The sequence below is a fragment of the Mastigoproctus giganteus genome, chromosome 8, assembly GCF_048544385.1.
Source record: "Mastigoproctus giganteus isolate SK-2022 chromosome 8, ASM4854438v1, whole genome shotgun sequence".
NCBI lineage: Eukaryota > Metazoa > Arthropoda > Arachnida > Uropygi > Thelyphonidae > Mastigoproctus > Mastigoproctus giganteus.
The window spans coordinates 130,988,444-131,565,159 of NC_143582.1; the positions used below are offsets into that span (position 1 = coordinate 130,988,444).

At 38.6% G+C, this 576,716-nt stretch overlaps 3 protein-coding genes across 6 annotated transcripts in view; 2 read left to right on the forward strand and 1 right to left on the reverse strand.

The window, feature by feature from the left end:
* The first annotated feature begins 8,975 nt into the window (after nucleotides 1–8,975).
* LOC150081822 (MORN repeat-containing protein 3-like) lies at nucleotides 8,976–184,463 on the forward strand. Of its 3 annotated transcripts, none has more exons than XM_090378913.1 (5): nucleotides 8,976–9,221; nucleotides 64,214–64,368; nucleotides 97,798–98,026; nucleotides 133,850–134,034; nucleotides 184,369–184,463. In XM_090378913.1, the coding sequence occupies exons 1-5, from the start codon at nucleotides 9,080–9,082 to the stop codon at nucleotides 184,447–184,449; spliced, it is 792 nt and encodes a 263-aa protein (XP_090235039.1). In that variant the 5' UTR covers nucleotides 8,976–9,079; the 3' UTR covers nucleotides 184,450–184,463. The 3 variants fall into 3 exon arrangements, with proteins under 3 accessions (XP_090235039.1, XP_090235040.1, XP_090235041.1); XM_090378914.1 differs by having other exon boundaries at nucleotides 97,822–98,026; XM_090378915.1 differs by lacking the exon at nucleotides 8,976–9,221 and adding an exon at nucleotides 9,385–9,462.
* A 146-nt stretch (nucleotides 184,464–184,609) lies between these two features.
* Orai (calcium release-activated calcium channel protein orai) lies at nucleotides 184,610–272,084 on the reverse strand. Its single transcript, XM_090378916.1, has 2 exons — nucleotides 271,948–272,084; nucleotides 184,610–185,599 (listed from the first exon to the last, which is right to left on the reverse strand). The coding sequence occupies exons 1-2, from the start codon at nucleotides 272,059–272,061 to the stop codon at nucleotides 185,093–185,095; spliced, it is 621 nt and encodes a 206-aa protein (XP_090235042.1). The 5' UTR covers nucleotides 272,062–272,084; the 3' UTR covers nucleotides 184,610–185,092.
* Nucleotides 272,085–325,450: 53,366 nt separating this feature from the next.
* Nucleotides 325,451–576,716, forward strand: part of LOC150081824 (ATP-binding cassette sub-family C member 8-like) — a 1,084,700-nt gene continuing 833,434 nt past the window's right edge. For both annotated transcript variants that reach the window (XM_090378918.1, XM_090378919.1), the window contains exons 1-9: nucleotides 325,451–326,083; nucleotides 360,259–360,441; nucleotides 386,106–386,162; nucleotides 414,662–414,859; nucleotides 415,120–415,269; nucleotides 445,043–445,186; nucleotides 451,952–452,086; nucleotides 508,579–508,741; nucleotides 538,519–538,559. In XM_090378918.1, the coding sequence (XP_090235044.1) occupies nucleotides 325,520–326,083; nucleotides 360,259–360,441; nucleotides 386,106–386,162; nucleotides 414,662–414,859; nucleotides 415,120–415,269; nucleotides 445,043–445,186; nucleotides 451,952–452,086; nucleotides 508,579–508,741; nucleotides 538,519–538,559 (1,635 nt within the window). In that variant the 5' untranslated portion in view covers nucleotides 325,451–325,519. The remainder of the gene's footprint in view (nucleotides 326,084–360,258; nucleotides 360,442–386,105; nucleotides 386,163–414,661; nucleotides 414,860–415,119; nucleotides 415,270–445,042; nucleotides 445,187–451,951; nucleotides 452,087–508,578; nucleotides 508,742–538,518; nucleotides 538,560–576,716) is intronic.

The window sequence follows — 576,716 nt, forward strand, 5'->3', positions numbered from 1 at the left end:
ATTGGGCAGTGCTGTTATCGTGGTTTCCATTCGTCTGATTTTGAATTATGTCGATTGAGCTCGCTTGGGCGTTGACGTGGCTTGATGAGATTGTCAGTATATTTTCTTGAGTGCGTTGGGAAGTCAGCGATGGGTTTAGGTCACTGTCAGGGAATGAAGTTTGGAGGGAACTGTGCGATTTTATCGCGGTGCATGTTAGAGCTTGACCTTTGATGGTTTTGCCACTATTGCTCACCTCGGTGGCCAGGATTTCTGCGTATGACTTATCCCGGGGGGACTCTGAAGGTTGCGAATCATGGATGTTTCTTAGGGCTGTGCAGCCATGTTTGGGTGATGCTGATGTATCAGCACATTTGCACGTCATGCTTTCCAGTGTGTAAGAGTTGGCTTGCGGACTGGCATTGATTTCTTGACTTGTTAGGTAACTAGTTATTTTCTCTATGAGGACTTCCACTATTTCGTTGATTTTGCTGTCAAAGATTTGCTTTAGGGATGACTTTAAATATTGGATGTTAATTTCTGGTTCGGTTTGGCACCCTTCGGACCTCCGCGCAGGTGCGCTTTGGCTATTTTCAGATATTGGCATAATATAAGCTGTCAGAGGAGTTGTTGAAGGTGCATCGATGCTTACATGCGATGTGGCCAGGTTCAGGTGGTCTGTAGGAGGCGTCAGTATGAGGCGTTATATCTGTAACGATGGTGTCAGTCTCCTAGGTATTATCGCTCATATTTTCTTGCAGCTTGGCATAGTGCTGAGTATTATCTAGGGGTGACGCGACTTCCGTGAAATCTACCTCACTGGGCTGTTTTTGCTTTGCGCTTTGGGCGGTGCGTGGCGAGTTCTGTGAGTTATTGTTGGAAATTTTCGGGTTGTCCTTGTGGCCTAATGAGCGTAGCTTCTTGCAGCATGATCCCTTGAATTTCAGCCTGGCTGCCATGGAAAGTTTCTTCCAGCTGGATGGGGACAGGCCCGAACATCCGGGACAGATGGGGTTATCACAGCTGGTACAGAGGATGACGTCAACAGCCAAATGATAGCAAAGGGCACATTTCTGTGTAGATTTAGAGGTTTTCCGTTTCTGCTCATATTTGGGAGGAAAGCAGTGGGGATATTCAATGGACGGGCGTTTGGGTAGTTTACGTGGATGTCTTGCAGTGAGTTAGCTTCGGGCTAGGGGTTGCCAAATTTCCGAACAGTCGAATAGTACGGCAAGCAGAGTAAGCGGGAAGTTGTGTGAAAACAAAGGGCGCACTTCAGCCTAATGCTGTGATCAGAAAGTAAGCTTTTCAGCACCCGGGGGCTATGGCTGGTGAACAAAGGCTGGCAGAATACAACGTGCTATAGCATTCTTATTCGTTTGCAGTGATACGAATATGGAAAAACAGTAAATTCTATTTACCTGATTCAGGCGGCAGGAAAACTCCAAGGACACAAAAACGGTTAATAGTTATTGTCCAAACTAAGAAGCAAATTTTAGTGGGAACGAGCCAATATCATTCAAACCCCAGATTCTTATTTTTAAATTGAAATAGTGAAACCGCTAATCCTAATTATCAACGATGCGTATGTGATTACAGCAAAACGCGTTAGCATGCGGTCAGCAGAATACTAAGCCTAATGAGATTAAGTAGATAACGAGAGGGTTCTCACAACATAACTCTGGTAATGACAAAATTTTCTCACCCACATAATCCGGTTACTTAGTTCTTTCAGCTGGCACACTTGTCCAGTGGAAGAAAACACTTTAAACACATTAAATAATTCAAAATTCAGGAGCTCGAGAAATCGTGGCTGCACTGAATGACGGCCATATAAACTATGAAAAAGAAGTTTTGAAACAGTAATCCGACAAAGGAAAAGAAGAAAAGAAGTCTCGCAGGTCATCCCATTTTGCATTATTGTAATGCCAAATAACACAAGGTTGGGAATAGCCATGAGTAAATGTTCCATTGGATAAGAGACAATCACCAAGTTGTGATCTGAAATGCCTAAAAGGACCTCTCACTTCGTCTGTGTACTTAGAAGAGTTGTTTGTGAGAAAAAGATTAAACGTGTTGGCTGTATGATTAGGACTGTCCGGTATTCTTGTAGGTAAATGAACAATCTGTGCAAGGTCATTGGTAATTGCAAAAGCCTCAGCATCTCGACCACCCGGGCCGGTGTGACTAGAAAACGGAAGCCAGCAGGAGTTGTGAACATTAAAATTACCAAGGAAAATCACCTCACTGTTAGGAAAGCCATTACTCTCATTAACAACCCTGCCAACCTTTGTATCATCTGCAAACTTCGATACTAAGCCGGATAAACCTTCATCAATATCATTGATAAATATACAAAACAACAGTGGACCCAACACCGAATGCTGCGGGATTCCACTAATAACATTATTCCACGAAGTGCAGCACCAATTGATTACCACCCTCTGTCTTCTCCCACTCAACCATCCTTTTATCCATTGTAGCAACTTACCGTTAATACCATTATGCTCCAATTTGTACAGTAATCTTCCATGCACAAGTGTGCCAAAAGCTTTTCTGAAATCCAAGTATATGATATCAAAATTATTTTTTGTATCTAGTTCCTTTGTAACCACACCATAATAACCAATCAAATTTTTCAGACAAGACTTTCCTTTAATTTTTCCCATGCTGTGTCTGAATTATTGCTGAAGTCTTGTCTAGATGACCCTCAGTTCATCTTTAACAAGTGACTCCATTATTCTACCCGGAACAGAAGTTAAACTAACTAGTCTGTAATTACCCTTGTCACCCTTTAGAATTAGCATTAGCATTAGTAGAGGAATTTGATGCAAGAAAGCAAGCTTATGCAGCATCAGCCAAAAAAAATAAAATAAAATAAAGTAAAATAAATAAATAAAAAATAACCACTTCCACTTCACTCCTCTGTTCGTTCGAAATACCTGTCCAGCTGACCCTTAAACTTATTTAGGCTATCAACTTCCACGACAAGGGATGGAAGTCTGTTGCACCTACCAACCACCAGCTGGCTAAAATTTTCGCACATCTATCCTATATCTGTCTTTCCTCAATTTGAACTTATGCCTTCTGAGGTGATTGTTCTGAGCAAGAGGAAGAATCCCATCGGCATTGAGCGTGCTCAAACCATTCAAGGCTTTGTACACCTCTATCAGATCACCTCGCTGGCGCCTAGTCTCCAGACACTGTAATTCGCAAATTTTAAGCCTAGTGGCCCCTTTGTTCCATTCACTAATCTTGTTGCCCTTCTCTGTACTCGTTCCAGCAGCTCTACATCCTTCTTGAAATGAGGCCTCCAGGCCTGTACACAGTAGTCTAGGTGTGGCCTGAACATTGCCTTATACAAGGGAATAATCACCTCCTTATCCCTGCTAGCAAACATTCCGTATATCATTTACAAGACACCATGAGCTACTCTTGCAGCCCGTCTGCACTGCTCAGAGAACTTCATATCTGCCTGCTCAACCACCCCCAGGTCGCTTTCATTCTCTACCACTGTCAGTGTAGTATCACAGAGTTGATACGTTGCTCTGGGGTTGCTCTTTCCCATATGTAGTACTTTACATTTGTCCATGTTAAACTTCATTTGCCACCTCTCAGCCCATCTGCTCAACCTTTCCAGATCCTGTTGCAGCAGCATAGTGTCAGTAGTGTCCTTGACAACCCTGCCAACCTTCGTATCGTCTGCAAACTTGGACATTTAGCTTGATATACCATTATCAATATCATTTTTAAATACAGAGAACAATAAAGGACCCAATACAGAACCCTGAGGGACTCCGCTAATAATATTAGTCCACGATGAGCAGTGTCCATTGATTACCACTCTCTGTCTTCTCCCCCTCAACCACCCCTTTATCCATAGCAGCAATTTGCCTCCAATGCCACACTGCTCCAATTTGTGCAGCAGTCTTCCATGTACAACAGTATCAAAAGCCTTTCTAAGATCCAAGTATATAATATCGAAGTTATTCCCTGCATCCAGTTCTTTTGTGACTGCATCATAGTATCCAATCAAATTGATCAGGCAAGACTACCCCTTTAACAAAACCATGCTGTGTCCGAGCTATAACTGAAGTCTTCTCTAGATCATCCTGCAGTGCTTCTTTAACCAGTGCCTCCATTAATTTTCCGGGAACAGAAGTTAAACTCACAGGTCTATAATTACTTGTGTCAGCCTTTGATCCTCCTTTGTGAATTGGGGTCACATTTGCACATCTCCAGTCCATGGGTACCTCCCCTGAGTCCAAGGAAGCTCTCATAATTATGGCTAAGGGTTTGCTTACTTCCTTTGCTGCCTCCTTTAATATAACTGGATAGATCACATCCACCCCCAGGTGCCTTTCTTGTGTTTATCTTCAACAATTTCTCCTCCACTTTACCCTCAGTTATTACAAATTCTCTAGCTTACTGCCAGAGTTGAATACACCTCTGGCATTCCCCTCGCTGAATAACTCCTTATGTGTGAATTTCGATGCAAAATATTCATTCACTTTGTTAGCTACCTGAGCAGGGTCATCAACAGTTGACCCATCGATATCAAGTGGACCAATCTGATTCATCCCCTTCCTTCTAGAGTTTACATAAGTAAAGAATTCTTTGCTGTTTTTCTTCGCATCCCTTGCCAAGGATCTCTCGTAATCTGCCTTCGCCTGCCTAACCTCCTTTGTAACGTGGTTACAGATCAACTTGTATCTATCATAGGCTTCTGTGTCACGTGTTAATTTGTATGTATCCCATGCATTTTTTTTTCTCTACCATATGTCTCATTAGTTCATCTGACATCCATTTAGGCCTAAACCTTGAACAATATTTCTTAGTTGGTATGTGAAGCCTAGTAGCTTCTAAGATATGTTCTTTGAATGCTTCCCATTTTGAATTTGCTGTTGGTAACATCATCAGTTGATCCCACTGTATAGAATTTAAATACTGTCTGAGACCATCATAGTCGCCTTTACGAAAGCAATAACCGTTCCCTTTACTCCTAATGGTAGTTACCTCTCTGTGAGTAACTCCCACTTCAGAACACTGTGATCACTGCCACCTAGTGGTTCATTTATCTGCAGATTCTTAATGCATGAAGAATCACTACTGATAATCAAATCAAGAGTATTACTCCCTCTAGTTGCCTCCTGAACATGCTGATGTAGAAACAATCATCCAATAAATCCACAAAACTTGCTAGTGTGTGAGTGACCAGCCCCCAAATTCCAGTCAATATCTGGAAAAATAAAATCCCCCATTATAAGACACTCTGATTTACTGGCCCACTCTATTTCTCTATACAGTTTCTTATTACACTCATCAGAGTCATTAGGCCTATAGCACACTCCTACTCTCAATTTTGATCTCCCAATGCTTATGTCACACCAAACTGACTCGACACTGCACTGTCCAGCGATGTCGACTGGCTCCACTTCCTTGGATTTTATGTGTTTATTAATTAATAGCATAACCCCTCCTCCCTTCCAATCCTGTCTATCCTTTCTGTAGACATTGTACTCCCCAAATTCCAGTTCTACATTCCTTATATCTGTGTGACACCACGTCTCTGAAATCCCAAAAATATCTGCCTTTGATGTTTTGAGCAATAACTCAAATTCATCAAATTTATTTACTAAACTCCTAGCATTGGTGTACACGCAAGTATACATGCACCTGCTCTTCCTCTTAGCCACCCTAACACAACCCATGTGTTTACTTGTACCCCCATGATTCCCAGCAGTCTCTGTAATATCCTGCATCTTATTTTCCAGGCTGCTGCTCATTCCAATAGAAGCAGTGCAAGAATCACTTTCTCCTCTGCCAGTGGCTACTGTTAATCTATTAGTCCTTGTATCCCCCCAATCTAGCAGTTTTCCGCCCACCTAACACTGCCTCGATAGCATCAGCAAACATTCTTGCACCCTTTCTATTTAAGTGTATCCTATCCCTGTAGAAGCAGTCTGTCCTGTTAACAAATACAGACCAGGCTGAAAAAAATTCTACCTCTTGAGCCCTGTACAATCTTTCCAGGGCCGAATTGATCGACAGGGCTCTCATCATACACTCCCTACTATCGTGTCTGGGCAGAATTGCAGACACTTTCAAATTCAACCCTGATTCACCGTTTTTTTTTCATTAGTGACCTGTACTTGTTAAGTAATTCCGCTGGTCTCCTACTCTTAATATCATTAGTGCCAACGTGTGCAACTATATCACCTTTTGTGCCCTTAAAAGATGATATTCGCTCTACAACTTCATCAACCTTTGCCCCTGACAGACATACACTGGTCCTGTTCCACCTATCCTTTTTACAAAGCATGTTTCCCGTTTCCCTGACAAAAGAGTCACCAACAACTACTAGTTCCTTTGGGACCAGCGCATTCTGCCTTGGGGGTTTCCGCTGTGTTGCGCGATGGCCAAGTGCAAGCTCTGGCATTGGTGTGGGCAGCTGAGAGCTTGATGGGCTGCTCATTTGTAATCCTTCGAGGGCATCCACCCTGTCCTTCAAGCTCTCATATAGGCCCATAACAACGCTGAGTTGTCGCCTGATTTCTTTACACTCCTTGCATCGCGCACATACAAAGACATCCCCCATGGCAGTATCATGTCCCATACCTGACTGTCCGCAAACATCAAGCAAATAGTGCATCTTAAAAGGCTGTGATTTAGAGGGCAACTGTCCCCCTTAGTTCTCCCCTGAGCCACAGCATTTCCATTAGCTTAAACCTTTTGCTTTGCTGCTCTGGTTTGAGTCATGATTTCGAGTTACTTTCAATAAAATTTCAATTTCAGTATAAAATTAAATCCTAAACTTGTATCCCAACACAGTTATAACGCTATATTTATGTTTCAGTTACGAGTGTTATCTGCGAAATCTACGAATATTTATGTTTCAGTAACGAGTGTTATCTACGAATATTTATGTTTCAGTAACGAGTGTTATCTACGAAATATTTATGTTTCACTAACGAGTGTTATCTACGAAATCCCTTTATATAACTTCCGTATCAAGTTATGTATTAATTATTTATTTTTACTAATTATTTATATTACGTAACCTAAGTGGTTATATGTATAGTTAAAAGTACAATTTAATTGCCAATGAAGTTCGACAAGATTAATAGATTTTACTGATTAATTTTCCCGTAACAATGGCGGCTCTTTACGAACGGTAAACACGTGGATTTGATACCCTTTCCGAAACTAAGTAATACCTACAAAATCTCTATCTAAGTTACTTTAAACTTAAGTACCGTAAATAGGAATATAAAGCTACTCTAGAAAATAAGTTAATATGTCAATTTAAACTAATAAAGCAGAAAATAAATCAGAAAAAACTTCTCTGTTCCAAGAGCGGCAGAAAGGCACGTCCTTGTTTCCCCTTTCTGAATTGGGGATACATTTCCACATCTCCAGTCCGTAGGGACCTTCCCTGAGTCCAAGGATGCGCTCATAATTATGACTAAGGGTTTGCTTACTTCCTTTACCGCCTCCTTTAGTATAACTGAATAGATCCCATCCACCCCAGGTGCCTTTCTTAAGTTTAACTTCAACAATTTCTCCTCCACTTTGTTCTCAGTTATTACAAAATCATTAAGTACCCTGTTACAATTTAATAACCTTGTGGCATTTTGAAACCTTAATATCTCCTTATGTGTAAATGTAGATGCAAAATACTCATTCAGTTTTTTTTCTCTCTGATCATGAACAGTGGAACCATCGATATCAAGTGGACCAATCAGATTCATCCCCTTCCTTTTAGGGGTTATATAAGTAAAGAAATAATTGCTGTTTTTTTTTAGCATCCTTTTCCAAAGATTTCTCGTAATCTGCATTCGCCTGCCTAACCTCCTTTGTGACTTGATTACAGACCTCCCCTGTGACCAAGGATGCGCTCATAATTATGACTAAGGGTTTGCTTACTTCCTTTACCGCCTCCTTTAGTATAACTGAATAGATCCCATCCACTCCAGGTGCCTTTCTTAAGTTTAACTTCAACAATTTCTCCTCCACTTTGTTCTCAGTTATTACAAAATCATTAAGTATCCTGCTGTAATTTGATAACCTTCTACCATTTTCAAACCTTAATAATTCCTCATGTGTGAATGTAGATGCAAAATACTCATTCAGTTTGTTTGCTATCTGAGCAGGATCATCAACAGTCGAACCATCGATGTCAAATGGACCAATCAGATTCATCTCCTTCCTTTTAGGGGTTATATAAGTAAAGAAATCCTTGCTGTTTTTTTTTTAGCATCCTTTTTCAAAGATTTCTCGTAATCTGCCTTCGTCTGCCTAACCTCCTTTGTGACTTGATTACAGACTAGCTTATATATATATATCATAGGCTTCTGTGTCGCCTGATAATTTATATGCATCCCATGCATTTTACTTCTCTGCCACGAGTCTCATTAGTTCATTTGACAACCATTTAGGTCTAAACCTTGAACAATATTTCTTAATAGATATGAAACGTTTAGTAGCTTCCACTATTAATTCATTAAATGCTTCCCACTTAGAATTTGCTGTTGGTAACATCATCAGTTTATCCCACTGTACAGAAATTTGTGGAAAAGATATGAGTCGGAATCCCGCTAGAGAAATTTATGGGTCTTTTGCATAGCGTGGCTGAGTTAGACACATAAAAATTCCTCTTTGTCATTAACGGGTTTTATCACAGCTCTTTTGTGCGGAGAACGGCGATTCTACGAGGAGGGTTTGCCATTGCTAATACTAATAGTAATACTAAAAATTTAAACTAGCATATGGTATCAGGTTTTGTATTTCCCACATAAGAAAAACAACCAATAAATAAATGCGTAAGATGAATGAATGCCAGACTTGTGTGTTGGTCACGCCAAATTTATTTTGTTGAGCATTTTTTTTTTTTTTTTTTTTAAATCTGCTTCAAGTTGTGGTTTCTATGACAACTGTTGTTTTTAATAACATATCCTTTTTTTTCTTTCTTTATTTTATTATTTTTACGTGTTGGACCGGTGGAAGCGAAAGTGATTATGCTTTTTGCTGCTTTGGGTGTAATGTCATAGATATTTCTTTTTAATAATAAGGATTAACGTAATACATTTGCATTCTAAGTATGCCATTTTTGAAGTCGAGGCCGAAACCAGCACCATGGAAAGAATGGCAGAAATTAGCACTTAGGAATGGCTTCAGACACAGAATATTTGATGTTAACGGTGATAGCTATATGGGAGAATGGAGTAATGATAAAAAGCACGGTAAAGAGCCCATTATGCAGATATAAGAATTTTATTTCATGGACTTCTTTAGGTTATGGCCATCTATAGATATATATAAATATATATATTATATATATATTTTTGTATATATATACACACACACCTACGTCCGTACATACTACTCTGCGCGTACACATATAGTGTTCAGCGCAATGTGCTTGAGACCGTACAAACAGATCGCTAGGTGAATCTATGTTAAGCGGGGAAAATATATTCATAGGTATTAACTGTTTCTAGGTGATTTTAGGGCACAATTTCTCTATGAAAATATTAAATGTAACGGAAACATTTAAACCTTTAAGAATAAATTATGCATTAAAACATAAATATAGTATGTGCTGAAGAGAATGCAAGAAAACTTAACTTTGAATTGTTGTATTTACATTATTTGCTACAATTGCTTGCGATACTATTGCGATTAAGTTCACGTTGCTGAAAACCACTAAATATAGTGTAATCTTAGCGCCTTCATGAATCCAGTCATTTAAAATGTTCAGTTTAGTTCCCAATGAAAAGTGTTCCTGATTAGCTCAACTAGGGCTAGTAACCAAAAGAAAACTTGGTTACTAGCCCAAGTTTTCTTTTGTACTTTTGCCCACAAATATACACTGTTTTCATTTCGATATGCTATGAATAATGAGATATACTAAATAGACAGCTTTCGAAATTAAACTCTGTCATAAATTGGAAATGATTTGCAGCATTTTCAATTAGGTCGGCAATTCAGCCATTTTTTAATTATAATATTGGTTATAAAATTCAGTGTAGAGTGAAATCAGTGAACACACTGTTGAAGGCATGTACTCTGATTACAATTGTGATTGGAAAATTAGATTTTACAGCAACTTCTTGGTAACCTCTGCTGGAGGGTATCAAAATATATAGAGCACTATATGTGTATATTTTGGTATCTGAACAAGTGCTGAAGGAACGGTGCAATAGTGGGGAGCAACTGTTTATATATAAGCTGCGAGAATCAGAGTAGTCAAATTCAGGTAACCCTTTTGACCCTCTTTATAGTATTTCAGTGTTTTTGGCCCCTCATTGCAGCAAAACAAAGAAGCACGATGAGGTCTTTTAGTTACTGCCATTGGTATAGTAAAAATTGAAATATGATAGAAGATCATTAAAATTAAAAGAAATGTGTTTTCTGAATGACAAAAATGTATCATATTTAATAAATGAATGAAGAAAACTTAACACTGTAATATTAGTAATGGCAGATGATGCGAGAAAGCAAGCTTATACAGTATCAGCCAAACAAAGAAAAAAAATCTCCTTTTTGCCTATTCATCCCCTCAAACAGTTTGTCTAGTTCTTCCTTGAATTTATTCAAACTATCTACTTCCACAACAACAGATGGAAGCTTGTTCCAGCAATCAACCACCTGTCGGCTGAAGGGAAATTTTTGCAAATCTCAATCTTTATTCCATTTTTCACATGAAATAAGAGAATTAGAAAATATTGAAACATTAATAGCAAAAAATATTTTTGAAAATAGAAAAGTAAACACAACATAACTAAAACTCTCTCTGATGACTTAAATCTGTGCTTTCTGTTTGTCTAAAATTTCCTCATCTTCTGTTTCCTCAGTTGCTGGGGCACACAGGAAGAATAAATGGCAAGAGTCCCATATTATTTTTGTTTGACTTCGTGCCATTGTTTCATTTGGTATAATTTCTCATTTGCAATAATTTGATAACAGTTTTAATTATATTTTAAATTCAAAAGCTGAGATTTTACTTTTAAACACAGAAGTGGAATTTTACAAAATCTTCAAGCGTCTCTTTGTACAGAATTTCAAAAGATGGCATTTTTTTTCCAAATGGATCCATTGTATCTTTAACAGTGGTGAAGCTAACTTGCAGCTAGGGTTGTCATGTTGGGTTGGAGAGACATCTGGTATGATTGTAAAGCTAACATGGCGATGGTAAACCATTCGGCAATCTGATGGGGGAGCATTTAGAATTTATAGTTTTTTTCACTGATTTTTAATTAGATTAGCAAATTTTTCAGGTTTTTTTTTTTGCTTAGTGATGCTCTTTTCTAAGGGTGTTGTAGAAATACTCTTCAGGCTGCATTCTATGCACAGTAAATGTTTTCTTATTAGCAAGAGGCATATGATGCAAGAAAACAAGCTTATACAGCATTAACCACAAAAAAAAAAAAAAAAAAAACCTTCCCATTTCACCAATCCATTCACTCCAAAAGTTATTTTATTATTATTATTATTAGCTATATGGTGCAAGTAAGCCTGAGGTTTATGCTGCACCAGCCAGAAAAATTCTCGAGTTACCTTAAGAGAGAGAGAAAGAGAGAGAGAGAGAGAGAGAGAGAGAGAGTCAAAAGTAGAAGGGAATCACCAAGAAGGAGAAGAATGATTATATCCAGCTCAGGACCCTGGGTGTGCCAAGCCCATTCTCAGCAGATGTAATCCCCTGGGGTAATTTTTTGTCTATTTCTTCCTTGAATTTATTTGAGCTATCAACTTCCACAATGACAGATGGAAGTTGGTTCCAGCAATCAACCACATGCTGACTAAAGGCATATTTCCGCACAGCTGTCTTTCCACAATTTCAGTTTATCAAGTTTGTAATCTGAGCAAGAGGAAGGATCCCATCAGCATTCAGCCTGTTCAATCCATTCAAGGACTTATACACCTCATTCAGATCACCTCACAGGTGCCTAGTCTCCAGATACTCCACTTTACAGAACTTAAGATTTTCTTCATAAGGGCACTCCTTTGTTCTTCCCTCACCAGTCTTGTTGCCCTTCTCTGTACTCATTCTAGCAACTCTACATCCTTCCTAAAATGAGGCTTCCAGACCTGTACGCAGTACTCAAGGTGTGGCCTAACCATTGCCTTATACAAGGGGATAATCACATCCTTATCCCTGCTCACAAAATTCCTTTAACACATTGACAAGACCCCCTGAGCTACTCTGGCAGTGTTTCTGATCTATCTGCACTGCTCAGAAAACTTCATATCTGACTGCAGAATTACCCCCATGTCTTTTTCATTCTCCACTATCCTGAGTGTAACACCACCCAGTTGGTACATTTCTCTGGGATTACTTCTACCCATATGCAGTACTTTGCATTTGTCAATGTTAAACTTCAATTGCCACTTCTCGGTCTATCTGCCCAAATTTTCCAGATCCTATTGCAGCAGCATACAGTCACTGTTATTAACAACCCTGCCAACCTTTGTGTCATCTGCAAACATATATTAAGCTTGATATACCTTCATTAATATCATTGATAAATACAGGAACTCCCTGACTTACGGAAATTCGAATTTATGTAAGTTTTGCTGGCTGGTTCAAACTTAAAAAAATTGTGGAAACGTATTTTGTATCCCGTAGGAATAAATGGTGGTATCACAAAAATGGCGCCTCCGTAGCCAGGTGGGAAGGAGCAGCAGTGCGTAGCACACGCTTCTTGATTAGACCGGGGTTCGAGCCCGTCACCACCAAATACGGAGGATGCGGATAGGTCAGGGAATGACCACCGCATATCCCGGAGCAATATGGCCTTAGTTGCTAATGCTCCTAAAAACCAAATGACAAATGACAACATATCACAAAAATATCATAATGTGAACCCAATAACACTTTTTTTTTTTTTTTTTTTCTCTTGTAATTTATTCATTCCAAGTCCTTGGAATTTGAAAATTTCACTATATTACTAAGCTATTTATCTCTTTAAAAGGTCATTGTTATAGTGGAAATTGCAGTACCCTTTCATCGTTATCATATGTTCCATTATAAGAATCTATTTTTAACGCCTTTGTGATATTTTTCTAAAGCACATTTCTGGAGGTCACGAACATAAAACAATTAAAACAGTTTGCACTTTCCAGTTTATTGGGCTTTTTTGTTAGTTCATCTAATTATAAACAGGAAATAAACTCGATCTTATTGTAACATTTGCAATATTACTGATAACTGCAATTGTGTGGGTTTTTACGCTATTATGGGGAAATGTGTTCCACTTCATTGAAATCTTGACTCATAGAAAAAACAAATTTTAGAAACTTCTCTTCATTCCTATTTACATATATTACAATGATGAAGGGAAAGCAACTAATGAAAAGTGCAAGTGGTGGTAGTGTCAGGAAACGAAACAAAATTGATTAAAAAATGAAGATGAAAATGATTAAGAATTATGAAGCAGGACAAAGTTTGTCATCTATTGCAAAGGAATTAGGTCTTGCTGCTTCAACAGTGAATACTATTTTAAACGACAGTGCGCTTATATAAGAACATGTGAAAGGATCAACGCACTTAAGATTAACAGTTATCACAAAACAGCATTCAGGTGCTATATCGAAGATGGAACAGCATGGATGGAAAATCAGATTCAGAAGCAAGTGCTCCTGGGTCTAATGACCATTCAAGCAAAAGCAACAAGTATTTATAAAGATATTAAGGATAAGTATGACGAGCCCCAACCCAAGTTCGTGGCAAGCAACGGTGGTTCTGGTTTCCACAACATTAAAAGTATGCGATGAAGTCGCCAGTGCCAATTCTGCAGCAGCAGAGAAATTTTGTGATGTGTTGGAAAAAAATATTGATGAAGGCAGCTATTCAACGCAGAAAATTTTTAACATTTACAAGACTGCTCTGTATTGGAAAAAAACACTGGATCGAACATACGTTGCCAAAGAGGAAAATATAGTTCCAGGTATCAAGGCATCAAAAGATAGGGCTACGCTCTTGCTTGGGTCTAATGCAGCAGGAGATTACAGATTAAAACCACTGTTTGTGTACCATTCTGGAAATCCTCGTGCATTTCAGGGCATCAATAAAGCCACCCTTATCCATGCAGTTCCAATAAAACAATGACAGTTTCTCTCTTTTAGGATTGGTTTAAATGATACTTCATTCCCGAGGTTGAAAAATATTGTAAAGACAATGACATTCCTTTCAAGATTTTGCTTCTATTACATAATGCTCCTGGACATCCTACGCATCTAGATGATTTCAATTAAAACACGAGAGTCATATTCAAACACAACTTTACTCATCCAACTTATGGATCAGGGTGTTATTTTGAATTTAAAAGCATACTGTTTATGCACATTTGCTCAGGCATTGTCTGCAGTAGACGATGAGAAAACGTTTACGTTACGAGACTTTTGGAAACCGTACAATCTTCCCCACACCATCTTAAACATTAATAAGGCCTGGGAAGAAATTACTAAAAGTTGTTTAAATGGCGAATGGAAGAAACTATGCCAACAGCATGTAAAAGGCTTTGAAGGATTTGAAAAAGAGGAATCATATGAATTGGTTACAGATAAGATTGTAAAGGTTGCAGAGCTACTTCAGTTGGAGGTAGATGCCAAAGACGGGGAGTTAATAGAGGAAGAAGAGAAGGAATTATCGAACAAAGAACTTATTGACTTGCAGGCAGCGATAGTGAAAGAAGAAAATGCTGATGAAGCTCAAGATGAACATTAGTTGCTCTTGACATCTCAAAGGCTTTTGATCGTGTTTGGCATAAAGGTCTTCTAAACAAGCTTCCATCTTATGGTTTGCCAACTGTTTTTAGTAATTGGTTATCCAGTTTTCTGTCTGATCGCTCACTGAGGGTGATGGTAGATGGCTCTCTGTCTTCTAACTTCTCCACTAATGCCGGTGTCCCCCAAGGTTCAGTTCTTTCCCCCACTCTTTTCCTCTTGTATATCAATGACCTTCTTCCATTGACTGGAAATCCTATCCATAGTTTTGCCGATGATAGCACATTGCATTCAACTTTCCATTTCGAGAAACCTTGTCCAGCTCAATCAGCTTCAAGTTCTCGAAAATCTGCTGGCAATTCCTTAAATGCCGATCTTCAGGTAATTCTCCAGTGGGACAAAGAAAACTTAGTTGATTTCAACCCTTCTAAAACTCAATCTTGTCTTATATCTCGCAAAAAGGATTCTTCTGCTCCTATGCTTATCTTTAGTGACACTCCGATTTCTAGGCAAAATGATATATCTCTTTTGGGGATTACCCTGACTTCTAATCTCTCTTGGCAAAAGCACATTACAAATATTGCTTCCTCTGCATCTAAAAAACTTGGTTTTCTCTTTCGCTCTCGGCGTTACTTTTCTTCCAAACAGCTGCTCACTCTGTATAAATCGCAAATCCGCCCTGCCATGGAATATTGTTCCTACATCTGGGGTGGTGCCCCCAAAACCTCTCTCAGGCTTCTTGATTCCATTCAGAAGAGGGCAGTTAGGTTAATTAATGATTCATCTCTAACAGAGTCTCTCCACTTGCTGTCTCATAGACGCACTGTTTCTGCTGCATGCCTCTTCTACAGATACTTCCATGGGCACTGTTCTTCTGAATTGGCTTCTATAATTCCCGCTCTCTCTTTCAAAACAGTCCGAACACGTGCCGCCACCAGCCAACATCCATTTACTATCCAACTTCAAACCCACAGAACCAACTTTTCATCTTCCTCATTTATTCATTCAACTGCCGTTTTCTGGAACAACCTTCCTTCATACATATTTCCTGAAAATTACAATCTACAGAAGTTCAAGTCCAATGTCAACAAATATCTTCTTTCGTCTTCTCAATCTCCAACCCAAGCATGGTACTAAGTACTATAGGTTATAATACCTCTCGTGTTTGGGGTTCTCATATATAAAAAAAAAAAAAAAAAAAAAAAAGAACCAGATGAAGAGCCGAGACTCTTCATCACCAGAGAGATGGAATGGCATTTCATGAAATTGCATCGGCAATGGCGAGGTTTGAGAAGACGGATGCTGACAGTGAATGATTTTTAAAAGTTAACCGAGGGGTGAACGATATGCTTGTTTGCTACAAAGAAATCTAAGATGAAAAGAAAAAAGCCACCGTCCAGTCATCCATTAACACAAAGGGTACTAGGAAAGTTTTGCAATACAGCTTTGTTTATTTAATTTTTTCAAAGCAATTTCCTCTACATTCAATACAGCTCTCCATCCTCCGAAACCAATCTTTAAACCAGTTCTGCCAAGTTTCACTAGGGAGTAAAGCACACTCGTTGTCCCAAGCCCGTAGAAGGTCCTCATCACTGGAAAACCGCCTCCCTTTTAGCTTCATTTTCACATGCGGGAACAGTGCAAAGTCGCAGGGAGCAAGGTCTGGACTGTAGGGAGGGTGCTTGAGAAGTTTCAGTCCTGTCGTGGTCAAATATTCGGTGCAGGCTTTGGCGCGATGAGCTGCAGCATTATCGTGATGGAGGTATCAGGTGTCCATTCTTGACTTTTGCCGCAGGTTCTTCATAGATCCAATGACTTTAGGCAGGCATTGTTCAGTATACCACTTAGCTGTGACTGTCTTCTGCGTGTCCAAAACGACACCTTCCACAATTCCACTCGATTTGAAAAATACAGCTATCATTTTCTTCTTTACAGATCGGGATTTTCTGACAATTACGGGTGTGTCGTCATCAAAGACCCAAACTTTGTTTTGAGCCTTGGTCGGCAGATCGTAATAGTACAGCCAAGTCTCGTCACCTGTCTCGTTATGTTGTTCACATAACGAGATTGTCCCTTATCAAACTTTTTTAACATCTCCCGGCACCAAGTCACACGTCGTGTCATCTGCTCTTCAGTCAGTTGATGCGGCACCCAGAGAGAACAAAGTTTCTTCACGTGCAAATGATCTTGCAGAATCGAACGAATTGCTGGTGCATTTAGGCACAAAGTATCCTCTATCTGTTGGTAGGTCACTCGCCTGTTTTCGTCAAGCATTTTCCTCACAGCAGTAATGTTTTCCTCCGTAACTGACGTTCGTGGCCTTCCCGGCCTCTCAGAATCCTCCAGAGTGAAATTTCCCCTTTGGAATTCTCTATACCACCTGAATATTGTTGTACGACGTGGACAATCATCATCTAGTGCAAGGGTCATTTCTTCTAAGCACTGGTCTATTGTTAAACCACGCACGAAATTATACCACAAAACTGTCCTTATCTCATTTCGTGACCACGATGCCATCGCAAGCACTTTACACTCTCACTGCTAATGAATAACTGAGCCTATCGACTTGGCACGGCGGCTACTATGCACGTATGAACATGTCTCAACATGCAGCAACAAGCAGTTTCCTGTGATTCATTGTTGCGTCATATTGCAAAACTTTCCTAGTACCCTTTGTATGTTCCTTCGTAAGGTTCAGCGCCTGACTCCTTCTAAACCTCTGCAGCAGCATACTTATCAGCTGAAGACGTCGATTCTGGCAGTGATGCTCGAGACGTAAAACTTACTGATGTTATGCCTGTCTGCCCCTTTTTTTTTAAATTTTATAATTTTGAAATTTTTTTAAATTGTACCCTTTGGTAATTTTTTCTGCACATGAGACAAAAAATCGAATAAAGACAATAAATAATTCAATTTTACATGTTTGTCGAACGTTTCTTTTTTATTCAATCAATTCAGTGAGAACAGTTATGAGTTCTGCACAAGCATGGGGGGAAATTCCCCAAGTTATGTAGCATTCTGCAGAATGCAACCCTTATGTAAGTCGGTGAGTTCTTGTATACAAAACAACAATGGGCCCAACACCGAACTCTGGGGGTCACCACTAATAACATTAGTCCATGAACAGCAGTATCCATTGATTACTACCCTCTGTCTTCACCCATTCAACCATCCTTTTATCCATTGTAGCAACTTGCCCTTAATGGCATACTACATCAGTTTGTCTTTCATGTGTGCAAGAGTATCAAAAGTTTTCCAGAAATCCAAATATATGATATCAAAATTATTTTTTGCTTCCAGTTTCTTTGTGACCACGTCATAGTATCCAATCAGATTGGTCAGACAAGACCTCCCCTTAACAAACTTATGCTGTGTCTTAATTATTACTGCAGCCTTGTCTAGATAATCATGCAATGATTCTTTATTTAAAAAAATTTTTTTTTTTTTATGTGAACCCCAAACACGAGTGGTATTAGAACCTATAGTACTTAGTACCGTGCTTAGGTTGGAGGTTGAGAAGACGAAAGAAGATATTTGCTGACATTGGACTTGAACTTCTGTAGATTGTAATTTTCAGGAAATACGTATGAAAGAAGATTGTTCCAGAAAACGGCAGTTGAATGAATAAATGAAGAAGATGAAAAGTTGGTTCTGTCAGTTTGAAGTTGGACAGTAAATGGATGTTGGCTGGTGGCGGCACGTGTTCGGACTGTTTCGAAAGAGAGAGCGGGAATTATAGAAGCCAATTCAGAAGAACAGTGCCCATGGAAGTATCTGTAGAAGAGGCATGCAGCAGAAACAGTACGTCTATGAGAAAGCGAGTGGAGAGACTCTGTTAGAGATGAATCATTAATTAACCTAACTGCCCTCTTCTGAATGGAATCAAGAAGCCTGAGAGAGGTTTTGGGGGCACTACCCCAAATGTGGGAACAATATTCCATGGCAGGGCGGATTTGCGATTTATACAGAGTCAGCAGCTGTTTGGAAGAAAAGTAAAGCTGAGAACGACAGAGAAAACTAAGTTTTTTAAATGCAGAGGAAGCAATATTTGTAATGTGCTTGTGCCAAGAGAGATTAGAAGTCAGGGTAATCCCCAAAAGAGATATATCATTTTGCCTAGAAATAGGAGTGTCACTAAAGATAAGCATAGGAGCAGAAGAATCCTTTTTGCGAGATATAAGACAAGACTGAGTTTTAGAAGGGTTGAAATCAACTAAGTTGTCTCTGCCCCACTGGAGAATTACCTGAAGATTGGCATTTAAGGAATTGGTAGCAGATTTTTGAGAAGTTGAAGCTAATTGAGCAGGACAAGTTTTCTCAAAATGGAAAGTGGAATGCAATGTGCTATCATTGGCAAAACTATGGATAGGATTTCCAGTCAATGGAAGAAGGTCATTAATATACAAGAGGAAAAGAGTGGGAGAAAGAACTGAACCTTGGGGGACACCAGCATTAGTGGAGAAGTTAGAAGACAGAGAGCCATCTACTATATCACCCTCAGTGAGCGATCAGAGAGAAAACTGAAGGTGATATAGTAGATGGCTCTCTGTCTTCTAACATAAAGGTCTTCTGTTTAGAAGACCTTTATGCCAAACACGATCGAAAGCCTTTGAGATGTCAAGAGCAACTGCTTGTGTTTATTGTGTTTCACCGAACGTTTCCATTGAATTTGTGCATAAATGGGTAATATAAGTCAGAGTGGATCGACACTGACGGAATCCATACTAGCGATCGTTGATCAGACGGAAGGTTTCTAGGTAATTTAAGAGTTGGCAGTTAATTGATTTCTCCATTGCTTTAGAAAGAGTAGAAGTAATTGCAATGGGACAATAATTGGATGGGAGGGACTTGTCACCCTTTTTAGGTGACAAGTCCCTCCTTGTCTGAAATTTCTGAAATTTGCAAATTTCAGAAATTTCAGACAAGAAATTTCTTGATATGAGCAAATTTCCAAGCAGAAGGAAAAACAACTCTGGAATAAGAAAGTGAAAAAAGGCGCCAAAGAATAGGAGTAAGTTCAGGAGCATAGGTTTTGAGAACAAGCAGAGAAATACTATCAGGACCTCGAGCTTTCTTAGCATCGAGATTCGTCAAAATCCTTCTGACATCCTTTGATGGAAGACCACAGGAGGCATTGAATGGAGTGTGTTGGGAATGGTGGGAGGTGTTTTACCAAGATCATTAATACATGAGTTGGAAGAAAAATGGGATGCTAGCAGGTCAGCTTTATCCATGGCTGAAGTGACAACAGAACCATCTGGTTTGGACATAGGTGGGAGCAGAGATGGGCAAAAGTTGCGGCCAATATCTTTGGCAAGAGACCAGAATGCTCGGCTACCATTAGGGCAAGAAGCAAGTTTTCTACCCTTAGCCTGTTCAAACTCTAGTTTGGACTGATTAATAACTGCTTTACAATTGTTGCAAGCTTTGGTGTAGGCAGAAAATGAAACTGAAGAATTAGAAACAAGCGAATTACGATATGCAACATTCTTCTGTTGAACAGCCTTAGCACATTTATTGGAAAACCAAGTTTTAGATAAAGGACAAGAATTTAAAGTGGAGTGTGGGATAAAGGATTCCATTACTGCAAGAATAATTACACTGACACGATCTGAGCAAACGTTGACATCAGAAGTTTTGAAACAGTAATCTGACCAAGGAAAAGAAGAAAAGAAGTCTCGCAGGTCATCCCATTTTGCATTCTTGTAATGCCAAACAACACGAAGTTGAGAGTAGCCATGAGGTAAAGGTTTCATTCGAGAAGAGACAATCACCAAGTTGTGATCTGAAGTGCCTAAAGGACCTCTCACTTCGACCGTGTACTTAGAAGGGTTGTTTGTGAGAAAAAGATCAAGCGTATTGGCTGTATGATTAGGATTGTCTGGTATTCTTGTTGGTAAATGAACAATCTGTGCTAGATCATTAGTAATTGCAAAAGCCTCAGCATCTCGACCTGCTGGGTCGGTGTGACTAGAAAACGGAAGCCAGCTGGAGTTGTGAACATTAAAATCACCTAGGAAAATTACCTCACTGTTAAAAAAGTTGGATTGAATAAAGTCAAGTTGCAAAGACAGAAAGTCAAAGAGCTCTAAGTGATTAGTGGAGTTGGGAGAACGGTAGAAACAACGGATTGAATTTGACACAATGAGGTAGAGAGATTTTAAGCCAGAGAAGATCAAAGAGAGGAGATTCCAATTTGCCACGTCTTTGACAGGGAATATCAAAATGGACATATGCAAAAGTACCACATTTGAGGCAAAAGGAATCATACAGCGAATAATTTGGGCATCTGAGATGAGCAGTAGTTGAATCAACTTATAACTGAGATTCTGTCAGAAAACGTACATGGGGGTTTGGCAGGCTGCAAGTTGAAATGAATCCCTCTTTGTGAATTGGAGATACATATGCACATCTCCAGTTCATGGGTACCTCCCCTGAGTCTAAGGAAGCTCTCATAATTATGACTAAGGGTTTGCTCACTGCCTTTGCCTCCTTTAATATAAATGGATAGATCCTATCCACTGCAGGTTCCTTTCTTAAGTTTAACTCCAACAATTTATCCTCCACTTTGCTCTCAGTTATTATTTATATTATTATTATTAGCTCTATGGTGCAATGAAGACTGAACCTTATGCTGCACCAGCCAAAAGAAAAAATTCCCAAGTTACCCTGAGAGAGAGAGATATAGAGAGAGAGAGTAGAAGGGAATCACCAAGAAAGAGAAGAATGATGATATCCAGCTCAGTTATTACAAAATCATTTAATTCTCTATTAGAGTTTGATAAATATCTGACCTTCTCCTCCTCCTCGAATAACTCCTCATGTGTGAATGTAGATGCAAAACACTCATTTAATTTGGAAGCTATCTGAGAAAGATCATCTAAAGTAAAACTATTGATATCAAATTGACCAATATGATTCATCCCCTTTCTTTTAGAGTTTATATAAGCAAAGAAGTCTCTGCCTCCTCCTTTGCCAAAGATTTCTCATAATCTGCCTTCGCTTGCCCAACCTCCTTTCTTTGTGACTTGATTACAGACTAGCTTATATTTACTGTAAACTTCTGTGTAGCCTGATAATTTATATGCATCCCTTGTATTTTTCTTCCCTGCCACGGGTCTCATTCATCTCACATCCATTTAGGCCTAAACCTAGAACAGTATTTCTTAGTTTGAACAAAAAGCCTAGTATCTTCCAAGATTACATCCTTCAGTGCTTCCCATTTAGAATTATCTGTTAGTAACATCATCAATTGCCCCCCCCCCGTGAAGAATTTAAAAAATCTCTTAGACCACTAGTCACATTTACGAAAGCAAAATCCCTTCCCTTTATCCCTGATGGTAGTTACATATTTGAGTAAATCTCACATCAATACGCCGTGATCACTGCCACCTAGTGGTTTCTTTATCTGTAAATTCTTAATGCATAAATAATGACTGCTGATTAGCATTAGTAGAGGCATATGATGCAAGAAAGCAAGCTTACACAGCATCAGCCAAAAAAAAAAAAAAAAACCACTCACATTTTCCCCCTCCGTTTGTTCAAAATACCTGTCCAGCCGAGCCTTAAATTTATTTAAGCTATCAACTTCCACAACAAGGGATGGAAGTCTGTTCCACCAACCAACTACCCTCTGGCTAAAGGCAAATTTCCGCACATCTATCCTATATCTGTCTTTCCTCAATTTGAATTTATGCCCTATCAGGTGATTATTCTGAGCAAGAGGAAGAATCCAATCATCATTGAGCATGCTCAATGCCGATGGGATTCTAGACCGGTGCCTAGTCTCAAGACACTGTAATTTGCAAAACTTAAACCTTTCTTTGTAAAGCACCCTTTGTTCCATTCACTAATCTTGTTGCCCTTCTCTGTACTCGTTCCAGCAGCTCTACATCCTTCTTGAAATGAGGCCTACAGACCCGTATACAGTACTCAAGGTGTGGCCTGACCATTGCCTTATACAAGGGAATAATCACCTCCTTATCCCTGCTAGAAAAATTCCTGTATATCATTGACAAGACACCATGAGCTACTTTTGCAGCTTGTCTGCACTGCTCAGAAAACTTCATATCTGCCTGCACAATTACCCCCAGTCATTCTCTACCACTGTCAGTGTAGTACCACAGAGTTGATTGCTCTGTGGTTACTGTTTCCCATATGTAGTACTTTACATTTGTCAATGTTAAACTTCATTTGCCACCTCTCAGCCCATCTGCTCAACCTTTCCAAATCCTGTTGCAGCAGCATACTGTCAGTAGTGGCCTTAACCCTGCCAACCTTTGTATTGTCTGCAAACTTGGACATTAAGCTTGATATACCATCATCAATATCATTTATAAATACAGAAAACAATAATGGACTCAACACTGAACCCTGAGGGACTCCACTAATAACATTAGTCCACGATGAGCAGTGTCCATTGATTACCACTCTCTGTCTTCTTCCACTCAACCATCCCTTTATCCATAGCAGCAATTTGCCTCCAGTGCCACACTGCTCCAATTTGTTTAGCAGTCTTCAATGTGCAACAGTATCAAAAGCCTTTCTAAGATCCAAATATATAATATCAAAGTTATTCCCTGTATCATAGTATCCAATCAAATTGGTCAGGCAAGACTTTCCCTTAACAAAACCATTCTGTGTCCAAGCTATAACTGAAGTCTTGTCTAGATGATCCTGCAGTGCTTCTTAACCAGTGCCTACATTAACTTTCCTGGAACAGAAGTTAAACTCACAGGTCTATAATTACTTGTGTCAGTCTGATTCTCCTTTGTGAATTGGGGTCACATTTGCACATCTCCAGTCTATGGATACCTCCCCTGAGTCCAAAGAAGCTCTCATAATTATGGCTAAGGGTTTGCTTACTTCCTATGTTGCCTCCTTTAATATAACTGGATAGATGCCATCCACCCTGGGCACCATTTTTATGTTTATCCTCAACAATTTCTCCTCCACTTTCCTCTCAGTTATTAAAAAATCATCTAGCTTACTGCCAGAGTTTACTTTACCTCTGGCATTCCCCTTCCTGAATAACTCCTCATGTGTGAATCTAGATGCAAAATACACATTTAGTTTGTTAGCCACCTGAGCAGGATCCTCAACTGTTGCACCATCAATATCCAGTGGACCAATCTGATTCATCCCTTTCCTTCTAGAATTTACATAGGTAAACAACTCTTTTCTGTTTTTCTTTGCATCCTTTGCGAAGGATTTCTCATAATCTGCCTTTGCCTGCCTAATCTTTTTTGTGACTTGGTTAAAGACCAGCTTATAACTATCATAGGCTTCTCTGTCACATGTTAATTTATATGTATCCCATGCATTTTTCTTTACTGCCATATGTCTCATTAGTTCATCTGACATCCATTTAGGCTTAAACCTTGAACAATATTTCTTACTTGGTGTGTAAAGCCTAGTAGCTTCGAAGATAAATTCTTTGAATGCTTCCCATTTTGAATTTGCTGTTGGTAACATCATCAGTAGGTCTCACTGTATAGAATTTAAATACTGTCTCAGACCATCATAGCTGCCTTTACAAAAGCAAAAACTCTTCCCTTTACCCCTGATGGTAGTTACCTCTTTGACTAAATCCCACTTCAGCAAACTGTGATCACTGCCACCTAGTGGTTCCTTTATCTGCAGATTCTTAATGCATGAAGAATCACTTGTGATAATCAGATCAAGAGTATTTCTCCCTCTAGTTGCCTCTCGAACATGCTGATGAAGAAAACACTCATCCAATAAATCCACAAAAGCCTTGCTAGTGTGTGAGTGCCCAACCCACAAATTCCAGTCAATATCTGGGAAATTAAAATCCTCATTATAAGCATCTCTGATTTACTGGCCCACTCTATTTCCCTGTACAGTTTCTTATTATATTCATCAGTGTCATTAGGCCCATAGCACACTGCTACTGTCAATTTTGATCTCCCAATGCTTATGTCACATCAAACTGACTCAACACTGCACTGTCCAGCGATGTCGACTGGCTTCACTTCCGTGGATTTTATGTGTTTCTTAACTAATAGCATAACCCCTTCTGCCTTCCTATCCTTCCTGTACACATTGGATTCCCCAAATTCCAGTTCTGTATTCCTTATATCTATGTCACACCACGTCTCTGATATCCCAGCAATATCTCCCTTTGATGTTTTGAGCAATACCTCAAATTCATCAAATTTATTTACCAAACTCCTAGCATTGGTGTACACGCAAGTATACATATACCTGTTCATATTCTTAGCTGACCTAACACAACCCATTTGTTTACTTGTACCGCAGTGACTCTCAGCAGTCTCTGAAATACCCTGCATCTTGTTTTCCAGGTTGCTGCTCTTTCCAATCGAAGCAGTGCAAGAATCACTTTCACCTCTGCCATTGGCTACTGTTAATCTATTATTTCTTGTATCCCCCGAAGCTAGCAGTTTTCTGACCCACCTAACACTGCCTCTGTAGCATCAGCAAATATTCTTGCACCCTTTGTATTTAAGTGTATCCCATCCCTGTAGAAGCAGTCTCTTATTTTAAGAAGTACAGACCAGGCTGAAAAAAATTCTACCCCTTGAGCCTTGCACAATCTTTCCAGGGCCGAATTGATCGACAAGGCTCTCATCATATACTCCCTACTATCGTGTCTGGGCAGAATTGCAGACACTTTAAAATTCAACCCTAATTGACGTCTTTTTTTCAACAGTGACCTGTACTTGTTAAATAATTCCGCTGGTCTCCTACTCTTAATATCATTAGTGTCAAAGTGTACAACAATATCACCTTTTGTGCCCTTAAAAGATGATATCATCTCTACAACGTGATCAACTTTGCCCCTGGCAGACATACACTGGTCCTGTTACACCCATCCTTTTTATATACCATGTTCCCCGATAATTAGATCAAGAGTATTACTCCCTCTGTTTGCCTCTCTAATGTGCTGCTGTAGAAAACATTCATCCAATTAACCAAAGAAGCCTTGCTAGCGTGCGACGAACCCACAAGTTCCAGTCAATATCTGGGTAGTTAAAATCCCCCATATTAAGACACTCTGATTCACCATTCCACTTTATTTCTCTGTAATTGTTTATTGTATTCATTAGAGTCATTAGGCCTATAACAAACTCATACCCTCATTTTTGCTTTCCCGGCACTTATGTCTCACTAAACTGACTCAACATTGCACTGTCCATATATGAGAGGGTATCAAAATGTTTGTACCATTACCTAGAAATAATAGCGGTAGAAAGGGGAAACTTCACAAGAACTTTAATCCTTTTCCATGTAGTCCATGTTTAGCAACATTTCTCCCATGTATTGATTAGTTGTTTAATGCCTTGATCATAGAAGTCTGCACTTTTTGTCTGAAACCATGATTCCACTTCATTGATGAATTTCTGAGATGAATCATAGCCACTACTTTGACCTGTCTTTAGTCTCCAGATCATACTGATACATCCAGCATTTGTCACCAACCAATCAGGCGCCTCCATAGCCAGGTGGGAAGGAGCAGCAGTGCGTATCACACGCATCTTGATAAGACTGGGGTTCGAGTCCATCACCACCAAATACGGAGGATGCGGAAAGGTCAGGGAATGACCACCGCATTTCCCGGAGCAATATGGCCTTAGTTGCTAATGCTCCTAAAAATGAAATAACAAACAAACAAACAAACCAACCAATTAAAAAAAGTTCTCAACATCCGCATTACACAATTCCAACAGTTGGTGAGAACACTGCATTCGACATTCTTTCTGCAAAGGCACCAGCAATTTTTGAACCCATCCTGCGGAGACCTTAGACATTGTTTGATGGCAAAGTAAAATGCTGTGGGCAGACTTATAACTAATTCCCGCTGCATTTGCAATGAAATGAATTGTCACATGTATGCTACTCAGCACCAGCTGCTCAACCTTTGCAAACGTCTCACTGTCTGTGGATGTTGATAGCATTCCTTCTCTTGGGTCATCAAAGACACTTGTATGACCGCACTGGAACTCCCGTCTCCACTTTTATACAGTGTGAAAGTATGGACAATTCTGTCCCTACATAGCTTTCATTTCTTTGTAAATTTCCTGAGCTTTCTTGCCCTGCAAATGCAGGAATAGATCACTGCTTGATACTCCACTTTGTCAACCATAGCGTCCTTCCTCAGATTCCGGGCTCCAACTCTGGTGTATGATCACCTACTGGAATGAAATTTCACAAGTTAGTTATTGAATATGTAGACAACTTATATTAAAAATGGCATCTTCCTACTGATGTTTTATCTAGGTCAGGGTGCAAACATTTCGATACCCCCTCGTATGTTAACTGGATGCATTTCCTTAGATTCTGTTCCTTAACTAACAGCATAACCCCATCTCCCTTCCTATCCTGTCTATCCTTTCTGTACACAATGTGCTCCCAAATTCCAATTCTGCATTCCTTTTATCTGTGTGACACCACGTCTCTGATAACCCAACAGTATTTGCCTTTGTTGTCTTGACCAGCACTTCAAATTCATCAAATTTATTTACTATACTAGCCTATTTATTTACTATACCTGCAAGTATACATGCACCTTATTCTTAGTTACTGTAACACAGCCCATGTATGTACTTGTTTCATGACTCCCAGCAGTTCCTGAAATTCCCAGCATCTTGCTTTCTGGGCTGCTGCTCATTCTAATAGAAGCAGTGCAAGAATCATTTCCACCTCTGCCTTCAGCTACTGTTAATCTATTAGTCCGTGAATCCCTCCAAGCTAGCAGTTTCAGTTTTCCGATCTACCTAGCATTGTCACAATAGCATTAGCAAATATTCTTGCACCCTTTCTATTTAAGTGTATCCCATCCCTGTAGAAGCAATCTTTCCTGTTAAAAAGCACAGACTACACTGAGAAAAATTCTACCCTATAAGCCTTGCACAATCTCTCCATGGCAAATTGATTGACAATTCATTCAAGGGCTGAATTGATTGACATTATGATGAGCTTATGCCATGTTCTCCCTATTAATACTTTTTTCTTATAGATGCATTCAATAAAACTTGAAAAAAAATTTGCATTTTAAATGTGTTGTGATGTGATGTTTACTAAACCTTAAAAGTTTTAAAACTCCCTCTAGAAAAATAATTACGATAATGCCTATACGTAATTTCCTCGAACAATCAGAAGGATTACCATTTTTATAATGTAAACATGGGGTTTTGCTGACTTATATCAGTTTCTAAACTGTTCTTTCTGAACAGTTTCTAAATTTCATTCATTATGATAATGATGTGGTGCTTCTGTTATCACTTGATTAATGACTTAATTTTTTCGAAAAATAAAAGGGAAGCAAGGTTAAGGAAGATTTAAGTGGGTGTAAGTCATTTTTTTAAAAATTGATGACTTACACCACTCTGTTTCTCACTGGTACACACACACACACACACGTTCAGTTTTATTGTAATGATTAATGCTAATCAATCAAAATATAAACATCGGGGTATAAATAAATTCCATAGTTAAATTTTACATTTTATTTAGATTGTAGCTTTGTTAGTAATAGATGCAACTGAATTTTACTGAAGAGTGTGAGCCAAATTGTTCATAAGGTCACTTGACAATAATTTCAACAAAGGGCTATCCTTCAGTTAAAATAGTGTGTAAATTTTATTAAAATATTTTTTTTTAACAAGGGGCTTTAATCTCTAAAAATTTAACAAGGAGCCTGTGTGTATCCTCACCCACCACATTTTTTGTATGGTATTTACAAACTAAAAAAAAATATTCCATTAATGAAAATATGAACCAAATGGAACAGTTTGAGGTATGGAAGTTTTTTGTTGGTAGTTTCCTTTACTCAATATATGATGTTCTTGTTTATAGTCTGGTACCAACACTAGGTACAGTGGAGTGTACAATAAATCATTAACTGCATTTAGGAGGTATTTAGGAGTTACTTGGACTGATGATGTTACCAACAGCAAACTCAAAATGGGAAGCATTCAAGGAACTAATCTTGGAGGCTACCAGGCTTTACATACCAACTAAGAAATATTGTTCAAGGTTTAGGCCTAAATGGTTGTCAGATGAACTAATGAGACATGTGGCAGAGAAGAAAAATGCATGGGATACATACAAATTAATGGGTGACATGGAAGCCTATGATAGATATAACTTGGTCTGTAACCAAGTCACAAAGGAGATTAGGCAGGCAAAGGCAGACTACGAAAAATCCTTGGCAAAGGATGCAAAGAAAAACAGAAAAGAGTTCTTTACCTATTTAAACTCAAGAAGGAAAGGGATGAATCAGATTGGTCCACTGGATATTGATGGTTCAACAGTTGAGGATCCTGCTCAGGTGGCTAACAATCTAAACGAGTATTTTGCATCTACATTCACGCATGAGGAGTTATTCAGGAAGGAGAATGATGTAGGTAAAGTAAACATTGGCAGTGAGCTGGATGATTTTGTAATAACTGAGAGGAAAGTTGAGGAGAGATTGTTGAGGATAAACATAAAAAAGGCACCTGGGGTGGATGGGATCTATCCAGTTATATTAAAGGAGGCAGCAAAGGAAGTAAGCAAACCCCTAGCCATAATTATGAGAGCTTCTTTGGACTCAGGGGAGGTACCCATAGACTGGAGATGTGCAAATGTAACCCCAATTCACAAAGGAGGATCAAAGGCTGACACAAGTAATTATAGACCTGTTAGTTTAACTTCTGTTCCAGGTAAATTAATGGAGGCACTGGTTAAAGAAGCACTGCAGGATCATCTAGACAAGAATTCAGTTATAGCTCAGACGCAGCATGGTTTTGTTAAGGGCAGGTCTTGTCTGACCAATTTGATTGGATACTATGATGTAGTCACAAAAGAACTGGATGAAGGGAATAACTTTGATATTATATATTTGGATCTTAGAAAGGCTTTTGATACTGTTGCACATGGAAGACTGCTGCACAAATTGGAGCAGTGTGGCATTGGAGGCAAATTGCTGCTATGGATAAGGGGATGGTTGAGTGGCAGAAGACAGAGAGTGGTAATCAATGGACACTGCTCAACGTAGACTAATGTTATTAGTGGAGTTCCTCAGGGTTCAGTGTTGGGTCCGTTGTTGTTTTCGGTGTTTATGAATGATATCGATGATGGGATATCAAGTTTAATGTCCAAGTTTGCAGATGATACAAAGGTTGGCAGGGTTGTTAAGGACACCACTGATGCTATGCTGCTGCAACAGGATCTGGAAAGGTTGAATAGACAACAGGATCTGGAAAGGTTGAACAGATGGGCTGAGAGGTGGCAAATGAAGTTTAACATTGACAAATGTAAAGTACTACATATGGGAAACAGTAACCCCAGAGCAACGTATCAACTCTGCGGTACTACACTGACAGTGGTGGAGAATGAAAAGGACCTGGGGGTAATTGTGCAGGCAGATATGAAGTTCTCTGAGCAGTGCAGACGAGCTGCAAGAGTAGCTCATGGTGTCTTGTCAATGATATACAGGAATTTTTCTAGCAGGGATAAGGAGGTGATTATTCCCTTGTATAAGGCAATGGTTAGGCCACATCTTGAGTACTGTATACAGGTCTGGAGGCCTCATTTCAAGAAGGATGTAGAGCTACTGGAACGGGTACAGAGAAGGGCAACAAGATTAGTGAATGGAACAAAGGGTTGCTCTTACGAAGAAAGGCTTAAGTTTTGCAAATTACAGAGTCTGGAGACTAGGCACCGGCGAGGTGATCTGATAGAGGTGTGTAAGGCTTTGAATGGTTTGAGCATGCTCAATGCCAATGGGATTCTTCATCTTGCTCAGAATAATCAGCTCAGAGGGCATAAATTCAAATTGAGGAAGGACGGATGTCGGATAGATGTGTGGAAATTTGCCTTTGGCCAGCGGGTGGTTGGTTGATGGAACTGACTTCCATCACTTGTTGTTGAAGTTGATAGCCTAAACAAATTTAAGGCTCAACTGGACAGGTATTTCGAGCGAACTGGGAGTGGTGTGTTTTTTTTTTTTTTTTTGGCTGTTTTCCACTGTTTAACTGATAATGGTTTGTTATTTATGGTATAATGTAATATATAGTGGGCACATTTTTTTATTTATTGATTGTACTATGCGGTTCCGGCCAGCTTTCCTTGCACTTCCTCCATTATTTTCATACTGTACAGATAATTACAATTGCTCCATTATGACATATTGAAGTTCTGCACTTCATGTGCCAGCTCCATTATAGGGTATCGAAAGCCACAAGTTTATGTCATGTGAGTTTAAAAATAGCTAGTGAGAAAGTCCTTGTACTAGCCCTCTTGAATCATTTCACTTGTCTTCCATCATGTTTGCAGCAGCCGAAGAGACATTCCACATGCATCCGTTTCACTCATGAAAAATTGAAATGTGCCATGGAAGTATCTAGTGCAGCACACGGAAGGTATCATCTTATTCCACGTTGCTCTCACACAAGAACACCAATTCATGTGAGCACATTCGACAAACACAGGCTATCAGTTTCAACAAACATTTGAAAGAGAATGAAACATGTTATGAAATATTAACCATCATAATAGTGCAGCACCAATAAGTAAAAAAAAAACTATATAAACTCGAAAACTGAAACATTTTTGTTTCTAAGAACATTGACTTAGTATCTGTTGTATGATGTACATCTCTAAGCAGAATGAACTTGGAGAACCAGCTGCATATTTATATTTATTAAGCAACATAATACATAGCCATTTTTATTAATCAACTGTGTACATAGTTATTCTATTAAGCAGTTTATTGATTAACTGCATTGACAAGTGACATGAGGTTCTTTCAGGCTTGGTACAAGAAATTTATTGATAAAAATTTTCCATCCCATGAGAGATGACGTAGTAATTACAATATGATGATGTCTATATTAAAACTTAATCAATTGTGTATAAATGTTCTGTTCATATTGTAAAATATGCAGTTGTGTAAATTCACATAACAAAGAAGACAGATCATAATATCCATTGTATTTGTTATGTGAATTTATTTTCTTATTTTTTTGTCAATCTAGGATACTGTATCATCCTGTGAGGTCTTTTCAGGATGCTGGGGATAGTCCAAAAAACCATATTTTTGATAACTTTATCAGTACTAAAACTGATACTGTGTGCATGCAAAACAAGACCTGTTTTGCATGCACACAGCTGCTTTTATATTGGCTATTATTTTCTCTTTGTAAAGTGATTTGCTTAAACCTTTGTTGTTGTGTGCCGAAATGCACTGCCTTTGATGCTTATATGGTCTGTTGGTCTTTTATTGTCTATATTTTAAGTTAAATTCCTTTTTTGTTTAAGTTTCTATTAGATATGATACTTTTTCTTATTTATAGTAATCAGGGCAGGAGTGTCCAAATTTTTTCATGGGACACAAGATCAGAAATCTGTGTGTGGGATTCTGATGAATTTTTTTATTGATAACAGTGGTGAAACATGGTTTGTTGTTGTTGTTAGTGATTTAAAATATAGATTTCTTTTAGCAGTAATACAAAAGAAATCCAAAAAACAGTTTAATCAGCTTTGTATTTTCAAAAATGAACATTTGTATTTCCTTGTGATAGTTTTTTTTTTTTTTTATGAGAACCCCAAACACGAGAGGTATTAGAACCTGTAATACTTAGTACAGTGCTTGGGTTGCAGGTTGAGAAGACGAAAGAAGATATTTGTTGACATTGGACTTGAACTTCTTTAGACTATAATTTTCAGGAAATACGTATGAAGGAAGGTGTTCCAGAAAACAGAAGTTGAATTAATAAACGAGGAAGATTAAAAGTTGGTTCTGTGAGTTTGAAACTGAACAGTAAATGGATGTTGGCTGGTAGCAGCACATGTTCAGACTATTTTGAAAGAGAGGGTGGGAATAATAGAAGCCAATTCAGAAGAACAGTGCCCATGGAAGTATCTGTAGAAGAGGCATGCAGCAGAAACAGTACGTCTACGAGAAAGCAAGTGGAGAGACTCTGTTAGAGATGAGTCATTAATTAACCTAACTGCCCTCTTCTGAATGGAATCAACAAGCCTGAGAGAGGTTTTGGGGGCAACACCTCAAATGTGAGAACAATATTCCATGGCAGGGTGGATTTGCGATTTATACAGAGTGAGCAGCTGTTTGGAAGAAAAGTAATGCCGAGAGCGAAAGAGAAAACCAAGTTTTTTATATGCAGAATAAGCAATATTTGTAATGTGCTTTTGCCAAGAGAGATTAGAAGTCAGGGTAATCCCCAAAAGAGATATATCATTTTGCCTAGAAATCGGAGTGTCACTAAAGATAAGCATAGGAGCAGAAGAATCCTTTTTGCGAGATATAAGACAAGATTGAGTTTTAGAAGGGTTGAAATCAACTAAGTTGTCTTTGTCCCACTGGAGAATTACCTGAAGATCGGCATTTAAGGAATTGCCAGCAGATTTTCGAGAACTTGAAGCTGATTGAGCTGGACAAGGTTTCTCGAAATGGAAAGTTGAATGCAATGTGCTATCATCGGCAAAACTATGGATAGGATTTCCAGTCAATGGAAGAAGGTCATTGATATACAAGAGGAAAAGAGTGGGGGAAAGAACTGAACCTTGGGGGACACCGGCATTAGTGGAGAAGTTAGAAGACAGAGAGCCATCTACCATCACCCTCAGTGAGCGATCAGAGAGAAAACTGGATAACCAATTACTAAAAACAGTTGGCAAACCATAAGATGGAAGCTTGTTTAGAAGACCTTTATGCCAAACACGATCGAAAGCCTTTGAGATGTCAAGAGCAACTGCTTGTGTTTCACCGAATTTTTCCATGGTATTTGTGCATAAATGGGTAACATAAGCCAGAATATCACCAGTGGATTGACACTGACAGAATCCATACTATCAATCGTTGATCAGATGGAAGGTTTCCAGGTAGTTAAGAGTTGGCGGTTAATTGATTTCTCCATTACTTTAGAAAGTAATTGCAATGGGACGATAATTGGATGGGAGGGATTTGTCACTCTTTTTGGAACTGGCTGGACATGAGCAAATTTCCAAGCAGAAGGAAAACCACCTTTGGAATAAGAAAGTGAAAAAAGGCGACAAAGAACAGGAGTTGGTTCAGGGGCACAGGTTCTGCGAACAAGTGGAGAAATACTATCAGTTTCTCAACCTCAAGATTCATCAAAATCCTTCTGATATCCTTTTGACGGAGGACCACAGGTGGCATTGAATGAAATGTGTTGGAAACGGTGGGAGGTGTTTTTCCATGATCATTAATACATGAGTTGGAAGAAAAATGGGATGCCAGCAGGTCAGCTTTATCCTTGGCTGAAGTGACAGCCATCTGGTCTTGACAGAGGTGGGAGAAGAGATGGGCAAAAGTTGCGGCCAATAGCTTTGGCAAGAGACTAGAATACTCGGCTACCATTAGGGCAAGAAGAAAGTTTTCTACTCTTAGCCTGTTCAAAATCTAGTTTGGACTGATTAATAACTGCTTTATAGTTGTGGGCTTTGGTGTAGGCAGGAAATGAAACTGGAGAATTGGAAACAAGACAATTAGGATATGCAACGTTCTTCACTTGAACAGCCTTAGCACATTTATTAGAAAACTAAGGTTTAGAGAAAGGACGAAATTTTAAAGTGGAGTGTGGAATAAAGGATTCCAAGAATAATTTCACTGACACGATCTGAGCAAACGTTAACATCAGGAGTTTTGAAACAGTAATCCAACCAAGGAAAAGAAGAAAAGAAATCTTGCAGGTCATCCCATTTTGCATTCTTATAATACCCAACAACTCGAAGGGTTGTTTGTAAGAAAAATATCAAGCGTGTTGGCTGTATGGTTAGGATTGTCCAGTATTCTTGTAGGTAAATGAACCATCTGTGCAAGGTCATTAGTAATTGCAAAAGCCTCAGCATCTTGACCAGCTAGGTCAGTGTGACTAGAAAATGGAAGCCAGCTGGAGTTGTGAACATTAAAATCACCAAAGAAAATTACCTCATTGTTAGGAAAGTTGGACTGGAGAAAGTCAAAGATCTCCAAGTGATTAGTGGATTTGGGAGAACGGTAGAGACAAGAGATGAATTTGACAGAATGAGGTAGAGAGATTTTAAGCCATAGAAGATCGAAAAGAGGAGATTCCAAATTGCCAAGTCTCTGACAGTGAATATCGGAATGGACATATGCACAAGTACCACCTTTGAGACAAAAGGAATCATACAGTGAATAATTTGGGAAACTGAGATGAGCAGTAGTTGAATTAACCGATAACTGAGATTCTCTCAGAAAAAAGTATAAGGAGTTTGGCAGACTGCAAGTGGAAATGGACATCTTTGAGATTAGAATTGAGACCACGTATATTTGTGAAATAAACTAGGAAGTGTTTGGGAGGTTTAGATCTTTTCGCAGATAAGGTTACTCTATTAGTTTGTCAATTTATGGTGTATTCAATGGGGGGACATGAAAAAGTATGGGGGGGGCATGCTGTATGAAGTTATGAAATTTTTGGATATGGCATACACATGGTAAGAATATACCCGATCCTTGACAAAACGTGGCCTCGACAATGTCCCCCGCATACACACTGCTCAGACTCCCTCCAGTCACTATATTCCAGAGTACAGGTAGCAAGATTATACAGTAGCTGATCCAGAAGCCTCCTAAAGAGTTACCAATAGGTTCGGTCTGGTGTACTAGCTAGCGGAGGGCACGAACACCGTTTTAGAGCTGTACCCTCGAAATGTAAGGAAGATTGGATCTCGCCATGATGTTCATCATAACCTCAAAATTCATCAGTCATACTGCATGATGGAAGAGATGGGGAAGGGTTGACTGGAACTTAGCTCTGGAGACTAAACATGGGTTCCACCAATTCAAGCCTCCAATAAGCAAAGTTGTTGCACCACTTTGCTTATTCAATACCGGTTGATGAGAGTCATCTATCACCTAGTATTGCCTAGTAACATAGAGGGGTGGCATTCCTCCATGTGGTGTGGCCGCCACACCTCTACCCCTGCTTACGTTGGTTCACATCTGGGTGGTCACCAACAGTGCTTGTGCATGGAGGTTATACCCAGGATTACTAACAGTCATACCATCGTGAAGTGCAAGTAGAGGATTTGGCTGTCACAGACCATCCGGACTTCACCGAAATTGTGTCCACTTGACTTGAATGTCACCTGAATATCAGTTCCATCAGCGTTTTAGACTCCCAGGTAGCAAGTACAGCTTGTGTGGCATATCTGAGAGAATGTCTGTGACAACCTCAAGTTGTTGATCAGTTTTGATTAAGTCAGTCAGAATACTGATATTTAATATGTTGAACTATTCAAGAGAACTGTTGTGGGTTGCACCCCAATGTTAGATGTCCTCAGGGCATGGCACTGCCTGAGAACTGTGTCCTCGAGGGCCTTCTTTCACCTAGGGATTGCATGTTGGATGCTCCAAAATTATAGTATAGTTATTTGCATTAGTATTTAATTTTTCTTTGGTAGTTTTACATGGGTGGCTATATCACTTTTTAAATTGTTCTTTAGTGGAATGGTGTTGAGGTAAATCAAAATGGGGAATAGTGAAAAAATAAGCACTTTAACCTGCTTAGTGTGTAATCTCTCTAATTTCCTAAAGCGCTATAGATTATTCCCAGATGTTTCATGGTACTTTCTGTACCACTCCTTCAATGACTGAATCGATGTCCTTATTTATACGTCAGTTTCATACACTAAGGCACTTAAGTATTAGTGTGTGAATAACTATTCAGATCAGCTTTTAGGATTTACTGAAAGGGTAGGTTCATTTGCAAAGTGAATGGCTAAATAAAAGAAACAATCCTTTGGTCCTGGATACTGAAGCAAAGTGATATTGAACTGTTTTGTGTGACATGCTTGAAAATGTTTATACTTATTACCGACAGTGTAATAAGTAATATTAAACTAGAGTAAAGCAACGTTATGATACAAAAAATAGGAAAAACAATAACAGCATACCATATCATCCTGCAAAGAGCAAGACATTCTGAGAACTTCAATTGCTTGCAGTAGATGGATTTTACCTGGCAGAACTTATTTGATGAAAGCCATGGCTTCAAACAAAGCATAAACTATTGTTCAGAAAAAAGAAATTAAATTAACACTTGAAATATATTTAGCAGTGTCAAGAAATTTGTGCTAAATATATTCAATTTCTTCTTCACATTTGCCAGTAATGCATCAGCGTATGAAGTTGCGAAGTACATGCTCCAGCATTTCTTCTCTGACATACTTAATGACTGTCAGCCTACATGACCTGTATTTTAATCTAGAACATTCCCTGTTCTCTTGAATTGATCCAATATCCTCAACAGTCGGTCCTTAATGCATACTGAAATGTTTTCAGTACCTTTTGAGCAGAAACAATTCCCACGTCTGTAGTGTTCTTTAACAATAAACTTTTGCTCAATGCTGTATTCTGCCATTTTCTTGGTATCAGCTGGAGAGCACATAGTATTACCAACCAAGTATATTATGAGAGCCTTGTCAGTCAGTTATGCCCCGGAGAGATTGTGTAAAGCTAATAGTGTAAACTTTTTCCCAGCATGGTCTGTTCTTGTTAACAAGAGAGACTGCTTCTATAGGGGATACACTTAAATAGAATTAGTGCAAGAATATATGCTGATGCTACAAGACAGTATTACATGTGTCGGAAAACTGATAGCTTATGGGGGGGTGGAATACACAGACTAATAGATGAACTGGAATTTGGGGAGTACAATGTGTACAGAAAGGATAGACAGGATAGAAAGGGAGGAGGTGTTATGCTGTTAATTAAGAAAAACATAAAATCAAAAGAAGTGCATCCAGTTGATATAGATGAACAGTGCACTGTTGAGTCAGTTTGGTGTGACATAAGCACTGCGAAAGCAAAAATAAGAGTAGGAGTGTGTTATAGGCCTAATGACTCGAATGAGTACAATGAACAATTGTACAAAGAAATAGAGTTGGCTAGTAAATCGGAATGTCTTATAATGGGGAATTTTAACTTCCCAGATATTGACTGGAACTTGTGGGTTGGTCACTCACACACTAGTCAGACTTTTGTGAATTTATCGGATTGTTTTCTGCAGCAGCAGAAAACAGAGAGGCAACCAGAGAAAGTAATACTCTTGATGTGGTTATGAGCAGTGATCATTCGTGTATTAAGAATTTGCAGATAAAGGAACCACTAGGTGGCAGTGATCACAGTGTACTGATGTGGGATTTACTTAAAGATTTAATTACCATCAGGGGTAAAGGAAAGGGTTTTTGCTTCCGTAAAGATGAGTACAGTGATCTCCGACAGTTTTTAAATTTTAATCGTGGATGCTACTAAAAGTTTCATACCGATTAAGAAATATTGTTCAAGGTTTAGGCCTAAATGGTTATTAAATGAACTAATGAGACTCTTAACAGAGAAGAAAAATGCATGGGATGCATATAAATTATCAAGCGACTCAGAAGCCTATGGCAGATATAAGCTAGTCTGTAATCAGGTCACAAAGGAGGTTAGGCAGGCGAAGGCAGATTACGAGAAATCCTTGGCAAAAGATGCTAAGAAAAACAGCAAGGATTTCTTTACTTATATAAACTCTAAAAGGAAGGGGATGAATCTGATTGGTCCACTTGACATCGATGGTTCGACTGTTGATGATCCTGCTCAGATAGCAAACAAACTGAATGAGTATTTTGCATCTACATTCACACATGAGGAATTATTAAGGTTTGAAAATGGTAGAAGGTTATCAAATTGTAGCAGGATACTTAATGATTTTGTAATAACTGAAAGCAAAGTGGAGGAGAAATTGTTCAAGTTAAACGTAAGAAAAGCACCTGGGGTGGATGGGATCTATCCAGTTATATTAAAGGAGGCAGCAAAGCAACTAAGCAAAACCTTAGCCATAATTATGAGAGCATCCTTGAATTCAGGGGGAGGTCCCCACGGACTGGAGATGTGCAAATGTATCCCCAATTCACAAAGGGGGATCGAAGGGTGACACAAGTAATTACAGACCAGTTAGTTTAACTTCTGTTCCGGGTAAAATAATGGAGTCACTGGTTAAAGATGCATTGCAGGATCATCTAGACAAGACTGCAGCAATAATTCAGACACAGCATGGGTTTGTTAAGGGAAAGTCTTGTCTGACAAATTTGATAGGATATTATGATGTGGTTACAAAGGAACTGGATGCAAAAAATAATTTTGATATCATATATTTGGATTTCAGGAAAGCTTTTGACACTGTTGCGCATGGAAGACTATTGTACAAATTGGAGCAGAATGGTATTAAGGGTAAGTTGCTACAATGGATAAAAGGACGATTAAGTGGGAGAAGACAGAGGGTGGTAATCAATGGGTGCTGCTGTTCGTGGACTAATGTTATTAGTAGAGTCCCACAGGGTTCGGTGTTAGATCCACTGTTGTTTTGTATATTTATCAATGATATTGATGAAGGTATATCAGGCTTAATGTCAAAGTTTGCAGATAATACAAAGGTTGGCAGGGTTGTTAATGACAGTAATGGCAGTGTGCTACTGCAACAGGATCTATAAAATTTGGGCAGATGGGCTAAGAAATGGCAACTGAAGTTTAACCTTGACAAATGCAAAGTACTGCATATGGGTAGAAGTAACCCCCAGAGAAACGTACCAACTGTGTGGTACTACACTTAAGGTGGTGGAAAATGAAAAAGACCTGGGAGTAATTGTGCAGTCAGATATGAAGTTTTCTGAGCAATGCAGACAGGCTGCCAGGGAAGGTCATGGGGTTTTGTCAATGATATATAGGAATTTTGCTAGCAGGGAGAAGGAGGTGATTGTCCCTCTGTATAAGTGCCTTGAGTACTGCATACAGGTCTGGAGGCCTCATTTTAGGAAAGATGTAGATTTACTTCAGCGTGTACAGAGAAGGACAACAAGATTGGTGAGGGGAATGAAGGGATTCTCTTACCAAGAGAGGCTTAAGTTCTGCAAATTGCAGGGGCTGGAGACTAGGCACCTGCGCGGTGATCTGATTGAGGTGTATAAGGCCTTGAATGGGTTGAGCATGCTGAATTCTGATGGGATCCTTCCACTTGTTCAGATTACGAACCTAAGGGGGCATAAATTCAAATTAAGAAAAGACAGACATAGAATAGATATGCGGAAATTTGCCTTTAGCCAGCGGGTGGTTAATTGCTGGAACAAACTTCCATCTGTCATTGTGGAAGTGGACAGGTTAAATAAATTTAAGGAGGAACTGGACAGGCATTTGGAGGGAATGGTGTGATTTTTTATTTTTTTATTTATTTTTTTATTATTTTTATACTTAATTTTTATTTTTATTTTTTATTTATTTTTTTATTTTTGGCTGATGCTGCATAAGCTCATACAGTTGCTTTCTTGCATCACATGCCACTACTACTACTACTACTACACTATCTGCAAGCTGAGGTGAAATTGATTTTTGTGCAGTTTCTATTGGAATGCGCAGCAGCCTGGAAAGCAAGGTGCTGGGGATTTCAAGACCTGCTGTGAGTCATCACAGAACAGGTAAATATATAAACATAAGTAAATATATAAAAATAAACAGGTGAAATGGGAAGTTTTTTTTTTTTTTTTGGCTGATGCTGAATAAGCTTGCTTTCTTGCATCATATGCCTCTACTAATGTTAGTATGGGCTGTGTCATGGTAATTAAGAATAAGAAGAGCATACACCAATGCTAGGAGAATAGTAAATACATTTATTGAATCTGAAGTGCTCGTCAAGTTATCAAATGATGACATTGCGAGGATATCAGCGATATGGTGTCACTCAGATATAAATGATGCAGAATTTGAATATGGGCCTACAATGTGTACAGAAAGGAGAGATAGGAGGATGGGTTATGCTCTTAGTGAAGAAGCATATAAAATCTAAGGCAGCATCCAGTCGGCTAGTGCAGTGTTGAGTCAGTTTGGTGTGACATAAGCACTGGGAAAGCAAAAATGAGAGTAGGAGTGTGTTATAGGCCTAATGACTGATGAATACAATGAACAACTGAGGTTAGGCAGGCAAAGGCAGATTACAAGAAATCTTTGGCAAGGGATGCAAAGAAAAACAGCAAAGAGTTCTTTACTTATGTAAACTCTAGAAGGAAGGGTGATGAATCAGATTGGTCCACTTGATATCGATGGGTCAACTGTTGATGATCCTGCTGAGGTAGCTAACCTCAGCAGGATCATCAATTAGAATGGGCCAGTAAATCAGAATGTCTTCTAATGGGGGATTTACCTTAGCGTTAGGAATGGCATACAATGCAAAAAAGCAAGTTTATACAGACTCAGCCATAAGAAAAAAAAAAAAATCAATTTCACCTATCCATTCGCTTCAGTAGTTTGTCTAGTTCTTCCTTGAATTTATTTAAGCTGTCAATTTGCACAACAACAACAGATGGAGGTTTGTTCCAGCAATCAACCACTTGCTAGCTAAAGGCAAACTTCCACTCATCTATTCTGCAACCAGCCTTTCTCAACTTAATTTATGCCACTGCATGTGTAATCCGAGCAAGAGGAAGAATCTGATTCTTCAGAGGAAGAAATTGATGAATTTGAGGTATTGCTCAAAGCATCAAAGGCGGATATTTTTGGGATATCAGAGATGTGGTGTCACACAGATATAAGGAATGCAGAACTGGAATTTGGGGAGTACAACGTCTACAGAAAGGATAGACTGGATAGGAAGGGAGGAGGGGTTATGCTATTAGTTAAGAAACACATAAAATCCAAGGAAGTGAAGCCAGTCGACATCGCTGGACAGTGCAGTGTCGAGTCAGTTTGGTATGACATAAGCACTGGGAGATCAAAATTGAGAGTAGGAGTGTGCTATAGGCCTAATGACTACAGGGAAATAGAGTGGGCCAGTAAATCAGAGAGTCTTATAATGGGGTATTTTAATTTCCCAGATATTGACTGGAATTTGTGGGTTAGTCATCACACATTAGCAAGGCTTTTGTGGATTTATTGGATGATTGTTTTCTACATCAGCATGTTCGGGAGGCAACTAGAGGGAGTAATACTCTTGATTTGATTATCAGTAGTGATTCTTCTTGCATTCAGAATCTGCAGATAAAGGAATCACTAGGTGGCAGTGGTAACAGCTTGCTGAAGTGGGATTTACTCAAAGAGTAAATCCCACTTCAGGGGTAAAGGGAAGGGTTATTGCTTTCGTAAAGGCGACTACAATGGTCTGAGACAGTATTTAAATTCTATACAGTGGGACCAACTGAAGATGTGACCAACAGCAAATTTAAAATGGGAAGCATTCACAGACCTTATCTTGGAAGCTACTAGGCTTTACATACCAACTAAGAAATATTTTTCAAGGTTTAGGCCTAAATGGATGTCAGATGAACTAATGAGACATATGACAGAAAAGAAAAATGCATGGGATACATACAAATTAACACATGACACAGAAGCCTATAAAAGATACAAGTTGCTCTGTAACCAAGTTACAAAGGAGGTTAGGCAGGCAAAGGCAGATTACAAGAAATCTTTGGCAAGGGATGCAAAGAAAAACAGCAAAGAGTTCTTTACTTATGTAAACTCTAGAAGGAAGGGTGATGAATCAGATTGGTCCACTTGATATCGATGGGTCAACTGTTGATGATCCTGCTGAGGTAGCTAACAAATTAAATGAATATTTTGCATCGACATTCACACATGAGGAGTTATTCAGAGAGGGGAATGCCAGAGGTGTATTCAATTCTGGCAGTAAGCTAGAGAATCTTGTAATAACTGAGAGTAAAGTGTAGGAGAAATTGTTGAAGATAAACACAAGAAAGGCACCTGGAGTGGATCGGATCTATCCAGTTATATTAAAGGAGGCAGCAAAGGAAGTAAGCAAACCCTTAGCCATAATTATGAGAGCTTCCTTGGACTCAGGGGAGGTACCCACAGACTGGAGATGTGAAGTGTGACCCCAATTCACAAAGGAGGATCAAAGGCCGACACAAGTAATTATAGACTTGTGAGTTTAACTTCTGTTCCAGGAAAATTAATGGAGGCACTGCAGGATCATCTAGACAAGACTTCAGTTATAGCTCGGACACAGCATGGTTTTGTTAAGGGGAAGTCTTGCCTGACTAATTTCATTGGATACTATGATGCAGTCACAAAAGAACTGGATGCAGGGAATAACTTTGATATTATATACTTGGATCTTAGAAAGGCATTTGATACTGTTGCACATGGAAGACTGCTGCACAAATTAGAGCAGTGTGTCATTGGAGGCAAATTGCTGCTATGGATAAAGGGATGGTTGAGGGGGGAGAAGACAGAGAGTGGTAATCAATGGACAGTGCTCATCGTGGACTAATGTTATTAGTGGAGTCCCTCAGGATTCAATGTTGGGTCCATTATTGTTTTCTGTATTTATAAATGATATTGATGATGGTATATCAAGCTTAATGTCCAAGTTTGCAGACAATACAAAGGTAGGCAGGGTTGTCAAGGACACTACTGACACTATGCTGCTGCAACAGGATCTGGAAAGGTTGAGCAGATGGGCTGAGAGGTGGCAAATGAAGTTTAACATTGACAAATGTAAAGTACTACATATGGGAAACAGCAACCCCAGAGCAACGTATCAACTCTGTGGTACTACACTGACAGTGGTAGAGAATGAAAAGGACCTGGGGGTAATTGTGCAGGCAGATATGAAGTTCTCTGAGCAGTGCAGATGGGCTGCAAGAGTAGCTCATGGTGTCTTGTCAATGATATACAGGAATTTTGCTAGCAGGGATAAGGAGGTGATTATTCCCTTGTATAAGGCAATGGTCAGGCCACACGTAGAGTACTGTATACAGGTCTGGAGGCCTCATTTCAAGAAGGATGTAGGGTTGCTGGAACGAGCACCGAGAAGAGCAACAAGATTAGTGAATGGAACAAAGGGGTACTCTTACAAAGAAAGGCTTAAGTTTTGCAAATTACAGTCGGGAGACTAGACACCAGCGAGGCGATGTATAAAGCCTTGAATGGTTTGAGCATGCTCAATGCTGATGGGATTCTTCCTCTTGCTCAGAATAATCACCTGAGAGGGCATAAATTCAAATTGAGCAAAGACAGATGTAGGATAGACGTGCGGAAATTTGCCTTTAGCCAGCGGGTGGTTGGTTGGTGGAACAGACTTCCATCCCCTGTCGTGGAAGTTGATAGCCTAAATAAATTTAAGGCGAAGTGGAAGTGGTTTTTTTTTTTTTTTTTTGCTGATGCTGCATAAGCTTGCTTTCTTGCATCATATGCCTCTACTAATACTAATCTCATCAGCATTAAGCTTGCTCAAACCATTCAAAGCCTTAATGCCTCAGTTCGATCACCTCAAAGTTGCCTAGTCTCCAGATACTGCAGTTTGCAGAATGGAAGCCTTTCTAGGTAAGAACACCCCCTTTGTTCCCATCACCAATCATGTTGACCTTCTCTGTACTTGTTCCAGCAGCTCTGCATCCTTCCTAAAATGAGGCCACCAGGCCTGTATGCAGTACTCAAGATATGTCTGTACCATTGCTTTATAAAATGGTATAATCACCTTCTTATCCCTGCTAGCAAAATTCCTGTATATTATTGACAAAATTCCATGAGCTGGCCTGGCAGCCTGTCTATACTGCTCAGTGAACTTCATATCTAACTGCACAATTACCCCCAGGTCTTTTTCATTTTCCACTATCCTCAGTGTAGTACCACATAGTTTGTATGTTACTCCGAGATTACTGGTCATATGCATTTGTCAATGTTAAACTTTATTTTACATTTCTCAGCCTATCTGCCTATGTTTTCTAGATCCTGTTGCAGTAGTATATTGTCATTACTAACCCTGCCAACCTTTGTAACATGTGCAAACTTGGAAATTGAGCTTTCTCTTCATCAATATTATTGATGAGTATAGAAAATAATGCATCCAACACCGAACCCTGGGGAACTCCACTTATCACATTAGTCCACAAAGAGCAGTGTCCATTGATTATCTGTCTCTACCTTCTCCCACTCAACCATCCCTATATCCATAGCAGCAATTTGTTCTTCATGCCACACTGCTCCAATTTGTATAGTAGGCTTTTATGTGCAACAGTATCAAAATCTTTTCTGAAATCCAAGTATATGATATCAAAATTACATTTTGCATCCAGTGCCTTTGTGACCGCATGGTAGTATCTGATGAAATTTGTCTCAAAAGATTTCCCTTTAACAAACTCATGTTGTGTCTGAATTATTATGGCAGTCTTGTCTAGATGATTCTGCAATGTTTCTTTAACCAGTGACTCTGATTTCCTTGGAACAGAAGTGAAACTAACAGGTCTGTAATTACTCATGTCACCCTTTGATTCTCCTTTGTGAATTGGGGATGCATTCGCATGTATCCAGTCTGTGGGGAACTCCTCTGAATCCTGTCATAATTATGGTTAAGGAGTTCTTACTTCCTTAGCTGCCCCCCTTAATTTAATTGGATCGATACCATCCATCCCAGGTGCCTTTCTTATGCTTAAATTCAACAATTTCTCTTCCACTTTCCTCTCACTTATTACAAAAACATTTAGCTCCTTGTTAGAATTTGATAAACTTCTTGCCTCCACTTCTCTAAAGAATTCCTCATGTGTGAAAAGTAGATAGATGCAAAATACTCATTCAGTTTGCCAGCAACTTGAGTAGAATCGTCAACAGTTGAACCTTCAATATAGTTGACCAATTTTATTCACACCCTTCTGTCTAGAGTTTACATAAAGAAAGAAGTCTTTGCTGTTTTCCTTTAAATCCTTTGCCAAAGATTTCTCATAATCTGCCTTTGCTTGCTTAACTTCCTTTGTGACTAGCCTACATCTACCATAGGCTTCTGTGTCGCCTGATAATTGACATGCATCCTATGCATTTTTCTTCTCTGCCACAAGCCTCATTAGTTCATCTGATCTCCATTTAGGTCTAAACGGTATTTCTTAGATGGTATGAAAAGCTTAGCTAACATGATTAATTCTGTTAATCTTTCCATTTAGAATTGGTTGTTGGGCATCATCATCAGTTGGTCTCACTGAATAGAATTTAAAAACTGTTTGGGACTACTGTAGCCATCTTTACAAAAGCAAAAACACTTACCTTTACTGTTGGTGATAGTTACATCAAGTAAATTCCACATCAATACACTGGGATCACTGCCACCTGGTGGTTTGTTTATCTGCAGTTTCTTAATGCATGAATTTCTTGAAGTTATATGGATATTTTTCAGATGTATCGTGGTTCTTCCTGTGCCACTTATTCCTTGAATGAATTGTTTTCCTTATTACACTTAAACTTCATAGTAAGGACAATAGTTCATTCACTTAAAAAGTCTTACATGAAGTGCTACTATGAAATGTGTAAGAATTATTTGTATTCCTCCTAGAAAATGAAATATGGCCTTCGCTCTATACTGGTTAAAGTATTTAGATTTTCACTATTCTCCAAACTAATAACTGCATTCCATTTTATTACATAAAAATATAGTACTTAAGTCAAACAGGAAATATAGGTAGATGAAAATTATTGTTCAAGTGCTACACTGTAAAATAATATTATTATTTCAGACCATGTTCAGGACATTAAAGATTTAAAAACATTTAACCACTGAATGATGCATAGGAGCTCTCAATTGAATTTTAATTTATCACTGAGGGTATAATGATTTTTATTTAGTTAATTATTCAAACAAGGTACATATACATCAATAGCATGTTTAGGAAAATGGAATATGGAAAATTCATAGTAATACTTGTTTTCCAGCATCATGGTCACTACAATAAACACTGTCACTCTGTACATTGTTGTCTCCATGTCAGTTTACTTAGTTCCAAGGGTTGTCAAAAGCCAGCATAGGTCCTAGGACAAACAGCTTCATTGACTTCCTCCTCCATTTCTGTAACTCATGACAGTAGCTTGCATCCTTTGATCAGTGTACAGGACCAGGTGTCTGACTCACCTGCCCCTCTCCCCTTAAGTGCCAGTATTTAGTTTATAATCTGTACATTTAGTAGTAAACTGCATCAGTTGTATTTTGTGACATGCTGATTTGTAAAAGAATTACTTCAAGTGATTACACCTAAATAAAATAACTGCATGATTAACATAAATAAATTGTGTGATTAACTTGAATAAAAGAACTGCATGATTACACAATGAACAGGAACATTAAGACTTTAGAATAAAAACTGAAATTAAAATAAAAATGAGATTGGTACTTGCACCCTGCAGGTGCAAGTACCAATCAAGCAAATTTAAGCAGTAGTTGGAGGACCTATTGACCTCCACCGAGACAAGTATTAACCACTGACTCCATTATTTTACCTAGAACAGGAATTAAACTTAGAGGACTGTAATTAGGGAGGAGATCAAAGTTTGACATGAGTAATTAGAGATCTGTTAGCATACCTTCTGTTCAAGGGAAAATAATGGAGTCACTGGTTAAGGAAGTAATGCAGGACCATCTAGACAGGAGTGCAGTTATGCTTCTTTAACGGCTTGGTGTTGTTAAGTTGTGATTTTGTTTGACCAGTTTCTTGAATACTATGATGCAGTAACAGAGGAACAGAATGTGAAATATAATTTTGATATATACTTGAATTTCAGGAAAGCTTTTGATACTATTGCCCATAAAAGACTGCTGTGCATATTGGAGTAGTACGGCATTAAGAGCAAGTTACTGCTACGGATAAAGGGATGGTTGTGGTTACCAGTGGAAACTGCTCTTCAAGGACTAATGTTATTAGTGGAGTTCACCAGCATTCAGTGCTAGGCCTGTTGCTGTTTTCTGTATTTATGAATGATATCGATGAAAGTATATTGGGTTTAATGTGTTGGTTATTGGTTATTTGGTTTTTAGGATCATAGCAACTAAGGCCATATTGCTCCGGGATATGCGGTGGTCATTCTCTGACCTTTCCACATCCTCCGTATTTGGTGGTGATGGGCTCGAACCCCGGTTTAATCAAGAAGCGCATGCTACACACTGCTGCTCCTTCCCACTTGGCTACGAAGTGCCAGTTTAATGTGTGCATTTGCAGATGATACAAATGTTGGTGGCTAAAGAGAGTAATCAAGTTATGCTACTGCAACAAGATCAAAAAAAATTAGGCAGATGGATTCATAAACAGCAGTTGAAGTTTGACATTGACAAATATAAGGTATAGCTGCATATCGTTAGCAGTAGTCCCAGATTAACGTACGAACTGTGTGGTACCACACACACACACATTGTAGTAGAAAATGAAAAAGACCTGGGAATAATTGTGCAATAGGTATGAAGTTCTCTGAGCAATGCAGACAGGCTTCCATGGTAGGTCATGGAAGTCTGCGCATAGCAAGGATAAGGAGGTAATTATCCCATTGTATAAGGTAATGGTCAGGTCACATCTTGGATACTATATACAGGTCTGAAGGATTCATTTTAGGAAGGATGTAGAGCTGGTGGTGCAGAGAAGGGAAATGAGATTGGTGAGGGGAACAAAGGGGGTTCAATTCTGTAAATTATGCTGGGCACTAGGCCTCTGTGAAGTGATCTGATTGAGGTGTTTAGTGCTTTGAATGGATTAAGCAAGCTTAGTGCTTATGAGATTCTTCCTCTTGGTCAGACTACACACACGAGGGAGCATAAATTCCTATCTAGGAAGGATGGTTGTGAATAGATGTGCAGAGGTTTGCTTCAGCCAATACATGGTTGATCGTTGGAATAAATTTTTATCTGGTTTTGTGGTAGTTTGAGTAGATTCAAGGAAGATCTGGACAAACTGTTAGAGGAAATGAACAGTTGATATTGGAAGTGTTTTGGGTTTTTTTTTTTTTGTGGATGTTGTATAAGTCTCTTTTCTTGTATCATTTGCCACTGCTAATATTAATGTTATTAATGGAATCCTCCAGTGTTCAGTGCTGAGTGCATTTTAATTTTCTGTATTTATTAATGATATTGATGAAGGCATATCGTTTATGTCTTAAGTTTGCAGATGATGCAAAGGTTGGTAGTTCTAGCCAAATTAGGCAGATCAGCTGAGAAATAGCAATTGAAGTTTAATATTGACAAATGAAAGGTACTTCATATGGGAGCATTAAGATTAATGCTCCATTTTGGTACCACAGTCAGGTGCAGTGGAAAATGAAAAAGACCTGGGGCTAATTGTGCAATTAGATATGAAGAGCAGTGCAGACATGCTCCACAACAATTCATGGGGTTTTGCCAATGAAGGAATTTCGGGAAGGAATTTTGCAGGAATTTTGCCAGTAGAGATAGGGAGGCATTATCTTTCTTTATAATGCAATGGTTAGGTCACAAGTTGAATACTGTATGCAGGTCTGGAAGCCTCATTTTAGGAAGGACATGGATCTATTGAAATGAGTGCAGAGAAGAGCAACATGATTGGTGAGGGAAGAAATAGGGTGCTGTTATCAGGAAAAGCTTTAGTTTTTCAAATTGCAGCATTTGGAGACTAGCAACCTGTGTGGAGATCTGATTGAGGTTTTTAAGGCCATGTATGATTGCATAAGCTCAATGCTAATAGATGCTTCCTCTTGTTCAGACAACACTTGTGAGGGGGCATAAATTTAAATTGAGGAATGATGGTCACAGGTTAGATTCATGAAAATTTGCTTGTAGCCAGCAAATAGTTGATTGTTGGAACAAACTCCCCTCTGGTGGTGTAGAGGTGGGCAATGTGAATAAATTTAAGGAAAAGCTATAGAGTGGCCACAAATTATGCATGAGACTGTGTCCTCTTTAACTCTTTGTTGTATATTTTTTCTAGGTGGGGCTTCAGTATGATAGACGCCAGTGAGTATATGATAAAAGACAGGCTGATTACTTGTGTTTGGGTTCATGAACGTGCATGGAAAGGAGCAGACATGACAAGATTTTCATAGAAGATCAATAAGTCTGCATATGCTTTCCATAATGGTGAAAAAAAGATCAGGTTGAATCCCATGGGAGATTGAACCCCCTCCTGAATTGGAGGGGGTAACCTAACCTTCTTTCTTTAGAATCTCACAGTCATATTTAGAAATATATTCATAAAAAAATAAATATTTTTATTTTCTTGTTCAATAGTATGCCCTAATGGTGAAAAAAGTCAGGTTACGAAATATAACGAAAAATAAAGAAACCTTTTCCTTTTTTTCGTAACCAAACCTAAATCAACAGTATAGTAAAAACACTCATGAACTCCAAAATCTGCTTTTAATAATGAGAAAAAAACAATGAAGAACATAAAAATGAACGGAACGAAACTTTTATTCAGTTTTCATCAAAAAATGAACCAACATTTTTATTTTCCTTACAAATTTCTTCCATCTTTAAAAGATTCATCGCTCATTACAAACTATTATGCACCGTTCTTTACTCATAAATACACAATAATGCCACCCAATGACTACAACAGTAGCTTGTCATCTGTCGCGCCCACCACCAATCATTTCCTTGTTTGCCACGCCTACCTGTCAATCATTATATCTTTCTCGATTTCGGCTCCACGATAACACCTACTGTCTGTTTACCGAGCGAGCAGCGCTAGAGTCCGGTGTCTGGAAACTAATTTTCCGTGTAAGTTATCCGACATTTCTCGTCGTTCTCGTGTTGGCTTTCTTTACCTTAGCCGAAGGCTGATATCCCTCTTTGGGTGCAAACTCCATATTTGGACATATTTCAAATTCAGTCTCACCATTGCCTTATTACAATATGATTATGACCTTATCTTCTTATCTCTATAAGCAGATATTGAGTAAATTGTTGATAGGATACCTTGGGTTCTGCTTTTAGCCCACCTACATTGTACAGAGAACTTTGTCTGCTTGTAATGTCTGAATCTCTCCCCCTCCTCGCTGTCTCCCCCATCCTTCTCTTATTTTTAATTAGTTTCTCTTAGTGTATAAAGTTATTTAGAGGTTTATTTCCCAAGTGTAAAACTTCCATTTTGCAGCATTAGAATGTAGTTATCACTTCTTGACCATCCCTGAAGCTTATCCAATCATAAAGATGCACAACTTGGGACCGATCATTAACCACTCCTCTGATCTTAATATCTGCAGTTTTTGGCATTATGCCCTTCATCCTCCTTGTCAGTATCATATAAGAAAACCAGAAATGGTGGAAGTGGTAGCAGCAACAGTCCTCGAGATACCTCCACATCTAACAATAAAGTAGTCTGAACAGTAACCATTAATTACACCCAATATCTTGGTCATCCTGCCAAGATATGGGGTGCAACTAAGGCTCTTACCAGTTATCCCAACATGTTCTTTTTTATACAGTAATCTCTTGCCTGAAATGAGTCAAATGGTTTACAAAAATCCAAATAAATGAAGTCAAAATTATTTCCTATATCCACCTTGTGAGTAGTTCTTTCAAAATATCGAACCAGATTAGTTAAACATATTTTTTCCCTTTACAAAACTCTGTTCGTGTTTTCTTCATGGTACCGTTCTTAATCATTACCTCCACTCTGAAGTCACATTGGCCAGCCTATAGTTATTCACATCATTCTTAGAACTGCCTTTATGGAATAGCAATATGTTGGCATGTCACCAAGTCAAAAGAATATCCCAAGTCTAATAATGCCCTTATAATTAATCTTAGTAATTCAGTGCAGTCTCTCACTGCCTCCTTCAAAATTACTGGGGTTATGCTATCAACTCTATATGTTTTTGATATGCTCACTGTATAAGGCTATTGTAAGACCACATTTGGATTACAGTGTTCAAGTGTGGAGACCTCATTTTGAAAAAAAAGCATTGAGCTTCTTGAAAGGGTCTAAAGATGGGCAATTCAAATGGTGAGATCGGCAGGGGGGGGACGACTGTATAAGGAAAGATTCCGTTTATGTGGGCTACAGAGCTTGGCAACCAGACACCTCAGAGGTGACCTGATTGAGGTTTACAAAGCTCTGAGAGGGATTAGTAAAATGAATAAAGTTGGAATTCTCAATGTTATAAAGAATTCCAGACTAGGGTTTATAAATTCAAATTACAGGGCTAGAGGTTTACATTAGATCATAGGATGTTTTCTTTTAGCCAGCAAGTCACTGATTTCTGGAACAAGTTGCCCTTGGAGGTAGTTGAGGTTTGAATAAATTCAAAGGTCAACCTGTGGGAGGAGAAAAGCATGTACAGTTGAGGCTCTTTATAGCGTCCCAACACATTATAATGTCCAATGCATTAATCTAATGAATTGGACATTATAAAATAGCATTAATCTAATGCTATTTTGCATTCAGTATAGTGACATTGAAAATAAAAGGATGTCTCTCTAACGACCATAAATCTACCTCTTAATATGAATTTTTACTTTTTTTTTACAGTTGTCACATTTAAAAATGACAGAACACTTCAAATATATTGAAGTAATTGACGAGCTTGCAGCCTAGCCATGAGAAATCATTTGTAAAGATTTCCCATGCTATTTTCTTGCAGTGCAGTAATGAAATGAACATCAGCTAGAAGTTAATTTCATTAGTTAAAGTGTATGTTTATTGGTTTGACTCCAAGAAAGTGGATGGATAGCTTTGCCAATTGCAGATAAAATTAGGATTTTGCAATCTGTAGATGTTGGTGTGCATTCGAAAACTGCCATTTCCAAACAGTTTGACATTCCTTAGAGTACTCTGTTCACTATTCTGAAAGATTGGAAAAAGATTGAAAATTTAGCGAAATCTGCTGCACTGAGGGGGATTTGAACACAAAAGGCAAAGTATCCAGTCTTGAAAAGATACTTTTGGATTTTTTTTTTTTTTTTTTTATTTGGTAGTTGTTGGCGCATCGGCTTCTGTGGCCATATTGCACCTCCCAAGGTTTCTGCAGTGCTTTGATCCAAGCCCGAGGCGGGAATCGAACCCGCGACCTTTGGGTTGCCGGGCAGGTACTTTACCCACTCGGCTAGCCCGGTCGGCTGATACTTTTGGAATGACTAATAATGATGAATGCAAATAACGTTTCCGTAGGAAAGTAATCATTTAAAAGCTAAGACTGATTCATTTGCACATCACTGGCATTAGCATCAGTTGAGGCATATGATGCAAAAAAGCAAGCTTATACAGCATCAGCCAAAAAAAAAAAACCCATTTCGTCCATCTGATCACTCCAAATGTTTGTCTAGTTTAGCCTTAAATTTATTTAAGCTATCAATTTCCACAACAACAGATGGAAGTCTGTTCCAGCAATCAACTACCTGCTGGCTAAAGGCAAACCTCTGCACATCTATTCTACAATTGTCTTTCCTCAATTTGAATCTATGCCCACTCAGGATCTTAATCTGAGCAAGTGGATGTATCCCATCAACATTGAGCCTGCTCAAACCATTCAAGGCTTTATACACCTCAATCAGATCACCTCGCAGGTGCCTAGTCTCCAGATGCTGCAACTTGCAGAACTTAAGCCTTTCTTTGTAAGCACACCCTTTGTTTCTGTCACCAATCTTGTTGCCCTTTTCTGTACTTGTTCTAGCAACTTTACATCCTTCCTAAAATGAGGCTTCCAGACAGACTTGTACACAGTACTCAAGGTGTGGCCTGACCATTGCCTTGTACAAAGGGAAAATCACCTCCTTGTCTCTGCTAGCAAAATTCCTATATATCATTGACAAAACTCCATGACCCAACACATTATAACGTCCTGTGTGGTTGGTCCCGGCCTGCAATTCTGCCCAGACACGATAGGAGGGAGTATATGATGAGCCTTGTCGATCAATTCGGCCCTGGAAAGATTGTGCAAGGCTCAAGGGGTAGAATTTTTTTCAGCCTGGACTGTACTTGTTAACAGGAGAGATTGCTTCTACAGGGATGGGATACACTTAAACAGTAAGGGTGCAAGAATATTTGCTGATGCTATCGAGGCAGTGTTAGGTGGGTCGGAAAACTGCTAGCTTGGGGGGAGACAAAGACGAATAGATTAACAGTAGCCACTGGCAGTGGTGAAAGAGATTCTTGCACTGCTTCTATTGGAATGAGCAGAAGCCTGAAAAACAAAATGCAGGATATTTCAGAGACTACCGGGAGTCATTGCGGTACAAGTAAACACATGGGTTGTGTTAGGGTAGCTAAGAATAGAAATAGGTGCATGTATACTTGCGTGTACACCAATGCTAGGAGTTTAGTAAATAAATTTGATGAATTTGAGGTATTGCTCAAAACATGAAAGGCAGATATTGTTGGGATATCGACAAGGCTCATCATATACTCCCTCCTATCGTGTCTGGGCAGAATTGCAGGCCGGGACCAACCACACAGGACGTTATAATGTGTTGGGTGTGGTTGGTCCCGGCCTGCAATTCTGCCCAGACACGATAGGAGGGAGTATATGATGAGCCTTGTCGATCAATTCGGCCCTGGAAAGATTGTGCAAGGCTCAAGGGGTAGAATTTTTTTCAGCCTGGACTGTACTTTTTAACAGGAGAGATTGCTTCTACAGGGATGGGATACACTTAAACAGTAAGGGTGCAAGAATATTTGCTGATGCTATCGAGGCAGTGTTAGGTGGGTCGGAAAACTGCTAGCTTGGGGGGAGACAAAGACGAATAGATTAACAGTAGCCACTGGCAGTGGTGAAAGAGATTCTTGCACTGCTTCTATTGGAATGAGCAGAAGCCTGAAAAACAAAATGCAGGATATTTCAGAGACTACCGGGAGTCATTGCGGTACAAGTAAACACATGGGTTGTGTTAGGGTAGCTAAGAATAGAAATAGGTGCATGTATACTTGCGTGTACACCAATGCTAGGAGTTTAGTAAATAAATTTGATGAATTTGAGGTATTGCTCAAAACATGAAAGGCAGATATTGTTGGGATATCAGAGACGTGGTGTCACACAGATATAAGGAATGCAGAACTGCAATTTGGGGAGTACAACGTCTAGAGAAAGGACAGACTGGATAGGAAGGGAGAAGGGGTTATGCTATTAGTTAAGAAATACATAAAATCCAAGGAAGTGAAGCCAGTGGACATCGCTGGACAGTGCAGCGTCGAGTCAGTTTGGTGTGACATAAGCATTGGGAGATCAAAATTGAGAGTAGGAGTGTGCTATAGGCCTAATGACTCTGATGAGTATAATAAGATACTGTACAGGGAAATAGAGTGGGCCAGTAAATCAGAGAGTCTTATAATGGGGGATTTTAATTTTCCAGATATTGACTGGAATTTGTGGGTTAGTCATCACACATTAGCAAGGCTTTTGTGGATTTATTGGATGATTGTTTCTACATCAGCATGTTCAAGATGCAACTAAAGGGAGCAATACTCTTGATTTGATTATCAGTAGTGATTCTTCATGCATTAAGAATCTGCAGATAAATGAACCACTAGGTGGCAGTGATCACAGTATGATGAAGTGGGATTTATTCAAAGAGGTAACTACCATTAGGGGTAAAGGGAAGGGTTATTGCTTTCGTAAAGGCGACTACGATGGACTGAGACAGTATTTAAATTCTATACAGTGGGACCAACTGATGATGTTACCAACAGCAAATGCAAAATGGGAAGCATTCAAAGAACTTATCTTGGAAGCTACTAGGCTTTACATACCAACTAAGAAATACTGTTCAAGGTTTAGGCCTAAATGGATGTCAGATGAACTGATGAGGCATATGGCAGAGAAGAAACATGCATGGGATACATACAAATTAACACGACACAGAAGCCTATGATAGATACAAGTTGATCTGTAACCAAGTTACAAAGGGGGTTAGGCAGGCGAAGGCAGATTACGAGAAATCTTTGGCAAGGGATGCAAAGAAAAACAGCAAAGAGTTCTTTACTTATGTAAACTCTAGAAGGAAGGGGATGAATCAGATTGATCCACTTGATATCGATGGGTCAACTGTTGATGATCCTGCTCAGGTAGCTAACAAACTAAATGAATATTTTGCATCGACATTCACACATGATGAGTCATTTAGCGAGGGGAAAGCCAGAGGTGTATTCAACTCTAGCAGTAAACTAGAGAATCTTGTAATAACTGAGAGTAAAGTGGAGGAGAAATTGTTGAAGATAAACACAAGAAAGGCACCCGGGGTGGATGGGATCTATCCAGTTATATTAAAGGAGGCAGCAAAGGAAGTAAGCAAACCCTTAGCCATAATTATGAGAGCTTCCTTGGACTCAGGGGAGGTACCCACAGACTGGAGATGTGCAAATGTCACCCCAATTCACAAAGGAGGATCAAAGGCTGACACAAGTAATTATAGACCTGTGAGTTTAACTTCTGTTCCAGAAAAATTAATGGAGGCACTAGTTAAAGAAGCACTGCAGGATCATTTAGACAAGACTTCAGCTATGGCTCGGACATGGTTTTGTTAAGGGGAAGTCTTGCCTGACCAATTTGATTGGATACTATGATGCAGTCACAAAGGAACTGGATGTAGGGAATAACTTTGATATTATATACTTGGATCTTAGAAAGGCTTTTGATACTGTTGCACATGGAAGACTGCTGCACAAATTGGAGCGGTGTGGCATTGGAGGCAAATTGCTGCTGTGGATAAAGGGGTGGCTGAGGGGGAGAAGACAGAGAGTGGTAATCAATGGACACTGCTCGTTGTGGACTAATGTTATTAGTGGAGTCCCTCAGGGCTCAGTGTTGGGTCCATTATTGTTTTCTGTATTCATAAATGATATTGATGAGGGTATATCAAGCTTAATGTCGAAGTTTGCAGACGATACAAAGGTAGGCAGGTTTGTCAAGGACACTACTGACACTATGCTGCTGCAACTGGATCTGGAAAGGTTGAGCAGATGGACTTGAGAGGTGGTAAATGAAGTTTAACACTGACAAATGTAAAGTACTACACATGGGAAACAGCAACCCCAGAGCAACGTATCAACTCTGTGGTACTACACTGACAGTGGTAGAGAATGAAAGGGACTTGGGGTGGTTGTGCAGGTAGATATGAAGTTCTCTGAGCAGTGCAGACGGGCTGCAAGAGTAGCTCATGGTGTATTGTCAATGATATATAGGAATTTTTCTAGCAGGGATAAGGAGGTGATTATTCCCTTGTATAAGGCAATGGTCAGGCCACACCTAGAGTACTGTATACAGGCCTGGAGGCCTCATTTCAAGAAGGATGTAGAGATGCTGGAACGAGTACAGAGAAGGGCAACAAGATTAGTGAATGAAAAGAGTTGCGCTTACGAAGAAAGGCTTAAGTTTTGCAAATTACAGTGTCTGGAGACTAGGTGCCTGCGAGGAGATCTGATCGAGGTGTATAAAGCCTTGAATGGTTTGAGCATGCTCAATGCTGATGGGATTCTTCCTCTTTCTCAGAATAATCACTTGAGAGGGCATAAATTCAAATTGAGGAAAGACAGATGTAGGATAGATGTGTGGAAATTTGCCTTTAGCCAGCGGGTATGGTTGGTTGATGGAACAGACTTCCATCCTTTGTTGTGGAAGTTGATAGCCTAAAGAAATTTAAGGCTGGGCTGGACAGGTATTTGGAACGAACGGAGGGTTGAAATGGGAGAGTTTTTTTTTTTTTTTGGGCTGATGCTGCATAAGCTTGCTTTTTTGCATTATGTGCCTCTATTAATGCTAATCTGTACAGTCCCTTCATGCAGTGGGGTTCAAAAGTCTCATGTTGAGTATATTGCACCTATACCTCTCCATCTGCTGGTGCAGTCAGAAATGTGATTCATTGAACCAGGAAACTTCAATGTCTCTGTTATTGTGCCCACTGTAGACATGTGCTTGTGATGGACCGTCCATCATAGTATAAGTATAAGGCAATTGTATGATCACATTTGGAATACTGTGTTGAAGTATGGAGACCTCATCTGAAAAAAGACATTGAGCTTTTGGGAAAGGGTTCAAAGATGGGCAGCTTGAATGACGAGATCTGCAGAAGGATGGCCGTTTGCGGAAAGACTCCGATTATGTGGGCTACATAACTTGGCAACCAGGCACCTCAGAGGTGACCTGATTGAGGTTTATAAAGCTCTGAGTGGGATTAGTAAAATGAATGAAGGTGAATTTCTCACTTTTGTAAAGAATTCCAGAACAAGGAGTTAAATTTAAATTTTAGGGCTTGAGGTTTAGATTAGATTGTAGTGTTTTAGCCAGCAAGTTGTTGATAGCTGGAACAAGTTGCCCTTGCAGGTAGTTGAAGCTGACAGTTTGAATAAATTAAAAGGTCAGCTCAATGCATACCTATGTGAGGAGGGCAACATATAATTTGTATTTTCTTACCTACTTGTTTTTTTTTGCCAGTGCAGCATAAGTCGGGCTTCCTTGTACTATATAGTGATTACTATTAATATTATTATTACATTCATAAGGTGAAGGTAAAGAAAGCCCACACGAGAAGCAAGCAAAAGTTCGATGAAATTGACCGGTAAAAGTACTTTGCAACATTACAAATGGCATTTGTATTGTTGCTCGCTCAGTAAACATGCAGTGAGTTTTATCGGTCAGAAGTAAAAATTGAATCCCATGGGAGATTGGGACCCTCCTGAAGTGGAGGGGGTAACCTGACCCTTTTTTTTTTTTTTTTTTTTAGAATCACTGGTGGAATAGTGGATAAACTGCCCACTAGTGGACTAGCGGGCAAACTTCGAAAAAGTTTACCGGTGAAACCATGTTACGAACATTTTTAACAACACCAGAACTTCCAATATGACTTTGTTCGTGATTCAATCAGTTAATTCAATTAGTAATTCTAAAGAAAAAAGGTCAAGTTACCTCCCCTCCACTTTCAGATGGTTTCAAGCTCCCATGGAATTCAACTTCTATTCCAGACTGATAACACCCACCGTGTGTAATAGCCCAACCATAGGGTCTGATGAATGGCCAATTCGAAATGGGTCACCCTCTGTATTGTATTCTGTGGTCACTTAAGTTGTATTCTACTGTGGCTTATTCAGTTCTCCTCTCACCCATTAATCAATAATTCTTGGTTAGTCTGCTTAAGACCTCTCACTATTGGTGCCCCTACAATCAGTCTGCTCTTGATATATGATACATGGATGTACAATAACATTGGAAGAAGTTAGACAGTACTTGTCCCAGCTGATTTGGCCTGAGTAGCCATCCTCATTAGAACCAAGTTAGGTTACATTTCCGCTTGGTCTACTGAATGTTGTCGTGTCGTTCTTTGACCTTATATAGACTGTGCACTAAACAGTAGTGGTAGTGGCAGATTTCGTGCATGAGGTAACAGTTATGGGAGGGTGTTTCTTAATGTAAAGCTTTATCAGTGTATATTATTATATCAAAGATATTAAAACTGACACATGAAAGGATCCCAGTGTAACAGAATAAAAAATTTCAATGCTTAGAATTCTGAGTTCTAAGCTACACCCAAAAGTTTCAAGTTACAATCTTATTAACAGTCAATATGGTTACCATTACTGTTAGCCCACTGGTGTTATGGTAGCTTATGTTACTCTTTGGACAAATGGAATTTGTCCAAAAAAATGAGTAATGTAACATTTGGAACATTAACATACCATTTAGAAAGCTTCAAGCAGTTGCTGCCATCATTATGTTTCACGTTTCACGAAACGGTCAAGGGTGCCTCCGTGGGCAGGAGCAGCAGTGCATAGCACACGCTTCTTGATTAGACCGAGGTTCGAGCCCGTGACCACCAAATACGGAGGATGTGGAAAGGTCAGGGAATGACCACCGTATATCCCCGGAGAAATATGGCCGAAGTTGCTAATGCACCTAAAAAAACCCAAATAACAAACAAACAAAAATAATAACAAACAAACATGGGAATTTATTATTGTTTGTTATTTGGTTTTTTTTTTATAACAAAACGGTCTTTTACACAAGCTTCCATCTCTCTCTCTCTTCTGTTTTTGCAGTTAAGTAGGCAGCCAGTTTTCTTTCTGACTGCTGATTGATGGCTCTGTTATCTAACTTCTCCACTAATGCTGGCTCCCAAGGCTTTCTTGTCTTTCTCTCCCACTCTTTTCCTCCTGCATATTAATCTTTCATCACTTGCACCCTCAATTTAACAGAGATGTTTGTGTGGCATCTGTGAGACATCCCTTTTTGTTTTAATTATAAAAAAGTAATATTTTAGCTTTTTTGCTGAATTGAAAACAGTGTTCTATTAATCGTGATTTGCTAAACTCAATTAAAAAATACTGAAATATAGAAACTGAACAAGAGAAACCAATAATAATAATAAAGTTTTTATTATTTTTTTAGAATTTTTGCAGTCCCTCATCCCTGACACTCACATTACATCTGGCAGATGTAATGTAAACATTTGTTTTGCCAGTTGTTTGCATTTTGCTGACGAAACCAAAGCTCTACAAAAGGATTAGACCCCCCCCATTGCTGGTGTGCCCATGTAATATCTGTTGTATGCCACATGGGAATTACCTAGAAGGCTGGATGCAGTTGTTTGCCTGGTGTCTGTTAAATGCCAAACAAAAATGTAATGGCTTGTAATTCATAGTATCAAAATGAAAACAGAAAATAGTGTATAACCAGTTAGAGAATATATGTGGGCAAAGGTATACTGCAAGATTTGATTTCATTTACAAATTTTTAAAAAAAGTGGAAAAAATTTTAAAAAGTAGTCTCTCAGATGCCACACCAGTGACTTCTTCCAGTGACTCTAAATCTTGTCCATAGTTTTGCTGTGATAGCACACCACTATGTTCCAGTTTGAGAAACAGTGCTCTAACAAACAGCTGTGACTTCTCGAATGTCCATCAGCACCGAGGAGGGAAAAAAAATTGTCTATGCTCTGGTGCTCATTTTAAAGAACATTTATATTCCCAGACAAAAGCAGATATTTTTACTGATGATAACCCTGACTTCTGTTTATGATAATAACATAAAATATAATGCAGAAACAGCAGGCTTCATTAAAGAATCATTAACTTGCAGTTGGCAAAATTTTGTTTTAGTAAATAACACTGTAATTGCAAAATCATAGGGATTTTTAGGCTTTTCTAAAAAATTGTTTCTATGTCTAGTAATCATTACTGAATCTAAGCACACAGGAAAAAGGGCATTTCTAATATTCACATCCAGATGTGAGGTATTCACATGTGACTTTCCAGGCCAACATGTGATTTAGCAGTCATAAGGTAATTCTAGTAGTTGGTTAATTAGAAGTTACCTACCACTAGTATCAGTGGCAGATTTAGCACTTGAGAGGCCCCAGGTGCAATTCAATTTTGAGGGCCCCCCTCTAAATATTTTCTGTACCACTACAGTGTGCATTCTATGAGCACGTTTTTACTATAGCACGTGCTCTAGATTTGGTGTTGTGATTTTAATCATTTTGGTTGCACAATTCTTTCATACATATTTCAACTAATGTTTAAATGAAAAAAATGACACAACTACCATCCCTCCCAAATCTAACATTAATACATAGAATGTAGCATTAATGATAATATGTATTCTACTTCAGATTCACTTAGTTCACACAGATATTTCATATAATATGTGGGGATATTCACATAAGAGTTTACTAACTTCTCATATTAAATTATAGTTTTATTCAGTAACGGTAATAAAGATGAGTGTAAAAATTCCAAATGAAACAATTTTATTTTTTTTTTTGAGACCTGAGATTTGGGGCCCCCTCGATTTAAGAGGCCCCCAGGCTTGTGTGCCTGCGCAGAAATCCGCCACTGACTAGTATGCAAAAACACACAAACTCACTCCTACAGCAAAAAAAATTCTTGCTTTTATTTCTGTAGAAACAATGTTAATATGATGGGCACGGTATAAATTACAGTATATTCTTGGGGCGCCTCCGTGGGCAGGAGCAGCAGTGCATAGCACACGCTTCTCGATTAGACCAGGGTTCGAGCCCATGACCACCAAATACGGAGGATGCGGAAAGGTCAGGGAATGACCACTGCATATCCCTGGAGAAACATGGCCTTAGTTGCTAATGCGCCTAAAAACTAAATAATAACAATAATAATAATAAGTATATTCTTAATCTCATCAAAAAACAAAAACTTATAAAAAAGTGAGCCAAGTTCTTTTACAAGGTTTGCAAAAATCAACACCAAGAAAAAAGTTTGAGATCAAACAGTGATGCCAAGTTCATCATAACCACAGCCACGAAAAGCATCGATATCACAAAGTTGTGCCAAGTTTGTTATAGGCTCAGCCATGAAAACCATCGAGATGAAAAAAGTTATGCCAAGTTTGCTACTGGCTAACCAGATTAAAAGTTGTCATACACTTGGTGGATTCACCATATTATTTAAATTTCATTTATTCCAGGTTTGGTGAATCTGCCAAGTTCATGACATTAATCTTGTTAGCCAATAGCAAACTTGGCATAACTTTTTCATCTCAATGATTTTCATGGCTGTGGTTATGAAGAACTTGGCATCACTGTTTGATCTCAAACCTTTTTGCAGTGTAGGTGAGCAAAAGAACTTTGCTTACTTTGTTTTACAAGTTTTTGTTTTTTGTTGAGATATCAAATCTTTTTGTAGAGTTATAAAACTTTCAACATATTAACATGCTGTGTTATGATCATGTTTAAGCAGTGGTAGATATCATAGTAATGCAGGGACACATGCAGAAAATAATGGTCTGCAGTGTATCAAGGTGTGCACAAACTAAGTGTAATTAATGAAAATAATCATTTGTATTAATTACAAACTATCACTCATGCTGTTATTTTAATGTATACAGGCCGTAGATAATTTGTCATAGTTTTATTAATTTTCCCATTACCAGGAAAGACTGTCCTAAAACTGTACCAAATTTCAAGTCTCTAACTTAATCAGAAATATGTTAGAATTTTCATGAGTGAGTGAGTCAGTCAGACAGCAAAAACTGCCATTTTTGAGGCTCTACAGTAAGACAGTGGCCCACCCCAAAGAAATTAAATCTGGTATATTCTGTCTTGAGAGTTCAGTCTTTCAGAAATCCAAGATTTTATTCTGACTTTTTCATGTTAAGAAATACAGGGGTGTGAAAACAGGTATTTGTTGGTTTGAGTAAAAGGTGCAGGCACCTTGTTTAAGAACTTGGTGTGCTACCATGCACCTTGATATAATACAATATTCTTAAACTCCATTCATAATGCACAGTTTATAAAATATAACATAGTCAATGGGAAGGGGACAGGTAAGTTGTCCTGGATATCGTGAAGGGACTCCAATTTAGCCCCCCCCCCACACACACACCCTCTCCCACTGGGAGAGATGGGCCAGTGAGGCTGTTTGCTCTTGCTTTGAAATGGAGAATGAGCCTACCACATCCAAATTAATAACTGGGTTGCTGTGGATTATGATATGATAATGTACTCATTTATATTTGTAAAAGAACAATCGTAAATAAAGATAATGGGTTAAATAATAAAAAGTGCATTTTTCTTCTTTTTTTTTTTAAGGCTGAAGTTGTAAAATATATCATCATCAGTAATTCAGTCTTGTGACTGGTCAGTTCCTGTGCTGAGCTGTCACCATTTTTGTCTCTCCTGTGCTGCTTGTTTTAGTTCTTCAAAATTTCAAATTTCTTCTTAATCAAGTAACATTCTGATGGTCTTTTTTGGTCTACCTTTAGGGCATTTTCCCTCCACAGTCCCCTCTATTGCATCCAGAAGCAAAGCACCATGTCAAATCATGTGGCCCACCCATTTGAGTCTAGTTGATCTTATTCTACATAGAATTTTCCTTTGTTCTTGGACACGTCTTAATACTTCCACATTTGACACTTTTGCAGTCCATTTAATTTTTTACATCCTGTGCCAGCACCACATCTCGAAGGCCTCAAGTCACCTTTTGTCTCTCTTTGTTAGAATCCGTCTCTGCTGCATATAGTGCCACTGACCAGATATGTCTATTATCTTCTTCCTAATTTCTTGTGACATCTTCTTCTGTTTAATCAAGGACAGTTTATTCTTGAAAGATTGTTTTGCCATTGCAATTCTGAATTGAATTTCAGTTTGACATGAAATGTCCTGTGCAAATAGCTGTTCCCAGATACCTAAAGTGCTCTACCTGTTCTATTCTTACTCTATCGATCTCAATTTGGAAGGGAATTAACCTTTTACCAATCATCATTTCCTTTGTTTTCGTCATGTTTATCTTCATTCCATACTTCAGCGCTTTGTTATTTAGTCTTTTGATCTTTTTTTGCAACGTAGCAGGGCAACCTGCTAGTATGGCCAGTAAAATATATGTTGGCCATAAATATATTTAACTACAGTAATTAGGTATGAATCGAATATTATAATATAAACTTAAGTTTTAAATTTGCTTATTGTGATTAAAATCATTAGTTAATACCAGCATCTAAAATGATGGCCAATGATTTGGGAGAGGGGGGCCAGGTGAGGTCTGGACATAATACCCAAGGTGCCATGCTTTCACAAAAACAGGTACACATATATCTATGTACATGTGTTTTACATGTACATAGGGAGGAGGGGTTTAAAAATAATCATCAGGTAAACATTTATTGTTGAAAGGCAGGAAACAGAGACTTTTTTAATAAAATTGTTCTGCATATGATTTAAGATTGTTTTAAAAGGTGTGATAAGGATTATATCTCTTCAGTTATTGTAGTTATTTTGTGGTAGAGTTTACAATGTATTATTGCATTACATTTTAGGTAAAGGAACTTATCTTTGGCACACAACAGGAGAAATCTATAGTGGGGAATGGGAAATGGGTCAAAGAAGCGGCCATGGTACTTTAAGTATTCCTGATTCAAAAGGAAATTATACATGCTGTTATGTAGGTGGTTGGAAAAAAGACCAGTGCCATGTAAGATACAGATCTTAAATTCTTCTTCTTTTATAAATAATTATTGAAATGAAGTAGGATAGTACAGGAATACCTCGCATAGTGCGGTTAATTCGTGCCAAAAAAATACCGCGCTATGCAAAATTGCGCTGATCGAGGTATTATTAGTATGTATTTTAATGTAAAGCGTTCCGACAATTTGATTATATGGGTCGAGTTGCAAAAATATATATGTGTTTGTGTATTATAAATTGATGCACATGAAGTTCTTGCAAAAAAAGAAACTAAAATGATAAAAATGAAAAATACTAGTAAGTACAGTACAAATGATTTTTATTCCAGTATGTACATACCAAAAGAATATAAGTGAAGTATGTACTGTTTATTATTTTGAAAAATAACTGATCAGCTTAGTTTGCACAGTTTTTCCTTCTTTTTATCTGCATACATCTCTTTGTAACATCGAATGTCATTTTGCAACACCTGCCTTACTTTCATACCTCATATGATGTTTGAATCTAGAAGAACTCTCAGTGCCATTACATTTCTTCTTTCCACTCATATTTGCATATAAAGGTGTAACGTTTTTAAAAAAATAATCTTTAATAAAAATACACAGCGAAAAATATTTGTACAGCTTACGCACAGTTAATGACCTCACCGCTCGGAATCTAGAGTGTTTACTAATGTATGAATGCTAGCAGAGTCCGTATATAATGGGAGTTGAGACAACAGTCAGTGTGGCCTGGAATCCATAACACATTGGCCTATGTGCTGGCATTATAATACATACATAAATATACAGTGTATCAGATGTATTGGTGTGTAACACAGTTAATTTTTTTTTCAATTTATAAACTGCACTATAGTGAAACTGTACTATGCGAGGTATTCCTGTATACACCAGTGTCTATTCTGAAATGGTGTTTCATTGATGTCCAGTATAAAAATATTAAGCCTCTCTTTACATTAGCATTAATAGAGGCACATGATGCAAGAAAGCAAGCTTATACAGCATCAGCCAAAAAAAAAAAAAAAACAAAACATTCCCATTTCACCGATCCATTCATTCCAAATGTTTGTCTAGTTCTGCCTTCAATTTATTTAAGCTATCAACTTCCACAACAACAGATGGAAGTTTGTTTCAGCAATCAGCTACTGCTGGCTAAAGGCAAACTTCTGCACATCTGTTCTGCAACTGCCTTTCCTCACTTTGAATCTCTGCCCCCTCAAGTTTACAATCTGATCAAGAAGAAGGATCCCATCAATATTGAGCCTGCTCAATCCATTCAAGGCCTTATACACCTCAATCAGATCGCTTCGCAGGTGCCTAGTTCTAGAAGCTGCAATTTGCAGAACTTAAGCCTTTCTTCATAAGAGCACCCCTTTGTTCCCTTCACCAGTCTTGTTGCTCTTCTCTGTACTCATTCTAGCAACTCTATATCCTTCCTTAAATGAGGCTTCCAGACCTGGATGCAGTACTCAAGTTGTGGCCTGATTATTGCCTTATACAAGAGGATAATCACCTCCTTATTCCTATTCGAAAAATTCTTGTATATCATTGATAAGATCCCATGACCTACTCAGACAGCCTGTCTGCACTGCTCAAAAAACTTCATATCTGACTGCACTATTACCCACAGTTCTCTTTCATTCTCCACTACCTTGAGTGTAACACCACATAGTTGGTACATTTCTCTGGTGTTACTGCTACCCATATGCAGTACTTTGCATTTATCAATGTTAAACTTCAGTTGCCACTTCTTGGCCCATCTACCCAACTTTTCCAGATCCTGTTGCAGCAGCATACTGTTATTAACAACCCTGCCAACCTTTGTATCATCTGCAAACTTTGACATTAAGCTTGATATACCTTCATCAATATCATTGATAAATATACAAAACGACAATGGGCCCAACACCGAACCCTGAGGGACACTACTAATAACATTAATCCACGTAGAGCAGTACCCATTGATCACCACTCTGTCTTCTCCCACTCGATCATCCTTTTATCCATTGTAGCAACTTGCCCTTAATGCCATACTGCTCCAATTTGTACAGTAGTCTTCCATGTGCAACAGTATCAAAAGCTTTCCTGAAATCTAAGTTTATGATATCAAAATTATTTTTTGCATCCAGTTCCTTTGTGACCACATCATAGTATCCAATCAAATTGGTTAGACAAGACTTCCCTTTGACAAACCCATGCTGTGCCTGAATTATTACTGCTGTCTTGTCTAGATGATCTTGCAATGCTTCTTTAACCAGTGACTATTATTGAAACTTGTGGTACAGAAGTCAAACTAACAGGTCTGTAATTACACTTGTCACCCTTTGTGAATTGGAGATACATTTTCACAACTCCAGTCCATGGGGACTTTCCCCGCATCCAAGGATGTTCTCATAATTATGGCTAAGGATTTGCTTACTTCCTTTGCTGCATCCTTTAATATAACTGGATAGATCTCATCCACTCTGGGTGCTTTTCTTATGTTTAACTTCAACAATTTCTCCTCCACTTTGCTCTCAGTTATTACAAAATCATGTAACTCCCTGTTAGAGTTTAATAAACATCTGGTCCTCTCCTCCTCCTCCTTGAATAACTCCTCATGTGTGAATGTAGATGCAAAATACTCATTTAGTTTGGCAGCTATCTGAGAATGATCTACAGTCAAACCATTGATATCAAGTGGACCAATCTAATTCACCCCCTTCCTTTTAGAGTTTATATAAGTAAAGAAGTCATCGCTGTTTTTCTTTGTATCCTTTGCCAAAGATAATCTGCCTTTGCTTGCCTAACCTCCTTTGTGACTTGATTACAGACTAGCTTGTATCTAACATAGGCTTCTGTGTCGCCTGACAATTTACATGCATCCCATGCATTTTTCTTCTCTGCCACAAGTGTCATTAGTTCAGCCGACATCCATTTGAGCCTGAACTTAGAGCAGTATTTCTTAGTTGGAACAAAAAGCCTAGTAGCTTCCAAAATTACTTCCTTGAACGCTTCTCATTTAGAATTTGCTGTTGTGGTCCCACTGTACAGAATCTAAAAAATCTCTGAGACCACTGTAGTCGCTTTTACAAAAGCAAAAACCCCGTTCCTTTTCATAAAGACAACTACAGTGGTCTCAGTGATTTTTTTTTAAGTTCTGTACAGTGGAATCAACTGATGTCATGATGTCATTCCAGCAGACTTCACCTATTCTACCTGTTCATGATGTCATTCCAGCAGAATTAATCTATTCTACCTGCTCATGACCATTTTATTATATCATTTAGGTATAGCTATCTTTTTTATAATATAATAAAATAAAGTTTTGAAAGCAGTAAAAAAGACAGCATCTAAACCGAATGCTGTCTTTTTTACTGCTTTAAACTTTGATATTGTTCTGAAAAATTAGTGGCACTAGAAAAATAAAGTTCTGGAATGTTGAGTTAACAGATGTCTTGCAGTATTTCGGTTTTCTTTTCATAACAGTTGTTAATGACACGACAAAATGAAATTTTTTTCCTCCCCTTCAAATGAAAATAGCAATTAAAATTAAAAAAACTTATAATCTAACTTCTTTTATTACCATTGTATTTAATGTATTATTACTGGTTTTGACTTTTTCTGTTTATTTGTTCCTGGTGCTACACAGCAATAGAACTGAAATTAAAATTGTTATGTAGTGCCAGGAATTTTTCAAGTACTTTTATTTTTTTTTTATTATTATTTTTTTGATTCCATCACGCAGTATGTTAGTCCACTTTAGGAAAGTAGACCAAACATCAGTTCAGGTTTTCAACTTGGGTGCAAAAAAAAAAAATTCTGCTTCTAAGTGTCAGATTAATATACAGTATATTTCAGTTATTTGGGTCACCAGTTAATCGCTGCAATCTTTTATTTGGAACAATTCTTTAAGAACAGAACCTAATCAAGAAAATAGCTTCGCTTAATTGGGACATCATGCCGTTTAATCAGGGCAGGAGACTGCAGCACTCGAGATTACCCTATGATTGTCTCTGACAAGTCTACATGGTTCGTTCGGATTTCTGGAGGTCACAACCATAAAACAATAAAAATAATTAGCATTCCCCTCTTTGTTGTGCTTTTCTGTTACTGCAATCTATTATAAATGGATAGTAAACTCGATCTTATTGAATTTGCGATAATCAGGGACTCACATCTGGTGAGCATGGGCATGGGTATGTGCTAAAATAACCAGGGTCCTGAGCTGGATATCATCATTCTTCTCTTTCTTGGTGATTCCCTTCTATTTCTGGCTCTTGTTCTCTCTCTCAGGGGTAACTCAGAATTTTTTTTTTTTTTTTTTGGCTGGTGCTGCAAAAGCCTCAGCTTTCCTTGCACTATATGGCTAATTATAATAATAATAAACACTGACAGCTGGAATTCTGTGGGTTATTATGGTGAAATGTGTTTACACTTCCATGAAATCTTCAATCATATAAAAAAAATAAATTTTCAGAATCTTCTCTTCATTCCTATTTTTTAAGCTTTGTAACTTGTTACTCCATTCTCATTTGCACTTATTGTGTTACTTGCAATTTGTGTGTGCTGTGTTTTGTTATTGATTGCTTATCTTTGTTACTGTTTTAAATTTTAACCCCCACCCACAAATGTTCCAGTGAACAGAAATATCAACCAGTTAGTATGTACATATTACAGTACGTATTAATTAAGCTATGCATGTAAGTGTAAATTTATTTTTATTTTGCTAATCTGTGGAAAATATTTTTCCAATTTTCACATATAATTTAATTTTTTAATTGGTATGGTAATAAAGTGTAAATTTGTGCTGATGGATAATACAACGTGCTAATGAACTTGTTTTCACAAAATCTCTAACAATACTGACAAACTTATTGCGACGTTTGAGAGTTTATTTTTATCGCAATTAGTTTTATTGCAGGGCTCGCCGCGTGTACAATAAACTAATCACAAACGACTTTCATATGTATGCCGTAATAGCGTCACACGTATCTGGCTGACACAGCTTCTCAAGAAATAAAGTAACCTACTGGGCCATGTCGGCCACATATATGCGACTTAAAAAAAAACTTTTTTTTTTTTTCATATTTTAAGCGAAAAAACAACAACACTGACACTACAATATTTATCTTAGAATTACTAATCAAATTATTTGCTAAATATTTTTTGGCTCCTGGGGAATTTTTTTCTTAAACTAGCTTGGCAGTCAACGTGTTAAAGGTAGGATGACGTGGTTAGCTGTTAGGTAAACTGTATGTGATAAAATAACTACAGGTGATCCGGCACCCCTACAGATCCCAACGCTGCCAGATTAGTGATTTTCAACCTGTATAAGTAAGGAAGTCTTTCTTTGCATCCTTTGCCAAAGATTTCTTGTAATCTGCCTTCATTTGCCTTCCTTTGCGACTTTATTACAGACTCGCTTATATCTAGAACAGGCTTCTGTGTTGCCTGATAATTTGTGTGCTTCCCATGCATTTTTCTTCTCTGCCATGAGTCTCATTAGTTCATCTGACATCCATTTAGGCCTAAACCTTGAACTGTATTTTTCTGTTGGTATGAAGTGCCAGTAGCTTCCAAGATTAATTTTTTGAATGCTTCCCATTTAGAATTCTCTGTTGGAAATGTCATCAGTTGGTCCCACTGTATATAAATTTAATAACTGTTTGGAACTACTGTAGTCACCTTTATGAAAACAAAAACCCTTCCCTTTACTCCTGATGATAGTAACATCTTTAAGTAAATCCCACATCAGTACACTGTGATCATTGCCTCCTAGTGGTTTGTTTATCCATAGATTCTTCATGCACAAATAATTACTGCTGATAATCAGATCAAGAGTATTATTCCCTCTGGTTGCCTCTCTAACGTGCTGCTGTAGAAAACAATCATCCAATAAATCCACAAAAAATCTTACTATTGTGTGAGTGACCAATCCACAAGTTCCAGTCAATATCTGTGAAGTTAAAATCCACCATTATAAGACATTCTGATTTACTGACTCACTCTATTTCTCTGTACAATTGTTCACTGTACTCATCAGAGTCATTAGGCCTATAACACACACACACACACACACACCCTCATTTTTGATTTCCCAGTGCTTATTTCACCCCAACCTGACTGAACTTTGCACCTTCCACCAGCATGCACTTAGATTTTATGTGTTTCTTAACTACAGCATAACCCATCCTCCCTTCATATCCTGTCTATTTTTTGTGTACACATTGTACTCCCCAAATTCAACCTTGCACTGCTTATATCTATATAACACCATGTCTCTGATATCCTAAAAGTATCTGCCTTTGATGTCTTGACCAGCACATCAAATTCATAAAATTTATTCACTAAACTCCTAGCACTGGTGTTCATGCACCTGTTCTTACTCCTAGTTATCCTAATACAGCCAATATATTTACTTGTCCCATGGTGACTCCCAGTAGTTCTTGAAATCCCCATCCCCTTGCTTACTAGGCTGCTGCTCCTTCTAATAGAAGCAGTGCAAGTATCACTTTCACCTCTGCCTGCGGCTACTTTTTATCTTTTAGTCTTGAATCCCTTCAAGTTAGCAGTTTCCTGATCCACCTAACACTGCCTCGATAGCATCACGAAATATTATTGAACACTCTGTTTAAGTGTATCCTATCCCTGTAGAAGCATTCTCTCCTGCTAACAAGCACAGACTATCTAAATAAGTGAATAATACCAGATTGTCTCAACAACAACAAAGTAACATTAGATACCATTGGCACAGCCATTTACTGTACTCCTGTAGCAGCCAACCGGATGAAAGGAAGGGAAAATGGAGACCAACATAACACAAAATGCAAAGACAAGGAACGACCAGCCTGGGAAAGAAGACTACAGCAAAAGACAGAAGAGATAAAAGTGAAGATAGGCCAACTGACCCAATACTAAGGGAGTAACGTAAGTAAGAAGCTGATGAGAAAAGTGAAGGTAATCCTCAAGAAAGACAACATCCACACCAAACACGAGACATATAATCAGAGGATCAGAGAATACCCTGACACCCTGAAGCAGAAACTACTGGCACTCAGCAAGATACCATTGTTACAGGGAGAGTGCTCAGATTAAAACAGACAAGTTCAAGTCCCGTGAAATTCATAAAAGACATCCAGTTGGCCAAAAGTACCAGCTACAGCCATGACAGAGGGAGAAACCTAGATAGAACCAGTTAGAACACATGGAGACCAAGGCCTGCCTCTGGTGGTATTAAGAAATACAATCAGAGGCTGGGAAGCATGCTAAAATCAAAGTTGAATGGCAGGAACATGGTCACATCCATAAACACTTATGCAGTCCTAGTACTAATGCACTCCTTCAGAATCATAGATTGGACCAACACCAAGCTGGAGGAGATTATGAGATTGACCAGAATAATGATGACCAAGGGACTCCAACATCACCTGAAGGTGGCCATCGAGAGAGAGAGAGAGACTGACCATTGAGAAAGCAAGTGGGAGGGGATTGACTGACCTCATTGAATGTGGACATGTGTTGTGTATTATGTAAGGTGGCCCGTAAACATTAGTTAATGTCTGCTACGATTCTCTGTAATGATATACAAAACTCTGTACAATGGCCAGAAATGAAGTTAGTACTATGTTTGCATAGTGTGTGGAGGCGCCTCCGTAGCCAGGTGGGAAGGAGCAGCAGTGCATAGCACACGCTTCTTGATTAGACTGGGGTTCGAGCCCGTCACCACTGACACAAGTAATTATAGACCTGTGAGTTTAACTTCTGTTCCAGGAAAATTAATGGAGGCACTAGTTAAAGAAGCACTGCAGGATCATTTAGACAAGACTTCAGTTATAGCTCGGACACAGCATGGTTTTGTTAAGGGAAAGTCTTGCCTGACCAATTTGATTGGATACTATGATGCAGTCACAAAGGAACTGGATGCAGGGAATAACTTTGATATTATATACTTGGATCTTAGAAAGGCTTTTGATACTGTTGCACATGGAAGACTGCTGCACAAATTGGAGCAGTGTGACATTGGAGGCAAATTGCTGCTGTGGATAAAGGGGTGGTTGAGGGGGAGAAGACAGAGAGTGGTAATCAATGGACACTGCTCGTCGTGGACTAATGTTATTAGTGGAGTTCCTCAGGGCTCAGTGTTGGGTCTATTATTGTTTTCTGTATTTATAAATGATATTGATGATGGTATATCAAGCTTAATGTCGAAGTTTGCAGACGATACAAAGGTAGGCAGGGTTGTCAAGGACATTACGGACACTATGCTGCTGCAACAGGATCTGGAAAGGTTGAGCAGATGGGCTGAGAGGTGGCAAATGAAGTTTAACATTGACAAATGTAAAGTACTACACATGGGAAACAGCAACCCCAGAGCAACGTATCAACTCTGTGGTACTACACTGACAGTGGTAGAGAATGAAAGGGACCTGGGGGTGGTTGTGCAGGCAGATATGAAGTTCTCTGAGCAGTGCAGACGGGCTGCAAGAGTAGCTCATGATGTATTGTCAATGATATATAGGAATTTTTCTAGCAGGGATAAGGAGGTGATTATTCCCTTGTATAAGGCAATGGTCAGGCCACACCTAGAGTACTGTATACAGGTCTGGAGGCCTCATTTCAAGAAGGATGTAGAGCTGCTGGAACGAGTACAGAGAAGAGCAACAAGATTAGTGAATGGAACAAAGGGGTGCTCTTACAAAGAAAGGCTTAAGTTTTGCAAATTACAGTGTCTGGAGACTAGGCACCAGCGAGGTGATCTGATAGAGGTGTATAAAGCCTTGAATGGTTTGAGCATGCTCAATGCTGATGGAATTCTTCCTCTCGCTCAGAATAATCACCTGAGAGGGCATAAATTCAAATTGAGGAAAGACAGATGTAGAATAGACGTGCGGAAATTTGCCTTTAGCCAGCGTGTGGTTGGTTGGTGGAACAGACTTCCATCCCTTGTCGTGGAAGTTGATAGCCTAAATAAGTTTAAGGCTCAGCTGGACAGGTATTTTGAACGAACAGAGGGGTGAAGTGGAAGTGGTTTTTTTTTTTTTTTTCTGGCTGATGCTGCATAAGCTTGCTTTCTTGCATCAAATGCCTCTACTAATGCTAATGCTAAAATACGGAGGATTTGGAAAGGTCAGGGTATAACCACCGCATATCCCGGAGCAATGTGGCCTTAGTTGCTAATGCTCCTAAAAACAAAATAACAAAACAAAACAAAGCATAATGTGTGTTGTGTTTTTAGTTGTTTCTGGCCACTTAGCTATCAGGAAGCACCGATCACCAGGAAGACTGCTTCCCACCCGTCCATGCCATGAGGAGGCAGACCCAACTATACACATATTAACTAAATGTAATATTACCAGCACCCATAGGAAGAAGCAGCACAAGTTTCAGTCTCCTATAATCACATACGGTGGTGAAAAGAATCCTACATCCACTGGAGAAAGTGTAATACCAGTAATGCCAGCAGTTCCCGTGCCCAAGAAGCCCAAATCTGGGTACAAGCAGGTGAAAATCCCATCTCTAATAAACTGGAGACCAGCGAAATCCTGCACCTGAAGGGGCTAGCATACAAAAAAAAAAAAAAAAACCTTTACCCAAAGGGACTAGCATAATTAACAACTTTAGAATAAAAATAATTGACCTAATTGAACAACAGAAAAAGGCAATTTAGAACCGGGATTACTTCTAGAGAGAACACTGCACCAATCTACCAAGCCATAAGAAAGCAAGACAAACAGCACATAACACTCAACTTCAACAAGGGGACCACACTTACTCAGACAGAAGAATCAAAGACAGTAAGATGCACAAAGGAGACACTCCATGGCAGAGACTACATAGATAAGATGGCTTCCAATGTTGGCTCACAAATGGAAGACTCTTCCCTGAGACTGAAGGATTAATGCTCGCCATCCAAGATCAGGTAATCAACACGAGAACTACAGGAAATACATTGGCAAGGACCCTGGAGTAACAAAATGACATGTTGTCAATGCAAGCTGGCCCCAGAAACAATCCAGCCCATCACCACAGCAGGATGCAGTGTGATCAGTCTGACAGAATACACTCACAGACATGACCAGGTGACCAGGATAATACATCATAAACTAGCACAAAAATACCAGCTATAAAGAAAGTTTACCCTAGCACAAGCATCAGGCTGTACTGGAGACCTCTATTCACAGACTATACCATGCCATCATAACGGACAAGGTGGTCCCACACAAATAGACCAGAAATAACTGTCATTGACAAGAAGGAAATGGTTACCTACCTGCTCAGTATAGTGGTGCTCAACACCAGCATCCTCCAGAAAACATACAAGGAAAAGATCAGGAGGTACTCAGACCTGAGAGAGAAAGTCAAGGATGTGTGGGATAATGATCATCTCAATCATCATGTCAACGACTGGCATGGTGTCAAAGAGCAGGGCCATGCAAAAGTACTTAGGAGCCAGGATGCAAAAGGGGCTAAGGGGCCTCATTTATTTATGTTGAGACATTTATAGGTGCCTCCGTAGCCAGGTGGGAAGGAGCAGCAGTGCGTAGCACACGCTTCTTGATTAGACCGGGGTTCGAGCGCATCACCACCAAATACAGAGGATGTGGAAAGGTCAGGGAATGACCACTGCATATCCCGGAGCAATATCGTCTTAGTTGTTGCTAATGCTCCTAAAAACCAAATAACAAACAAACGAGACATTGATGGCTCCCTCGATTGGGGTCCCTTAAATTGGGGCCATGGTGCTTCGCATCCCACTGCACCTGCCATTTGCACGGCCCTGTCAGAGAGCCTCCAGAAAGCTATAATCCTGAACACCTGTAGGATAGTAAGAGAGTTCCTCAGCCAACAGAAAGCTACAATCCTGAACACCTTTAGGGTAGTAAGAGAGTTCCTCAGCTGACAGTAACAATAATAATAATAGTAACTAGACACAACCAACCACCCCATGCACTTGGTACTAGTACCATCATGGGGCAGAAAAAATCTCATAAAAAAAAGAAAAAATCTGTTTTTTTATAATAATAATCGAACAAGAGGGGAAAGAAGGCTCACAAGGAATTCTGAGGTAACCTGTGGAACAATAAAGTTAGCCGTAACAGCTGTACCTACCCCCTGGAGAGAAAACCAAGGATGTATGAAAGATGACAAAACTGGAGATTCAGTAGCAGAGGTGTATTGCTAAAAAAAATATTATTATTATTAGCCATATGGTGCAAGGAAGCCTGAGGCTTATGCTGCACCAGACAAAAAAAAACATTCCCGCATTACCCTGAGAGAGAGAGAGAGAGAGAGAGAGAGAGAGAGAGAGAGAGAGAGAGAGTCAGAAGTAGAAGGGAATCACCAAGAAAGCAAGAAAGAGAAGAATCATATCTAGCTCAGGACCCAGGGTTTGCTAAGCCCATACTCACCAGATATTAGCCCCTGAGGTAATAGTACCGGAACGCTCATTCTCCAGAAGACTATATGATAACGCCACATCGACTCTACAGTAACTGATTCAGACTGCAGACTCACAGTTCATAGAACAACCAGTTCTAGCATTCAGCTCATGGCGAATCAAAATGCAGCTTTCACACGCATCACAGTATATCTCATTCGCTGGATCTGTTTATCTAACACATTGTACTTTAGTAAGAAACTTTCAAGTTTCATTGCAAAATTTATATTTTTGATTTTAAATAAATTTTTAAAGAAATCTATTAATTTTAAAGATTACTATTAATATATATTTTTAGTAGCAATGGGCAAAATAGATATTACTCCCTTCCCTTTGATTATGCCGTTGTTTCATAATACAGGTCAATCATCATTAATTTGGCAATGTTGGGACCTGTGGGGTGCCGGATTAGTGAATTTGCCAAATCACCGGTGGTTATTTTAGCACATACAGTTTACCCAACAGCTAACCACCTCATCCTACCTTTAACACATTGACTGCCAAGCTAGTTTAAGAAAAAAAATTTCCCAGGAGCCAAAAAATATTTAGCAAATAATTTGATTAGTAATTCTAAAATAATATTGTAATGTCAGTGTTGTCGTTTTATTCGCTTAAAATATCAAAAAAAAAAAAAAGTTTTTTTTATGTTGCATATATGTGGCCGACATGGCCCAGTAGGTTACTTTATTTCTTTTGAAGCCGTGTCGGTCACATATGTGTGACGATTTACGGCATACATATGAAGGTCATTTGTGATTAGTTTATTGCACAGGCGGCAAGCGCTGCAATACAACTAATTGTGATAAAAATAAACTCTCAAATGTTGCAATAAGTTTTTCCGTATTGTTAGAGATTTTGTGAAAACAAGTTCCTTAGCGCACTGTATTATCCATCATATTGTGTTGTGTTTTTTCACAAGTTTGTAGAAGTTTGTTGTTAAAAAAAAAAAAATCTAAAAGGAATGGCTAAAAGAAAATTACTAAAATAAGAGAAATTACCGGAATTTACAATTAAGCAGAGTTAAACTTCTCACAGGCACACCACTGTCGAGTTTTTTTAGAAGTCAACTTTATCTGTTATGGACTATATATGGTGTTTGCGTTTTACACCACGAGAGTCACTTGCACTTCCTTTATGCATTGGAACCATGGCTGGGGCTAAATGTGAGCAGGTTATAATAATAAAAGCAGAAAAACAAGTGGGAATGGCTTGCCAATGTTTACGAGTTCGCGCCGACAGCTGATGCTGCAACCAACGCCACCAAAACAGTAGTGGCAGGTCGGTGCACCTACCTGGGAAATTTGAAATTATGTTCGTGGAATATGTCCGAATTAGCGGAGGAACCAGATTACCTATGGCCGGATTAGTGGTGGTCGACCTGTATTAGGTGTATAAATTTAATGATTTTCTACATTTTTTCTAAATGTCATAAGTACCGAACGTTGTTCCGGCCTGAATACACCACTGTTAAGTAGGAAGTCCAACAATTGGCAAACCCCAGGAATAGATAACATCCACAACTACTGGTACAAGAAGTTCAGCTGCAGTCCCACACGGGCACAGCAGAGCAGTTTACCCAGATAGTGAAGCACCCTGACACAATCTCAGAGTCTCTGACTAAGGACAATGACACCACAAACCATACAAAATACAGAGCAATCACCTGTCTCCAAACAATGTGCAAGATCCTGAGCAGCTGAATAATTAAGAAAGTATCAGACAGCTTAGGAGCCAGAACATCATGGCTGAGCAGCAGAAGGGATGTAAGCAGGTGAGCAAAGGATGCAAGGATGCAGTTGACCATTAATGCTGCAGTTATGGAGCTAATCTGCAAGAAGCACTGAAACCAGCTTACATTGACTGCCGCAAAGCCTTTAACTCAATGCCCCATAGCTGGCTGATTAAGACACTGAAGATCTATAAAGTGAACCCAACACCTACACACTTTCTATTAGCAACCATGGCAAAATGGAGAACCATGATCAAGGTTGAGAACATCGGGATCAGACTGATCCCCATCAGAAAGGAATCTTCCAGTGAGATGCCCTGAGACCACTATGGTTCTGTCTAGCCCACCATCCACTATTCTCAATAACAGCTGCAGATATACCTTAATAACAGCAAATGCAGATATACCTTAAAAAAAGGGAGGAAGAACCTGTATATCCTGTCTCATTTGATGTACGTGGATGACATCAAACTCAAAAGCCACAACCAAGAATCAACCACAACAGCTACTCTGGATCATCAAAGAGTTCAGCACTGACATCAGCGTGCAATTTGGCCTAGACAAATTCAAGACCTATGATTACATCAAAGACACCCAGTTGGATGAAGAGACTGAAGCCATGACAGAGGGAGAGACCTACAAATATTTGGGGATGATGCAGGCTCACCAGTTAGAATACAAGGAGATCAAGGCCTGCTTGACTGAGAAATATGATCAGAGCTGAGAAGCCTGATAAAACCAAAGCTGAATGTTTTTATCAGGCAGTAAACACACTTCTGCAGTCCAAGTACCATGTACTCCTTCAGGATTGTAGATTGGCCCAAAACAAAGCTGGTGGAGATTATGAGACCAACCAGGATAATGACGATGAAGAGCTGCCAAAGCTGGCCATTGAGAGACTGACCATAGCAGAGAAAGGAGGAGGGAGGGGACTAGGCGCCTCCATAGCCAGGTGGGCAGGAGCAGCAGTGTGTAGCACAGGCTTCTTGATTAGACTGGGGTTCGAGCCCATGACTACCAAATACGAAGGGTGCAGAAAGGTCAGGGAATGACCACCACATATCCCCAGAGCAATATGGCCTTAGTTGCCAATGCTCTTAAAAAAAAAAAAAAAAACCAGGGAGGGGACTGATAGACCTCACTGAACAAGAGAAGAAAGAAATTAAGAACCTGCTCGATTAGTTCCAGAAAAATACAGCACCAATCTACCGAGCCATGAGAAAGATGGGCAAACAGCACACAATACTCAGCCTTAACAAGGAGACACTCATACAGACAGAAGAAACAAAAATAGAAAGATAGATAAAGAATGCACTCCATGGCAGACACTACAATGACTTCCATAAAGATTACATAGATAAGATGGCCTCTAACGCATGGCTCACGAACATGAAGCTGTTCCCCGAGACTGAAGGATTCATGTTTGCCCTCCAAGACCAAGTAATCACACTAGGAACTATGGGAAATACATTGCCAAGGACACTGGAGAGACAGATGACACATGTCTGTGATGCCACCTAGCCCCAAAAGCAATCTAGCGCATCACCACAGGAAGCAGGGTTATCACCCATATTCACAAACATTAGTATTAATAGTGGCAAATGATGCAAGAAAGCAAGCTTATACAGCATCAAAAACAAACAAAAAAAAAAAAAAAAAAAATGACACTTCCCATTTCATCTATTCATTCCTTCCAATAGTTTGTCTAGTTCTTCCTTGAATTTATTTAAGCTGTGAACTTCCACAACAATACATGGATGGTTGTTCCAACAATCACCCACCCGCTGACTAAAGGAAAACTTCTGCAACCATCCTTCCTCAATTTGAATTTGTGTCCCCTCATATGTGTAAGAGGAAGAATTCCATCAGCACTGGGCTTGCTCAATTTGTTCAAAGCCTTAAACACCTCAATCAGATCATCTTGCAGGTGCCTAGTCTCTGGGTGCTGCAATTGGCAGAACTGAAGCCTTTCTTTGTTAAGAGCAAGAAAGGCTTCAGTTTGTTCTCCTCACCAATGTCGTTGCCCTCCTCTGAACTTGTTCCAGAAGCTCTACATTCTTCCTAAAATGACACCTCTGGACATCACCAGGCAGCTGGGATAATACATCAGAAGCTTGTGCAAAAATACCAGTTGATAAAAGAAAGTGTGCCATATTACAAGTATGAACACCAGGCTGTACTACAGACTCCTACTCACAAATTATACTGGGATTGTGCTACAATAATGGACAAGATGATCCCATACAACACAGCAGACATAACCATCATTGCCGACCGGGCTAGCCAGATGGGTAAAGTGCCTGCCTGGCAACCCAAGGGTCACAGGTTCGATTCCCACCTCGGGCTTGGATCAAAGTACTGCAAAAACCTTGGGAGGTGCATTACGGCCACAGAAGCCTATGCGCCAACAACTACCAAAAAAAAAAAAATAAAAAAATAACCATCATTGACAAGAAGAAAAAGGCTACCTGATCGACATATCAGTGTCCAACTCCAGCAACCTCCCCGAATCCTATGAGGAATAGATCTGGAGGTACACAGACCTAAGATACGAAGTCAAAGAAATATGGCATATGGAACAAGTTAATGACACTCAATCCTTAACACCTATAAAAGAGTCAGAGAGTTCCTATACCACATAGTAATAACAATAATAATAATAACCAGACGACATCCCCCTCCTCCATTCACTTGGAGCAGTACCTGCCACAAGTGTACTGCTGTGGCAGGTTATTTGGGCCACTGGTTAATAGGGGCAGCTGTCTATTTTGGACAAATCTTAAAGAACAATCTAATCAAGAAAATAGCCAGGGTTTTCTTTGCTTAATTGGGACAACATGCCATTTAATTGGGGCAGGAGACTGCAGCACCCGTTTGTTAATTAAACTAGCAATGGCTATAAACTTAAAGTGGCACACACTTTAATCCACAATGGCTAGTGACATTTCAGCAATAAGATGGTGACACAGACAATTCAGCTGAGAATTTCTGCTGAATTGTCTGTGTCTGGCTTATTTCTGCACCTTTTGTGCTTCCTTTCCCCTGCCCCCTTCCTTACAGGGCACTATCTCTGCTAGAAAATTATCCGCTTAATTTTGCCTGGGTTGGTTCTCCTTCTTAAGGTAATGACATTCCCATGCTCGATGTCTGTTGAAGATTTCATGTTTCTGGAATTGCAGTGAACCAGATAAAGTCATTACCCTAAGATAAAGCTGCCCATGAAAATTTAAGCAGATGTTTATCGACACAGTACTGTAATGGAATTCTTTATACTTTTTGGGGGGGGACTAATTCTCACAAAGGGAGAAACCACCACATAGCTTCCAAAGAGGGTGTAAGTTGTTAAAAATTTACCAGCGCACCACTGACCACAGCCCTTCTAGTTTTCTTTCATCACTCATCTCACTCTCACTTTGCCTTCTCATAACATACAGTCTCTAATTAGCATGAGTTGTGTGCACTTGTGTTATCATTGATACTGAACCAATGCGTGCTGTGATTTCTGATAATTTTATTATTTTAATTTTATAAAATTTTGGACCCTTAACAAGATGCCATGTAAAGATTTGTCACTAGCCAAAAAAATTGCCTTACTGGACCAAATAAAAGGCCATCCACCCAATATCAGTCATCGTTGTTTGGCGGAGATAACTGGAGTACTGAAATCTACAATTGCACACTTGATACACCAGCAAGATGGACATGCCTTGAAAAAACAGGGAGCATCCCAAAAACTTAAACATCAAGGTAAGGATCCTGACATTGATGATGGCCTAAATCAGTGGTTCCCCATTGTAACTGGACAAGGAGTGTACGTCAGTGATCCAATGTTGAAAAAGAACTCAGAGGAGCTAGCTAAGAAGATCGGTCATGATGATTTTAAAGCAACAGATGGTTGGTTGTCTCGAGGGAAATGTAGGCATGAAATTAAATTCAAGAAAGAACAAAAGGTAAAAAAGGTAGTGCTGATTCTATAAGTGCAGAAGAATGGAAATCCAAGAAACTATCCATCTTACTTCAGAAATTTTGTGCAGATGATATCTACAGTGATTGTGCCATGCCAAATGGTTTTCTGTGCTACAATCACATAACACTGTTGAGTTCAAAGAAAGCAGTGGATCACATAACTGTGTTATGTTGTTCAAACATGTCAGGAACTGATAAACAGAAGCAGCTGGTTATTGGGAAAAGTGCTAAGCCTCAGTGCCTTGAGGAGGCTAAGAATGGACAGTTTACCGGTTGAATACTATGCTAATAAGAATGCTTGGATGACTTCCGAAAATTTTAAGGAATGGTTAACGAGGTAGGATGTGGAATTACAGTGGAAATCAAGAAAAGTTCTTCAGATTCTTGACAATTGTGCAGCACACCCCAAGTGTTCAGAATGTTTGAAAAACATCCAGCTGGAATTTCTGCCTGCCAACACAACATCTTTGGTGCAGGCAGTGGATATGGGAATCATAAAAAATTTGAAGATGTTGTACTGCAGAAAGTTAGTGAACCACATCCTAGAAGTGATTGAAGAAAATCTACTGACATTATCTTCCATAGCCAAGGAAGTGAGTGCAAAGGTTAACCCTCTCCAGGCAGTACAGTTTGTTGCTGATAGTTGCCGAGAAATAAGCAGTAAAACAATTCAGAACTGTTTTTCTCACTGTGGTTTGAACTTTCAGGCTTGGAGATTCCAGAAACAGCTAAAAGTGAATATGAAGCCATTTCAGAACTGTAAAAAGTTAGGAACTATAAAGAATTTGACGGTATTGACAATAATAAAACAGAAATTAAGATTGTGAGGATGCAGTTGTTGAAAGCATTCTTTCAAAAAACCAAGATGAGGAATCAGAAGGCAAGGTGACACTTCTGAACTTGAACAAGTGACTACACAGGATGCCAGGAAATTCATTGAAGGGTTACGGAATACTTCATGCAGAAGGCAATGAAGGCAGTTCATTATCTGCACTAGTTGTCTGTGCTGATTTTGTTCACTCAAGGAAGACTCAATCAAAAGAACACATTAGAGCACACTGGATAAATTCCTCTGTTAATGACGATTAGGAACTAAAAGTTGAAGGGTAAGCATGTGCATATTTGTTATATAAATTAAAATTTTAAATATCAATATTTTTCTCTAATTTGTTGTGTATTTTGCTTTAATAAGATTAGATAGAATGATGTTAAGGACAACATATGTATCCTCGGACAGGTCATTAATGATGTTGATATTGACGATTAGCGAAAATGGAAAGTTCTGCATTAAGAATATTTAAATATTAAATATTTGGTTCTAATTTATTCTGAAATTTATTTGAATAAATAATTGTTGCTCAGTGAAATGGTAGTTTGCCTTTTTGTATACATTTGTAATTCTATTTACGTGAAACTTCACATATTTGAGGCAACCGCTTAATCCTACCAAAGTGCACTAGCCCTGATTTGTCCCAATTCATTGGAATCCACTGTATTATCATCATAAACATTACATAATATGTACTAAATAGGATCAGGATATTCTCCATAATATTGCTTTTTATTTTTCATATTTGTATTACTTTTACTTTGCTTTATACTTTTTCACCTTTTGACCAGCATGCTTTAATCTGTAGGTTCAAAATGCTGTGTAGTCCAGGTTATGCTTTTACAGTTATAGTCTCCTCATGAAGTTAGCTACAGTAGATTATCCCCACTAATGATTTGTTTGATATACTGATACTGTTGCTTAACTCCTTCCCTATGTTCAAAATCTACCTTATTCTTAATCTTCTACATCTTTATATTTAATCCCTCTAGATGTATATTTATTATTATAATAATAATTTATTAATTTTTATTTATGTTTATTCAGTTATAATTAAATCATGCTATTTAGTTAATCATAATTTTTGGTACTTAATTCTATAACATGCAACGCATTTAGGTTTTCAAATTATTTATACTTTTTCTCTCGGTCCTTATTCTTCCTTTTATTTTAGTTCTGGCAGTTTATAACTGATAAAATAACACCACATACCTTACCATATTATATGTACAGTCGATTCCGGTTATTTGGGACACATTGGGACTAGTGCATTTTGGCCCGATTAAGTGGCTGCCCCAATTATCCGAAGTTTCATGTAAATAGTTAAAAATACAATGTAACCCCCCCTTTACAATCAAATCACGTTACGACGAGTAAAGTACCATTCACTATACGATGTGTAGTAAGCGCCGGTCGTTGTGATCACGTTTGTGAATTGAATTTTAATTCTATTAAACAGCGATTCTAATTAGCGAAAATAGAAGGAATATTATCCACAGGCTATAAAAGTAAAGATATATTAAGCACAAATTTACCCTTTATTACCTTACCAATTAAAAATGATACGTGAAATTCGGAAGAATATACTTGAAATTCGGAAGAATATACGTCATAATCAGAATAATTAATACGTACTGTAATATGTACATACTAACTAAACTAGTTGACATTTCTGTTGACTGACATTTGTGGGTGGGGGTTAAAATTTAAAACAGTAAAAAGATAAGCAATCAATAACAAAAAAACGGCACACAAAAATTGCAAGTAACACAATATGCGCTAGTGAGAACGGAGTAACGAGTTACAAAGCTTTAAAAATAGGAGTGAAGAGAAGATTCTGAAAATTATTTTTTTTATATGATTGAAGATTCCATGGAAGTGTAAACACATTTTACCATAATAACCCACAGAATTCCAGCTGTCAGTATTATCGCAAATTAAATAAGATCGAGTTTACTATCCGTGTATGATAGATTATGATAATAAAACACGCCTGCGTGCTCTGGATTCATAATTTATTTTATTTTTGTTACACAGAGCATTAAAACTATGATAAATGAATTAGCTTTCGGCTGGGTGGCAGCCTTCATCAGATTAAAATACTTTGAATGGCAGTTAGAATAGAGATGCACTGCCAGGATGGTGCGTGAGGCACGTGGTTAATTGTTTGTTGATGTTTGTGGCTGTGACGTATGGTGGTGACGTGGCCAGCGTTTGTCTATGGACAGAATTACTGCTTCTGTGATAGGGTTAAGTTGACAACCACTGTTCCTGTTCAACGAGGTATCCGAGCATTTTATACTTAACGATTCCAACCAGGTGCGCCTTAGGTAATGGTGGGACTTGTCTACAACCACGACATAGCGGTGTGGGTCGATGTCGTGGTGGGTTGTCCAGACATGCTCGGCAATAGCTGAGTGTCCTACATCCGCCAAACGGATCGCCCTTTTATGTTCTGAGAGGCGTTTCTCGAGACGATGTCCAGTCTCTCCAAAGTAGCAGCTCGTGCAGTCACAGCAAGAGATGCGATAGACCACACCAATCTGTAGAAGGGTGGGGACAGGTGTTTTTATGTTGGAAAGGAGAGAACGCAGTTTCTTGCCTGGGAGTTGGATGCACTTTACCCCATGCGATCTTAGGATTCTACCGATCTGCTGTGACAGGTTGGGGTAGTATGGGATGAATGCCCTCGCGGAAGACTCGTCACTGTTGGCGTTGCTGTTGGTCGTCACGTTGTCGCGTGCTTGTAGATCACATCTGTTAAGGACATCGATGGGGTAGCCACACCTCGTAAGGTCTACTTTGACTCTGGTGATCTCTTTGCGCCTTTCATCTGCAGAGCTGGAGTGTGTCCAGGCGCGAGTTAGCAAGGTTCGGGCGGTTGAGAGGAGGTGGCCCCGTGTGTGTGCTGACTGGAAGTTGGTAAATTGGCCAGCACACATAGGCTTACGATAAACTGTCGTCTTCAAGCATGTGTCTTCGCGCCGGACAAGTGTATCTAGGTATGGTATAGAGTTGTTCGACTCCAGCTCAATCGTGAATTTTATGAAGGGCGACAGTGAGTTGAGGTGGGTTAGGAGTCGCTGACCTGAGTCTCTAGGGATCACTACGAACACATCGTCTACGTAGCGACACCAAAAGGCGATGTGATCCGGTGCGTGTGTAAACGCACGTCCCTCTAACTCCTCCATCACGATGTTTGCTGTGACCGAGCTGACAGGGGAACCCATGGCTGTGCCATGTATCTGCTGGTAGATTGAACCATTAAACATGATTGCACCCCCTGTTAAGCACAGTCTGAGGGCGGCGGAAATGTCATCAGGCGTCAGCTTAGTTCTGTCGCTGAGGGTTCCATCATTATCCAAGAGTTGTTTTGCGCAAGAGATGGCAAGTTCCACAGGGATGGAGGTAAAGAGTGATACGACATCGAACGATGCCATGACTTGATCTTGCGAGATGGATATAGTGCGGATCCTTTCTATGAACTCAACACTGTTGGAGACGGTGTAGGTGGTCTTGCCAACTAGAGGAGAAAGAAGTCTCGAGACAAATTTAGACAGCTCGTAAGTCGGTGATCCACAGCAGGATACAATAGGTCTTAGTGGCGTGCCTTCTTTGTGCACTTTCGGCAGGCCGTAAAACCGTGGGATCTGACACCCGGAGGCACGGAGGTGATTACGGGTTGACTGTGTGATTTTCCCTTGCTTCAGCCAAGTGTTGGTGAGGATATTCACCTCTGACTCCCATCGTTCCAAAGCCTTGTTGGGGTCGATGGTTAGGGGTTTGTAGACGGTAGTGTCTCGTAAGAGCAGTAAGGCTTTCGCCTTACTGCTCTTACTGCTATGATTCATTTATCATAGTGCCTTACTGCTATGATTCATTTATCATAGTTTTAATGCTCTGTGTAACAAAAATAAAATAGATTATGATAGATTAACAGAAAAGCCCAATAAACAGGTGTATACATTTTATCTGTAGGCTGCTAATTGTTTTTATTATTTTATGGTTGTGACCTCCAGAAATCCGACCGAACTACGTGGTACGGTTGGAGACAATCGTATGGTAATCTCCAGTGCTGTGGTCTCCTGTCCTGATTAAACAGCATTTTGTCTCAATTAAGCGAAGCAAACCCTATTTTCTCGATTAGATTGTTCTTTAAGATTTGTCCCAATTGAACAGCTGCCCCAATTAACCAGTGGCCCAAATAACTGGAATCCACTATATATATAATTCTATAGTAAAAACCTGTGTGTGTATGCGTGCTCTGCTGCATTTATAGAGTGTGGTATTATAATTAGGAATATAAAAAAATTGTAAAGTATGAACAGTTTAGATTGTGGTGGTGTTGTTATTTGGTTTTTAGGACATTAGCAACTAAGGCCATATTGCTCCGAGGATATGGGGTGGTCATTCCCTGACCTTTCCACATCCTCCGTATTTGGTGGTCACTGGCTTGAACCCTGGTCTAATCAAGAAGTGTGTGCTACGCACTGCTGCTCCTGGCTACAGAGGTGCCAGATTGTGGTGTAACACTATCTTTGTACCAATGCTCTAGATCAGTTTCCCCAAACTGTGGTCCTCATAACTTATAAAAAGTGATTCATGAGACTGTGACTATAAAATGGAACATTTTTTTTTTTTTTTGTGATATAGGCAATAATCCCATTAGTATTAGTAATGGCCACATGGTGCAAGAAAGCCTATGGCTTATGCTGCACCAGCCACAAAAAAAAAAAAAAAAAACCCAATAATTAATAAAAGAAAAGGAAATTAAACCTATCATCCTTTGAATTTCCCCCAAAATGTCAGCCTCTACCACCCATGTAGGCAACTTATTCCAGTAATTTATAACTCGCTGGCTAAAATAAAACTTCCTGCGGTCCAATCTAAACATCTCCCCCCCCATAACTTGAATTTATGTCCCCTAGTTCTCGCATCATTTATAATCGTGAAAATTTCGTCCTCATTCATTTTTACTGATACCTCTCAGAGCCTTAAACACCTCAATCAAATCTCCTCTAAGGTGTCTAGTTTCTAAACTCTGCAACCCACATATTCGAAGTCTTTCTTCATAAGGACGCCCTTTTGCCGATATCACCAGGCGAGTTACCGTCTTTGCACCCTTTCAAGAAGCTCGATGTGTTTCTTTAGGTGCGGTTTCCATACTTGAACACAGTATTCCAAGTGTGGTCTAACAAAAGCCTTATATAACGGGATTATCACGTCCCTATCTCTACTTGCAAAGGTTTGATAGATTATTGATAGGACACCATGGGCCTTCCTTGCAACCTGTTTACAATGCTCAAAAATTTCATGTCTGACCGTATCGTAACACCCAAGTCCCTTTCCTCCAGTACTGGGTTTAGTTGAACTCCACCAAGTGAATAAGTTACTTTGGGATTACTGTACCAGGTGTAATACCTTACACTTTGTTGGATTAAAGCATAGCTGCCACTTTTCTGACCATTCCTGAAGTCTATCTAGGTCTCTCTCTGAAGAAGCTCAGCTTGACAGTGAACATTAACTACTCTACCAATTTTAACATCTGCAAATTTAGACATCACGCCCTCTATCCCTTCATCAATGTCGTTTATGAAAATTAAAAACAATACTGATCCTTGGGGAACCCCACTTCTTACATCAACCCAATCTGAGGAATAGCCATTTATCACAACCCTCTGCCTCCTGCCCTGAAGCCATCCTGATATCCATCTAAGGATTTTCCCAGTGATTCCAACCTGTCCCAGCTTATATAGCAACCGCTCATGTGGGACTGAGTCAAAAGCTTTTCTGAAATCTAAATAAACAATGTTGAAATTATTCCCTAAATCCTGCTCATGAGTGACCCTTTCAAAATAGCGAACCAGATTTGTTAAACATGATTTTCCCTTTACAGAACCATGCTGAGTATCCTTGAGAATTTCAATTCTATCCAAATGATCCTGAATTCCACCCTTGATCATTGCCTCCATGATTTTCCCTGCCACTGAAGGCCGCCCTCCATAGCCAGGTGGGCAGGAGCAGCAGTGCATAGCACACGCTTCTTGATTAGACCGGGGTTCGAGCCCGTGACCACCAAATACGGAGGATGCGGAAAGGTCAGGGAATGACCACTGCATATCCCCAGAACAATATGGCCTTAGTTGCTAATGCTCCTAAAAACTAAATAAACAACTAAAACAGCTCCTAAATAAATAAACAACAACTACCACTGAAGTCAGATTGACAGGTCGATAATTTCCCACTTCACTCTTAGAACCACCCTTATGTATGGGAGATACATTGGCACTTTTCCAATCCAATGGAATCTCCCCAGAGTCTTGTGATGCTTGCATGATTAGCCTCAACGGCTCAATGCACTCACTTGCCGCCACCCTTAAGATTATAGGGTATATTCCATCAATTCCAGGAGCCTTACTGCCTGTAGGCTCGAAAGTTTTTTCATTAAATAATCTTGCAAAATTTCGGTATCATTAATTACATATTTTTAAACTTCGCTCCCACAATGTCCCATTGCCACAAAAGGTTTTCCTTCTGTAAATATCGATGCAAAATAACTGTTGAGTTCATCTGGAACGGCAGCTAGTGTATTTAATACTATCCCCTTTCCCTTACGTAAAGATCTGATCTGGTTTGTCCTGCTCTTCTTAGCATTTATATATGTGAAGAATTCCTTATCCCCCCTCTTTGCTCTGTTTGCAAGCGATTTCTCATAAACTTCTTTTGCCTGTCGAACCTTTTCTGTGGCTCTGTTACAGGTCATCTTGTACCTGTTATAGGCTTCAGTACTTTTTATTGCTCTGTAACTTTTCCATGCCACCTTTTTCTGCTCAAGTAATGTGGCAACTTCACTATTCATCCAACTTGGAACACTCCTCTTGGAGTATATTTTTTAATGGTAAATATGCATTCAAGGCATCTGTGATTGTTTTAAAAGCATACCATACCACACCACAGTTATTATTATTATTAGCCATATGGTGCAAGGAAGCCTGAGGCTTATGCTGCACCAGCCAAAACAAATTCCCTAGTTACCCTGAGAGAGAGAGAGAGAGTCACAAGTAGAAAGGAATCACCAAGAAAGAGAAAAATGATGATATCCAGCTGAGGAACCTGGGTGTGCCACGCCCATACTCACTAGATGTGAATCCCTGGGGATTCAGTTGTATTCATTCTCTGTGCGATATCTACCCAGTTAATAGAGGCCATGTAGCACCTTAAGGCATCGTAATTTCCTTTTCTGAAATTATAACCCATTCCTTTGCCTTTTACTACTGCTACCTCTCTCTCTTCATCATCCACCATAGAACTCCGTGATCACTTCCTGCTACCAGTTCCTCTACTTATTATTATTATTATTAATAGCCATATGGTGCAAGGAAGCCTGAGGCTTATGCTGCACCAGGAAAAAAAAAAGTTCCTGAGTTACCCTGAGAGAGAGAGAGAGAGAGAGAGAGAGAGAGAGAGAGAGAGAGAGAGAGTGAGTGAGTGTCAAAAGTAGAAGGGAATCACCAAGGAAGAGAAGAATGATGATATCCAGCTCGGGACCCTGGGTGTGCCAAGCCCATACTCACCAAATGTGAGCCCCCCGGGGTTATTGTCAGCCCTGTTATGTCATCTGATTCATGGTTGATGATGAGGTCTAGGATATTCTTTTCTCTAGTACTTTCCCTGACATGTTAATATAAATAACAGTCATCTAGTTGATTTAAAAATTTTTGTTCCCCATGTGGAGTTTCCTTCCCATTTTCTCCAATCAATTAGAGGCAAATTGAAATCACCCATAATAAGACATTGACACTTACTTCCCCATTTCATTTGCATATAGAGCCTTTTTTGTCATAATCTTCACAATCACCTGGTCTGTAGATTACTCTTACTTGCATTATACCTTTGTTTCCAACTATCTCACACCATACAGATTCTATACTAGCATGTGAAACATCTGAATCTGGGAAATATATCGTTGCACACACACACACACACACACACATTATTAGTGATGGGAAATACAGGGATACCTATAACAACTTAATGTTTACTACATATATTAAGTATGAGTACATATTGTATATAAACCCTCGTCCTCAGAGTCTGAGGACGAGGGTTTCCTGTGCGGACGTGCCTTTCTGCCGCTCTTGGAATAGAGAAGTTTTTTCTGATTTATTTTCTGCTTTATTAGTTTAAATTGACATATTAACTTATTTCTAGAGTAGCTTTATATTCCTACTTACGGTACTTAAAGTTAAAATAACTTAGGTAGAGATTTTGTAGGTATTACTTAGTATCGGAAAGGGTATCAAATCCACGTGTTTACCGTTCGTAAAGAGCCGCCATTGTTACGGGAAAATTAATCAGTAAAATCTATTAATCTTGTCGAACTTCATTGGCAATTAAATTGTACTTTTAACTATACATATAACCACTTAGGTTACGTAATATAAATAATTAGTAAAAATAAATAATTAATACATAACTTGATACGGAAGTTATATAAAGGGATTTCGTAGATAACACTCGTTACTGAAACGCGATACAGCATATCCGGAATTCGATAGCATTAGCTTTGTATAGTATAGTGCATAATATAATATTGTCAATTAATCAGTACATCTATTAATCTTGTTAAACTTCATTGTCAATTAAATTGTACTTTTAACTATATATATATAACGACTTAGAGTACAAACGTAACAAATAATTAATACATACTTGATACGGAAGTTATATAAAGGGAACTCGTAGATAACACTCGATACTGAAAAATAAATATAGCGTTATAACTGTGTTAAGATACAAGTTTAAGGTTTTAATTTTGTTCTGAAATTGTAATTTTATTGACATTTAAATCGAAATCATGACTCTGACCAGAGCAGCAAAGCAAAAGGCTCAAGCTAATGGGAGTGCTGTGACTCAGGGGAGAACTGAGGGGGGCGGTTGCCCTCTGAATCACAGCCTTTTAAGATGCACTGTTTGCTTGATGTTTGCGGAGCAATCGGGTACGGGACATGATACTGCCATGGGGGATGTCTTTGTGTGTGAACGATGCAAGGAGTGCAAGGAAATTAGGCGACAACTCGGCGTCGTTATGGGCCTATATGAGACCTTGAAGGACAGGGTGGATGCCCTCGAAGGAAATAAATTGAGGGGCCCATCAAGCTCTCAGCTGCCCACATCAACGCCAGAGCTTGGACTTGGTCATCTTGCAACACAGAGGCAGCCCCCAAGGCAGAATGCACTGGTCCAACAGGAACTAGTAGTTGTTGGTGACTCAATTGTCAGGGAAATGGGGAACATGCTTTGTAAAAAGGATAGGTGGAACAGGACCAGGGTATGTCTGCCAGAGGCAAAGGTTGATGACGTTTTAGAGCAGATATCATCTTTTAAGGGCACAAAAGGTGATATAGTTGTACACGTTGGCACTAATGATATTAAGAGTAGGAGACCAGCGGAATTACTTAACAAGTACAGGTCACTGTTGAAAAAGAGCCGTGAAGTAGGGTTGAATTTGAAAGTGTCTGCAATTCTGCCCAGACACGATAGGAGGGAGTATATGATGAGAGCCTTGTCGATCAATTCGGCCCTGGAAAGATTGTGCAAGGCTGAAGGGGTAGAATTTTTTTCAGCCTGGACTGTACTTGTTAACAGGAGAGATTGCTTCTACAGGGATGGGATACACTTAAATAGAAAGGGTGCAAGAATATTTGCTGATGCTATCGAGGCAGTGTTAGGTGGGTCGGAAAACTACTAGCTTGGGGGGAGACAAAGACTAATGGATTAACAGTAGCCACTGGCAGAGGTGAAAGAGATTCTTGCACTGCTTCTATTGGAATGAGCAGAAGCCTGAAAAACAAGATGCAGGATATTTCAGAGACTGCTGGAAGTCATTGCGGTACAAGTAAACACATGGGTTGTGTTAGGGTAGCTAAGAATAGAAACAGGTGCATGTATACTTGCGTGTACACTAATGCTAGGAGTTTAGTAAATAAATTTGATGAATTTGAGGTATTACTCAAAACATCAAAGGCAGATATTGTTGGGATATCAGAGACGTGGTGTCACACAGATATAAGGAATGCAGAACTGGAATTTGGGGAGTACAACGTCTACAGAAAGGATAGACAGGATAGGAAGGGAGGAGGGGTTATGCTATTAGTTAAAAAACACATAAAATCCAAGGAAGTGAAGCCAGTTGACATCGCTGGACAGTGCAGTGTTGAGTCAGTTTGGTGTGACATAAGCATAGGTAAATCAAAATTGAGAGTAGGAGTGTGCTATAGGCCTAATGACTCTGATGAGTATAATAAGATACTGTACAGGGAAATAGAATGGGCCAATAAATCAGAGAGTCTTATAATGGGGGATTTTAATTTCCCAGATATTGACTGGAATTTGTGGGTTGGTCACTCACACACTAGCAAGGCTTTTGTGGATTTATTGGATGATTGTTTTCTACACCAGCATGTTCGGGAGGCAACTAGAGGGAGTAATACTCTTGATCTGATTATCAGTAGTGATTCTTCATGCATTAGGAATCTGCAGATAAATGAACCACTGGGTGGCAGTGATCACAGTGTGCTGAAGTGGGATTTACTCAAGGAGGTAACTACCATCAGAGGTAAAGAGAAGGGTTTTTGCTTTCGTAAAGGCGACTATGATGGTCTGAGACAGTATTTAAATTCTATACAGTGGGACCAACTGATGATGTTACCAACAGCAAATTCAAAATGGGAAGCATTCAAGGAACTAATCTTGGAAGCTACCAGGCTTTACATACCAACCAAGAAATATTGTTCAAGGTTCAGGCCTATATGGTTGTCAGATGAACTAATGAGACATATGGCAGAGAAGAAAAATGCATGTGATACATACAAATTAATGGGTGACGTGGAAGCCTATGATAGATATAAGTTGGTCTGTAACCAAGTCACAAAGGAGATTAGGCAGGCAAAGGCAGATTATGAGAAATCCTTGGCAAAGGATGCAAAGAAAAACAGAAAAGAGTTCTTTACCTATTTAAACACAAGAAGGAAAGGGATGAATCAGATTGGTCCACTGGATGTTGATGGTTCAACAGTTGAGGATCCAGCTCAGGTGGCTAACAATCTAAACGAGTATTTTGCATCTACATTCACACATGAGGAGTTATTCAGGAAGGGGAATGTCGTAGGTGAAGTAAACATTGGCAGTGAGCTAGATGATTTTCTAATAACTGAGAGGAAAGTGGAGGAGAAATTGTTGAGGATAAACATAAAAAAGGCACCCGGGGTGGATGGGATCTATCCAGTTATATTAAAGGAGGCAGCAAAGGAAGTAAGCAAACCCCTAGCCATAATTATGAGAGCTTCTTTGGACTCAGGGGAGGTACCCATGGACTGGAGATGTGCAAATGTAACCCCAATTCACAAAGGAGGATCAAAGGCTGACACAAGTAATTATAGACCTGTTAGTTTAACTTCGGTTCCAGGAAAATTAATGGAGGCACTGGTTAAAGAAGCACTGCAGGATCATCTGGACAAGAATTCAGTTATAGCTCAGACACAGCATGGGTTTGTTAAGGGCAGGTCTTGTCTGACCAATTTGATTGGATACTATGATGTAGTCACAAAAGAACTGGATGCAGGGAATAACTTTGATATTATATATTTGGATCTTAGAAAGGCTTTTGATACTGTTGCACATGGAAGACTGCTGCACAAATTGGAGAAGTGTGGCATTCGAGGCAAATTGCTGCTATGGATAAAGGGATGGTTGAGTGGCAGAAGACAGAGAGTGGTAATCAATGGACACTGCTCAACGTGGACTAATGTTATTAGTGGAGTTCCTCAGGGTTCAGTGTTGGGTCCATTGTTGTTTTCTGTATTTATAAATGATATTGATGATGGTGTATCAGGCTTAATGTCCAAGTTTGCAGACGATACAAAGGTTGGCAGGGTTGTTAAGGACACTACTGATACTATGCTGCTGCAACAGGATCTGGAAAGGTTGAGCAGATGGGCTGAGAGGTGGCAAATGAAGTTTAACATTGACAAATGTAAAGTACTACATATGGGAAACAGTAACTCCAGATCAACGTATCAACTCTGTGGTACTACGCTGACAGTGGTAGAGAATGAAAAGGACCTGGGGGTAATTGTGCAGGCAGATATGAAGTTCTCTGAGCAGTGCAGACGAGCTGCAAGAGTAGCTCATGGTGTCTTGTCAATGATATACAGGAATTTTTCTAGCAGGGACAGAGATGTGATTATTCCCTTGTATAAGGCATTGGTCAGGCCACACCTTGAGTACTGTATACAGGTCTGGAGGCCTCATTTCAAGAAGGATGTAGAGCTGCTGGAACGAGTACAGAGAAGGGCAACAAGATTAGTGAATGGAACAAAGGGTTGCTCTTACGAAGAAAGGCTTAAGTTTTGCAAATTACAGAGCCTGGAGACTAGGCATCGCCGAGGTGATCTGATAGAGGTGTACAAGGCTTTGAATGGCTTGAGCATGCTCAATGCCGATGGGATTCTTCCTCTTGCTCAGAATAATTACCTGAGAGGGCATAAATTCAAATTGAGGAAGGACGGATGTCGGATAGATGTGCGGAAATTCGCCTTTAGCCAGCGGGCAGTTGGTTTGTGGAATAGACTTCCATCGCTTGTTGTTTTGAAGTTGATAGCCTAAACAAATTTAAGGCTCAGCTGGACAGGTATTTCGAACGAATTGAGGGGTGAAATGGGAGTAGTGGTTGTTTTTTTTTTTTTTTTTTTGGCTGATGCTGAATAAGCTTGCTTTCTTGCATCATATGCCTCTACTAATGCTAATGCTAAAAAATAATTATTAATATATTGGCACATATAATTTAATATTTTTTGTGGTCCATGGTTCTCAAATATAAAAATGGTCCATATATAAAAATATAAATATAAAATATTTATCAAATATTTTATATTTGATAAATATTTTATATTTATCTCAAATATAAAAATGGTCCATATCAGAAAGGTGGGAAACACTGCTCTAGAGGAAAATAAAAGGATGAAGGAGAGCAAGCGAGAGAATGATAAAAATGAGAATTCCAAAAATAAAGTGTGAAAATACAAAAAAGGGATTAAGCTCAACAAAAAGCAAAGAAAAATTAGGAAAGATAAAAAGAAAAAGACCCTTGAATGCAATCATATTAGAACGGTGTTGTATGTTCAAATATGTTGTATATTTAAATTTAACATAATAAATTTTTATTTCGCTTGCATGTGATTAGTTACATATGCATCCATATTCTAACGCATCAGTCTCAGGTTCTTTTTTCTTTTTATCTTTTCTTTATCTTTTTAATTTTTCCTTGGCTTGCCTATAGCTGATCTCACTTGCTCTCCTCAATCTTCCTATTCTTCTCTAGTGCACTAGTAACTGTTAAAGAGATTCACACTACACTACAATCTAAAATTCATACTGTATAATTTTCTACATATATATGCACATTTTCTACACACATACACACACTCACTCACTCCAGTTAAAGCATTATGACCTTTAACTGGAGGATACACCCACTATTAGGTAGGTTAAAACCTACCTAATATTGGGTGTATCCTCCTCTTTCCACCAGTATTGCCACTGCATAGTGAGACATGGACTCTATGAGGCCTCTGAACATTTCAGGGGGCACATTACATCAGGCACCTCCGTAGCCAGGTGGGAAGGAGCAGCAGTGTGTAGCACACGCTTCTTGATTAGACCGGGGTTCGAGCCCATCACCACCAAATACACAGGATGCGGAAAGGTTGGAATGACCACCGCATATTCCTGGAGCAATATGGCCTTAGTTGTTAATGCTCCTAAAAACCAACCAACCAACCAACTAACTAATTAACATTGCATCAAGTCTCTAAGATTGCATCCTATAGATCTGTAATAGTCCAGGGTGGAGGATCTGATTCATCAATCCACATAATCTTAGGGATGTTCTATGAGATTCATATCTTGTGAATTCGGTAGCCAAGGTAGCACCCAGAAGTCACCTTTTGTGTTTAGCAAATCACTCTTTGGACAACACACATACACACACACTCACATGGTATATAATTCTGGTGGAACATACCTGTGCCATCTGGGAAGATAGTCACCATGAAGGGGTGTACCTGATCGGCCACAATGGATAGGTAGTTTTTAGCATTCAGGGTGGTCTAGGGATATGAGGATTCCAAGAGATTACCAGGAAAACATTCCCTATACCAAAACCCTGCTGCTACATGCCTATTTATGTTGGACCAGGACATCAGAGCGATTCTTCTCTGCAGTTTGTTGCCATATTCTCCATCTACTCTGCATCAGGAAACATGATTCATTGGAAAAGACAGTTTTTTCCAGTCATCAGTGGTCTAACAATCCTAGTCGAATGCAAACTTGCATCATTGGCATTAGTTGGCCTTAAGCATGGGTATCCAGACCACCAGAGTAAGTCTGTACAGAGGGTTCATTGGATTGTGGCTTTGGAAATGCCACTGGTTAAAGATGATGGTCAGCTGTGCCACCATTTTCAGTCTTTCGGCTTGCACAAGGTGGGACAGCCTACGTTCACTGCAACCATCAGTGAAGCTTGGGTGCCTGCCCTTGGCCTGGTGACTGTTGCTCTGTTCACTGTCTGTCCCCTCGTGGAACACCTTAACTATAGCACTCTGTGAACAGCCCACAAGATTTGCAGTTTCTGTAATACTGCTACCCTTCACTGGGTACCTGACAATCATCCCTATTTTTGAAGTCCATCAGATCATACCCCTTGCCTATGTTGATCAAATACTTTGCAGTGTGGTACATATGAAGTATTTGATCAACATAGGCAAGAGGTATGATCTGATGGATAGGATGCCATGAACTTATACTATCACATTTACCAGTTCTCACCATGATATGTATGCTTCCAGTCATGGAGGAATGGTCAGTTACTAAAACATGGGATGGTCATAACATTTTAACTGGACTGTGTGTGTGTGTGTGTGTGTGTGTGTGTGTGTGTGTGTGTGTGTGTGTGTGTGTGTGTGTGTGTGTGTGTGTTTTTACTTATTTTGTTTTAATTCTGGAACTATGATGTGAATTATTGTGCTTCTTAATGCACAGCCTACAAATAGACATGTTTCCCATTCAGAATGAAACAGAAATTCTGGTGTCTTACTCTATGTTCATAGTTTGTTTCTAAATTCATTACACTTTAATTTAATGGTGGTAAATTATTTCACTTTCTGAAAGCTGCTCTCTTGGTTGCTGCTAATCTGTAGTCTCAAGCGCCAAGCATTCTTATCACTTTTTTGAAGAAATTAAGGCACACTCTTTATTCAGGGAACATCTGCAGGCTGTGGTGTGAGATAGAAAGCATGTTTACTGTTATATGCTAAGAAACACAATACTTCACGTTTCATAGTTCTGCAGAAATATCTGCTAAGAAACACAACACTTCACGTTTCATAGTTCTGCAAAAATATCCATCTTTTATATGCAGTGGTATTTTAAATTAGGGCTTTGGTACAAATTATTACCAGCATGGCGGCCAGTATGATGGAGAATGGGAAGCTGGAAAACAGTCAGGATGGGGAAGAATGGTATATTCTGATGGAGGAGTCTATGAAGGGGAATGGTATGAAGGACAGCGTTCTGGAAATGGAATCATGATTTATGTCGATGGAAATGAATATGTTGGTGAGTGGGCTGAAGATATGAAATGTGGACATGGTGTACTTAAAATGGGTAAGTAATAACGTTTGTTTCTTAATGTGGCGTCACAAATTATCAGTGTCAATGAAATTCTTTTCAAAGGCAGTGGTCTCTCAAATTGTAAGGCTACCACCACCACTATTTGCCCACATGCTACATGAAAGTAATACCTCTCTAAAAAAGAGGAGTATTTATAATTTGTTTACCCCCAGTGACATTTTCAATTATAGCAGTGTTATTTATAATATTCTTTTACTCACCTTTCACTCAATCAGTTAGGATACATAATTTTATTGCTTGTTACAATACAGGATACTAGTTGTAACTCTCTTGTAGGTGTATTTTTAAAGTCAGTATCAGATGTATAGAATTCACAAATCAAGTTTCTGGGATAAATGTCAAGAAATAGTTAAAAATATGAAACTTTAAAAACTATTCTTATTTCTCATAATGAATAATACTGTAATATCAAAATTACCTTTAGAAACAAGCCTTGTTACCCAAAAAAATTAATTCCCTAACTTTCCATTTCTCTTCTGACAGTCTATGAAAATTAACGCCGTTATTTATTAAGCCTACAGTTTTACTCAGAATGGAGCCTTAAAAATATTTTTACAGCTATTCTAAATAAAAATTAAAAAAAAAAGTTAATAATGCAAGTTGAACGACTTTTACCAAACTTGAGGACTACTATAATTTTCACATTTTATGTGTTGTTTGTTTCTATATATCCAGTGTGCCTGGTTGAATTTTAATTGTTGCATTCTAACATTCTTCTAACCTGTATATGTTCTTCATATTATTGATGAACTATGGCTGGTGAAGTTGTAATTAGCCAAAACACAGTAAATTTTATACACCTATGGTACTTTTCTTCATTTTACACCCAGAGGCTTGGTTATGTAAGCCACCAGCAGCTGTTTCACAAGTTGTTATTATCAACAAGAGATTGGAAACACAGACTTCACTTCACAGTGAGGAAATTGAAATGTTCACTTTTGTTTGTGGGCACTAGCCCATCATTTAAAAATTTAGATGATTTCCCTAATCTATTCATATTTAACTGGAGTATTGCATTAAGATGTGTTAATGCCCATTAAGGTAGCTTAGAGAACTTTGCATATGCAGGTATTAGAATACACTTGGATTTCATACAAATTAGCAATTTTTTGTTACTGACGTTTAAGACCATGTGCAAATTGTGATCGGTGGCAGTTCTTGATTTTTTTACTCTGCTGAATGAGCACAGTGTTCTCTTTTAATTACAAATTAGAAATAAAAAAAAAAAAAAAAAAAAAACTATTATTTTATCCTTGCTTAAAATACTTCATTCAATTTTAAACTTTGGACCCTGCAACTTATTCCTGAAATCTCCAAAAATTATTGGTTTTGTTCATTTATTTAAAATTAGAAGATAATTATTATTTGTGTTTATTTGATATAGTAGATGTAATTATTTCTCACTTGGCCTTTGAAATTGCTTAAAAAATGAAGGTCAATGTGTGAAAGAATTCTGGCACTGTTGTTCACTGAATCGATATAAGCACAGTATAATAATATTTAGTACTCTACTCTGTAATTCTGCAGGAGCATAATCAATATTAGAAGCATTTATATTAAATCTGCAAACTATAAATTTATAATAATACAAGCATAATTTTATAATATAACCGTATCACATAGTACATACTTCCTGTTGCTTTACCAGCTCCTGATGGTAATCGTATGAATCATGGCATTATACAGTGTGCTACTTGTTTCTGATTTACAAAGTGATCCATAGTGGAATATGACAGAGCCAAAGGGAATGCCCCTGTGTGTTTTCATGTAAACAGTGTGAGAAAATTAAATGCAAATTCAGTGGTCTGATGGGTAAAAATGAAAGCTTGAAGACCAGGGTTGATTCCATTGAAGAAATTAAAATGAGGGATCCATCAAACACACTTTGCTGTGAATCTCAACACTAGAGCTAATACTCATGCAACAGACAACAGCAGCAGCATCTTCCAGAGCAGAGTGCTGGTTGCACAGCATGCAGCTATTCATTGGTGACTATTTTCAAAGAAATGGGAAATATATTGTGGAATAAGAACAGAGTAAATATAAGGTGGAATAAGAACAGAGTAAATGGCAATTACTGTTATACATTGGTACTAATGATATTAAGAATAGGAGATTTGAGAATATACTTAATAGACAGAGAAAAGTGTTGAGAAAAATCTGCAAGTTTAGGATTAAATTTAAAAGTGTTTGTAGTTCTGCCCGGAAACAGTAGGAGGGAGTACACAAAGAGAGCCTTTTCAATCAATTTGGCCTTGGAGAGACTGTGCAAGACTTGGTGGGGGAGAATTTTTCTTAGCATAGTTTGTGCTTCGAGAGACTGCTTCTACAGGGATGGGATACACTTAAATGGAAAGGGTGCAAGAATATTTGCTGATGCTATCAAGGTAATGTTAGTTAGGTGGGAAAACTGCTAGCTTGTATTGGGACATGCAACAGCATGGAGAGTGAGTTGTGGGGGTTTACGAGGTATGCTGAGGGTTCTCATGCAACTACATGAGCTGTGTTGGGGTTACTAAGAGCAAAAACTGCTGCATGTATACTTATTTGTAGACCAGCACTGGTAATCTTTATTAAACAAATTTGATGTAATGATTAAGTCATCAAATGCAGACAGTATAGGTATATCAGAAACATTGTGCTACTCAAATATAAGGATGGAGAATTTGAATATGGTGTATGTATTGTGTTCAGAAAGGACATTGTATATTGGTGAAGGCAGTGCCAGAGGTTTCTTTTAACTCTGCGTGATTTCTCTAGTGATGATACATATACTCTGTTGAGCTGTCAGTGGGTATGTGGTATAGTGTGTAGTTATGTTGTGTTGTATGACTGTCCTCTTAACTACCAGGGAGTAGCAAAAGCATAAGCACACTTGGTACCCATCCTTTGTCACATGGAGGTGGACCATTTGTCATATGTAAACTTGGATGGTCAGTTTCCTACTTGCCAGGCAGAATGGATGGGAATGTGTGTGAGAGAGTGAGAAAAAACACTTCTCACTGAGTGCCCAGTTCAGCAATAATGGTGTGAAGCACACACACACACACACACACACACACACACACACACACACACACACACACACACACACACACACACACACACACGACTTGGAAGGTGATTATCCATTTACTTATGAAGCCCACTGAAGGTATTGCACCTCTTGATGGTTGTAGCCAGTGCAGTGTGAGTCAGTTTGTTGTGACATAAGCACTGAAAAATAAAAATGAGCGCAGGTGTTATAAGCCAAATGACTGTAATGAGTATAACAAACAACAGTACAGACATATAGAGTGGGCCAGTAAATAAGAATGTCTTATAATGGGATATTTTAACTTTACAGATATTGACTGGAACTTGTGGCTTAGTCACTCTCACAGGAGCAAGACTATTTGGGATTTGTTGGATAACTGTTTTTGACACCAGTATGTTATAGAGGCAGCAAGGGAAAGCAGTATTCCTGATCTGATTATCAGCAGTGGCTCTTCAGATAAAAGGAACCACTAAGTGGGAGTGATTACAGTGTATTGATGTAGGATCTACTAAGATATAACTATCTTGTGGGTAAAGGGAAGGGATTATAACTATCTTGTGGGTAAAGGGAAGGGATTTTGCTTTTGTAAAGGTTACTAGATAGTTTTAAATTCTCTTCAGTGGGACTAACTAATGATCTTCTGATGGGAAGTATTTTGGAAAGTAATCATAGAAGCTACTAAGCTTTATATACCAACTAAGGGAGAGTGTTCAAGGTCTAAACCTTAGACCTAAATGAATGTCAGATTCAAAACTGTAAATTATCAAGGAACACAAAAATATTATACTTAGGGTGATAGAGAATGAAAAAGACTTAGGGGTAATTGTGCAGTCAGATATGGAGTTTTCTGAGCAGTGCAGACAGTCTGCAAGAGTAGCTCATGGTGTCTTGTCTGTGATATACAGGAATTTTCTAGCAAGGATAAGGAGGTGATTATCCCCTTGTATAAGGCAATGGTTTGGAGGCTTCATTTTAGGAAGAATGTAGAGCTGCTCGAACAAGTACAGAGAAGGGCAACGAGATTGGTGAATGGAACAAAGGGGTTTCCTCTTACAAAGAAAGACTTAAGTTCTGCAAATTGCAGTGCCTGGAGACCTAGGCACCTGCGAGGTGATCTGATAGAGGTGCATAAGGCCTTCAATGGTTTGAGTAAGCTCAATGCTAATGAAATTCTTCCTCTTGCCCAGATTATTAACCTGAGGGGGCATAAATTCAAATTGAGGAAAGTCAGTTGTAGAATATATGTGTGGAAATTTGCCTTTAGCCAGTGGGTGGTTGATTGCTGGAACAAACTTCTATCTGTCATAGAAGTTGATAGCTTAAATAAATTCAAGGCAATACTAGACAAACATTTGGAGTTAATGGATGGGTGAAATGGGAAAGTTTTTTTTTTTTTTTTTTTTTTTTGGGGCTGATGCTATATAAGCTTGCTTTCTTGCATCATATGCCTCTACTAATGCTAATGCTAAAATCTGCAGGACATAAAAAATGTTATTCAATCAAGACATTAAGGGAGTTAGATAAACTAAGGCAAATTATGAGAAGTTATTTTGCTAAGAATGAAAGAAAGTAGTGAAGAATTCTTTGCTTTTGTTGAGAGTGGAAGGAAATGGATGAATCACATTGGCCAATAGATGTGAATGGCATAACTATTGATGGTTCTATTTATCAACACCTTGATCAGATTGTTGACACAAAGTGAATAAATATTTTTCATTTACATTCATGCATGAAGAAGCTTTTTTAGGATGTGAACTCTGGAAGTGTACCAAGTTATAACTGAGAGCTAAATGATTTTGTGATAAATGGAAAGAAAGTGGAAGTGAAATTATTGAAGCTAAAAGTAAATAAAGCACCTGGAGCTGATGGAATCTATCCAATTATATTAAAATAAGTAACAAATGAGTCGAGTATGCAAACACCCTGGCCATAGTTACAACATCCTTGGATTCATCAGTTGCCACTACTAATATTATATCAGGCATAATTTCCAAGTTTGCAGATGATACAAATGTTGGTAGGGCTGCTAATGACAGTAATGACAGTATGCTACTGCAACATTTTGGACGTTCTATCAGTATATGTTTAATTGTTTGGACAGATTTGCATGCTTGGCATCTTGGGGGGGGGGGTTCTTCTGCACCCAGTAGATAACCATATGTGAAATGTATATGTCCTATCCATAATCTGGTCAGAATAACTTCTTCTATCCTTGATTTTCTTGTGTTTGTTTTCCAATGCTCAACATTTGGTTTTATTTCATATAATTTATTCAATGTTTGTTTTTGCCAGAGTTCTTGCCATTGTGTTAGACATTAGTTTTGAATGATTAGCTTGTAGTCCTTATGTGGAACTGAGGAAAATTTCTGGAGGTTATTGTTGATTTTGCAATTCTGTCAGCTTCTTCATTTCTTTTTATCCCTTTGTGTCCTGGTATCCAGCATAAAAGTATTTCCTGTTTTTCTTTTGTTAAGTCTGTTAGTATCTGTTTAATTTGCCAGAGTACTGGATGGGTTATATTGTTTGTATTTTGTATGGCTTAGATTGCACTTAATGAATCGGAATATATTACTGTTCTCAAGTGGTATGTGGTTCTGAAGTGCTCCAGGGCTATTTGAACTGTTACTAATTCTGCATTCTTTTGGGAGTTGGTGTGACAGTGTAATATCTGGGAAAACTGCTGTTGCTCCTACATGGTTCTCTGATTTTGATCCTCTGTATTTATTGGTATGTGGTTGGGATACTGCATTCTATGTACTGCATGTAGTTGCTGAAAGTTGATGTCTGATAAAGTATTTTTTTACAGTTTTGTGTGAAGAGTTTACAAGCTGTGGGGTGGTTTATCCATGGTGGTATTATATGTCCTAGATTTGCAACATTATCGATTATCTTGTATTATCAGCAGCTCTTGTAGTCTGATGCCTAGACCTCAGCAGGAAGATAAACAGTTAATCCATTGCCATCAAGTGGCCAATGTGATTCAACCCCTTCCTTCTACTCTTAATGTAAGCATAGAAATCTTTGCTACTATTCTTTTCTAGAGACTTCTCATAATCTGTCTTCACTTGCCTCCTTTGTGACCTGATTACATAGTTTCTATCTACCATGCTACCTGATAATTTATATGCATCTCATGCACTTTTCTTTTCTGTCACATGTCTCAATAGCTCATCTGGCATCCTTTTAGGTCTAAGCCTTGAATAGTATTTCTTTATTGGTATGAAAAGCATGGTAGCTTCTATTTTTTTTTACGTAAACCCCAAACACAAGAGGTATTAGAACCTATAGTACTTAGTACCATGCTTGGGTGGAGGTTGAGAAGACGAAAGAAGATATTTGTTGACATTGGACTTGACCTTCTGTAGACTGTAATTTTCAGGAAATACGTATGAAGGAAGGTTGTTCCAGAAAACAGCATTTGAATGAATAAACAAGGAAGATGGAAAGTTGGTTCTGTGAGTTTGAAGTTGAACAGTAAATGGCTGGTGGCAGCACGTGTTCGGACTGTTTTGAAAGAGAGAGAGCGGGAATTATAGAAGCCAATTCAGAAGAACAGTGCCCATGGAAGTATCTGTAGAAGAGGCATGCAGTAGAAACAGTACGTCTATGAGAAAGCGAGTGGAGAGACTGTTAGTTAGAAGAGGGCAGTTAGGTTAATTAATGATTCATCTCTGTTAGAGATGAATCATTAATTAACCTAACTGCCCTCTTCTGAATGGAATCAAGAAGCCTGAGAGGCACCACCCCAGATGTGGGAACAATATTCCATGGCAGGGCGGATTTGCGATTTATACAGAGTGAGCAGCTGTTTGAAAGAAAAGTAATGCCAAGAGCGAAAGAGAAAACCAAGTTTTTTAGATGCAGAAGAAGCAATATTTGTAATGTGCTTGTACCAAGAGAGATTAGAAGTCAGGGTAATCCCCAAAAGAGATTATCATTTTGCCTAGAAATCGGAGTGTCACTAAAGATAGGCATAGGAGGAGCAGAAGAATCCTTTTTGCAAGATAGAAGACAAGATTCAGTTTTAGAAGGGTTCAAATCAACTAAGTTGTCTTTGCCCCACTGGAGAATTACCTGAAGATCGGCATTTAAGGAATTGATAGCAGATTTTCGAGAAGTTGAAGCTGATTGAGTAGGACAAGATTTCTCAAAATGGAAAGTGGAATGCAAGGTGCTATCATCAGCAAAACTATGGATAGAATTTCCAGTCAACGGAAGAAGGTCATTAATATACAAGAGGAAAAGAGTGGGGAAAAGAACTGAACCTTGGGGGACACCGGCATTAGTGGAGAAGTTAGAAGACAGAGAGCCATCAGAGAGAAAACGGGATAACCAATTACTAAAAACAGTTGGCAAACCATAAGACGGAAGCTTAATTAGAAGACCTTTATACCAAACACGATCAAAACCTTTGAGATGTCAAGAGCAACTACTTGTGTTTCACCGAACCTTTCCATTGAATTAGTCCATAAATGGGTAACATAAGCCAGAATATCACCAGTGGATTGACACTGACGGAATCCATACTGGCAATCGTTGATCAGATGGAAGGTTTCTAGGTAGTTTAAGAGTTGGTGGTTAATTGATTTCTCCATTACTTTAGAAAGAGTACAAGTAATTGCAATGGGATGATAATTGGATGGGAGGGATTTGTCACCCTTTTTAGGAATTGGCTGGATATGAGCAAATTTCCAAGCAGAAGGAAAAACACCTTTGGAATAAGAAAGTGAAAAAAGGCGGCAAAGAATAGGAGTAAGTTCAGGAACACAGGTTTTGAGAACAAGTGAAGAAATACCACCAGGACCTGGAGCTTTCTTAGCATCAAGATTCATCAAAACCTTCTGATATCCTTTTGACGGAAGACCACAGGAGGCATTGAATGGAGCATGTTGGGAATGGTGGGAGGTGTTTTACCAAGATCATTAATACATGAGCTGGAAGAAAAATGGGATGCTAGCAGATCAGCTTTATCCTTGGCTGAAGTGACAACAGAACCATCTGGTTTGGACAGAGGTGGGAGCAGAGATGGGCAAAAGTTGAAGCCAATAGCTTTGCAAGAGACCAGAATGCTCAGCTACCATTAGGGCAAGAAACAAGTTTTCTACTCTTAGCCTGTTCAAACTCTAGTTGGACTGATTAATAACTGCTTTAAATTGTTGCAAGTTTTGGCGTAGGCAGAAAATGAAACTGAAGAATTAGAAATAAGCCAATTACGATATGCAACATTCTTCTCTTGAACAGCCTTAGCACATTTATTGGAAAACCAAGGTTTAGATAAAGGACGAGATTTTAAAGTGGAGTGTGGGATAAAGGATTCCATTCCTGCAAGAATAATTTCATTGACACGATCTGAGCAAACGCTGACATCAGAAGTTTTGAAACAGTAATCCAACCAAGTAAAAGACGTCTCACAGGTCATCCCATTTTGCATTCTTGTAATGCCAAACAACGCGAGGTTGGGAACAGCCATGAGATAAAGGTTCTATTGGAGAAGAGAGACAATCATCAAGTTGTGATCTGAAGTGCCTAAAGGACCTCTCACTTCGACTGTGTACTTAGAAGGGTTGTTTGTGAGAAAAAGATCAAGCGTATTGGCTGTATGATTAGGATTGCCCGGTATTCTTGTAGGTAAATGAACAATCTGTGCTAGGTCATTAGTAATTGCAAAAGCCTCAGCATCTCGACCTGCTGGGTCGGTGTGACTAGAAAACGGAAGCCAGCTGAAGTTGTGAACATTAAAATCACCAAGGAAAATTACCTCACTGTTAGGAAAGTTGGACTGGAGAAAGTCAAGTTGCAAAGAGAGGAAGTCAAAGAGCTCCAAGTGATTAGTGGAGTTGGGAGAACAGTAGAGACAACAGATGAATTTTACACAATGAGGTAGAGAGATTTTAAGCCAGAGAATATCAAAGAGAGGAGATTCCAAATTGCCAAGTCTTTGACAGGGAATATCAGAATGGACATATGCACAAGTACCACCTTTGAAGCGAAAGAAATCATACAGCGAATAATTTGGGCATCTGAGATGAGCAGTAGTTGAATCACCGATAACTGAGATTCTGTCAGAAAAAGGACATGGGGTTTGGCATACGTGGTCTCATGAATTGAGACCATGTATATTTGTAAAATGAATTAGGAAGTGCTTGGGAGGTTTAGATCTTTTCGCAGATAAGCTTGCTCTATTAGTTTGACAATTCGTGGTGTATTCAATAGTAAGAAAAAGTGGGTGGGACATGCTGTATGAAGTAATGAAATTTTTGGATATGGCGTACACGGGGTAAGAATATACCCAGATCCTTGGCATAACGTGGCCTCGACAATGCTCCCCGCATACACACTACTCGGACTCCCTCCAGTCACTATCTGGCAGAGTAGAGGTAGCAAGATTATACACTAGCTGATCTGGAAGCGTCCTAGAGAGTTACCAATAGGTTCAGTCCGGTGTACTAACTAGCGGCCGGCCTGCGAACACCGTTTTAGAGCTGTACCCTCGAAATGTAAGGAATATTGGATCTCGCCACGATGTTCATCCTAACCTCAAAGGTCATCAATCATACTGCATGATGGAAGAGATACGGAAGGGTTGACCGGAACTTTGCTCTAGCGACTAAACATGGGTTCCACCACTTCAAGCCTCCAATAAGCAAAGTGGTGGTATTTCACCGGCTGATTAGAGTCATCTACTGCCTGGTAACATAGAGAGGCCACATTCCTCCATGTGGTGTGGTGTGGGCGCCACACCTCGACCCCTGCTTACGTTGGTTCACATCTAGGTGGGCACCCACCGTGTACTTGTGCATGGAGGTTATACCCAGGATTACTACAGTCCCACCATCGTGAAGGTGCAAGCAGAGGATTTGGCTGTCACAGACCGTCCGGACTTCGCCGAAATTGGGTCCACTTGCCTTGAGTGTCACCCGAATATCAGTTCTATCAGCGTTTTAGACTCCCAGGTAGCAAGTACAGCTTGTCTGGCATATCTGAGAGAATGTCTGTGACAACCTCAAGGACCAAATGATTACTTTCCTCAATGATTCCTGTTTAGAATTTGCTATTGTTAATAACATCAGTTGGTTCCACTGCATAGAATTTCAAATCTGTCTGAGACCACTGTAGATGTGTAGACATGTATGGTACGTTACGCTCCAGCTGCTCCTGAACATCAGTTCTGGAGCCACTGAACATAGCATCCGTCTACACCAAGAGAAGGTAGGCAACAACTAAGCATGAAACATGTGTCTGTCTTAATGGGCAAAATCTTGCACCCACTGGGGTAGCGCTATACCAGTGGGTGCCAGAAAAAATTCCACAGCCACCCAGATTAAGGATATCAGAAAAAAAAATGTATAAAATATAAAAAAATCAAACTACTGTAGTCACCCTTACAAAAGCAAAACCCTTCCCTTTACTCTTGACAGTAGTTATATCTTTAATTAAATTCCATTAGTACCCTGTGATCGCTGCTACCTGCAGATTCTAAATGCATGTATAATCACTGCTGATAACCAGATCAAGAGTATTGCTTCCTCTTGTTGTCTCTCTAACATGCTGCTGTAGAAAACAGTCACCCAAGAAATCTAAAAAAAGTCTTGCCAATATGTGAGTGACCATCGAACAAATTCCAGTCAACATCTGGAAAGTTAAAATCTCCCATTATAAGACATCCTGATTTACTGGACCATTCTATTTTTGTTTATAGCTGTTTGGTGTACTCATCACAGTCAATGGAGCTATAATACACTCCTCCTCTCAATTTTGTTTTCCCAATGCTTATGTCACACCGAACTTACTCAACATTGAACTGGTCACCAATGTCAACTGGATGCACTGCCTTAGATTTAATATGCTTCATAACTAAGAGCATAATTCCTACATCCCTCCTGTATACTAAGAATATTAGAAAATTGTACTAACCATATTCGCATTCAGCACCACTTATGTCTGAGTGACATCTTGTCTCCACTATCCCTAGAAATTCATCAAATTTATTTACAATGCTCCTAGCATTAGTATACATGCAAACATTTTCACTCTTAGTTATCCGTACATAGACTATGTATTCACTTGTTCCATTATGAACAAGAACAAGACCTGATATCCTTGACACCTTGCTGTCTAGGCTGCTGCATTTTCCAATAGAAGTAGAGCAAGAATCACCTTCACCACTGCCTGCAGCTCTAGTTGATCTGTTAGTCTGTGTATCCTGCCAAGCTGGCAGTTTTCTGACCCATCTATGACTGTCTCAATATAATCAGCAAATATTCTTTCAACCCTGCTATTTAAATGTATCTCATCCCTGTAAAAACAGTCTCTCATGTTAAGAAGCACAGACCATACCTTAGAAAAATTCTACCCCATGAGCCTTGCACATGTACTTTTCATGTACTCCCTCCTATAGTATCTGGACAGAATTGCAGACACTTTCAAATTGAATCCTAACTGATGACTTTCTCCCAACATTGCCCTGTAATTGTTAAGTAAGTCCTACTCTTAATATCATTAGTGCCAATATGTACATCAATATCACCTTTTTTGCCATTAAAAGTTAATATTGCTCTATAACCTTTTTGCTCCTGGCAGACATATCCTATTCCACCTATCTTTCTTGAATAAAATATTTCTCATTTCCCTGACAATAACCAACTCCTGTTGGACCACTGCATTCTGCCTTGGTGATTGCTACTATGTTGCCCTGGAATTGAGTTGGGCAGCTGAGAGCTTGATGGGCCATCTATTTTAATTCCTTAGAGGGCAACTACCCTACTCTTCAAACTCTTATAATTGCCCATCAGAACTCTGAATTGGCACCTAATTTCTTCACATTCTCTGCATCGAACACACACACACAAAGACTGTGAACCCAATAACACATTGTTTTTTGGTAATTCGTTCCCAGACCTTGGAAGTTGAAATTTTCACTATACAAAGGGTACTAGGAAAGTTTTGCAATATGACGGAACAATGAATCACAGGAAGCTGTTTGTCGCTGCATGTTGAGACATTTTCATACGTGCATAGTAGCCGCCGCGCCAAGTCGATGGGCTCAGTTATTCATTAGTAGTGAGAGTGTAAAGTGCTTGCGATGGCATCGTGGTCACGAAATGAGATAAGGACAGTTTTGCGGTATAATTTCGTGCGTGGTTTAACCATAGACCAATGCTTAGAAGAAATGACTCTTGCACTAGATGACTGTCCACATCGTACAACGATATTCAGGTGGTATAGAGAATTCCAAAGGGGAAATTTCACTCTGGAGGATTCTGAGAGGCCGGGAAGGCCACGAACGTCAGTTACGGAGGAAAACGTTACTGCTGTGAGGAAAATGCTTGACGAAAACAGGCGAGTGACCTACCAACAGATAGAGGATACTTTGGGCCTAAATGTACCAGCAATTCGTTCGATTCTGCAAGATCATTTGCACGTGAAGAAACTTTGTTCTCTCTGGGTGCCGCATCAACTGACTGAAGAGCAGATGACACGACGTGTGACTTGGTGCCGGGAGATGTTAAAAAAGTTTGATAAGGGACAATCTCGGTATGTGAACAACATCGTGACAGGTGACGAGACTTGGCTGTACTATTACCATCTGCCGACCAAGGCTCAAAACAAAGTTTGGGTCTTTGATGATGACGACACACCCGTAATTGTCAGAAAATCCCGATCTGTAAAGAAGAAAATGTTAGCTGTATTTTTCAAATCGAGTGGAATTGTGGAACGTGTCGTTTTGGACATGCAGAAGACAGTCACAGCTAAGTGGTATACTGAACAATGCCTGCCTAAAGTCATTGATCTATGAAGAACCTGCGGCCAAAGTCAAGAATGGACACCTGGTACCTCCATCACGAAAATGCTCCAGCTCACCGCGCCAAAGCCTGCACCGAATATTTGACCACGACAGGACTGAAACTTCTCGAGCACCCTCCCTACAGTCCAGACCTTGCTCTCTGTGACTTTGCACTGTTCCCGCATGTGAAAATGAAGCTAAAAGACAAGCGGTTTTCCAGTGATGAGGACCTTCTACGGGCTTGGGACAACGAGTGTGCTTTACTCCCTAGTGAAACTTGGCAGAATTGGTTTAAAGATTGGTTTCGGAGGATGGAGAGGTGTATTGAATGTAGAGGAAATTACTTTGAAAAAATTAAATAAACAAAGCTGTATTGCAAAACTTTCCTAGTACCCTTTGTATAATGCAATACATACACAACGTTTTTAAGTACACGAATACAATACATAATTTATATCAAATAAACACAACACAAAAAATCACTTCAACTAAAGGACGCAAAGACAAAACACACAGCCAAAATGTTTACAAATTGGCTGAGAGTAAGGACCATGTGGTCTGGTTGGAGATGATTGTAAGTCCCAATGTACAGCACCAACATAGCTGAGTGGTTAGGAGCACAAGTGCAGTAGCACACATTCTTTGAGTGGACTAGGGTTCAAGCCCATGACTGCTAAATATGATTAACGTTTATATTGATGATTTATTGTAAACTTCCTCATCTTCCTTGAGGTTGTCACAGACATTCTCTCAGATATGCCAGACAAGCTGTTCTTGCTACCTGGGAGTCTAAAACGCTGATGGAACTGATATTCGGGTGACACTCAAGTCAAAGTGAACCCAATTTCGGCGAAGTCCGGACGGTCTATGACAGCCAAATCCTCTGCTTGCACCTTCACGATGGTGGGACTGTAGTAATCCTGGGTATAACCTTCATGCACAAGTACATGGTGGGTGACCACCCAGGTGTGAACCAACGTAAGCAGGGGTCGAGGTGTGGTGTCCACACCACATGGAGGAACGCCGCCCCTCTATGTTACCAGGCAGTACTAGGTGGTAGATGACTCTCATCAACCGGTGAAATACCACCACTTTGCTTATTGGAGGCTTGAAGTGGTGGAACCCATGTTTAGTCTCTAGAGCTAAGTTCCGGCCAACCCTACCCTATCTCTTCCATCATGCAGTATGATTGATGATTTTTGAGGTTATGATGAATGTCGTGGCGAGATCCAATATTCCTTACATTTCGAGGGTACAGCTCTAAAACGGTGTTCGCAGGCCGGCCGCTAGTTAGTACACCAGACTGAACCTATTGGTAACTCTCTAGGAAGCTTCCGGATCAGCTAGTGTATAATTTTGCTACCTCTACTCTGCCAGATAGTGAAACGAGGGAGTCCGAGTAGTGTGTATGCGGGGAGCATTGTCGAGGCCACGTTATGTCAAGGATCTGGGTATATTCTTACCACATGTACGCCATATCCAAAAATTTCATTACTTCATACAGCATGTCCCACCCACTTTTTCTTACTATTGAATACACCATGAATTGTCAAAATAATAGAGCAAGCTTATCTGCGAAAAGATCTAAACCTCCCAAGGACTTCCTAATTCATTTCACAAATATACGTGGTCTCAATTCTAATCTCAACGATGTCCATTTCCACTTGCAGTCTTCCAAACCCCATGTACTTTTTCTGACTGAATCTCAGTTATCAGTTGATTCAACTACTGCTCATCTCAGATGTCCAAATTTTTTCCTGTATGATTCCTTTCGCCTCAAAGGTGGTACTTGTGCATATGTCCGTTCTGATATTCCCTGTCAGAGACTTGGCAATTTGGAATCTCCTCTCTTTGATCTTCCTGGCTTAAAATCTCTCTACCTCATTGTGTAAAATTCATCTGTTGTCTCTACCGTTCTCCCAACTCCACTAATCACTTGGAGTTCTTTGACTTCCTCTCTTTGCAACTTGACTTTCTCCAATCCAACTTTCCTAACAATGAGGTAATTTTCCTTGGTGATTTTAACGTTCACAACTCCAGCTGGCCTCCGTTTTCTAGTCACATCGACCCAGCAGGTCGAGATGCTGAGGCTTTTGCAGTTACTAATGACCTAGCACAGATTGTTCATTTACCTACAAGAATACCGGACAATCCTAATCATACAGCCAATACGCTTGATCTTTTTCTCACAAACAACCCTTCTAAGTACAAGGTTGAAGTAAGAGGTCCTTTAGGCACTTCAGATCACAACTTGGTGATTGTCTCTTCTCCAATGGAACCTTTATCTCATGGCTATTCCCAACCTCGTATTGTTTGCCATTACAAGAATGCAAAATGGGATGACCTGCGAGACTTCTTTTCTTCTTTTCCTTGGTCTGATTACTGTTTCAAAACTTCTGATGTCAACGTTTGCTCAGATCGTGTCAGTGAAATTATTCTTGCAGGAATGGAATCCTTTATCCCACACTCCACTTTAAAATCTCGTCCTTTATCTAAACCTTGGTTTTCCAATAAATGTGCTAAGGCTGTCCAAGAGAAGAACGTTGCATATCGTAATTGGCTTGTTTCTAATTCTTCAGTTTCATTTTCTGCCTACACCAAAGCTCGCAACAATTGTAAAGCAGTTATTAATCAATCCAAACTAGAGTTTGAACAGGCTAAGAGTAGAAAACTTGCTTCTTGCCCTAATGGTAGACGAGCATTCTGGTCTCTTGCCAAAGCTATTGGCCGCAACTTTTGTCCATCTCTGCTCCCAGCTCTGTCCAAACCAGATGGTTCTGTTGTCACTTCAGCCAAGGATAAAGCTGACCTGCTAGCATCCCATTTTTCTTCGAGCTCATGTATTAATGATCTTGGTAAAACACCTCCCACCATTCCTAACACGCTCCATTCAACCTCCTGTGGTCTTCCGTCAAAAGGATATCAGAAGGATTTTGATGAATCTTGATGCTAAGAAAGCTCCAGGTCCTGATGGTATTTCTCCACCTGTTCTCAAAACCTGTGCTCCTGAACTTACTCCTATTCTTTGCCGCCTTTTTTCACTTTCTTATTCCAAAGGTGTTTTTCCTTCTGCTTGGAAATTTGCTCATATCCAGCCAGTTCCTAAAAAGGGTGACAAATCCCTCCCATCCAATTATCGTCCCATTGCAATTACTTCTACTCTTTCTAAAGTAATGGAGAAATCAATTAACCGCCAACTCTTAAACTACCTAGAAACCTTCCGTCTGATCAACGATCGCCAGCATGGATTCCGTCAGTGTCGATCCACTGGTGATATTCTGGCTTATGTTACCCATTTATGGACTAATTCAATGGAAAGGTTCGGTGAAACACAAGTAGTTGCTCTTGATATCTCAAAGGCTTTTGATCGTGTTTGGCATAAAGGTCTTCTAAACAAGCTTCCATCTTATGGTTTGCCAACTGTTTTTAGTAATTGGTTATCCAGTTTTCTCTCTGATCGCTCACTGAGGGTGATGGTAGATGGCTCTCTATCTTCTAACTTCTCCACTAATGCCGGTGTCCCCCAAGGTTCAGTTCTTTCCCCCACTCTTTTCCTCTTGTATATCAATGACCTTCTTCCATTGACTGGAAATCCTATCCATAGTTTTGCTGATGATAGCACATTGCATTCAACTTTCCATTTTGAGAAACCTTGTCCAGCTCAATCAGCTTCAAGTTCTCGAAAATCTGCTGCCAATTCCTTAAATGCCGATCTTCAGGTAATTCTCCAGTGGGGCAAAGACAACTTAGTTGATTTCAACCCTTCTAAAACTCAATCTTGTCTTATATCTCGCAAAAAAGGATTCTTCTGCTCCTATGCTTATCTATAGTGACACTCCGATTTCTAGGCAAAATGATATATCCCTTTTGGGGATTACCCTGACTTCTAATCTCTCTTGGCACAAGCACATTACAAATATTGCTTCCTCTGCATCTAAAAAACTTGGTTTTCTCTTTCGCTCTCGGCATTACTTTTCTCCCAAACAGCTGCTCACTCTGTATAAATCGCAAATCCGCCCTGCCATGGAATATTGTTCCCACATCTGGGGTGGTGCCCCCAAAACCTCTCTCAGGCTTCTTGATTCCATTCAGAAGAGGGCAGTTAGGTTAATTAATGATTCATCTCTAACAGAGTCTCTCTCTCTCCACTCGCTTTCTCATAGACGCACTGTTTCTGCTGCATGCCTCTTCTACAGATACTTCCATGGGCACTGTTCTTCTGAATTGGCCTCTATAATTCCCGCTCTCTCTTTCAAAACAGTCCGAACACGTGCCGCCACCAGCCAACATCCATTTACTGTCCAACTTCAAACCCACAGAACCAACTTTTCATCTTCCTCATTTATTCATTCAACTGCCGTTTTCTGGAACTACCTTCCTTCATACGTATTTCCTGAAAATTACAATCTACAGAAGTTCAAGTCCAATATCAACAAAGATCTTCTTTCGTCTTCTCAACCTTCAACCCAAGCACGGTACTAAGTACTATAGGTTATAATACCTCTCGTGTTTGGGGTTCTCATTAAAAAAAAAAAAAAAACTCTACTGATGTAGTGGTCATGCCCGAGTATAAACAAGAACATATAAACTTGAAAATGCTTCCGAGGATCTACAAAATTTCTGGTATTGCATTTGTTACAGTGGATTAGACATGGGTTCATCACTTTGGCCTAGACTCTAACAAAATATAATATGGAAGCATCCATGTTCTCTGTCTCCCAAGAGGTTCTGTGTTGCTCTGTCAGCTGGCAAGATGATGACATCAGTTTTTTGAGATGCAGAAAGCATAGCAACATCACCATTGACTACCCAGAAAAGATCGCCACCCTCGCTGGTTTGTACTATGGCAACCTCATAAGGCAACTTTGTGAAGCCATCAAGGAAAAGCAGTTTGGGAAAACTGCAGAAAAGTGTCTAGCTCCATTACAACAGTGTACCCAGTCACACCTCCCATATTGCGATGCCTGCCATAAAGATTGCAAGATTTCTCATGCCTCAGCACCAGGGTGACCAACCATCTCAAATTTTGTGTTACATCCTGATTTTTGGCTCTCTATAGAGGTGTCCTAAAAGAACCCTAGCGGGAAGCCATTTGTCCCATGTAAAATATCATCATCAGCCATTTTCAATCCACTGCAGGATGAAGGCCTCTCCAGCAACTTTCCAGTTCCTTCTGGTTTGTGCAATGGCCATCCATTTACTACCCACAAACTCATGAATTTCATTTATCCATCTCCACTGTTGTCTTCCAGGTGTTCTTCTAGCTCCTCTTGGGTACCATTCTGTTATTCTCTTAGTCCATCTGTCATCATGTCTTCAAGCTGTGTGTCCTGCCCAAGACCATTTTAGTTCTTTAGTCTTGATAAGAATGTCCATTACTTGAGTTTGCTGCCCAATCCATGTGTTTCTCTTCTTATCTAACAGTCTGATTCCCAATATAATTCGTTCCATTTTTCGTTGTGTAGTTCTTAGCTTCTCTTCTATTCTTTTGGTGAGTGCCCAAGTTTCACTTCCATAAGTCATGGTGGGGAGTATACATTGGTTCATTATTTTACATTTCAGACAAACTGGGTATTGCTCTTCAGTATATGACTATATTTCCTGAATGCTATCCATCCAAAATTTATTCTTCACTTGACTTCCAGCTAATAAACTTGTCCCAGATAAGTATATGACTCTACCTTTTCATTTACTGCTCCTTCAATCATTATGTCCTTTTCTGTGGCATACTTGTTCATCATTACTTTTGTTTTAGTCATATTCATCTTTAGTCCAAAATCTTTACTAACTCTGCATAACTGATTAAGATTTTTCTCTAATTTTTGGGATCGTGGCTTATGACCACAATGTCATCTGCAAATCATAAATGGTTTAGGTACTCTCCATTCACATTGACTCCTTTCTGCGAACAGTCTTATCTTCTGAAAGCTTCTTCAAGGGCAACAGTAAACATATTCGGAGATAGTGTCTCCTTGTCAAACTCCTTTCTCGATTTTAAATTTGCTACTGTCTTTGTCTAATAAAGACAGACTAGTCTAATAAAGGAGGTAGCGTTGTCATATTTTCTTCAAAATCATAATATATGGGGCATCTATGCCTTGTCTTTCCAGTGCCCGAAACATTGCCTTATTCTGTATGGAGTCCAATGCCTTTTCATAATCCACAAATGCCATGCATAATGATGTTTTATATTCATTTGCTTTCTCCATTAGCTGTGATATTATGTGAAGGTGATCCATAGTTGAGAATCCTGTCCTAAAGCCAGCTTGCACTTTCAGTTGATTCTCATCAAGTATTCTTTCTAATCTGTTAGTAATAACCCTTGTGAACAACTTGTAGATGTGGGATATCAAGCTAATTGGTCTATAATTTACAATTTCTGATTTATCTCCTTTCTTATGCAGCAAAACTATGATTGCATTATTCCACTGCTTAGGCAACACACTTTTCTAATGCACTTTGTGAAGAGCATTGCCAGTTTTTGTGTTATATCTCTTCCTCCCAATTTTAACAAATCTACAGTAACTTCATCTTCCCCCGGGGCTTTCTGATTCTTCATTTTTATCAATGCATGTTCTACCTCATTAGGAAGAATATTGGGTATGTCATATGTGTTGCTAATTTGCTATCCATCTTTCCCACTGCTGGCATCATTCCCTCGTTCCTTGTATAGTTTTCTATAGTAGTCTTCTGCTATTTGAATTATGCCTTCTCTGCTATTTATAAGTAAACCATCGCTATTCTTCAGTTTCAGTATCATTTGTCTTTCTATATTATTGCTCATGGCTGCTGATTTAAGTCCTTTGTTTTTCCTTAATGCTTATTCTACTTTTCTGGTGTCAAATCTTCTTATGTCCTCTCTGAGTCTCTTTCTAATGGCTTTGCATAACTCAGTATCTCAATTTAGTGAGGATGAAGTCGATTTCATTAGTTGTTAATCCATTTGGACTCTTGCATGTCCACTTTCTGTTCACCCTTTTCTTGAAAAAAGTGTTCATTACTGACAGTCCTTGAGATTCTGCAAATTCCACAAGTCTTTCACCTCTTTTATTTCTTTCACTGATTCTAAAATTTCCTATAGTTCCTTTCTGCACTGTTTTGCCTTTTTCCAACCTTAGCATTGAAGTCCCCCATAATAATAGTGTAGTGGGTTTTCTGCTCATCTAGAAGACTCAATTTCGGTGAACATTTCTTCAACCTCTTCTTCATCATGGCTCGATGTTGGCGCATAAATCATTATAATCTTTAGCTTGTACCTCTTAGAAATCTTGAGTATTAGTCTTGACACCCTTGGTGATGTACTTTTGATAAAAATAATATTTACCCACTTTTAAAAATGAATCAAAAACGAAAAATTCAACAAGAGCATCATGTCTTCAATGAAGAGTGGAACACAAAATATTTTTTTGCTAACATAAATAACAAGACTATTTGTCTCATCTGCCGGGAGAGTGTCTCAGTGTTGAAAGAGTACAATATTAAAAGACATTTCACTACTAAACATTCTGAATATGGTGCCAATTTAACTCCAGAAGCGAGAAAGAAAACTGCTGATGGATTGATTCAAAATTTATCTAGACAACAAAATGTGTTTACGGGGCTAACTAAGGAACAAGAAGCTACTGTAGAGGCAAGTTTTGTTATTTCTCATATAATTGCAAAAAGCAACAAGCAACGGAGCACCAAGTTTGACAGATAAAAATGTTGGAGCGTTAAAGAAAATTCAGGATAAAATTTGTGAAAATTATCCTGATTATAATTTAATTACAGTTCTTTGTATTATACATCAACAAGTATTATGTAAAAATGTGTTAAAAGTTGAATATGTGACATCTTGTATTATTAAACTAGTAAATTTAATATGATCGAGGGGCCTGAAACACAGACAATTTGTTAATTTTCTCCAAGATATTGAATCCGAGTATACAGATATTAATTATCATAGCCAAATTCGATAGCTTAGCTTAGGAAAAGTTCTTTGGCGAGTATGGGATCTTAAAGATGACATCATTCTGTTTTTAAAACTGAAAAATACTATGGACTTTCCTGAATTAACTGATAATAACTGGATTTGTGATTTTGCGTTTCCCTGGACATCGTGACACACTTAAATACTTTCAAAGCCGTGTTACAAGAGAAAAATTTATACGCCCATGATATGGTAAAAAGTTTGAATGGATTTCAATTAAAACTCCAGTTGTTCCTTTGACATTTATTGATTAACAAGGTAGACCACTTTCCAACCATGGAGTTGCTGAAGATTCCAGAAAATAAATTTGAAAAATATTGTGAAATTATCAACACTTTGAATGACGACTTTTCACAAAGATTTGGGGACTTCTGAAAAATTGAGCCAAGTTTGGCAATAGTGTGCGACCCATTTTCAATAGAAATTGATAGTGCACTGAGTGAACTACAACTTCAGATTATAGAGTTGCAGTGTGATACCGATTTAAAGGAATTGCACCGTCGGTCTGTAAATTTTACAATACTCTTAATTCGGACAAATTCGATGAACTTAAAGATTTTGCCCGAAAAATGTTGGTTATTTTTGGATCAACCTACATATGTAAACAAACATTTTCCATCATGAATCTAAATAAAAATTCTTTACGATCAAGCATCACCGATGAACATTTACAAGCAGTTTTAAGAATCTCAACTAGAAAATTAACACACAAAATTAAAAAAAATGTTAAAAGATGTAAAACAGTTCCATTCATCTCATTAAATTCTTGGTTGTTAGAGAATATTTTTTTTTTATGTTATATTTCTTCTTCATAACAAATAATATATATCTAAAATTAGTATTTTACTTGCGGTCCACCTTCTTTTTGAATTCCTAATGTGGCCCTTCAGACAAAACATTTGTCCAGGCCTCCATTTGTCACAATTTATGAAATAAAAAAGTATTGTTTTTTACGGAAGTATATAAATTTATTGTATTTAGTAATGACAAATTGATAGGATTACATTTTCATATATCAAAAAATACGTAAATACTAACAAGTATTAATCAAAATTCTGAAACTTTCATTAATCAGACCTTCGTCTCTAGTTTGTTTGAAAAGAACTTTTAATCATTTTTCTTTTATGTACAGTGCCAAGTTTCTTTCTTTTTAAACACCAGCAGTAGTCGGCCATCATGCTTGTATTCCATCTTCCCTGGTACCTCTGCTTCATTTCCTTTATGTCCTGATGGAATCTCTCCCCTTATTCTTTGCTCATCTGTGCAAGATTTTCAGGGAAAAAATCAAGATGGGCATGCAAAAAGTGAATTTTGATGCTCATATTGCAACCTAAATTGCGAAGTTTTTTGAGCATATTTTGAACAATTTTCTCATAATCCTGTGATTTATGATTTCTTAGAAAGTTTTCCATTATACTTTTAAAAGCAATCCAGGCTTCCTTTTCAACGTCAGTCATAGTAGTTTCAAACTGACTGTCTAAAACCAATTTTCTAATTTGGGGACCAATGAAGATACCCTCCTTAAATTTTGCATCAGATAAACTGGGAAATTTACTGCAAAGGTACTTAAAGCAGTTGCCATCCTTATTCAATGCTTTAACAAATTGCTTCATTATGCCTAACATGATATGCAGTGGAGGTAAAAGTATTTTATCTGGCTTCACCAAACTTTCGTGAACAATATTTTTTGACCCCAGTGTAAGATTGTGCCTCCGAGGCCATTGCTTCTTTGTCCAATGCAATGCTTTAGCTCTGCTATCCAATTCACAAAAAAAGCATCGCATTTTCGTGTACCCACCCTGTTGCCCCAATAACATACATAACACTTTTAAGTTACCACATAGTTGCCATTCGTGATCTTGGTATTTAATTTTCTCCAGAAGCAACTTTAGATTGTCATAAGTTTTTTTTAAGTAGACTGAATGAGCAACTGGCACAGATGTGTACTTATCTTCATTATACAAGAGAATCCCTTTTAAACTAGTCTTAGAGGAGTCTGTAAATAGTCTTCATTCACTAGGAACATATGATGGAGCTCCTAAGGCACTTATTAAACCAGTGATATCACTGCAATATACGAGAGGACCTTCTTGTGAAAAATACTGTATAAACTCCCTTCACGATTTCTGTACCAGGAAAATGATGTACCTGGAGCAAGTAAGTTCTTTGCTTGAAGTCTGAATCCCAGAATTTCAGCAGCATACTTTGGAAGACCTAAGTCCCTTACTAAATAATTCAGTTCAACTTGTGTGAATTGTTGTGGTGTTAAAATATTTTCTGGTTGATAACATTCCTCTTCACTAACCTCTTTAGCTTCTGCTTCGGTGGAAGAAGATGTGGACTCCAAAGTTTCTGGCAGAGGTTTTACAGGCAGATCAAGTCCATGCAGAACCGGCCTTATGGCTGATGGTAGATCTGAATATTTCATGTCCTTTTTATTTTTTGAATTGTAACCTTTAACGTCACATATACAAAAGTAACATTCGGCTTACTGGCTCACGCCACACCATAGGAATGGCAAGCACACCTTTTTTCCTTGACTCCATTTTCTAAGACGTTCGACACATGTATGGCATACTTTGTGCAGTGCCCACGATTTATCCCGATCGCCTAGTTTTATGTCAAAGTATGCATAATACGATTTTTTTACAGAATTGGTAATATTTCACCTCTGCTTTACAGGAACAGAACAACCACATATGAAACAAAATATGACGGGACTGTTTATACACTTTCTGGTTGCCATACTAAAAGAAAACTAACACACAATGAGAGATCACAACGGTTTTTACAGGAGTACTGTGACCGCATAAGAGATGTGCCACTTACATAGATTCTGTGGTTGAGTGGACTGTACAAACAAGTGAGTGCATGTTCAGACAAGTTTAACCCGTAACTACACACAGGTTAAACACAGTAACTACACACAGGTCTACCAGACTGCACTCGGAAAATAAAATTCTGTGAATCACAGATAGGCTGGAAGAGCAGGGTGGGGACCGTCTGTTGTATTTGAGGCAAATACGCAATCTGTTGTATTTGAGGCAAATATTTGATACTGATTACGAATATAGGAGTATAAAAGCTGTAAACCATTGCAGAAACTATAGTTATGTACACATTTGCGTATAATGTAAGGATTTTGAGTACGAGAGTAGCGTGTGCGGACGTAGCTTATTGCCGCTCCTGGAACAGAGAAGTTTTTTCTGATTTATTTTCTGTTTTATTAGCTTAAATTGGCATATTAACTTATTTTCTAGAGTAGCTTTATATTCCTAGTTAAGATACTTAGTTTAAAGTTTAACTTAGATAGAGATTTTGTAGGTATTACTTATCGGTAAGGGTATCAAATCCACGTGTTACAAGTTGCAGCTCCATTGAACGAGAGGTTTTTTTTTTTAACCATATTTAGCCGATTTATTAACCAATTGTTATATCAAATTATTTTCTGTAAGTAGCTAGTCAGGATCCTTAGTTTATTCTGAATTGAGACATCGAGTTTTGGAAATTAATCGATACTTAAGTGTCTGTAGATTTACCGTTCGTAAAATGCTGCCATTGTTACGCGATACAAAATATCTCGAACTAGATAGCATAAGCTTAGTATAGTATAGTACATAATATAATATTGTCAATTAATCAGTAAATCTATTAATCTTTTTGAACTTCATTGTCAATTAAATTGTACTTTTAACTATATACATATAACAACTTAGATTACGTAACATAAATAATTAGCAAAATTAAATAATTAATACTTAACTTGATACAGAAGTTATATAAAGGGATTTCGTATTTAACACTCAATACTGAAACATAAATATAGCGTTATAACTGTGTTGGGATACAAGTTTAGCGTTTTAATTTTGTACTGAATTTAAATTTTATTGAAATTAAATCGAAATCATGACTCAGACCAGAGCAGCAAAGCAAAAGGCTCAAGCTAATGGGAGTGCTGTAGCTCAGGGGAGAACTGAGGGGGGCAGTTGCCCTCTGAGTCACATCCTTTTAAAATGCACTAATTGCTTGATGTTTGTGGAGGAGTCAAGTACAGGACATGATACTGCCATGGCAGTATCAGGTACGGGACATGATACTGCCATGGGGGATGTCTTTGTATGTGCGTGATGAAGGAGTGTAAGGAAATCAGGCGACAACTCAGGGTTCTTATGGGCCTATATGAAGAACAGGGTGGATGCCCTCGAAGGATTAAAAGTGAGGGCCCATCAAGCTCTCAGCTGCCCACACCAACGCCAGAGCTTGCACTTGGGCATCATGCAACACAGCGGCAACTCCCAAGGTAGAATGCGCTGGTCCCTAAGAAAATAATAGTTGTTGGTGACTCTATTGTCAGGGAAACGGGAAACATGCTTTGTAAAAAGGATAGGTGGAACAGGACCAGGGTATATCTGCCAGGGGCAAAGGTTGATGACATTGTAGAGGTGATATCATCTTTTAGGGGCACAAAAGGTGATATAGTTGTATACGTTGGCACTAATGATATTAAGAGTAGGAGACCAGCGGAATTACTTAACAAATACAGGTCACTGTTGAAAAAAGCCGTGAATTAGGGTTGAATTTGAAAGTGTCTGCAATTCTGCCCAGACACGATAGGAGGGCGTATATGATGAGAGCCCCATCGATCAATTCGGCCCTGGAAAGATTGTGCAAAGCTCAAGGGGTAGAATTTTTTTCAGCCTGGTCTGTACTTGTTAACAGGAGAGATTGCTTCTACAGGGATGGGATACACTTAAATAGAAAGGGTGCAAGAATGTTTCCTGATGCTATCGAGGCAGTGTTAGGTGGGTCGGAAAACTGCTAGATTGGGGGATGCAAGGACTAATAGATTAACAGTAGCCACTGGCAGAGGTGAAAGTGATTCTTGCACTGCTTCTATTGGAATGAGCAGCAGCTTGGAAAATAAGATGCAGGATATTTCAGAGACTGCTGGGAGTCATTGGGGTACAAGTAAACACATGGGTTGTGTTAGGGTAGCTAAGAAAAAGAACAGGTGCATGTATACTTGTGTGTACACCAATGCTAGGAGTTTGGTAAATAAATTTGAGATATTGCTCAAAGCACCAAAGGCGGATATTGTTGGGATATCAGAGACGTGGTGTCACACAGATATAAGTAATGCAGAACTGGAATTTGGGGAGTACAATGTGTATAGAAAGGATAGACAGGACAGGAGGGGAGGGGAGGAGGGGGTTATGCTAATAGTTAAGAAACAGAGTGGTAATCAATGGACACTGCTCAACGTGGACTAATGTTATTAGTGGAGTTCCTCAAGGTTCAGTGTTGGGTCCATTGTTGTTTTCGGTGTTTATGAATGATATTGATGATGGGATATCAAGTTTAATGTCTAAGTTTGCAGATGATACAAAGGTTGGCAGGGTCGTTAAGGACACTACTGACGCTATGCTGCTGCAACAGGATCTGGAAAGGTTGAACAGATGGGCTGAGAGGTGGCAAATGAAGTTTAACATTGACAAATGTAAAGTACTACATATGGGTAACAGTAACCCCAGAGCAATGTATCAACTCTGCGGTACTACACTGACAGTGGTGGAGAATGAAAAGGACCTGGGGGTAATTGTGCAGGCAGATATGAAGTTCTCTGAGCAGTGCAGACGAGCTGCAAGAGTAGCTCATGGTGTCTTGTCAATGATATACAGGAATTTTTCTAGCAGGGATAAGGAGGTGATTATTCCCTTGTATGAGGCAATGGTTAGGCCACATCTTGAGTACTGTATACAGGTCTGGAGGCCTCATTTCAAGAAGGATGTAGAGCTGCTGGAACGGGTACAGAGAAGGGCAACAAGATTAGTAAATGGAACAAAGGGTTGCTCTTACGAAGAAAGGCTTAAGTTTTGCAAATTACAGAGTCTGGAGACTAGGCACCGGCGAGGTGATCTGATAGAGGTGTATAAGGCTTTGAATGGTTTGAGCATGCTCAATGCCAATGGGATTCTTCATCTTTCTCAGAATAATCACCTCAGAGGGCATAAATTCAAATTGAGAAAGGACGGATGTCGGATAGATGTGCGGAAATTTGCCTTTGGCCAGCGGGTGGTTGGTTGGTGGAACCGACTTCCATCACTTGTTGTTGAAGTTGATAGCCTAAACAAATTTAAAGCTCAACTGGACAGGTATTTCGAACGAACGGAGGGGTGAAATGGGAGAGGGTTTTTTTTTTTTTTTTGGCTGATGCTGAATAAGCTTGCTTTCTTCTTGCATCATATGCCTCTACTAATGCTAATGCTAATGCTAACACATAAAATCCAAGGAAGTGAAGCCAGTCGACATCGATGGAGAGTGCAGTGTCGAGTCACTTTGTTGTGACATAAGCATTGGGAGATCAAAATTGAGAGTAGGAGTGTGCTATAGGCCTAATGACTCTGATGAGTATAATAAGAAACTGTACAGGGAAATAGAGTGGGCCAGTAAATCAGAGAGTCTTATAATGGGGGATTTTAATTTCCCAGATATTGACTGGAATTTGTGGGTTGGTCACTCACACACTAGCAAGGCTTTTGTGGATTTATTGAATGATTGTTTTCTAAATCAGCATGTTCGAGATGCAACTAAAGGGAGCAATACTCTTGATTTGATTATCAGTAGTGATTCTTCATGCATTAAGAATCTACAGATACAGGAACCACTAGGTGGCAGTGATCACAGTGTGCTGAAGTGGGATTTACTCAAGGAGGTAACTACCATCAGAGGTAAAGGGAAGGGTTTTTGCTTTCGTAAAGGCGACTACGATGGTCTGAGACAGTATTTAAATTCTATACAGTGGGACCAACTGATGACGTTACCAACAGCAAACTCAAAATGGGATGCATTCAAAGAACTTATCTTAGAAGCTACTAGGCTTTACATACCAATTAAGAAATATTGTTTAAGGTTCAGGCCTAAATGGATGTCAGATGAACTAATGAGACATATGGCAGAGAAGAAAAATGCGTAGGATACATATAAATTAACATGTGACACAGAAGCCTATAATAGATATAAGTTGATCTGTAACCAAGTTACAAAGGAGGTTAGGAAGGCGGATTGCGAGAAATCGTTGGCAAGGGATGCAAAGAAAAACAGCAAGGTCTTTACTTATGTAAACTCTAGAAGGAAGGCGATGAATCAGATTGGTCCACTTGATATCGATGGTTCAACTGTTCATGATCCTTCTCAGGTAGCTAACAAACTAAATGAATATTTTGCATCTACATTCACACATGAGGAGATATTCAGGAAGGGGAATGCCAGAGGTGAAGTAAACTCTGGCAGTGAGCTAGATGATCTTGTAATAATTGAGAGTAAAGTGGAGGAGAAATTGTTGAAAATAAATTAGCATTAGCATTAGTAGAGGCATTTGATGCAAGAAAGCAAGCTTATGCAGCATCAGCCAAAAAAATAAAATAAATAAATAAAAAATAACCACTTCCACTTCACCCCTCTGTTCGTTCGAAATACCTGCCCAGCTGAGCCTTAAACTTATTTAGGCTATCAACTTCCACGACAAGGGATGGAAGTCTGTTCCACCTACCAACCACCCGCTGGCTCAAGGCAAATTTCCGCACATCTATCCTACATCTGTCTTTCCTCAATTTGAACTTATGCCCTCTCAGGTGATTATTCTGAGCAAGAGGAAGAATCCCATCATCATTGAGCATGGTCAAACCATTCAAGGCCTTATACACCTCTATCAGATCACCTCGCTGGTGCCTAGTCTCCAGCCACTGTAATTCGCAAAACTTAAGCCTTTCTTCGTAAGAGCACCCTTTGTTCCATTCACTAATCTTGTTGCTCTTCTCTGTACTCGTTCCAGCAGCTCTACATCCTTCTTGAAATGAGGCCTCCAGGCCTGTATACAGTACTCTAGGTGTGGCCTGACCATTGCCTTATACAAGGGAATAATCACCTCCTTATCCCTGCTAGAAAAATTCCTATACAGTAATACCCCGAAGTTACGCGATAGGTGGGTCCGACGAAAATCGCGTGAGTCGAATTCGCGTAAGTCGGGGTACAACTTTGCATATAAATACGTATAAATTTTGCTTAATTGGGACCAAGGACTAACAAAAACACTAGTTTAGAAGAAAAATATTAATAAAATTGCAGTTCTTTATACATATTAATACAAAATATGTATTAAAAAAACAAATGACTTACGTTAAAAAGTTATTTCGATGTCGATGGCTTCATAAAATCTAACAAATTCGTCTGACGACACAGCGCGTTCTTTTTTTCACGCAGAATTTCTTCGTAGCAAGCTAATAATTTTTTTATTCCTTGCTTTGTAGCTATAACGCGTTCTTCGTTGGAGTCTATGTTTTCTAAAATTTTTAAGCCCTTTACAATTGAGCCCTTTTCAATTTTCAACCTGTCAAGTTTGCAATTGTCATGTGCTTTTCACCGTTGCTTCATTTAGGCCTGTAGCACGTGCAATATCACATGGTCTTTCATTTCGCTCAAAGCGTTTCACAATTTCATATTTTTTTCTCTATCGACAGAGGCGGACTGGCAATAAGCCTTACCGGGGAAACCCCGGTGGGCCAGTGTGATTTTGGCCATAAACCATAGTATGAGGCCACTATAAATTTTCCCGGGTAAGAATTTTTGACCCAGTCCGCCTCTGTTTATCGATAATTGCTTTTCTTTTTCTCTCTGAATCTGCAGTGTCTTCACCAGGACGCTTCCTTTTCATTTTTAGGGAATAAAGCACAATTACAAAACAAGGAGGCACGCTTGATACGCATAAACAAAGCTGCGCGCATGTAGCAACTGAATAAACAACACCATAAAGGCAGAGATACACTATTAACACCTCACATTTCTAGGGGTTACTACCATAAAACAATAAAAATCCAGTTGCGTTTCTGCTAGTGGAATCTGTTATAAACTGGTAGTAAACTCGATCTAATTGCATTTGCGATTATACCGATAGCTGGAATTGTGTTGGTTTTTATGTTATTATGGTGAAAGTGTGTTTCCCCTTCACTGATATAAAAAACATAAAAGCAGCAAAGTTGAATTTTGTTCATCTTTCGCTCTCATTCTCCACCGTCGCACCGTATATCGATAACATATGAAAAACGACCTTGAAGATAGTGGGCGGCAGCGTTGCCAAACGAAAAAATCAGGAACCGCGTAACTCCGAGTTCGCGTAAGTCGGGGTATTACTGTATATCATTGACAATACACCATGAGCTACTCTTGCAGCTCATGGTGTATTGTCCAAATACAAGAAAGGCACCTGGGGTGGATGGGATCTATCCAGTTATATTAAAGGAGGCAGCAAAGGAAGTAAGCAATCCGTTAGCCATAATTATGAGAGCTTCCTTGGACTCTCACACTTGTACCCACAGACTGGAGATGTGCAAATGTAACCCCAATTCACAAAGAAGTATCAAAGGCTGACACAAGTAATTATAGACCTCTGAGTTTAACTTCTGTTCCAGGAAAATTAATGGAAGCACTGGTTAAAGAAGCCCTGCAGGATCATCTTGACAAGAATTCAGTTATAGCTCAGACACAGTATGGTTTTGTTAAGGGAAGGTCTTGCCTGACCAATTTGATTGGATACTATGATGTAGTCACAAAAGAATTGGATGCAGGGAATAACTTTGATATTATATATTTGGATCTTAGAAAGGCTTTTGATACTGTTGCACATGGAAGACTGCTGCACAAATTGGAGCAGTGTGGCATTGGTGGCAAATTGTTGCTATGGGTAAACGGATGGTTGAGTGGCAGAAAACAGAGAGTTGTAATTAATGGACACTGCTCGTCATGGACTAATGTTATTAGTGGAGTCCCTCGAGGTTCAGTGTTGGGTCCATTGTTGTTTTCTGTATTTATAAATAATATTGATGATGGTATATCAAGCTTAATGTCCAAGTTTGCAGACGATGCAAAGTTGGCAGGGTTGTTAAGGACGCTACTGACACTATGCTGCTGCAACAGGATCTGGAAAGGTTTAGAAGATGGGCTGAGTGGCGGCAAATGAAGTTTAATATTGACAAATGTAAAGTACTACATATGGGAAACAGCAACCCCAAATCAACGTATCAACTCTGTGGTACTACACTGACAGTGGTAGAGAATGAAAAGGACCTGGGGGTAATTGTGCAGGCAGATATGAAGTTCTCTGAGCAGTGCAGACGGGCTGCAAGAGTAGCTCATGGTGTCTTATCAATGATATACAGGAATTTTTCTAGCAGGGATAGGGAGGTGATTATTCCCTTGTATAAGGCAATGGTCAGGCCGCACCTTGAGTACTGTATATAGATCTGGAGGCCTCATTTCAAGAAGGATGTAGAGCTGCTGGAACGAGTACAGAGAAGGGCAACAAGGTTAGTGAACAGAACGAAGGGTTGCTCTTACGAAGAAAGGCTTAAGTTTTGCAAATTACAGTGTCTGGAGACTAGGCACCGGCGAGGTGATCTGATAGAGGTCTACAAAGCCTTGAATGGTTTCAGCATGCTCAATACTGTTGGGATACTGCCTCTTGCTCAGGATAATCACCTGAGAGGGCATAAATTAAGGAAAGACACATATAGGATAGATGTGCGGAAATTTGCCTTTAGCCAGCGGGTAATTGGTTGGTGGAATAGACTTCCATTCCATGTTGTGGAAGTTGATAGCCTAAATAAATTTAAGGCTCAGCTGGACAGGTATTTTGAACGAACGGAGGGGTGAAGTGGAAGGGGTTTTTTTTTTTTTTTTTTGGCTGATGCTGCATAAGCTTGCTTTCTTGCATCATATGCCTCTACTAATGCTAATAATACCTAGTAATATTTCTTTAATGAATTGTGAAAAATCTTTACGTGATAGAAACAAATGGACTTCGGTTTAGTAATCGGTAAACATGCATAAATAACTGCCACATACTTTTACTCAAGCCCCAAATACACTGTAAACGAGTGTTATTTATATTAAAAACTAATAGAAGGCTATGTTCTGTTGATTGTTTGATATTGACTTAATAATGAATAAACATTTTACTTACCTACTTACGTGTATCTAAATTATTCAACCTACCTATTTTAAAAATGAATGTCAAAATATACCTATATATGTATAATAACCAAGAAGGTACATATGTTAATATTACACAGTATTTTGTAATCTGATGTACCACTGAAAAAAAATATCCAGATTTTTTTTTTTTTTTTGAGTTGTGTCTTGATTTTTTAAGGTCAATATCCCAAAATTGGCTGAGAATTGGTCACCCTATTCAGCACCCACCCTGTTCTCCAGATCTTGCTTCTCGTGACTTTTATTTATTTGTTCCCCAAGCTGGAGGATAACATCTGTGGGAAGAGAGATATACTTCCGACTCTGAGGGTGCCTCCGTAGCCAGGTGGGCAGGAGCAGCAGTGAGTAGCACACGCTTCTTGATTAGACTGGGGTTCGAGCCCATGACCACCGCATATCCCTGGAGCAATATGGCCTTAATTGCTAATGCTCCTAAAAACCATATAACTACAACTGAATGGAAGGACCAAGTTGGAGGACCAAGATAAAGTTTTTTGATGTGAAAACATCTTTGGAGGTAATGAAGTAAAACCAATTGGTAACAAAGATGCGAGGCGCAGATGACATCACATCCTAAACTCAATCACTAACGTTTATTTGGTAGAGCAGTGGTCTCCAAAGTAGGGTGTGCACGAGATGATCCATGGGGTGATTTGGTAAGCAGAGTGAGTGATGGAATCCTTCCATTTGGATCAACGTACCTATGTAAGGTGACTTTCTCAGCAATGACTATTATTAAAACGACATTTGGAAATAAACTTAACTTGGAACGAGATCTTCGGGTAGCTGTGTCCCAAAATATGGAACCAAGATGCACAGCAGTAATGAAAAATATGAAACCAAGATGCAAACCAGTAATGAAAAATATTCAAGCACATTGTTTCCACTAAAAATTGCTGTTGATTTGATTTATACCACTTTGTATTTTAATTTTAATTTTGTTTTGTTTTGTATTTAATTAAATTGTGATTTTATATATGTGATTCTAGATATAATGCATACCACGTAAATTATTTATAAATAAAACAAATAGGATTACATTACATTTACTACACTTGTTACATTAATGATTTCATATCATTTTGTACTTGAACTTCAATTTAATTTTGTTTTGTATTTTTTTGTTTGTGATATTTTAAAATTATATGTGATTTTAGATATAATTCCTTCCATGTAAATGATTTATAAATAAAAAAATATGTTAATCGTATACATTTAATTTTTTATTCCAGGGTGCACGGTAGTCCTTTTAAGTAAAATAAGGGTGTGCGACCAAAAAAGTTTGGAGACCACCGATCATAAGTAGCAGGCGTGAGCATAAAATGTTAAATTGTTCATACTAAATATTTCAGATTGAAGTAAAACCGATTGGTAATAAAAATGCAAGACAGAAATGATGCAAATGATATCACTTCCCAAATGACGCTAACATTGATTCAGTAGAGTAAGTAGTGGGCATGAGCATAAAACATTACATTGTCGATTTGTTAATGTACATAGCGGGCGTGAGCGTAAAACATTACATCGTTCATTACTTTGGTTCTAGCTGTTCGATTTTAAAAATTTAAACAGTTTTGATTTTTGTCAAAGATATTTTCACATAAAATAAAACTTCTTTCGTGCGTACAGGATACACATGCGGTTTTTCCCAGTGGAATCAGGGCACTAGAGCATCAGTGGAGAAGTGCATTGCAGTAGCCAGGAACTATTTCAAAAAATAAAGGGAATCATAATGGTATGACTTTCCTGTGTTAGAATACAAACTTTTTTGAACCATACTTGCACATTACAAATATGTGTGGTATAATTACTGAAATTTTACTCACTGCTGAATGGGTTAATAATTCAGCACTTTGAGTGTAATTGAAGGCAAATTTGTTAGAAAAACCATAGTAGATAATCCACATTATGGAAGCAGCAGAAGTAAATTGAAACTTTTCAGTTAGCATGATTTGTGGAAAGACATGACACTACTTTTTCACAGCCTGCTTAAACCTGGTGATCTCTGTTCTAATCTAACTAATTGAAAATGGGAGATTAAATGTATCCATAACATCAAATAGCTAAATTCAATAGAAAATCATGAGTTATTCATTTCTTTTAAAAATTACTACGAGTATTTTTTTCTATAATGTGTAGTCTTTCAAAAATGCTGCAGTCTCAATTTGGATGTGTATAAGGCCTACAAACTTTTGGCACATGCAGAAAAATATTAAAAAAGTGCTGTTCATTCAGTACTTCTTTTAAAGTCTTGTGTGTTCAGTCATCAAAATTAGCAAATGACTTTTTAGTTTCTGTGAGCCTTCCCAAATATGTAAAGAAACATTTAAATAACATAATTGCTGGAAATACAGCAGAGGTATATTTGAGAAGAGCAGCCTACATCCCATTCTTAAATATTTTCATACTTGAAATTCAGCATCATTTTTAAGTCTCAGAGAAAACAGCTTTCAATTGTCACAGGAAATAATGCTAATTTATTTACTAGTTTTATAATACACTAGAAACTCAAAGCTACAGTATTCAAAAAATTGGCACTTTCTGAATATTTCTCCTAGGGAAGTAGACTGTACAAGGGCAGAGAGAAAATAGGCCGGCCAGACTTAAAAAATACCGCAAGTGTCATGTATGTGTTAAGTTCCATCAATGACTACTACTACTAAACACCAATTTAAATTCTACATATTTCCTAGACTGTATGTTATTGTTACTATGTATTTGCATCATAAAAAATTATTCATTTTGCAAGACATTCAACACTGGTTCACAGTGTAGTGCACTAATATGCATTTAGTTTTTAAGGGATTTGATTGCTGAAATCTTATAGGATTATTTATATCTCATAAATAGTGCAATCACATAAAGAAAATATATCCAACACCCATACTGGAGGCAGCATTCAATTCAAATCCACCTTTGTTTTTTAGTCAATCATTACCCACTGGACCTATCCAGCAGTACGATTTAACATTTTGGCTTAATGCTGATGACTGTTGTTCTATAGAGATTATAAGGATCAAAGATACTATATTATCTAATAAAAATAAAGCATTACTTATACTATGTGTATAACCATAAAAAAAAAAAAAAAAACACAATTTTCAAAATTTTGGCTTGTTCTTGGTTTTGAGGATGCTGGATTTGTGAGGTTCCACAGTATTTAGTATTGAGTGAAAGAGAACAGCGTTCTTGGACTTTGGGATTGAGAGTGTTTCTTGTCACTTTTAGAATGCAGGCTGTTTCTTCCAAAACTAGGTGCAGAGCTGAAATTCTTCTTTGTCAACAGTTTTTGTCTATGATGTCTTCATCATAAAAATTAAAAAGCCCAAGCACTTTTCTCGACTTCTTTCCAAATAACAAATTGAAGTTTTGAGGCATACTGTGTAAAAGTAGCAATGAATGCGATGGTGCCTTGAATGAGACCATTTGCCCCAGGACCTACGTCGACTCTCAAGCTGTGTTGTCACCTCGATTTGTGCAGGAGCACAAACCGTATCAGGCAAAATTCAGCTTGTCACTGAAATAACTAAAATGTTCCCAAAGATTAAATGAAAATGCAGAGACACTTACAATTTTCAAATTATTTAAATGCCCACATTAAAATATAACCCTGCAACCTTTCCCATTTCTTCCTGTTTACTGGCCATCTCTCTCTCTCTCTCTCTCTCTCTCTCTCTCTCCCTCCCCCCCCATTGAGTGTCAGGGACATACCCTTGACTACAACCTGTAGATGCATCCAATAAGAATAAATTATTTTCACAAAATGTTTCCTGTATATGTTGCTATGAACTTTTTATGCTAATAGTAATTTTAAGTGGTATGAAATATTCCCCTTTAAATTATCACATCTAAGAACACTGTGATATCAATTTAAATTGATATAAATTGACCAAAGATAAAGTATTTTTAAGATTTTAATATGTAGTACCATTATTAACATAATTTATTCTTTATCATATATAGCCAACGGTAATATTTATGAGGGCTACTGGAAAAATGATAAGAAAAATGGACCCGGAACATTTCATTACCACAGAACTGGTCACATTCTTAGTGGCATTTGGATTTCTGATGTACCACGATGTGGAAACATCAGAACAGTTGATCGAGAACGTGCTATTAGTCCCACTCCTTTTGAAATACCTGAGGTAACTAAAACTGTTATTTTTATCCTATTTATAAAGAATTACATTTGATCTCAGTTTATTGAATTCCAAATAAAAATGCTCATTGAATCCATCCATCATGATTATTTAAATACTTTTCTAAAGCAACTTGCTATTACACTCAGTGACAATGAAAAATTTTTTTCAATAAGAATATGGTGGACCTTGGTGTATTTTTTAATGATTGCAAACATGCAGTCTGATTTTCTCCAGCCCTTGGTTTGCAAGATATTTCATATGTTAGTTTTTGTGTACTTGTGTCTGTCTGTCTCTGTTCATATTAGTTGGACTGCTAATTGAAAAGTTCTGGAATCTGAACTTTTCTAAATTTTGCTGCAGTGGTCAGTTTTCAGGTTGTTGTTTTTTTTTGTTGTTTTTTGGTTTTTAGGAGCATTAGCAACTAAGGCCATATTGCTCCGGGATATGCGGTGGTCATTCCCTGACCTTTCCGCATCCTCCGTATTTGGTGGTGACGGGCTCGAACGCCGGTCTAATCAAGAAGCGTATGCTACGCACTGCTGCTCCTTCCCACCTGGCTACGGAGACGCCCCAGTTTTCAGGCTATTCTACCCCACCTCCCTGCATGTCAGAGAGATATGTAAAACATATCTCCCAGATAGATAAGTGATAAGTGTGATAAGTGATAAGAGTGATAAGTGTGTGAATTAAAGTTTTACATATTATTAAACTCAACTCTATTGTAAACCCTTACTCCATTCTCAGGCATATGGGAAATATATTATGCAAAAAAGATAGGTGAAATAGGACCAGGGTATCTTTCGGGGAAAGACACCCTGGTAATGTTGTTATATACATTGGAACTAATGTTATTAAGAATAGGAGATCTGAGGAGTTATTTAACAATATAAAGCATTGAGAAAAAGTTGAGTTAGGATTAAATTGGGAAGTGTCTAGAATTTTACCAGACATGATAGGAGGAAGTAAATGATGAAGCCTTGTCAATCAATTTACAGTGCAAGAGATTATGCAAGGCTCACAGGGTAAAATTTTCCCAGTGTGACTTGTGCTTATTAGCAGGAGAGACTGTTTTTACATGGATGTTGTTCCCAAAAATTACCACACTGCTTGAACTTTTGCTGCAGTTTGTTTTCTTGAAGATTATTAACTTTGATCTAGACTAAGAATTCTGATCTCTCTCTCTCTCTCTCTCTCTCTCTCTCTCTCTCTCTCTCTCTCTCTCTCTCTCTCTCTCTCTCAGGTACAAGAATATTTGCTGATGCTATCAAGGCAGTTCAGAAAACTGCTAATGTCAGGAGATTACACAGACTATAGAATAACTGCAGCTGCAAACAGCTGTTGAATCAATTTCAACAGCAGATGAAATTTATTCTTTCACTTTATTCTATTAAGAATATCAAAGCAACCTAGAAAGCAAGATTTTGGGATTACCAGTCCTGCTCACGTGACAAACATATATAATATGGACTGGTTTAGGATTAGCAGATGAATACTTATTTGAACACTAATGCTAGAAGGGAAAAATTAGATATGTATCAGGTTTATCATTATACATATCTAATTTTTCTCTCAACCATGGACCCCAGTACACCAGGCCCATTCGTTACTCTAATGCTAGAAGTATAGCAAATAAATTTGAAATATTGATTTAGTCATCAAATGTGGAAATTGATTTTAGGAATATTTGGAAATGAGTTGCTACATAGACATAAAGGGAGATGGAATGTGGTGAGTAGCGTGTGTGTGTGTGTGTGTGTGTGTGTGTGTAGAGAGGACATTTTTTTTTTCTTATGCCCAGTACAGGGTTAAGAATTTAGGACTAATCCCACAACACATCTTAGACTTGGTACTAGGTGATTTAATGACTACTTCATGAAAGTCAGATTGCTTGACATTCAACCTAAGCTTAGTGCTGATTCTTTCAACTCCATCTACAAATCTACATACTCTTTGCACACATAGAAGGCATGCCTAGCTTTCATCTGTTCCACACAAACACATGCACTCTCTCTCCTCCCGCCCTGAGATTTCTAGTGTATGGAGTTCAGTGAAAAAGGGCCCACCAATATCACATCAACAGAAACATGCACAGCAAGGTTGGTATAAACTACATGTACCATCTGTCTCTGATCTTCTTCACTTCAGGAAAGTACATTGACTTCTTACTCTATGCATGTTTAAATTACATGAATTTAAAATAATGCACAGCAACCATATTTATGGAATGTGCCATGAGAGGTCAGCGATAGCCTGTCATTTTTTCATTTTATTTTGCTGAAGATCGTTGATTGATCATCTATTGGAAGTGCATAATTTTTTTTATTTTGTACTTATTTTTACTTATTTTGTTTATATTATTACTCTTATGGCTAGTGAGCATCCTCATAGTTCTAGAGGAAGTTCTAGTGTAAGGTTGAAACTTGTGCCCTTAACTACACAAAAGTCGCCGTCGTATACTCGGTCAAGTTTGATGGAACGCATTGAAAAAAATGCTTGCTACATGGATGAGTGACCAACATAAAAAACACATTAACATTAGCCAACTGCAAGAAAAAACTTGTAACCTTTATGAGGATGGGGAAATTAAGCCCTTTTCAGCAAGTATTAGCATTAGTAAAGGCATATGATGCAAGAAAGCAAACATATAGCATCGGCCAAAAAAAAAAAAAAAACACCCTTCTAATTTCAACTATCCACTCGCTCCAAATGTTTGTCTGGTTCTGCATTGAATCTATTTAAGATATCAACTTCTGCAATGACAGATGGAAGTTTGTTCCAGAAATCAACTACCTGCTGGCTAAAGGCAAACTTCCGCTCATCTATCCTACAACTGTCTTTCCCCAATTTGAATTTATGCCCTCTCAGGCAATTATTCTGAGCCTTCTGCACATCTACCCTACAACTGTCTTTTCTCAATTTGAATTTATGCCTTCTCAAGCGATTATTTTGAGCAACAGGCAGAATCCCATCAGCTGAGCATGTTCAAACCATTCAAGGCTTTATACATCTCAATCAGATCACTTCACAGGTGCCTAGTCTCCAGACACTGTAATTTGCAAAATTTAAAACTCTCTTCATAAGAGCAACCCTTTGTTCCATTCACTAATCTTGTTGCCCTTCTCTGTACTCGTTCCAGCAGCTCTACATCCTTCATAAAATGTGGTCTCCAGACCTGAATACAGTACTCAAGGTGTGGCCTGACCATTGCCTTATACAAGGGGATAATCACCTCCTTATCCCTGCTAGAAAAATTCCTGTATATCATTGACAAGACACCCTGAGCCACTCTTACAGACTGTCTGCACTGATCAGAGAACTTCATATCTGCCTGCACAATTACCCCCAGGTCCTTTTCATTCTCTACCACTGTCAGTGTAGTACCACAGAGTTGATATGTTGCTCTGGGGTTGCTGTTTCCCATATGTAGAACTTTACATTTGTCAACGTTAAACTTCATTTTCCACCTCTCAGTCCATTTGCTCAACTTTTCTAGATCCTGTTGCAGCGTACTGCCATTACTGTCATTAACAACCCTGCCAACTTTTGTATCGTCTGCAAACTTAGACTTTAAGCCTGATATACCATCATTAATATCATTAAGAAATACAGAAAACAACAATGGACCAACACTGAACCCTGGGGAACTCCACTAATAACATTAGTCCACGAAGAGCACTGTCCATTGATTACCACTCCCTATCTTCTCCCACTCAACCATCACTTTATCCATAGCAGCAAATTTGCCTTCAGTGCCACACTGCTCCAATTTGTGCAACAGTCTTCCATGTGCAACTGTATCAAAAGCCTTTCTAAGATCCAAATATATGATATCAAAGTTATTCTTTGCATCCAGTTGCTTTGTGATCACATCATAGTATCTAATTAAATTGGTCAGACAAGACTTCCCCTTAACAAACCCATGGTGTGTCCGAGCTGTAACTGAAGTCTTGTCTAGATGATCCTGCAGTGCTTCCTTAACCAGTGCCTCCATTAATTTCCCCAAAACAGAAGCTAAACTACCAGGTCTGTAATTACTTGTTCATGCTTTGATCCTCCTTTGTGAATTGGGGTCACATTTGTCATCTTCCTGAGTCTCTCATAAAGGAAGCTCTCATAATTATGGCTCAGAGTTTTCTTACTTTTTTGCTGCCTCCTTTAAAATACTGGATAGATCCCATCCATCCTAGGTGCTTTTCTTATGTTTATCTTCAACAATTTCTCCCCCACTTTGCTCTCACTTATTACAAAATCATCTAGCTCAATGCCAGAGTTTAATTCACCTCTGACATTCCCCTCCATGAATAACTCCTCATGTGTGAATGTAGATGCAAAATTCTCACAGTTTGTTAGCTAATTGAACAGAATCATCAACAGTTGAAATTGAACCATCGATATCAAGTGGACCAATGTGATTCATCCCCTTCCTTCTAGAGCTTACATAAGTAAAAAACTCTTTACTGCTTTTCTTTGCATCCTTTGTCAAGGATTTCTCGTAATCTGCCCTTGCCTACCTAACCTCCTTTGTGACTTGGTTATAGACCATCTTATATCTATCATAGGCTTCTGCTTGACCTCTTAATTTATATGTATCGCATTCATTTTTCTTCTCTGCCACATCTCACTAGTTCATCTGACATCCATTTAGGCCTAAATCTTGAACAATATTTCTTAGTTGGTATGAAAAGCCTAGTTGCTTCCAAGATTAATTCTTTGAATGCTTCCCATTTTGAATTTGCTGTTGGTAACATCATCAGTTGGTCCCACCATGTATCATTTAAATACTGTCTCAGACCACCATAATCACCTTTACGAAGGTGATTATGGAGGTCTGAGACAGTATTTAAAACCCTTCCCTGTACCTCTGATGGTAGTTGCCTCTTTGAGTAAATCCCACTACAGCACAATGTGATCACTGCCACCTAGTGGTTCTTTTATCTGCAGATTCTTAATGCATGAAGAATCACTACTGATAATCTGATCAAGAGTATTACTCCCTACTTGCCTCCTGAACATTATATCAAAACAGCAATCATGATAACGTGATTGCTGTAGAAAACAATCTTCCAATAAATCCACAAAAGCCTTGCTAGTGTGTGAGTGACGAACCCACAAATTCCAGTCAGTATCTGGGAAATTAAAATTCCTCATTATAAGACACTCTGATTTACTAGTCCACTCTATTTCTCTGTACAGTTGTTCATTATACTCATCAGTGTCATTAGGCCTATAACTTCTACTCTCAATTTTGATTCCCCAGTGCTTATGTCACACCAAACTGACTCAACACTGCACTGTCCAGCGATGTCGACTGTCTGTACTTCCTTGGTTTTATGTGCTTCTTAACTAATAGCATAACCCCTCCTCCCCTCCTATCTTGGCTGTACTTCCTGTACACATTGTACTCCTCAAATTCCATTCCTTATTTCTGCATTCCTTATACCTGTGCAACACGACGTTTCTGATATCCCAAAAATATCTGCTCGATGTTTTGACCAACATCTCAAATTCATCATATTTATTTACCGAACTCCTTGCATTGGTGTACACGCAAGTATTCTTAGTTAGATGTTCGTATTCTTAGCTACTCTAACACAGCCCTTGTTCCGCAATGACTCCCAGCAGTCATTGAAATCCCTCACCTTGTTTTCCAGGCTGCTGCTCATTCCAATAGAAGCAGTGCAAGAATCACTTTTACCTCTGCCAGCAGGTACTGATAATCTATTCGTCTGTGATAATCTATTCGAACATCTAACTAAGAATACGCAAGTATTCTTAGTTAGATGTACGTATTCTTAGCTACTCTAACACAGCCCTTGTTCCGCAATGACTCCCAGCAGTCACTGAAATCCCTCACCTTGTTTTCCAGGCTGCTGCTCATTCCAATAGAAGCAGTGCAAGAATCACTTTTACCTCTGCCAGCAGGTACTGATAATCTATTCGTCTGTGTAACTGCCCCCCCCCAAGTTCAGGATGGTAGCAAGTTTTCATCAAGAGTATAATTTTCATGATGTGAAAATGTGTGGAGAAGCTGGATCAGTCGATAAAAATGCTGCAGAATGATTCCCTGAGAAACTGAAGGCCATTCATGGGAACAAGAGTAGCCTTGTTCAGGCGAAGTTTTTACAACTCCGGAAAATAGAGAAGTTTTTTCTGTTTTATTAACTTAAATTGGCATATAAACTTATATTCTAGAGTAGCTTTATATTCCTAGTTACAATACTTAGTTTAATTTTTAACTTAGAGATTTTGTAGGTTATTACTTAGTATTGGTAAGGGTATACAATCCACGTGTTTTACAGGTTTTGCAGCTCCGGCAAACAGAAGTTTTTAGCTATATTTAACTGCTTTATTGACTAATTGTTATATTAAATTCTTTTCTATAAGTAGCTTATAGACCTAGTCAAGATTCTTCGTTTATTCTGAATTGAGACAGCGAGATTTTGGAAATTAATTAATACTTAGTGTCCATAGATTTACCGTTCATAACATGCCGCCATTGTTATACAATACAATGTTATATCCCGTACTAGATAGTGTTAGCTTAGTATACTTTAGTATATAATATTATCAATTAATCAGTAAAATTTATTAACCTTGTTAAACTTCATTGTCAATTAAATTGTACTTTTTAACAAAATACATATAACGACTTAGATTTTAACAACGTAACATTATTAATACATAACTTGATACGGAAGTTATATAACGAAACTCGGAGATAATACTGAATACTGAAAAAAATTTTTATATAGATATAGGGTTATAACTGCATTGGGATATAAGTTAGGGTTATAATTCTGTACTGAAATTGAAATTTTATTGCAATTGAATTGAAATCATGACTCAGACCAGAGCAGCAAAGCAAAAGGCTCAAGATAATGGGAGTGATGTGGCTCAGTGGAGAACTGAGGAGGGCAGCTGCCTTCTGAATCACAGCCTTTTAAAATGCACTGCTTGCTTGATGTTTGTAGAGCAATCAGGTACAGGACATGATATAGCCAAGGGGAATGTCTTTGTGTGTGTGTGTGTGCGTGATGTAAGTTGTTATGGGCCTATATGAGAGCTTGAAGGACAGGGTGGATGCCCTCGAAGGATCTAAATTGAGGGGCCCATCAAGCTCTCAGCTGCCCACATCAATGCCAGAGCTTGCACTTGATCATCATGCAACAAGCAGGAACCCCCAAGGCAGAATGCACGGGTCCCACAGGAACTAGTAGTTGTTGGTGACTCTATTGTCAGGGGAAACAGAGAATATGGTATGTAAAAAGGATAGGCGGAACAGGACCAGGGTATGTCTGCCAGGGGCAAAGGTTGATGATGTTGTACAGCAGATATCAACTTTTAAGGGCACAAAAGGTGATATTGTTGTACCCGTTGGCACTAATAATATTAAGAGTAGGAGACTCGTGGAATTACTTAACAAGTACAGGTCACTGTTGAAAAAAAGCCTTGAATTAGGATTGAATTTGAAAGAGTTTGCAATTCTGCCAGACACGATAGGAAGGAGTATATGATGAGAGCCGTGTCGATCAATTCGGCCCTGGAAAGATTGTGCAAAGCTCAAAGGGTAAAATTTTTTTCAGCCTGGTCTGTACTTATTAACAGGAGAGACTGCTTCTACAGGGATGGGATACACTTAAATAGAAAGGATGCAAGAATATTTGCTGATACTATCAAGGCAGTGTTAGATGTGTCAGAAAACTGCTAGCTTGGGGGAATACAAGGACTAATAGAGTAACAGTAGCTACTGGCAAAGGTGAAATTGATTCTTGCACTGCTTTTATTGGAATGAGCAGCAGCCTGGAAAACAAGATGCAGAGTATTTCAGAGACTGCTGGGAGTCATTGTGATACAAGTAAACATGTGGGTTGTGTTAGGGTAGCTAAGAATAGGAACAGGTGCATGTATACTTGCATATACACCAATGCTAGGAGTTTGGTAAATAAAATTGATGAATTTGAGGTGTTGGTCAAAACATCAAAGGCAGAGGTTGGGATATCAGAGACATGGTGTCACACAGATATAAGGAATGCAGAAATGGAATTTGGGGAGTACAATGTGTACAGGAAGGACAGATAGGAAGGGAAGAGGGGTTATGCCATTAGTTAAGAAACACAAACTCCAAGGAAGAACAGCCAGTCAACATGGCTGGAGAGTACAATATCGAGTCAGTTTGGTGTAACATAAGCACTGGGAAATCAAAATTGAGAGTAGGAGTGTGTTATAGGCCTAATGACTCTGATAAGTATAATAAGAAACTGTACAGGGAAATAGAGTGGGCCAGAAAATCAGAGAGTCTTATAATGGGGGATTTTAATTTCCTGGATATTGACTGGAATTTATGGGTTGGTCACTCACACACTAGCAAGGCTTTTGTGGATTTATTGGATGATTGTTTTCTACATCAGCATGTTCAGGAGGCAGTTGGAGGGAGTAATACTCTTGATCTGATTATCAGTAGTGATTCTTTGTGCATTAAGAATCTTCAGATAAAAGAACCACTAGGTGGCAGTGATCACAGTGTGCTGAAGTGGGATTTACTCAAAGAGTTAACTACCATCAGGGGTAAAGAGGAGGGGGTTTTTGCTTTCATAAAGGTGGCTATGATGGTCTGAGACAGTATTTAAATTCTATACAGTGAGATCAACTGATGATATTACCAACAGCAAATTCAAAATTGGAGGCATTCAAAGAATTAATCTTGGAAGCTACTAGGCTTTACATACCAACTAAGAAATATTATTCAAGGTTTAGGCCTAAATCAATGTCAGATGAGCTAATGTGGCAGAGAAGAAAAATGCACAGGATACATATAAATTAATGGGTGACATGGAAGCCTATGATAGTTATAAGCTGGTGTGTAACCAAGTCACAAAGGAGATTAGGCAGGCAAAGGCAGATTGAGAAATCTTTGGCAAAGGATGCAAAGAAAAACAGCAAAGAGTTCTTTACCTGTGTAAATTCTAGAAGGAAAGGGATGAATCAGATTGGTCCACTGGATATTGATGGTTCAACTGTTGATGATCCTGCTCAGGTGGTTAACAAACTAAATTAGTATTTTGCATCTACATTCACACATGATTTTGTAATAACTGAGAGGAAAGTGGAGGAGAAATTGTTGAAGATAAACATAACAAAGGCACCCGGGGATCTATCCATTTATATTAAAGGAGGCAGCAAAGGAAGTAAGCAAACCCTTAGCCATAATTATGAGAGCTTCCTTGGCCTCAGGGGAGGTAACCATGGACTGAAGATGTGCAAATGTGACCCCAGTTCACAAAGGAGGGTCAAAGGGCGACACAAGTAATTATAGACCTGTTAGTTTAACTTCTGTTCCAGGAAAATTAATGGAGGCATTGGTTAAAGAAGTACTGAAGGATCATCTAGACAAGACTTCACTTATAGCTCAGACGGCATGGTTTTGTTAAGGGAAAAGTCTTGTAAAACAGTTTGATTGGATACTATGATGTGATCACAAAGGAACTAGAAGGGAATAACTTTGATATCATATACAATCAGTCTTCATATAGCACGATAGTTGCTATATTGGCCCCGGGTGCCAAGTGTTTCCAGGGCCAAGCGATTATTGTGCGTTTCCTTTGTTTTCTCTCGCATTCATTAAAAATTTCTGTTAAGTAGCTCTAATTTCTTAAAAGAAAGAAGAAGAGAGCTCAGAAAAAGGAAAGCACCTTTTTCTTTAATTTAGATACCTTACTAACTGTATTAACCTCAACGCTTGAGCACAAAGTGGCAGTGCTCCTGCCTCCCCGTGGTGGGGCCGGTAATCTGTGTTGTAAAGAGAAACCCCCAGGGTCAAAAGGAGCCATCATGGATAAAAATAATTATTGACCATCACTCCAGTCATGACTTAGGAAATGATCCAAAGAGACAGAAGACTACTTAGATGGAGCAACCTTGCCCATCATTTTTAATTTTCCACTCTCTCTCACTAGTCAAGCTATGAGCAAACTGTCTCCATTCATAATTCAGAAACATCTGGACGGTATTGCAGGATCTCCTAAGACTGTTAAGGGACTGCAATCTGGAGACCTATTAGTGGAAACTACGAACCACAGACATTCGGAGAAACTTTTACAGATCACAAACTTTCCTGTCATTCCAGTAAAAATATCTCCCCATGCAACCCAAAATTCATCTAAGGGTGTGATATCCAGTTGGGACCTTCTAAACGTCACAGAGAAAGAAATTAACCAAGAGTTGCAGGGACAAAATGTAATTCAAGCAAAATGTATAATGACTAAAAAAGATAATCAACTTATACCAACCAGAAATAATATTCTCACCTTCAGTACACCCAACTTATCCGCCTCTGTAAAAGCAGGTTATTTAATTTGCCACATCTGCCTGTACATTCCCAATTCTTTAAGATGCTATAAATGCCGAAAGTATGGCCACTCTCAAACTGTATGCAGAGGAGTTCCTGTCTGCCCCAATTGTGGGTCCCCAGATCACAATCAGAGCAACTGTTCGGCTACAAAAATGATGTGCCTGAACTGCAAAGGTGACCACCCTGCATATTCCAAACCTTGTGAAAATGGAAAACTGAGAAAAAAATTGTAAAATACAAGGTTGAGAATGAAGTCAGTTACCAAGAAGCAAGAAAACTAGTTGCACCTACTCTAAACAAAAATCTTACCTATGCAAATGTAATAAAAAAATACCAAACAGTTTCCACTCAAACAGATGTCACAGTTCACACTAACAAATCAATTTCTTACTGGGCTAGAACTGTCCTCTCTGAGCAACAACCAAGTATGCATAAACAACAACCCAAACTCTCAGACTAGGCAAATAATACTCCCCTGACAATACCAGCGACATTTTCTCCTCCAATATGTGCTACTACATCCGACATTACAAATTTAAATGCAATTAAAAATACCCAGGACACAACCATGGGTACAGATGGCTCATCTATACAGGAAGATCCAATATTAGAAATCCATGCCGAAGAAGAAATGGACACTTGTCGGCCAGTTTTCTTCAAAAAAGATAAATCAAAATTAGAACGTCATAACCAGTCACCTTCAAAAAACAGTCAGATACAGCTCCATCAATTAAACACAAATAATGCCTTGTATTTTGCAATGGAACTGCAGAGGCTTTCGTTGCAACACAGATGATATCCATGATCTAATTAACCGGTATTCTCCAGTGGCCTTTTGTCTTCAGGAAACTTACCTAACTTCACAAATTTCTCCTTTGATAAAGAACTATTGCCTTTATCGAAGAGATTGAAATACAGCTAATGCTGCCCATGGTGGTGGTGTTGCAACACCACCATGGGCAGCATTTCAATAACACTTTTGTCAATCTACTTGCAGCCAGACCATACTTACTGTTTAAAAGAACTTGAAGACCTCTTCATACAGATACCTCCACCTTTCTGTATATTAGGGGACTTTAATGGGCACCACCCCTTATGAGGCTCTACTAAATTAGATAGACAGGGTCGACTCATTGAAAGCTTTTTAGAGGCATTAAATCTCGCCATACTGAATACTAGTGCACCCATGCACGTATAGCTCCGAACTGGACAAACCTCAGCAATAGATCTCTCGATTTGTTCTCCAGTACTGGTCCCGACCATAGAGTGGTATGTTATAAACGACCCTGTAGGCAGTGACCATTTTCCAGTAGTACGAAACTTTTTGATAGCATTGACTCCTTTAACTGAACCCTGCAGGAAATGAAAATTTGCCCAAGCAAACTGAGCAAAATTTCAGTCATCAATCTCTTTCGATGAGGAAAAAATCCAACTCCAACCAATTGATGATGTGACAGATTACATCACGTCGCATCTCTTAAATGTGGCCAAAGATACAATACCATTATCAAATCCCCCGGGCCGAAAGCATTATAATTATTGGTGGAATGAGGAATGTACAAAAGCAAAAAACAAAGCCTGAAATTTGTTTTGGCAATATCCAATCACAGCCAATCTGATAAATTATAAGGGCAAAAGTACGTTTCATACAGAGGCAAGCCAAAAAAGAATCCTGGACCCAATTTGCAATAACAATTAACAGAAACACTGACAGCAAATTAATTTGGAAAAAAATTAGACAGCTTTCTGGTAAGTTTCCAACCATGTCTTCTCCAGTCCTCTCCTGGAATGGGTGATATTTATATAGTCCCTCGGATATAGATATTTCCTCGGATATTTCCTTTTAGAATTTATAAAAGTAAAGAAGTCCTTGTTTTCCTTAGCATCCTTTGCCAAATGTTTTATGTAATCTGCCTTCACTTGCCTAATCTCCTTTGCAACTTGATTACAGACTAGTTTGTATCTGCCATAGGCTTCTGTGTCACCTGATAATTTATATGCATCCTATGCATTTTTCTTCTCTGCCACAAGTCTCATTAGTTCATCTGACATCCATTTAGGCCTAAACCTTGAACAATATTCTTAATCGGTATGAAAAGCCTAGAAGCTTCCACGATTGGTTCCTTGAATGCTTCCCACTTAGAATTTGCAGTTGGTCCCCTTGTACAGAATTTAAAAATTCTCTGAGACCACTATAATAACCTTTATGGAAGCAAAAACCCTTTCCTTTACCCATGTTGGTAATTATATCTTTAAGTAAATCCCACATCAGTACACTGTGATCACTGCCACCTAGTGGTTCCTCTATCTGCAAATTCTTAATGCACGAATAATCACTGCTGATAACCAGATCAAGAGAATTACACTCTCTGGTTGCCTCTCGAACATGCTGCTGCTGCTGCAGAAAACAATCATTCAATAAATTCAAAAATGTCTTGCTAGTGTGCCAGTGACCAACCCACAAGTTCCAGTGAATATCTGGGAAGTTAAAATCCCAGATATTCTATTCCTCTGTACAATTTTTCGTTGTTCTCATTAGAGTCATTAGGCCAATAACACACTCCTACTCTCATTTTTGCTTTCTCAGTGCTTATGTCACCAAACTGACTCAACATTGCACTGTCCATCTATGTCAACTGGATGCACTTCCTTAGATTTTATGTTTTTGCTTCACAGCATAACTCCTCCTCCCTTCCTATCCTGTCTATCCTACTGGAATTTAGGAAGTACACATTGTACTCCCTAAATTCCAATTCTGCATTCCTAATATCTGTGGGACACCACATCACTGATATTGAGACAGTATCTGCCTTTGATGTCTTGGCCAGCACTTCAAATTCATTAAATTATTTACTATACTTCTAGCATTGGTGCACATGCATCTATTGTTATTCTTACTTACCCTAACACAGCCCACGTATTTATTTCTTTCATGATGAGTCCCACCAGTCTCTGAAAGCCCTAGCATCCCGTGCTCCAGCTCATTCTAATAGCAGCAGCGCGAGAATCACTTTCACCTCTGCCTGTGGCTACTTTTAACCTTTTAGTCTGTGAATCCTACCAAGCTAGCACTTTTCCAACCTACCTAATGCTGCCTTGATAACATCAGCAAACACTCTTGCTCCCCTTCTATTTAAGTGTATCCCATCCCTGCAGAAGCAGTCTCTCCTGTTAACAAGCACAGATCATGCTGAGAAAAATTCTACTCCATGAGCCTTGCAAAATCTCTCCAGGGCTGAAATGATTGACAAGGCTCTCATCATGTATTCTCTCCTATCGTGTCTGGGCAAAATTGCAGACACTGTTATATTTAACACTAATTCGTGACTTTTTTTCAACACTGACCTGTACTTGTTAAGTAAGTCTGCAGATCTCTTACTCTTAATGTCATTAGTGCCAACGTGTACAACAGTATCACTGTTTGTGCCCTTAAAAGATATCTGCTCTACAACTTCATCATCTTTTGCCCCTGGCAGATATACCCTGGTCCTATCCTTTTTACGCAGTATATTACCCATCTCCCTGACAATAGAGTCACCGACAATAACTAACTCCTGTGGGATTAGCACATTCTGCCTTGGAGATTGCCACTGTGTTGCGTGATGCACAAGAGTGAGCTCTGGCATTGAGTTAGGCAGATGCGTCCCCATTTTAATACCTTCAAGGGCATCTCCCCGATTCTTCAAACTCTCATAAGTGCCCATCAGAATGCTGAGTTGGCACCTAATTTATCAACACTCTCTGCACCTAGCACGCACAAAGACATCTCCGTTGGCTAGATCATGTCCTATTCCAGATAGTTCCACAAACATTTCACAAGTTGCACATTTTTTTTAGGCTGTGATGCATTGGAGAATCTGCCCCTCAGTTCTCCCCAGAGTCACAGCACTCCTGCTACTTTGTGCCCGTTGCTTTGCCGCTCTACTCTGTGGCATGATATTGAAATTAATAATGAAAATAAGATTAATAAATTTTCAATACTACACTATCTAATAGATTCCTAAATGCAATGATATGTATTACACTATCTAGTTTTACGTTAGAGCTACCTATTTACTCCAATTAAAAATTTGAATTCTCTACCATTCACTCTATACGAAAACAATGGCTGCAAGATTTGAACAAAACAATGGTTTTACGTGTATTAAGTAGTAATCTACGAACACTCTCTAAATTAAAAATAACGAGCGTAACTAGACCTGTAATGCTACTTATAAAGTACAATATAATATGACAATTAAGTAAATAAAATAGCAAAACACTTATGCTTTTTTGGAGCTTGTAATTCACAGCTGGAACTTGTAAAGACAGTCAGTGTCCTCAAATATATATATCCAACATGTGTACATGTAGGCAGATAGAACAGTGGCAACCTCTATCAAGTTATTTAAAGAAGTTAGAAGTGGTGAGTAAAGAGTAAAGCCACATGAGTTACCAAACTGAAAAGTACAATATGCTATCACTAGTGAGTGTCGGTGACACTCACTAGTGACAAAATCCGTTTGTGATCAGAAGTTTTGGAAGATGACAAATTAACAATTTCTCCCCCCCCCCCCCCCAAAGAAAAGGAACCTGTCAGTCACAAACTACTGGTGAAAGGAATCCTAAACAGCCCGAGCAAGCTGATAACTCTAGGATATTGTTCTCACTTTTGCAGAAAGTCTGTTCATGTTCCTGTCTTTTGCCATGGGTAAAGCAGTTGGTTTGTTTCTTTTATATATTATGCCAACATTTGAAAATCAGAATGTAGTTCTGCATCATTCCTCAGATCCATGTACTGATTTCATTACTCCTAGATATGTTGAAGAATGTACTGTGTAAATTTATTATACCCATAGTTTTTATGCTTTCTTCTTCCACTTTGGAAATGGATTACCAAGCTAGCCACAATCAGAAGGATGATTCAGACTTGTGATAAGGATTTCTACTTCTACTGCCAATATCACGGAGAGTCTAAAACAAGAAGAGAATCTGTTCTTTCATTCAGTAAGGATGTGCTTTATTTTTACAAGTGACCTTTTGCACAATTTCTCATTGAAACATTATGTTATTATAAATTCCATGGTAACACAACTTTCGTTAGTTGGCAAATTTGCAAATTTTAAATTTTTTGTTTACAGGTTTCATTATTTTATCAACAAAGATTAAAAAAAAAAAAAAAAAAAGATATGTTTTCAGTTTCAGTTTTAGCGTGAGAACCCACCAAACAATGTGTAGTCTATTATGAAAGAAAAAAAGAAATGATATAGTGGTCCTTGGTCGGGGAACTAACAACAGGTGCACAAGGAAGCTTTAAAAACAACAAATTATCCCAAGTCATGCTTAGCATTTTAACAATTTTTAACAATTCCTCATGGCAGTGCTGAGGATAAAAGAATATTCAGCCAGATGGGGAAAAAAAACTACTCTTTAAAAATTAAAAATACTCTTTACAGCCAAATCTTTACAGGAGGGTCATTTTACAAACAAAACTTTGACACAATTTGCAACAGATCTTTCTTGAAGTAATCATAATCATTTATGTCTAACAGTCAATCCAAACAGAAATCTACTGATTGAAAAATAAGTATGCTGTTTGAAAGCATTCTGTACTGGTATACAAACGTATGTCAGTATTTTGATATAAAATGCACATTGTCAGTAGCATTTAATTTCAGGTCTAGGGTCTGGACTTTAAAAAACCCTGCTTTTACTGATAAAGCTGTTTCATATCCCTTTACCCCCAAAATTTAATGCTTTCAGTTTCCCAATCTCCATTTTGAAAGTCAAAAGTTGGCAGCTGTGCTTTAAAGACAATACTGCAGCAGGCTAATCAGAAATGGGGTTGACAGGATGATCTGCTCTTCTGACAATACAATTGACAAGGACAGATAAAAGGAATTTTTATGTTCATTTACTTTTTTTTTGAAAGTTTAATGTAAAAACTCCAAAATAAAGTGTTTTCAGACATTTCTGTCGTTTTTTTTTTTTTTTTTTTAAATCTTATTTTGAATTTTGGGGTGTGTCTAAAATTTTTTTTGCATATACTTTAAAAAGCCCTTGTGTAAGGCAATTGCAAATCCCATGTCAAAAAAAATAACATTGAACTTCTTGGAAAAGTCCAAAGTTGGGTAATAGTGAGACTGGCTAAAGGCACCCATACAGGAAGTGACTACAAATATGTGGGTTGCAGGTATGGTTCCCTCTAATTTTTTTCTCTTGAGTGAGTGGAATGAGTATTGCTTTGCATGCTTACATCACACAGCTGCCGGGCTAGTTACCTTCTATAAATAATTATTGACTATTATTATGTGATTATGATTTTTTACATGTGAATTAGAAAATAGGCAATTTCATCACAGATATTTGTAACTATTAGATTAAATAAATTTTATATTTATAAAATTAGCACTTTGAAAATCATTCTTGAAAGTTTTAACAAATTTTATAAATTACAGAGTAAACATTCAGAAAATAATCCTTGAATCACGTAATAATATTAGCAGTTATGTAAAGCATTCGAGAGTCTCTAAGTTGAGACCATTCCTCAAAGACTTGAGTCTGGGTGCGAGGTTAGCCTGGGCAGCCATTGCTCCTTAAAGCTCTTCAAACAGAGAAGTTTTCCCTGATTTATTTTCTGCTTTATTAGTTTCAATTGTCATATTAACTTATTTTCTAGAGTAGCTTTATATTCCTAGTTACGATACTTAGTTTAAAGTTTAACTTAGACAGAGATTTCGTAGATATTACTTAGTATCGGTAACGGTATCAAATCCACGTGTCACAAATTGAACGAGAGGTCTTTTAACCAAATTTAGTTGATTTATTAACCAATTGTTATATCAAATTATCTTCTATAAGTAGATTATAGACCTAGTCAGGATCCTTAGTTTATTCTAAATTGAGATAGCGAGATTTCGAAGCTAATCAATACTTACGAGTCCGTAGAAATACCGTTCGTGAATTCCCGCCATTTTTACACGATAGCATAAGCTTAGTGTAGTATACTGCATAATATAATATTGTCAATTAATCAGTAAATCTATTAATCTTGATAAACTTTATTGTCAATTAAATTGTATTTTTAACTCTATAAATATATATAACGACTTAATCGTAACAAATAATTAATACATAACTATAGTGGTACACGTGATACGGAAGTTGTATAAAGGGAACACTAGATACCGAAAAAAAAAAAAAAAAATATATATATATATATATATATATAACATAACTGTTTTGGGATATAACTTAAGGATTTAATTTTTGTTTTAAATTTTATTGAATTAAATTGGAATCATGACTCTGACCAGAGCAGCAAAGCAAAAGGCTCAAGCTAATGGGAGTGCTGTGGTTCAGGGGAGAACTGAGGGGGGCAGTTGCCCTCTGAATCACAGTCTATTAAAATGCACTGTTTGCTTGATGTTTGCGGAGCAGTCGGGTACGGGACATGATACTGCCAAGGGGGAAGTCTTTGTGTGTGCACGATGTAAGGAGTGCAAGGAAATCAGGCGACAACTCAGCGTTGTTATGGGCCTTTATGAGACCTTGAAGGACAGGGTGGATGACCTCGAAGGAAATAAATTGAGGGGCCCATCAAGCTCTCAGCTGCCCACATCAACGCCAGAGCTTGCACTTGGTCATCAGGCAACACAGGGGCAGCCCCCTAGGCAGAATGCGCTGGTCCCACAGGAACTAGTAGTTGTTGGTGACTCTATTGTCAGGGAAACGGGGAACATGCTTTGTAAAAAGGATAGGTGGAATAGGACCAGGGTATGTCTGCCAGGGGCAAAGGTTGATGATGTGGTAGAGCGGATATCATCTTTTAAGGGCACAAAAGGTGATATAGTTGTACACGTTGGCACTAATGATATTAAGAGTAGGAGACCGGCGGAATTACTTAGCAAGTACAGGTCACTGTTGGAAAAAAGCCGTGAATTAGGGTTGAACTTGAAAGTGTCTGCAATTCTGCCCAGACACGATAGGAGGGAGTATATGATGAGAGCCTTGTCGATCAATTCGGCCCTGGAGGGATTGTGCAAGGCTCAAGGGGTAGAATTTTTTTCAGCCTGGACTGTACTTGTTAACAGGAGAGATTGCTTCTACAGGGATGGGATACACTTAAATAGAAAGGGTGCAAGAATTTTTGCTGATGCTATCGAGGCAGTGTTAGGTGGGTCGGAAAACTGCTAGTTGGGGGGGATACAAGGACTAATAGATTAACAGTAGCCACTGGCAGAGGTGGAAGTGATTCTTGCACTGCTTCTATTCAAATGAGCAGAAGTCTGAAAAACAAGATGCAGGATATTTCAGAGACTGCTGGTAGTCATTGCGTTACAAGTAAACACATGGGTTGTGTTAGGGTAGCTAAGAATAGAAACAGGTGCATGTATACCTGCGTGTACACCAATGCTAGGAGTTTGGTAAATAAATTTGATGAATTTGAGGTATTGCTCAAAACATCAAAGGCAGATATTGTTGGGATATCAGAGACGTGGTGTCACACAGATATAAGTAATGCGGAACTGGAATTTGGGGAATACAATGTTTATAGAAAGGATAGACAGGACAGGAGGGGAGGAGGGGTTATGCTATTAATTAAGAAACACATAAAGTCAAAGGAAGTGAAGCCAGTTGACATCGATGGACAGGGCAGTGTCGAGTCAGTTTGGTGTGACATAAGCATAGGGAAATCAAAATTGAGAGTAGGAGTGTGCTATAGGCCTAATGACTCTGATGAGTATAATAATATATTGTACAGGGAAATAGAGTGGGCCAGTAAATCAGAGAGTCTTATAATGGGGGATTTTAATTTCCCGGATATTGACTGGAATTTGTGGGTTGGTCACTCGCACACTAGCAAGGCTTTTGTGGATTTATTGGATGATTGTTTTCTACATCAGCATGTTCGTGAGGCAACAAGAGGGAGCAATACTCTTGATCTGATTATCAGTAGTGATTCTTCATGCATTAAGAACCTGCAGATAAATGAACCACTAGGTGGCAGTGATCACAGTGTGTTGAAGTGGGATTTACTCAAGGAGGTAACTACCATCAGAGGTAAAGGGAAGGGTTTTTGTTTTCGTAAAGGCGACTATGATGGTCTGAGACAGTATTTAAATTCTATACAGTGGGACCAACTGATGATGTTACCAACAGCAAACTCAAAATGGGAAGCATTCAAGGAACTAATCTTGTTGGCTACCAGGCTTTACATACCAACTAAGAAATATTGTTCAAGGTTTAGGCCTAAATGGTTGTCAGATGGACTAATGAGACATGTGGCAAAGAAGAAAAATGCATGGGATACATACAAATTAATGGGTGACATGGAAGCCTATGAAAGATATAAGTTGGTCTGTAACCAAGTCACAAAGGAGATTAGGCAGGCAAAGGCAGACTACGAAAAATCCTTGGCAAAGGATGCAAAGAAAAACAGAAAGGAGTTCTTTACATACTTGAACTCGAGAAGGAAAGGGATGAATCAGATTGGTCCACTGGATATTGATGGTTCAACAGTTGAGGATCCTGCTCAGGTGGCTAACAATCTAAACGAGTATTTTGCATCTACATTCACGCATGAGGAGTTATTCAGGAAGGAGAATGATGTAGGTAAAGTAAACATTGGCAGTGAGCTGGATGATTTTGTAATAACTGAGAGGAAAGTGGAGGAGAGATTGTTGAGGATAAACATAAAAAAGGCACCTGGGGTGGATGGGATCTATCCAGTTATATTAAAGGAGGCAGCAAAGGAAGTATGCAAACCCCTAGCCATAATTATGAGAGCTTCTTTGGGACTCAGGGGAGGTACCCATAGACTGGAGATGTGCAAATGTAACCCCAATTCACAAAGGAGGATCAAAGGCTGACACAAGTAATTATAGACCTGTTAGTTTAACTTCTGTTCCAGGTAAATTAATGGAGGCACTGGTTAAAGAAGCACTGCAGGATCATCTAGGCAAGAATTCAGTTATAGCTCAGACGCAGCATGGTTTTGTTAAGGGCAGGTCTTGCCTGACCAATTTGATTGGATACTATGATGTAGTCACAAAAGAACTGGATGCAGGGAATAACTTTGATATTATATATTTGGATCTTAGAAAGGCTTTTGATACTGTTGCACATGGAAGACTGCTGCACAAATTGGAGCAGTGTGGCATTGGAGGCAAATTGCTGCTATGGATAAGGGGATGGTTGAGTGGCAGAAGACAGAGAGTGGTAATCAATGGACACTGCTCAACGTGGACTAATGTTATTAGTGGAGTTCCTCAAGGTTCAGTGTTGGGTCCATTGTTGTTTTCGGTGTTTATGAATGATATTGATGATGGGATATCAAGTTTAATGTCTAAGTTTGCAGATGATACAAAGGTTGGCAGGGTCGTTAAGGACACTACTGACGCTATGCTGCTGCAACAGGATCTGGAAAGGTTGAACAGATGGGCTGAGAGGTGGCAAATGAAGTTTAACATTGACAAATGTAAAGTACTACATATGGGTAACAGTAACCCCAGAGCAATGTATCAACTCTGCGGTACTACACTGACAGTGGTGGAGAATGAAAAGGACCTGGGGGTAATTGTGCAGGCAGATATGAAGTTCTCTGAGCAGTGCAGACGAGCTGCAAGAGTAGCTCATGGTGTCTTGTCAATGATATACAGGAATTTTTCTAGCAGGGATAAGGAGGTGATTATTCCCTTGTATAAGGCAATGGTTAGGCCACATCTTGAGTACTGTATACAGGTCTGGAGGCCTCATTTCAAGAAGGATGTAGAGCTGCTGGAACGGGTACAGAGAAGGGCAACAAGATTAGTAAATGGAACAAAGGGTTGCTCTTACGAAGAAAGGCTTAAGTTTTGCAAATTACAGAGTCTGGAGACTAGGCACCGGCGAGGTGATCTGATAGAGGTGTATAAGGCTTTGAATGGTTTGAGCATGCTCAATGCCAATGGGATTCTTCATCTTTCTCAGAATAATCACCTCAGAGGGCATAAATTCAAATTGAGGAAGGACGGATGTCGGATAGATGTGCGGAAATTTGCCTTTGGCCAGCGGGTGGTTGGTTGGTGGAACCGACTTCCATCACTTGTTGTTGAAGTTGATAGCCTAAACAAATTAAAGCTCAACTGGACAGGTATTTCGAACGAACGGAGGGGTGAAATGGGAGAGGGTTTTTTTTTTTTTTTTGGCTGATGCTGAATAAGCTTGCTTTCTTGCATCATATGCCTCTACTAATGCTAAAGACCAGAAGACTACTACTTACTTCCAGTAACATAAAAAAAAAATTAAATTTTTTATGTTAATCCAAAATCTGACAGATTATGGTCCATTCCCTCAATGTTGCTTCATAACAAAATAAACTACCCTCATTTCCTGGAGGCCTGCGACCTACGGAACCGGGAAGACCAGCTCAATGGCAGAGGGTGCTAAGAATCACCAGGTTCAATCAGGATGACTTTAGACATCGGAATACTTAAGATTTAGTCCATGAGTACAGACTCATGCCTAGAACTATTACAAGAGCTGAAAAACATCAATTGAGGCATCTTCAGTTTACGTGATTGCAACTATTTCACTTAAATAGCACAGCAAAAATGGACATGACTGAGCCCTCTTGGAAATGCTAGTGAAATTGACTTCATAAGGACAAACAATAAAATGATATTCACTGACTGCTCAGTAGGTGCCTCCATAGCCAGGTGGGAAGGAGCACCAGTGCGTAGCACACGCTTCTTGAATAGACCGGGGTTCGAGCCCGTCACCACCAAATACGGAGGATGCGGAAAGGTCAGGAAATGACCACCGCATATCCCGGAGCAATATGGCCTTTGTTGCTAATGCTCCTAAAAACCAAATAACAACAACAACAACGACTGCTCAGTCCTCAGTCTTGAACAGTTTTAATGTTGGAAGCAACCACTGGTTACTGAGAGCAAAAATCAAAACTGATTACAAGAAAGAACAAAAGAAATTGGTCAAGTCAACTGAAGCAAAGAAGAAGATTGACAATAAACAACTATTAAAAAATCATCAAAGCTTTGAACTAGAAATGTCCAATTCTTTTCGTATGCTACTTCAACCGATAATGACAAAGTTATCGAGACTATTATAGACACTGCCTATGCCTTTACACCTACCGTAAAACAAGAAAAACCAACCAGAATATCAAAAAGAAACAATTGGCATAGTGGAAAAGCAATGAGAAATGAAGCAAAGTGGTAACATAAGAAACAAGGTAGAATGTGTAGAAATGTGCAAGACCATAAGAAAGCACATAAACGAAGAAATGCAAAAGTTCAACACTAATCTTGTCAGAAGAACACTAGAAGAAAATCAATGGCTAAAGAAAAGAAAAATGGTACACACAAGAGCCAAATGTTTCCTTTGAAGCTTGTGCAACAACAAAAAATGCTAAAACGAGTGGAAGAATTTTATTAATAATAAAGACAACAACTGGATCCAACACCAAATGTAGAAGCTGTACCAGAAATTTCATTAGAAGAAGTAGAATATGCTATAAAATCGACAAAAAAAAATGGCAAAGCAGTAGGATCCAATAAAGTCACTGTTGAAATGGCGAAAGCTGGAGGCCAGCCAGTACGTAAACCTCATCTATCCAGACTATTTTTAAAATGCCTTCTATTTAACAAAGTACCTATAGTATGGAAGAATGCACAGCCATCCTACGCACAAAGAAGTTGATGAGGCAGATTTAACACAAGAAAAGTAGAACAAGCATTAAGGGAAAACAAAGGACTTAAATCAGCAGCCATGAGCAGTAATACACAAAGACAAATGATACTGAAACTGAAGAATAGCGATGGTGTACTTATAAATAGCAGAGAAGGCATAATTCAAATAGCAGAAGAAAAATAGAGAATTATACAAGGAGCGAGGGAATGATAGCAACACAAACAACATACCCAATATTTGTCCTGATGAGGTAGAACATGCGTTGATGAAAATGAAGGATCAGAAAGCCCCGGGGCAAGATTTTTTTTTTTTTTTTTTTTTATGAAAACCCCAAACATGAAAGGCATCAAAACCTATAGTACTTAGTACATACCGTGCATGGGTTGAAGATGAAGTTACTACAGAGTTGTTAAAATTGGGAGGAAGACACATAACACAAAAACTGGCAAGGCTCTTAACAAAATGCATTAGAAAAGGTGTGCCTAAGGAGTGGAATAATGCAATCATAGTTTTGCTGTATAAGAAAGGGATTATAGCCCAATTAGCTTGTTATCCGACATCAAGTTGTTCAAAAGGGTCATTACTAATAGATTAGAAAGAATACTTGATGAGAATTAACCGATAGGGCAAGTTGGCTTTAGGACAGGATTCTCAACTATGGATCACCTTCACGTATTATCACAGCTAACGGAGAAATCAAATGAATATAAAACACCATTATGCCTGGCATTTGTAGATTATGAAAAGGCATTTGACTCCATACAGCATAAGGCAATGTTTCGGGCTCTGGAAAGACAAGGCATAGATACCCCATACATTATGATTTTGAAGAAATTATATGAGAACGCTACCTCCTTTATTAGATTAGACAAAGACAGTTGTAAATTTAAAATTGAGAAAGGAGTTTGACAAGGAGACACAATATCTCTGAAGTTGTTTAGCATTAGCATTAGTAGAGGCATTTGATGCAAGAAAGCAAGCTTATGCAGCATCAGCCAAAAAAAAAAAAAAAACCCCACTTCCACTTCACCCCTCTGTTCGTTCAAAATACCTGTCCAGCTGAGCCTTAAACTTATTTAGGCTATCAACCTCCACCACAAGGGATGGAAGTCTGTTCCACCAACCAACCACCCGCTGGCTAAAGGCAAATTTCCGCACGTCTATCCTACATCTGTCTTTCCTCAATTTGAATTTATGCCCTCTCAGGTGATTTTTCTGAGAAAGAGGAAGAATCCCATCAGCATTGAGCATGCTTAAACCATTCAAGGCTTTATACACCTCTATCAGATCACCTCGCTGGTGCCTAGTCTCCAGACACTGTAATTTGCAAAACTTAAGCCTTTCTTCGTAAGAGCACCCCTTTGTTCCATTCACTACTCGTTCCAGCAGCTCTACATCCTTCTTGAAATGAGGCCTCCAGACCTGTATACAGTACTCTAGGTGTGGCCTGACCATTGCCTTATACAATGGAATAATCACCTCCTTATCCCTGCTGGAAAAATTCCTGTATATATCATTGACAATACTCCATCAGCTACCCTTGCAGCCCATCTGCACTGCTCAGAGAACTTCATATCTGCCTGCACAACCACCCCCAAGTCCCTTTCATTCTCTACCACTGTCAGTGTAGTACCACAGAGTTGATACGTTGCTCTGGGGTTGCTGTTTCCCATGTGTAGTACTTTACATTTGTCAATGTTAAACTTCATTTTCCACCTCTCAGCCCATCTGCTAAACATTTCCAGATCCTGTTGCAGCAGCATAGTGTCAGTAGTGTCCTTGACAACCCTACCAACCTTTGTATCATCTGCAAACTTGGACCTTAAGCTTGATATACCATCATCAATATCATTTATAAATACAGAAAACAAAAATGGACCCAACACTGAGCCCTGAGGGACTCCACTAGTAACATTAGTCCACGATGAGCAGTGTCCATTGATTACCACTCTGTCTTCTCCCCCTCAACCACCCTTTTATCCATAGCAGCAATTTGCCTCCAATGTCACACTGCTCCAATTTGTGTAGCAGTCTTCCATGTGCAACAGTATCAAAAGCCTTTCTAAGATCCAAGTATATAATATCAAAGTTATTCCCTGCATCTGGTTCTTTTGTGACTGCATCATAGTATCCAATCAAGTTGGTCAGGCAAGACTTCCCCTTAACAAAACCATGCTGTGTCTGAGCTATAACTGAAGTCTTGTCTAAATGATCCTGCAGTGCTTCTTTAACCAGTGCCTCCATTAATTTTCCTGGAACAGAAGTTAAGCTCACAGGTCTATAATTACTTGTGTCAGCCTTTGATCCTCCTTTGTGAATTGGGGTCACATTTGCACATTTCCAGTCTATGGGTACCTCCCCTGAGTCCAAGGAAGCTCTCATAATTATGGCTAAGGGTTTGCTTACTTACTTTGCTGCCTCCTTTACTATAACTGGATAGATCCCATCCACCCCGGGTGCCTTTCTTGTGTTTATCTTCAACAGTTTCTCCTCCACTTTACTCCCACTTATTTCAAGATTCTGTAGCTTACTGCTAGAGTTGAATACACCTCTGGCATTCCCCTTGCTGAATAACTCCTCATGTGTGAATGTCGATGCAAAATATTCATTTAGTTTGTTAGCTACCTGAGCAGGATCATCAACAGTTGACCCATCAATATCAAGTGGACCAATCTGATTCATCCCCTTCCTTCTAGAGTTTACATAAGTAAAGAACTCTTTGCTGTTTTTCTTTGCATCCCTTGCCAAGGATTTCTCGTAATCTGCCTTCGCCTGCCTAACCTCCTTTGTAACTTGGTTGCATATCAACTTGTATCTATCATAGGCTTCTGTGTCATGTGTTAATTTGTAAGTATCCCATGCATTTTTCTTCTCTGCCATATGCCTCATTAGTTCATCTGACATCCATTTTGGCCTAAACCTTGAACAATATTTCTTAGTTGGTATGTAAAGCCTAGTAGCTTCCAAGATAAGTTCTTTGAATGCTTCCCATTTTGAATTTGCTGTTGGTAACATCATCAGTTGGTCCCACTGTATAGAATTTAAATACTGTCTCAGTCCATCGTAGTCGCCTTTACGGAAGCAATAACCCTTCCCTTTACCCCTAATGGTAGTTACCTCTTTGAGTAAATCCCACTTCAGCACACTGTGATCACTGCCACCTAGTGGTTCATTTATCTGCAGATTCTTAATGCATGAAGAATCACTGCTGATAATCAAATCAAGAGTATTACTCCCTCTAGTTGCCTCCCGAACATGCTGAGGTAGAAAACAATCAACCAATAAATCCACAAAAGCCCTGCTACTGCGTGAGTAACCAGCCCCCAAATTCCAGTCAATATCTGGGAAATTAAAATCTCCCATTATAAGACTCTCTGATTTACTGGCCCACTCTATTTCCCTGTACAGTTCCTTATTATACTCATCAGAGTCATTAGGCCTATAGCACACTCCTACTCTCAATTTTGATCTCCCAATGCTTATGTCCCACCAAACTGACTCAACACTGCACTGTCCAGCGATGTCGACTGGCTTCACTTCCTTGGTTTTTATGTGTTTCTTAACTAATAGCATAACCCCTCCCCCCTTCCTATCCTGTCTATCCTTTCTGTAGACGTTGTACTCCCCAAATTGCAGTTCTGCATCCCTTATATCTGTGTGACACCACATCTCTGGTATCCCAACAATATCTGCCTTTGATGTTTTGAGCAATACCTCAAATTCATCAAATTTATTTACTAAACTCCTAGCATTGGTGTACACACAAGTATACCTGCACCTGTTTCTATTCTTAGCTACCCTAACACAACCCATGTGTTTACTTGTACCGCAATGGCTCCCAGCAGTCTCTGAAATACCATGCATCTTGTTTTTCAGGCTTCTGCTCATTCTAATAGAAGCAGTGCAAGAATCTCTTTCACCTCTGCCAGTGGCTACTGTCAATCTATTGGTCTTTGTCTCCCCCCAAGCTAGCAGTTTTCCGACCCACCTAACACTGCCTCGATAGCACTGCCCTAGATAGTTTACTACTGCCCTTGAGGAAACTTTCAGAAGATTAGACTGGTCACACAAAGGGGTCAATGTGAATGGAGAGTACCTAAACCATTTACGATTTGCAGATGACATTGTGGTCATAAGCCACGATCCCACAGAATTAGAGGAAAATCTTAATCAGTTATGCACAGTTAGTAAGGATTTTGGACTAAAGATGAATATGGCTAAAACAAAAGTATGCCACAGAAAGGGATATAATCATTGAAGAAGCAGTAATTGAAAAGGCAGAGTCATATACTTATCTGAGACAAGTTATTAGCTGTAATAATGATAAATGGCTGGAAGTCAAGAGAAGAATAAATTTTGGATGGATAGCATTCAGGAAATATAGTCACATACGGAAGAGCAATATCCCAGTTTGTCTGAAACGTAAAATAATGAACCAATATATACTCCCGACCATGATTTATGGAAGGGAAACTTGGGCACTCACCAAAAGAATGGAAGAGAAGCTTAGAACTACACAGCAAAGAATGGAATGAATTATTATTATTATTATTATTAATATCCATATGATGCAAGGAAGCCTGAGGTTTATGCTGCACCAGGAAAAAAAAAAAATTCCTGAGTAACCCTGGGAGAGAGAGAGCCAAAAGTAGAAGGGAATCACCAAGAAAGTGAAGAATGATGATATCCAACTCAGGACCCTGGGTGTGCCAAGCCCATACTCACCAGATGTGAGCCCCTGGGGTTGGAATCAGACTGTTGGATAAGAAGAGAAACACATGGATTAGGCAGAAAACTCAAGTAAAGGACATTCTTATCAAAACTAAAGAACTAAAATGGTCTTGGACAGGACACATAGCTTGAAGACATGATGACAGATGGACTAAGAAAGACACCAGATGGTACCGAAGAGGAGCTAGAAGAAAACCTGAAGGACAACGGCAGAGATGGATAGATGAAATTCATGAGTTCATGGGTAGTAAATGGATGTCCACTGCACAAAACAGAAAAAACTGGAAAGTTGCTGAAGAGGCCTTCATTCTGCAGTGAATTGAAAATAGCTGATGATGAATAGATGACACAATATATTTTTTTTATTATTATTTACTAATTAGTATTAACTGTGGAAAATGATTTTTGTGGACATTAGACTTGAATTTGTATAGATTGTAATTTTTGGGAAATACTATGACGGCAGGTTGTTCCAGAAAATAGAAATTGAATTAATAAATGAGGAATAAGAAAATTTCATTCTGTGAGTTTGAAGTTGGATAGTAAAAGGATGTTCACTGGTTGCGGCACATATTCAGACTGGTTTGGAAGAGAGAGAAGGAATTATAAAAGCCAATTCAGAAGAACGGTACCCATGAAAGTATCTGTAGAAAATATATGCAGCTGAAACAGAATGTCTGTGAGACAGAGTGAAGAGACTCTGTTAGAGATGAGTAATTAATTAACCTAATTTCCCTCTTTTGAATGGAATATAGAAGACTGAGAGAGAGAGAGAGAGACAGAGGTTTTAGGGGTTTTAGGGGCTGCTCCTTGATGACGTGAGAACAGTATTCCATTGTACACGTTTCTCCTTTCAGCATCCAGAAGTAGTCAGCCATCATATTGGCATTCCATCTCCCCACTGATATCTTTTTTTTTTTTTTTTTTTTCATTTATTTTATATCATGATGGAATCTTTCCCAATTGGTCTTCACTTAAAACTACCTAAATTTTTTGGGAAATAGTAGAGACGAGAATGCAAGAAGCATACCTTAACATTCCTATTGCAGCCTAGTTTCTGAACTTATCTAATATGTTCATTCATGATCGTCTCATAATTTGGGTGTGTACCACTTCCCAAAAAATTGCATATTACATTTTTATAGCCACTCTAATCATCTCTTTCATTTTTTGTTCTTGGACTCTTCAAATAGGTCACAGATTTGTAGGTGGTAGATGACTTTCATCAAACGGTGAAATACCACCACTTTGCTTATTGGAGGCTTGAAGTGGTGAAACCTATGTTTAGTCTCTAGAGCAAAGTTTCCGGCATCCCCCCTCCCCCCCATACTTTTCCTTCAACCCATGCACGGTACTAAGTACTATAGGTTTTGATACCTTTCGTGTTTGGGGGTTTCATATAAAAAAAAAAAAAAAAGTCTTGCAGCAGCTTGCAAATTTGAGGTCCAACCAAAATTCCCGTTTTGATTTTTTCTTATGTAAATGATGAGAATTTAATGCAAACATAATTTGAAATAATTTCCTTCTTTAATAGACTTAGATGAACTGTTTCATTACATCTATCTTTATATGCAGAGTAGGTAACAGTACTTTGTTTCGATCTATGAGTTGCTTGTCTTTATTGTCCTTTGATGAACCTGGTGTCAGAATGCCTTGGTAGGAACACTTTCCCTTCCGAATGCTCACCTCTTGCTCAATTATCCCAATTGTGCAGAAAGGCATTTTTGTGTAACCAAATTTCTGGCCAAGTAGCAGACCAATAACTTTAAAATCTCCACCCACTAACCAACCATAATCCTTGTAATGAAATTTTTTTTTTCAAAAGAAACTTAACAGTTTTGTACTTTTCTTTTAAGTGTGCTGAATGGGCTACAGGAATGGATGCATTGTTTATATTACGAAGGAGAATTCCTTTGAGGCTCTGGCTTTGATTAGTTAATAAATAGAGTCCACTCTGTTGACTGTAGGAAATTCCAAAAAACATTCAAAACTGCAAGAATGTTGATGCAATATATCGTTGAGTGTTCTTTGTAAAAATGGAGAACCAATTATTTTTCACGATATCCATACATGAAATGACTGGGGACAGCATATTGGATTTCAGTCTTGCCCCTAAAAGTTGTACAAATCCTTTGGGTTGATTTAAATCTCTCACAAGATCATCAAATTCACTTAGTTTAAACAACTGTGATCCCGAGTTTTGAATTTCTTCTTTCAGAATAGTTTATATTATACTTTATATCACAAATGTCAGATTCGGGATCTGATGGAATATGTTCCAGAACAACTGGTGGAGGGTGGTACTGGTAGTTCAGTTCCCTGGGGTACTTACTGGCCTTACAGTTCAAGTAATGTTTGAGTACAGAATGCTATGCTTCTTCTTCATAGAATCTGTTACATTTACGAAACAAATGTAGTGGTCATTAATTTGATACCAAGATTTTCACAGCATTTGCTATTCCCACACCATGGCAATGACAAATGTCATGGCTTTCTTTTACCATGTGTGTAAGGCCCCCACCTTACACGGCACAATTTATGGGGGGGAACCCAACTTTTATCTTGGTCACTTAATTTAATTTCAAAATATACATTTTTTACAAAAGTTTCATCCTGCCTTGTTTTGCTGCAAATGTAACAATATATTTTGGATTGTTCACACAATTACAAGATGCCATTGTCAAAGACACTGAATATGAAAATCACATTAGAAGCAGATACTAGTTAGCACAGTTAACTACCTCATAAAAACAGTGTGGGAAGAAACACTTCACAAGTTTATATAGCTACCTAATTTGCAGGTCTCAACATGTGAAACACATCTGGACATGTCTATACATGTACTGCATATGAGAAGTAGTAACCCCAGAGTAACGTATCAACTGTGTGGTACTATACTGACAGTGGTAGAGAGTGAAAAGGACCTGGGGGTAATTGTGCAGGCAGATATGAAGTTTTCTGAGCAGTGCAGATGCTCTGGAAGAGTAGTTCATGGTGTCTTGTCAATGATATACAGGAATTTTTCTAGCAGGGATAAGGAGGTGATTATCCCCTTGTATAAGGAAATGGTCAGGCCACAACTTGACTACTGTATACAGATCTGGAGGCCACATTTTAAGAAAGATATAGAGCTGTTGGAACGAGTACAGAGAAGGGCAACAAGATTAGTAAATGGAACAAAGGGTTGCTCTTAGGAAGAAAGTTTTGCAAATTACAGTGTTGGAGACTAGGCACCTGCGAGGTGATCTCATTGAGGTGTATAAAGACTTGAATGGTTTGAGAATACTCAATTCCTATGAGGTTCTTCTTCTTCTCTTGCTCAGAATAATTGCCTGAGAGGGTATAAATTCAAATTGAGGAAAGATAGTTGTAGGACAGATGTGCGGAAGTTTGCCTTTAGCCAGCGGATGGTTGATTGATCAACCACCCGCAATAAATTCAAATTGAGGAAAGATAGTTGTAGGACAGATGCGCGGAAGTTTGCCTTTAGCCAGCGGATGGTTGATTGCTGGAACAAACTTCCATCAATCGTTGTAGAAGTTGATAGCTTAAACAGATTCAAGGCAGAACTAGACAAATATTTAGAGTGAGTGGATGGGTGAAATGAGAAGGGGGGGAGTTTTTTTTTTTTGGCTGATGCTATATAAGCTTGCTTTCTTGCATCATGTGCCCTTGTTAATGCTAATCTAATGCTGATACCTGTCAGTTACAAAAGAAGTGGTACCCATATCACACATACATGTATGATGTGTATCTTAGAAAATAATTCTTACAAAGGCTGTACGTGATAGATAAAAATGGTTTGAATTTTTAGAATTACCACTAAAAATATCCAGAAAAATAATATGAATTCTGAAAACATTAAAATGCATGCAGACAAGTGTTATTATTATTATTATTAATTTGGTACAAAACATTCTGGAATGCCATTCCAGTAGACAGACAGATGTGCATTAAAAGTATTACAAAGTTAGATTTCTAAAAGTTGTTGTATAAGATTGCTTTTTCTTATAATTCAGTGGCATTTTTGTGTCTTGTTTTTATTTTTGACTGGAGGGCTTAAAAAATGTTTTTATAATTAAAGATTTGTTTTATTTTCAATACTAAGGTTGCTATTTCTTTCTTTTCTTTTTTGTAAAACTGGGTATCCTTTTTTTTTATTCAGAATAATTTTACCTTACACAGTACTCCTAATTTAAAAATAAAACCCAGCAACCATAATAAAGGAATCTAAAGGTGCTATAAAATGCACGTAAATATTTGCAGTGAAACAAAATGGTAAGCAAATTAAAGAACTTGATATATTCAATAAAAATTGGAACAGAAATTGCTCAGTTGTCAATATTTTATACAATTACTCTGGATTTGTTTATTGATATCTTAGATTCTGGAAATCTTCCAGTAAGTAATTTGTAACCACTGATAATTTTTAGTTATTTTAATTGTCCACAATTTTGTGAAATAAATTAAAAATAAGATTTTGCTTATTTTAAGTAATGGGTAGAAATTGCACTTCAGCATCACATATGCACATATTTAGGATATACAGGGTGTCTCAAAAATATTGGTACAAACGTTTAGGGGAGGTAGGTAACATGTAGGTAGGTAGTGTGTTATAGGCCTAATGAACAATTGTACAGAGAAATAGAGTGGGCTAGTAAATCGGAATGTCTTATAATGGGGGATTTTAACTTCCCAGATATTGACTGGAACTTGTGGGTTGGGCACTCACACACTAGTCAGACTTTTGTGGATTTATTGGATGATTGTTTTCTTCAGCAGCATGTTCGAGAGGCAACCAGAGAAAGTAATACTCTTGATCTGGTTATCAGCAGTGATCATTCATGTATTAGGAATTTGCAGATAAAAGAACCACTAGGTGGCAGTGATCACATTGTACTGACATGGGATTTACTTAAAGATTTAATTACCATCAGGGGTAAAGGAAAGGGTTTTTGCTTCCGTAAAAGCGAGTACAGTGGGATCAACTGACGATGTTACCAACAGTAAATTCTAAGTGGGAAGAATTCAAGGAATTAATCGTGGAAACTACTAAAAGTTTCATACCTATTAAGAAATATTGTTCAAGGTTTAGGCCTAAATGGTTGTCAAATGAATTAATGAGACTCGTAACAGAGAAGAAAAATGCATGGGATGCATATAAATTATCAAGCGACTCAGAAGCTTATGGCAGATATAAGTTAATCTGTAATCAGGTTACAAAGGAGGTTCGGCAGGCTAAGGCAGATTACAAGAAATCCTTGGCAAAAGATGCTAAGAAAAACAGCAAGGATTTCTTTACTTATATAAACTCTAAAAGGAAGGGGATGAATCCGATTGGTCCACTTGACATCGATGGTTCGACTGTTGATGATCCTGCTCAGATAGCAAACAAACTGAATGAGTATTTTGCATCTACATTCACACGTGAGGAATTATTAAGGTTTGAAAATGGCAGAAGGTTATCAAATTGTAGCAAGATACTTAATGATTTTCTAATAACTGAGAGCAAAGTAGAAGAGAGATTGTTGAAGTTAAACGTAAGAAAAGCACCTCGGGTGGATGGGATCTATCCAGTTATATTAAAGGAGGCAGCAAAGCAACTAAGCAAACCCTTAGCCATAATTATGAGAGCATCCTTGGACTCACCAGAGGTTCCTACGGACTGGAGATGTGCAAATGTATCCCCAATTCACAAAGGGGGATCGAAGGGTGACACGAGTAATTACAGATCAGTCAGTTTAACTTCTGTTCTGGGTAAATTAATGGAGTCGCTGGTTAAAGATGCATTGCAGGATCATCTAGACAAGACTGCAGCAATAATTCAGACACAGCATGGGTTTGTTAAGGGAAAGTATCTTGTCTGACAAATTTGATAGGATATTATGATGTGGTTACAAAGGAACTGGATGCAAAAAATAATTTTGATATCATATATTTGGATTTCAGGAAAGCTTTTGACACTGTTGCACATGGAAGACTATTGTACAAATTGGAGCAGAATGGTATTAAGGGTATGTTGCTACAATGGATAAAAGGATGGTTAAGTGCGAGAAGACAGAGGGTGGTAATCAATGGGTGCTGCTCTTCGTGGACTAATGTTATTAGTGGAGTCCCACAGGGTTCGGTGTTAGGTCCACTGTTGTTTTGTATATTTATCAATGATATTGATGAAGGTATATCAGACTTAATGTCGAAGTTTTCAGATGATACAAAGGTTGGCAGGGTTGTTAATGGCAGTGTGCTACTGCAACAGGATCTAGATAATTTGGGCAAAGAAGTGGCAAATGAAGTTTAACCTTGAAAAATGCAAAGTACTGCATATGGGTAGAAGTAACCCCAGAGAAACGTACCAACTGTGTGGTACTACACTTAAGGCGGTAGAAAACGAAAAAGACCTGGAAGTAATTGTGCAGGCAGATATGAAGTTTTCTGAGCAATGCAGACAGGGTGCCAGGGCAGGTCATGGGGGTTTGTCAATGATATATAGGAATTTTGCTAGCAGGGAAAAGGAGGTGATTATCCCTCTGTATAAGGCAATGGTCAGGCCATGCCTTGAGTACTGCATACAGTTCTGGAGGTCTCATTTTAGGAAGGATGTAGATTTACTTGAGCGTGTATAAAGAAGGGCAACAAGATTGGTGAGGGGAATGAAGGGATCCTCTTATCAAGAGAGGCTTAAGTTCTGCAAATTGCAGTGGCTGGAGACTAGGCACCTGCGCGGTGATCTGATTGAGGTATATAAGGCCTTGAATGGGTTGAGCACGCTGAATTCTGATGGGATCCTTCCACTTGTTCAGATTACGAACCTAAGGGGGCATAAATTCAAATTAAGAAAAGACAGATGTAGAATAGATGTGCGGAAATTTGCCTTTAGCCAGCGGGTGGTTAATTGCTGGAACAAACTTCCATCTGTCATTGTGGAAGTTGAAAGGTTGAATAAATTTAAGGAGGAACTGGACAGGCATTTGGAGGGAATGGTGTGATTTTTTTTTTTTTTTTTTTGGCTGATGCTGCATAAGCTCATACATTTGCTTTCTTGCATCACATGCCACTACTACTACTACTACATCTAAAGGAATGTGAATCGTATAGGAAACCATAACTGGAAACGTCACCGTAAGTCGGTAGATGATGCTGTTCATCAGTTCACGAGAGGGAAAATTTCTGGTTTACTAATTCAAGCAGTAGTTGCCGCATGAAGAGCATTCATCGATATTCGAACTGTGAGCTGGCAGACATGCCTAGTGTATAGATTTGCAGAGGGCAATGGACGAGCCGCTCAACGAATTTATGGAGAACGCTTCCCAGACAGACATGTACCGGACCACCATTTGTTTGCACGTGTGCATCAAAATTTGTGCGATTGTGGGTCATTTAGAGGTAACAGGAGTAGTGTGGGCAAACCACGTTCGACGCGAACTCCCGCCATGGAAAAAAGTGTGTTGAATGCCATCCACAGAATAATTCTACTACCAGCACACGAACCATTGCCTGTGTCTTAGGAGTGTCTCGTTGCAGTGTACAGCGTGTCTGGCACGACGATTCCTTACACTCCTGTCTCTCCAAAGGGTTCAGTTACTGCTCCCCCCCAAGATCATCCTGCACGTGTGGCTTTTGCGCAGTGGTTTCTCCAAGAAAGTGTTCAAGACTTGAATTTTCCAGATTATGTTTTGTTCACGGATGAGGCTTATTTCACTTGGGAAGGCTTATTCAATTAGCACAATGCTCATGTATGGGCTCACGACAACCCACACGTTGTGCGCCCCCATGCGGCACAACATCCCTTCGCAATAAATGTGGGCAGGTATGGTCGGTGACTGCTTAGTCGGCCCATAACTGTTACCACCCCGCATGAACTCTGCTAAATATCGGACCTTTCTTGAACTTGTTCAAGAAAGAGGTGTTTAAAGCCTTGAATGATTTGAGCATGCTCAATGCCAATGGGATTCTTCCTCTTTCTCAGAATAATCACCTGAGAGGGCATAAATTCAGATTGAGGAAAGACACATGTAGGATAGATGTTTAGAAATTTGCCTTTAGCCAGCAGGTAGTTGGTTGATGGAACAGACTTCCATCCCTTGTTGTGGAAGTTGATAGCCTAAATAAATTTAAGGTGCAGCTGGGCAGGTATTTCGAACGAACGGAGGGGTGAAATGGGAGTGGTTTTTTTCCTTTTTTTTTTTTTTTTTTTTTTTTTGGCTGATGCTCCATAAGCTTGCTTTCTTGCATCATATGCCTCTACTAATGCTAATGTTCTATCAGGGTTACTTGACGATTTTCCAGCAAATGTGAGACGCAACATTTGGTTTCAACATGACAGGGTGCCTGCCCATTTATGGAAGGTGTGTTCGTGACCATTTGAACAGGCGTTTTGGGTGTCGATGGATTGGCCGTGGTGGACCCATGCCTGGTCCTCACGCTCACCTGATTTATCGAGCCTTGATTTTTTTCTGTGGGGATCCTCAAATCTATCGTGTATGAATCGCCTGTAGAGACGGAAATGGATCTCATGGCGAGACTCGTCTGCGCTGCTGCTACTATCAAAGAAACTCCAGGTGTGTTCGACCGTGTCCGCCAATCCATGCTGAGTCGGTGTCACACATGCGTCGCGTCTCATGGTGGAACCTTTGAGCATCTGTTGTAACATCATGAAATGCATCCATCTTGTACTCCATTGTTAATATTATGTCAAATAAATGTTTGCCACTAATTACTGTCTTGTGTCATTTCTGCTTCTTGTGCCTCTGCTACTACTTTCCCGTGACGTTTCCGGTTATGGGTTCCTATGCGATTCACATTCCTGTAGATGTTACCTACCTCCCCTAAACGTTTGTACCAATATTTTTGAGACACCCTGTATACATATTCTGTTTCTGCATCTCATGTATACTTGCAGTTTTGCAATAAAGAATACATAACTATAAGGTAAGGTCCATGAGGCTCACAGACATTCTTTCCGGTATGACAGGCTTGCTACCTTGAGTTTAAAACAAATTTAAACAAGTTTAAAAAAAGAAAGAGCTGATATTCAGGTGCTACTTGCAATTCAGGTGGACCAAATTTTGGTGAGGTCCTGTCATTCTGCAACAGTCAAATTCTCTGCTTACACCTTCACAATGGTGGGAATGTTAATACAAGGACTGGTATGAAAGTAATGCCTCCTAATTTTTTTGCTTTCAAATGTGCCACTGTAGATCATTTCGCGTGTCACTGAGTGGTCACTACAGGTCTCTAGTTTCACCATACTGGGTGGAACTGTGATCAGTCTCTTGAGTGCAGCACATGAATAGTTGAATAGTTCAAAATGGTGGATGTTACAGATGTACGCAATGCCGTTGTGAGATATTTTTGCACCCTAGGCAAATGCTTGATTTGTCTAGGACTTATGGATTACCCATAAAATTAAGTAATCCACACAATGGCGAAGCACCCCTACCCAAATGCCGCTGTAGGTATTTGCCTGAATGCCTACCATATTACGATGGCACTGGATATATGATATGTATCAAGCAAAGAGTGGTGATTGAATTTCTTACTAAGGAAGAAGTGAAGCCTATCAAAATCCATACGCATCTCAAAAATGTTTATGGTGACAATACTGTAGATGTGAATATAGTTATACATTGGGTAAGCCACTGTAAGAGTGGGGAAAGTGACACTGTTGACAAGCCCCAAAGCGGCTGGCCAGTAATGTCAGTGACAACAGACAAGAGCCAGATCTATTCACTGATCAAAGAGGACTGCCACATTACAACATGTGAATTATGCAATGCAATAGGTATAAGTAAACCTGCATTGATAACTATCATAAAGAAAGTCATCATCATCATCAGCCATTTTCAATCCACTGCAGGATGAAGGCCTCTTCAGCAACTTTCCAGTTCCTTCTGTTTTGAGCACTGGCCATCCATTTACTACTCAAAAACTCATGAATTTCATCTATCCATCTCCGCCTTTGTCTTCCAGGTTTTCTTCTAGCTCCTCTTGGGTACCATTCTGTTATTTTCTTAGTCCATCTGTCATCATGTCTTTGAGCTATGTGTCCTGCCCAAGACCATTTTAGTTCTTTAGTTTTGATAAGAATGTCTTTTACTTTAGTTTGCTGCCTAATCCATGTGTTTCTCTTCTTATCTAACAGTCTGATTCCCAATATAATTCGTTCCATTCTTCGCTGTGTAGTTCTTAGCTTCTCTTCCATTCTTTTGGTGAGTGCCCAAGTTTCACTTCCATAAGTCATGGTGGGGGGGGATATACATTGATTCATTATTTTACGTTTCAGACAAACTGGGATATTGCTCTTCAGTATGTGACTAATTTCCTGAATGCTATCCATCCAAAATTTATTCTTCTCTTGACTTCCAGCCATTTATCATTATTACAGCTAATAACTTGTCCCAGATAAGTATATGACTCCACCTTTTCAATTACTGCTCCTTCAATCATTATTTCCCTTTCCGTGGCATACTTGTTCATGATTACTTTTGTTTTAGCCATATTCATCTTTAGTCCAAAATCCTTACTAATTGTGCATAACTGATTAAGATTTTCCTATAATTCTTTGGGATCGTGGCTTATGACCACAATGTCATCTGCAAATCGTAAATGGTTTAGGTACTCTCCGTTCACATTGACTCCTTTCTGCGACCAGTCTAATCTCTGAAAGCTTCCTCAAGGGCAGCAGTAAACAGCTTCGGAGATATTGTGTCTCCTTGTCGAACTCCTTTCTCGATTTTAAATTTGCTACTGTCTTTGTCTAGTCTAATAAAGGATGTAGCATTCTCATATATTTTCTTCAAAATCATAATATATGGAGTATCTATGCCTTGTCTTTCCAGTGCCCGAAACATTGCCTTATGCTGTATGGAGTCAAACGCCTTTTCATAATCCACAAATGCCAGGCATAATGATGTTTTATATTCATTTGCTTTCTCCATTAGCTGTGATATTACGTGAAGGTGATCCATAGTTGAGAATCCTGTCCTAAAGCCAGCTTGCTCTTTCGGTTGATTCTCATCAAGTATTCTTTCTAATCTGTTAGTAATGACCCTTGTGAACAACTTGTAGATATGGGATAACAAGCTAATTTGTCTCTAATTTCCAACAGCAAAACTATGATTGCATTATTCCACTGCTTAGGCATCACACCTTTTCTAATGCACTTTGTGAAGAGCCTTGCCAGTTTTTGTGTTATGTCTCTTCCTCCCAATTTTAACAACTCTACAGTAACTTCATCTTCCCCCGGGGCTTTCCGATTCTTCATTTTCTTCAATGCATGTTCTACCTCATCAGGAAGAATATCGGGTATGTCGTATGTGTTGCTACTTTGCAATCCATCTTCCCCACTGCTGGTATCGCTCCTTGTATAATTCTCTATAGTAGTCTTCTGCTATTTGAATTATGCCTTTTCTGCTGTTTATAAGTACACCATCGCTATTCTTCAGTTTCAGTATCATTTGTCTTTCTGTATTACTGCTCATGGCTGCTGATTTAAATCCTTTGTTTTCCCTTAATGCTTGGTCTACTTTTCTTGTGTTAAATCTTCTTATGTCCTCTCTGAGTCTCTTTCTAATGGCTTTGCATAACTCAGTATACTCAATTTTCTCCCTGTCAGTGTTTTTCTTGCTCTTCATTTGTCGTCTTTGGTTCATCATGACAAGTGTTTCTTGACTAATTTTTTCTTCTTTGGATTTCTGTTTCCCTATAAAGAAAGTAGGCTACAACAAAGCTTGCGCCTGGTGGGTCCTGAAAATGCTGACACATGAGCACAAAGAATCCTAGAAAGTCATCTGTATGGAACTTTTCCATACAGAGGAGAGGATTTTTTTCATGCAATCACAGGTGACGAAACCTGGGTCCACATTATCACCCTGAAATGATGAGACAATCGATGGAGTGGCACCATCAAAATTCACCATGCAAGAAGTTCAAAAGATAGCCTTCCATCGGTAAAGTCATGGAGACAGTGTTTTGGGACAAATATGGGGTCTTGCTTGTGGTTTTCTTGGAGTGTGGCACCACAATCAACTGAGATCAATATGTGGAAATGCCGAAAAAGTTGAAAGCCCGCATCTGTAGAGTTCAACCGAACAAAAACCTTAATGAGGTTCTTCTTCTCCATGACAACGCCCGGCCTAACACCAGTCTGCACCCTATGGAGGCCATTGCAAAACTGGAGTGAGCTGTTCTTCCTCAACCCTCTCATAGTCCTGATCTTGCACCTTCTATCACCTCTTCAGCCTGCTGAAGGATGACGTCTGTGGAACCCATTTTGTGGACTACGACCAGCTCAAGCACAGTGTTTGCAAAGCCCTCCAGAGCAAGAATAAGGACTTTTACAGGATTGGAATGCAGCATCTGACTCAGAGATGGTGGAAGTACATAGAAAATGGTTTACTTTGTGTAAAAATAACATTGTGTTTATTAATGATTGAGAATTAACTGATGTAAAAGTTGTAAGAATTAAATTTTCTGAGGAAAAAATAGGAGGCATTGCTTTCGTACCGCTCCTTGTAACTCCTCCATGTGCAAGCACTGAAATACTGTAGGTGACCACTCAGATGTGAACCAGTGTAAGTAGGGAGTCATGGCATGGTGTGGCATCCACATCACACAGAAGAATACTGCCTGTATCATCAGGCAACACTAGATAGTGACTCTCATCATCTATTCATGCACCACCACATTGCTTATTAGAGACCACAGTGAACTCATGTTTACTCTCCAGAGCAAAGGCTCTGATGGTATGAGTGTGTCTTTTGAGATTGTGATGGGAATCATGGCAGGGTCCAGTATTCCTTACATTTTTAGGTTACAGCTTTAAAATGGTTTTTGCCAACAGGCCACTTGATAGTTCACTTGACTGAAACTGTTGGTAACTCGCAATCTCTAGGAGGCATCCAGATCGTATAATTTCACTACCTCTACTCTGCCAGTTACTGAATACTGTGTGTGTGTGTGTGTGTGTGTGTGTGTGTGTGTGTGTGTGTGTGTGTGTGTGTGTGTTATGCACAATGACTGTTTTAAAATAAGGTAACAGATGTTGTTTTGGGGAGAAACTTACACAATGCTGTACACTTCTGTTGGCATTAGGTGACTAAATCAAAATGGCTGCATTACTCAAATGAAAAAGTGGATACAGTTATCTTTTTTCCCTTCTTGTTAAAGGGATAAGTACATAGAAATTCATCAGAAACTGTGCACTGTGTGGTTCAACAGTCATGTCTGAGAAACATGTGTAAGGCTGATTTTGTTCAGGAAAATGCAGCACTCCACACTGTCTGCACACCATTACTAACAACATTATGATGGGAGGTACTTATCCATCCACCAGTCCATCTATTTAAGCTTTTGAAAATACAGCTCAGAGTGAACCAATATAGCTTTTAGGCAGACTGCTGAAACAAAGTTCCATCTGTTGTTGTGGAAGTTCATAGCTTAAATAAATTCAAGGAAGAACTAGACAAACTATTGGAGGAAATGAATGGGTGAAATAGGAGGAATCATGTTTTTTTTTTTTTGGCTAATGCTGTATATGCTTGCTTTTCTTGCATCATTTGCCACCGATGCTAATATGGTGATGGCAGATTTAAAATTCACATGTAAATGGCAGTATCTCTGAATATTACAACAGATATGAGTGTACTTGTTAACATGGTGAGACAAGTGTCTGAGAATGTTGAAGAGTGCACTACTATGCCTTCATTTTATGTACCATTAATCTTATGTACCATTTCATAATCTTAGTGCAAAACATCTGTTACTTTACTTCTCAAATAGCCCTCATATATATACAATGTGTGGCTATTAAATAACAAGACTGTACATGCAGTTACTACTCTCCAAGCGCAACCTGTGAAACAAAGGCACAGCAGTTGACTTTGAATCTTTCCCTAGTTGCCTGCCAAGTCATGTTTTTCAAATTGCTCATTTGCTTTGCAGTGAGACAGGTTTTTATTACCTTGTGTTTTTGCAGTTTGCTGTAAAAATGACAGATAAAGAATCAAACAAAGAATCAACCTCAAATTTTTAACAAAACTAAAAAAAACACCAGCTGAAAGTTATGAATTGTTATATCAAGTTTATGGGGAAGATACTTTGTGAAGAGCTCGCATGCTTGAATGGCATACAGGCAGTTCCCGCTTTATGGGTTTTTGCTTTATGAGTTTTTTTTTTATCAATTATCAACAAAATCAAAAATATCAACATTAATTGCAAAAAATGAATGTTAAACATTCATAAATACTGCATTTCAAACCATACACATAGCTATACAATACTGTAGTGTACTCCGCATTACAATATTAATCTGTTCCAGAGACACCATTGTATTGTGCAAATACCATAATATGAACCCAGTAACACATTGTTTGTTGGTAATCTGTTCCAAGACCTTGGAAGTTGAAATTTTCGCTATATAACTCTCTAAAGGGTCTTTTTTATAGTGCAATTTGTATTAGTTACCAATTCAAATCATGAAAATGCACTACACTTTCATCGTTATCATATGTTCTGCTATAACAGGGTTGGCCAACAAGTCGATTGCGGCTTTAATTTCGGTTGATCATGACGAATTTTAAATATACAGTCATCCCTCGATTTGTGCGGTCAGGTATACTACCAAAATTTTATATTGCGCAGTGGGTTCGCTAACTGTGCGTTATTTTTTTAATTTTTTTTTTACGAAGCTTCAAAAATAGGAATGACGAGCAGATTTTGAAAATTTATTTATTTATATTTTTTTTTGCATGACTGAAGATTGCATTGAAGCAGAAACACATTTCACCATAATAACATAAAATATCGCAGAATTCCAACTGTCGGTATTATTGCAAATGCAATAAGATTAAGTTTTGGTATTACTACCCGTTTATAATTAGATTTCACTAACAGAAAAGCTCAATAAACTGGTAAGTGCAAATTGTTTTTACTGTTTTATGGTCATGACCTCCAGAAATAGCTTTAGAGAAATATCACAAAGGCATTCAAAACTGATTCGTATAAGGATATAAACAAAACAGAGCAATAAACAGTGGTGTGTTTGTCCGGTTATTTTGGAAACAACTTTCTCATTTAGGAATCCTCTTCATCAATTATCCTATGTTAGCTGTTCAGTCAGATATTTTCCGGTTCGTGCAAATTGAAGTGTTTTAATCGGTAAGCATTGCTTTTGCTGATTTAATAACTGGACATTTATTATATGTTAATTTAATACCTTTTGATTTAAAATGAATACTACGAAAAAGAGTAAAACGTAGAAACAGTAAAAACGTAGTAAAAGAGTGGGAACTAGAATACTTTTTTGTAATGGTGAAAGAAAAATGTTGCTGTTTGATTTGCAATGCTTCTGTGGCTATACCCAAAAAACAGGAAATTTAGAAAGGCACTTCAACGCACTCCATGGTAAATATCAATCTAAATTTGAAGAACTTAAATCCAGATTATTCGCACAACAAAATTTCTTCATGACACCTAATTTACAATCTAAAGAAGTAACTGTGGCATCATTTAAAGTGAGTCATTTCTTGCAAAATATGCAAATCAGTTTCTGATGGTCAATTCATCAAAGACATTTTTAGAAATAACAGATTCTCTTTTTGAAAATTTTAAGAACAAAAATAAAATTAAAAGTGCCCTTCAAGATCTGCAATTATCTCGAAATACTGTGATGCGACGCATCAAAAAAATGAGTAAAAATGTAAGAGAACAATTGCGTGCTCATATTGCTAATCGTGTGTCCTTTTCTTTACAACTGGATGAATCTACAGATGTCAGTGATACAGCTCAGTTGCTCATTTTTATTCACTTGGTTTTTGATGATTCTGCCACTAGAGAAGCACTGCTGGGTATGGTTTCTTTAAAAGAAAGAACTAGAGGTCTTGATATCTTTAACTCATTCAAACATTTTATTGAAAAAATTAAATTACCACTATTTAAGCTTGTATCAGTAACAACAGATGGAGTTAAAGCAATGATGGGGCATCTTAACGGATTCATCGCATTGTGCCAAAAGGATGATGAATTCCCAGATTTTTTTAGTTACCACTGTATCATCCACCAACAAGTGTTAGCCAGCAAAAGATTAAATACTAAAAGTGTTATGGACATCGTTTCAAAACTGTGAATTCCATCAGAGGACAATCTCTTCAAAGGAGACTTTTCAAAATGCTAACTCAATGAAAAAGAACCAGATCTGATATTACACACAGATGTGAGGTAGCAGAGTCGGAGTAAGTTTCTACAGAGATTTTGAAATTTGCTGAATGAAATTAAAAAAATATTGTTGATCAAAGGGGAGATAATTATCAGCAGCCACAAGATATGGAGTGGTTGTGTGATCTGGCTTTTTTGGCAGATTTTACCAGTAAATTAAGTGATCTGAATTTGGAATTACAAGGAGAAAATAAAAATATGGGTGACATGATTACTAGTATTTCTGCATATAAATGTCAATTTTTGGCAATGGCTCAGAGAAATTTTTTTCTCAAAGAAAAAAAATTTGAGCATTTTGCAAATATGAAAGTTCATTTGCAAAAATATCCTGTTTTTGAATATAATAGTGAGAAATATGTTTCTGAAATTAAGAATGTTGTGGACGATTTTGAAACCAGATTCAGTGATTTTAAAACAATTGACGACATTGTTCCATATATTTCTCATCCATTAAATGTTGACTTAGATATGAAACAAATTGCAGAAAAAAAATCGCTTAATTTTTCACATGGAGAAAATATTACTTAAAAATGAAATTATTACATTGAGAAACGATATCTTCCTAAAAGCCAGGTAGTCAGAAAGAGAGTTTTGGAAAAAGTTTGCCGAGAAAAGTACCCAAATATAAAAAAATGCAGTGAACTTTTATTAAATTCCTGTTTTGGTTCCACACATCTATGTGAATCGGCCTTTTCGTATTTGAAACAAACAAAGACGAAGAATTGCTGTGTTCTTACGGACATGCATACAGAAGATTCTTTATGGTTGGCCTTACCACAGTATATCCCCGATTTTGAAAGCTTGGTAGATGACATGAAGACACAAACTTCACATAAATTAAAATTTTAAATACGTATGAATTTAAAATAAGAATTCTAAAATTTATAAACAACATTTTTCAATATGTGTTGATTAACTTTTTTAACCTTGTGCTGTTGTTGTTTGGTTTTTCGGAGCATTAGCAACTAAGGCCATATTGCTCCGGGAATATGCGGTGGTCATTCCGTGACCTTTCCGCATCCTCCGTATTTGGTGGTGACGGGCTCGAACCCCGGTCTAATCAAGAAGCGTGTGCTACGCACCGTTGCTCCTTCCCACTGGCTACGGAGGCACCTTAACCTTGTGCAATGAAATTTTTGAGATCATAGATCGCAGCACATTTAGAAGGAAAAAAGTGGATCGCATCACAAATTAAGTTGGTCACCCCTGTGCTATAAGAACCAATTTTGAATGGCTTTGTGATATTTTTCTAAAGCACATTTCTGGAGGTCACGACCATAAAACAATAAAAACAATTTGCACTTTCCCGTTTATTGGCCTTTTCTGTTACTACAAGCAATCATAAGTGGGTAGTAAACTCCATGTTATTGCATTTGCTATAGTATCGATAGCTGGAATTGTGTGGTTTTTTACATTATTATGGTGAAATGTGTTTCCCCCCTTTACTGAAATCTTCAATCGTATAAAAAACAAATTTTCAGAATCTTCTCTTCATTCTTTTTTTTTTTTTTTAGGCTTCGTAAACTTGTTACTCCACAAAAATCATGTTAGTTGCAATTTGCACATTCCGTTAAAAAATGCTTATGCATGCTATTGAAATTTATAAAGAAAAGAGATTATCTTGGAAACAAATGCTTTTTGAAGTATTTCTGAAGAAGACGACTCCTTGTGCAACAAACGAACAAGTGCCGAGCCAATAATGAGTGATCAACAAGTGCGCATTTAGTTGATGATGATGAAGAACAGACATTCTTTAATATTTGTAAGTCATAAATAATTTCTTTATTATTATAATTTGCTTGATTTTACAGCTACATTTTCATTTCTTTGGATAAATCAATCATTGTTTATGTTTAAACAATGAAATTAGTTTATGATTTCTTGGGGTAGTTCAGAAATTTTTTTTTGGCTGGTGCAGCATAAGCCTCAGGCTTCCTTGCATCATATGGCTAATAATAATAATAATAATAATAAAATATTTTTAGAAAGAAAAGAGAATGTGAAAGACTATGAACAACCAAGCCATCTGCTATACGCGAAAACTGATGAAAATGTGGACCAGGTAAGGACATTGATTAGAAGTAATCATCATTAAAGCATTAGACTCATTGCATCAGAACTCAATATGAACAAAGAAACAGTTAGACAAATTTTAACTGAAAATTTAGGCAGGAGAAAAGTGTGCCAAGATGGTGCCAGAAATTTTGAATGAAGTTGATGAATGAGAACAATACAAGTTTGTGAAGATGTTTTGAAAAAAATTGAAGATCTAGACTTTTATTTACTCTAATTACTTGTGATGAAAGTTAGCTATTCCAGTATGACCCAGAAACTAAAAGACAGTCAATGCAATGGAAGACAAAACAATCTCACAGACTAAAAAAACCATGTATAAAAAAAAAATAAAAAATAAAACCATGCTTCTTGTTTTCTTTGATATTAAAAAAATTATTATGGCTGAATAGGTCTGACTAAATTAGACTGTCAATCAAATGTACTACATTGAAGTTCTGATAAAGCTGCATTAAAAATTCGAAGGAAGAGACTGAACTGTGGAATGATGGTTGGGTGCTTCATCAAGAAAATGCTCCAAGCACACACACACTCCCTGTGTGCCAGTTTCTGGCCAAAAAACAAATACATACATGCACACTACTTGCCAGACATAGCCCCTTGTGGCATATTTCTCTTCCCTAAATTGAAAAGTATGCTTGAGGAAACCCATTTTCAGTCTATTGAAGACATTTAAAAAAAAAAAAAAAAAAAAGTGTTAAAAGTGCTTACAAAAGGTAACTTCTAGAAATGTTTCTGTGTTTGGAAGAAATATATGGAATAGTGTGTGTGTGTGTGTGTGTGCAAGCCCAAGGCAATTATTTTGAAGCAGATAACTACGAAATATTTCATTATAATTATTTACAGCAACAGTCTTTATTATTTACAGCCACACCGTGTATAAATGCACACATACTATATTCACCCAGTAGTTGTGACAGAAGGTTGAAACAAACACTACGTATTACACTTTTTCAATGTTATTTGGTTTTTAGGAGCATTAGCAACTAAGGCCATATTGCTGAGGTGATATGCGGTGGTCATTCTCTGACCTTTCCACATCCTCCGTATTTAGTGGTCACGGGCTCAAACCCCAGTCTAATCAAGAAGTGCGTGCTACGCACTGCTGCTCCTGCCCATCTGGCTATGGAGGGGCCTTTTTTTTTTTTTTTTTTTTTTTTTCAATGTAGTCAACAGACAAAAATTACACATTTTTGCCACTCTCAATCACTTCTGCAAGCCAGTTTTGTAGAATTCCTCTAACTATATTTCAAACCACAGCAGAAATCACCTCATCATGGCAGCAAATTGTTTTTCATGAAGAAAAGACTTCAAGACAGGAAAGAGGAAGAAATCCAGGAGTGCAAGGTCAGGAGATGTGGCAATATTTCAAAGCCACATTCATGGGCACACTTCACAGCAGCATGCAAAGAATGTGCACAGCTTTTTCCATCTTTTTCTCTTTTATAGTAGCATGAACCCCAGGGGCTCACATCTGGTGAGTATGGGCTTGGCACACCCAGGGTCTTGAGCTGAATACCATCATTCTTTTTTTCTTGGTGATTTTCTTCTCTCTCTCTCTCTCTCTCTCTCTCTCTCTCTCTCTCTCTCTCTCTCTCTCTCAGGGTGACTCAGAAATTTTTTTTTTTTTTTTTTTTGCCTGGTGCAACAAAAGCCTCAGGCTTCCTTGCACCATATAGCTGATAATGATAACAATGAAGCTTTATGAGGAGGTTGGAATAATACTTTATCAGAATACAGCACTTTTGAAGGTAATCTGTTGGTATTACACATGCTGATCCCAAAAAACTGAAAGCATCGCCTTGCCAGCACTTGGTTGCACCTTTGCCTTTTGGAGAAAGGGGTGATTCTGCATGCTTCCCAGTGTTTTGACATTTGTTTAGTTTCAGGACCATAGTGATGGATCCAAGTTTCAACCTCGGTGGTTAGCTGTGAAAAAAAATCCTCTTGCCCTTTCCTTCTTCTGATAAGGGTTCAGAAGTTTGGGAACCCATCTAGCAGACACTTCACTAATATCCAATGTTGATGGATGATGTTCTTCACAGGTCCTACACTAATTTGGAGCTCTGCAGCTAGTTCTTTGAAGCTATTACAGTGATCTCCAAGGATTAATGCTTCAATTTTTTCAACACTACTGCTGTAACAGCAGTTGCTTGGTGTCCTGTGATTTCTTCATCACACACTAAGGTTCTTCCACTTTAAAATGTTTATACACATCAACAACACTGTAACCCGGACAGTCTCCTCCATAAACAGAAATAATTTCTCCATGGATTGTTTTTTCTTGCAGAAAGAGGAACTGAATCACTGATCTGTAAGTCATTTTACCCATTGTGACACTTCACTTCATTCAGTGCTGCAAAGAAAAAATTAATAAATAAATTGTCAAATCAAAATCCAAATTTGTGTGTTTGCTATAAAGGTTTCAAGGTATCAAACAAAAAAAAAATTATCTTTCTGTCACAACTACTTCTGGGTAAATACAAATCTTTTCTAAAGCAGTCAGTCCTGCTCTATTCTAGTTCTTAATTATGATTGGCAATAGTTGATTAAATTCAAAAATAAAAGTTGCCATAGTGATCATTTCAAGAGTCCACAATAGCAAGATCACTTTAATTTTAATTTCAAACATCTATTCTGTACTGATGCAAGTTTCATTTTTTTTTTTTAGTGCTTACAGAAAGCATAAAACTGGGAGAGATGAATTCTTTTATGTAAATGACTTAATACAATCAGCAAATATGTAGAATTATTCTGATTTCAGAACGTTTTTGTTGATATATATATAATTGATTATATACAGGGTGTCTCAAAAATACACAGCATAACTTCAGGAATGAGTTCCTCATATGTAGACAATAAAAATATTTTATATCAACATAGTTCCGGAAATGCTTGGTTCCCGAGTTATTAACCAGAATGTCTTATCTCCCGCAGGTGATTTCCTTCATCACAAAGTACTGACAGAATCTGGTGGTTTTCCATTTCAACCATGTACTCAAATCAGGAGCAAGCGGATATGCACTTTCTGTACGGTTTGGCGGACGGCAATGCTCTGGAGGCTCGTCATTTGTACCACGAAAGGTTCACAGAACGAAGATATCCAGACAGGAAGACGTTTGAAGGTATCCATCGCCGCCTTTGTGAACATGGGACTTTTACACCTTGTGCTGCCAACAGAGGACGACCAAGATCTGTGACTCCTGAAATAGAGGAGGAGATTTTGGATGTTGTGCATGCCACTCCTGGAATCAGCACACGCAGAATAGGAATGCAACTGGCTGTTCAATGTTCGACTATTTGGAGAGTGTTGCGAGAACACTCTCCAAATGTAGAAACTCTCCGCAATCGAAATGTGACAGGTTGTGAGACAATAAGAAACATGCCAGGAATTTGGCATTGTCTTCATGAGTCCATGAGACGTCGATATGAGGCCTGTATTTAGGCAGAAGGTGGACATTTTGAACAATTACTATAAGGTGATGTAAACAGTTAAGTGTCATAGACAGACCTTCAAAACTCGGAAACCAAGCATTTCCGGAACTATGTTGATATAAAATATTTTTATTGTCTACATATGAGGAACTCATTCCTGAAGTTATGCCGTGTATTTTTGAGACACCCTTTATATATATATATAACTTAATTTAATTGTAATTAAATTAAGCTAATAATAATATAACTTAATTCAGTTAAGTTATATTATTATTAGCATACAGTAAAAAGCTTGCCATCTTAAATGTAAAGAACATCCTATTGTTCATCCAGTCAAAATACCCTTCACATTAAAAAAAAGACAACCTGAGGTGGTAAACTATTAATTCAAAGTAATTAATGAAATTTAGGCAGCTGAAACATGACTGATGAGTTTAATGGTGTTGGACCAGTAGGTCTGAATGGGTCAGTTAACATAGATGTTCACTGTTTTATGGCACCAAGTAGTGAATGTTACGTTTTTCTCTGAATTTCATTTTGATTTTTAAAAAAATTTAATTCTTTTAAATATTTATTAATATGCTATACTGGCAAAGAACTATCATTTATGGATGCATAATGTTATTTATTTAGATTGGAAAAAGACCTGATATAAAAATTTATGTAATAACAAGGGAGAGGATTCTAAAAAGTTTTTAAAAAATTATATTACATTATGTGTGTACATCTTTTTTTTTTGTCATTCACAGGATTTTCTTGTCATTTTATATTAGGTTTATGCTAGTATATAAATATAAAGCTTATCTTGGGAAAACAACATAAACAATAAAGTTTATTCTATATATATATATTTTTTTTTTTTCCAGTGTACTTTAGTAGATCCAGAGAAGGTTGAGGAAGAAGCATATATCCACTTTCTGAAAATTGCTGAATCACAAAAGGTATAATAATAACTTAAAACATTTTCAGGATGTTGTGATACACTCTTGTTTGTAAATATATTAAGAAATAATGATTTAATAAAAGATAATTATTGTTATAAGACTATATTCCATCATAATCAATTGTGTTTTACCCAACTGGTCTTTTTAAATCACATGTGGCAGCATATAGTACTTTCCTAAATGTTTGTGCATTATTTTTCCCAATGAATTTACTTTATGATATAAACAGCATGTTAAGAATAGCCTTTATGGCAACTAAAAATAAAAAAATACTGATAGTTAAAGCAGCGTAATTTTATAATATTTACCAAGTGTGCAGCTCAGGAACACTCAAATTGAACTGGATATTAAAGCAACAGATCAACTGCTCTTGTATTACATGCACGCTCTCTCTGTGTCTCTCTCTTTCTCTGACATGCAATCCTGCCAGTACAGACAGACAGACAGACATATAGTGTATCAAAATAAGTTACCTGTTTAGAAAGCAAAATTCAAAATAATAATCTGTTGTCCTGATATCACACACAGTCATAACTTTTCTACACCTAAGTATTCCAGTGATTCTATTTCAGAATGTAGGCAGAAACAGGTTTTATTTTGAAAGGACCAGGCGAAATTAATTCTGATATACTTTATGAATATGCACTTAAACATTAAGTACATTTTGTTGGTTTGTACATAAATCTGAGTCATCATAATGTAGCTGTGTCACCATAGACTCCAATTCTCTTATGCCATCAGCTGAACGTTCATATTTATGTGCAACCAACTTGCGATAAAAGTGCACAGCAAAGGCCAGAAATAAGATGACAACAGGAATAAGAATAATAGTTGCCGAAAGTGCCGCTTTACAACTATAATCATAAAACTTGACCCAACACAAAATGGCAATTTCAAACAGAAAGAGAAGGATACCAAACACAGTGGAAAAAGCCCAAGCAGTTTCAATGTAATAATGCATTTTTTCATGAGGAGACTCTGATATTGCTGTAATCCCATGTACACTAGTTACACTTTCAATATTTGGAAGTATACAAGTTGAAATTAAGAGTGCTAACATGTGGACAGCCACTAAAAGTGTCGTACATATGCTAAAAGCAATTAGTAGTTCTTCTGGTACTTGTTTGCTGAGTTGAACTTCCACCATAGCTACCTAAAAGAAGAAATAACTATATGAGTATGTAAAGGTACTTTATTACACCCACCCACACATATACATACATATGTTTACACAAAGTGGACAAAATTCATAATTTTTTAAATGTTTTTGTGTTGTTATTATATGAGAAATATTAGAGTTATCTACCTCATTATGAATAAAGCAATTATATAAAATAATTACTGTTTTGAAAAGTGTTTTTTTTAACCCAGTGCACTTATTCCAGTTTAATTTTTTTGCCAATAACCATGCCAAATAAAAGTCTGAGGTCTAGCTTCTTAGCTGTTCAATCATAACAAGCAGCATGTCAAAATGGATCGATAAATAATCACATAAGTACTTCTTTAAATATTGAAACAAATTAATCATTACAAGAAAGGGCAGGGCACATGACTCAGTTTCCCAAAAGCTGCATTCTTAACTTGGCAGTAGTGGCATAGCAACTCACAGGTACCCCTCGAATGTAACATTCCCATGTTAACTTTTACTCAATGATTAAAATTCTGAAATTTTTTCTACCTTGCTGAATATAGTCAAAATTTTACTGCAGTGGTTTCTGAAATGATTTTCTTATAATTGTAACAACCTGTCAGGTGCCCCACCATCATTTTTGCAGTTATTTGGAATCTGCTTGAAGAATGGCATGGTACCAGACAAGCACTGACACTGTTTGTTTAAAGTTTCATGTTACTGGTGTTTCCTCTCCCACTAAGTCAATAAACCTGTACTGTCTTATCATAGGTTTTTTTTTTTTTTTTTTAATATTGTTTTCTGAGCAAAAAGATAACACAAAACCCAGTCTCAAAATGGCCCCTACTCGGCAGGAAGCAACAAATATAGTTTCAAATTTTGCATGCCATGAAGGATGCCAAATTAGAAACAAATTTTAAAATAAGTTTGAAAATGGAGATAACTAATAGTATCAAATATACATGTTTTTTTATAATATTTATATGCATAACAAATAGAAATATATGTGCAGTTTGAAATTTCATGCACTGAACAGTCTACACTGGAAAGACTGTTTCTATTTTATATCAAAATTTTTATTTTTAAATAAAAGGTAAAAAACCCACTGCATCTTTTTAAAAATTTTAATATATTTTTTTAAAACTGAAAATTACATACAATAAGCATTGCAACCCATTAAAAAAAGGCGAAATATTTGCATTGTTCAAAAATAATTCAAAAAAATGGGCACTTATCACATGCCCTGCCACTATTTTTGCTACAAATGGGGGCACTACTACTGCTCAGTTAAACAGAAGCTGAAACTTTGCATGAGTTTTAGTACAGAGAATACCCTGAGAAAAGTTGGATTTTTCATTAAATGAAAAGTCCTGGACTTTTCATTGAATGAAAAAAGTTTGTGAAGTAAATCCAGTAGTTTTCTGGAAAACTACTGGATTTACTTCACAAAATTAATTGACATTTAATTCTCAAAATACACGGATGTATTGTACTGTCCAAGTTACTCTTGTGTTAATATCCAAGCAAGACAACCCAATAAAAAAATTACTTGAAACAACCAGCTGAACTTTATTAAAATAAATATGCAAACAATATAAGCAGTACTGTATACTAAAAGTGATAAAAATATACAGGAGTAAAAATCATGGAACAAAAACAAGGTTAGGATAAAATAATTTAAAATCAAAAGCATAAATGAGAAGCTTTCAAGGCAGGATGCTCCTTTGTCGACTAACTAGTGCATGACATAATTACCAGGTTTGTCATGTGACAGAGGGTAAACTGGGAAAGGATGATGCCAAAAAAAAAAAAAAAAAAAAAAAAGTAACTAATCAGGATCTGGTGGCAACAAATAACATGCATTGGCAATGATATTCCAAGTGCATTTGTGCTCATCTTATTGTAGGATGGCAGACTCCATAATAGGGTACATCATTTGCCACTACTAATACAGTGGATTCCGCTTATTTGGGCCACCGGTTAATTGGGGCAGCCATTTATTTGGGACAAATCTTAAAGAACAGAACCCAATCGAGAAAACAGCCAGGGTTTACTTCACTTAATTGGGACAACCTGCCGTTTAATCAGGGCAGGAGACCGCAGCACTGCAGATTACCCTACGATTGTCTCCGACCATACCACATGGTTCGATCGGATTTCTGGAGGTCACAACCATAAAACAATACAAAAATTAGCAGTCCCCTGTTTATTGGGCTTTTCTGTTAGTGCTTCAATCGTATAAAAAAATTAATTTTCAGAATCTGCTCTTCATTCCTATTTTTAAGCTTCGTTACTCCATTCTCACTTGTGCGTATCGTGTTACTTGCAATTTGTGTGTGCCGTGTTCTTTGTTATTGATTGCTTATCTTTTTTACTGTTTTAAAATTTTAACCCCACCCACAAATGTCAGTGAAAAAATGTTGAGTTAATATGTACATATTACAGTACGTATTAATTAAGCTATGCATGTAAGCGTAAATTTATTTTTATTTTGCTAACCTGTGGAAAATATTCTTCCGATTTTCACGTATCATTTAATTTTTTAATTGGGTACTTAATACAGTATATCTTTGCTTTTATAGCCTGTGGATAATATTCCTCCTATTTTCGCTAATTAGAATCGCTGTTTAATAGAATTAAACTTTAATTCGGAAACGTAATCATAATGACCAGCGCTTACTTACTACATATCATATAGTAATCAGGACTTTACTATGGTGAGCTCATCGTAAAGTGATTTGATCGTACAGAAAATCAATCGTAAAGCTGCATTTTTAACTATTTACGTGAAACTTCGCATAATTCGGGCAGCCGCTTAATCGGGCCAAAATGCACCAGTCCCGATGTGTCCCAAATAACCAGAATCAACTGTATTAACATTATTACTATTGGCATCTTATTAAAATTCTCACCCCTTCTGGGATGGAAGGGCAAAAGGATGTATCTGTTTGATATCTGATCGGACTCTTTGTAAGTAGCAGCTTTAAATTAGTCAACCATCTTTTTTATGGTTCTTTCCATGAAATGGACGGTAATAACTGTTGCTTCAGAGATGGCTGATATGCCTGAGCTCTTGATTCAGCTGCTGGGAGTTAGACACTAATAATACCGGCTTTACCCTACCCCACCCTACCTTACCTTATACTGCCTTATCATTAATATCTGGACACCCCTCCATATTATTGGCCCCAGTGCCAAGCGATTTTCTTGAGCGATAAATAAAGTGATTTTCTGAGTGATTGCATTCCGTTTTCTTTCCAGTGCCTTTCTTATTCTCAGTTCCTTTGAAGTGATTCTGTACTTAACAGATTTTAAGTAAGAATCCAGGAAGGAAAATCACCTTTCTTTTCTTAGTATATTAGTCAATTCTTTCACTAATAAACTAGCCTCTGCAGGTGCTTGGTCACTAGGTGGCACTGCTCCTGCCTCCCCGTAGCAGGGCAGGAAACCTGAAAGGAAAAAATAATCCTTTCGTGGCAAAAAAGGAGCAAAAATGGATGCTACAAACCAGGTTTCACCTGGATCATTGGATAAAACTGAACACAATCAGCAGCAAGATGATCCAAACCCATCTACTGCCAAGAGACAAAAGAAAGACGTGACCCAGACCATCTCTCCACTCTTTCTAATTTTTTATTCCCTATCAGACCAGCCAATTAGTAAACTTTCTCCCTTTGTAATATAAAGGAGTCTAGAACATGTAGCTGGTCCACAGAAAATGGTTCACCACTTAAATCAGGCGACCTACTGATAGAAACAACAAATCATCGACATTCTGAGCTTCTTAAAATAACAACTTTTGGTGGGATTCCCATCAAAGTCACTCTACATGCCACTTTAAATACGTCAAAAGGGGTTATCGTGGAATGGGACCTCCTAAACAGCTCTGAAGAAGAAATCGTACATGAGCTGCAAAATCAGAATGTCAGTCATGCGAAAAGAATTCTTATCAAAAAGAATGTAAACCTTATACCAACCCGCACCATCATACTTACTTTCAACACACCTACCCTACCAACATCAGTGAAAGCGGGATACCTGAATTGCCAGGTAAAGCCATACATCCCCAATCCAATAAGATGCTTCAAGTGTCAAGAGTATGGCCATTTCCAAACAGTATGCAGAGGTCAAGCTATTTGTGTCACATGTGGCTCAAAAGATATAATTTTTTTTTTTTAGTAGTTGTTGGCGCATAGGCTTCTGTGGCCATAATGCACCTCCCAAGGTTTTTGCAGTACTTTGATCCAAGCCCAAGGTGGGAATCAAACCCGCGACCTTTGGGTTGCCAGGCAGGCACTTTACCCGCCCGGCTAGCCCGGTCGGCTCAAAAGATCATAATGATAAAGAATGTCATACAGTCTCCTCACTGTCCAAATTGCAAAGGAGACCACCCTGCCCATTCCAGAGACTGCAACATATGGAACAGAGAAGCAAGTTCAGAAATATATAGAAATATGCAACAGCAACTATAGTGCAGAAAACAAAGGTAACTGCAATGCAGACTGACATCTCAGTCCCGCCTAACATCTCAATAGCAGACTGGGCACGCTTAATATAAATATATATATACCGTTACAAACAAAATCTTGTTTGTAAATCCTTTTTCAAACAAAACCAAAAGTTGATCAGGCAATTAATACACCCATTATAATCTCACCAGATGTTGAAGATCCAATACCAACAAGCAGTACAAATCCCACCAAACCTGTAGACAAAAAAGAGAAAAATACTGACAATATGGAAATTGAAGAAAAAGGGCAAGATGAAGCAGTCCTGGAACTTTATGCAACTGATGACATGGACAGTGGGGACCAACCAAGCTTCCCTAAAAAAGAAAAATTCAAAACAGATCGATTCAAACAGGCAGCCAATTGCTGACGAGGCTAGTGGGAGCCAGACGTGTTCAAAGCCGCTAAGTGGATTTTTTTATTTGAAATTATTGTTTTTCTAAAACTTTTGATTTAAATTTAGTAGTATAGCATGATTTTGTGATTTTCTGATTAATCTGGCGTATTTATTCTTTACTCGGCCTTGTAATTGCATAAAAGTATCGGTAAGGGTATCAAATCCACGTGTTACAAGTTGCAACTCCGCTGAACGAGAAGTTTTTTAGCCATATTTAGCCGCTTTATTGAATATTTTTTTACATCAAATTATTTTCTGTAAGTAGCTTATAGACCTAGTAAGGAATGTAAGTTATTCTGAATTGAGACAGCGAGATTTTAAAGTTAATTACTTAAGTGTCCGTAGATTTACCGTTCGTAATTGCCGCCTTTGTCATACGATACATTATATACCGAACTAGATAGCGTTAGTATAGTATAGGTTATAATATTGTCAGTTGATCGGTAGAATTTATTAAACTTCTTGAACTTTGTTGTCAATTAAATTGTACTTTTACCTAAATACATATAACGACTTAGATTACAAACGTAACATAATTAATTAATACATAACTGATATGGAAGTTATATAAAGGGAACTCGTAGATAATTAATAGTTGACACTGAAAAATATATATACCGTTATAGCTGTGTTGGGATACAAGTTTAGGGTTATAATTTTGAACTGAAATTGAAATTTTATTGAAATTAATAGAAATCATGACTCAAACCAGAGCAGCAAAGCAAAGGCTCAAGCTAATGGAAGTGTTGTGGCTCAGAGGAGAACTGCGGGTGGGGGGGGGGGTTTGCCTTCTGAATCACAGCCTTTTAAAATGTACTGCTTGCATGATGTTTGTGGAGCATTCAGGTATGGGACATGATATTGCCATGGGGGATGTCTTTGTGTGTGTGTGCGCGCGCGATGCAAGGAGTGTATCGAAATCAGGCAACAACTCAGCTTTGTTAGGCCTATATGAGAGCTTGAAGGACAGGGTGGATGCCCTCGAAGGAACTAAATTGAGGGCCCATCAAGCTCTCAGCTGCCCACATCAACGCCAGAGTTTGCACCTGGTCATCACGCAACACAGCGGCAACCTCCAAAGCAGAATGCGCTGGTCCCACAGGAACTAGTAGTTGTTGGTGACTCTATTGTCAGGGAAACGGGGAACATGCCTTGTAAAAAGGATAGGTGGAACAGGACCAGGGTATGTCTGCCAGGGGCAAAGGTTGATGACGTTGTAGAGCGGATATCATCTTTTAAGGGCACAAAAGGTGATATAGTTGTACACTAATGATATCAAGAGTAGGAGACCAGCAGAATTACTTAACAAGTGCAGGTCACTGTTGAAAAAAAGCCGTGAATTAGGTTTGAATGTGAAAGTGTCTGCAATTCTGCCCAGACACGATAGGAGGGAGTATATGATGAGAGTCTTGTCAATCAATTCGCCCCTGGAAATATTGTGAAAGGCTCAAGGGGTAGAATTTTATTCAGCCTGGACTGTACTTGTTAACAGGAGAGACTGCTTCTACACGGATGGGATACACCTAAATAGAAAGGGTGCAAGACTATTTGCTGATGCTATCGAGGCAGTGTTAGGTGGGTCGGAAAACTGCTAGCTTGGGGGGGAGACAAAGCCTAAAAAATTAACAGTAGCCACTGGTAGAGGTGAAAGAGATTCTTGCACTGCTTCTATTGGAATGAACAGAAGCCTGAAAAACAAGATGCAGGATATTTCAGAGACTGCTGGGAGTCATTGCGATACAAGTAAACACATGGGTTGTGTTAGGGTAGCTAAGAATATAAACAGGTGCATGTATACTTGCGTGTACCCCAATGCTAGGAGTTTGGTAAATAAATTTGATGAATTTGAGGTATTGCTCAAAACATCAAACGCAGATATTGTTGGGATATCAGAGAGATATAAGGAATGCAGAACTGGAATTTGGGGAGTACAATGTGTACAGAAAGGATAGACAGGATAGGAAGGGAGGAGGGGTTATTCTATTAGTTAAGGAACACATAAAATCCAGGAAGTGAAGCCAGTGGGCATCGCTGGACAGTGCAGTGTCGAGTCAGTTTGGTATGACATAAGCATTGGGAGATCAAAATTGAGAGTAGGAGTGTACTATAGGCCTAATGACTCTGATGAGTACAATAAGAAACTGTACAGAGAAATAAAGTGGGCCAGTAAATCAGAGTCTTATAATGGGGGATTTTAATTTCCCAGATATTGACTGGAATTTGTGGGTTGGTCACTCACACATTAGCAAGGCTTTTTTGGATTTATTGGATTGTTTTCTACATCAGCATGTTCGGGAGGTAACTAGAGGGAGTAATACTCTTGATTTGATTATCAGTAGTGATTCTTCATGCATTAAGAATCTGCAGATAAATGAAACAGGTAACTCAAACAGGTAACTACCATTAGGGGTAAAGGGAAGGGTTATTGCTTTCGTAAAGGCGACGACGATGGACTGGGACAGTATTTCAATTCTGTACAGTGGGACCAACTGATGATGTTACCAACAGCAAATTCGAAATGGGAAGCATTCAAAGAACTTATCTTGGAAGCTACTAGGCTTTACATACCAACTAAGAAATATTGTTCAAGGTTTAGGCCTAAATGGATGTCAGATGAACTAATGAGACATATGGCAGAGAAGAAAAATGCATGGGATACATACAAATTAACACGTGACACAGAAGCCTATGATAGATACAAGTTGATCTGTAACCAAGTTACAAAGGAGGTTAGGCAGATGAAGGCAGATTACGAGAAATCTTTGGCAAGGGATGCAAAGAAAAACAGCAAAGAGTTCTTTACTTATGAAAATTCTAGAAGGAAGGGGATGAATCAGATTGGTCCACTTGATATCGATGGGTCAACTGTTGATGATCCTGCTCAGGTAGCTAACAAACTAAATGAATATTTTGCATCGACATTCACACACGAGGAGTTATTCAGCGAGGGGAATGTCAGAGGTGTATTCAACTCTGGCAGTAAGCTAGAGAATCTTGTAATAACTGAAAGTAAAGTGGAGGAGAAATTGTTGAAGATAAACACAAGAAAGCACCTGGGGTGGATGGGATCTATCCAGTTATATTAAAGATGCAGCAAAGGAAGTAAGCAAGCCCTTAGCCATAATTATGAGAGCATCCTTGGACTCAGGGGAGGTACCCATAGACTGGAGATGTGCAAATGTAACCCCAATTCACAAAGGAGGATCAAAGGCTGACAGTAAATTATAGACCTGTGAATTTAACTTCTGTTCCAGGAAAATTAATGGAGGCACTGGTTAAAGAAGCACTGCAGGATCATCTAGACAAGACTTTAGTTATAGCTCAGACACAGCATGGTTTTGTTAAGGGGAAGTCTTGCCTAACCAATTTGATTGGATACTATGATGCAGTCACAAAAGAACTGGATGTAGGGAATAACTTTGATATTATATACTTGGATCTTAGAAAGGCTTTTGATACTGTTGCACATGGAAGACTGCTGCACAAATTGGAACAGTGTGGCATTGGTGGCAAATTGTTGCTATGGATAAAGGGATGGTTGAGTGGCAGAAGACAGAGAGTGGTAATTAATGGACACTGCTCATCGTGGACTAATGTTATCAGTGGAATCACTCAGGGTTCAGTGTTGGGTCCATTATTGTTTTCTGTATTTATATTTATAAATGATATTGATGATGGTATATCAAGCTTAGTGTCCAATTTTGCAGACGATACGAAGGTTGGCAGGGTTGTCAAGGACACTACTGACACTATGCTGCTGGAACAGGATCTGGAAATGTTTAGCAGATGGGTTGAGAGGTGGCAAATGAAGTTTAACATTGACAAATGTAAAGTACTACATATGGGAAACAGCAACCCCAGAGTAACGTATCAACTCTGTGGTACTACTCTGACAGTGGTAGAGAATGAAAGGGACCTGGGGGTGGTTTTGCAGGCAGATATGAAGTTCTCTTAGCAGTGCAGTGGGCTGTAAGAGTAGCTCATGGTGTATTGTCAATGATATATAGGAATTTTTCTAGCAGGGATGAGGAGGTGATTATTCCCTTGTATAAGGCAATGGTCAGGCCACACCTAGAGTACTGTATACAGGTTTGGAGGCCTCATTCCAAGAAGGATGTAGAGCTGCTGGAACGAGTACAGATAAGGGCAATAAGATTAGTGAATGGAACAAAGGGGTGCACTTATGAAGAAAGGCTTAAGTTTTGCAAATTACAGTGTCTGGAGACTAGGCGTCGGCAAGGTGATCTGATAGAGGTGTATAAAGCCTTGAATGGTTTGAGCATGCTCAATGCTGATGGGATTCTTCCTCTCGCTCAAAATAATCACCTGAGAGGGCATAAATTCAAATTGAGGAAAGACAGATGTAGGATAGACGTGCAGAAATTTGCCTTTAGCCAGCGGATGGTTGGTTGGTGGAACAGACTTCCATCCCTTGTCATGGAAGTTGGTAGCCTAAATAAGTTTAAGACTCAGCTGGACAGGTATTTCGAACGAACAGAGGAGTGAAGTGGAAGTGGTTTTTTTTTTTTTTTTTTTTTTTGGCTGATGCTGCAGAAGCTTGCTTTCTTGCATCAAATGCCTCTACTAATGCTATGTCATTTGAATCAGTTTCTAAACCCAAATAATGCGTACACATTTCAGTGTACGCATTATTTGGACGGAAATGTGGAATTGTCACAGCATTTGAAGTAACCCAAACAATATCAAAGATCTTATTTCCGTCTATTCTCCTGCAAGTGTCTGTTTACAAGAAACAAACCTGACTCTGAAAATAAGTATTTGAAACAAGTACTACAATATATATAGGCAAGATCGTAAAACATGGAGGAGTTGTCGTAAAACAGCTCATGGAGGAGTTGTCGTTTTGGTCAACTCTAATATTCCATCCAAGCGTATTCAGCTGCAAACACCCTTTGAAGCAGTCACGGTACGCATCATGACTGGAATTACATTGACCATAGTTTCTCTCTACCTTTCACCGAATCGTACGTATTCACTGCAAGATTTGGAGGACTAAAATTGAACAATTACCATCTCCATTCTGTTTGATGGGGACCTAAATGGGCATCATATCATTTGGGGATCACTTCATACAGACAAAAGAAAGAGGACAAATGATCGAAAAACTTCTAGACAGCAGAAACTTAACACTCTTAAACACAGGTAGCCACACCCATGTCCATTTACCAACAGGGACTACCTCCGCAATTGATCTCGCCATCTGTTGCCAAGCTCTCTTTCCTCTTCTCAACTGGTCTGTTTCTGATGATCCCTACAACAGTGATCATTATCCAGTTGTGTGCCACTAACTAGCAAATGACGTACCGCAATCTGTAAGAGGTACAAAATGGAATTTTGCAAAGCAAACTCGGAAAAGTACGAAGCAGCAATGTGCTGCTACTTTAGATAAGAAAACTATAAGACATTCTGATATCAATAGTGCTGTTACTTATGTCACAAATCAAATAATCTCTGCAGCAAATATTGCAATACCAAAGACAGCAGCTAACCAGTTCCATAAACACTACAAGCAGTGGTGGAATGAAGAATGCTTGGAAGCAAAGAAAACAAAAAATAAGGCTTGGAATCAATTCAGAAAGTTCCCCACCACCACTAATCTCATAAAATATAAGAAAGCCAGAGCAAAAGCACGTTATATACGCTGGAAATCTCAGAAAGAGTCCTGGATATCTTTTGCAAGCAAAATTAATAGAAATATGGACACCAGAATTATCTGGAATAAAATTCAAATATCAGGCAAACATTCAACCGTCCCTAAACCGATCATAAGCTGGAAAGGTCATGACATAACTGAACCAGAAAAAATTGCAAATCTACTAGGACAGAGGTGGCCAACTTAATTTGTGATGCGATCTACCTTTTTTCTTTCAAAATGTACCACGATCTACCATCTCAAAAATTTCATTGCACAAGGTTAAAAAAGTTAATCAACACATATTGAAAAATGTTTATAAATTTAAAATTCCATACAATTCAGAATTCTTATTTTAAATTCAATACAATTCAGAATTCTTATTTTAAATTCAATACAATTCAGAATTCTTATTTTAAATTCATACGTATTTAAAATTTTAATTTATGCGAAGTTTGTGTCTTCGTGTCATCTGCCAAGCTTTTAAAATCGGGGATATACCGTGATAAGGCCAAACGAAAGAATCTTCTGAATGCAAGTCCGTAAGAACACAGCAATTCTTCATCTTTGTTTGTTTCAAATACGAAGAGGCAGATTCACATAGATATGTGGAACCAAAACAGGAATTTAAAAGTTCACTGCATTTTTTTACATTTGGGTACTTTTCTCGTTAAACATATTTCCAAAAGTCTTTTTCTGATGATCTGGCTTTTAGGAAGATATCGTTTCTCAATGTAATAATTTCATTTTCAAGTAATATTTTCTCCATGTGAAAAATCACAGTGATTTTTTTCTGCAATTTGTTTCATATCTAAGTCGACATTAAATGGATAAGAAATATATTGAACAATGTCTTCAATTGTTTTAATGGTTTCAAAATCATCCACAACATTCTCAATTTCAGAAACATATTTCTCACTATTAAATTCAAAAACAGGATATTTTTGCAAATGAACTTTCATATTTGCAAAATGCTCGAATTTTTTTTCTTTGATATCCTTAGCCATTGCCAAAAATTGATATTTACATACAGAAATACTACTAATCATGTCACCCACATTTTTATATTTTTCTTGTAATTCCAAATTCAGATCACTTAATTTACTGGTAAAATCTGCCAAAAAAAAACCAGCTCACACAACCACTCCGTATCTTGTTGCTGCTGATAATCATTTCCCCTTTGATCAACAAATTTTTTAATTTCATTCAGAAAGTTTTGAAATCTCTGTAGAAACTTACTCCGACTCGGCCACCTCACATTCATGTGTAATATCAGATCTGGTTCTTTTTCATCAAGTTGCATTTTGAAAAGTCTCCTTTGAAGAGATTGTTCTCTGATGGAATTCACAATTTCGAAAGCAATGTCCATTACACTTTTAGTATTTAATCTTTTGCTGGCTGACACTTGTTGGTGGATGATACAGTGGTAACTAAAAAAATCTGGGAATTCATCATCCTTTTGGCATAATGCGATGAATCCGTTAAGATGCCCCATCACTGCTTTAGCTCCATCTGTTGTTACTGATACAAGCTTAAATAGTGGTAATTTAATTTTTTCAATAAAATGTTTGAATGAGTTAAAGATATCAAGACATCTAGTTCTTTCTTTTAAAGAAACCATACCCAGCAGTGCTTCTCTAGTGGCAAAATCATCAAAAACCAAGTGAATAAAAATGAGAAACTGAGCTGTATCACTGACATTTGTAGATTCATCCAGTTGTAAAGAAAAGGACACACGATTAGCAATATGAGCACGCAACTGTTCTCTCACATTTTTACTCATTTTTTCGATGCGTCGCATCACAGTATTTTGAGATAATTGCAGATCTTAAAGGGCACTTTTAATTTCATTTTTGTTCTTAAAATTTTCAAAAAGAGAATCTGTGATTTCTAAAAATGCGTCTTTGATGAACTGACCATCAGAAAATGATTTGCATTTTTTTTTTTGCAAGATGACTCACTTTAAATGATGCTACAGTTACTGCTTTAGATTGTAAATTAGAAGTCATGAAGAAATTTTGTTGTGCGAATAATCTGGATTTAAGTTCTTCTAATTCTAGATTGGTATTTACCATGGAGTGCGCTGAAGTGCCTTTCTAAATTTCCTTTTTTTTGGGTATAGCCACAGAAGCATTGCAAATCAAACAGCAACATTTTTCTTTCACGATTACAAAAAAGTATTCTAGTTCCCACTCTTTTACTACGTTTTTACTGTTTCTACGTTTTACTCTTTTTCGTAGTATTCATTTTAAATCAAAAGGTATTAAATTAACATATAATAAATGTCCAGTTATTAAATCAGCAAAAGCAATGCTTACCGATTAAAACACTTTAATTTGCACAAACCGGAAAATATTCTGACTGAACAGCTAACATAGGATAACTGATGAAGAGGATTCCTGAATGAGAAAGTTATTATTGCTATGTTTGGTTTATATCCTTATAAGAATCAGTTTTGAATGCCTTTGTGATATTTCTCCAAAGCTATTTCTGGAGGTCATGACCATAAAACAATAAAAACAATTTGCACTTACCAGTTTATTGAGCTTTTCTGTTAGTGAAATCTAATTATAAACGGGTAGTAAACTCAATCTTATTGAATTTGCAATAATACTGACAGCTGGAATTCTGTGGTATTTTACATTATTATGGTGAAATGTGTTTCTCTAATGAAATCTTCAGTCATGCAAAAAAAAATAATAATAATAAATAAATAAATTTTCAAAATCTGCCCTTCATTCCTATTTTTGAAGCTTCGTTTAAAAAAAATAAAAATAAAATAAATAAATAAAATAGCGCGCAGGTAGTGAAACCTGCTGCGCAAAATAAAATTTTGGTAGTATACCTGACACGCAAATCGAGGGATGACTGTATATTTAAAATTCGTTGTGATCGACACGTTGGCCACCCCTGTACTAGGAGAAACATTTGAGGAATTGTCAACAACAACATCATACAGACCAATCTTTCAAACATAAAAAGCTCAAATTGAAAAATACAAAATTCATTTCCATGCAGCTCATGAGATTTCATACAACCAACCCTTTACTATAAATGAATTGCATAAAGCCCTAGCGAAATCTAAGCAAAGTGCAGCAGGTCCGGATGGAATCCCCTATCAAATGATTAAACATCTCACTAAAAATTCTTTATGCATGCTCTTACTGCTATATAATAGGATATACCTTGAGGATACATATCCAGACTCTTGGCAACATTAGTTTGTACTGGCCTTTCCAAAACCTGGGAATGCCCATTCAAACCCATATAATTATCACCCCAGTAATTAAATTTCCTATTCTTTGCTGCCTTTTTTCACTTTCTTATTCCAAAGGTGTTTTTCCTTCTGCTTGGAAATTTGCTCATATCCAGCCAGTTCCTAAAAAGGGTGACAAATCCCTCCAATCCAATTATCGTCCCATTGCAATTACTTCTACTCTTTCTAAAGTAATGGAGAAATCAATTAACCGCCAACTCTTAAACTACCTAGAAACCTTCCGTCTGATCAACGATCACCAGTATGGATTCCGTCAGTGTCGATCCACTGGAGATATTCTGGCTTATGTTACCCATTTATGGACTAATTCAATGGAAAGGTTCGGTGAAACACAAGTAGTTGCTCTTGACATCTCAAAGGCTTTTGATCGTGTTTGGCATAAAGGTCTTCTAAACAAGCTTCCATCTTATGGTTTGCCAACTGTTTTTAGTAATTGGTTATCCAGTTTTCTCTCTGATCGCTCACTGAGGGTGATGGTAGATGGCTCTCTGTCTTCTAACTTCTCCACTAATGCCGGTGTCCCCCAAGGTTCAGTTCTTTCCCCCACTCTTTTCCTCTTGTATATCAATGACCTTCTTCCATTGACTGGAAATCCTATCCATAGTTTTGCCAATGATAGCACATTGCATTCAACTTTCCATTTTGAGAAACCTTGTCCTGCTCAATCAGCTTCAACTTCTCGAAAATCTGCTACCAATTCCTTAAATGCCGATCTTCAGGTAATTCTCCAGTGGGGCAAAGACAACTTAGTTGATTTCAACCCTTCTAAAACTCAGTCTTGTCTTATATCTCGCAAAAAGGATTCTTCTACTCCTATGCTTATCTTTAGTGACACTCCGATTTCTAGGCAAAATGATATATCTCTTTTGGGGATTACCCTGACTTCTAATCTCTCTTGGCACAAGCACATTACAAATATTGCTTCCTCTGCATCTAAAAAACTTGGTTTTCTCTTTCGCTCTCGGCGTTACTTTTCTTCCAAACAGCTTCTCACTCTGTATAAATCGCAAATTCGCCCTGCCATGGAATATTGTTCCCATATCTGGGGTGGTGCCCCCAAAACCTCTCTCTGGCTTCTTGATTCCATTCAGAAGAGGGCAGTTAGGTTAATTAATGATTCATCTCTAACAGAGTCTCTCCACTCGCTTTTTCATAGACGCACTGTTTCTGCTACATGCCTCTTCTACAGATACTTCCATGGGCACTGTTCTTCTGAATTGGCTTCTATAATTCCTGCTCTCTCTTTCAAAACAGTCCGAACACGTGCCGCCACCAGCCAACATCCATTTACTGTCCAACTTCAAACCCACAGAACCAACTTTTCATCTTCCTCATTTATTCATTCAACTGCCGTTTTCTGGAACAACCTTCCTTCATACGTATTTCCTGAAAATTACAATCTACAGAAGTTCAAGTCCAATGTCAACAAATATCTTCTTTCGTCTTCTTAACCTCAAACCCAAGCACGGTACTAAGTACTATAGGTTCTAATACCTCTCGTGTTTGGGGTTCTCATAAAAAAAAAAAAAAAAAAAATTTCCGCAGTAGTTGTCTACGTAAAACTTTAGAAAAAATGGTGAATAATCGGTTAACATGGTTTCTTGGCTTCTATAACCTCCTTAGTTCTAGCCAATACGGTTTAATTCAGAAAAACAGATCAACAATAGACATGATGACAAAAGCCGAGTCAAATATATGCAATGCCTTTCTCCAAAACGAACACCTTTGTAATGATATGCCTTGATATTGAAAGGGCATTCAATATTGTTTGTTTGTTATTTGGTTTTTAGGAGCATTAGCAACTAAGGCCATATTGCTCCGGGGATATATGGTGGTCATTCCCTGACCTTTCTGCATTCTCCGTATTTGGTGGTCACGGGTTCGAACCCCGGTCTAATCAAGAAGCATGTGCTACGCACTGCTGCTCCTGCCCACCTGGCTATGGAGGTGCCCATTCGATACTACCTGAGATATGGTATCCTTCATGAATTGCACAAATTAGGACTTCAAGGCCATCTACTAAAGTTCCTTCAGAATTTCGTGTCTAAAAGAACTTTTCAAGTCCGCTACCATCATATTCCGTCTCTAATATACAATCAAGAAAAGGGTATCCCCCAAGGCTCAATCCTCAGTGCAACCCTTTTCGCTATCAAAATCAACCCTATAACAGAAGTTATTCCAGCAACAGTAGAAACCTACATATATGCTGATGACCTCACAGTATCATATCTCTCACAGAATATGCAGACAATCAAGAGGCAGCTTCAGTGTGTTATTAACAAGATAGAGTCCTGGTCCATCTATAATGGATATTGAATCTCAGTACAAAGGACAGTGGCAATACACTTCTGCAGAAAACGAAAGATGCATCCTGATCCAGAACTAAGAATAAGCAATCAACAAATCCCACTCCAACATAGTATCCAACTACTAGGATCAAAAATTAAATTTCCTAGAACACAAAATATCTACGTACAATGTGCTTAAAGAAATTAAACGCTTAAAGAAATTAAACATTCTATATCAGCTGTATCAGCCATGACATGGGGAGCTAATCGTTATTCACTTTTGCACATTTATTGTGCAATCATAAGATCTAGATTAGATTGTGGTTCTCCCATTTACTCCTCAGCTAGGAAAAGTGTGTTGGACTGGTTAGATCCAATTCATCACAGTGCATTACGTGTAGTTTCCGGAGCCTTTTGTACCTCACCTGTGTATAGTCTATACACAGAGATCCATGAACTCCCACTCAATCTTCATAGACAAGTCCTTCTTCTGAACTATGCTGCGAAATTTCAAACCTTACTGGACATCCAGCATGGCAATATCTGGATAAACTGAAATGGCAAACCTTATATGCGAACAAACCTAACACATGCAAACTTGCAAACATCAAACTAAAAGAAATACTCTCACAATTGAACTTTAGTATGGATAAAATCTACCAAGATACCCCCACATCCCTTCCACTGTGGGAAATCAGTTCAGTTCACTGTGACATGGTCCTCATAAAATGGAAACAAAACAATATCACAAATCAACACATAAAACAGCTACATTCTTTTTATGTAACGCAATTCTCTGACTATCTGATCTGTACACTGATGGATGTACGGATGCACACGTTAATGCTGCAGTCGTATTGCCAAACAGCATAATTTCACAGTCTCTTCCAATAGAGTGCAGTATTTATAGTGCTGAATTGTTTGCAATGTCTCGCCCTAGATCACATTGCCAAAACTTCTCTCGTAAAAAGTATAATTTTCACAGACTCATTAAGTGCAATACAGTGAAACTTCTCCTAACGGACACCTCTCGTTTACGGACATCTCTCTACAACGGACATTTTCAAATTCCCCAACTCACCTCCATTGGTTTTAATGTGTTTGGAGCTTCTGTCTAGCGGACATTCTCTGTAACGGACGCGGACAGGCAATCTGCACTGTTTCGTTTAGATTAGCACTTAATTTGATCTCCCCATAACGGATTGCGGGAGAGCTGACAGCTCTTTTTCTAGGAACCTTTCTTCCACGTATTGTCTCAATCGTGTGTTTATTTTCTATTTCCGATTTTCTGAATTTGATCAAGGTTTATGTCGCGGTTTTAAACCCTTTTTCAAGAATTTTAAGGCACGTGTAAAACTTCTGATGAATTCGGTGTGCGCGGGGGGGGGATATGGTCGGCCTTTCATCTTTTCAGTTTCAGTTTTGTTCAGTGTTGTGTGAAGTGCACAATGTCTTCTCGTAAACATTTAACTTTAAAAGATAAAGTTGAACTCATTAATGCGTGTGATCGGCAAAAAAATAGTGTTCAAAATCGGGAAGACGCAGGTATCATCATCATCATCAGCCATTTTCAATCCACTGCAGGATGAAGGCCTCTCCGGCAACTTTCCAGTTCCTTCTGTTTTGAGCACTGGACATCCATTTACTACCCACAAACTCATGAATTTCATCTATCCATCTCCGCCTTTGTCTTCCAGGTTTTCTTCTAGCTCCTCTTGGATACCATTCTGTTATTTTCTTAGTCCATCTGTCATCATGTCTTCGAGCTATGTGTCCTGCCCAAGACCATTTTAGTTCTTTAGTTTTGATAAGAATGTCCTTTACTTGAGTTTGTTGCCTAATCCATGTGTTTCTCTTCTTATCTAACAGTCTGATTCCCAATATGATTCGTTCCATTCTTCGCTGTGTAGTTCTCAGCTTCTCTTCCATTCTTTTGGTGAGTGCCCAAGTTTCACTTCCATAAGTCATGGTGGGGAGTATACATTGGTTCATTATTTTACGTTTCAGACAAACTGGAATATTGCTCTTCAGTATGTGACTATATTTCCTGAATGCTATCCATCCAAAATTTATTCTTCTCTTGACTTCCATCCATTTATCATTATTACAGCTAATAACTTGTCCCAGATAAGTATATGACTCCACCTTTTCAATTACTGCTCCTTCAATCATTATTTCCCTTTCTGTGGCATACTTGTTCATCATTACTTTTGTTTTAGCCATATTCATCTTTAGTCCAAAATCCTTACTAGCTGTGCATAACTGATTAAGATTTTCCTCTAATTCTTTGGGATCGTGGCTTATGACCACAATGTCATCTGCAAATCGTAAATGGTTTAGGTACTCTCCGTTCACATTGACTCCTTTCTGCGACCAGTCTAATCTTCTGAAAGCTTCCTCAAGGGCAGCAGTAAACAGCTTCGGAGATATTGTGTCTCCTTGTCGAACTCCTTTCTCGATTTTAAATTTGCTACTGTCTTTGTCTAGTCTAATAAAGGATGTAGCACTCTCGTATATTTTCTTCAAAATCATAATATATGGGGTATCAATGGCTTGTCTTTCCAGTGCCCGAAACATTGCCTTATGCTGTATGGAGTCAAATGCCTTTTCATAATCCACAAATGCCAGGCATAATGGTGTTTTATATTCATTTGCTTTCTCCATTAGCTGTGATATTACATGAAGGTGATCCATAGTTGAGAATCCTGTCCTAAAGCCAGCTTGCTCTTTCGGTTGATTCTCATCAAGTATTCTTTCTAATCTGTTGGTAATGACCCTTGTGAACAACTTGTAGATGTGGGATAACAAGCTAATTGGTCTATAATTTCCAATTTCTGATTTATCTCCTTTCTTATGCAGCAAAACTATGATTGCATTATTCCACTGCTTAGGCACCACACCTTTTCTAATGCACTTTGTGAAGAGCCTTGCCAGTTTTTGTGTTATGTCTCTTCCTCCCAATTTTAACAACTCAACAGTAACTTCATCTTCCCCCGGGGCTTTCTGATTCTTCATTTTCTTCAATGCATGTTCTACCTCATCAGGAAGAATATTGGGTATGTCGTATGTGTTGCTACTTTGCAATCCATCTTCCCCACTGCTGGCATCATTCCCCTGCTCCTTGTATAATTCTCTATAGTAGTCTTCTGCTATTTGAATTATGCCTTCTCTGCTGTTTATAAGTACACCATCGCTATTCTTCAGTTTCAGTATCATTTGTCTTTCTGTATTACTGCTCATGGCTGCTGATTTAAATCCTTTGTTTTCCCTTAATGCTTGTTCTACTTTTCTTGTGTTAAATCTTCTTATGTCCTCTCTGAGTCTCTTTCTAATGGCTTTGCATAACTCAGTATACTCAATTTTCTCCCTGTCAGTGTTTTTCTTGCTTTTCATTTGTCGTCTTCGGTTCATCATAACAAGTGTTTCTTGACTAATTTTTTCTTCTTTGGATTTCTTTTTCCCTATAGGTTTCTTTGGCTTTATCACTTTCAAAAAGTTGTAATATTCCTCGTCGATATCTTGGTCCTCAGCAGTCTGCAGAAGCTCATACTTGTTCTTAAGTTCCAGTACATACTGCTTTTTCTCCTCTTCTGTTATCTCAAAGACCTTTGTATTATTTACTCGAGTCAGTTTTTTCCTTTCCTTTCCTACATCTATATCAAGTGTACATCTTACCATTCTGTGATCACTTCCAACATTTACCTTATTCAGGACGGTAACATCATTCACAATATATCTTCTGTTAGTGAGGATGAAGTCGATTTCATTAGTAGTTAATCCATTTGGACTCTTCCATGTCCACTTTCTGTTCACCCTTTTCTTGAAAAAAGTGTTCATTACTGACAGTCCTTGAGATTCTGCAAATTCCACAAGTCTTTCACCTCTTTCATTTCTTTCACCAATTCCAAAATTTCCTATAGTTCCCTTTTCTGCGCTGTTTTGTCCTTTTCCAACCTTAGCATTGAAGTCTCCCATAATAATAGTGTGGTGGGTTTTCTGCTCATCTAGAAGATTCGCAATTTCGGTGTACATTTCTTCAACCTCCTCATCATCATGGCTCGATGTTGGTGCATAAATCATTATAATCTTTAGCTTGTATCTCTTAGAAATGTTGAGTATTAGTCTTGACACTCTTGGTGATGTACTTTTGAATTCCAAAATGTTGTTTTTAAAATCTTTATGGACCAGAAACCCAACTCCACCTTCACTCCTTTCACTGTTACCATTGGTGTACAGCAGATTTCCACTTGATAAACTTATAAGTGATTCATTTCTTCTTCTTGTTTCAGCCAAACCGATGATATTCCAATTCACATTTTCTAATTCCTTTTCCAGCTCTAATATCCTGTCTTCACCGATGAGTGTTCTTACATTATAACAGGCCAAGTTCAGTTTCCGTGCATGGCAGCCTGGTCGTACCCAGAGATTCTTAGCACCCTCTGCTTCCACTCTAATCCTCTCGCTGCCGTAAGAGGGAGAGTGAAAGCTGCTGGGGACTGAGGGCCATTTGTTTCGTCATGCTTTCATATTGCTGGAGGGTTTGGTCTTTTCCTCTTCACGCTGACCAGGCATCTTGAAGAGAACCACTCTACACGTTCGTTGCCACCTAAGTGACGTAACAGGGCTTACCATCGAGAAGGTGTGCATGAGTGGATTTTAGGGAGGCAGGCCAACCGGACTTCTCCTAAATCTTCTGTAATAGAGAGATATTGGATCCATCAGTGTTTTAGGCTGAGTGTCTGATAACACACAGGATACCTGTTCCCCTCTAAGCCCCTTTCAGTTTCAGTTTTGTTCAGTGTTGTGTGAAGTGCACAATGTCTTCTCGTAAACATTTAACTTTAAAAGATAAAGTCGAACTCATTAATGCGTGTGATCGGCAAAAAAATAGTGTTCAAAATCGGGAAGACGCAGGTAAGCGATATCCTAAAGAAAAAAAATGAACTGCTCAAACAATTTTGGCAAGACGGAAATGATCAGGTTCAAAAATCATTCCCGAAAACTGTTGGACTTCAAATTTGTCGCGCACATGCTAAAAAAATTCCCATTAATGGGCCTATTATTAGGGAAAAAGCTTTGGAGGTTGCGAAATCTATGGGAGTAAATGACTTCTGTGGGATGGCTAGACAAGTTCAAAACTCGGCATAAAATTTCTTGGAAAACCGTAAGTGGTGAAGGTGGATCTGTTGATACTGGGGTTGTAACAGAGTGGACCGTCAAACTGGAAGATTTATGTTGTGATTTTGAAGCTAAGGATATTTACAACTGTGGTGAAACAGAGTTGTTTTTTTAAAGCTCTTCCTGAAAAAACAATGAGTCTAAAAAACGAAAGGTGCCAGGGCGGAAAAATTTCTAAGGAACGCTTGACTGTACTATTGCGTACAAATATGCTGGGAGACTTTGAACAACCTCTTGTTATAGGAAACCCACAAAATCCTCGTTGTTTCAAGGGCATAAAGTTGAATCTTTTGGATGTTGACTGGAAGTCTAATAAAAAAGCGTGGATGACACGAGATATCATGAGCAAATGGATAAGTCAATTTAACCAAAACATGATTCGTCAAAACAGAAAAATTATTCTTTTCATGGATAATGCTGGATCTCACCTGCACATTGAATTGTCCAACATTCAAATCATTTTTCTGCCACCAAACACATTTGCAGAGTGTCAGCCCTTGGACCAAGGGATAATAAAAAATTTTAAACTTCACTACAGAAAACGTGTTTTAAGACATCTCATTGCAAACATGAACGATGTAACATGTGCAAGTGACCTTGCAAAGAAAATCAGCATCCTAGATGTGATTCAATGGATTTCCTCTTCAGTAAACACAATTAGAAAACAAACTGTCGTGAACTGTTTTGTAAAGTCTGGCTTCTCAAACGCAAAAATTTAAGTTGTGAACAGCAATGTGGAGCACCAAGAAGAACAAGAACTTCAACATCTATTGATAATGTACAATACTTCCGCTACAAGTGACCCTGGCTACAAAGATAGACTCAAACCTCACTACAGAAGATGGTGCTCTAGATATCAACGACATTATCATCGATATTTTTCAAGAAGTTTCTCATGAGGATGAAGAAATGGAAGAAGGTCATTCTGTCGAAGAACATATTAACGACGAACCACCGATGAAAATAGAAGCGCTCATACAAATCAATCGTTTAAAAATGTTTTTCGCCGCTGAAGTATCTTACTGAAGGACTTTCGATGGTTTCTTCACTCCAAACAAATGTTGAAAACAAAATTATCAGCCGGAAGAAGGTGCAGAAGAAAATAGGTGATTACTGTATGCATTTTTCTTAAGATAAAGTCATAATATGCATAGCACAATTGTATGTATATTATTTACAAAAATATTGTGCAAAATCTGTATATAATTTAATTTAATTTTACATTAAACGTTTAACGATTGTTCTTTCTTTCTTTCTTTCTTTCTTTTTTCTCCCTCAGCCTTCTTGTTAGCAGACACCTCTCTCTAACGGACACATTTTCGTTCCCCATGGCTATCCGTTAAAGGGAAGTTTCACTGTATATGCTTTACAGACAGAAGATCATCCATCTCATCCGTATGTAAGAAAAATTCTTTCCTTCTTATCACATCTTAGGGAAAAAAAAACAGAGTCAGATTCACTTAGATTCCGGGACATTCTGGAATACTCGGCAATGAACATGCGGATGATGCTGCAAAACATCCATCAAATGAAAATTCTCACTTGCATAAAATTCTGCTCAATGACTTTAAAAACGTCAATCGAAAAGCCTCTGAAAATATATGGGCGCAGACCTGGAAATCACAAACAAACAAATTATACCAAATCAAACAGCAGCAGAAATCCTGTAAATCAAGTTTTCGGCCAAACAGACAGGAAGAGGGTATCTTTACCCAGCTTTGCATCGGCCACACACATTTAACACACTCTTACCTTCTAATGAAAGACGATCCTCCACAAAGCCCACAGTGTCTGACCACGCAAACAGTGAAGCACATCATTATAGAAGCACATCATTATAGAATGTCCACGATACCAAACTGCCCATCAATCAGCTTTTAAATCGCATTCAAATGAGCCATTAAGCCTTGAGCTCATTATGGGAGAAAAATCAAACGTCAGTGAACTGTTTTCATACCTCAGTTTAATAAACCTAACAAATCCTATCTAATATGTCAAATCAGTAACAGCATAACAGGAAATAACAAAATTTGAACAGTTGCAATATAGCCAAAGCTGTTCTTGTACCATTAAACCCCAAACAACAGCAACAACCTCCATATTTACAAGTAATCTTTATTTACAGAAAACTAATAACATGTGCTGTAACCGTTAGCCTTCATGATAACCTACAGTGTCTCCGTGGAACACTCCCGATCAGTTTTTTGTAAGTCTGCCTCCAATATTTTCTGCCATTAGCATTAGTAGAGGCATATAATGCAAGAAAGCAAGCTTATACAGCATCAGCAAAAAAAAAAAAAAAAAAACATTTCACCCATCCATTCACTCTAAAAGTTTGTCCAGTTCATCCCTGAATTTATTTAAGCTATCAACTTCCACAACGACAGATGGAAGTTTGTACCAGCAATCAACTAGCCGCTGGCTAAAGGTAAATTTCTGCAAATCTACTCTACAACTGTCTTTCCTCAATTTAAGTTTATGACACCTCAAGTTCGTAATCTGAGCAAGAGGAAGAATTCCATCAGCAGTGAGCCTGCTCAAACCATTCAAGACCTTATACACCTCAATCAGATCACCTTACAGGTGCCTAGTCTCACACCTTACAGGTGCCTAGTCTCACTGCTGCAATTTGTAGAACTTAAGCCTTTCTTGGTAAAAGGCCCCCTTCATTCCCCTCACCAATCTTGTTGCCCTTCACTGTACTTGTTCTAGCAACTCTACATGCTTCCAAAAATGCAGCCTCCAGACCTGTACACAGTACTCAAGGTGTGGCCTGACCATTGCCTTATACAAAGGAATAATCACCTCCTATTCCCTACTAGCAAAATTCCTGTATATCATTGACAATAGCCCATGACCTGCTCTGGCAGCCTGTCTGCACTGCTCAGAAAACTTCATGTCTGACTACACAATTACTCCAAAGTCTTTTTCAATTTCTATCACCCTGGGTAGAGTACCATACAGTTATTTTGTTTCTCTGTGGTTACTACTACCCATATGCAGTACTTTGCATTTGCCGAGGTTAAACTTCAATTGCCACTTCTCAGCCTTCAAAGTGATGACCAGTTCAGCTCTGTTTTGACAAAAATATCTGGTTCTATAAATGGTTCTTAAAATCAGGTGGTTTTTCATCCATGCTGATTAAAGGTAAATTGATTTATAAAAGAAAAAAAAATAAAATAACAGAGAAAAGTAACAGCAGTCACTTCACCCTCGAAGAACTCTAAAGCCTCAGTGAACCCAGTAACCCCAGGGACTCACATCTGGTAAGTATAGGCTTGGCACACCCAGGGTCCTGAGCTGGATACCATCATTCTTCTGATTTCTCTTCTACTTCTGACTCTTGTTCTCTCTCTCTCTCTCTCTCTCAGAGTAATTCAGAAATTTTTTTTTTTTTTGGCTGGTGCAGCATAAACCTCAGGCTTCCTTGCACCATATGGCTAATAATAATAATTATTATTATCTGAAAAAGTTCAGATAATATGAAGAAAAGTGATGAAAAGGTGGTGACATACTCAGGAAAGCTGGAAGTGCAACTGCCTTACCCCAAACAGAGGGCGCTGGCTTAACAAAGTGTTAGTGGGAAAAATATTTTAACACCATATACCAAAAAGTGTTTTATGAAACAGGAAAAAAATTATAAGAATATGTAGAATTTTAGAAGAACTGGATCCATACGTATAGCTAAAAAGATAGCAATTTTTAAAAATAGATTATTCTTGTTAAAATAACAGATTGAAAAAGAGGGTATTATAATCCATTCACCAATACAGGCAAGCTACATATTTTATAACATAAGAAATAGTTATAAGTGAACAATATAATTACATGCCAAAATTAGATATAAAGCATACCTACTGAATTAAGTTATACAGACAGGTATAAAAGTAATTTCAAATCTAATCAGCCACAGAGATAAAATAGAAAGGTTATAATAAAGTCAATTATTTCTTTTCAAAAAAGGTAATAACAGAATGAAAGTCTAGCAATAGATTAAATCTTTATAAAAGGAAATTTAAATACAGCAGAGCATCGATAACCCGAACTAACTGGGACCAAGGGTAGTTCGGACTTACGATTTGTTTGGATTTTCAAACTTATCAAAAATACTGTTCTGGAGACTAAAAAAAAATTATAGTAAGATTAGAATAACTTAAGTGGGATACATGATGACTCTTCCTATGATTAAAGCCAGCCCCCTTCAAAATCGGCTATGTAGTAGGCAAATAATACCACCACATTATCTGATGCCACATTATCGGAGACCATAACAAAAACAACTCCAAAAACTGCTGTTAACCTGATCCCAGATGCCACTGTGTGCCTGCGAAATTAAATTTAAGGAAAAAGATGCTAAATGTGGCCACATGGAATGTGAAAAGTTTAAAAGAGGGCAGATGGACATGGTCATGTAGACAGGACAAAGTCATTTCAAAACTGGAAATGGGTTTTTAGTTGTTTTTTCTGGAAGTGACCAAGTAAAAGAATATGGTGTCACTCTCATTTTGAATAAGGAATGTTCAAGGTTTCTTCTTAGATACAATCCTATTAATAGTAGAGTGATGGTGGTTAGACTACAGAGCCAACCAGTAAATCTCACAATTTTAGTTGCATGTGCTCCGACATCAACATCTTTGGATGTTGATGATATGGATGTTTATCATGAAAATCTCCAAGCAACTCTTGATCTGGTACCAAAAAAGGACGTTTTTATATTCATGGGTGATTTCAATGCAAAAATAGACAAGACAGTTTCTTCTAGTCCGGAATGTGATAGGTTTGGTCTTGGAACTAGAAATGAATGGAGAGAAAGTTGAATTGAATTTTGTCATCCGAACAGTCTTGCTTTCAGCAACACCCAAGAAGACTCTACACATGCAAATCTCCTGATCATAAAACAAGGAATCAGATTGATTACATCCTTATTCAGCAAAGTTGGCATTCCAATGTAATCACAGCAAAGACACTTTCTGGAGCAGATTGTGCCAGTGATCATCAGCTACTCCACGTCATGCTCAAGCTGAAAAAGATCATCAATGCTGTTTTCCATAGAAAATTGGATGTAGAAAATATTCCAAATGATTATATACTTGAAATAGGTAATTGTTTTCAAGCTCTGTTAGAACTAGATGCAATATTCTGCCTGAGGAAATGTGGGAAAATACAAAAAGCATTATTAAGGATTCAGCAAAGCTATATTAGAGAGAAGTCAGAGATCAGAAAGCCATGGATTACAGAAGCCACTTTTAAACTTATTGAGCAGAGAATAATTGCAAAAGCCCAGGGTGTACATGGAAAAGAAGAGTATCAGGAACTGAGCAAAGCCATCAAACACTGTTTAAGCCAAGACAAATAGGATTATATCAATTGAGAGTGTAAAGAGATTGAATACCACAACAAATGAAACAACACTAAGAAGATGTGTGATGTTATTAAGTCCTTATGACAAAAGTTACATCCAAAACTTAATGTAATTAAGGACTCCAAGGGAGAATTTTTAACAGAAGAGAATGCAATTAAAGGAAGATGGAAAGAGTATTGTGAACAGCTCTTCAGAGCACCTGCTGACACTAATGATCTGCCACCCCGTTTTCAAGAGTGCGATCATGAACCAGTTCCATTGAAGGAAGAAATCAAAAAAGCCATCAGATTGATGTGTGGCAAGTCACCTGCAACTGATGAAATCACAGCGGATTTGACTAAAGCTACAGGTGTGAAGGGTGCAGAGTTTTGTCATAAAACGATTGTAAAGATTTGGGAAATGGGACAGTGGCCATCAGATTGGAAGAAATCAAGGCTAAGGTAAAGAAAGCCAACACAAGAACAAAAAGAAACGTTGGATAACTTACGCGAAAAATTAGGTTCCTGACCCTGAACTCTAGTGCTGCTCGCTCGGTAAACAGACAGTAGCTGTTATCGGTCTGGAGCCGAAATCGAGAAGGATATATTGATTGACAGGTAGGTGTGGAAAACGATGAAATGATTGGTGGTGGGCACGCCAAGCTACTGTGTAGTCATTGGTTGGCATTATAATGTGTATTTATGAGTAAAGAACGGTGCATAATAGTTTTGTGATGAACAGTAAACAGGTAATAGTAGCAATGAATCTTTTAAAGATGGAAGAAATTTGTAAAGAAAATAAAACATTGGTTGATTTTTTGATGAAAACTAAATTAATAAAAGTTTCGTTCTGTTCATTTTTATGTTCTTCATTATGTTTTTTTCTCATTATTAATAGCAGATTTTTGGAGTTTATGAGTGTTTTTACTATATTGTTGATTTAGGTTTGGTTATGAAAAAAAGGAAAAGGTTTCTTTATTTTTCATTATATTTTGTACCTTAACCTTAAAAATAAAAGTACAGTAATAAAAATTAATATTTTGTTAATAAACAGTTTATGCGCTACTCCACCCTTGATTCTAAAGAAAAAAGGTTAGGTTATCCCCTCCACTTCGGAATGATGTCAAGCTCCCACGGGATTCAAGTGGAGGTAACCTGACCTTTTTTCACCATTATGAAAAACGTTCATTAGGGCAAGTTACCATTAGTGCTTCTGAGTGATACTAAACCAATGTTATTGTGTGTTGTGTTCGCGCACCAATCAGCACATCATTTGCCATGCCTACCTGTCAATCAATATATCGTTCCTGACTTTGCTCCAGACTGATAACACCTACCGTCTGTTTACCGAGTGAGCAGCGCTAGAGTGCCGTATCGGGAAACTAATTTTCCGCCTAAGTTATCCGACGTTTCTCGTGTTGGCTTTCTTTACCTTCAACAAAATCAATTTTCATTCCTTTATCAAAAAAAGGAGATCTAAAAATTTGCTCAAATTACAGGCCTATTGATCTAATTTCTCAGGCTAGCAAGATTCTTCTTAAAATCATATTAAACAGAAGTTCAAGAAAACTTGAAGATGAAATGCCAGAAGAGCAAAGCAGGTTTCAGAAGGGGCAGGGGAACCAGAGATAAAAATCTTAAGTCTACGACTGATTACTGAAAAATGCAAAGAAGTCACTGTTCCAGTCGTTTTGTGTTTTATAGATTATTCAAAAGCATTTGATTGTGTTCAATGTGAGAAACTATGGGAAACAATGACTATTATGGGATTCCCAATTCACATAATTCAGCTGATTAAGCTATTGTAGCAGGAACAGGAAGGTACTGTGAGAACCAACATGGGAAACACGGACTTTTACAAAATCAGTAACGGTGTCAGGCAGGGCTGTATTTTGTTACTCACCTTTTTAATTTTTATGCCGACGATATTACAAATGAAGCTTTGGAAGATTTAGAGACTGGCATCAGAATTGGAGGACTGAAGATAAACAACCTTTATTATGCAGATGATACTGTGCTAATTTGCAATTCCAAGGGTCATCTTAAAGAAGCTCTGAGGAGAATATGTGAAGCAAGTGAGAAAAAAGGATTGTTTCTGAATGTATGTAAAACTAAAATTATGGTGATTGGTAATAATCACGGTTCCAGTAAAGTGAAGGTTAATTGGCAAGATGTCGAGGTAGTTGATGGATTTGATTACTTAGGGTCAAGGATAAATAAAAATGGTGACTGCTCAAATGATGTAAAGAGACAACAGGCAATTGCTAAAACGTTGGTCACTGATCTGACAAAATAATGGAGAGATCAAGATCTGCCCCTGAAGACGAAACTGAGAATCATTGATTTGTTAATTTTTCCAGTTGCCAATTATGGATGTGAAGGATTGAATCTGAAGAGAGTTGGACAGAAGAAAATTGAATCATTTGAAAAAAAAAGAAGTGGTGTTACAGGAGAATACTGCACATTTCTTACCTTGGTCAAAGAACAAATGAGTGGGTATTGAATAAAATTGGCAGGTGTAAAATTCTTCTTCATAGCATCAACAGAAGAAAACATTTTTTTGACACATAGTAAGGAGGGAAAACTTTCTGTTGAAGAATATAATGGAAGTCAAAATTGAGGGGAATAAGTGCAGAGAAAGACCTGCAACTTCAGGAAGGCCTGAAGAGCAACAGCAAAGGAGTATAGATAAGAGGGGATTAGAGCAGGATTTCAAGGGTTATTTAGTATATTGTAGAAGTTTATTTTGATAAGCTTTTTCCTGTAATAGTTTGATTTTTATAACATTATAAATATAATTTTTTAAAATTTTCTTTTATTAATAATTAGTAAATTTTATAATGATTATTACAAGATCCACCTTGAACACTTCATCAGAGGGTACCATGACTCATACGGAAATAGCCAATGGCAATTTCTGGGTGAGTCATGATTTTATCCTTTGCAGAACCTGTGGCATGTATTGCAAGGTTGACATAGTGGATAATCCTAGCTCACTTGGAGATTCTTTTCTTTGTCACCATTGTAAGGAGTGCACCAATCTTAAGTTAAAATTTGATGCATTGCTAGAACAGTTTGAGTCACTGAAAAAATAGGTGCTTGTCCTCGAGAATAATGTACTGAGAACTCGTCAAGGACTCAAGACTCTTGCAATCTACCAAGTGATGCACTCCCGATTTGGGGACCCAGAACAGAATAACCAAGTGCAAACTACTCTTGATTCAAAAGGGCTTAGCTTTATTAGGAGACTCCATTGTCAGGGAAACAGGAAATATTTTTTGTAATAAGGATAGGTGGACTAGAACCAGGGTATGTCTGCCAGGAGCAACTATTAATGATGTGACCAACAAGACTGTCAAATTTTAAGGGAATATTATTATTCATGTGGGGACTAATGACATTAAGTATAAATGATCTGACAATTTGTTAGACAAATATAGGACCATGTAGAAGAAATACCGCGAGTTAGGTCACAATATTTGTGTGTCTGCAATTCTGCCCAGGCACAATAGGAGGGATTACATGCTAAAAGCCTTGTGGATTAACTCAAGAAATGAAGGACTCTGCAAGGCTTTTGGGGGGGAAATTTCTAACTGCTTGGCCCACACTTGTAGGTAGAAGGAATCTGTTTTTAGAGATGGGATACATTTAAACAAAGGGGTACAAGAGTTTTTGACAGTATTATTGAGATACCTTAAAGGTTCAGGGAAACTGCTTGTTTGGGGGGGGGGAAGGGTAATATAGATACACATTTATCTCATAATATTGGTCAAAGTAACGCTTGCACATAACTCAACAGAACATATTAGCAAGATGTTCTGAGGGCAGAAACGTTTCAAATGAACGGATAATTAATGCCAGGGAAGTGACCTTAAATAACTTTTAAGGGGTGTATCAGGGTAGTTAATTATACAAGAACACTAAATCTTAATTGTTTATACAGTAATGTCAGAAGTGTCGTCAATAAAATGAGTGAATTCAAACTAATCGTTAGAACAAGTAACACTGACATAATAGGGCTTACAGAAATGTGGTGCCACCAGGAAATAGGTGATGACGAGTTTCAGTACGGTATGTATAATGTATTCAGGAAGGATAGGGAAGATAGAAGAGGTGGTGGGGCATTCTTCTTATCAAAAGCAGCCTGAGCGTGATGAAAGCTTGACTGGACTCAGATGTTTCGCATGCTGGTATAGAATCTGTATGGTGCGAGACAGTTGGAAGGCAAAGGTATAATGAGAGTGGGAGTAATCTAGGGGCTAGGTGATTGTAAAGATTATGATGAGAGCCTCTACATGCAAATGGAATGGGCAAATAAGCATCAATGTCTTATTATGGGTGATTTTAATTTGCCTCTGGGTGATTGGAGCAAACTTGTTAAGGGGGACTAAATATTTAAATCACTCAACGATTGTTATTTGTATCGACATGTCAGGGAAAGTACTAGGGAAAAGAATATTCTAGGCCTGATAATCACTCATGAACCAAATGATATAATGCAGCTGACAGTACAGGAAGTGATCACAGAGTTCTACGGTGGACAATGAAAGAGAGGTAGCAGTGGTTAAAGACAAAGGAATGGGCTATAATTTCAAGAAAGGAAATTGCGACGGCATAAGATGCTACATAGCCTCTATTAACTAGGTAGTGTATTTAAAGACACTACCCAGTTAATGCACAAGGCATAATATGATATGGGTTTAAATTAACTATATAATATCGGTGTAGATACACCATAGTTTACCCATAAATTTAACTACATACATAGTGTAAAGGCATCATTTAATTTTATCTTATATTGTGTCTGCCTTCACACAACAAGATACCAGGTATTGCACTACTTCGAATAAATAACGCTTCTCTAGTAGAGGAGACTACTGTTAATTTATTTTCAGTGGGCCACCACCCAGACGGCACCGTTTCGAAGCTTTTTAGTTTACTTATCGGTGGGCAGGCTGGTACCCTGATAATGCAAACATGCCATTACAGTTGTCAAGTTAATTCTACAATATGAGAGATGCCAAATGGTGAACAGATGAGTAAGCAAACAAGCTTTGAAATGGTGCTGTCTGGGTGGGGATGCCCACTGAGAATAAATCACAGTAGTCTCCTCTACTGGAGAAGCGGTATTTATTCGAAGTAGTGCAATACTTGGTATCTCGTTGTGAAGGTAGCCACAATATAAGATAAAATTAAATGATGCCTTTACACTATGCATGTAGTTAAATTTGTGGGTAAACTATGGTGTATCTACACCGATATTATATAGTTAATTTAAACCCATATCATATTATGCCTTGTGCATTAACTGGGTAGTGTCTTTAAATACACTACCCAGTTAATAGAGGCCATGTAGCATCTTATGCCGTATTATTTGCTGTATGATTCCTTTCACCTCAAAGATGGTACTTGTGCATATGTCTGTTTCAATACTCCCTGTCAGAGACTTGGTAATTTGGAATCTCCTCTTTTCGATCTTCTCTGGCTTAAAATCTCTATACCTCATTTTGTCAAATTCATCTGTTGTCGCTACTCCCAACTCCACTAATCACTTGGAGCCCTTTGACTTTCTCTCTTTGCAACTTGCAATTACTTTGCAATAACTTTTGCAATTACTAATGACCTTGCTCATATTGTTCATTTACCTACAAGAATACCAGACAATCCTAATTATACAGCCAACATGCTTGATCTTTTTCTCACAAACAAACCGTCTAAGTACACGGTTGAAGTGAGAGGTATTTTAGGCACTTCCGATCACAACTTGGTGATTGTCTGTTCTCCAATGGAGCCTTTATCTCTTGGCTATTCCCAACCTCATGTTGTTTGACATTACAAGAATGCAAAATGGGATGACCTGCGAGATTTCTTTTCTTCTTTTCCTTGGTCGGATTACTATTTCAAAACTTCTGATGTCAACGTTTGCTCAGATTGTTTCAGTGAAATTATTCTTGCAGGAATGGAATCCTTTATCCCACACTCCACTTTAAAATCTCGTCCTTTATCTAAACCTTGGTTTTCCAATAAATGTGCTAAGGCTGTTCAAGAGAAGAATGTTGCATATCGTAATTGGCTTGTTTCTAATTCTTCACTTTCATTTTCTGCCTACACCAAAGCTCGCAACAATTGTAAAGCAGTTATTAATCAGTCCAAACTATAGTTTGAACAGGCTAAGAGTAGAAAACTTGCTTCTTGCCCTAATGGTAGCCGAGCATTCTAGTCTCTTGCCAAACCTATTGGCCGCAACTTTTGCCCATCTCTGCTCCACCTGTCCAAACCAGATGGTTCTGTTGTCACTTCAGTCAAGGATAAAGCTGACCTGCTAGCATCCCATTTTTCTTCCAACTCATGTATTAATGATCTTGGTTAAACACCTCCAACCATTCCCAACACGCTCCATTCAATGCCTCCTGTGGTCTTCTGTCAAAAGGATTTTGACGAATTTGATGCTAAGAAAGCTCCAGATCCCGATGGTATTTTTCCACTTGTTCTCAAAACCTGTGCTCCTGAACTTTGCCGCCTTTTTTCACTTTCTTATTCCAAAGGTGTTTTACCTTCTGCTTGGAAATTTGCTCATATCCAGCCAGTTCCTAAAAAGGGTGACAAATCCCTCCCATCCAATTATCGTCCCATTGCAATTACTTCTACTCTTTCTAAAGTAATGGAGAAATCAATTAACCGCCAACTCAAACTACATAGAAACCTTCCGTCTGATCAAAAATCTCCAGTAGGAATTCCGTCAGTTTCAATCTATTGGTGATATTCTGCTTATGTTACCCATTTATGAACTAATTCAATGGAAAGGTTCAGTGAAACACAAGTAATTGCTCTTGACATCTCAAAGGCTTTCGATCATATTTGGCATAAAGGTCTTCTAGACAAACTTCCATCTTATAGTTTGCCAACTGTTTTTTGTAATTGGTTATCCAGTTTTCTCTCTGATCGCTCACTGAGGTTGATGGTAAATGGCTCTCTGTCTTCTAACTTCTCCACTAATGCCAGTTTCCCCCTAGGTTCAGTTCTTTCCCCCACTTTTTTCCTCTTGTATATTAATGACCTTCTTCCATTGACTGGAAATCCTATCCATAGTTTTGCCGATGATAGCACATTGCATTCGACTTTCCATTTTGAGAAAACTTGCCCTGCTCAATCAGCTTCAACTTCTCGAAAATCTGCTACCAATTTCTTAAATGCCGATCTTCAGGTAATTCTCTAGTGGGGCAAAGACAATTTAGTTGATTTCATTCCTTCTAAAACTCAGTCTTGTCTTATATCTCGCAAAAATGATTCTTCTGCTCCTATGCTTATCTTTGGTTGGACTCTGATTTCCTAGGCAAAATCATATATCTCTTTTGGGGATTACCCTGACTTCTTAATCTCTCTTGGCACAAGCACATTAGAAATATTGCTTCCTCTGCATCTAAAAAAACTTGGTTTTCTCTTTCGCTCTCGGTGTTACTTTTCTTCCAAACAGCTGCTCACTCTGTATTAATCGCAAATCCGCCCTACCATGGAATATTGTTCCCACATTTGGGGTAGTGCCCCCAAAACCTCTCTCAGGCTTTTTGATTCCATTCAGAAGAGGGCAGTTAGGTTAATTAATGATTCATCTCTAACAGAGTCTCTCCACTTGTCTCACAGACGTACTGTTTCTGCTGCATGCCTCTTCTACAGATATTTCCATTTGAATTGGCTTCTATAATTGCCACTCTCTCCTTCAAAACAGTTCCAACACGTGCAGCCACCAGCCAACATGCATTTACAGTCCAACTTTTCATCTTCCTCATTTATTCATTCAACTACCGTTTTCTGGAACAACCTTCCTTCATACGTATTTCCTGAAAATGACAGTCTACAGAAAATCAAGTCCAGTATCAACAAATATCTTCTTTCGTCTTTTCAACCTTTTACCCAAGCACGGTACTAAGTTTGTTTGTTTGTTTTGATTTTATTGGCGCATTAGCGACTAAGGCTATAATGCGCCAAGACCATGTTATTTATAAAAAATTTAAACTTTCAGTGACCTAATTAGTTAGGTCACTAAACCCCCGGAGCGACCCGGATGACCTTCAGAGGGAAACTACAAAATTATTACTAAACATCAGTGATCGAGTGATAAAAAAAAAACCCAAAACCTGGCACAGTACCCTGGTGGACACCAGAAATTGCAGTACTACGACGAAAAATGCAAAAAACAAAAAAAGACTTCCAGAGAGCTCGCAGAACCTGGCCCGAAGATGAGGTGGAGGTCCTGAGACAACATTTCAGAGAAGCTAGGAACCGTTACACAGACACCATAAAAAAAAGTAAGAAGGGTTCTTGGGAGCGCCTAGTGTCTACTTCTGGAAAAACCGACCCCTGGGGCATAGTCTACAAGGTGATAACCAATAAGCTTCCCAGGGGCGAGGTCATTAGTACTACCAGGACACCGGAGGGAAACCTAACGACCACTTGGGAGCAGTCAATGGGCAACATACTGGACAAAATCTTCAAGGAACCAGCAATATTAACCATGCAAGAACAACACGAAATTTGCAAGGACAACGCAATCTATAACACCTCGACAATTGAACCCCCCTTCACCCTGGAAGAGCTCAGTGAGGCTGCCACCAAGATCAGAAATCGCAAATGCCCAGGACTGGACATGATCGAACCAGAGATCTTGAAGAAAACTGCAGAATTTGCACCGCACTTACTACTTACTCTCTACAACAGGTGCCTGGAAACAGGCAAATTCCCCACAGCATGGAAAACAGCAAACACCAAGTTGTTACTTAAAAATCCTAACAAAAAACAGGACTGCCCAGAGTCATATAGACCTATTGCACTGCTCTCAGTGGTCAGCAAACTATATGAGAGACTGCTGCACAAGCGAATCAAAAACCACTATGAGAGGACAAACCTTGCGGCTAGGAATCATCGATTTAAGCCGGGTTCCTCCACAGTGGATGCACTTGGAAACCTGCTTCGGAAGGCACAAGAATGCAGAAAAAAATACCTACTAGTCATTTCAATTGATTTTGCTGGGGCATTCGACTCACTATGGTGGCCGAGCGTCCTAGCCAGACTAAGGGTGGCTGCAGTCCCTATCAACCTATACAAGATAATGGAGGACTACCTATCTTGCAGGAAAGTAGAAATAAATGCCAACTACCAAAAAGTCACAAGATCTGTATACAGGGGTTGCCCGCAGGGGTCTGTCTTGGGGTCACGCCTTTGGAATATGGTTCTTGACGAGCTCCTGAACCTGGACCTGGGGCTGATCGGAGCCCAGGCCTTTGCAGACAACCTTATTCTTACCATTGAGGCTGACTCAAGAGCCCAACTGGAAACTACCGCAAACCAAGCTCTGCAGAAAATACAAAATTGGGCTACAAGAAACCAGTTAAAAATTTCACCGACGAAAACCACATCTATTCTACTAAAAGGAACCCTGCAAATACGGCGTCCACCCCAAATTAAAATAGAAGGTGTGACCATTAAACTTGCCAACCAAATGAAATATCTAGGAGTTATCCTAGACAAAAACTTATCCTTTCAACCTCACCTACAATATATAAGGACGAAGATAAGACGTTACTCGGCACTGGTGGCGAGGGTTACGAGAAAAGACTGGGGATTAAAAAAAACAGCACTAATGTTGTATTATAAGGCAACCTTCATCCCTGCGATAACTTATGCTGCTACAGTGTGGTACAGCAAAACGACGCTTGCAGTTAATAGGAGAACTCTGGATACGATACAAAGGACCATTTTACTAACAACCACACAAGCATGCAGAACAGTAAGCACACCAGGGTTGCAGGTGCTTGCTGGAGCGCTCCCCCTCGATTTGGAGACTGTAAAAGCTGGCTTGCTCTTCCTGCATGCCAGGGGGGGTTGCTGCCACCTTCTAGGATTTCATAATTGACCCAGCGAGTAGTACAAAAACAGAAAAAGTCCGATTACAGGCTTACCTACTTCGGGAGTGGCAACAAAGATGGACCGATACAACAAAAGGAGAAATCACAAGAAAATTCCTTCCCAGCCTCAGCAAAATATATCCCAAGCAACCAGCCTGGTACTTTCCGGGGAAGCATTTGACTTCGCTCCTTACTGGTCATGGTCCCTTTAAGGAGAAGCTGCTTGGGTTCTGCCTTGTTGAGGACCCCAACTGCACATGTGGGGAGATCGAGAACTGGAACCACTTTGTCTACGACTGCCCAGAATACGAAGATCTCAGAGGCATCCTGATCACAAAGATACACTACCTTCCGAAAGGACTGGAATCCCACTTCGTTGACACAGAAGAGGAATACAGAGCACTTTCTCAATATGCGCAGGACCTCTTCGAGAGGAGAAAACTGCTAATTACCATAAATCGTGTCTGAAGAAAGATCACCACAAGTTAAACTGTACAAGACCATAAAATACTATCCAACAGAGTTACTACAGAGAAAACCTTGAGACAAGTGAGTGAAAAACACAAGGACGGAGCTTACTCCATGAGCGACTGGACTGAAATCGACTCAATATTGAAGAAAAGAGACTTAACGCAGCACAGCTGCCAAACGCCATTTGGCGACTTGAAGAGGGCACCCTAGCCTCCTTCATCCTTAATACCCATATCCCCGGTGGGGGGGGTATTACTGTCTCATCGGTCTTACTGTCTCATCCCCTTCTCGCCATTCCCACTTTCCCTTCTGGTGGGGCATGGGCATGCCCCACTGTGACTTGGAGTTGCCTCCTCTCTCGACTCCATACTTCTGTCTTTTCCCCCCAAACTTCAGTCTCCCCACCCACTCTACCTGCACATACGCAAGCGAATGCCCTACACATCGGAATTGATTTAATCATCTCCAAATTACGTTTTTCGCCCATACACTCGGCGTTTCAAAAATTTAGCGTTATTCCCCATAGAATTTACCAAAAAAAAAAATATATATATATATATATATATATATATATATCTTAGTTTATTTTTTAACTTTCTTTTCCTCTTTTTTTTTTTTTTTTTTTTTTTTTTTTTTTCTTAGGTCCTAGCCGCCGAAATCTCAGGAAATTAAGCGGCAGGACCTGCCAGAGTAAATCTTAGTCTACTGGTGTTTCCTGGTCTGCCTCCACGGGGCGAAAGTGGGGCAACGTTGGGCCTCAGTAGGGGGGTCCAGCGGCTAAACGACCAGATGAACAACGGTACATGACATTACACATATACAATGTCCATACACTTTTAAATCTCTGGCATTTCCCAGCGAACTGGTTCACTCACAATGAAAGCAACGCGGAGATGGGGGAAACCCCTAGTGCCGTTTGACCCTAAACACACTTTACACTTTATGTCAAGAGGTATAAGGAAAAATATAAATTTTATAAACGAGCAAAAATATTTATTGATTTCAAAAATCTAAAAATAGCAGACACATTGTCATTGTCGGATAAAATCTGGCTGAGTGTATACGGCTCAGTCAGATGATTAAAAGCAGTAAAACGGATATTACTAATATCTGGACAATCAATTAAAATGTGTCTGATAGTTAAAATTGTGCCACAGGACACACACATAGGAGGGTCATCAGCCCTCAGCAAAAACGAATGAGTTAAATGACTGTCCTATGCGGGTCTGGGCAAGAACAACTTCCTCCTTAAGATTCCTGCGCAGACTAGACTGCCATGGTTCAATTACAGGCTTTATACAATATACGTTATTCCCAGTCTGTCTATTCCACAAGTCCTGCCATTGGGAGTGTATCTTTTGGTGTATTATTTGCCTGTAATCTGTATAGGGGACTGACAGGCAGCGGCTATTATTGGGAATTGCTGATTTGGCTGCGACATCAGCCAAATCATTTCCCCTGATCCCAATGTGGCTGGGAATCCAGCAGAAGCGGATATCATATTCACATCCAAGGAGGAAGTGAATATTCTGCTGAATACTAGATAGAACTGGATGAGGATTATACCTCACAGATATTAAAGCCTGTAACAAACCGAGAGAATCGGAATATAAAATGAACCGTTGGTATTGGCATTCACTAATGTGATCCAAGGCTAACTCTATAGCATGCAGCTCTGCAGTAAATATACTGCATTCAGAGGGAATCTGCTCTGATGTAGTGCTGTCTGTAAAGACAGCAGCAGATCCCACATATGATTCCGACTTCGAGCCGTCTGTGTAAACTGGCACGAAGTCAGAATGTTCAGCTCGGTGTGCTGAATAAAGCTGCAGGTAGACCGATGATGGAGTGTCCGACTTTCCCCAATTCTAAGGGACAAGGACAAGTCACATGCCAGGACATGAGCACGCCAGGGTGGAAAGGGTTGCTTTGGTGTTTGGGCAACCTTGTCTACCTTGATATTAAGTTCTTTGAGTAGCTCTTGGAGACGAATACCAAAAGGACGATTGGCAGTCTTACGGGTATTGTATAAATTTTCCCATCGTGGCTCAAAAACGAATGGCCACGTAGGATGGTCTGGCAGGGATTTCAGTTTTAAAGCATACTTTAAAGACAACTGCTCACGTCGAAGTGATAACGGTGGTTCGTTTGCTTCGACGTATAAGCTCTGGACAGGAGATGTGCGATATGCTCCAGTAGCAATACCTGATGATGGACGGGGTCCAGCCATCGCAGGCTGAGGAATATACCTGGGACCCATAATCTAGTTTGGATTGCACAAGTGCATGGTAAAGCCAAAGAAAGGTACATCGGTCTGCTCCCCAAGATGTAGAGGAGAGCGAGCGGAGAATATTAAGCCCACGTGTGCACTTTGTGCGGAGTTGACGAATATGATCCAAAAAGGTGAGTTTTTTTTCAAATATGAGTCCCAAGAATTTTATGTTCGCTGCTACTGGAATAGCATTTTGTCCGAGCCTTAATTCGGGTTCAGGATGAAGATTACGCTTACGACAAAAGTGTACGCAAACGGTCTTCTCCGGCGAGAACCTGAAGCCATTAGCAAGTGCCCAGGAATTCAGATTATCAATGGCTTTCTGCAGTTGTCTTTCAATAACCCTCATGTTGCATGACTGACAAAAAATGCTCAAGTCATCAACATAGAGGGCACTGTTTACAGTTGGAGGAAGTTGTTCTGTGATTGAATTTATTTTGATGGCGAAAAGCGTGACACTTAATACTGATCCTTGTGGTACTCCCTCCTCTTGGCTGAAGGAAGGAGAGAGTGAGGATCCCACGCGAACTTGGAAAGATCGATTAGCTAAAAAGTTTTTAATAAAAATTGGGAGTTGCCCCCTAAGACCAAGGCTATGCAGATCTTTTAAGATGACAAATTTCCAAGTTGTGTCATATGCTTTCTCCATGTCAAAGAACACCGACACCAAGTGTTCGCGTTTTAGGAAAGCATCCCGGATGGATGCTTCCAATCTAATAAGATGATCCAAAGTGGACCAGTTCCTTTGGAAGCCACACTGGATGTTGGAGAGAAGGTCATTTCATTCTAGATACCATATTAAACGAGAATTAACCATTCTCTCCAGGATTTTGCACAGACAGCTAGTCAGAGCAATAGGACGATAATTGGTGGTGACTTTTGGATCCTTTCCTGGCTTAGGAAAGGCAAGAACAATTGCCTTTCGCCAGGAGTCCGGAAACTGCCCTTCAATGAAGATTCTGTTATACAGAAGGAGCAGACAATCCATAGATATTGGTGAAAGATGTTTAATCATTTCATAATGGATGCCATCTGGTCCAACAGCACTTGCTTTGGAAAGAGTGAGGGCTCTTTTCAGTTCCCCTATAGTGAATGCCCCATTGTAGGGATAGAGGACCTGGGACTTAAAATTAAGTGCCTGTTTTTCGATTTTCTGTTTCAGAACCAGGAACTCTGGGGAATATGAAGATGTTGCGGAGATGTTAGAGAATGTTTCCCCAAGAGCATTGGCTATTGCAGTTGGATCTGTAATAGTGCATCCATTATAATCTAGGATTGAAGAAGAGTGGGATGTATATTTTCCCTTCATTTTCCGGATTTTATCCCAGACTACCTTAGAGTTGGTAGACTGGTTAATAAGGCGCCTCCGTAGCCAGGTGGGAAGGAGCAGCAGTGCGTAGCACACGCTTCTTGATTAGACCGGGGTTCGAGCCCGTCACCACCAAATACGGAGGATGCGGAAAGGTTAAGGAATGACCACCGCATATCCTGGAGCAATATGGCCTTAGTTGCTAATGCTCCTAAAAACCAAACAACAACAACAACAACTGGTTAATAGATGATGTAAAACGGATCCACGATTCCTTTTGACTCTGACGACGGATTTAGCATGCTTTGGCTCGTGCACGTTTGAAGGCTATAAGGTTGATCGTGGTAGGATATTGGCGAAATATCCCCCCGCTTTATTTTGAGCCTTTTTTGCTGTTGTGCATTGTGAATTCCACCAAGGTTTGGGAAATGGTGGAAACCGGGCAGATGTTTTTGGGACAGCATTAGCAGCTGCTTGGACAAAGATTTCTGTGATGTACTTTACTGCGTCATTGATAGGCTCCCGACTGACTGTACTGAGGTCAAAATTTGCCTGATGTTGGAAGGCATTCCAGTCACCCTGATCAAACTTCCACCGTGGTAATCTAAAAGGAAGACATGAGCTCCCACTGTGTAACAAGGTTATCACAGGGAAGTTTCACTTCCGTATGGATTCTCCACTTCCCAAGTGAGTGAAGGGAGTAGAGAAGGGGAGCAGATAGAGAGATCAATTGCAGAAAAAGTACGGGTAGGCATGTGGAAGAAGGTGTTTGTTCCAGTATTTAGAAGGGAGAGATCGTTGTCATTGAGCATACGCTCTATGACTTGTCCCCTTCCGTTGATGTTAGCACTACCCCACAGGGTGTTATGTCCATTAAAATCCCCAAAAAGTAATAAAGGGGGAGGCAACTGCGTTACAAGATCATCAAGGTCTTCCTGGGAGATGTCAGTCCCAGGTGGCAAATAAATAGAGCAGACGGTTAATAAAAATCCCACTGTAAGGCGAATTGCAACAGCTTCTATGCTAGTTGTAATTAGCAAGGGCTGAACTGGGGTCTGGTTTCCCACAAGGATAGCCACTCCTCCATGAGCAGGACCATCCGCAATTCTATCCTTACGAAAAATTGTGGTGTTATGCATTGTGGGATCATCATTTGCCTTTAGGTAAGTCTCCTGCAAGCAAAAGCAAACTGGCTCGTGCTTTTGCAGGAGGGCCTTGATGTCATCAGTATTTCGCCAGAATCCACGACAATTCCACTGTAGGAATTTAGCCATTATTTTGGCTTGGTGGGTCCATCAGGCAGCTTCCGAGGTGCTGAGGGCTTACTTTTATCAGTCTTGGGTTTATCTTTTTTGGGGAAAAATGGACGCTGTCCCGTGTCCATTTCTTCCTCCGCAAAGAGTTCCAAGACTGAATCTTCGGGTACCTCCTTCTGCTCGACATCCATGTTTACTTGGGTAGTAGGGGAGACTTCCCCTTTCTTATTCTTTTCTTTCATAATTACCTTTGTTACTTGTGGAGCATTAGGATGTACCGATATAGGAAATTCAGCTGATTGTTCCTTCTGCGCAGGTTTTTGAGAACTTAAGAGATAACGCGCGATGGGAGTGAAAGACTCCTTTGGAGGAATGGTCATGTCTGTCTGAGTTCCGACGGAACATCTCCATGCTACCTTCTGGGCGTAGGTAGGTCTGTTGATATTCAGGGGTTTGATCGATTTCCTTGCCTCCTGGTATGATATATTTAGCTTTGCCTTCAGCCGTTGAATTTCTTTTTCTTCTTTCCACCTCTGGCATGCTCGTGAATAGGCCGGGTGTTCACCCTCACAGTTAATACAGGTGGGTTTTGCGGCTGAACATGCTGTTGTTTCGTGGTCCTTTGCACCGCATCGAGCACATGCAAGGACTCCACGATAGGCCATTTGAGAATGTCCATACTTCTGGCATTTAAAACACTGTAACGGGTTCGGAACGTATGGACGCACTGAACAATTGATGTATCCAGCTTTAATCTCGTCAGGAGGTTTAGGAGAGTTAAAAGTCAGGATAACGCTCCTGGTTTTAACAATTTTTCCATCCCTTCGCGCAGTAATTCTCTTGACAACAATAACTCCCTGGGGTTTTAATTCGGAGCAGATTTCCTCCTCGGTTACGTCGAGAAGGTCCCACTCCGAAATGACACCTCTCGATGAATTGAGTGTTCTGTGTGGTGTCACTGTTATGGGTATTCCACCGATTGACGTTACTCAGAGGAGATGTTCTGATTGCCTGTCATTTTTAGTTTCAATTAAAAGGTCTCCAGAACGAAGCCTCTTAACTGATTTGGGTGAACCTGCTAACCCATCTAACCTTTTTTGAATAAAAAAAGGGCGACATTTTACCAATCGGTGTCTCATTGGTAGAATGCATAATTAAAAACCTTGGGACAGGCCCTGATGGTAATTCGGTTCGCTGCCCATTTTTAGCAATACTGCTATCTGTATCTTTCTCATTGATTTCGGATAGGGACCAGTTTGGGGCCTCTGAAGAAGTAAGTTTATCAGGATTCATAGAAATTTTATTTGGTTCAGTGCCCGGGCTCCCCACCCACCATGGAGCCCAAAGGGACGCCAACTACCCGGCAAGCAATAAATGCGCTCAGGAGTGGGATGCCAGGGCTACCCAGACACCATACCCACCCCGCCGCCAGCCTGAATCCTGTTCCTCGGACCGTGAGGGTAGGGGTGTGGCATTGCCACGGTTGACCCTCGCAGGCGAGCCTACTAGCCAATTGATCCTAGCCGGGCCTTCCAGGACCTCCCGTCATGTCGAAGCAGGGGCCAAAGTGGTGTATTGAAGCTGGGGCCCCTCAACCACCAGGATCCCCCTTTCCGAATTTCCACGGGTCGCAGCGCACGGCAAACACGCCGGATTCCATTGATGTAAGCCTGGAACCTGGGCTGTGGGCGTTGGATCCCAGTGATGCTAGTCTGGAAGTCCAGCAGTGCCATTGGGAGGTCCCCTCACCACGTACAGGTGCCAACGTCGAGGGGCGGTACTAACCTCTCGTGTTTGGGGTTTACATAAAAAAAAAAAAAAAAGGGAGAAACAAGGTTCAAAGCATAGGAAGATTTATTTCTTTATGCAGCCTTATTGAGTGCATAAAGCTTGAAAGACAATTGTAATAAAAGATTATTGCTATATATCCCATGTTATAAAATACAGTCAGTCCTCATATAACACGTGTTTACACTACACGATTTATAAATAGGAGAACGATATCTTATATAACACAAACCGATTTCGCTTATGTATGATTCGCTTTTATGTTTACAAGAAATGGCAGTCAAATGCAGAATCACCCCCAACCTATGCAACACGATAGGAATGAAGAAAAGATTCTGAAAATGTATTTATGTTTTTTATATCAGTGAAGGGGGAAACACATTTCACCATAATAACATAAAAATCAACACAATTCCAGCTATCGGTATAATCGCAAATGCAATTAGATCAAGTTTACTACTAGTTTATAACAGATTCCACTAGCAGAAACGCAACTGGAAATTGTTTTTATTGTTTTATGGTAGTAACCCCTAGAAATGTGCTTTAGTAAAATGTGAGGTGTTAATAGTGTATCTCTGCCTTTACGGTGTTGTTTATTCAGTTGCTACACGCGCACAGCTTTGTTTACGTGTGTATCAAGCATGCCTCCTTGTTTTGTAATTGTGCTTTGGTCCCTAAAAATGAGTAAAATACTTAAAAGGTGTGAAAAGGAAGCTTCCTGGTGAAGACACTGGATTCAGAGAAAAAAAGAAAAGCAATATCGATAAACAGAGGCGGACTGGATCAAAAATAATTACCCAAGAAAATTTATAGTGGTCTCATACTATGGTTTATGGCCAAAATCACACCGGCCTCCTGCCCACAGGGATTTCCCCGGTAAGGCTTAAGGCCAGTCTGCTTCTGTCGATAGAGAAAAAATATGAAATTGTGAAGCGCTTTTGAGCGAATTGATAGACCATGTGATATTGCACGTGCTACAGACCTAAATGAGGCAACACCGAGAATTACAAAGAATGCAGAGAAAATAAAAACAACTTTCATAGCAGGAATAACTCAAAGTTAAAATCCATTAGATTAAGATACAAAGAATTGGAAGAGATGGAACGGCTGTCATCTGTTTGGATAGAAAATCAAACAAAAAACAAGTTTGCTTACGACAGAAGCAAAAGCATTAGCAATATTTTATTACGTAATAGTCGTAATAAAATACTTACGTATTTTATTACGACTATTACTTTATTGTTTATTGTGTTTGATAATGTTTTGGTTACAAATGTGTGTTCAATCTTGGGTGGTCGGCACCTAACCCTATTTTTCCCATAGGGCTTGTTGTTTATATTGCATGATTTTGCATTGCACGAGAGTTTCTAGGAACACAACTATCGTGCTATACGACAACGACTGACTGTAATTCAATTCAATATTAATGACAAGAAAGACAATTCGTGTCAAAAATTTTGAAAATGTGGCTAAATGAATGAAAGGGTTATATAATAACCTTATGTATGTAAAAAGCTAAAGTTAAATGCTCTGAATGCTAGCCAAGAACTCTGTTGTCACCTTTCAAAGACCATTTTGACGCCAGTACACGGTGAAGCGGTTGTTTTAAGTGCTCCTGATTGTCACTCGATTTTTATGTTATAAGTGAATGTTAAAAGGTTCTCACATGTTACAGTGCAACGGCCAAATGGTTCTACCTCTCCCGAGGTGAGTATATCCCGGATCCGTTTATTCTAACGCTTTCAAATTGTGTGTAAGTTTAATCGAACCAAGCACGTTCTGCAGTAGAAGATCGTCGTTTTCAGCAGTTCGGATTTCTGCCTACTGGATTGCAGCCCGAATCAAGGTCAGAGGGGAGTGATAATTCCCCCCTCAGGTGAAGTTTCTTAAAGTGACGTCTCGCCGTAGGGCGAAACGACATACAGCGTCAGTCACAAAGCCCTTGCAAAGTGCCAAATGGAAAAGGTGGCTTCGTGTTCCTGGAAAGCTTTACGATCCTCCCCCATACAAATTTCTGTCGTCCAAAATGTCGGATTATAGTGTTTCAATAGCCGAGTTGTCTGGTGAATTGACTTTCTCTGAAGTTGCAGACACCAGTTTCAAGGAACCTCCAGCTATGATGGAAAAAACACTGGAAGACAAATTTCCCCCTATAAAAGGACCTTTAAACTCTACTAATACGTTTAATGATTTTCAAGATTGTGAACAAACTGGTAGCTCAGCTATTCTGGACTATCTTTTTGGATTGAAAGCAAATATGCTTGATGTTTTTATCGAGAGCTCTACTGTGACACCTCTTATGTTTGTCGAGATGTCCAAAAATTGGAACAATATGGAAAGGTTAGTGATAGATCTAACTATAGAGAATGAAAAGTTAAGAACAAAATTAAATGATTTTAAAATTCAGAGGAAACAACAAAATGTCTTGCCAACCGTTCCGGCTCCCACCTATTCGGGTGTGGTTGCCTTAGGCGCTGGCAAACAATCTCAGAGTATTGTTAACTTATCGGACGTCCAAACAAAGCACGTACTCATAGTTAAAGCAAATGCAGATAGTAATTGTAAAACTAGCGAGGAAGTTAAAGCTGAAATTTCTAAAAGTCTTAAACCTGAATTTAAAAAATTAAAGATTAAATCAATAAGAAAAATAAGAGAAAAGGGAGTTCTAATCGAAACTGACAACAGCAAGGATCTAAATAAACTTAAATCCTGCCCTAAGTTCAAGGAGTTAAAATTCTCTGTGGATTCCCCTAAAAAATTAAATCCCACTGTCATAATATATGACATACCTAAAGATGTCAATGACTCTGATTTTCTGGAGGACGTATTCAATAAAAACCTTCTGGATCATGGGATTTCCCAGGAAGATTTCGAGTCTGTTAAGGTTCGCTTTAAAATCAGGTCTCGGAACAAAAACAATCAACATTGGGTTCTTGAGATCCCAAATAAAATTAGGAAAGCGTTTTTGGCTTCAAATTGCAAGGTTTTTGTCGGATGGTCCGTCCATGGTATGAAGGATTTTTTCACAGCATCACGCTGTTTTAAATGTCTTGGCTACGGACACTCGGCTAAAAACTGCCACCAGTCCGAGTTTACCTGCGGACATTGCGGTGACCTGGGTCATCAAATTCAAGACTGTCCTAAAATGGAGGAACCTGTTGTTTGCCCAAATTGTCGGCTTAAGAAGAAGAAGAAGAAGAATGCGGACCATTCCTTCAAGGACGTTAAGTGCCCTGAATTTGTGAAAGCCCAAGAGGTAACAAAAATTCGGACCGACTTTACCTAACTCTGAAATGTCTTGTATATATACTTTACAGTTAAATTGTCAGCGATCTTTATCGGTTTTAAGTGATCTTTCTAAGTTAATGGTCCAACACAAATTTCAACTTTTAGGGTTACAAGAACTGTATTCTTATAAGGGTGTGGTCAAGGGCCTCCCTCTCAGCTGTCGTATTATTACTTCAAACCCTGTTACGGTCGGTGACCGTGGTAACGCCACCAGGGTTTGGGCGGCTCTGGTTGTTGCCGACCCCTTCATTACTGTAACAAAAATTTCTAGTCTTTGCACCACACATGCCGCATGCGCATGCTTGGAAGGCCGTTTTGGAAAAATTTATGTGGTTTCTCTGTATGCTCAATGTAGTCAGGCTGGGCAGGCCATAGAGCCATTTCTAAATTACATGGAAGACGTTTTGATCCGTTTAACTGGTTTTCCCATCATTTTTATGATGGATGCTAATGCTCACTCCCAGCTTTGGAATAGTCCTACTACAGACTCTAAAGGTGAGCTTTTGGAGGAGCTTATTCAGTCTAATAACCTCACTCTGTGGAATACCCCGGGCCATCCGCCTACTTTTGTTTCTTCTCTGGGTCAATCTTATATTGACATTACCCTTTCAAACTCTACTCTTGGTTATAGCATTTCCAACTGGCTTAGCCATACTTCGTGGTGCTCGAGCGACCACAATGTCATCACGTTTATGATCAGTCCAAACAACAATCCTAGGGTTGTTAGGTGCTGTTTTGACTTCCCGCGGTTTAAGACAAAACACATCGATTGGAATATCTTTGATGTAAAGGCTCAAGAGCTTACTTCAGAAGAAATAATCGTCCAACTTGGTTCGCTTCCTGCTGATATGCAGGTTTCTAGAGTTCAAGAGATTCTAACCACCGTCTGTGAGTCCACTCTAAAAAAGAAAAAACGAAAAATGAATAGTGTTTCATGGTGGACCCCAAATCTAATTCTCAGAAGAAACTTACAAAATGCTCGTCGTAATTTTCAGAGAGCAAAGAGAGCTAACAGGCCCAGAGATGAGATTGACAGACTTGGCGAGTTGTATAAATCCAATAGAAGGAGTTATTTCAATACCATTTTCCAAGAGAAGAAACTTGCCTGGGCAAGGTTTGTTCAGCATAACATAAATGAAGATCCGTGGGGATTACCCTACAAACTTGTTACTAACAAGGTTCAGCCAGGCGATGTTCTTTCTTCTATTATTGTAAATGGTAACGAAACCCTGGACTGGAGTTTGTCCATAAATGCTATCTTGGACGGCTTGCTCCATGAGGACACTGCTTCTTGTGAAAACACCATCCAAACTACAATGAGATTAGATCATTTATCTTACCAAGGGCCCCGAACCGAAGCTCCATTTACGGATACGGAGTTGGAATCTGCTATCTCAACCTTAAGGGATGGTAAATGTCCTGGACAGGATCTCCTTGAGGTTTCTGTACTTAAAAGATTTTGGAAAAATTGTCCATTAATTATATTAAATCTTTTGAATGCTTGTCTGTCTTCAGGATTATTCCCGCTGGCTTGGAAACAGGCTAGACTTAAACTCCTGCTTAAGTCCTTTGACAAACCCTCCAATGATCCGGCCTCTTACAGGCCCATTGCACTACTGCCCATCCTTGGCAAAGTCTTGGAAAAATTAATTGTTTCTCGTCTTCTAAATTATTATTTAGACAGAAACCTAAGTTCCCCACTTCAGTTTGGCTTTACACGTGGAAGGTCTTCTGTTGATGCTATTTGTCAGATCTTGAGTTCTGTTCAAAATTCCAATTCTAAATATGTCCTCGGTCTCTTTGTTGATTTCCAAGGGGCATTTGACACTATTTGGTGGCCAAGTGTCCTGGCGAGGTCCAGAGAGGCTGGGGTATCTGCTCCTATTTACCATCTCCTTTCGAATTACTTTGATTCTCGTAGCATCACAGTTTCCTCAGGATTCTGCTCTGTCTCCAGATCTGTTTCTAGGGGCTGCCCTCAGGGCTTTGTTCTTGGCCCTGTGTGCTGGAACATGGTCCTTGATGGGTGGCTCGCGGTTGATCGAGACAACATCCTTCAGATAGCTTACGCAGACGACCTTGCTATTCTGATTTTTGGTAATTCCCGCCGGGAGCTAGAGTGCAGAGCAAATGAAGTTCTAGAGGACTTGGATATCTGGTGTCAAACACATAAACTTCAAATCTCGACTAATAAAACAAAACAAATGCTGCTAAAGGGCTCTCTTGATGTGAATAGACCACCTGTTATTAAGTTGAATGGAGTAATGATTAGGAGTACTCGGCAGCATAAATACTTAGGAATTTATCTTGACGACCGTCTTAATTTTAATTACCACGCAAAATATGTACTTCAGAAAATAAAAGCTATGACCTATAAAATTATTAAGATTACCAGGAGTACTTTTGGTGTAAAGAAATCTTCCATTAAATTATACTACTCTTGTATATTTATACCAATTGTGTGTTATGCTGCTGGGGCCTGGGGATACAGAATCGGTAACTCCCTTGTTCAAAAATATCTTACACAAGCACAAAGATTCTTTCTTCTCGCTGTAAGTAGAGCTTGTCGAACTGTCTCTACAGCTGCTCTCCAGGTCCTCAGTCATCGACTGCCAATCCAATATGAAGTAACGTTACACTATCTTTTATATTGTAGAAGAAAAAATGTTCCTGCGATTGTAAATGGTATAACATATAATACTGACTTGCAAGAAAAGGTAGACATTAAAAGAATGAGAAATGAATGTTGTAGAGCATGGCAAAATACCTGGTCTACCTCTACTTTGGGTAGGGAGACCTTTAAGTTTTTTCCCGAGGTTGTTGATTACGACAAGAAAATGGACTGGTTCAATCCTGGCTTATATGTCACGTTTTTATATACCGGTCATGGAAGTCTCAACTTTAAATTGTTCTCACTAGGAATAAGTAACACTCCTCTCTGTAGTTGTGGTGCTCAAGAAACTGTCGAGCACCTCGTGTTTCATTGTCCTCTGTACGATGATTTAAGACTGGACTTTCAAATTCTCACAAATGTATTTGACTGCTCCGAACTGCCAAGATTGGTTAACTGTTCCGAATATTATACTGCCTTCTCCACCTATGCAGAGAAATTGTTTAAACGGAGGAAAAGAATTCTTGCTCCTGAGGTTCAGTAAAATGCTAGACTGTCTCTTTGAATTACTCTTACCTGATGTATTGATCAGTCTGCTGGACTCCGAAGCCCAGTATTTATTTATGTATCATCATTGTATATAGTCTTTTTATGTACCACCATTGTATATAGTCTTTTTATGTACCACCATTGTATATAGAATTTTTATGTACCACCATTGTATATAGTCTTTTTATGTATAATTAACCATTGTACTCTTTATGTATAACTAATCATTGTACTTGTATGTACAATTAATCACTATAAATTGTACCCAATGTATAGATTACTTTCAGCGGTGAATAGGGGAAACCCTGGAGCCCGCCAAAAAAAATATAATAAAATACTTTGAATACTTTGTCACCTTTCAAAATAGAAAAAAAAAAAAAAAAAGAATTTTTGTAATAAATATGAAGTATATACTTGTAGAGTGTGGTTAAATGAATGAGTAGGATAATGTTATGGAAGTAAAAAGCCAATGTTAAATACTCTGAATCCAAGAAAAATAGATATTACCTGCAGGAAAGAGAGGTTATCTAACTCACATTCCTGACAATGAACTGGGTAGTGGAAAAAACAACCAGTGCAGTCTGGTATTGCTAGTCATGCTATAATGAAATACTAGTAAAGGTTAAATTCAAAACCAATAAAATTAATTTAGAAAATTATTATAAATATTTAATGGGAAAATAATGAGGTAAACCAAAGATCAAAGGAATTATAATATTCACATTTCAAAAAAATTGGCCAAGTACACTAAAGAAATTTATAGATAAATAAATTTAAGCATATTTAAGTATACCATGTACAGTAAAATCTTGTTAATACAAAGTCGGTTTATACAAAGTACTCGTTTATATGAAGCACATACCATTCCCCTGCAAAAGGATAGGCTTTTCAATGCACAGTAGAATCTTGTTAATACAAAGTTGAAGGGACCTAAATTTTCATGTTTTGTAATAACGAGGTCCCCCAAAAGTGTCAAAATTTTACCCTTTATTATTTTTTTGGCACATACTACATATCTAAGAATAATAATAAATAATAATAATATCAAAAATAAAAAATAAATTAATAAAATAAATTAATTAAAATAAAAAATAATAAAAACAAAAGCCTTGTCTATCAATACAGTAAGAGTAACACACTTTTTAAAGATTTTATGTGTAGGATAAACTAAGCAAAAAGCAATTAACAGAATGAAAATATTATACAGTATATTAGCATTAGTTAGCATTAGTAGAGGCATATGATGCAAGAAAGCAAGCTTATTCAGCATCAGCCAAAAAAAAAGAAAAAAAAAACAACCACTACTCCCATTTCACCCCTCAATTCGTTCGAAATACCTGTCCAGCTGAGCCTTAAATTTGTTTAGGCTATCAACTTCAACAACAAGCGATGGAAGTCTATTCCACAAACCAACTACCCGCTGGCTAAAGGCGAATTTCCGCACATCTATCCGACATCCGTCCTTCCTCAATTTGAATTTATGCCCTCTCAGGTGATTATTCTGAGCAAGAGGAAGAATTCCATCGGCATTGAGCATGCTCAAGCCATTCAAAGCCTTGTACACCTCTATCAGATCACCTCGGCGATGCCTAGTCTCCAGGCTCTGTAATTTGCAAAACTTAAGCCTTTCTTCGTAAGAGCAACCCTTTGTTCCATTCACTAATCTTGTTGCCCTTCTCTGTCCTACATAAGATACTATACATGCCCTTCTCTGTACTCGTTCCAGCAGCTCTACATCCTTCTTGAAATGAGGCCTCCAGACCTGTATACAGTACTCAAGGTGTGGCCTGACCAATGCCTTATACAAGGGAATAATCACATCCCTGTCCCTGCTAGAAAAATTCCTGTATATCATTGACAAGACACCATGAGCTACTCTTGCAGCTCGTCTGCACTGCTCAGAGAACTTCATATCTGCCTGCACAATTACCCCCAGGTCCTTTTCATTCTCTACCACTGTCAGCGTAGTACCACAGAGTATATTTTGATATTTACAATATTTTAGTATCACATTTAAAGAATTAATCTTAATATAAAAGGAGACTTTTATATTTCCATTAACTTTTTGATAAATTAATTTAAAGAAAGAATCCAATGTTGTTTGCACAGTTTTTGTCCCATATCCATTTTTAACTACAGCACAGACATTATAAAATGCAATAGTTGTATCTTTATCAACGTTACTGCAGGCCAACACATTCTCTATTATGCTCAGTGCATTTTGGGCATACATGTACCTTCACAAACTCTGAACTTGCCAACAAAATCCATAGTGCCTTCAAATTCCCCCATTCCTCAACGTTGCTGTTACTATCACATTCATCTGCTAGACCATGTTTTTCAATGATATTCTGTCCGAAGCCACTCTTTCTGAAGCAGTTGATTATTACACGATGCAATACTGTCCCAAGCAATAACAAGATTATGGATAGCATAATCTTGTTATTGGAATGATCCAAGACATTCCAATTTAGCTGCAAGTTATTCCCTTCCTCCCTCTTATGTTGAAGTTCAAGTACCTTATCACAGAGGTTCTATATGCTCCCTTGTGGTTATAAATAATGCCTCGATCCAGTGACTGCATAAAACTTGTGATAAAAAAAAGGTAATTTGCAGCCAATTACCACCCATTGCAGGATGGAAGCCTCCTCAACAAATCATGGTGAGGAAAATGGACCATAAACTGCTAAGCATACAGTGCAGGTTGACAGATCGACCATATTTAGCAATCAGAGGCTTGATCCCCTGTCTACTCAAAGAGCGTGTGCTACTGCATTCCCACTTGGCTACAGGTAGTAATGGAAGGTTAAAAACAACAGCCGTATACTTATGTGTCTTGGCAGAATGTGCTGTACAACAATATAGAACCATCAAAATGTTTCTTTTTCCGAAGCCATTCTTCTACCCACTTTTGATAACCAAGACGTGGTCACGGGCTCGAACCCCGATCTAATCAAGAAGTGTGTGCTATGCACTGCTGCTCCTGCCCACCCGGCTACGGAGGCGCCTCTACCAGTAGTGCAGCTACCCTTTTTCGGGCCAGGAGGCAAAGAACATGTTCAGGCCCCTACTTAATTAATGAAAATTGCAAAAACAGGAGACAGCCAAAAACTCCAGGCCCGGAGGCAATTGCCTTGCCTACCTACATGGTAGCTACGCCACTGCCCTCTACACTGAAAGGTTGCTGGAAAAAAAAAAATATATAGCCTGGTACCATTCTTAATCAAAATTTCGTACCTCCTGTTGTTGTTGTTGTTTTGGTTTTTAGGAGCATTAACAACTAAGGCCATATTGCTCCAGGAATATGCGGTGGTCATTCCCTTGCCCTTTCTGCATCCTCCATATTTGGTGCTGATGGGCTCAAACCCCGGTCTAATCAAGAAGCGTGTGGTACGCACTGCTGCTCCTTCCCACCTGGCTACAGGGGGTGCCTACTGTACCTCCTGTGGATGCTGAACTAAGTCGTATAATAAACCTGGCACACATTTGTGGTGGCGAGAGATTTTCCGATATGGTTGAAAATGAAATTCGTTAATTAATTGATGAAGAAACAGATTTAAATGAGGAGGAATTGGTTCAATTAATAGAAGACGGCAAACCAAATACAAATGGTGAGGAAAGTTCTACTAAAGATTCTGATTGCGCTGAGTCCATTAAAGAGTTCAGTCTAAAGAAATTAGCAGGATTAAATTTGGCACAAAAGCTAGGAAGTTATTTTAAGGATAATGATCCCTCAACAGAGCGCTCAGAAAAATTCAAAAGACAATTGGACAGTTGTTTAGCTCCATATTATGAACTTAATAAAAAATTGCAGCATAGTGGTAAGCAAGGTCTTATTACTGACTTTTTGATAAGAAAACCAGCTGAAGTACCCGGTGAGAATTATACAAATGATGTCGAAGAGATTTCAAGTCATAACGGAATCCGGCCACTCGTAAATAAAGAATATCAATGAAATAATTTTTCTGAAGACAGTGATGACGATTAAAATATCCATTTCTTTAATTTTGAAATTTATTCATTATGTGCAATGAAATTTATGTACAATTCCTAATTTTTATAATTTTATGCTATGTATTTGTTAAATAGTTAGTTACATGAATTCGTGAATGAATAAAATATGTTTTTATTGAATGTCATTGTTTTTTTTATAATTAAAAGAACACTACGGAACATAAACCTACATTTTGTATGAAACCTGAACCCCATATAATGCGTGATATTTCCGGAACCTAGCCTCCATGTTATACAAGGGTTACCTGTACTGTACAATATTTTCATTTCTGTTAATATTTCTTTTCCCTTAGTTTATCTTAAAAATAAATAAAATCTTTAAAAAATATGTTATTCCTATTACTGTATTGTTAGACAAGGCTTTTATTTTAATTTTATTTTTATTATTTTATTTCATTAATTTATTTTTGATATTATTATTATTATTATGTACATATACAGTATGTACCAAAAAAAAAAAAAAAAAAGGTAAAATTTTGACACTTTTGGGGGACCTCGTTACTACAAACCTCGTTATTACAAATCGTGAAAATTTAAGTCCCTTGAACTTTGTATTAACAAGATTCCACTGTATATAAATATGTGAAGATCCATTGTAATAAAATAAAAAGTAAACATAGCACGGTGATTCATTTCAACTGAATATCGGAAAAAGTAAAAAATGTATATGCCATATAGAGCACATACAGAATAACTGTAAGTAATTTTTAAATTTATATAGCATGTTTCAGAGGCAACCAGAGAGTGTAATACTCTTGATCTGGTTATCAGCAGTGATTATTCATGCAATAAGAATTTGCAGATAAAGCAACCACTAGGTGGCAGTGATCACAGTGTACTTGATGTGAGATTTACTTAAAGATAAAATTACCATCAGGGGTAAAGGGAAAGGTTTTTGCTTCCATAAAGGTGACTAGAGTGGTTTCAGACAGTTTTCGATTCTGTACAGTAGGACCAACTGATGATATTACGAACAGCAAATTCTAAGTGGGAAGTATTCAAGGAACTAATTGTGGAAGCTACTAGGCTTTTCATATCAATTAAGAAATATTGTTCGAGGTTTAGGCCTAAATAGATGTCACACAAACTAATGAGACTCATAGCAGAGAAGAAAAATGCATGGAAGGCCTATAAATTATCAGGTGACACAGAAGCCTCTGGCAGATATAAGCTAGTCTGTAATCAAGTCACAAAGGAGATTAGGCAAGCAAAGGCAGATTACGAGAAATCTTTGGCAAAGAATGCTAAGAAAAACAGAATGGACTTCTTTTCTAAACTTTAGAAGGAAGGGGATGAATCAGATTAAACCATTTGATATCAATGGTTCGACTGTTGATGATCCTGCTAAGAGATAGCTGATAATCTGAATGAGTATTTTGCATCTACATTCCCACATGAGGAGTTATGAAGGGAGGAAAATGCCAGAAGTTGATCAAACTGTAACAGGGTACTTAATGATTTTGTAATAACAGAGCAAAGTGGAGGAGAAATAGTTGAAGTTAAACATAGGAAAGGCACCTGGGGTGGATGGGATATATCCAGTTATATTAAAGGAGGTGGCAAAGGAAGTAAGCAAATCCTTAGCCATAATTATGAGAGCATCCTTGGACTCAGGGGAAGTCCCCACGGACTGGAGATGTGCAAATGTATTCTCAATTCATAAGTGAATTGAGACAAAAGGGTGACACGAGTAATTACAGACCAGTTAGTTTAACTTCTCTTCCGGAGAAAATACAGGCAACCCACGTATAACACGGTACTTCTACAACATGGTTTCACTCTAATTCGATTGATAAAGTACACCAATCCTCGCACAACATGATACTTATATAACTTAGAGAATTGTGGTAACAACACAGTACTTATATAAATTAGAGTTCGAGAATTGTGGTAACCTTGCATAACACGGTATTTTTGAGCTTTCGTGCATGGAAAGACATTATGCTGGATGTAATTTTCAACGTTTCCATTCTTTATTGTGAATCTCGCTTTTGGCTCACTAATCGTTATGCAAATAAATAAATAAATAATAAATAAAAAATAATAGGAAATCTCCGTGTTAGGTTCTGTGGTACTGAACTTGTGCTTGTTGAACTTAAACTTTTGGAAAAGTCTAGATTTCAAAGTTTTATTACTATTGAGTAACCTGCCAGGCCATCCAAAAGATTTAAGTCATCCAAATGTTTCTACCACCTAGTACAACTTCTTTAATTAGATAAAGGCATTATATATACCTTTTACACTCATTACATTAAAAAATCATTACATTGGATTTTGGAAAAAATTGATTCCAATTGAAGTGATGGAGCCATGTATTGGAATCATAGCTTTATTACTCCAAGAAGTAAAACTGTCAACATTAAATGTGTGTTGGAAAAATGTATGACAAGAGTCTGTTCATTCAGGAAATATGGTCGAACCGACAGAAAATAGAATCTGACCAATAGTAGGACTTGCTAAGTTGGTAGGAGGGAAAGGTTTTGATGATATGACTAGTGAAGCCCTCGTGAGTGGCACAGTTAGTAGAATCACTGTCATCTCCACACTGGGTGGAAAAAGACCTAAGTCTGAATCCCATCGATGACGGGAGGAATTTTTATCGGTCTTTTTCACAAAACGGCTGAGTTAGTCGGTCTGAGGTGAGGGTAGCATGGTTTTTTTCCTCCCAGAAACTGGGTTTTTCTTCCAGAAAAATAGAAAGTCGACCTCAGAACACACAAAATTTGAACATACAGTGCAACATGGGGCTTAGTCGCTGATGCTCCTAAAAAAAAAAAAAGTTATGATTACTGAAGATGTTCAAGAATTACTGGTAGAAAAAGAGGCTGGCAAGGTGGAGTTGATGAAAATGGCATCGGAGACAAATCAAATCAAAATTAGAATCTTATTTTTTGAATTCAGATTCTTCCACTGAAAGGAGCCTAAAGTTCAAAAGGGAGCTTCAAAAATGTTTAGTTCCATACAACAAAATTACAAAGATCTATCAAGCAAAAGCAAACAAACACCGATTAATGATTTTTTAAAGAGAGCAGAAGATACACGAAAACTAGAATGGTGTATTTTTGTTAGCTCTTGGAACATAACTCCCCTCCCCTTTTTTGTACTGGCTCTTATTCCTTTATAACACAGTTTCGCACTACACGAGATTTTAAAGGAACCAAACTACCGTGTTATACGGGGGTTACCTGTAATGGAGTCACTGGTTAAAGATGCATTGCAGGACTGTCTAGACAAGACAACAATAATAATTCAGACACAGCATAGGTTTGTTAAGGGAAAGTTTTGTCTGACAAATTTGATTGGATACTATGATGTGGTTGCAAGGGAAATGGATGCAAAAAATAATTTTGATATCATATACTTGGATTTCAGAAAGGCTTTTGACACTGTTGCCCATGGAAGACTGCTGTACAAATTGGAGCAGTATGGTATTAAGGGTAAGTTGCTACAATGGATAAAAGGTGGTTGAGTGGGAGAAGACAGAGTGTGATAATCAATGGGTGCTGCTCTTCATGGATTAATGTTGTTTGTGGTGTCCCCCAGGGTTCGGTGTTGGGCCCACTGTTATTTTGTATATTTATCAATGATATTGGTGAAGGTATATCGGGGTTAATGTTGAAGTTTGCAGATGATACAAACGTTGGCAGGGTTGTTAATGACAGTACAGCCACTCCCCGGCTTACGGAAATTCGACTTTACACAAGTTTTTGCCAGCCGATGCAAACTTTAAAAAATCATGGAAATGTATTTTGCATCCCATAGGAATAAATGGAGGTATCGTGAAAATATCGTAATGTGAACCTAATAACATGTTTTTTTTTTTTGGAACTTGAAATTTTCGCTATATACTAAGCTATTTACACCAATGAGCCAAAACATTATGAGCAGCGAGTCGTTATGCAAATTGAAGCAACTGCTGGTGAACTATGGCACATGCACGGGTTGTGACACTGTATAAAAAACACCTGATACTGAGCTCCATTAATCAGTATTACTCACATTCTTCAGATGGGAAAGGCAGCGGACTTAAGCCAGTTTAACAAAGGGCAAATTGTAATGGCCAGACGACTGTGTCAGAGCATATGAGGTATGAGGTATTGAGGGTCTAGCGGCTCCTGGGATTTCTCCCATCTCCGCGAATGTTCTATGTATCGGTGACAGTACCCTGTCAAAGCCAGAGATTTAGAAGTGTGTGGGTCATGAGTAGTGTTATATGTTGTGCCCATTGTTTATCCGGCTTATTGGCCGCCAGGCCCCTAATGGGACCAGACGTTGCCCATACCTCGCCACGTGGAGGCTAGCCGGGTGTTACCATTGAGTCAATTGTACTCTGGCAGGTCCTGCCACTTACTTTCCTGGGATTTTAGTGGCTAGGACCTAAAATAAAATTGGAACGACCGCGGTTGATTTTAAATCACTTACATTAAAGCACTAATATGGGGTTTGACGCTGAAAGCCTGTTTCTAAAGTGCCTAAAAGGTTGGGCGAAAATTTTTGGTGTATTTTAAATTTGGACGTGTAGGGCTATACGCTGTGCAAGAAAAAGTGCTGGGAGGGGAGAGTGAAGGCTGGGGGGTGAAATAGGAAGAAGAGGGTCGATAGGGTAGGTGACCCCCAATTTTTCAGTGAGGCATGCCCATGCCCCACCAGAGGGAAGAAATGGTGTGGCAAGGAAGAGAGGCGACAGCAAGCCGTCACCTCCCTCCCCTGCCGGGAGTGGGAGTAAAAGAATTCCACTGCACAAGAGAGTGCAGAGCATAGAGCCAATATGGCTCCGTTGAGGCAGCAACTTGGAGTTTCTCTATCTTCGTTGGTCTTCTCTGTCATTGATAGCCATATTTTTCCGCAGCTAGGAACACTGGTCAGGTCCATTGTTGGTCTGTTAGCTATGGCTGTGGTTGTCTTCATCATGGAAAGCTCCGCAGCTCCATGGGGTTATTCTTGCGATCGCTGGTTTTAGATGATTAGTAGTAAGCAGGTTCCTGGGCGAGGTTCTCCTTGAGTCATCTCCACGCGTGTTCTGTGTCTCCTTTTTTTTTTTTTTTTTTTATCTTCTTCTGTAGATGGCTATCAGTGTTTTACGCCTACCAAATAGTTTTTGGGCATATTCCTTTAGCTCCCTGTATTCCTCAAGTGAGTCCAATAGATGTGATTCCAAGTTCTTGGGGAGGTAGTGTATTGCAGTGATCAGTCTGCACCTGAGGTCCTCATAATGGGTGCAATCATACATAATGTGCTCCCAGCACTCAAGCTCCCCACAGGCACATCTCGGATCCACCTCAATCCCCAGCGCTGCCAGCTTGGCTTTAAAGGCCCCGTGACCAGTCAATAAATAGGTGGTATATAAGCCAGGTTGAAACCAAGTTGGGGGACTGGGGTACATCCTGTCGATGTTCGGAATGAATTTCCTGGTGATATTTCCCTTATTTGAGTTGGCCCAACGCTCCTGCCAAACTTGCATCAGGTGTTTTTGCAGCCTTGTCTTTTCATTTTTTTGTGGTGCATTAACGTCCACAGTATAGCCATGGTATGTACAAGGTATTCCTTTCTCTATGTGGTAGTTCATTCCCCTACGCATGATCTCTAAGTCAAGGGGAAGAGCTCCGGCCAAGACCTGCAGCGCGTGGGTACTGGTTGTCCTACAAGCACGTGTAACTGTCAGTAGGATTGTTCTTTGCGTTGCATCAAGGATGCGTCGGTTTACTACAGTTCCTGTTTTGGAAAACCATATTGCTGAGGCGTAAGTGATGATCGGTAGGAAGGTTGTTTTATAAAACAATGACAGGGTGCGTTGGTTTAACCCCCAGTCCCGCCTGACGATCCTAGCCACCAATCCAGAGTATCTTTTGATTTTGGCTCTGATATAAGTTAGATGGTGTTTAAAGGTAAGATTACCATCCAGTATAACTCCTAAATATTTTAACTGGGTCACTAATTTTATTGTGGTAGGTCCCACCTTTATTTGTGGCGGTCTACGTATATCAAGCTTGCCTTTTAGCAGGACGGAGGACGTCTTTGTTGTTGATATCGTCAGGCAGTGGGTTCTGGTCCAGTTTTGCAATATCAGCATTGCCTGATTGGCCTTTTCCTCTAGCTGGGCCCGGCTATCTGCAGCAATGGTGAGGACCAAATCATCAGCAAAGGCCTGGGAGCGCACATCACCGAGGTGCAAAGCCAAGAACCCATCCAAAACCATATTCCACAGGAGCGGTCCCAGAACAGAACCCTGGGGACAGCCCCTGTGGACATCACGATTCACTCTACCATAAGGTGCTTCCACGATGATGCGTCTCTCGGAGAGATATGACCTAATTATGGAGTATAAGTTGATCGGAACTTGTGCCAGCCTTAGTCTTGCCAGTACGCTCGGCATATCGTCAGAGCATATCCGAAACAGCATGGCTGGTGGTGCTCATGGTCAGCTGTGGTTAGTACCTACCGAAAGTAGTCCAAGGAGGGAAACACACTAACCGCTGGCGAGGTGTTGGACTACCATGGCTCATTGATGCTCGAGGTGAGTGAAGGCGCTCCCAGATGGAACATGGCAACACAAGGGCGACTGTGGCACAACTCACTGGTAATTGGAATTCTGGTGACGGAAGTAATGCGTCACAACACACAGTATATCGAACCCTGCTGAAAATGGGGCTGCGTGGCTGCAGGCCGCTCCAAGTGCGCAGCTAACCATGGTTCACCAGCCACAGCGTCAACAATGGACAAGCAAGCATCGAAACTAGACCTTAAGTGATTGGAGGAAAATTGTCAGGTCTGGTGAATCACGTTTCCTGTTGCACCATGAGGACGACCGGATACGTGTGCGTCGTTTACCTGGGGAAGTGATGGCCCGTGGATGCACCGTGGGACGAAAACAAGCTGGTGGCGGTGTCATGCTTGGGCGATGTTCTGCTGGGATACCTTGGGTCCAGTCATCCACCATCTACCTAAATATCATTGCTGACCAGGTACACCCTTTCATGGCAACGGTCCTCCCCTCTGGCGGTGCCGTCTTTCAGCAGGATAATGTGCCATGCCACACCTCCCAGATTGTTCGAGTGGTTCGCAGAACATGAGGGAGACTTCCAGGTATTGGAAGTCTCCAAACATCAATGATTGGAGATTGATGATGGAGATGGGATTGATGTTTTCCCAAACATCAATACCATCGAGCATCTGTAGTTTGTGTTGGAACAGCAACTCCGATCTGCGGCGTCTCAACAACAGACCTTACAAGAGTTAAAGGATCTGCTGGTTACGTGATGATACCAGGTACCACAAGACACATTTAGAAATCTTGTAGCATCCATGCCCCTCCGGGTACGAGCTGTTTTGGCTGTACATGGAGGACCAACATCATATTAGGTAGGTGGTCATAATGTTTTGGCTCCTCAGTGTATCTCTCTAAAAGGTCATTAATTGTAATGGAAATTGCACTACACTTTCATATCAATTAAAATCATTGGTGAAGGTAAAGAAAGCCTGCACGAGAAGCATGCAAACGTTCGATGAAATTTACCAGTAAAAGTACTTTGCTGTAACAGCATTTGTATTGTTGCTCGCTTGGTAAACAGACAGTGGGTGTTATCAGTCAGGAGTAGAAATTAATTCCCATGGGAGATTGAAACATTCCCGAAGTGGAGGGGGTAACCTGACCCTTTTTCTTTAAAATCACTGGTGGATAAATTATTTATTAACAAAAAAAAAAAAAAAAAACAAAGGAAGCCCATACGAGAAGAACGGCAAACGTCGAAAAAGTTTACCGGTGAAACTACGTTACGAACATTTTTTACGATGCCAGAACTTCCAATATGACTCTGTTTGCGATTCAATTAGTGATTCTAAAGAAACAAGGTCAGGTTACCCCCTCCACTTTGGGAGGGTTTCAATCTCCCATGGGATTCAACTTCTACTCCAGATCGATAACACCCACCATCTGTTTACCGAGCGAGCAACAATACAAATACTGTTACAGCAAAATACTGTTACCGGTAAATTTCACTGAACTTTTGCATACTTCTCGTGCAGGCTTTCTTTACCTTAGCCAAATCATTAATTTCATCGTATCATAATAATCAATTTTGAATGCCTTTATGATATTTTTCTAAAGAACATTTCTGGAGGTTACTATCATAAAACAATAAAAACAATTTGCACTTTTTGGTTTATTCGGCTTTTCTGTTAGTGAAATCTATTATAAACGGGTAGTAAACTCGATCTTACTGCATTTGCGATAATACTGATAACTTGAATTGTGTGGGTTTTCATGTTACAGTATTATGGTGAAATGAGTTCCTCTTCACTGAAATCTTCAATCACATAACAAACATAAATAAATTTTCAGAATCTTCCTTCATTCCTATTTACTTATTACAATGGAAGGGAAAGGGACCAACAGAAAGTGCAAGTGCTGGTGGTACTAGGAAACGAAACAAAATTGATTTATAAATGAAGATGATTAATTAAAAAGTATAAAGCAGGACAAAGTTTGTCATCTATTGCATTGAATAAGAAACAGTGCACGCATACAAGAACATGTTAAAGAATCAACACATTTAAGCTTAACAGTGATCACAAAACAGCATTCAGGTGCTAAATCAAAGATGGAAAAGCCATTAATGATATTGATGGAAAATCAGATTCAGAAGCAAGTGCCCCTGAATCCAATGGCCATTCAAGCAAAAGCAATAAGTATTTATGAAGATAAGTATGACAAACCCCAAGCCAAATAATGACAAGGAACGGGTGGTTTAATACGTTCAAGCATCGCGCTGGTTTCCAAAACATTAAAATATGTGGTGAAGTCTGGGAACGAGAGTAGCCTTGTGCATGCAAAGTTTTTACAGCTCCGGCAAATAGAAGTTCTTTTAAAAATTTTTGTTTTATTAACTTAAATTGTCATATTAATTTATTTTCTAGAGTATATTCCTAGTTACTATACTTAGTTAAATTTTTAACTTCGATAGAGATGTTGTAGGTTATTACTTAGTATCGGTAAGGGTATCCAATCCAGGTGGTTTGCAAGTTTTTAGCTATATTTAGCTGCTTTATTGACTTAACTGTTATATTAAATTATTTTCTATAAATAGCTTATAGACCTAGTCAAGATCCTTGGTTTATTCTGAATTTAGATAGCGAGATTTTGTAAGTTAATTAATACTAGTGTCCATAAATCTACCATTCGTAGCTTGCCACTATTGTTATATGATACAATGTTATATCCCGCACTAGTTAGCGTTAGCTTAGTATAGTATAGTATATAATATTATCAATTAATCAGTATAGTATATAATATTATATAGTATAGTATATATATAATATTATCAATTAATCAGTAAAATTTATTAATCTTGTTAAACTTCATTGTCAATTAAATTGTACTTTTTTAACTAAATACATATAACGACTTAGATTTTACAAATGTAACATTATTAATTAATACATAACTTGATACAGAAGTTATATAACGAAACTCAGAGATAATACTCGATACTGAAAAATATATATATATAGATATATAGTGTTATAACTGCATTGGGATATAAGTTTAGGGTTATAATTTTGTAATAAAAGTGAAATTTTATTGAAATTGAATCGAAATCATGACAGACCAGAGCAGCAAAGTAAAAGGCTCAAGCTAATGGGAGTGCTGTGGCTCAGAGGAGAACTGAGGGAGCAGTTGCCCTCTGAATCACAGCCTTTTAAAATGCACTGCTTGTTTGATGTTTGTGGACAATCAGGTACGGGACATGATATTGCCAAGGGTAATGTCTTTGTGTGTGCCGTGATATTGTCTTTGTGTGTGCATGATGTAAGGAGTGAGAGACGACAACTCAGCGTTGTTAGGGGCCTATATAAGAGCTTGAAAGACAGTGTGGATGCCCTCAAAGGATTTAAATTGAAGGGCCCATCAAGCCCTCAGCTGCCCACATCAATGCAAGAGCTTGCACTTGAACATCATGCAACACAGCGGCAACTTCCAAGGCAGAACGCGTTGGTCACAAAGGAACTAGTTGTTGTCGGCGACTCTAATATCAGGGAAACAGGGAACATATTGTGCAAAAAGGATAGGTGGAACAGGACTAGGGTCTGTCTGCCAAGGGCAAAGGTTGATGACATAGAGAAGATATCATCTTTTAAGGGCCCAAAAGGTGTTATTGTTATACACTTTGGCATTAATGATATTAAGAGTAGGAGACTGGCAGAATTACTTAACAAGTACAGGTCACAGTTGAAAAAAAGGTGTGAATTAGGGTTGAATTTGAAAGTGTCTGCAATTCTGCCCAGACACGATAGGAGGGAGTATATGATGAGAGCCTTGTCGATCAATTCGGCCCTGGAAAGATTGTGCAAGGCTCAAGGGGTAGAATTTTTTTCAGCCTGGACTGTACTTGTTAACAGGAGAGATTGCTTCTATAGGAATGGGATACACTTAAATAGAAAGGGTGCAAGAATATTTGCTGATGCTATCGAGACAGTGTTAGGTGATTTCGGAAAACTGCTAGCTTGGGGGGATACAAGGACTGACAGTAGCCGCTGACAGTGTTGAAAGTGATTTTTGCACTGCTTCCATTGGAATAAACAACAGCCTGGAAAACAAGATACAGGGTATTTCAGAGATGGCTGGGAATCATTGCAGTACAAGTAAACACATGAGTTCTGTTCTGTTAGGCTAGATAAGGATAGAAACAGGTGCATGTATACTTGCATGTACACCAATGCTAGGAGTTTGGTAAATAAATTTGATGAATTTGAGGTGTTGGTCAAGAACATCAAAGGCAGATATTGTTGGGATATCGGAGGCATGATGTCACAGAGATATAAGGAATAAAGAACTGGAATTTGGGGAGTACAATGTGTACAGGAAGAATAGACAGGATTTAAGGGAGGAAGGGTTATGCTATTAGCTAAGAAACACAAAATCCAAGGAAGTGTAGCCAGTCGACATAGTTGGACAGTGCAGTGTCGAGTCAGTTTGGTGTGACATAAGCACTGGAAGATCAACATTGAGAGTAGGAGTGTGTTATAGGCCTAATGACTCTGATGAGTATAATAAACTGTACAGGGAAATAGAGTAGGCCAGTATATCAGAGATTCTTATAATGTGGGATTTTAATTTCCCAGATATTGACTGGAATTTGTGGGTTTTTTTTTTTTTTTTTTATGTGAACCCCATACACAAGAGGTATTAGAACCTATAGTACTTAGTACCGTGCTTGGGTTGAAGATTGAGAAGACGAAGGAAGATATTTTTTGACACTGCACTTGAACTTCTGTAGATTGTAATTTTCAGGAAATACATATGAAGGAAGGTTGTTCCAGAAAACGCCAGATGAATGAATAAATGAGGAAGATGAAAAGTTGGTTCTGTGGGTTTCAAGTTGGACAGTAAATGGACGTTGGCTGGGGGCAGCATGTGTTCGGACTGTTTTGAAAGAGAGAGAGCGGGAATTATAGAAGCCAATTCAGAAGAACAGTGCCCATGGATGTATCTGTAGAAGAGGCATGCAGCAGAAATAGTATCTATGAGAAAGCGAGTGAAGAGACTCTGTTAGAGATGAATCATTAATTAACCTAACTGCCCTCTTCTGAACGGAAACAAGAAGCCTGAGAAAGGTTTTGCGATGCCCTGCCATGGAATATTGTTCCCACCACCCCAGTTGTGGGAACAATATTCCATGGCAGGGCGGATTTGCGATTTATACAGATTGAGCAGCTGTTTGGAAGAAAAGTTACGCCGAGAGCGAAAGAGAAAACCAAGTTTTTTAGATGCAGAGGAAGCAATATTTCTAATGTGCTTGTGCCAAGAGAGATTAAGAAGTCAGGGTAATCCCCAAAAGAGGTATATCATTTGGCCTAGAAATCGGAGTGTGACCAAAGATAAGCATAGGAGAAGAAGAATCCTTTTTGAGAGATGTAAGACAAGACTGAGTTTCAGAAGGGTTGAAATCAACTAAGTTGTCTTTGCCTCACTGGAGAATTACCTGAAGATCTGCATTTAAGGAATTGGTAGCAGATTTTAGAGAAGTTGAAGCTGATTGAGCAGGACAAGGTTTCACAAAATGGAAAGTGGAATGCAATGTGCTATCATCGGGAAAACTATGGATAGGATTTCCTGTCAATGGAAGAAGGTCATTAATATACAAGAGGAAAAAAGTGGGGGGAAAGAACTGAACCTTGGAGGACACTGGCATTAGTGGAGAAGATAGAAGACAGAGAGCCATCTGCCATCACCCTCAGTGAGCGATCAGAGAGAAAACTGGATAACCAATTACAAAAAACATAAGATGGAAGCAAACCATAAGATGGAAGCTTGTTTAGAAGACCTTTATGCCAAACACGATCAAAAGCCTTTGAGATGTCAAGAGCAACTACTTGTGTTTCACCGAACTTTTCCATTGAATTAGTCCATAAATGGGTAACATAAGCCAGAATATCACCAGCGGATCGACACTGACGGAATCCATACTGGTGATTGTTGATCAGATGGAAGGTTTCTAGGTAGTTTAAGAGTTGGCGGTTAATTGATTTCTCCATTACTTTAGAAAGAGTAGAAATAATTGCAATGGGACGATAATTGGATTGGAGGGATTTGTCACCCTTTTTAGGAATTGGCTGGATATGAGCAAATTTCCAAGAAGTAGGAAAAACATCTTTGGAATAAGAAAGTGAAAAGAGGCGGCAAAGAATAGGAGTAAGTTCAGGAGCACAGGTTTTGAGAAGAAGTGGAGAAATACCATCGGGACCTGGAGCTTTCTTAGCATCAAGAATCATCAAAATCCTTCTGATATCCTTTTGACGGAAGACCACAGGAGGAATTGAATGGAGCATGTTGGGAACGGTGGGAGGGTTTTACCAAGATCATTAATACATGAGATGGAAGAAAAATGGGATGCTAGCAGGTCAGCTTTATCCTTGGCTGAAGTGACAACAGAACCATCTGGTTTGGACAGAGGTGGGAGCAGAGATGAGCAAAAGTTGCGGCCAATAGCTTTGGCAAGAGAGCAGAATGCTTGGCTACCATTAGGGCAAGAAGCAAGTTTTCTACTCTTAACCTGTTCAAACTCTAGTCTGGACTGATTAATAACTGCTTTACAATTGTGGCAAGCTTTGGTGTAGACAGAAAATGAAACTGAAGAATTAGAAACAAGCCAATTACGATATGCAACACATTCTTCTCTTGAACAGCCTCAACACATTTATTGGAAAACCAAGGTTTAGATAAAGAATGAGATTTTAAAGTGGAGTGTGGGATAATGGATTCCATTCCTGCAAGAATAATTTTACTGACATGATCTCAGCAAACGTTGACATCAGCAGTTTTGAAGCAGTAATCCGACCAAGGAAAAGAAGAAAAGAAGTCTCGCAGGTCATCCCTGAGTATTGTAATTCTTGTAATGCCAAACAACACGAGATTGGGAATAGCCATGAGATAAAGGTTCCATTGGAGAAGAGACAATCACCAAGTTGTGATCTGAAGTGCCTAAAGGATCTCTCACTTCGACCATGTACTTAGAAGGGTTGTTTGTGAGAAAAAGATCAAGCATATTGGCTGTATAATTAGGATTGTCCGGTATTCTTGTAGGTAAACGAACAATCTGTGCTAGGTCATTAGTAATTGCAAAAGCCTCAGCATCTCGACCTGTTGGGTCGGTGTGACTAGAAAATGGAAGTCAGCTGGAGTTTTGAACGTTAAAATCACCACAGAAAATTACCTCACTGTTAGGAAAGTTGGACTGGAAAAAGTCAAAGAGCTTCAAGTGATTAGTGGATTTGGGAGAACGGTAGAGACAACAGATGAATTTGACACAATGAGGTAGAGAGATTCCAAAAGCCAGAGGAGATTCCAAATTGCCAAGTCTCTGACAGGGAATATCAGAATGGACATATGCACAAGTACCACCTTTGAGGCAAAAGGAATCATACAGCGAATAATTGGGCATCTGAGATGAGCAGTAGTTGAATCAACGATAACTGAGATTCTGTCAGAAAAAGTACATGGGGTTTGGCAGACTGCAAGTGGAAATGGACATCGTTGAGATTAGAATTGAGACCATGTATATTTGTGATATGCATTAGGAAGTGCTTGGGAGGTTTAGATCTTTTCGCAGATAAGCTTGCTCTATTAGTTTGACAATTCATGGTGTAATCAATAGCAAGAAAAAGTGGGTGGGACATGCTGTATGAAGTAATGAAATTTTTGGACATGGCGTACACGTGGTAAGAATATACCAAGATCATTGACATAACGTGGCCTCGACAATGCTCCCCGAATACGCACTACTCGGACTCCCTCCAGTCACTATCTGGCAGAGTAGAGGTAGCAAAATTATACACCAGCTGATTCGGAAGCCTCCTAGAGAGTTACCAATAGGTTCGGTCCAGTGTACTAACTAGCAGTCGGCCTACGAACAGCATTTTAGAGCTGTACCCTCGAAATGTAAGGAATATTGGATCTCACCATGACGTTCATCATAACATCAAAAGTCATCAATCATACTGCATGATGGAAGAGATAGGGAAGGGTTGACCGGAACTTAGCTCTAGAGACTAAACATGGATTCCACCACTTCAAGCCTCCAATGAGCAAAGTGGTGGTATTTCACCGATTGATGAGAGTCATCTACCACCTAGTACTGCCTGGTAATATAGAGGGGCGGCGTTGCTCCATTTGGTGTGGGCGCCACGCCTTGACCCCTGCTTACGTTGGTTCACACCTGGGTGGTCACCCACCATGTACTTGTGCATGGAGGTTATACCCAGGATTACTAACAGTCCCACCACTGTGAAGGTGCAAGCAGAGGATTTGGCTGTCACAAACCATCTAGACTTTGCTGAAATTGGGTCCACTTGACTTGAGTGTCACCCGAATATCAGTTCCATCAGCATTTTAGACTCGCAAGTAGCAAGTACAGCTTGTCTGGCATATCTGAGAGAATGTCTGTGACAACCTCAAGGACTAATGTTATTAGTGGAGTTCCTCAGAGTTTAGTGTTGGGTCCATTGTTGTTTTCTGTATTTATAAATGATATTGATGATGGTATATCAGGCTTAATGTCCAAATGTGCAGACGATACGAAGGTTGGCCAGGGTTGTTAAGGACAATAATGACTGTACACTGCTGCAACGGGATCTAGAAAAGTTGAGCAGATGGGCTGAGATGTGGCAAATGAAGTTTAATATTGGCAAAGGTAAGTACTACACATGCGAAGCAGTAACCCCAGAGTAAGTAATAAATCTCTGGCTACACTGACAGTGGTAGAGAATGAAAAGGATCTGGGGGTAATTGTGCAGGCAGATATGAAGATTTCTGAGCAGTGCACATGGTCTGCAAGAGTAGGTCATGGTGTCTTTTCAATGATATACAGGAATTTTTCTCGCAGAGATAAGGAGGTGATTATCCCCTTGTGTAAGGCAATGGTCAGGCCACACATTGAGTACTGTATACAGGTCTGGAGGTCTAATTTTAAGAAGGAATGAGAGCTGTTGGAAAGAGTACAAAGGGCAACAAGATTAGTGATGAATGGAATGATGGGTTGCTCTTACAAAGAAAGGCTTAAGTTTTGCAGATTACAGTGTCTGGAGACTAGGCACCTGCGAGGTCATCTGATTGAGGTGTATAAAGCCTTGAATGGTTTGAGCATGCTCAAACCATTCAAGTTTGATGGGATTCTTCTTCTTGCTTAGAATAATCACATGAAAGGCATAAATTCAAATTGAGGAAAGACATTGGTACGATAGATGTGCAGAAGTTTGCCTTTAGCCAGCGGGGAGTTGATTGGTGGAACAGACTTCCATCTTTTGTTGTGGAAGTTGTTAGCCTAAATAAATTTAAGGCTGAGCTGTACAGGTATTTGGAACAAACGGAGAGGTGAAATGGGAGCGTTTTTTTTTTTTGGCTGATGCTGCATAAGCTTTCTTTCTTGCATTGTATGCCTCTACTAAGTCACCAGTGCCGATTCTACAGCTGCAGAGAAATTTTGTGATTTGTTGGAAAAAAACCCCTTCTAAATCTCCACAGCCCTAAACTTCTGCTGCAGCAGACTTATCAGCTGGAGAGTTAATTCTGGCAGCGATGCTCGAAAGGTAAAACTTGCTGACATTATACCTGTCTCCCATCTTTTTGTAATTTTATAATTTTGAAATTTTTTTATATTTTGCAATTTTTCCTGCGCACGAGATAAAAAAAAATTGAATCAATAATTCTATTTACATGTTTGTTGAACAGTTCTTTTTTGCTTCAATCAAATTTGCAAGTGCTGCATAAGCATTTAGGGAAATTTCGACTTACACAGAGTTCAGGAATGCAACCCTTACGTAATTCAGAGATTGGCAGTGTGCTACTGCAACAGGATCTAAAAAATTTTGGCAGATGGGCTGAGAAGTGGTAACAGTGACAAATACAAAGTACTGCTTATGGTTAGAAATAACCCCAGAGAAACAAACCAACTGTGTGGTACTACACTTAGGGTGGTAGAAAATGAAAATGATCTGGGAGTAATTGTGCAGTCAGATATGAAGTTTTCTGAACAATGCAGATAGGCTTACAGAGCTGGTCATGGGGTATTGTCAATGATATACAGGAATTTTGCTAGTAAGAAAAAGGAAGTGTTATCCTTTTGTATAAGGCAATGGTCAGGCCATGCCTTGAATACTGTGTACAAGTCTGGAGGCCTCATTTTTGGAAGGATGTAGAGTTGCTTGATCAAGTAGAGAAGGGCAACAAGATTGGTAAGGGGGAACAAAGTGATCCTCTTACCAAGAAAGGTTTCAGTTCTGCAAATTCCAGCATCTGGGGACTAGGCACGTGCAAAGTGATCTGATTGAGGTGTATAAGGCCTTGAATGGGTTGAGCATGTCGAATTCTGATGGGATTCTTCCGCTTCCTCAGATTACGAACCTGAGGGGCATAAATTCACATTGAGCAAAGATAGTTGTAGAATAGATTCTCGGAAATTTGCCTGTATCCAGCGGGTGGTTAATTGCTGGAACAAACTTCCATCTGTCATTGTGAAAGTTGATTACTTAAAGAAATTCAAAGAGGAACTGGACAAACTTCTAGAGGGAATGGAATGTGTGAAATTTTTTTTTTTTTTTTTTTTTTTTTTGGGCTGATGCTGATGTAGCATCAGCCCAAAAAAAAACAGCCATAAGTATGCCTCCATTATTACTACTATCTGTTCATCTAACAAGAATGAGCTATTTTTCAAATTTTCTCTTTGTTTAAAAATTGTCTTTTTAGCTTGCATGTGGATATAAAATTCTATACAGTCTAAGGAATTTTTTTCTATTTCATAAACACTTTGGTGCATGGTATTGAACATACTGTTTTTACACTAACTCTTCACTAGGTAAGGAAAGGGTTCTCCCTTTGAGGTTAGGGATGAATGCTCAGGCAAGCTTAGAGTGTAACTAAGTCTCCCAGGGGCAAACGTTGATGACATTGTAGAGCAGACACCATCTTTTAGGGGCACAAAAGGTGACACTGTTGTACACATTGGTGCTAATGATATTAAGAGTAGATCTGCAGACTTATTTAACAAGTAGAGATCAATATTGAAAAAAGTTGCGAGTTAGGGTTAAATCTGAAAGTGTCTACAATTCTATGCAGATGATAGGAGAGAGTATATTATAAGAACTATGTCAATCAATTTGGTCCCTGAGATTTTGTACAAGGCTTGTGGGGTAGAATTTTTCTCAACGTAGTATGTCCTTGCTAACAGGAGAGACTGCTTCTACAATTAATACACTTATATAGAAGGAGTACAAGAATATTTGCTGATGCAATCAAGGCAGCATTAAATGGGTTGGAAACTGCTAGCTTGGAGGGATACACAGACTAATAGATTAACAGTCACATGTTTGCTTTCTTGCATTATGTGCCTTTACTAATGCTAATGCTAAATTATGACCTTGTGCTGTGGAAGTGGAAATATATGTTTTTGTTTTTATGGCTGATTTTGTTATAACCTTGCTTCCATACATCATTTTACTACTACTAATATAATTTACACATTTTTTTGGCTGAAATACAAGTAAATAACTTGAAATCTCTCTAAATCAGTGACGAGGCAAGCCAACTATACTGTCATGGGCTTCTAACTATAAGATTTTCATTTGACCCTGTGTTTGGTTTAGTTTAGTTTGGTTTTACTGGTGCAACAGCATCCTAGGCTATAATGCACCAACCACGAGTGAGCAAGTGAGTGTTCGCACAATCTTTTGATCAAGTTTCTAGAAAATATTTTCAAATAATAGAAAAATTTTACCAAGAAAAAAATTTTAATAAAAGACAAAGAAAAAATTGATACAATTAGATGTAAACAGTCTTAATAACTAAAGAAAACTGCTGGTTGTTTCTGATTTTTATATTTAAATCTGTTTTGGATTTAAATAGAGAAATCAGATTTTCAGATACTGATGTTAAGTATTAAGATCTGAAATATTTATTTACGAGTTATCTATTGTTTTTCATGCTTGTAATCCATATTGCAGTTCATTAAAAATTTTCAGTATTGTTTCTATAAAATTGATCTTGACAAATGCTTTCTCTCATTAAACTACTGGATCTTTTATTTCAACCTTTAGGGCTTATATATATGTATCAAAATCCAGCTAAAAATTCTGTCTCTATAAATCCTATCAGTTGAGTAATTACAGATTTTGAATTAATGGTAAATCTGACAGTCACTCATCAGTTGGATGTAGGAAATATTGTTGTCGACAGTTGGAATTTAGCAATGCATTTGACACAGTCCCATCAAAGAGATTACTGTGTAATCTGGGACATGTTGGAATCACAAACAGATGGATTGCAGGGTAGCCAAAGGGCAAGAGGCAGAAGGTTATAATTAATGGCTGCTCTTCAGATTGAGCTAATGTTGGAACAAGTGAGATATCTCAAGGATCAGTACTGGAATTATTTTATTTTTGATTTTCTGAAATGATGTCAATGAAGATATACGTTGGGATGTTAAAATTTGTAGATATCAAAATCAACTTTAAGATGCCTGGCCAGCGTGAAGAGGAAAAGACCAAACCCTCCAGTATATGACAGCACGACGAAACAAATGGCCCTCATTCCCCAGCAGCTTTCACTCCCCCCTATTACGGCAGCGAGAGAATCAGAGTGGAAGCAGAGGGTGCTAAGAACCTCTGGGTACGACCAGGCTGCCATGCATGGAAACTGAACTTAGCCTGTTACAACATAAAATCGCTCATTGGTGAAGACAGGATATTAGAGCCGGAAAAAGAACTAGAAAATGTGAATTGGAATATCATCGGTTTGGCTGAAACAAGAAGAAGAAATGAATCACTTATAAGTTTATTGAGTGGAAATATGCCGTACACCAATGGAAACAGTGAAAGGAGCGAAGGCGGAGTTGGGTTTCTGATCCATAAAGATATAAAAAAAACATTTTGGAATTCAAAAGTACATCACCAAGGGTGTCAAGACTAATACTCAAGATTTCTAAGAGGTACAAGCTAAAGGTTATAATGATTTATGCACCAACATCGAACCATAATGATGAAGATGTAGAAGAAATGTACACCGAAATTGAGTCTTCTAGATGAGCAGAAAACCCAATACACTATTATTATGGGAGACTTCAATGCTAAGGTTGGAAAAAGACAAAACAGCACAGAAAGGGAAACTATAGGAAATTTTGGAATTTGTGAAAGAAATGAAAGAGGTGAAAGACTTGTGGAATTTGCAGAATCTCAAGGACTGTCAGTAATGAACACTTATATTCCTTCCAATATTCCTTACATTTCGAAGGTACAGCTCTAAAACAGTGTTCGCAGGACAGCCGCAAGTTAGTACACCGGACCGAACCTATTGGTAATTCCTAGGAGGCTTCCGGATCAGCTAGTGTATAATCTTGCTACCTCTACTCTGCCAGATAATGACAGAAGGTAGTCCGAGCAGTGTGTATGCGGGGAGCATTGTCGAGGCCACATTATGTCAAGGATCTCGGTATATTCTTACCGTGTGTACGCCATATCCAAAAATTTCATTACTTCACACAGCATGTCCCAGACACTTTTTCTTACTATTGAATACACCATGAATTGTCAAACTAATAGAACAAGATTATCTGCAAAAAGATCTAAACCTCCCAAGCACTTCCTAATTCATATCACAAATATACGTGGTCTCAATTCTAATCTCAACGATGTCCATTTCCAGCATGGGTTTTGGCAGACTTGCAGTCTGCCAAACCCCATGCACTTTTTCTGAGAGAATCTCAGTTATCGGTTGATTCAACTATTGCTCATCTCAGATGCCTAAATTATTCGCTGTATGATTCCTTTCGCCTCAAAGGTGGTACTTGTGCATATGTCCGTTCTGATATTCCCTGTCAGAGACTTGGTAATTTGGAATCTCCTCTCTTTGATCTTCTCTGGCTTAAAATCTCTCTACCTCATTGTGTCAAATTCATCTGTTGTCTCTACTGTTCTCCCAAATCCACTAATCACTTGGAGCTCTGACTTCCTCTGCAACTTGACTTTCTCCAGTCCAACTTTCCTAACAGTGAGGTAATTTTCCTTGGTGATTTTAATGTTGACAACTCCAGCTGGCTTCCGTTTTCTAGTCACACCGATCCAGCTGGTCGAGATGCTGAGGTTTTGCAATTACTAATGACCTTGCACAGATTGTTCATTTACCTACAAGAATACCGGACAATTCTAATCATACAGCCAATATGCTTGATCTTTTTCTCACAAACAACCCTTCTAAGTACATGGTCGAAGTGAGAGGTCCTTTAGGCACTTCAAATCAAAATTTGGTGATTGTCTCTTTCTCAAATGGAACCCTTATCTCGTGGCTATTCCCAACCTCGTGTTGTTTGGCATTACAAGAATGCAAAATGGGATAACCTGCGAGACTTCTTTTCTTCTTTTTCTTGGTCGGATTAGTTTCAAAACTTCTATGTCAACATTTGCTCAGATCGTGTCAGTGAAATTATTCTTCCAGGAATGGAATCCTTTATCCCACACTCCACTTTAAAATCTCGTCCTTTATCTAAACCTTGGTTTTTGAATAAATGTGTTGAGGCTGTTCAAGAGAAGAATGTTGCATATCCTAATTGACTTGTTTCTAATTCTTCAGTTTCATTATCTGCCCACACCAAAGCTCGCCACAATTGTGAAGCAGTTATTAATCAGTCAAAACTAGAGTTTGAACAGGCTAAGAGTAGAAAACTTGCTTCTTGCCCTAATGGTAGCCGAGTATTCTGGTCTCTTGCCAAAGCTATTGGCCGCAACTTTTGCCCATCTCTGCTCCCACCTCTGTCCAAACCAGATGGTACTGTTGTCACTTCAGCCAAGGATAAAGCTGACCTGCTAGCATCCTATTTTTCTTCCAATTCTCATGTATTAATGATCTTGGTAAAACACCTTCCACCATTCCCAACACGCTCCATTCAATGCCTCCTCTGGTCTTCCGTCAAAAGGATGTCAGAAGGATTTTGACAAATCTTGATGCTGAGAAAGCTCCAGGTCCCGATGGTATTTCTCCACTTATTCTCAAAACCTGTGCTCCTGAACTTACTCCTATTCTTTGCCACCTCTTTTCACTTTCTTATTCCAAAGGTGTTTTTCCTTCTGCTTGGAAATTTGCTCATATCCAGCCAGTTCCTAAAAAGGGTGACAAATCCCTCCCATCCAATTATTGTCCCATTGCAATTACTTCTACTCTTTCTAAAGTAATGGAGAAATTAATTAACCGCCAACTCTTAAACTACCCAGAAACCTTCTGATCAACGATCACCAGTATGGGTTCCGTAAGTGTCGATCCACTGGTGATATTCTGGCTTATGTTACCCATTTATGGACTAATTCAATGGAAAAGTTCGGTGAAACACAAGTAATTGCTCGACATCTCAAAGGCTTTCGATCATGTTTGGCATAAAGGTCTTCTAAAGAAGTTTCCATCTTATGGTTTGCAAACTGTTTTTCGTAATTGGTTATCCAGTTTTCTCTCTGATCACTCACTGAGGGTGATGTTAAATGGCTCTCTGTCTTTTAACTTCTCCACTAATACCGGTGTCCACCAAGGTTCAGTTCTTTCTCCCATTCTTTTCCTCTTGAATATTAATGACCTTCTTCCATTGACTGGAAATCCTATCCATAGTTTTGCCGATGATAACACATTGCATTCCACTTTCATTTTGAGAACTTCTAGAAAATCTGCTGCCAATTCCTTAAATGCCGATCTTCAGGTAACTCTCCAGTGGGGCAAAGACAACTTAGTTGATTTCAACCCTTCTAAAACTCAGTCTTGTCTTATATCTCGCAAAAAGGATTCTTTTGCTCCTGTGCTTATCTTTAGTGACACTCCGATTTCTAGGCAAAATGATATATCTCTTTTGGGGATTACCCAGACATCTAATCTCTCTTGGCACAAGCACATTACAAATATTGCTTCCTCTACATCTAAAAAACTTGGTTTTCTCTTTCGCTCTCAGCGTTACTTTTCTTCCAAACAACTGCTCACTCTGTATAAATTGCAAATCCGCCCAGCCTTGGAATATTGTTCCCACATCTGGGGTGGTGCCCCCAAAACCTCTCTCAGGCTTCTTGATTCCATTCAGAAGAGGGCAGTTAGGTTAATTAATGATTTATCTCTAACAGAGTCTCTCCACTCGCTGTCTCATAGACGTACCTTCAGATACTTCCATGAGCACTGTTCTTCTGAACTGGCTTCTATAATTCCTGCTCTTTCTTTCAAAACAGTCCGAACATGTGTCGCCACCAGCCAAAATCCATTTAATGTCCAACTTCAAACTAACAGAACCAACTTTTCATCTTCCTTGTTTATTCATTCAACTGTCGTTTTCTGGAACAACCTTCCTTCATATGTATTTCCTGAAAATTACAGTCTACAGAAGTTCAATTCCAGCGCCAACAAATATCTTATTTCGTCTTCTCAATCTCCAACCCAGGCACGCTACTAAATACTATAGGTTCTAATACCTCTCGTGTTCGGGGTTTACATAAAAAAAAAAGAACTTTTTTTAAGAAAAGGGCGAACAGAAAGTGGACATGGAAGAGTCCAAATGGATTAATAACTAATGAAATCGACTTCATCCTCACTAACAGAAGATATATCTTGAATGATGTTACCATCCTGAATAAGGTAAATGTTGGAAGCGATCACAGAATGGTAAGATGCACACTTGATATAGATGTAAGAAAGGAAAGGAAAAAACTGGCTCAAGTAAATAATATGATGGTCTTTGAGATAACAGAAGAGGAGAAAGAGCAGTATGTACTGGAACTTAAGAACAAGTTCGAGCTTCTGAAGACTGCTCAAGACATGGACGAGGAATATTACAACTTTCTGAAAGTGATAAAGCCCAAGAAACCTATAAGGGAAAAGAAATCCAAAGAAGAAAAAATTAGTCATGAAACGCTTGTTATGATGAAACGAAGCAACAAATGAAGAGCAAGATAAACACTAACAAGGAGAAAATTGAGTATACTTAGTTATGCAAAGCCATTAGAAAGAGACTCAGAGAGGACATAAGAAGATTTAACACAAGAAAAGTAAAACAAACCTTAAGGGGAAACAAAGGACTTAAATCAACAGCCATGAGCAGTAATACAGAAAGACAAATGATACTGAAACTGAAGAATAGCGATGGTATACTTATAAATAGCAGAGAAGGCATAATTCAAATAGTAGAAGACTACTATAGAGAATTATACAAGGAGCAAGGGAATGATGCCAGTAATGGGAAAGATGGATCTCAAATTGGCAACACATATGACATACCTGATATTCTTCCTGATGAGGTAGAACATGCATTGATGAAAATGAAGAATCAGAAAGCCCCGGGGAATGATGAAGTTACTGTAGAGTTGTTAAAATTGGGAGGAAGAGACATAACACAAAAACTGGCAAGGCTGTTCACAAAATGCATTAAAAAAGGTGTGACGCCTAAGCAGTGGAATAACGCAATCATAGTTTTGCTGCATAAGAAAGGAGATAAATCAGAAATTGGAAATTATAGACCAATTAGCTTGTTATCCCATATCTACAAGTTGTTCACAAGGGTCATTACTAACAGATTACAAAGAATACTTGATGAGAATAAACCGAAAGAGCAAGCTGGCTTTAGAACAGGATTCTCAACTACGAATCACCTTCATGTAATATCACAGCTAATGGAGAAAGCAAATGAATATAAAACACCATTATGCCAGTCATTTGTGGACTATGAAAAGGCATTTGACTCCATACAGCAAAAGGCAATGTTTCAGACACTGGAAAGACAAGTCATAGATACCCCATATATTATGATTTTGAAGAAAATATATGAGAACTCTACCTCCTTTATTAGACTAGACAAAGACAGTAGCAAATTTAAAATCGAGAAAGGAGTTCGACAAGGAGACAGTATCTCCGAAGCTGTTTTCCCTTGAGGAAGCTTTCAGAAGATTAGACTGGTCACAGAAAGGAGTCAATGTGAATGGATAGTACCTAAACCATTTACGATGTGCATGGCATTGTGGTCATAAGCAACAATCCCAAAGAATTAGAGGAAAATCTTAATCAGTTATGCAAAGTTAGTAAGGATTTTGGACTAAAGATGAATATGGCTAAAACAAAAGTAATGATGAAAAAGTATGCCACAGAAAGGAATTAATGATTGAATGAGCAGTAATTGAAATGGTGGAGTCATATACTTATCTGGGACAAGCTATTAGCTGTAATAATGATAAATGGCTGGAAGTCAAGAGAAGAATAAATTTTGGATGGATAGCATTTAGGAAATATAGTCATATACTGAAGAGCAATATCCCAGTTTGTCTGAAATGTAAAATAATGAATTAATATATACTCCCCACCATGACTTAGGGAAGTGAAACTTGGGCACTCACCAAAGGAAGCGGTGCCTCCGTAGCCAGGTGGGAAGGAGCAGCAATGCATAGCACACGCTTCTTGATTAGACCGGGGTTCAAGCCCGTCACCACCAAATACGGAGAATGCGGAAAGGTCAGGGAATGACCACCGCATATCCCGGAGCAATATGGCCTTAGTTGCTAATGCTCCTAAAAACCAAATAACAAACAAACAAACAAACCAAAGGAATGGAAGAGAAGCTGAGAACTATACAATGAAGAATGGAACAAATTATAATGGGAATCAGACTGTTAGATAAGAAGAGAAACACATGGATTAGGCAGCAAACTCATGTAAAGGACATTCTTATCAAGACTAAAGAACTAAAATGGTCTTGGGCAGGACACATAGCTCGAAGACATGATGACAGATGGACTAAGAAAATACAGAATGGTACCCAAGAGGAGCTAGAAGAAAACCTGGAAGACAACGGCGGAGATGGATAGATGAAATTCATGAATTTGTGGGTAGTAAATGGATGGCCATTGCACAAAACAGAAGGAACTGGAAAGTTGCTGGAGAGGCCTTCATCCTGCAGTGCACTGAAAATGGATGATAATGATGATCAAGATCATGAGAGTGGTTAATCATGAGCACCAAGAAGTACTTCATCCAGAAGAGTTTGATAGGCTTCATGTAGGAGATAAAATGGTATCAAGGGAGTCCAGGTGCATTGTTTATTTTCAGAGTGCGTTTCCTTTTCTTATAGCTGTGTTTTGCAATTTGCAACCCCCCCCCCCCCACTTTACACAACCTTAGCTTTACAGATGTTCAGAAAAGTGGGGAGCTATGTTTAATTGAAGCAAAATAAAAGATTTATTTAGGTTAAGATTTTTGGAAATAGAACCCCAAAATTACTTATATGCTTTGTGGTACTGAATTAAAAACAGAATGGGTTGTAAGTAATTTGTGGGTTACGACATGGGCAGATATAAAGTTCTAGATGTAGTACAAATAAGTGGATTATGGCCATGTTGCCCTTGGCCGTAAAGCCCACAAACAAACAGTGGTATAAATAGATAGCAAGGAAGATTCATGAAATCTCATCAGTGATTTATCAAACATTTTGAAGTAGCAGTCATAATCCCACTTTATAAAGAAATTGTAAGACAGTAAATTTTGTACAAATATCATTAATGTATAAGTTAAACTCAATGTAACAAGGCATCATAGATTTAAGTGTACAAATAATCTATATAACATTGGTGTGAACACACCATAGATCACTCTTAAAGGCAAAAAAGGGAAGACAATAGTCTTCTCTTTTAGTGAAGCGTTACTTATTTGAGGTAGTGCAATAAATGACAACTCGTTGTGAAGGAGGAGCACAATATGAGATACAGATAAAATTATGCCCCTTTACACCATTGATTTTGCCTTTAAGAGTGATCTATGGTGTGTTCACACCAATATTATATAAATATGATTAATGCACCTAAAAAAAAAAAAAAAAATGAAAGGCCCAAAGAGAATCACCACATCTAATGAATCCTGCAAAAAATGGGACCACCCTAAATAAGGAAATGCTTTGATTTTTTTTTTTTTTATCAAATCCCAAACACAAATGGTATTAGGGCATAAATTAAGGACATAAATTAGAACACTGGAGAATTACCTGAAGATCAGCATAAAAAAAATTGCTGGCAGACATTCATCTGCTAGCAATTGAGACTATTTGTGCAGTGCAGTGTTTCTCATACTGGAAGGTGTAATACAATGTGCTATTATCAGCAAAACTACAGACAGGATTTCCAGTCAGTGGAAGAAGATCACTAATATACAAGGGAAAAAATATGAACTGGGGAGGAGCAGTGGAGCATTAGTCTAAAAGTTAGAGGACAGACATTCATCTACCATCATCTAGCATTTAGTAGTGTATGGCTTAAAGGTTGAGAAAACAGAAGACACTTGTTGATACTCTAATTTCCATAGACTGTAATTTTCATGAAATATATGTGAAGGAAAATTGTTCCACAAAACAGAAGTTGAAGGAATAAATGAAAAGAAAGAAAATTTGGTTCTGTGAGTTAGAAGTTCAACGGTAAATGAATACTGACTGGTTGTGGCACATGTTTGCACTGGTTTGAAAGTGGAGGGAGTAACAAAGCCATTTCATAACAGCAGTGTTCGTGGAAGTATCAATAGAAAAGTCATACAGCAGAAACAGAACATCTATGAGAAAAACAGTGGAGAGACTTTGTCAGAGATGAGTCATTAATTAACCTCACTGCCCTCTTCTGAATGAAGTCTAGAAGCTTGAGAAGTTTGGGGAGGACACCAGATTTGGGAACAATATTCCTAGATAGAGCATATTCAAGATGTCTAGAGAGTGAGTTGTTCGGACAAAAAGTAACATTGACAACAAAAGAACAAACCTAGTTTTTTAGATGCATAGGAAGCAATATTTATGTTTATGCAAAGAGAAAGAGATTAGAAGTCATGATAATCCCTAATAAAGATATATGATCTTGTCCAGAAATCTATGTCAGTGAAGATATGCATAAGAGCAGAGGGTTCCTTTTTGCAAAATATAACAAAGAAAGAAATGAGTTTTAGAACAAATGAAATTAACTAGGTTGTGTTTCCCCATTAGAGAATTACCGAAGATCAGCATTTAAAAAATTGCTAGCAGATATTCATGAAGTTGAAACTATTTGTGCAGAGCAATGTTTCTCATACCTGAAGATGGAATGCAATGTGCTATTATCAGTGCTGTCGTGGTATGGTAGGCATCCAGGCAAATGCTTAGGGTGCCGTTTGGGTAGGGGTGCTTGGCCGTCATGCAGATTATTTAATTTAAAATGGTTAATCTATATGCCCTAGGCAAATGATTGATTTGCCTAGGGTGCAAAAATATCTCACGACGGCACTGGCTATTATCAGCAAAACTACGATTTCTAGTCTATGGAAATAGATCATTAATATACAAGGGGAAAAGAGTGGGAGAAAAAATATGAACCAGAATGTCAGCATTAGTCTAAAAGTTAGAAGACAGTCCAGTAACCTATCATCATCCATAGCAAGCGGTCAGAGAGAAACTGGATACTTAATTGCAAAAAACAATTAACAGTCCATAAGATGGTACAGCTCCACGAGAAAAGTCTTGGAAATATCAAGAGAAATTGCCTGAGTTTCACTAAACTTTACAATTGCAATTGCCAACAGATGGGTAACAAAATCCAATATATCACCAGTGGATCAACAGATCAGATGGAAGGTTTCAAGATGGTTATTATTATTATTAGGCATATGCTGTAAGGAAGTCTGAGGCTTATGCTGCACCAGCCAAAAGTTCTGAATTACCCTGAGAGAGAGAGAAACGAGTCAGAAGTAGAAAGAAATCACCAAGAAAGGGAAGAATGATGATATCCAGCTCAGGACCCTGGGTTTGTCAAGCCCATACTCACCAGATATGAACCCCTATGGTTAGTTAGGAGTTTGGAATTTTAGGGATTTTTCAATTACTGTGGAAAGAGTAGAGGTAAATGCAACGAAACAATAACTGGATGGGAAAGAATTGTCACCCTTTACAGGAACTGGCTGGAAATGAACAAATATCCAAGTGCACTAGTAGAATAAGGAAGTATCAAAAGGTGACATTAAGAAACACCAGCAGAATATGAAATTAAAAAAAGTGACACAGAATGTAAGTTCAGTAGCACAGGTTTTCAGAAACGTGGAGAAATAACATCAGGACCTGCAGCTTTCTTGGCATCAAGATTGTTCACAATTTTACTGACATCCTTTTGAAGGAAACTACATGAGTGGAGTGTGCTGGGAATTGTAGGAGGTAGTTTACAAAGTTTGTCAATACAAGAGATAGAAGAAAAGTAGGATGCTAATAAGTCAGCTTTATCTTTAGCTTATGTGGCAATGGAGCCATCATTTTTTAACAGAGATGGGGGTATAAATGGGCAAAAATTGCAGACAGTGGCTCTGGGAAGAGATCAGAATGCTCAACAACCATTTGGACAAGAAGCAAGTTTTCTACTCTTAGCCTGTTCAAAATCTAGTATGGATTAATTAATAACTGCTTTACAATTGTAAACTTTTAGTGTTGGCAGGAAATGAGCCTGGAGATTTGAATGCAAGCAAATTACAATATGCAACATTATCTTGAACAATGTTAGCATTAATTGGAAAACAAAGGTTTAGATAAAGGACAAGATTCCTACTTCCTACAAGAAAATTTTCACTGATGCGATCTGAGCAAACATTAACATCACGAGATTTTAAAACATTAATTCAACCAAGGAAAAGAAATCTCATAGCCCATCCCATTTTGAATTCTAATAGAGAGAAAGGCTCCGTTAGAAAAGAGACCATCACAAAGTTGTGATCTGAGGTGTCCAGAAGACCAATCACCTTGACCATGTACTTTGAAGGGTTGTTTATGAGAAAAAGATTTTAAGAGTGTAGTGTTTGTGTTTAGGATTGTCTGGTATTCTGGTAGATAAATTTAAAAATCTGTGTGGTCATTAGTAGCCTGCAAAGTCTCAGTATCTCAACCAGCTGGATCTGTGTGACTAGAAAATTGAAGCTATTTGGAGTTGTGAACGTGAAAATGGCCAAGGAAAATAATCTTGTTGTTAGGAAAATTAGACTGGAGAAAGTAAACTTTTAAGAGAGGAAGTTAAAGGGTTCTAGCTGAGAGAACAATGGAAGCAACAAATGAATTCAACAGAATGGTGTACAGAGATTTTAAGCCTGAGAAGATTGAAATGGGAAGGTTCCAAATTACTGTTATTATTTGGTTTTTAGGAGCATTAGCAACTAAGGCCATATTGCTCCGGGGATATGCGGTGGTCATTTCCTGACCTTTCCGCATCCTCCGTATTTGGTGGGCACAGGCTCGAACCCCAGTCTAATCAAGAAGCATGTGCTACGCACTGCTGCTCCTGCCCACCCCAAATTACTGAATCTGACAAGGAATATCAGAGTGGATATTTGTAAGTGAAAGGAATTGCACAGCAAATAATTAAAACAACTGAGATGGCATCCCATCCAACTGAGATGGGATGGTTGAGGCAACTGATAATTGAGATTCTGTCAGAAAAAATAAGTGGGGCTTGGCAAACTAAGTGGAAATGGACATCAGCCTGGAACTGAGACCATGCATACTTGTGAAATGAACAAGGTGTTTGGGCAGATCAGATCTTTTTGCAGATAAGTTTTCTCTATTAGTTTGACTAATCATGATATATTCAGTAGTAAAGTAAAAGTAGAGTTGGGGGAGGGGGAAGTAATGAAATTTTGGATATGGCATATACACAGGAAGAATATATCCAACATAACACGGCCTTGTCAATGCACCCTTCCCCCCCCCCCCACATAAATACTGCCCAGACTTTCTCCAGTCAATATTTGAAAAGTAAAAGCAGCAAAATTATACAGCTGATCTGGATGCATCCTAGAGTTACCAATAGGTTCAGTCTGGTGGACTATCTACTGTCTGGCCTGCAATCACTGTTTTATGGATGTACCCTCTAAATATAAAATCAGATCTCACTATTTGATGCCCATCATAACCTCAAAAAATATCACTTATACTGCTTGATGGAAGAGATGGGATTTGCCTGAGCTTTGCTGTGGAGATTAAAAATGGGTTTCACCACTTGAAACCTCTGCATGGTTTGGACACCACACCTCGACTCCCGCATACAGTGAAGGTACAAATAGAGGATTTAACTATCACAGAACAACTGGACTTCACTGAAATTCTGCCCATTTATCTCACAAGTGTCCCTGAATAACAGTTCCAATAAGTGTTTTCAATTCGGGAAGTAAGCCTTAGATTGACACACCTGAGAAAGCGTCTGTAATAAGCCTCAACCATGGACTGATATGATAATTAGATATTTTGGATGGGGGGCCTGATTATAGTATATCAGGTTTTGTTAGGAATGGGGGATAGAAAATGAATGAAAGTGAAATGCTAATATTTATAAATACTAGAACTGCAGTTAATTACTGTATTAGGTTACTTCTAGGGGGCTGAGGCTCATAACACATAGTTAATACTATATTTTGCTATATATAATTATTTGCTATATATAATAATACTCACAAATGATGCAAGGAAGCAAGCCTATATAGAACCAGCTAAAAAAAAAAACACTGCCCACCCAAAAATTACATAGATAGTATATTTTATATTTTTCTTATTTAGTGATAGAGAAAAATCGATTACAGATTGGGAATCAGCACCTCATTTAAAAATCAAAGTTCACCTATTTGCATTAACAATTAAAAAAAAACATAAAACTTTGAAAAAAAAAATCTATCAGTGTAATTATGATTATTAACCATAGGGTTCAAGGAAGCCTGAGGCTTATGCTGCACCAGTGAAAAAAAAAAATTTCTGAGTTACCCTGAGTGTGTGAGAGAGAGAGCAAAATAAGGGGATCACAAAGGAAGAGAAGAATGATGATATCCAGCTCAGGACCCTGGGTGTGCCAAGCCCATACTCACCAGATGTGAACCCCTGGGAATACAGTATATAGAGGGGCATTACTGTAATTATATTTCTATGTAACAAGCAAATTGCAATGATATCGCTGTATCCCTTTTCAGTCATTCCGAGGTTATCATTTTTATTTCTTTTTTGTTTTTATTATTTTCTTATGTGATAGGCTGCATTACTCAATCATGAGACAAAAACATTCCCTTTTGTATGGGCAGATGAGCATTTTCAGAGCCCTCAACAGGAATCTTCTTTTTTTTTTTATGGAATTCATATAGTATAAAAATACACTGTTACATATGCCTACTTGCATATAATCATAAAGCTATAATTATGTAGTACATTGTAAGCTGATGTCGTAATGACAAAGGCTAACACTTTTAATAATGTGCAGAGTATAGTCAGGGCCGTCCGTACCATGATACAGAGAGGCAGCCGCATCAGGCGGCACCGTAAGGGGGCGGCATAAGCAGGGAAATCAAAATACAATTTGAACCATTAAGGGGGGGGCATGTCGAAGACTTGCATCATACTGAGAAAATCTACCGCACGGCCCTGAGTATAGTGGCTTTTTAAATTAAAATCGAGGTTGCCACGCGTTTGCGTAGGTTGTGTCAGTATCTTCTGCCGTTATTTCCTATTATCCTCATGAGTGTGAAAAAATATATATATAAAAAAAGTTGGTTTTCATTTTTAATTAAGACTGATTTGGCAGATTACGTTATTAGCTGTGGCCAAAAATTGGGGGTTCAGGGTTAATTGTTATTTGATATAATAAAGCCCTCATTTTTGTTGATGTTGATGGATGAAGTATTCCACGTGTTTCATGCGAACAAGCTAACTTGTGCCTTAAAGTTCTACTACAATAAACAAATAAACGACGATTCCTAAATGTATTTACCATCGCAAACCCAGATAGCAAAGCAGAAGTTCTACTCGAAGCCTTTAGTTTTGCTCTGCTCAGATGCAGTCTTCTCCAAGAGAGTGCATGAGCATTATTTTCTGATTTAGACATTTCTTTCTTCAATGTTTGCACTGCGTACTCTTCAAATAATATTTGCGCCCTGGTGTCAAGAAATTAAATTAGTGACTCTCAGTTACAATGAAAATTGACCGCACACGTCACTCTACTTTTACATCTTTTATACGAAACAGTTTCCCTCAAAAATGAATAAACATATTATACGGAGTGTCTCAAAAATACACGTCATAACTTCAGGAAAGAGTTCCTCATATGTAGAGAATAAAAATATTTTATATCAACATAGTTGCGGAAGTGCTTGGTTCCTGGAATGTCTTATCTCCCGCAGGTGATTTCCTTCATCACAAGGTACCGACAGAAACTGGTGGTTTTCCATTCCGACCATGTACTCAAATCAGGAGCAAGCGGATGTGTACTTTATGTACGGTTTGGCGGACGGCAATGCTCTGGAGGCTCGTAGTTTGTACCACGAAAGGATCCCGGAACGAAGATGTCCAGACAGGAAAACGTTTTAAGGTATCCATCGCCGCCTTTGTGAACATGGGACCTTTACACCTCGTGCTGCCGACGGACGACCAAGGTATACGACTCCTGAAGTAGAGGAGGAAATTTTGGATGTTGTGCATGCCACTCCTGGAATCAGCACACGCAGAATAGCAATGCAACTGGCTGTTCAGTGTTCGATTATTTGGAGAGCGTTGCGAGAACCCCCAATTGTATCCTTACCATCTGCAACGGGTACAGGCCTTGTCACCAGCAAACTACCCTGCGCGAGTAATGTTCTGCCAGTGGTTCTTGCAGCAGTGTGGTAGTACAACTCCTCACTTTCCTGTCTTAGTGATATTCACAGATGAAGCACAGTTCACACGAGACGGAATCCAAAACTTTCACAATCAGCATGTATGGGCTGAGGAAGACCCACATGCAATTCTTCCATCACATCCAGCGATTCAACCTCAACATCTGGGCTGGTGTTTTTGGTGATAAGTTATTTGGGCTCCGTGTACTTCCAAATAAACTTACAGGTGGTCAGGCGTACAGAATCTTTCTGGAAAACAACATGCCCGATTTCTTGTACGACACGCCACTGATCATTCGTCAACAAGCACACTTCCTGCACGATGGCGCTCCCACACATTTCAGCCACCTAGCCCGCAATTACCTGAATCGAAGGTGTCCTGGTCAGTGGATAGGTAGAGGTGGACCAACTGCCTGGGCTCCACGCTTTCATAATTTAAACCCACTAGATTTCTTCTTGTGGAGTCATTTAGTCAATGGTGTATCCGACACCGGTAGCTGATGTGAAAACTCTCAGCAATCGAATTGTGGCAGGTTGTGAGACAATACGAAACATGCCAGGAATTTGGCATCGTCTTCGCGATCCATGAGACGTCGATGTGAGGCCTGTATTCAGGCAGAAGTGGACATTTTGAACAATTACTATAAGGTGATGTGAACAGTTAAGTGTCATAGACAGACGTTCAAACTCGGAAACCAAGCATTTCCGGAACTACGTTGATATAAAATATTTTTATTGTCCACATATGAGGAACTCATTCCTGAAGTTATGCCGTGTATTTTTGAGACACCCTGTATACTAATTTTGGTAATCCTGCTCTTTAGTGTTGTGAGTCACCGGCAGCCAGCAAGTCAACGCTCGCTCCAACCTCGCGTGAATCGTATTCTGACGGGAAGTTCCGACTTGACTGAGCATGCGCGACATTGATTATATCCTGGCCACAGAGTAGTGAGATGGAAATGTAATACGTACGTGCAGTAGTAGTTTTGTCTTTTCGTTTTCAGAAAGAATATATACAATTTTCTGACTACATAAGAATTTGATTATAAAAATAAAAGTATAGTTATAAAAGCGATAATGGAAATAGCAATTATTATTTTCAGGTAAAATATTTTGTACTGCCTGAAAATACAGCAGACCCTCGATTAACGGGGATTGGATTAACCTGGAAGCGGAATAACCGGGACACTTCAAAACTCCAAATTAAAAAAAAATAATAATAAAATAACCAGAAATCATAAAATTCAAGTAATAATTAGAATAGGTATAAACAGATATTTTGCAAGTCGTAAATAAGCGACAAGCGGCATTGTAAGTCGTCATTGGGAGATTAGTGTACCTATCATCTTGCAATTCCCACTGTCTTCACGTCCCCCGCTCAAAAAAAAAAGAAATCACATGCTTAGTTTTTGTTTTGGTGCGGTGCGTCGATTGTTGTGTTCCTTTGCAGCGCAAAAACACAAATTTTGTTTCGTTATTTATGTCAGGGATGTCGGCATTTCTTTTTTTTTTTTTTTTTGTTTAGAAATCGCGAAAATGATGGGTAAACGCAAAAGAGTTGCGTTTTCAGTTAAACAAAAATTCGAAATTATTCAAAAGTTTGAAAACGGTGCATCTGTTAAATCTCTAAGGAACCATTATAATGTTGGTGACCAAACCATACGCAACATCGTAAAAAATAAAGGGAAACATCGTATTGGACACGCGAGTAGGGCGTGGTAAGTTTTTTCGTTTTTTATCTATCGCCATATTTTTTACGTAGGTTGCTGAACATTTTTCGATACAGTAAGTCCCCGACTTACGGAACTACGGATTTACGTACATTTTTTTCACTCAATTTTTTTTTTTTTTTTTAGGATTGTAAAATTCAAAACAAACAAAAATAATAAATAAATAAAATACGCAATCAATAACGACGATCACGGCACGCACAAATTGCACAAGTGAGATACGTCTACTGAGTAACAAGCAAAAAAATAGGAAAGAAGAGAAGATTCTTACAATTTATTTATGGTTTTTTTTTTTTTTTTTTTATATATGACTGAAGATTTCCAGCTGTCGGTATTATCGCAAATGCAATAAGATCGAGTTTACTACCCGTTTATAATTAGATGCACGAACAGTAACCCGGAAGGTGTAAATTGTTCAATGGCAGTGATCTCCAGAAATGTGCTTTAGTAAAATGTGAGTTCGCGTGGGGTGATAATAGTGTGTAAGTGTAAGTGTAAGTGTAAGTGTGTGTTGTTGTCTTACGGCACCAGGGGTTTCCCCCATCTCCGCGTTGCTTTCATTGTGGTGAACCAGTTCACTGGGAAATGCCAGAGATTTAAAAGTGTGTGGGAATTGTTCATGTGTTGTGTTCTGTACCGTTGTTCATCTGGTCATTTAGCCGTTGGACCCCTATTGAGGCCCAACGTTGTCCCACTTACGCCCCGTGGAGGCAGACCAGGAACCCAGTAGCTGTAGATTCACTCTGGCAGGTCCTGCCGCTTAATTTCCTGGGATTTCGGCGGCTAGGACCTTAAAAAAAAAAATAAATAAATAAATAAAATAAAAAAAAAATAATAAAAATAAATAAATAAAAAAAAATAATAATAAAAATAAATATATAAGTAAATAAAAAATCTGCGCTGGGGTAATGTCGCTTTGGTTTGCTAGGCCGAGTTTTGGGCGTAAGGTAATTTTATCATATTTAGTTTTTGACGTGTGGGGCTTTCGCTATGATGAAGGTAGAGAGGGGAGGGAGACCGAAGATTGGGGGGAAAAGACAGAAATATGGGGCCAATAGAGTAGATAGCCCCAGTTTTCAGTGGGGCATGCCCATGCCCCACCAGAGTAGAAGTTTGGGGGTGGAGGAGAAGGAACAAAAAATGTCCCCTCCCCCCAAGGAAGTGGGAATAATAGGTGAAGAGGGCGAGGGTGTCCTCTTCAGATCGCCATCAAGCTGTTTGCAACTGTGCTGCGTTTAGTCTGTTCTCTACTGTCTGTGCTGCATTCCCCCGTCCTTGCTTTTCTCTTCCGTGTGATCAGCACTCTTCTTTTCCAAGTACTGGTCCTCTGCAAGGTTTCAGTTTTTTTGTCACATTTGGCGCCGATTTTTGTCAATCTCTGTGTACGTTGCTGTAGATAGCTATTAGTGTTTTTCTCCTGGTGAATAAGTCTTGCGCATACTGGGAGAGTGCCCTATATTCATCCTCAGTGTCCAGGAAGTGGTGCTCCAGTCCTTTTGGGAAGTATCTTAACCTTGTTATTAGTAGCCCTCTGAGGTCTTCATAGTGTTGACAATCATAGACTATGTGGCTCCAGCTTTCACTTTCTCCACATATGCAGTTGGGGTCCTCAACAAGTCGGAAGCCAAACAGCTTCTCCTTGTAGGGTCCGTGTCCGGTTAATAGTGTTGTCATATGGTACCCTGGGAAGTACCACGGTGGCTGCTTTGGGTATATTTTCTGGAGGTCTGGTAGAAATCTTTTTGTTACTTCGCCTTTTGTAGTCTCTGTCCATCTTCTCTGCCAAAGATCTAGGAGGTGGGTCTGTAGCCTATTTTTTTCGTGTTTTAGGTTGCCCGCCGGGTCAGTCGTGTATCCTTGGTGGGTAGCGGCCACTCCCCTGGCCAGCAAAAACAGTAGCCCGGCCTGAACTGCCTCCAGGTCCAGAGGGAGCGCTCCAGCAAGTACCTGCAATGCTGGGGTACTTACCGTGCTGCAGGCGCGCGTTGTTGATAGCAGTATGGTCCTTTGGGTCATTTCTAGTGTTCTTTTGTTGACTACCAGTGTCGTTTTTGGATACCAAACCGCTGCTGCATAGGTGATTGCAGGCAGGAAGGTTGTTTTATAGTAAAGCATCAGTGCTTTTTTCTTGAGTCCCCAATCTTTCCTTGTGATTCTGGTTACCAGTCCAGAGTATCCTCTGATTTTTCTTCTGATGTATTTCAGATGCGGCTGGAACGTCATGTTTTTATCTAGGATAACGCCCAGATACTTCAGTTGGCTCACAAATTTGATTGTTACATTGTTGATTTTAATTTGCGGGGGTCGTCGTAGTTGCAGAGTCCCCTTTAGCAGGATCGATGAGGTCTTGTCTGACGATATTTTCAGCTGGTTCTTTGATGCCCATTGCTGCAGCCGCTGCAGTGCCTGATTTGCCAGCGTCTCCAATTGGGCCCTGGAGTCCGCCTCTACCGTCAATGTCAAGTCGTCCGCGAAGGCGTGTACTACCACAGAACCCAGGTCCGTAGTCAGGAATTCATCGAGGACCATTGTCCACAGAAGCGGCCCAAGCACCGATCCCTGCGGACATCCTCTGTGCACCTCTCTTGTTATTTTTTGATAGTGTACATTGATTTCCACTCTTCTTTGTGTTAAATAGCTTTCGATTACTTTGTAGAGGTTAAGAGGCACCTCAGCCTCCCTCAACCTTGCCAGGACGCTTGGCCACCAAAGTGAATCAAACGCCCCAGCAAAGTCAACAGAGATGAGCAGCAGATACTTTCGTCTACAATCCTGGAAAATCCTTAGCAAGTTTCCCAGTGCGTCCACGGTTGAGGATCCTGGTCTGAAGCCATACTGATTTCTGGCATGTAGGCCTGCCGCTTCATAGTGTTTTATAACTCTCACATGGAGTAATCTTTCAAACAATTTGCTTGCCACTGGGAGCAGTGCGATGGGTCGATATGAATCCGGAAATTCTGGATTTTTGGTAGGATTTTTCAGTATTAGTTTTAAATTTGCTGTTTTCCATGCAGTTGGGAAATGTCCTGTTTCCAAGCATCTATTGTATAGTGTTAGGAGTAGGTGCGGATTGTATTCCACGGTTTTCTTCAGTATTTCAGGCTCAATAAGATCGAGGCCCGGGCATTTTCTATTTCTGACCCTACTAGCGGCCACGCTGAGTTCATCCAGGGTGAAGGGAGGCTCAATCGCCTGGTTTCTGTAGTTATCGTTTCTGTAGCATGTCTGTTTCTGACCTGGCATAGTTAACATATTTGGTTTTTGATATATTCTGTCGAGTATGTTATTCATCGACTGCTCCCAGGTTGTGGTGAGATCTCCCTGCCGAGTCCTAGTGGTAGAAATCACCTCCCCCCTAGGCAGTCTATTGGTTGTTACTTTGTAGACAATGCCCCAGGGGTCATTGTTCCCTGCTGTGGAGACCAAGGACTCCCAAGAGCGTCTTTTACTTGTCTTTATGGCGTCAGTGTACCGGTTTCTTATTTGTCTATATATTTGCCTCAGGGCTTCAACCTCATTTGCTGGCCATGTTCTTCGGGCCCTCTGGAAGTCCTTCCTACTCTTGTTCATTTGTCGCCGGAGCATGGCAATGTCCCGGGTCCACCAGGGGACTGCGCCCAGTCGGGGTTGTTTCTTCCTGATAGTTTGGTTGCTGATATCTATCATCAATTTAGTAATTGCCTTCTGCAGTTCGTTCGGATTATTCTGTGGATCTAGGGACGGAGGTTTGTTGTTAACCGCTGTAGATAATAGTGTGTTCCCCCCCTTAACCTTGTGAAGTTCTTTTCAGAAAATTTCATTTTTACCGTTATCATGGTGCCGACTAAGAGAATAAGTGACAGCGCTACTAGAAAATCTATCACCAAAAGGAAAGCGATCGATTTGGATCAGAAAATTAACTAATAAGGATGTATGAAAATGGCCAAACATTAACAAATATCGCGCGGAATTCAGATTTGTCAATAATAATATAGTAGCAATATGTTACTAGTCATTCCCGAGTTACGAAGTAAGAAGTCCTGGAACTTATCTCTTCGTATGCCGGGGACTTTTGTATTTTTGGATTAACTGGGAAATCCAAATTTGGATTATCCGGGATTTGTTTTTTACCATCTATCCCGGAAAATCGAGAGTCTATTGTGATAATATGAACATATTATTATTATTATTATTATTATGGGCTGTTAAACAACTCTCTATTTTCATATCAGAAGGGCAAGAGCACACAGACATTATTACAGAACTTAGTAGACTCTTTTAACTTACATTTAAACAACAATAACTTCATAATGATTTTATTTATAGATTTGACCAATGCATATGACTTAATTGATATTGTAAGGACCTGTCCTTACAACTGTTAAAAAAAAAAATGAGGGTTATTGATATCGAAAAAATTATTAAGGAATATTAACACAGACAACCATTTGAAATATATATGGTCAAAAACTAATAACTGAAAGTGTGTAGGATAATTCAGATAAGTCAAGGTTTAATTGTGCTCGTTTGGACTATTACCTTAAGCTAGAGGAAGATTAACGTAGCAACGGGGGGGAAGCGTTTCGAACACGCGATACAATAGGAAACACTAATGAAGCAGACCGTAGTTAATGAGCTCAGATCAGAGTTAACTTTTCGCCCTAAAGAACAATGAGCTGAAACAAAAATAAATAAGATAGAGATGGAGCTCAGTAATGGAGGTATTCATGATATTTAAGTGCACACTTTAAAATTTCACGGGGGCAATTAACGACAGGTGTATCAAGGCCAATACAGGGCATAGATGGGCAAACACAAAGACGATCTAGAAACTCCAAAATTACAGGAATTTCCAGTTGCCTTTCTAAAATATTCTAGGAATTGCTGGAAATAAGTAGCCCTCTCTAAAAAGGATGGAAGGCACGCCCTCGAACAGTATTGGAGACGAATGGGAATCACAGGGGAAGGGATGTACTGGTCAGTGATTGGTCTGCACGAAAAAGCGCAGGAAATTTTGAAATTCAGAGTGAGGAGAAGGATAAGTTTTTTTGAGGGAGTCTTTGAAAGTGGGTAGAGGAAGACAGTCGTGGGGCAGAGTCGTTGCTGAGTTTGGGGGAGATGGTGAAGTAGTTTTTGGAAGTGCCTAGAGGAAGACAGTCGTGGGGCAGAGTCGTTGCTGAGTTTGGGGGAGATGGTGAAGGAGTCTTTGGAAGTGCGTAGAGGAAGACAGTCGGGTGGCAGAGTCATTGCTGAGTTTGGGGGAGATGGTTTAGGAATGGGAAGGAAATTTTCTTTGTGAGAAATTTCGTAAGCCTAAAGTTGGGAAAAGAAATGTGTCCATGTGGAAGAAAGAATATTCTGCATAGCCAATGTATACTACAGCATTGTGAGAAGCCGATAAAATTTATAGCGAAGGAAGAAGAGTGCCCAAGGATGAGCAACCGCCCGCCTCCTAGTCTACGCCGTTATGCTGATGGTTATGGCAGCCCTGAATAGGAAAATCACTTGGAAACTGAGTAAGTGATAGTTCAGTAAGAAACAAAACTTAAGTTTATAAAGGAAGGACTCTAGGAGAAATACCTAATCTATAAGAGAAAGTTAAATGTAATTGTAACCATGCCCACAGAACTGTAGTGAAATTAAGTATAGGTCTTTAATGTATATATATTTAAGATAAAGGTTTATAAATGGGTAGAAAGAATACTTTGAGATAATAGTTAATTTTGAGGGAATGACTAAGTAGGTAACAAAGGATTGTAGTTGATTATGAAATTATAGCGAATTTGGATTTATAGAGAGTATAACACAGAGTGATAGTAACTGTTTTAAATGGATAAAACGCTGATAGAGTGCCCTGCTAGTTAAAGGATTATAGGATTAGATACGGGAAACGGTTAATTACTATTGTTGATTATGAATGATGAACTGGTCTGTAGTTGAAGAAAGGATTTGCTAACTGAGGTATATATATATATATATATATATATATATATATATATATATATATATATATATGTATGTATACGTGGTGATTTTGGAAAGGGATATAAATATGTATATATATATAGCTACTTAAAATTGTTTATTGCCATGCTGGAAGCCACTTGTAAACCTACTAGGACAGTTGATTGGTCGGAAAACTCATGTAAGGATCATAAGATGTAATGACTCTTAGATCCGTTAGAACCCAGGGATGAGACACACGAAGAAAATAATGATATGTATATATATATGTATGAAAACTGTAGTTTGAATTACAAAGATATACACAGATAAAGCCTAACAGCCTAACAAAGCTACACATATGAAAGTTCACAGTCAATCGTAGCTATTGATTGGAAATGTATATATATTGTCAATAAATATTATTATGTTTTGGTACTTCAGAGTCTGTCGGTCATTTTGAACTTCAGCCAATCCAGAGGAGAAAAAAAAAATATTGAGACCCCCTTAGAGTCTAGAATCTTCTTGGAGACAAACAAGTCAGGTGTAAAGTGGGAGGGGACTAAACGGGGGCACAGTAGAGTACAGGGAATAATTAAATAAGCCCTTATAGCATTGTGGAACAGGTTGAAAAAAAAAGAGGATATTTATAAAGGACATTATTTAAATAAAGTAAATAATAATAAAGAATAAACAAAAAAATAAACTCCCCCCCCCCACAATATCTCAATATTGCAACAGAAATATGGTATTAGGGGAAGAATCAATTAACACTTAGCAAGTTAACACTTAACCAATAGAAAAATAACGGTTGAAGTAGAAAATACAAAGGGAAAATCATACAATGTAAACAGAGGAGTACCGCAGGGCACTCATGCTGGGCCAATCATGTTCAACATCTTTATAAATGACATATTCGAAGTAATAAAGAACTCCTTTATAAAAATTTATGCAGATGATATAATCTTATATACAATTGGAAAGAACCTGACAAAAATTGCAAAAGATTTACAGCAGAATATAATACATTTACAAACTTGATTGCATGATAATAAATTAGCACTCAGCTTTGAAAAGACAACATTTTTGGTAATTAGACCTCCTCATCAAACCTTGGACATTCATCCGTCTATTAAATTACATAAACATAAATGCCTACATTATCAGAATTTCCAGAATTGCAAATATTTAACTGTGGAAGAAGTTTCAAATCATTGTTACCCTGGGTTATGGATGGACTGCAGTCTAAGTTGGGCAATGCACATAACAAATCTGTATAAAAAAATGAGATTTTATGTGTACTTTTTTTACTACATTAAGAATACGTTAAATCTTAGAACAAAAGTTACCTTATATTATGGATTAGTTTATAAATCAACAGGGATTACCTTTATTTTAGATATAGGAAGATTCTTTTCCAACTCGCTAATAATTCTTGAGGATGGCGATATCTATTTTGTAAACCAGGTGGTACATCTTCCACACTATCAGAACCGTAGTGTTCAAGTGGACGGCTGAACCGCCATCCTCAAGAATTATTAGCGAGTTGGACTAGGACAGTTCGAAAAGAAGCTTCCTATATCTAAAATAAAGGTAATCCCTGTTGATTTATAATATAATAGAATATAGGAATTATCGAGCATTTAATAACCCTCAATTATCAAAATTATGGATTAGTGGACTCCCAACACAATTATTTAGTAAATGTATGTACACGAGCAAATATAACAGAAATAAGAGTAATAAACAACTTAATTAACAGGATTTTCAAACTTTTAATGAGAGCAAACTCTTGGAATGACCTGAATAAAAGAAGGCAATTTTTGTTAAAAAACAAAATACTGTATCCAGTACAAAAACTGAAGTAAATTTGTTCTTGAAAAATTAACACTATTTATGAAGAATCAAATCCGCAATCGAATGGCCCACATAATTTAAGGAACCCAAAAACAATTACTTTGCCTCACCCTAGGGTACTAAATAGATTTGGAGATAGGCCCATAGTTTTTAAATTCTGTACAGTGGGATAAACTGACGATGTTACCAACAGTAAATTCTAAGTGAGAAGCATTCAAGGAAAGCATTCATACCTATTAAGAAATATTGTTCAAAGTTTAGGCCTAAATGGTTATCTAATGAACTAATGAGACGCCTAATAGAGAAGAAAAATGCATGGGTTGCATATAAATTATCAAGCGACTCAGAAGCCTATGGCAGATATAAGCTAGTCTGTAATCAGGTCAAAAAGGAGGTTAGGCAGGCGGAGGCAGATTACGAGAAATCCTTGGCAAAAGATGCTAAGAGAAACAGCAAGGATTTCTTTACTTATATAAACTCTAAAAGGAAGGGAATGAAGCTGAATGGTCCACTTGACATCGATGGTTCGACTGTTAATGATCCTGCTCAGATAGCAAACAAACTGAATGAGTATTATGCATCTACATTCACACATGAGGAATTATTAAAGTTTGAAAATGGCAGAAGGTTATCAAATTGTAGCAGGATACTTAATGATTTTGGAATAACTGAAAGCAAAGTGGAGGAGAAATTGTTGAAGTTAAACATACGAAAAGCACCTGGGGTCGATGGGATCTATCAAATTTATTAAAGAGGCGGCAAAGCAACTAAGCAAACCCTTAGCCATAATTATGAGAGCGTCCTTGGACTCAGGGGAGGTTCCCACGGACTGGAGATGTGCAAATGTATCCCCAATTCACAAAGAGGGATCGAAGGTGATACGAGTAATTACAGACCAGTTAGTTTAACTTCTGTTCCGGGTAAAATAATGGAGTCACTGGTTAAAGATGCATTGCAGGATCATCTAGACAAGACTGCAGCAATAATTCAAACACAGCATGGGTTTGTTAAGGGAAAGTCTTGTCTGACAAATTTGATAGGATATTATGATGTGGTTACAAAGGAACTGGATGCAAAAAATAATTTTGATATCATATATTTGGAATTCAGGAAAGCTTTTGACAGTGTTGGGCATGGAAGACAATTGTACAAATTGGAGCAGAATGGTATTAAGGGTAAGTTGCTACAATGGATAAAAGGATGGTTCAGTGGGAGAAGACAGAGGGTGGTAATCAATGGGTGCTGATCTTCGTTGACTAATGTTATTAGTCGAGTCCCACAGGGTTCGGTATTAGGTCCACTGTTGTTTTGTATATTTATCAATGATATTGATGAAGGTATATCAGGCTTAATGTCGAAGTTTTCAGATGATACAAAGGTTGGCAGGGTTGTTAATGACAGTAATGGCAGTGTATTACTGCAACAGGATCTAGATAATTTGGGCAGATGGGCTAAGAAGTGGCAACTGAAGTTTAACCTTGACAAATGCAAAGTACTGCATATGGGTAGAAGTAACCCCAGAGAAACGTACCAACTGTGTGGTACTACACTTAAGGTAGTAGAAAATGAAAAAGACCTGGGAGTAATTGTGCAGTCAGATATGAAGTTTTCTCAGCAATGCAGACAGGCTGCCAGGGCAGGTCATGGGGTTTTGTCAATGATATATAGGAATTTTGCTAGCAGGGAAAAGGAGGTGATTATCCCTCTGTATAAGGCAATGGTCAGGCCACGCCTTGAGTACTGCGTACAGATCTGGAGGCCTCATTTTAGGAAGGATTTAGATTTACTTGAGCGTGTACAGAGAAGGGCAACTAGATTGGTGAGGAGAATGAAGGGATCCCCTTACCAAGAGAGGATTAAGTTCTGCAAATTGCAGTGGCTGGAGACTAGGCACCTGCTCCGTGATCTGATTGAGGTATATAAGGACTTGAATGGGTTGAGCATGCTGAATTCTGATGGGATCCTTCCACTTGATGAGATTACGAACCTAAGGGGCATAAATGCAAATTAAGAAAAGACAGATGTAGAATAGATGTGCGGAAATTTGCCTTTATCCAGCGGGTGGTTAATTGCTGGAACAAACTTCCATCTGTCGTTGTGGAAGTTGATAGGTTGAATAAATGTAAGGGGGAACTGGACAGGCATTTGGAGGGAATGGTGTGATTTTTTTTTTTTTTTTTTTGGCTGATGCTGAATAAACTTATACACTTGCTTTCTTGCATCACATGCCACTGCTATTAGTATTACTACTACTAATACTACTATTCCAGGCTCAGGAGACGTTATCCCATCTCCAAATTAAAATTTCTAAAAAGACAATTCTTGATACTTAATGATACAGTGGATTAAAATTGCTATACAGATAAATTACTATCTCTGTTTACAGAGTGGAATGTACTATGAGTAGTGACTCCATTTTCTTTTCTGGTAGTAAAAGAATTTGTATACAAAACAGTTGAAAATGAAGAATTTCAACGTGTCAAGAAATTCACTTTTCTTTCTGCACTGATCAGTAAACTTTATATCTAATTGCACAAATACCCCAGATCTTTTTCATTCTCTACCACCCTGAGTGTAGTACCACCCAGTTGAACCATTACTCTGAGGTTACTGCTATCCATATGCAGCACTTTACATTTGTCAATGTTAATCATCAGTTGCCACCTCTCAGCCCATCTGCTCAACTTTTCTAGATCCTGCTGCAGTAGTAGCTTACTCTAATTAGTGTCATTAACAATCCTGCCAACCTTCGTATGATATGCAAACTTGGACATTAAGCCTGATATACCTTCATCAGTATCATTGATAAATACAGAAAACAATGGACCCAACACTGAACCCTCGGGAAACTCCACTAATAACATTAGTTCACGAAAATCAGTGTCCATTTTCGATTACCACGCTCTGTCTTCTTCCACTCAACCATCCCTTTCTCCAAAGCAGCAATTTGCCCTTAACGTCACGCTCTTCCAATACGATGGATGAATTTGATTCTCCAAATGATGCCCTTTACACTACTGTCGTTGTTTTTTTCTTTAAGAGTTGTCTATGGTGTATCTACACCAATATTGTATAGATGGACAAATGGAATAGAGAACTATTGGACAAATATTGTTGAGAGTACAGTGCTGGTATCATTGGATTTATAAAACCAAATGAGGAAAGTTTAGTTTGAGCACAGTTGAAAGGTAAGCCAGTCATTAAGTGATTGTTAAACAACCATTTCTTTAAATAAGGAAGTGTATATGAAGTGACAGTGTGTGTGCGTGCGTGTCTGTGCGTGCGTGTGTGTGTGCGTGTGTGTGTGTGTATGTGTAAGCATGCACACAAAATTATTTTGTGTGCAGATTTGATGATGGTCACAGTGTCTGGACAGAGTCATAGGTGGTACTGAACTCCACTGCATATGGCAACAATGACATCAACTACAGTGGGGCATTAAATATATATATATATATATATATATATATATATATATATATATATATATATATATATATATATATATATATGGAGTGGAAGTGTCAGCAACATTGCCTGGCCTCTATGAGGGAGCATTACTTATTGAGGTGTTTCCATTAATTTCTCTGGAATTAGATATTAAACTAACAGGTCTATAATTAATTGTGTCACCCTTTGATATTCCTTTGTGAATTTGGGTCACATTTACACATGGGCAAATTTCCAGTCCATGTGCACTTCCCCAGAGTCAAAGAAATTTCCCGGTGTCTACTGAAAAATGCGATTTTTACGACATAAAAAGGAATTTTGTTTCGATCAAAGCGTCCGTTTAATACTGAATACGAAGATTACACGTCCCGTGGATGACGTGGAAAATTTTCAGCAAGTGCAGTGCTCACACCTGATTTTCAGATTGTGGTGATTTCCGCCGAGTGGGGGTTTGAACCTAATTATCGGGGATGGGGGGCTGAGGCGGCAAAACAGATTTTCTCTCTCCACCACGATGGACATTATGATTTGGTATACAGTCTAAAGGCCCTGTTAGGTCGTTGCTACTATTGTCCATTGTATTTGAAGACTTTCAACAACCAACATCGACTTTCAATGTTCTACTTTCCCATCATAGTAGAAGCAACCCTCTTTTGAGCAATGTCTTAACAGGTATGTAAAGAGCAGTGAATGTTTGGATTGTCACCAGGCAAACAATACTTGCTCAGAACTGCATCACTGCTGCATTTGTTTTTTCACCTAGCTGACTAAAAACGCCCACAAATGCCAAAACCCAGAATTCTGTTATCACTGTAAGACTGCGCACAAACCTCAATACTGTTTCGTTCAAAAGCCGAAGGATCCAAAAAAGTTCAGTTTCTGTAAATTATTTCGATACAAAAAACAATTCTATTAAATATAGCTGTACTTTGTGTTGAATACATAGCTGTACTTCGTGTTGCTTCTTTTGCGAACCAAAAACGTATATATTGGGGAAGATGTTGCATGGCATAGTTTTTGGGATCCGGGAGAGAATGAAACATTAGCATTAGCATTAGCATTGGAAGAGGCATTTGATGCAAGAAAGCAAGCTTATGCAGCATCAGCCAATAAAAAAAAAAAAAAAAAACCACTTCCACTTCACCCCTGTGTTCGTTCAAAATACCTATCCAGCTGAGCCTTAAAGTTATTTAGGCTATCAACTTCCACGACAAGGGATGGAAGTCTGTTCCAGCAACCAACCACCCCCTGCCTAAAGGCAAATTTCCGCACGTCTATTCTACATCTGTCTTTCCTCAATTTGAATTTATCAGAGAACTTCATATCTGCCTGCACAACCACCCCCAGGTTCCTTTCATTCTCTACCACTGTCAGTATAGTACCACAGAGTTGATACGTTGCTCTGGGGTTGCTGTTTCCCATGTGTAGTACTTTCCATTTGGCAATGTTAAATTTCATTTGCCACCTCTCAGCCCATCTGCTCAACCTTTCCAGATCCTGTTGCAGCAGCATAGTGTCAGAAGTGTCCTTCACAACCCTCCCTACCTTTGTATCGTCTGAAAACTTTGACATTAAGCTTGATATACCATCATCAATATCATTTATAAATACAGAAAACAACAATGGACCCAACACTGAACCCTGAGGTACTCCACTAATAACATTAGTCCACGATGAGCAGTGTCCATTGATGACCACTCTCTGTCTTCTCCACCTCAGCCACCCATTTATCCACAGCAGCAATTTGCCTCCAATGTCACACTGCTCCAATTTGTGCAGCAGTCTTTCATGTGCAACAGTATCAAAAGCCTTTCTAAGATCCAAGTATATAATATCAAAGTTATTCCCTGCATCCAGTTCCTTTGTGACTGCATAGTAGCCATTCAAATTGGTCAGGCAAGACTTACCCTTAACAAAACCATGCTGTGTCTGAGCTATAACTGAAGTTTTCTTTAAATGATCCTGCAGTGCTTCTTTAACTAGTGCCTCCATTGATTTTCCTGGAACAGAAGTTAAACTCACAGGTCTATAATTACTTGTGTCAGCCTTTGATCCTCCTTTGTGAATTGGGGTCACATTTGCACATCTCCAGTCCGTGGGTGCCTTCCCTGAGTCCAAGGAAGCTATCATAATTATGGCTAAGGGTTTGCTTACTTCCTTTGCTGAATCCATTAATATAACTGGATAGATCCCATCCACCCCGGGTGCCTCTCTTGTGTTTATCTTCAATAATTTCTCCTCCACTTTACTCTCAGTTATTACAATATTCTCTAGCTTATTGCTAGAGTTCAATACACCTCTGGCTTTCCCCTCGCTAAATAACTCCTCATGTGTGAATGTCGATGCAAAATATTCATTTAGTTTGTTAGCTACCTGAGCAGGATCATCAGCAGTTGGCCCATCGATATCAAGTGGACCAATCTGATTCATCCATTCCCTTCTAGAGTTTACATAAGTAAAGAATTCTTTGCTGTTTTTCTTTGCATCCCTTGCCAAAGATTTCTCGTAATCTGCCTTCGCCTGCCTAACGTCCTTTGTAACTTGGTTACAGATCAACTTGTATCTATCATAGGCTTCTGTGTCATGTGTTAATTTGTATGTATCCCATGCATGTTTCTTCTCTGCCATATGCCTCATTTGTTCATCTGACATCCATTTAGGCCTAAACCTTGAACAATATTTCTTAATTGGTATATAAAGCCTAGTAGCTTCCAAGATAAGGTCTTTGAATGCTTCCTATTTTGAATTTGCTGTTGGTAACATCATCAGTTGGTCCCACTGTATAGAATTTAAGTACTGTCTCAGTCCATCCTAGTCGCTTTTACGAAAGCAATAACCCTTCGCTTTACCTAATCGTAGTTACCTCTTTGAGTAAATCCCACTTCAGCACATTATGATCACTGCCACCTAGTGGTTCATTTATCTGCAGATTCTTAATGCATGAAGAATCACTACTGATAATCAAATCAAAAGTATTCCTCCCTCTAGTTACCTCCCGAACATGCTGATGTAGAAAACAATCATCCAATAAATCCACAAAGGCCCTGCTAGTGTGTAAGTGACCAGCCCCCAAATTCCAGTCAATATCTGGGAAATTAAAATCTCCCATTATAAGACTCTGATTTACTGGCCCACTCTATTTCCCTGTACAGTTTCTTATTATACTCATCAGAATCATTAGGCCTATAGCACATTCCTACTCTCAATTTCGATCCCCCAATGCTTATGTCACACCAAACTGACTCGACACTGCACTGTCCAACGATGTCCACTGGCTTCAATTCCTTGGATTTTATGTATTTCTTAACTAATAGCATAATCCGTCCTCCCTTCCTATCCAGTCTATCCTTTCTCTAGACATTGTACTCCCCAAATTGCAGTTCTGCATTCCTTATATCTGCGTGACACCACGTCTCTGAAATGCCAACAATATTTCCCTTTGATGTTTTGAGCAATACCTCAAATTCATCAAATTTATTTACTAAACTCCTAGCATTGGTGTACATGCAAGTATACATGCACCTATTTCTATTCTTAGCTACCCTAACACAACCCAGGTGTTTACTTGTACCCCTATGACTCCCAGCAGTCTCTGAAATATCCTGCATCTTGTTTTTCAGGCTTCTGCTCATTCCAATAGAAGCAGTGTAAGAATCTCTTTCACCTCTGCCAGTGGCTACTGTTAATCTATTCGTCTTTGTCCCCCCCCCCCCAAGCTAGCAGTTTTCCAACCCACCTAACTGTGCCTTGATAGCATTAGCAAATATTCTTGCACCCTTTCTATTTAAGTGTATCCCATCCCTGTAGAAGCAATCTCTCCTGTTAACAAGTACAGTCCAGGCTGAAAAAAATTCTACCCCTTGAGCCTTGCACAATCTTTCCAGGGCAGAATTGATCGACAAGGCTCTCATCATATACTCCCTCCTATCGTGTCTGGGCAGAATTGCAGACACTTTCAAATTCAACCCTATTTCACGGCTATTTTTCAACAGTGACCTGTACTTGTTAAGGAATTCTGCCGGTCTCCTACTCTTGATATCATTAGTGCCAACTTGTACAACTATATCACCTTTTGTGCCCTTAAAAGATGATATCTGCTCTACAACGTCATCAACCTTTGCCCCTGGCAGACATACCCTGCCGGGACATCCAAAAAATTCGACAAATCGAACCGAAATATAAGAATGTATGTGCACATCATACTTATTAACAAGTCATTGATCATTGAATGCGAAGCTCCTACAATTTAATCTGACCACTACAGATTCTTGCTTATGTGGTGGCCTGAAGGACTGGTAACCTATAATTTTCTCTTGCCCAATTTACCAAGACCTTCGGCTACAGTCTCAACTGCATCTCATCACTTTGCTCCTGGAAATGAACACGATTTAATTACAAATAAGGAAACGCTTGAAATCTTCCAAGAATTTGCAAAAGAAATTTTTAACATACAGTGCCAGCTAACCGGCTTCCCTACTATCAGGATATCTGTCTTATAACTGAATTATGATTTCATCTACCCTCATTGATTGTATATGTTTTTCCTCTCTTCCTGGCATCAGTTCCATTGAGTGTTCTGTTCTATCATGTGTCACCTTGGCCAATTCTACATGAAATTTTATTAAGAAAAAAAAGGAATCAGACTTTAACTACTGATTTCTCTAACGACTCGACTACTGCTGGTTACCACCCCATCACAGAGCTACATAACCACTGCTCAATTCATTTTTCTTGGCGGTTTTTATTTATAAACTATAAAGTATTTAGGGGCAAAGGCTGAATGACTGACATGTAGGTTAGTTAGTGCAAATGGATCATTTTAACATAGCTATCTACCAAAGTAGTAAAATTAATTAATTAAACTGGCATCATTTTGGTTATATCTCATATTGTGAATGCCTTCACAACAAGTTGCCATGACATTACAGTACCTCGAATAAATAACACTTCACCAGTGGAGAACACTATTGTTATTTATTCTCACTGGATACCACTGCTGAGAATAAATAACAATTGTCTTATCCGCTGAGAATAAATAACAATAGTCTTATCCGCTGAGAATTAATAACAATAATCTTCTCCACTGGTAAAGTGTTATTTATTCGAGGTAGTACAATACTATGGCAACTCGAACTGTGAAGGCAGCCACAATATGAGATATAACCAAAATGATGCCAGTTTAATTAATTAATTTAGCTACTTTGGTAGATAGCTATGTTAAAATGATGCATTTGCACTAACCTACAGGTTTTTATTCATTTATTTATTTTATTTTTATTTTTTTTATTTTATTATTATTATTTTGTTTTACTTTATTTTTTATTTTATTTTATTATTTTTTTATTTGCCTATAATCACTTTTTTTCTTTGACAATTCTTATTTTTATTTTATTTTATTATTATTTGTTCTTATTATTATTCATTTTATTTTATTATTCTTTTTTATTATTATTATTTATTTTATTTATTTTTAGTATTATTAATTTTATTTTTATTACTATTATTTATTTTATTTTATTTATTTTTATTACTTTTTTATTTTATTTATTTTACTTTTATTTATTTTATTATTTATTTTTATTGTTTTTTACTTTTTTAATTTTTATATATATAATTTTTTAGTATTAGAAAGTTAAAATAAAATAAAAATAATAATACTAAAAATTAAATAAATAAAAATTAAATAAAAATAATATTTTATTTTAATTATTTATTTATTTTTTATTTAATTAATTAATTTATTTTTTTATCTGCTGGTATAGGTTTTTTTTTTTTTTTTTTTTTGGTAGTTGGTGGCGCATAGGCTTCTGTGGCCATAATGCACCTCCCAAGGTTTTTTTCACTACTTTGATGCCCGAGGCGGGAATCGAACCCGCGACCTGTAGGTTACCAGACAGGCACTTTACCCACCTGGCTAGCCGGGTCGGCTGCTGGTATAGGTGACATTGGGTTGGACTCCCAGTGGTGCAAAGTGCAAAGTGCAAAGTGTGTTAAGTGTCTAATGGCACCAGGGGATGCCCCCATCTCCGCGTTGCTTTCATTGTGAGTGTACCAGTTTACTGGGAAGGCCAGAGATTTAAAATTGTGTGGATCATATCAGTGTGTTATGTTATGTACCGTTGTTCTTCTGGCCATTTAGCTGCTGTACCCCAGCTGAGGCCCAACGTTCGTTGCCTGCACTTCGCCCCGTGGAGGCAGACCAGGTAACCACTAGTTTAAATTTGTACTCTGGCAGGTCCTGCCACCTAGTTTCCTGGGATTTCAGTGGCTAGGACCTTTAAAAAAAAAAAAAAAAATTTGCATGGGAATATTGCGCTAGAATTAGAAAAGCCAAAATGGTGGGCGAACAGTGTAATTTAGACACGGTTATTTTTGGCGTTTGGGGCATTCACTTGCATACAGATAGAGTTGGGTAGGGAGAATGAAGACTGGAGGGATAAAGACAAGAATGGGGTCAATAGTGGTATGGAATTTGCTAGCATCCACTGGAATTGATTTTTCCTATAGTGGATGCTGGATTCTTACCTTGTCACTTTTGTTTGACAGTACGCGTATAGTTGTGGCCTGCCTCCTTGTGGCATGGACGGATACAACAAAACAAGACACATCTCGCAGTTATAGCACTATACTTGTATCTGGCCATTTCACAGAGCTCTGTACTCATTATAGTGTACCATGGCGGAATTGAACTAAAGTTTAGGTGCTGCCGTACATGAGACACAACACATGTCCACATAAGAATGTACGAGTAGTGGCATATAACTTTCGTGACTTCGAAGGGCACTTTGTACTTTCTTATATCTTCTTGAATCACATGAGACCTCATGTGCTTTTTTGTGAGTCAAGGATTTTGGGCATTTTTCTCGACTCATTAAACATCGTCGTCCTCGATTTGTACTCTTTCCTTTCAGTGCCACTCTGAAAACTACCATCAATGTTTGAGCTCTGTCTGAGGTTTGCAAGGGTTTCTTTCCTCATGATTTCCACAAATAAGACACAGGATATGAGGGTGCAATTCCAGACCAAACATTTTTTCAACTGTAATTCACGAAGAAAGAAAGAAACTTGTACGGAATTCAAGTTATGGTACGATGAGATGTCAAGCTAAACATATGGTCTCAAGTCGGAGCTAATGGCATATGCCCTTCATGACACTAGAGTATTGCGTGTGGAGTATTGATGTGTGGAACAAATTTCATTCTCTCTTTATAGCCGTCTCGCAAGTTGATCCCTTCTGTCAGGACATTACTATCGCTGGGGCCTGTAGCAGGATCTTTTCCCGCAATTTTCTAGATCCAAACGCAATGGCGATCTTGTCCCCAGGCGGATACATGGGCACAAACACATAGAGTCATAAAGCGTTACCAGGCTTTCATGGTTGGATCAATAGAACAGTATTAAAATTCAACACACTCGTTCACAGGGAGAAGAAATTAGAGTAGGACATTTTTTAATAGATGGGGTTTGTGGTAACACTGCCTACGAGTTTTATGGCTGTTACTTCCATGGGTGCAAGAAATGTTTTAAGCCTAACACTATACAGACACGGAGAAACAAGATGATGGCATTCCTGTATGATGAAACTATGGACCATGAGACTTTCATCAGGTCTCAAGGGTATGAAGTAGTTTCTGCCTGGGAATGACAATTTGACACCCAACAGAAAAACGACCCAACCACGAAAGAGTTTGTTACAGCTTTCACAAGGAAAAAACCGATTATGGCCCATAGTACTCTCAGGGGTGGCAGAGTCGATTGCTTTAAACTCTACCACCAGATGCCGGATAACTAGGAAATTCTTTATGTCGATTTCTGTTCATTGTATTGGTGGGTGTGTAAATCTGGCGTCTTTCCATGCGGCCACTTTAAAGTCATCCTTAGCAACTTTGACTATCGTCCTGAGGCATACTTTGGAATTATCCATGCCAGGGTGGTCGTGCCAGAGGAGCTTTTTTTTTTGCTTGTCTTACCCATATCATCCAATGACAAGCTTGTTTTCTCGCTGTGCGGTGCTTCTGCTGATGAAATATCGCCAAAGTGTAACCACGAGGACAGAACCTTTTCTCGGGTCTGGTGTATGCCTGAGTTTTACCTGGCAATCGAGAGCAGCTACAAAATTATTCACATCTAAGAGGTTTGGCATTCGAAGAAAGGCATAAGTATTTATTTGGTGGCTACATGGACAACTTCTTAAAAATTAAGCAGGAAGCATCGAGATGGCCCGAGGGGGTAGACCTTGACACCTACATTGTTGACTTCAAGAATAAAGAAAGTATAACCATGAACAGCACGAAATAAATGCGAACCCCACAAGGTGTGCACTTGCAAAATTATCTTTAAATTCACTGTTATTTTAAAGGAGGTGGCGAAGGAAGTAAGCAAAGCCTTAGCCATAATTATGAGACCATCCTTGGACTCAGGAGAACTCCTCTCGGACTTCAGATATGCAAAAGTATCCGCAATTCACAAAAGGGGATCAAGGGGTGACACGAGTAATTACAGACGTTTTAGTTTAACTTCATTTCTTTGGAAAATAATGGTTAAAGAAGTGATGCAGGATCACCTAGACAAGACTGCAATAATAGTTTAGACTCAGCATGTGTTTGTCAAGGGGAAGTCTTGTCTGACTAATTTGATTGGATACTATCTTGTGGTCACAAAGGAACTGGATGCAAAAAATAATTTTGATATCATATATTGGGATTTAAGGAAAGCTCTAATTACTGTAGCACGGAAGACTACTGCACAATATGGCATTAAGAGGAAACAGCTAGAATGGATAAAGGGATGGTTGAGTGGGAGAAGATAGCGAGCGGCAATCAATGGAGACTCGTGGATTAATGTTATTAGTAAAGTCCCTCAGGGTTCGGAGTTGGGTCCATTGTTGTTTTCTGTATTCATTAATGATAGTAATGAACGTATATCAGGTTTAATATCCAGGTTTGCCGACGATACGATACGAAGTTTGGCGGGTTTGTTACTGACAGTACGCTGCTGCACATGATCTAGAAAAGCTAGGCAGATGGGTTGAGAGGTGGCAACTGAAGTTTGATAAACGCAAAATACTACCTATGTGTAGCAGTAAATCCAGAGTAACACACCAGCTGTCGATAGTACAGTGTAGTATTGGAGAATGAAAAAGACTTGGGGAAATTGTGCACTCAGACATGAAGTTTTGTGTTCTGTGCACAAAACTTCATATCTGATTTGTGATCTGTCCACATGCGGCGAGAGCTGCTCATGTAGTCTTGTCAATGATATTGAGGAATTTTGCTAGCAGGAAGAGGGAAGTGATTATCTCTTTGTATAAGGCAATGGTCAGGCCACCCCCTTGAGCATTGCCTACATATATGGCATTTTGAGCAGGAGTATAGAAGGTGCAAAAAAAAAAAAAAAAAAAAACTATTATATTTAGGCCACCCGAATAATTAAATTCATCTGTTGTACTGTGTCTTATGTCTGTTAATTGCGTGTGTTCTATGGTCAATTTGACTGTTTGCTGGACGATAAACCGCAGTTTCTGTCCAACAAACCTTGCTCTCTACGCCTGAGACCAACTAACTCAGCGACGGAGTGCAAAATGCCCATTAAAGTTCCGCGCGTCATCGACGGGATTTGAACCCGGGCCTTTTCCACACGGTGTGGGGAGGACGGTGACGATACTACTGTGCAACACGTGCAGACTATAGAAGATGAAAAAAAGTGTAAAGTGTATTCGTGTCTAGCGGCACTGGGGATTTTCCCCATCTCCGCGTTGCTTTTATTGTAGGTGTAATAGTTCACTGTAAAGGCCAGAGATTTAAAAGAGTATGGGTTTTGTAAGTGTAGTGTTGTGTATCGTTGTTCTTCTGCCATTTAGCCGCTAGGCCCCTGCTGGGGTCCAACGTTGCTCACACTTAACCTCATGGAGGCAGACCTGATACCCAGTAGTTGATATTTTACTCTGCCAGGCCCTGCCACCTAGTTTCCTGAGATTTCAGTGGCTAGAGTCTAAAAAAAAATTGGGGAAATAATCGCTGAAAAAGGTTTAAGCCGAAAGAGTTTCGCGTGTGTGGTTTGAATTTGGACATGTTTTAATTTTTGACATTGTGTGTACCATGCACCTGTGTATAGACAGAGTAGGGAAGGGAGACTGACAACTGGGGGTGGAAAGGCAGAAGTATGGGGACCATAGTGTAGGTGTCCCCAAAAGCAGTGGGGCAGATCGATGCCCCACCAGGAGTAGAGAAGCGGGGAGTGGCAGGGGAGGGAACAAGAAATGTCCCCCCCTGCCAGGGGCTTGGGGATTAAAGGTGAATAGGATTAGGGAGTGCTATTCAGACCGCCATATGGCTGCTATTTTCTTTGATCTTTGTAGGGCCCTGTTGGGTTTTTTGATCCGTTTGTGGCCTCAATTCAGTCAGGGTGTCTTCTTCCATGCTCATTTTGATTTCCTCTTGCTTTTTGTAGTCTTGTGGGGGTGGTCGATTTTCTTCGAGTATGCAATTTCCTTTTCCGTTCTTTGGTCGAAGACTTCTTGTGCAAACCAACTCAAAGCCGCATAGTCATCTTCTGTGTCCTAGAGATGGTGTTCTTGGTTTTTTGGTATGTATTGTATTTTAATTATTAGCATGTTTCTGTGTTCCTCATAGTACTCACAGTCGCGCATTATATGATACCATGTTTCAGGCTCTCCATAGGTGCAAGTTAGCTCTTCCGTTATATCCAGCATGTTCAATTTTGCCTTCAATGGGCCATGGTCCGTTAGTAAGTAGGTTGCATTTAATCCCAGGTTAAACCACAGGGGAGCTTTTGGATACGTGTTGGCAACCAGTGGTATGAATCCCTTCGTCACTTCGCTTTTGTTTGATGTTGTCCATCTGTCCTGCCACATCTGTAGCAGGTCAGCCACGATTCTATGCTTTTCTGCTTTGCAGTTGCTATTTGGTTCTAGGATGAGTCTTTAGATTGTAGTGGATGTTCCCTTAGACATATGATACATCAGCCCGCAGCGAGTCATATCCAGGTCCAGTGGAAGGACTCCTGTCAGGACTTGGAGGGTATGCGTGCTCACTGTTCTGCATGCCCCTGCGAACCTATCGAAACACTTTTCGAAAAGTTGTTGCCACCTCAATTCTTCAGTCAGTTAGGTAATCCTTTATACATTTGTAAAGGTTTGTTGGGAGCGTTGCCTCCTGGAGCCAGCTGAGGACGCTCGGCCACCAGAGGGTGTCGAATGCCCCGGCGAAGTCCACTGCGATGACTAGGAAGTACTTCCTGTCGCATTGGATTTCTTTGAATATAAGATTTCGGACTGGTTGATAAATTCGATTTGAATCCATATTGTTTTGGTGATTCTAGGTTTGCGGCTTTTTAGTGGATCATAATTCTTTTATACAACAGCCTTTCGTATCGTTTACTCAGGGTAGTCAGTAAAGCTATCGGTCGTTAGGAATCCGGTTGTTCTGTTGACTTGTTAGGGTTATTCTGGATGAGTTTCAGATTTGCAATTTTCTAGGAGGTCGGAAATTTCCCCACTTGCAGGCAACAGTTTAATAGTTTGAGCCAGGTATCTGTTCCACAGCCTTTTTGATTAGCTCTGGCTCCAGGAGGTCCGGTCCCGGGCATTTCCTATTTCGCCTCTATGCCGCAGCATTTTGTTGCTCCTAAATGGTGAAGGGTTGCTCCTTTTGTTGCAATGTGTATGCCCCGTTAGCTTGGGAGATTTCTTCCTGCTTGTCACTGAAGATGTCTGGGGAGTGCTAGTATGATTGTATTTAGAATGTTATTAATTGAATCATCCCATGTTGTAGTGAGGGATCCTTATTTGTTGCCGTCGTTATCCCCCCCCGGGGAGCTTATTTGTGGTTATTTTGTATACAACCCCCCAGGGATCCTCATTTCCGGTCGCAGAGACTAGTCACTCATAGGAGGCTTTCTTATTTTTCTTTATTTTTTTCAGTCTAGGCATTGCGTAGTTGTTGGTATCGATGTCTCAGTTAGACTACCTCTGTCGCTGACCAGGTTCTCCGCCCCTTATGCTATTCTTTTCTCTTTATTTGGACTTGCTTTCGTAGTCTTTGTAACTCTGGGGTCCACCACGGCATGGATCTTACGGAGGGTGTCTTCCTCTTCATCGCCACTTCTGCTGCAGTGGTTATAATGTGGGTGACTTTTTCCTGCATTCTGTCACTTTCCCGTCTGGTCACTTCCTCCTGTGCTTGTGCTTGAATTAGACTAAATTTGGTTGGGCGGAGGAGAACCACTCTGACAAGAAAGGGAATGGTGGTACCTCCCGACGGTGTTCGGGGCTGCCAAGTTACAAACCAGCGTCTGGGTTGGGGTCGGCAGAGACCGATGCGGTGCTTGAACCTGGAATTGTAAGAATGGTGAAGCGTCCTTTTGTTCTTTAAAGATTAAGGTTGCTATGTTGTTATAATTTCAAGATTAATGTTAATTTTATTTGCCTGGTGGGTGTTTCCTGGATAGGGCAACCCATCTCCTCGTGATGGGGGCGGAGACGCTGTCTCCGCCACGAGGCTAAAGGTTGTTCTCTCCATAATTGTATAATAATTGTTATTTTGTTATTAGCCAAACGACTTTTGTTATACATTGTTTTGAGGTAAAATTGACCCAGAAAGGATCTGTCACAACTGTAACAATAGGAAAAATTGGCATATAGGCAAGAATCTAGGAGGCTAATTGGAGAAGTGTGTGTGTGTGTGTGTGTGTGTGTGTGTGTGTGTGTGTGTGTGTGTGTGTGTGTGTGTGTGTGTGTGTGTGTACAGTGTCGGGGTGGTTCCTAGGCATATGCCCAACTCCACCTAATTTATTTAGATAACAGAAAAACTGTAAAGTGGGCCTGAAATATAGCTAAGGAATAGAATATTCAAAACAAGAAAAATTTTGAGATGGTTACAATTTTAAACAGAGATATCTAAAGTAATAGATAAATTTTTTATAGAAAGATTAAAATTGTATTAAAGAAGTGTTTGTGTGTTTAGTGTGTTGTTAATGTCAGGTCACTTTGCCATCAGGAAGCAGCTGACATCAGCAGCTGCCAACTGATGCCCGTCCCCGGCATGGAGCCGGACCTGCTTCTACTATTATAATCTATAGTGCCAAAGCACAATCCCTCACCCAACAGAAAAAGTGCAATACTGTTGGGTGCCAGCATTCCTGGTCTCAGGCCGCCCAAACCCAAGAGCCATGGACAAAAAAAAAAAAAAAAAACCACCGTAGTGGTACATATTCAGGAGCAACAGACCGGACAAATAGCTTCCCGGTCTGAGGCTCCCGAACCCAGATGCATTCATGAATGATTCTCATATGCTGCTAACTCAACATCCGATAGATTTCTTATAATTGTTCTTCTGGCAAATACAGCAGCAGCAAACCTTTGCAAAGCCTGGAAGCTTGATGCACCATTCAAAAGAATCTTCACTTCACTTTCCTCAGTAAAATAAGAAATCTCTTCAAAAAGGCGACGCCGCTCGAACCCATAGAAAGGACAAATATACAGCGTATATGTCCAAGTCTCACCGCAAGAACACCACGGATCCGGTTCCAGTCCTCTAGAATACAATTTATCACGAAAGAACCCATGTCCTGTCAGTATATAGCTGGTAAACATCGAGAGACAAAACCAAGACGATACTGTTTTTGGCATAGCAAAATCTGCCATTGGAATTATCTTTCTTGTAATCTCACCAACCTCAGAAGAGCTCCAGCGAGTTCTCCCTATTTCAACTAGGGAGTTCCAAATTCGGAGTTTTTCTTCTTTAATACTGGCAGTCAGGTTGACAAATGACAAATGTGCTTGTGCTTTGCAGATCAGTTGTTCTTGAAAGAGCTCCCAGTTTGCCTTTTTCATGGCGAACCTGCTCGCCATGTATTTGCCATTTGTTGGTCTTGGCATCGTTCTCTTGATATTGAAGGTGGTTGTGCGGTGATCCGATGTGGTCCAGGCGTTTTGCATAGTCCAATCGGTCACACGAGCTTCTATGTTTCTTGTGGTCAGCGCGATGTCTATGGTTGATTCTCATAGGATGTTGCAGTATGTTGGTAGATTGAAGGGTTGATTCTTTTAGCATTAGCATTAGCATTAGTAGAGGCATTTGATGCAAGAAAGCAAGCTTATGCAGCATCAGCCAAAAAAAAAAAAAAAAAAAAAAACACTTCCACTTCACCCCTCTGTTCGTTCAAAATACCTGTCCAGCTGAGCCTTAAACTTATTTAGGCTATCAACCTCCACCACAACGGATGGAAGTCTGTTCCACCAACCAACCACCCGCTGGCTAAAGACAAATTTCCGCACGTCTATCCTACATCTGTCTTTCCTCAATTTGAATTTATGCCCTCTCAGGTGATTATTCTGAGCTAGAGGAAGAATCCCATCAGCATTGAGCATGCTTAAACCATTCAAGGCTTTATACACCTCTATCAGATCACCTCGCTGGTGCCTAGTCTCCAGACACTGTAATTTGCAAAACCTAAGCCTTTCTTCGTAAGAGCACCCCTTTGTTCCATTCACTAATCTTGTTGCCCTTCTCTGTACTCGTTCCAGCAGCTCTACATCCTTCTTGAAATGAGGCCTCCAGACCTGTATACAGTACTCTAGGTGTGGCCTGACCATCGCCTTATACAATGGAATAATCACCTCCTTATCCCTGCTGGAAAAATTCCTGTATATCATTGACAATACTCCTTGAGCTACTCTTGCAGCCCGTCTGCACTGCTCAGAGAACTTCATATCTGCCTGCACAATCACCCCCAAGTCCCTTTCATTCTCTACCACTGTCAGTGTTGTACCACAGAGTTGATACGTTGCTCTGGGGTTGCTGTTTCCCATGTGTAGTACTTTACATTTGTCAATGTTAAACTTCATTTGCCACCTCTCAGCCCATCTGCTCAACCTTTCCAGATCCTGTTGCAGCAGCATAGTGTCAGTAGTGTCCTTGACAACCCTGCCAACCTTTGTATCGTCTGCAAACTTGGACATTAATCCCGATATACCATCATCAATATCATTTATAAATACAGAAAACAATAATGGACCCAACACTGAGCTCTGAGGGACTCCACTAATAACATCAGTCCACGATGAGCAGTGTCCATTGATTACCACTCTCTGTCTTCTCCCCCTCACCCACCCCTTTATCCATAGCAGCAATTTGCCTCCAATGTCACACTACTCCAATTTGTGTAGCAGTCTTCCATGTGCAACAGTATCAAAAGCCTTTCTAAGATCCAAGTATATAATATCAAAGTTATTCCCTGCATCCAGTTCTTTTGTGACTGCATCATAGTATCCAATCAAGTTGGTCAGGCAAGACTTCTCCTTAACAAAACCATGCTGTGTCTGAGCTATAACTGAAGTCTTGTCTAAATGATCCTGCAGTGCGTCTTTAACCAGTGCCTCCATTAATTTTCCTGGAACAGAAGTTAAGCTCACAGGTCTATAATTACTTGTGTCAGCCTTTGATCCTCCTTTGTGAATTGGGGTCACATTTGCACATTTCCAGTCTATGGGTACCTCCCCTGAGTCCAAGGAAGCTCTCATAATTATGGCTGAGGGTTTGCTTACTTCCTTTGCTGCCTCCTTTAATATAACTGGATAGATCCCATCCACCCCGGGTGCCTTTCTTGTGTTTATCTTCAACAGTTTCTCCTCCACTTTACTCCCAGTTATTTCAAGATTCTCTAACTTACTGCTAGAGTTGAATACACCTCTGGCATTCCCCTCGCTGAATAACTCCTCATGTGTGAATGTCGATGCAAAATATTCATTTAGTTTGTTAGCCACCTGAGCAGGATCATCAACACTTGACCCATCAATATCAAGTGGACCAATCTGATTCATCCCTTTCCTTCTAGAGTTTACATAAGTAAAGAACTCTTTGCTGTTTTTCTTCGCATCCCTTGCCAAGGATTTCTCGTAATCTGCCTTCGCCTGCCTAACCTCCTTTGTAACTTGGTTGCATATCAACTTGTATCTATCATAGGCTTCTGTGTCATGTGTTAATTTGTATGTATCCCATGCATTTTTCTTCTCTGCCATATGCCTCATTAGTTCATCTGACATCCATTTTGGCCTAAACCTTGAACAATATTTCTTAGTTGGTATGTAAAGCCTAGTAGCTTCCAAGATAAGTTCTTTGAATGCTTCCCATTTTGAATTTGCTGTTGGTAACATCATCAGTTGGTCCCACTGTATAGAATTTAAATACTGTCTCAGTCCATCGTAGTCGCCTTTACGGAAGCAATAACCCTTCCCTTTACCCCTAATGGTAGTTTCCTCTTTCAGTAAATCCCACTTCAGCACACTGTGATCACTGCCACCTAGTGGTTCATTTATCTGCAGATTCTTAATGCATGAAGAATCACTGCTGATAATCAAATCAAGAGTATTACTCCCTCTAGTTGCCTCCCGAACATGCTGATGTAGAAAACAATCATCCAATAAATCCACAAAAGCCCTGCTAGTGTGTGTGTATCCAGCCCCCAAATTCCAGTCAATATCTGGGAAATTAAAATCTCCCATTATAAGACACTCTGATTTACTGGCCCACTCTATTTCTCTGTACAGTTCCTTATTATACTCATCAGAGTCATTAGGCCTATAGCACACTCCTACTCTCAATTTTGATCTCCCAATGTTTATGTCACACCAAACTGACTCCACACTGCACTGTCCAGCGATGTCGACTGGCTTCACTTCCTTGGTTTTTATGTGTTTCTTAACTAATAGCATAACACCTCCCCCCTTCCTATCCTGTCTATCCTTTCTGTAGACGTTGTACTCCCCAAATTGCAGTTCCGCATCCCTTATATCTGTGTGACACCACGTCTCTGATATCCCAACAATATCTGCCTTCGATGTTTTGAGCAATACCTCAAATTCATCAAATTTATTTACTAAACTCCTAGCATTGGTGTACACGCAAGTATACCTGCACCTGTTTCTATTCTTAGCTACCCTAACACAACCCATGTGTTTACTTGTACCACAATGGCTCCCAGCAGTCTCTTAGAAAAAATTTTCTAAGAACTACTCAAGCCTCTGTACATTCTTGGTATCTCGTCGGTCCGGTGTAGTGCTGTGCCAGACAGGAGAGTGGCAGTTTACTTCGGCGCCGATTACGACTCTTTGTCCTGCGAGGGTTTCTTGCACCATTCAGGGTCTGCAGTACAGCGAGATCATAAACAGGCTGCCAACAGAACTAATAATATGGACACATGCTGCCCATGGTGTGCAGAGCTGTGGTATTTTTGTCGTGTTTATATCTGGGTTCCGTACTACCACCGCCGCCCTCGGAGTGTCTTCGTTTCATTGTACAATTATGTATCGGAGCGGGTAGCCCCCGACCTGCCCTGTGTGAGTGTATGGCTCTGTATCAGGATAACATCTGCGTTAGCCTCATCAGATTTTTGCCGTACTTGGTCGGCAACTGCTCTGGACCGCTGCGCGTTGATTTGGTGCACCACTAGGATTGCGTTAATAAATTCCCCATAATTGATTCGTGACTGGTATGAACTCTTAGCTTTCTGGTAGGTTGGGCAGTTTGTGTCGCGTGTGGAATGGGCATGATCTAACCTCAGGGATTTGCAGTCGGTGCAGGTGGTATCTTTTTCTTTATTTGGGCAGCTGTTGTAATTGTAACCCATTTCAGAGCAGTGGCCACATGTTGCTTCTTTTTGGGCGCAGGTATGTGTGTTTTGTGTCTGTACTCGGAAGCACCTTGGTACATCTACACGTTCTCTAAATCTATGACTGCTCCATCTATGTATATGGTGTTTTGCATTCGTAGGATCTGCCATGCTTTGGGGGCCAGCTCTACCACCCAGTTGTAGTTTCCACTATTTCTAGATTTTGTTCTGTACTTGGGTATAATCAGCTATTTTTCATCCTTGTCAGGTAATTCTTTTCTGAGGTTTTTCTTGTATATCTCTTCCCTTAGACTTTCAGATGTCATGTCCTGGTCAATAACAAAAATTATTACAGAGGCTCCTTTCTTTTGGAGGGCCTCCGCGGTAAGACCTAGGGTGAAGAACTTGGGGCTTGTTATTATCTCCTTTGCTTCTTCTTTGGTTCTCGTTTCAATAATTATTCCGGGGTCCCTGGTTTTTCGGATAGCTTCGATTGTAATTGCGCTGGAATCCTTTCAAGTTCTCTGTGACTTTCTTCTTTATTTTCTCACTGGTGGATTTTTCATTACCTACTGGTCATAAAACCACTATGTTGGGTGTGGTCAGAAGGGTATTTTTGGACCGGTTGACCGGTTGACTTTTGGTCTGTACCTTTGTAGGTTTCCTCAGCGTTTCTACGTAAGTGGGTGCCCGCTGGCATTTGTTTTGCCCCACATTCAATGTAGGCCTCCCGTTTGGCCTTATTTGTTACCACTTCTACGTGGACGTTCTGTAGAATTGTTTCCAGCTTGGTCCAGATGGTTACGATTTCTCCTCTGAGGGCAGTGGTTATTCTGCTAGAGGATTCCTTCAGCTTGTTTTCGAGCTGCACTCGGAGGACCAGCATCTGGTCCAGAACAGGACCCTCGGGCAGCGTAGGGCCCACGTGGGGTCATTATTTTGATCTTGTTCCGCGGCGACGGTAGTTCTGTTCGATATTCCCTCCATTTTGTTGGTACTCCAGAGCAAAGAGGTTTTCCGGATTATCGGGTTTTGGGCGTGCCTGTTGATAGTAGGGCTCAAAGAGCTGTCGACAGACACTGACCACATGTCCGTAGGTTTATTAGGTGTCTCTTGCAACTGTTAATCGCAAGTTTGAGTTTTCCTCTTGGTCATGTGGGGTGGGGCCCAAGTACTAAAATGCACCCAGACCGATGGGATTAGTTCTCTGTGGTGTCTTCGGGGAACGCCGAAGACGATGATGACATCACGATTTCAATGTGTCTCTCGAGTATGAAGTTCACGCGTCACCGTGGACAGGTTATGGGAGAGGAGAGGAGAGGAGAGGAAAGCAGAAAATTCATGATTTCCTCTATAACATCGCTTTAAACACAGTCCAGAAATATTGGAACATTGTTTCTGTCCAATTTAACACAAGGGACAATCACTATGAGGGCAACGTCCCCAGTTACCGGCCAGATACCAGCGTGCCAGCCACGTTATATTGGTCGGCTTTCTATTTTCCTCCGTCAGCCACATGATGACCATTGCGGTCTGGTAACCAAGGAAACAGATAAATGACGCTGCGATCTAACTAAATATCCAGTATAATGCAAAACGTTTCTCATGAAGGTTTATGTTCTACACGCTGTAGAACATAAACTGAAGTTTAAACACATTTTTTACACAAGAATCACGGAGCGATATATTGTATGTCCGAACACAGTGGCGGCCATATTGGCGTCTATAGAAGGTGCAACGAGATTGGTGAGAGCAACAAACGGTTGCTCCTACCAAGAAAGGAGTCTGTGCGGTTAGCACAGTGGTATTGTCAACCTTCCTCCGCCCACCGGGTTGAAAAGTTTCGGGTTTGAATCCCGTCGATCACGCGAGATATTTTAATGGGCGTTTTTCGCTCCGTGGCTGAGTTAGTCGGTGTCCAGCATAGATAGTAAGGTTCTTTTCACTAGCAACCGGGTTTTTTCGTTCAGGAAAATCGACCAGGGAACACACAATTTACAGACATCACACATATATTAGGCAGATATAAGAAATTATGGGTGGTCTCAATTTAATAGTTTGAGTTTATTTTATTACCAAGAAAAAAGTCTGCGCGGATAGCACTGTGGTATCGTCCCCGACCTCCCCACACCAAGTAGATAAGGCATGGTTTCGCATCCCGTCGATGATACAGGAACTTTAATGTGCTTTTTTTCACGCTGTGGCTGAATTAGTCGGCTTAGATAGGGTTTTTCGTCTAGAAAACAGGCAAATCGACCAGATAAAGCACCAATTTACCGACAAAATACCTGTCTCTGTATGGGTATATTTAGTTACGGTAATTACGTGTAACTCTAATATTATATTTTTTTTTTTCCAAGAAAGATTTCATTTTCTGCAAATTGCAGTGTCTGGAGTTGATCTAAATGAGGTGTAGCTAATGTGGCCTGGATGAAAAAGGGGTTACGGCCTCGCTTATTTATGTAGAGACTTTGATGGTCCTTCGATGGATCTTTGGTGCACGGACGGACCCATCGAAGGACCCAATAAAGCCTTGCACAGGGCCCCGTTCTAGGGGGCCCTGGTGCAACGCATTATTGGGCAGTGCAAATGAGGGTGCATTTAATGCGCTGCACCAGGGCCCCTTGTCTAGGAGCTCCTGGTTCAGTGTATTTAATGAACACCCTCATTTACACTAGCCAGGGCGTATAAGGCTTTGAACTGTTTGAGCAAGCTGAATGCTGATGGTATTCTTCCCCTCTTGCTGAAATTATGCACCTGAGTGGGCACGAATTCAAATTGAGGAAAGACATTTGGAATAGATGTGTGGGTGGTTGTTTGCTGTAATAAGCCCAGGGGCTCACATCTGGTGATTATGGGCTTGGTACACCCAGGATCTTGAGTTGGATATCATCAATCTTCTCTTTCTTGTTGATTCCCCTCTATTTTTGACTCTCTCTCTCTCTCTCTCTCTCTCTCTCTCTCTCTCTCTCTCTCTCTCTCTCTCTCTTAGGGTAACTCGGAATTTTTTTTTTTTTTGGCTGGTGCAGAATAAGCCTCAGGCTTCCTTGCCATATAGTTAATACTGCTACTAATAATTATAATAATCTGTCTTCTGGAAGTTTATAGTTTAAATAAATTCAAGGAAGAACTGGACAAACTTTTGGATCCAATGGATTAGTGAAATTGGAAGGCTTTTTTGGGGGGGGGGTTGTGTTGTATAAGCGTCCATTTTTGCATTGTATGCCTCTACTAGTGCTAATAACATTTTCCCCCTCCCCCCTTCCCACGAACGATACAAGTGCAGCAATTTTAGATAATGAGTTTTGAAACTAGAAATTTCAAAAACAGCTGCTGTTCTATTTGACCGTTTACTCAGTCTTCCGTTTCCACCCCCAGGGGCTCACATCTGGTGAGTATGGGTTTGGTACACCCAGGGTCCTGAGCTGGATATCATCATTCTTCTCTTTCTTGGCGATTCCTTTCTACTCCTCTATCAGGGTAATTAGGGAATTTTTTTTTTTTTTTGGCCGATGCAGCATAAGCCTCAGGCTTCCTTGCACCATATGGCTAATAACAATAATAATCCAGTTGGTTATTAGATAATAGATAAGATAATTTAGATGTGTCATAGTTTGTGTTTCTACAACTGAGGGCGCTCAAAGTTAAATTTTGTTTTTAAGGTTAAACTTATTTGTTTATTTTTGTTGTGTAGTATGTTTTCTTGTTGCGGTAACTTTGAGTGGTGTCAGATGTTTAAATTTTATTTAATATCGTCATAAATAATAGTTTTCAACGTGTGAATTAAAGTCAGACCGAAGTGTATGCCGCCAAAATTTAAACTGTACAAACACGTGTTTGTTATTTATATGCAGCTATTTGGGTAAGCAATATTTATAGTGTGATTGCGAAATTTGATCTTTTAAATGAATGTTAGAGATTTAGATAATCTCTAAATCAAAATACTTAAAATGCTTATAATACCATAACATTGGTGAAAGTTTACAAAACTTCTTATGTATTATAAGTTTATATGGAAAGATAATTTTTATTTCACCAGCTGCATTTCATTTCGAAACAAGTCATTTTTTGGAAAGTAATATTGCTTACTATCGACCAGAATTTATGCCAGCTCGTAGGCGTGCTGGCATAAGGCATAAATTCTTTCACTTTTGTATCTGCTTGTTTCAGAAGCTATAGAAGAGCGAGAAAAAAAGATACAATAATATAAATTATTATTAATCCAAATTTTGATATGCATAAAATGAGAAGAATATTAAAAAAAAAAGTTATACAGAATTAGCTAGCGGAAATGGAAGCAAACTTGATCGCATCATACATGGATTATTTTACGTTCTCCCATGCCCTATTTGAAGACAGCGAAAGACTCTCAACTCTTTTTGCTTTTAGGAAACTCAACTGAAGATTTAAAATTAAAATCGTTTTTTTTTTGTTTATCGTGCAGAAAATTTCAGAGCACTAAATGATTATAACGAAGCAAGTCTACATATGGCATCCAAATTGAAAATCAAGGTTATTCCGAATATTTTTAGAGTTGTTTGTATGTGTGATTTTTACTGTTGCTGTGAGATAAACGATTTCCCCAAAATGCTCTGCTATTCCTTGACTCTTTGCTATTCTTGCCAATAAATTGCCAGAGATCCAAGATTAAATGTATCTTTGGCAATTTGCTTCTGACCCTCAAGCGTCAGAAGAAGAAAATTGCCAAAGATAGATGATTTCATTATCTATCTTTGGCAATTCGTTCACCCAGTTCAACATACTTATGTAGCCAATGGATTTCAAAGAGTGATTGCTGCATTTAAGGCTGTGAAAATGTATATTGCATAGTACCTGCAAAGTATATTTTCACAATTTATCAGAGAAACGTGGTGAAAATGTAACTAACAAGGATTTTGCCCCAGTAACATCATGAATACAGTAAAAAATATGGGAGATGTATGCATGAATTGCTAATCAGTTGCATGAAAAAAAGTGTGGGAATTGCTCCCCCCCCAACACATTCATTAACAGAAATCCTAAATTGTCTGAAATTCATACTTAATTAACATTGCACAGCTTGCATAACAGCTGGTTTTAATGAAGTTAGTGAAAACAATGTAGAAGAGTTGTTAAACGCTTGGTAAGTCTTTAGCCAGCAATGATTTCAATATGTTTGACCAGCAAATGGAAGATGCAGATGAAGAGGTTCCACCAGAAAAACTTCCAGCATGCAAGCTACTCTCAGAGTTCTTTAATAATCAAGATATGAAAATCACCTCTGAAAACACCTGGTCAGTACTTTTTTTTTTTTTTTTTTTATTTGGTAGTTGTTGGCGCATCGACTTCTGTGGCCATAATGCACCTCCCAAAGTTTTTGCAGTACTTTGATCCAAGCCCGAGGCGGGATTCGAACCCGCGACCTTTGGGTTGCTAGGCAGGCATTTTACCCACCCGGCTAGCCCGGTCGGCACCTGGTCAGTACTGTGGCATACAAGATTGAAGAGGTTATTTTCTCTTACAAAGAATTTGGCAAAGAAATAACCTAAAATCAATTCTTTCCTTAGAAAAAATGAGGTAGTACGAGACCTTATGAAAATAAACTAATAACATCTAAATAACAGAAGAGGTTATGCTGTATGAAGTTATGCTGTTATACTGAGGAGAAAAACGGTTGGCAACTCATAGTCATAAGTTATGTGAGTAGAGGGCAAGATGTACACAGAGCAAGTGTGTAGAAGGGTGCATAGTGCATAAATTTGAGCTGCCAGTTATATTTCTCCTTAGCAAAACTTTTTTTTTAGTGTAATTTTATTATAAGTGATAAATGTGAGCTGACAGAGAACACCTGTGGTTTTTGCTCAAACAATATATATATATATATTTTGTCTTGGAACTATATCTTTATATGCATAATGTATATGCTAGTCAAATATAATAGATTCATCATCATCATCATCCTTTCAAGGATTTAGGCCAGATTCCTGTTCTGGTCTCAGTCCATCTTTTCTTCAGACTTCCTGGATCTATTCTTCCAACTGGCTGATATTTCATAATCTTCTTTGGTAATCTTACTGGGTGTATCCTCTCCAAATGATTAATCCATTTTCCTCTGTATTTGTAGACCTTTCTATTATTGGATCAATACCTAATTCTTTGTGAATATTGGAACTTTTCTTCTTGTCTAATAATCCGTAGCCACTGGGTTGGCGAATAAATTTCATTTCAACACTTTCCGTCCTTTTCTCATATTTTGATGAGAAAATAACAGAAGAGGTTTAATTGTCCACGTTTCGCTTCCATTGAGTAAAACGGGTCTTGCTATCATCTTATAAGCCTTAATCATTGTATGCTTTTGAACTTGATTCGGTTTTAGGATATTGTTAATTAAACCCGTAACTTTTAACATAAACCCGTAACTTCAACATAAGAAAGCTAACATCCAAGATACTTAAATGAATTTACTTTTTCCAGGATGGTATTTTCAGTTACTATTTTGCTTCTGATTGGATAATTACCTTTAAATGCCATAACTTTAGTCTTTTCATTTGAAATTTTCATTCCGAATGTTTTAGCAATATTATTTAAGGTAAAAATTGATCTTTAAAGTTCGTCTTCATTCTGAGCTATTATTATTTGATCATCTGCAAATAATAAAGTATTTAATTTAGTTACTCTATCAAGTTTAAAACCACAGGTGATACTATTCTTCCATTCCATTGATAGTATTCATCTAGACAAGACTGCAGTAATAGTTAATACACAGCATGGGTTTGTTAAAGGGAGGTCTTGTCTGACCAGTTTGATTGGATACTATGATGTGGTCACAAAGGAACTGAATGCCAAAAATAATTTTGATATCATATACTTGGATTTCGGAAAGCTTTTGATACTGTTGCACATGGAAGACTGTATGTACAAATTGGAGAGATAAGAGATATCACATTAAGGGTAAGTTGCTACAATGGATAAAAGGATGGTTGAGTGAGAGACGACAGAGAGTGGTAATCAATGGACACTGCTCTTTGTGGACAAATGTTATTATTGGAGTTCCCCAGGGCTCGGTGTTGGGCCCATTATTGTTTTGTGTATTCATCAATGATATTGATGAAGGTATATCAGGATTAATGTCCAAGTTTGGAGATTATACAAATGTTGGCAAGATTGTTAATGACAGTAAAGACAGTATGCTACTCCAACTGGATCTAAATAAGTTGGGCAAATAGGCTGAGTTGTGGCAACCGAAGTTTAACATTGACAAATGCAAAGTACTGCATATGGGTAGCAAGTACCACACAGTTGGTACATTTTTCTTGGGTAACCCAAGAGAAATGTACCAACTGTGTGGTACTACACTCAGGGAAGTGGAAAGTGAAAAAGACGGGGGGGGGGGGGGGTAATTGTGCAGTCAAATATGAAGTTTGCTGAGCAGTGCAGACAGGCTGCCAGGGCAGATCATGGAGTCTTGTCAGTGATATATAGGAATTTTGATAATCACCACCAGCGACAGGGTGGTCATTATTTCGTTGTACAAGGCAATGGTCAAGCCATATCTAGAGTACTGTGTACAGGTCTGGTGGCCTCATTACCAGGAAGGATGTAGAGTTGCCAGAATGAGTAGAAAGAAGGGCAACAAGATTGGTGAGGGGAACAAAGGGGGGTGCTTTAAATTATTATTCTTCTTCTTCTTCTTCTTCTTTGGTCCTTAGCTGGCAGCTGGGGGAGGCGGTTGGCCACGCAACCAGTATGCTGCTGTAGGTGCCGCAGGGTTTCGGACTTGCTCTGTGATGTTCTTCCATACCTTACGATCCATGGCGTCAGTCCTAGCATGGTTAAAGTCGAGACGTCGGCTCTTCAAGTCATTTTCCACTTGCTTGGCCCACGTTTTCCTAGGCGCGGTCCGTTGGATGCTCCATTGGGTGGGTCGTTGTCTCCAAAGGAGTGTGGATGGTATTCTGTTCGTGCCCATTCTACATACGTGGCCAAACCATCTAAGCCTTCGCTTTTGGATTTGGTCGGCAATGGTTGGTTGCTGTTGGCATCTGGCGCGGATGGTATCATTAGTGATGCGGTCGCGAAGAGAGACGCCCAAGATCTGCCGCAGGCATCGCATTTGGAATACCTCAAGTTTGTTCAAATCTAACTTGAGACAAATCCATGTTTCCGATCCGTAAAGAAGAATGGGCAGGATCAAAGTCCGGAAGAGTCGGATTTTAGTCTTTGTGGAAATGTTGGTCCTCTTCCACAGACACCATTTGAGCGAGGCGAACGCAGTGGCCGCCTGTCCAATTCTGCTGTGGATTTCCATGGTGGATGCAACTTTCTTCTCCTGGACCAGCGACCCAAGGTATTTAAAGTCCTGCACTTACTCGATCTGGACGCCTTCGAGATAGATGGTGGCTTGCGACCCATCTGTTGTCAGGGCCTTTGTCTTATCAGCATTGATCTTCAAACCGTATGGCCGGGCAATGCGGGCAATGTCGTAGAGGATGTCCGTGGCTTCAGCGTCGTTACCGGCAAGGATAGCACTATCATCAGCAAACATCAGGTCAGTCACATAGTGATCCTTGTCATATTGTATGCCCTGTCTGTTTCTGAATGCTTGCCTCATAATGGCGTCGACCACGATGTTGAAAAGCAACGGGGAGGCTATATCCCCTTGGCGGACTCCAGTTTGGATGGTAAATTCCTCAGATAAATCGTTCTGGATGCGCACCTGGCTGGTTAAACCGTTGTATGCAGTTTGGAGGAGTGTGATGACTTTTCGAGGTACATGTTCAACCTCTAGTAGTTTCCATAAGGCAGGCCGGTGGACACAGTCGAAAGCAGACTTAAAGTCAATGAAAACAATGACAGTTCGCTGTCCACACCGGATCCTTTCCTCCATCAGCTGACGAATGGCAAAGATTTGATCACAGCATCCTCGCCCGGGTCTAAATCCTGCCTGTTCTTCTCGACTGGTTTGCTCGCGATGTTTTTGCAGTCTTGACTGGATGATCTTCATAAAGACCTTTCCGATGATGGAAAGGAGGCTGATGCCACGGTAGTTCTTGCAGTCCCGGTTATCACCTTTCTTGTGGATCGGTACGATAATGGCTTTCCTCCATGTTAGCGGAATTTGTTCAGTGCACCAGATGGTTTTGAGGAGCGAGTGTAGTCGGCAAAGCAGTACATCTCCCCCGGCTTTGAATTAAGTTTATACTAAGGAGAAAAACGGTTGGCAACTCATAGTCAGAAGTCATGTGACTGAGTTGCCAACTCACAGTCACATAACTTATGACTATGAGTTATGTGACTTATATGTTATATTACCAAGTTATATAACCAAGAGTAATATAACTGTGAGTTATATTACCAAGAAAGGCTTAAGTTCTGCAAATTGCAGCACCTGGAGAGTAGGCACTTTCAAGGTGATTTGATTGAGGTGTATAAGGACTTGAATGGGTTGAGCAAGTTGAATGCTGATGGGATTCTTCCTCTTGCTCAGATTAAGAACCTGAGGGGGCATAGATTCAAATTGAGGAAAGACAGTTGTAGAATAGATGTGTGGAAATTTGCCTTTAGCCAGTGAGTGCTGATTGGCAGAATAGACTTCCATCTTTTGTTGTGGAAGTTGATAGTCTAAATAAATTTAAGGCTGAGCTGGACAGGCAATTGGAAAGAAAGGAGGGGTGAAATGGGAGGGAGGTTTTTTTTGGCTACTGCTGCATTTGCTTGCTTGCATCGTATGGCTCTACTAATGCTAATTCTTTGACTATTGCATTTATATAAATACTAAACAGGGATGGTGACATCAGGCATCCTTGACGAACTCCTCGATTGATTGATTTCCATTCAGTTATACATAGTTGAACTTTATTGCAATTCTGTTGTTATGATAGACATCCATTATAGCATTTAATAATTGATTAGGGATATTTAATTGTTTTATAATTTCCCATAATCTTCCACTAGAGACCATATCGAAAGCTTTCCTGAAATCAATAAATGCGATGTGTTTCAGTATTATATTCTGTGTTTTTCTCTATTAAAATTTTTAATATAAAAGCTGGGTTAATACAGGATCTTCCCTTTCTAAATCCAGTTTTTCTTCATATAAAGCTGGATCAATATATCTCTGTAATTTCGTTGACAATAATCATGCATATAATTTATATCCAACATTAAAACGGCTTATTTCCCTGTAATTCTCACAACAAGATTTATCACCTTTTTTTTTTAAATATAGGGATGACAAGGGCATTCTTCCAGCTTGATGGGCTTGTTCCTTGGTTCCAAACTAAATTATAGTCTTAACAGACATATAAGGAAATTATTACCAGCATATTTTATTCATTCCATGTTTATATATTGTCTTCACCTGTAGACTTTCCAGATTTACTGTTATTTAAAGCATCTTTAAATTCTCGTATCTTCCCTATCCGTATTTTCATTTGGTGATATCTTATACAAATTAGCATCAATTTCTGTCCATTTATATGTATCCCATATACTGGGATATATATAAATTAATGGATGACATGGAAGCTTATGATAGATATAACCTGTCTGTAACCAAGTCACAAAGGAGATTAGGCAGGCAAAGGCAGTTTATGAGAAATCTTTGGCAAAGGATGCAAAGAAAAACAGTAAAGATTTCTTTACTTATGTAAACTCTAGAAGAAAAGGGGTGAATCAGATTGATCCACCGGATATTGATGATTCAACTGTTGATGACCCTGCTCAGGTGGCTAACAAACTAAATAAGTATTTTGTATCTACATTCACACAGGAGTTATTTAGGGAGGGGAATGCCAGAGGTGAATTGAACTCTAGCAGTGAGCTAGATGATTTTGTAATAACTGAGGGGAAAGTGGAAAAGAAATTGTTGAAGATAAACATAAAAAAAAAGGCACCCGGGGTTGATGGGATCTATGCAGTTATATTAAAGGAGGCAGAAAAGGAAGTAAGCAAACCCTTTAGCCATAATTATGAGAGCTTCTTTGGACTCAGGGGAGGTACCCATGGACTGGACACGTGCGAATGTGATCCCAATTCACAAAGGAGGATCAAAGGGTGACACAAGTAATTATAGACCTGTTAGTTTAACTTCTGTTCCAGGAAAATTAATGGAGGCACTGGTAAAAGAAGCATTGCAGGATCATCTAGACAAGACTCCAATAGTTCGGACACAGCATGGTTTTGTTAAGGGAAAGTCTTGCCTGACCAGTTCGATTGGATACTATGATGCAGTCACAAAAGAGCTGAATGCAGGGAATAACTTTGATATTTGGTATATATTTGATAATTTTGATATTTGGATCTTAGAAAGGCTTTTGATACTGTTGCACATGGAAGACTGCTGAATAAATTGGAGCAGTGTGGCATTCGAGGCAAATTGCTGCTATGGATAAAGGGATGGTTGAGTTGGAGAAGACAGAGAGTGGTAATCAATGGTCACTGCTCATCGTGGACTAATGTTATTAGTGGAGTCCCTCAGGGTTCAGTGTTGGGTCCATTGTTATTTTCTGTATTTATAAATGATATTGATGATGGTATATCAAGCTTAATGTCCAAGTTTGCAGACGATACAAAGGCAGGCAGGGTTGTCAAGGACACTACTGACAGTACGTTGCTGCAACAGGATCTAGAAAAGTTGAGCAGATGGGCTGAGAGGTGGCAAATGAAGTTTAACATTGACAAATGTAAAGTACTACATATGGGAAGCAGTAACCCCAGAGTAACATTTCAACTCTGTGGTACTACACTGACAGTGGTAGAGAATGAAAAGGATCTGGGGGTAATTGTGCAGGCAGATATGAAGTTTTCTGAGCAGTGCAGATCGTCTGCAAGAGTAGTATGGTGTCTTGTCAATGATATACAGGAATTTTTCTAGCAGGGATAAGGAGGTGATTATCCCCTTGTATAAGTCAATGGTCAGGCCACACCATGAGTACTTTATGCAGGTCTGGAGGCCTCATTTTAAGAAGGATGTAGAGCTGTTGGAACAAGTACAGAGAAGGGCAACAAGACTAGTGAATGGAACAAAGGGTTGCTCTTACAAACAAAGGCTTAAGTTTTGCAAATCACAGTGTCTGGAGACTAAGCACCTGTGAGGTAATCTGATTGAGGTGTATAAAGCCTTGAATATTTGTGTATGCTCAATGCTGATGGGATTCTTCCTCTTGCTCGCTCAGAATAATCACCTGAGAGGGCATAAATTCAAATTGAGGAAAGACAGACATAGGATAGATGTGCAGAAGTTTGCCTTTAGCCAGCAGGTAGTTGATTGGTGGAACAGACTTCCATCGTTTGTTGTGGAAGTTGATAGCTTAAATAAATTTAAGGCTTGGCTGGACAGGTATTTGGAACAAACGGAGGGGTGAAATGGGAGAGTTTTTTTTTTTTTTTTTTTTTGGCTGATGTTGCATTAAGCTTGCTTTTTTGCATCATCTGTGTCTCTACTATGGTAATCTCTGTAATTTTGCTGACAATAATTGTGCATTTAATTTATATCCAACATTTAAAAGGCTTATTCCCCTGTAATTCCCACAACAAGATTTCTTGCCTCTATAGGGATGACAAGGGCATTCTTCCAGCTTGATAGGCTTGTTCCTTGGTTCCAAACTAAATTATATGGAAATTATTACTAGCATATTTTATTTATTCCATATTTATATTGTCTTCACCTGGAGACTTTCCAGATTTACTGTTTAAAAATGTTGAAGCAATTTTAAATTTTCGTATCTTCCCTATCTGTATTTTCATTTGGTGATATATTATACAAATTAGTATCAATTTCAGTCCATACATTTTGGAAGTAATCTAACCAGGTTTCTTTTTTTAATTATTCAGAGATCGATATTTTCTTTAATGTCCCTACTCATATTTTTTATGATTTTATAAAAATTGGGTCTTTTCGCTGATATATTCCTTTCCATTTTTGATATAAAAATTGTCCCACATTTCTCTGTTTTTCTTTCTACATGTCTTTCTAGCTATTGTTCGTTTTCTTTTATATTCAATTTCTGCTCCTATTATTTAGCTGTTTAACCATTTTTTATAAGCTTCTTTCTGTTCCTGTATAATGATTTTAATATCATTATCCTGATTCCTCTTTCATTTCCATTTGCCTTTAGTTCCGAAACATTCATTTGCTATATATCCACCTCAGGGGCTCACATCTGGTGAGTATTGGCTAGGCACACCCAGGGATCTGAGCTGGATATCATTATTCTTCTCCTTCTTGGTGATTCCCTATTACTATTTCTCTCTCTCTCTCTCACACACACACACACAGGGTGACTTGAATTTTTTTTTGGCTGGTGCAGCATAAGCTTAGCATTAGTAGAGGTATATGGTGCAAGAAAGCAAGCTTATACAGCATCAGCCAAAAAAGAAAAAAAAAAAAAAAAGACCACTTCCACCTCACCCCTCCATTCGTTTGAAATACCTGTCCAGCTGAGCCTTAAATTTATTTAGGCTATCAACTTCCACAACAAGGGATGGAAGTCTGTTCCACCAACCAACTACCCGCTGGCTAAAGGCAAATTTCCGCACATGTATCCTACATCTGTCTTTCCTCAATTTGAATTTATGCCCTCTCAGGTGATTATTCTGAGCAAGAGGAAGAATGCCATCAGCATTGAGCATGCTCAAACCATTCAAGGCTTTATACACCTCTATCAGATCACCTTGCCAGTGCCTAATCTCCAGACACTGTAATTTGCAAAACTTAAGCCTTTCTTCGTAAGAGCAACCATTTGTTCCATTCACTAATCTTGTTGCCCTTCTCTGTACTCGTTCCAGCAGCTCTACTTCCTTCTTGAAATGAGGCCTCCAGACCTGTATACAGTACTCAAGGTGTGGCTTGACCACTGCCTTATACAAGGGAATAATTACCTCCTTATCCCTGCTAGAAAAATTCCTGTGTATCGTTGACAAGACACCATGAGCACTCATGCAGACGATCTGCACTACTCAGAAAACTTCATATCTGCCTGCACACAATTACCCCAAGATCCTTTTCATTCTCTACCACTGTCAGTGTAGTACCACAGCCAAAAAAAAAAAAAAAAAAAAAAAAAGACCACTTCCACCTCACCCCTCCATTCGTTTCAAATACCTGTTGAGCTGAGCCTTAAATTTATTTAGGCTATCAACTTCCACAACAAGGGATGGAAGTCTGTTCCACCAACCAACTACCCGCTGGCTAAAGGCAAATTTCCCGCTGGTTAAAGGCAGAGTTGATACATTGCTCTGGGGTTGCTGTTTCCCATATGTAGTACTTTACATTTGTCAATGTTAAACTTCATTTGCCACCTCTCAGCCCATCTGCTCAACCTTTCCAGATCCTGTTGCAGCGGCATAGTGTCAGTAGTGTCCTTGATAACCCTGCCAACCTTTGTATCATATGCAAACTTGGACATTAAGCTTGATATACCATCATCAGTATTATTTATAAATACAGAGAACAGTAATGGACCCAACACTGAACCCTGAGGGACTCCACCAATAACATTAGTCCACGATGAGCAGTGTCCATTGATTACCACTCTTTGTCTTCTCCCCCTCAACCACCCCTTTATCCATAGCAGCAATTTGCCTCGAAAGCCACACTGCTCCAAATTGTGCAGCAGTCTTCCATGTGCAACAGTATCAAAAGCCTTTCTAAGATCCAAGTATATAATATCAAAGTTATTCCCTGCATCCAGTTCTTTTGTGGCTGCATCATAGTATCCAATCAAATTGGTCAGGCAAGACTTTCCCTTAACAAAACCGTGCTGTGTCTGAGCTATAACTGAAGTCTTGTCTAGATGCTCCTTCAGTGCTTCTTTAACCAGTGCCTCCATTAATTTTCCTGGAACAGAAATTAAACTCACTATAATTACTTGTCAGCCTTTGATCCTCCTTTGTGAATTGGGGTCACATTTGCACATCTCCAGTCTATGGGTACCTCCCCTGAGTCCAAGGAAGCTCTCATAATTATGGCTAAGGGTTTGCTGCCTCCTTTGATACAACTGGATAGATTCCATGCATCCCAGGTGCTTTCTTGTGTTTATCTTCAGCAATTTCTCCTCCACTTTACTCTCAGTTATTACAAGATTATCTAGCTTACTGCCAGAGTTTAATCTACCTCCTGCATTCGTGTCCCTGAATAACTCCTCATGTGTGAATGTTGATGCGAAATATTCATTTAGTTTGTTAGCTACCTGAGCAGGATCATCAGCAGTTGAACAATCGATATCAAGTGGACCAATCTGATTCAACCCCTTCCTTCTAGAGTTTACATAAGTAAAGAACTCTTTGCTGTTTTTCTTTGCATCCTTTGCCAAAGATTTTTCATAATCTGCCTTTGCCTGCCTAACCTCCTTTGTAACTTGGTTACAGACCACCTTATATCTATCATAGGCTTCTGTGTCACATGTTAATTTATGTGTATCCCATGCATTTTTCTTCTCTGTCACATGTCTAATTAGTTCATCTGACATCCATTTAGGCCTAAATCTTGAACAATATTTCTTTGTTGGTATGAAAAGCCTAGTAGCTTCCAAGATTAATTCTTTGAATGCTTCCCATTTTGAATTTGTTGTTGGTAACATCATCAGTTGGTTCCACCGTATAGAATTTAAATACTGTCTCAGACCATCGTAGTCGTCTTTACGAAAGCAAAAACCCTTCCCTTTACCCTTGATGGTAGTTACCTCTTTGAGTAAATCCCATTTCAGCACACTGATCACTTCCACCTAGTGGTTCCTTTATGTGTCCAACCCACAAATTCCGGTCAATATCTGGGAAATTAAAATCCCCCATTATAAGATATTCTAATTTACTGTCCCACTCTATTTATCTGCACAGTTGCTCATTATACTCATCACATTTATTAGGCCTATAACACACACCTACTCTCATTTTTCCTTTCCCAGTGCTTATGTTACACCAAACAGACTCAACATTGCATTGTCCACCCACATCAGTTGGATGCACTTCCTTAGATTTTTTGTTTCTTAAGTATCCAAATTCCAGTTCTGCACTGCTTATGTCTGTGTTACACCATACCTCTGATATCCCAACAATATATGCCTTTGATGTCTTGACTAGCACTTCAAGCTCATCGAATTTATTAACTATACTCCTAGCATTGGTGTACATGCAAGTATACATGCACCTGTTTCTACTCTTAGTTACCCTGACACAGCCCATGTATTTACTTGTTCCACTATGACTCCCAGCAGTCCTGGAAATTCCCATTGCCTTGCTTTCCAGGCTGCTGCTCAATTGCATTTCAATAGAAGTAGTGCAAGAATCACTTTTACCTCTGCCAGTGGCTACTGTTAATCTATTAGTCCGTGTATCCCCCCCAAGCTAGCAGTTTTCCAACACACCTAATTCTGCCTTGATCGCATCAGCAAATATTCTTGCACCTTTTCTATTTAAGTGTATCCCATCCCTGTAGAAGCAGTCTCTCCTGTTAACAAGCACAGACCAGGCTGGGAAAAATTCTACCCTTTCAGCCTTACACAATCTCTCCTGGACCAAATTGATCGACAAGACATTACAAAGGTCTTGCCAGATTTCTCAGCAGTTGGCTATGATTCTGTCCATAACCTTTATTTGAAAGCTGCTTTATTCTCTCTTTGTCACTGACTCTGGTTAAATTATATTGTAGGGTTCTTAACTATTTATCTCTGGGATAGTTCACAATATTTGGAAAATCTGTAGTCATTCCTATTCCGAAAGTTACACATTCTTGTGTTTCTGATTATAGACCTGTCTCTGTCTGCTCACTCTTTCTAAATGATTCTATTTTTGCCTTTATCCCATCATATTTTTGTTAGTAGATTAACACGTTCACTCTCTTTGCTCATTAAAGCATCAAAAGGCACTAGCAGTGATGTGTTGTCTGCATGAAAACACATCATTCAGAATGCACTCAAGCACTGTGCCATAATGCATATGAGCAGTCATTCTTAAGTGGTCAGTAAATGAGTGCCATAAAAGTAAAGTTACATGAAATTAATTTTTTATTCTATGTGAAATATTGGCATTCTGAACTCTTTGCAGCAAGACTTGGTTTTTGTTTATAGATTCAGCACACAGTTTTATTTGTTCTTTGCTTGTATTAATGTTAGTTTCTGTACACGAATACACTTTTTATATAATTTTAAGATTTGTTCTGATTGTGTGCCCAGCAAAAGTAAATGTTTCAACCATTATTTACTAATTTTCAGAATACTGAGGATGTTGGAATATTGATATTTTTCAACATTCCAGCATCCCAAAATTATGGCACATTGGATGCATTTTCTGAAATATAGGAACAATTATAGCAATGAATGCATTAAGTGCTGTAGTTTATGGTTAGTAGGCATTCTACAGTTTCATGTTTGCAGCAGTTTGTGGGTAGAGTTTATTTTTGTGAAATTCTAAGTCTAACTTGCTGTGTTTTTTGACATAGTTTTGACTTTTGACTTTATTCAAGTTTTGTTTTGGACTTGGTATTATTTTAGTTACATTTAAAGGATTTGTTGTGCGAGAGATTTCTGTATTTTTCTCTGACCCATGACAATTTACGGACTACTAAAGTTGGAATTCTGCAAGGTAGCATTTTGTCAGCATTATCATATTCTTCAGTGTTAGCTGCATTTCTGTGGGATAGTGGTAGTTTATTTCATACCTAGGTGATGTGGTTCTGACTGTGGAAGTATAGAAGTCACTTGGCTTAGCTAAGGATCTTTGTCAATTTTTTCTTCGAGAGAAAATTAATGCACTTGTTACTTTTGTTGTTTTGGGTTAGCCATTAATTCTTCCAAGTTGAAATATACTTACTCTAGTTTATTGTATTTCTCCATTCCTCACAGTTTTTTGTTGAGGATCATCTCAACCAGAAAACTGAAGTGGATAGTGGTGAAATTTTCAGGGATTATATTTGACCCCCAAACTGACCTTTATAGTCCACTTTGCTTCATTGAGGATAAGGATTTTGAGGGCTTTTTGGAACTTGATTATGAACTTGATTATTTGTAAATCTGATTATCAGCAGTGATTCTTCATGCGTTAAGAATCTGCAGATAAAGGAACTATTAGGTGGAAGTGATCACAGCATACTGATGTGGGATTTACTTAAAGATGTAACTACCATCAGGGTAGGGCTCACAATACCAGTCAAAATCTTAATACCGGTATTTCGGTATTTTTAATTTATGAAGCTGGGATACCGGTATTCCAAAAAAAACATTTTTCGCAATAAATTTTGATGACAATTAGGTGAATAAAGTAAGGAAAAAACAAGTAATTACTTGAATTCACGTTTTAAATCAAACTTTTATTACAATAATAAATGTTATAGCAAAAATTATTAAATATACAGTTAGTCTAAAAACAAAACAATATGCATCCACACTACCTGTGTGAATAAAGTGAGCTCTTAAGAAACTCAATAGCGTTGTCGTTTAAACCGGATCTAATTTTGGTACATGTTTAATTAGGGGCAGAAAACATCCTTTTGGATTCTGTGCTGGTTGGCACTTTATACTGAGATAGTCGTAGATGAGTTGCAGTTTAACCACCCTTATTCCTTCATCTTCAAAAATCGTATTTCCTTTTTATCAAAAATAAAAAATATTTCCCTTTTTGACTTTTTATGGCACTATATCTTATTAATGAAAAAATGGGACTGATGGTTAAGCTTGGTGAGGAAACCAAATCTAAGTGGGGGGGGGGTATTTATTTATTTATTAATTTTTATTTCCATGTACCTTAGTATCGCCGTCAGTGGCCATTGTTATGATTTTCGTACAGCAGCTCCCATCAAGCACTAAGCCTCACAAGCTACCAGACTGCATTAAAAAATGGGAATTTCCAGGAGCAGAGGGATATTCCCCCCCCCCAAGTATATATATATCATATATATATATATATATATATATATATATATATTATATGTGAGGCGTCAGTTTCTCAAGAGCAATGACACAAATATAAAACAAAAGTCATTTATCATACAAATCTACTTAGAGTACATAACTGGTGTTCATTTACATCTAATCTATTCATTTTTTCATTTAATCTGTTAATACATGCTATCATTTCCATAAAATTTCTCCCAATTAACTATCAACTCTCTCTATAGCTTCAAATACTAAACTACTTAATCACTTCCTCATATTTCTCTTAATCACCAATATCAATTCTCTTCACAACAGCAATCCATAAGTTGCTAACTTAATGCTAACAATTCCATTAATCTCTCTTAATTTAGCAATATCAATTTTCTTTACAACTTCAACCAATAAACCAACTCAATACTAACCATTTCCTTATTTCTCGTGTTTCTTCAACTTCAACCTTACTTTAAAATAATCTTTCACTTTATCTAAGTACCATTTCCAAAACAACACAGTTCAGAGGACTTACCTTCCTTCTCTTTCATTGTGCAATTCCTTTGTGTGGGTTTCTTCCACGGAGTGCGGTAATCTCTCTCTCTCTCTCTCTCTCTCTCTCTCTCTCTCTCTCTCTCTCTCTCTCTCTCTCTCTCTCCCCCCCTTAGTTGAACTCTGCATCTCTGCTGTATAGCTCTTCCAGTACTGTCTTATTTTGAGAACAGTTCTCTGTTAATACTGAAGGAAATTACCACAGCAGTAGTTCCGGATTAACTTCTAGCACAGGAACATGCCTGGCGGAACCCTTCACTATATAGCTGGACACTCCCAGAACTTGGCGCCTCCGTAGCCAGGTGGGAAGGAGCAGCAGTGCGTAGCACACACTTCTTGATTAGACCAGGGTTCGAGCCCGTGACCACCAAATATGGAGGATGCAGAAAGGTCAGGGAATGACCACCGCATATCCCGGAGCAATATGGCCTTAGTTGCTAATGCTCCTAAAAACCAAATAACAACAACAACAACAACTCCCAGAACTGGACCCGAACTGAACCCAGAACTACCACAGTCTGCAACCCCTCTGAACAACAACCACAAACCACCCTTTTGGTGTGAGCACCTTATTTATTTCCTTCTCATTTATTTATTTATTTATTGAATTGATTGCAAGTTACAATTGTCCTTTGTACTACTTTTTTATATGCAAGCTTATGTGCAAACCCCAGAGGGGTTTGCACGCATTTATGTATGGCACCTCCGTAGCCAGGTGGGAAGGAGCAGCAGCGCGTAGCACACGCTTCTTGATTAGACCGGGGTTCGAGCCCATCACCACCAAATATGGAGGATGCGGAAATATCAGGGAATGACCACCGCATATCCTGGAGCAATATGGCCTTAGTTGCTAATGCTCCTAAAAACCAAATAACAAACAAACAACAAGTATTTATGTATCTCCCCCAATCCAATTTAAACCTGACCCAGTCACGGTGTTATTATTTAAACACAATCTTCTTCCTTTGGTGGGAAAAACAGAATATTTTCCCCACATAACGAAATGCTTTCATCTTTTACCTTTAGATCACCGGTTCACAATACCTTTGAACTGCTCCATACCGGCACTCTTTCCCAAAATGCACTAAATGTTGCGTGTCACACCCTCAAGTAGAGGTGTAACAGAGGAATTAAACCACTGCTCAGAAACTTAATTTTAACCCTTCCGCACCTGCCATACCATTGTTCACCATATTCCTTAATTGCACTACCAGGCCTACTGCCACTAATGGTAATATTTCCGTAATGATGTTTTCATTATTCCTTAAGTGCTTTACTTCCATGCACACTATACTTACTAAGAGAAATATATTTGTAACATTTTGTCTTAGTTTCATGACGTTTTCAGGTTTCAGTTGCATTTGTACTATGTATAACAATCCCTCATTTGCAAATTCAGCAGTATTAATGATTATTGTTGTTGATTTTATAACCTTTATGTGAATAAATCATGGATAATTATTTTTTAAATTAGTACCGAAAAACAGGTATTTTTGTATCAATACCAGGGATACTCTTCTCTGCATCCATTTTAACAGATTAACATCCTTCCTAAAATGAGGTTTCCAGGCCTCTGTGCTCTAATATTTCCAACATTTCATACTCATGAAATTTTGGAGCTGTCTCTGATGCCCATCATCCTCAAAAAGATGTGAATCACACTGCATTATGGAAAAGATGGAGCATTGTTGTAGAGATTATATGTGGTTTTTCACAACTGCAAACTTTTTTTTTTTTTTTTTGAGATTTACTTATTTATTATTTTTTTTTTATCTTAGACCATGAAGTTGGAAAAATTAATTGCAGATATTTTGCATGATGACCAGTAAAATATAAAATATAGGACTGTGATAGATTTATGTTAAAAAAATACTTATTGTTGTTGCAGTTTATACAATAAATGAATACAAACATTGATACAAAGCAAGTTATTCAAAGAGAAGTTTTAAGTATAGAAACTATGGCAGCAACTTTCTCTCCTTCATGATTATATAGTGATTTTGCCATCCATCATCTATTTAGAAAAGGTTTTACATTTCATACTAGCTGCAGACCAGAGAATTTCAGTTATTTCTCATACATATATGATTAAACCATTCTAGAATTTACAAGATTATAGACTTGATATAGTGCTGCCCCATGGTCTTGCCAACCTTGGTATAGTGCTACTTCATGTCCTTCTCACTTAAAAAACAACCCAATGTATATATTCAGGTATACTGCACACAATTGCTTTCATGTATACAGTACCTGTGAATATAGTTTGTAAAGCTGGTTTCATTTTTAGCACCCAATTTTGTGATTCAACATCATTTGAAGTTATTACAAATAACCTCAAATGATTTTGAATCATCTAGTGTTGCCATTGTGTTATTGAAATATCATAGTAAAGGCCCTGAATGAGAAAATCTTGTTATAAGTCACATATTGTGGTTATACTGCAGTTATTCCCCCAAAAATCAAAATTAATTTTATTAGACATTTAACTTCTTAAAATGTTATATGATTTCTCTATTAGCTTGAGAGTGAATGGCTGAATTACACTCTGTAATATATATGAGACTGTGTTTAACAACTGATTATTACTGCTTAACTACTATTTTCTTCATTTAAAAATGCTTTTACTCTCATTTCAGAAAGGATCATTCATTGACTGGAACACTCCACTGGAATAAATCATAAAGTAAAAATTTTGAAGATACACGCTGTCCAAAATGTTTTCTTGTGAAAATTCTGTCAATGGTAACTGGACAATAACTGATTTTAGGAGAGAATGTCTTGTTGACCTGGCAAGACTTTTGCTTAATTCAGTTTTAATTGTAACGAGCAGTTTTGTTTTATTGTGGTTCCATTTCATGGAATCCTCTCTATTTAAGAGTTGTAAAATTGTACGTTTTCAGGAACATGGTTCGCGGTGGGTTCTAACAATATGTCTCATAAGCATAAATCTTCTTGAATGTGGAGAGACTATTATGGTGATCCATCTTAGTGCAGCTTATGCATTTAGCCTTCATATTATTGTCACCCCATTTTTAACTCTTGCTGCATCTGTAATGACAGTTATTTTTTATCATATTGTAGAAAGTTGGGGACGATCACGGTTATTGATTATTCTTTTGCTTTATTGGCCTCTTGCTACCTTCATACAAATAGCAAAATTGCTGAGTTTATATGAAAGTGGAGCATCAATTCCTCATCTGAAGCTGCAACTTACATGGGCAACAGTAGTTTTGTATTCCTTATTGATTGGTGTTGACATTACAGTTTTAGTTTTACAGGTAAGTTATTTTACAATTTAGTTATTTTAAAGTTTGGACAGGCACGGAAAGAATATTGAAATAGAGCCATGAGCCATCTACGCTGATGGGAGCAAGTGGGCTGCACCATGGGAGTGAAAGCTTGGCTGGGTTAATGTAGCTGACAGTTGATGCATTGTTAGATCTAAATACATGTGATGAGTTGGGAAAGTTGTTGGCATTCTAGTCTGATTAATGTTTTGCTGGGGTTACTTAGTCCTTTGACATGTGCAAGGCATTAGATGCTGGTGACCTGTGGCACCAATGTTGCCAACTATTTACACATTTTGATGCCTTCAGCAGGATAATGAACTGTGCCACTAGGTCCTGCCATTAGGTCAGTTGTATGTGTGAATAGTTTGGTGAAGAAAGACGAAGTCTTCATCCTCTCTTTACTGAATTCTTCAGACTATCCTCTTTCCTGCCCCTTCTCAGTTAACCTCATTGGACATGTAGGATTAGGTCAATGTCTCTCAGATGTATAGATCTGCCACCCTTCAATGAAGGACAGTTATGGTTTGCTATATAGAGATGATAGTGATTCATATTTCAAGTACTTTGTAACACATTATTGTACAAATAGAGCACTGCCTCATTCTGTATGTAGCAACGAGCAGACAAGATTTGTGCATTGATATAGCACAAGTTGTCTTGATATTGCACTGTTCGAGCAGAGAAATATATTGATGTTTATTTAGAGTGCATGTCACTACCCAGCCCATGGTTTCAACCTTGCTTTGGGGTTTGATTGGAGCACATTGCCACTCTAAGTAAAAAGTTTTGTCTTCAATGGAGCAATGCTTTCTCTTTAGGCAACCTGTGGCAAAAGAGCCTTTATCGTGCAAGATGATCAATATCACTTGTGTGAAGCTGTGCCTTACTTTTACAATGAATGTTGTATAACTCTCGTAGCATGAGTCTTTAGGCCCTAAATTTGAGTTTATTGCACCTCTTAACATGACTACATGACTTGCACAAGCTGTTCTCTAAGCCTATGATGGTCCAACTCAATGTTATAAGCGATCCTGTTTGAGTTCTTTTTATGTATAGGTGCAGCAATAGAAAATTCATTATTATTAGATGAACAATTTGGCACATCTGTAGAATGGCTCATACTTTAAAATGGACATTTGTCATAACTTTTTATTTTTGTGTTTTATTGAAATAATTAAATGTAAATTAAATTAAATAATTAAATTTTACTAATTTATGCTTTGGTGATGGTGGGTATTGATGTATCAAGGTAAAAAATTGTAAATAGTCAAGCTGCAGAAGATAACTTTCAAAATTTCAAAATACTACAAGATGGCTTTCAAAGGCTTGGAGCTACAAAAATTAATCTTTAAAAGATTGAGATACTCAAAGTTATGAATTGATGTGGATGTTGATGACTTAGTTTTCTAAAAATGAAAAAATGACTAAAGTATAAGAATAACAAATACAAAAAATAACATTAAATGGAAAGAATAATGCATGGTTCCAAGTTTTATTTGATTTTATTTTTCTACCAAAGCAGTATATTATTAATGCACACTTTCCATTCACCACAAAAATAGTTTTATAAATCTGTAATTTTTCTGAAATTGAGGAAGAGGGGAACTCTTCATTGTGTTGTAGCCAATAAACAGCAAAGAACATTTTCTCATTCTTACATATAAAGAAATTAAAAATATATATATATTTTTTTAGGATTGTTTGATTGTTTTTTGATTAAATGGAAAAATTTAATTTTATGTATACTGAACTCTCCTCTGTATTCAGTTCAGTGAGCATGCAATTCAGATGGACTAGTGTCCCTCTTTTCAGAGTTGTTTGTTAGCTCAAAGACATTTAACCAAGTTCCTCACTTTGCTGTTGTTGCTTGTGGAAGTACTGCCAAGTCAAGGGCTTTTCATTTTAAATGTTCAATATGAGCTGACAATTCAGAAAAACACCTTTCTTTTGATATTTGTTCTAAGTGTATCAACATTTGGAAAATTTGCTCATACTTCCTTAGAAACTCAATGTAAATCATTAGGTAGAAGTGTTAATGTACTGTTCTGCACTAGAATAGTTTTATTTCATCTGCTTTAATCATATATGGAGCAGTATAACTCAAAAAAAGAGCATTGTTATGCTGAACTGCTTATGGCCATATCAAAACAGACTTATTTGCAAATCATTGAGTGGTTTCGTTTTTTTCACAGCCTTTGTTTTCAAAAGAAATAAATGCTGAGATTGTTGCATTAAAGAGCTCTAATCATCACTGGCCAGCCAGCCAGCCAGCCATGAACTGGCCTTCCATATCAGTTATTTTTTCAAGAGAACAAATTTTTTTTCATTTCCCTCTTAACATTGCTTCCTGTCCATTATTTCTTCACTGATATTCACTGAACATTTCTTCACTGCACTGATCTGTGTGATTTTTATGTAATGTGGATTCATTGGTTATGGATCTTAGTATATTTAAAAAAAAAAAAAATTTTGAAATTTTGGATGGTTAATTTTTTTCAAAGGAATGTAAGCACATATAGAAAACTTTACACTTGAAGATTTAGTATTAATCATATGGTGCAAGGAAGCTTGAGGTTTTTGCTGCACTGGCCAAAAAAAGAAAATAATTAATAAAAAATTAAATAATGAAATGAATTGCCTATTAAATTCCTTCCTTATTTAGGTACCTATCCAGCTGACCTTTGAGTTTTCTCAAGCTATCAGCCTCAACTATGCACCGAAGGCAACTTATTCCAGTAATTAGTAATTAACAAAACTTGTTGAGTGAAAGAAACCTTCCTGCAATCCAGTCTATATCTCTTTCCCGCAGTATGAATTTATTGCCTGCAGTTCCAGAATTACAATAGTGAAAATTTTGCCATCATTGATTTTACTTCCTGCTCTCAGATCCTTTATACACATCAATCAGGTCCCTTCTAAGGTTCCTAGTTACCAAGCTCTGTAGCCCACGTATTTGAAGTCTTTCCTCATATGGATGCACTTTTGCCAACCTCAGTAAATGCATTGCCCATGTTAGACCCTTTCAAGAAACTCGAATTTTTTTTATTTATTTTTTTAAAGGTGCAGTTTCCATACTGGAATGCGATCTTATAATTATAAGCCTTATACAGTGAGATAATGACCACCCTATCTCTACAAGCCAATGTTCAATAAATCATCAGTAGGACAATGTGAGCTTTCCTTGTTTCCTGTTTACATCTCAGACACTTCATGGCCGACTGTATAATAATTCCCAAATCCCTTTCTTTTAGTGCTTTTAATTTAACCCCATCAAGTGTATAAGTTATTATGGGGATGCTGTTTCCCAAGTCAAAGAACTTGCATTTTGCTGCAATAAAACATATCTGCCACTTTTCTGATCATTCCTGAAGCCTATCTAAGTCATCCCGAAGAAGCACTGCTTGGTGCTGATTGTTAACTCCTCTACCAATCTTGACATCTGTAGATTTTGACATCATGTCCTCTGTACTCATACTCATCTCAGTTACCCTGACTATTTGCTCTAATTCCTTTTGCTTCCAGGGTGATACTTGTATACATATGTGCTGTAATATTCCTTGTCAGAGACTTCCTAATTTGAAATCTTCTCTTTTTGATCTCCTGTGGCTTTAAATCTCTCTGCCCTATCCAGTAAAATTCATCTCTTGCCTTTTGCACTTTCTGAACTCTGAAGAATATGGAATTCTTTGACTTTCTCCAGTCTAACTTTCCTAACAGTGAGGTAGTTTTCCTTGGTGATTTAAATGTTCACAAATCCAGTTGACTTCACTTTTCTAATTACATCGACCCAACTGGTTCAGATGCTGAGATTCTGGAACTGCAGGCAATTAATAATGGCCTCACAGAGCTTGTTCATTTACCTACTAGAATACCAGACAACCCTAACACACACCCGGCAAAGGGTAAATGGTGTGTGATTAGGGTTGTTTGTTATTGCTCAGTCATTCCTTGGTTGGATTTCTGTTTTAAATATTCTGATTTTAGTGTTTGCTCAGGTCTGTTAGTGAAATTATTCTTGTAGGGATGAAATCCTTTATTCTGTTTTTTGACCTAAAATCTTGTCCCTTATACCTTGGTTTTCCATAAATGTGCTAAGACAGTTTAACAGAATATTGCACATTGCAATTGGCATCATTTTTTGTCTGCACTAAAGCTTGCAACAATTGTAAAACAGTTACAATTCTTACAAGGTCTCTTGAATTTCTGTTTCATAGATGTTCAGTTTCTGTTGCATGCCTTTTCTGTACATTCCTGCAATGTCCCTGGTCTTCTGAACTTGATTTTCAATAAGCCAAAAGTAGAAGACTTGTTTCTTCCTTGTTCTGTTCATCTGTACTCCTAACATCTCTTAAAACCTGATGGTTTTACTGCATCCTATGCTAAAGATGAAGTCTACTTACAAAGCATCCTACTTTTTTTTTTAAACTCTTATATTGATCATATTTGTAAATCTTGTACCATACTCAGTACACTCCCTTCAATGCTTCCTATAGTCTTCTGACAGGATATATAGTGGTGCCTCCGTAGCCAGGTGGGAAGGAGCAGCACACGCTTTTTGATTAGACCGGGGTTCGAGCCCGTCGCCACCAAATACGGAGGATGCAGAAAGGTCAGGGAATGACCACTGCATATTCACGGAGCAATATGGCCTTAGTTACTAATGCCCCTAAAAAATCAAATAACAAACAATAACAATAACAACAACAACTGACAGGATATTAGAAGAATTCTTAACAATCTTGGTGCAAGGAAGTTCCGGGTCTTGACGGCAATTCTCCGCTTGTTCGCAAAGTCTGCATTTCTGTTCTGTACTGTTTTAAAAAAAAAATTTTTTTTTTTTTTTATACTTTCTTATTCCATTGGTGATTTTGCTTTTGCTTGGAAATTTGCTCATATCCAGCCAGTTCCTAAAAAAGAGTAACAAATCATTCCCTTCCAGTTATCACCCCATTGTGCCCTAAAATCTTGTCCCTTATACCTTGGTTTTCCAATAAATGTGCTCTTCTCTTTCTGAAGTAATGAAAAAATCTATCAATTGCCAACTTGTAAATCATCTTGAAACTTTTCATTTGATCAGTGTTTGCCTGTATTCCATTAGTGTTGATTCCCTGGTGATATATTGGCTTATGTTACTCATCTTTGGAAAAATTTGGTGAAACCTAAGTAATTGCTTGTGACATTTCTAAGCTTTTGATCATGTTTGACCTAAATGTCTTTTAACAATTTCTTATTTTGTTTTTTGCAATTGGGTATCCAGAGATTTCTCTCTGAATACCCACTGCAAGTGATGGCAGATTTCTTCTTGGCTTTTAATGGCCTTCCACTGACTGGAAATCCTATTCATAGTTTTGTTGAGGATAGCATATTGCATTTCACCTTCCAGTTCGAGAACTTTGTTTTGCAAAAAACAGTTTAATTTCAAATATTCACCACCACCAATTCTTTAAATGCTGATCTCTAAGTGGAGCAGAAATAATTTACTTAGTTTCAGTCCTTCCAAAACTTGGTCTTATCCTTATTTCTCACAAAAAAAAAACTACTTCTGTGCTCATGTTCAATTACACTTAGATTTCCAGACAAGACCACATCTATTAGGGATTAACACGACTTTGAATTTCACTTGGCATAAGCACATCACAAATATTGTTTCCTCTGAATAAAAAAACTGGTTTTTCTTTTTCACTCTTGGCATTATTTCCAAACAATTATTCACTCTGTACAAATCTCAAACTCACTCTACCATGGAATACTGTTCTTACATCTGGAGCAGTGCACCGAATAGCTTTTTCAAGTTTCTTGACTACATTCAAAGGAGAGCACTCAGATTAATCAAAGATCAATCTCTTACAAGGTCTCTTGAATCTCTGTTTCATAGATGTTCAGTTTCTGTTGCATGCCTTTTCTGTACATTCCTGCAATATCCCTGGTCTTCTGAATTGGCATCTATAATTCCCCTACTCCCTTTCAAGCCATCCAAACATTGTTGCAAGCATTCAACATCCATTCACTGTCCAACTCCAAACGCACAACCAACTCTTCCTCTTATTCATTTATCCCTCTACGTTTGGGTTTTTGGAATAACCTTCTTGCACACGTTCCCAAAAATTGCAACCTACAGAAATTAGAATCTAATGTCAATTAGTATGGTTTGTCTTCTCAACCTTCAACCTGTGCATTATACTAAGTGCTATAGATATTAACATGTTTAGGGTTTTGTTTGGGAGGGGAAGAAGTCCCTTTTCTAGATATCATTTAAGAAAATCAGAAACAGCAGTGGTCTGTGTACCAAGTTTTAGTGAACTCCACTTCATACATTAGCCCAATCTGAAGGTTAACTATTAATCACAACTCTCTGTGTCCTACCTTCTGGCAGCCTTGCGATGCATCCTTTGGATTTTCCATATGATTTGAACAATTTTCAGCCTGCAGCAACCTCTCATGCATTACTGAGGCAAATACTTGAAATTCAAGTAAATATATTTTTGTTTGCATACTGGATTGTTTGAATGTCTTTATTATTGATGATGTACCGTGTAATGGTCTTATATTTTTCTACAGCCACCTTTCGTTTCACACAGTTCACAGTACCATGGCTTGTGTTGTGGCATGGAAGATTTGTTAAGGCACCATACATCTTACCGTAACAAATCTGGAGATACAGATTATTATGCTATTTCTGGTTATATATAATTTATTCTACAGATAATGAATATTCAGATTGGAGAAGAAACAGAGAATTCTGCATTGGTTGGTATTAAATGTTTTATTTTAATTTATTTGATTACAATATTCATAAAATATAACATTAGGATAACTTTTGAAATAAGTAAGTATAATACTGTTGCATTTTGGCTGTTAGCTGCATCCTTTTACAAATAGGAATGTCTGAAGCCATTTTCTTATTATTTTGGAAAGTCTGTGATAAGCCTGTGTTGCTGGGAATCAGAATATTTGGTAACTCCTCCACCTTATTGTCAGAGCTAAGACGTTGCAGGAATGACGTTATGATAGCTTATCTTTCTTTTCCTTTCCTAATGTTAGGTAGTCTCTGTTAACTATTTGGAGATATTATGATATTTCTAGTATTGTGGCTTATAAACTAAGATTAGTGGGATGTTCTGGAGTAAATTAGTTGGATGTAGGTTGATTCTCTCTTTCCTCTCCGAAGATGTTAATCCATTTCAGATTTTGTGTCAAGTCACCATAAGTAGAATTCAGTCTGAATTCTGCTTATGGTGACTGCTAAATTGGGGGGAGGGGTATATAAAAATTATTCTGTACTCTCTGTGGTTGCTATATATGTCTGTAGAAAGTGTGCTGCTTCTAGTATAAAATTGTGTGCCTGCATCCAGGAATGGTTGGCTATTTCAAAACTTTGGAGATATTTCAGTTGGTTGTTGTTTTTGGTGTTCTTCCTTTTTTTGATTTAAGTCATCCACCCAAAATGACAATTTCTCCATTTTTTCTAAAAGTTTACTTCTGCTATAACTTACTTGCTTTACATTTACTGTCATAGCATGTTGCATTGACTGTTTTATTTCATCTGCATTTTTCATTATGGTACTCACAGTTGGAGGCAATTTCATACTTCTGCAAAAATTAGGGCATGTCTGACCCTCTTCCAGTCTACAAATTATCTCCATCTTTTTTTCCAACATGACAGATTAACATGACTTAGCAACATTTTCACTTTCTTGGCTTTACTGCACTTCTATTACTAGGCATAGCGATGCATATTTTATTAATTTAATCAACAATTTTTAATTAAAACTCAAATTGACACCGCAGAATAGTGGCTTACCAACAAGCGAACTCGGTGTTCCTCCCCTCTTATCTCCAGCTACCTCATCCCTGATCGGCTTAGATGGGGATAGCTCTCATCTCTGATTGGCAGTGCTATTTCTTTACATCATATCTGGTATTTATAGTTGCACATTTTTGAAATTTTTTATAGTTTTTTGGTGAGAATTATTAGCTGAGTGATTGTAACAGCACTTTTTCTTTAGTTTTGATAACATTGGTTTGAATCCCTTCACTGTTAACTCCCCCCCCCTCCAATAATCTCATAATTTTTATACAGTCAATTATTTCAGTTATGTCTGTCACTAGCTTGAAGTAGACCGTAGTACATACACTGTTGTCTGGATTACAGTGGCACTTAACTGTAAGGGAGAGAGCCATTATTTTCAATTTGAATATTTTGGTGCTGGTTGTTTATTTGGGTAAACAGGTCTTCCAGTCACTACAAGCCAGGGCTCTAGATCAGCATTTTCCAAACTGGAGTCCGCAGACCAGTTCCCGGGGGAGGGGGGTCTGCAAAACGTTCAGAAGGTGTCAAGTAATATGTGTTTATTTTCTTAACAAATGCTGATAGAATCACAATGAATTTTGTTATAGAACATTACTTATTTTTGATATTAGTATATATAATTATATACATATTTCAAATTATTCGTTCTATGTATAGCAAATTGATAAAGTTATTATTATATATCCGTATAAGAATAAAGTTGAGTTGTTTCACACATTAAACTTTGAATTTTCTTTTCAGAAAACCCAGTGTTCATACTAGGTCTTTCTTTTTTGAATAGGGTCTGCAAACTTGTTTTGATTTTTGAAGGGGTCAGTAAATTTCAGTAGTTTGGGAACCGCTGCTCTGTATCAATTGAATGTTGTATTAGCTAGGGCAGAATTCTTGAAATTAGACATGAAGATCTCACCAAGGAAGGAAGGGGGGAGGGAGAGAGAGAGAGAGAGGGAGAGAGAGAGAGAGAGAGAGAGAGCGACCGACTGACTGACCGACCGACCATCCTTTTGTCCTAGGTGATGTAGAAATCGGAAATTTCTAAACATTCAGAAATTTTAGAGGAACAAAATTCAAAAGCTAGGTATCCTCTTATGGCGCTGCTAAAAATTTGACAGTGTTCAGTGTGTGACTATCATTTTCTGTTGGTGTGCTGAAAAATATTTACTGTGAAACACAGTTATAACACATGTAAGGAGAAGCAACTCCAATGGCAGGTACAAAGCACTCAACTTTTGCATGTAAAACAATTCTGATTGAAATTAGAAAGTTTACATATCACTTGGAAGTTTTTTATAATGGTGTAAGGGGGTGGATGCTCTGTACAGATAAACAAAAGTTAGCCAGATGGCTTTTTTTTGTGCTGTTGTTTGTGGATCCAGTGCACCATGTTCATCAGTAACAGAAAAGTGACAGTGCTCACTGTATCACTGTCTGCCTTGAAAAAAGCAATTTGTTGTTTCTTTTAAATCTTCCACTTCATTTTGAAAGTTGGTTATCATCCTAACCTGTTACTAAACCAGAAGGGAATTTTGACTTATTCATAGGCATTTCTACTGCTAGGATCATGGAGAGGTTAAAAAAGATTGTTTTCTTTGTTTAGTTAGTAAGTCCTTTACTGCTGGATGTGGCTACGTGTTACACAAGTTATCATTGGAAAATAATGTTATAAATGACAGGGTAGTAAAAAATTTATTCAATTGGCAGTTTGTGGATGAGTTTCCCTTAAGCTTCTTGGTGTTGTTAAAGATAAATAGGCGAAGGTAAAGAAAGCTTGCACGAGAACGACGAGAAACGTCGGATAACTTATGCGGAAAATTAGTTTTCCGATACGGCACTCTAGCGTTGCTCACTTGGTAAACAGACGGTAGGTGTTATCGGTCTGGAGCAAAGTCTAGAATGATATATTGATTGACAGGTAGGCATGGCAAACGATGTGCTGATTGGTGTGCGAACACAACACACAATAACATCGGTTTTGTATCACTTTAGCAGCACTAATGGTAACTTGTCCTAATCGCACATGCCCTAACCTTTTTTCACTATTACAGTATTTTGTAATGGTGAAAAAAGGTCAGGTTACCTCGACTTGAATCCCATGGGAGCTTGAACCCCTCCCAAAATGGAGAGGGAAACCTAACCTTTTTTCTTTAGAATCATGGGTGGACTAGCACATAAATTGTTTATTAACAAAATATTAATCTTTTATTACTGTACTTTTATTTTTAAAGACACTCGTGTGGATACACACGTATCATAACACCGATCAGCACCTTAAAAGATTCATCACTACTATTACCTGTTCACCGTTCATTACAAAACTATTATGCACTGTTCTTTACTGGTAAATACACATCATAATGCCAACCAATGACTACACAGTAGCTTGTTGTCTGTTGCGCCCACCACCAATCATTTCATTGTTTGCCACATCTGTCAATCAATATATCCTTCTTGATTTCTGCTCCAGACCGATAACACCTACCAGCATCTGTACTGAAGGAAAAACACCAGTGGAATAAGAAAGTACAAAAAGGTAGTGCATAACAGGTACAAGTTTTGAGAACAAGCGTGAAATGCTGTCAGCATTGTAGCTTTCTTGCTAAGAAAGCTACAGTGCTGACAGCATTTCAGTCAAGATCAACAATCAAGATTGTTCAGATTTCTTCTGACATTTAATATATCTTGTTCAAAGTATGTCAGACTTACAGGTCTGTAAGTTTGACTTCTCTTCCAGGAAAAATATTGGAATTATAGTTAAAGAAGTAATGAAAACTCATCTTGTGTTACTTCTGTTAGGAATGGAACTATTCAATAATTACAGCATAGATATATTAAAGGGGGATCATGACTGACCAATCTGATTAACTATTATGTGGTCATCACAAAGAAACAAATAGAGAATAAGGATAATTTTGATATTGTATACTTGGATATCAGTAAAGCCTTTGGTACCATTCACATGAATGTTTGTTGTATAAATTGGAGCTCTGCGAAACTGGATAGAGGGATGATTAACTGGTAGGAGACCAAGAGTAGTATAAGTAGTTACTGCTCTTCATGGACTAATGAGGAGTGGTGTATAACAGAATTTGTTTTTGGTATCCTTACTATTGTTTTTAATGTTTATTAATGATATCAATGTAGGAATTTCAAATTTGATGTCCAAGTTTGTAAATGATACTGTGGTGGGCAGTGTGGTTGATGACATTAATCAGGGTATAGTACTTCAGAAACATCTAGATAAAGTTTAATTTAATTAACATGAATTGCATTATTTGAAGTTTAACATTAATAAATGTTTATAAAAGCAAGGTATAAAAAACTTTAATTAGTTGATTTTATTAGTTCTTAGTTGGTCTTTCAATATTAGTTGTTTTTCCTTGAGAAGGGAAAAAAATCAGAAGACTGAAGTTCTGTAAATTGCAATGTCTAGAAGTTAGGCATCTGAGTTGTGACTCTGATTTACCTGTTTAACACTTTTGCTGCTTTTGATCCATATTATTGTCAAATGTTACTCAAGTACCATGCCATAACACACATAAGTTCAAAAAAGCACCCAAGTACTGTGCTGTAATGCATATGGTTATTCTTAAGTGGTCAATATATGATTGTGTAAAAATAAAGGCACATGAATGAACTGCTCAATTCTGTTCAGTCAGACTCCCTGATTGAACTCTGGGCTATTATCATCAATGAATTCCAGTTTGCTTTTAGCTATGAATTTCAGGCTTTTAGTTTTCAACCATTATTTATGAATTTTCAGAGTGTTGTTTTTTTCTCGACTTTCCAAAAATTATGGCTAACTGAATGCACTTTCTGAAAAATAAGTGGCAGCAAGCAGGTTAACCTTCAAGTGTGCAATTTGTAGAAAATCATAAACAAATTTTGAAATGATAAAAATATGAAAATTTTTGTATTCCTCAAATATGGTATAGACCCCCCCACCAAACATTTTTAATGATTTTTTTCATTGGAGAGATGCATAATTGTGAACAATTCCCAAAGTTTCCTGGCAATAAACTTTCACCTAGTGATATGGATGTGGGTAGTTTGAATAAATTTAAAGAAGGTTTAGTATTAATAGTGGCAAATGATGTAAGGAAGGATGTCTTATAGAACATCAGCAAAAAAAACAAAAAAAACCTGCTCACTTCATTTGACCATCCCCTCTAATAATTTGACTGATTCTTCCTTAAATTATTAAAACTGTCCACTTCCACAACACCATATGGAAGGTGTTGTGGAAGTGGATAGTTTGAATGAATATTCCAACAATTTCTAGCCTGCAACTATCCTTTTACAGTTTGTCCCTCTATGTGCATTGTCCAAGAACAAGTAGGATCATATCAGCATTTAGCTTACTCAACCCATTTAAAGCCTTAAACACTTCAATCAGGTTACCTCATAGCTGCCTAATTTCCAAGTGCCGTAGTTTGCAGATCTGAAGTCATTCATTGTAAGAATACCCTTTTGTGTCTGACTAATCAAGTTACTCTTTTCTGCATCCATTCTAATACCTCCACATTCTTCTTAAAATGATGCTTCCAGATCTGTATGCAATATTCAAGATACATCCTAATCGTTGCTTTATTCCTTGTCCATGCTGGCAAAATTCCTGTATACCATTGACAGAATCCCACAAGCTGTTCTAGCAGCCTGTCTGCACTGCCCGGAGAACTTCGTGTTGGACTGTACAATTATCCCTAGATTTCTTTTGTTCTCCATCACCTTTAGTGTGGTACCACCCAATTGGTATGGTATTCTGGGATTGCTGTGACTAGGGCTTGCAAACTGGTTTTATAAACCGGTTAAATCCAGTTTTCATATTGAGTTGTTAAAACTGAAACCGAGCTTCTAAAACCGGATTCGAATATTTTTTTTAGTTAGCCCTCGAATACAGTTTTTTGTTACGCACATTTTCTTTTGCTTGTTCGTTTGTCTGGATCATTCAACGGCTTTATGTTTTAAACATACATGTTTTTTATTTTATTTTATTTTAAGGTACGAATCTCATGGGCAAGTGGCCCAAATCTAGGAGGGCTACCTTTTATCTTCCCACCTGTATCTTTTGAAACTTGCCTCATTTACTCTTCATTCAGTGTTTGCGGGAGTGATGCATAGTATTGTGCCTTTGCTATCTTCAATATTTTTATTTAAAATTGTCGGTGTTATAAATTCCTACTAATTAATATTTATTACTCTTAATATGTCTAAGATGAAATCAAATGTATGGAATTATTTTGCTCGAACAAGCAAAGATTGTTCGAAATGTCAGAAGATAATGAAGTTGTCTGGAGGATCTACATCATCTTTGATGTTGCATTTAAAGAAAATGCATCAGATTTACATTAAACAAGATAACAATGAACCCCCCGTAAAAATGGTAAGAACATTAGAAAACTTTATCGTTAAAAAATCTATGGAAGAAGAGATTTCAAAATTAGCTGCTTTAGATGGATTTTCTTTTAATTCAATTGTCAAGAGTGAGTTTATATAATCAAGTCTTCACCTTCAGAGAAATAAATATGATAAATTACCACCAGCCTCAGTGAATGGAATTAAAAATATGGTTCTGAATTATTATAAAACTAAGAAAGAAGAACTCATTCAGCATTTCAAAAATTCATTGGTTTTGGGTGCACGGCATTCATTGACTCTAGACGAATATACGTCTACACAAAATAAAAGGTATATGAATATAAACGTGCATTCAAAAGACAATCATTGGTCGTTAGGTCTTATTGAGATTAATGGTTCACTTGATAGCAGAAGAACTGAGCAAATTGTGAATGGACACTTGAAGGAATTTGGTTTGAACTTGGATGAGGATATTGTTGCCTGCACCACCGATGGAGCAGCAATGATGATTAAGTTTGGCAAGCAAATTACGCCTAATCATCAACAATGTATAGCCCATTGTATACATCTATCAGTTATAGATGTACTTTATGAAAAAGCAATCAATTATGGTGCCACAGTCTGAGTCTCCCAAAGACAATGAAAATAATGACGAAAGTAGTGATGATGAAGAAGTTGAAGAAAGACAGCAAGGCATGCTTTATCAAACCAACTTTACCGATGAGCTCATTTATTTCTTCAATCCAATGGTCAATATTGCACAAACTATTAACAAAGTCAGAAAAATTTGCAAGCTTTTTCGAAAATCGCCTACCAAAAATGACATATTACAAAATTTTGTTAAAGCAAAATTTAAAGGGAAAGAATATAAACTTATATTAGATTGCAAGACTAGATAGGATAGCACATTCTATATGATTGAGAGATTTTTGAAATTGAAAAATTGCATTCCAAATGCTCTGTGTGCAGTAATGTCAACTGAAGCTGTGTGACGATGACTTGACTTGAAAACACTTGAATTGCTACGTGAAACTTTGCGACCAGTTGAAATGATTCTGAAGGCTATAACCTCAGAAGATACAGACTTACTTAAAGCAGAGTCTTCAATAGAATTTCTGCTTGTTAAGCTTGATACAGCAGAAAACCCATTTGCTTTAGAGTTTCACCAAAGCCTTTTGCAGTGTTACAATGCAAGACGAAATTGCCAAACTGTGGCTTTGCTGAGCTATCTACACAACCCAAAAAAGTTTAGGAAAGAAGATCAGGTTCAAGAACTTTTGATTTTCCAAGTAAGCAAGTTTTGAAAAAGCATGCTGAAGAGATTTATCAGAGATTATTTGCAAAACATTCCGAAGGAGCCTTAGCGTTGAATGAAGAAACTGAAAATAAACGAACTGTTCTTTTAGAAGAACACAAAGACTCGTCTAGTTCCGATGTTGGAGATACACTCATGCGAGAGTATGATAGTGTAATAAAGAGATTAACTGAAGACCCTTCAAAATATCCGAGTGAATTGGAAATCAGCAAAGAATTTAAAATTTTGGAGGCAACTAGCAGTAGAAGTGAAAAGCTGGAGAAAGTTTATAGAGCACTGCTGACCATTAAACCAACAAATGTCCAATCTGAGAGAGTGTTTTCGATCACTGGTCTCTTTAACACAAAAATAAGGTCAAGTCTATCAGGAAAAATGCTTAATATACTGTGCTTTTTAAAGGATCATTTTCAGAAAAAAGCTGAGCAATAAATAGTAAAGTAATTTCCCCAAGCTGTTTTTTTTTCGCATTATTTTTACTGTATTTATTTATTATTATAGGGCTTATTATTTTTTTTGTTTACTATACGAGAAGATCGTTTTTATTCAAAGGATTTGAATACAATTTGTAATTTTGTATAATCTCAAGCTGGTTACCTTTTTGGAGCATTTTAATTTTTTTATTTTTTTTACTATAAGAGGTGATAGATTTTGTTTAAAAGATTTGATTACGATTTGTACAATCTACCCAAGATAAAATAAATACTTGTGTTATAAGCTTTTAATTATTTACCCTAAGTCTGAGAAAATCGGTTTTAAAACTGGTTTTAAGAGTAAACTTCGGTTAAACTCGGTTTTGAAATTTCTCGGTTTTATGCAAGCCCTAGCTGTGACTCAATTGCATTTTTCAACCCATTTTAGCTAATTTTTTTTAGGTCTTGTTCTAGTAGTGCCACAACCAAATATCACTAAACTTAGTGTTCATATGCTTTTTATTATTTTTTTTCCTCTCTTTATTTCTTTCTCTTTATTTCTTTCTCTCTCTTTCTTTCTCTCTCTCTCTCTCTCTCTGCTTAGTATATAGCTGATTTTTTTTTTTTTTTTTTTTTTTTAAAGACTTTTTTAACTTTATATTCTTTAGCATTAGCCAGAGGCATATGATGCAAGAAAGTAAGATTATATAGCATCAGCCAAAAAAAAAAAACCTCTCCATTTTACCCATTCATTCACTCCAAATGTTTGTCTAGTTTTGCCTTGAGTTGTTAACCTCCACTATAACAGATGGAAGTTTATTCCAACTATCAACCACCCGCTGGAAGGTGAATTTCACACATCTATTCTACAACTGTCTTTCCTCAATTTGAATTTGTCCCCTCAGGTGAGTAAACTGAGCAAGAGATAGAATACCATTAGCATGAACTTGCTTAAACCATTCAAGGCCTTATACACCTCAATTAGATCACCTTGCAGGTGCCTAGTCTCTAGAAGCTGCAATTTGCAGAACATAAGCCTTTCTTGGTAACACCAACCCATCGTTCCACTCACTAGCCTTGTTGCCCTTCTCTGTACAGTCAGTCCTCATATAGCACGATAGTTGTGTTCCTAGAAACCCTCGTGCAATGCAAAATCGTGCAATATAACCCCGGGGGCTCACATCTGGTGAGTATGGGCTTGGCACACCCAGGGTCCTGAGCTGGATATCATCATTCTTCTCTTTCTTGGTGATTCCCTTCTACTTTTGTCTCTCTCTCTCTCTCTCTCTCTCTCTCTCTCTCTCTCTCTCTTAGGGTAACTTGGGAATTTTTTTTTTTTTTTTTTGGCTGGTGCAGCATAAGCCTCAGGCTTCCTTGCACCATATAGCTAATAATAATAATAATAATAAACAACAGGCCCTGTGAGAAAAATAAGGTTAGGTGCCGACCACCCAAGATTGAACACACATTTGTAACCAAAACATTATCAAACACAATAAATAATCGTAATAAAATACGTATTTTATTACGACTATCACGTAATAAAATATTGCTAATGCTTTTGTTTCTGTTGTAAGCAGACTTGTTTTTTGTTTGATTGTCTATCCAAACAGATGACAGCCATTCCATCTCTTCCAATTCTTTGTGTCTTAATCTAATGGATTTTAATTACACGTTGAGTTGTTCCTGCTAGGAAAGTTTTTTTTTTATTTTCTCTGGATTCTTTGTAATTCTCGGCGTTGCCTCATTTAGGCCTGTAGCACGTGCAATATCACATGGTTTATTTCACTCAAAGCGTTTCACAATTTCATATTTTTTCTCTATCGACAGAGGTGGACTGGCCATAAGCCTTACGGAGAAACCCTGGTGGCCGGTGTGATTTTGGCCATAAACCATAGTATGAGGCCACTATAAATTTTCCCGGGTAAGAATTTTTGACCCAGTCTGGCTCTGTTTATCGATATTGCTTTTCTTTTTCTCTCTGAATCTGCAGTGTCTTCACCAGGACGCTTCCTTTCCACACCTTTTAAGTATTTACTCATTTTTAGGGAATAAAGCACAATTACAAAACAAGGAGGCACGCTTGATACACATAAACAAAGCTGCGCTCGTATAGCAACTGAATAAACAACACCGTAAAGGCAGAGATACACTATTAACACCTCACATTTTACTAAAGCACATTTCTAGGAGTTACTGCCATAAAACAATTTCCAGTTGCGTTTCTGCTAGTGGAATCTGTTATAAACTGGTAATAAACTCGATCTAATTGCATTTGCGATTATACCGATAGCTGGAATTGTGTTGATTTTTATGTTATTATGGTGAAATGTGTTTCCCCTTCACTGATATAAAAAACAAATACATTTTCAGAATCTTCTCTTCATTCCTATCGTGTTGCGTTCGACTGCCATTTCTTGTAAACACAAAGGCGATATGTGCATAAGCGAATTCGGTTCGTGTTATATAAGATACCGTTCCCCTATTTATAAATCGTGTATGATCGAATTCGTGTAGTGTAGTAGTAGTAGTGGCATTGATGCAAGAAAGCAAGTGTATGAGCTTATGCAGCATCAGCCAAAAAAAAAATCAAAAAAAAAATCACACCATTGCCTCCAAATGCCTGTCCAGTTCCTCCTTAAATTTATTCAACCTATCAACTTCGACAACGACAGATGGAAGTTTGTTCCAGCAATTAACCACCCGCTAAAGGCAAATTTCCGCACATCTATTCTACCTCTGTCTTTTCTTAATTTGAATTTATGCCCCCTTAGGTTCGTAATCTGAACAAGTGGAAGGATCCCATCAGAATTCAGCGTGCTCAACTCATTCAAAGCCTTATATACCTCAATCAGATCAACGCGCAGGTGCGTAGTCTCCAGCCACTGCAATTTGCAGAACTTAAGCCTCTCTTGGTAAGGGGATCCCTTCATTCCCCTCACCAATCTTGTTGCCCTTCTCTGTACACGCTCAAGTAAATCTACATCCTTCCCAAAATGAGGCCTCCAGACCTGTACGTAGTACTCAAGGCGTGGCCTGACCATTGCCTTATACAGAAGGATAATCACCTCCTTTTCCCTGCTAGCAAAATTCCTATATATCATTGACAAAACCCCATGACCTGCCCTGGCAGCCTGTCTGCATTGCTGGGAAAACTTCATATCTGACTGCACAATTACTCCCAGGTCTTTTTCATTTTCTACCACCTTAAGTGTAGTACCACACAGTTGGTACGTTTCTCTGGGGTGACTTCTACCCATATGCAGTACTTTGCATTTTTCAAGGTTAAACTTCATTTGCCACTTCTTTGCCCAAATTATCTAGATCCTGTTGCAGTAGCACACTGCCATTAACAACCCTGCCAACCTTTGTATCATCTGAAAACTTCGACATTAAGCCTGATATACCTTCATCAATATCATTGATAAATATACAAAATAACAGTGGACCTAACACCGAACCCTGTGGGACTCCACTAATAACATTAGTCCACGAAGAGCAGCACCCATTGATTACCACCCTCTGTCTTCTCGCACTTAACCATCCTTTTATCCATTGTAGCAACATACCCTTAATACCATTCTGCTCCAATTTGTACAATAGTCTTCCATGTGCAACAGTGTCAAAAGCTTTCCTGAAATCCAAATATATGATATCAAAATTATGTTTTGCATCCAGTTCCTTTGTAACCACATCATAATATCCTATCAAATTTGTCAGACAAGACTTTCCCTTAACAAACCCATGCTGTGTCTGAATTATTGCTGCAGTCTTGTCTAGATGATCCTGCAATGCATCTTTAACCAGCGACTCCATTAATTTACCCAGAACAGAAGTTAAACTGACTGATCTGTAATTACTCGTGTCACCTTTCGATCCCCCTTTGTGAATTGGGGATACATTTGCACATCTCCAGTCTGTGGGAACCACCCCTGAGTCCAAGGACGCTTTCATAATTATGGCTAAGGGTTTGCTTAGTTGCTTTGCTGCCTCCTTTAATATAACTGGATAGGTCCCATCCACCCCAGGTGCCTTTCTTATGTTTAACTTCAACAATTTCTCCTCCACTTTGCTTTCAGTCATTCCAAAAGCATTAAGTATCTTGCTACAATTTGATAACCTTCTGCCATTTTCAAACCTTAATAATTCTTCATGTGTGAATGTAGATGCAAAATACTCATTCAGTTTGTTTGCTATCTGTTCGACTGTTGAGGATCATCAACAGTCGAACCATCGATGTCAAGTGGACCAATCAGATTCATCCCCTTCCTTTTAGAGTTTATATAAGTAAAGAAATCCTTGCTGTTTTTCTTAGCATCTTTTGCCAAGGATTTCTCGTAATCTGCCTTTGCCTGCCTAACCTCCTTTGTCACCTGATTGCAGACTAGCTTATATCTGCCATAGGCTTCTGAGTCGCTTGATAATTTATATGCATTCCATGCATTTTTCTTCTCTATTAAGAGTCTCATTAGTTCATTAGATAACCATTTAGGCCTAAACCTTGAACAATATTTCTTAATAGGTATGAAACTTTTAGTATCTTCCACGATTAATTCCTTCAACGCTTCCCACTTAGAATTTACTGTTGGTAACATCGTCAGTTGATCCCATTGTACAGAATTTAAAAACTGTCGGAGAGCACTGTACTCACCTTTACGGAAGCAAAAACCCTTTCCTTTACCCCTGATGATAATTAAATCTTTAAGTAAATCCCACATCAGTACATTGTGATCACTGCCACTTGGTGGTTCCTTTATCTGCAAATTCTTAATACACGAATGATCACTGCTGATAACCAGATCAAGAGTATTACTTTCTCTGGTTGCCTCTCGAACATGCTGCTGCAGAAAACAATCATCCAATAAATCCACAAAAGTGTTACTAGTGTGCGAGTGACCAATCCACAAGTTCCAGTCAATATCTAGGAAGTTAAAATCCCCCATTATAAGACATTCCGATTTAGTAGCCCACTCTATTTCTCTGTTCAATTGTTCATTGTACTCATTCGAGTCATTAGGCCTATAACACACTCCTACTCTTATTTTTGCTTTCGCATGCTTATGTCACACCAAACTGACTCAACAGTGCACTGTTCATCTATATCAACTGGATGCACTTCTTTTGATTTTATGTTTTTCTTAATTAACAGCATAACACTGCCTCCCTTTCTATCCTGTCTATCCTTTCTGTACACATTATACTCCTCAAATTCCAGTTCAGCATTCCTAATATCTGTGTGACACCACGTGTGTGCTATCGCAACAATATCTGCCTTTGATGTCTTGACCAACACTTCAAATTCATCAAATTTATTTACTATGCTTCTAGCATTGGTATACATGCAAGCATACATGCTCCTACTCCTATTCTTAATTACCTTAACACATCCCATATACCCACCTATTTCAGGATGACTGCCATCCGTCCCCGAAACCCCCAACACCCCACACTCCAGGTCGCTACTTATTCTAATAGAAGTTGTGCAATAATCACCTTCACCTCTGCTTACGGCTACTGTTAAACTATTAGTCCTTGTATCCCCCCAATCTAGCAGTTTTCCGACCCACCTAACACTTCCTCGATAGCACCACAAATATTCTTGCATCCTTTCTGTTTAAGTGTATCGCATCCCTATAGAAGCAGTCTCTCCTGTTAACAAGTACAGTACAGGCTGAAAAAAATTCTACCCCTTGAGCCTTGCACATTCTTTCCAGGGCCGAATTGATCGAGAAGGCTCTCATCATATACTCCCTTCTATCGTGTCTGGGCAGAATTGCAGACACTTTCAAATTCAACCCTAATTTTCAGCTTTTGTTCAACAGTGACCTGTACTTGTTAAGTAATTCTGCCGGTCTCCTACTCCTAATATCATTAGTGCCAACGTGTACAACTATATCACCTTTTGTGCCCTTAAAAGATGATATCTGCTCTACAACGTCATCAACCTTTGCCCCTGGCAGACATACCCTTGTCCTGTTACCCCTATCCTTTTTACAAATCATGTTTCCCATTTCCCTGACAATAGAGTCACCAACAACTACTAGTTCCTGTGGGACCAGCGCATTCTGCCTTGGCGTTGCCGCTGTGTTGCGTGATGACCAAGTGCAAGCTCTGGCGTTGATGTGTGCAGCTGAGAGCCTGATGGGCCCCTCAATTTAGATCTTTCGAGGGCATCCACCCTGTCCTTCAAACTCTCATATAGGCCCATAACAACGCTGAGTTGTCGCCTGATTTCCTTACACTCATTACATCGCGCACACACAAAGACATCCCCCATGACAATGTCATGTTCCGTTCCAGAGAGTTCGGCAAACATTTCACAAGTTGCACATTTTTTTTAGGCTGTGATGCGTTGGAGAATCGCCCCCTCAGTTCTCCCCCGAGTCACAGCACTCCTGCCACTTTGTGCCCATTGCTTTGCTGCTCTAGTTTGGGGCATGATACTCTAAATTAATAAAATCAATAAATTAAATTAAATAAATGTCAATACTACGCTATCTAATAGAAACTGTGAAGTGTATTACTCTAAATTATACGTTAGAGCAACACAACTACCTCAATTAAAAATTTGAATTCCCTACCACTATATACAAAAACAATGGCTGCAAGATTCGAATGAAATAACGGTTTTATGTATGTATTGCGTTTATCTAAATTAAAATAAAAATAACCAGCGTAACTATAAGACTACGTATTAAGTACAATATAAAATAACAACTATGTAAATAAAAAGGCAAACACTTATCGTTTTTTACTGAGCCTGCAACTGACAGCTGTAATTTTTAAAGAGAGTCAGCGCCCTCTCCCTAAACATGTGTTATACAAGGACTGACTGTACTCATTCCAGCAGTTCTATATCTTTCCTAAAATGAGGCCTCCAGACCTCTATATATATATATATATACACACACACAGGGTACTAGGAAAGTTTTGCAATATGACGCAACAATGAATCACAGGAAGCTGCTTGTTGCTGCATGTTGAGACATGTTCATACGTGCATAGTAGCCGCTGCGCCAAGTCGATGGGCTCAGTTATTCATTAGTAGTGAGAGTGTAAAGTGCTTGCGATGGCATCGTGGTCACGAAATGAGATAAGGACAGTTTTGCGGTATAATTTCGTGCGTGGTTTAACCATAGACCAGTGCTTAGAAGAAATGACTCTTGCACTAGATGATGATTGTCCACATAGTACAACGATATTCAGGTGGTATAGAGAATTCCAAAGGGGAAATTTCACTCTGGAGGATTCGGAGAGGCGGGCAAGGCCACGAACGTCAGTTACGGAGGAAAACGTTACTGCTGTGAGGAAAATGCTTGACGAAAACAGGCGAGTGACCTACCAACAGACAGAGGATACTTTGGGCCTAAATGCACCAGCAATTCGTTCGATTCTGCAAGATCATTTGCACGTGAAGAAACTTTGTTCTCTCTGGGTGCCGCATCAACTGACTGAAGAGCAGATGACACGACGTGTGACTTGGTGCCGGGAGATGTTAAAAAAGTTTGATAAGGGACAATCTCGGTATGTGAACAACATCGTGACAGGTGACGAGACTTGGCTGTACTATTACGATCTACCGACCAAGGCTCAAAACAAAGTTTGGGTCTTTGATGATGACGACACACCCGTAATTGTCAGAAAATCCCGATCTGTAAAGAAGAAAATGATAGCCGTATTTTTCAAATCGAGTGGAATTGTGGAACGTGTCGTTTTGGACACGCAGAAGACAGTCACAGCTAAGTGGTGTACTGAACAATGCCTGCCTAAAGTCATTGGATCTATGAAGAACCTGCGGCCAAAGTCAAGAATGGACACCTGGTACCTCCATCACGAAAATGCTCCAGCTCACCGCGCCAAAGCCTGCACCGAATATTTGACCACGACAGGACTGAAACGTCTCGAGCACCCTCCCTACAGTTCAGACCTTGCTCCCTGCGACTTTGCACTGTTCCCGCATGTGAAAATGAAGCTAAAAGGGAGGCGGTTTTCCAGTGATGAGGACCTTCTACGGGCTTGGAACAACGAGTGTGCTTTATTCCCTAGTGAAACTTGGCAGAACTGGTTTAAAGATTGGTTTCGGAGGATGGAGAGGTGTATTGAATGTAGAGGAAATTACTTTGAAAAAATTAAATAAACAAAGCTGTATTGCAAAACTTTCCTAGTACCCTTTGTATATACGGTGACCATACGTCCTTTATTTCTGGAAGCTATCATTTAGATTTATTTATTTTTCAAAAACCCACTTTTGCCCATTTTTGTTTAGTCATTTTACTTAATACACAGTCTGATTGCACGAAATCCTTTTCTTATAACACATGGCTCACTTAAACAATTAGGATTTTGGGTAATATTGCTGCTAATGTATAATTAGCAGCAATATTATTTAGCAGCAATTAATCAAATCACATTGATTAATTTAATCAATGTGATTTTATTAAATTAATTTTTATTTTTTAGACCCATGGTACCTAAAAGAAAATGTGTTTTCAATGAAAATCTGCAGGAAGAGTTTCCTTTCAGTAAAAAAGCTAGTACGGAAATTGATGTCAAAGCCGTGAGAAATGTTCAGTTAATTTTAGTATCAGAAATATTGGCAAAGCAGCAACTACACAGCATTTACAGACAACAAACACAAAGAAGCTGATGTTAGGGCTTCATCAATAAATAATCGTAATAAAATTATGTTACTAAGGAAAAACTCGAAGAGTGGTGACAATGAGGAAATGACCTGCCATCATAAAAGGGTTGAAATATTTAGGTATTTTATCGATAAACAAATATCTCTTTTAAAAATCATAGAACTTTGCCTATGTCTCCTGGAATGGGATCAAATGATCCTACTGAGAGAATATTTTCAGTAATAAACAATATGTGGATCAGAGAAAAAAAACAACTAAAAGTTGAAACAGTGGAAGCATGCACTTATAATAAATGCAATTTTCATGCGAGTTGTATGCAGTTTTATGACATTTTAAAAGCTGAGTGCGACATTTAAAAAAAAACTACAGTCATGCAAAAAATATGAGAATTCAGTTGTCTTTTTTAAAATAAATTTACATATATTATTTGACATTAGATATTTTTATTAGAATATGCATTTTGTTAAATTTTTTGTAAAGTTTTTCTGGTCCTTGAGGTTGTCACAGACATTCTCTCAGATATGCCAGACAAGCTGTTCTTGCTACCTGGGAGTCTAAAACGCTGATGGAACTGATATTCGGGTGACACTCAAGACAAAGTGGACCCAATTTCGGCGAAGTCCGGACGGTCTATGACAGCCAAATCCTCTGCTTACACCTTCACGATGGTGGGACTGTTAGTAATCCTGGGTATAACCTTCATGCACAAGTACATGGTGGGTGACCACCCAGGTGTGAACCAACGTAAGCAGGGGTCGAGGTGTGGCGCCCACACCACATGGAGGAACGCCGCCCCTCTATGTTACCAGGCAGTACTAGGTGGTAGATGACTCTCATCAACCGGTGAAATACCACCACTTTGCTTATTGGAGGCTTGAAGTGGTGGAACCCATGTTTAGTCTCTAGAGCTAAGTTCCGGCCAACCCTTCCCTATCTCTTCCATCATGCAGTATGATTGATGATTTTTGAGGTTATGATGAATGTCGTGGCGAGATCCAATATTCCTTACATTTCGAGGGTACAGCTCTAAAACGGTGTTCGCAGGCCGGCCGCTAGTTAGTACACCGGACTGAACCTATTGGTAACTCTCTAGGAAGCTTCCGGATCAGCTAGTGTATAATCTTGCTACCTCTACTCTGCCAGATAGTGACTGGAGGGAGTCCGAGTAGTGCGTATGCGGGGAGCATTGTCGAGGCCACGTTATGTCAAGGATCTGGGTATATTCTTACCACATGTACGCCATATCCAAAAATTTCATTACTTCATACAGCATGTCCCACCCACTTTTTCTTACTATTGAATACACCATGAATTGTCAAAATAATAGAGCAAGCTTATCTGCGAAAAGATCTAAACCTCCCAAGGACTTCCTAATTCATTTCACAAATATACGTGGTCTCAATTCTAATCTCAACGATGTCCATTTCCACTTGCAGTCTTCCAAACCCCATGTACTTTTTCTGACTGAATCTCAGTTATCAGTTGATTCAACTACTGCTCATCTCAGATGTCCAAATTATTTGCTGTATGATTCCTTTCGCCTCAAAGGTGGTACTTGTGCATATGTCCGTTCTGATATTCCCTGTCAGAGACTTGACAATTTGGAATCTCCTCTCTTTGATCTTCTCTGGCTTAAAATCTCTCTGTCTCATTGTGTAAAATTCATCTGTTGTCTCTACCGTTCTTCCAACTCCACCAATCACTTGGAGCTCTTTGACTTCGTCTCTTTGCAACTTGACTTTCTCCAGTCCAACTTTCCTAACAGTGAGGTAATTTTCCTTGGTGATTTTAACGTTCACAACTCCAGCTGGCTTCCGTTTTCTAGTCACACCGACCCAGCAGGTCGAGATGCTGAGGCTTTTGCAATTACTAATGACCTAGCACAGATTGTTCATTTACCTACAAGAATACCGGACAATCCTAATCATACAGCCAATACGCTTGATCTTTTTCTCACAAACAACCCTTCTAAGTACAAGGTTGAAGTGAGAGGTCCTTTAGGCACTTCAGATCACAACTTGGTGATTGTCTCTTCTCCAATGGAACCTTTATCTCATGGCTATTCCCAACCTTGTATTGTTTGGCATTACAAGAATGCAAAATGGGATGACCTGCGAGACTTCTTTTCTTCTTTTCCTTGGTCTGATTACTGTTTCAAAACTTCTGATGTCAACGTTTGCTCAGATCGTGTCAGTGAAATTATTCTTGCAGGAATGGAATCCTTTATCCCACACTCCACTTTAAAATCTCGTCCTTTATCTAAACCTTGGTTTTCCAATAAATGTGCTAAGGCTGTCCAAGAGAAGAACGTTGCATATCGTAATTGGCTTGTTTCTAATTCTTCAGTTTCATTTTCTGCCTACACCAAAGCTCGCAACAATTGTAAAGCAGTTATTAATCAGTCCAAACTAGAGTTTGAACAGGCTAAGAGTAGAAAACTTGCTTCTTGCCCTAATGGTAGCCGAGCATTCTGGTCTCTTGCCAAAGCTATTGGCCGCAACTTTTGCCCATCTCTGCTCCCACCTCTGTCCAAACCAGATGGTTCTGTTGTCACTTCAGCCAAGGATAAAGCTGACCTGCTAGCATCCCATTTTTCTTCGAGCTCATGTATTAATGATCTTGGTAAAACACCTCCCACCATTCCTAACACGCTCCATTCAATGCCTTCTGTGGTCTTCCGTCAAAAGGATATCAGAAGGATTTTGATGAATCTTGATGCTAAGAAAGCTCCAGGTCCTGATGGTATTTCTCCACTTGTTCTCAAAACCTGTGCTCCTGAGCTTACTCCTATTCTTTGCCGCCTTTTTTCACTTTCTTATTCCAAAGGTGTTTTTCCTTCTGCTTGGAAATTTGCTCATATCCAGCCAGTTCCTAAAAAGGGTGACAAATCCCTCCCATCCAATTATCGTCCCATTGCAATTACTTCTACTCTTTCTAAAGTAATGGAGAAATCAATTAACCGCCAACTCTTAAACTACCTAGAAACCTTCCGTCTGATCAATGATCGCCAGTATGGATTCCGTCAGTGTCGATCCACTGGTGATATTCTGGCTTATGTTACCCATTTATGGACTAATTCAATGGAAAGGTTCGGTGAAACACAAGTAGTTGCTCTTGACATCTCAAAGGCTTTTGATCGTGTTTGGCATAAAGGTCTTCTAAACAAGCTTCCATCTTATGGTTTGCCAACTGTTTTTAGTAATTGGTTATCCAGTTTTCTCTCTGATCGCTCACTGAAGGTGATGGTAGATGGCTCTCTGTCTTCTAACTTCTCCACTAATGCCGGTGTCCCCCAAGGTTCAGTTCTTTCCCCCACTCTTTTCCTCTTGTATATCAATGACCTTCTTCCATTGACTGGAAATCCTATCCATAGTTTTGCCGATGATAGCACATTGCACTCAACTTTCCATTTTGAGAAACCTTGTCCAGCTCAATCAGCTTCAAGTTCTCGAAAATCTGCTGCCAATTCCTTAAATGCCGATCTTCAGGTAATTCTCCAGTGGGGCAAAGACAACTTAGTTGATTTCAACCCTTCTAAAACTCAATCTTGTCTTATATCTCGCAAAAAGGATTCTTCTGCTCCTATGCTTATCTTTAGTGACACTCCGATTTCTAGGCAAAATGATATATCTCTTTTGGGGATTACCCTGACTTCTAATCTCTCTTGGCACAAGCACATTACAAATATTGCTTCCTCTGCATCTAAAAAACTTGGTTTTCTCTTTCGCTCTCGGCGTTACTTTTTTCCCAAACAGCTGCTCACTCTGTATAAATCGCAAATCCGCCCTGCCATGGAATATTGTTCCCACATCTGGGGTGGTGCCCCCAAAACCTCTCTCAGGCTTCTTGATTCCATTCAGAAGAGGGCAGTTAGGTTAATTAATGATTCATCTCTAACAGAGTCTCTCCACTCGCTTTCTCATAGACGCACTGTTTCTGCTGCATGCCTCTTCTACAGATACTTCCATGGGCACTGTTCTTCTGAATTGGCTTCTATAATTCCCGCTCTCTCCTTCAAAACAGTCCGAACACGTGCCGCCACCAGCCAACATCCATTTACTGTCCAACTTCAAACCCACAGAACCAACTTTTCATCTTCCTCATTTATTCATTCAACTGCCGTTTTCTGGAACAACCTTCCTTCATACGTATTTCCTGAAAATTACAATCTACAGAAGTTCAAGTCCAATATCAACAAATATCTTCTTTCGTCTTCTCAACCTCCAACCCAAGCACGGTACTAAGTACTATAGGTTATAATACCTCTCGTGTTTGGGGTTCTCATAAAAAAAAAAAAAAAAAAAAGTTTTGGTCTTGAACTTTCCTTTGCAAAACAAAGTAATAAAAAGAAACTATTTTTAAAAAAATATTTTTATCCTTATGAACCTATTTCAGATTGGCCCTTTATTTTTTTGGGTTTGTCCTTCATTTTTTTTTTTTTTTTGGGTTTGTTGTTTATTTTCTCCATGAAAATATTATTATTATTAGCCATACGGTGCAAAGAAGCCTGAGACTTATGCTGCACCAGCAAAAAAAAAAAAAAAAAAAAATTCTGAATTACCCTGAGAGAGAGAGAGAGAGAAAGAATCACCAAGAAAAAGAATAATGATGATATCCAGCTCAGAACCCTAGGTGTGCCAAGCCCATACTCAGCAGTTGTGAGGTCATGGAATGTATACAGTACTCAAGGTGTGGCTTGCCATTGCTTTATACAAGGGGACAATTACCCCCCTTATCCCTGCTAGCAAAATTCCTGTATATCATTGAAAAGACACCATGAAATACTCTTGCAGCCTGTCTGCACTGCTCAGAAAACTTCATATCTGACTGCACAATTACCCTCAGGTCCTTTTCATTCTCCACTATCCTTAGTGTAGTACCACCCAGTTGATACGTTACTCTGGGGTTACTGCTATCTTGTTGCAGTAGCATACTATCATTACTGTCATTAACAACCCTGTCAACCTTCGTATCATCTGCAAACTTAGACATTAACCGTGATATACCTTCATCAATATCATCGATAAATACCAAAAACAACAATGGGTCCAATACCGAACCCTGGGTGACTCCAGTAATAACTAGTACACAAAGATTAGTGTCCATTTAAAACCACTCTCTGTGTTCGTCCACTCAATGCCATTGAGTGGACGAACCCTTAATGCCATTCTGCTTCAATTTGTAAAGTCTTTCTTAGTTTTGCTCTTGAACTTTCCTTTGCAAAACAAAGTAATAAAAAGAAACTATTTTTTTAAAAGTAGTTTCTTTTTTTCCGTGTGCCACAGTATCAAAAGCTTTCCTAAAATCCAAGTATATGATATCAAAATTAACATCATAGTATCCATTCAAATTTGTCAGACAAGACTTCTCCTTAACAAACCATGCTGTCTGAACTATATCTGCAGTCTAGTCTAGATGATTCTGCATTGCTTCCTTAACCGGTGACCATTATTTTCCCTGGAACAGAAGTTAGACTAACAGGTCTGTAATTACTTGTCACTCTTTGATCCCGTTTGTGAATTGGGGACACATTTGCACATCTCCAGTCCATGGGGACCTCCCCCAAGTCCAAAGAAACTTTCATAAGTATCGCTGGCCGACCGGGCTAGCCGAGTGGGTAAAGTACCTGCCCGGCAACCCAAAGGTCGCGGGTTCGATTCCCCTCGGGCTTGGATCAAAGTACTGCAAAAACCTTGGGAGGTGCAATATGGCCACAGAAGCCGATGCGCCAACTACCAAATCAAAAAAAAAAAAAAAAAAAAAAAAAGTAAGTATCGCTAAGGGTTTGCTTACTTCCTTTGCTGCTTCCTTTAATATAACTGGATAGATCCCATCCAACCCAGGTGCCTTCCTTACGTTTAACTTCAACAATTTCTCCTACACTTTGCTCTCAGTTATAACAAAATACTTATTTCCGAGTTTGATAAACCTCTGGCATTCTCCTCCTTGAATAACTCCTTATGTGTTAATATAGATGCAAAATACTCATTTAGTTTGTCAGCTACCTCAGCAGGTTTATGAATGATTGAACTACAGATATCAAGAGGACCAATCTGATTCATCCCCTTCCTTCTAGAGTTTACATAAGTAAAGAAGTCTTTACTGTTTTTTCTTAGTATCCTTTGCCAAAGATGGCTTGTAATCTGTCTTTGCTTTCCTAACATTCTTTGTTACTTGATAACAGACTATCTTATATCTACCATAGGCATCTGTGTCTCCAGATAATTTATATGCATCCCATGCATTTTTCTTCTCTGCCTGGTCATCTGACATCTGTTTAGGCCTAAACCTTGAACTGTATTTCTTAGTTGGTATGAAAAGCCTAGTAGTTTCCAAGATTAATTCCTTGAGTGCTTCCCATTTAGAATTTGCTGTTGGTAACATCAGTTGGTCTCACTGTATAAAATTTAAAAAATCTCTCATATTGCTGTAGCCACCTTTACAGAACCAAAAACCCTTCCCTTTACCCCTGATGGTAGTTACATCTTTAAGTAAATCCCATCATCAGTACATTGTGATCACTGCCACCTTGTGATTCCTTTATCTGCAGATTTTTAATGCATGAAGAATCACTGCTGATAATCAGATTAAGATTATTACCCCCTCTGGTTTCCTCTCAAACATGCTGCTGTAGAAAACAATCATCCTTTAAATCTACAGAAGTCTTGCTTCTGTGCAAGTGACCAACACACAAGTCCCAGTCAATATCTGGGAAGTTAAAATCCCCCATTATAACACAATCTGATTTACTGGCCCATTCTATTTCTGTGTATAATTGTTCATTGTACTAATTAGTCATTAGGCCTATAACACACTCCTACTATCATTTTTGCCTTCCCAGTGTTTATGTCACACTAAACTGACTCAACACTGTACTGTCCACCCATGTCAACTGGATTCACTTCCTTAGATTTTGTTTCTTAATTAACAGCATCACCCCTCCTCCCATTCTATTCTGTCTATCCTTTCTCTACACATTATACTCCCAAAATTCCAGTTCTTCATTCCTTATCTCTGTGTGATACCATTTGTGTGATATCCCAACATCAGCCTTTGAGGTCTTCACCAGCACCTAAATTCATCAAATTTATTTACTATACTCCTTGCATTGGTGTACATGCAAGTATATATGCACCTATTCTTACTTTTAGTTGCCCCTACTTGTTCCATGATGACTGCCAGCAGCCCTTGAAATCCCCAGTACCTCGCTTTCCAGGCTGCTCCTCATTCCAATAGAAGCAGTACAAGGATCACTTTCACCTCTGCCTGTGGCTACCTTTAATCTATTAGTCAGTGAATCACTCCTAGTTAGCTATTTTCTGACCCACCTAACACTATCTCAATAGCATCAGCAAATATTCTTCTCCCTTTCTATTTAAGTGTATCCCATCCCTGTAGAATCTTTCCTGTTAATATAATATATCATCATCATCATCATCATCATCAGCCATTTTCAATCCACTGCAGGATGAAGGCCTCTCCAGCAACTTTCCAGTTCCTTCTGTTTTGAGCACTGGCCATCCATTTACTACTCAAAAACTCATGAATTTCATCTATCCATCTCCGCCTTTGTCTTCCAGGTTTTCTTCTAGCTCCTCTTGGGTACCATTCTGTTATTTTCTTAGTCCATCTGTCATCATGTCTTCGAGCTATGTGTCCTGCCCAAGACCATTTTAGTTCTTTAGTTTTGATAAGAATGTCCTTTACTTGAGTTTGCTGCCTAATCCATGTGTTTCTCTTCTTATCTAACAGTCTGATTCCCAATATAATTCGTTCCATTCTTCGCTGTGTAGTTCTTAGCTTCTCTTCCATTCTTTTGGTGAGTGCCCAAGTTTCACTTCCATAAGTCATGGTGGGGAGTATACATTGATTCATTATTTTACGTTTCAGACAAACTGGGATATTGCTCTTCAGTATGTGACTATATTTCCTGAATGCTATCCATCCAAAATTTATTCTTCTCTTCACTTCCAGCCATTTATCATTATTACAGCTAATAACTTGTCCCAGATAAGTATATGACTCCACCTTTTCAATTACTGCTCCTTCAATCATTATTTCCCTTTCCATAGCATACTTGTTCATCATTACTTTTGTTTTAGCCATATTCATCTTTAGTCCAAAATCCTTACTAACTGTGCATAACTGATTAAGATTTTCCTCTAATTCTTTGGGATCGTGGCTTATGACCACAATGTCATCTGCAAATCGTAAATGGTTTAGGTACTCTCCGTCCACATTGACTCCTTTCTGCGACCAGTCTAATCTTCTGAAAGCTTCCTCAAGGGCAGCAGTAAACAGCTTCGGAGATATTGTGTCTCCTTGTCGAACTCCTTTCTCGATTTTAAATTTGCTACTGTCTTTGTCTAGTCTAATAAAGGATGTAGCACTCTCATATATTTTCTTCAAAATCATAATATATGGAGTATCTATGCCTTGTCTTTCCAGTGCCCGAAACATTGCCTTATGCTGTATGGAGTCAAATGCCTTTTCATAATCCACAAATGCCAGGCATAATGGTGTTTTATATTCATTCGCTTTCTCCATTAGCTGTGATATTACGTGAAGGTGATCCATAGTTGAGAATCCTGTCCTAAAGCCAGCTTGCTCTTTCGGTTGATTCTCATCAAGTATTCTTTCTAATCTGTTAGTAATGACCCTTGTGAACAACTTGTAGATATGGGATAACAAGCTAATTGGTCTATAATTTCCAATTTCTGATTTATCTCCTTTCTTATGCAGCAAAACTATGATTGCATTATTCCACTGCTTAGGCATCACACCTTTTCTAATGCACTTTGTGAAGAGCCTTGCCAGTTTTTGTGTTATGTCTCTTCCTCCCAATTTTAACAACTCTACAGTAACTTCATCTTCCCCTGGGGCTTTCCGATTCTTCATTTTCTTCAATGCATGTTCTACCTCATCAGGAAGAATATCGGGTATGTCGTATGTGTTGCTACTTTGCAATCCATGTTCCCCACTGCTGGTATCATTCCCTCGCTCCTTGTATAATTCTCTATAGTAGTCTTCTGCTATTTGAATTATGCCTTCTCTGCTGTTTATAAGTACACCATCGCTATTCTTCAATTTCAGTATCATTTGTCTTTCTGTATTACTGCTCATGGCTGCTGATTTAAATCCTTTGTTTTCCCTTAATGCTTGTTCTACTTTTCTTGTGTTAAATCTTCTTATGTCCTCTCTGAGTCTCTTTCTAATGGCTTTGCATAACTCAGTATACTCAATTTTCTCCCTGTCAGTGTTTTTCTTGCTCTTCATTTGTCGTCTTTGGTTCATCATGACAAGTGTTTCTTGACTAATTTTTTCTTCTTTGGATTTCTGTTTCCCTATAGGTTTCTTGGGCTTTATCACTTTCAGAAAGTTGTAATATTCCTCGTCGATATCTTGGTCCTGAGCAGTCTGCAGAAGCTCAAACTTGTTCTTAAGTTCCAGTACATACTGCTTTTTCTCTTCCTCTGTTATTTCAAAGACCTTTGTATTATTTACTCAAGTCAGTTTTTTCCTTTCCTTTCCTACATCTATATCAAGTGTGCATCTTACCATTCTGTGATCACTTCCAACATTTACCTTATTCAGGACGGTAACATCATTCACAATATATCTTCTGTTAGTGAGGATGAAGTCGATTTCATTAGTTGTTAATCCATTTGGACTCTTCCATGTCCACTTTCTGTTCACCCTTTTCTTGAAAAAAGTGTTCATTACTGACAGTCCTTGAGATTCTGCAAATTCCACAAGTCTTTCACCTCTTTTATTTCTTTCACCAATTCCAAAATTTCCTATAGTTCCTCTTTCTGCGCTGTTTTGCCTTTTTCCAACCTTAGCATTGAAGTCCCCCATAATAATAGTGTAGTGGGTTTTCTGCTCATCTAGAAGACTCTCAATTTCAGTGTACATTTCTTCAACCTCTTCATCATCATGGCTCGATGTTGGTGCATAAATCATTATAATCTTTAGCTTATACCTCTTAGAAATCTTGAATATTAGTCTTGACACCCTTGGTGATGCACTTTTGAATTCCAAAATGTTGTTTTTAAAATCTTTATGGACCAGAAACCCACTCCACCTTCACTCCTTTCATTGTTTCCATTGGTGTACAGCAGATTTCCACTTGACAAACTTATAAGTGATTCATTTCTTCTTCTTGTTTCAGCCAAACCGATGATATTCCAATTCACATTTTCTAATTCCTTTTCCAGCTCTAATATCCTGTCTTCAGCTATATATTATATAGCTGTCATCAAAATAATTTAGTATTGCAACAAATTTAGCAAATGCTTTGTGTATTTAGAATTGTAATGATGAAAGTCATCAGAAAAATGAGAATAAAAATTGAAGTAAATAACCGTATTTGAATAAAAAAAAAAAAAAAAAAAAAACGGGGAATCATTTTGATTATTAATTCTTAATTTTAAGATTTCATTATACTTTCTTGTCTTTCAGGTGTCATCTTTATAGTTTTGGAGGTAAGTTCTGTGGCTCTTGGATCATTTGCTAAACCTGTTATTACTTTGACTTCACTGCACAGTAAAAAATTACCTTTGTTGATACTTACTTAGTAGTTAGAAATGTCATGTCTCTAAATATAATATTCTTGTAAAAATCCATTGTAGCGATATTTGTGCAAGAATGGGACTAGAAGAGAACCACTGATAGAGTTCAATGTGAACAAGATAAAATATCTTCATCCTTTTGTGACAGTGCTTTCAAAAGCTACATTTTCATGGTTAGTTCCTTTGCTTCGACTAGGATATCAGCGTCCTTTAGAATTAGGAGATTTGGGAAGTTTACCTGAGGTAATTGTATTTTTCTGTATGAAGCTTTCAAGTGATTACTTTTGATATTTGGTGAGAAATTTTCTTGATAGATCCACAAATATGACATGTAGAGTGAATTATCAATATATTATGCATTTCTTGTTATTTAATTTCTCTTCAATTCTGTAGCAGCAAGGGACAAGACTTCATGTTATATAATTCAGGATGTTATTTTGCGGTAATTATTATGTTTTTGTTTTGTTTTTTTTTTTACTAAAACTTGAATCTTTGTATGGAGTACAGTAGTTCTCAAGCACAGTTAAACTGTCATCCATGAGTGATATTTACAGGGCTGGAACACTCAGCACCTTCATAATTTAGCCTAATTCAAATTTTCTGTATAATTTGTGATATTACTTGGACTACTTAGAATACCGACCCCTTGCAATGGGTCGTTATTCTAAGTAGTTTGAGCCCAAATTGATCCAGAGGACAGTGGTTTTTCCTGTGACCACTTTCATTCAGATTTCATCATATGTGGCCTTTTTATTCACTGAATAATTATGAGTTGTTTTATTCCAGTGTCATTATTTTTGTATCAGTTTTGATTATCGAGCGTAACATTCTTATTTGTTGTGTAATCATGCAATTATTTCATTTGTGTTTTCTTTGATTTTAGTGTAGAGATCATAACACAGCTGTTCACATCTACTGAAATGCACAGATTATGAACTAAATAGTTGCACTTGTGGGGGGGAGAGCAGGTGAGTCTGCTACTCTGGTCCTGAACGTTGAGTGTGGGGGTTGGACTACTGACATGAGTTCCAGAAAAGAGGAATTGGAGAAGAATGATAAGCTCACTGAGGGTATTTGTCCTAGGGGCCTGTGCTGGCTTTCAACATCCCTGGAATGAAGTGTTGGATGTAGTGACCATGATTCTGCTGCAGCAAGGAGATGGGGGGGGGGGTTGACTACTACCATGACTTACAGAAAAGAGAAATTGGAGAAAAAAAGATAAGCTCAGTGAGGCTATTTGTCCTAGGACACATACTGGCCTTAGACATCCTCCAGCTAAGTAATTTGAGGTGGCAACAACAATGTAGAAGCTGATAGTGTTGGATGTAATGACCCCTGATCAGAGGTGTATTGCTCAAAAAAATAGTACCAGAATGCTCGTTCTCCAGAAGACTATATGATAACGCCACATCAACTGTACGGTAACTGAATCAGACTTCAGACTCATGGTTCATAGAACAACTAGTTCTAGCGCTCAGCTGATGGTGAATCAAAATTCAGCATTCCCACGCATCACGATATATCTCATTCATTAGATCTCTTTATCTAGCACATTGTACTTTAGAAAGAAACGTTAAGTTTCATTGCAAAATTTATATTTTTGTTTTTAAATAAATTTTAAAAGAAATCTATTAATTTTAAAGATTACTATTAATATATATTTTTAGTAGCAATGGGTAAAATAGATATTTCTCCCTCCTATTTGATTATGCCATTGTTTCATAATATTAAGTGTATAAATTTAATGATTTTCTATTATGACATTTAGAAAAAAAAAGTACTGGAATGTTGTTCTGGTGCGTTCCGGCCTGAATACACCACTGCCCCTGATTCTGTTATAATTACAGGACGCCAAAAAAAAAGTTTTTTAGTGAATTTTCCCCAGTCATGTTAATGATATGTATGTAAATTGTTTGAACAATCACAACTAATTCACAATCATTATATCCTCAATGATGAATGAGATTTACAAAAGATCTTTAATCTTTTGTAAATCTTTAATGCCCTGTAGATAGTATGTAATAATAATAGAAGTATTTCATAATGCAGTATTAGAAAAAAAATTTTCATCTGTGTAAGATTCCTGTTTTGACTACATACTGTTCAATACTGTTTCTGCACTTTCACTGTAATAAAATGCAATGCAAGCTAAGGCAGATTATGAGAAGCATCTGGCAATGACTGCAAAGAACAGCAGCAAAGACTTCTATGCTTGTATAATTGGTTGAATCACATTGGGTCACTTGATGTCAGTGGAATAACTGTTGATAACCCTGCTGAGGTTGCTGATAAACTGAATAGATAATTTGCATCTACATTCATGCATGAGCAATTCTTTAATGAAGGGATTCCAGAAGTTTATCAAACTGTAATGAGGTGCTAAATGATTTTTTGATAACTGAAAAAAAGTGGAAGAGAAATTATTGAAGCTAAACATAAAAAGGCATCTGGGGTGGATGGAATCTATCCAATTATATTGAGTGAGGCAGCAAAGAAGGTAAACAAAATCTTAGCTATAATTATAAGGAGATTCCTATGGACTGGAAATGTGCGAATGTATCAAGTCACAAAAGGGGATCAAGAGGAGACATAGTAATTACAAACCTCTCAGCTTAATGTCTGACCCAAGTAGGGTTGTCAGGTTTTCCCAAAAAAAAAAAAAAAGTACAAAAAAAATTCAAATTGTCTAATATTTTAATTATACTTATTTTGATATTTTGCCCTTTTTAACAATTGTTTATCATGTTTTACATATTGAAGGAACTCTTTTTTTTTTTAAATCCCCAAACACGAGAGGTATTAGAATCTATAGTACTTCTTACTGTGCTTGGGTTGGAGGTTGAGAAGATGAAAGAAAATATTTGTTGACATTAGGCTTGAATTTCTGTAAATTGTAATTTTAAGGAAATACATATGAAGTAAGATTGTTCCAGAAAACATCAGTTGAATGAATATATGAGAAAGGTGAAAAGCTGGCTATGAGTTTGAAGTTGGACAGTTAATGGATGTTGGCTGGTGGTGGCATGTGTTCGGACTGTTTTGAAAGAGAGCGGGAATTATAGAAGCCAATTCAGAAGAACAGTGCCCATGGAAGTATCTGTAGAAAAGGTATGCAGCAGAAACAGTACGTCTATGAGACAGCAAGTGGAGAGACTCTGTTAGAGAGGAGTCATTAATTAACCTAACTGCCCTCTTCTGAATGGAATCTAGAAGCCTGAGAGAGGTTTTGGGGGCACCACCCCAAATGTGGGAACAATATTCCATGATAGGATGGATTTGCAATTTGTACAGAGTTGAACAGCTGTTTGGAAGAAACGTAATGCCGAGAGCGAAAGAGAAAACAAAGTTTTTTAGATGCAGAGGAAGCAATATTTGTAATGTACTTGTGCCAAGAGAGATTAGAAGTCAGGGTAATCCCCAAAAGAGATATATCATTTTGCCTAGAAATCAGAGTGTCACTAAAGATAAGCATAGGAGCAGAAGAATCCTTTTTGTGAGATATAAGACAAGACTGAGTTTTAGAAGGGTTGAAATCAACTAAGTTGTCTGCCCCACTGGAGAATTACCTGAAGATCGGCATTTAAGGAATTGGTAGCAGATTTTCGAGAAGTTGAAACTGATTGAACAGGGCAAGGTTTCTCAAAATGGAAAGTGGAATGCAATGTGCTATTATCGGCAAAACTATGGATAGAATTTCCAGTCAATGGAAGAAGATCGTTAATATACAAGAGGAAAAGAGTGGGGACAAGAACTGAACCTTGGAGGACACCAGCATTAGTGGAGAAGTTAGAAGACAGAGAGCCATCTACCATCACCCTCAGTGAGCGATCAGAGAGAAAACTGGATAACCAATTACTAAAAACAGTTGTCAAACCATAAGATGGAAGCTTGTTTAGTAGAAATTTATGCCAAACACGATCGAAAGCCTTTGAGATGTCAAGAGCAACTGCATGTGTTTCACCAAACTTTTTCCATTGAATTTGTCCATTAATGGGCAGGATAAGCCAGAATATTACCAGTGGATTGACACTGATGGAATCCATACTGGCAATTGTTGATCAGACAGAAGATTTCTAGGCAGTTTGAATTGGTTAATTGATTTCTCCATTACTTTAGAAAGAGTAGAAGTAATTGGTCCTTGAGGTTGTCACAGACATTCTCTCAGATATGCCAGATAAACTGTACTTGCTACCTGGGAGTCTAAAACGCTAATGGAACTGATATCTGGGTGACACTCAAGTCAAGTGAACCCAATTTCAGCAAAGTCCAGACAGTCTGTGACAGCCAAATCCTCTGCTTGCACCTTCACGATGGAGAGACTATTAGTAATCCTGGGTATAACCTCCATATACAAGTACATGGTGGGTGACCACCCAGGTGTGAACCAATGTAAGCAGGAGTCAAGGTGTGGTGCCCATACCACATTGAGGAATGCCGCCCCTCTATGTTACCAGGCAGTACTAGGTGGTAGATGACTCTCATCAACCGGTCCAATACCACCACTTTGCTCATTGGAGGCTTGAAGTAGTGGAATCCATGTTTAGTCTCTAGAGCTAAGTTCCGGTCAACCCTTCCCCATCTCTTCCATCATGCAATATGATTGATGACTTTTGAGGTTATGATGAATATCGTGGCGAGATCCATTATTCCTTACATTTTGAGCGTACAGCTCTAAAACGGTGTTCGCAGGCCTGTCACTAGTTCGTACACTGGACCGAACCTATTGGTAACTCTCTAGGAGGCTTCCGGATCAGCTAGTGTATAATCTTGCTACCTCTACTCTGCCAGATAGTGACTGGAGGGAGTCCAAGTAGAGCGTATGCGTTGAGGCCATGTTATTTCAAGGATCTGGGTATATTCTTACCATGTGTATGCCATATCCAAAAATTTCATTACTTCATGCAGCATGTCCCACCCACTTTTTCTTACTATTGAATACACCATGAATTGTCAAACTAATAGAGCAAGCTTATCTGTGAAAAGATCTAAACCACCCAAACACTTCCTAATTCATTTTACAAATATACGTGGTCTCAATTCTAATTTCAACGATGTCCATTTCCACTTGCAGTCTGCCAAACCCAATGTACTTTTTCTGACAGAATCTCAGTTATGTTAATTCGACTACTGCTCATCTCATGTGCCCAAATTATTCGCTGTATGATTCCTTTCGCCTCAAAGGTGGTACTCGTGCATATGTTCGTTCTGATATTCCCTGTCAGAGACTTCGTAATTTGGAATCTCCTCTCTTCGATGTTCTTTGGCTTAAAATCTCTCTGCCTCATTGTGTCAAATTCATCTGTTGTCTCTACCGTTCTCCCAACTCAGATATCATCTTTTAAGGGTACAAAAGGTGATATAGTTGTACACGTTGGCACTAATGATATCAAGAGTAGGAGACCGGCAGAATTCCTTAACAAGTACAGGTCACTGTTGAAAAAAAGCAGTGAAATAGGGTTGAATTTGAAAGTGTCTGCAATTCTACCCAGACACGATAGGAGGGAGTATATGATGAGAGCCTTGTCGATCAGTTCGGCCCTGGAAAGATTGTGCAAGGCTCAAGGGGTATAATTTTTTTCAGCCTGGTCTGTACTTGTTAACAGGAGAGATTGCTTCTACAGGGATGGGATACACTTAAATAGAAAGGGCGCAAGAATATTTGCTGATGCTATCGAGGCAGTGTTAGGTGGGTCAGAAAACTGCTAGCTTGGGGGGAGACAAAGACCAATAGATTGACAGTAGCCACTGGCAGAGGCGAAAGAGATTCTTGCACTGCTTCTATTGGAATGAGCAGAAGCCTGAAAAACAAGATGCAGGATATTTCAGAGACTGCTGAGAGTCATTGCAGTACAAGTAAACACATGGGTTGTGTTAGGGTAGCTAAGAATAGAAATAGGTGCATGTATACTTGCGTGTACACCAATGCTAGGAGTTTAGTAAATGAATTTGAGGTATTGCTCAAAACATCAAAGGCAGATATTATGGGGATATCAGAGACGTGGTGTCACACAGATATAAGGAATGCAAAACTGGAATTTGGGGAGTACAACGTCTACAGAAAGAATAGACTGGATAGGAAGGGAGGAGGGGTTATGCTATTAGTTAAGAAATACATAAAATCCAAGGAAGTGAAGCCAGTGGATATCGCTGGACAGTGCAGTGTCGAGTCAGTTTTGTGTGACATAAGCATTGGGAGATCAAAATTGAGAGTAGGAGTGTGCTATAGGCCTAATGACTCTGATGAGTACATTAAGAAACTGTACAGGGAAATAGAGTGGGCCAGTAAATCAAAGAGTCTTATAATGGGAGATTTTAATTTCCCAGATATTGACTGGAATTTGGAGGATGGTCACTCACACACTAGCAAGGCTTTTGTGGATTTATTGGATGATCGTTTTCTACATCAGCATGTTTGGAAGGAAAATAGAGGGAGGAATACTCTTCATTTGATTATCAGCAGTGATTCTTCATGCATTAAGAATCTGCAGATAAATGAACCACTAGGTGGCAGTGATCACAGTGTGCTGAAGTGGGATTTACTCAAAGAGATAACTACCATAAGGGGTAAAGGGAAGGGTTATTGCTTTTGTAAAGGCGACTACAATGGGCTGCAACAGTATTTAAATTTTATACAGTGGGACCAACTGATGATGTTACCAACAGCAAATGCAAAATGGGAAGCATTCAAAGAACTTATCTTGGAAGCTACTAGGCTTTACATACCAACTAAGAAATATTGTTCAAGGTTTAGGCCTAAATGGATGTCAGATAAACTGATGAGGCATATGGCAGAGAAGAAACATGCATGGGATACATACAAATTAACACATGACACAGAAGCCTATGATAGATACAAGTTGATCTGTAACCAAGTTACAAAGGAGGGTAGGCAGATAAAGGCAGATTACGAGAAATCTTTGGCAAGGGATGCAAAGAGTTCTTTACTTATGTAAACTCTAGAAGGAAGGGGATGAATCAGATTGGTCCACTTGATATCGATGGGTCAACTGTTGATGATCCTGCTCAGGTAGCTAACAAACTAAATGAATATTTTGCATCGACATTCACTCACGAGGAGTTATTTAGCGAGGGGAAAGCCAGAGGTGTATTCAACTCTAGCAGTAAGCTAGAGAATATTGTAATAACTGGGAGTAAAGTGGAGGAGAAATTGTTGAAGATAAACACAAGAAAGGCACCCGGGGTGGATGGGATCTATTCAGTTATATTAAAGGAGGCAGCAGAAGAAGTAAGCAAACCCTTAGCCATAATTATGAGAGCTTCCTTGGACTCAGGGGAGGTTCGCACGGACTGGAGATGTGCAAATGTAACCCCAATTCACAAAGGAGGATCAAAGGCTGACACAAGTAATTATAGACCTGTGAGTTTAACTTCTGTTCCAGGAAAATTAATGGAGGCACTAGTTAAAGAAGTACTGCAGGATCATTTAGACAGGACTTCAGTTATAGCTCGGACACAGCATGGTTTTGTTAAGGGGAAGTCTTGCCTGACCAATTTGATTGGATACTATGAAGCATTCACAAAATAACTGGATGCAGGGAAAACTTTGATATTATATACTTGGAACTTAGAAAGGCTTTTGATACTGTTGCACATGGAAGACTGCTGCACAAATTGGAGCAGTGTGACATCGGAGGCAAATTACTGCTGTGGATAAAGGGGTGGCTGAGGGGGAGAAGACAGAGAGTGGTAATCAATGGACACTGCTCGTCGTGGACTAATGTTATTAGTGGAGTCCCTCAGGGCTCAGTGTTGGGTCCATTATTGTTTTCTCTATTCATAAATGATATTGATGATGGTATATCAAGCTTAATGTCGAAGTTTGCAGACGATACAGTGGTAGGCAGATGGGCTGAAAGGTGGCAAATGAAGTTTAACATTGACAAATGTAAAGTACTACACATGGGAAACAGCAACCCCAGAGTAACGTATCAACTCTGTGGTACAACACTGACAGTGGTAGAGAATGAAAGGGACCTGGTGGTGGTTGTGCAGGCAGATATGAAGTTCTCTGAGCAGTGCAGACGGGCTGCAAGAGTAGCTCATGGTGTATTGTCAATGATATATAGGAATTTTTCTAGCAGGGATAAAGAGGTGATTATTCCCTTGTATAAGGCAATGGTCAGGCCACACCTAGAGTACTGTATACAGGTCTGGAGGCCTCATTTCAAGAAGGATGTAGAGCTGCTGGAACGAGTACAGAGAAGGGCAACAAGATTAGTGAATGGAACAAAGGGGTGCTCTTACGAAGAAAGGCTTAAGTTTTGCAAATTACAGTGTCTGGAGACTAGGCACCAGCGAGGTGATCTGATAGAGGTGTATAAAGCCTTGAATGGTTTGAGCATGCTCAATGCTGATGGGATTCTTCCTCTCGCTCAGAACAATCAGCTGAGAGGGCATAAATTCAAATTGAGGAAAGACAGATGTAGGATAGACGTGTGGAAATTTGCCTTTAGCCAGCGGGTGGTTGGTTGGTGGAACAGACTTCCATCCCTTGTGGTGGAGGTTGATAGCCTAAATAAGTTTAAGGCTCAGCTGGACAGGTATTTTGAACGAACAGAGGGGTGAAGTGGAAGTTGTTTTTTTTTTTTTTTGGATGATGCTGCATAAGCTTGCTTTCTTGCATCACATGCCTCTACTAATGCTAACTCCACTAATCACTTGGAGCTCTTTGACTTTCTCTCTTTGCAACTTGATTTTCTCCAGTCCATCTTTCCTAACAGTAAGGTAATTTTCCTTGGTGATTTTAATGTTCACAACTGCAGCTGACTTCCATTTTCTAGTCAAATCTACCCAGCTGTTCGAGATTTTGAGGCTTTTGCAATTACTAATGACCTTGCACAGATTGTTCATTTACCTACAAGAATACCAAACAATCCTAATCATACAGCCAACTCGTTTTATCTTTTTCTCCAAACAACCCTTCTAAGTATACAGTTGAAGTGAGAGGTCCTTTAGGTACTTCAGATCACAACTTGATGATTGCCTCTTCTCCATTGGAGCCTTTGTCTCATGGCTATTCCCAATCTCGTGTTGTTTGGCATTACAAGAATGCAAAATTGGATGGCCAGCGAGATTTCTTTTTTTCTTCACCTTGGTCGGATTACTATTTCAAAATTTCTGATGTCAACATTTGCTCAGATCGTGTCAGTGAAATTATTCTTGCAGGAATGGAATCCTTTATCCCACTTTAAAATCTCATCCTTTATCTAAACCTTGGTTTTCCAATAAATGTGCTAAGGCTGTTCAAGAGAAGAACGTTGCATATTGTAATTGGCTTGTTTCTGATTCTTCAGTTTCAATTTCTGCCTACATCAAACCTCGCAACAATTGTAAAGCAGTTATTAATCAGTCCAAACTAGAGTTTGAACAGGCTAAGAGTAGAAAATTTGCTTCTTGCCCAAATTGTAGCTGAGCATTCTGGTCTCTTGCCAAAGCTATTGGCCGCAACTTTTGCCCATCTGTGCTCCCACCTCTGTTCAAACCAGATGGTTCTGTTGTCACTTCAACCAAGGATAAAGCTGATCTGCTAGCATCCCATTTTTCTTCCAACTCATATATTAATGATCTTGGTAAAACACCTCCCATCATTCCCAACATGCTCCATTCAATGCCTCCTGTGGTCTTCCGTCAAAAGGATGTCAGAAGGATTTTGACGAATCTTGATGCTAAGAAGGCTCCAGGTTCCGATGGTATTTCTCCACTTGTTCTCAAAACCTGTGTTCCTGAACTTACTCCTATTCTTTGTCCCCTTTTTTCACTTTCTTATTCCAAAGGTGTTTTTCCTTCTGCTTGGAAATTTGCTCATATCCAGCCAGTTCCTAAAAAGGGTGACATATCTCTCCCACCCAATTATCGTCCCATTGCAATTACTTCTGCTCTTTCTAAATTAATGGAGAAATCAATTAACCGCCAACTCTTAAACTACCTAGAAACATTCCGTCTGATCAATGAACGCCAGTATGGATGAGCGTCAGTGATATTCTGGCTTATGTTACCAGTTGATGACAGTTCGGTGAAACACAAGTAGTTGCTCTTGATATCTCAAAGGCCTTCGGTCTGTTTGGCATAAAGGTCTTCTAAACAAACTTCCATCTTATGGTTTGCCGACTGTTTTTTGTAATTGGTTATCCAGTTTTCTCTCTGATCACTCACTGAGGGTGATGGTAGATGGCTCTCTGTCTTCTAACTTCTCCACTAATGCCGGTGTCCCCCAAGGTTCAGTTCTTTCCCCCACTCTTTTCCTCTTGTATATTAACGACCTTCTTCCATTGACTGGAAATGCTATCCATAGTTTTTCCGATGATAGCACCTTGCATTCCACTTTCCATTTTGAGAAACCTTGCTCTGCTCAATCAGCTTTAACTTCTCGAAAATCTGCTACCAATTTCTTAAATGCCGATCTTCAGGTAATTCTCCAGTGGGGCAAAGAAAATTTAGTTGATTTCAATCCTTCCAAAACTCAGTCTTGTCTTATATCTCGCAAAAAGGATTCTTCTTCTCCTATGCTTATTTTTGGTGACACTCCGATTTCTAGGCCAAATGATATACCTCTTTTGGGGATTACCCTGACTTCTAATCTCTCTTGGCACAAGCACATTAGAAATATTGCTTTCTCTGCATCTAAAAAAAAACTTTGGTTTTCTCTTTCGCTCTCGGCATTATTTTTCTTCCAAACAGCTGGTCACTCTGTATAAATCGCAAATCCGCCCTACCGTGGAATGTTTTTTCCACATTTGGGGTGGTGCCCAAAACCTTTCGCGGGCTTCTTGATTCCCTTCAGAAGAGGGCAATTAGGTTAATTAATGATTCATCTCTAATAGAGTCTCTCCACTCGCTGTCTCATAGATGCATTGTTTCTGTTGCATGCCTCTTCTACAGATATTTCCATGGGTACTGTTCTTCTGAATTGGCTTCTGTAATTCCCACTCTCTCCTTCAAAATAGTCCGAACACATGCAGCCCCCAGCCAACATCCATTTACTGTCCAAATTCAAACTCACAGAACCAACTTTTCATCTTCCTCGTTTATTCATTCATCTGCCGTTTTCTGGAACAACCATCCTTCCTACATATTTCCTGAAAATTACAGTCTACAGAAGTTCAAGTCCAATGTCAACAAATATCTTCTCAACCTCCAACCCAAGCACGGTACTTAGTACTATAGGTTCTAATACCTCTCATGTTTGGGTTTTACCTAAAAAAAAAAAAAAAAAAAAAAAAAAAAAAATTGCAAAGGGACAACAATTGAATGGGAGGGATTTGTCACCCTTTTTAAGAACTGTCTGGATATGAGCAAATTTCCAAGCAGAAGGAAAACCACCTTTGGAATAAGAAAGTGAAAGAGGGTGGCAAAGAACAGGAATAAGTTCAGAAGCACAGGTTTTCAGAACAAGTGGAGATATACCATCTCTGGAGCTTTCTTAGCATAAAGATTTATCAAAATCCTTCTGACATCCTTTTTTTTATTATTATTATTAGTTGTATGGTGCAAGGAAGCCTGAGGCTTATGCTGCACCGGCGGGGGAAAAAAAAAATTTCCCTATTACCCTGAGAGAGAGAGAGAGAGAGAGAGAGAGAGAGAGAGAGAGAGAGAGAGAGAGAGAGAGAGAGAGAGAGAGAGAGAGAGAGAGAGAGAGAGAGAAGTAGAAAGGAATCATCAAGAAAGAGAAGAATCATGATATCCAGCTCATGCCCCTGGATGTGCCAAGCCCCAGATAAGATATGAGCCCCTGGGGGTGTTTTGATGGAAGACCACAAAAGGCATTGAATGGAGTTTGTTGGGAATGGTGGGAAGTGTTTTACCAAGATCATTAATACATCAGTTGGAAGAAAAATGGGATGCTAGCAGGTCAGCTTTATCCTTGGCTGAAGTGACAACAGAACCATCTGGTTTTGACAGAGTTGGGAGCAGAGATGGGTAAAAGTTGCGGCCAATAGCTTTGGCAAGAGACCAGAATGCTCAGCTGCCATTAAGGCAAGAAGCATGTCTTGTACTCTTGTCCTGTTCAAAATCTAGTTCGGACTGATTAATAACTGCTTGACCAGAATGCTCGTCTACCATTAGGGCAAGAAGCAAGTTTTCTACTCTTAGCCTGTTCAAACTCTGGTTTGGATTGATTAATAACTGCTTTACAATTGTTGCGAGCTCTGGTGTAGTCAGAAAATGAAACTGAAGAATTGGAAACAAGCCAATTACGATATGCAACGTTCTTCTCTTGAACAGCCTTAGCACATTTATTGGAAAACCAAGGTTTAGATAAAGGATGGGATTTTAAAATGCAGTTTAGAATAAAGGATTCCATTTCTACAATATTAATTTCACTGACATGATCTGAGCAAACATTGACATCAGAAGGTTTGAGACAGTAATCGATTTAGGAAAAGAAGAAAAGAAATCTCGCAGGTCATCCCACTTTGCATTCTTGTAATGTCAAACAATAAGGGGTCGGGAATAGCCATGAGATAAAGGCTGCATTGGACAAGAGACAGTTACCAAGTTATGATATGAGGTGCCTAAAGGACTACTCATCTCGACTGTGTACTTAGACGAGTTGTTTGTGAGAAAAAGATCGAGTGTTTTGGCCATATGGTTAGGATTGTCCGGTGTTCTTGTGCTTGTAGGGTATTAGTAATTGCAAAAGCCTCAGCATCTTGACCAGCTGGGTCGGTGTGACTAGAAAATGGAAGTCAGCTGGAGTTGTGAACATTAAAATCACCAAGGAAAATTACCTCACTGTGAGGAAAGTTGGACTGGAGAAAGTAAAGTTGCAAAGAGAGGAAGTCAAAGAGCTCCAAGTGATTAGTGGAGTTGGGAGAATGGTAAAGACAACAGATGAATTTGACACAATGAGGTAGAGATTTTAAGCCAGAGAAGTTCGAAAAGAGGAGGTTCAAAATTACCAAGTCTCTGACACGGAATATCGGTATGGGCATATGCACAAATACCACCTTTGAGGCAAAAGGAATTATACAGTGAATAATTTGGGCAACTGAGATGAGCGGTAGTTGAATTAACCAATAACTGAGATTCTGTCAGAAAAAGTACAAGGGGTTTGGCAGACTGCAAGTGAAAATGGACATCATTGAGATTACAACTGAGACCACATGTGTATGTGAAATGAACTAGGAAGTGTTTGGGAGGTTTAGATCTTTTCGCAGATAACTTTACTCTATTAGTTTGATAATTCATGGTGTATTCAATAGTAAGAAACAGTGGGGGGGGGGAAATGCGGTATGAAATAATGAAATTTTTGGATATGATGTAAACATGGTAAGAATGTACCCAGATCCTTGACATAACGTGGCCTCAAAAATGCTCCCCCGCATACACACTACTCGGACTCCCTCCAGCACTATCTGGCAGAATACACATAGCAATATTATACACTAGCTGATCTGGAAGCCTCCTAAAGAGTTACCGACTAGCGGTACTATCTAGTGGCCGGTCTGTGAACACTGTTTTAGAGCTGTACTCTTGAAATATAAGTATATAGGTGGTATTGCACTTGTCTTCATGTTCATCATAACCTCAAAAGTCATCAGTCATACTGCATGATAGAAGAGATGGGGAAGTGTTGACTGCAACTTAGCTCTGGTGACTAAACATGTGTTCCACCACTTCAAGCCTCCAATAAGTAAAGTGGTGGTATTGCACCTGTTGATGAGAGTCATCTACCCACTAGTATTGCCTGGTAACACAGAGGGGCAGCATTCCTCCATGTGTGGGCGCCATACCTCGACCCCTGCTTACGTTGGTTCATACCTGCATGGTCACTCAGTGTGCTTGTGCATGGAGGTTATACCCAGGATTACTAACAGTCCCACCATTGTGAAGGTGCAAGCAGAGGATTTGGCTGTCACAGACCATCTGGACTTCGCCAGATATCAGTTCCATCAGCATTTTAGACTCCCAGGTAGCAAGTACAGCTTGTCTGGCCTGAGAGAACCTTGAGGACCGAATGTAAAAGAAAAATTCATTGCAATCTGGAACTCTGCTTTGATTAATTCTCAGTGACTTCTGTTTCTGACATCTGTCCACTTCAGTTTCGTTAACGAAAAAACCCTTTATACTACAGCATTTGGGCCAGGAATACTTAACAAATATCCTACTATTTTACTGATACTGGATACATTTTCTTTAGGAACTTTGGAAAAAAAAAATCAAGCCACTTGTGCACATCACTTCCTGTACACTGAACACTTTCCAACAACTTTAACGTATTCTCACAAAACTTTTCATACAACTCATCCAGATTTGCACATTCTTGGAGTTGAAAAATATCAAATGTCATTTCAAAATCTTGATACTTAATTTCTTCTGTTTCCAGAGAAAAGTTTATTAACTTAGAACACTTATTAAATTTTTCTCACTGAAGTCAGTTTTTTTTTAGGTATTGCAATTGATTTGAATAAAAATCACTACATTCATCAACAGTCTTTTTCTGTTTGCATTGGGGTAACTTTTTCAAAAATTGCTTTGCAGAATTTCCGAAGTATTGATCCTGGATTCTTTGATTTGCATGAATCTATAATACTCAAGTCACTTTTCTCAAGGATTTTAGTTGTAACATCTGGCAATTCTCCAACATTGACAAAAAAGTTAAAAACCACTTGCAGTTTTATTTCTGAATCTGTATCCTCATTTTGAAATAATTTGTAGAAAAATTTGGGGAAATCATTAATACTTTGGAAATAGCTCTTAATAGCAGGCCAGTTTTGAAGTAATCATTTGGCAGCTGGTGTTAAGGGTAAGCCATGTACCAATGAGATGTTGGTACATGGCTTACCAATTCAGACCAGTCCAGCTCCATAAAGTCAAAAAATGATTCTAAGTTTTTCATTCTTTTAGCTGATACAGAAAAAAAATTGTAATTTTTTTCATACAATGTTTTCTATATCTACTTCAAAATTGTCACAAGCATATTTCATTGCTATATATGGTTAGCACAATTAGCTTTAATAATATTGGCAGTACTTGTCCTTAACAACTGAAAAAACAGAGTGATATTTTTCAAAATTTACATTTGCATTATCAGCATTGTAAGCAGAAATATATTTTGGGTGAAGGAATGTTAGAAATGTTTTTCTGAAATGTTAGAAAAGCCTCAAGCTTTTCTAACATTTCAGATATAGAAATAGCTGTTTCATCAGCCCTTTCAACAACACCTAACAATTTATTTTCTGTACCTTTAGTAGGATCAAAATATCTAATGCATATGGCAAAAAGCTTTCTGTTGCCTTTGTTTGAAGCATTTGTAGCAATGCAAAAGAACCGACTATGCATTTAGTTGGATCATTAAGAATGTCCACAAAGTCTTCTACACTTTTAGGAGCTAGAACATTTTTAACTAACAGTTCTGGTTTTGTTCTTCCACAACACAATTTTGTTGCAATATCAGAATCATGGAATAAGGATGATCCCAGTTTGTTATCACTGTCAAAACTATTATAACTATGATTATGTTTCACATTGTGGTATATTAACCCTAGTTCACATGCTGTCACACTGTCATATTTTGGTTTTTTAAAACTAACAAAATAGCTTGATAACTTGTTTTATACATTTCCCTTTTCTTTTTGCTGATGCCCTTTATATTGGGCATACTGCTTAATGTCGAATTGACAGCCATGACTGGTAGAAAAATTCTTGTTGCACAATTTGCAGTAGGCACGATCTTCTGAAGAAGCTGGAGCCATCCATGCAAAATTTTCTTCCCACTTCTTTAAGTAGACTTGCTTATACTGCAATTTCTTCTTTTTCTTTTGAGGAGTGTTTGGAGGACTAATGGATTGTGATTCTTTACTCATTCTATCAAAAATTATTCAATGGCAATCTGAAAATAATAATAATAAAAAAAAAATGTAATAGTAAAAGTTACACAAATATCAAATATTGTCTGTCAGCTTAACAATGTGGAGAGAATTAAATTAACAGTATATAATAATTTGTTAATCTTACCTCAACAAATAATCCAAAGCCCACATCTGTCCTAGGATCTTTCTCTCAATTTGAGAAAGAAAGAACTATTAAGAAGAAATAATGTGCACAAACGTTTTTATATTTAAAACTACCAATAATAGCACACAATATACTTTAAATTTCTATAAAGTTCAATATTCCTTACTATAACTTATTAACAACTTCACATTTCAACATGTGATAAACCATATTGCATCCTTCTCCTACACGATGGACAGTGAAAGTGAAAGAACAATATGTTCCCCGACTTCTTCCTTCTGCCTTTCTCATGGTAGGAAACTGTTGAAAAATCATTGTTGCCAACAGTTTTTGAATAGTTTCAGCGTCATCTGATGGTTGTATTATCAACCAACTTTTAACTATATTTACCGGGACGTTTAAAACATGATTTTCATTGTAAAAAGAAAAAAAAAAAAAAGAAACTTACTTACAGGCAAATTAAAAACATAAACACTAAAATCAACCAAAAAATGGAAAGCCTACAGGAAAAACGTAGGACCTGGCAACCCTAGTCCCAGCAAAATAATAGTCACTGGTTAAAGAAGCAATGCAATTATACTGCAGTAATAGCAGTATAATTGCATTTCTTAAGGGTCGGGATCTTGTCTGACCAATCTGATTGGATACTGAGATGCAGTAACCAAGGAACTGGATTAAAAAAATAATTTTAATGTTACATACTTTAATTCCAAACAGTATCAAAAGGAAGGCTTTTGATACCGTTGTACATATGACTGCTGCACAAACTGGAGCAGTGTGGCATTAAGGGCAATTTACAGCTATGAAAAAAGGGATGGTTGAGTGGGAGAAGGCAGAGAGTGGTTATTAATGGGAACTGCTCTTTGTGGACCAGTGTTATTAGTGGTGTCTCCCAGTGTTCAGTGTCCATTGTTGTTTTCAATATTTTTGAATGATATTGATGAAGGTATATCAAGCTTGCTTAATGTTTAAGTTTGCAGGTGATACGAAGGTGGCCAAGCTGCAACAAGATCTAGAAAAATTATATTGATCGGGTGAGAAATGGCAGTTGAAGTTTAACATTGACAAATGGCTTGTGGATAGCAGTAATCCCAGATTAACATATCAACTGTGTGGTATACTATACTCAGGGTAGGTACTGGAAAACGAAAAAGGCCTCAGGTTAATTGTGCAGTCAGATATGAAATTTTCTGAGCAGTGCAGGTAGACTGCCAGAGCAGCTCATGGGGTTTTGTCAATGATATGCAAAAACTTTGCCAGCAGTGACAAGGAGGTGATTATCCCATTGTACAAGGCCATGGTTAGGCCACTTCTTGAGTAATGTATACAGGTCTGGAGGCCTTACCTTAGGAAAGATGTAAATTTGCTGGAACAGGTGCAGAGAAAGGCAGCCAGATTGGTGAAGGGAACAAAAGGGTGCTCTTAACTAAGAGAAGCTTGAGTTCTTCAAATAGTAGCATCTGGATACTAGGCACCTGCTGGGAGATCTGATTGAGGTGTTTAAGGCCTTGAATGGATAGAGTGAGCTAAATATTGATGGCATTCTTCCTCTTGCTGAGACTACACACATGGGGGTACAACATAAATTCAAATTGAGAAAGGATGGTTGCAGGATAGATGTGCAGGAATTTGGCTTCAGCCAATGGGTGGTTGATTGCTTATGGAAGTTGGTGGGTTGAATAAATTCAAGGAAGAACTATAGTTGAATTTAGATTTATTGCCACCATTTGTTTCCCACTGACATTGGCATTAAATCTGGGAGGGTGCTAAATTGAGGTACAGGACCCCCCCCCCCCAACTTACGTGAGGGTTGCATTCTGTGAAACTCTGTGAAAGTTGAATTTTATATAAGTTGGAATTTTCCTAAAGGCTTATACAGAACTCGCAACTATGCTTGCTGAATTTGATTGAAGCAAAAACGAAAAGGTCGACAGACATGTAAATAGAATTATTTATTCAATTTTTTTTATCTCATGTAGGAAAAATTACAAATGTATGCAATTACAAAAATTTCAAAATTATAAAATTCCAAAAAAAGGTAGGGGACAGGTTTTTCCTTTCAAGCATCGTTGCCAGTATCGTCTCCAGCTGATAAGTATGCCGCTGCAGAAGTTGAGGGCAGTGGAAATTTAGAAGGTTTTTTTTGAACATATCACAAAATTTCTTTGCTGCTGCAGAATCGGCACTGGCAACTTCACTGCATACTTTAACATTGTGCAAACTAGTGCGTTGCTTGAACCTATTAAATCACCTGTTGCTTGCCATGAACTTTGACTTGGGGTTGACCATACTTATCCTTAATATCTTCGTAAATACTTCTTGCTTTTGCTTGAATGGCCGTTAGACTCTGGGGCACTAGCTTCTGAATACGATTTTTGCTCCCTATTATTAACAGTTTTCCATCTTCTGTATAGCACCTGAACACTGCTTTGTAATCACTGTTGATCTTAAATGCATTGATCCTTTAACATGTTCTTTTATACGTGCACTGTCCTTTGAAATAGCATTCACTGTTGAAGCAGCAAGACTTAATTCCCATGCAGTAGATCACAAACTTTGTTCTGCTGCTTACTTTTCAATCATTTTCATCTTCATTTTTAAATCAATTTTGTTTGGTTTCCTAGCACTGCCACCACTTGCACTTTCCATTGGTTTCTTTCCCTTCATCATTGTAATAAGTAAATAGGAATAAAGAGAAGATTCTGAAAACTTTTTTTATGCTTCTTATATGATTGAAGATTTCAGTGAAAGGGAAACACACATCACCATAATAACGTAAAAACCCACACAATTCCAGTTATCAGGATTATCGCAAATACAATAAGATTGAGTTTACTACCCATTTATAATAGATTGTATAACAGAAAAGCCCAAATAACATGGAAAATACAAATTGTTTTATGGTCGTTACTTCCAGAAATGTTCTTTAGAAAAATATCAACAAAGATGTTCAAGATTGTTTATTATAACGGAACACATGATGACAATGAAAGGATATCACTTCATTATAAAAATGACCTTTTAGAGAGATAAATAGCTTAGTTATATAGCGAAAATTTCAACTTCCGAGGTCTTGGAATGAATTACCAAAATAACAATGTGTTATTGGGTTCACATTGCGATATTTTCACAATACCTCTATTTATTCCTACACGATGCAAAATGTGTTTCCATTTTTTTAAGTTTACACCAGCAGGCAAAAACTTATGTAAAGTCGAATTTACGGAAGTCGAATATTACGTAAGTTGGGGAGTTTCTGTACTTAAAACAATAAGAACTACACAAAGTAATTATTTTGGCTTTAACAAATTGATGAATTATGATATTATTATATCCCTTGTAGAAAAAGGAAATATCAAAATATATTTATGCATATAAACAATATAAAGAAATATAATGCGTATAGAAGAATATTTAGGGATTACCCTGATACTCAAAGTAAAGATTAATAATAATTATGAGAAATAAGTTGCTTCATTTACAATAATTATCTAGTATATTGAAAAAAACATCAGTTATACCTTACAGGATTTCTCAATGTATTAAAATTAATATTATTCAAAGTACTTATCAGGTTTTGTCTGAATTTTCTTTTTGTCAAATGTCCAGATCAACATATGTTTCATTAGGTGTTATCAAGTCTTTCCAAGTTCTTTTCAAGAAATTAACAAATTTTTTGAAGACATACCTTAGCCTCCTTAACTGTCACCTTTTCACAAACTTCCTTCTCATCTTCTTCACAGTCACTGTCAAATGAAAGCTCATTTCTTTGTATTAATTCAGTGGTTTCCTGTTGTCATTTCTCCAAAAGCAGTGTCTTCTTGGTTGACTGCAAGAAATTATTCAGGAGACATAGATGCAGTCACAATTGGAAGATCATCCATGGCTATTTGCAACTCCTGGATAGGATTATCTTCAGTTTCATCTAAACATGTTGGACAGACAACTTGAGTAATCAAGACCCGTTAATATTCGAAAAAATCAGACAAATGCTAACTCATTGTGATTTTCTCTTGTAGAGAATCTGTGCTCATTTTGAATTTAAATCAATGTTTGAATTTAAACCAAATAAAAATAGATAACAAATAGAATTAATATTGGAAGCTACTAGGCTTTTCATACCAACAAAGAAATATTGTTCAAGATTTAGGATTAAATGGATGTCAGATGAACTAATTAGACATGTGACAGAGAAGAAAAATGCATGGGATACATATAAATTAACATGTGACACAGAAGCCTATGATAGATATAAGCTGGTCTGTAACCAAGTCACAACGGAGGTTAGGCAGGCGAAGGCAGATTACGAGAAATCTTTTGCAAAGGATGCAACGAAAAACAGCAAAGAGTTCTTTATTTATGTAAACTCAAGAGGAACAGAAAGAATCAGATTGGTCCACTCGATATCGATGGTTCAACTGTTGATGATCCTGCTCAGGTAGCTAACAAACTAAAGAATATTTTGCATCTACATTCACACATGAGGAGTTATTCAACTCTGGCAGTAAGCTAGATTAATCTTGTAATAACTGAGAGTAAAGTGGAGGAGAAATTGTTGAAGATAAACACAAGAAAGGCACATGTGGTGGATGGAATTTGTCCAGTTATATTAAAGGAGGTTGCAAAGGAAGTAAGCAAACCCTTAGCCATAATTATGAGAGCTTCCCTGGACTCAGGGGAGGTACCCATGGAATGGAGATGTGCAAATGTGACCCCAATCCACAAAGGAGGAGGATCAAAGGGAGACACAGGTAATTACAGACCTGTTAGTTTAACTTCTGTTCCAGGGAAATTAATGGAGTCAGTGGTTAAACAAGCAATGCAGGATCATCTAGACAAGACTTCAGTTATAGCTCGGACACAGCATGGTTTTGTTAAGGGGAAGTCTTGTCTGGACAAATTTGATTGGATACTATCTAGTCACAAAGGAACTGCATGCAAAGAATAACTTTGATATGATTTATTTGGATCTTAGAAAAGCCTTTGATACTGTTGCACATGGAAGACTGCTGCACAAATTGGAGCAGTGTGGCATTGGAGGCAAATTGCTGATATGGATAAAGGGATCGTTGAGTGCGAGAAGACAGAGTGGTAATCAATGGACACTGCTCATCATGGACTAATGTTATTAGTGGAGTCCCTCAGGATTGGGTCCATTGTTGTTTTCTATATTTATAAATGATATTGATGATGGTATGTCAGTCTTAATGTCCAAGTTTGCAGACAATACGAAGGTTGGGGGGGGCGCCCTCAAATCTATCGTGTATGAATTGCCTGTGGAGATGGAAATGGATCTCGTCTGCGCTGCTACTACTGTCAAAGAAAGTCCAGGTGTGTTCGACAGTGTCCGCCAATCCATGCTGCATCGGTGTCACGCATGCATCGCGTCTCATGGTGGAACCTTCGAACATCTGTTGTGACATCATGAAATGTATCCATCTCTTACTCCATTGTTAATATTATGTCAAATAAATGTTTGCCACTAATTACTGACTTGTGTCATTTCTGCTTCTTGTGCCTCTGCTACTACTTTCCCATGACGTTTCCGATTATGGGTTCCTATGCGATTCACATTTCTTTAGATGTTACCTACCTCCCCTAAACATTTGTACCAATATTTTTGAGACACCCTGTATAATCCATTTATTATTCTATTTTTATTTGGTTTAAATTCAAAACATTGATTTAAATTCAAAATGAGGACACAGATTCTCTACAAAAGAAAATCATAAGAAGTTAGCATTTGTCCGATTTTACGAATATTAGCTGGTCTTGATTACACAAATTGTCTGTCCAACATGTTTCGAGACAGGAGGATTCCCATAATGTTTTTTTTTTATACTACAGTCAGTCCTCGTATAACATGTGTTTACACTACATGAATTCGATCATTCATAATTTATAAAAAGGGGAATGATATCACATATAACATGAACCAAATTTGCTTATGCATGATTTGGATTTGTCTTTACAAGAAATGGCAGGATTACAAGAAATTACTGCATTGTTTACTTAGTTGCTACACGTGTGTATCCAACGTGCCTCCTCATTTTTGTTCTTTTTATACTGTAATTGTGTTTTCTTCCCTGAAAATGAGTAAAATACTTAAACGGTGTGAAAAGGGAGCATGCTGGTGAAGATACTGCAATATTCAGAGAGAGAAAAAGAAAAGTGGCTAAGGTAAAGAAAGCCAACACGAGAACTACTGGAACTTGCCAGACAAATTGGTTTGCTACTACCCCAGTTTCTTCCTGCATTCTCGGGTAACAGATGGTGCATGTTATCAGTAGTGGCAGTAGAACTCAAGAACGATATATTGATTGATATGTTGGTGTGACAGACGAAGTTAGGAAACCTTATTACCTAACCTAATCACTGAGAACAATTAGAAAGAATGCAGAGAAAATAAAAGCAACTTTTATAGCAAGAACAACTCAGAGTGTAACAAAAGACATTAGATCAAGACATCCCCAGGGGCCCACATCTGGTGTGTATGGGCTTGGCACACCCAGGGTCCTGAGCTTAGTATCATCATTCTTCTCTTTCTTGGTGATTCTCTTCTACTTTTGACTCTCTCTCTCTCTCTCTCTCTCTCTCTCTCTCTCTCTCTCTCTCTCTCTCTCTCTCTTTCTCTCTCTCTCTCTCTCTCTCTCTCTCTCTCTCTCTCTCTCTTTCTCTCTCTCTCTCTCTCTCTCTCTCTCTCTCTCTCTCTCTCAGGGTAACTAGGGAATTTTTTTTTAGCTGGTGCAGCATAAGCCTCAGGCTTCCTTGCACCATATAACTAATAATAATAAAAAAAAAAAGACGTAAAGAATTGGAAGAGCTGGAATGTTATCTGTTGGGTTAAAAGATCGGACAAAGAAGAGATCAGGAACAAGTTTGCTTACAATAAAAGCAAAAGCATTAGCAATATTTTCTTACGTAAAATTATGTATTTCTCTTGGTGATGTTTTGCTTCCAAATGTGTGTTCAATCTTATGGTGGTCAGCATCTAACCCTATTTTTCCCATTAGGCCTGTTATTTATATTGCACAAGGTTTCTAGGAACACAACCAATATGTCTATTTCATCTAAATTAACTTTTTCGATAAGTCCACTGTGAGTCCAACTGTTACTTATTGTTCATGGTGAAATGTCATCTTGTGAAAGTTTGATCATATACACAATGCTTCTTTCAAGGACTCTTCAGGCAAACAATTATTATCGATACTCTATCTTTTTGTTATGCTTTATTATATGCTCAATTTCTACCACTTTGCTTATTGGAGGCTTGAAGTGGTGAAACCCATGTTTAGTCTCTAGAGCAAAGTTTCCAGCACCCCCTTCCCCCCATACTTCTCCTTCAACCCATGCACGGTACTAAGTACTATAGGTTTTGATACCTTTCGTGTTTGGGGGTTTCATTAAAAAAAATATATATATATATATATATATATATATATATATATATATAAAAATTATTTACAAGGCTAGAAGTCTAATAGCTTATTTTCTGCACATCTACCCTGAATACTCTTTCATAACTGTGATGCGGTGAAAGATTTTATCAAGATATCAATGCCGAAATAAAATAAAATACCAGGGTAAATGGAAATAAGGTTATGATGGCACACTATTATTAGTTGTTATAGGGTTTTAGGAGCATCAGTGATAAAGCCTTAGCTGTCCCAGGGTGATTCCTCTTGTGGAATAAACAGATGATAATAATAAAATAATAATAAATTGTGCATGTTCCGTGGTTGATTCTCTGCCTACCAGCTGAAAGAGGCCCATAAAAACTCCTCATGTCACTGACAGGACTCTAATTCAGATCTCCTTCCACCCGGCACACAGAGGACGGCATCTTCTTCACCTGATATCACCTGTAATTTGCCTTAAAACTCTTAATAATTACACCATCAAGAGGCTTTAGGAAATCTGTGGCATTAGGAGGTAGGAACTCGATTGCCACATTATGAAGGTCCACTGCTTTATGGCAAGGAGCATTATCTAAGAGCAAAAATATATTGCAGTTCTCATTTTTTTTGTTGAAATTTTATAGCCATTCACAAAGTTCTACTGTAGTCATCCGTGCTTTACTGTTATTTCTATAATTCATTTAAATTGATGGGTTGAAATTCTTAAAGCACTGAGGTTTTGCTGCCCTTCCATTTTCAGTCCCTTTGTCACTCCCATCGGCAGTTGTACAGAATGCTAGGATGACTTTTGCTTTTATTTTTTTATACCCTTTCACAGTACCACTCTATAGTTTTGTCGGTTGCATTCTGTAAAAGAGAGATGTTTCACCCATGTTATAAATGTTTCATTGATTGTATTTTTTAAAAATATTAAATTCTTTGATGATATTGTTCCACTAATTCCTTGTCAACCTCAGCTGTTTCTCCATATCTATTTTGTTGAATCAATTGATGGTGCTGCTTAAACGATGCAGCCAATTGCTGTACATAAAATCTCTGATTCCCATCTGTTCTCCACTTAATTTTGCCTGCTCCTTAATTACCTCATTTACCATTCCATTTCTTGCATTAATCTGTCCAATCCAAAGAACTAACGCATCTTCCAGCTTTCCATGTTTTGGTCCCTTAAGCCACTTCACTGATTCACTTTTTTGATTCAGCCTCTTCTTTTGTTCACTAAGAATGTCTCCAACACAGCACTGACTTATTGCTTTACCCCATACAGCAGAAAAATGGATCGAATGAAAAATACCAGGATATATTTCTTTGTAACTGCACACCTCTTTCTTTTCAGTTATATTTAACACTGCCCTTTTACCCATTTTGAGATAAAGAAAGGTAATTAGCCTTTTGTGATTGATTTTTTTTTTTTTTTTTTTTTTAAGTATTTGGACCACAAGACAATAGTTATTCACTACCAATGAAACATACTTCCAACTTAGTGGTTATGTCAATAAACAGAACATGCAAACATGTGGCATTGAGAATTTCAATGCAGTTATGAAAATACTTTTTAATCATGCACAGTTTAAAAATGCAGTGTGATGTGCAATTTCATCAGTGAGAATTGTCAGAGCAGTTTTTCTGGAAGACTCAATTAATATAGAATGCTATCTGAAATTCTTTAAAGACCACTTTGTTCCAACTCTTTAAGGTAGTGAACATGGAACAGACATTTTTCTAACAAGATCTGACAATGCCACATACAGCAGATGTGATTCTTCATTATTTGAGTGATATGGTTATCTTTATTGGTATTCTGGAGGATATGTTTTTGTTGTTGTTTGTTTGTTATTTGGTTTTTAGGAGCATTAGCAACTAAGGCCATATTGCTCCGGGATATGCGGTGGTTATTCCCTGACCTTTCTGCATCCTCCATATTTGGTGGTGACGGGCTCGAATCCCGGTCTAATCAAGAAGCGTGTGCTACGCACTGCTGCTCCTTCCCACCTGGCTACGGAGGCGCTGGAGGATATGTGATTTGATGAGTTTGGCCATTGTACTTGCTGGATCTGAATCTGTGATTGTTTCTTTGGGTTTTCTGAGGACAGTGTCTGCAGCAATAATCCACATTAAGGATTGAAAGGTGAAATCACAGTTGCTCTGAAGGCATCTCTGAAGAAACAGTGGTTGCAGTTATAGTAAACTTCAGCTGATATGTGCAAATGGTTTTCTGTGCATAAAAATCACTTATTAAAATTAGTTTTACTTCAATACTAACAAACTCCTATATTTTACATGTTTACAAACAAATTCCATCATACTATGTAAAAAAATATAGGCATCCAATGCTATTGTGTATTTGCTTGATGGCTCTCTAATTACTCTCTATAATTTACACACCAAACACTAAAGGTCTTAAAATTAATGTGTGTGTTAGGAATGGTAGTTATAATATTATTTCACACCTTTAAATCTTATTATACATATTATCTTTGAATGAATGCATGATTTATTTTATTTCATTTATAGGAAGAAATGGCAGAGTACCAGTTTCAAAGGTTTAATAAAAATTTCATGAAGGAAAAGGTAAACCTTATTTATGATGTAGAAGTTTAGGGATATAATAATTAATATAGTGTTCCCTAATATGAAAACAGCACCATGCTATTATACATTATATTTTCTTTCAAATTATGGAGAAGTACAATAGAAATCTGCGAATCGTTAAAAAATCTCCTTTTGGATAAGTTTCTGTGTGTTATAGAAGGCTTTGCAGTAGTTTAAGTTTAAAAAGGGTCATTTGTCTGTCAAAGGTGATCCTTGCTCTGGCCATCCCTCAACTATCAAGACCAGTGATTCAATTACTGCTATTCATGGACTCAGCAGGAATGAACCACGTTTTACTATTCACAAAGTTGCTAGTGAAATTGGTATTACTTGTGGGTTGAGTTAGTCAATTTTAATGTACGATTTGGGAATGCGATATAATTCAGCAAAGTTTATGCCTTGCATCCTTATTGATGATCACAGTCACAGAGAGTGCAAGCCTTGCATGTCAGAATATTCATTAATGTGTTGATGCTGGCCCACACTTCGTTTCTTCCATCATTACAGGTGAAGATTGTGGTTGCATAGCTGTGACCCAGAAACAATGGTTCAGTTCTCTCAGTGGATGACTCCAGCATCTCCAAGGCCTAAAAAAAAGCAGGATAATCTTAATCTTCTCTGAACGAATATTTAAAGAAACATTTAATGAAACTGTGTAGTATCCATAGTAAACATGATTAATATAATAGGTAGTTTATACACAATGCACATATTACTTATAAGCAATGTAAGTAGTACAATATGTAAAAATAAATATACTAGATTAAATAATGTAACAAAAACAAAAATCAAAAAATATTTTCTCTTAGCTTTATGGAGATAGAACTGAGTTTGTTGTGCCGTGGGACTCAGAATAATTTATTCTGTGTCAGTGGCCTGCTGTTATGATGAGGCAGGCTGGGACAAAGATGGGGCAGGAACATCAACAAGTTTGAAGAATGTGTCTAGCTTCATCTGTTTACTTCCCTTATACTGCTCCCTTATGACAGCCTCTCTTAACGTACATAAATGGTGGTAATGGGGCTGGATTTCACTGTTATCTGAGAGGCTGACAAACTGAAAGACACAACTGTCCTTCTTGGTTTGTACTACAGTACTGCTGTCCTTTTTGGTTTGTTAATAATTCCTTCCTCTTTTTCCTCACTGGACGCCCCCTCAGTGTCACCTGTTCTCACTTCATCAGCAATCTCCTCTGGTGTCAATATCTGGTAGCGCGGATCTACGTCACTTTCCTCTAGCCAGTCAGTTATGTTTTTTGGTAGGGACTGCCAGAATAACCCAGTCTAGTTTCCATTATACACCTGGATAATAGCAGACCCTCCTTTATCAGTTCATTCAGGTGGAGTCTGAAGGCCTCAACTAAATATTAGCATTAGCATTAGTAGAGGCATATGATGCAAGAAAGCAAGCTAATGCAGCATCAGCCAAAAAAAAAAAAAAAAAAACTTCCACTTCACCCCTCCGTTCTTTCGAAATACCTGTCCAGCTGAGCCTTAAATTTATTTAGGCTATCAACTTCCACGACAAGGGATGGAAGTCTGTTCCACCAACCAACTACTCGCTGGCTAAAGGCAAAAAATCCGCACATCTATCCTACATCTGTCTTTCCTTAATTTGAATTTATGCCTTCTCAGATGATTATTCTGAGCAAGAGGCAGAGTCCCATCTGCATTGAGCATGCTCAAACCATTCAAGGCTTTATACACCTCTATCAGATAACCTTGCCAGTGCCTAGTCTCCAGACACTGTAATTTGCAAAACTTAAGCCTTTCTTCGTAAGAGCAACCCTTTGTTCCATTCACTAATCTTATTGCCCTTCTCTGTACTCGTTCCAGCAGCACTACATCCTTCTTGAAATGAGGCCTCCAGATCTGTATACAGTACTCAAGGTGTGGCCTGACCACTGCCTTATACAAGGGAATAATCACCTCCTTATCCCTGCTAGAAAAATTCCTGTATATCATTGATAAGACACCATGAGCTACTCTTGCTGCCTGTCTGCTCTGCTCAGAGAACTTCATATCTGCCTGCACAATTACCCCGCAAGTCCTTTTCATTCTCTACCACTTAGTGTAGTACCACAGAGTTGATACGTTGTTCTGTGGTTGCTGTTTCCCATGTGTAGTACTTTACATTTCTCAATGTTAAACTTCATTTGCCACCTCTCAGCCCATCTGCTCAACCTTTCCAGATCCTGTTGCAGCAGCGTAGCGTCGGTAGTGTCTTTAACAACCCTGCCAACCTTTCTTTCGTCTGAAAACTTGGACAAGCTTGATATACCATCATCAATATTATTTATAAATACAGAGAACAATAATGGACCCAACACTGAACCCTGAGGGACTCCACTAATAACGTTTAGTCCACGATGAGCAGTGTCCATTGATTATCACTCTGTCTTCTCCCCCTCAACCATCCCTTTATCCATAGCAGCAATTTTCTTCCAATGCCACATTGCTCCAATTTGTGCAGCAGTCTTCCATGTGCAACAGTATCAAAAGCCTTTCTAAGATCCAAGTATATAATATCAAAGTTATTCCATGCATCCAGCACTTTTGTGACTGCATCATAGTATCCAATCAAATTGGTCAGGCAAGACATTCCCTTAACAAAACCATGCTGTGTCCGAGCTATAACTGAGGTCTTGTCAAGATGATCCTGCAGTGCTTCTTTAACCAGTGCTTCCATTAATTTTCCTGGAACAGAAGTTAAACTCACAGGTCTATAATTACTTTTGTCAGCCTTTGATCCTCCTTTGTGAATTGGGGTTACATTTGCACATCTCCAGTCTGTGGGTACAAGTGTGAGAGTCCAAGGAAGCTCTCATAATTATGGCTAACGGATTGCTTACTTCCTTTGCTGCCTCCTTTAATATAACTGGATAGATCCTATCCACCCCAGGTGCCTTTCTTGTATTTATCTTCAACAATTTCTCCTCCACTTTACTCTCAGTTATTACAAGATTATCTAGCTTACTGCCAGAGTTGAATATGCCTCTGGCATTCCCCTCGCTGAATAACTCCTCATGTGTGAATGAATGTCGATTCAAAATATTCATTTAGTTTGTTAGCTACCTGAGCAGGATCATCAACATTTGAACCACCGACATCAAGTGATTCATCAACTGCCTTTTAGAGTTTACATAAGTAAAAGAACTCTGCTGTTTTTCTTTGCATCCTTTGCCAAAGATTTCTCGTAATCTGGAGAATGAGAGTAGCCTGTGCGAACGTAGCTTATTGCCACTCCTGGAACAGAGAAGTTTTTCTGATATATTTTCTGTTTTATTAGTTTAAATTGGCATATTAACTTATATTCTAGAGTAGCTTTATATTCCTAGTTACGATACTTAGTTTAAAGTTTAACTTAGATAGAGATTTTGTAGGTATTACTTAGTATCTGTAAGGGTATCAAATCCACGTGTTACAAGTTGCAGCTCCGTTGAATGAGAGGTTTTTTTTTTTTTTAACCATATATAGCCGATTTATTAACCAATTGTTATATCAAATTATTTTCTGTAAGTAGCTAGTCAGGATCCTTAGTTTATTCTGAATTGAGACAGCGAGATTTGGAAGTTAATTGATAATTAAGTGTCCGTAGGTTTGCCATTCGCAACTTGCCGCCATTGTTACGCGATACAAAATATCGTTAACTAGATAGCATAAGTATAGTATAGTATATAATATTGTCAATTAATCAGTAAATCTATTAATCTTGTTGAACTTCATTGTCAATTAAATTGTACTTTTAACTATATACATATAATGACTTAGATTACTTAACATAAATAATTAGCAAAAATAAATAATTAATACTTGATACGGAATTTATATAAAGGGATTTCGTAGATAACACTCGATACTGAAACATAAATATAGCGTTATAACTGTGTTGGGATACAAGTTTAGGGTTTTAATTTAGTACTGAAATTAAATCGAAATCATGACTCAGACCAGAGCAGCAAAGCAAAAGGCTCAAGCTAATGGGAGTTCTGTGGCTCAGGGGAGAACTGAGGGGGGGGGGGCAGTTGCCCTCTGAATCACAACCTTTTAAAATGCACTATTTGCTTGATGTTTGTGGAGCAGTCAGGTACGGGACATGATACTGCCATGGGTGATGTCTTTGTATGTGTGCAATGCAAGGAGTGTAAGGAAATCAGGCGACAACTCAGGGTTGTTATGGTCCTATATGAGAGCTTGAAGAAGAGGGTGGATGCCCTTGAAGGATTAAAAGTGAGGGGCCCATCCAGCTCTCAGCTGCCCACATCAACGCCAGAGCTTGCATTTGGTCATCACGCAACACAGCGGCAACCCCCAAGGCAGAATGCGCTGGTCCCAAAGGAACTAGTAGTTGTTGGTGACTCTATTGTCAGGGAAATGGGAAACATGCTTTGTAAAATGGATAGGTGGCACAGGACCAGGGTATGTCTGCCAGGGGCAAAAGTTGATGACGTTGTAGAGCGGACATCATCTTTTAAGGGCACAAAAGGTGATATAGTTGTACACATTGGCACTAATGATATTAAGAGTAGTAGACCGGCGGAATTACTTAACTAATACAGGTCACTATTGAAAAAAACCCATGAATTAGGGGTGAATTTGAAAGTGTCTGCAATTCTGCCCAGACACGATAGGAGGGAGTATATGATGAGAGCCCTGTCGATCAATTCGGCCCTGGAACGATTGTGCAAGGCTCAAGGGGTAGAATTTTTTTTCAGCCTGGTCTGTACTTGTTAACAGGAGAGACTGGTTCTACAGGGATGGGATACACTTAAAGAGAAAGGGTGCAAGAATGTTTGCTGATGCTATCGAGGCATTGTTAGGTGGGTCGGTAGCCACTGGCAGAGGTGAAAGTGACTCTTACACTGCTTCTATTGGAATGAGAAGCAGCTTGGAAAATAAGATGCAGGATATTTCAGAGACAGCTAGGAGTCATTGGGGTACAAGTAAACACGTGGGTTGTGTTAGGGTAGCTAAGAAAAAGAATAGGTGCTTGTATACTTGCGTGTACACCAATGCTAAGAGTTTGGTAAATAAATTTGAGGTATTGCTCAAAGAATCAAAGGTGGATATTGTTGGGATATCAGAGACGTGGTGTCACACACATATAAGTAATCCAGAACTGGAATTTGGGGAGTACAAAAAATTTGGGGAGTATACAGAAAGGATAGACAGGATAGGAAGGGAGGAGGGGGTTATGCTAATAGTTAAGAAACACATAAAATCCAAGGAAGTGAAGCCAGTTGACATCACTGGACAGTGCAGTGTCGAGTCAGTTTGGTGTGACATAAGCATTGGGAGATCAAAATTGAGAGTAGGAGTGTGCTATAGGCCTAATGACTCTGAGGAGTATAATAAGAAACTGTACAGGGAAATAGAGTGGGCCTGTAAATCAGAGTGTCTTATAATGGGGGATTTTAATTTTCTAGATATTGACTGGAATTTGTGGGTTGGTCACTCAAACACTAGCAAGGCTTTTGTGGATTTATTGGATGATTGTTTTTAAATCAGCATGTTTGGGAGGCAACTAGAGGGAGCAATACACTTGATTTGATTATCAGTAGTGATTCTTCATGCATTAAGAATATGCAAATACAGGAACCACTAGGTGGCAGTGATCACAGTGTGCTGAAGTGGGATTTACTCAAAGAGGTAACTACCATTAGGGGTAAAGGGAAGGGTTATTGCTTTCGTAAAGGCGACTACGATGGTCTGAGACAGTATTTAAATTCTATACAGTGGGACCAACTGATGATGTTACCAACAGCAAACTCAAAATAGGAAGCATTCAAAGAACTTATCTTGGAAGCTACTAGGCTTTACATACCAACTAAGAAATATTGTTCAAGGTTCAGGCCTAAATGGATGTCAGATGAACTAATGAGACATATGGCAGAGAAGGAAAATGCATGGGATACATATAAATTAACATGTGACACAGAAGCCTATGATAGATATAAGTTGATCTGTAACCAAGTTACAAAGGAGGTTAGGCAGGCAAAGGCAGATTTGGCAAGGGATGCAAAGAAAAACAGCAAGGAGTTTATTTATGTAAACTCTATAAGGAAGGGGATGAATCATATTGGTCCACTTGATATCGATGGTTCAACTGTTCATGATCCTGCTCAGGTAGCTAACAAACTAAATCAATATTTTGCATCTACATTCGCACGTGAGGAGTTATTCAGGAAGGTGACTGCCATAGATGAAGTAAACACTGGCAGTGAGCTAGATGATCTTGTAATAATTGAGAGTAAAGTGGAGGAGAATTTGTTGAAGATAAATACAAGAAAGGCACCTGGGGTGGATAGGATCTATCCAGTTATATTAAAGGAGGCAGCAAAGGAAGTAAGCAATCCGTTAACCATAATTATAAGAGCTTCCTTGGCCTCAGGGGAGGTATCCATAGACTGGAGATGTGCAAATGTAACCCCAATTCACAAAGGAGGGATCAAAGGCTGACACAAGTAATTATAGACCTGTGAGTTTAACTTCTGTAGTAGGAAAATTAATGGAAGCATTGGTTAAAGAAGCACTGCAGGATCATCTTGACAAGAATTCAGTTATAGCTCAGACACAGCATGGTTTTGTTAAGGGAAGGTCTTGCCTGACCAATTTGATTGGATACTATGATGTAGTCACAAAAGAATTGGATGCAGGGAATAACTTTGATATTATATATTGATCTTAGAAAGGCTTTTGATACTGTTGCACATGGAAGACTGCTGCACAAATTGGAGCAGTGTGGCATTGGTGGCAAATTGTTGCTATGGATAAAGGGATGGTTGAGTGGCACAAGACAGAGAGTGGTAAATAAAGGACACTGCTCATCATGGACTAATGTTATTAGTGGAGTCCCTCAGGGTTCAGTGTTGGGTCCATTGTTGTTTTCTGTATTTATAAATAATATTGATGATGGTATATCAAGCTTAATGTCAATGTTTTCAGACGAAAGAAAGGTTGGCAGGGTTGTTAAGGACGCTACTGATGCTATGCTGCTGCAACAGGATCTGGAAAGGTTGAGCAGATGGACTGAGAGGTGGCAAATGAAGTTTAACATTGACAAATGTAAAGTACTACATATGGGGAAACGGCAACCCCAGAGCAACGTATCAACTCTGTTGTACTACGCTGACAGTGGTAGAATGAAAAGGACCTGGAGGTAATTGTGCAGGCAGATATGAAGTTCTCTGAGCAGTGCAGACGGGCTGCAAGAGTAGCTCATGGTGTCTTTTCAATGATATACAGGAATTTTTCTAGCATGGATAGGGAGCCGATTATTCCCTTGTATTAGGCAATGGTCAGGCCGCACCTTGAGTATTGTATACAGGTCTGGAGGCCTCATTTCAAGAAGGATGTAGAGCTGCTGGAACGAGTACAGAGAAGGGTAACAAGGTTAGTGAACGGAATGAAGGGTTGTGTTACGAAGAAAGGCTTAAGTTTTGCAAATTACAGTGTCTGGAGACTAGGCACCGGCGAGGTGATCTGATAGAGGTCTGCAAAGCCTTGAATGGTTTGAGCATGCTCAATGCTGATGGGATACTGCCTCTTGCTCAGAATAATCATCGAAGAGGGTATAAATTCAAATTAAGGAAAGACAGATGTAGGATAGATGTGCGGAAATTTGCCTTTAGCCAGCGGGTAGTTGGTTGGTGGAACAGACTTCCATCTCTTGTGGAAGTTGATAGCCTAAATAAATTTAAAGCTCAGGTGGACATTTATTTCGAACGAACGGAGGGGTGAAGTGGAAGGGTGGTTTTTTTTGGCTGATGCTGCATAAGCTGGCTTTCTTGCATCATATGCTTCTACTAATGGTAATGCTAATCTGCCTTTGTCTGCCTAAGCTCCTTTGTGACTTGGTTACAGACCAGCTTATATCTATCATAGGCTTCTGTGTCACCTGTCAATTTATAAGTATCCCATGCATTTTTCTTTTCTGCCAGATGTCCTGTTAGTTTGTGTGATTTCCATTTAAGCCTAAATCTTGAACAATATTTCTTAATTGGTATGAAAAGCCTAGTAGCTTCCAAGATTATTTCTTTAAATGCTTCCAACTTTGAATTTGCTGTTGGTAACATCATCAGTTGGTCCCACCGAATCGAATTTAAATACCATCTCAGACCACCGTAGTCACCTTTACGAAAGCAAAAACCATTCCCTTTACCCCTGATGGTAATTACTTCTCTGAGTAAATCCCACTTCAGCACACTGTGATTACTACCACCTAGTGGTTCTTTTATCTGCAGATTCTTAATGCACGAAGAATCACTACTGATAATCCAATCAATAGTATTACTCCCTCTAGTTGCCTCCTGAACATCTGCTATAGAAAACAATCATGCAATAAATCCACAAAATCCATGCTAGTATGTGAGTGACCAACCCACAAGTTCCAGTCAATCTCTGGGAAATTAAAATCCCCCATTATAAGACACTCTGATTTACTGGTCCACTCTGTTTCTCTACACAATTGCTCATTATACTGATCAGATTCATTAGGCCTATAACACACGCCTACTCATTTTTCCTTTCCCATTTTCCACCAACATCATTTGGATGCACTTCCTTAGATTTCATGTGTTTCTTAACTAACAGCATAACTTGAACAATAACCTAGTAGCTCCCTTCCTCTTCTTTTTATCTGTTCTGCACACATTGTACTCCCCAAATTCCAATTCTGTGCTTCTTATGTCTGTTTGATACCGCATCTGTGATATCCCAACAATATCTGCCTTTGATGTCTTGACCTTTCAACACACTTCAAGTTCATCAAATTTATTAACTATTCTCCTAGCATTGGTGTACATGCAAGTATACATGCACCTGTTTCTGCCCCCTCGACGTGGGCACCTGTACGTGGTGAGGGGACCTCCCAGTGACGCTGCTGGACTTCCAGACTAGCATCACTGGGATCCAACGCCCACAGCCTAGGTTCCGGGCTTACATCAATGGAATCCGGCGTGTTTGCCGTGCGGTGCGACCCGTGGAAATTCGGAAAGGGGGATCCTGGTGGTTGAGGGGCCCAGCTTCAATACACCACTTTGGCCCCTGCTTCGACAAGACGGGTGGTCCTGGAAGGCCCGGCTAGGATCAATCGGCTAGTAGGTTCGCATGCGAGGGTCAACCGTGTCAATGCCACGTCCCTACCCTCATGGTCCGAGGGACAGGATTCAGGCTGGCGGCGGTGCGGGTATGGTGTCTGGGTAGCCCTGGCGTCCCACTCCCGAGCGCATTTATTGCATGCCGGGTAGTGGGCGACCCTTTGGGCTCCGTGGTGGGTGGGGAGCCCGGGCACTGAACAACTTAAAAACCTATATGAATCCTGATAAACATATTTCTTCAGGGGCCCCAACCCGGTCCCTATCTGAAAATTTAGACACAGATACAGATAGCATTATTGCTAAAAAAAAAAGGCAGCGAACTGAAGTACCATCAGGGCCTGTTCCAAGGTTCCTAATTGTACACTCCACCGGAGGCCCCGGGTGCCAAGCGTTCCGTGGCCAAGCGATCTCAGTGCGTTTTCCAAAGCGAGCTATCTAAAGAGCTTTTGCCATTGTATATATTCTGTTTATTTCTGAATACCGTTTTTTCTCATTTTATATTTAAGTAGCTCTTTTGTTCTGCAAGAAGTAGGCAAAGGCCCAGAAAGGAAAGAAACCTTTCTGTTTCGTTTTCTTTATTACTAACACAACTAATAGCCGCTTGGTCACCTCGTGGCACTGCTCCTGCCTCCCCGTGGCGGGGCCGGTAACCTGGGTGGTAAAGACAAACCCCCAGGGCCAAAAGGAGCCGACATGGATATAAGTGACTATCCACTGTTAGAGCCCTCGAGCTCAAGGTCAGAAATTCCTGACATTGACCATGACTCCAATCGTCCAAAGAGACTAAGGACGGAAAATCAGAATAATGACGTGCCAGCATTTCTTATAATGCACTCATTATCCACGCAACCTGTTGGCAAACTATCGCCTTTTCTTATACAGAAATGTTTAGAATCGGTTTGTGGATCTCCTAAAATGGTTAAGCGTCTCCAATCTGGAGACCTTCTAATTGAAACTTCTAAGACAACTCACTCAGAGAAGCTGTTAAAATTAACATCATTTAACAGTATTCCAGTGTCAGTTACGCCCCATAACACTCTTAACACCTCTAGAGGCGTTATCAGCGAATGGGACTTACTATCAGTGTCAGAAGAAGAGATAATACAAGAACTGAGGGAACAAAAAGTGACTCATGCGCGGAGAATAATGACCAAAAAAGATGGGAACCTACTACCAACCAGGTCCGTCATTTTGACATTTAGTACTCCGACTCTTCCATCTTCTGTTAAAGCAGGTTATTTAAACTGCAAGATTCGGCCTTACATCCCAAATCCCATTCGCTGCTTTAAGTGCCAAAAGTATGGCCATTCTCAGACGGCATGCCGAGGCGATGCTGTGTGTCCTATTTGTGGCTCTAAGGAGCATTCCCAAGGAGACTGTACAGCTGCCACTCCTAGTTGCCCTAACTGTAAAGGAAGCCATCCTGCCTTTTCTAAAGCATGTGACCTTTGGAAAACAGGCAAACAAATCCAGAAATATAAGGTAGAGCATAAAGTCACATACCCTGAAGCAAGGAAGCAAATACTGTTAACCATGCCTAGCCGATCATACGCATCGGTCTCTAAAAACAGCCGGTCAATTTCAACTCAAACAGATGTCTCCATAGAACCAAACATTTCATTTGCCACCTGGGCCAAAACCATGCTAACGTGCAATAAAAAATCTACAGTTAATGAAACCAGCAACACGCCAATCAGTATCCCAACTGATGCCATCTCAACCTTGCCCGAAAGAACAAAATCTGTTAGTGTTGAAAATCAAAAGACAATGAAATCATGCTATAGCAACATTCAAATGGAAGTTCAGTCAGAGGACGAAGACACAGTCCTAGAATTACATGCCAATGATACCATGGATACAGGACGCCCAACCTTTCCCAAAAATGAAAAATCAAAACTAAGCAGGCAGAAACCTCAGAAAAAACAGTCAGATCAATCTTCGTCAAATAAACCCAAGCAATGAACAAATTCCTACAATGGAACTGCAGAGGATTACGCAGTAATATAGATGACCTGAATGATTTACTCACACAAACTAACGCATTAGGAGTATGCTTACAGGAAACATTTTTATCACCAAAAGTTTCACTCAAATTCAAAAACTATACTATGTTTAGGCGAGACAGGGATTCTGACTCTTCTCGTGGAGGGGTAGGTATTCTTGTCAAAACTACCATACCATCAAGACATCTCCAACTAGTAACCTCCCTAGAAGTTGTAGCAGTTCGAATAGCAATGGGAATATCATTAACCCTTGCATCTGTTTATATACCACCTAATTATCCTTGTACCCAGACTGAACTTGACAACCTTTTAACACAACTGCCACCTCCTGTCTGTTTACTCGGTGATTTTAACGGTCACCATCCATTGTGGGGATCCTCCACTATGGATAAGAGAGGCCAATTAATTGAAACATTCCTAGATAACCATAATCTGACTGTATTAAACACTGGCTCTCCAACGTATGTTCAATTACCTGCAGGCACAACATCTGCCATAGATTTATCTATCTGTTCAGCATCTCTTTTTCCAAGTATGGAATGGTTGGTGTTGAACGATCCATTCCACAGTGACCATTTTCCAATCATCAGCTCACTTCAAACACAGGTCGTATCATGCCCCAAAGCCCGTATATCTTGGAATTTCCACAAAGCAGACTGGAAAAACTACTGTACTTGTGTCCTATTAAACAAACAGTATGTACAGCAACAACATATTGATGAAGTAACCGAACACATTACCAGCCATATATTATCAGCAGCTGAAATGTCTATTCCAAAATCCAACCAGAGCAAGCGGGTACACCAAAACCATTGGTGGAATCAAGATTGCACCATAGCGAAAGTAGAAAAAAACCGTGCTTGGAACCAATTTCGCAAATTCCCCACTACTGCCAACCTTATAGCTTTCAAAAAACTGAGAGCCAAAGCAAGACAAATTAGGAAAAAAGCAAAACGTGACTCCTGGATTAAGTTCGCCTCAACTATTAACAAAAATACTGACACTCGGATTATCTGGAAAAAAATACAAGCTCTCAATGGAAAATTTCTACCTCTACAGTCTCCAATAATTCAGTGGAATGGGCAGGACCTATCTTCTCCTACTGACATCGCAAATGCTTTAGCAGAATATTTCTATAATACTTCCGCCTCAACCACTTATGTGACTGCTTTTCAGAGAATTAAAACTAATGAAGAACGAAAAAAATTGAATTTTTCAACTAATCACCCACTTCCATATAACCAGCCCTTTACTATAGCTGAACTCAAAGAATCCTTGAGTAAATCTCCAAATAGTGCAGCAGGACCAGACGGCATTCACTACAGAATGCTTAAACATCTGTGTGAAGCTGATCTGTACATACTATTGCTATTTTATAATAGGATCTTCTCAGAAAACACATATCCTCTCTCATGGCGTCATTCCTATATTTGTGCAATACCAAAACCGGGAAAAGATACATCTCTAGTTCAAAATTACAGACCAATATCATTGACAAGCTGTTTGGGCAAGACCTTCGAAAGGATGGTGCATAAGAGGCTCACCTGGATTCTTGAATCCCAAAATCTGCTTTCTGATCACCAATATGGCTTCCGCAAAAACAGGTCCACCCTAGATTTACTTGTCAAAATTGAATCCAACATACGTAACGCCTTCATCAGGAGACAACATTTAGTTATGGTCAACCTGGATATTCAGAAAGCATTCGACACCACATGGCGTCATGGTATTATCACAGATATGCATCAGTTAGGGTTGAGAGGCTATCTCCCTCAAATTATTCAGAACTTTTTAAAGTTACGTACCTTTCAAGTCAGATATCAAAACTTCCTATCAGCATCTCATATTCAAGAAGAGGGTGTCCCACAGGGTTCTATACTGAGTCCAACCCTATTCGCAATTAGGGTCAACAATATATTGGAAGATCTTCCAAAAACTATTGAAGTATATATGTATGCAGATGACCTCACCATATCGTGCCAATCACAAAATATGAATACTATCGAAAGACAGTTACAAATTACTCTAAACAGAATAGAATCGTGGACTTTACGCAATGGATACCATCTTGCTGAACAGAAATCCAGTACCACTCATTTCTGCAAACTCCGGTCATTTCATCCTGATCCTGAGTTAAAGATAAAAAATGTGTCGGTTCCTCTGGTTAACACTGTCCGCTTTCTTGGCCTGATTCTAGATAGAAAACTGAACTTTCAAGCACATGTGGCCTATCTTCGTACCATCTGCTTGAAGAAATTGAATATCCTTCGGTGTGTGTCATCCATGTCTTGGGGCGCTGATCGGCATACGCTTATCCATATTTATAGAGCTCTCATCAGATCCCGTTTGGACTACGGTTCCCCAGTGTATGACTCTGCGAGGAAGAGTACATTAGAACGATTAAATACCATCCAGCACAGTGCCCTTCGAGTTTCTCTAGGGGCTTTCAGAACATCCCCAGTCCAGAGCCTTTACATTGAAGCCCACGAACCTCCCTTACATCTTCGGAGGAAAACATTGCTTTTAATGTATGCCGCAAAAATCCGCAGTCTTCCCTACCACCCGAATTGGAGATGTCTGTACAACACCGAATGGGACTCATTTTACAACAGTAAACCAAATGAAAACAGACCTGCTGCACTTAGACTTAAAGAACTAACTCAAACGTGGAATATTGCAATCGACAATATATATCAGGACATAACACCTCCTGATCCACCGTGGACAAATATCCCTGCAATTTACGATGACTATTTCCAACAGTGGGGAAAGAACACCTTGTGTCCCTTCAATATCGCACAGTTACATGAAGCTCACTCTGCTTTTAATTCACAGGCCTGTAAGATCTATACAGATGGATCGAAAACTGAGACCCAAGTAGGCGCTGCTGCGATCTTTCCATCTTTCAGCACTTCTGTCTCATTACCTGTAGAATGCAGTATCTTCACTGCTGAGCTTTATGCTATTAACTTGGCTCTAGGGCATATTACTCAACTTCTAATTTCGTCTGCCATAATATACACTGACTCGCTCAGTGCTGTCTCTGCCATAAATAGTAATACCAACTCCTCTCACCCTGTAATAAAACAAATCCATTCTAAATTACTTGTGTGTAATGAGTCAAACCAAACTGTAACATTCTGTTGGATTCCAGGTCATTCTGGGATAGCAGGAAACGAAAGAGCAGATCTAGCAGCCAAACAACCAGATACTACTCTTTTGCAGACTTTTCGATCCCCATATACTGATTATAAACATATCATCCATAAAGCATGTTACAATAGCTGGTCATTAATCTGGAGAAGTTATCCAGAAAACAAATTATTCCAAATAAAACCAGAACCAAAGCTGTGGCCCTCCAGCTTCCAGAAAAGCAGACGAGAAGAAACAATTTTAGGAAGGCTCAGGATTGGGCATACTTATCTCACTCATCTCTATCTATTAACTAATGACAGCGCTCCACAATGTACATCATGTCAAGTACAACTGACCATTCGCCATTTGTTAGTGGACTGTCCCCACCTTCAGAACATCCGCTTAGATACTTTTAAATCAATTGCTAAAACACAGTCATCAATAAATTTATTGCAGATTCTGGGAGATGATTCTAATAAAAAGGAACTATATACTTTCCTAAACCGGATACAAATATATCATAAAATATAGATATTATTTCATATTCACTATTAGAAGACACAATATGGCCCAAGTAGCCTTTGTGTCGTTAAACCCAACAACAACAACAACAACAACAACAACAACAACAACAACAACTCCACCGGAGAAAAACCAATTGGTAAAATGTCGCCCTTCTTCATACAGAAAGGGTTAGATGGGTTAGCAGGGTCACCCAAATCGGTTAAGAGGCTCTGTTCTGGAGACCTCTTAATTGAAACCAAAACTGACAGGCAGTCTGAGCAGCTACTCTGTGCGACATCAATTGGAGGAATACCCATAACAGTGACACCACATAGAACACTCAATTCATCGAGAGGTGTCATTTCGGAATGGGACCTTCTCGACGTCACCGAGGAGGAAATCTGCTTAGAACTGAAACCACAAGGAGTTACTGCCGTTAAGAGAATTACTGCGCAAAGGGATGGAAAAATTGTTAAAACCAGGAGTGTTATCCTGACTTTTGACTCTCCTAAACCTCCTGACGAGATAAAAGCTGGATACATCAACTGTTCAGTGCGTCCATACATTCCGAACCCTTTGCGGTGTTTTAAATGCCAGAAGTATGGACATTCTCAAATGGCCTGCCGTGGAGTCCTTGCATGCGCTCGATGCGGTGCAAAGGACCACGAAACAACAGCATGTTCAGCCACAAAACCCACCTGTATTAACTGTGAGGGCGAACACCCGGCCTACTCACGAGCATGCCAGAGGTGGAAAGAAGAAAAAGAAATTCAACGGCTGAAGGCAGAGCTAAATATATCATACCAGGAGGCAAGGAAATCGGTCAAACCCCTGAATATCAACAAACCTACCTACGCCCAGAAGGTAGCAGGGAGATGTTCCGTCGGAACTCAGACGGACATGACCATTCCTCCAAAGGAGTCTTTCACTCCCATCGCGCGGTATCTCTTAACTTCTCAAAAACCTGCACAAAAGGTCCAATCAGCTGCCACTCCTATATCGGTACCTCCTAATGCTCCACAAGCAACAAAGGTAACTATGAAAGATAAGAATAAAAAAGGGGAAGTCCCCCCCCTAGAACCCAAGAAAACATGGAGGTCGAGCAGAAGGAGGTACCCGAAGACTCAGTCTTGGAACTCTTTGCGGAGGAAGAAATGGACACGGGACAGCGTCCATTCTTCCCCAAAAAAGATAAATCCAAGACTGATAAAAGTAAGCCCACAGCACCTCGGAAGCCGCCTGATGGACCCACCAAGCCAAAATAATGGCTAAATTCCTACAATGGAATTGTCGTGGATTCCGGCGAAATATTGATGACATCAAGGGCCTCCTGCAAAAGCACAAGCCAGTTTGCTTTTGCTTGCAGGAGACATATCTAAAGGCAAATGATGATCCCACCATGCACAACATCACATTTTTTCGAAAGGATAGAATTTCGGATGGCACTACATGGGGGAGTGGCTATCCTTGTGGGTAACCAGACCCCAGTGCAGCCTTTGCTAATTACAACCAGCATAGAGGCTGTTGCAATTCGCCTTTCAGTGGGATTTTTAATAACTGTGTGCTCCATTTATTTGCCACCTGGGACTGACATCACCCAGGCAGACCTTGATGATCTTCTAACGCAGCTGCCTCCCCCTTTCTTACTTCTCGGGGATTTCAATGGACATAACACCCTGTGGGGTAGTGCTAACATCAACGGAAGGGGACGAGTCATAGAGCGTATGCTCAATGACAATGACCTTTCCCTTCTAAATACTGGAACAAACACCTTCTTCCACATGCCTACCCGTACTTTTTCTGCCATTGATCTCTCTATCAGCTCCCCTTCTCTACTCCCTTCACTCACTTGGGAGGTGGAGGAGAATCCATACGGAAGCGATCACTTCCCCGTGATAACCTTGTTACACAGTGGGAGACCATGTCTTCCTTTTAGGTTACCACGGTGGAAGATTGATCAGGCTGACTGGGCTGCCTTCCAACATCAGGCAAATTTTGATCTTAGCGCAGTCAGTCAAGAGTCTATCAATGATGCAGTTAAGTACATCACAGAAAATATTGTCCAAGCAGCTGCGAATGCTGTTCCAAAAACATCTGCCCGGTTTCCACCATTTCCTAAACCTTGGTGGAATTCACAATGCACAGCAGCAAAAAAGGCTCAAAACAAAGCGTGGGGGATATTCCGCCGATATCCTACCACGACCAACCTTATAGCCTTTAAACGTGCACGAGCCACAGCACGATATAACCGCCGTCAGAGTCAAAAGGAATCGTGGATCCGTTTTACATCATCTATTAACCAGCCTACCAACTCTAAGGTAGTCTGGGATAAAATCCGGAAAATGAAGGGAAAATATACATCCCACTCTTTTTCAATCCTAGATTATAATGGATGCGCTATTGCAGATCCAACTGTAATAGCCAATGCTCTTGGGGAAACATTCTCTAACATCTCCGCAACATCCTCGTACTCCCCAGAGTTCCTGGTCCTGAAACATAAACTGGAAAAACAAGCACTTAATTTTAAGTCCAAGGGCCTCTATCCCTACAACGGGGCGTTCACTATAGAGGAACTGAAAAGAGCCCTCACTCTTTCCAAAGCAAGTGCTGTTGGACCAGATGGCATCCATTATGAAATGATTAAACATCTTTCACCAAAATCTATGGATTGTCTGCTCCTTCTGTATAACAGAATCTTTACTGAAGGGCAGTTTCCGGACTCCTGGCGAAAGGCAATCGTTCTTCCCTTCCCTAAGCCAGGAAAGGATCCAAAAGTCACCACCAATTATCGTCCTATTGCTCTGACTAGTTGTCTGTGCAAAATCCTGGAGAGAATGGTCAATTCTCGTTTAATATGGTATTTAGAATCAAATGACCTTCTCTCCAGCATCCAGTGCGGCTTCCGAAGGAACCGGTCCACTTTGGACCATCTTATTAGATTGGAAGCATCCATCTGGGATGCTTTCCTAAAACGTGAACACTTGGTGTTGGTGTTCTTTGACATGGAGAAAGCGTATGACACAACTTGGAGATTTGGCATTTTAAAAGATTTACATAGAGTAGGCCTAAGAGGGAATCTCCCCTGTTTTATTCAAAACTTTTTAGCTAATCGATCGTTCCAAGTTCGTGTGGGATCCTCACTCTCTCGCTCTTTTAGCCAAGAGGAGGGAGTACCACAAGGATCCGTATTAAGTGTCACGCTTTTTGCCATCAAAATAAATTCCATCACAGAACAACTTCCTCCAACTGTAAACAGTGCCCTCTATGTTGATGACTTTAGCATTTTTTGCCAGTCGTGCAACATGAGGGTTATTGAAAGACAACTGCAGAAAGCCATTGATAGTCTGAATTCCTGGGCACTTGCTAATGGCTTCAGGTTCTCGCCGGAGAAGACCGTTTGCGTACACTTTTGTCGCAAGCGTAATCTTCATCCTGAACCTGAATTAAGGCTCGGACAAAATGCCATTCCAGTAGCAGCGAACATAAAATTCTTGGGACTCATATTCGATAAAAAAATTGAACTTTTTGGATCATATCCGTCAACTCCGCACAAAGTGCACACGTGGGCTTAATATTATCCGCTCGCTCTTCTCTACATGTTGGGGAGCAGACAGATGAATCCTCCTTCGGCTTTACCGTGCACTTGTGCGATCCAAACTAGACTATGGGTCCCAGGTATATTCCTCAGCCAGAGACAGTGTCCTGCGATGGCTGGACCCCGTCCATAATCAAGCCCTACGTATTGCTACTGGAGCATATCGCACATCTCCTGTCCAGAGCTTATACGTCGAAGCAAACGAACCACCGTTATCGCTTCGACGTAAGCAGTTGTCTTTAAAGTATGCTTTTAAACTGAAATCCCTGCCAGACCATCCTACGTGGCCATTCGTTTTTGAGCCACGATGGGAAAATTTATACAATACCCGCAAGACTGTCAATCGTCCTTTTGGTATTCATTTTCAAGAGCTACTCAAAGAACTTAATATCAAGGTAGACAAGGTTGCCCAAACATAAGAGCAACCCTTTCCACCCTGGCATGCGACTTGTCGCTTAGAAACTGGGGAAAGTCGGACACTCCAGCATGTGTCTACTTGCAGCTGCATTCAGCACACCGAACTGAATATTCCGACTTCGCGCCAGTCTACACAGACGGTTCGAAGTCGGAATCATATGTGGGATCTGCTGCTGTCTTTACAGACACCACTATATCAGAGCAGATTCCCTCCGAATGCAGCATATTTACTGCAGAGCTGCACGCTGTAGAGTTAGCCTTGGATCATATTAGCAAATGCCAATACCAACGGTTCATTTTATATTCTGACTCTCTTAGCATGTTACAGGCCTTAATATCTGTGAGATATAATCCTCATCCAGTTCTGTCTAGCATTCAGAAGAAGATTCACGTTCTCCATGAACGCGAATATGACATCCGCTTTTGCTGGATTCCCAGCCACATTGGGATTAGGGGAAATGATTTGGCTGACGCCGCAGCCAAATCAGCAATTCCCAATAATAACCGTTGCCTGTTAGTCCCCTATACAGACTACAGGCAAATAGTACATCAAAAGGTACATTCCCGATGGCAGGATTCGTGGAATAGACAGACTGTGAATAAATTATATCGTATAAAGTCTGTAATTGAACCGTGGCAGTCTAGTCTGTGCAGGAATCGTAAGGAGGAAGTTGTTCTAGCTCGCCTCCGAATAGGACACAGTCATCTTACACATTCTTTTCTGCTGAGGGCAGATGACTGTCCTATGTGCGAGAACTGTGGCACCATTTTATCTATTCGTCACATTTTAATTGAATGCCCAGATTTTAGCAATATCCGTTGTACCGCCTTTACCCATCTGACTGAGCCATATACACTCAGTCAGATTTTATCTGACAATGACAATGTGTCTGCTGTTTTTAGCTTTTTAAATTCAATAAATATTTTTACTCGTATATAAAATTTTTTACATTTTTTCTTTTATATATTTGCTATATCTTTTGACATAGTGACCTAACTAATTAGGTCACTGAAAGTTTAAAATTTTTTACAAATGACCTGGTCTTGGCGCATTATAGCCTTAGTAGCTAATGCGCCAATAAAACCAAAACCAAACCAAACCAAACCTGTTTCTGCTTTTAGTTACCCTACCACAGCCCATGTATTTACTTGTTCCACTATGACTCCCAGCAGTCCTGGAAATCCCCATTACCTTGCTTTTCAGTCTGCTGCTCAATTGCATTTCAAAAGAAGCAGTGCAAGAATCACTTTCACCTCTGCCAGCGGCTACTCTTAATCTATTAGTCTGTGTATCCCCCCAAGCTAGCAGTTTTTCGACCCATCTAACTCTGCCTCGGTAGCATCAGCAAATATTCTTGCATCCTTTCTATTTAAGTGTATCCCCTCCCTGTAGAAGCAGTCTCTCCTGTTAACAAGCACAGACCATGCTGAGAAAAATTCTACCCCTTGAGCATTGCACAATCTATCCATGGCCAAATTGATCAACATGACTCTCTCATATACCCCCCCCCCCTATCGTATCTGGGCAGAATTGCAGACACTTTTTCAAATTCAACCATAACTCAAGCCTTTTTTTTAACATTGAACTGTACTTGTTAAGTAATTGTGCCGGTCTCCTACTCTTAATATCATTAGTGCCTACGTGTACAACAATATCACCCTTTGTGCCCTTAAAGGATGATATCTGCTCTACAACTACATCACCCTTTGCCCCTGGCAGGCATACCCCGGTCCTGTTCCACCTATCCTTTTTGCACAATATCTTCCACTTTTCCCTGACAATAGAGTCACCGACAACAACTAGTTCCTTTGTGACCAGCACATTCTGCCTTGGTGGTTGCCGCCGTGTTGCGTGATATTCAAGTGCAAGCTCTTGCATTGATGTGGGCAGCTGAGAGCTTGATGGGCCACTCAATTTAAATCCTTCGAGAGCATCCACCCTGTCCTTCAAGATCTCATATAGGCCCATAAGAACCCTGAGTTGCCGCCTGATTTCCTCACACTCCTTACATTGTGCGCACACAAAGAACGGGACATGATATTCCCCTTGGCAATATTATGTCCCATTCCTGATAGCTCCAGAAACATCAAACAAGCAGTGTATTTCAAAAGGCTGTGATTCAGAGGACAACTATCTCCCTTAGTTCTCCCCTGAGCCACAGCACTCCCATTTGCTTTGCTGCTCTGGTCTGAGTCATGATTTCTATTCAATTTCAAATAAAATTCCGGTACAAAATATAACCCTAAACGTATATCCCAATTCAGTTATAACACTATATATATTTCAGTATCGAATATTACCTCAGAGTTATATGACTTTCTTATCTCCTGTTAAGTTATATGTATTAATTTATAATGTTATGTTTGTAAAAACTAGGTCATTATATGTATTTAGTTAAAAAAAAGTACAATTTAATTAACAATGAAATTTAATAAGATAAGTAAATTTTACTGATTAATTGATACTACTATACTTGCTATCTAGTTTTCCCTTAAACCTTTCGCTATCTAGTTCGGGGTACACGTTGTATCATATAACAACGGCGGCAAGTTATGAACGGTAAATCTATGGACACGAGGTATTAATTACTTCAAAATCACGACATCTAAATTCAAAATTAACCACTTTGTTTGACTAGGCCTATAAGCTACTTATAGAAAATAATTTAATCTAACAATTAAGTCAATAAACCAGCTAAATATAATTAAAAACTTTGTCTTCGCAGGTGCTGTAAAACTAGTCAAACACATGGATTAGATGTTCTTACCGATACTAAGTAGTAAATAAAAATTAAACTAAAGTATTGTTACTAGGAATATAAATCAACTCTTGAAAATAAATTAATATGCCAATTTAAGCCAATAAAAAAGCAAAAATTTAAGAAAACTTCTTTATTGTCTGGAGCTGTAAAAACTTCACCTGTTCATGTGCACTTTTGTAGCAATCATTTATGCTGTTAGTTAAGAAACACACAAAATCTAAGGAAGTGCATCCAGGTGACATAGATGGACACTGCAATGTTGAGTCAGTTTGGTGTGACATAACACTGGGAAAGCAAAAATGAGGGTTGGAGTTTGTTGTAAGACTAATGACTCTGAGTACAATGAATAATTATACAGAGAAATAGTGTGCCAGTAAATCAGTGTCTTATAATGGGGAATTTTAACTTCCAAGATAGACTGGAACTTGTGGGTTGATCACTCGCACACTAGCAAGGGTTTTGTGGATTTATTGGATGATTGTTTTCTACAGCAGCATGTTCAGCAATGTAATGGAACAAAGGGTTCCTCTTATGAAGAAAGGCTTAAATTTTGCAAATTACAGTGTCTGGAGACTAGGCAAGTACGAAGTGATCTGATTGAGGTGTATAAAGCCTTGAATGGTTTGAGCATGCTCAGTGCTGATGGGATTCTTTCTCTTTCTCAGATTAAGAACCTGAGAGGGCATAAATTCAAATTGAGGAAAGACAGATGTAGGATAGATGTGCGGAAGTTTGCCTTTAGCCAGCGGGTAGTTGGTTGGTGGAACAGACTTCCACCAACCAACTACCCGCTGGCTAAAAATTCAAATTGAGGAAAGACAAATGTAGGATAGATGTGCGGAAGTTTGCCTTTAGCCAGCGGGTAGTTGGTTGGTGGAACAGACTTCCACCCTTTGTTGTGGAAGTTGATAGCCTAAATAAATTTAAGGCTGAGCTGGATAGGTATTTGGAACGAATGGAGGGTTGAAATGGGAGCGTGGTTGGTTTTTTTTTTTTTTTTTGGCCTGATGCTGCATAAGCTTGCTTTCTTGCATCATATTCCTCTACTAATGCTATCAGCGATTTGGCATAGATATATTATCGCAAATAGGTTACTTGAGAGTTTGAATCATGTAGTTTGATAATAGATAGTTAAATTTATTATCTATTGTAACTACTTAGAATTTACAAATGTAATGTTATAGAATAATATGTATATCTTAAACTTTATAGCAGATATGGAATTCCTATAACCTAGATTTGGTAGGAGATATGAACTACATATATTGTAAGCTTGATATTGAAACATATATATATTCAGTGATGTAAACTTCATAGCATAACTAATCATAGCATAACTAGTGTATGGTGTTATTACTCCATTAGGATATAAGTTTAGTGTAGTATTTTTAATTATGTTTAATTTGAACTGAAATAATACCCCAGATAAGAGCAGCAAAGCAGGAGGCTCAAGGTAGTGGGAGTACCGGTTCTCAGGGGAGAACTTGCAGGGTAGTTGTCTTCTGAATTACAGTCTTATGAAATGTACTGCTTGTTTGATGTTTGTGGTTCTATAAGGAACAGGACGTGATATTGCCAAGGGGGGCTATCTTTGCATGTGCTCGATATAAACATTTTGAGGATGTTAGACACCAGCTCAACGTTATAGGCCTTTATGAGAGCTTGAAGAACAGTTGGATGCTCTCAAAGGATTTAAATTGGTGACCCATCAAGCTCTCAGCTGCCAGAGCTTGCACTCAATCATCAGGCAACACAGCAGCAATCCCCAAAGCAGAATGTGCTTGTCCCACAGGAACTACTTGTTGTGGGCGACTCTATTGTCGGGGAAATGGGAAATATATCGTGCAAAAAGGATAGGTGGAATAGGACCAGGGTATGTTTGCTAGGGGCAAAAGTTAATGACGCTGTAGAGTGGATATCATCTTTTAAGGGCACAAAAGGTGATATTGTTTATACGTTGGCACTAATGACATTAACAGTAGGGGACCTGCTGACTTATTTAACAAGTACAGGTCAATGTTGAAAAAAGTTGCTAGTTAAGACAAATTTGTTAAGTTCTGCAATTCTGCCCAGACATGATAGGAGGGAGTGAGTAGATTCTTGCATTGCTTCTATTGGAATCAGCAGCCTGGAAAGCAAGGTGCTAGGGGTATTTCAAGAACTGCTGGGTGTCATTACAGAACAAGTAAATATATAGGCTGTGTTTGGGTTTAGTGGTTTTATGGTGCATTGGCATCTGAGGCGATATTGCACATGTTCAGATAATTAAGAGTAAGAACAAGTGCATATATACTTGCATATACACAATGGTAGGAATACAGTAAATAAATTCAATGAATTTGAAGTGCTAGTCAAGACATTAAAAGCTGATATTGTTGGGCTATCAGAAACGTGGTGTCACATAGATATAAGGAATGCAGAATTTGAATTTGGTAGAAATTGAAATTGCGTATTTTTTACAGACAGGATAAGAAGGTTGGAGGAGTTATACTGTATTAGTTAGGAAGCACAAAATCTAAGGCAGCGCATCCAATTGATATGGGTTGCTAGTGCAATGTTGAGTCAGTTTGGTGTGACATAAATGAGAGTAGGAGTGTGTTATATGCCTAATGACTCTGATGAGTACAACAAACAACTGTACAGAGAAATAGAGCAGACCAATAAATAAGAATGTTTTGACACTTATTTGATTGATAGAGCTTCTTAATGTACCATTATTTGAAATTCAACTTAAAGAGAATTATATAGGACAACCTGGGACGAGGTGGTTCACTTCTTCTTCCTTGCGCAAATTTTAATTTTAAATTTTAAATACAGGTTTTAATAATTCCTATTCTATTTATTTTTAAATTCCCTACTCTATTTTTAAAATTTTAAATTCCATTTCTATGCAATTTAATTGAATTTCCACAACTTTGCCTTAAACCATACAACTAAGCAGATTATTTGAGGTGCGTACCGTCAGTTAAGATGTTATTGCTATTTTTCTCTTTAAATCAGAATGTTTTATGATGAGGGATTTTAACTTTCAGAATATTGACTGGAACTTGTGAGATGGTCACTCACACTACCAAGAATTTTGTGGATTTATTGGATGATTGTTTTCTACAGCAGCATGTTTGAGAGGTAACCAGAGGGAGTAATACTCTTGATCAGATTATCAACAATGATTATTCCTGTATTAAGAATCTACAGATAAAGGAACCACGAGGTGGCAGTGATGTAGGATTTACTTAAAGATATAACTACCATCAGAGGTACAAGGAATGGTTTTTACCTCTTCTAAAGGTGACTATTGTCATCTCAGACAGATTTTAAATTCTATACAGAGGGTCCAACTGATGATGGTACCAACAGCAAATTCTAAATTGGAAGGAATTAATCTTGGAAGCTACTAGGCTTGTCACACCAACTAAAATAATTGTTCAAGTTTTTGGCTCAAATGGATATCAGATGAACTAATAAGACTCTTGGCAGAGAAGAAAAATGCATGGAATGCATATAAATTATCATGCGACACAAAAGCCTATGGGAGATATAAGGTAGTATGGTTGAATCAGATTGGTCCCTTGATATCTGTAGTTTGACCATTGATGATCCTTCTCAGACAGCTGATAAACTGAATGAGGATTTTGCATCTACATTCTCATATGAAGAATTCTGTAGGGAAGTGGAGGCCAGAAATTTATCAAACTCTAACAGGGAACTAAATGATTTTATAATAACTGAGGAAAGTGGAAGAGAAATTGTTGAAGTTAAACAATTAAATAAAAAGTGAAATTGTTAAAGAATTGTTGAAAAGCATGAGGTGGATGGGATCTATCCAATTATATTAAGGGATGTGGTGAAGGAAGTAAGCAAACCCTTAGCCATAATTATGAGAGCATCTTTGGATTCAGGGGAGGTCCCTATTGACTGGAGATGTGTGAATGTATCCCCGATTCAGAAAGGGGGAACCAAAGGGTGACACAAGTAGTTTCTCACCTGTTAGTTTAACTTTTATTCCATAGAAAATACTGGAGTCACTGGTAAAAGAAGTAATGCCGGATTATCTAGACAAGGCCGCAATTATACTTCAAACACAGCATGAGTTTAATAAGGGAAAATCTTGTCTGACTAATTTGATTGTATACTGCAATGAAATCACAAAGGAACTGGATGCAACAAATAATTTTGATATCATGTACTTGGATTTCAGGAAAGCTTTTGATAGTGTTGCTCATTAAAGAATTCTGGTGTAATGTGACATTTAGGTAAGTTACTGGTCTGGATAAAGGGATGGTTAAGTGGAAGAAGACAGTGGTTATCAATGGGCACTGCTCTTTGTGGACTAATATTATTAGTGGAGTCTGTCAGGGTTCATTGTTGGGCCCATTGTTTTCTGTATTTTTTAATGATATTGTTAAATATATAAATGTCCCAGGATTAATGTCCAAGTTTATATAGATTGGCAGGGTGATTAATGACAGGAATGATGGTGTGTTACTGCAACAAGATCTAGACTATGTATAAGTATAGTGCAAAAGCATCAATATAGTCTGCAACAAGATCTATAAAAGCTAGACAGATGGACTGATAAATGGCAATTGAAGTTTAACTTTGACAAATTCAAAGTACATCATATGGGTAGCAATAACTGCAGCGTAAAGTACCCACTTGGTTGAACTATACTTAGTACATGGTATAAAACGAAAAAGACATGGATGTAATTGTGTAGTCAGATATGAAGTGCTCGGAGCAGTGTACACAGGCTGCTAGGACAGCTCCTGGGGTTTTGTCAATGATATACAGAAATTTTTCTAACAATGTTGAGGAATTGATAATTCCACTGTATAAGACAATGGTCAGGTCACATCATAAGTACTCTGTACATATCTGGAAGCCTCAATTTTGTAGGGATGTAGAGCTGCTAGAACGAGAGCAGAGAAAGGCAGTGAGATTGGTGAGGATAACAAAGGAGTGCTCTTACCAAGAAAGTCTTGAGTTCTGCAAATTACAGTGTCTGGAGACTAGGCACTGTGAGCTAATCTGATTGAGGTGTTTAAAACTTTGAATGGATTGAGCAAGCTCAGTGTGCTGATGGGATTCTTCCTCTTGCTCAGACTGCACACGAGGGGGACACACAGATTTAGGAAGGATGGTTGCAACATAATGTGCAAAAGTTTGCCTTTATCCAGAGGGCAGTTGATTGCTGGAAAAAACTTCCTTCTGTTATTGTGGAAGTTTGATAGCTTAAATAAATTGAAGAGAGAACTAGACAAACTATTGAAGGGGATGAATGAGTAAAATGGGAAGTCTTTTTTTTTTTTTTTTTTTTGGCTGATGCTCTATAAGCTTGCTTTCTTGCATCATTTGCCACAACTAAATGCTAAATTAATGACCAGTCTCTTGCAAAGTCTCACCGCTCCGTCTCATAGATGTTTTGTTTGTGCTGCATGCTTTTGTAGATACTTCCATGGGAATTTTTATTCTGAATTGGCAACTATAATTCTTCCCCCCCCCTCTCCAAGCCAGTCTGAACCTGTACCACAACCAGCCATCATTTGTTTACTGTGCAACTTAAAATTCACTGAACCAACTTTTCCTCATTTATCCCTTCAACTTTTCTGGAACAATCTTCCTTCATATGTATCTTCTGAAACTTGCGATCTACAGAAATTCAAGTCTAATATTTATCAAAAGTATCTCTCACTTCTCAACCTTTAACCCATGTATGGTACTAAGTACTACAGGCTTTAATACATGTGCCGACCGGGCTAGCCGAGTGGGTAAAGTACCTGCCCGGCAACCCAAAGGTCGCGGGTTCGATTCCCGCCTCGGGCTTGGATCAAAGTACTGCAAAAACCTTGGGAGGTGCAATATGGCCACAGAAGCCGATGCGCCAACAACTACCAAATCAAAAAAAAAAAAAAAATAATACATGTTTGGGGTTTAAAAAAAAAATAGCCCATTTGATAAGTATAAAAAAAAAAATACAAAATAATAATAATAATCATTAGATTTTTGTAGGTCCGATTTTAATGAAATTTGAGCAGGCTGGCCAAATATAAAATTTCATGAAAATCCATATGCTGGAAGTCAAGTTATTACATGTGGATGAACGGACAAAGAAATAATTTTTTGGATTTCTGTTTGCCTGATTTAAATGAAATTAGGGATGGCTTGGCAAACCTCTCTCTAAATCTCTTGCTTTCTTGCATCATGTGCCACTACTACTACTACTACTACTAGAACCAAATATGTAACATCATGAAAATCTCCATCACTAGAGGTTGATTATTACATGCAGTGGATGGATGTGATGAAGGCAATAAGTGCCTAAAAAGAGGTAGAGGGATTGTGCTGAATCCACTACTAAAGTAATACTTGAAAATGAAACTGTAGAAGTTTAAGCTATGAAATGTGACTTTTTGCTAAAATTAAAGTAGTGATTCTTGAGCAAAGAATAGATTTGGCAGCATAGAATCATTATAAAGGAACTTAGTGACTAGGAATTACATTTAAAAATATATACATTAATTCGGTCAGAACTTGAGGGGAAAAAAAATTGTAATTGGTTTTGATATCAGCTAAGGATCACTGTCATGAGGAAGTTAAGCAACAGTTATCCAGAGCATTAAAACTAATTATATTTCCAACTGGGAAATATATAATTACAGGGTCTTTACAGACAGTGTGTGGTCTCTTTTATATGAGCTTTTAACCTACAGAAAATAAATTCCTTTCAAAAATTATGATTGTAAGAAAGAGTAAATTTTAAAACAAAAAATGTTGTCAAGTTAAACATGACTTAATTACTTTGGTATGGAATGTAGATGTTTTTTCTCATGTGGTTTTTCATAAAACAGTGTTAATTAGTTTAATATTAGACTTTAATATTATATATATAATATTAAAAATTTAATATTCTGATGTGAATTTTCTGATATGGCGTGTATATTTATATATGTATTTGATTTTTGTAGAGAAATGCTGAAAAATATGGAAGATCTGTTTCTATATGGAAGTGTTATTTAAAGACTTTCTGGAAAACACTTGCTGTGGGAGGAATTATGAAAATATTGGGTGATTTAGTTGGAGTTATTGGTCCATTGTCAATTAGCATAATCTTGGCATATGTAACTTCTGTTAAACAAGGGGACATTTCTCCACCCTCTACAAAGGTTAGTCCTCATTTCTTCTTCTGCCAAAAAAAAAAATTTTTTTAATTAATTTTTTTTTTTATAATGCTCTGAACTGAATTTAGTAGCATTATATAAATAGCAGTGTATGCTAATTTAAGGTAGAATGGTTATAGTAAAGGTTATTGTTCCTTAAGATTGTGAAAAAGATATATGTTGGAATTTAAAAATCTAGAAGTACTAAGTAAAAAAAAAAAAAAAAAGTACTAATTTAACTGAATATTTTTTTTTGACTCCATTAGATGTATTTTCCAGTTACTTGGGAATTTCTTCAAAATGGATTTGTAATGGCAGTGATCGTTCTAATGGCAACATTTCTTCAAAGTACTTTCTCTAATAACTTTAATCACATGGCTATTGCAGAAGGTATTCATTTACGATCTGCTCTCCAGGTTAGTTTTATTAAATCAATATGTAAATTCAGGTGTTTTAGTAGGCGATAATAACAAAAATAAATCTGTATTATATAATATTTTATATTATATAAACTTGTATAAACAGTAATAGTGTTTACCTTACTACAGTAATATCTTCCCAATTGTGAATTTGAGATAATATACATGGATATTTTTATACCAAAATATTATACTTTGCATGTTTGTGTTATGAGAGGATTTACTTAATAAGTACAGAGAAATGTTGGCAAAAAGTCACGAGTTAGGATTTGATTTGAAAGTACCTACAATCCTCCCCAGACAATGATAGGAGGGAGTATATGTTGAAAGCCTTTTCACTCAGTTCGGAGCTGGAGAGAATGTGAAAGGCTCATGGGGTAGAATTTTTCTCAGCTTGGTCTGTGCTTGTTAACAGGAGAAACCTGAAATTTTATTCACTACAATACAATAGAATAGAAGGGATGCAAGAATGTTTGCTGATGCTATAAAGGCAATGATAGGTGGATTGGAAAACTGCTAGCTTGAGAGGATATACGGACTCAGTGTTCTCCCTAGGACCTATCGAATTGGTGCACTACTCGCTTAATTTAACTTGCCACCCGGATAAAATTTAAACAATTCTTGCAGTACCATATGGTACTGCTCACTGATCTCGATCAATATTAATTTGAACATGCTATGCAATCAAGGTCAATGCGACAGGAGCACATAATGTTAATTATGCAATTAATTTTTACTCTGGATCGTTTAAGTCATTTATAAATAACAGAAAATTTTATAATATTGCAAAGCATTACATTTCCTCACCTGGCTACTTCATAATGCCATCCGACTTGCAAAATTTTCTGGGGAGAACGCTGCAGACTAATAGTTTAACTAGAGCCATAGGCAGAGCTGAAAGTGATTCTTGCATTGCTACTAATGGTACATGAAGCAGCCTGGAAAGCAAGGTGTCTGGAATTTCAGGCCCTGCTGTGGGTCATCATGGACAAATGAATACATGGGCTGTGTTAGTGAAAGAACATGTGCACGTACACATGCTAGGAGCACTAAATAAATTTGATGAATTTGAGGTGCTGATTAAATTGTTGAATGCAGATATTGTAGGAATAGTGGGGAAGTGGTGTCACTTAGACATAAGTGATGCTGAATTTGAACATCATGGACAGGAGAGGTGGAGGGGGTTATGCTCTTAGTTAAGAAGAATATTATATCTAAGGCAGTGTCTGCAGGTTTACTAGAGTGACGAGTGCAATGTTGAGTCAGTTTGGTGTGATATAAGCACTGGGAACACAAAATTGAGATTAGAAGTTAGTGTTATAGGCATAATGACTGACGAGTATACCAAACAACTACACAGTGAAATAGAAGGGCCTGCAATTCAGAAGGTCTCACAATGGGAGATTTTAACTTTCCAGATATTGACTGGAATTTCTGGTTTGGTCATTCATGGACTAGCAAAACTTTTGCACATTTTTTGGATGCTGCTGTTTTCAACAGCATTGTTTCATCTTGTTGCCTCTTTAACATGCTGTTGTTGAAAACAGCAGCAGCATGTTAGAGAGGCAACAAGAGGAAACAATACTCTTGATCTGGTTATCAGCAGTGATTCTTCATGCATTAAAAATTTGCAGGTAAAAGACCCACCAGGTGGCAGTGATCACAATGTACTAATGTGGAATTTAATTTAAGATGTAATTACTGTCAAGGGTAAAGTGAATGGCTTTTGCTTTCGTAAGGATGACTACAGAGGTTTCAGACAGTTTTTAAATTGTGTGCAGTGAGACCAACTGATTATGTTAACAACAGCAAATTCTAAATGGGAAAAAATCAAAGGAACTTCTAGGCTTTTCACACCAACAAAGAAATACTGGCTTAGACCTAAATGGCTGTCTGATGAACTAATTGAGACATGTGGCAGAGATAAAAAGTGCATGGGATGCATATAAATTATCAGGTGATACAGAGCCCATGGTAGATATAAAACTGTCTGTAATCAAGTCACAGAGGAGATTAGGCAAGCTAAGGCAGATTATGAGAAGTCTCGGGCAAAGAATGCAAACAAAAAGAGCAAAGACTTCTAAGCTTATATTAACAGTAGAAGGAAGGGGCTAGCCCTTAAACATCAAGTGGCCCAATGAATCGCATCAGGCTGCTTGATGTTTATGGGTTAACTGTTGATGACCCTCCTCAGTTTATGGACAAATTGAATGGGTATTTTGCATCTACATTTGCACTTGAGAAATTCTTATGGTAGGCAGTGCCAGAAGTTTATCAAACTCAAATCAGAAGCTAAATGACTTTGTAGTAACTGAAAGGAAAGTGGAGGAGAAATTGTTGAGGATGGACATAAAAAAGCCACCTGTGGCCAATGGAATCTATCCAGTTATATTAAGGCAGCAAAGGAAATAAGCAAACTCTTAGCCATAATTATGAGAGCATCCTTGACTTCAGTGATGTCTCTGTGGACTAGAGAAGTGCAAATATATATTTCCAATTCATAAAGGGATCAAAAGGCTATATGAATAATTACAGACATGTTAGCTTATCTGTTACGTCTGTTTCGGGGAAAATGTGATCACTGATTAAAGAAGTAAAGCAGGACCATTTGGACATGCATGTGGTTCTTTTGCAATCACAGCATGGATTTTTCAATGGGTGGTCTTGTCTAACCAATCTGATTGATTACTATTATACAGTGACCAAGGAACTGGATGCAAAAAATAATTTTGGCATCAGTTGATACTGTTGCACCTAAAAGACTGCTGTACAACCAGAATAATGGCATTAAGGGTAGGATACTGCTATGGATAAAGGGATGGTTAAGTGATAGAAGATAGACAGTGGTTATCAATGGGCACTGCTCTTTGTGGACTAATGCTATTAGTGGAATTCCCCAGGGTTTAGTGCTGGGTCCATTATTTTTAATATTTGTCAATGATATTGAGCTAGGTATATCAGGCTTAATGTCTAAGTTTGTGGATGATACAAAGGTTGGCAGGATGGTTAATGACAGTCATCAGGGTGAGCTATTGCAACAAGATGTATGAAAATTGTGTGAATGTAGTGAGAAATGGCAGTTGAAGTTTAAATTGACAAATGCAAGGTACTGCACATGGGTAGCAGTAAATGCCAGACTAACTTATCAGTTGTGTGGTACTACACCCAGGGTAGTGCAGAATGAAAAAGACCTGGGGGTAATTGCGCAGTCAGACGTGAAATTCTCCAAGCAGTGTATACTTGCTGCCAAGACAGCTCATGGAGTTTTATCAATGGTAGATCTGGAGGCCTCAAAAATGATGTAGATCAGCTGGAACGGGTGCAGAGAAGGGCAACAAGATTGGCAAAGGGAACATAAGGGTGCTCTTTTCTAGAAAAGATTCATTTCTGCAAATAGCAGTCTCTCGAGACTAGACACCTGTGGGGATATCTGATTGAGGTGTTTAAAGCCTTGAATGGATTCAGTAAGCTAAATGTTAATGATATTCTTCCACTTTCTGAGACTACACACATAAGGGAGCATAAATTCAAGTTGAGGAAGGATGGTTGCAGGATAGATGTATGGAAGTTTGCCTTCAACCATTATGTGTTGACTTTTGAAACAGGCTTCCGTCTGTTGTTGTTAAATTGGATGGGTTAAATAAATTCAAGGGAGAAGTAGACAAATTCTTGGAGGGATGAATGAACTGGGTTTTTTTTTTTTTTTTTTTTTTTTTTTTTGACTGATGTTATATAAGCTTGGTTTTTTGCATCATTTGCCATTACTACTACAACAACTACTACTATATGTGGTTCCATACGGTCTCCATGAACAGAAGAACATACACTAATTGTAAGGGAAATTCATTTAGTCACTTTCATAAATCATTCCTTAAAAAATTGGAATAGAATTTTCCTGTTAATCTTCCAATTAAAACAAAAGGACTAATTAAGCTGTCTGCAATAATTCTTGCCCATACATATTAATGTAACCCAGAAAAAAATTTCTTTTCACTTGTCTTCTAATTTGATGGACTTTTGCTCTTAGCTTCTTGTAATTAATGAAGTTTGAGGTGGATGTTGGTCAAAATCTGATTGAGTTGTATAAGGCTTTGAATGGTTTGAGCATGCTTAATGCTGATGGGATTCTTCCTCTTGCTCAGAATAATCGTCTGAGAGGGCATAAATTCAAATTGAGGAAAGACAGTTGAGGTAGATTGCCTTTAGCCAGCGGGTGGTTGATTGCTGGAACAAACTTCCATCTGTCGTTGTAGAAGTTGATCGCTTAAATAGATTCAAGGCAGAACTAGACAAACATTTGGAGCAAGCGGATGGGTGAAATGAGGTTTTTTTTTTTTTTTTTTTTTGCTGATGCTGTATAAGCTTGCTTTCTTGTATCATATGTCTTTACCAATGCTAAAAATAGATTCTGGACATTATTCATTCCAACTCTAGGTGATGTGTGTTTGGCTAAAAGGATTTAATGACAGAATAGTAATAATCACAAAAGTTACAAGATGGGAGGTAAGATATTAGTGTTGCCACTATATTGGCTTTATGCAATAAAATTCTCATTCATTTTAATAAATTTTTCATTGATTTTAATAAATTTAATGAAAACTTATGTCAACTGGATGTACTGTCTTAGATTTTAGTGTTTCTTAATTGGAAGCATAAACACATTGTGCTCCTTATATTCAAATTCTGTATCCCTTATATCTGAGGAACACTATATCTTTGATATCCCAACAATATCTGATGTCTTGACCAGCACTTCAAATTTATTTACTATACTCCCACCATTGGTGTACTGCAATTATATATGCACCTGCTCTTAGTTACTCTAATACAGCCCATGTATTTCTTTGTTCCATGATGACCCACAGCAAGCATTGAAACCTCTGGTACCTTGCTTTCCAGGCTGTTAAATGTACCAATAAAAGCAGTACAAGAATCACTTTCACTTCTGCCTGCAGCTATTGTTAATCTATTAGTCTGTGTATCCTCCCTTAAGCCAGTAGCTTTCCTACCCACCTAACACTGCTTCAATAGCATCAGCAAATATTCAAATATCCTTGCACCTTTCCTTTTTAAGTGTATCTCATCCTGTAGAAGTAGTCTTTCCTGTTAAGAAGTACACTATGGATACACATCTTAGCCTGCAGTGGAATATTAGGTTTTTTATTTATTTATTATTTTTTTATTTTCTTTTATTTCATTTTTTTCCTTTGCATATATATTCAATTTTGGGGAACTAATAAGAACATCAAAAGGTATTTAGGGGATGTTCTCTTGTCTCAGTCTTCCACTCTTTTTTTTTTAATACTGCACCCTGGGATGGCACACATGTTTCCCCCACCCCCCCTCCAGGTTAAGGTCACTTTCTCAATCTGCACATGCATACATGCATGCACGGGTAAGGGCACTCTATCCCTTGCAGGAAATTGGAAATTATAGACCAATTAGCTTGTTATCCCACATCTATAAGTTTTTCACAAGGGTCATTACTAACAGATTAGAAAGAATACTTGATGAGAATCAACCGAAAGAGCAAGCTGGCTTTAGGACAGGATTCTCAACTATGGATCACCTTCACGTAATATCACAGCTAATGGAGAAAGCAAATTAATATAAAACACCATTATGCCTGGCATTTGTGGATTATGAAAAGGCATTTGACTCCGTACAGCATAAGGCAATGTTTTGGGCACTGGAAAGACAAGGCATTGATACCCCATATATTATAATTTTGAAGAAAATATATGAGAGTGCTACCTCCTTTATTAGACTAGACAAAGACAGTAGGAAATTTAAAATTAAGAAAGGAGTTCGTCAAGGAGAAAGGAGACACACTATCTCCGAAGCTGTTTACTGCTGCCCTTGAGGAAGCTTTCAGAAGATTAGACTGGTCGCAGAAAGGAGTCAATGTGAACGGAGAGTACCTAAACCATTTACGATTTGCAGATGACATGGCGCCTCCGTAGCCAGGTGGGAAGGAGCAGCAGTGCGTAGCACACGCTTCTTGATTAGACCGGGGTTCGAGCCCGTCACCACCAAATACGGAGGATGTGGAAAGGTCAGGGAATGACCACCGCATATCCCGGAGCAATATGGCCTTAGTTGCTAATGCTCCTAAAAACCAAACAACAACAACAACAGCAGATGACATTGTGGTCATAAGCCATGATCCCAAAGAATTAGAGGAAAATCTTAATCAGTTATGCACAGCTAGTAAGGATTTTGGACTAAAGATGAATATGGCTAAAACAAAAGTAATGATGAACAAGTATGCCACAGAAAGGGAAATAATGATTGAAGGAGCAGTAATTGAAAAGGTGGAGTCATATTCTTATCTGGGACAAGTTATTAGCTGTAATAATGATAAATGGCTGGAAGTCAAGAGAAGAATAAATTTTGGATGGATAGCATTCAGGAAATATAGTCACATACTGAAGAGCAATATCCCAGTTTGTCTGAAACGTAAAATAATGAACCAATGTATACTCCCCACCATGACTTATGGAAGTGAAACTTGGGCACTCACCAAAAGAATGGAAGAGAAGCTGAGAACTACACAGCGAAGAATGGAACGAATCATATTAGGGATCAGACTGTTAGATAAGAAGAGAAACACATGGATTAGGCAGCAAACTCAAGTACAGGACATTCTTATCAAAACTAAAGAACTAAAATGGCCTTGGGCAGGACACATAACTCGAAGACATGATGACAGATGGACTAAGAAAATAGCAGAATGGTATCCAAGAGGAGCTAGAAGAAAACCTGGAAGACAAAGGCGGAGATGGATAGATGAAATTCATGAGTCTGTGGGTAGTAAATGGATGGCCAGTGCTCAAAACAGAAGGAACTGGAAAGTTGCTGGAGAGGCCTTCATCCTGCAGTGGAATTGAAAATGGCTGATGATGATGATGATCCCATGCAGACTGGATACATGTAAAATTCATACAGTATACTTACAGTATACCATTCTTTACTCATAATCTTTCTTTACATAATCACTCATAATTCTTTCCTCATAATGAACTAAAGAGAATAAAAATGCATGGGATGCATATAAATTATCGGGCAACACAGAAGCCTATGGCAGATATAAACTATTCTGTAATCAATTCACAAAGAAGGTTAGGCAGGTGAAGGCAGATTACGGGAAATCTTTGGCAAAGGATGCTAAGAAAAACAGCAAGGATTTCTTTACTTAAATAAACTCTAAAAGGAAGAGGATGAATCTGATTGGTCCACTTCATATCGATGGTTCGACTGTTGATGATCATGCTCAGATAGCAAACAAATTGAATGAGTATTTTGTATCTACATTCACACATGAGGAGTTATTAAGGTTTGAAAATGGCAGAAGGTTATCAAATTGTAGCAGGGTGCTTAATGATTTTGTAATAACTGAGAGCAAAGCGGAAGAGAAATTGTTGAAGTTAAACATAAGAAAGGCACCTGGGGTGAATGGGATCTATCCAGTTATATTAAAGGAGGCGGCAAAGGAAGTAAGCAAACCCTTAGCCATAATTATGAGAGCATCCTTGGACTCAGGGGAGGTCCCCATGGCCTGGAGATATGCAAATGTATCCCCAATTCACAAAAGGGCACGAGTAATTACAGACTAGTTAGTTTAACTTCTGTTCCGGGTAAAATAATGGAGTCACTGGTTAAAGATGCATTGCAGAATCATCTAGACAAGACTGCAGCTATAATTCAGACACTTGATTGGTTATTATGATGTGGTTACAAAGGAATTGGATGCAAAAAATAATAATTTTGATATCATATACTTGGATTTCAGGAAAGCTTTTGTCACTATTGCGCATGGAAGACTACTGTACAAATTGGAGCAGAATGGTATTAAGGGTAAATTGCTACAATGGATAAAAGGATGGTTGAGTGGGAGAAGACAGAGGGTGGTAATCAATGGGTGCTGCTCTTCATGGACTATTAGTGGAGTCCCACAGGGTTCGGTGTTGGGTCCATTGTTTTATATATTTATAAATGATATCGATGAAGGTATATCAGGCTTAGTGTCGAAGTTTGCAAATGATACAAAGGTTGGGAGGGTTGTTAATGACAGTGTGCTACTGCAAGAGTATCTAGAAAAGTTGGGCTTGGAAGTGGCAACTGCAGTTTAATATTGACAAATGCAAAGTAATACATATGTGTAGCAGTAACCCCCAGAGAAATGTACCAACTGTGTGGTATTACACTCAGAGAAGTGGGAACGAAAGAGACCTGAGGGTAACTGTGCAGTGAGATATGAAGTTTTCTGAGCAGTGCAGAGAGGCTGCCAGAGCAGGTCATTAGGTCTTGTCAATGATATACAGGAATTTTGCTAGTAGGGATAAGGAGGTGATTATTCCCTTGTATAAGGCAATGGTCAGGCTGCACTTTGAGTACTGCATACAGGTCTGGAAGCCTCATTTAAGGAAGGATGTAGAGTTGCTAGAACAAGTACATAGAAGGGCAACAAGATTGGTGAGGGGAACTGAGGGGTTCCTCTTACCTTGTTCCTCTTACCTTGTTCTTCCAACCATCACCTAGGAATTTCACATTTCTAACCCTTTTTCGGGATGGCATGTTACATTAATGACTAGCATCACAAATAGAAATATAAACAAAAGATATTTATTAATTGTTAAGACATATCTAAGTAATATTTGACAGGTGCTCTCAAAATATTCCAAAATGAGCATTTGCAACCTTTATACAACAGTTTTGGTAAACACAACAATTATAGCTGAAATGTTATCAGAAGCCCTCAATTTGCTTCAGTTTATAATTTTAAATGGAAAACAAAATGAAAAGTTCACCAGATGCAAACTTATATTTAGTTGAACCGCCTGAGGCCCTGATAACAGCAGCACACTGTTGAGGTATTTACAACATTTTCTTAAGATAATCAACTGATAGTTCGTGGTTCCAAACACGAATTATGGTTTCCTGAAGTTCACGAAGGGTCTTTGGTTTCTTTCTGGCAAGTGCAGAATCCACACGATTCCAACAGTTCTCTATAGGAAACAGGTCCAGACTGTTTCCTGGCCAGCTAAGAGTTGTAATGGACTGTTCTTACAACAATTTTTTCACCTGTAACAAATGTAAACACATTACTGTTGAACCTCTAATGCAGAAATGAAGCTAAAGTAACTACAGAAGTGCCTACTTACACTTTTCGCCTGACGACAAGGAGCAGAGTTGTCCTGAAAAATGCAGTTACTTGGCAGGTTGAAATGGTCTCTAATGGTTGGCAGAAATTTGCCTTCCAATATAGCCAGGTATCCATTGGCATTTACAGAACCTTTTATAAACTGCAGGTGACCTACTCTGCAATACGAAATGCACCCTCATATCATTCGATTGGTAGGGAATTTCACTGTAGACACCATACTGTCTGAATGGTATTCTTCACCATGTCTACGGTTAATCGTTTGTCTTCCATCAGAGCCATGCAGTTAATAATTTCTTCTCATTCCAAAAAATAACTGACTTCCACTGCTCATTTGACATGTTCCTTACACCAAATTAATCAGGCATTTTTTGTGAGAGGAGGGGCTTCGTAGGACGACTGGCTACAAGTCCATTTTTGAAGAGGCATCTTCTGACTGTTACTGCATTTGCTACCACTCCTGTATGTTCTTCTCATTCTCTTTTCAGCTCAGATGAAGAAGCTTTATGGTTTTTAAGGCATAAGTGCTTCAAAATGCAGTCCTGTTTTGGCATAGAGACCCGTTTTGAGTCCGGTTCCCCTTTTCCTTTCAGCAGAACCAGTATTCTTGAGTTTGAAAGAAATCTACTCACTGTTGACAGATTACAAGCACTCTATAAGAAATATGATGGGAAGAATATCCTTCCTCACATAATAAGAATATCCTTCCTTCGTGGCACCAACTGCACCTAACTTGCCCTCTTGACACAAGAGGGCAAGTTAGGTGCAGCAGGAATGACTGCAACTCTTGCAGATCGTGCTTATACAGGGTGTTTCAGTTAAACGTTTCAGAACTTCTAAGACGGGTAGGGTACATCCTGACAACTCGAAATCATATAGCAATGTGGGGTCGGAAATGCTTTCCTGAAGCGGTGTTGTACACAGAAGCACCATAAAGAAAAGAGACCGTAAGTGAGAAATCGTTTTAATAATACATGAAAAGAAGCAAAAGGTACATGGATTAAAGTAAGTGTTCGAAGTTTCTTCCACGGGCTACAATGCACGCCTCACATCTCCGACGCATGGACATCCGAACATTCTGGAATACTCCAGGCGAATTTCGAATTTCTTCGGCAGCTACTGCGATTCTTGCAACCAGCTCCTCAGCATTGTCAACAGGGGTGTCATAAACTAGCGATTTCATATGACCCCAGAAATAAAAATCAAGACATGATAGGTCGGGTGACCGAGCAGGCTAACGCACGGGACCACCACGTCCGATCCACTGTTGACCAAATGTGACATCCAGGTAGTTACGAACATCTCCGCTATAATGGGCAGGGGCTCCATCGTGTTGGAACCGCATTGTCTGTTGCGTCGATGCAGAAATCTGTTCATCTCTCAAAAGTTGTGGCAATACTTGCTGCAGAAAGATCAAGTAGATAGGTCCGGTTAGACGACACGGTAACAGGTAAGGTCTGATGAGGTGATCTCCCATAATACCGGCCCATACATTGACCGAAAATCGAATCTGTGCTGCACGACGTCGTATTGCATGCGGGGTCTCGACCGCCCAGATATGGTCGTTATGCGTGTTGAAAATTCCTTCCCTTGTGAAGGATGCCTCATCGGAAAACAACACTTCAGCAGGAAAAAGGGGATTTGTAGCACATTTTCCAAGGTACCACTGTGCGAAAGCAATACGAGGTGCATAATCCTCCGGTTGCTGTGTCTGGACACGCTGCACGTGAAACGGATGCATGTCTTGTTCTCGGAGAATCCTCCAGACACTGCAATGGGAAACCCCGACTGCGTTTGCTAGACTTCGTGTACTTGTTCTTGGATTCCCCTGTACATGCTGCAGCACATTCTGTTTGACGGCTGGAGTCCGTGCTGTTCTTACCCTGTCCCTGTCAGCTCTTTCAAATGAACCTCTCTCAGCTAACCTCTGGTGCAGTCTTGCAAAGAAATTATGACTGGGAATATGTCTCGTCGGATATCGTTCCGCGTACAAACGCTGTGCGGCTGGCCCACTACAATTTGCAGCCCCGTACGCCAAATGCATATCGGCTAACTCTGCGTTCGTGTAATCATCCATCCTACTAACTTGGCGTTCTTGTTCAAGAAATTCGAAATTCGCCTGGAGTATTCCAGAATGTTCGGATGTCCATGCGTCGGAGATGTGAGGCGTGCATTGTAGCCCGTGGAAGAAACTTCGAACACTTACTTTAATCCATGTACCTTTTGCTTCTTTTCATGTATTATTAAAACGATTTCTCACTTACGGTCTCTTTTCTTTATGGTGCTTCTGTGTACAACACCGCTTCAGGAAAGCATTTCCGACCCCACATTGCTATATGATTTCGAGTTGTCAGGATGTACCCTACCCCTCTTAGAAGTTCTGAAACGTTTAACTGAAACACCCTGTATAGCTGAAAGTAACAGCTGATGCAATATTACGCATCACCTACGCGTGTCAATCTTATCTGATGCAATCTATAAGAAATATTGCCATATACTTACTTTATTCGGACGACAATTACAATTTTAATGGGTGTTGCACTGCACTTTCTTTGAACACCAGTGTATATATTTTTTTGTTTTTAGCTAAGAAAATTTACTTTTTAATAAGGATATAGCTAATTTAAAACTACAATCATAATGGTACAGTGTAATATATATCTTGACCTTGATAGCACAAGGTATAACATAAAACGTGATAGCATAATATATATCGCTGCATTTAGAAATCTATTAGCCTAGCGTAATATTTTCAATTACATGATTTTATTAATTTTCATTGTTGATCAATTAAATTGTATTTAAACAGAAATCATGCCCCAGAGCAGAGCAGCATGGCAATGCACACAAAGTAGTTGAAATTCTGTGGCTCGGGGGAAGAACTGAAGGGAATGATTCTCCTATGAATGACAGCCTAATAAAATGTGCAACTTGTGCAATGTTTGCCAATCTTTTTTTGGAACGGCCATGATAAAGCCAAGGGAATGTCTTTTGTGTGTGTTCAGTGCAGACAGTGTGAAGAAATTAGGCACCAGCTCAACGTTCTGATGGGCATTTATGAGAGTTTGAAGAGTAGGGTAGATGCTCTTGAAGGAATTAAAATTGGGGTGGCAAACCAAGATTAATGTCTGCCAGTCACAAAAGTACATGATGCTAGAGCAGATAGCATCTTTTATGGGCACAAAAGGTGATATTATTTTACATGTTGGCACCGATTTTAAGAGTAAGAGATCTGAGGGCTTATTTCATTAGCCCTCAGATACAGGGCAATGTTGTAAAAAAGTGAAGTTAAGAGTGAATTTGAAAGTGTCTGCAATTCTGCCCAGACACAAAGGAGGGAATACATGTTGAAAGCATCGTGAATCAGTTAGGCTGTGGAGAGAATGTGCAAAGTTCTTGGGGTAGAATTTTTTGCAGCATGGTCTGTGCATGTTATCCAACAGGGAAAGATATACCAGGACTGTACTGCCACAATATAAAAGATTATATAATAGTATCCCAGATGTTTTAAGTGTCGGGAATATGGCCATTTGGCTAAATTCTGCCAACAGGAGACCATTGTGGTAGCACTGGCCACAATTTCGCAGAATCCCTGAATAAGAATAAACCACCTACCTGTGCTAATTGCAAGGCAAGAAAGAAACTGGCTAATCATTCTCACCATTACAACAAATGCTCAGAATATGCCAGAGCCATAGACCTTGTCAAAGCCAGAACAGATTATGGAAAACACTCCCAAATATGGAGTGAATAACAGAGTGACAACTACAGTTATACAACTGAACTGTCAAAGGTCACTTTGATGAATGCACTAGCTAAAGTCATTCAGGAAAAGAACTGTCACATATTATGTATATAAGTGCTCTATACCTCAAAGGGCATTATCAAGGGCCATCCTGCAAACATTTCTACTGTTATTAGACAAGGTGGCAATACTGTGGCTCGGTGCTGGGCTGCTGTTGTTGGGGCTGACAAAAATATAACCATTACCAGAATCACTGGCTTATGCAATAAACATGCTGCATGTGTCTTGATGGTACATTTGGCAGATTATTTGGTATGAAATTAAGAAATTTCCTTCAAGGTATAGGCCTAAATGGATTTCAGATGAACTGATGAGCCTTGTGGCAGAGAAAAAAAAATGCACGGGATGTATATAAATTATCTATGGTAGATGTAAACTAGTCTGCAATCAACAAAGGAGGCTAGGCAAGTGAAGGTGGATAACGAGAAATCTTTAGCAAACGATGCAAAAAAAACAAAAAAAAAACAGCAAAGGCTTCTTTACTTATTTAAACACTAGAAGGAAGTTGATGAATCAGATGGGTCCACTTTATATTGATGGTTCGACTGTTGATGATCCTGCTCAGATTGCTCTCAAACTGAATGAGTATTTTGCATCTGAGGAATTCTTTAGAGAAGGGGATGCCAGGAGTTTATCAAACTCTAACTGGGAGCCAAATGATTTTGTAATAACTGAGAGGAAAGTTAAAGAGAAATTGTTGAAGTTAAACATAAGAAAGGCACCTTTGGATAATATAATTGGATAGTTGCAATCTATCCAATTATATTAAGGGGTGCAGCAAAGGAAGTAAGCAAACCCTTAGCCATAATTATAAGAGCATTCTTGGATCAGGGTAGGTCCTTGCAGACTGGAGATGTGTGAATGTATCCCCAATTCACAAAGGGGGATCAAAAGGTGATACATGTAATTAATGACCTGTTAGTTTGGCTTCTGTTCCAGTTAAGTAAATCCTCATATCTTTTATTCTTAATGCTGTTAGTGCCAGTGTGAACACCATGTGGACATGTGTATATGTAAAGGGCGGCTCCTAAAATGTCAGTTCAACTCCAACTTGTATCTCTGAGAAGAACAGTATCGCTACAAATGTTGTGGCTGACAAATGTGTGTGTGACGTTTATCCACACCACGGGAAGGTGGACCAGTTCCAGTAGTACTTGTACTTCTCACCAGACATGGTGCCATCAATGCCAAACTTTTCCTTTTGGGAATTGAAGAGGACCCCACCTGTGTTTGCGGCAGTCTGGAGAGCTGACAACATCTAATGTATGATTGCCAGCTTTATGACTACCTCCGCAACATCCTAATAACAAAGATCCTATATTGTCCTAGAGGATGGAAGCACACCATACTGGATACGAAACAAGAGTACCTGGCTTTCTCCTGCTATGCCCAAGAGCTCTTCGCAAGAAGACGAGTGCTCGCTACAATGGAGCACAACTGAACCCTATACATGACAACCAGGAATAACAACTGAACCTGCTTAATAAAGGACAAGAACTGACTTGACTAAACTGGACGGGACCTGGTTCCATGAGTGATATCCCAAATGGGAACACCAATACCACTGAAGACCAACTACAGCTTGCTGCTGGCCACCTTGGCTCTCAAACCATGCTCCCTTGTATGATCCTATCTTTTCCCCTCTCCCCGGCAGGTGGAGGGGGATGGTATTTCCGTCCCCTCACCTTCACTCCTCTCTTCGCCTGGCGGGGCATGGGCCTGCCCCACTGATTATCTGGGGGTCGCCTTCTCTTTTGTCTCCATATTTCTGTCTTTTCCCCCCAGCCTTCTGTCTCCCCCCACTCTACCTAATACACTAGTGTATACCCCACATAACTTAAAATTTAATAATGACTAAATTTCATTTGGCCTCTCTACTCAATTTTCTTAACCCCCAACGAGCGAAAATTTTATATTATTATATATATACAGGGTGATTCATTACCAGTGCGACAAACTTGCAGGAGGTGTAGCGGGCACAAAGACGAATCGGAATCACATAGCATTGCAGGGTCCGAAATGCCTTCGTCATGCGGTAGAGGACGTTGAACGGGAGGTCGCGTGAACAGCGATCCCCCTGGAAGTCAGCATTTGCGAACCGTTTCTGTTCAAGAAACCAAGTAGCAAAAGTCCTCCGGAGTGGATAATCTGCAAGCTCCAATGATTGGATGCATTGCAGATGGTATGAACTCATTTGGTTTGTTGACAGTATCCTCCATACAGTGGATTGGGAAATACCCAATCGTTGGCCTATCGCTCGAGTACTCGTACTCGGATTGCCTTCTGCAAGACGTAGGACATTCTCCTCATTGTCTGGCATCCTCGTCGTTTGCTCTTGATTCATGGTACTGCTCGTGAAACAATCAGTCTCACATAACCTTCTGTGCACACGTGCGAAAATCGTATGACGAGGAGCACGCCTGTGCCGGAAACGTTCCTGGTACAAGCGCAGAGCGGCGTGCCTGTTACAGTCCGCAGCTCCATACGCGAGGTGGATGTCGGCCAGTTCAACGTTTAAATACTCGTCCATCCTTCTGCCTTGGGAACCAGTTCGCAAATGTTGACTTCCAGCGGGATCGCTGTTCACGCGACCTCCCGCTCAACGTCCTCTACTGCATGACGAAGGCATTTCAGACCCTGCAATGCTATGTGATTCCGATTCGTCTTTGTGCCCCTACACCTCCTGCAAGTTTGTCGCACTGGTAGTGAATCACCCTGTGTATGTGTGTGTGTGTGTGTGTGTGTGTGTGTGTGTGTGTGTATATATATATATATATATATATATATATATATATATATTTTTTTTTTTTTTAGTTCCTAGGAAACCTCAGGAAATTAGGTGGTAGGACCTGCCAGAGTAAATATTTCGATACTAGTGTACCTAGTCTGCCTCCACAAGGCATAGTGTGGCTGCTAGACCCCTGCTGGGGTCTTGTGGCTAAATGGCCAGAACAACAATACACAACACTACACTCATACACTTTTAAATCTCTGGCCTTTACAGTGAACTGTTACACCCACAATGCGGAAATGGGAGAAACTCCTGGTGCCGTTAGACACGAACACACTATACACTATACTGTCCCAATTCGAGATGCTGACACACCTGATGTAACCAAAAGGTGGGCCAGATCCCTCTGGGAGCCCACTCCAGAGGGAAAGAAAAACACTTTTTTTTTTTTTTTTTTTTTTTTTGTTATACATTATATACAAAATTAAGACAAATGAGGCTACAATCAGTATAAAATTATGTCCTAATTGAGGTCCCATTTCAAGACCATGAGAACAATTATGAGGTAGTGATCCTGATCCCAGATGATCCAGAAGATGAAACTGTATATAACAGCTGCCATATTTTCTCAAAAACTTCTCTGGCAAAAGTTTGAAATGCCCGAAAAATCTCAGCATTCTGGATAAGCAAAGATTTGTGGCCAGGCTGTAGAACACAATAATTTGTGAGATTTCTTCACTGATCCTTGTAGTTAGTACATGAATACAGTACATGATCCCAACTCTCTCTCTCTCACCGCAAAGACAAATCTGTGGTACCCAACTTGAACCTGAAGAGTTGCTGATTTAATGATCTGTGTCCTGTGGTCAAGTAAGACATGTATAGATCGATGGAAAGCCATGACTACTTTTTTATTGTGAAGAAAAGTCACTTCTGGGAAGAAGCCTCGTGTCACCAATCCCAAAGAGGTTGTGTCCCAGCAGGTCTGCCAATCATTCAACAATTCATTCCAGATTCTCTTTTTTTCACGCTTGATATCCTGCTGAGAGTCAGTAGTGATTCCCATAAACTCTGTCGGGATTTGCTTCTTTAACCTGTAAGACAATCCTTTAAAGATCAAATATAGGTCTAAGGGCAAAACTCCAGCTAAGACTTGTAAGGCAGGGGTCGACACTGTATGACATGCTCTAACTGTGGATAATAAAATTGTTCTCTGCAAAGAATATAATTTGTTTCTAAATCTAACAATTAATGCTCTGTGAAACCAGGTGCCGGCAGTATAGGTGGCCATTGGGATAAATACTGCATTATAATAAATTTTTAAAGTCCTTCTCGAGAGCCCCCACTCAGCTCTTGAAATTCTTGTTAATGCTCTAGTAAAGTTATTGATTTTAACAGTGTGTACACCAGTATTATCTTTTGCTTCCTTAAAAGATAACTGCTATACAATATCATTAACTTTTGTTCCTGGCAGACCTACTTTGGTCTTCCTGTTCAGCCTACCTTTTTTGCACAATATATTTCCTATTTTTCTGATGACAGAGTCACCAGCAATAGCGTTTTGCCTAGAGATTGTTATTGTGTTGTTCTCTGATACTTGGCATTGAGATTGGTATCTGAGAGCTTGATGGTAGACCCCCCCCCCCATTTTAATTCCTTTGAGGGTATCAACTCTGTTCTTCCAGCTCTCATAAATACCCATCAGAATGCCAAGTTTTCACCTAATTTCCCCACATTCTTTGTACTGAACATCCACAAAGACATCCCCTTTGGCTGTACATATCCTATTACAAATATATCTACAAGCATCGAACAAGTAACACATTTCCTGAATTTGCAATTCATGAGAGAACTGCCCTCTTCAGTTGAGTCACAGCATTCTGTCTGCTGTGAGCTATATGCTTTGCTGCTGTAGTCTGGAGCATAATTTCTGTTTAAATTTAATTTTAGAATAGTGTAAAGTAAGAGATACCTAAGTGCAATAATATTTGCAGGTTATAAGGTGAGCTGTAAACAGTATATGAAGCAATACTACATATTATGCTATAAACTGCATTATATAATGTACTACTAGATTATGATATATATTATACTATACAGTTACATTCTTAATGTTATTAACTTAGTTTATATCCCTAGTAAAAACACTTCTAATACGAATTATACTTGAATGGAACTACAGTATGAACTAAGGAATACAAAATGCCAATATAGAAAAGGAATGTGAAATATCCCTCTTATTCTTGGCTCTTATTTTTAAGAAATTTTGGAGGCCATATAAGAAACAATTTCGCTTACTCTATTAAATAAACATGAATATTAACTACTAATTTTAAACAAAAATATAACAACCAATAATTTAAAGTGATAAAACATCTACTTAATAGAGATTTAATATGTACTTCAAATAATGGTACCCACTTGAAGTAGGAAACATGAGAGAGAGAGAGAGAGAGAGAGAGAGAGAGAGAGAGAGAGAGAGAGAGAGAGAGAGAGAGAAGTAGCTTGAGAATGACAAAAGTATTTTTCCTTTGCTACTTTTGTAATATGGAAAGAGCCCACAAACTATTATGATAACTGCTACTTTCGTATGGTGTATATACACTGAGTGGACAAAAATCATGGGATACTTACCTAGTAATGGGTAGGCCCACCTTTCATCTGGATAAGGGCAGTCACACAGTGAGGCATTGAGTCCACTACTTCACAAAAGCGTTCCACAGGTATTTCCATCCATGCTTGCTGCACCGTTGTCCATAATTCCACCGCATTCTTGGGTGGAGGATCCAAAGCTTCAATAGACCTTTCCACAGCATCCCAAAGATGCTCCACAGGGTTCATGTCTGGTGAATGGGAAGGCCATTCCATGGTGGTAAAATCTGCGGAATGCTCTTCAAACCATGTTCTAGTTACTACAGGCCTGTGGGGAGGAGTGTTGTCCTGCTGGAAGAGTCCATTCCCCTGTGGGTGCATAATGACCATGAAGGGATGCAGACAGTCTGCAAGGATGGACATGTAACCTGGACCATTCAGAGATGCATCTATATGTACCAGAGGTCCCAACATGTGCCAGTTGAACATGCCCCAGACCATCACCTGCCTGAACAGTTCCTTGTTGACATGATGGGCGCATAGCTTTGTACGGTTTCTGCCAGATATGCACACTCCCGTCCTCTCAAAATAACTGGAAACGATTCATCAGACCAGGAGACCCATCTCCAATCATCCAAGGTCCAGTGCTGATGTACCTTTGCCCAGTTGAGGTGTAAAGTCCTATGTCTTGGTGTTAGCAGTGGGACTCTGGTGGGTTGGCGGCTCCCATAACCTTATTGCGGCTTATGATCACCTGATGGTCTTGGGGGTTTCTGGCATGTCCCCCATTGAAATCGGTGGTGATTTGTGCCACTGTTACTCTCTGGTTGGTTGAAACAATGCGAGAGAGATGTTGATGGCTATGTCCATCCACCACATTTCTTGGTCCATAGTGCTCTCCACGATGAGATGTTATTCTGGAAATGGCATATTCCCGATACACTCTTGATACTGTTGAATGGGGCTAGTGCAATTTCTGTACCACTTCTTCAATAGAGTGACCCATGCATCGGGCACTCATTATCATCCCTCTTTAAAAGTCAGTTAACTCATGATGTTTATCCATACTGACATCAAATTATCGTCTACATGAATGTGTACCTATATACCTGCCGAGCTGTGGGTTCATCCACTAGCTAGAGGGGTGACAGTGTCGCATTGCCCAGGAACCAGGTATCCTATAAATTCTGTTCTTTCAGCGTATATATCGAAGTTTAAAAAGTCTGTGTATCTCAACGTATCATTGTTCTGGTGACACATAATTGAAACCTGCTGATTCCCAATCCACTTTCCAGACATGAATCTTCAGAATTGGATGATGAATCCTGGTCACAGAGTAATTGGAATTATACCCGAGAAGTCTATTCAAGTAAAGCGCCATATTTCCCTAATCAGTAAGAATTGGATATATCAGTGAGGATATTCTTATTGTTTAACCAAATCCAATGCTGTATTCCTGACATCTTGTTTAAAAGAGTTTGTTTTGTTTGTTTGTTTGTTATTTGGTTTTTAGGAGCATTAGTAACTAAGGCCATATTGTTCCGTGATATGCGGTGGTGACCTTTCGGCATCCTCCATATTTGGTGGTGACGGGCTCGAATCCCAGTCTAATCAAGAAGCGTGTGCTATGCACTGCTGCTCCTTCCTACCTGGCTATGGAGGCGCCTTTTAAAAGAGTGGAATCTACTGGAAACTGATTTGCAAGACTTCCACTACAGTTTTTGATATGTCTTTTTCTGTAGTTTTTTTCACTACAGAAAAAGACGTCGCTTATGCAAGTTTTACATTATTGCAGAATATGTTTATCTAATTATTCTCATAATGAGCATGCTGGCAGCAAAATTATTTTTTGCTTTTATTGCATCATAAATACTATAAGATTTGGTTGGTCTGTCAAGATTTCCCCCTTAACAAATCAATTCTGTGACTGCATTCCTGTCTAGATGGGCCTACACTACTGCCTTAACCACAGCCTCCATTATTTTCACTTGAACAGCAGTTAAGTTAATAGGTATCTGTAAATTTTCATGTCACCTTTTTGATTCCCTTTTGTGAATTGGGATACATATGCACATCTCCAGTCCACAGGGAACTCCCCTGAATCCAAAGGTGCTCTGACTTTCAGTATAATTTTTGCCATAAGGGCAAATTTCACATCTGTTATCCTACACTGGAAAACATTCACTACCTATTACTCTCCTTCAATGAGTCCAGTCAGTCAGTAATATTTTGCTTGATCCTGGGACTTCTGTAATTTTGGGAAATGACAATGTTGATCACGCCACTAAACAACTTCTTCCTGCATTCTCACAACACCTTCATGTTCTTTATACAGATTACAACTCAGTAATTTTCAAGGCCTGTTACTATAACTGGTTACAGATCAGGAAAAGTACTACCAACAGCCAAACCTTATTAGATAAAACAAGATCCAAACCTTTGGCTCTCTGGGTTGAGGTGAAACAGCCAAAAGGCAATGCTATTGATATCATATATTTGGATCTTAGAAAGGCCTTTGATACTGTTGCACATGGAAGACTGCTGCACAAATTGGAGCAGTGTGGCATTGGTGGCAAATTGCTGCTATGGATAAAGGGATGGTTGAATGGGAGAAGACAGTGGTAATCAATGGACATGGCTCTTCGTGGACTAATGTTATTAGTGGAGTCCCTCAGGGTTCAGTGTTGGGTCCATTGTTGTTTTCTAAATGATATTGATGATGGTATATCAGGCTTAATGTCCAAGTTTGCAGACGATACGAAGATTGGCAGGGTTGTTAATGATGGTACACTGCTGCAACAGGATCTAGAAAAGTTGAGCAGATGGGCTGAGATGTGGCAAATGAAGTTTAATATTGACAAATGTAAAGTACTACATATGGGAAGCAGTAACCCCAGAGTAAGTAATAAATCTGTGGCTACCACTGACAGTGGTAGAGAATGAAAAGGATCTGGGGGTAATTGTGCAGGCAGATATGAAGTTTTCTGAGCAGTGCAGATGGTCTGCAAGTGTAGCTCATGGTGTCTTGTCAATGATATACAGGAATTTTTCTTGCAGAGATAAGGAGGTGATTATCCCTTTGTATAAGGCAGTGGTCAGGCCACATTATATACGGGTCTGGAGGCCTAATTTTAAGAAGGATGTTGAGCTTTTGGAAAGAGTACAAAGGACAACAAGATTAGTGAATGGAATGATGGGTTGCTTTTACAAAGAAAGGCTTAATTTTTGTAGATTACAGTGTCTGGAGACTAGGCACCTGTAAGGTGATCTGATTGAGGTTATAAAGCCTTGAATGGTTTGAGCATGCCCTTTGTTGCATTACTCATACCAACAGCAGCAATAACAAACACAATGACAATGTTGTAATAAAATGTATAAATATTTAGTGGTCCAAAAGTTAAGCAGATATTAGCTTCACAAGAATTGGTAGAAAATATGACTGATGCTGAATGAAATGCATGGCAGTTAGTTTACCTTGTAGTGGACAATGTTTTTGCTAACATAACAGCAAAAAAATTAAAACAAATCGTTGACAAATTGATTGTAAATTATGGAAAAATGGGAATCAAAATTTCAACCGAGCTCTTTTCTTACACTCTCACTTAGATTTTTTTTTTTTTTTTTTTCAAAAAAATCTTATCTATTTGCAAATAGCACTGGAAGAAATTCCACAAGGTTGTAGCGTAAGTGAAGAAGAGTTACCAGAGAAGGTGAGATAGGAGCTGTAATGGTTGACTATTCTGTTTTTTGGTTGTGGATGATCACACTAGCCGTAAAAGAGCAAGACATTGTGATGTGCATTTGTAAGAAAATGTTTTTGATTAATCTGAGGAAGATTGCTAATTTTCTAATTTGTGATTTAAAAAAATTTTTTTTTTTTTAGTTTTTTTATTTACTTGTAGTAAAGAATAATACTTTAATCTGTACAGAACTAAACGCTAATAGAAGTGATATATTATCCCTTCCATTAAACGTAGGATGTTCCTCTTATAAATAATTTTGAAATAAGTTCAGCTTTTCTTACCAATGTCAGTATTCCAAGCCACTTGCAAACCGTTTCTGGTTACTAGATTATTGTTCCTTATATAACTGCAGTTCTTTTATGCCCTGTGCCTCTCTCTCCCCCACATTTACCTTGTGAATCTGTGGGAGGGTGTTGGAATGAGGTTTGACTTTGCATGAGTCATGGCCTAAGTATAATTTGTATAAGAAAGTATGTATATTTTTAAAAATATCTTAAGAAAATAAATTCTTTCTTAGGAAGAGATAAATTTCTTTCTAAGATATATAAATTCTATCTTAGGTATTCTATTCAGTTACAATTTTTAGTTTTCATAGTTTATATTTTTAATGTTCATTAATTTTATTTTTCCTTAGTAGCCACTGTACAGTTCCTGAATATTCTCCTTTTTATTTAATTTTTTTCTTTTAGAAATTAAGCAACTTACAATTTTCCACGGGTATCACACATTTTATTATTGTTATTATTATTATTAGTAGTACTGGCAAATGATGTAATGACGTAAGGAAGCAAGCTTATGCAGCATTAGCAAAAAAAAAAAAAAACCTAACCACCATGTGTCATCATTTCTAATAATGTCTAATTCTTCCTTAAATTTATTCAAATTACCAACTTCTACAATTATTCTTTCACAAGTCTATCCTACAGTCATCCTTTTTCAATTTAAGTTTGTCCCTGTGCATGTTGTCCAAGTAAGAGTTAGAATACTGCATTAAATGTACTTTAATCAATTCTCTGCGCACATGCATACTTTTCAAGCAGCACAATGTGCAGAACTGAAATCTTTTTTGCATGAGTATTCCTTTATGTTCTTGACAAATTTCGTTGCTCTTCTATACACCTGTAACAAGAGATCAACATAATTTCTTAAAATAAGGCCTCCAAACCTGCAGGCAGTACAGGTATTCTGGTAGTCGGGCATTCTGCTTCCTTGCATTTGAAATCCTCGGCACCTTGCTTACTAGGCTGCTGCACCTTCCACTAGAAGCAGTGCAAGAATAACTTTCATCTTTGCCTGCTGTGCTGATTAATTTATTAGTCTATGTATCTCTCCAAGCTAAGGATAAGGAGTTGATTATCACCTTGCATAAGGCAGTGGTCATACCACACCTTGAGTACTGTATACCGGTCTGGAGTTTTCTAGCCCACCTAATGCTTAGGTGGGCTAAAATGGACTAATTAATAGCATCAGGAAATATCCTTGCACTCCTTCTGTTTAAAGTGTATCCCATCCCTGTAGAAACAGTCTCTCCAGAGCCAAATTGATTGACAAGGCTCTCAACATGTACTCTTCCTATCATGTCTGGCCAGAATTGCAGATATTTTCAAATTTAATCCTAACTCATGACTTTTTTCTCAACATTACCCTGTACTTGTTAAGTCCTGATCTCCTGCTCAATATCATTAGTAAAAAATTTCCAAAAATTATTTCCAAAACAGAGGAGGAAGATTTGAAAACTGTTTGTAAATTTAATTTCCACATAACATTCTTAATATTATCTCGGAGTAATGACCTCAGTACATGGTATGCTTGAGTGAAGGGTTCAGATATTTGAACAGTGGCATAACATTTAAAAGAACTAAGAAAACCTTTATTCAAGCCAGAATAAAGAAACAAAAACAGACATTCTGCAAAAGTGAGGATAACATGCCTAGAATTACTTTCATAAGCAATTTGCAGTTACAAAGTTATTTTTCCTCAGTTCATCAGTTTGTTGTCTTTCAAAACTTCTTTTGGATCATTAAGTTATATCAGGCTCAATTTCCAAGTTTTCAGCTGATACGAAGGTTGGTAGGGTTGTTAATGAAATTAAAGACTGTATGCTACTACAACAGGATCTAGAAAAGTTGAGTAAATGGGCTGAGAGGTGGCAGCTGAAGTTTAACGTGGACAAATGCAAAGTATGGCATATGGGCAGCAGTAATCCCAGAGTAACATACGAACTGTGTGGTACTACACTCAGGGTAGTGGAGAAAAAGAATTGTGTAGTCAGATATGAAGTTTTCTGAGAGTGCAGACAGGCTGCAATAGTAACTCATGGGGTCTTGTCAGTGATATATATTAATTGTGCTAGGAGGGATAAGGAGTTGATTATCACCTTGTATAAGGCAGTGGTCATACCACACCTTGAGTACTGTATACCGGTCTGGAGGACTCATTTTAGGAAAGATATTGAGCTACTAGAACGAGTACAGAGAAGGGCAACAAGATTAGTGAGTTAAACAAAGGGTTGCTGTTACCAAGATAGGCTTAAGCATCTGGAGACTCAATCATATCACCTGCAAGATGATCTGATTGAGGTATTACGGTTTCGAATGGTTTGAGCAAGCTCAATACTGATGGGATTCTTTCTTTCTCTTGCTCAGATTTCACACCCGAGGGGGCATAGATTCAAATTGAGGAAAGACAGTTATAGAATAGATGTGCGGAAATTTGGCTTTAGCCAGGGGCGGTTGATTGCTGGAAAAAATTTCTGTCGTGGAAGTTGACAGCTTAAATAAATTCAAAGCTGAACTAGACAGACTTTTAGAGTGACTGGATGTGTGAAATGGGAAAGTTTTCTTTTTTTTTTTTTTTTTTCTGGCGGTGATGCTATATAAGCTTGCTTTCTTGCATCATTGCATCCACTAATGCTAATTAACTCGATTTCATTATGAGTCAGTGGCCCTCATAAGTGATCACTTCTACTTTTCAATTTGATAACTCTGAAGAGTGCTAATATTGCTTTTCTAACTGCTTCTAAACTTTACAGAAACCTTCTTTTTCTGAAATATGTTCTGTTTCCCCTTGTTTTTTGTATAGTACTGCTGGTTTTTACATAAACCACCTGTTTTTTTTTTTTTTTTTTGTTTTTTTTTTGAGGCACAAAAACTGACTTTTTGAAAATCAAAAGTTTGAAGTCCTATGCAAGGGAAATTAAACAAAAACATACAACATTAATATCCAAAAATTTATATTAAGATTTACTTTATCAAAAAAGTGTTAGTTAATATAAATTTTAATACCACTATAAGCAAATCAACTAACTAAATAACAGAACATAAAAATTAAAATAGAGTATTTACAAAGTAAAGATAGAGTACATAAATTCTTAAAAATTAAATGTTAAATATTATATACTAAAAGATACTACAGCCTATATAAGAAAACTGTAAATAAATTAAACTAGGACCTATATAAAAATATATAGGTGATATATATAAAGGTGAAATATATAAAAATATATATAGTTTAATGTGTATGATTAAAATATACAGGTAGCACTCGTTTTGTGCTGGTCTGATTTGCGACGATTCACAATAGCGCCAATCACTAACCACAACGCTATTTTTATTTATTTTTGCAAGTTTTTTTTTTTTTTTTTTGCAAGTTTTTTTTTTTTTTTTTTTTTTTTTGCAAATTTTTTTTAAGTTGAAAGTTTAAAATTTTCAGACAGAATTTATTGGCTTCATACCGTGCTATCCACTGTTCACATGATTTAGGACAATCTGAGGCAATCAGCAATTAGCACATCCATATCAGAGACGAGAAAGATTCCCACCATCGGAGTAACCACTCATGGATGCGGTAGTAAAAGGTCCGTGCTATGAACCATTCAGTTGGTTGTTGTTTATGCTATTTACACATATTGGAAATTTATTACGCTAGTATTTTTTTATTAATTGTACTATAATAAATTAAATAAAAATATTAGTGATATCCATGTGCAGTTTTTGCCAATTGTGTTATAAAGTTTTTAATTTAATAGAATAAAGAAACGCCATGTCTGATAAAAGAAGTTCATTGAATCCTAGTGCAATATTCGGAGGATGGAATCTGGTGCAAGCCACCCTAATGTGTGTAGGGCTATGAATATGCCTCCATCGACTATTACTACAACCATGAAGAATGCTAATAAAATAAAACAATCGATGCAAAGTGGTAGGTAAAATTTTTGGTGCCCGGAACATAACCCTGTGATTTCCGATTGACTCCGTTATATAAAGGGTTCCATTTGCGCCAATTCCATTTGCACTTGTCCCCCCAGGAACCTAACCCCGATGTAAATCGAGGGCTACCTATACTTAGAACCTCAGTACTGGGGATGGTCAAAATTTTCCCTTCTCAAATATCAGTACTTTTTTTACAATGACCATTAAGTATTTCAATATGTATTAATACTTTAACACCTGCATTATAGCATTAAATAAAATTTACTTAGTTTTTTCCCTAATTTGTGCAATGCTTTTAATAAGTATTTTTATTGGAAGCAATTTCATTTTGATGTGTGTAAGCTATTTTTATATTTTAAGATGCCCTTTCTCTCTTCATCCCCACTCACTCCTTATGATTGCCAAGTGGGAATTATCAGTAAATATTGTTTTATTGCTGGAAAATGAGTGTAAACTGTGCAAAGGATAAATACAAATGTAACTGTATTCTTTCCAAATGTATTCTTTCCAAAATTGCATCATTAGTTTTGGAAAGAATACGTTTTGTATTTATCACTTGTTTCCCATCTCACCTTAATATTATTATTATTAGTCATATGGTGCAAGAAGGAAGCCTAAGGCTTAGGCTGCACTAGCCAAAAAAAAATTCTGAGTACCTTGAGAGAGAGAGAGAGAGAGAGAGAGAGAGAGAGAGAGAGAGAGAGAGAGAGAGTTTCAGAAGTAGAAGTAGAAGGGAATTACCAAGAAAGAGAAGAATGATTATATCCAGCTGAGAACCCTGGGTATGATACTCACCAGATGTGAGCCCCTGGGGTTATTCATTGGGTGAAGGATAGCAATGACCTAAAGACACATTTTTACAGTAAGCAACAATTTGTAACAGACAACTAATTTTACAGTTATTCTCTAACGTATTAAGGTGTTGACCTTGATTGCTGTTTTTTTAAAGACAGTTCACTCTTGTGATTTTCCATAGAGTTTCACACATTTCAATAAGATCACACTTGTATTGTCCCCTTGCACAACACTCACTCATAGCAGTTGTAATTACGAGCATAGACAATTCACACTGGCTTGCTAGTGTGAATTTTCTCTGTTGGCAAAAATATATTTATACAGTAATATCCTTTGCTTTCACCATTGAAAGAAAGTAGCAGTCCTCATATGTTACCTGCTGCACAAGAGGAAGGGGAATTTGACTTTCAGATAAGGTGGATGACTGCTGCGAAGATTAACTATTACAGTATTAATACAGTACTATTAACTATTAATACAGTAAGATTAACTTAAAATTTTCTTTTAATTTGCAAAGCTTTTATTTTATTTTTTTTTAGAGAAAATATTTAACATCCAAACAGCTGAAAGGTATACTAAAAATATATATTCTGTACAGATTCAATGTGAAAAACTAATGTTCATATGGCTGTAGAAATTGAATTTTTATTGGAACAATTAAAACTTTATTATTTTGGCTGTGTGAGAATAACAAAGATTAAATGACTGTAATGGGAAAATAATTGGCAATTTTCCAGAATACAGCAGTGGTTGCAAAATTTATTATCTCTAAAAAAAACTATAATAAAAACTGAATGTAAACAAAATTTAACTAATGCACTTATAAAATAAAATTTAATTAGAAAATACTGGCTATTTGGATAGCAATATTTTCTAATACTGGCTATACTGGATATTTGCATATTTGCCTTCCTCAATTTGTTTGCTGGATAACGAGCTCACATACTGGATCCTTTTATGGAGGGTGATATTATTATTTATCTCTGCTGTAGTGATTTATTTTAATGTAATAGCTGGGTAACATCTTGGGCTGTTGATCAAAATTTGTCACCATGACAATGTGGTATCAGTTACAGGAAAGTGAAACTGACTTTTTTTTCATGATAGGGCCAATTGAAATTAATTAAATAAGTTATGTACCTGTTCAGAAATTTTTTAACAACAGCACGAGGGGATGATATACTGCATAGAGGAGAGGGAGACACGAAGCGTGATACCTCTGAGAATGATGAAGTTGAAAGCTTCCCCTTATGCCACCGATAAAACTTTGACACCTCACTTTGCCATTACTGAAAACTGCAGTGGGTTACAAAAATTTGCTGTGAAACACATCCATAACACATATGGAAAGGCTGTAGATGGGATGGGAGAATGAGCTGGATGGCAGATTAATGCACTTTCTTTCATTAATTTATGTGTTTATTGAATGTAGTTACTCATTCAATCAGTAAATAAAAAGAAATCTCATTTATCAAATAAGCATAGCAGCCATTAAAATTTATGGAAAAATAATTGCCAGTCTGCCATATTCTGACAGACAAGTTGGCAGAGTACTGCTATAGCAGCATTGTATAATTGGATTAAAAAAAAAAACTTTGTGAAACCTTCCAGATTTTAGGTCTTTTATGGATTTTGGGATTCCTAAATACTGCACTATATCCAGCCTTATGCTGTATGTGTTGAAGGAAGATCAACATGGTAGAAGGGAAGATAAGGTGGACCTCTCTCACACACACACAACAAAGGGAACATATATTTTAATTCAAAAACAATGGTTGCAGGATATATGTGTTTAAATTTGCCCCTTTGACTAGAGATTAAGTAATATTGGAATAAACTTCCATCCATTGTTGTGGAGGTTTAAAGAAGTACATTTAAAGAAGGATTAGACAAACAAAGTGTATTTTTTTTTGCTAAGGTAAAGAAAGTCAACTCGAGAATGATGGGAAACTTCACTTAACTTACCGGGAAAACTCGTTTCCTGCTACTGCAGTTTCTCCCTGCATTCTCAGTAAATAGATGGTGCGTGCTATTGGTAGTGGCAGTAGAAGTCGATAACGATGTATTGATTAGTCTTTTTTTTTTTTCATTATTAAAAGCAGAGTTCATGAGTGGGCTGAAATTTACTTACTGGTGCACCCTCCAGACATCCTCAGTCGTAGGATGTTTATTCCCCCCTTCCCGCTGTTTTTTCTCGATAGGAAACTAACTTCTGCGACTACCGATAACATGCACCGTCTGTAGAAGTCATTTTCCTATTTTAAAACAGCTAGTAATGGAGGATAAACACCCTAGGACTGAGGCAGTCTGGAGGGTTTATTTACCAGTAAGTAAATTTCAGCCCACTCATGAACTCCAATAATCTGTTTTTAATAATGAGAAAAAAACTAATCAATTATTGACTTCTACTACCAATAACACGCACCATCTGTTTACCAAGAATGCAAGGAGAAACTGTGGTAGTGGAAAGAGTTTTCCCGTGTTGGCTTTCTTTACCTTCGCCATTTTTTTCCCTTTTCTTTTTCTTTCTTTTTTTTTTTTTTCTGGCTGATGCTATTTATATGCTTGCTTACTTCCATCATTTTGCCACTACTAATGTTAGATAACCTGGCAATTCAGGAAAATAGTTGTGGTTTGATTTAAACAAAATCCAGGAGATCTTAAATTATAATATAATTTCTTGAACAGAAATTAATGATTTGTTTCATTTAAGTGTTGTTCTCTTTGTAGTGCCTGGTGTATAAAAAAGCTTTAAAAATGAGTGTAGCAACAGGATTGGATATTGGAGCAGTAGTGAACCATATGTCTGTGGATGCATTTAATATGATGATGTTGTTTTCTATGGGTCACTATATTTGGGCAGTGCCCTTTAAGGTAGGTACTTTAATTATAAATCTAATTTCTTTTATAATTTGTATGTAGCATCAGACTCCCTCTAAATGTTCTACCAAAGAGAAGTTTTAATTCATTAGCCAATGTATAGAGATTTATAACATAAATAGCACACGGGGATCTAGTCCACAACCATCTTTTAAAGCATCATTTCTGAAAAAAGAACTCTCTCTCTCTCTCTGTCTCTCACGCACACTCATACTCGCTTGCTCGACTAATTTTATGCTGCTGAACACAAAAACCACATTAAAATTTGTCGATTGACTCTTGTTTTCAAATTGCAGTTGGGCTAATATTAGCGAGTTACTCTACATTATTAACTACATCAACTTGATATACATGAAGAAGCAGAGCAGCTGTCTACATCAAGGATCCACCATTTTGTCCAAACCTTTATTCTTCTGAACTATTGTATGGAAACAAACTGTTGATGTTCACATTTCATGCAGCAAGAGCTCCTGTTATTGGCATGCTAGTATCTAATTGCAGTCTCTCTCTCTCTCTCTCTCTCTCTCTCTCTCTCTCTCTCTCTCTCTCTCTCTCTCTCTCTCTCTCTCTCTCTCTCTCTCTCTCTCTCTCTCTGTGTGTGTGTGTGTGTGTGTGTGTGTGTGTGTGTGTGTGTGTGTGTGTGTGTGTGTGTGTGTGTGTGTGTGTGTGCATGTCTATATATGTGCACGTGCGCACACACACACTCTTAATATCATGGCCACAGTAAGAGTTACTCTGTTTATTACAATAGTTATTCATGTAATTATTAAATTATATTATAACATACAATTGCATATGTTTAAGAATTTTTTGTGGCATCAGTAATGTGAAGAAGTAATTTCATTATGGCAAATACCCTTCTTGTCTTATGGACTCTTCTGAGTTAGTTTATAAAATGTCTCAAAAAAGTGCACTTGCCCTTACAATATAACAGCTTGTCTAGAGAATGGAATCCCAAGGTGGATTCAAAACATTGACATTGATTGCAATTTTACTTAGTGATTTGAACATAGGAAATTCTATTTTCAGTAACTGGGTAACTGTCCTAAACCACTCAGTTCTAATATATATGGAGTCTGTTTTTTCCTTTTGAAATTTAAAATAATTTATTTAATATTTAAAATAATTACGTTATATACAAATTAATGACTTAGGTTCAGATGAATCTTGGTCTGCTATTTGGTGATTCTGCAGTACAATATCTACTCAGAATAAATAGTCCAAGGATCCCTAGGAATTAAAGAAGGAATCTAAATTAATGAAGTAGTAGTAAACAACCTAAGATGTAGTAGTAGTGCCACGTGAAAGAAAGCAAGTGTATGAGCTTATGCACCATCAGCCAAAAAAAAAATATATCACACAATTCTCTTCAAATGCCTGTCCAGTTCGTCCTTAAATTTATTTAACCTATCAACTTCTGCACCGACAGATGGAAGTTTATTCCAGCAATTGACCACCCGCTGGCTAAAGGCAAATTTCCGCACATCTAGTCTATATCTGTCTTTTCTTAATTTGAATTTATGCCCCCTTAGGTTTGTAATCTGAATAAGTGTAAGGATCCCATTGGAATTCAGCATTCTCAACCTATTCAAGGCCTTATACACCTCAATAAGATCACTGCACAGGTGCCTAGTCTCCAGCCACTGAAATTTGCAGAACTTAAGCCTCTCTTGGTAAGAGGATCCCTTCATTCCCCTCACCAATCTTGTTGCCTTTCTCTGTACATGCTCAAGCAAATCTGCATCCTTCCTGAAATGAGACCTACAAACCTGGACACAGTATTCAAGGTGTGGCCTGATCATTGCCTTATACAGAGGGTCAATCACCTCCTTTTCCCTGCTAGCAAAATTCCTATATATCATTGACAAAACCACATGACCTGCCCTGGCAGCCTGTCTGCATTGCTCAGAAAACTTCATATCTGACTACACAATTACTCCCAGGTCTTTTTCATTTTCTACCACCTTAATTGTAGTACCACACAGTTGGTATGTTTCTCTGGGATTACTTCTACCCATATGCAGTACTTTGCATTTGTCAAGGTTAAACTTCAGTTGCCACTTCTTAGCCCATCTGCCCAAATTTTCTAGATCCTGTTGCAGTAGCACACTGCCATTACTGTCATTAACACCCTGCCAACCTTTGTATCATCTGCAAACTTTAACACTAAGCCTGATATACCTTCATCAATATCATTGATAAATATACAAAACAACAGTGGACCCAACACCGAACCCTGTGGGACTTCACTAATAACATTAGTCCAAGAAGAGCAGCACCCATTGATTACCACCCTCTGTCTTCTCCCACCCAACCATCTTTTTATCCATTGTAGCAACTTACCCTAAATACCATTCTGCTCCAATTTGTACAATAGTCTTCTATGCGCAACAGTGTCAAAAGCTTTCCTGAAATCCAAATATATGATATCAAAATTATTTTTTGCATCCAGTTCCTTTGTAACCACATCATAATATCCTATCAAATTTGTCCGACAAGACTTTCCCTTAACAAACCCATGCTGTGTTTGAATTATTGCTGCAGTCTTGTCTAGATGATCCTGCTATGCATCTTTTACCAGTGACTCCGTTATTTTACCCTTAATAGAAGTTAAACTAACTGGTCTGTAATTACTCATGTCACCCTTCGATCCCCCTTTGTGAATTGGGGATACATTTGCACATCTCCAGTCTGTGGGGACCTCCCCTGAGTCCAAGGATGCTCTCATAATTATGGCTAAGGGTTTGCTTAGTTGCTTTGCCACCTCCTTTAATATAACTGGATAGAACCCATCCACCCCACGTGCCTTTCTTATGTTTAACTTTAACAATTTCTCCTCCATTTTGCTCTGTTATTACAAAATCATTAAGCACCCTGCTACAATTAGATAACCTTCTGTCATTTTCAAACCTTAATAACTCCTCATGTGTGAATGTAAATGCAAAATACCCATTCAGTTTGTTTGCTGTCTGAGCAGGATCATCAACAGTTGAACCATCGATATGAAGTGAACCAATCAGATTTATCCCCTTCCTTTTAGAGTTTATATAAATAAAGAAATCCTTGCTGTTTTTCTTAGCATTCTTTGCCAAAGATTTCTCGTAATCTGCCTTCGCCTGCCTAACCTCCTTTGTCACCTGATTACAGACTAGCTTATATCTGCCACAAGCTTCTGAGTCGCTTGATAATTTATATGCATCCCAACCATTTTTCTTCTCTGTCACGAGTCTCATTAGTTCATTTGATAACTATTTAGGCATAAACCTTGAACAATATTTCTTAATAGGTATGAAACTTTTAGTAGCTGCCACAATTAATTCCTTGAATGCTTTCCACTTAGAATTTACTGTTGGTAACCTCGTCAGTTGATCGCACTGTACAGAATTTAAAAACTGTCTGACCCCACTGTACTCACTTTTACGGAAGCAAAAACCCTGTCCTTTACTACTGATGGTAATTATATCTTGAAGTAAATCCCACATCAGTATACTGTGATCACTGACACCTAGTGGTTCCTTTATCTGCAAATTCTTAATACACGAATGATCACTGCTGATAACCAGATCAAGAGTATTACCCTCTCTGGTTGCCTCTCTAATATGCTGCTGCAGAAAACAATCATCCAATAAATCCACAAAAGTCTTACTAGTGTGTGAGTGACCAATCCACAAGTTCCAGGCCGACCGGGCTAGCCGGGTGGGTAAAGTGCCTGCCTAGCAACCCAAAGGCCGTAGGTTCGAATCCCGCCTCGGGCTTGGATCAAAGTACTGCAAAAACCTTGGGAGGGTGCATTATGGCCACAGAAGCCGAGATGCGCCAAAAACTACCAAAAAAAAAAAAAAAAAAAACAAGTTCTAGTCAATATCTGGGAAGTTAAAATCCCCCATTATAAGACATTCTGATTTACTAGCCCACTCTATTTCTGTGTACAATTGTTCGTTGTACTCATTCGAGTCATTAGGCCTGTAACACACTCCACTCTTATTTTTGCTTTCGCAGTGCTTATGTCACACCAAACTGACTCAACAGTGCACTGTTCATCTATATCAACTGAATGCACTTCTTTTGATTTTATGTTTTTTATAATTAACATCATGACACCTCCTTCCTGTCTATCCTTTCTGTACACATTGTACTCCCCAAATTCCAATTCTGCATTCCTAATATCATTGTGACACCACGTCTCTGATATCCCAACAATATATCAGAGACGTGGTGTCACAATGATATTAGGAATGCAGAATTGGAATTTGGGGAGTACAATGTGTACAGAAAGGATAGACAGGAAGGAGGTGTCATGATGTTAATTATAAAAAACATAAAATCAAAAGAAGTGCATTCAGTTGATATAGATGAACAGTCCGCCTTTGATGTCTTGACCAACACTTCAAATTCATCAAATTTATTTACTATACTTCTAACATTGGTATACATGCACCTATTCCTAGTAACCCCGACACAGCCCATATACCTACTTGTTTCACGATGACGGCCATCAGTCCCTGAAACCCCCAGTACACCTCCCTCCAGGTTGCTACTTATAATAATAGAAGTTGTGCAAGAATCACCTTCACCTCTGCCTGCTGCTACTTTTAACCTTTTAGTCTGTGAATCCCCCCTGCTAGCAGTTTTCCGACCCACCCAACACTGCCTCGATTAGCATCAACAAATATTCTTGCACCCTTTCTATTTAATTTTATCCCATCCCTGTAGAAGCATTCTCTCCTGTAAACAAGCATAGACCAGGCTGAAAAAAAATTTTACCCCTTGAGCCTTGCACATTCCCTCCAGGGCCACATTGATCGACAAGGTTCTCATCATGTACTCCCTCCTGTCATGTCTGGGCAGAATTGCAGACACTTTCAAATTTAACCCTAACTCACAACGTTTTTGCAACATTGACCTGTACTTGTTAAGTAAATCTGCAGATCTCCTACTCTTAATGTCATTGGTGCCATTGTGTACAACAATATCACCTTTTGTGTCCTTAGAAGATGATATATGCTTTACAAGTCACCAGACATACCCTGTTCCATCTATACTTTTTACACGATATATTTCCCGTCTCCCTGACAATAGAGTCACCAACAATAACTAGTTCCTTTGGGACCAGGGCATTCTGCCTTGGAGATTGCCGCAGTGTTGTCTGATGCCCAGGAGTGAGCTCTGGCATTGAGTTGGGCAGCTGAGAGCTTGACGGGCTCCTGATATTAAATTCTTCGAGGGCATCTACCCTACTCTTCAAGCTCTCATGGACGCCCAGTAGAATGCTGAGTTGATGCCTAATTTCTAGACACTCTCTGCACCTGGCATACACATAGACATCCTCCTTGGCTAGATCATGTTCTGTTCCAGAGAGTTCGGCAAACATTTCACAAGTTGCACATTTTTTTAAGGCTGTGATGCATTGGAGAATTGCCCCCCTCAGTTCTCCCGCGAGTCACAGCACTCCTGTCACTTTGTGCCCGTTGCTTTGCTGCTGTAGTCTGGGGCATGATATTTTAAATTAATAAGATCGATAAATTTAATTAATTAATTGTCATACTACGCTATCTAATAGAATCCTAAATGCAGTGATTACGCTATATAATTATACGTAAGAGCTACCTAGTTACCACAATTAAAGATTTGAATTCCCTACCAATCTATACAAAAACAATGGCTGCAAGATTCGAACGAAATAATGATTTTACGTAGATTAAGTAGTAATCTACAAAAACTCTTTATCTAAATTAAAAATAACTAGCGTAACTATAACTATAAGACTATATGTATAAAGTACAATATAAAATAACAATTAGTTAAATAAAAAGGCAAACACTTATCGCTTTTTCATAGCCTGTAATTCACAGCTGTAATTTTTAAAGAACGAGTAATTTTTAAAGAGACCCAGCAACTCGGATTGCAACCACATTCAAGACTTACAAAGCATAGAAATTGAAAGGAATAGTGAAACAATGGAACTAATACTGAATATTAAGAAAACGAAAATAGAACAAAAAAGTGCATTCAACATCCTGGAATAAGTGAGAAGTTACTGGTATTGGGGCAAGGGGTGAAACATTTTACTCAAAAAATGAAAAAAACAGAGAAATTAAAATGAGAACAAACTGGGCAAGCAAAAGCAAGCTATGGTAGACTGAAGAGCCTGCTGCATGAGAGGAAATTAAATCTACATCTTTAATTATACTAATAAAATACTACACATGCCCTGTCTTACTTCGTGGTTGTGAAACACTTGTCTTTTGAAATGTGTGCCCTGAGAATGATGATGAAGATTAAATGGATGAATGGAATTACAGATTATGCAATACTTAAAGCTACTAGCTCAAATTAATTAATAAAACACAATAACTTAAAATGGGGTAATTTGAAACATATTATTAAGAGAGCAAAATGTGGAATAAAACTGGCTCTTGAAGGAAACTGAAACATAACCTAGAGGAACAAAGAAAAAAACTTGAAAGGGATGGGCAGGATTATGCAAACATTATTCACAAAGGCAGAGATGGAATTTATATAATAGGATGATTTATTTATACTAGAGATGTTTTTTTTTTTTTTTTTTGAGTATTTTGATGAAAATCGTTTACTTTTAAACAGAAATCAGTAAATGAGAAACATTGTATAAAAAACTTTATTGAAATTTAAAATATTTGATTAATACTTTTAAACATTCAGAGCTCTTTATATAAACAAATATAAAAACAAAATATGAGTAATTTTTTTTATAAACAAGTGTGTTCCATTCTTTTTCAGATTATTTTGCTCCTTGTTCTTCTATATCTGCATTTAGGATACAGTGCTTTAATTGGAGCTGCTACGATCTATGTCTTGGCCCCGCTTCAGTACCGCATTTGTACGTCACTTTCACGTATTCAAAAAGATTCTCTGGTAAGTAAATTGCTTTACAAAATAATGTGCATAACACTTATGCCACAATCGAAATATTTTTAGTGCGAATGTTTATTGTAATTTGTCATCTCAGAAAAGTTGGGGAAAAGTAAATATTAAATTTTTCATGTGAGCTTTTTTATACGATAACCTCCAAACTTAAATGATATAATAATCTATTTGAGCACTGATTGTAATTTTCAGAAAATATATATGAGTAGTTAAGTTGTACGTTTGGTCTGGTTTGGAAGAGAGCCAGACAGCAAATTGGAAGAATACATAGTGAATCACCATATATCTTCGATTCTAAGACACCATCGATTTTAAGATGCACCTTAATTTCAATATCTTAATTTCAGAAAAAAAGCTTTGATTCTAAGAAAAAAATAAATAAAATAAAATACTAAAATAAATCTAACAAATATTTTTATTATAATAGCTACTAGCTTTTATTATAATAGAATTCAGTTTACTAACAACAATAGTATCAGTAGGTATATTATTCATCACTATCTTCTGAGCCATTGATATCTGAATCAATATCAGAGTCTACTTCACATTCAGGGTGAGATTCTTCTCAGCCGTTGTTATCTTCATCATCCCATAATATATCATCTTCTGAGCCATCAAGAGCATTGGTGATGCAACATTTTTTAAATGAGTGCTTGACTATTCTTTCTGGGATCAGCTTCCAAGCTGTTGATACCCATTCTCCCAATTTTGATGCCGGTGTTTTCTTAATTTTTCCAGAAGGCATCAGTGGAAGGTTGTCGGTCAACAGCCAGGATTCATATTCCTTTCTCAAGTAATCTTTAAATTGTTTGTTGACTGAAATGCTGAGTGGCTGCAGTTGGTTAGTCATGCCAGCAGGAATCACAACCAAGTCACCACATTTATGCATAATTTTATTTTTGACCCATTCAGACAAATGTCCACGAAATGCATCAAATACTAGCATGCTAGGTCGGTTACGAAGACTTCCAGGACATCTATTCCACACAACCTATAGCCAGTCTTCCATAAGTTCTGCTGACATCCATCCATTTTTTTGTGCATGCACAATAAATCTTTTGGGAAAATTTCATTCTTTGGTATGGTTTTTCTATTTAAAATTAAATATGGTGGCAACTTTCGACCATCAGCGCTGTGATATGCTGCTTTTCATAGCCTGTGCTTATAATCTTGATTTCTTTAGCACTGTTAGCATTGACAGTGTAATTTCGAGGCATATCGAAGAAGACCGAGGGTTTCATCAGCATTTCCAATTTGACTAAACTCATAGTTTCTTTTTTTCCTTAATTTCATCACCTGTTGCTGAAAGTTAATCAGCTTCCGTTGGAAGTCTGCAGGAATTTTTTGACAGATAGATGTTCAGCACTTTAACGATAATCCACTACCATGCATGAGTCTGTTGCACCAGCCATGACTGCCTTAAAAATTATTTTCTCTATTCCGAGGGATTTGGCAATTTCTCTGGCTTTCAATTGCATGGCTTGTCGAGTGATGGGTAATCATTTTGCGTGTGTGTCTCTGTTACACAATGTATCATAGCTTCATCGACTTGTGGAAATCTTCCTTTCTTACGCCCTGTAAAGCACTTGGTTGTTGCTTTGCATGAAAATATAGAATTGTGATCATTTCTCCAACGACGAACATTTACTTCACTAATGTCAAAATGTCGACCTGCAGCTCTATTTCCATGTTCTTTTGCATACATAATAACTTTTCATTTCAATGTGGCTTCGTAGTACAATTTTTTGACATTTTAACGTGCAATAAGGGAGCAAAATTAACGAAATACAGTAACTCCACTTCTTACGTACATTCGATGATAACAAAACTTCCTAGTTTTCGCTGAGTGAGCTCCGCTATAATGAAATAATGGTGGCTTCACATTTTGAAAGCACTTAAAATCACCCATGCTACTTTATTCTCCAATGGAATTGGACAATGCGATAATGGTCAAACTTGGAGGCAGGGTTTCCATGTAAAAACAAAAGTGTGGTGCTGCGCAAAGTGCAGAGAAAATTCGAAAAAAAAAACTGCGATTGTAAGACGTCATCGATTCTAAGATGCACCCCCTTTTTAGAGATGTTTATAGGGGGGAAAAATGCATCTTAGAATCGAAGAAATACAGTATCTATAGAAAAAGCATGCAGCAGAAACTTATAAAATAGGACTGAGTTTCAGAATAATTAAAATTAGCATTAGCAAAGGCACATGATGCAAGAAAGCAAGCTTATATAGCATCAACAAAAAAAAAAAAGAAAAACCCTTATTTCATCCATCCACTCGCTCCAAATGTTTGTCAAATTCTGCCTTGAATCTATTTAAGCTATCAACTGCTACAATGACAGATGAAAGTTTGTTCCACCATTCAACCACCCGCTGGCTAAAGGCAAACTTCTGCACATCTATTCCACAACCATCTTTCCTCAATTTGAATTTATGCCCTCTCAGGCGATTATTCTGAGCAAGAGGAAGAATCCCACCAGTATTAAGCATGCTTAAACCATTCAAGGCTTTATACACCTGAATCGGATCACCTCGCAGGTGCCTAGTCTCCAGACACTGTAATTTGCAAAACTTAAGCCTTTCTTCATAAGAGCAACCCTTTGTTCCATTCACTGATCTTGTTGCCCTTCTCTGAACTCATTCCAACAGCTCTACATCCTTCTTAAAATGAGGCCTCCAGACCTGTATAATGTACTCAAGGTGTGGCCTGACCATTGCCTTATACAAGGGGATAATCACCTCCTTATCCCTGCTGGAAAAATTCCTGTATATCATTGACAAGATTGATTGATTCATTCTCTACCACTATCAGTGTGGTACCACAGAGTTGATACATTACTCTGGGATTACTACTTCCCATATGTAGTACTTTACATTTGTCAATGTTAAACTTCATTTGCCCCCTCTCAGCCCATCTGCTCAACTTTTCTAGATCCTGTTGCAGCAGCGTACTGTCATTAGCGTCATTAACAATCCTACCAACCTTCGTATCGTCTGCAAACTTGGATCTTAAGCCTTCATATACCATCATCAATATCATTTATAAATACAGAAAACAACAATAGACCCAACACTGAACCCTGAGGGACTCCACTAATAACATTAGTCCACGAAGAGCAGTGTCCATTGATTGCCACTCTGTCTTCTCGCACTCAACCATCCCATTATACATAGCAGCAATTTGCCTCCAATGCCACACTGCTCCAATTTGTGCAGCAGTCTTCCATGTGCAACAGTATCAAAGGCTTTTCTAAGATCCAAATATATGATATAAAAGTTATTCTTTGCATCCAGTTCCTTTGTGACATCATAGTATCCAATCAAATTAGTCAGACAAGACTTCCCCATAACAAACCTATGCTGTGTCCGAGCTATAACTGAAGTCTTGTCTAGATGATCCTGCAATGCTTCTTTAACCAGTGCCTCAATTAATTTCCCTGGAACAGAAGTTAAACTAACAGGTCTGTAATTACCTGTCTCCCTTTTATCCTCCTTTGTGGATTGGGGTCACATTTGCCCATCTCTAGTCCATGGGTACCTCCCCTGAGTCCAGGGAAGCTAAGGGTTTGCTTACTTCCTTTGCCGCCTCCTTTAATATAACTGGATTGATTCTATCCATCTCAGGTGCCTTTCTTGTGTTTATCTTCAACAATTTCTCCTCCACTTACTCTCAGTTTTTACAAGATTATCTAGCTTACTGCCCGAGTTTAATTCACCTCTGGCATTCCTCTCCCTGAATAACTCCTCATATGTGTGAATGTAGATGCAAAATTCGCACAGTTTGTCAGCTACCTGAGCAGGATCATCAGCAGTTGAACCATCGATATCAAGTGGACAATGTGATTAATCCCCTTCCTTCTAGAGCTTACATAAGTAAAGAACTCTTTGCTGTTTTTCTTTGCATCCTTTGCCAAGGATTTCTTATAATCTGCCTTTGCCTACGTAACTTCCTTTGTGACTTGGTTACAGACCATCTTATATCTATCATAGGTTTGTTTGACTTGTTAATTTATATGTATCCCATTCATTTTTCTTCTCTGCCATATGTCTCATTAGTTCATCTGACATCCATTTAGGCCTAAATCTTGAACAATATTTCGTAGTTGGTGTGAAAAGCCTAGCAGCTTCCAAGATTAATTCTTTGAATGCTTCCTATTGTGAATTTTCTGTTGGTAACACCATCAGTTGATTCCATCATATAGAATTTAAATACTCTCAGACACCTGTAATCACCTTTACGAAAGCAAAATCCCTTCCCTTTACCCTTGATGGTAGTTACCTCTTTGAGTAAATCCCACTTCAGCATACTGTGATCACTGCCACCTGGTGGTTCCTTTATCTGCAGATTCTTGATGCATGAAGAATCACTACTGATAATCAGATCAAGAGTATTACTCCCTCTAGTTGCCTCCAGAACATGCTGCTGTAGAAAACAATCATCCAATAAATCCATAAAAGCCTTGCTAGTGTGTGAGTGACCAACCCACAAATTTCAGTCAATATCCAGGAAATTAAAATCCCCGATTATAAGACACTCTAATTTACTGGCCCACTCTATTTTTCTAAAAAAATTAGTTTTCTTTGCCTCACTGAAGAATTATGTGCAGATTAGCATTTAGGAATTGCATAAAGTTGAAGATCCTAACATTTGTGATTGGTACCTGCAGAACCATCAATGTTAACTGGCTAGGTTGAACGGTTGTTGTGGTGGAAAGATGAAGAGGGCTGGGTGTTGCTTTGGAATGTCTGGTTTTCTAATAAGTAAATGAACAAGTTATTAGTAATATGAGAAGCTTCAGAATTTATCAGGTAAAATTGAAAGCCAACTGGAGTTAGCATTAGCAGAGGCATATGATGCAAGAAAGCAAGCTTATACAGCATCAGCCAAAAAAAAAAATCCCCTTCCCATTTCACCCACCCATTCACTTCAAAAGTTTGTCCAGTTCTTCCCTGAATTTATTTAAGCTATCAGCTTCCACAGTGACAGGAAGGATTGTTCCAACAATCAACTACCCATTGGATACAGGCAAATTTCACCACATCTATTCGCAATTATCTTTCCTCAATTTGAGTTTATGCACTCTGGTTTGTAAACTGAGCAAAACGAAGAATCCAATTGAGCCTGCTCAAACCATTCAAGGCCTTGTACATTTAAATCAGATCGCCTCGCAATGCCTACCCTCCAGATGCTGCAATTTGCAGAACTTAAGCCTTTCTTGGTAAGAACATCCCCTCCTTTCCCCTCACCATTCCTCATTTTGCATTTGTTAATGTTAAAGCTCAGTTGTCACTTCTCAGCCCATCTGCTAACTTTTCTAGATTCTATTGCCCTTCTCTGTACTCTTTCTAGCAACCATACATCCTTCCTAAAATAAGACCTCCAGTCCAGTATGCAATACTCAAGGTGTGGCCTGGCCATTGCCTTATATTAAGGGATAATCACCTGCTTATCTCTGCTAGCAAAATTCCTGTATATATCGCTGAAAAGACCCCATGACATGCTCTGGCAGCCTGTCTGCACTGCTTGGAAAACTTCATATCTGGCTTCACAATTACTCTCAGGTCTGTTTCATTCTGCGTTACCCTGAGTGTTATACCACACTGCTGGAACATTACTCTGGTGTTACTGCTACCTATATGCAGTATTTTGCATTTTTTAATGTTAAACCTGAGTTGTCACCTCTCAGCCCATCTGCTAACTTTTCTAGATCCTATTGCAGTATCATACAGTTATTAATATCATTAACAACCCTACAAACCTTCATATTGTCTGGAAATCTTTACATTAAGTCAATATCTAATCAATATTATTAATAAATATAGAAAACAACAATGGGTCCAACATTGAACCCTGGTGGATTCCTATAATAACATTAGTCCACGAAGAGCAGTGTCCATTGATTACCAGCCTCCGTAGCCAGGTGTGCAGGAGCGGCAGTGCGGATGATGCGGAAAGGTCATGGAATGACCACCGCATATCTCCGGAACAATATGGCCTAGTTGCTAATTCTCCTAAAAACCAAATAACAAACCAAACAAACAAACTTTTCCCATAGTAGCAACCTGCTCTTAATGCCATACAGCTCCAATTTGTGTAGTAGTCTTCCATGATATCAAAATTATTTTTTGCATCCAGTTCCTTTGTGACCACATCATAGTATCCAATCAAATTGGTCAGACAAGACCTCCTCTTAACAGATTCAATGCTGTGTCTGAATTATTACTGCAGTCTTGTGTAGAATTTTTTTTCCTTTATGAAAACCCCAAAGATGAGAGGTATTAGAACCTATAGTACTTAGTACGTTGCTTGGGATGGAGGTTAAGAAGATGAAAAAAGATATTTGTTGACATTAGACTTGAATTTCTGTAGATTGTAATTTTCAGGAACAGTGCCCATGGAAGTATCTGCAGAAAATGCATGCAGTAGAAACCGTACATCTATGAGACAGTGAGTGGAGAGATTGTTAGAGATGTCATTAATTAACCTAACTGCCACTCTTCTGAGTGGAATCTAGAAGTCTAGGGGAGCACCGCCTCAGATGTGGGAAGAATATTCCATGGTAGGGCGAATATGTGATTTGTACAAAGTGAACAGATGTTTGAAGAAAAGTAATGCTGAAAGTGAAAGAGAAAACCAATTTTTTTAGAAGCAGAGGAAGCAATATTTGTAATGTGCTTGCGCCAAGAGAGATTAGAAGTTGGGTAATCCCCAAAAGAGAAATATCATTTTGCCTAGAAATCGGAACCAGCAAAGATAAGAATAAAAGCTGAATAATCCTTTTTGTAAGATATAAGAGAGGACTGAGTTTTAGAAGGATTGAAATCAAATAAGTTGTCTTTGCCCCACTGGAGAATTACCCAGAGATCGGCATTTAAGGAATGGGTAGCAAATATTCGAGCAATTGAAGCTGATTCAGCAGGGCAAGGTTTCTCGAACTGGAAAGTGGAATCCAATGTGGTATCATTGGCAAAACTATGGATGGGATTTCCGGTCAATGGAAGAAGGTCATTAATATACAAGAGGAAAAGAGTGGGAGAAAGAACTGAACTCGGGGGACACCAGCATGAGTGGAGAAGTTAGAAGACTGAGAGCCATCTACCATCACCTCAGTGAACAGTCAGAGATAAAACTGGATAACCAATTATAAAAATCAGATGGCAATCCATAAGATGGAAGCTTGTTTAGAAGACCTTTATGTCAAACACAATCAAACCTTTGAGATGTCAAGAGCAACTTCTTGTGTTTTAGGTGAAACTTCATATCTGGCTTCACAATTACTCTTAGGTCTGTTTCATTCTGCTCTACCCTGAGTGAACTTTTCCATTGAATTTGTCCATAAATGGGTAACATAAGCCAGAATATCATCAGTGGGTCAACACCGACGGAATCCATACTGGCGATTGTTGATCAGACAGAAGGATTCTAGGTAGTTTAAAAGTTGGGAGTTAATTGATTTCTCCATTACATTAGAAAGAGTAGAAGTAGTTCCAATGGGATGAAAATTGGATGGGAGGGATTTGTCACCCTGTTTAGGAACTGGCTGAATATGATCAAATTTCCAAACAGAAAGAAAAACACCTTTGGAATAAGAAAGTGAAAGAAGGTGTCAAAGAACAGGAGTAAGTTCAAGTGCACAGATTTTGAGAACTGTTAGGACCTGGAGCTTTCTTAGCATCAAGATTCATCAAAATCCTTCTGACAACCTTTTGACAGAAGACCACAGGAGGCATTGAATGGAGCATGTTGCGAATGGTGGGGGGTGTTTTATCAGAATCATTAATACATGAGTTAGAAGAAAAATGGGATGCTAGCAGGTCAGCTTTATCCTTGGTTGAAGTGACAATAGAACCATTTGGTTTTCACAGAGTTGGGAACAGAAATGGGCAAAAGTTGTGGCCAATAGCTTTGGCTAGAGACCAGAATGCTCAGCTACCATTGGGGCAAGAAGCAAGTTTTCCACTCTTAGCCCGTTCAAAATCTAGATTGGACTGATTAATAACTGCTTTACAATTGTTGCGAGCTTTGGTGTAGGCAGAAAACGAAACTGAAGAATTGGAAAGAAATCAATTACGATATGCAACATTCTTCCCTTGAACAGCCTTAGCACATCTATTGGAAAACCAAGGTTAAGATAAAGAAAGAGATTTTAAAGTGTAGTGTGGAATAAAGGATTCCATTCCTACAAGAATAATTTCACTGACATGATCTGAGCAAACATTGACACCAAAAATTTTGAATCAGTAATCCGAGTAAGGAAAAGAAGAAAAGAAATCTCGCAGGTCATCCCATTTTGCATTCTTGTAATGCCAAACAACACGAGGTTGGGAATAGCCATGAAATAAAGGTTCCATTGGAGAAGAGACAATCACCAAGTTGTGATCTGAGGCGTCTAAAGGACCACTCACTTCGACCATGTATGTAGAAGGGTTATTTGTGAGAAAACGATCAAGCATGTTGGTTGTATGGTTAGAATTGTCCAGTATTCTAGTAGGTAAATGAACAATCTGTGCTAGGTCATTAGTAATTGTGAAAGCCTCAGTATCTCGACCAACTGGGTCGGTGTGACTAGGGAATGGAAGCCAGCTAGACTTGTGAACATTAAAATCGCCAAAGAAAATTACCTAACTGATAGGAAAGTTGGACTGGAGAAAGTTAAGTTGCAAATAGAGGAAGTCCAAGAGCTCCAAGTGATTAGTGAAGTTGGGATAACAGTAGAGACAACTGATGAATTTGACAGAATGAAATGGAGATTTTAAGCGAGAAAAGCCCGAAAAGAGGAGACTCCAAATTACCAAGTGTCTGAAAAATGAATAGCGAAATGGACATAAACACAAGTACCACCTTTGAGGAGAATGGAATCACAGCAAATAATTTGGCAACTGAGATGAGCAGTGGTTGAATCAACCAATAATTGAGATTCTGTCAGAAAAAGTAAATGGCGTTTGGCAGACTGCAAGTAGGAATGGACATCATTGAGATTAGAACTGAGACCACGTATATTTGTGAAATGCACTAGGAAGTGTTTTCGAGGTTTAGATCTTTTCGCAGATAAGTTTACTCTATTAGTTTCACAATTCATTCAATAGTAAGAAAATCGGTGGGGGTAATTCTGTATGAAGTAATGAAATTTTTGGATATGGTGTACATATGGTAAGAATATACCTGGATCCTTGACAGAACCTAGCCTGGACAATGTCCCCCCCCCCTGCATACACATGGTAAAAATATACCCAGATCGTTGACATAATGTGGCACGGACAATGTCCTCCCCCCACCCCCCAATATACACTACTCTGGACTCCATCCAGTCACTATCTGGCAGAGTTGTTGATATGGGGGTTTGATGGCGCATAAGCTACTTTGGCTATAATGCGCCTATATCTGGCAGAGTAGAGGCAGCAAGATTATACACTAGCTGATCCGGAAGCCTCCTAGAGAGTTACCAATAAGTTCGATCCAGTGTACTAACTAGGGGGTCGGCCTACGAACACCATTTTGATTGCTGTACACTTGAAATGTAAGTAAGTTTGGATCTCACCGTGATGTCCATGAATACCTTAAGAGACATCAGTCATATTGCATGATGGAAGAGATGGGCAAGGTTTGAGTGGATTGGGTCTGGAGATTGAACATGGGTTTCACCACTTCAAGCCTCTAATAAGCAAAGTGGGTATTGCACCGGTAGATGATCCTGCAGTGCTTCTTTAACCAGTGACTCCATTATTTTCCCCAGAACAGAAGTTAAACTAACAAGTCAAAAGTATCGACAGCTTTCCTGAAATACAAGTATATGATATCAAAATTATTTTTGACATTCAGTTCCTTTGTGACCACATCATGGTATCCAATTAAATTGGTCAGACAAGGTCTCCCTTTAACAAACCCATGCTAATCTTAACTATTACTGCAGTCTTGTCTAGTTGATCCTGCAATGCTTCTTTAATTAGTGATTCTATTATTTTCCCCAGAAAGTTAAACTAAAAGGTCTATAGTTACTTGTGTCACCTTTTGAACTCCATTTGTGTATTGGTCATACATTTTCACACCTCCAGTCCATGAGTCCAAGGAAGCTCTCATAATTATGGCTATGGGTTTGCGTACTTCCTTTGCTGCCTCCTTTAATATAACGATAGATCCTGTCCATCCTAGGTGCCTATCTTATGCTTATCTTCAACAATTTTTCCTCCATTTTGCTCTCAGTTATTACAAAATCGCTTAGCTCCCTGTTAGAGTTTGACAAATGTCTGGCATTCCCCTCATTGAATAATTCCTCATGTGTGAATGTAGATGAAGAATACTCATTCAGTTTATCAGCTACCTGAGCATGCTCATCAATAATCAACCCATCTATGTTAAGTGGTCCAATCTGATTCATCCCTTTCCTTCTAGAGTTTAATTAAGTAAAGAACTCTGCTGTTTTTTTTTGCTTCCTTTGCCAAAGATTTCTCGTAATCTGCCTAACCTCCTTTGTGACTTGATTACAGACGAGCTTATATCTGACATAGGCATGTGTCATCTGATAATTTATATGCATTCCATACATTTTTCTTCTCTGGCATGAGCGTCATTAATTCATTTGACATCCATTTAGGCCTGTAATTCGAACAGTATTTCTTAATTGGAATGAAAGGCCTAGTAGCCTCGAAGATTTAGTCCCTGAATAATTCCCATTTAGAATTCAACGTTGGTAATATTATCAGTTGATCCCACTGTACAGAATTTAAAAACTCTGAGACACCATTATGAAAGCAAAATCCTTCCCTTTAGCCTTAATGGTAGTTACATCTTGAAGCAATTCCCATATCAGTACATTGTAATCACTGTCACCCAGTGGTTCCTTTATTTACAAATTATTAATGCATGAATAATCACTGCTGATAATCAGATCAAGAGTATGACTCCCTCTGGTTGCCTCTCAAACATGCTGCTGTCGAAAAACAGTCATTCAATAAATCCAAAAAAGTCTTGCTAGTTTGCGAGTGACCAACCCACAAGTTCCAGTCAATATCTGGAAAGTAAAAATCCCCCATTATAAGACATTCTGATTTACCGGCCTACTCTCTTTCTCTGCACAATTGCTCATTATACTCATCAGACTCAGGCCTATAACACAAACCTACTCTCATTTTTCCTTTCCAAGTGGTTATGTCACACCAAACAGACTCAACATTGCATTGTCCTCCAACATCAATTGGATGCACTTCCTTAGATTTTGTGTTTCTTAACTAACAGGATAACTCCTCCTCCTCTCTTCCTGTCCTGTTTATCATTTCTAGGCGCCTCTGTAGCCAGGTGGGCAGGAGCAGCAGTGCGTAGCACATGCTTCTTGATTAGACCGGGGTTTGAGCCCGTGAGCCACCAAATACAGAGGATGTGGAAAGGTCAGGGAATGACCTCTGCATATCCCCGGAGCAATATGCCCTTAGTTGCTAATGCTCCTAAAAACCAAATAACAACAACAACTATCAATTCTGTACGCAGGTCAAAAGTATCACGAGTATGACCTACTCCTCAAATTCCAATTCTGCACTGCTTATATCTCTGTGACACCACATCTTTGATATTCCAACAATATCTGCCTTTGATTACTTGAATAGCACTTCAAGCTCATCAAATTTATTAACTACACTCCTAGCATTGATGTACATGCAAGTATACATGCACCTATTTCTACTCTTAGTTACGCTAACAAGGCCCATGTATTTATTTGTTCCACTATGACTCCCAACAGTCCTGCAAATCTCCATTGCCTTGCTTTCCATGCTGCTGCGGCTGCTGCTCATTTGAATAGAAGCAGTGGAAGAATCACTTTTGCCTCTGCCTGCAGCCACTGTTAACCTTTTAGTCTGTATATCCCACCCCCAAGCTAGCAGTTTTCCAACCCACCTAACACTGCCTTGGTAGCATCAGCAAATATTCTTGCACCCTTTCTATTTGAGTGTACCCCGTCCCTGTGGAGGTGGTCTCTCCTGTCAGCAGCCACAGACTGGACTGAAAAGGGTTCTTCCCTTTGATCTTTGCATAGTCTCTCCAGGGCCAAATTGAACAAAAAGGCTCTCATCATATACTCCCTCCAATCATGTCTGGGCAGATTTGCAGACACTTTCGCATTCAACCCTAACTCGCGGCTTTTTTTTAACATTGACTGTACTTGTTGAATAAATCTGCAGATCTCTTACTCTTAATGTCATTAGTTCCAATGTGGACAACAATATCACCCTTTGTGCCCCCCTCGACGTGGGCACCTGTACGTGGTGAGGGGACCTCCCAGTGATGCTGCTGGACTTCCAGACTAGCATCACTGGGATCCAACGCCCACAGCCCAGGTTCCAGGCTTACATCAATGGAATCCGGCGTGTGTGCCGTGCACTGCGACCCGTGGAAATTCGGAAAGGGGGATCCTGGTGGTTGAGGGGCCCAGCTTCAATACACCACTTTGGCCCCTGCTTCGATAAGACGGGTGGTCCTGGAAGGCCCGGCTAGTAGGCTCGCCTGCGAGGGTCAACCGTGTCAATGCCACGCCCCTACCATGGTCCGAGGGACAGGATTCAGGCTGGCGGCGGTGCAGGTATAGTGTCTGGGTAGCCCTGGCGTCCCACTCCCGAGCGCATTTATTGCATGCCGGGTAGTGGGCGTCCCTTTGGGCTCCGTGGTGGGTTGGGAGCCCGGGCACTGAACAATTAAAAAAACTCTATGAATCCTGATAAACTCATTTCTTCAGGGGCCCCAACCCGGTCCCTATCTGAAAATTTAGACACAGATACAGATAGCATTATTGCTAAAAAAAAAGGCAGCGAACTGAAGTACCATCAGGGCCTGTTCTAAGGTTCCTAATTATGCACTCAACCGGTGAAAAACAGATTGGTAAAATGTCGCCCTTTTTTATTCAAAAAGGGTTAGATGGTTTAGCAGGTTCTCCCAAATCAGTTAAGAGGCTCCGTTCTGGAGACCTCTTTCAATGAAGAGTAATTGAAACTAAAAATGACAGGCAATCTGAAAATCTACTCCGAACAACATCAATCGGAGGAATACCTATAACAGTGACACCACACAGAACACTCAATTCATCGAGAGGTGTCATTTCGGAGTGGGACCTTCTCAACGTAACTGAGGAGGAAATCTGCTCCGAATTAAAACCCCAGGGAGTTATTGCCGTCAAGAGAATTACTGCGCGAAGGGATGGAACAATAGTTAAAACCAGGAGCGTTATCCTGACTTTTAACTCTCCTAAACCTCCTGACGAGATAAAAGCTGGATACATCAACTGTTCAGTGCGTCCATACATTCCGAACCCTTTGCGGTGTTTTAAATGCCAGAAGTATGGACATTCTCAAATGGCCTGCCGTGGAGTCCTTGCATGCGCTCGACGCGGTGCAAAGGACCACGAAACAACAGCATGTTCAGCCACAAAACCCACCTGTATTAACTGTGAGGGCGAACGCCCGGCCTACTCACGAGCATGCCAGAGGTGGAAAGAAGAAAAAGAAATTCAACGGCTGAAGGCAGAGCTAAATATATTATACCAGGAGGCAAGGAAATCGGTCAAACCCCTGAATATCAACAAACCTACCTACGCCCAGAAGGTAGCAGGGAGATGTTCCGTCGGAACTCAGACGGACATGACCATTCCTCCAAAGGAGTCTTTCACTCCCATCGCGCGGTATCTCTTAACTTCTCAAAAACCTGCACAAAAGCTGCCACTCCTATATCGGTACCTCCTAATGCTCCACAAGTAACAAAGATAATTATGAAAGGAAAGAATAAGAAAGGGGAAGTCCCCCCCTAGTACCCAAGAAAAGATGGATGTGGAGCAGAAGGAGGTACTCAAAGATTCAGTCTTGGAACTCTTTGCGGAGGAGGAAATGGACACGGGACAGCGTCCATTCTTCCCCAAAAAAGACAAATCCAAGACTGATAAAAGTAAGCCCTCAGCACCTCGGAAGCCGCCTGATGGACCCACCAAGCCAAAATAATGGCTAAATTCCTACAATGGAATTGTCGTGGATTCCGGCGAAATATTGATGACATCAAGGCTCTCCTGCAAAAGCACGAGCCAGTTTGCTTTTGCTTGCAGGAGACATATCTAAAGGCAAATGATGATCCCACCATGCACAACATCACAGTTTTTCGAAAGGATAGAATTGCGGATGGCTCTGTACATGGGGGAGTGGCTATCCTTGTGGGTAACCAGACCCCAGTGCAGCCCTTGCTAATTACAACCAGCATGGAGGCTGTTGCAATTCGCCTTTCAGTGGGATTTTTATTAACTGTGTGCTCCATTTATTTGCCACCTGGGACTGACATCTCCCAGGCAGACCTTGGTGATCTTCTAACGCAGCTGCCTCCCCCTTTCTTACTTCTCGGGGATTTTAACGGACATAACACCCTGTGGGGTAGTGCTAACATCAACGGAAGGGGACGAGTCATAGAGCGTATGCTCAATGACAATGACCTTTCCGTTCTAAATACTGGAACAAACACCTTCTTCCACATGCCTACCCGTACTTTTTCTGCCATTGACCTCTCTGTCTGCTCCCCTTCTCTACTCCCTTCACTCACCTGGGAAGTGGAGGAGAATCCATACGGAAGTGATCACTTCCCTGTGATAACCTTGTTACACAGTGGGAGACCATGTCTTCCCTTCAGGTTACCACGGTGGAAGATTGATCAGGCTGACTGGACTGCCTTCCAACATCAGGCAAATTTTGATCTTAGCACAGTCAGTCAAGAGCCTATCAATGATGCAGTTAAGTACATCACAGAAAATATTGTCCAAGTAGCTGCGAATACTGTTCCAAAAACATCTGCCCGGTTTCCACCATATCCCAAACCTTGGTGGAATTCACAATGCACAGCAGCCAAAAAGGCTCAAAACAAAGCGTGGGGGATATTCTACCACGACCAACCTTATAGCCTTTAAACGTGCACGAGCCAAAGCACGCTACATCCGTCGTCAGAGTCAAAAGGAATCGTGGATCCGTTTTACATCATCTATTAACCAGTCTACCAACTCTAAGGTAGTCTGGGAAAAAATCCAGAAAATGAAGGGTAAATACACAGCACATCCCTCATCGGTCCTTGAATATAATGGATGTACTATTGCAGACTCTACTGCAATAGCCAATGCTCTTGGGGAAACTTTCTCTAACATCTCCGCAACATCCTCATACTCCCCAGAGTTTCTGGTCTTAAAGTGCAAGACTGAAAATCAGGCCCTTAAGTTCACTTCGAAGGGTTTCTACCCATATAATGGGCCATTTACTATCCACGAGCTAAAAACAGCACTTGCCCGTACAAAGGCTACCGCTGTTGGACCAGACAACATCCATTATGAAATGTTCAAACATCTTTCACCAGAATCCATGGACTGTTTGCTCTTCATGTATAACAGAATCTTCCTTGAAGAGCACTTTCCAGATACCTGGCGCAAGGCAACTATACTTGCTTTTGCTAAGCCGGGAAAGGATCCTAAATGTCCAAAAAACTATCGTCCTATTGCTCTGACCAGCTGTCTGTGCAAAATATTGGAGAGAATGGTCAATGCTCGTCTCTTATGGTATTTAGAATCGAACAACCTTCTCTCCCTTTTTCAGTGCGGCTTCCGAAGAAACAGGTCCACCTGGACCACTTAATTAGACTGGAAACATCAATCCGTGATGCTTTCCTAAAAAGAGAACACTTGGTGTCCATCTTCTTTGACATGGAAAAAGCGTACGACACAACTTGGAGATTTGGTATTTTAAAAGACCTTTACAATCTCGGTCTGAGAGGCCACCTTCCCATTTTTATTAAAAATTTTTTATCCTGCCGTTATTTCCAAGTTTGTGTAGGAACCTCCCTTTCGCGGCCTTTTTGCCAAGAGGAGGGGGTACCACAAGGATCTGTCTTAAGTGTTACGCTTTTTGCCATTAAAATAAATTCTATTTCTGAACAACTTCCTCCAACTATAAACAGGGCACTCTATGTCGATGACTTCAGCATATTCTCTCAATCATGCAATATGAGGGTTATTGAGAGACAACTGCAACAAGCTATTGACCATGTTAACATCTGGGCCACGGCCAATGGTTTCAGGTTCTCACCGGAGAAGACCGTTTGCGTCCATTTTTGTCGCAAACGTAACCTCCACCCCGAGCCTGAATTACGACTTGGACAAAGCACCATTCCAGTTGTATCAGAGGCGAAATTCCTGGGACTCATTTTTGACAAAAAGCTGACATTTGTCCAACACATTCGTCAGCTTCGCACAAAGTGCACGAGAGGGCTTAACATCCTCCGCTCTCTCTCTTCTACCTCTTGAGGTGCAGACCGGTGCACTCTTCTACGTCTGTACCGTGCACTTGTATGCTCAAAATTAGATTATGGGTCTCAGGTATATGCATCTGCCAGAAAGAGCGCTGTTCGTAGGCTTGACCCCATCCATCATCAAGCCATTCGTATTGCTACTGGTGCATTCAGAACATCACCTGCCCAAAGTCTGTATGTCGAAGCAAACGAACCATCCTTGTCGCTTCGACGAATGCAGTTGTCTCTACAATATGCCTTCAAGCTGAAGTCCCTACCAGACCATCCCACGTGGACATCCGTTTTCGAGCCACGATGGGAAAATCTCTACAACACACGACGGACCGCCAATCGCCCATTCGGCATTCGTGTTCAAGAGCTACTCAATGAGCTTAACATCTCGGTAGACAAGGTCGCTCGATCACCAAAGGAACCCATTCCACCTTGGCATGCACAAACACCAGCATGTGACTTCTCGCTCAAGATTGCGACGAAGTCGAATACTCCAATTTCTGTCTACCTTCAGCTCTATTCACAACACCGTGCAGAACATTCTGACTTCTTGCCAGTTTACACAGACGGCTCGAAGTCAGAAACGTATGTGGGATCTGCTGCTGTCTTTCCAAATAATACCATATCAGAGCAGATACCCCTTGACTGCAGCATTTACACTGCAGAGCTGCATGCCATAGAGTTAGCTCTAGATCACATAGAAAACACCGTTACCCACGGTGTATTATATATGCCGACTCAATGAGTGCACTACAGGCTTTATCAGCGATGTCACACACTAATCATCCAACCCTGTCCCGAATCCAGCAGATAATATACAGCCTCTATGAAAGTGGATTCGATATCCGCTTCTGCTGGATCCCCAGTCACATCGGGATTAGAGGAAATGATTTGGCTGACACTGCAGCCAAATCAGCAGCCCTGACGGATAATCTTGACCTGTTAGTCCCCTATACAGACTACAGGCAAGTGATCCGTAGTAACCTACAATCTCAGTGGCAAGATTCGTGGCATCGACTGATTACTACAAACAAACTATGTCAAATTAAGCCTATGATCCATCCTTGGCGGTCCAGCGTACGCAGGGATCGCAAAGAGGAAGTTGTTCTTGCTCGGCCCCGCATAGGACATTGTCATATTACACACTCCTTTTTGCTGAGGGCTGATGACCCTCCTATGTGCGAGCAGTGCGACACCATTTTATCCGTTAAACATATTTTATGTGACTGTACCAATTTTAGAAATGCTCGTATTACCACTTTTAACCATCTGACTGAGCCGTATACACTCAGTCAGATTTTATCCGACAATGACAATGTGTCTGCTATTTTTAGTTTCCTAAAAACAGTAAACCTTTTTACTCATATTTAAAAAAAATCTTATTATTTTAAGATTTACTACTGTTACTTGTTTACAGACATTTGTCTTTTACAGTTTATAATTGTTTTATACTCTGACTTAGTGACCTAATTCATTAGGTCACTGAATGTTTTACTAATTGTTTTGGCGCATTATAGCCTAAGTTGCTGATGCGCCAATAAAACTCAACTAACTAACTAACTAACTTTGTGCCCTTAAAAGATGGTATCTGCTCTACAATTTTTATCCCTGTCAGACATACCTCATGATTACTGGAGCAAACTTCCATCTGTTGTTGTACAAGTTGATAGCTTAAATAGATTCAAGGAGGCAGAACTAGACAAACATTTGGAGCATGTGGATGGGCGAAATGAGAAGGTTTTTTTTTTTTTTTTCTGTCTGATGCTATATAAGCTTGCTTTCTTGCATCATGTGCCTTTACTAATGATAAAGGTCTGTAATTATGCATGTCACCATTTGATCCACCTTTTTGAATTGGGGATTCATTTACACATGTCCAGTCTGTGGGAACTTCCCCTGAGTCCAAGGATGCTGTCATAATTATGGCTAAGGATTTGCTTCCTTTGCGACCATGGAACCAGACCTACACTGGTGTGCAAAATTTAATGACTAGTCAGATTTTCACCTGTAGCTTCTCGTAAGAGTGGCCTGGATATGGGAAAAGCATACAAAAGGAACCTATTGAGATACAGAAATGAAGGAAACAACACCGACACAATAACGGAAACAAAATGGTACAGAGGGACTTTATTCAAAAATGGCAGCATATCACTGGTTGCCATGATACAGATGCATCGCTGCCAAAGATGGAACAAAGGGAAGAGGTGGTCCTGAGTAAGAGATATGGTCACCCCTAATATCGATGCAGGCTTTGCACCGCCTATCCATACTTAGGACAATGTTATTGATAAATTCTTGTGGTAACATTGTCCATTCCTCTGTCAGCGCCATCTTCAGCTGGTGAACATTTTCTGGTGGGTGTGGACGTGTCACTATGCATCTCTCCAGAGCATCCCATATGTGTTTGATGGGATTTAGATCAGGGGAAATCGACAGGCCAATCCATACAAACAATGTCCTCACTTTCCAAAAGCATATCAACGGCCGGAGTGCGTGGGGTGTGGTGTTGTCATCCATAAACAAGAACTCGGGGGATCAATGGCACCTTGGAACAGACACACATGGGGAAGGATTACCTTAGTACAGTAGCGTGCTCCAGTTACAGTACTGCCTTCCAGCATCTGGAGTTGTGTATGTCTATCCAAGATAACACCTCCCGAGACGAGAACACCTCAAGACTGCCATATTGATCCCTTTCAGCGTGATACCATGTGCCAACCTCTTGCCAGATTAGCTGACATCCAGAATCGCTGCTGAGAATGAATCTACCTCATCAGTAAAGAGTATCTTACCTCATTGCACTGCTGTCCAGTCCCTGTGTTTGATGCACCACTGTAAACGGTGTCTCCGATGGGCAGGTGCTAAAAGGGACGCAGAGTACTGGCTGTCGTCGAAACTGTCCACCTTTGTAGAGTCGCCTGGCCGCGATATCCTGTGCAGCTGGTTTGCAATGGATCCCGCTGTCTGGTGTCAGTCCCTCTTGGTGTATAGAAGCAGAGCCAGCCCGAACAAAAGCGGGGCCTTGATATAAATTTCGTACAACAAAATAATTTATTGCATTTTGATATTTATTACATTGCACAAATTGGTTTAGTAAGGATTACATGAAAATGATAAATAATTAAATTATTTTAATAAAATTAACATTTCAATCACAAAAAAATCTTTAATAAATCAAATAAGAAAAATAATTGCTTCATATACTTATAAAATACAATTTGGTATAGGCGCATTATAGCCAAAGTAGCTTATGCACCATCAAACCCCCATAACAACAACAATTTGGTATGCGACTTAATCGAATAAGGTCGCAATATGTGATTTTTGTTTCATTTTCTTACATGTTTTATAGCAAATTCGTTGATAATAGCATCATAATTTAGTTTTTTGGCTATTTCAGATTCGATAGATAAAATGGCTAATGCTAGATTTCAAGTAATTTTTTATTATTTTCAATCTTGAGAAAGATCTTTCTGCAGATGCGACGGTAATTGGTAAGGTTAATATAATTTTCAGAACAGTAACAAAATTTGGATACAATTCAAATATATTATTTTTCAGTAAATATTGTAATATTTGTAATATTGTATTCCTGGAAGGCAAAACTCGACGACAAATTTTGATTTCATTAAATAAATCAATGCAATCAATATCGTCTTGCAAGGTTGCATTTAAGTCTTTGCAACATTTAAGAAGATCTTTTTCAGTCAGTTTTTGAATATTATTCGAATTATATAAAAAACCATATGATGTCTCATGTTTGTGATAAATTTCGAATCTTTTCTTAAAAGAAATAATCGCACTATCGATTATGACTAGAAAATATTGAATTCTGAAATATTCTTCGCCTGATGAAATAGGCTGATCAGTTCCTTCATAACAAAATTTCTTTGTTTTTCGTCCTGTTCTTTGATTCTTAAATTCAGATGTCACTTGTAATTCTTCAGCTATTTCCTTTGCAGTTATTAAAGAAAATTTGAATCCCAATTCACGATACTGTTTAAAAAAAATTAAAAGGCCTTTTAAATGTGAATTTGCAGTACTGATATCTATATTTGAATTTTGAAATATCTTGCTCACGATATTTACTTCATTCATTATGTCATACCAAATGACCAAACGTAATAAAAATTCAAATGAAGTAAGTTTATTTTCGATTGATTGGATTTCATTTTCATGTCACAGGTATGTTCATTAAGGTATTTCAAAGCTAGAGAAAATTGTGGTACTTGGTATCTCACAGGTTTCACACTTTCGAGGCGACATTCCCACCTCATTTCTGACAGTGGTTTTGGAGTAAGATGTTTGACATGCTCTTTTAATATATCCCAGCGTATCACAGAACTTTGCAAAAATATTATATATGCTTTTTAACATCCCAAAAAATAAATTTGCAAGAGAAGATGATTTTGAAATGTCTCCAAGAACTAAATTCAAATTATGAATTCCGCAGGGCATATACTGTGCTTTGGAGTTCTTTTGCAGGATAAGTGCTTGCATGCCTTTATATAAACCTCTCATACGAGCTCCGTTATCGTACCCCTGTCCTCGACAGTTCCCTAAATCTAATTGCTCCTTTTCTAATATGCTTTCAATTTTGGCTGATAACCCTTCTCCTGTCGAGTCTTTTACTGTTTCAAAACAAATAAATCATTCTTGTATATTCACATCACTTTCAGAGTTATCTACATTAACATATCTTAAAATAACAGATAATTGTTCTTGATGGGTTACTTCTGGAGTGCAATCTAATAAAATTGTGAAATGCGTAGCTTTCTTAACTGTATTTATTATTTCCTTTCTAACTTTTTAGCCAAAGCAGAAATCAGTTCATCTTGTATTCTATTAGATAAACAGGAACACGATGCTGATTCTACGCACCGATCCAAATGTTGTTTCATGATTGGGTCAAATCTTGCAAGTAACTCTGAGACCTAAGAAATTACCGTTGTGCGGTTTATATAAAGCATCGCTACTGCCCCTGAACGGCAAATTATGCTCTGATAAATATAAAATTGCAGCAACTGTTCATTCACAAACACATTTTAAACGCTGTATTTCGTTTTTAATTATTTTTTCATGTTCTTTGTCAATAGTGCTTCCAAGTTTCAAATTCTTTTCAAGTTGTAACAATTTGTACATAGCTTGTAAATGATATTCTGATCTTTTATGACTTTGTAATCGCGAACTTAAATGTACCCAATCGTTAAGTCCAGTTAAACACAGAGAAGTGGTATTTGAAGAGAATAACTTACACGCATAACACAATGTGGCATCTTTGTACTTTGAGTAACCACCTTAGCTCCATTCGCTAATTATTTTTAAATAATAATTTTCAGAAAAACTTCTGTTATTTTTATCTTTTAGAAAATCGTAGTTTTTTACTTGTGTCGCCATTTTGTATGATAGCCATTCTAAATTTATCAGTTATAATTTCAGGCCAAGTATCAGGATCATTGTTATTGACATTTTCGTCTTCATCGCTTTGTTGATTCTCTTGAAGCTGCGGTCCTCGGAATAATTCATCTTGTTCTTTGTTCAACGCTGATAAAAAATCCTCCATCTCTACGTTTCCCTCTGCTTCATGATTATCTTTTCGTTCTACAGTTTTCTTATCATCGCTTTCCTCTTCATTAGGACGAGAGCTGACTTTATGATGATCAGGATCGTTTTTGTGGATGTCGCATGGCATAATTTCATTTCCGCGAGTTTGATTTTCCAGTAACTGTGAATTATGCATTTCTTCAGTTTGTTGCACATTTCCGGTTTTTAAAAATTTTGTGAGGGAGTTCCTCTGTTTTTCCGTAATTTCTTCTCTCTTTCTTTTTTCTCTTCAATTTATCAGAGCCACACATATACTTCATATACTTTCTTCCTGCATCTCTGTCTCTACTAGTCATGTTGCGAAATAGATACAAATATGTTATTTATTTTCACACCTCGCGAATCACGATAAAAACGTACGATGTACGATCAGCTGTCATAATATATATATATATATATATACAGTGAAACTTCTCCTAACGGACATCTCTCTACAACGGACATTTTCAAATTCCCCAACTCACCTCCATTGGTTTTAACGTGTTTTCAGCTTCTGTCTAGTGGACATTCTCTGTAACGGACGCGGACAGGCAATCTGCACTGTTTCGTTTAGATTAGCACTTAATTTGATCTCCCCATAACGGATTGCGGGAGAGCTGACAGCTCTTTTTCTAGGAACCTTTCTTCCACGTATTGTCTCAATCGTGTGTTTATTTTCTATTTCCGATTTTCTGAATTTTATCAAGGTTTACGTCGCGGTTCTAAACCCATTTTCGAGAATTTTAAGGCACGTGTAAAACTTCTGATGAATTTGGTGTGTGCAGAGGGGGGGGGGGGGGATTTGGTCGGCCTTTCGTCTTTTCAGTTTCCAGTTTTGTTCAGTGTCGTGTGAAGTGCACAATGTCTTCTCGTAAACATTTAACTTTAAAAGATAAAGCCGAACTCATTAATCCGTGTGATCGGCAAAAAAATAGTGTACGCAATCTCGCTGCAAAATTCAAAATCGGGAAGACGCAGGTAAGCGACATCCTAAAGAAAAAAAAATGAAATGCTCAAACAATTTTGGCAACACGGAAATAATCAGGTTCAAAAATCATTCCCGAAAACTTTTGGACTTCAAATTGACAATGTTACGCATGAGTGGTTTTTGTTGTGAACTGCTAAAAAAATTCCCATTAATGGGCCTATTATTAGGTAAAAGGCTTTGGGGGTTGCGAAATCTATGGGAGTAAATGAGTTCAAAGCTTCTGTGGGATGGCTAGACAAGTTCAAAACTCGGCATAAAATTTCTTAGAAAACCGTAAGTGGTGCGAGTGGATCTGTTGATACTGGGGTTGTAACAGAGTGGACCGTCAAATTGGAAGATTTATCTTGTGATTTTGAAGCTAAGGATATTTACAACTGTTACGAGACAGTGTTGTTTTTTAAAGCTCTTCCTGAAAAAACAATGAATCTAAAAAACTTCACTCCAAGTGCCAGGGCAGAAAAATTTCTAAGTAATTCTTGACTGTACTATTGTGTACAAATATGCTGGGATACTTTGAACAACCTCTTGTTATAGGAAAACCACAAAATCCTTGTTGTTTGTTTCAAGGGCAAAAAGTTGAATCTTTTGAATGTTGACTGGAAGTCTAATAAAAAAGCGTGGATGATACGAGATATCAAGAGCGAATGGATAAGTCACTTTAACCAAAACATGATTCGTCAAAACAGAAAAATTATTCTTTTCATGGATAATGCTGCATCTCACCCGCACATTGAATTGTATCATTCAAATCATTTTTCTGCCACCAAACACATCTGCAGAGTGTCAGCCCTTGGATCGAGGGATAATAAAAAATTTTAAACTTCACTACAGAAAACGTGTTTTAAGACATCTCATTGCAAACATGAACGATGTAACATGTGCGAGTGACCTTGCAAAGAAAATCAGCATCCTAGTTGCAATTCAATGGATTTCTTCTTCAGTAAACGCAATTAGAAAACAAACTGTCGTGAACTGTTTTGTAAAGTCTGGCTTCCCAAACGTAAAAATTTAAGTTGTGAACAGCAATGTGGAGCACCAAGAAGAACAAGAACTTCACCATCTATGGATAATGTACGATACTTCCACTACAAGTGACCCTGGCTACAAAGATATAGACTTGAACCTAACTACAGAAGATGGTGCTATAGATATCAACAACATCATCGATATTTTTCAAGAATTCCTCATGAGGATGAAGAAATGGAAGGTCATTCTGTCGAAGAACATATTAACGACGAACCACCAATGAAAATAGAAGCGCTCATACAAACCAATCGTTTAAAAATGTTTTTTGCCGCTGAAGAAGATACTGAAGGACTTTCGATGGTTTCTTCACTCCAAACCAATGTTGAAAACAAAATTATCAGCCGGAAGAAGGTGCTGAAGAAAATAAGTGATTACTGTATGTATTTTTCTTAAGATAAAGCCATAATATGCATAGCACAATTGTATGTATATTATTTACAAAAATATTGTGCAAAATCTGTATATAATGTAATTTAATTTTACATTAAACGTTTAACGATTTTTCTTTATCTCTTGTGTATGTAATTGTATATTATTTACAAAAATATTGTTCAAAATCTGTATATATTTTAATTTAATTTTACATTAAACTTTAACGATTTTTCTTTCTTTCTTTCTTTTTTTTTTTCTCCCTCAGACTTCTTGTTAGCGGACACTTCTCTCTGACGGACACATTTTCGTTCCCCATGGCTGTCCGTCAATAATTTCAAATGAAACTCCAATAAATTATTATATAATTATTATTTTTATTTGTAAGGAGAGATATTTTAAATATATTTGAAAGAAAATATATTTTTCTGTGTTCTTTGGAGAATTCTTGGCGGGCTTTCAGATAATGTTAATAACATGATTATTGACATTTTATTTTTTATGTGTATTAAAAATATGGCCATTTTATGGTGATGTCGCTAGATTTTGCGACAGTATTAAAACAAAAAAAAAATGAAACCATTTTTATTTTGCAAAATCAGTCAGCGGCGCGGTGCCTTCAGAAATGCGGGGCCTTGTGCGCTCGCACCGTTCGCACCCCTCTCGGGCTGGCTCTGTGTAGAAGTATATAGCGTTCATCATTGGGCATTGTTTTTTGTGGACGACCACCACCACTAGTCTTTCGAGCAGCTGTACCTGTTATTCTGAAGGCCGACCACGCATGTGAGACGATGCTATGGGTGATACTGAACTTGGCAGCCACACTCCTCGCACTTCGACCTTCCTCGAGCTTCCCAATTATTTCAACCCTGGGAAAAGTCATCCGGATGTTGTCTACTGGCCATTTCGTTGTGTGTAGCACTGTATGAAACCAACCGAACGTCTGTAACAATCATGCTCACCATTCGGTAATTTGCACATTACTGCTGAGAACTGCTGCTTTTCTCTGTTTATGTGAGCCCTCTCATCACGATTCAAATTCCTGCATGTGCACCAGTTTTCTACTGAACAGCCACAGTTATGGAAATCACCACAGGCTGTTTTGTTTGATTTTTGTGGTTCTAACCTTTAAAAAGAGTGTTGGTCCTTAAGTTTTGCGCACCAGTGTAAAAGGTACTCCTCCCGGTGACCATTTGAGGCTAGTTTTCATTTTTCCTCAGTATTTTGGTAGATAACCATTTGTTTTCTTTAATTGGTGCTTCAAAAAAAAAACAAAAAAAAACACTAACATGCTTGGAAATTGAATAATTTTTAACTCAACTCCATTGAATAATTTTTAACTCAGCTCCATTGAATAATTCATAACTCAACTCCTCAAGATATCCATTTCTCTGGTTACCAAAAGGTAACCAGAGAAATGGATATCTTGAGGGCAGTGTGCACAGTAGTTCTGTCTATTGCAATGGCAGCCTTACCAGTTGAAGTACATGTAATGTAGGCATTACAGTACCCATCTGTATTACTGAAGTGGTTGTATATTTCCATCAAGAGACGAATCATAAACGTTTTTCTGCAACAAGTTGGGCTGGTCAAGAATATTTGTATCTGTCCGTGATTGGGAAATAACAGACTCCAAATTACATGCATCAGTAGAATCTTTTGCTTGTCATTAGCCATTCTCATTAAGTTGCAGAAGTCCTTGTTGGTCATCAAGTTTCGCATTTCTCTGCAATTGCAGCAAGTTGGTTGAGCATGACGAGCTTTAGATCGTTATTCACCTCACTGTTTTGATGATTGTAAAAGTTTCAAAAGGGGTCTTCTCTCAGTCATGTTACAAGACTATGAAGCTCATTACCGCATGCTTCATCAGGGTCACTGTCGTCATTGTCTTGACACATTGTCTAACATATTTCAATTGTTTTGCCAATATCCAAGTCCGAATTCATACAATTTATGCTTTCTAGTATGAACTCTTCATTGTCGTCCTAGATCTTGACATATATCATCTCTGACAGTATCTCTGTTTTCTCATTGCAAAATGGAATGTGCAGCATTACCGTCTTGTGTTTGTACTCATCGAGATCCTGAGCCAAGTCATAGTTTCAGTTGTGTATTATGCATGGATACTGTCATTTCTTTCTGATCTCGTTAACGTTGCATGGGTAATTTGTGACAAAGTATGACAGAGTAACATGATCCAAGTGGTGTGATCTCTTTTCGTATTTGTCAAATCAATTCTCTTTCCATATGTCATACGAATACTCTGGAATGTTCTCTTCATTGGACTTCCTCACTGTCTGTTGCTCGATTGGTCAAACAGTGGGAATGTAAACTATTGCCATGGAGCTGTGCTGTCCGACATGGGCTGACGTAGCAAGTACCAGGTGGCTTCCTGACTCCTTGATCTCGACGATGTTGAGCATGTCGATTAGGCTATTGGCCTAACCTCTTCCAAACGTTGATTCGATAGAATGAGCAGCGGGTGTTGTGCATAAAACATTACATTGTTCATACTAAAATGTTACATTTTTCATGATTTCAGTTCTAACTGTTCGATTTTAAAACGGTTCTGATTTTCGTCAAAGATTTTACACATAAAACATATTTCATGTGTACAGGGGGACATTTTTTTTTTTTTTTTTTTTTTTTTTGGAACCTTCAACCTTTGCATGCTGTTAAAAGAATGAATATTTTAAAATTCAACTAAACATTTTGAGTGTTGCCACATAAATGTGATAAATATAGTATAATAATAATAATAATGCCAGGTTGAATGACATAGAATGATACTGACCATATCAAGCACAAACAAAGATAAATATAAATAAATAGTAGAATTTTTGTTTGAGTTGTGGGACAACCAGTCAGAAGAGTTAAAAAGATTGAGAGAGAAAGAGTGAGAGTGAATGTATTAGAAACAACACTATATTTAACAGTCACATGAGCTTGAACCACAGTCACTCAAAGCAAATGTACTTAGCAGACTTGGTTCTGACCACTTGGCTACAGCTGCAATATGTCTAGACACTGAGCTTTCTAAAAAGCAGACTTTCTGCCTTTAAAACTTTGATTTAAATATGAAATAAGTATCATATGCACTGCAAACAAATTCTTTGAGGTAAACAAACTGTGCCCTAGACTTTAATCTCTATCATCTGTTTTATAAAACTTAAGAGGAAATGAAGATTATATTAGCATTAGCATTAGTAGAGGCATTTGATGCAAGAAAGCAAGCTTATGCAGCATCAGCCAAAAAAAAAAAAAAAAAAAAAAAAACCCACTTCCACTTCACCCCTCTGTTCGTTCAAAATACCTGTCCAGCTGAGCCTTAAACTTATTTAGGCTATCAACCTCCACCACAAGAGATGGAAGTCTGTTCCACCAACCAACCACCCGCTGGTTAAAGGCAAATTTCCGCACGTCTATCCTACATCTGTCTTTCCTCAATTTGAATTTATGCCCTCTCAGGTGATTTTTCTGAGCTAGAGGAAGAATTCCATCAGCATTGAGCATGCTTAAACCATTCAAGGATTTATACACCTCTATCAGATCACCTCGCTGGTGCCTAGTCTCCAGACACTGTAATTTGCAAAACTTAAGCCATTCTTCGTAAGAGCACCCCTTTGTTCCATTCACTAATCTTGTTGCCCTTCTCTGTACTCGTTCCAGCAGCTCTACATCCTTCTTGAAAGGAGGCCTCCAGACCTGTATACAGTACTCTAGGTGTGGCCTGACCATTGCCTTATACAATGGAATAATCACCTCCTTATCCCTGCTGGAAAAATTCCTGTATATCATTGACAATATTCCATGAGCTACTCTTGCAGCCCGTCTGCACTGCTCAGAGAACTTCATATCTGCCTGCACAACCACCCCCAAGTCCCTTTCATTCTCTACCACTGTCAGGGTAGTACCACAGAGTTGATACGTTGCTCTGGGGTTGCTGTTTCCCATGTGTAGTACTTTACATTTGTCAATGTTAAACTTCATTTGCCACCTCTCAGCCCATATGCTCAACCTTTCCAGATCCTGTTGCAGCAGCATAGTGTCAGTAGTGTCCTTGACAACCCTGCCAACCTTTGTATCGTCTGCAAACTTGGACATTAAGCTTGATATACCATCATCAATATCATTTATAAATACAGAAAACAATAATGGACCCAACACTGAGCCCTGAGGGACTCCACTAATAACATTAGTCCACGATGAGCAGTGTCCATTGATTACCACTCTCTGTCTTCTCCCCCTCAACCACCCCTTTATCCATAGCAACAATTTGCCTCCAATGTCACACTGCTCCAATTTGTGTAGCAGTCTTCCATGTGCAACAGTATCAAAAGCCTTTCTAAGATCCAAGTATATAATATCAAAGTTATTCCCTGCATCCAGTTCTTTTGTGACTGCATCATAGTATCCAATCAAGTTGGTCAGGCAAGACTTCCCCTTAACAAAACCATGCTGTGTCTGAGCTATAACTGAAGTCTTGTCTAAATGATCCTGCAGTGCTTCTTTAACCAGTGCCTCCATTAATTTTCCTGGAACAGAAGTTAAGCTCACAGGTCTATAATTACTTGTGTCAGCCTTTGATCCTCCTTTGTGAATTGGGGTCACATTTGCACATTTCCAGTCTATGGGTACCTCCCCTGAGTCCAAGGAAGCTCTCATAATTATGGCTAAGGGTTTGCTTACTTCCTTTGCTGCCTCCTTTAATATAACTGGATAGATCCCATCCACCCCGCGTGCCTTTCTTGTGTTTATCTTCAACAGTTTCTCCTCCACTTTACTCCCAGTTATTTCAAGATTCTGTAGCTTACTGCTAGAGTTGAATACACCTCTGGCATTCCCCTTGCTGAATAACTCCTCATGTGTGAATGTCGATGCAAAATATTCATTTAGTTTGTTAGCTACCTGAGCAGGATCATCAACAGTTGACCCATCAATATCAAGTGGACCAATCTGATTCATCCCCTTCCTTCTAGAGTTTACATAAGTAAAGAACTCTTTGCTGTTTTTCTTTGCATCCCTTGCCAAGGATTTCTCGTAATCTGCCTTCACCTGCCTAACCTCCTTTGTAACTTGGTTGCATATCAACTTGTATCTATCATAGGCTTCTGTGTCATGTGTTAATTTGTAAGTATCCCATGCATTTTTCTTCTCTGCCATATGCCTCATTAGTTCATCTGACATCCATTTTGGCTTAAACCTTGAACAATATTTCTTAGTTGGTATGTAAAGCCTAGTAGCTTCCAAGATAAGTTCTTTGAATGCTTCCCATTTTGAATTTGCTGTTGGTAACATCATCAGTTGGTCCCACTGTATAGAATTTAAATACTGTCTCAGTCCATCGTAGTCGCCTTTACGGAAGCAATAACCCTTCCCTTTACCCCTAATGGTAGTTACCTCTTTGAGTAAATCCCACTTCAGCACACTGGGATCACTGCCACCTAGTGGTTCATTTATCTGCAGATTCTTAATGCATGAAGAATCACTGCTGATAATTAAATCAAGAGTATTACTCCCTCTAGTTGCCTCCCGAACATGCTGATGTAGAAAACAATCATCCAATAAATCCACAAAAGCCCTGCTAGTGTGTGAGTAACCAGCCCCCAAATTCCAGTCAATATCTGGGAAATTAAAATCTCCCATTATAAGACTCTCTGATTTACTGGCCCACTCTATTTCCCTGTACAGTTCCTTATTATACTCATTAGAGTCATTAGGCCTATAGCACACTCCTACTCTCAATTTTGATCTCCCAATGCTTATGTCACACCAAACTGACTCAACACTGCAGTGTCCAGCGATGTCGACTGGCTTCACTTCCTTGGTTTTTGTGTGTTTCTTAACTAATAGCATAACCCCTCCCCCCTTCCTATCCTTTCTGTAGACGTTGTACTCCCCAAATTGCAGTTCTGCATCCCTTATATCTGTGTGACACCACGTCTCTGATATCCCAACAATATCTGCCTTTGATGTTTTGAGCAATACCTCAAATTCATCAAATTTATTTACTAAACTCCTAGCATTGGTGTACACACAAGTATACCTGCACCTGTTTCTATTCTTAGCTACCCTAACACAACCCATGTGTTTACTTGTACCGCAATGGCTCCCAGCAATCTCTGAAATACCATGCATTTTGTTTTTCAGGCTTCTGCTCATTCTAATAGAAGCAGTGCGAGAATCTCTTTCACCTCTGCCAGTGGCTACTGTCAATCTGTTGGTCTTTGTCTCCCCCCAAGCTAGCAGTTTTCCGACCCACCTAACACTGCCTCGATAGCATCAGCAAATATTCTTGCACCCTTTCTATTTAAGTGTATCCCATCCCTGTAGAAGCAATCTCTCCTGTTAACAAGTACAGTCCAGGCTGAAAAAATTCTACCCCTTGAGCCTTGCACAATCTTTCCAGGGCCGAATTGATCGACAAGGCTCTCATCCTATACTCCCTCCTATCGTGTCTGGGCAGAATTGCAGACACTTTTAAATTCAACCCTAATTCTCGGCTTTTGTTTAGCAGTGACCTGTACTTGTTAAGTAATTCTGCCGGTCTCTTACTCTTAATATTATTAGTGCCAATGTGTACAACTATATCCCCTTTTGTGCCCTTAAAAGATGATATTCGCTCTACAACGTCATCAACCTTTGCCCCTGGCAGACATACCCTGGTCCTATTTGATTATTCTTTCTTGGAACCTTATATAAAGCAAAATAAATGGAAAAGCATTTTAAATGGGAGCACTGTAGATGTTTAAAAATGCACAGCACTTCATAGGATTGATCTTGGGGACCAGAAGAAAGGAGAGCTAAAAGGAAATAGTGCTGTAAGCAGGAGTGTTATAACAGCAGTTTACTGTGTGTAATTTCTAGCATTATATATAAATTTTATGATAAATTTTGATTTGAAAACTGCAAGTCATAATATGCAACCCCTTAGTTTCTTCGCTCCAAACTTTTTAGACTCTGTGTTCCCTTTCATCAAATGTTATTTTCATATTCTCTTTATGGAAATCAAAATAATTTTTCCTGCATAAAAGTATCTATCCTATGTGGTAGTTTAGTCATACAGTTGAAGATAATCATTACGGATGCTCTTGTTCTGTGTTGCCTTTTAATGCTTTCTTATTTCCCTGGTGTGCTTTTTCTTCTGCTTTTAAATTTTCTCATATTCAAACAGTTTCTAAAAAGGGTGACAAATCCCTTCCATCTAATAATTATCCCATTATGCTTATCTGTACTCTTTCCAGAGTAATGGAGAAATCCATTAACTACAAACTTTTAAACTACCTCAAAACCTTCCATCTGTTCAATGATTATCAATATGCATTCTGTCAGTGTAGTCCACTTGTGGTATTTTGGTTTATATTACCCATCTCTAGACAAATTGGATGGAAAAGAATAATTTATGCAAATAAGCAAGCTCATATAGCATCAGCCAAAAAAAAAAAAAAAAAAACGCCCCTGCACAAAAGAAATGGATTGCCAACTTTTTTGCAATTAGATACCTAGTTTTCTATTTTTTGACTGTTCATTGCAGTTGACGGTAGATGGCACTCTGTCTTCTGTCTTTACAGCTAATGCTGGTATTTTCCAACTTCACTTCTTCTCCCTCTCTCTCTCTCTCTCTCTCTCTCTCTCTCTCTCTCTCTCTCTCTCTCTCCCTCCCTCCCCCCTTTCCTTTTCTATATTAATGATCTTTTTCCACTGACTGGAAATCTTATCTGTAATTTCGCAAATAAGCAGATGATAATACATTTATTCCATTTTGCAGTTAGAGAAAGCTTGCTCTGCACAAACAGCTTCATCCTCTTGAATATCCACCACCAATTCCTTAAATGCCAATATTCAGCTAATTGTTCAGAGTGGCAAAGGTAACTTAGTTAATTTCAATCCTTCTAAAACTGAGTCCTATCTTATTTCTCGCAAAACAGAGTTTACTGATCTTAATTTACTGCTCAGTGACACAAATCTCTAGATCTCCTTTCTCTATTAGACATAATCTCTACAAGATTATATGTCTCTATTAGGGATTACTCTGACTTTCTAATTTCTCTTAGCATAAGAACCTCATGAGTATTGTATCTAAAAATGTTTTTTCTTTCTCTCCCAGTGTTACTTTTCTTCTAAACAACTTCTGATTCTGTACAAATTTAAATCTTCCCTGCCATGGAATATGGTTCCTACATATGGGGTGGTGTACCCAAACCTCTCTCAGGCTTCCGGACTCTATTCAAAATTCAAAAATGTCAGTCAAGTTAATTATTGATCCATCGCTTACAAAGTCCGTCTACCCTCTGTCTCATAGATGTTTTGTTTCTGTTGCATGTATTTACTATAGATACTTTCCCAGGCACTATTCTTCTGAATTGGCATAACTCCTATGCTCTTCTAAACAGATACTGCAACCAGTCAGCATCCTTCTGCCGTTCTGCTTCAAACTGTAACAGAACCAACTTTTCTTCTTCCTCATTTAACCCTTCACCTTTCATTTTCTGGAACAACTTTCCTCCATATCTATTTCTTGAAAAATTACAATCTGTAGAAATCCAAGTCTAATATCAGCAGGTATTTTCTTTTGACTTTTCAACCTCCAACCTATACGCAGTACTAAATGGTGTAGGTTTTTATACCTTTTGCATTTGGGTGTTTCATAAAACCGAAAAAAAAAAAATAGATGAATAAAAAATTCAGCATTGGTATATTAGAAGTTTAAAAAAACAAAAAAAAGTTTTTCAAAAATTAAAAAACAAAATCGAGACTTGCCAGTTTCTACATGACTTTTGTCACAACTGGAGGAACATTCTGCCAGGTTAAGGAAATAATACAAGGCCATTTTGATTGGATTGGTATCCTTAACAGATCACAGCATGGCTTCTCGTGGGGACGGGAAGAGTGCTTGCTTGACCAATCTAGTTAATTCTTATGATGAAGTCATAAAACAGATGTAAGAAACTATTTTTACATTATTTACCTTGACCTCAATAAACCTTTGATATAGTTCCCCATGAAAGGCTTTATGTGATATATAAACTGGAGCAAATTGGGGTTAAATTCAAGATCTTTCATTGGTTCAAAGGCTGGCTAAAAGATGGGAGACAAGAGTAGTCATAAATAGACATACCCCTAGGTGGACTAGTGTATCAAGGGAAGTTTCTGGAGATCAGTATTCAGACCACTTCTCTATCTTATTTTCCCCAATGACATTGATGAGGGAGTGCAAGAGAAGTCAAAGTTTGCTAATGATTTAAAGGTAGGAAGGTTAATAACAGGAACCATTTTGGTTTCAAAATGACTTAGATCCATCGCAAAAACGGTCTCAATATTGGCAGCTGAAGTTTAATGCTTCTAAATGTAATGTGTTGCACTTAGATAACAGAAATCCATGAGTGTTACTTGCAGCCAGCCACTGAATTCTAATTCTTAAAGTGCCCCATCTTTTCAAGGCAAGGCTACAAGCATCTCCTTGAAAAGATGGGGTAGTACTGTCAGCCGAATTGCTTCTCTTCTATTCTTTTTCAAGTATTTTCACATAGTATTTTTCATTAGATGGCCTTAATTTTATTTAATTTATTCTCTGAATTTTCTTTTCAGTTTGTAACATCTTTTGCTAATCATGGAGACATGTTGACTCATTGGCTTCTCAGAGTTTTCACTTTTGAAAGTTTCTGTCTTACTGTAGGTCATTATTTTTGGAACTCAAAATCTGAATAGAAAGAAACATGGTCTTTCACTCGTTTTAGTGTTTTTATTCATATTATGTTACTTCACAACTATAGGTCAATGTCACTGGTTAAAGAAGCAATGCAGGATCATCTTGACAAGACTGCAGTTATAGAGCTGAGACACAGCATGGGTTTGCTAAGGGAAGGTTGTCTTACTGTTTTCATTGGATACTATGATGTGGTCACAGAGGAACTGGATGCAAAAAATAATTTTGATTTCATATACTTGTATTTCAGGAAAGCTTTTGATACTGTTGAACATGAAAACATGGAAGGCTGCTGCATAAATTGAAGCAGTATGGCATTAAGGCCAAGTTGCTGCTATGGTTAAAGGGATCGTTGAGTGGGAGAAGACAGTGGTAATCAGTGGACACCGTTCTGCACGGACTAATGTTATTCGTGGAGTCCCCCAGGGTTCGGTGTTGGGTCTATTGTTATTTTCTATATTTATCAAAGATATCGATGAAGGTATATCAGGCTTAAATACCAAGTTTGCAGACGATACGAAGTTTGAAAGAGTTGTTCATGTTACTAATGACTATTTGCTATTGCAACAGGAACTAGAAAAGTTGGACAGATAGGCTGAGCAGTGGCAACTGAAGTTTAACATTGACAAATGAAAAGTACTGGATATGGGTAGCAGTAACCCCAGAGTAACATATCAACTGTACGGTACAAAGCTCAGGGTAGTGGGGAATGAAAAAGACCTGGGAACTTTACTGAGCAGTGCAGACAGGCTGCCTGAGCAGTTTATGGGGTGTCATCAAAGATATACAGGTTTTCTGGCAGGGATAAGGAGGTGATTATTGCTTTGTATAAGGCAATGGCAAATCCACACCATTAGTACTGCATACAGGTCTGGAGGCCGCATTTTAGGAAGAGTTTTTTAGCATTTTAGCTCTCCGCATTTTGGAGAGCTGCTAGAAAGAGTACAGAGAACGGCAACAAGATCGGTGAGGCTAACAAAGGATTGCTCTTACCAAGAAAGGCTTAAGTTCTGCAAATTGCAGTTCCTTGAGTCTAGTCACCTCTGAGGCAATCTGACTACAGTGTATAACACCTTGAATGGTTTGAGCAAGCTAAATGCTGGTGGGATTCTTCTTCTTGCTCGGATTATGCACCTGAGGGGGACATAAATTCAAATTGAGGAAAGACGGTTGTAGAATAGATGTGCAGAAATTTGCCTTTAGCCAGTGGGTGGTTGATTGCTGGAACAAACTTCCATCTGTTGTGGAAGTTGACAGCTTAAATAAATTCAAGGCTGAACTGGACAAATATTTGGAGTGAATGGATGAGTGAAACTGGAAGCTTTTTTCTTTATTTCTTTTTTTTTTTTTCAGCTGATGCTTTATAAGCTTTTTCTTCCATCATATGCCTCTACTAATGGTAATGCTAATGACCTCTTTCGAATAAAATGTTTTTAATCACATTTTAATCAAAACTTCCTTCAACAGAGGCCCTTCCAAATTTGTTATTGACAAATTCTCTCTTAAATTTATATACTAGAAGGAGTTCCATATTATTTTGCAATATGAATAAACAATATTGCAGAAGCCTGAAAAACAAGATGCAGGATATTTCAGAGACTGCCGGGAGTCATTGCGGTACAAGTAAACACATGGGTCGTGTTAGGGTAGCTAAGAATAGAAATAGGTTCATGTATACTTGCGTGTACACAAATGCTAGGAGTTTAGTAAATAAATTTGATGAATTTGAGGTATTGCTGAAAACATCAAAGGCAGATATTGTTGGGATATCAGAGACGTAGTGTCACACGGATATAAGGAATGCAGAACTGGAATTTGGAGAGTACAATGTCTACAGAAAGGATAGACTGGATAGGAAGGGAGGAGGGGTTATGCTATTAGTTAAGAAATACATAAAATCCAAGGAAGTGAAGGCAGTGGACATCGCTGGACAGTGCAGTGTCGAGTCAGTTTGGTGTGACATAAGCATTGGGAGATCAAAATTGAGAGTAGGAGTGTGCTATAGGCCTAATGACTCTGATGAGTATAATAAGAAACTGTACAGGGAAATAGAGTGGGCCAGTAAATCAGAGAGTCTTATAATGGGAGATTTTAATTTCCCAGATATTGACTGGAATTTGGGGGCTGGTCACTCACACACTAGCAAGGCTTTTGTGGATTTATTGGATGATTGTTTTCTACATTAGCATGTTCAGGAGGCAACTAGAGGGAGGAATACTCTTGATTTGATTATCAGCAGTGATTCTGCATGCATTAAGAATCTGCAGATAAATGAACCACTAGGTGGCAGTGATCACAGTGTGCTGAAGTGGGATTTACTCAAAGAGGTAACTACCATTAGGGGTAAAGGGAAGGGTTATTACTTTCGTAAAGGCGACTACGATGGACTGAGACAGTATTTAAATTCTATACAGTGGGACCAACTGATGATGTTACCAACAGCAAATGCAAAATGGGAAGCATTCAAAGAACTTATCTTGGAAGCTACTAGACTTTACATACCAACTAAGAAATATTGTTCAAGTGGCCTAAATGGATGTTAGATAAACTGATGAGGCATATGGCAGAGAAGAAACATGCATGGGATACATACAAATTAACACATGACACAGAAGCCTATGATAGATACAAGTTGATCTGTAACTGGGTTACAAAGGAGGTTAGGCAGGCGAAGGCAGATTACGAGAAATTTTTAGCAAGGGATGCAAAGAAAAACAGCAAAGAGTCCTTTACTTATGTAAACTCTAGAAGGAAGGGGATGAATCAGATTGGTCCACTTGATATCGATGGTTTAACTGTTGATGATCCTGCTCAGGTAGCTAACAAACTAAATGAATATTTTGCATCGACATTCACACATGAGGAGTTATTTAGCAAGGGGAAAGCCAGAGGTGTATTCAACTCTAGCAGTAAGCTAGAGAATCTTGTAATAACTGAGAGTAAAGTGGAGAAGAAATTGTTGAAGATAAACACAAGAAAAGCACCCGGGGTGGATGGGATCTATCCAGTTATATTAAATGAGGCAGCAAAGGAAGTAAGCAAACCCTTGGCCATAATTATGAGAGCTTCCTTGGACTCAGGGGAGGTACCCACAGACTGGAGATGTGCAAATGTCACCCCAATTCACAAAGGAGGATCAAAGGCTGACACAAGTAATTATAGACCTGTGAGTTTAACTTCTGTTCCAGGAAAATTAATGGAGGCACTAGTTAAAGAAGCACTGCAGGATCATTTAGACAAGCCTTCAGCTATAGCTCGGACACAGCATGATTGTTAAGGGGAAGTCTTGCTTGACCAATTTGATTGGATACTATGATGCAGTCATAAAGGAACTGGATACAGGGAATAACTTTGATATTATATACTTGGATCTTAGAAAGGCTTTTGATACTGTTGCACATGGAAGACTGCTGCACAAATTGGAGCGGTGTGGCATTGGAGGCAAATTGCTGCTGTGGATAAAGGGGTGGTTGAGGGGGAGAAGACAGAGAGTGGTAATCAATGGACACTGCTCGTCGTGGACTAATGTTATTAGTGGAGTCCCTCAGGTCTCAGTGTTGGGTCCATTATTGTTTTCTGTATTCATAAATGATATTGATGAGGGTATATCAAGCTTAATGTCGAAGTTTGCAGACAATACAAAGGTAGGCAGGCTTGTCAAGGACACTACTGACACTATGCTGCTGCAACAGGATCTGGAAAGGTTGTGCAGATGGGCTTGAGAGGTGGCAAATGAAGTTTAACATTGACAAATGTCAAGTACTACACATGGGAAACAGCAATCCCAGAGCAACGTATCAACTCTGGTACTACACTGACAGTGGTAGAGAATGAAAGGGACCTGGGGGTGGTTGTGCAGGTAGATATGAAGTTCTCTGAGCAGTGCAGACGGGCTGCAAGAGTAGCTCATGGTGTATTGTCAATGATATATAGGAATTTTTCTAGCAGGGATAAGGAGGTGATTATTCCCTTGTATAAGGCAATGGTCAGGCCACACCTAGAGTACTGTATACAGGTCTGGAGGCCTCATTTCAAGAAGGATGTAGAGCTGCTGGAACGAGTACAGAGAAGGGCAACAAGATTAGTGAATGGAACAAAGGGGTACTCTTACGAAGAAAGGCTTAAGTTTTGCAAATTACAGTGTCTGGAGACTTGGCACCAGCGAGGTGATCTGATAGAGGTGTATAAAGCCTTGAATGGTTTAAGCATGCTCAATGCTGATGGGATTCTTCCTTTCGCTCAGAATAATCAGCTGAGAGGGCATAAATTCAAATTGAGGAAAGACAGATGTAGGATAGACGTGCGGAAATTTGCCTTTAGCCAGCGGGTGGTTGGTTGGTGGAACAGACTTCCATCCTTTGTCGTGGAAGTTGATAGCCTAAATAAGTTTAAGCTCAGCTGGATGCTGCATAAGCTTGCTTTCTTGCATCAAATGCCTCTACTAATGCTAATGCTAATATTACAAACAGTATTCCAGACTCTGTCGATTCATACCTTTATGTGACAATCTTAACATTTCGTGTCACTTCCAGAACATGAATTACATTGTGAGACAACTACAAATTTTATTGACCAACATTGAGCAGTGGATGACACAGAATGGATACAAATTATTTCACCAGAAATCTACAGCCATACATTTCTGTTACAAGTGCAAGATGCATCCTGAGTCCGAGTTTCAATTACCCAGTCATCCTTTGCCAATAGTAATGTTTTCATCTTCTCAGTGTAATTTATTTTCTCAGTGTAAGTTCATCCTCTCAGTGTAATTTCTCGACAACAAGCTAACCTTCCAAGAGCATTTTGACATCTATGGAATACTTGCACAAAGAAAATAATATATCCATGTCATTCCATTACAATGTGGGGTAGCAGATTGTTATACCCAGCTTCGCTTATATAGGTCCTTAGTCAGATGTCATTTAGACTGTGGCGCACCTATGTATGATTCTACTAGGGAGAGTACTTTAGCATGTCTTGCCCCTGTCCAACATTTTGTGCTTAGGATTGCCCTAGTTGCATACAGAATATTTCTAGTTCCAAGTATGTATGTTGAGTTGCATGAGCCTCCACTCAGTATCAGAAGAAATAAGTTACTGCTTAATTATGCAACTAAATTGCCTCCCCACCCATCAGGAGGTCAGGAGCGAGAGTGCTGTAGCACACACACACACGCTTTGAGTAAACCATAGTTCAAGCCCACGACTGCTAAATATGATTGATTTGTGTTTATAATTTATTGTGAACTCCTCTCACCTGGTGGTCATGCTAGTGTATGAACATCGTATTTGACCATTACTACAAGATTCGCAGTGGTCAACCCATTAGAGAAACAAACCTAGGCCAAATCAGACTACTGGCATCAGGATATAGAACCTATCAGAATTCTGGTACGCTCACTTCCATAAAATCCTCAAAGACCGCACAAACCCGGATCCCACGTGGATTACCTTCACACTTCCTTGTGACAATTACTGAAAGTAATCATCATAAGGAAGTGTGAAGAATGGGGAAAAGATTCTCTAGCAAATGTCAGTATCCAACAACTACATCTTGCTCACACAGAAACGTATTCTGACTTTACTAAGATCCACACTGCTGATTCTGGTCTGGCAATAAAGTGGGTACTACTGTCATACAACTGTTTCTGTTTTACTTCCGTTTGAGTGCAGTAGTTATACTGCTGAGTTACACGCCATTAAGATTGCCCTATAAAATATTTCATGCCTGTCAATCGACAAAAGCATAATATATACCGACTCACAGAATATTATCCTAGCTTTGAAAAATAACCAGTCACTTAACCATTCTTTATTAAAACATATAAGACATCAGCTGATACATTTCCATGAGAATCGGCAAATAATTATCTTTTGCTAGAATTCAGGCTTTACTGGGATTCCAGGAAATGAATGGCTGATCATGCTGCAAACATCTCTCTAGCACAAACTTAATGAACTAGTCCTGTTTACTGACTACAGATTTTTTTTTTTTATATATGTGAACCCCAAACACGAGAGGTATTAGAACCTATAGTATACTTAGTACTGTGCGTAGGTTGAAGGTTGAGAAGATGAAAGAAGATATTTGTTGACATTGGATTTGAACCTCTTTTGTGACTTGATTGCAGACTGGTTTAGTTATTTATTTATTTTATGAAAATGTTTTATTTCATGAAAATCCCAAAAATGAAAGCTATTAGAACCTATAGTACTTAGTACCATCTGTGGGTTGAAGGTTGAGAACATGAAAGAACATATTTTCTGATATTAGATTTAAATTTCTCTAGATTGTAATTTTCAGGAAATACATGTGAAGGGAGGTTGTTCTAGAAAATAGAAGTTGAAGGAATAAATGAGGAAGAAGAAGAAAAGATTAGTTCAGTAAGTTTGAAGTGGGACAGTAAAAGGATTCTGACTGGTTGCAGCATGTTTTTGGACTAATTTTGAAGAGAGAAGGGGAATTATACACTGCTCGACAAAATTAACAGAACAAAATGTTTTTCATGAATATTTTATTGTGAACAGTGTCGCTGAAAGCAATTATTTGATATAATAGGCATCCTACCATTAAAATAATGAGTATCCAATAGAAATCGATCTACCCTCTTACAGTGCCACACATTACACAAATTATTGAGGCCTATAAAAACATGGGTTGTGACCACATCACTTAATTCCCATGTTTTTGCTTGCTCATTGGGTTAGATCCCACCCAGCCCAGGTGCTTTTTTATGTTTAACTGCAACAAATTTTGTTCCACTTTCCTCTCGGTTATCACAATAACATCCTGAGTATTGGAGATGTGTTACCACATCTCCAGTACTCATGATGGCAAGTCGTCATTGTTTAGATGATTTTTTGAGATGGTGGGTTGTTGGATGACTTGAAGCCAGGTAGTCACAAGTGGTGCTGGCATGTTAGCTTAATGTGTCATGCGCCTCCGTAGCCAGGTGGGCAGGAGCAGCAGTGCGTAGTACATGCTTCTTGATTAGACCGGGGTTCAAGCCCGTGACCACCAAATACGGAGGATGCGGAAAGGTCATGGAATGACCCCCGCATATCCCGGAACAATCTGGCCTTAGTTGCTAATGCTCTTAAAAACACAATAACAAACAACTTAATGTGTCACACAGTGTCATCTCTGCACTAGGGAAGCAGTTTCAGGAGACAGGAACAAGTACGAGAAGAGCTGACCGTGGTTGTCTGAGGACTACATCAACCAGAACAGACCACTGTTTGGCTCTAACAGCAAGACAGAATCTTATAATGTCCTGTCATAAACTGTTTCTTGACGATGCTGTGGCCACAGATGAAAACATTTTCAAGAAAAACATTTTAAGGGGGCTTAATTGTGAAGTGATTTGTATCCCATTAACCCCAGACCAGTCCATGAAGGGCAGTGTCCATTGATTACCACTCTGTCTTCTCCCACTCAACCATCCCTTTATTCATAGCAGCAACTTGCCCTTAATGCCATACTCTTAATTTGTACAGTAGTCTTACATGTGCTACAGTATCAAAAGCTTTCCTGAAATCCAAGTATATGATACGAAAATTAATTTTTTGCATCCTGTTCCTTTGTGACCACATCATAGTATCCAATCAAATTAGTCAGACAAGGCTTCCCCTTAACAAACCCATGTTGTGTCTTAACTACAGTCTTATCAAGATGATCCTGCAGTGCTTCTTTAACCAGTGACTCCATTATTTTTCCCGGAACAGAAGTTAAACTAGCAAGTCTGTAAGTACTTGTGCCACCCTTTGATTTCCCTTTGTGAATTGGGGCTACATTTGCACATCTCCATCTTCCTTGGACTCAGGGGACCTCCCCTGAGTCCAAGGAAGCATTCATAATTATGGCTAAGGGTTTGCTTCAGAAGGATATAGAGCTGCTGGAATGAGTAAGTACAGATAGGGGCAATGAGATTGGTGAGGGGAACAAAGGTTGCTCTTATCAAGAAAGGCTTAACTCCTGTAAATTGCAATGTCTGGAGACTGGGCACCTGCGAGGTGATATGATTGAGGTGTATAAGGTGTTGAATGGTTTGAGCAAGCTCAATGCTGATGGGATTCTTCCTCTTTCCCAGATTACTCATCTGAGGGGGTCATAAATTCAAATTGAGGAAAGACAGTTGTAGAATAGATGTGCGAAAATTTGACCCTCTAGCCAGCGGGTGGTCGGGAACAAACTTCCCATCTGTTGTTGTGTAAGTTGAAAGCTTAAATAACAAGGAAGAACTGGACAAACTTTTGAAGCAAATGGCAGGGAAGGTTTTTTTTTTTTTTTTTTGTGGCTGATGCTATATAAGTTTGCTTTCTTGCATCATATGCCTCTACTAATGCTAACCACTAAGCTCATCGAAACTTGTGCCATGAATGACTCGGAGGCCTGACAAATGGAGTACAGTTCTGTTTCTAGTGAGACCTATTTTAGCCTACAAACGGATTCTAGATTCTCTTATGAGTCTTGTTTTAGCCTACAAATAGACGTTATTTCATCTGGAGACAATGAGGAATGCAGTACCATCCCTCCAACATCAGAGAAAGGGACACATATGCTGGAGGTGGTGTTCTCGGGTGGGGCAGGATAATGACTGTAAGTTTGCAGAGGTACCGAGAACTGATCCTGGAACTGTATGTGTGACCTTTTAGGGGTGTGGCCCAGATTTTCTTTTTTTTAGTTGATTGGCCCAGATTTTCTTTTCATGCATGACAATGCCACCACACACAAAGCTCAAGTGGTTGAGGAATATCTTGAAAGTGAAGATATCCAGCTACTGCTGTGGCCAGCACAATCACAGACATAAATCCAATCAGACGTGTGGGACATCCTTGGGTGTTGCATTATACGCTAATAGCCAACTTCTTAGTCACTTGGTGAGCTAAGGTCTGCACTGATGGTGAGCTAAGATCTGTACTGATGATATGTTGCCACAGAATCTTATAGCCACCCTAATATTGAGTGTGGTTCACTGCTGTTTAGCCATTGGTGGGGATCATATGGCGTACTGATGTCATGTAACCATATTCATTATTGACTATTTTTTTCTGTCCTTTTCTTTCTGTTCGTCAGTGAGTTAAGTAAAAAACAGCCACTGCTATTCACTGTCCCCATGGTTTTCACACCATGTGAACTGTATGGCAGTGATACTTTAAATTTTTAACCAGGCTTTTAGTCACAAAATGCAATCATTTTGTGATAGATGCATTTTTAGTCTTTATGAAGTTTATTTGTATAATTATTAAACACATAAATAAAAGCTATCTGACGAATTAATGATACTGAAATGACATTTTTATAGCATGTTGAATGGCATTTTATACCAAAAACTATAAATAGAACAGGTTTACTAATATCTAATAGTGGTGTTAACTTACATGGATTACCTTGACTGACTAATTGAACTGGCTGGGATGTTTGCTTTATATGTTCACCTAACATGCAGGGGCCAGATATGTGTGTAGAATAGTTTAAAAAATGCCAGAAACTGGTCACAGAATCACTCTTTACTGAATTTCCCAATTAGTCCAATTAAGTACACTTTGAACAAAAGAAAAAAACCTAGAGATTTAGACCTTGGCTATTGACCCAAAACACAAAAAAAAAACATTGCTGCTCCTCATAGGGCCATTTTGCGAGGGGGGGGGAGGACAAGTGCATGGGTGGAATAGTCTATAAAATGTCAGAAACTGTTCACAGAAGGAAACTGTATAAAGACTCCTGACTGAATTTCCCAATCAGCAGCCCAACTAATTACCACTTTGGACAAAGTGAAGAGATATGTGTAATGATAAGACCAAGTTGACAGACATTCTTATATATATTTAAAAATGATCTGGGAGAAACCTTTAAACTCCAGGTGAACTGTAAATCACATTAGTAGAATAAGTGTGTATGTGTGTGTGTGTGTGTGTGGGGACAAATAACAACTATCTCAAAAAATCAAAGAAATTTGCATAGGAAACAAGACAATAAAGCAAACAGTTGACTTCATTACTTAAAGAAAAACATGAACAATAATACATTACATAAAATTAACCTTGGATCCATAAAATTCAAATGAACATTTTTACTGCAATTATATTAAGGTTGGTGCTATGTTAGTAGACAAATTCACACCAAGAAATTGAATTCTTCAAAACATCATGAATTAAAGCTCACTGTATGCTCTTATTTAGAAAACTTTATGTCAAATTAAATATACTCTGGACAAATCTTAAGAGATAGACTGGTGAAATCAGGGACACCAAATAACCAGATTATGAATTGTCAACTATTGACAAAAATGAAGAGTTTATTATTATTTATGTTTTTCTTTATTTAAGTGATGAAATTGTTTTTTGAAAATTTTTTTTCGAGGTTATCCAAGTGTTGGACAAGATTTTGCAGCTCCATCTAATGCTAAGTTTTTAATTATATTTAGCTGTTTTGACTTAATTGTTATATTAAATTATTTTCTATAAGTAGCTTATAGTCCTAGTCAACCTCCTTGGTTTATTTTGAATTTAGATAACGGTTTTGAAAGTTAGTACTTAGTGTCCACAGATTTTACCATTCGTAACTCTCCGCAGTTGTTATACGTTACGCTATTCCGTAACGTATATCCCGAACTAGATAGTGTAAGGTTTAACGCAAAAATAGACTGCGAAACACCTGTATTAGAAATCTGTTAGCTTAGTTTAGTATAGTATAGTATTATCAGTTAATCAGTAAAATTTATTAATCTTATTAAAATTCATTGTTATTTAAATTGTACTTAAATGGGATCATGACCTAGACTAGAAGAGCAAAGCAATGCTCACAGGTTAGCTAGAGTGCTATGGCTCGGGGGAGAACCAAAGGGGGTTATTCTCCAACAAATCACAGTCTAAAAAAAAATGTGCAAAATGTAAAATGTTTGCGGACCTGTCTAGAACAGGACACGATCTAGCAAGGCGGATGTCTTTGTGTGTGTGTGTGTGTGCGCGCGCGCTATGTGCACAGACGGTGAGGAAATTAGGTGCCAACTCAGCATTCTGATGGACATCTATGAGAGTTTGAAGTGTAGGATAGATGCCCTTGAGGCAATTACTATGAAGGGCCCACCAAGTTCTCGGCTGCACAACTCAACGCCAGCGCTCATTCCTGTGCATCAGGCAATGCAGTGGCATTTCTCCAAGGCAGATTGCGCTGGTCCCCCAGGAACTAGTTATTGTTGGTGACTCTTTTGTCAAGGAGACTTGGAATATATTATGCAAAAAGATAAGTGGAACAGGACCAGGGTATGTTTGCCAGGGGCAAAGGTTGATAACGTTGTAGAGCAGATGTAATCTTTTAAGGGCACAAAAGGTGATATTGTTGTACACGTTGGCACTAAAGACCTTAAGAGTAAGAGATCGGCAGACTTAATTAACAGGTACAGGTCAATGCTGAAAAAAAGTCCCGAGCTAGGGTTGAATTTGGAAGTGTCTGTAATTTTGCCCAGACACCATAGGAGGGAGTATATGATGAGAAACTTGTCAATCAATTCGGCCCTGGAGAGAATGTGCAAGGCTTCTGGGGTAGAATTTTTTTTCTGCGTGGTCTGTGCTTGCTAATAGGAGCGACTGCTTCTACAAGGATGGGATAAACTTAAATAAAAAGGATACAAGGATTTTGATGATGCTATCAAGGCAGTGTTAGGAGTGTTGGAAAACTGGTAGCTTGGGGAGGGGGGGGATTCACAGACTAAAAGATTAAAAGTAGCCTCAGGCAGAGGAGAAAGCGATTCTTGCAACGCTTCTATTGTAACGAACAGCAGCTAGAGAAAAAGTTGCTGGGAGTCATCATGGAACAAGTAAATACATGGGCTGTGTTGTGGTAACTTAGAGTAAGAATATGTACATGTATACTTGCATGTACACCAATGCTAAAAGTATAGCAATTAAATTTTATGAATTTGAAGTGCTGATCAAAGCATAAAAGGCAGATATTGTTGGGATATCAGAGACATTGTGTCACACAGATATAAGAGGAGCAGAATTGGAATTTGGGGAGTACAATTTATAAAGGAAGGATAGACAGGGTAGGAAGGGAGGAGGGGTTATGCTGTTAGTTAAGAAACACATAAAATCTAAGGAAGTGCACCCAGTTGACATAGGTGGACAGTGCAATATTGAGTCAGACTGGTGTGACATAAACACTGGGAAAAGGAAAATGAGAGTAGGAGTGTGTTATAGGTCTAATGACTCCAATGAGTACAACTAACAATTGTGCAGAGAATTAGAGTTGGCCAGTAAATCAGAATGTATTGTAATATGGGATTTTAAGTTTCCAGATATTGACTGGAACCTGTGGGTTGATCACTCTCGTGCTACCAAGACTTGTAGATTTATTGGAAGATTGTTTTCCAATACAGCAATATATTCGAGGGACAACCAGAGGGAGTAATACTCTTAATCTGATTATCAGCAGTGATGATTCATGCATTAGGAATTTGCAGATAAAGGAACCATTAGGGGACAGTTATCACAGTCTACTGATGTGGGATTCACTTAAACATGTAACTACCAATAGTGGTAAAGGGGATGGTTTTTGTTTTCATAAAAGTGACTACAGTGGTCTCAGACAGTTTTTAAATTCTATACAGTGGAATCAACTGACAATGTTAAAAACAGCAAATTCTAAATGGGAAGCCTTCAGGGACCTGGAAGCTATGAGGCTTTCATACCAACTGAGAAATACTGTTCAAGATTTAGATCTAAATGGATGTCAGATGAACTAATGAGGCCTGTGGCAGAGAAGAAAAATGCGTGGGATGCATATAAATTATCAGGTGTCACAGAAACCAATGGCAGATATAAGCTAGCCTTTAATCAAGTCACAAAGAAGGTTAGGCAAGCGAAGGCTGATTACGAGAAATCCTTGTCAAAGGATGCAAATAAAAACAACAGTCTTCTTTACTTATATAAATTCTAGAAGGAAGGGGCTGAATCAGATTGGTCTACTTGATGTTGGTGGTTTGATTGTTGATGATCCTGCTCAGATAGCTGACAAACTGAATGAGTATTTTATACCTACAATTCACACATGAGGAATTCTGTAAGGAACCAGGGGGGGGGTTACAGAAATTTACTAAACTCTATCAGGGAGCTTGTGATAATGGAGAGCAAAGTGGAGGAGAAATTGTTGAAGTTAAACATAAAAAAGGCACCCGGGCCAGATGGAATCTATCTAGTTATATTGAAGCAGGTGGCAAAAAAGTAAGAAAAACCTTAGCCATAATTATGAGAGCATCATTGGACTCGGGTAAAGTCCCCACGGACTGGAGATGTGCAAATGTATCTCCAATTCACAAAGGGTTATCAAAGGGTCACACAAGTAATTACAGACCTGTTAGTTTGACTTCTGTTCCAGGGAAAATGGAGTCACTGGTTAAAGAAGTGATGCAGGATCACCTAGACAAGACTCCTTTAAGGGGAAGTCTTGTCTGACCAATTTTATTGGATGCTGCAATGTGGTCACAAAGGAACTGGATCCAAAAAATAATTTTGATATCATATATTTGAATTTCTGGAAAGCTTTTGATACTGTTGCACGTGGAAGACTGCTTTACAAATTGGAGCTGTATGCTGTTAAAGGCAAGTTGCTGCAATGGATAAAGGGATGGCTGAGTGGGAGATGGCAGAGAGTGTAATAAACGGACACTGCTCTATGTGGACTAATGTTATTAGTGGACTTCGACAAGAGTTCTTGGTGCTGGATCCATTGTTTTTTTGTGTATTTATTAATATTGTCGATGAAGGTATATCAGTTTTAATGTCCAAGTTTGCAGTTGATACAAAGGTTGGCAGGATTGTTAATAGATAGTAACGACAGTATGCTACTGCAACAGAATCTAGAAAAGTTAGGCAGATGGGCTGAGAAGTGGCAACTGAAGTTAAATATTGACAAATGCCAAGTACTTCATATGGGTAGTAGTAACCCAAGAGAAATGTACTAAATGTGTGGTACTACACTCAGGGAGGTGGAGAATGAAAAAAACTTGGGGGTAATTGTGCAGTCGGATATGAAGTTCTCTGAGCAGTACAGACATGTACTAGAGGAGGTCATGGAGTTTAGTCAATGATATATAGGAATTTTGCTAGCAGAGACAAGGAGGTGATTATCCCTTTGTATGAGGCAATGGTCAGGCCACACCGTGTCCAGGTCTGAAGGCCTCATTTTAGGAAGGATGTAGAGTTGTTAGAACGAGTTTAGAGAAGGGCAACAAGATTGGTAAGAGGAATAATGGGGTTCTCTTATCAAGAGAGGCTTAAATTCTGCAAGTTGCAGCATCAGAAGACTAGTAGTAGTAGTAGTAGTGGCGACATGTGATGCAAGAAAGCAAGTGTTATGACCTTACGCAGCATCAGCCAAAAAAAAAAAAAAAATTCACACAACCATTCCCTCTAAATGTTTGTCCAGTTCCTCCTTAAATTTATTTAACCTAACAACTTCCACAATGACAGATGGAAGTAGTAGTAGTGGCATGTGATGCAAGATGAGCTTATGCAGCATCAGCCAAAAAAAAAAAAAAAAAAAAAAATCACACCATTCCCTCCAAATGCCTGTACAGTTCCTCCTTAAATCCATTCAACTTCCATAACGACAGATGGAAGTTTGTTCCAGCAATTAACCACCCATTGGCTAAAGGCAAATTTCCGCACATCTGTTCTTCATCTGTCTTTTCTTAATTTGAATTTATGCCCCCTTAGGTTCGTAATCTGAACAGGTGGAAGGATCCCATCAGAATTCAGTGTGCTCAACCCATTCAACGCCTTATACACCTCAATCAGATCACCACGCAAGTGCCTAGTCTCCAGCCACTGCAATTTGCAGAACTTAAGCTTCTCTTGGTAAGAGGATCCCTTCATTCCCCTCACCAATCTTGTTGCCCTTCTCTGTACACGCTCAAGTAAATCTACATCCTTCCTAAAATGAGGCCTCCAGACCTGTACGCAGTACTCAAGGCATGGCCTGACCATTGCCTTATACAGATGGATAATCACCTCCTTTTCTCTACTAGCAAAATTCCTATATATCATTGACAAAACCCCATGAACTGCCCTAGCAGCCTGTCTGCATTGCTCAGAAAACTTCATATCTGCCTGCACAATTACTCCTGAAATAGGTGGGTATATGGGATATGTTAGGGTAACTAAGAATAGGAGCATGTATGCTTGCATGTATACCAATGCTAGAAGTATAGTAAATAAATTTGATGAATTTGAAGTGTTGGTCAAGACATCAAAGGCGGATATTGTTGGGATAGCAGAGACGTGGTGTCACACAGATATAAGGAATGCAGAACTGGAATTTGGGGAGTACAATGTGTACAGACAGGATAGAAAGGGAGTAGGTGTAATGCTGTTAATTAAGAAAAACATAAAATCAAAAGAAGTGCACTCAGTTGATATAGATGAACAGTGCACTGTTGTGTCAGTTTGGTGTGACATAAGCACTGCGAAAGCAAAAATAAGAGTAGGAGTGTGTTATAGGCCTAATGACTCGAATGAGTACAATGAACTATTATACAGAGAAATAGAGTGGGCCAGTAAATCAGAATGTCTTATAATGGGGGATTTTAACTTCCCAGATATTGACTGGAACTTGTGGGTTGGTCACTCACACACTAGTCAGACTTTTGTGGATTTATTGAATGATTGTTTTCTGCGGCAGCATGTTCGAGAGGCAACCAGTGAGAGTAATATTCTTGATCTGGTTATCAGCAGTGATCATTTGTGTATTAAGTTTGTTCCAGCAATTAACCACCCGTTGGCTAAAGGCAAATTTCCGCATGTCTATTCTACATCTGTCTTTCCATAATTTGAATTTATGCCCCCTTATGTTCGTAATCTGAACGAGTGGAAGAATCCCATCAGAATTCAGTGTGCTGAATTCTGATTGGATTCATTCAAAGCCTTGTACACCTCAATCAGATCACCGCACAGGTACCTAGTCTCCCACCATTGTAATTTGTAGAAATTAAGCCTCTCTCTTGGTAAGAGGATCCCTTCATTCCCCTCAAGCAAATCTACATCCTTCCTAAAATGAGTCCTTTTCCCTGCTAGTAAAATTCCTATATATCATTGAGAAAACCTCATGACCTGCCCTGGCAGCCTATCTGCATTGCTCAGAAAACTCCATATGTGACTGCACAATTACTCCCAGGTCTTTTTCATTTTCTACCACTTTAAGTGTAGTACCACTCAGTTGATATGTTTCTCTGTGGTTACTTCTCATATGCATTACTTTGCACTTGTCAAAGTTAAACTTCAGTTGCCACTTCTTAGCCCATCTGCCCAAATTTTCTAGATCCTCTGCAGTAACAACCCTGCCAACCTTTATATCATCTGCGAACTTTGACACTAAGCCTGATTACCTGCATCAATATCATTGATAAATATACAAAACAACAGTGGACCAAAACAACTAGGCATTTGCAAGGTGATTTTATTGAGGCGTACAAGTTCTTGAATGGTTTTAGCAGGCTCGCTGCTGACAGGATACTTCTGTTTGCTCAGATTGAGAACCTGAGGGGGGTGGCATAGATTCAAATTGAGGAAAGAGAGTTGTAGAATGGATGTGCAGAAATTTTCCTTTAGCCAGCAGGTAATTGATTGCTGTAACTGACTTCCATTTGTTATTGTGAAGTTGATTGCTTAAATAAATTTAAAGCTAAACTAGACCAACATTTGGAGTGACTGGATGGGTGAAATGGGAAGGTTTTTTTGCCTGATGCTCCATAATCTTGCTTTCTTGCATCTTATGCCTGAAAATGCTTAATGCTATTGTCTTGTTTGATATTCAGATTTGTTTTTGTTTCTTTAGTTACTTATTGGTGCCTGATTCATTTTTTTATCCCTTGAGCACTTCTAATTACAGTTCTGGTTCAGTACTACAATTAATATCATCTGGTGTTGATTTTTTTAAGATATGCAAGAATATATGTTAATTTGATCTCTCTACTTTGCCTATTTCTATGCTGATGGAGCCTAATAAAATCTGAATTGGCTGTACGAGAATGATTAGGTGCAGTCGCAGTAGTCACCAATTCATAACCTGATTATTTGGTGTCTCTTACTGAGTGGTCCTAGATCTCTATGCTTTATTCAAAGTATATTTAGTTGGATATATAGTTTTCAAGACAACAGCCACCATGTATTTTTATTCACAGTCCAACTAAGATGAAGAGGTGGTCCAAAACCTAAGTATGCGAAATATAAAATGTGAAATTGCTTGTGAATTGCAGGTAATAAGAAAAAAATGGTACATATTTCTATTGAAAGAAGTTTTTATTGTTGTTGACTGTAGAAAATGTGAAAAGTGAAAGATGGTTTGAATAAGCAGTGGTATGCATGATAATTGGAATGCTACTATTAGCATTAGCATTTTAGCATTAGTAGAGGCATATGATGCAAGAAAGCAAGCTTATTCAGCATCAGCCAAAAAAAACCCTCTCCCATTTCACCCCTCCGTTCGTTCGAAATACCTGTCCAGTTGAGCTTTAAATTTGTTTAGGCTTTTCAAATTCAACAACAAGTGATGGAAGTCGGTTCCACCAACCAACCACCCGCTGGCCAAAGGCAAATTTCCGCACATCTATCCGACATCCGTCCTTCCTCAATTTGAATTTATGCCCTCTGAGGTGATTATTCTGAGAAAGATGAAGAATCCCATCGGCATTGAGCATGCTCAAACCATTCAAAGCCTTATACACCTCTATCAGATCACCTCGCCGGTGCCTAGTCTCCAGACTCTGTAATTTGCAAAATTTAAGCCTTTCTTCGTAAGAGCAACCCCTTGTTCCATTTACTAATCTTGTTGCCCTTCTCTGTACCCGTTCCAGCAGCTCTACATCCTTCTTGAAATGAGGCCTCCAGACCTGTATACAGTACTCAAGATGTGGCCTAACCATTGCCTTATACAAGGGAATAATCACCTCCTTATCCCTGCTAGAAAAATTCCTGTATATCATTGACAAGACACCATGAGCTACTCTTGCAGCTCGTCTGCACTGCTCAGAGAACTTCATATCTGCCTGCACAATTACCCCCAGGTCCTTTTCATTCTCCACCACTGTCAGTGTAGTACCGCAGAGTTGATACATTGCTCTGGGGTTACTGTTTCCCATATGTAGTACTTTACATTTGTCAATGTTAAACTTCATTTGCCACCTCTCAGCCCATCTGTTCAACCTTTCCAGATCCTGTTGCAGCAGCATAGCGTCAGTAGTTTCCTTAACGACCCTGCCAACCTTTGTATCATCTGCAAACTTAGACATTAAACTTGATATCCCATCATCAATATCATTCATAAACACCGAAATCAACAATGGACCCAACACTGAACCTTGAGGAACTCCACTAATAACATTAGTCCACTTTGAGCAGTGTCCATTGATTACCACTCTCTGTCTTCTGCCACTCAACCATCCCCTTATCCATAGCAGCAATTTGCCTCCAATGCCACACTGCTCCAATTTGTGCAGCAGTCTTCCATGTGCAACAGTATCAAAAGCCTTTCTAAGATCCAAATATATAATATCAAAGTTATTCCCTGCATCCAGTTCTTTTGTGACTACATCATAGTATCCAATCAAATTGGTCAGGCAAGACCTGCCCTTAACAAAACCATGCTGCGTCTGAGCTATAACTGAATTCTTGTCTAGATGATCCTGCAGTGCTTCTTTAACCAGTGCCTCCATTAATTTACCTGGAACAGAAGTTAAACTAACAGGTCTATAATTACTTGTGTCAGCCTTTGATCCTCCTTTGTGAATTGGGGTTACATTTGCACATCTCCAGTCTATGGGTACCTCCCCTGAGTCCAAAGAAGCTCTCATAATTATGGCTAGGGGTTTGCATACTTCCTTTGCTGCCTCCTTTAATATAACTGGATAGATCCCATCCACCCCAGGTGCCTTTTTTATGTTTATCCTCAACAATCTCTCCTCCACTTTCCTCTCAGTTATTACAAAATCATCCAGCTCACTGCCAATGTTTACTTTACCTACATCATTCTCCTTCCTGAATAACTCCTCATGCGTGAATGTAGATGCAAAATACTCGTTTAGATTGTTAGCCACCTGAGCAGGATCCTCAACTGTTGAACCATCAATATCCAGTGGACCAATCTGATTCATCCCTTTCCTTCTCGAGTTCAAGTATGTAAAGAACTCTTTTCTGTTTTTCTTTGCATCCTTTGCCAAGGATTTTTCGTAGTCTGCCTTTGCTTGCCTAATCTCCTTTGTGACTTGGTTACAGACCAACTTATATCTATCATAGGCTTCCATGTCACCCATTAATTTGTATGTATCCCATGCATTTTTCTTCTCTGCCACATGTCTCATTAGTTCATCTGACAACCATTTAGGCCTAAACCTTGAACAATATTTCTTAGTTGGTATGTAAAGCCTGGTAGCCTCCAAGATTAGTTCCTTGAATGCTTCCCATTTTGAGTTTGCTGTTGGTAACATCATCAGTTGGTCCCACTGTATAGAATTTAAATACTGTCTCAGACCATCGTAGTCGCCTTTACGAAAACAAAAACCCTTCCCTTTACCTCTGATGGTAGTTACCTCCTTGAGTAAATCCCACTTCAACACACTGTGATCACTGCCACCTAGTGGTTCATTTATCTGCAGGTTCTTAACGCATGAAGAATCACTACTGATAATCAGATCAAGAGTATTGCTCCCTCTTGTTGCCTCACGAACATGCTGATGTAGAAAACAATCATCCAATAAATCCACAAAAGCCTTGCTAGTGTGCGAGTGACCAACCCACAAATTCCAGTCAATATCTGGGAAATTAAAATCCCTCATTATAAGACTCTCTGATTTACTGGCCCACTCTATTTCCCTGTACAATATATTTTTATACTCATCAGAGTCATTAGGCCTATAGCACACTCCTACTCTCAATTTTGATTTCCCTATGCTTATGTCACACCAAACTGACTCGACACTGCCCTGTCCATCGATGTCGACTGGCTTCACATCCTTGGACTTTATGTGTTTCTTAATTAATAGCATAACCCCTCCTCCCCTCCTGTCCTGTCTATCCTTTCTATACACATTGTATTCCCCAAATTCCAGTTCCGCATTACTTATATCTGTGTGACACCACGTCTCTGATATCCCAACAATATCTGCCTTTGATGTTTTGAGCAATACCTCAAATTCATCAAATTTATTTACCAAACTCATAGCATTGGTGTACACGCAGGTATACATGCACCTGTTTCTATTCTTAGCTACCCTAACACAACCCATGTGTTTACTTGTAACGCAATGACTACCAGCAGTCTCTGAAATATCCTGCATCTTGTTTTTCAGACTTCTGCTCATTTGAATAGAAGCAGTGCAAGAATCACTTCCACCTCTGCCAGTGGCTACTGTTAATCTATTAGTCCTTGTATCCCCCCCAACTAGCAGTTTTCCGACCCACCTAACACTGCCTCGACAGCATCAGCAAAAATTCTTGCACCCTTTCTATTTAAGTGTATCCCATCCCTGTAGAAGCAATCTCTCCTGTTAACAAGTACAGTCCAGGCTGAAAAAAATTCTACCCCTTGAGCCTTGCACAATCCCTCCAGGGCCGAATTGATCGACAAGGCTCTCATCATATACTCCCTCCTATCGTGTCTGGGCAGAATTGCAGACACTTTCAAGTTCAACCCTAATTCACGGCTTTTTTTCAACAGTGACCTGTACTTGCTAAGTAATTCCGCCGGTCTCCTACTCTTAATATCATTAGTGCCAACGTGTACAACTATATCACCTTTTGTGCCCTTAAAAGATGATATCCGCTCTACAACGTCATCAACCTTTGCCCCTGGCAGACATACCCTGGTCCTATTCCACCTATCCTTTTTACAAAGCATGTTCCCCGTTTCCCTGACAATAGAGTCACCAACAACTACTAGTTCCTGTGGGACCAGCGCATTCTGCCTAGGGGGCTGCTTCTGTGTTGCCTGATGACCAAGTGCAAGCTCTGGCGTTGATGTGGGCAGCTGAGAGCTTGATGGGCCCCTCAATTTATTTCCTTCGAGGGCATCCACCCTGTCCTTCAAGGTCTCATAAAGGCCCATAACAATGCTGAGTTGTCGCCTGATTTCCTTGCACTCCTTACATCGTGCACACACAAAGACATCCCCCTTGGCAGTATCATGTCCCGTACCCGACTGCTCCGCAAACATCAAGCAAACAGTGCATTTTAATAGACTGTGATTCAGAGGGCAACTGCCCCCCTCAGTTCTCCCCTGAACCACAGCACTCCCATTAGCTTGAGCCTTTTGCTTTGCTGTTCTGGTCAGAATCATGATTCCAATTTAATTCAATAAAATTTAAAACAAAAATTAAATCCTTAAGTTATATCCCAAACAGTTATGTTATATATATATATATATATATTTTTTTTTTTTTTTCAGTATCTAGTGTTCCCTTTATACAACTTCCGTGTCACATGTACCACTATAGTTATGTATTAATTATTTGTTACGATTAAGTCGTTATATATATTTATAGAGTTAAAAATACAATTTAATTGACAATAAAGTTTATCAAGATTAATAGATTTACTGATTAATTGACAATATTATATTATGAACTTTACTACACTAAGCTTATGCTATCTTGTAAAAATGGCGGGAATTCACGAACGGTATTTCTACGGACTCGTAAGTATTGATTAGCTTCGAAATCCCGCTATCTCAATTTAAAATAAACTAAGGATCCTGACTAGGTCTATAATCTACTTATAGAAGATAATTTGATATAACAATTGGTTAATAAATCGACTAAATTTGGTTAAAAAAAAAAAAAAAAAAAAAGACCTCTCGTTCAAATTGTGACACGTGGATTTGATACCGTTACCGATACTAAGTAATATCTACAGAATCTCTGTCTAAGTTAAACTTTAAACTAAGTATCGTAACTAGGAATATAAAGCTACTCTAGAAAAAAAGTTAATATGACAATTTAAACTAATAAAGCAGAAAATAAATCAGGAAAAAACTTCTCTGTTTGAAGAGCTTTAAGGAGCAATGTCTGCACAGGCTAACCTCGCACCCAGATATAAATTCGAAAAGCCAATTAATAAAATGCCTGCTCTTATAGTGTACATGAGAGTATGTTCACTTTTACTATTATATGGAAATATAGAGTTATGGGGATAATGTTATGGTAAATAGAAATAAATCATCACAACTATCTTGCAAAAAATGAGATAAGGCGATTACAATAGATAGGGAGAGGCCCTGAGAATGGAGAGAGAGGAATTATCGTATAAAGTTGCAGAATTAAGTTGGCAGCGGCATTAAGATGAAGATTGAAAGTAGAATAAATATATATAAATAATTAACAGATATTGTAATTGATACCAGTGGGTAGTTTTTGAGATTTACTGTGAAGTTTACTTTGTGAAGTTTACTTGAATTACTGTGTAGTGCATTGTTCAGTGTTATAGTTTCAAGCATTCTCTAATAGGTTTTTTTTTATGCAGAAAATAGCTGATGAAAGACTGAAGAAAACGAGTGAAATGCTTCAGGGTATTAAACTATTAAAATTATATGGTTGGGAATCTCTTTATGCCAGTTCAGTACAAGAGGTTCGAATAAAGGAACTCAGATTGCTTTCCAGCGATGCTGTTTATGTTGCTCTCAATAGTAGGTATTAATATTAATTCTGTAATGATGATTATTTTATCCTTCATTAAAAAAAAAAAAAAGAAAACTGACCAATTTACACACAGTCAATTGTGCCCACCTGCCAATTGTTATTTATGATGGAGAATCCTTTTTTTTTTTTTACTCAATTTAACCTCTTCTCCATCTCAGTTCGGTAATATAGTGTGTCAAAGAGTTTTTTTTTAACTATATGTGAAAACTCCATCTTTCCTCCTTTTTTATGAAAACTCTGTTTTTCTCCATCTTTTTCTTTTCACAAAATATAATAAATATATTTAAATTGGAGTTTTTAAATGTTTTTTGAATTTCTCTTATTTTTCTTAATGAATTTTTCTGTTAGATTTACTGTCCTAATGTATGTTGCAAAATAGAAATGTGAGTTAATAGCATTGTTCCCTGTTATTTGATTGTTTCATGGTACTTGTGTAGTGCAAAGCTAATTTACAAATCTTTCAGTAAGGTGCCAAAAAAAATTGCAATTTGGTTATTTAATTACCAGAATACCAATCAATCATAACCATGCTCCCAACACTTTTAATCATTTTCTCATCAAAAGCTCTTCAAAGTACATGGTCAAGGTTGATGGTCCTCAGCATCCTAGATCACAACACGGTGGTGATATCGTATCCAGTGGAGTTCCCCCCCCCAGCAGTCATTTTTATCTTTGTATCACTGGAAAAGAATGCGAAATGAAATGATATGTGCGATTTCTGTTCCTAAATTTGCTTTTTTTCCTCAACTTAACTATCCATCTGTAGTCATATCTATTTTACTACCTGATGGTTGTAAAAGAAGCATGACTGGTTGTGAAAAAGGTATTAACTAAAGAAAACACATACTTACTAGCATCCTAGTTTTCTTTTAACGTATGGATAGACTTGTCAGATCATTTTCTATCATACCAAATACAGTTCTCAATACAAATAGTCAATTCTTTTCTTATTCCTCCAACAGCAGAATGTTAGAAGAATTCTGAACACAAAGAAATTCCAAGAAAGCTGTATAGAATTCTGATGGCATTTCTACTCTTATTTTGAAATCTGTGCTCTTATGCATACTTATGTTCTGTTTTATTTTCTCATAAAATTTTCTTATATTCAGCAAGTTCCTAAAAAGTGTGAAAAATCCCTCCACCTCCTATTCATTCTAATTATCAACAGAATCCATCAACTTCCAAGTCTTAAACTATCTTACGAGACTATCTTCTCATAAAAATTAGATTATAATCTTGATTAGATTATAATCTAATCAAGGATAGCCAATATAGATTCTATACATTTGCTTAATGTTTACTCATATTTTGAAGAAATTCAATAGGAAAATTTTATGACACCCAAGCAGTTGCTCTTGGCATTTGTATTTATGTAACCTGTGTTGTGAATGACCAAGTATTGTGTGAATATTAAGTAAATACATGTGTGTGTGTGTGCGTGCGCGCGCGCACACACACACACACACACACACACAGAGAGAGAGAGAGAGAGAGAGAGAGAGAGAGAGAGAGAGAGAGAGAGAGAGAGAGAGAGAGAGAGATAATTCATCTCCATGCCATATGAGTCCTATTTTTGTCATGATTATACATCTGTAGATATGATAATTTGGGCAGTTGTTATAAGTCATGGGCCCAACCCTCATCAGCACCACAGGTACATTTTTTTGCAGTTGCTGGTATAGACAGGTCGGTAACCTTTTCTTTTCCTGTTTAGGATCAGCCGTTAGGTCTATGTCGATCCCTATGATGTCAGTAGGGATGTCTTCTAAGCCTATAGTTAGGCCTCTTCGAATTACAGTGGACCCCTGCTTTAAGATATTAATCCATTCCAAAGACACCATCATAGTCCGAAAATATCGTATTGCGAACCCAATAACACATTGTGTTTTGGTAATTCGTTCCAGCACCTCAGAATTTTAAATTTCGCTATATAACTAAGCTATTCATCTCTCGAAAAGATGGTTTTTATAATGGAAATTGTACATATTGATTAAAAAATATTTATTAAAATTAATATATTGATTAAAGCAGAACACAAAAAATCACTTCAACTAAAGGATGAAAAAACAAACCACACGGTCATTGGCTGAGAGGTCAGATTACGTGGTCATTGACCATGTAATCCGACCAATCGTAAGTCCATTGCAAATAAGTGAAATAAGTAGGTTCCAGTTAACATGATCACTGGTTAGTAGAATCAGCCACTTTATAAATCAAATTTCAATAAACCAATTCAAATCATTAAAATGCACTACTCTCTCATCATTATTATTTATTCGGTTATAAGAATCAATTTTGAACGCCTTCGTGATATTTTTCTAAAGCACAATTCCGGAGGTCACAACCATAAAACAACAAAAACAGTTTGCGGTTTCGGGTTTATTGGGCTTTTCTGTTAGTGCAATCTATTATAAACGGGTAGTAAACTTGATTTTATTGCATTTACGATAATACGGATAACTGAATTCTGTGGGTTTTTACGTTATGGTGAAACTGAAATCTCCAATCATATAAAAAACAAATTTTCAGAATATTCTCTTCATTCTTATTTTTTAAACTTCGTCGACTTGTTAATCTGTATCTCACTTGTGCGTATTGTGTTAGTTGCAATTTGTGCATATTGTTTAGTTGCAATTTGTGCGTGTTCTTTGTTATTGATTGTTTATCTTTTTTTACTGTTTTAAATTTTACAATCCCAATCCCTAAAAAAATGTCAGCTAACAGAAATATCAATTAGTTAGTATGTATATATTACAGTATAATTAAGCTATGTACGTAAGCTCAAATTTATTTTTATTTTGCTAACCTGTGGAAAATTATTCTTCAGATTTTTATGGATCATTTAATTTTGTTAATTGGTAAGGTAATAAAGTGTAAATTTGTGCGTTGTATCTTTACTTTTATAGCCTGTGGATAATATTTCTCTTATTTTCGCTTATTAGGATTTCATTTAATAGAATTAAAATTCAATTTGCAAACGTGATCACAATGACCAACACTTACCACATATTGTGTAGTGAATGATATTTTATTATGAAGAGTCTATTGTAAGGTTATTGATTCAAAGTGAACCAATCGTAAAGTGGAGCTCCACTGTATTTCCAAATCTAATGACAGCGGCAATATGTGGAAGAAAAGTTCCTAGAAAAAGGGCCGTGAGCTTGCCTGCTGTCCGTTATGGGGAGATCAAATTAAGTGCTAATCTAAACGAAACAGTGCAGATTGCCTGTGCACATCCGTTACAGAGAATGTCTGCTAGACAGAAGCTGAAAACACGTTAAAACCAATAGAGGACAGTTGGGGAATTGGAAAATGTCCATTGTAGAGAGATGTCCGTTAAAGAGAGGTGTCTGTTAGGAGAAGTTTCACTGTATATATACACCTAATTCTGTTTTTACACGATAGATACGTTCCTGAAAAATACGTGTAAAAAAAATTCGTGTAAAAAAAGACATTGTATTTATGGAAGAAAAGAAGATTGGTTCCGGATCTAAAAAAATCAGTAAAAATAATTAAAAAAAAACACATAAAAATATTCGTTTTAAGCTTATTATTTTATTTAAACAAAATACACATGTAATAATATGTAATTAAAATGTATTAAAATAAATTTGTATGCATATGAAATGAAAAAAAATTCTTCATGAACAAAAAAAATCTGTTTTACACATAACAAGATTTTATTCATTTTCACTTTCTGATAATAAACGGCACATATGTTTGCGTACGACTGGAATATCACTGCCATCACTAGAAATGTTGTGGACATCGTCTTCTTCCTCTATTAATGAAATTCTTTCTGTGATCTCTTGAGCAAAATCAGCACGAGTCTCCTCTGGTGCTGATGTTTCACCGGTTTTACGAACGAATTCAGTTATTAATCGTTGTGTTCGTGTTTTGGTTAGGCCGTTATATAATTCTCTGTAAGAGGCTGTCAACAACTTCAGTTCACTTTTAAACTTCCCAGTGCGTTCCTCATTAGGGTCATTTTTGACAAAATGATTACCTAATTTTCTGGCCAGTTCCAGACCATCTTTTATTAAATCTGCATTTAGAACAGGATCATTTTCTTCATTATCACTACGTTCTGTGGGATAAGGAGTCCCAAGGACAACCTCTAATATTTCATCTTCGCTTAGGGCTTTGTCGGTTAACAATTCATCAATATCTTCAAACGATAGATCATCGAATCCTTCTCCACCAATTTTGTGTGCCATTGTAATAATGTTGGGAAATTCGGTCGTATTAGGGATGATGGGATCTTTGCTTTTTGCACATTGTCCCCAAACCGCTTTCCAACACGCATTTAAAGTTGCTGGTTTTAATTCAATTAACGCTAATCCAACTTGATTGATACAATCCATAATTGAGAATTTCTTCCACACATCAATGATTGTTAGTGTTTCATCATTCAGTTTGTCCAAAACGTGTTGGAATGTTCGTTTTACGTAGTATGTTTTAATTGTCGCAATTATACCTTGGTCTAGCGGTTGTATCAAAGATGTAGTATTAGGTGGCAGAAATAAAATTTGTACGTTTGGGTGTTCCAAGACAGGATGGCCGGGTGCATTGTCAAGAATCAGAAGAACTTTAAATTCGAGACCTTTCAAATTCATATAACGTCTGACTTCTGGGACGAAACATTTGTTGAACCATTCTGTAAAAATAGTAGTGGTCACCCAGGCCTTCTTGTTTGCCATCCAGTGAACAGGCAGTTTATTGATATCGACACCTTTCATTGAACGTGGGTTTAGGGCTCGATTTACCAGCAGTGGTTTCAACATACGATCTCCTGAAGCGTTGGAGGAAAATAATAAGGTCACGCGATCCTTAGCTACCTTAAAAAAGCAGTTTTCTGTGATTTGGCTACATACGTTCTGTTGCATTCGTTTCCAGAAGAAACCAGTTTCATCTGCATTCCACACTTGATCAGGAGTGTATCCTCCATCTTCAATAATTTTTGCAAGTTCCTGCGGGAATACTTTAGCAGCCGATTCATCTGCAGATGCAGTTTCACCTTTAATTTTTATATTATGAAGAGCATTCCTTTTAAGAAACCCTGTCATCCAACCTGTACTCGCAGAAAATTCATACTTTCTGTTTAACTGAGATGAAATGCTTGGCTCCTTTTCTTTAATCTGTCTGTAAATTCTTAGTGCTGTTTGCTTGATGGTATTTCCATCTACTGGTACTCTTTTTTTGTGACTGATCTTCTATCCATATTACCAGAGCCCTTTCCATTTTTTCCTTGACAATATCTCTTGTATATGATGATGAATTAACACTTACTTTTGTTCCAGAACATACCGACTTCCTAATTGCAGCTTCATTTTTCTTAATAGTTCTTACGGTAGCTTCATGTACACCAAAATGCTTTCCTACAGACGTAGCCCCTTGTCCAGTTGCAAGACGATCTAAAATTTGAATTTTAAGTTCCAAAGAAATCGCTTTCCTTTTCATTTTGGTAATAGGCGAATTATTCGACATTATATAAGGGCTACCGAAAAATATCTCAGTTATAATTAATAAAAAAAGGTATGAAAAATTTGTAAACTTACAATTTATTGACTATTGGCAAAATTAATAAATTTATATGTGCACAAATTTCACTAAAGATTCTTTCACTTTGAAATAGAGCTTACTACTACATGTCTTCCGAAGGTACAATGCACGAATACCGTAAATGTGCACCAAATTCAATAAAAACGTTGATGATTCATAGATACCTAGACGTACACATTGGTAAGCAAAAGCACGCGTTTCAAAACGCACACACTAGCTGTTATCCAATCTATTGGCGCGTGTAATATAGAAATGATACTAATATGCCACAAATAAAAAAAAATTCTTACAATTTAGGCAAAAAAAATTCATAGAAATCGTGTTAAATCAAAATGACTCGTGTAAAAAGAGAATGAAATATTTATTTTGAATTCGTGTTAAATCAAATTCGTGTAAAAAAAGTTCGTGCAAAAACAGAATTAGGTGTATATTAAAAAAAAATGTTATATAATACAGCCGAGCTTATTTCAATACATAATTCCTGAGGCATATGTTTGTGTTATATTGAGTCTCACTCGACAAGGGAGCATAAAAGGTTAAAAGTAACATAATATTGTACGTAATGAAACTGTTATCTTTTATAAAATGAGGTTTTTGTAATTTTTTTATTTTGGAATTATAAATAGAATAATCAGTTGACATGTAAATTCTGTCATTGTGGTTTATGGAACACAGTAATAAGGATTTCCCTTTTCATAACGAAATAAATATATAGATTAAAAAAAAAAAAAAAAGTTTAAGTAACTTAAACTCAAATTATGTGGCACCCCCGGAATATTGTTGCGGCACCCTGGTTGAAAACCACTGCATTAAAAATTGAAAATACAAAGAACTTGTAATGATACATGGCTTGAAATCTGGCAGCCACAACTCCACCCACAGTCTAGTTATAGAACAAATAAGCAGGAAGAGGTTTTGTATTAACAAGGACAGATATCATCCATACACATCTCACTCATCACTACATATGTCCAAAAAAATTAACCCCAGGGGCACACTTAAACATTAACCCCTGGGTGTGCCAAGCCCATACTCTGGTGAGTATGGGCTTGGCACACCCAGGATTTTGAGCTGGATATCATCATTCTTCTTTTTCTTAGTGATTCCCTTCTATTTCTGACTCTATTTTCTCTCTCTCTCTCTCTCTCTCTCTCTCTCACAGGGTAACTCAGAAATTTTTTTTCTCTGGTGCAGCATTAGCCTCAGGCTTCCTTGTACCATATAGCTAATAATAATAACTAGGGGGCTTCGCCCCATGCTCGCTTTGCTCACCCACCCCTGCACATGCTTTTCTACGTAAAATGTAGAGGTCTATGGAGTAAGTCAAATCTTTTTTATGTAAAAGACACATCTGTCGAGACGTACTGGTTGATATCTAATCAGGAAATGACCTATGTAATTACAGCAGACTCTCCATTTACCAGGATAAGATTAACCAGGACACTTTGATTCCAAATAAATAAATAAATAAAAAAAAAAAAAAAAAAAAAAACCCAGAAATCATAAAATTCAAGTAATAAATAGAATAGATATAAACAGATGTTTTGCAAGTCGTAAATAAGCGACAAGAAGTGGCGTCATTAGGAGATTAGTGTGCCTATTATCTTACAACCCCCCACTGTCTTCACCCCTGTGCTCAAAAAAAAAAAAAAAAACCAAAAACCAAATGTTTAGTTTTGGTTTTTGGTTTTTTCCATCGCACCGCAAAAGGACAAATTTTGTTTCATTATGCATGTCAGGGATGTTGGAATTTTTTTTTTTTTTATAGTAACTCTTTTTGTTTTTTTTTTTTTTTTTTTTTTGTTTAGAAATTGTGAAAGTGATGGGCAAATGCAAGAGTTGTGCTTTCATTTAAACAGAAACTTGGAATTATTCAAAAGTTTGAAAACGGTGCATCCATTAAATCTCTAAGAACCATGATAACGTTGGTAACCAAACCATACACAACATTATAAAAAATAAACGGAAGCATCGTGTTGGACATGGGAGTAGTGCATGGTAAGCTTTTTATTTATCGCTGTATTTTTTATGTAGGTTGCTGAACATTTTTCGATCCAGCAAGTCCTCGATTTACATAGCTTAGGACTTTAGCATTAGTAGAGACATATGATGCAAGAAAGCAAGCTTATGCAGCATCAGCCAAAAAAAAAAACAAAAAATAAATAAATAAATAAAAAATAACACTTCCACTTCACCCCTCTGTTCGTTCGAAATACCTGTCCAGCTGAGCCTTAAATTTATTTAGACTATCAACTTCCACAACAGGGAATGGAAGTCTGTTTCACCAACCAACTACCCGCTGGATAAAGGCAAATCTCCACACATCTAACCTACATCTGCCTTTCCTCAATTTGAATTTATTCCCTCAAATGTGATTATTCTGAGCAAGAGGAAGAATCCCATCGGCATTGAGCATTCTCAAACCATTCTAGGCTTTATACACCTCTATCAGATCACCTCGCCGGTGCCTAGTCTCCAGAGACTGTAATTTGTAAAACTTAAACCTTTCTTCGTAAGAGCAACCATTTGTTCCATTCACTAATCTTGTTGCCCTCCTCTGTACTCGTTCCAGTAGCTCTACAACCTTCTTGAAATGAGGCCTCCAGACCTGTATACAGTACTCAAGGTGTGGCCTGACCATTGCCTTATACAAGGGAATAATTACCTCCTTATCCCTGCTAGAAAAATTCCTTTATATCATTGACAAGACACCATGAGCTACTCTTGCAGCCTGTCTGCACTGCTCAGAGAACTTCATATCTGCCTACGCAATTACCCCCAGGTCCTTTTCATTCTCTACCACTGTCAATATAGTACCACGGAGCTGATCCATTGCTCTGTGGTTGCTGTTTCTCATATGTAGTACTTTACATTTGTCAATGTTAAACTTCATTTGCCACATCTCAGCCCATCTGCTCAACCTTTCCAGATCCTGTTGCAGCAGCAGCATAGTGTCAGTAGTGTCCTTAACAACCCTGCCCACCTTTGTATCATCTGCAAACTTGAAAATTAAGCTTGATATACCATCATCAGTATTACTTATAAATACAGAAAACAATAATGGACCCAACACTGAACCCTGAGGGACTACACTAATAACATTAGTCCACCATGAGCAGTGTCCATTGATTACCACTCTGTCTTCTCCCCCTCAACCACCCCTTTATCCATAGCAGCAATTTGCCTCCAATGCCACACTGCTCCAATTTGTGCAGCAGTCTTCCATGTGCAACAGTATCAAAAGCCTTTCTAAAATCCAATATATAATGTCAAAGTTGTTCCCTGCATCCAGTTCTTTTGTGACTGCATCATAGTATCCAGTCTAAGATCCAATATATAATATCAAAGTTATTCCCTACATCCAGTTCTTTTGTGACTGCATCATAGTATCCAATAAAATTGGTCAGGCAAGACTTTCCCTTAACAAAACCATGCTGTGTCCAAGCTATAACTGAAGTCTTTTCTAGATGATCCTGCAGTGCTTCTTTAACCAGTGCCTCCATTAATTTCCCTGGAACAGAAGTTAAACTCACAGGTCTGTAATTACCTGTGTCTCCATTTGTTCCTCCTCCTTTGTGGATTGGGGTCACATTTGCACACCTCCATTCCATGGGTACCGCCCTTGAGTCCAGGGAAGCTCTCATAATTATGGCTAATGGATTGCTTACTTCCTTTGCCGCCTCCTTTAATATAACTGGACAAATTCCATCCACCCCAGGTGCCTTTCTTGTGTTTATCTTGAACAATTTCTCCTCCACTTTACTCTCTATTATTACAAGATTATCTAGGTTACTGCCAGAGTTGAATAGATCTCTGGCATTCCTCTTGCTGAATAACTCCACTTATGTGAATGTTGATGCAAAATATTCATTTAGTTTGTTACTACCTGAGCAGGATCATCAACAGTTGAACCATCGTTATCAAGTGGACCAATCTGATTCATCTCCTTCCTTCCCTTCTAGAGTTTACATAAGTAAAGAACTCTTTGTTGTTTTTCTTTGCATCCTTTGCCAAAGATTTCTCATAATCTGCCTTCGCCTGCCTAACCTCCTTTATAACTTGGTTACAGATCAATTTATATCTATCATAGGCTTCTATGATAGATATAAATTATTATAAATGTCACATGTTAATTTATATGTATCCCATACATTTTTCTTCTCTGCCATAAGTCTCATTAGTTCATCTGACATCCAGTTAGGCCTAAACCTTGAACAATATTTGTTAGTATGTAAAGCCTAGTAGCTTCCAAGATAAGTTCTTTGAATCCTTGCCATTTTGAATTTGCTGTTGGTAACATCATCAGTTGGTCCCACTGTATAGAATTTAAATACTGTCTCAGACCATCGTAGTCGCCTTTACGAAAGCAAAAAACCTTCCCTTTTCCCCTGATGGTAGTTACCTCTTTGTGTGAATCCCACTTCAGCACACTGTGATCACTGCCACCGTGTGGTTCCTTTATCTGCAGATTCTTAATGCATGAAGAATCACTACTGATAAACAAGAGTATTACTCCCTCGAGTTGCCTCCTGAACATGCTGATGTAGAAAACAATCATCCAATAAATCCACAAAAGCCTTGCTGGTGCGTGAGTGACCAACCCAAAAATTCCAGTCAATATCTGGGAAATTAAAATCCCCCATTATAAGACTCTCTGATTTACTGGCCCACTCTATTTCCCTGTTCAGTTTCTTATTATACTCATCAGAGTCATTAGACCTATAGCACACTTCTGCTCTCAATTTTGATCTCCCAATGCTTAAGTCACACCAAACTGACTCGACACTGCACTGTCCAGCGATGTCGACTGGCTTCACTTCCTTGGATTTTATGTTTCTTAACTAATAGCATAACCCCCTCCTCCCTTCCTATCCTGTCTATCCTTTCTGTAGATGTTGTACTCTCCAAATTCCAGTTTTGCATTCCTTATATCTGTGTGACAACACGTCTCTGATATCCCAACAATACCTGCCTTTGATGCTTTGAGCAATACCTCAAATCCATCAAATTTATTTACTAAACTCCTAGCATTGGTGTACACGCAAGTATACATGCACCTGTTTCTATTCTTAGCCACCCTAACACAACCCATATGTTTACTTGTACCGCAATGACTCCCTGCAGTCTCTGAAATATCCTGTATCTTGTTTTCCAGGCTTCTGCTCATTCCAATAGAAGCAGTGCAAGAATCACTTTCACCTCTGCCAGTGGCTACTGTTAATCTATTAGTCCTTGTATCCCCCCAAGATAGCAGTTTTCTGACCCACCTAACACTGACTCGATATCATCAGCAAATATTCTTGCACCCTTTCTATTTAAGTGTATCCCATCCCTGTAAAAGCAGTCTCTCCTGTTAACAAGTACAGACCAGGCTGAAAAAAATTCTATCCCTTGAGCCTAAACCTTGATCGACAAGGCTCTCATCATATACTCCCTCCTATCGTGTCTGGGCAGAATTGCAGACACTTTCAAATTCAACCCTAATTCACGGCTTTTTTTCAACAGTGACCTGTACATGTTAAGTAATTCTGCCGATCTCCTACTCTTAATATCATTAGTGCCAACTTGTACAACTATATCACCTTTTGTGCTCTTAAAAGATGATATCTGCTCTACAAAGGTTGATGACGTTGTAGAGCAGATGATATCTGCTCTACAACGTCATCAACCTTTGCCCCTGGCAGACATACCCTGGTCCTGTTCAACCTATCCTTTTTACAAAGCACCGTTTCCCTGACAGTAGAGTCAGCAACAACTAGTAGTTCCTGTGGGACCAGTGCATTCTGCCTTTCTGACTTACATTACATTATTTATAATTTTTTTATATGACTGAAGATTTCAAGTGAAGGAGACACACATTTCACCATAATGTAGCAACTCACAGAATTCCAGCTATCGGTATTATCACAATAAGGTCTAGTTTACTTCCTGTTTATTGAATTGCAATAACAGAAAAGCCGAATAACCCGGAAAGTGCAAATTGTTTTTATTGTTTTATGGCAGTGACCTCCAGAAATGTGCTTTAGTAAAATGTGAGCTTGCGTGATAATAGTGAGTTTTTGCCTTAACCCTGTGAAGTTCACGTCTGATGAGTATGGGCTTGGCACACCCAGGGTCCTGAGCTGGATATCATCATTCTTCTCTTTCTTGGTGATTCCCTTCTACTTCTCTCTCTCACTCAGGGTAACTCTGGAATTTTTTTTTTTTTTTTTTTTTTTTTTTTTGCTGGTGCAGCATAAGCCTCAGGCTTTCTTGCACCATGTAGCTAATAATAATAATATTCTTTTCAGAAAATTGTTTTTGACCGTTATCATGGTGCTGACTAAGAGAATAAGTGATAGCGGTACTAGTAAGTCTACCGAGGAAAGCTATAAATTTGGATTAGAAAATTAAAATAATAAGAATGTATGAAAATGGCCATACATTAACACCTATCATGCGGAATTTGTCAGTGCCAACGGTGAACACAACGAAGGACAGAATACGAGAAGTGGTTGGCACCAATGAAGGTCAACTATAATAATGACCAATGCTACAAAATACATATAAGTTTTTAGAGTACTATACAATAACATGCGTTTTTCTTCCTTTTATGTTTTCTTTTCTTATATGTCACTCCGGCTACTTCACCGCTGTCCCTCAGATAATTTAATTGAACTAATTAAAAATATATAATTATTTTTCTTCATTCTTCTGAGGATATTATGTGGTTTTTGTAATTTTGGCATATCAGGGATATATATAGTAGCAATATTTTATTAGTCCTTCCCGAGTTACGCAAATCTCGACTTACTTAAGAAGTCCTGGAATGTATCTCTTATGTTGGGGACTTACTGTATTTTTGGATTAACCGGGAAATCGATTATCTGGGAATATTTTTTTACCCTCTATCCCGGAAAATCGAGCATCTACCGTATATACCTGTGTTTGTAGTGCACGGCATTCTCAAGATCGAATAAATATCACCGTAAAATTCCAGAACGGTGTACACCCTCCAAAATGACAGCAAACAAAACAGTGGGAAAGCAGCAATTGACAAGTTGTGACTCCCATATTTTGACAAACGGACAGGTTGGCAGATGCCACTGCTTTCCACGCCCACCGTTCTCCTAGGTTGATATGCCTAGGGTGTTTTTCCCCACATTTGTCACTGTTTTTAAATTGGAACACTTTTTTCCATTTTAAAACAGTAGGATTGGTGGGATAAACACCCTACCTAAGCTAAGCCCTCCCTTCTCAATCACAGAAAACAATCAGAAAAGGGAGGTGCCTTCACCTGTCAATTATCACCGTCTTCCTTGCTTTCATCAAAGTACCTAAATGACATACTTTTACATAGGTCACTTAGGAAAAGGCCTTTTGCTTTGAGTTCCATAATACATGAAGAATATTGTTGCATCCAAAAGAGCAGGACTAAAATATATAACTGAAATATATACAAACTATACAGATATTTAAAATATTTACAAAATACTAAACTACAATATTTAAAATATTTACAAAATACTAAACTACAATATTCGTTAATATACAAAAAATTACAATGGAACATCAAATGTTAGACTGAATCACATGCACGAGGTTGGTGAACATTATGGAGACAGTTGTCAATAATTAATTGCATTTGTAGTGATGTAATTGCATCGCCCTCTTCTCCCATTGGCTCGAATAAATATCACTAGAAGAAAAACTTTTTTAATATATAGATAATAATAATCTCCCTCTTCCTCGATGCATGCAGTGCAATACATAGCTTTCAGTTAAGCACATCTTTGTTGACTAAAAATTTGAATTGTCTAACGCACTTACAGGAGCCATTGACATTAAAACATTTTATAGGAAAATTGAAAATCTGACTGACCTTTTTAAATGCTTAAAACAAATCCAGTTATAACATAAATTCTGATTTATTATAGCTTCTTCATGAACTTGCTTGCCACATAGGCAATCTCAGGATAGACATCTTGACCCTAGCAGCCCTTGTACCATTAAGCAGCTGTGCTGACTGAAACTTGAGCATAGGCTCTGGTGTTCAGTTGCATAGTAAAGTGATTAATGGGTTCTCTGTTTTACTTCCTTTGAGGGCATATATTTGCACAAACTGTTTTCCTGAACACTCCTATATTCTTCCCATCAGAATGCTGACTTTATGCTTAATCTCCTCACACTCTTTACGTCTACAGCATGGAAAATTGGACTGATCTTTTTAAATGCTTAAAACAAATCCGGTTATAACATAAATTCTGATTTATTATAGCTTCTTCATGAACTGGTTTGCCACATAGGCAATCTCAGGATAGACATTTTGACCCTAGCAGCCCTTGTACCATTAAACAGCTGTGCTGACTGAAACTTGAGCATAGGCTCTGGTGTTCAGTTGCATAGTAAAGTTATTAATGGGTTCTCTGTTTTTCTTCCTTTGAGGGCATATAATTGCATAAACTCTTTTCCTGAAACACTCCTATATTCTTCCCATCAAAATGCTGACTTTATGCTTAATCTCCTCACACTCTTTACGTCTACAGCATGGAAAGGAGTTGACTTTTGTTAGGCTTCAGTAATAAGTACAACAATGACCCTACATTATTTGCATTCCATATTGTGTATTTCACTGTAAAATTACTTTTTTGTTACATTGTCATATTATATTACAAAATAAATTATAAAAATTGTTAATTACACATCTATGGAATTTTACATAAAAAGATTATTAAGTAGTCTTTATTCTTACTTTTATTGATACAATGGACACATTGGTTATATTATAAATTATCAATACCCTCAGCTACTTTAAAACTGTTATTAAATTAGTTTGTGTACATTTCAAAATTTATAACTTGCATTTTTATAAAAATACACTCATGAGCCAAAACATCATGACTATCCCTGGTCATAATGTTTTGGCTCATGATGTGTGCCTATGTTGGCTGACTTTCACTGACAATGTGGGCATTTGAGCACGGTTCCTGGACATTGGACGACCAGAAAAGTTACCTGTCCTGATGAATCAAGGTTCCGCTTCATCATGTCTGTGGATGGTTGCTTATTCAATGGCAAGCAGATGAACAGTGATAACCAGACTACATGCTTAGACAAAAACAGGCTGGTGGCAGTGGTATCATGGTTTGGGGTATATTTTCATGACATCACTGGATCTCTTCATCCTGATTGAGCATCCCTATTTGCCAGTTCTTACTTAAGCATTGTTTTGGACCAGGATTTGCCTTACACGTTGTGATCATGTATTTGGGACTCTTAAAAAACACACCACCTCATGTCAGAAGGCCTGCATTGTATAGGAATAGTTTCAGAATAATGTCCAGGCATTTCATGTACTACTCTGGCTGCCGAATTCCTGAAAATCAGTTTCATGAAACATTTATGGGAGATAGGGTGAAACACGGCATATGCCAATGCCTCGCACTCTTGCTGAATTCAGGGATGCCTTTTTGTCTAGCTGGTTCAGAATACTTGAGGACATCTTCCATGTCTTGTGGAGTCAATGCCATGCTGTATACCAGCAGTTATCACAGTGAAAGGCAGCCCAGCATGCTATTAGATAGTTGGTTATGTTGTTTTAGTCATTAGCATTAATAGAGGGCCCCGGGTGCCAAGCGTTTCCGTGGCCAAGTGATTATTGTGTGTATATCGAGCGTTTTTCTTCCCAGCGACTAAGTTTTCCTTTGTTTTCTCTTGCATTTATTAAATTTTCTGTTAAGTAGCTCTAGTCTCTTATAAGAAATAAGAAGAGAGCCCAGAAAAAGGAAATCACCTTTTTCTTTAATTTAGATTTACTAACCGTACTAACTAACTCTACGCTTGGCCACAAAGCGGCACTGCTCCTGCCTCCCCGTGGCGGGGCCGGTAACCTGGGCGGTAAGGAGAAACCCCCAGGGCGAAAAGGAGCCATTATGGATAAAAATAATTATCCACCGTTAGAGCCTTCGAGCTCAAGAACAGACACTCATGACCCCAATCACGACTTAGAAAATGATCATCCAAAGAGACAGAAGACTAATCAGATGGAGCAACCCTGCCCATCCTTTTTAATTTTCCACTCGCTTACTAGTCAGCCAATGAGCAAACTGTCTCCCTTCGTAATACAAAAACATCTCGAAGGTATTGCAGGATCCCCTAAGACTGTCAAGAGATTACAATCAGGAGACCTGCTAGTGGAAACTACTAACCACAGGCATTCGGAGAAACTCTTACAGTTAACAAACTTTGCGGGCATTCCGGTAAAAGTATCTCCTCACGCAACCCTAAATTCATCTAAGGGTGTCATATCCAGTTGGGACCTGTTAAATGTCACAGAGGAAGAAATTACCCAAGAGCTGCAGGGACAAAATGTAATTCAAGCCAAACGTATAATGACTAAAAAAGATAATCAACTTATCCCAACCAGAAACATTATTCTCACGTTCAATACGCCCAACTTACCCTCCTCTGTAAAAGCAGGTTATTTACTTTGCCGTATCCGCCCGTACATTCCCAATCCTTTAAGATGTTTTAAATGTCAAAAGTATGGCCACTCACAAACTGTATGCAGAGGAGTTCCTGTCTGCCCCAACTGTGGTTCCTCGGATCACATACAAAGTGACTGTACGACTACAAAAATCACCTGTCCAAATTGCAAAGGTGATCATCCTGCCTATTCCAGAACTTGTGAAAAATGGAAAACGGAGAAACAAATTGTAAAATACAAGGTCGAGAACAAAGTGAGTTACCCAGAAGCAAGAAGACTAGTGGCACCTACTATGAATAAAAATATTTCCTATGCTAATGCAGTTAAAAAATACCAAACAGTCTCTACTCAAACCAATGTAACAGTTCCTACTAATATTTCAATTTCAGATTGGGCTAGAACTGTCCTCTCTGAGGAAAAACCAAATGTACGTAAACAACAACCCAAACTCTCAGACCAAGCAAATAATACTCCTCTTACAATACCAGCGGAATCTCCTCCTTCAATGAGTCCTACCACACCATGTATTACAAATTCAAATATAATCAAAAATATTCGAGACACAACCATAGACACAGATGGCACATCTATAGAGGAAGATCCTCTCTTTTAGAGATCCATGCCGAAGAAGAAGAAATGGACACTGGTCGGCCAGTCTTCCAAAAAAAAGACAAACACAAATTGGAACGCCATAAACCAATCACTTTCAAAAAGCAGTCAGAATCAGCTCCATCAACTAAACACAAATAATGCCTTGTATTTTACAATGGAACTGCAGAGGCTTTCGTTGCAATACAGTCGATATCCAAGATCTAATAAATCGATTTTCTCCAGTTGCCCTTTGTCTTCAGGAAACTTACTTAACTTTGCAAATTTCTCCTTCGATAAAGAACTATTGCCTTTATCGAAGGGATCGTAATACAGGAAATGCTGCCCATGGTGGTGTAGCAATCCTGATATATTCAGTGATCCCAACTAAACATATTCCACTTCAAACTGACATAGAAGCTGTTGCTGTGCGTATAACGCTCCATATTGAAATAACATTAGTATCAATCTACTTACAGCCAAACCGTACCTACTGTTTAAAAGATCTTGAAGATCTCCTTATACAGATACCTCCACCTCTTTGTATGTTAGGGGACTTCAACGGGCACCACCCCTTATGGGGCGATCCTAAATTAGATAGATGAGGTAGACTCATTGAGAGTCTAATAGAGGCAGCAAACCTCACTATACTCAATACTGGCACAGACACTCACGTTCAGCTCCCAAATGGACATACCTCAGCCATAGATCTCTCCATTTGTTCTCCATTACTGGTCCCGACCATAGAGTGGTATGTTTTAAATGATATAATGAGTAGTGATCACTTCCCAATCGTATGCAACCTATTAATAGCACAGGCTCCTCCAGCTCAACCATGTAGAAAATGGAAATTTGCCCGAGCAAACTGGGCAAAATTCCGGTCATCAATATCTTTTGATGAGGAAAAAATCCGTCTCCAGCCTATTGATGATGTGACACAATACATCACGTCACATCTCCTAAATGTGGCTAAAGAAACAATACCACTATCAAATCCTTCGGTTCATAAGCATTATAATTATTGGTGGAATGAGCAATGCACAAAAGCCAAAAAAGCAAAAAATAAAGCCTGGAATTTGTTTTGGCAATATCCAACAACACCCAATCTAATAAATTATAAGAAGTCAAAGGCAAAAGCACGCTTCATACAAAGGCAAGCCAAGAAAGAATCCTGGATCCATTTTGCATCAAGCATTAACAAAAACACTGACACCAAAATAATATGGAAAAAAATTAGACAGCTTTCTGGTAAGTTTCCTACCGTACCTTCACCAATTCTGTCCTGTAATGGGCAAGATCTATCTAGTCCTTTAGATATCGCAAATGCTTTGGGCAACACATTTGCTGAAATCTCAGCGACAGAAGCTTATACTCCACTTTTCCAGAGAATTAAAAACACTGCAGAACAGCACTCTGTTAACTTCCAAACTGCTCTCCTTCTGCCGTATAACAAACCCCTGCAATATTCCGAACTCTTGCATGCTATCAGAACAGCCCACAATGGTGCTGCCGGACCAGACGGAATCTATTACGTCATGCTACAACATCTTGATGACAGAGCTTTGCATCTCCTTCTGCTCTTTTACAATCGTATTTTTCTAGAAAATGTCTATCCAACTTCTTGGCATCATTCTACTGTTTTGGCATTCCTGAAACCTGGAAAAGATCCAACCAATCCCCATAGCTATAGACCAATATCCCTCTCAAGCTGCCTCAGCAAAATTCTAGAAAAAATTGTCCACTGTAGACTCGTCTGGATCATTGAGTCAGAACAGTTAATGAGCAATAGTCAGTATGGCTTTCGTCAAAACAGGTCATGCCTGGACCTTATGGTTAAGGCTGAATTTGCCATTCGTAATGCCTTTATTAAGCATGAACATCTAGTAATGGTTTCCATAGATATAGAGAAGGCTTTTGATACCACCTGCCGGCATGGCATACTAAGAGACCTTTACTCTCTTGGTCTGCGGGGCAACCTTCCTATATTTATACAGCATTTTCTGCACACTAGATCTTTTCAAGTTTGATACCAACATGCCCTCTCTGCAACTTACATTCAGGAAGAAGGTGTTCCACAGGGATCAGTACTGAGTGCCACTCTTTTTGCCCTAAGAATAGATTTTATCACTAAACAACTTCCAAATATTGTAGAAACTTACCTTTATGCGGACGACCTTGCTATCTCCTGTCATTCCCAAAATATGAGATCTATTGAACGACAGCTTCAGATATCATTAAATAAAATACAGCAATGGGCCAGCCTTAACGGCTATAGGCTATCACAACAGAAAACAGTTGCTATCCATTTTTGTAGACAACGCAAATTCCATCTGGATCCTGAACTTCACATCTCTAATATTTCCATCCCAGTCACTAGTAACATTAGATTTCTAGGTTTAATCATGGACAACAAGCTAAATTTTTTTAGAGCACATTAAAAAAGTACGTACTGCCTGCTTAAAAAAGATAAACATACTCAGATCTTTATCTGCACAAACGTGGGGTGCAGACCTTACCTGCCTTCTTCGATTATACAGGGCATTAATTAGATCCCGTCTTGATTATGGAGCTCCCATTTATGACTCTGCCAGAAAGAGTGCCTTACGCTGGCCTAATCCAGTACAATACAGTGCACTGAGGATTGCACTTGGCGCATTCAGAACATCGCCAGCTCATAGCCTTTACATTGATGCTAATGAGCCACCACTATCTTTACGTAGGAAATTGCTATTGCTAAAGTATTCTGTCAAGATACAAAGTTGTGCCTCGCATCCCATTCAGCCATATCTTTTCAATCCACCGTTAGAAAATCTGTACAGAAATAAACCTAGCATAGTAAAACCAGCTGGTCATCGCCTTCTTGAACTACTGCAGGTTTGGAATATATCCATCCATTCTGTAAAACAAGTAGCCACTTGTACCCAACCACCATGGGTTCAAACTCCTATACTGACCTGTGACACTTACCTCTGCCAGTGGGGAAAGAATATTTTGCAATCATCAAATATCAGACAAGTTCATGCTGTTCACACTCAAAAGTATATTGATTTTTTACCAATATACACAGATGGCTCTAAATCAAATTCAAAAGTTGGAGCAGCTGCAGTGTTTCCGAATACAATTGTATCAGCAGCCCTTCCTCCTGATTTCAGTATCTTCTCAGCTGAGTTATTCGCAATTAAACTAGCTTTAAAAAATCTCCCTCCTGACTGCTCATTAAAATCAGTTATTTACACGGATTCCCTCAGCTCAATCAACGCTTTGTGTAGTTCCTCAGATAAATTTCACCCTGTTATAATTGAAATTAGAAAATTATTACTAAAGATTAAAGAACGTCACCAACTGATCGCCTTCTGCTGGATACCAGCACATTCTGGTATTTTAGGCAATGAACAGGCTGATAAAGCTGCAAAAAACCCAAACAGCTTAGATTTCACCAATATCCCTGTCCCAGCCTCAGACTATGCGCTAATGATTCATGCTGCATGCCTAACAGAATGGACAGCACTATGGCATTCCCAAACGAATAATAAACTCTTTCAGATTAAACAGGTTCCGAAAATCTGGCCCTCCAGTGTCCGGACATCAAGACGAGAAGAAGTAATTCTTTCAAGAGTAAGAATAGGTCATACTTATCTAACCCATTTTCATTTACTCACAGGAGATGATCCACCACAATGTCCACATTGCTATATAAATATGACTGTTAAACACATTCTCATTGACTGCCCCCATTATAAACAAGACAGAATTTCCACCCTGCAATCACAGGTTATCCTTCAACAACCAATAACCCTAGAGAATTTGATAGGTGACAAGGCAAATATACCGGAATTCTTCCGTTTTCTGAAGCAAATTAGAATTTTTAATCTATTCTGATTAAGGACATTTCAGGCAGTATGATTCTTTCTCATAAATGAATAGGTGCATTATAGCCAAAGTTGCTTATGCGCCATGAAACCCCCACAACAACAACAACAACAACAACATTAGTAGAGCATATGATGCAAGAAAGCAACCTTATGAGGCATCAGCCAAAAGTAAAAGGAAAAAAAAAGAAAAAAAAAGAAAGAAAAACACCTTACCATTTTACCCAATCAGTCACTCCAAATGTTTGTCTAGTTCTGCCTTGAACTCATTTAAGGTGCTTACCTTCACTACAACAGATGGAAGTTTGTTCCAACTATCAACCACCCGCTGGCTAAAGACAAATTTCTGCACATCTATTCTATAATTGTGTTTCCTCATTTTGAATTTATGCCCCCTCAGGTGAGTAATCTGAGGAAGAATCCCATTAGCATTGAGCTTGCTCAATCCATTCAAGGCATTATACACCTCAATTAGATCACCTCACAGGTGGCTAGTCTCCAGAAGCTGCAATTTGCAGAATTAAGCCTTTCTTCGTAAGAGCCTTCCTTGGTAATAACAACCTTTCATTCCACTTTCCAATCTTGTTGCCCTTCTCTGTACTCGTTCCAGCAGCTATACATCTTTCCTAAAATGAGGCCACCAGACATGTATACAGTACTCAAGGTGTGGCCTGACCATTTCCAACATTTGCCAGCAGTATTAAGGGGGCAATCACCCCCCCTTAATACTGCTAGCAAAATTCTTGTATATCATTGACAAGACACCATGAGCTACTCTTGCATCCTTTTTGCACTGCTCAGAAAACTTCATATGTGACTACACAATTACCCCCATGTCCTTTTCATTCTCCACTACCCGAGTGTAGTACCACCCAGTTGGTACGTTACTTTGGGGTTACAGCTACCCGTATGCATTACTTTCCATTTGTCAGTGTTAAACTTCAGTTGCCACCTCTCAGCCCATCTGCTCAACTTTTACAGATCCTGTTGCAGTAGGGTACTATCATTACTGTCATTAACAACTCTGCCAACCTTTGTATCATCTGCAAACTTAGACATTAACAATGATATACCTTCATCAATATCATTGATAAATACTGAAAACAACAATGGGCCCAATACCGAACACTGAGGGACTCCACTAATAATATTGGTCCATGAAGAGCAATGTCCATTGATAACCACTCTGTCTTCTCCCTCTCAACCATCCTTTTATCCATTATAGCAACTTGCCCTTAACGCCATACTGCTCAAATTTGTACAGTAGTCTTCCATTTGCAACAGTATCAAAAGCTTTCTTAAAATCCAAGTATATGATATCAAAATTACGTGTACGCCAATGCGTACACACATTGGTGTACACGCAAGGAGTTTGGTAAATAAATTTGATGAATTTGAGCTATTTCTCAAAGCATCAAAGGCGGATATTGTTGGGATATCAGAGACATGGTGTCACACAGATATAAGTAATGCAGAACTGGAATTTGGGGAGTACAACATCTACAGAAAGGATAGAAAGGATAGGAAGGGAGGAGGAGTTATGCTATTAGTTAAGAAACATAAAATCCAAGGAAGTGAAGCCAGTTGACATTGCTGGACAGTGCAGTGTCGAGTCAGTTTGGTGTGACATAAGCATTGGTAGATCAAAATTGAGAGTAGGAATGTGTATAGGCCTAATGACACTGATGAGTATAATAAGAAACTGTACAGGGAAATAGAGTGGGCCAGTAAATCAGAGAGTCTTATAATGGGGGATTTTAATTTCCCAGATATTGACTGGAATTTGTGGGTTGGTCACTCACACACTAGCAAAGCTTTTGTGAATTTATTGGATGATTGTTTTCTAAATCAGCATGTTCGGGAGGCAACTAGAGGGAGCAATACTCTTGATTTGATTATCAGTAGTGATTCTTCATGCTTTAAGAATCTGCAGATACAGGAACCACTAGGTGGCAGTGATCACAGTGTGCTGAAGTGGGATTTACTCAAGGAGGTAACTACCATTAGGGGTAAAGGAAAGGGTTATTGCTTTCGTAAAGGCGACTGTGATGGTCTGAGACAGTATTTAAATTCTATACAGTGGGACCAACTGATGATGTTACCAACAGCAAACTCAAAATGGGAAGCATTCAAAGAACTTATCTTGGAAGCTACTAGGCTTTACATACCAACTAAGAAATATTGTTCAAGGTTCAGGCCTAAATGGATGTCAGATGAACTAATGAGACATATGGCAGAGAAGAAAATGCATGGGATACATATAAATTAACATGTGACACAGAAGCCTATGATAGATATAAGTTGATCTGTAACCAAGTTACAAAGGAGATTAGGCAGGCGAAGGCAGATTACGAGAAATCTTTGGCAAGGGATGCAAAGAAAACAGCAAGGAGTTCTTTACTTATGTAAACTCTAAAAGGAAGGGGATTCATCAGATTGGTCAACTTGATATCGGTGGTTCAACTGTTGATGATCCTGCTCAGGTAGCTAACAAACTAAATCAATATTTTGCATCTACATTCACACATGAGGAGTTATTCAGGAAAGGGAATGCCATAGATGAAGTAAACACTGTCAGTGAGCTAGATGATCTTGTAATAATTGAGAGTAAAGTGGAGGAGAAATTGTTGAAGATAAATACAAGAAAGGCACCTGGGGCGGATGGGATCTATCCAGTTATATTAAAGGAGGCAGCAAAGGAAGTAAGCAATCCGTTAGCCATAATTATGAGAGCTTCCTTGGACTTAGGGGAGGTACCCACAGACTGGAGATGTGCAAATGTAACCCCAATTCACAAAGGAGGATCAAAGGCTGACACAAGTAATTATAGACCTGTGAGTTTAACTTCTGTTCCAGGTAAATTAATGGAAGCACTGGTTAAAGAAGCACTGCAGGATCATCTAGACAAGACTTCAGTTATAACTCCGACACAGCATGGTTTTGTTAAGGGAAGGTCTTGCCTGACCAATTTGATTGGATACTATGATGTAGTCACAAAAGAATTGGATGCAGGGAATAACTTTGATATTATATATTTGGATCTTAGAAAGGCTTTTGATACTGTTGCACATGGAAGACTGCTGCACAAATTGGAGCAGTGTGGCATTGGTAGCAAATTGTTGCTATGGATAAAGGGATGGTTGACTGGCAGAAGACAGAGAATGGTAATTAAAGGACACTGCTCATCGTGGACTAATGTTGTTAGTGGAGTCCCTCAGGGTTCAGTGTTGGGTCCATTGTTATTTTCTGTATTTATAAATAATATTGATGATGGTATATCAAGTTTAATGTCCAAGTTTGCAGAAGATACAAAGGTTGGCAGGGTTGTTAAGGACGCTACTGATGCTATGCTGCTGCAACAGGATCTGGAAAGGTTGAGGAAATGGGCTGAGAGGTTGCAAATGAAGTTTAACATTGACAAATGTAAAGTACTACATATGGGAAACAGCAACCCCAGAGCAACGTATCAATTCTGTGGTACTACACAGACAGTGGTAGAGAATGAAAAGGACCTGGGGGTAATTGTGCAGGCAGATATGAAGTTCTCTGAGCAGTGCAGATGGGCTGCAAGAGTAGCTCATGGTGTCTTATCAATGATATACAGGAATTTTTCTAGCAGGGATAGGGAGGTGATTATTCCCCTTGTATAAGGCTATGGTCAGGCCGCACCTTGAGTACTGTGTTCAGGTATGGAGGCCTCATTTCGAGAAGGATGTAGAGCTACTGAAACGAGTACAGAGCAGGGCAACAAGGTTAGTGAACAGAACGAAGGGTTGCTCTTACGAAGAAAGGCTTAAGTTTTGCAAATTATAGTTTCTGGAGACTAGGCACCGGCGAGGTGATCTGATAGGGTGTACAAAGCCTGGAATGGTTTGGTCATGCTCAGTGCTGATGGGATACTGCCTCTTGCTCAGAATAATCACCTGAGAGGGCATAAATTGAAATTGAGGAAAGACAGATGTAGGATAGATGTGTGGAAATTTGCCTTTAGCCAGCGGGTAGTTGGTTGGTGGAACAGACTTCCACCCCTTGTTGTGGAAGTTGATAGCCTAAATAAATTTAAGGCTCAGCTGGACAGGTATTTCGAACGAACAGAGGGGTGAATTGGAAGGGTTTTTTTTTTTTTTTTTTTTTTTTGGCTGATGCTGCATAAGCATCATATGCCTCTACTAATGCTAATAGGCCTGTAATTACCCATGTCGCCATTTGATCCCCCTTTATGAATTGGGGACACAATTGCACTTCTCTAGTCTATGGGAAGCTTTCATATTTATGGCTAAGGGTTTGCTTACTTCCATTGCTGCCTCCTTTAATATAACTGTATAGTCCCCATCCACCCAGGTGCCTTCCTTTTGTTTTAACTTCAACAATTTCTCCTCCACTTTGCTTTAATTATTACAAAATCACTTAGCTCCCTGTTGGAGTTTGGTAAACGTCTGGCCCTCTCCTTCTGGAATAACTCCTCATGTGTGAGTCTAGATGCAAAATACTCATTTAGTTCTCAGATGAGTTAAAATACTCATCTGAGAATGATCATCTACAGTAAAACCATTGATATCAAATAGACCAAGTGATTCATCCTCTTCCTTTTAGAGTTTATATAAGTAAAGAAGTCTTTGCTGTTTTTCTTTGCATCCTTTGCCAAAGGTTTATCGTAATCTGACTTTGCCTGCCTAAACTATTTTATGACTTGATTACAGACTAGCTTATATCTGCCATAGGCTTCTGTGTCGCCTGATAATTTATATGCATCCCATGCATTTTTTGTCTCTGCCATGAGCCTTATTAATTCATCTGATATCCATTTAAACCTAATCATTGAACAGTGTTTCTTAATTGGTATGAAAAGCCTAGTACCTTCCAAGATTGAGTCCCTGAAGGCTTCCCCTATAAAATTCACCATTGGTAACGTCATCAGTTGATCCCACTGTATAGAATTAAAAACTCTGAGACCGCTGTAGTCACCTTTACGAAAGCAAAAACGTTTCCCCCCATTCCTAATGGTAGTTGCCTCTGAGTAAATCCCACATCAGTTCACTGTGATCACTGTCACCTAGTGGTTCCTTTATCTGCAGATTATTAACGTATGAAGAATCACTGCTGATTATCAGATCAGGGGTATTACTCCCTCTGGTTGTCTCTTGAATATGTTGCTGTCAAAAACAGTCATCCTTATTTAATAAATCCACAAAAGGCTTGCTGGTGTGCGAGTGACCAAACCACAAATTCCAGTCAATATCTGGAAAGTTAAAATTCCCCATTATAAGACATTCTGATTTACTGGCCCACTCTCTTTCTCTGCACAATTGCTCATTATATTCATCAGATTCATTAGGCCTATAACACACACACACACACACACACCTACTCTAATTTTCCCTTTCCCTGTGATTATGTCACACTACACTGATTCAACATTGCATTGTCCACCAATGTCAATTGGATGCACTTCCTTAGATTTTGTGTTTTCTTAACTAACAGCATTACCTCTCGTCCCTTCCTGTCCTGTCTATCCTTTCTGTGCACATTGTACTCCTCAAATTCCAATTCCTCACTGCCTATATCCGTGTGGCACCACGTCTCTGATATCCCAATAGTATCTGCTTTTGATGTCTTGACCAGCAGTTCAAATTCATGAAATTTAATTACTATACTCCTAGCATTGGTGTACATGCAAGTATACATACACCTATTCTTACTCTTAGTTACCCTAACACAACCCGTGTATTTACTTGTTCCATTATGACTCCCAGCAACCCTTGGAATACCCAGTACCTTGCTTTGCATGCTGCTGTTCTTTCCAATAGAAGCAGTGCAAGAATCAATTTCCCTTCTGCCTGTGGCTACCATTAATAATTTATTAGTCTGTGAATACCCCTCAAGCTAGCAGTTGTCCGACTCACCTAGCACTGCGTCGAGAGCATCAGGAAATATTCTTGCACCTTTTCTATTTAAGTGTATCGGATCCCTGTAGACAAAATCTCTCACAATCTCTCCTGTTAACAAGCACAGTCCACCCTGAGAAAAATTCTACTGCATGAGCCTTGCACAATCTCTCCAGGACCAAATCGATTTACATTTCACATCTAAGGATCTCCTCATATACTCCCTCCTATCATGTCTGTGCTGTATTGCAGACAATTTAAAATTTAACCCTAACTCGCGACTTTTTTTCAACAGTGTCTTGTACTTGTTAAGTAAGTCTGCAGATCTCCTCTCTTAAAGAATGATATCTGCTGTACAATGCATCAACTTTTTCCCCTGGCAGACATACCCTGGTCCTATTCCACCCATCCTCATGAATATACTTGTAGCCTTGCTCTCTCTCTCTCTCTCACACTTATGACAATGCTATTTATGGCACCTCCGTAGCCAGGTGGGAAGGAGCAGCAGCGCGTAGCATACGCTTCTTGATTAGACCGGGGTTCGAGGCCCATCACCACCAAATACGGAGGGGTGCAGAAAGGTCAAGGGAATGACCACCACATATTCCCGGAGCAATATGGCCTTAGTTGCTAATGCTCCTCAAATCACAACAACAATGCTGTTTATGTTTAAATTGTTGACATAAGATAAAATTCAAATATTAATCAGATAAATACAAATAATAAACTCACTACAAATTTTGAAACAAAAGTATATCAAAATTGTATAAATTTTAAGCAATTAATATAGTCTAATTGGCAGACTTGGATCTTGTAGCAGAGTAGTTAGGATCTGTATAAATCTAAAGTAAATCTTTTCAAAATGGAATTTTTTTTTGACACTGTAAAGTGCATCCAAGAGACAAATGCTATATTTATTCTTTAAATATAAAGACAAATGCTATATTCTTTAAATGGATGGATGTTTTCCACCTGCAATTCCCAGTTACAAACTTTAATTTTTTTATTTTTTATTTCATAATCTGTGAACTTGTTATTACCCAATATTTTTAGCATTTCAAACTATTAGTGAAATTTGAATGGGTAGAATTGCTAATTCTATCCACGATTTTTTTTATCTATTTTCTCCATCTGCATTAGGCTGGTCTTAATTTTTCAAGATGCCATCCAAAAAATAGCCACCCATGTAGTAACCTCTAAGAACTCATTCGACTTTCAGTAGATTAAAAATATAAATATATATTGATACCTTTCCCAAAAATTCCAGGACTGGACTTATTTAAAAAAAAAAACTGTGAAAGATACCTAAGGCAATTTTTTTCTTCAAAGTAGTCTCCCTCAATATCAGTGCAATGTTAACAATATTGTGGGAGGTTGCTGAAGTAACTTGGGAAGTCAGTTCGGAAAATACTCTTTCATAGTGTGGAACATTCTTATAGCGATTTTTCTTTCATGGTTCTTTTTGGCTTTGTGGACAGAAAGAATTTTGGTTGTGACAAATTCAGTGATTTTGACCAAGAACTGCTAGATAATGCTGTGGGCATGCATTACATGCTAGTGGGTATCATTTTCCACATCTGAGTAGTGGCCATGAATATTCATTTGAAGGACACTAATGACAGTATGCTGCTGCAACAGGATCTAGAAAAGTTGATTAGATGGGCTGAGAGGTGGCAAATGAAGTTTAACCTTGACAAATGTAAAGTACTACATGTGGGTAGCAATAACCCCAGAGTAAAGTACAAATTTTTGGTACTACACTGACAGAGCTAGAGAATGAAAAGACCTGGGGATAATTGTGCAGGCAGATTTGAAGTTTTCTGAGCAGTGCAGATGGTCTGCAAGAGTAGCTCATGGTGTCTTGTCAATGACATACAGAAAATTTTTTTTTTTTAGCAGGGATAAGGAGGTGGTTGCTCTACGAAGAAAGGCTTTTGCAGATTACAGTCTCTGGAGACTAGGCACCTGTGAGGTGATCTGATTGAGGTGTATAAAGCCTTGATTGGTTTGAGCATGCTCAATGCTGATGGGATTCTTTCTCTTGCTCAAGAATAATCACCTGAGAGGGCATAAATTCAAATTGAGGAAAGACAGTTATAAGATAGATGTGTAGAAGTTTTCAGCAGGTAGTTGGTTGGTGGAACAGACTTCCATCTTTTGTTGTGGAAGTTGATAGCCTAAATAAATTTAAGGCTGAGCTAGACAGGTATTTGGAATGATTCGAGGGGTGAAATGGGAGCTGTTTTTTTTTTTTTTCCTTCCTTCTTTGGCTAATGCTGCATAAGCTTGCTTTCCTGCATCATATGCCTCTACTAATGCTAATTTTGTAAAAGTATTGACAGTTACCTGTGGGGCCAAACTCATTATACACATTATCCCTTGCATTTAAAGGCACCTTCGTAGCCAGGTGGGCAGGAGCAGCAGTGTGTTGCACACGCTTCTTGATTAGACCGGGGTTCGAGCCCGTGACCACCAAATATGGAGGATGTGGAAAGGTCAGGGAATGACCACTTCATTATCCCCGGAGCAATATGGCCTTAGTTGCTAATACTCCTAAAAAAACCAAAAGACAAACAGACAGACATGACTTGCATTTAAAAAAATTATCATCAGGATGTCACTTTTGATTTCTGAGCTTTTTTGAGAGAGTAAGATTATATTGTCTTCCCCATCTCTTGACTGTTGCGTTGTTCAAGGGTCATCTTGGAAGTAACAGCTTTCATCTCTAATGGTAATGGAAGTAATTGAAGGTGTTGTTACTAAGTAAGGTTTACAGAGGTCAGCGCAGGTCACAGTTTTATTTGGTGGGTCAAGCTTTTCAGACCTCTTCATATACAATTTTCTTATTCCTAAACCCTGCACCAAAATTTGGTGACAGTGGTTTTTGCTTTTATTCAGTTCATTTGCTAACATCCAAGGCATTATTTAGCAAGCAGGTTGTAAATATTCTGAGACAATGTTCATATTTTAATCTGAATGGGCAGTGGAGGAACAGACAACTGGGATCACCTTTGGTAATGCCAAATTGTGAAAATGATCATACTACTTAGAAACATGAAAAAGCAGTAAGGCTTCATCATTGTAAATTTCTGGCAATAGATTGTGTATCTCTATGGTACTTTGCCCACTTTAAACAAAATTTTATGTGTACTTATTGTTCATCATTGGGCAACAGCAGAGAATTTGCATCAAAGTAGGGAACTGATTCTTCTTCACGTATACTTTTACGTATTCTATTGATTCTTCTTCACGTATATGTATACGCAAAAATAAAAAAACAAACTACATGAATTTACATAGGTATTAATTGGGGGAAAAAAAAGCTTTGGGAATGTGTGTGCGTGTGCATGTAACTTTAATAAAGCATGTCTTTTTTTTTTTTTTTTTTTTTTCAGCTTTCATCACCCAGGCATCATCTATCGTTGTGACTCTTGTGGTAAGTCAATAGATATGCTTACATTAGATTAATGAATGACAATTAATCATGATCCTGTGCAGGTTGCTGATATTTATCATATATATATATATATATATATATATATATATTTTTTGGATCTACAAGTATATTTACATGAAGATTTTAGAGGCTGGGTTAAAAATCTTTGATTGGGGATTAAATGGTTTTATAATAACTGAAAAGTAGAAGAGACACTGCTGCAGTAAAAAGTGAACAAATTTTATTTTAATAGAGAAGAGTTGCAAAACAGAGTTAAACATTTTGCCATAGCAATGAGAATATCCTTAAGTTTAGGAACTTCCTCTCAGATTGGAAATCCTCCTAAGACACTCTTCATAAGGACAACCTTAGCTAAACTAACCAGTTTAGTTACTCTTCATCACCCTCCCATATCTCTCCCCCCCTTTCCCTCCTCTCCCCCCCAATCAGGTGAAGACTCCAAATAGCAATACCTACCCAGCAAATACTACTTTTTCTACTGGTATGAATTGCAATAGCTATGTATTGCAATTCATATTTTCAGCAGCTATGTTGTAGCTGTTGCTCTCCCCCCCCATATGTGCATGTTTTACTGATATGTACATGCTTAACTTATTTATGGTATAAGTTAAGTATTATTATAAGTCAAGCTTGTTTTTTTAAAAAATAAGCTGGAGAGAATTGAACTAAAAGGACTCATAGTGTATCTAACCTTTATGTGAGTATCATATATTGTTGTTAAAGTAATCTCTCTCTCTCTCTCTCTCTCATTGGCAGTGATCACAGAAGGGTTTTTGCTTTCATAAAGGTGACTATAGTGGTCTTAGAGATTTTTTAAATTCTATACAGTGGGACCAGCTGATGATGTTACCAAGAGCAAATTCTAAATGGGAAGGATTCAATAATATTAATCTTGGAAGCTACTAGGCTTTTCGTACTGACTAAGAAATACTGTCCAAGGTTTAAGCTTAAATGGAAGTGAGATGAACTAATGAGACTTGTGGGAGAGAAGAAAAATGCATGGGATGCGTATAAACTATCAGGAGACACTGATGCCTATGGTAGATATAAAATAGTCTGTAATCAAGTCACAAAGGAAGTTAGGCAAGCAAAGGCAGATTATGAGAAATTTTTCACCACTATGGTGAGCTATAGTGGGCTCGCATGGGCTTGCGAGAGCCCATACGCACCTCCGTAGCCAGGTGGGCAGGAGCAGCAGTGCGTAGCACCACGCTTCTTGATTAGACCAGGGTTCGAACCCGTGACCACCAATATGGGGGATGTGGAAAGGTCAGGGAATGACCACTGTATCCACTACATGCTAATGCTCCTAAATAACAAACAGGGCAAGAGCCCATTGTTATTATTTTTATTTTTTTTTCTGTTTAACGAATTTGTTCATAGCGAATTTTTTTGAATTTCCCTTGGTTTCTACAGAAACGTTTAAAATAATTTCTATAGAACAATGGATTATGAGAGACAACTTTGTATGCATTGTTCTCACCTCTGGCCTTTAGCCAATTAGAAAGTGCGAATTAAGGATGAAAGGGATTATCGTTCCACAACGTTATTAGTGTCTGTAAAACCTATGGAACCACATTCCAAGAAACCACACTAGTTAATATGCTTCCCATATCTAGTCAGAGGATTAAGAATATTCCCAACATGGATAATAGCCTCTGGTCAACCTGTGTTATGGTTTCACCTTTACTCCGACAAGAAGTCATATGTTTTTGAAGTGAGTGATCCACGTGTTTTAGTAAATTTCTCCTGTCTATGTTTACATGGTCACAGTAGCTGAATATCCGAGTGATTCCGATGTTTTGCACAGTATTCAAAGAACTAGTGACAGTAGCGACGTTGAGGTGAGGCAACTTTGAGGTAAACTTTCCGAAGATGAAATGTTGGCAGATTTGGAAACTGCGTTGAGGTTTTCACTGTGAAGAAAATGTGGCTAAGGTAAAGAAAGCCTACATGAGAAGCATGCAAAAGTTCGATGAAATTTAACGGTAAAAGTACTTTGCTGTAAAGACATTTGTATTGTTGCTAGCTCAGTAAACAGACGGTGGGTGTTATCAGTCTGGACTAGAAGCTGAATCCCACGGGGGGGGGCTTGAAACCCTCCCAAAGTGGAGGGGGGTAACCTGACCTTTTTTCTTTAGAATCACTAATTGAATCTCGAACAGAGTCATACTGGAAGTTCTGGCGTCGTAAAAAAATGTACGTAACATGGTTTCACTGGTAAATTTTTTCGAAGTTTGTCGTGCTTTTCGTGTGGGCTTCCTTTACCTTTGCATTTTTCTTCTTAATAAACAATTTATCCGCTAGTCCACCAGTAATTCTAAAGAAAAAAGTTCACGTTACTTCCTCCACTTCAGGAGGGTATCAGTCTCCCATCGGATTCAATTTCTACTCCTGACTGATAACACTCACTGTATGTTTACTGAGCGAGCAACAATAAAAATACCGTTACGGCAAAGTACTTTTACTGATAAATTTATCAAACTTTTGCGTGCTTTTCGTGTGGGCTTTCTTTACCTTTGCGAGATATGTTCCAAAATATAATGGCATACAGGCAATAATTAAAAAAAAAAAAAAAAAAAAACTGTATGCATTATATCACCAATCTCCAAAAAACCAGCACGAATTAGCATTAGTAGAGGCATATGATGCAAGAAAGCAAGCTTATGCAGCATCAGCCAAAAAAAAAAAAAAAAAAAAAAAGCTCCAATTTCACCACTCTGTTCGTTCCAAATACCTGTCCAGTTCGGCCTTAAATTTATTTAGGCTATCAACTTCCACAACAAAGGATGGAAGTCTGTTCCACCAACCAACTACCCTCTGGCAAAAGGCAAACTTCCGCACATCTATCCTACACCAGTTTTTCCTCAATTTGAATTTATGCCCTCTCAGGTGATTATTCTGAGCAAGAGCAAGAATCCCATCAGCAGCATGCTCAAACCATTCAAGGCTTTATACACCTCAATCAGAACACCTCGCAGGTGCCTAGTCTCCAGACACTGTAATTTGCAAAACTTAAGCCTTTCTTTATAAGAGCAACCCTTTGTTCCATTCACTAATCTTGTTGCCCTTCTCTTTACTCGTTCCAACAGCTCTACATCCTTCTTAAAATGGGGCCTCCAGACCTGTATACAGTACTCAAGGTGTGGGCTGACCATTATCTTATACAAGGGGATAATCACCTCCTTATCCCTGTAAGAAAAATTCCTGTATATCATTGACAAGACACCATGAGCTACTCTTGCAGACCGTCTGTACTGCTCAGAAAACTTCATATCTGCCTGGACAATTACACCCAGGTCCTTTTTGTTCTCTACCACTGTCAGCGTAGTACCACAGAGTTGATACATTACTCTGGAGTTACTGCTTCCCATATGTAGTATCTTACATTTACCACCTAAGCCCATCTGGTCAACTTTTCTAGATCCTGTTGCAGTAGCGTACTGTCATTAGCTATTTTCGACAAAAAGCTGACATTTTTACAACACATTCGTCAGCTGAGGACAAGATGTGTCAAAGGGCTTAACATCCTTCGTGCCCTTTCGTCAACCTCGTGGGGCGCAGATCGTTCTACCCTTCTTCGCCTTTACCGAGCACTCGTCCGTTCCAAACTTGACTATGGGTCTCAGGTTTATGGTTCTGCTAGAGATAGTGCACTTCGGTGGTTAGATCCAATCCACCATCAAGCCATCCGGACAGCCACTGGAGCATTTCGCACATCTCCTGTCCAAAGCCTTTAGGTTGAAGCAAATGAACCATCTCTGTGTCTTCGTCGTATGCAGTTGTCGTTACAGTATGCCTTCAAATTAAAATCCCTGCCCGATCATCCCACGTGGCCATCCGTTTTTGAGCCGCGCTGGGAAAACCTCTACAACACGCGTCGGACAGCCAACAAACCTTTTGGTATTCGAATTCAAGGGCTGTTGAATGAACTAGGCTTGACGGTAGACAACGTTGCCCAGTCACCAAGGCAATTCCTTCCACCCTGGCATGCCTGTTTTCCAACTTGTGACTTCTCCCTTAAGATCTGGGAGAAGGCTACTACACCGCCATCTGTCTACCAGCAACTCTTTGCATCACATAGACAGCAGTATTCTGACTTTGTGCCTGTCTATACAGATGGCTCAAAGTTAGAATGTTATGTGGGATCTGCTGTTGTGTTCCCTCACAAAACATTGTCTTATAAGATCCCACATGAAAGTAGCATTTATACTGCGGAGTTGCGTGCTATAGAAACAGCCCTAGATCACATTAAAAATCACGACTACCAGAGGTATATGATCTATTGCGATTCATTAAGCGTGTTACAGGCTCTAGTATCGGTGGGGTATAACCCTCATCCGATCCTGTCCAGGATCCGGCACATTCTATTTTCTCTTGTAGAATTGGAGTTTGATATTCGCTTTTGCTGGATCCCAAGCCACATTGGGATTCGGGGAAATGAACTAGCTGATACCGTTGCCAAATCAGCCATTTCCCTGGATAGTCATTGCCTGTTAGTCCCCTATACAGACTACAGGCAAATAATACGCTCTAGATTATATTCCCAATGGCAAGATTCTTGGCACGGACAGACCACAAATAAACTACGTCATATTAAGCCTGTAATTACGCAATGGCTGTCCAGTTTACGCAGGGTCCGAAGAGAGGAAGTTGTTCTTGCTCGGCTCCGCATAGGTCATAGTCATCTAACCCATTCCTACTTGCTGAGGGCGGATGACCCACCTATGTGCGAGATGTGTAATGTCATTTTAACCATCAGTCATATTTTAATAGAATGTCCTACTTTTATTGAAGCACGGTGCTTGTGTTTTACCGCTTTTAATAATTTGACTGAGCCATTTACACTCAGTCAGTTAATAGGCGACAGAGACAACATGTCTGACGTTTTTAACTTTTTACATTCTATTAATTTCTATACGAAGATATAAGTTTTATACTTTTAATTACTACCTCTTTTACCTAAAAACTAATTGCCTGACGTGGTAGCCTTGGCTACCAAAATTTTTAGTAGTATTTTAAATGTGACTTGGCGCATTATGGTCTTAGCTGCCGATGCGCCATAAAAAATCAAATCAAATCAAAATGAAAAACTGTCATTAGCATCCTTAACAACCCTGCCAACCTTCGTATCATCTGCAAACTTGGACATTAAGCTTGATATATCATCATCAGTATCATTTATAAATACAGAAAACAACAATGGACTCAGCACTGAACCCTGAGGGACTCCACTAATAACATTAGTCCATGATGAGCAGTGCCCATTGATTACCACTCTGTCTTCTCCCACTCAACCATCTCTTTATCCATAGCAGCAATTTGCCTTCAATGCCACACTGCTCCAATTTGTTCAGCAGTCTTCCATGTGCAACAGTATCAAAAGCCTTTCTAGGATCCAAATATATATCCAATTCCTTCGTGACCACATCATAGTATCCAATCAAATTGTTCAGGCAAGACTTTTCCTTAACAAAACCATGCTGTGTCCGAGCTATAACTGAAGTCTTGTCTATATGATCCCGCAGTGCTTCTTTAACCAGTGCCTCCATTAATTTTCCTGGAACAGAAGTTAAACTAACAGACCTATAATTACTTGTCACCCTTTGATCCTCCGTTGTGAATTGGGGTCGCATTTGCACATCTTCAGTCCATGAGTACCTCCCCTGAGTCCAAAGAAACTCTCATAATTATGGCTTACTTCCTTTGCTGCCTCCTTTAAAAAACTGGATAGATCCCATCCACCCCAGGTGCCTTTTTTATGTTTATCTTCAGCAATTTCTCCTCCACTTTCCTCTCAGTTATTACAAAATCATCTAGCTCATTGCCAGAGTTAAACTTACATCTGGCGTTCCCCCTCTGTGAATAACTCCTCATGTGTGAATGTAGATGCAAAATACTCATTTAATTTGTTAGCCACCTGAGGAGGATCAACAGTTGAACCACCAATATCCAGTGGACTAATCCAGTGGAATTAAGGATTATTGCTAAAGTACAAAGGAGGTTAGGCAGGCGAAGGCAGATTACGAGAAATCCTTGGCAACAGATGCTAAGAAAAACAGCAAGGATTTCTTTACTTGTATAAACTCTAAAAGGAAGGGATGAACCTGATTGGTCCACTTGACATCGATGGTTCGACTGTTGATGATCCTGCTCAGATAGCAAACAAGCCGAATGAGTATTTTGTATCTATATTCACATATGAGGAATTATTAAGGTTTGAAAATGGCAGAAGGTTATCAAATTGTAGCAGGATACTTAATGATTTTGTAATAACTGAGAGCAAAGTGGAGGAGAAATTGTTGAAATTGTTGAAGTTGAAGTCTATCCAGTTATAGAGTTCTATCCCCTTAGCCATAATTATGAGAGCATCCTTGGACTCAGCAGAGGTTCCTACAGACTGGAGATGTGCAAACGTATCCCCAATTCACAAAGGGGGGATCGAAGGGTGACACGAGTAGTTACAGACCAGTTAGTTTAACTTCTGTTCCGGGTAAAATAATGGAGTCACTGGTTAAAGATGCATTGCAGGATCATCTAGACAAGACTGCAGCAATAATTCAGACACTGCATGGGTTTGTTAAAGGAAAGTCGTGTCTGACAAATTTTATAGGATATTATGATGTGGTTACAAAGGAACTGGATGCAAAAAATAATTTTGATATCATATATTTGGATTTCAGGAAAGCTTTTGACACTGTTGTGCATGGAAGACTATTGTACAAATTGGAGCAGAATGGTATTAAGGGTAAGTTGCTACAATGGATAAAAGGATGGTTAAGTGGGAGAAGACAGAGGGTGGTAATCAATGGGTGCTGCTCTTCATGGACTAATGTTATTAGTGGAGTCCCACAGGGTTCGGTGTTGGGTCCACTGTTGTTTTGTATATTTATCAATGATATTGATGAAGCTATATCAGGCTTAATGTCGAAGTTTGCAGATGATACAAAGGTTGGCAGGGTTGTTAATGACAGTAATGGCAGTGTGCTACTGCAACGGGATCTAGATAATTTGGGCAGATGTGCTAAGAAGTGGCAACTGAAGTTTAACCTTGATAAATGCAAAGTGCTGCATATGGGTAAAAGTAATCCCAGAGAAACGTACCAACTGTGTGGTACTACACTTAAGGTGGTAGAAAATTAAAAAGACCGGAGTAATTGTGCAGGCAGATATGAAGTTTTCTGAGCAATGGAGACAGGCTGCCAGGGCAGGTCATGGGGTTTTGTCAAAGATATATAGGAATTTTTCTAGTAGGGAAAAGGAGGTGATTATCCCTCTGTATAAGGCAATGGTCAGGCCACGCCTTGAGTACTGCATACAGGTCTGGAGGCCTCATTTTAGGAAGGTGTTGATTTACAGCGTATACAGAGAACGGCAACAAGATTGGTGAGGAAAATGAAGGGATCTTTTTAACAAGAGAGGCTTAATTTCTGAAAATTGCAGTGGCTGGAGACAAGGCACCTGCGCGGTGATCTGATTGAGGTGTATAAGGCCTTGAATGTGTTGAGCACGCTGAATTCTGATGGGATCCTTCCACTTATTCAGATTACGAACCTAAGGGAGCATAAATTCAAATTAAGAAAAGACAGATGTAGACTAGATGTGTGGAAATTTGCCTTTAGCCAGTGGGTGGTTAATTGCTGGAACAAACTTCCATCTGTCATTGTGCAAGTTGATAGGTTGAATAAATTTAAGGAGGAACTGGACAGGCATTTGGAGGGAATGGTGTGATTTTTTTTTTTTTTTTTTTTTTTGGTTGATGCTGCATAAGCTCATAGACATGCTTTCTTGCATCACATGCCACTACTACTACTACTACTATTTGATGTGGAAACTACTGTATGAAGATTGGTTGTGTGTTCGGGCTATGATGGGCAGTTTGTAGCTTGTGGCTGGCAATACGAGAAAACGCAAGGAAATATTTATTTTTTAATGCTAAAATAATGACAATATACAATTATTTCACAAACACCACATTACTGACAGTAATCACAGTTTAATTATATCAAAATCACAAATTAAAATTTGCAAAATATCATACAAATTATAATCAAGCATTTATAAGTATTATAATAATCTTAATAATATTAAGGCTAAAATCCATTATGTGGGTAACACTGGTCTCCGTGCAGTGTGCGTTGTCATAGAACGGATTGATTGTACAGTCGAATTTTGTGATTTGGTGAAGGCGATCATTGTGATCATTATTGTGATCACACAAATCAATCTTTCTGATTGATTTGTTTGATCCAGGGGGGGGGGGTCTTGGTTGAGGTAGGGTGTTTTCTCCCTATCTAGCTGTTTAAAATCTGTAAATGAGTTCGCGATTTAAAAACATCGTCAAGTGGGGGAAAACATCCTAGGCATATCAATGTAGGAGGGTAGTGAGCAGAATGGTATTAAGTGACTGGCACCTGTCAATCACTGATCTGGAGTTTTACCTACTTAAATAATCTTATTATAATAATAAAAAGAAAATGGAAAATTTTTACCGGGATTCGTTCTGGCCACGATGGGCGGCTTGTGGCTTGCAGAAGGCAATTGAGGGTTGGAGGGATTATCCCGCTTTGTGCAAACATTTTGAATCAGGAAGTTAAATTTTTTCAGTAAGAGATTATTAAACTGACTTTTCAATCTGGATTCGTCACGATTTAGCACTAATGATCAACATTCTGCAGGAGCTCTTACCTTTCAGAAGCTTTACAGAGTCGCATAATACAATACAGATGTCGTTACGGCAAATTGTATTAAGTAAAAGCAGATAAATTAATTATTCTAACTATCAGTGCTATCACTAATTTGAAAAATTCCGAAGGAAGTTAGGAAGCTAAAGTTGAGAGCATGTTGAAGTTGGAAGAATTTGAAGGAATCGAAAGCAAGAACACATTTAAAAAATTAACTTGTAACACTTTATTAAGGATAAGTTATTAATCATCGCCAACAGTATCATTATTTTCTTTATCTAATTTAAAATTACTCTGTTGCATAATCATGGAATATGAACGAACTTTCGTCTTCGTGGCAAGACAGTGAAAAATGAATAAGAAATTTAAGTTTTCTGATAAAATATGAAACTAAAAATTAATGATTTTAGAGATTTTGTCGAAGAGAGTTTATCTTTAAAATCGAGTGAAATTCACTCTTCAATTAAGAAAGCCTGAAATATCTTTGAAACCATTGCGATTAGCAGTGCTGAAGCTGAGCGAGCTTTGTGACAATGAATAATATTGTGACAAATGAATGCATTGCAAATTATGAAGACCATACATCTAAATGGAAAACTATTTCTTCAATTTGATCCGGATCGTTACGTCAAATCATCGCTCAGCTATTGAGCAAAGCAGAAGATCAACAACAAATATTAATAAAATAAATTCTATATGGCAATTTTTAGAATTTTTCTTGAATATTTGTATAATAATTTTTTTCATGTAATATGTGATTTTTGTGTACCTTTTCTAGAAGAGTTTTTTTTTTTTTTTTTTTGTAATATTTCTTTTTATATTGTAGAATGTTTTGTGATAGTTTTTGTTATTTGTGATATAGGAAATATTTCGTGTTAGTTTTTATTCACAATATTAAAATTTTATCACAAAAAAAATGTATGCATTATATTTCCTCAGTTGTTAAAAAAAAAGAGAGAGACGAATAAAAAAGTGGCGCTTGTGCTGAGCACGCACAGTAGATTGTTTTTTGTGAATCTGCGTGTCTTTTAGGTATTTTGATTTGTATATTGATTACGAAATAAGAGCTTTTGTATTGTAAATATTTTATTGAACATTCGCAAATTTTCATAATTTCTGGAAGACAAGATACAATCGATTTAAGATAACTAAAGTAAGAGATCTATACTTGCCATTGTAACGTATCTAAATGTCTAGAAAACAGCTTCAATTGAAATACCGATCTTGTAGTTGAAACGACATACGCAGCTGTTCAGGGAACCTAACAATCAAATGTTACGACAATGCGAGACGAAAAAATAAATTGTTGACAAATATTTGTATTGTTGCAATCATACTTATTTCAGGAAGTATGATTGTGATGTCATACTCTTCAAAAATTCTAAAAAGTTAGAACTCGAGATACTATCGTATCCAGGTATTACGTAATGGGGGGTGGGGCATGATGATCAAGCTGACTCGAGATATCATACCGGTCATGAAAAATGCGTTACGTGCTCTAATCACACTATTAGCTTGGCGCAGACTTGTTGTGTGAATGTAGGAAGTGCCTCTGGTGGAAGCCTGCTGCAAATGACGTCACAGATGTGATGTCATCCACAGCAGGAATCCCCAAGGATGTTTCACATCAAAAAGTTGGCAAAATGCGAGCCCATTATTAAAATACTCACAGCTCACAATGGATGCAAAAGAGAATGGTAAAGGCTTCTTTATATACGTAAACTCTAAAAGGAAGGCGATAAACCAGATTGATCCACTTGACATCGACGTTTCGATTGTTGATGAACCTGCTGAGGTAGCTGACAAACTGAATGAGTATTTTGCTTCTACATTCACACATGAGGAAGTCTGTAGGGAAGTGGAGGCCAGAAGCTTAACTCTGGCAGGGAGCTAAATGATTTTGTAATAATTGAGAGTAAACTGGTGGAGAAATTTTTGAAATTGAACACGAGAAAGGCACCTGAGGTTAGGACTTACATTACTGAGATCCTGGTATCCCGACCATTTTTTTTTTTTTTTTTTTCTGTTATTCAAATACCTGTATTGATACAAAAATACCGGTTTTTTTGGTACTAATTTAAAAAAAAAATAGTTTTTAATTTAATCGCATAAAGGTTATAAAATCACCTTAATGTGATTATGACATACTTATCTCTACCAGCAAATGTTCTATAAATCATTGATAGAACACCACGCAACATTGCAACTTGTCCACAATTCTCGGGCAACTTCATATCTGACCGTATCATAACTCTTAAGTCCCGTTCCTCCACTACTGACTAGTTCATCTCCACCACGTGTATAAGTTATTTTGGGATTGCTGTTCCCCAGGTGTAAGACCTTGCATTTTGCTGAATTAAAGTATATAGCTGCCACTTTTCTGACCATCCCGGAAGCCTATCTAGGTCACTCTGAAGAAGCTCTGCTTGTTGGCAATCATTAACTACGCTACTGATCTTTACATCATCTGCAAGTTTAGCCATCACACCCTATATCCCTTCATAGATGTCATTTAAGATTATCAAAAACCACAGTGGTCCCAATACTAATCCTTGGGGAACCCTGCTTCTTACATTAACCCGATCTGAAGAATAATCATTTATCAGAACCCCTTGCCTGGTGCCCTCAAGCCATCGTGCTATCCACCTAAGGATTTTCTCTATGATTCCAGCAAGCTCCAACTTATAAAGTAACCACTCGTGTGGGACTGAATCAAATGTTTTGCTGATATCTAAATAAACAATGTCGAAATTATTCTCTAAATCCAGCTCACGAGTGACCTGTCAAAATGGCTAACCAGATTTGTTAAACATCATTTTCCCTTTACAAAACCACGCTGTGTATCCTACAGAATTCCATTTACATCTAAATGATCCTGAATATTTCACCCTTGATCATTGCCTCCATGATTTTCCATACTACTGAAGTTAGACTGGCTAGTCGGAAATTTCCCGTTACACTCCTAGAACCTCCTTTATGTTCCAATTTACACCAATCCAACGGAATCTCTCCTGAGTCCAGTGATGCTCTCATAACTAGCCTTAATGGTTCAATGCATGCACTTGCCGCCTCCTTTAAGATTATAGGGTATATGCCATCAACCACCGGAGCCTTACTCGCCTGTGGGCGTGAAGGTTTTCTCATTAAATCAACATGTGAAATTTCAACATCATTAATTAAATTTTTTTCGACTTCACTCCCATAATTTCTCATTGATGTGAAGGGTTTTTCTTCTATAAATATCGATGCAAAGTAACTGTCAAGTTCATCTGCAACATCAGTTGGGGTATGTAATACTGTCTCATGCAATTACATATGCATCCAATCTGATTTGTGCTTCTCTTCTTTCCATTTATATATGTGAAGAATTCCTTAACTGCACTCTTTGCTCTCTTTATTCCTTATCCCTGCTCTGTGCTCTCTCCAGACTCAGTAAAGATACTATAGTGAAAATTATACTTTGCTGAATAAAACATCTTTCTCCTTCAGAAAATGGTGAACAAAATTCAACCATGGAAGACCAGCATGGAACAGGACACCAGTGTTCCGCATATTCTTTCCAAAATAAGAAATTGCCTGACTCCAATGAGATTTTTTGAAAGATGAACTTGAGTTGGAAATTAATGAAATAATTTTAACTATTTTTGCTAAAAAAAAAAAAAAAAAGTTCAAAGCCTAGAAATTATGGACTGAGATCGTCTACGATTATCTCAGTACAATAGTACCAGAATAGATTCTTTAAAAGGGCGTTTTCTGCCCCTAATCAAATTTGTACCAAAATTAGATCCATTTTAAATGATCATATGATTGCTTATGTTTCTTAAGTGCTCACTTTATTTGGACAGGTAGTGTGGATGCTTAAGCATAACTAAACTTTGCAGTAACAATATATATTTTTTTTTTAGAATAACTTATTTTTAATGATTTTTTTTCAGAATTTTTATTATTTCAATAAATGTTTATTTAAAACTTGAATTCAAGTAATTACAGTGCTTGTTTTTTTTCGTTACTTTATTGCACCTAACTGTCATCAAAATTTATTGAGAAAAACGTTTGTTTTTGGAATACTGGTATTAATACTGGTATCCCGGTTTCATAAATTAAAAATACCGAAATACCGGTATTCGGATTTTGAACAGTATTGTAAGCCCTACCTGGGATAGATGGGATCTATCCAGTTATATTAAAGGAAGCAGCCAAGGAAATAAGCAAACCCTTAACCATAATTATGAAAGTTTCCTTGGACTCAAGGAAAGTCCCCATGGACTGGAAATGTGCAAATGTGTCCCCAATTCACAAAGGGGGGGATCAAGGGGTAACACGAGTAATTACAGACCTGTTAGTTTAATTTCTGTTCCAGGGAAAATAATGCACTCACTGGTTAAAGAAGCAATGCAGGAGCATCTAGACAAGACTGCAGTTATAGTTTAGATAACGGGAAGTCCTGTCTGACAAATTTGATTGGATGCTATGATGTGGTCACAAAGGAACTGGATGCAAAAAATAATTTTGAAATCATATACTTGGATTTTAGGAAAGCTTTTGATACTTTTGCACGTGGAAGACTACTGTAGCAGTCTTGGTGCAGTATGGCTTTAAGGGCAAATTGCTACAATGGAGAAAATGATGGTTGAGTGAGAGAAGACAGAGAGTGGTAATCAATGAACACTGCTCTTTCTGGACAAATGTTATTAGTGGAGTCCCCCAGGATTGTGTGTTTGGCCCATTGTTGTTCTCTGTATATATCAGTGATATTAATGAAGATGTATAAGGGTTAATGTTTAAGTTTGCAGGTTGGCAGGGTTGTTAATGACAGTAATGATAGTACTCTACTTCAACAGGATCTGGAAAAGTCGAGCAGATGGGCTGAGAGGTGGTAACTGAAATGTAACATTGACAAATGTAAAGTACTGCATATGGGTAACAGTAATGTATCAACTGGGTAATACTACACTACCCAGTTGGTATGTAGAATGAAAAGGATCTAATGGTAATAGTGCAGTGAGAGTGAAATTTCTGAGCAGCAGACAGGCTGCAAGAGTAGCTCATGGCGTGTTGTTAATGTTATACAGGAATTTTGCTAGCAGGGATAAGGGGTGATTGTCCCCTTATATAAGGCAGTGGTCAGGCCACACCTTGAGTACTGTGTACAGGTCTCGGGCCTCATTTTAAGAAGGATGTAGAGATACTCGAATGAGTACAGAGAAGGGCAACGACACTGGTGAGTGGAACAAGTTTGTTACTAAGAAAGGCTTAAGTTCTGCAAATTGCAGCATCTGGAGACTAGGCACCTGTGAGGTGATGTAATTGAAGTATATAAGGCCTTGAATGTTTGACCAAGCTCAGTCCTGATGGGATTCTTCCTCTTGCTCAGATTACACCTGATGGGACATAAATTCAAATTAAAGAAAGACAATTGTAGAATAGATCTGTGGAAATTTTCCTTTAGCCAGTGGGTGGTTGGGTTGATAGTTGGAACAAACTTTCATCTGCTGTTGTGGAGGTCAACAACTTAAATAAGTTCAAGGCAAAACTAGACAAACATTTGGAGTGAATGGATGGGTGCAATGGGAAGGGTTTTTTTTTTGCTGATGCTATATAAACTTCCTTTCTTGCATCATATACCTCTACTAATGCTAATGCTCTATTTCTGTGGGTAGCCTATGATAGCAGTTAGTATGATATAATGTTAGCAGTTAGTAAAATAATTTAGACAGACATTTGTGTGGTATCATGCAGTGGGTGACATAAAAAAGTGTAATATTAAATTTAGAAAACCAAATGCTCCTGCCTCCATGTGGCAGTGCCAGTAACCTGGCGATAAATGAACCCTCATGACTAAAAGGAGCAGAGATGGAAGCAAATAAATTTCCACATTTAGAGCAAAAGAGCTCTCAACAAAGTGACAATCACGATTTTGACCATGATTTCTCTCTCTCTCTCTCTCTCTCTCTCTCTCTCTCTCTCTCTCTCTCTCTCTCTCTCTCTCTCTCTCTCTCTCTCTCTCTCTCTCACACAAAGAGAATGAAGAAAGACACTGGCAGACAGGAATCACCAGCATTCCTGATAATACATTCTCTTTCAACACAACCTGTGGGCAAGCTCTCCCCTTCATCATTCAGAGATGCCTCGAACATGCCACAGGTTCACCAAAAATGGTGAAATGTCTCCAATCTGGAGATTTATTAATAGAGACCACCAATGCTCGACAATGAACTACTATTACATCTGACATTTCCGATTGGAATCCCAGTTCAAACCACACCACATGCCATCCTCAATTCTTTAAAAGGAGTGATCACTGAATGGCATATATTGAACATTCCTGAAGATCATATAGTTCAGGAACTTAAAGATTAAATAGTCAGTCAAACAAAAAGGATCATGATCCGAAAAGATGGTAGTTTAGTTCCTACCTGAAGTATAATTTTAACTTTCATTTCTCCAAACCTACCAGTTTCAGTCGAGGCAGGATATTTAAACTGTCACATTCAGCCATATATCACGAACCCTCTAAGTGTTTTAAATGCCAGAAATTTTACCATTCCCAGACAGCATGCCTTGGCGATGCAACATATGCAAACTCTAGGTGTAAAATTCCTACACAAACAGAATGTAAGGCATCAACTTCACAGTGTCCTAACTGCAGGGGCAACTATCTGGCATACTCCAAAGGCTGCAACCTCTGGAAGTGGGGGAAAAAAATACAAAAATATAATATTGAAAATAGTTTCTGACCAAGAGGCAAGAAAACAAGTAAAATTAAGTATACCAAAATGCACCTATGATTCTGCTACTTACACTCACCAATCAGTAGCCTGTCAAACAAAAGTCGCCATCCAGACACATCGATCTCAAATTTGGCTCAATCAGTCCTCTTGGTCCAGCATCCATCTCCACCAAATGAAGAAGACCAATCCAATAATTCCCCACTGACAGTTCCATCCCAGAGACTTCCCCATTGTCAAGCAGTGGATAATTTGCAAAAATCAGGTCCTGTTGAGGTGAAGCAATCTCATCTATCAAGCATGGACACAGATGATACAACCAACCAAGAAGATCTGCTTGAGATACATGCAGATGATGATGATATGGAAGAAAGCAATGACTTAGGACGCCCCTGTTTTTTCAAGAAAAGAAAAATCAAAACACAAATATAAACAAACCACTCACAAAAACACAGCATCTTCCGCTCACAAAACTAAATAATGGAACAAATTGTACAGTGGAATTGCAGAGGTTTTTCCCAGCAATATTGATATCTATGAATTAAGTCACCATTACAATCCTGAGCCATGTGCCTACAAGAAACGAATTTAATGTCAAAAATCTCCATTTCAGTCAAAAACTATATTATCTTTAGAAAAGATCGATCTGAAACTAACAGTCCCCACGAAGGAGTAGCGGTACTTGTGGAATCATGAGTCCCCTCCATGTGCATTCAGTTGAAAACACCATTAGAGCTGCTACTACATGTATAGTAATCAGATCACATTGGCAGTGGTCTCGATATATCTTCCACCAAACCATCCATGCACAATTCAGGATCTGCAAAATCTTATTTCTCAGTGACTGTCTCTTATCTGTTTATTAGGAGATTTTAATGGACATCATCCATTGTGGGCATGTTTACATTGATAGACATGGTGAGCTTATTGAAATGCTACTTGACAGAAAGAATTTGACACTATTGAACTTACTTACCCACTTACATCCATTTTTCTACTGGTCAACTGCTGCAATAGATCTCTCAATTTGCTCTCCGATCCTCTTTCCAGCTATAGAGTGGGCAGTACACGACAAAACCTCTAAACCGGTGTTTCCCAACCTTTTTTTTACCATGCCCCACCTAAGTCTTTCTAAAATTCTGATGCCCCCTATGTAACGTTGGGAAACACCGATATATATATTTTTTATATTCAAAAATTGAATTATTCCCTAAATGAAGCCTAATTACAACTTGTTCAGGACACGAGACTTAGGTTTTAGGAAGAAATCATTAGGAAAAATTAAGAAAAAAATAGGAAGTAAATTTTCAAAACATATAATAGACATTGTGATATCCAGTCGATTTCTTTTCTTTAGTAACAAATCATTTATGGCACTAAATCCACATTCAGCTAAATATGAAGATGGAAACGGTAACAATAGCTCTCTTGCAAAGTTGGTTGAATTTGGGTATTTAATTTCTGTTTCATCACAAAGCCATGCCATCGCTTCTTTTATATTGAATAAAGTTTTAACTGACTCATCATTTGCATTGATACATCAGACAAATCCACTAACATTGGTTGCATCATCCAGGTTGGAAAATCAATTTGTTTTAAATCAAAAAATCTTTCTTTTAAATCATCGGACAGAATTTTCAGATGATCAACAATAACAAATACAGCGGTATCAGTCACTTCACATTTTTGCAGACAACGAAACTGTTCAAACTTTTTTTAAAAATATATTTTTGACATAATTTAATAAATGTAATGAAACCAAATGTCTTCGCTTTTGCATCGACGAGAGTTTTATTTGTTCCTTGAAGTTGTTTATTTAATATATTTAGTTTTTCAAAGATATCGGCTAAATAACTCACAAATGCTTTACCATCGACCGTTAACAGATGCTTCATTTTAGGTTTGTCACTAATAGTATCAAATAGTTCCATAAATCTTTTCAAGCAGTTCCCTTTCAAGAGCCACCTTACTTCAGTGTGAAGTAAAAGTCTCACATGGTCTTCATTTTGTTCTTCACAAAAAAGCTTGAAGAGACACAAGTTTTCCCTATGAATAACACAATGCACAAGAAGCATTTCTGGATTCTCATCTTTCATCAATTTTAAGCAGCCATTTTTCTTGCCCATCATATTAGGAGCACCATCTGCAGCGCAAGATGTTATATTTTTCATTGATATATTATTGTCATCTAAGTAATTTTTTAGCTTATTATATATATCTTTGGAGGTAGTGGTGCTCTCTAATGATTTACAGAATAACATTTCTTCAGAAAAATTACCTTTATCAATATATCTTACATAAGTTATCAGTACGGCTTCACTGTCTCTCAAAGTTGAGTCATCCATTTGCACTGAGAATTTTCTTGTCTTCAGCTTTCCAACAAGTTGTATTTCAATATCTTCACTCATTTCATCTATTCTTCCGCTAACAGTATTGTTATCGAGTGGCTTAGCTTTCACGTCTTTGTCATCTTTTTCCAGAACTGTTTTAAGAAATGCTGATATTGATGGTTTGATTAAATTCTCTCCTATAGTATGATTTTTCCCAGATTTAGCAATGAGTAAAGAAATTTCATAACTAGCCTCAAGAGTATGATTGACAGTTGCAGTATGAGCAATAAACAGAGACTTTACCAACAATTCTTCTTTTGTACAAGTTAAGTCATAGTAGGCGGTTGTTTTAAACTCTAGACGAGCAATTTTTGAATTGCCCCCCTGAACAATCAAATTTCCCCCATGTGGGGCATGGGACCCACGTTGGGAAACACTGCTCTAAACAGCAATCACTGTCCACTGATTTGTAGCATTCAAACCACCCAGTGCAAACAAACAAAATCGAAATTTTCCAAAGCAAACTGGACAAAATTTACCAATCGTGTATCTTTTGATGAGGATATCATAGTCTTCTGCTATTGGCACTGCCACCGATCATATCACAGCACAAATGCTAACAGCTGCAACAGCCACCATTCCACAGTCTCAAATAAGAAACCATTGTCATACCAATCACTGGTGGAATGGTGATTGTAACAAATCGAAAAGAAGAAAAAATGCAGCATGTAACACCTTCCGCAAATATCCCACCACTGCCAACCATATTAACTTCAAGAGACTGAGAGCCAAAGCTCGTTACATCTGGCAAAAGACCAAAAAAGATTTATGGATAAAATTTGCCTCCTCAATCAACAAAGGTGCTGATACCCGAATAATCTGAGAAAAAATAAAGAAGCCAAGTGGGAAATATCATATATCACCTTCTCCCCCAGGAGATCTCCTCACCTGGGGGATATTGCCAATGCCTTTGGAACAGTGTTCTGTGAATTGTCCGCCACAACTGCATATCAACCGTCTTTTCAAAAAATTAAAGCCGAAGCTGAGAAAAGGAACTTCAAAACTACATGTCCTTTACCCCATAACCAACCACTCACAATATCTGAACTGAAAGAGTCTATATATACACTGCACCTCAAGAAACAGTGCTCCTGGCTCTGCCGGAATTTAGTATATAATGCTTCAACATTTCAATCAGAAATCACTATCGTCATTGCTGAAATTTTACAATCGGATATTCTCAGAACATATATTCCCCATTTCCTGGCAACATTCTTATGTAATGGCTATACCAAAACCTGGAAAAGATCATTCGATTCCTCACAATTAAAGACTAATTTCTCTAACCAGCTGCTTGAATAAGACTTTGGAAAAAATGGTTCACCGTCAATTCGCCTGGAATCTTGAATCCTGAAACATAAAGTAACAATCAGTTTGGTTTTCGAAAGAATAGATCTTCACTAGACCTCATGACAAAAGCTGAATCAAACATAAGAAATGCATTCATCAGAAATCAACATGTCATCATGATATGTCTCAATATAGCATTAGTAGAGGCATATGATGCAAGAAAGCAAGCTTATTCAGCATCAGCCAAAAAAAAAAAAAAAAAAAAACAACCACTACTCCCATTTCACCCCTCCGTTCGTTCGAAATACCTGTCTAGCTGAGCCTTAAATTTATTTAGGCTATCAACTTCAACAACAAGCGATGGGAGTCTATTCCACAAACCAACTGCCCGCTGGCTAAAGGCAAATTTCCGCACATCTATCCGACATCCGTCCTTCCTCAATTTGAATTTATGCCCTCTCAGGTGATTATTCTGAGCAAGAGGAAGAATCCCATCGGCATTGAGCATGCTAAAGCCATTCAAAGCCTTATACACCTCTATCAGATCACCTCGCCGATGCCTAGTCTCCAGGCTCTGTAATTTGCAAAACTTAAGCCTTTCTTCGTAAGAGCAACCCTTTGTTCCATTCACTAATCTTGTTGCCCTTCTCTGTACTCGTTCGAGCAGCTCTACATCCTTCTTGAAATGAGGCCTCCAGACCTGTATACAGTACTCAAGGTGTGGCCTGACCAATGCCTTATACAAGGGAATAATCACATCCTTATCCCTGCTAGAAAAATTCCTGTATATCATTGACAAGACACCATGAGCTATTCTTGCAGCTCGTCTGCACTGCTCAGAGAACTTCATATCTGCCTGCACAATTACCCCCAGGTCCTTTTCATTCTCTACCACTGTCAGCGTAGTACCACAGAGTTGATACGTTGATCTGGGGTTACTGTTTCCCATATGTAGTACTTTACATTTGTCAATGTTAAACTTCATTTGCCACCTCTCAGCCCATCTGCTCAACCTTTCCAGATCCTGTTGCAGCAGCAGCAGCATAGTATCAGTAGTGTCCTTAACAACCCTGCCAACCTTGGTATCGTCTGCAAACTTGGACATTAAGCCTGATACACCATCATCAATATCATTTATAAATACAGAAAACAACAATGGACCCAACACTGAACCCTGAGGAACTCCACTAATAACATTAGTCCACTTTGAGCAGTGTCCATTGATTACCACTCTCTGTCTTCTGCCACTCAACCATCCCTTTATCCATAGCAGCAATTTGCCTCCAATGCCACACTTCTCCAATTTGTGCAGCAGTCTTCCATGCGCAATAGTATCAAAAGCCTTTCTAAGATCCAAATATATAATATCAAAGTTATTCCCTGCATCCAGTTCTTTTGTGACTACATCATAGTATCCAATCAAATTGGTCAGACAAGACCTGCCCTTAACAAAACCATGCTGTGTCTGAGCTATAACTGAATTCTTGTCCAGATGATCCTGCAGTGCTTCTTTAACCAGTGCCTCCATTAATTTTCCTGGAACCGAAGTTAAACTAACAGGTCTATAATTACTTGTGTCAGCCTTTGATCCTCCTTTGTGAATTGGGGTTACATTTGCACATCTCCAGTCCATGGGTACCTCCCCTGAGTTCAAAGAAGCTCTCATAATTATGGCTAGGGGTTTGCTTACTTCCTTTGCTGCCTCCTTTAATATAACTGGATAGATCCCATCCATCCCTGGTGCCTTTTTTATGTTTATCCTCAGCAATTTCTCCTCCACTTTCCTCTCAGTTATTAGAAAATAATCTAGCTCACTGCCAATGTTTACTTCACCTACGACATTCCCCTTCCTGAATAACTCCTCGTGTGAATGTAGATGCAAAATACTCGTTTAGATTGTTAGCCACCTGAGCAGGATCCTCAACTGTTGAACCATCAGCATCCACTGGACCAATCTGATTCATCCCTTTCCTTCTTGAGTTTAAATAGGTAAAGAGCTCTTTTCTGTTTTTCTTTGCATCCTTTGCCAAGGATTTCTCATAATCAGCCTTTGCCTGCCTAATCTCCTTTGTGACTTGGTTACAGACCAACTTATATCTATCATAGGCTTCCATGTCACCCATTAATTTGTATGTATCCCATGCATTTTTCTTCTCTGCCATATGTCTCATTAGTTCATCTGACAACCATTTAGGCCTGAACCTTGAACAATATTTCTTGGTTGGTATGTAAAGCCTGGTAGCTTCCAAGATTAGTTCCTTGAATGCTTCCCATTTTGAATTTGCTGTTGGTAACATCATCAGTTGGTCCCACTGTATAGAATTTAAATACTGTCTCAGACCATCATAGTCGCCTTTACGAAAGCAAAAACCCTTCCCTTTGCCTCTGATGGAAGTTACCTCCTTGAGTAAATCCCACTTCAGCACACTGTGATCACTGCCACCCAGTGGTTCCTTTATCTGCAGATTCCTAATGCATGAAGAATCACTACTGATAATCAGATCAAGAGTATTACTCCCTCTAGTTGCCTCCCGAACATGCTGGTGTAGAAAACAATCATCCAATAAATCCACAAAAGCCCTGCTAGTGTGAGTGACCAACCCACAAATTCTAGTCAATATCTGGGAAATTAAAATCCCCCATTATAAGACTCACTGATTTACTGGCCCATTCTATTTCCCTGTACAGTATCTTATTATACTCATCAGAGTCATTAGGCCTATAGCACACTCCTACTCTCAATTTTGATTTACCTATGCTTATGTCACACCAAACTGACTCGACACTGCCCTGTCCATCAATGTCGACTGGCTTCACTTCCTTGGATTTTACGTGTTTTTTAACTAATAGCATAACCCCTCCTCCCCTCCTGTCCTGTCTATCCTTTCTATCATTGTACTCCCCAAATTCCAGTTCTGCATTCCTTATATCTGTGTGACACCACGTCTCTGATATCCCAATAATATCTGCCTTTGATGTTTTGAGCAATACCTCAAATTCATCAAATTTATTTACTAAACTCCTAGCATTGGTGTACACGCAAGTATACCTGCACTTGTTTCTATTCTTAGCTACCCTAACACAACCCGTGTGTTTACTTGTATCACAATGACTTCCAGCAGTCTCTGAATTATCCTGCATCTTGTTTTTCAGGCTTCTGCTCATTCCAATAGAAGCAGTGCAAGAATCTCTTTCACCTCTGCCAGTGGCTACTGTTAATCCATTAGTCTTTGTCTCCCCCCAAGCTAGCAGTTTTCCGACCCACCTAACACTGCCTCGATAGCATCAGCAAATATTCTTGCACCCTTTCTATTTAAGTGTATCCCATCCCTGTAGAAGGCTCTATAGAGAAGGCTCTTGATACTGCATGCCGATATGGCATCCTAAGAGATCTCCATTCTATTCATATGAGAGGCCATTGACCCTATTTTATTCAAAGCTTCCTTCAACACAGATCTTTCCAAGTTATGTACTAGCAGGTTTTATCTCAAACTGACATACAAGGAGTTCCCCCAAGGCTCTGTTCTTAGTGCCACTGTGTTTTCAATACGAATAAACAATATCACAAACAACATTCCAGACACTGACTCATATCTCTATGCAGGTGAGCTTACCATATCCTGCCATTCCCAGAATATGAACTATATGGAGAGGCATCTACAAATATCCATAAATAACATTGAATTATGGATGGCACAAAATGGATACAAACTGTCAAGCCACAAATCTACAGCCATGCATTTTTCTGCACAAAACATAGAATGCATCCTGAACCTGAGTTGAAATTGTCCAATCGTGAACAGTATTCATCTCCTAGGGCTAATTTTTGATAAGAAGTTAAACTTCCAGGAGTACATCAAATATCTAAGAGCCACTTGCACAAAGAACATGAATGTACACCTTGTTCTTTCATGAACATGAAAGAACAAGGTGTACATCCCCCGTACACCTTGGGGTGCAGATCGTTGTACACTGCTCCACTTATATAAGTCCCTAATTAGATCTTGGCTGGACTACGGAGCACCTGTTTATGACTCAGCTAGGGAGAGCACCTTAGCCCATCTTGCGCCCTTCCAACACTCCTCTATTAGGATAGCACCATGTGCTTACAGAACATTGCCAGTTCAAAGTTTTATGTTGAGGATCATGAAGCATCAGAAGAAAAATGTTGCTGCTGAACTACCCAGCTAAAATTAAAAGGCCACGTATTCATCCTGTTTGGCCACTACTGCATGATCCTCAGTGGAAAACCCGTTATGCAGATAAACTCAGAACAATTGGACCTACTGGTATCAGACTGCAGAATCCAACAAAAAAGCTGGAACATTCAGCTTGATAATATCCTCAGAGAATCAGAAGATCCAGATCCCCCATTGGCTACCTTCACACTTTCTTCTGATGAATACTCTGAGCAATGGGGTAAAGGTTTTATAGAAAATATTAATATCCAACAACTACATTTTGCTTACACACAAAAGTATCCCCATTTTACCAAGATCTATACTGATGGTTCAAAGTCTGACAATTAAGTAGGTGCAGCTGCTGTCTTCCCTAATACAACTGTTTCAATTTCACTTCCAGCCGAATGCAGCATTTATACTGCTGAGCTTAATGCCATTAAGCATGCTCTGAAAAACATCTCACTCCTGTCAATAAATAAAAGCATAATATATACTGATTCACCGAGTGCTCTTTTAGCTTTGAAAAGCACTTCCTCATCTAACAATCCTTTATTAAAGCTCATACGACACAAGCTGATGCATCTTAATGAGCATCAGCAAACTGTTATCTTCTCATGGATCCTTGGCCACAGTTGTATTCCAGGAATGAATGTGCAGATGATGCTGCAAAGCCTCCTTCCATCATAGCCTCAACAAATGCTCTAATTCCATATCCTGATTATAAACACAATATACAGAGAACACCTATGGAACAATGGACACTTCTGTGGAAAATGCAAATAAATAGCACACTATTTCAAATAAAACCTGAACCACAATTATGGACTTCTAGCCTTCATAAAAATATAAAAGAATTAATCTTAGCCAGAACTTGAATAGGTCACACTCACCTCACGCTTCTCTATCTGATTACAGGAAATGATCCTCCATAATCCCAGGGCTCAACTTTTTTTTTTTTTCCTAGTGCAGCATAAGCCTCAGGCTTCCTTGCACCATATGGCTATTAATAATAATAATAGTAGTAGTAGTCTGCACACTGCTCCCAAACAAAATGTATACTCTTTGAATGTAGCCTATTCAACAACACCAGACAAATATTTTAGTTTCATTTCATATCTATAACAACCTAAAAAATCTGAAGTTTAACATTGACAAATGCAAAGAACTGCATATGGCTAGCAGTAACCCCAGAGAAATGTTCCAACTGGGTGGTGTTACACTCAGAGTAGTGGAGAATGAAAAAGGCCTGGGGTTAATTGTGCAGTTAGATATGAAGTTTTCTGAGCAGTGTGCAGACAGGCTGCCAGAGTAGGTCGTGGGGTCTTGTCAATGATATACAGGAATTTTGCTAGCAGCGATAAGAAGGTGATTATCCCCTTGTATAAGACAATAGTCAGGCCACACCTTCAGTACTGCATACAGGTCTGGAAGCTTCATTTTAGGAAGGATGTAGAGTTGTTAGAATGAGTACAGAGAGGGCAACAAGACTGGTGAGGAGGGTAGAAAGGCTTAAGTTCTGCCTGCAAATTGCAGCATCTGAAGACTAGGCACCTGCGAGGTGATCTGATTGAGGTGTATAAGGCCTTGAATGAATTGAGCAGGCTGAATGCGGATGGGATTCTTCCTCATTACAAACCTGAGGGGGCATAAACTGAAATTGAGGAAAGATGGAAAGAAATTGCCAAATAGATGTGCAGAAATTTGCCTTTAGCCAGTAGGTAGTTTATTGCTGCAACAATCTTCCACCTGTCATCGTGGAAGTTGATAGCTTAAATAAATTCAAGGAAGAACTGAACAAACGTTTGTAGCAAATGGATGGGTGAAATGGGGAAGTTTTTTTGACTGATGCTGTATAAACTTGCTTTCTTGCATCTTATGCCTCTACTAATGCTAACCTCCATCTCTCAATATCATCATATGTAAAGAAGGAAATGTCTCTGAATTATTTATCTATCTAAAACAAATTCAAATGTATGACCACTTCTAACTGCTGCACAAGCAGTTCTTATATGTAAAATCAATTGATTTGGGAGGTGCAATATGGCATAAGTAGCCCTTGTGCCAGAAAACACCACCACCACAACAATAACAACAAATCAATTTTGTGACTGAAGTGTAACTGGAAGCCTATCTAGATGGTCCTCCATTCCATTACTTCTTTAACTTGTGATTCCATTATTTTCCCTGGAACAGAAGGGTTAAGCTAACAGGTATGTAATTACTTCTGTCACCTTTTGATTTTGTTTGAATATATGAAGCTGTGGAATACAGAACATTTTTTTTTTTAAAATGAAATCAGATGATTGCTTCAGCTCATTCATCTATTATATTCTATTCTATATCAACTAGACTGACCAACTAATTTCTATACCAATTAAAATATACTGCTCAAGGTTTAGACCTAAATGAATGTCAGATGAACTGATAAGCCTAGTGTCAGAGAACAAAAATACATGGAATGATTATAAATGATTGGAAGATACAGAAACCTTCAGTGGGTATAAAATAGTCTAAAATGAAGTCAAGAAAAGAGATTCAATCTGCTATAGGTAAGCTAAAGCAGATTGAGTTTCTTTTTTTTCTCACTCCTAACCATTCTCACACCACATACTGCACAGACTTTCTTCTTATTTCAATTTTCTTGTTTTATTAAAAAATCAGGACAGCCATTCAGTCTCTTTGCCATCTGAACTTAATAGCCTTTTTCTAAAAAGTTAATATTCTTATTTCGGGCATTCTCCTACTAGCTGAATAAGCAACTTCTTCACAAACCTCTTGTGAAGAAGTTCTTTTGAGATGAGACTACCACCTTTATTAAGATGAAAGTGTTCACAATTGAGACTTCTAATATTAAGATAAACAATTTTATCAATCATATCATTGATTAATTAGTAAAAAAAAAAACTAATTAATCAATGATAAGTACTCACAAAAAAAAAAAAAAAAAAAAAAACTCACAACTGGCTTTACAATCTATATGTTTCCCCCTCCTTTTACTTTTCTTGCTGTGACCACAATTTGGGCATTGTAGAAAGCTTAAGTACAGTTATAAATTTGAACTTTATCCTCCTCTCAGAAACCACTGACTCTTTTTTTTTTTTTTTTGTCTCCTTTATCGTTGTTGGTAAACCCTTCCTTTTTCTCATAACAGTGCCCATTAGGTGTATATTCAATTTATGTAGTTTTTCTGGTTAGATACTAGTGTCAAATTGGTCAGGAAACAAATGAAATCCATTACCATCAGCACTTTAATGAAGTTTTTGAATGGGATGGATAATTTTTGAAATGGATTGTGTTCAACATCTGAGATATAACTTGTTTTTTGAGGCAGCTTAAACAAATACACAAAGGCCCTACTTGGCTTTTGAGGGTAATAACATTTGAATGAAATTCTAACCTGAAAACCAACAGTACTTTCATGTAATGCAATATTTCTGCCTGAAACAAAATGTTCATGAAAGTTTTCCCCATGATAATTAAGAATATTTTTCACTCTCCCTCCCAACTTTGAATTTCTTTTGTTGGGGGTAAAGATGCAACATTCAAATTATCTGCAGAAATATCTACATGCTAAAAATATTCTTGAAAAACTTTATTTTGTATGTCCATTCTATAGACCAGTATTCCTTTATAACAGTTTTTTCATTTAGTCCCATGTTAATAATTACATAAAAAAAGACTTTGATTATTGAAACCAAAATCCATTTGCAGAATAAGGAAAAATCAGGAAACAGTTTATTTGAGAGTTTTGTTGGCATAACTATTATTTATTTCATCCAAAATTTCTTCAAACAAAGAATCAATAAAAAAAAAAAAAAAAAACAGCTGAAAATATTCAAATACAGTTGTGGGAGTACTTGACTGAAACGAAATCCACCATTCGAAATGGTAAAATGAAAATGTTTGAATGAAACTCTTTCATTCAAACATTTTTTTTTTTTTTTGTTTTTTTGGAGACCAAGCTTTGCTTGGTTTCCAATTTTCCACACCAGCATTTGTTGATAAATCATTGTCAGTTTTTCCAACAATGATATAAGATATATCATTAGGATTGAAAATAACATTAACATCATCACTATTGGACTAAATAAATCAAATTCTTAATCTGAAAATTCTAACAGTTTCTCAATTACTTCATTAGAAAGGCCTTTACAAGATATCAATGTCATGGCTAAACACTTTCCTGGCAGAGATTAAATATACACTGAATACTAAAAATGAAGAAAAACTAACAATTGAATTTGAACATTCAATTAGTTGTTGAAATTGTTTATGTGAAGTATAAATAGAATCTCTTTCTCTTTGTCCTCGCCTTCTTCCTATGTTCATATGGGGTCGGCATTCCCTTCCTTAATTCTCTTCCTCCATTCCTTTCTAACCAGGGCTTCCTTACTCCTCCATCCTCTCTCTTTCAAATCCTCTGCCACCCTGTCCTTCCATCTCAGCTTAGTCTCCCCCCCCCTTCCTCTTCCCTATCACCTCCAGCTTTCCACACCTCTTCCCTACATACTCCTCACTTCTTCGTTCCACTTGACCAAGCCACTTCAACCTAGATTACTGTATTTTTATACTCAGAGGCCCACCTTAACCATACCTCTAATGTAGTCATTTCTTAACCTGTCCTGCCTCGTCACACCACACATCCACCTTAGCATCCTCATCTCCACCACTTCCATCTTCTCCTGGGCCCTTGTAATCACCCATGTCTCAGCACCGTACATGAATGAGGGTCTAACAATGTGGGTCCACAGTTTTACACACTCTTCCTTTCATTCTTCAATTAACTTTCTTATCACACAGCACCCCACTCATCTTTCTCCAGTTCAGCCATAAATAGAATGCAGTTCAATAATTATGCCAGAAGAGTGTGACAAAAAGCTATATAATTGGCAATACAGAAAGGCACATTTTATGCGACATCGGACTGGAAGTGAAATTTTATGATATTGTGTGAGATGCAACTGCAAAGGTTTAATTTTATATAGGAAGCCGACCCTCCTTGAACATATAAAACAATTGCAAATAGATTGTATGAAATCAACATATTTATTTGTCAGGAACAATGTGGGGAACAGACAGATACATCTTGTGCATCCTGTATAAAGCACTAGTTAGGCATAAATTGGATTACAGAACACCATTCTATAACTACAGTAAGAAGTACTAAAATGGCTAGACCCATCATAGTGCACCATGTATAGCAGCAGGCAGATTTCACACATTACCTATATATAATCTTTATGCTGAACCAAAGAACCACCACTAAACCTCAGATGACAACTGGAGCTAAATTATGCTCACAATAAATCCTTACCTGAGCATCCTGTCTGGGCAACCTTGTTTAACCCCCATGGGAAAATAACTACCAAAAATGCAGACAGATCAATCAACCATTAGACATTGGACTCAAAGATCTGAAAGAAACATACCATCTTAATCTAAATGTTGCAAAAATGCCAACAGAGATGCTTCAGCTGTGGCAGTTACAGCTTGTACTGTTCAACCTTTCATTACAACACTGAGGTAAAACAACCTTACCCAAGGCTAATTTTCAGCATATATGTATAATACATTGGACACAATTTTGTAATTATATTAGAGTATACACAGATGTATTGAAATCAAAAAAATTGAGTAGGTTCTGCCCAGTATTCCTAGACATTATCGTACAAACAACAAAAGGAGTTCAATGTTTACATTGCATTACTAGAAGCAAAGCACATAGCACTGAACCACTTCAAAAATTCAATATATCAGAAAGGTATGATATAATCAGATTCCCTGACCCTTTACAAGCACTACTAGGCACAACCAGTTACAACCATTAGATTGTAATAAACCTCACAAAAAATAAATCAGATTTACAGTTTTAATGTATTCCAGGACATGCAGGAATAAATGGGAATGAAGATGCAGATAAAGCAGCAAAAACCACCACATTTCTACCACAGAAGCTACTTCTTATACCACACAAGAATTATGGACTGTTTATTCAAAGAGCTTGTCAAACCACATGTCAAACCCAAATGTCAAACAAATTATATCAGATTAATCAAAAATTGAAAAATGAATTTCAAGCTTAAGAAAGATAAGGAGAGAAGAGGTAGTCTTAGCCAGACTAAGAATAAAATCTTTTCTAGCTCTCTACCACCCTTTGTCAGTTATCATTCTTTCAGACTTACTAGGTGATAGAAGTAATGTTACTGATATTTTCAATTTTACAAAGGCAGTTAATCTTTATCATATGTTATAAATACTATGTAAACAACAACATAAAAAGGAATTACCTTAGTAAGTAAAACTCTACAAAAATATGTAAGAACACTGAAATGAGAGAGATCCATATGAATGCACATGGTGGGGGCACTCATATGACCTGACAAAAAGTACTGTTGCACTATGATCCATGAATTCAATGGGCCAAAAAATCCTTAAACAACCAACCATAAAATAAAGAAGTTGGTATTGTCAAATTATAATAAAAGTTAATGTTTTGTACATATTGTTTTTTAGAGGCAGAAATAATTAATTCTTACCATAATTTATTGCACTGGAAATTATTGCACACTTGTTAGCTAAAAGAAAAACATGCACTCGGCTGCAAGTTGTGTTTACTGTTGATGCAACAGATAAAGCAGCAAATGTGCCAATTTCATGTGCCAAAGCTTGGAACAGAACATGTAGAGATAAAATCTATGTGAAAAAGGAAACTCTCTACAGATTCATTGCTTAACTTACGGTTAAGCAAGAAGCAAAGCTTGAAACTGTTGTGTGAAAAAATGTACAAAAAATATGATTTTACAAATTATATTATTTTGTGTTCCCCCCCCCCCCATTAAAATTGAAGTTAGCTTAATTATTTTTATGCAGAAGAGGCCAGGAAACATGTTTTTTTTATTTATTTATTTTTTATATGAAAATCCCGAATGCGAGAGGTATTAGGAATTATTGTACTTAGTACTCTCCATTGAGAAGATGAAAGGTGATACTTTTTGATATTAGACTTGAATTTTTTCAGATTGTAATTTTCAGGAAATAAGTATGAAGGATGGTTGTTCTATAAAATGGAAGTTGAATGAATAAACGAGGAGGAAGAGAAGTTGCTGCACATATTCAGACTGCTTTGGAAGAGAGAGTGGGAATTATAGAAGTCAGTTCAGAAGAACAGTGCCATGTGGAAGTATCTATAGAAGAGGCATGGAATCTAGAAGCCTGAGAGAGAGATTTTGGGGGCACTACACCAGATGTAGGAACAATATTCAATGTTAGGGCAGATTTGTACAGAGGGAACAGCATTTGGAAGAAAACAGCAACACTGAGAGTGAAAGGAAAAAACCCAGTTTTTTTAGATGCAGAAGAAGCAATATTTGTAAGTGCTTAGGCCAAAACAGATTAGAAGTCAGGATAATCTGCAGTAGAGAATGATCTTGTCTTGAAATCAGAGTATCATCGAAGATGAGCATAGGAGCAAAAGAATTTTTTTTTTTGCGATACATAAGACAGGAAGTTTTAAGAAGGATTGAAATCAGTTAAATTGTCGTTGTCCCACTGGAGAATTACCTGAATTACCTGGAGATCAGCTTTTAAGAAATTGCTAGTGGATATTTGAGAAGTTGAAGTTGTTTGTGTAGGGTAAAATTTCACAAACTGGAAGGCGGAATGTAATGTGTTATCATCAGCAAAGCCATGGATAGGATTTCGAGTTAATGGAAGGTCATTAATATGCAAGAGGAAAAGAGTGGGAGAAAGACCTGAACTTTGGGGAACACAAGCATTTGTAGAGAATTGAGAACACACAGAGCCATCTACCATGACCCGTAGAGAAAACTTATTAGAACCTATAGTACTTAGTACTGTGCATGGGGTGGAGGTTGAGAAGACGAAAGAAGATATCTGTTGACATTAGATTTGAACTTCTGTAGATAGCAATTTTCAGGAAATACGTATGAAGGAATGTTGTTCCAGAAAACGGCAGTTGAAAGAATAAACGAGGAAGTTGAAAAGTTGGTTCTGTGAGTTTGAAGTTGGACAGTAAATGGATGTTGGCTGGTGATGGCACATGTTCGGACTATTTTGAAAGAGAGAGTGGGAATTATAGAAGCCAATTCAGAAGAACAGTGCCCATGGAAATATTTGTAGAAAAGGCATGCACCAGAAACAGTATGTCTATGAGACAGAGAATGGAGAGACCATTAGAGATGAGTCATTAATTAACCTAACTGCTCTCTTATTAAAGGAATCTAGAAACCTGAGAGATTTTGGGAATATTGATCCCATATGTGGGAACAATATTCTATGGTAGGGAGGATTTGCAATTTGTACAGAGTGAACAGCTATTTGGAAGAAAAGTAATGCTGAGAGCGAAAGAGAAAATAAGTTTTATAGATGCAGAGGAAGCAGTATTTGCAATGTGCTTGTGCCAAGAGATTAGAAGTCGGGGTAATCCCCAAAAGAGATATATCATCTTGCCTAGAAATCGGAGTGTCACCAAATATAAGCATGGGAGCAGAAGAATCCTTTTTGCAATATATGACAGGACTGAGTTTTAGAAGGATCGAAATCAACTAAGTTTTCTTTGTCCCACTGGATAATTACCCTGAGATCGGCATTTAAGGAATTGGTAGCGGTTATTCGAGAAGTTGATGCTGATTGAGCAGGGCAAGGTTTCTCAAAATGGAAAGTGGAATGCAATGTGCTATCATTGGCAAAACTATGGATAGGATTTCAGGTCAATGGAAGAAGGTCATTAATATACAAGAGGAAAAGAGTGGGGGAAAGAATTGAATCTCGGGAGACACCAGCATTAGTGGAGAAGTTAGAAGACAGAGAGTCATCTACCCTCAGTGAGTGATCAGAGAGAAAAGAAAATTGGAAAACCAATAACAAAAAACAGTTGGCAAACGATAAGATTTTTTTTTTTTTTTTTTTATGAAAACCCCAAACATGAGAGGTATTAAAACCTATAGTACTTAGTACTGTGCATGGGCTTGAGGTTGAGAAAATGAAAGAAGATATTCGTTGACATTAGATTTGAACTTCTGTAGACTGTAATTTTCAGGAAATACGTATGAAGGAAGGTTGTTCCAGAAAAGGGAGTTGAATGAATAAGCGAGAAAGATGAAAAGTTGGTTCTGTGAGTTTGAAGTTGGACAGTAAATGGATGTTGGTTGATGGCAGCACATGTTCGAACTATTTTGAAAGAGAGAGTGGGAATTATAGAAGCCAATTCAGAAGAACAGTGCCCATTTTTTTTTTTTTTTTTGTTTTTTTTGTTTAGTTGTTGGCACATCGGCTTCTGTGGCCATATTGCACCTCCCAAGGTTTTGCATTTTCTACTCTGATCCAAGCCTGAGGTGGGATTCGAACCTGCGACCTTTGGGTTGCCACGACAGTGCCCATGGAAGTATCAGTAGAAAAGGCATGCTGCAGAAACAGTACGCCTATGAGACTGCGAGTGGAGAGACTCTATTAGAGAAGATTCATTTATTAACCTAACTGCTCTCTTATGAATGGAATTTAGAAGCCTGAAAGAGATTTTGGGGGCACCACCCCAGATGTGGGAACAATATTTCATGGAGGGTGGATTTGCGATTTGTACAGAGTGAACAGCTGTTTGAAAGAAAAGTGACACCAAGAGCGAAAGAGAAAACCAAGTTTTTTAGATGCAGGGGAAGCAATATTTGTAATGTGCCTGTGCCAAGGGAGATTACAAGTCAGGATAATCCTCAAGATCTTGCCTAGAAATCGGAGCGTCATCAAAGATAAGCATATGAGCAGAAGAATTCTTTTTGCAAGATATAAGGCAAGCCTCAGTTTAGGAGGATCGAAATTAAGTTTTCTTTGCCCTACTTGAGAATTACCTGGTGATCAGCATTTGAGGATATAGCAGTAGATACTTCAGAAATTGAAGCTGTTTGAGCAGGCAAGATTTCTCAGACTGTGGTGGAATGCAATGTACTTTCATCAGCAAAACTATGGATAAGATTTCCAGTCAATGGAAGAAGATCATTAATATACAAGAAGACAAGAGTGGGAGAAGGAACTGAACTTTGGCAGACTCCAGCATTAGTGGAGAAGTTAGAAGACAGAGAGCTATCTATCATCACCCTCAGTGAGCATTCAGAGAGAAAATTGGATAACCAGTTACGAAAAACAGTTGGCAAACCATAAGATGGAAGCTTGTTTAAAAGACCTTTATGCCAAAAACGATTGAAAGCCTTTGAGATGTCAAAAGCAACTGCTTATGTTTCACCAAACCTTTCCATTGACTTTGTCCATAAATGCATAACAAAAACTAGAATATCACCAGTGGACCAATACTGACGGAATCCATACTGGCAATTGTTGATCAGATGGTTTTTAGATAGTTTAAGAGTTGGTGGTTAACTGGTTTCACCATTATTTTAGAAAAGGTAGAAGTAATTGCAATGGGATGATAATTGGATAGGAGGGATTTGTCACCCTGTTTAGGAACTGGTTGGATATGAGCAAATTTCCAAGCAGAAGGGAATAAGAAAAAACGCCTTTGGAATAAGAAAGTGAAAAAGGTGGCAAAGAACTGGAGTAAGTTCAGGAGCACAGGTTCTGAGAACAAGTGGAGAAATGCTATCAGGACCTGGAGCTTTCTTAGCATTAAGATTTGCCAAAATTCTCCTTTGTTTTTGTTGGAAGACACAGGAGGCATTGAATGGAGTGTGCTGGGAATGGTGGGAGGTGTTTTACCAAGGTCATTAATATATGAGTTGGAAGAAAAAGTGGGTTGTTAGCAGGTCAGCTTTATCTTGGCTGCAGTGACAATAGAACGATCTGGTTTTGACAGAGATTATAGAGTAGAAATGCCCAAAAGTTGTGGCCAATAGCTTTGACAAGAGACCAGAATGCTCGACTACTATTAGGGCAAGAAGCAAGTTTTCTACCCTTAGCGTGTTCAAAATCTAGTTTGCAGTGATTAATATATCTCCTTTACAATTGTTGCGAGCTGTGGTGTAGGTAGAAAATCAAACTGAAGAATTGGAAACAAGCCAATTACAATATTCATCATTCTTCTCAGCCGTAGCACATTTATTGGAAAACCAAGGATTAGATAACGGATGAGATTTTAAAGTGTAATGTGGAATAAAGGATTCCATTCCTACAAGAATAATTTCACTGACATGATCTGACAAACATTGACATCAGAAGTTTTGAAACAGTAATCCGACCAAGGAAAAGAAGAAAAGAAATCTCGCAGGTCATCCCATTTTGCATTCTTGTAATGGCAAATGATACGAGTTTGGGAATAGCCGTGAGATAAAGGCTCCATTGGAGAAGAGACAATCACCAAATTGTGATCTGAGGTGCCTAAAGGACCACTCACATCGACCATCTACTTAGAAGGGTTGTTGTGAGAAAAAGATCAATGATTAGGATTGTCCAGTATTCTTGTAGGTAAATAGACAATCTCTGCAATGTCATTAGCAATTGCAAAAGCCTCAGCATCTCGACTAGCTGGGTCGGTGTGACTAGAAAATGGAAGCCAGCCAGAAATTAGGCAAGTTGGATTGGAGAAGGTCAGGTTTCAAAGAGAGGAAGTCTCCAAGTGATTAGTGGAGTTGGGAGAACGGTAGAGAAACAACAGATAAATTTTGACATAATGAGATTGAGAGATTGTAAGACAGAGAAGAGTGAAAAGAGGAGATTCCAAATTACCAAGTCTCTGACAGGGAATATCGGAACGGACATATGCACAAGTACCACCTTTGAGGCGAAAGAAATCATACAACGAATAATTTGGGCAACTGAGATGAGCAGTTGTTGAATCACCCTATAACTGAGTTTCTGTCAGAAAAAAGTACATGGGGTTTGGCAGACTGCAAGTGAGAATAGACATTGTTGAGATTAGAATTGATACCACGTATATTTTTGAAATGAACTAGGAAGTGTTTGGAAGATTTAGGTCTTTTCGCAGATAAGCTTACTCTATTAGTTTGAAAATTCATGGTGTATTCAATAGTAAGAAAAAGTGTGTGTGTGTGTGTGTGGGGGGGTGAGACGTGCTGTATGAAGTTATTAAATTTTTGGATATGACGTACATATGGTAAGATTATACATAGATCCTTGACATAACGTGGCCTCGACAATGCTGCCCCAGTCACCACCAGATACGGAGGATGCGGAAAGGTTAGGGAATGACCACTGCATATTCCGGAGCAATATGGCCTTAGTTGCTAATGCTCCTAAAAACCAAATAACAAACAACAACAAACAATGCTTCCCCCCCCCCCCCCCCAATACATTCTACTCTGACTCCCTCCAATCACTATCGGGCAGCGTAGAGGTAGCAAGATTATACACCAGCTGATGAGGAAGTCTCCCAAAGTGTTACCAATAGGGTCGGTCCGATGTACTAACTAGCAGCCGGTCTGTGAACACCGTTTTGGAGCTGTACCCTCTAAATGTAAGGAAGATTGGATCTCACTATGATGTTCATCATAACCTCAAAAGTCATCAGTCATACTGCATGATGGAAGAGATGGGGGAAGGGTTGATCAGAACTTAGCGTTGGAGACTAAACATGGATTCCACCACTTCGAGCCTCCAGTAAGCAAAGTGGTGGTATTGCACCTGTTGATGAGAGTCATCTAGCACCTAGTATTGCCTGGTAACACAGAGGGGTGGCATTCTTCCATGTGGTGTTGCGCCACACCTTGACCCCTGCTTACATTGGTTCACACCTGGGTGATCACTCACTGTGTGCTTATGCATGGAGGTTATACCCAGGATTACTAACAGTTCCATTGTCGTGAAGGTGGAAGCAGAGGATTTGGTTGTCACAGACCATCTGGACATCACCGAAATTGGGTCCACTTGACTTGAATGTCACCCAAATATCAGTTCCATCAGCGTTTTAGACTCCCAGGTAGCAAGTACAGCTTGTCTGGCCTATGTGAGAGAATGTCTGTGACAACCTCAAGGACCATAATTGCAGCATCTGGAGACTAGGCACCTCTGAGGTGAACTGATTGGGGTGTATAATGCCTTAAATGGTTTGAGCAAGCTCAATGCTGATGATATTCTGCCTCGTGCTCAGATTACACACCTGAATGGACACAAATTCAAATTGAAGAAAGAAGGTTGTAGAATAGATGTGGGGAAATTTGCATTTAGGCAGGGCTTGATTGCTGGAAAGAACTTCCATCTGTGATTGTTTGAAGTTGATAGGTTAAATAAATTCAAGAAAGAACTGTACATGCTTTTGGAGTGAATGGATGGGTGAAATAGGAAGTTTTCTTCTTTTTTTTTTTTTTTTATGCTTATTATGATGATGCTTATGATGCATATGATGCTTTCTTGCATCATATGCCTCTGTTAATGCTAATGCTAAATGCCCTTGAAATGGCAAGAGCAACTTCTTGAGTTTTATGAAACTTTTCCACTGAATTTGTCATGCGGATGGGTAACATAAACCAGAATATCACCCATGGATTGATACTAATGGAATCCATACTGGTAATCATTGATCAGATGGAAGGTTAAGAGTTTGCAGTTAATTGACTTCTCCATTACTTTAGAAAGAGTAAAAGTAATTAGATGGGAGGTATTTGCTACTCTTTTTAGAAACTGGCTGTATACGAACAAATTTCCAAGCAGAAGGTAAAACACTTCGGAATTATAAAGAGAAAAAAGGCGACATAGAACAGGAGTAAGAGTTCAGAACACACGTTTTGAAAACAATAGAAAAAAAAAAAAACCCATCAGGACCTGGAGCTTTCTTATCATTGAGACATTCAAAATTCTTCTGACATCCTTTGGACAGAAGACCACAGGAGACATTGAATGGAATGTATTGCAAATTGTAAGAGGTGGTTTACCAAGATCATGAATACACAAGTTGGAAAATAAAGTAGGATGCTACCAGGTTAGCATCTTTGGCTGAAGTGGCAGTAGAACCATCTGGTTTTGACAGAGGTGGGAATAGAGATGGGCAAAAGTAGTGGCCAATAGGTTTGGCCAGAGAACTGAATGCTTGACTGTGGCTTAGACAAGAAGCAAGTTTTGTATATTCTTAGCCCGTTTGAAATCTAGCCTGGACTGATGAATAACTGCTTTGCTATTGTTGTGAGCTTTGGTTTTAGCAGAAAATGAACCTGGAGATTTGGATACAAGCCAATTAAGATATGGAACATTCTTCCCTTTAACAGCCTTATCCTGTTTATTGGAAAACCAAGGTTTAGATAAAGGACAAGATTTTAAGGTGGGGTGTGGAATAAATAATTTAATCCCTACAAGAATAATTTCACTGATACAATCTGAGCAAGTGTTGGCACCACAAGGTTTGAAACAGTTATCTAACCAAGGAAAAGAAGTGAAGTCTTACAGATCATTCCATTTTGTATCCTTGTAATGCCAAACAACACACAAACTTGAGAATGGCCATGAGAGAAAGGCTCTGTTGGAGAAAAGACCATCACCAAGTTGTGATCTCAGGTGCCTAGAGTACCATACACTTCGACCATGTACTAAGAAGTGTGGTTTGTGAGAAAAAGATCAAGCTTGTTGGATGTATGGTTAGGATTATCAGGTATTCTGTTAGGTAAATGAACAATTTTGTGTGAGGTTATTAGCAGAAATCGAAACTATCAGCATCCTCACCAGTTGGGTTTGTGTGACTAGAAAACAGAAGCCAGCTGGACTTTTGAACATTAAAATCACCAAGGAAAATTACATTACTGTTAGGAAAGTTGGACTGCAGAAAGTCAAGTTTCGAAGAGAGGAACTGAAAGAGTTCCATGTGATTAGTGGAGTAAGGAGAACAATAGAGGCAAGAGATGAATGTGACAGAATGTGATGTAGAGAGATTTTAATCAAGAGAAAATTGAAAGGA

Bases quoted from the DNA above. Each gene is read 5' to 3' on its own strand.
- LOC150081822 (XM_090378913.1), top strand. From the start codon at position 9,080: ATGCCATTTTTGAAGTCGAGGCCGAAACCAGCACCATGGAAAGAATGG. The intron at 64,369-97,797 runs GTAAGATACAGA...ATTTTAAATTAG, and splicing joins GGAAAAAAGACCAGTGCCAT to GGCTTTGGTACAAATTATTA. The intron at 98,027-133,849 runs GTAAGTAATAAC...TATCATATATAG, and splicing joins ACATGGTGTACTTAAAATGG to CCAACGGTAATATTTATGAG.
- Orai (XM_090378916.1), bottom strand. From the start codon at position 272,061: ATGTCTAAATCAGAAAATAATGCTCATGCACTCTCTTGGAGAAGACTG. The intron at 185,600-271,947 runs GTAAATACATTT...TTCTTCTTTTAG, and splicing joins TGCTATCTGGGTTTGCGATG to GTAGCTATGGTGGAAGTTCA.